Here is a 572,489-nt window from a genome sequence, read left to right as displayed (position 1 = left end):
GAAGAATGCTGAGTTTGTGCCCATACAGATGTGGAGAACCAGACTCTTATTGGACTATCGACTTTTATTGGTTGGACACAGCTGTAAAAACATATCAGGTTCTCCACCAGGGGATGAACACATCCCCAAAGGTCAGCTAATCAGACTTCCCCAACTCTACTTCCTCACCACTTCTAAAGCAACCACAGACACCGCTTTCTGTTTTCTTACTGATCAAGCTTGAAACACCTCATGTGAATCTGTTATTCTTCAACAACGCATTCAAAGTATTGGAATTTGGTGTTCCCAGTGCAACCATACCAAACCCTCCTTTGCTTGTAACTACTAACAGTGTGAACTGACATGTCGAGAAAAACTCACATGTATGCTGAAGATTCTGATGGGTTGGTTGACTGGCTGGAAACAGTCCTGTGATGGAGAATTGCAATGCTGCCAATAATTATTCCAGAAGCTAATTCCTTCTTTCTTCTATGTGGGTCCCAAGGATTGACCTCAGGTCCTCAGCTTTGACAACAAGCATCTTCACCTGAGAAATCAACTCTCTAGCCTCAGTTGTCTTAATAACCATTTATTACCAACTTTTGTATCTGGCCTAACATCTTTTGGATATCAGGTAGGAGCTTTGCAATGTGTTAACTTGGACTATTAGCTTCCACGAATTCCAAAGCTAAGACAGGTAACATTTGACACTTAGAACAGAGATTCCCTTGCTTTGCTGTAATCCACCTACCTCATGTCCCACCTATGTATTCTGTAAATTTAATGATTAATAAATTTGGGTTTTTGTTGTTGTTCTATGACTATGAAAAACTTAATGTAGCTGCTTCTATCTTAGCTCCTGGGGCATGGTCACTCATATTTGTTTCAGAATAAATTCTCTCTTCTTCCCTTTGGAGCACAAGGTATGTTTTGTGTTGATATGCAGATAAATGTTCCCAAAGTAACTCTTCTCCATCCTAAACCCTAAAACAAACCCTACCTGAATTCAGGAGTTAGGAGTTTCGCTTGCACCTTAATTCATAGGGAAATTGAGGTCAACGAATCCAAGATTTGCCTTAATCTAGAACCTGAAAAATTAGCTTTCTTCTTAAAAGGTAAGGGATTTTATTTTGCAAACAGCTCAACCTTGTCCAAGGCTTGCTCGCGGATCAGCACGGGTGCCATGGATTAGGACTGGTCCCTGCTCATGCTCAGGTGCTGTTTCAGAAGGCACTTTCGATAACAAAATCATTGATTTGGGATCATTTGTCCATAAATTCCAGGCAGCGCCAATCCTTCAGCTAGACGTAGCTCTGGGTTTTCCTTTTTCCCTTGCCCATCAGAGTGCTTATTCCTCCCGAAGGTGTTCCTAGATCAGAAGAGACAGCTGAAAATGTCTCTAAGACTGTAGGAAAACAGCTTCAGCGAAGCCAGTGCTTCTCTTCAAACTTTTCCAATGTGGCCTTCAGCCTTACACACATACACACACACACACACACACACACACACACACACACTTGCAAGGCAAGTGAGCCTTAGATACAAGGTACTCCCAGGAGGTGGGAAGAGTTGGGTATGTGTCCACAAGTCAGGGACTGTTAAGAGTGTTAAGTATCTTAAAACTTGATTTAAAGTTTTCATCTACCAGGAGACACTGCTCTCAGGGACTTGTTTACATCTTGGGTCTGGGAATTTCTTCCCCAGGGATTAGTTTTTCAGTCCTTGCCCATTACTCTCCCCATCATTATGACATCTTCTCGGAGGTTTCAAAACCTTGCCAACAGTGACATTCACCCAATGACCAAATTAAGGTCAGCAGGATCAAAAGCTCAAGATCAATCACTGTTAATGACAGTGACAACATCCTCTGTCCCAGTGTGATAATGTTTACATGACCCCCAGTGACTGGTGAGATCTTCCAAGGCGGTGACTAAGAGTCACACTGGAGTGTTGGGTTGTTCCTCTTTCAGCTGTCCGAGAGTATAGCAGAGTGGAGACTTGCTTAAGCAAACTGAAATGGAGACCAGTCCCGGAAATTTCCCTAGCTAATGAAGCCGGTTCTACCTTGAAAATGAACGTGCTAAGACTGAAAACATGACTGCAGCTTGGGCCTATTGTTTGTAAATGCTTATGGTAGGGGAAAACTGAGCTTAAGCTCCATCAGTCTGAAAGAGCCGCCCGATGCACACTTGACAGCCCAGGACTCTGCATTCAGATGGACAAAGTAAGGCTGTGGCACCGCAACCAATCAGATTCATTATTTAACTCCAGGCCCCTCTTCTCTTCTCTGATGGAGCCCCAAGCCCCTTCCGGTTTTGTACTTTCAAATCTGTGCACTGTTATCTGCTCAAATAATAAATTCTTGAACATCTTAAAATTGTGCCTCTATTTATAATAAGAACAACTAGGAATGAAGGCAGGGGCGGGACAAGGCAGGAGGAGTAAATCCTTAGGACAACACTTTGGAAAGAAGACCCGGCTGCTGTGGGGGGGAGCCAGTGACTGTTCTCAGGGTTCTCTGTTCCCTGCAGCTTTTGTGCTCTGTGGGAGGACTTAGAGAAGGGCTCTAATCCAGTCTGCAGATACTGAGTCCGTGGAAGACCAGCCTGATCTGCTGACTCTGTGGAAATTTGTCTGGGAAGGTCGGGGACTACCTTGCTTAATTAAGCAGGCAGAATTTTATGGGTTTCATGAAGCCTCTTTATTTTTGCTCTTTTAGTGTGTGTGAGTGTGTGTGTGTGTGTGTGTGTGTGTGTGTGCGCACATGCACGTATGCACGTGTGTGTGTGTGTGTGCTCTCAGAGGCCAAAGGGTATCAGAGCCCCTGGAGCTAGAGTTACAGGTGGTTCTGAGCTGGCTGTCGTGGTTTCTAAGAACCGAATTCTAGTCTCCTACAAGAGCAGCAAGTACTGTGAGCTGCTGAGCATCTCTCTGGCCCCCTCCATGAAATTCTTTCAATTTTCACTAATCTTTTGCTCAGCACCAAGTCTCTTGTTTAATATGAGAGCCATCCAGTACAAGAGAACTCAGTGTCGCTACTGTGTGAGGATCTCTATCAGGCATTTGCGTTAGAACAGACATTGATCCGGCAAAGGGCTGATACTGTGCATCTCATGATGGAGAGGAAGGAGGGCAAGACTGGGGGTCCAGGAAAGCATTTCTAGGAATTCCATAAGGATGTCTCTCAGTTCACACAGTTAGACTACGTCAAACGATGTGTCACTGCTGCTCTCTCTGTCGCGGGTTCGAATTCCCCTCCCTGATCCTTGGAAACTAGAACTTGTTGTCTCATCTCTTGCTTGAACTACAACCATCTTAAAAGCGCAGTTAGTTTTAGTCCCTTTCTCGATGGCAGTTACTACCGTCTGTTATGCCCCCACAACACATCTTTGACTGCTTCGGGAAAAATAGAACAGAAAAATCTGTAGACCGAGGAGTCAGATGCCTAGTTTTAATCCATTGCTTGGTACTCCTCAACTTGGCCTCCCGGCAGTGAGGTCTTCTGAGCTTTGGTTTCTCCTGTTAACACAGGTGCACAAGAGCTTTCAACACAGTGCAGTGAGGATTAAGAGTCTGGAACAGCGTCCGGTGCGCATGGAGAACACAGCAAGCTACAGGCCTCCTGAAAAGTCTCCTAACTGGTCTTGCTGCTTTCTTCATCCCCTACTTTGCTTCTTACACAGAAGATTTGCTCTTTGGAGAATATGTTAACAAAGCACTTCCTGCTGGAACAATTCCCATGATCCTCTACAGCTTCTGGAGTTGGCCCTGGCCACATTCCTACCCTCTTCTTCTTGCAGGCAGCCTATGCTTTCTTGGTGGTCACCTGTCTAGCATGGACACATGCAGCTGTGGGCTTCTGGGAATACTGCCTGTAATATCTCTTTTTACCTTTTCTCCTTGTGTGCTGGCCAGTTTGTCAACTTGACACAAGCTTGGATTACCTGGGACAAGCAGAACCTCTAATGAGAAAATCCTTCCATCACGTTGGTCTGTAGGCATGTCAGTGTGGTATTTCCTTTATTAATGTTTGGTGTGGGAAGGACCAGTCATCTCTGACCAAGCAGTCAAAGAGTTGTGTAAGAAAGAGGGTTGATAGCCAGGCAGTGGTGGTGCACTTGGTAGGCAGAGGCAGGCAGACCTATAGTTGGACCAGCTTGTCAGACTCTGGATGACTAGCCCCCAAATAATGACACGGAGACTTATTATTAAGTATGTAAGCTTGACCTTTGTGTAGGCTTGCCTTTAACCAGCTCTTATAACTTAAATTAACCTGTTTCTATTAATCTACATTCTGTCACATGGCTTTTTACCTCTCCTTCATTCTGTATGCCTGACTCCCTCCATGTCTTGCTGGTGTCTTCTGCCTCACCAGATTCTAACCCTGAGTTCTTCTTTCTCCCTGGAAGTCCTGCCTCTTCTCCCCTTCCTGCCTATTGACAATTCAGCTCTTTATTAAACCAATCGGGTGTTGCGAGATGTTTCTATGTATACTAGGAATGTGTTTTATTACCATTGGTTAATAGAGAAGCTGATTTGGCCAATAGCCAGGCAGAAGAGAGCCAGATGGGAAATCCAAACAAAGATAAAGGAAAAAGGTGGAGTTTGGGAGATGCCAGCAGTCACTGGAGAAGCAAGATGTAAGGTAATAAGCCAAGAGTCTGTGATAAAATATAGAATAATAGAAATAGGTACATTTAAAAGAGTTAGTAATAAGCCTGGACCATCAGCCAAATTTTATAATTAATATGAGCCTCTGAGTGTTTATTCTGGAATGGGCAGGGGGAAGAGAAACCTCCAGTTACAATCAGATGCCTTAGGCAGGTAAGGCAAAACATAGACACATCTTCATGCAATGTAAGCGAGTATCCCTGAACATGGATCTCTCTATTTAAGGCCACCATGATCTATAGAGGGAGTTCTGGGACAGTCAGGGTGGTAGGGAATCTCAAAGTCAGCTCAAGATACCCCAAGACCAAGTTATCAGCACAAAGGAGATTTATTTTCCTTAGATGGACAGAGGGCTGGGAATAAGAGACAAAGACAGGAGATAGAGGACAAGGGAGAAGGAGAAGGGAACAAGGAAGAGAGGGACAAATGACTGCCTCTGGATAGAGAGGAGACAGATGTGGCCCATAGGCAAATGGCGATGTATAAAGGTAAAAGCGAAACCCCGTGTTAGGATGGGGTGTTTAATTTTAGTTGGGCGTGTTAATTAAGTGAGTCAATGGCTAGACTTCAATACTCTGATAGCTGGGCCTTGGTTGTCAGCCTCAGGAGGAGCAATTGACCAAGTAAGGGAATAGACCTTAGGGGCAACTTTAGGAATGCAATCTAATGGGTTTTAGTAAGGCAGAGGGAAAAGGGGAGAAGGACAAGACCTCTAAGAGGTTTGTTTGCCAGGCCTGGGATGCCTAGAATCCCTTCAAGGGCTACACAGAGAAATCCTGTCTTAGAGAAGAGAAAAAAAGAAAAGGAAGAAAGAACAGAGGGAGGAAGGAAATAAGAAAGGTAAGTAAGAAGAAAAAAATGAAGAAAGGAAAGAGCAATCAGGTAAGCAATGCACCTCCAGGGTTCTTGCCTCTGGGTTCTTCCATTGGCTTACTGCCCTGACTTCCCCCAGTGACGAACTGTTAACTGGAACTGTAAAATGAAATAAATACATTCACCCCCCCAAGTTTCTTTTTGGTCGTGGTGTTTATCACAGCAGCAGAAAGCAAACTAGACCAGCTTGGCAATCCATTTCGACTCTTCTTTCTCCCAGATCGGATCTGTGTGCTTAGTAGGAACTCCGCCAAGTGTCCCATCCTCAGCAACAAGTCTGCCCTTTGTTTCTTTTGCTCTTATTTCCTGGTATGTGCCCCACACTTAGCCACCTTCCATGTCACAGGGAGCTTGTGGGACACCCCCCCCACCACTCACACTCCACAGGTGGGAGGTCAGCATGCCTGTCTTGCACAGTGGGCTCCTCTAGGACTTCTTTGTGTTCATAGCCCTCCCTCCCCTCCCCAGATGACATCACATAACCTTCTTGTGAACTCTTAGCACAGTCTCTAAAGGAGATGAGCAAAGTCCAGATGTTTAGTCAGCTTCTAAGAGTGGTTGAAAATGAACAAGGGGGATGCAAATGGCGGAGGGGTATGAAGCTGTAAGAGTGGAATTAGCTTGTTTCTGTTACCTGTGTCTCAACAGCTTTTAGAGACCTTAGTACAAGTGTCAGGCTCTAGAAGATTCCTACATTGGGGATTGCTATTTACCTTTTGTGCTTAATTCTCTTTCTGGGAAGCTGTTAAGACAGGGTGCTTACCCTGAAGCAGTAAGATAAATACGCTTCCTTTTCGGGTTTGCAAAACCTCAGATAGAGAACAGGACTGTCTGTAGCTGGTGGCATTGCTGCTGCTTCTGCTTTTTTTTCTTGATGTAGTAATGGATGATGACCTAAGAAGACAGGAACCTATTAAGGGAAACCGCGAACACTTGGTTTTGGATCTTCTAGGTTGAACTTAGCAGTCACTGGCAATTTTATTTATATTTAATTTAATTTACTTATAGAATATTTAATTTTATTTATTTATTTATGATGTCTTTCTTTTGATGCATAGGGTGTTAATTGTATACATTTAAGACTTTTCAAGACAGGGTTTCCCTGTATACAGCCCTGGCTGTCCTGAAGCTTGCTCTATAGACCATGCTGGTCTCAAACTTACAAGGATCCACCTGTCTCTGCATCCTGAGAGCTGAGGTTAAAGATGTGTGCCACCATGCCTCACTGTACTTTCTACTTAATTTATGCATGTGGACTTTTCCTCCTGGCTTTGTGAATTTGTCCCTATAAAGAAGGTGATACTTGGAAGAAAGTAGATGTTACTAGCCCTAACTCAAAGGCCAGGTTCACAGACAGCTTAGACAAAAGGGGGTTGAACATTGGGTTACAGGTACTTATCTGAAAATGAAAAGAAACTCTAAGGTGCAGAAAACCAAACCTTTCTTTTTGTTGTTTTTATTTTTAATTTTGTGTGTGTGTGTGCGCGCGCACGCGTGTGTGTGTATGTGTGTGTGTGTTTCTAAGCACGAGCTAATGCTAGTGGGGGGCAGATGAGGGCATCTGAGTCATATGCCCTGGATCTGGAGTGACAGGTAGTTGTGAGCCGCCCTACATGGATCCTGGCAACCAAACTAGTGTCCTCTGCAAGCATATTATGAACTTAATCGCTGAGTCATCTCTCCAACCACTGAAGCTTTCTTCATCTCTCTCTATAACCAATCTCAGAACAAATAGTCAGAACCAGTCACAGTGCTCAGCCAGATAGTTTCCAAATGTGAATCCTTGACCCCCTCAGAGATTCCAGAACTTCCTAAGATCTCATATCAGCTCCTTGTCTGCCTCAGCTTGGTCTTCTGCAGAACAGAAATCTCATAAAACCAGAGGACTTGACAGCACACACGCTGTAATTCCTCCTCTATTAAACGCTCCTGGAAAGGTCCATCTTGCTAATTGAGGAAGTTTATTGTCCTGTCATTAGAGCACCCAGCATTCTACTCCTGAAGGTTTCATCTCTTCAGGGGAAATTCCTTTCTCTGAGATTGCTGTATCCTGAAAGCCTGAAGCAAGTCTTCCAGAAGTAGCTTTACCCATGATGGAAGGGCTTGACTGAGTTTGACAGCCTTGCCTTGCAAGCAATTGGTAGGACCTGTAGGAATTTCTTGTGTGAGAAGCAGAGGTCTGTAGAACACCATTTTAGCAGCCCCTGCAAACAGTCTCTAGCAAATGTACCACCAAGAGTTTTCCTCCCTTCTTTTAGAAATCTATCACAAAAGAAATAATAACCAGTTAGTTGAATTGTCTCATTCATTCAGGTTAAAGTCAGAGAAGGTCCTGATCTCAATGCCACTTACCCACCAAAAGACCTGTAAGGCCTCCTATGAAACACAATGCCATTATGAAAGGTGGCTGTCAGGAAAGTCATTGTCTAAGCGGAGATGCAAAGCTTGAGACGTATGTGTGCTCACAGTGGGTTGGAATTTTATACAAATCCAATTATGTGGGTGGAATAGTATGCCTGCTGGGTGGAAATTTTTATGAATCATTGAACACAGAGGACTGGTGGGGTGGATAGCTCAGTGCACAATGGTTCCTGTCATCAAGGCTAATGGCATCGGTTCAATCACCAGATCCTGTTGATGGAAGGAGAGAATTGACTCCAACATGTTGTCTCTTGACCTCCATGCATGTGCAAACTCCCTCACCATCACATGTACCCAAACCTAATGTGTAAATGTAATAACAATTAAAAGAAATCCTTTCAAAATGCAGTGAACGTAGAATCAGTTCAGAGTAGAGTTCTTTAAGAGGCATGTTCTTGAAATAAGAAAAGGTCCAATTGACTTTTGAAAAAGAAAAACTTCTGTGGCTCTGGGTTGGGGAGCAGCTCTTTTAGTAATGTGTTCTGCTGTGGCACAATGGTCTTATATCCTGCAAAGTTTTGTGAGTTGTACTGGTTTAATAAAATGCTGATTGGCCAGTAGCCAGGTAGGAAATATAGATGAGGTGACCAGAACAGGAGAATTCTGGGACGAGGAAAGGCTCAGCCAGCAGTCGTCACCCAGATGCAGAGGAAGCAAGAAGAGAATGCCTCACTTATAAAGGTACTAAGCCACATGGCTAACACAGACAAAAATTATGGGTTGATGTAACATATAAGAGTTAATACGAAGCCTGAGCTAGTAAGCCAACCAGTTTATGATCGATGTAGACCTCTATGCGTTTCTTTGGGACTGAGTGACTGAGGGACAGTGGGGTAGAAACCTCTATCAACAAATGGTGCCAACATGGACAACTGCATCCACATAAAACCCGAGAGATCTTGGAAAGGAATTCTAAACATACAAGAACAGAGTTAAGTACGATTTCTTGGTAGCAACATTTTCTCAGGTGGGCTCTGTTTGATGGAGGCAAGTGCATCTCATTTAAGAGAGATTTCCTGACTCAGTTTTAGCTGGCTGCAAAAACCTCGCAGCTCTTTTAAGAGGACCCACTGCAAAACACTTAGTGTTGATGAATAGCCAACCATGTGCATTTTGGTGGTGGCAGGGACCTTGAAACTCCATAGAGTTGTGGCAATAAACATGGCTCTGGCTAGTACCTCTGCCATGAGGCTAGACTCTCAGAAAGCCAAAGAATGAACTGGACCTGATCGTCAAAGCCATGGCTTTAATCCTTGCCATCTCACTTAGCAAATTAAAGACTCATGTATGTAGTCAGAAAAAGAGATACACAGTAAAGATAGATTCAGATGAAGAAAACCTCTAAATGTTTTACATTTAAAAATATATGTAGGTTTGGGAGAGAAATAAAAAGATAAAATCTTTTTAAAAAAGTGAGTAGTTGGGTGTGGTGGCACATATTTTTAATCCCAGCACCTGGAAGGCAGAGGCAGGCAGATCTCTGTGAGTTAAAGGACAGCCTAGTCTACAGAGTGAGTTCCAGGATAGCCAAAGATATACAGAGAAACCTTGTCTCAAAAAACAAAAATTAAAAATAAAAATAAAAGAAATAGAGTTTAAAATAAAGTCACATAAAGATGGAAAATACACAGAGAGTCTAGATACTTTGTTATTGTTTTTTATTTTTTTGATTTTTGAGACAGGATTGTTTTTCTATAGTTTTGGAGCCTATCCTGGAACTAGCTCTTGTAGACCAGGCTGGCCTCGAACTCACAGAGATCTGCCTGCCTCTGTTGCCCGAGTGCTGGGAATAAAGGCGTGTGCCATCACTGCCCAGCTATTGTGTTGTCTTTGAATGGTTTGATGGCTGAGGAAGGAGCAATAGCTGCTAAAAGATATTTGATTACAAATGTTGCTGGATTAATACAACATATATATTTTGAAAATGCTTTGACTTCAAAATTTAAGTCAAAAGATATGTTACTTTGGAAAAGAGATTTTGCTTTTGTTTCCGCAGGAAATGAGAGACTGTGGAATCATTCTGGGTTAAGAAAAATCAGGTTTGATCAAGGAAGAACTCCTGAGAAATCTCCGATAGGAGTGGATGGCCCAGATATCTGAGTTCTACATCCAGAACAGCCGCAAGACTTCTGGTTGAGATGATTAAGCTTCACAGACTATTCCAGTCAGGACTTGATCATAATCCTAAATTTTCTTTAGGTCCCCATAAAATTATCAGTGCCCCCAATCAGCAGGAAGTAGCCTAGAAAACTATGCCCACATTCCCAAAAAACTGGATTATGGATGTTTGTCTATGTTTAGAATGTTGGTTACAAGTTATTATGGATAATGGTCAGGAAAAAAGCTAAACAAAGGAGATTTGATTCAGAGTTCTTGTTTTGAGAAAAAAGGGAGAAGTGCTGTGGGACAATCGTCTTATATCCTGCAAAGTTTTGTCAGTTGTACTGGATTAATAAAATGCTGGTTGGTCAGTAGCCAGGCAGGAATTATAGGCAGGGTGACCAGAACAAGAGACTTCTGGGATGAGGAAAGGCTCAGTTTGCAGTCATCACCCAGATGCAGAGAAAGCAAGATGAGAATGCCTCACTGATAAAGGTACCAAGCCACATGGCTAACACAGATAAGAATTATGGGTTAATGTAAGATGTAAGAGTTAATAAGAAGCCTGAGCTAATAGGCCAACCAGTTTATGATTAATGTAGACCTCTGTGCATTTCTTTGGGACTGAATGGCTGCGGGACCAGGTGGGACAGAAACCTCTGTCAAGAGTGTTTGGTGTACAAGCATGAGGGCCTGTGTTTGATGCCTAGCACTCATAATAAGAAGCTGGATGAGGTGCAAAGTATTCTTAATCCCAACACAAGAGAAGCATGGATAAATGGATCTGACTGTCTGGCCATCCAGCTTGAGGGGATTGACAAACGCTAGATCCCAGTAAGAGATCTTGTGAAAGACATCTGAAATACGGCACAAGAGGTTGGCTTCCTGCCTCTCTATGTGTATACCCAAGCCATTCACACCAACACCCTATGCTACTACAGATTCTAAGAGTCTATCAATGAGACCCTACAATATCCACAAAAGGACAAAATGGTTAAGACTGGAAATTTTGCTACATTGGACTATAGTGGTCTATGGAGTATAAGGCAGTGACAGGAGACAGCACTCAGATCCCAAAGAGAAATTCACCATCATAGAGAGTAGAGTCTGGCAGTGATCTGAACTCTATGAAGCAACACCAACTCAAAGTAAATGAACCAAATTTGATGTGCTTGAGCCTGATTTTCTAAGATTCCAAGGTACTGTGACAGAAACTACCAATCATTCTTATTACAGTGAAGGGCTTAGATATCCAATGGCTTGGTCTCTGTACTAGTAAACTGATTATAGCTGACATGGAGGATATATTTAGGAGGAACAAATAGAGAGGTTGTCTCAGTTAGGGTTTCTATTGCTGCAACGAAATACTATGACCAAAAAGCAAGTTGGGAACAAAATCGTTTATTCAGCTTATGCTTCTACATTGTTGCCAATCACCAAAGGAAGTCAGGGCAGAAACTAAAGCAGGGCAGGGATTTGGAGGCAGGAGCTGATGCAGAGGTCATGGAGGAGTGCTGCTTATTGGCTTGCTTCACACAGCTTGTTCAGCCTGTTTTCTTATAGAACCTAGGACTAACGGTCCAAGGAAGGCACCCAAAATGGGCTGGGCCTTCATCTATTGATGACTAATGAGAAAATGCCTTACAGCTGGATCTCATGGATGCATTTCTTCAACCGAGGCTCCTTCCTCTCTGGTGGCTCTAGCTTGTGTCAAGCTGATACACAAATCCAGCCAGTTCAGAAGTGAAGAAGATGTTGTCACAGTTCAGAGAAGAAAAGAAAGGTTTTGGATGCAACAGTGATGGAGACTCAAGGAGTAGGAAGTGAACTTGTTATAACTTGGTAATTGATCAGCTCTTGGAGAGCAGTGGTTAATTTGTTTGCTATTTGTGTTATGACTATCATAAATGGCAAGGTTAGATTAAGTGGCCAATTATTATTCCCTTCTTGGTGCCACTTGTTTCAGTTGTTTGTTTCTAAAAAGAAAATTATGAAGATGGAGCCTTGACTAGCTTCGCTGGCTCTCAGAATGACTGTGGTTATCATTCTGAGTTTATTGAGTGGCGTCATCATTTTAATTTGCATTAAGTGGCTTTTGGCTATGCAAAGACCCAATTACATTAAAAGCTTGATACCAACTGGTATAGGAAAACAATTATCTGGAGATGGCTGTGACATTAAAAAGAACAAATGTCTGACTGAGAGTTTGCCAAAATTTCCATTGAGTTAATTCTGACTGCCAAAGAATGGGGGGCAGTATAAAAAATAAGAAATATAGACAGCCTTAGCCAAATGATATATCTGTAGATTAAAAGACTAGAGGACATCTGTCTTTGTTTTACTTTGTTTTTAAACTACAACACTCAAAATTAAAAAAAGAAAACTTAAACCAAGAAACACTTGTGCCATCCATATCAATAATGTGTTGTATTACTATCTGTCTCCTTTGACTAGGCAGCACCTTACCAGTGACCATTGTTAGATCAGTGGGAACGTTACCAATGCTATCCTTAAAGAGATCCTGTTCATGGTAGGGAATACATGGCAACACGTTTTATCCTCTATTTCATCCCGCATCATGTCTTATAGACGTTGATACCTCACTGCACGGCTTACCAGTTGGTTAAATGCTAGAACTGTGACTGGAAAGAGTTGTGCTCACACACTGAGAGAGTAGATAGTAGCAACAAAAACAACAGGGCAGAATTCTAGGAGCATGTTGAGGGGGCCCAGAGGGCAGATGCTAACCAGGAAGATGGGAAGGCTGGACAGCAAAGGCTTGGTAGTCCACTTACTTGGTAGTGTGCTTTCACTGCTCTTAGGTTTCCATGACTCATCACATTTGCCATGATAAACACCATGACCAAAAGGCACCCTGTGGGGAGGAAAGGATTTATTTCACTTCTACTTCACATTACAGTGTATCATCAAAGTAAGCCAAGACAGAAACTGAAGCAGGAACCACAGAGGAGCGCTGTTCACTGGCTCTTTCCTCCTGGCTTTCTCAGTCTGTTCTTATAGGACCCAGGACCACCAGCCCAGGGGTAGCACTGCCCCATAGTAGGCTGAATCCTCCCACGCCAATCATCAGTCAAGAAAATGCTTGACAGGCTTGCCCACAGGTCAGTCTGATGGGGGCGTTTTCTCAGTTGAGATTCTCTCTTTCCAAATGACTCTAGCTTAGGTCATGCAGGCATAAAACTAACCAGCACATCAGGGGACCACTATGTGGTATGACGTTTAATGGCTTCTTTTTTATTTTACTGTCTTTAGTGGCTCTTGGTGTCTGGCATTGCCAGCCAGTCTGCTTCATGGGCCTTCTTTATGAGGCTGGGTGAAAAGGCACTCCAGTTCTTGAATGTCCCTGACTGTTCTTGTCTTGAGTTCCACACTGGCTCTTTCTGTTAATTGTGGGCATTGTAGACATTGTCAATAGCTCTTGTCCCTCAGTTCCTCTTTGCTCTGCATTTTCCAGGTCTTGGATACATGATACACGTCTAGGGCTTCACCAGTGGTTATTATGAGGGAGTCTGTGAAATATATAGATATTAGAGACATAAATACATACATGAATCTGGCCCCAGCTTTGTCTTTCACTCTCTGATGTCCACCTTCTGAAATATCCCATGTGTGCTTCAAATTTAGTGCACCGAGAAATCTTCATTGACATCTCACCTGGAAACATGCCTCTGTTTGTCGCCAATGTTTCCAGGGAGACTGTACTGAAGAGGGAAGACCCACTCTGAAAGTGGGTGACACTATTCCATGGACCGGGAGCCTGTATTCTGGATGGCACACAAAGAGAAGAAAGGCGAATACACTGACCACCTACATTCCTGTCTGCTTCCAGACTTTGGGTGCAATGTGACCAGCCGCCTTACATTCCTGTCTTCCCAGCTCTGTCGACTACCCTCAAACTGTGAACCAAAATAAACCCTTTCTCACAAAAGCAAGAAAGTAATCAATGTACTTGACATTGTTAAAACAATGTTCATCATTTTGTAGATAAATGGCTCATATTCTCCTCTGGAGTGTAAGTCTTTGGGAGAGAGGACTGTTTTTGATCTCTGTACCGCTAAGCACTGCTGGTGGACAGGTACTTCCAGGCTTTGGCCTCTTTTCCAAGGAGTTGAAAACAGGTCCACAGATATATGGAAAAGAAGCAAGAGATAGTAAAAGTTTCCGAGGGATATACTGTCAAGATTGACAATGGACCACACAATTATTAATTCAAGGGTTCCAATTATTGTTCCTATTTAGGGACTCCTTTTGTGGGGTTCAAGTGAAGGAGGATTGGTTATGAAGTGGGTAGCCTGAATGGGTCTCTGTTTTAATTGATAGACTAGGTTATATGATCATTTTTCTACAGCGTGTGCCCCTTCCCCTAATGTATCAAAATTTTTTTTTTATTTTTTGAGACAGGGTTTCTCCATAGCTTTTTTTTTGGAGGGGGTTCTGTCCTGGAACTAGCTCTTGTAGAGCAGGCTGGCCTCAAACTCACAGAGATCCTCCTGCCTCTGCCTTCTGAGTGCTGGGATTAAAGGCGTGTGCCACCACCGCCCGGCCTAATGTATCGAATTTTAATCACATTCATACCCAGTTGTGCATAGGTACAAGATAGTCAATGGGAGATTCCCCCTAAAATTTTGCACCCCAAAACCAGCTGAGGCCATATCAGCTCTTCTCCTTCTTCATGACTGGAAATTTTGGGAATATACTCGAATAGAAGCCACTTAAGTTTGGCTGTTACCAGGAGTGAGGAGGCGTAGACTATTGTTCAGAGATCGGAGTATGTGACTGTTTGCATGTAGTAGGCGAAGGGATTCTGAGATTGGTCAGTGCATTTTTTGGAGAAAGATGTGTGCACAGTGCATGCATGTGAAGGACTTAGGCTTCAAGTGCCATGTAACCTCAAACTCAATGAAAGTCCCAAGAAGACTATCACTTTATCTTGCCTGCTTCATAAGGGTTAGCAGTGTGTTTGCACATAGTAAGTGCTGAATCGACGCTGAACTGCTTTTTCCTCCTGGCTTTTTGGCTTATTTTGACTTCTCTATTAAGAGTTTTAGTTTTGCTATGCTGCCAAGACTGGCCTCAATTTCCTGGGTTCAAGCAGTTTTCCTACCTCAACTTTGCAAGTGCTGGACTTGCAGATGGTGCACTATATCCTCATTTTAAAATGGTCAGTGGAAAACTATTTATATGGTGTGTGTGTGTGTGTGTGTGTGTGTGTGTGTGCGCGCGCGCGTGCGCGCGCATGTGCGCGTGTACGTGCATCTGGAGGTCAGAGGACGAATTGGTTCTCACCTCTCATCACATGGATCATGGGGATCAAACTCAGGTTCTCAGGCTTGGGAAGAGTGCTTAATTGCTAGGCCATTTTGCCAGGCTCCTCAGGCTTTTTTTGTTTTGTTTTAATGATGGTGAAACCATATCAATTTTATGTTCCTGACTCTAACCCTGACTTCTCTTCTTACTTCCAGATTCATGTCTTTCCTTCCCAGTATCAAATGATGCTTAGTAGGCCTAGCATAGGTAGTTAAGTTCTCAGCAAGGATCTGGATTCCTTGGCCTGCCATTCTCTACCTCAGGGCTCTGTCACTCATCCATCTTCCCACAGCACAAACATCAGAAGCATCTCCAATTTGCCTCTTTATTATATTCCACATTGTCTTAGTTAGGGTTTCTATTGCTTTGAAGAGACACCATGACCCATGGCAACTCGTAAAGGAAAACATTTGATTGGGCCTGGCTTATAGTTCAGAGGTTTAGTTCATGCTCACCATGCCAGGGATTATGGTGGTGTGCAGGCAGACACAGAGCTGGAGAATAACTGAGAGTTCTGCATCTAGATTCACAGGCAGCAGGCCGAGGACGGACACTGAGCCTGGCTTGAGCATTTGAAACGCCTAAGCCCACCCTCAGTGAGACACTTCCTCCAACAAGGCCATATAATTTCCAAGAGGGGAACAACTCCTAATCTCTTGTCAAGTAGTGGGCATTCCCTAATGTCTAAGCATTCAAATCTACGAGCCTATGGAGGTCATTCCTATTCAAATCACCACACACATCACACTGAGTAAAAATATTCTTAAGGCTTAACCTTAGCATGTATGTGAAACCTGAGAATTTTCCAAATTTTCTATCAATCCATATTGGGTCAAGTCATAGTCTGTTCTTGCTAGATTTTGGGTGTCTTCTCTCTGACTGTTACATGTCTATCCTGCTCCTCCCTGGTCAGCCCCTTCATAGAGTCCCACTCCTTAACCAAACTCACCACATCCTTCAGCAGTTTTTCTACACCTTTCCTATCATCTTTTCTCATGATTGGACGCTCTCTGTACAGCCCCACTTCCTGCACTTGCCAAAGGTTCGCGTTGGCAGGGCTCTCATTGGCTCTTACGTGTGCTCTGAACACTATTCTGGAAATGTCTATGGTCATTGTATTGCTTGCTTCCAACTCTTTGAAGTAGTCACTTCTGGAAAGAAGACTAATGGCCAACTTGAAGAGATCTAGAGTCATCTGGGAGACCCAGCCCTGAGCATGCTGTGGGATTATTTTGATTAGGCTTGCTGAGGACCCACCCACCCACTCTGTGGTTATGGCACCATTCTCTTGAGTGGGATCCTGGATTGTATAAAAGGGGGCTACTGAGCTGAGCACAAAAGTTCATTGCTCTCTGTGTCCTGACTATGGATGCAATGGAGACCAGCAGTCTCAAGCTTCTGCTCTCATGACTTTCCTGCTTTGACAGACTGTACTCTTGAACTGTAAGCCTTTGAACTGTGAGCCCAAAGGAACTCCTCCTCTGACTTGCTTTTCTGCAGGGATATTTTATCACGGCAATAGGAAGTGTAAACTAAGACACTATTCAAACACATTCCCAAATGACTCCCTGCTCACCTCCCCTGATTTATTTTCCTTTTACTGCACAAGCCTTAATATTTTTATGCATTTACCAATCATCTCTTCTTCTTAGTATATAAGCTCCCTGAGGATCAGGTTTTTGTTCATCATGGTCTTCCCCCAACCCCACACAATGGCAGCATCTGGAATAGTTCCTAGACTATAGTAAATCTCGTTGAGTATTTGATGAGTGAATGAGTTCTTCTCAGTCCTGAAGGTGATGATTCATCCTTGGCTCCACAGTTGAGCCCCTTATGTGGAGTCACCAAGCCCTTTGGAGTCAGCCTTGTGTTTATTCAATTAACATTTACTGAGTGCAAACTGCCTTACTGTGTGTTTATCATTGGCCTGCTTACTTCCCACAAGTCCTGTATCCAATCAGATAAGTGATACAGCATGAACTCTGTAAGCTGTAAGGCACCACACAGATGTCACTTGCTTCCCCGCACAGTGACACTAATTAATGACACTAATTAATGTTGTTTCTACGCCCAGTTCCAATGGGAGCTTCTAACTAATCTTCTGCTTCCAGATTCTCTCTAGATAATATATTCTGCACGCTGCTGCCCATTTAATCTTCTTAACGCATTGCTGTAATTATGTCCTTTCATTTATAAAAACATTGATGGCCTTCCAATTTCTGACCAAATAGTCCACAATCTCCTTGGCTTGCATCAAAGAACCTCTTCCACCTGGCTACTCACCACCTTCACTGTTCCCCATCAAAACCTTTGATTTTTTTTTATCAAACACATGGCCCACTTGCCTTTCCCTGAGCATCCTTGACATTCCCCTTCTGTACTCTGTGCATGTTCCTTCTGTAATTTTTGTCTCTTTCATTGCTTTATGTGCATGCAAGAGACATAAAGCTACCATCCTGGGATTTTTCCCACTTGTTTGTTTGAGACAGGGTCTCTTGTAACAGAGGCTGACCTTGAACCCATGATCTTGTCTCCATCTCCTGAGAATTGAATTGCAAGTGTGAGCCACCATGCTTAACTCTGGGATTTTCCACTTTCAGGTGATCTTTCTGAACTCACTTTTAAGGCATTTCCTTCCTACTGAGGGAATATTGTTTTCTTTCCTTAGAATGGGAAGAAAAGAAAGAGGTGCAAATGACATGTTTGGTTGTCCCATCTTCTCTGTCACCATTCTGAGTTGAAGGGTGGGGGAAAGTCTGGCATCTACTTGTCCAAGTGTCTCTGCTTGTTTATTCTCCATTCACAACAAGCCATGTGGGTCTCTTTCTGGGAGCCCCTGGCCAGCAGTATATATTCACGGCTCCCACCTCCAAGTGTGATAGTTTTGATTTGTCATCGTGACAGAATCAAGAGTCACCTAGGAGATACACTTCTAGCAGCTTAAGTGAAAGAATTTCTAGATTAATTTAGCCGAAGTGAGAATGTGGACACTAAATATGGACAGCATCATTCTGTGAGCTGGGACCCGGACTGAATGGACGTGAGAAAGCCAGCAAAGTGCCAGCTTTCTTGTGTCTGCCTCCTAGTGGTGCACGCCATAGGACCAGTTACTTTACATTCCTGCCACCATGACTTCTGGGACACGCTCTCATCCAGTGTTGGCTGGATGAGAGGACTCCAGTACCACACCCTTTCTCTGTGTTTAGTGTAGTACTTCCCACAGTTGGTAATTATTCCTATTTTATTTATCTTTGCCTCCTTTCTACAACTAGAATGTAAGGCATCTGAGGAGCCAGTCCTGGTTGTCTCCTTGTAGTAGTCCCAGAGTCTAACATTTGCTTGGTGTTTAGCAAGTGCTTAGTAAATATCTGGAAATAAGAGAACAGCTATCTTAGTGAGAGTTTGCTGTTTGAAATTATATAGTGGGAACCAAATGTCAGTGGCCATGCGTTGGATGTGTGGATTATTAACCTGAGAGAATTCTGCTGTGGGGTTACAGCACCCAGCTGTGATATTTAGGAAATGGTGTTCTAACAACATCACTCGTTTGGTGTAGGGTGTCTTGGAGGTTCATGAACATCTTCTAATGTTGAGTGTCCTGATAGTTGCATGACTACAGATATGCTATAAACCAATGAATTGCATACAAAAAGTGGATGAGCTAAATCCTATGCAGATAATATAATAAAAGAGTGATAAAACTAAAATAATAGGAGTCTGAAATAAAAAATTTCAGGAGATGTCAGGTGGTGGTGGCACACACCTTTAATCCCAGCACTTGGGAGGCAGAGACAGGTGGATCTCTGTAAGTTCAAGTCCAGCCTGTTCTATGAAACAAGTTACAGGAAGACTCCAAAGCTACAGAGAAACCCTGCCTCAAAAAACCAAAAGAAAAAAAATAGGAGACAAAAAATTGACTAAACAGTACCATTTCATTGATGCCTAATTTTGGTTGTCAACTTGATATAACTTGGATGAGGGAACCCCAAATTGAGAAATTGCCTACATCAGATTGAACTGTAGGCATGTCTGTGAAAATATTTGCTTGATTGCAATTGATACAGGAAGGTTCAACCCACTGTGGTTGGTACCATCCCGAGGCAGGCGTATGCTATATAAGAAAGGTAGCTGAGTGTGACCCTGGGAGCAAACCCGTAAGTAGCATTTCTTCAAGGTTTCCGCTTCAGGTCCTGCTTGAATTCTTGCCCTGATTGCCTTCCGTGATGGATTTTGACCTGGAAATGTAAACTAAATAAACTCTTTCCTCTTATAAAATGCTTTTAGTCAGAATGTTTTATCATGGCAACAGAAAAACAAACTAGAAAATCCCTCAACCCTGCATATTCCCATACTCAAACAGTATTTATTTATTTAAAATAATTACATTTGCATACTTATTTGCTGTGGTGTGGGTGTAGAACTCAAGAGACAACTTTTCAACTGGGAGTTGTTTCTCTTTCTCCACCATGTTTGAACCCAAGTTGTCAAGCTTGGTGGTAAGCACCTGTTGTAATAGGAGCAGCAACTCAAACCTTCATGTCTAACATTCTCCATTGAATAAGAACAGAGAAAACTGAGGCAAGGGTGATAATCAGGGCAAGTTTCCAGTCAACTATATAATAGCCCCAGAAAGTGGAAGTCTCAGTATTTAAACATTAAATGCAAATATCTCCCTGGGTATCAAAGTGCCTTTCATTTAAAGAGGAGAATTACCAAAGAGAAACCAGAGCACAGTTCCCATCAATCAGTTGGATTCCAGTATGAGTTTCTGACGTGGGAGATATAAGATGCCAACACTAAGAGAACAGGGAACGTTTTCCATTTAGAAATTGCAGTGGGCCAGTTATTCACCCTTCTGCCAAAACCTGCTTCTTGCACAAGAGACCGTGAAGAATGGAACAAACATTTGGGACACTGGGTTAGAAAACTGGACTAAACACACTCTTGCACTGTTCCTACCAGCTCTGACTTCACCTCTTGCAGCACCCCCATCTGTTGGAGACAAAATCCCACATAGCACAACATTATAGATTGAATCAGTTAGCCACTGCAAAGTACCTCATATTCTAGAACTCATCTTTATCTTCTAGGATACAGATTAATGTTGGCCATCAATCATGTGGATTGGTGGTAAAACTGGTTATGTATCATATAAGTCACAATATTGTCATAAGGCATAAATAATGTATGTGTCTACATGTGTGAGAGCTATGAATGTTCATATCTTCTTCCAAATTCATGTTGAAAGTGAATTCCCACCTAATGACATTAAAGGGAAATGCTGAGCCCCCATTTTATAATACAAGGACTCTGAACTACAGGAATCACTTTCTTGCCATTCTGTCCCTTCCATCATGTGAAGACACAGCATCTCTTTCTTCTGGAGGATGCAGAAGGTAGGCTCCCACAGACAACATTTCACTGTCACCCTAATCTTGACCTTCCTGGCTTCCAGAAGTTTGATAAATAAGTGTGCATTGTTGATAAATTATCCAGCTTGTGTTTTGCAGAAGCACAAATAGCCTGGGAGAAAGAGAGAGAAAGCTTAGAACATTGTAGGCTTAAACAAGTAATTATTGATAGGTATAAAGTGTATCCTGCTATAAAAAAACCCATGCCTCTTATTTTACTAGTACTTTCCCCAACAAGATATATTATTAAAAGAGTCTGTGTTTTACGTAAGGATGCCTTAGACTTTCCAGATCAATATTTATGGTGTTAATCTTGATCTATTGGTGAAGCCCAGTGGACGGATGCTGGCAGTAACTAGGCCTGATCTTGTCATGTATGTCTCTTTACTTAGAAATTGTTTGAAGGAATCCTGTGATGGTTGGTTGTTTTTCTTTGCTTATCTTTCTTCTCTCCCTTCCTTCCTTCCTTGCTTCCTTCCTTCCTTCCTTTCCTCCCTCCCTCCTTCCCTTCCTCCCTCCGTCCTTCTGTCCTTCCTTCCTTCCTTCCTTCCTTCCTTCCTTCCTTCCTTCCTTCCTTCCTTCCTTCCTTCCTGTCTTCATTTCTTTTTCTTTTTCTTTTTGACAACTTATCAAACTAAGGGTGTGGAAAGAGGGAACCTCAAGTGAGAAAATGGCTCCATCATGTTGTGTTGACAGAAGTTTCTGTCCTGCCTGGTACCATAGCTGTTCAGTTCCAAAGAAACACACATAGGCCTACATTAATTATAAACTTGTTGGCCTATTAGCTCAAGCTTTCTTATCAACTAATTCTTGCATCTTACATTTACCCATAATCTTGTCTGTGTTAGCCACATGGCTTGGTACCTCTTATCAGTGAAGCATTCTCATTTTGCTTCCTCTGTGTCTAGGTGACAACTTTAGACTGATCCTTTCCTCTTCCCAGAATTCTCCTGTTCTGGTCATCCCACCTATACTTTCTGCCTGGCCAATGAGCATTTTATTAAACCAATATAAGTGACAAATCTTGACAAGGTACAAGACCATTGTCCCACAGCAATGTTGCCTGTAGGCAGGTCTGTGGAGGCACATCTTTAGTTATGATTGACATAGATGAATGGTCCCACCTGGTTTGCATAATAAAGGAAGTTAAGCAAGTCACAGGGAGCAAGCCAGTAAACAGCTTTCCTCCTTGGTTTCTGCTTCAGTTCCTGCCTTAAGATTTCTGCTCCGATTTCCCTTCATGATGGACTACAAGCTGTAAGTTGTGATAAAGCTTTTCTTCCTCAAGTTGTTTTTGGTCATATTCTTTAACACAGTATTAGAACAAAACTAAGGCAAATCCCAAAGAGGGAAAAAAGCAGAGGCAGACAAGGATAAACGGAAAGATTTGCACTGCTGTAGCAGCCATTTCCCAACAAGTATCATGCTGAAAAAGGCTGGCTGTTCTAAGTGTCTAGAGATAACTCTCCACAAAACAAGATCCTATATAACCAGAGCTGCAAGGAGAGAGAACAGCTGACATACCCTCTTGCCAATACTTCCCATCCAACTCAAGAATAAGGAACAGTTTGCCAGAAAGTATCGACCTGTCAAGGAACTGGGTCACAGAAAAGACCCTGGTAACTCAGCATGAAGAGGAGGTGGCCAGTATGACATCATTGATTTATAAAAGGTACAGGCTATTTTGAGGAGCATGTGGGTGAGTTGTCAATTGCATCAGCCTAGCTATTATTGCTCTTGACAATACAAGATTAGTCATCTTGAGTCCAGACGACTGCACAGCATTCCCAGATCTGCTTTGTAGTAATTATGATTTGTGAGAAACTCTGCACTGTTGGAGTTGCTAACTGAAAGATCAGTGGGTACACTTTGGAATAAACCAGTTCCTGGTCATTAGCTGTGATGGCTAATCTTGGTTGTCATCTTGATATACCTGGGAAGAGGAAACCTAAAGTTGAAGAATTGTCTCTGTCAGATCAGCCTGTGGGGAGGAACCAGTTCAAGGTCAGAAGCACCATTCCTAGGCAGGGTGGGCCTGGCTGTGCAAAAAACGTGTTGTAGAGTTCCTGGGAGTAATCTGGTTAGCAGTGTTCCATGATGCACTGCTTCAGTTCCTGCCTCTAGTTACTGCTTGATCCCCTGCCCTGACTTCACTTAATAATGGACTGTACCCTGAAAGCTGAAATAAAGCCTCTCTTCCCCAAGCTACCTGGGGTCAGAATGGTTTATCATAGCAACAAAGAGGAAAACCAGAACAAAAATCAGTTAGTTCCTGGTCATTAGTTCACCTTAAAATGGCAGATAATAAAGTGAGACTTAACACTCTGAAACTCTTCGGTCCCTTGTTGATCTATCACAGAGTCTGGTGGCCTGTTCAGCGCAAGGAAATTGGCAGCTATAGCTAGTGAAGAGAAATGGGGGAGGGACTGCACAATTCATGCCCTGCCCAAGCTTCCCAAGAGAAAGAAGACAGAGCAGGCAGCAGGAACTGCCTGGTAGAAGTGGCTTCTATTATCTGTTTCCTGGGTAGTTTAAATGAAAACCTTTTCAATAGCTCTGCATCCTGTAACATGTAGGACTGCTATAACAGAATACCTTCAGCTAGGTAATTTATAAAGAACAGAAAAGTATTGGCTTGTATTTCTGAAGACTGACTAACCCACTATCAAAGTGCTAGATTCTAGCAAGGACTTCTGCACTGCACTGTGGCAAACTCACTTTTGTGAGACAGTTTATAAAGGCATGGATCTGTTCAAGAGAACAGAGCCCTCATGGCCTAGGTACCTCTCGTTAGGTATCACCTCCCAGGTCAGTCACATTAGGCATTAAGTTCTCAACACTTATATTTTGGCAGTGCACATTCAAACAATAGCCGTGAATTAGTTAGAGCTCTCCAGAAAAAAACAGGAAGAGACAGGATCATAGATCCATAGATGTTAATGCCTATGACTTTATGGATATTATCCATCATCTGCCTGCCTGCCTGCTTACCAGCTTGCCTGTCTAATCTATCATTTGTCTATCTAGTTTTATTCGCTTATACAATGGCTGTGGAGGATTACTGTAGGCCAGATACTGTATAGTCTGCCAGGCTGAACGCCCCAGGGAGGAGCTGCAGTTGAGTTCAAAGGCCATCTGCTGGCAGAATTCTGTCCTGTTTGTTGAAGCCTCCAAGTGATTGGGTGAGGTCATTCATATTACAGACAGCAGCTACTGTATCTAAACTCTGCTAACACAAATATTAATCTCACCCAGAAAACATCTGGGTGAATATTTGATGAAACATTTGATCACAGTGGCCAAATGGACACTTCAGTAACCATTACATAGTGTGAAACATTATGGTAGTGTTGTTGATGCTGCTGTTTATATCTGAGCAAAAGCTGCCAAGAAAAGCAAACAACTTAGGGGTGCTTCTAGATTAAAATATTAAATGAAGAAGGGTGTAATGAATGGAAAGATATCACCTCTCACACACAGAGGCCAATAAGATCTCTCTCTCTCTCTCTCTCTCTCTCTCTCTCTCTCTCTCTCTCTCTCTCTCAGATTCAAGCAATAAGGCAGAATCAGGCCTTTCCTATGAGATACCCCGAACTCCAAACTGACTGGCCCCTCTGTAGAGTGTTGCCTTCTGCCACAGCTGGTCCAGAGCAGGCTCAGTTTGGCTTTTCTGTTACAAGTCCTAGTTCTATACAGTGGTTATCCCAAATTTCTCTCAGTTCCTGGCAGCTCCAGCTTTGCCTAGTCTGGCTTGCCTGTCAGTATGAGGGGTACCTAGGTACAAAGCCTCCAGGTCTGTAGCATTGCCTTCAAAACTGCGTGTGCATCCTTTCTGTTATGATCTGCTGGCTTGGTCTGTCACCTGTGTACCCTGTCCCTTTAAGAGACAAGCCCGCCCTCTCCCTCCATTTCTGCCAAGGGAAGCAGATATCCCACCTCCTCCAGTGCTCTCTGTCCCTCTTCAGAAGAGATGGCTGCTCCTTTTCTCCCTCACCTCTGTTTCTCTTCCCCCCTTCCCCTTCCCTTCCATAACCCACCAGATAAACCTGTCCACCTTCCCTGCATGGTGTCTATCCTTCTCTCGCCCATCGTGGCTCCTTGTGAGACCTGCTGCCCCATTGCCAACCAGCCAAGATCTCTTACCCACAGCCTGGAACCCACAGAGGCCTCCTGTGGTGGGACCTGGCTGCCCCCGTGGCCTGCTGCTGCCCCTTGGAGTACTGCGCTATTTTATCTTTTTTTTTTTTTTCGAGACAGGGTTTCTCTGTGGCTTTGGAGCCTGTCCTGGAACTAGCTCTGTAGACCAGGCTGGTCTCGAACTCACAGAGATCCGCCTGCCTCTGCCTCCCGAGTGCTAGGATTAAAGGCGTGCTCCACCATCGCCCGGCTATCTTTTTTTTGTTATGTTTTTATTAAAACATCATTTTTATTGTTCTTATGAGCTATACATTTTCCCCACTCCCCTTCCTTCTTTTCTTCTCTGCTCCCACCCTCCCCCATAATACCCAAGCTCCCAATTTGCTTAGGAGATCTTGTCTTTTTCTCCTTCCTAGGCAGATCCATGTATGTTTCTTTTAGGGTCCTCTTTGTTTTCTAGGTTCTCTGGGGTTGTGGGTTATAGGCTGGTTATCCTTTGTTATATGTCTAATAACTGCTTATAAGTGAGCGCATATTATATTTGTCTTTTAGGGTCTGGGTTATCTTATTAATGATGGGTTTTTTTTTGTAGTCTATTGGCCTGCAAATTTCAAGATGCCATTACATTTTACCACTGAGTGGTACTTCATTCTGTAAATGTACCACATTTTTTTTATTCATTCTTTGTTGAGGGATATCTGGATTGTTTCCAGTTTCTGGCTATTACAAATAATGCTGCTATGAACATAACTGAGCAAATGTCCTTGTGTTATGATTCAGCATCCTTTGGATATATGCCCAAAAGTGGTATTGCTGGGTCAATTGATTGATTGATGAATCAATCAATAGATTGATTCTTAATATTCTGAGAAACCACCGTACTGGTTTCCAAAGTGGCTACACAGGTTTGCACTCCCACCAGCAATGGAAGAGTCCTCCCTTTACCCCACAACCTCTCCAGCATAAGTTGTCATCAGTGTATTTGATCTTGGCCATTCTTACAGGTGTAAGATGCTTTCTTTTTTTTTTTCATTGTATAATTTTAGATTCTTTGTCAAAAATCAGGTGTTCATAGTTGTGTGGATTGATATCAGGGTCTTCAATTCGAACCCATTAGTCCTCCTGTCTGTTTTTATGCCAATACCAAGCTGTTTTCATTACAGTAGCTCTGAAGTAGAATTTGAAGTCAGGGATGGTGATGCCTCCAAGAAGTTCTTTTATATGAGTTGTAGAAGTCTCTCACTAATAGTAAGTGGGGCTTGATGTGTGATCTAAGATTTTGGTAATATTTCTTTTACAAATAAGGATGCTCTTATATTTGGGGCATAGATGTTTAGAATTAAGACCTCATTTAAATGGATTTTTTTGTGATGTGGCGACCCACAAATGTGAACCTGTTCCACCTTCACTGGAGGCAGGAGAGTCTGAGCTTATTTTTGCTCTTTCAAAGTTGTTGACAACAGGTGTGGCCACACCCTGACCCAGGGTGTGGTTACTGGTGTTTTGGACATTAAGATAGCCCATAAAGATGGATTTACTCCACCCTGACCAAAGGTCAGAAAATTCAAGCATACTCCTGTTTGTTTCTTAATTTAAAATAGGAGATTTGACATAGGGAGTGGCTGTCTACAGGGTACTTGGTCTAGGGTTTATTCACTGCATATTCTTCCCATGACATCAAGTGCTTTACTCAGGAAATAATGGCTTGATGCCTCAAGTATTGAAGCAAGTAACTGTTGGTTGTCCTTTGTGTCATGTTGGTCTCTTGTCTTCGTCCCTCTCTTTTGCATTGGGGTATTAAAGCGTATACAAAATAAATGTGTGTGAATTCAGTATTGACTGAGTTGCCCTCTGGTACTATCCTGTGTCTCTGTATTTCTTTCATATCTTTGTTCTTCCTACTTAATGTTTCTAATCCACATGCCCCAATCCTGGGACTTACAAACCTGTCATGGCTGGACCACCGCAGAAGTCCCCACAAAAGAGCAATATGGCACCACCAGAATATGATAAATATAATATGTGATAAATATGAAATGACCTTCTTTATCTCTTCTGACTAATTTTAGTTTGAAGTCTATTTTGTTAGATATTAGGATAACTACACCAGCTTGTTTCTTAAGTCTATTTGATTGGAAAATCTTTTTGCAACCCTTTACTCTGAGGTAATGTCTATCTTTCTAGTTGAGGTGTGTTTCTTGTTTGCAGCAGAAGGATGAATTCTGTTTTCATATCCAATCTATTAGCCTGTGTCTTTTTATAGGTGAATTGAGTCCATTGGTACTAAGGGATATAGATGATCACTGATTACCAGTTCCTGTTATTTTTGTTTTTGTTGTTGTTCTTGGTTTTGTGTGTGCATTTCCCTTCTTTGGATTTGCTGTAGTGGGGTTATCTATTGCCTGTGTTTTTGTGGGTGTAGATAACTTTCTTGGGTTGGAATTTTCTTTCTAGTACTTTCTGTAGGGCTGGACTTATGGATAGGTATTGATTAAATCTGGTTTTGTCATAAAATATCCTGTTTTCTCCATCTATATTGATTGAGAGATTTGGAGCTTGTCCTGGAATTAGCTCAAACTCACAGAGATCTGTCTATTTCTGCCTTCTGAGCGCTGGGATTAAAGGCATGCACCAGTACCACCCAGCTCCATTAAGTTATTTTTAAGGTAGTTTTCTTCTGCTTCACCTGTGTTGTGGTGTTTAGGTCTTGCTGTTGTAGAACCACCAGTTTCTGGTGGTGCCATATTGCTCTTTATTATGTTGAGGTCATTAATGATAGTGTTTTGATTCCATTGCTTAAAACATTCTCTCTTGTCCTTGGCAATTAACATCTCCAGGCCCCGGTCTCAGGAACCTATATTTCTATGTTCTCTTGGTGTAGATGAATACTGAATGTTCTACGGTGAAGTCACATCTGTCTATTGTAATGCTTTCACATGGTAAATGCTATTTCATTCTTGGCTTCTTTCCCACAATATAGTACTTTTGAGATCCATCCATTGTGTTGCATAAATCAGTAATTTGTTCTTCCATGGTACTGCTTGTACCAGTGAATGCTAACAATACAGAAAAAAAAAAGAAAACACTAAGGACAGTTCACACTCATTCACACTGCATATTAACATTGTGTTCCCATTGTGGTGTGGGAGAGTGGTCTGTATTCTGTCAATTATATTTTAAATAAACACTCATTGGTCAGTAGCCAGGCAGGAAGTATAGGCAGGACAACCAGATAGGAAGTAGAGGTGGGTCAAGGAGAACAGGAGGATTCTGGGAAGAAGAAAGCTCTTTCTGCAGTTGTGAGCCCCCCACACAAGAAACAAGATGTGATTGCCTCACCGAAAAAGGTACCGAGCCATGTGGCTAACACAGATAAGAATAATGGGCTAATTTAAGCTATAAGAGTTAATAAGAAGCCTGAGCTAATGGGCCAATCAGTTTATAGTTAATGTAGACCTCTGTGTGATTTCTTTGAGACTTAACGACTGCAGGAACCAGGCAGAACAAGGACAGAAAACTCAGTCAATACCATTGCAAGAAAACTGGTCCCACAACCAAAGCACACAGTGAGTTGTTTCCAACAGTTAATTATTATGCATAAAATTGCGATGAACATTCAGGCACATACACATATTTTAATTTATTTTTATTGTATCTATATTTCTATGCTGAAGAGTATGATGAACTGTAAGTTTATGAGAAATTGCTAAGCTGTTTTTCACAGCAAAGTTGGTTTGTGGCTTTACCAATATCGATAATGCATGCCTATTTGATTTTACCCATTCTTTGAGAAGAAGAGTTTTATTTTAATTTGTATGAATTAGTTTCATTTAAATATTTGGGCACATTTTAAATATGTGTTTAGCATCTTGTTGAGTTATAGAGTTCCTTTTGTAGTCTGAAGAAAAGTATATGTCAGATATATGTGTTGAGAATATTTTCTTCAAGTATATAGCTTATATATTTTTGGTATGTATGTGCATGTATATGGTATACCTGCATGTATGCTCACATATTTACAGGCTTATGTGTGGGCAGCTGTGTGTGCACATGCATGTATACTCCAAGGTTGATGATCGGTTCCTTACTTTACCGTTCTCCATCTTATATATTGAGGCTAAGTCTCTCACTTGAAATCAGAGCTCACTCATTTGGTTGGCCTAGCCAGCCAGTTTGCCTCAGGGATTTCCTGCCTCTGTCTCCTTAGCATTGGGATTACACCCAATTGACACACCTACCCAGTACTTATGTGGGTTCTGAGGATACACACTCTGGAACTCATGCGTGTGAGTCAAACACTTTACCTCATTGAGCCATCACCACAGGCCACTGTGGCTGGTCTTCACATTTTATAGTGTCTTTTTATTTTTTATTTATTTATTAAGGATTTCTGCCTCCTCCCCGCAACCGCCTCCCATTTCCCTCCCCCTCCCCCGATCAAGTCACCCTGCCTCATCTGCTCTAAGAGCAATAAGGGTTCTCTGACCTGTGGGAAGCCCAAGGACCGCCCACCTCTATCCAGGTCTCCTAAGGTGAGCATCCAAACTGCCTAGGCTCCCCCAAAGCCAGTACGTGCAGTAGGATAAAAAACCCACTGCGATTGTTCTTGAGTTCTCAGTATTCCTCATTGTCCTCTATGTTCAGCTAGTCCGGATTTGTCCCATGCTTTTTCAGACCCAGGCCAGCTGGCCTTGGTGAGTTCCCGATAGAACATCCCCATTGTCTCAAGAGAGGCCCTATCATACAACAAAAGTATATGCTCAACTATGTTCATGGCAGCATTGTGTGTAATAGCCAGAACCTGGAAACAACCTAGATGCCCTTCAACGGAAGAATGGATGAAGAAAGTATGGAATATATACATATTAGAGTATTACTCAGCAGTAAAAAACAAGGACTTCTTGAATTTTGCATACAAATGGATGGAAATAGAAAACACTATCCTGAGTGAGGTAAGCCAGACCCAAAAAGAGGAACATGGGATGTACTCACTCATATTTGGTTTATAGTGTCTTTTTAAAAGGGCAAGTATTGTCAGGGATGGTGGCACATACCTTTAATCCCAGCACTTGGGAGGGAGAGGCAGGTAGATCTCTGTGAGTTTAAGGCCAGCCTGGTCTACAAGAGCTGGTTCCAAGACAGGCTCCAAAGCTAGAGAGAAACTCTGTTTTGAAAAATCAAAACAAAATATTATAATAATAAGATAAAATAAATAAAAATAGCAAGTATTAAATTTTGATAATGTCAAAGTAGTCATTTTTTTTCATAGTGTGTCTTTTGTGTTCTAACCTAAGAAATCTTTGACTAACTTCAAGGCTATCAGAACCTTTTTAATGCTTTCTTAGAAAAAAGCATTGAAGGATTCCCACCTTTCATAGAAAACGTAAAAGCAGCTCACAGATATTTTACAGTTATAATTTTGTCTTCAGGTCTCATAAAGCATGAGCTACTTTTATTGTATGACATGGCTATTTCCAAAACCTTGACATTTTCCAGCAAAGTCAATGAATCTTACATGTTTTTTTGTATAATTATCTTTCTTTTTTAATTTTTAATTTTTATTGATTATATTGAACTATACATTTTTCTCTGTTTTCCTCCCTTTCTCTCCCATCCCCTTCAACCCTTTCCCATGGTCCCCATGATCCAAATTTACTCAGGAGATCGTGTCTTTTTTTACTTCCCATGTAGATAAGATCCATGTATGTCTCTCTTAGGATCTTCATTGTTGTCTAGGTTCTCTGGGATTGTGATTTGTAGGCTGTTTTTTTTTGCTTTATGTCTAAAAACCACTTATGAGTGAGTACATATGATATTTTTCCTTCTGGGTCTGGGTTACCTCACTCAATATGATGTTTTCTAGATCCATCCATTTTCCTGCAAATTTTAAGATGTTATTATTTTTTTCTGCTGTGTAGTACTCCATTGTGCAAATGTACATGTTTTAAATCTATGTCTAAACTCCTTATTCTCCTGCCTTGTGGTGTTTGTCTTGGCAACCATATCACACTGTCTTTGTTACTTGTAGCTTTAGAATATGTTTAAAAAATTAAAAGATAAATACAGAGTAATAGTTATCAGTAATAAATACTAACTGCCAAGAAAGTTATACAGCAGGGCAGTGGTGGTACATGTCTTTAATCCCAGCAATCTGGAAGAGGCAGGTGGGTCTCAGTTCCAGGACAGCCAGCGATACACAGAGAAATCGTATCTAAAGAAAAACAACAACAAAAGAAAATAATACAGCTTTGGCTTTTTGTTGTTGCTTGTTTCATAATTCCGTCCTTTGGATCTTTTGTGAATATATAAATATTCTGTTTGCAGAATCTTTTGTGTTTTGTGAATCTTTCCAAAATACCTGCTGGGATTCTGATTGGAAAGAGCTACATCTTCATAGTGTTGATTCTTCCAGTCTGTGAATGGCACTCTCTATCAATTTACCTCTCCTTTCATTTGGTTTTGAATGAAATTGTTTTAATTTATGCATGGACAGGTTTTTTTTTCTTCAAACTAAATCTAATAGATCCATCCGTTGGGTGTAGAGTGCTAGTTTCCTCCCTATGACCTTAAATTTCTTAGCTACTTAGGTGGATTGCCTTATAGTTAAATTTTTAGTTTTCTAGCTGGAAATAAAGGTCATAGACCTGCAATCCCAGTACTCAGAAGCTGGCCACAAAGAGGTTTGGGAACTCAAGGTCCTGATTGGCTACAAAAGAATTCAAAGCCGTCCTGGTTAGTGAGATCTTGTCTCAGATATCTCTCCCCACTCAAAATGAGTTTTCTTTTTAAGTGAAGCCCAAGAAGGGCTGACTCCCCTCTGTGTTAGCGCCTTGGAGAGGTTGACAGCTGCTCCCGGAGCTTTGGAGCAGCAATGGCTGCCGTCTCGTTATGTGTTGTTGCATGCTGCCATCTAGTGAGGGCCATGGGCTTGGTGGGACGCGGAGCTGGGCCGGTGATTGCACACTTGTGAGTTCTGGGTCTGAATGTTGCTGATATCTGTGACTCCTTCGAGTAAAGTAATATTTTAGGGTGAAAACATGGGTATATTTAAGATATTTCTGGAATCAGGCCCATGGACTATTTATTTTTAATCTATTTCTATTTTAGCATATAGAAATCTATGTTTTTAGAGTTTTGGAAAATTCAAATGCCTGTTAAAGATATTGTCTCTTCATGTATAATTTGCTCTGTTTTGAAAATCGTTATCATTCTTTTCTCAGAGAGGTGGAAGTTAGGAAAAACAGGATTTTCTGGGGAAAAGTCACCGTTCATGCTCCTGCTCCTTCAATACCCAGTGAGTACTTTCGGTCACCCCTGTCACCCCTGTTGTTCTCGTCTCCCCCTCCCATATTTGTCTGTCTAATTCTTGAAGTTTCTTGAACTTCCCATCAATGTCTTTAGGGTTTGAAATCAAGTAGAGCCCCCTGATACAAGCAGGTGTGGGATTCCTCAGCTAGACGCGATCCCAGGATTCAATAAGACGTCCTTCCTTTACGTCATAGAAGAAGGACACACGCTGAGGGGTCTTGTGGTGCTTCTGTTTCAGAACTGAGACTAAGCTCAAGTGTCTGCATGACTGTAGACGCTCCAGACACTAGGGTATGTCCTTATCCTGGGTAGGAGAGACAGAGAAAGATGAACTGGGGTGGAGAGAAGCTGCAATTTGGCTGGAGAAAGATGCTGGGAGGGTGGCTTCTGCAGGAGCGTGAAACGTGGTCCATAGGCAGTGGAGAAGTGTTCTCCAACACGTGTGGGGAAAACCTTGTGGGGAAAGGAGGTTTGGCCAGGGTGTGCAGGACATGGAGAGACAAGATTAAAATGATAGGGCACTCTCTTTTGCTTTGCATAGCTCATGGGCCCCACAGCCTCACCATCCTCCAGGAGTCTAGAAACAAGGAGTTTTCTGTGCAAGTTTCCATTAGTAACGTTCACACTGTGGCATCAAAATGTATGATTGAGGCAAAGTAAGGAAGGAATGTTGCATTTTGGCTTATAGTCTTAGGGGTTATTTCATCATTCCTGGGAAGACATGATGGCAGGAGTCTGGCTAGTCACATTGTGTCTACACTGATTGAACTGGAATTGGGTTTGTGCTGTAAAATCTCAAGGCCTGCCCCTAGTGACCCCTAGCAACCTCCGGTGAGGCACCACCTCCTAGAGGTTCTGTATCTTTCTCAATTAATGTCCTTAGCTGGAGGGCAAGTGTTCAAGCACAAGATCCGATAGATAGAGGATATTCAACATTCATATCACAACCAAGCCCTGTGACCCGAAACTGAGATAGCAATTTTCATATTGACTTAATTATTGCTGTTAGTGATTAATTATTAATGCCAGCCAAATATTAGCTTTTCATAGCAGTACAGGCAATGTTGGGCTGAAGGGAGTCACTATATAAAATAAACAAGAAACTGAAATGGTTCTGGATTTGTGTCTACCTAGTACTCTTATCTTTCTAAATGTGTAAGCAAATACTTAAAAAATTTCAAGACATTGATACATTCTCTTCAATAATGACAGAATTTAACTGACTTTTTCTTTTTTTAATTAAAAATTTTCATTTATTTTACATACCAACCTTGATTTCCCCTCCCTTTTCTCTTCCTGCTCCCTTCCCCCACCTCTATCTTCCCACGTCTGCTTCTCCTCTGTTCAGAAATGGGCTCCCATGGGAGTCAACAAAGCATGTTATATCACTTTGAGGCAGGACCAAGCTCCCCATCCCCAAGGCTCCTGCATGGGGAATAGGTTCCAAAACTCCAGCTCAGGCACCAGGGACAGGTCCCGATCTCACTGCTAGGGGCCCCACAAACAGACCAAGCTACACAGCTGTCACCCATAGTCAGAGGGCCTAGGGCAGTCTCATGCAGGCTTCCTAGCTGTCGGTCCGGAGTCCATGGGCTCCCACTAGCTCAGGTCAGCAGTGGGTTCCCCTGTCATGATCTTTAATGCCTCTTGCTTAAGCAACCCCTCCTCCCTCTTGTCAACTGGACTCGCGGAGCTCGGCCCAGTGCTTTGGCTGTGAATCTCTGCATCTGCTTCCAAAGGATGGAAGTCTCTCTGTTGACAGTAAAGGTAGTCATAAATCGGACTATAGGAGAAGGTTAATTCACTATTGCTAGAAGTCCTAGTTGGGAGTCATTTTGAGGATTCCTGGGAGTTTCCCTGGCACCGGGATTCTCCCAAATCCCAAAACAGCCCCCTATATCAAACTATCTCTTTTATTACTTCCCCCCTCCATCCTGTTCCTACTCGATCGATCAATCGATCTGATCCCTCATATTCTCCTCCCCCATCTCCTCCCTTCCAGCCCTACCCACAGTTTACTCAGGAGATCTCATCTATTTCTCTTTCCCAGGGAAATCCACGTGTCCTTCTTAAGGTCCTCTTTGTTACCTAGCTTCTCTGGGGCTGTGGATTGTAGCCTGGTTATCCTTTGCTTTACATCTAATATCCACTTATGAGTGAGTACATACCATGTTTGTCTTTCTGGGTCTGGGCTATTTGATTCAGGATGATTTTTTCTCTAGTTCCGTCCCTTTGCCTGCAAATTTCATAATGTCTTTTTTTTTAACCACTGAGTAATACTCCATTTTGTAAATATACCACATTTTCTGTATTCATTCTTTGGTTGAGGAGCAACTAGTTTGTTTCCAGGTTCTGGCTATTATGAATAATGCTGCTATGAACATATTTGAACAAGTGTCCTTTTGGTAAGATTGCGCATGTTTTGGGTATATGCCCAAGATTGGTATAACTGAATCTTAAGGTAAATTGATTCCCAATTTTCTGAAAAACCATCATATAGATTTCCAAGGTGGTTGTATAAATTTGCACTCCCACCAGCAGTGGAGGAGTGTTCTCCTTATTCCACATCCTCTCCAACATAGGCTGTTTTAGTATTTTTGATCTTAGCCATTCTGACAGATGCAAGATGGTATCTCAGAGGTGTTTTAATTTGCATTTCCTGATAGCTAAGAATGCTGAACAGTTCTTTAAGTGCATCTTGGCCACTTAAAATTCTTCTGTTGAGAATTCTCTGTTTAAATCTGTACCTCATTTTTAAATTGGATTATTTGGTATTTTGATGTCTAGTTTCTTGAGTTTTTTTTTAAATATATATTTTGAAGATTAGTCCTCTGTCAGATGTGGGGTAGGTGAAGATTTTTTCCCTTACTGTAGACTGTCATTTTGTCTTGTCGACAGTGTCCTTAGCCTTCCCTAAGTTTCTCAGTTTCAGGAGGTTCCTTTTATTAATAGTTGCTCTCAGTGTCTATGCTACTGGTGTTATATTCAGGAAGTGATCTCCTGTGCCAGTGCGTTCAAAAGTACTTCCCACTTTTTCTTCTTTCAGGTTCAGTGTTACTGGATTTTAACTGACTTTTTTCAAAGTTTGATGAAGCAAATATTTTAAGAAATTTAGAAAATTTGTTTTTAAGTGTAATACTCTTATTATTTGAGAATTTCATATAATGTATTTTGACCATATTTATTTCTTACCTCACTCCTCTCTTTAACTTCCTCTGGATCCACCCCCATCTCCTTTATTTTTTAAATTTACAGTACAACAAAATAAGTATAATGGAGCTCTGATTTATTTACTACAGAATAAAAATACATTGACTAGAGACTGGGTCTGAGTAACAATATAAAACCAAATAGTCCACAAATCAAGTTGCCTGACAAATTAAATTAGAAATGATAAAAAGAATCCTCATATTTTCATAACTTAAGTAATTAACAGTTTTCAATCAATAATATATATCCCAAGATGAAATCAAAATAAATTTATGAACTATTTAGTTGAGTAACACTGCAAATAAAAGCTGATAGAATTCGGCTACTACAATAATTTAAATTTATGACATTAATACAAAAACAGCTAAAATTCCCAAACCAAAACAAAAAGTCCTTGATGTGAGAACCCATAAAAATATAATAACCAACTTATTAAGGAGTGCAATGAAAAACAGATACAGAACAAAGCAGATGCCGCCGCAAATCCTGCTCTGCTGCTTGGTCTCCAACCATGCCAAGTGTGAGCAAGAGCAAGAGAGCTCATCAGTCATCATGTGGCAGACAGGACCATGCTCTGGGGCTTGCTGCCCCAAGGCTATTGGTAGATTGATTTCCTATAGCAAATCTACTTTGTCTAAGAGGCTAGGTAGAGAATGGCAGAGTAAGCTTAAAATAGAGAAGGCAGTGATAGAAAGCAGTATAAACTGAATAGGAAACAAATCAAAAACAATCATTAAAACTAGTCTTCAAAAAGACAAGTAAAAAATTCCAGCAATAGTTATTAATATTGACAATAATGGCAAATAAGAGTCAGTAGTAGTAGGAAAAAGGAATCACTGCAGCAGAGATTAAATATCATGACATTACCTTGTGTCCCTAAATTTGGAAGTAGTTTGTTAGGTTTGCAAAAATATATAAAGAACAAAAGGATTTATGAGGACATAGAAAAATGTAAAAAGTTCAGTTGGCCTTAAAGAAATAGAATCCTAGCCGGGCAAGGTGGCATATGCCTTTAATCCCAGTACTTGGGAGATAGAGACAGAGTTTGAGGTCATTCAGGTCTACAAAGTGAGTTCCAGTACAGATAGGGCTGTTATACAGTGAAACCCTGTCTAAAAAATCCACAAACAAATAAATAAATAGAATCCCGGCATGCTAGCTGTTATGCAGCAATTTCCTCTTATTTGAAATCTCCTATCCAGGAAGGAGGTCACTAAAACTCAGGAACTTTTAAAGGGAGACTCATTGAGACTTAGGAAGTCAACAACTCATAAGTGTCAGGAAGTCCCTGAAACTTACTAGATGCACAGGGTCTTTCTGTTCCCAAGTTTATATAAGCAGTAAGGACTGACAAAGAGAAGAGATACTGTGACTTGTCAAGCAACTTGTAAATTGAGTAGAAAGCTCAAGGGTCCCAGATTTTGTTATTGTCACCCATGCTCGGTGGGTTTTCTTTATTTTTTTAACATAATTTTCAATTGATTCTTTGGGAATTTCACATTATGAACCCCAATTCCCCCCCCCCCATTTCCCAGTCCTTCCACATTTGTTCCTCACCCACGTAGTACCCTCCAAAAGAAAATTAATAAAATATTCATTAAAAACAAAATGAACCAATAAAAAAATCCACTTTGCTTCTTCATCTTTTTTGCCTATCCAACATCTCTTCATTCTTCTTACTTGGAGTTGTGGTGTGTTACACAGTATACATACATACTTCTTTGTCTACTTGGCTTTACTCGTAAATGGTCATTGTAATGAGTTGTTGGTCTGGTTCAAGCCTCTGGCTTCTGGTACACCATCAATACTGTACTGTCACTGAAACTCCTCCCAGATATCCTGCCATTGCCAAGAGTAATGGAGATCCCGTAGCCATGGTTCCACAGGACCAGTCCCTACATGAACTCTAGCAGGTTATGGATGGGGTAGATTCTGGAGTGTGGCAAATCAAAGCCCTGGCTCTGGGTGGTAATTGATTTGGTCAGACTGGTTGCTGAGCTGACCCCTCAGGCAAAGGACAGAGTCAGCTCTTCTATGTCCATGCCATTGGAATGGGCTTTTCCATACCTATGATAAGGTGTGAGACCATCTCTTCTGAGTATGGGACCATCTCTTCCATGAGGGGTGGGACCAGCTCTTCTGCTGCAGTGGCCAGTGAGGGGCGAGGCCAGCTTTCCCAGGACCAGCATAGAGCAATGTTGGCTCAGTGTGACCCCTGGATAACAACATGCGTGATTTCTATGGTTTCTTGTGGTATCTTGGTCCATGGAGATGAGAACAGACTTCAGCTGCAGCAGGGCCATTGTAGGTGGACTTTTTCTGTCCTACCAGCCTGCTCCAAATAACCATAGAGAGACTTATATTAATTATAAATGCTTGGATGATAGCTCAGGCTTATTTCCAGCCAACTCTTACAACTTAAATTAACCCATTTCTATTAATCTATGTGCTGCCCTGAGACTTGTTTGCCTCATCTACCAACTTCCCATGTTTCCGTGTCTGGCTTGAGACTTCTCCAATAGTGCTCTTCTTATTCCCAGCATTCTCTCTACCCCCAGAATCCTGCCTAACTATTGGCCAACCAGCATTTTTAAATTTTTATTAACAATAGGAGTAACACAACTTCACAGTGTACAGAATGATTAATCCACAGCAGATCATGGATCCAGACTTAGCCCTTGGCAGCAGCTCAGACCCAGATGTCACCATGGCCCCTGTGGCAGCACAGGCCACCTATTCTGGGTCCATCTTTGAGTTGTCCATGTTCCTTTAGGTAAGGACAATAAGCTTACTGATTTGCCAAGTTGTACTTTGATTGTATTGTTATTTTGGTCTATAGTTGGTTCCCTGTGTGTGTCTTCTGAGATGGAGTCATTCCTGATCCTCCTGAACCTGTCAGGGACACTCAGGAAACTTAGGGTCTGGAATTGAGGTTGCATGTCCAGATGACTCTTGGAGAAGAGCCATGGGAAATGGTTGCTCCAAAGGGAACAAAGAGTCACAGCTCTTCACTTTTGCTATTTCATGCAGCATCAGTTTTTGACAAGGCATGGGAGACAGAAGGGGGCATGGTTACACACACACACACACACACACACACACACACACACACACACTTTCTTGAGACATGGTCTCAATGTGACTCTGCCTATTTGGGTAAGTAAATCACATAGTTTAATTAACAGTTCAATAAACTTACTTAATGTCTGTATTCAAGTAGTTAAGCAACATCCAATAGAGTCCATGTGGGCTACAAATATTCCCAAGGTATTACCAGTTCCAGCATTTCCTTTTTACAGAATTTCTCCCTCAGATCTTTGCTCGGAGCCTGCATACTTAGGTATGACCGCCCTTGTTCCATCTAAAATGGGATAACTATTAAACACAAAAGAAAGTACTTATTAAAGTAGACTACACAGCCAGGTGTTGTACGCCTTTAATCCCAGCACTTGAGATGCAGAAGCAGATGTATCTCTGTGAGTCTGAGGTCAGTCTGGTGTACAGAGTGAGTTCTAGGACAGCCAGAGTGAGGCTCAAGCCTTCATCAGATTTGGTTTGGCTTTTTTGGAAATAGGTTCTCATGTCGCCACGTTGGTCTTAAATTTTTTTTCTTTTTTCATTTTTCCTTTTTCTGAGACAGGGTTTCTCTGTAGCTTTGGAGCCTGTTCTAGGACTAACTCTGTAGACCAGGCTGGCCTCGAACTCACAGAGATCCTCCTGCCTCTGCCTCCCGAGTGCTGGGATTAAAGGTGTGTGTTACCACTGCCAAGCTAGCCTTAAACTTGTATGTAACTGACATTGAACTGTTCTCTTTGTGGCTACCTCCTGAATTTTGGGGTCACAGGCCTACCCCAGCATGCCTGGTGTATGTAGTACTAGAAATCAAACCCAGGCCCTTGTACATTCTACCCCAGCATGCCTGGTTTATGTAGCACTAGGAATCAAACCCAGGCCCTTGTACATCCTACCCCAGCATGCCTGGTTTATGTAGTACTAGGAATCAAGCCCAGGCCCTTGTACACTCTACACGGATGCTCAAACAGCTAAGCTGCATTTCTCCTTCCAGAGCTTGGTCCTCACTTACTATTTCCACTGCATCTAGTCACGGATGTTTTTACTTTAAAATGACATTATGCAATCTTCATCAACAGTTTCCATTCACTAGATAACTGGGTATTTTCCATTCTTCCCACCTAAAGCTAGATCTAGCTTTCATTTCTTAGGGGGAAATGCATGGGTTGGGGTTCTTTTTTGGGTTTGACTGAAGTCACAGAAAGGGAATTTGTTTGAGGAATGTCACATGGATAAATGAATGGGGAGACTGTGGGAAACTTGGCTTAAGTAGGATGGAGGGGGTCAACACAGAAATTGGCTATTGGCTAGCTGTGGGTATAGAAGCATTAGGAACTCTTCAAGGGCAGTGCTCCTGGGGTAATACACTCCAATGGGAGCTTGCATCTGCATGGCCCAGTTGAGATGACCTGTTTACCTTAGGCTGTACCGAGGGTGAGAAGGCAGGTTCCTGTGAAAGGGGTACCTGGGCATTCTACCTAAAGGGATGAAGCAGTGGGGAATTGGCAGTGGCTTGGAAGAGCCTCATGTTTGCTTCCGGTGTGACAGAATGGGGAAGAGTGGGTATGGACGGGTGAGAGCAAGGAAGGAGATGGACTTGCACTACTGAAACAGATCAAATAAGTGGTAATGGAGATTCAAGGTGTGGTAAGGGAGGAGAATAAGGTGGGTGGGGGACTTAAGAGGAAACGCATCAGCAATTTCCTTTCTCTTTGCTCTCTTTATTTTTTAGGTTTTTTTTTTCCTTAAAAGTTTATTTCCTGCTCAGGTTCATTTCAGCTCCTCTGGGAAGCAAAGTTGTTTATTTTCATATCTATCTTCAACTACTGAATCTCTTTTCAGGACCTAAATCTTAACTCTATATAATTTTGGTCCCAATATTACCATTTTTCAAAAAAAGATTTATTTATTCATGTATATGAGTGCTCTATCTCCATGCACACCAGAAGAGGGAATAAGATCCCATTACAGAGGGTTGTGAGCCACCATGTGGTTGCTGAGAACTGAACTTGGGACCTCTGGAAGAGCAGTCAAGTGTTCCTAACTCCGAAGTCATTTCTCCAACCCCCATTCCCAATGTTTTCAATCCAAATAATTTCGTTCTTGATTGAGACTGAAGTGAGTATGGTTTGTGCTTTGTTATGGAAACATAATTTAAGAAACAGACCATTCCCCTTGACTATAAGCAAACCCAAACCTCATATTAGCTTGGATTTATTTTATGGTTAATATTATTTATTCTTTGAAAATGGACTAATCCTAATTAGCATTGTGACTTGTCTGCTCTGGAATGACCAGATATCACATCCTATTACATTATTGAAATCATTTGCATGGTAATTATGGCTTAGCTGTGCTGGCAATTGGCATTGTTTGCTTTGTGGTAATGTTGTGGAATGGTTGCTCATGAATCACGGGAAAGCTGTGCCAGATGGCAGTGTTAAGGAAGTAGGGTACACACTTCTGGTAAATGTGTTGCTTCTGTAGTTCCTAAATCAATGATCCAGTTCGTTTGTCACTGTTGAGTTTCTAAACCATCGATGCATCAGAAAAACAACCCAAATAACAGATATGTCTTGTCTGAGGTAATTATATTAAAAAATGTAAGTGATCGTGGCTCAGAGGATCAAGTGTTCATGGACAGGTGAGAGAATGTTGGTTTGGATATACAGCACTCACTCAAATTCTGGATGGGTGTGCTGGATAGCTTTATGTCAACTTCACACACGTTAGAGTCATCAGAGAGGAGGGAAGCTCAATTGAGAAAATGCTTCCATCCGATCAGGCTATAGGCAAGCCTGTAATGCGTTTTCTTTATTAAGGATTGATTGAGCTTACACTTCCACATTGCTGTTCATCACCAAAGAAAGCCAGGACAGGCTAGGAACTAGAGGCAGGAGGTGATGAAGAGGCCATGAGAGGGTGCTGCCAACTGACGAGCTTCATATTGGCTTGCTCAGCCTGCTTTCTTATAGAACCCAGAACCACCAGTCGAGGGATGACACCACCCACAGTGGGCTGGGCCTACCCCAATGATCACTAATTACAAAGGCTTATAGATAGATCTAATGGAGGATCCATTGAGGCTCCTTCTTGTGCAATGACTCAAGCCTGTGTTACACTGACATAAAACCAGTCAGTATAGCAAGCCAGTAGGCAGAACTCCTCCATGGTCTCTGCGTCTGTTCCTGCCTCCAGGCTTGCGCCCTGTTTGAGTTCTTGTCCTGACTTCCTTTGGTGATAAACTGTGATTTGGAAGCATAAGTAGCCAATTAAACCCTTTTCCTCCCCAAGTTGCTTTGGTCATGGTGTTTTATCACAGCAATAGTAACCCTAACTAAGACAGTAGATGTGACAACCTTTCTGTAATTCTGGCCTAGAAAGCCAGAGACAGCAAGCAGGCTAGTTCGACTAATCATGTATCATCAGGCTCTGTGTTCAGTTGAAAGGCACCGCCTCAGTGAATAACGCAGAGAGTAGAGGAGGGGAACTCTAGTGTCAGCTTCTGGTTACCACACATGCGCACATATTTGCACCCACATGTGTTTGAACACCCATGCACATGCACACCCCACACAAATAACTTTCGCAGTGTAAATTACTCACTTCATCCTCCTCCTTTCTTCTATTCGTTCCCTCCTACAACCTGATAAAGCAAACCTGAAAGCAACCCCAGGGTTTCAGAGTTATTGAGACCCATTGATGTGTTTGCACACGTAGTCTGCTGTTACACAACACCAAATACAGTATAAGGAAGTCCGTTAAGAAGAAAACTGAAGCGAGCAGAGGGGTGTCCTTCATTTTACAAGATTATTTATCGTCAATGTGCCATGATGCAATGGAAATATTTAGTGTTTACAATTTCTTTCAGAATGACTGATTCAACAAAATCATCAGTTTGACTCAGCAGTTAAGTGCACTTGTTGCTCTTGCAGAGGACTTGGGTTTCAGTCCCAACACTCACATGGTGGCTATTCCATAACCCCAGTCCCAGTGGACATGATTCCCTCTTTAGACCCCTGTGGACCCAGGCATGTACTTAGTAAACACACATATGTGCTGTCCAAACACTCAGACACATAAAATGCATGGTACCTTTGTTTGCTGGTGTCTCAAATTGGTGCCTCTCATGTCATAGCACTTAGAAATGATTTTTGTAAGGGGGATGGAAGGACATTTGAAAACTTATCATGTCTCAAACTCCCAAGTGAGACAGCCATGCTTTTTCATCCGGGATCCCCTGAGTTTCCAGATACACCTTTTTCCATCCCAGCTGCTGCCTGGTTGCCTCATTTCTTCCTGGTTGTACGGGTACTATAATATGGGCGGTTTCTTGTTCTTCCCCTTTCCTCTCTCCCAGAACTCCCCCTGGCAGGCCTTACTTAAAGGACATAGGTGGTTACCCTCTGACTTGTTTGAATCACATTCTCTTTCCCTCTTAATTCAGGTCCATACCTAAGACCCAATGCTGAGAAGAATGGGTTATTTAGGCATATAGAATTGCAGGTATTAACTTGAACACATACTATTTTAAATGGGAATGCTTAGGAAATTCAAAATTTCCCTATTACCCTTTGAGTGTAGTATTGCAATAAAGACAAGCATTAGGAAGAATAAAGTAATTTCCCCTGATTATCTAGCAAACCAATCTATTCACCAACACTTTTCTAGTGTACTTATTTTATTTTTTTAAGACAGACAGTACATTTTAAGAGCAAATATTGGAGCAACCAGAATATAGAATTATAGTTAGAGTCTTGAAACATTCTCATTTGCCTATGAGTCTAATGTTACTTAATTATAGAACTTTCCTTCAGAGAAGTAGGGTATTTGATGAAGCAAGGCACCTAGGACCACATTTTTGATAAAGGTAAAGATGCTTTTTCTTTGGTCCTATAACTACTGTAAATATATTGATTCTTGAGATGACTTTCAATATAACACATATATATATATATATATATATGTAATAGTGGCATAGATATTATGGGTAAACAAGATGTATTTTGATTGAATTGAAGGACTCTTTGACAGGAGGAAAGACATGGCTGGCACTACAAATCTGGCCCAAGAACACACGAATGAGAAGCTTACAGACCCTGAGAGTGCGCCTACTATTATTTTACTAAGTGGTCGTAAGAGTCAAATTGCTCCCTGTAGACTTGTGGAACTGTCGCACCTCATCATAGACGTTTCTTTGTGCGGTGGATGCTGGCTAATGAAGGAAGTCGCAGTGGCTGAAATGCAGAGAATAAATAGCAGTGAGTGCTCAGCCACCATGGGACATCCATGTCATAGTCCTTCCAAAGGTTCAGGAGCTCTTACTGAAGAGAGGGTTGGAAAGCTCATAGGACCCAGAAGTTGGGGAAGACTGGACCAAAGCAGACCCTGTTTTCTGGACCTAGTGTGTCTATGCATGGTCATTTGCTCTAATCAAGCCTGTTAGTGTTCTAGTATGGAGTAGGAAGGGTTTATGAGCCCTTATCCAGAGTAACTACAGGCATCTGAGGGCTTCTGGGGAAGGAAGAGTCAGTCTTCTTTAAGGATGTGGCTGCTGGTAGGCCCACATCCTTAAAGAAGGATGCTCCAGTGGAGGACCCCACACTTAAAAGTATATGGACAGCACAAATTGGAATGAATAGATTATTTAAAAAAAAAAACCCAAACCAAGAGGACATAAAATTGGAAGTCGTAGGGGGATGAGGATCCATCTGCGAAGGGCTGGGTGAGGAGATGAGGATGCATATGATCAAAATACATTCTGTGTCCAAAGAATTAACAAACATCTTTAAAATATCATAAATAATTTTTGTAAAAATTTTCAAATATATATTCATAGTAATTAAATATGGTAGTGAATATTTAAATAAATTATTTATGCTCAACCTTTTATATAAAAAATCTAATGGTTGACTGTACAATGACATTTTAAAGCTCCTGCAATTTGATAGAAAAGAATACTTGATATTATCCTCTAGTGTGCAGAGCACAATGTCAATATGTTTCCTTACAGATGCTGTTGCTGGAATCTAATTTAAATACCAAGCTGCCTTTCCTTCCTATGAAATTCTGTGACATTCAACATGAATCGATGCAAGCATTTCTGCTTTGCATTTCTGAACTATACATTCCACCGTAAAGTAATTTATACCTGAAATCTCTAAAGTTTTATCTCAGAAATCTCTTATTAAAAATGTTGAATATCTAGGTGTTTATGTTTCAAATTTTTCTCCCTAATACCATATTCTTAATTTTTAATAGAACTATCAATTGACATCCTTCCCTCACAAATGAACATATTTTCACATTGAACAAGGTAGAGATATAACAAATGCACTTTAAAAAGGATAAAATAATTATCAAAGCTTGACACAAAAGACCTTTGGAGGCCATCAAAACACACACCACGTTACACAAAATGTCATTATTGGCATAGATGATTTGATCTAGAACACAAGCCCGTCTTCTCAAATATGATTATTTCCTTATGAATTGTAAGTTAGGAATAACATAGCCCAATCCTGTTTTAAATATACTAGAAAAGTAAAATATAAATTGTTCCTAATTAAAGGTCCCTTTGGTAATGGACTTCTTAACTATTCTTTAGGGAGTTTACAAAAACAAAACAAAAAACAAAACTAACAAACAAAACCCACTACAGCAACCTTACTAGGTTGTGGTTTGAAAACACAGTGTTCCCTAAAGGCTTAGGTGTGAGCACTGGGTTTGTAGCTGGGGTGGGCCGTGAAGTGGGGTCTAGCTGGAGGAAGAAGGTTACTGGTGGTAGCTAAGCCTCGCTTTCTGTTTTTCCTCTTTTTCTGACTATAGACCTGATGTGACCATCGCTTTATTGCCCTGCAGCCTTGCCTTCTCCACCATGATAAACTGTAGCCCTTTGAACTGTGAACTGAAGTTTATCTTTCTCCTTAGGTTGTTGCTTGTTAGGAGTTTGAGCACAGCAATGAGAAAAGTCACGCGCACACACTTCAGCTCTCCAAAATGGCACTCGGGCTACAGAGCACATCTGGGTGACGTATTTTGGTCAGGAGAGGTGATTCCTGTGCAAAAAAAAAAAATGGTAGTGTTAAACCAGCAGAGAGAGAGAGAGAGAGAGAGAGAGAGAGAGAGAGAGAGAGAGAGAGAGAGAGAGAGAGAGAGAGGAAATGTGCAGAATGAAAATGGGGCTCAAATTCTGGTCCTAATATCACAGAGCCACCAGGAGTTTTCTTGAACAGGAGCTTCCATGGAGATTTCCTTCTTATTTAAATCCACTGTAGTCTGAGGCCTCACTTTGAGAAGGAACCTAAACAGAGTAAGTGCTACAACTTCCAAGTGATGCAACTCCTGCAATCGCAGACTTTACCTGTGCAATCCATGGCACGACCTTCTTCTGATGTTGTCTCTCTGCCTTCCTCTTCCGTTCCCTCTCTTCTAGTTCCTTTTGCCCTTTGTTTACACATTTGGAATCCTCATTTTATCTTACTCAGAACCTAGGCTAATGATATCTTCACTTCCCACGGCCTTAATGACCAGCTCTATTTCTAGGCTACACTGTTCTTTGATACCCGAACTGATGTACCCCCCTGTGCAATGGTCCTCTTTATTCTGGCAAGTTCCCAACCTTGGAGTACTGTCTTCTTCCAAATCTGCTCCTTCTTTGATGTTCCTCACCTCTGTAGCTGGCCTGAGTCAGTTCCTTAGACCAGAAACGGGCAATCATCTTTCCTTCCTTATCTGTCTCCAAACATGTAATTATCAGTCAGACTGACGGGGCCTCCTCTCCACCCATCCCCACCAGCTTCCCTTCGGTCTGCATTATCACAGTCTCTCCCTATTCATGATCACAATCCTTCCTGTCTTGTTTCTTGACTTCTGCCACCCTTCCTGTATCAGTTTCCCATGGTTGGTATATAAATTATGCAAACTGAGTGCCTTTAAGCAGTAGAAATTTAGTCTATCATAGTTCTAGAGACCAGGAATCTAACCAAGGTATTGTCATGGCCATGCGCTCTCAGAAGCATCCTCTTCTGGGGTCTACCTGCCTCTGCTCTCTCCCTGCCTTGTCACAAGGCCAGCCATTTACTTTTGGTTTCTGTTGTCATTATCATGACACATATTCTCCTCTGTGAAGGGACTCTAGCCAGCTCACAAAGATGGCTCTCTCAAGCCTTGCTCTTCTCCCCCATTCTCTCTGCCTTGCTAAAAACCATTAGATTACATTCTTGAGGCTAGCCCCCAAGGTCTATTCCCTTATTTGACTACTTCCTCTTCCTGAGACTGACGACCAAAGCCTAGCTAAAAGAGTATTGAAATCTAGTAAGCAAAATCCCTCTTTGGCTCACCTAGTTAAGATGCCCAATGAAAATTAAACACCTCATCCTAAGACAGGGTTTCCCTTTTTATCTTTATAAACCTCCCTTTTCCTATGGACCACATCTGTCTCCTTGCTATACTGAGGCAGTCCTTGGTACCACAGGACAAATACCCTTGCTCCCTCTCTTGTTCCTTTCCCCTTCTCCCTCATCCTCTTTTGCTTGTCTTTGTATGGTTTTCCATAACTTTTGTCCCTCTAGGGCAATGGAATTTCCTTTGTGCTGAGAACTTGGTCTTGTGGTGGTGGTGGGGAACTGAGCCAATACTGATCTCTTAGACTTAGGTATTTTCTTTTTTTCCCCTTTAAAAGTACTAAAAAAAACCTTTTAAATTATGTATACATATATGTGTCTCTATGTGAGTTTGTGTACATGAATGTAGGTGCTCTTAGAGGCCAGAAGTTTAAGATCCAGCTGAGCTGGATTTATAGACAGGTTCTAATCTCCTGCTATAGGTGCTGGGAAGCAAACACAGGTCTTCGGGAAGAACAACACATACTCTTACCCGGTGAGCCACCTCACCAGTCTTTCGGCTTTGTCTTTCTATAAAAACATCAGTCCTATCTGATATAGAACTATCCTGCTTGAATATGACCCAGTCTTCACTTGATTATATTGCCAAATTTAAAGGCCCTAAATGTAGGAACTGAATGAGACTTGCCATGGGACACTATTTAACAAGTTATTCTTTCCATTGGCATTGTTTCTGCAAACTAAGAGACAAAATTCAGTAAAGTAGGTGAGAGAAGTAAAAAGAAATACAAAGAAAACACAAAATACTGTGGAGAGTAAGTCAGTTGTATATTGAACTCAGGGAAGAGATTATCTTAATCAGTGTTCCATGACTGTGAAGAACCACCATGACCAAGGTGCTCAAAAAAGAGAGCATTTAACTAGGGGCTCATTTACAGTTTCAAAGGGTTAGTCCATGATCATCATGGCAGGGAGCATGGAGGCAGGCAGGCATGGGGCTGGAACACATAGCTGACAGCTTACATCTTATCTATAAGATAGAGGCACGGAGCAAGACTGGGCCTGATGTGGGCTTTTAAAAATCCCAGATCCATCCCCAGTGTCACACCTCCCCCAACAAGTCCACCCCAAGTCACCTATTCTCAATAGTCCACCAACTAGGGACCTAGCATCCACATATATGAGCCTATAGGGGGCATTGTCATTCAAACCACCACACAGGTGGACATACTGACTCAAGTCTAGGATCTTGTCTATAGCTCTATCACTTACTGATGTTGGAACTGCTAATGAGAAACAGAAACAAGAATAGATAGCTAGGATGGCAGAGATGATTATTGGCCAATAGACAGTTCTCCAAATATAAGGTATGCACAGAATTGAAAAGAAAGACAATTCATTTATCTTTTGTGGGTCTAAAATTTATTAGATATTTATTAGCTTCAAAGTGATTCATATATTGTGTGGTAGTTTAAATAAAAATGATCTCCAGAGGTCCATAGGGAGTGGCACTATTAGGAGAGGTGGCCTTGTTGAAGTTGGTGTGACTTTGTTGGAGGAAGTATGTCACTAGAGTGGGCTTTGAGGTCTTCGAAGCTCAAGCTGAGCCCAGTGACTCACCGTCTCCTTCCTGCCACCTGTGAAGCCAGATGCAGAACTCTCCGCTACCTCTCTAGTACCATGTCTGTTTGATGCCACCCTGCTTCCTGCCATGACCATAATGGACCAAACCTTTGAACTGTAAGCCAACCCCAATGAAATTTTTTCTTTTATAGGAGTTACCATATTCATGGTGTCTCTTCACAGCACTAAAACCCAAACTAAGACATACTGTATTTTATTAGATTCTTTCTCTGGATATCCCTATGGATTTGGTACTATAATTTTGCAATAAGGATTTGGTTATTGTGCTTCCCAGTGATCATAACTGCAGAGCCTTGAAAACTGACAAAAATGGATAAAGTAGGAGAGGTTAGGATTTTCTCACAAATCTTCTATTCACTAAGATGCTCCCCAGCGCCAGAACTGACATTTTTACTGCTCCTTTGGCTTTTTCTTCATGGTTAAAAGATGACTCCTACAGCTACTTCTGTCACTATGTCTGAATTAAGAAGGAGAAGGCATGGCTGAAAATGTGTTTGTCTTTTTAAAGGAATTGTCATTGATGGAAGAGAAAGCATTGGCCAGAACTCCCTTCCCAGTCTAGAAGACTCCAGCTTACATGCTGGAATATTGCTGCATGACTGTATTAAACTGCAAGGGAAGTTAGAAACATATTTTCTGTGCCACAATTGCCAAGGATGTAAAGACAGAGGAAGGTGCATCCAGAGCTGAGCTAACTGCAGGAAGGATGCGCTGCCATCTCAGTCCTACGTCGGTCTGTTGCAGAGCCTGCAGGTGCCTAATCCTGCACCGAGGCAGAGTGGACAGCGGCTGGGAGTCCTCAGAAGAACACGACGTGTCTCTGGAGGCACACATCAGAGATTGCACCATCTCCCCATATCTTGGCTTACACTGTGGAGGTGAGAAGTCAGCTGGAGTCTTTTGTGCCAGCAGGAAAGGATGGGTTTGCAGGTCCCTACATCTTAAGAGGATGAGATCAGGAAACATAGAGATAGCTCAGGAATTTGATAAAATGCCTAGGAAGTTATGAAACCTGCCCAAGATCACAGTCAAAATGTCCTAATGAGTTTCAGTGCTTACTGAAAAGCAAATGCGTTTATGCATTGTGTTTACATACCATCAGCATCGCACTACCTGCCTAATTGTGGATGGTACTGAGATTGTGCAAAACCAAGAATCGCCTTTAGGTGGCGCCTAAACCCTTCCTAGAACTGGATCTTTCTGCGATGTGAGGGAATGCTGGCACAAAAGATGTCAAACTTTGTTAGGTGCCTTTTAACTTACCAGCTGAGGATGTAAAAGTATGAAATTTTGGGCAAGAGGATCTTAGAGATGCAAATCCAGGAGGTCTTCTGTGGGTCCTGGTGTCAGGGATGCAGGCGTTGGAAAACCACAATGTGAGAACATTTTCTACAAACACCCTGTGGCCACGCCCACCCCAACGCAGCCAGACACAAATGTGCCCAATGAACTGGCCAAGAACATCCTCTTCCTCTCCGTTTGTTACAGGCTTCTGTTCATAACATCAACCCCTCCTCTTAAAATCCCAACTCAACCAGTCAGTTTTAAGGTTCTAGTAATTGGGGTTCTTTCATTAAAACCACAATAGTTTTAATAAAACCACAAAAAATCTGCAGAGACTAGAGATGGCCAAATTTACTTCTTGTTGATTTAAAGTAAGTTATTAATCTGACCCATTCTTGTCTTCACCTAGAGGGAAGTGTAAGATAAGAAAGAAAACGCTCCCATGTGTCTGCATGGTTAAGGTTTCCAGAGCAAAGACCCTGGTCAGGCTCACATTACTGGACAAGTGTGGAAGCTAAAGGGTGGTTTAAGGCCGGGAGACCTCACTGCGTCTCTGCAGCTGCACTACCAAGGCAGGCACAGAGCCCGTGCTATCAGCTCCAGTTTGTCTTGAGAAATGAGACATTTATTTACACTCCAAAGGACAAGAATCCAGGGCCCTTCCTGTTTCATCCCAAGGGGAATTCAGACACCCTTGGCAGGTTAGAGTTCCCTCCTTGAAGAAGGAGAGTGGAAAGGGCAGCATGTACATCAGGGCCCAGGTTCATATGCTGGGGAATCCTCTCCAGAGGTTCCATAAATTCCCAGTATGTGAAGGTGTGGTTCTTATAGGAGAGGAAGGGTTGGCATGGGATGAGAGGCAGTCATAGCAATAAGCAAGTAATAATCATTGCTTTGAGCTTGAAAGCCCATGGATGTACTGAGAATGACTTAAGTACAGATCTATGGCTTCTCAAAGCCCCTAGTTCTCAGTAGAGTTGCAAATAGTTTACAAGAGGAATAGATAGTTTCAGTATAATGTGAGCCACACCACAGGCATATAGTTAAAACAAACTCAAGGAAACACAGTAAAAGGGAACAGAGAATCTCTATAAAAAGGAGAATGGATAAAGAATAATTTCAACACACACATGAATTCTATATATTCATATATATATTTCTAAGAGTTGGAGATTAATTTATCATATATATATATATGATTAGAGATTAATTTCTACTCTGCTTGAAAGTAGCTATACTTAGTAACATCTTCCAGAGGCTAACAGGGTACAAGACAAGTGGCCTTTGTACAGCAGAGACCTCTGGCAGACACTGCCTCAACCCAGTGATAAAAGTTAATTCCACCAGAGATATGGATAAATATCGCAACCCAGTTATTTAATATGATTTGTTACAGTGACTGAGAGAAAACATAGCGTTCATTTCAAAGAATAGATTCACAAGAGAAATCAGATAGTTTATTAAAATACCGGCTTTGTAACATGGGAGCATTAGTACCTCTCAAGAGGGTATGGCTGAATTTCAGCAGAGAACACTGAAAAAGTGGGAAAGGAAAAGGAACTGAAGTCTTTGGTTGCAATTAGAAGGGACCTCTAACAACTTGTAGATACAGGTCCCTTTGTAAACAATGCTAATCTCCAGAGTGTAGAGGTCTTCAGTGGGGAACTTGGGTTCTCTGTATAGAGCTGGCTTTTTCTCCTATCAACCTGCATACCGCTTTAAGATTGGCTGAGCCAGGGCAAAGAGCCATCCTTCTTCCGTGTTTCCTGGTGGCATCTGGTTGGTGACTGTACTTTGGGAAGACACCTTCTAGTTTCCACAAGAGGACTGAAATGTGAACTATTCCCATCCAGGGTACTCATTAGATAAATCTAGCACATCTCTGCAAAGTTTTTGAAAATCCAAAATTATTTCCAGATTTATTGAGATTAAAAAGACTTTGCTCTTCCCGTCTCCCCTTCTCCTTTTCTCTTTCCCCTCCATAACCCACTAAATAAATACCCACTTTCTTTGCATGATATGCCTACTCATCTGTGTTTCTCACCCACCATGTGACTCTCTGTCTGCCCTGCCTGGGACCTGCTGGCCCTTGTGACCTGCTCTGTGCCCCTCGGGGAACCACAGTGTTTTATTTTGCTATTACAGTGGGTACATGTAATTACTCACTTGTCCAAATCTATAGACTCCTCAACAGAAAGAATTATAATTTGGGAGGAGGTGCAGGTATATATGAGAAACTTTCATCAACTCAAAAACTATTATTAAAATAGTCTCTCTCTCTCTCTCTCTCTCTCTCTCTCTCTCTCTCTTCTCTCTCTCTCTCTGTGTGTGTGTGTATGTGTGTGTGTGTGTGTGTGTTTGCACTTACCTTCAGGAATGGCTCAAGGGAGAGAGTCTACCTGAGGGGAAGGAAGCACAAAATGAGATCCTTGCTGTGGATGCAGCTCTGATGATCCCTGTGGAGGCAGGGCTGAAGGTCGCTGTGGATGCAGGGCTGAAGGTCCCTGTGGATGCAGCTCTGATGGTCCCTGTGGATGCAGGACTGAAGGTCCCTGTGGATGCAGCTCTGAAGGTCTCTGTATATGCAGCTCTGAAGGTCCCTGTGGATGCAGCTCTGAAGGTCACTGTGGATGCAGCTCTGAAGGTCCCTGTGGATGCAGCTCTGAAGGTCGCTGTGGATGCAGCTCTGATGGTCCCTGTGGATGCAGGACTGAAGGTCCCTATGGATGCAGGGCTGAAGGTCCCTGTGGATGCAGCTCTGAAGGTCTCTGTGGATGCAGCTCTGAAGGTCACTGTGGATGCAGCTCTGAAGGTCACTGTGGATGCAGCTCTGAAGGTCGCTGTGGATGCAGCTCTAACGGTCCCTGTGGATGCAGCTCTGAAGGTCCCTGTGGATGCAGGGCTGAAGGTCCCTGTGGATGCAGGGCTGAAGGTCCCTTTGGATGCAGCTCTGATGGTCCCTTTGGATGCAGCTCTGAAGGTCCCTGTGAATTCAGCTCTGAAGGTCCCTGTGAATTCAGCTCTGAAGGTCCCTGTGGATGCAGCTCTGATGGTCTCTGTGGATGCAGCTCTGAAGGTCCCTGTGGATGCAGGGCTGAAGGTCGCTGTGGATGCAGGGTTGAACATATGGACTACTTTCTCCATGACTCTGAATCACTGTTTCATTGTCTTTTAGCTGTCAATTCACCTCTTCCTTGATTCTTATCTTGTATTTTTAATGATTTCTTTGAGAACATCAAGAGCTAAATGTGCATGAACTTTCACGGTATTTACTTTTGTGTTTATGCAGCTAATAGATAGAAGAGATGAAGTATCTGGACTGAGTTTGAAGTTGAGATGATGATCTTGGACAAAAGTATTTTCTTTGTTTCCTGGACTCTTCTCAGTCAGAATTGCAAAGATGACAACTAACTAGGCTGTCTTACCTATGTCTACCACAGAAACATTTCCGTGTGGAAGACAAAGAAGGGAGCAAGGTGTATAGAAATATAAAGTGTCAACAGGTCTCAGTTCATGAGGCAGTCAGTGACTTCAAGGTCCCACGCCTCTGTATAATTGATAATGGAAGTAAAGTGTGTGATTTCAGAAACTGCCACAGTTCTTGATATTGGAGGATGTGGAACAGGTGGAATCTCTGCTGGGGTTCCCAGAAGTGATTCTGGGCCCCCTACGAATGTTCATCCATGCCAGGCCTGTAGGCTGTGGTCTGCAATGCATCCACACATTCCTCTAGTAGCTCCTTTTGATGGAGGCTGGCATTGTGGGTGTGGCTCAGTTGTGAATGCACACATCACACTTACGACTGGTTGTTTCCTCATGAACAATGTCAGGAGGTTAAACATGTCATGGTGACAAGTTGTGAGTAATTTCCACGTGTGTCACAGCAGATTGTATGAGTTGTGGGTTCACATGGGTGTTTTATTTTAGGAACAAAGGTTTATGGGTACTCCATCATGGCAGAGAATTCATAACACCAGGTATGAGACAACTGGCCATATTTCATATGTAGAAGCAAAAGGGTGCATTATTGGTCATTCACTGAGGCATTATTTTAATAGGAAACAAAAATGTTAAGGTTTCTGTAATTCTCCAATGTGAAATTGCTAAATACATTCCACTGACCAGGCTCTAGGCATTCCCACTCCCTTGAGGAGAAAGCAGTCACTGCATTCTGGAATGACATAGTTCCTGGGAACCAGGCATTTTCTCCTTCCTCTGTTCTGAAGAGGTTGTGTCCACAGTGCAAATCTGAATTTTGAAAACCTACTTTAGTGGTGATGCTCCAGTGGGGTGGCCATCTGCCTGGCGCAGGTCAGGCTTGAAGCTGCAGGGTTCCTTGGCATGATTGGTTCTGGGGTTAGTCCCTGGATATTTCAGAAGCTGACATCTCTGCTGGAAGTCCCATCATCACCTTTACAGTGCAAGAACATGACCAAGGGGACTTCCCCATCTCAGAATGTATTAATTTTTTAATCCAATTGAAAATTTAGACATCAAGGTCAAATTATGTGTTTATAATCTTATGTCATCATTATCTCAACTTCATATTCAGTACAGATATACCATACCATCCCTTCTATCGACAAGCTAAATAAACACAGAAATAAATACAACAAAAGTTCCGGGACATTCAGCTCTTTATGTTCTCAGACAAACACACACAAGATGCACTCATCGTTAGTCTGTGACATGCAAATGTTATTGCATAGAATATTAGAGTTGGCCCAGATTTGGACAGGATGTGGGGGTTTTCCTCCTTCCACAGACTGAAACTAAAACACAGTGGCCTGGTCAAGGTCAACTGGTGCGTGGTAAGAGCACCTGGAGCCCTCGGCTGCCACCTATGGGTGCTTGCCATGCCCTGCACATATTAAAAAATCCACTAGAACTTGAGGAAAAGCCATCACAGGATTCATGGAAAACACTGAAATGAAAAATGAATGTATTTATGGCCCCTTAACCAACATCCTTTTGTTTGGAACAATAATCCACGTCTAGAAACCATCATTTATCAATGTCCTAACTTTTTCTATAGATGCTTAGTTTTCTTGAGCAAAAATCTTTAACTCTGAAATATACCATAAAACCTTGCTTTTGGCTTTAATTGCTTAGGTGGTGCCTTCATTGTGGGGACTGCGGACCCCCTTGCTTTTCTTACTCAATGAGAAATTGCTGATGAACTCCACTTTGGTTGAAGAGCGATGTGTTTAGAAAATAACTTTCAGGCAAAGAATGATCCCGATCAGATATTAAATTAATCAAGATGAGGCCTTCTGTCTGGGCAAGTGGCCTTTGAGATGCCATGGGAGAAAGAAAAGGATAGCTCAGAGAATGTGAATAAAAAGGGTAAACAGCACCACCAGCAGCAACAATAACAAATCCTCTAGGGAGAAGACAGGTCAGGTAGCAATGCAGAGAAGCAACAGCTAGGGAAGGCAGATGCCTGGTGCAGCAGACAGGAGGATCCCCCTCCCCAACCTCCTCCTTCTTGTTTTCCTCTGCCATGTGTTTTCTGTAAACACAGACTAGAAAAGAGTAGCAGATTCTCAGGCTGTCGACCTAGACACACTGTTACATCTGAGGCTGAGGTGCGCAGTTAGCAGAAGACAAGGGCAGCCATCCCTCCATTCCTTCCTGGAGGGCAAGAGTGAGATGCGCAGGTAACTTAAAAAATCGTAGCGCTCAGGCAGCAGGCACAGGGAGGAATTCCCAAGGCTGTGATGGATTCAGTTATGTCTCTTAAAATTCTTATCTCCTCCCCTTTTATTAAAAATAGATTTTTAAAAGCTGGGTGTGGCTTCACTGGAGCAGGCTTTAAGTCCCAGTACTCAGAGGCGGAGTTTGAAGCCAGCCTGGTCTACAAAGTGAGTGTCCGAACAATTATGGCTACACAGGAAAACCTTCTTTCAAAAAATATAAACAGCAACAACAACAGCAACAATAAAGAAAATGGATTTATTTTCTCACATATCTTGATTATAGTTTCCCTCCCACCCCTCCACCTGTTCCTTCCCACCTCCTCTGCCACCAGAATCTACCCTTTCTGTGTTCCATTAGAAAACAAACAGGCTTTCTGAGGGATGAAAAACAGATAAAATATAGCATGAAAAAACAAAAACTAGTGCATCAGAATAAGACAAAAGAGACAGAAGGAAAATAACCCAAGACAAGGCAGAAGTAACAGAGACCCACTCATTTGCACACTCAGGCAAATCAAACTGGAACATCAAACTGGAAACTGTAACACACAAACAGTCAGTAGTGGGTTAGGGATGGTTATGTGTGTCCACCTCTCTCTGTCCTAGGACCCCATCTTGTGCAGACCCATGCAGGCCCTGTGCTTGCTGCCTCAGTCTCTGTGAGTGCATGTGTGCATCAGTTCTACAGATTTAGAGGCCTTCTTTCCTTCGTGTCCTGAATCCCACTCTGGCTCTTACCCTCTCCCTTATTTCCCTTCCTTAGTTATTCCCTGGTCCTGCGGGGAATTTGATGGAGACATCCTGTTTCGAGCTGAGTTTTCCAAGGTCTCTCTCTCCCTGCATAATGCATCCCTATGGGTCTCTGTGTTTGTTCCTGTCTGCTGTAGGAGGAGCTTCTCTGAAGACGCAGAACAAGGCACTGATCTATGAGTACAGCAGAATATCATTAGGAGTAATTTTATTGCTATGTTGAAAATTTTTTAGAGCAATAGTATTTGGTTTTACCCTGGATCCCTGGGCTACCTTGTCTCAGGTCCTTGGTCACCCAGCAGTACTGGGTATGGGTTCCAGCTCATCGTGTGGGCCTTAAGTCAAATGAGATAATGGTTGGTTACTCCTACAAGTTCTGTGCCAACATTCCCTAGCATATCTTGCAAGCAGGACACCCTTGTAGAGCAAAGGGTTTGGCCTGGGTTGGTGTTTCTGTTTTGGTATCATGCAGAGTATCGTAGTGTACTGAGGACACTAATGTTGGAACCGTTTGGAGTTCTGCTTCCAGCTGCTCTCTCCCTCTAGTGACCTTTTCTTGCTTGTCTGATTTGAGCCTCTGAAAGCTGTGTTAAAGTTGTCTGCCAGCCCTGCTTCCTGAGCACGTGTTGCCTTGGGCTTGATTGAGAATCAGGGGATGAGGTTTTCACCTTTTGGCCCACCTGACTGTGTTGGGTATAAAGCCTCCGCAGTGCTATTTAATAAAGGGCTTCTTTTACCAGTAACTAGAGGTGTGTGTGCATGTTTAATCCTGGTGTCCTTCGCTCGGGTTTTGGTTCCAGCCGTGCAGGTGCCGCAACACTCAGATGTAGGGTGAGGGCTCTATGTAGGCACCAGCTCAACTTATCCATGTTCAATTAATTGTGTAGGTAGTCTCTTCAGCAATGAGGCCAGCTCTCTTATTGCTCTAGCTAAGATTCCAAGTACTTTATTGAATAGTTATGGAGAGAATGGAAAACCTTGACTTATTCCTGATTTTAGTGGAATTGCTTTGAGTTTCTCTCTGTTTAAGTTGATGTTGGCTACAGGCTTGCTATAAACTACGTTATTATGTCTTGAGGTATGTTTCAATATATCCCTAAACTCTTCAAAATTTTTCTCATGGAGGGATTGCTGTGGGAACTCCTTTAGTCAATAGTCCTTAAGGTACCTGTCCACTTTGGGCATGATTTTATGTACTATAAATGCAGACAGAAAAGCGTACTCAGGTCTCTTGGCTGCTGGATTTGGTTCCAGTTTCCAGTGCACGCAGAGGATTGTGAATCGCTACTCTTTCTGTGAGCTTATCCCCGGATAAGTAAACCTTTGTTAAACTCCATTCCAAGCTATTGTGGAACTCTTTTGTATGACAACAAGGGATGTTAAATTTTGTCAAAGGCCTTTTCTGCATCTAATGAGATAATTGTGTGGCTTTTGTATTTCAGTTTCTTATATGGTGGATTATATTAATCAGTTTAAGCATGTTGAGCCATCTCTGCATCTCTGTGATCACATTTTTGATGGGTTCTTGGATTCAGTTTCCAAGTATTTTATTGAGAATTTTTGCATTTGTGTTCATAAGGGAAAAATGGTTTGTAATTTTTCTTTCTTTGTTGGGTCTTTAAATCATTTGGGCATTTGGGTAGCTGTAGACTCATAAAAAGAATTGTATAATGGTCCTTCTGTTTCTATTTTGTAGGATAATTTAAGGAATATTGGTATTAGCTCTTCTTTGAAAGTCTGGTAGAATTATGTACTAAAATCATCTGACCCTGGGCTCTATTTTGGTTGGGAGATTTTAATGTTGCTTCTACTTCACAATGGGTTATAGGTCAGTTTAAACTGTGTTATCTGATCTTGATTTAAATTTGGTAAGTAGTATATATAGAGAAAATTATCCATTTCTTTTTAATTTGCAGTTTCTCAGAGTACAAGTTTTTAGAGTGTATCCTTAAGATTCTCTGAAATTCCTCAGTGTCTATTGTTATGTTCCCCTTTTCATTTCTGATTTTGTTAATCTGGATACTCTCTCCCTACCTTTTGGTTAATTTGAACAAGGGTTTGTCAATCGTATTGATTTTCTCAAAGCTCTCTTGATATATATACATATATCATATATGTATATTGGTTTTTTTTTGAGATAGTGTTTCTCTGTATCTTTTGGAACCTTTCCTGAAACTAGCTCTTGTAGACCAAGCTGGCCTAGAACTCACAGAGATCTGCCTGCCTCTGCCTCCCGAGTGCTGGGATTAAAGACGTGCACCACCACTGCCTGGCTATTTTACTGATATTTGTATTTTCATTTTTATTTTGTTATTTTATGGATTTCAGCCCTGATTTGGTTAATTCTTGCCATCTTTCCCTTTTGGATGTGGTTCTTCTGTTTGTTTCAGGCTTTTCAGGTGTTGCGTTAAGTTAGCAGTATGAGATCTCTCCTATTCTTTTTTTTTTTAAATGTAGGCACATACACAAAACTCAAGTCCAAATGGATTAAAGACCTCAATATCAGTCCGAACACACTGAACCTGATAGAAGAGAAAGTGGGAAGTACTCTACAACACATGGGCACAGGAGACCACTTCCTACGTATAACCCCAGCAACACAGACATTAAGGACCTCATTGAATAAATAGGACCTCCCGAGACTGAGAAGCTTCTGTAAAGCAAAGGACACTGTCACTAAGACAAAAAGGCAACCCACTTACTGGGAGAAGATCTTCACCAACCCCGCAACTGACAAAGGTCTGATCTCCAAAATATATAAAGAACTCAAGAAACTAGACCGTAAAAGGCTAATCAACTCACTTATAAAATGGGGCACTGAGCTGAACAGAGAATTCTCAACAGAAGAACTTCAAAAGGCCAAAAGACACTTAAGGTCATGCTCAACTTCCTTAGCGATCAGGGAAATGCAAATCAAGACAACTTTAAGATACCATCTTACACCTGTCAGAATGGCTAAAATAAAAAACACCAATGATAGCCTTTGTTGGAGAGGTTGTGGAGAAAGGGGTACACTCACCCATTGCTGGTGGGAATGCAAACTTGTGCAACCACTCTGGAAAGCAGTGTGGCGGTTTCTCAGGAAATTCGGGATCAACCTACCCCTGGATCCAGCAATACCACTCTTGGGAATATACCCAAGAGAGGCCCTATCATACAACAAAAGTATATGCTCAACTATGTTCATAGCAGCATTGTTTGTAATAGCCAGAACCTGGAAACACCCTAGATGCCCTTCAATGGAAGAATGGATGAAGAAAGTATGGAATGTATACATATTAGAGTATTACTCAGCAGTAAAAAACAAGGACTTCTTGAATTTTGCATACAAATGGATGGAAATAGAAAACACTATCCTGAGTGAGGTAAGCCAGACCCAAAAAGAGGAACATGGGATGTACTCACTCATATTTGGTTTCTAGCCACAAATAAAGGACATTGAGCTTATAATTCATGTTCCTAGAGAAGCTAAATAAGAAGGTGAATCCAAAGACAAACACATAGGCATCCTCCTGAATATTAACCCTCATCAGGTGATGAAAGGAGACAAAGAGAGAGACCCACATTGGAGCACCGGACAGAAATCTCAAGGTCCAAATCAGGAGCAGAAGGAGAGGGAGCACGAGCAAGGAACTCAGGACCGCAAGGGGTGCACCCATACACTGAGACAATGGGGATGTTCTATTGGGAACTGACCAAGGCCAGCCGGCCTGGGTCTGAAAAAGCATGAGATAAATCCGGACTAGCTGAACGTAGCAGACAATGAGGAATACTGAGAACTCAAGAACAATGGCAGTGGATTTTTTATCCTACTGCACGTACTGGCTTTGGGGGAGCCTAGGCAGTTTGGATGCTCAACTTACTAGACCTGGATAGAGGTGGGTGGTCCTTGGGCTTCCCACAGGTCAGGGAACCCTGATTGCTCTTTGAGCTGATGAGGGAGGGGGACTTGATCGGGGGAGGGGGAGGGAAATGGGAGGTGGTGGCGGGGAGGAGGCAGAAATCTTTAATAAATTAATAAATTAAAAAAAAATGTAGGCACATAGTGCTACAAACTAGTCTCTTAGAATTGCTTTCATTTTGTCCCATAAGATGAATATGTTGTGTATTCATTTTAATTTTCATTCTAGAAAGTCTTTAATTTCTTTAATAATTTCTATCCTCACCAATTTTCAGTTCAGTAGTGAGTTCTGTGGGGTTGAATGCTTTCTCTTGTTGATATCCATTTTCAGTTTCTGGTAGTCAACTCAGATGCAGTATGGTATTTCAATTTTCTTGTATCTATTGAGACTTGTTTTGTGTGCAAGTATGTGGTCAATTTTCGAGAAAGTTCCATAAAATGCTGAGAAGAAGGCACATTTGTTTGTGTTTGGGTGAGGTTTTCTGCAAATATCTGTTAGGTACCTTTGCTTTATGATGTCAATTAAATCTCTGTTTAGTTTTTGTCTTGATGATTTTTTGGTGACAGTAAGGTATAACAGCGTGTGAGGGTCAGTATGTGATTTAAGCTTTAGTAATATTTCTTTTATGAACTTGGGTGCCCTTGTGTTTGGTGCATGGATTTGGCTTTTGATGAGTATGTAGTGCACTTCCCTATCCTGATTAGTTTTTGGTTTGAAGTATAATTTGTCAAATTTTAAAATGACTATACCAGCTTGCTTCTTAGATCCATTTGCTTGGAATATCTTTTTCCACCCTTGTACTCCGAGGTAATGTCTGTCTTTGATGTTATGGTATGTTTCTTGGACATACCATATGATGTTTCAGCAACAGAAGGACAGGTCATGTTTACCCATCTGTTTGGAATCTCCAGCTCAGAGCCTCATTATAGACCCCATCCTCAGCACACCTGAGCAGCATCTCCCCTGGAACTGCCCTCTCCAAACACCACCCTCAATGTGCCAAGCATGCCCCTTTCCTGTGCCTGCCCTCTTAACACTCCGCCCCGAGAAATCCTGCCAAAAGTTAGCCCCTCTTTGGGTCTGCTCAAGACCATGCCTATAGGCTACTTAAGACCTGGTAGCCATATTTGCCATGTGGTGCCTCTTGCATCCTCCTGAGAGTCACTTTGCTCAGATTAAAACTGGCTTTAATAATTTGGTTTGATTGGCTTATTAGATTGGTATGGCAGAATCCCAATAACTGGGGATTCAAAACTTATGCCATCCATTCTGCTAGTCTGTGTCAACTAGTAACTGAGATATTAAGAGACATCAATGAGCAGTTTTTGTTGATTCCTATTATTTTGTCATTCCTGTTATTTTGTTGTTGTTGTTGGTGGTGGTGTGTGTGTTTCTTCTCTTTGATTTTCTGGTGTGGAATCATTTATTCTTCATGTTAGTTTGGGTGTGGTTAAATTCTTTAGGTCTTTGGAGTTTGAGTTTTCCTTCTAGCACCTTCTGTAGGACTGAATTTGTAGATAGATATTGTTTAAATTTGGTTTTATCTTGGAATATTTATCTATTGTGATTGAAAGTTTCTCTGGGTGTAGTAGGTTTGGCTGACATCAATGATCTCTTAGAGTCTGTCCAGTTTGTTTTTTTTTTTTTTTTGGCATTTAGAGGGTCCATTGAGAAGTCAAATGTAATTTTAATAGGTCTGCTTCTAAATGTTACTTGCTCTTTCTCCCTTCCAGCTTTTTAAATATTCTTTATTTGTTTTGTACATTTAGTGTTCTGATTATTATGTGCCAAGGGAACTTTCTTTTCTGTTCTAGTCTATTTTGGTGTTTTATATGCTTCTTGTACCTTGATAGGCCTCTCCTTTAGGTTAGGGAAATTTTCTTCTATGACTTTGTTGAAAATATTCCCAGTGTCTTTGACCTTCTCCTTCCTCTATTTTTTCCTCTATTCTTAGGTTTGATCTTTTCATTGTGTCCTGGATTTCCTGGATGTTTTGTTTTAGGATTTTTTTTTCAGATGTAGCATTTTCTTTGATCCATTTCTTCTGTTGTGTCTTCCATACTTGAGATTCTGTCTTCTATCTCTTATATTCTCTTGGTAAAGTTTGCCTCTGATGTTCCTGTTTGAGCTACTATGTTTTTCAATTCCAGATTTCCCTTAAAAATTTGTGTGTGTGTGTGTGTGTGTGTGTGTTTGTGTGTGTTGATTCTGTTTCTACTTTTGGGTCTTCAATGGTTTTATTCATTTCCTTCTACTATTTGTTTTCATAGATTTCTTTAAGGGATTTACCCATTTCCCGTTTAAGGACCTTTATCACACCCATAAATGCTTTGTAAAGTTTTTGTCTTGTGCTCAGCCGTGTTGGAATAGTCGGGGCCTGCTGTGGTAGGGTTGCTAGACTCTGTTGGAGATATACTGTCCTGGCTGTTATTGGTTGTGTTTGACCTTGTCTGCCTTGGTTCTGGAAGTGTGGCGGGGCAGAATTTCATGGTGGCAAGACTGATGCAGACTCCTCAGGTCATGGAGGCAAGACAGGGGAATGGGCAGAAAGGGATTTTAGTGATAGAAAATGAGAGCAAAAAGAAGAGAGTACAAGAATTTTAGGTCTTACCTTCTAAAGTTTTCTAGCACCTCCAAAAATAGTGCCTTCTGCTGGGATGCTGGGTCCCCACATACGAGCCTGGGGGCGGGGATAGCTCATATTCAAGCTACAATGTCCAATATGTTGGTATCTTTAGTGAAAGAGTTAGTTAGACACAGATATAGTAAGGCAAAGAGAGTTTTGTGAAGATGGAGTCAAGGTTGAGGTGATATGGATATAAATGAAGGAACACTGAAGATTGCAGTGAAGAGCCAGTTCCCAGGAGACAGGCATGGGGAACGCATCCTCACGGTACATGAAAGGAACTACATTTGCTGACTGCTGGACTTTAGCTTCCAGAACCGTGGGCCAATGAGTCATTTAACTGCTCTCTTCTGGGGCCTTGTCAAGGCAGCTACAGCTGAGGCTGATGGAGCCAAGTAGGAGTGGCTAATGAAGGAGACAGAAAGCTGTGTGAAGCAGAACGGGGGGGGAGGGGGGTGCCCCAGGGAATGGGCATCTTCCTTTGGCTGTTCAGTCAGTTTTAAACAAAGGGCAACCAAAGTGGATGAAAATAACATATGCGAGATGAAGCAGAGCAGATGGAATAAAGAAAAAGGATTGTAAAGAGAGGTAGTAGCCATCTCAAAGGTGCAGTCAAGAAAATTACGCAATGCAGAGCCAGGACGGGAGATTGTAAAGGATTACTGCCTGGAAGTTAGGATACGAGAACTAGTAGTTGCAACGAAAGCATCGAGTGGATGGACCTGTTAGCAGACTCTATAGAGCTGACTTCTACAAGACAGCCCCGCAACAAAGCCAATACCACAGCAGCTAGTGTGGAGGAAAGATAGTTAATGCCGAGTTTAAGAAACCCTAGAGAGAAGCAGGTGCAGGTAGTTATAAATGTAAGCCCTTAAAGAGTAGATGGACAACTTTGAAATGCCTAGAGAAGTGTTAATGTCAGATAAGTGAGTGAGCAATAAAATTACAGTTGTTGAGTGATGTTTCCTCTGAGCCCACAAAAATATTGACAAAAGTGAAGCTGAAATTAAATAAATCGTCTAAAGGTGAGTAGACATACAAGTGATGGATTAAAATCAGGTAGAATTTAATGCACATTTATGTTAAAAGCTCTCATTAAGTCTGGGTTAACAAAAAGTCTTTTTTTTTTTTAATATACGGAAGGGCCATACACCCTAATTCTGCAGCAAAGGCCTTTGTTCTCATTAAGAGAAAGAACTCAGACTGTGATTACTTGTCTTGGCTACTGTCATGTGGTTGTAGAGGTCATGGTGTTCTCTACGAGAAGGAACAGGCTGTAGTGCCTGGGGTGGTGAGAAGAAACAGGCTGTAGTGCCCGGGGTGGTGGCACAGTCTTATGACCTTAGCACTTACTTGACTGAGACTAGGGCCAGCCTTGGCTACCTAATGAGGCTTTCTTAAAAAAAAAAAAAAACAAGCCACAAACAAAAATATGTATTTTAAGATTGGAAGGGAAAGGAAAAGTGACATAGATTGAAGATGCCTTAGTAATTATAAAACGCTCACCAAAGGTTTAATTAATAAGTCCACCAGTAATATTTACATACTATATACAATTATGATCTGAAGTGTTTCTTTATATCAGCAGTAATAAACTGGGGCATAACATGGAAGATAAAAGATTATCATGGTTATAATAAGTCTGTCGCAAATTTAAGGTTATCTTAAACAGAGCTTATACAAGAAGTTCTGTACCTGGTGCTGGGGATGGAACCCAGGTCCACAAACGTATTCAGCTCCATCTCTAATCTGTGCACGAGTTTTATATAGAGGATCCTACAGCTTTAGGAAGGAAATAGATAAAGACTGAAAACGTTAATATGACATTGTCATTGTGAGTAGAATATGAAAACTATAATGGAAACAACCTAATAAAATTTATAAATCAACTCAGATTCAAAATTTCAAGATGTTGTTTAGACAGTTACACATATTTTCAAATTAGTGGCAAATGTTAAAAGTCTAGAAGTAGTTAAATCTTAAAAAGAGAAGTAAATACGGGGTTGTCTTTGAATAGACATGAAGGCTCACTTCAAAGCCCTGGTGACAAAGCCCTTGCTGTTGCAGCAGTTCTTGTCATATCTATGAAAGGGGAAGGGCCCGAGAGCAAGTGCATGCATGATAAGGGACTGGCTATCTGATAGGAGTGGCAAGACATGGCAGTGGGCACAGACAGATTCAAGAAGTACACACTGGGGAAAGAATTCAGATGAGGAAAATGTAAAGCAATAGCTCTACCTCAGACCACAAGCAAAGGGAAGACTTCTTACATGATCTGAGTTACCTTATTATAAATCATAAAAGTCGGAGCTAATGGAAAAAAATAGACTTTTCAAATGGAATTGAAAATGCAGTGCGCAAAATGTCAACAATACACAATGAACTACTGTAAGTCAACAGGAAAAAGGTAATAAACTCAACCATCAAAGGATGCAAGGAAGAGACCTATAGGATAGGAATAGCCTAATGACTTTAAATTTTCTTGTTTAATATTTTTGTATTAATTTATTTATTCTAGACAACATTTCGGTGTGTAGCCTTGCAAACCCAGGACTTGCTATATAGATCAGACTCATCTGAAACCCACAGAGATCTGCATGCCTCTGCTTCCTGAGTGCTGTGGTTAACGGTGTGTGCCACTATGGCTAGGTATTTTTTTTTATTATGTGTGTGCATGGAGTGTCTATATGTGTATCACATGTGTGCAGTGCCCCCAGAAACTGGAAGTGGTGGGCCTCCTTTTCTTCCAGATTATAAAAGTCTGTATAAAGGAGAGAAAACAGGAAATATGGAATAATAAAGCAAAGAGCACATCTTAGGAGCTACATAGATAAAGTAGATTTGGTGATGGAAGCTAGAAAAAAAACAGTTAAAAAGAAAGAGAAAACATGTTATCTATTTAAAGCAAAATATAGGCAAGTTATTCAACGTGGGGTGAGACTGGTCAACCACTTCTAATGATGATAGGGGTCCATAAACACGTGTACTTTCCCAGGTGTCTTTGCCTGTATGGGATCGGATGATGGCTCTACCTAAGCTGGAATAATCAAGCTCTCAGTGGTGATGAAATGGAGTCCTGCTTAGGAACAGCCCACAAGATGGCACTGTGAGCCAGTAAGAATATTTATCCACTCCAGGCGTCAACTCCTGCTTACCTTTCCATGGTTTTCTTTATTCTTTGCTAATATGCTGCAGTCAGATCACATGCAGTGTTTGTCTATTAAAAATTCTGGCATTTGGAAATAACATTCCCCATATATATTATTCCTGCTTTCTTTTTATATAATCCTCAGTAGACTTTGGAAAAACCTTCACTGAATTCCCCATCCTAACACAGGAGGCTGGATCTAATTCTTAATTTACTAAAAGCCCTCATAAAGCTGGGTATAGAAACTGCTGGCATTTGTTGGTCCTTGTGGACTTCAAGGTGGGGAAAGATAGGGGAAAATACAGAGAAGGAGAGGAAAAGGATCTAAGTTTGATTGGGAAAGCCAAGAACACAAGCTTTAGCCATGACCACCAGGGCATGGGAGCAAAGGAGCTGGAATATTTATGTAGGTCCTACATCGCTTCCAGGGTAAAGAATCTTGTTATCTTGAAGTCTGTATTCTCTGAGATGTTCACAGAATCCTGCACTGTTTACTGTTGCCGTGCATAAAGAACAGCATGTGGTTTAAAGTGGTCACCAAGGTGATGAGTTAAAACACATATTTTGATCACAGTACATCAGCTACAGTTTAAAGAGCACGTAGTCAATCTCGAAGGCACTTTTCTATCTCATCCTTTTTGATTTTCTAAAGCCTCCCATGTCTGGGCAGTGTAAGAAACCCCACAGCACACAGTACAGAGAGACACATTCAGGTTCCAAGATGTGTGGAAGGCTACAGAAAAGCAAGTCATGAGTGACATGACATGCGAATCAGGTTTTATGTGCAAAATGGGGCCAAGACATCCACTGCCGTAGAGGTGTGCTAAACCTTTCCACACAGCCAAATTCTAAGGGCTCAGCTTAGGCAGAGTCAGTAAACATTGGAAAGCCTAATTATTTGTAAAGCGGGTTATACCACCTACTTCTAATAATGTTAAGATACTTTGGTTGCAACGATGGAAGTCAATTTTTTTAACATAACTGATGACAATCTGATGAGTCATTTTCTTGATTCTATCAGATGCCCATTGTTTTTGTAATGAAACCAATTGTAAGAACGCAGTATGGCTGCAGCACCAGGGAGAAGCAGAACGTGGCTTTGGAAATGTTGGATGCGGGGAGTCTTTCTGACCCACCCTGGCATACAGGCACACTACACAGCTAGGGAAATTGAGGACCCTTGGCTGACAATAACTGTTGGGGAAGATGAAGTTAACTGAGGGAGAAGTTGAGGCGCTATTTCAGAAGTGGAAATAAATGGCCAGCGGTAAAAAGCACCAAATGCATATTCATAACTTGTGTTTAGGATGAAGGAAGCCTGGAACAGCATTTGAAGCAGAGCTAGTGATAACAACCTCTATTTGCTGTACATTAAGACACTATATGCCAGACATCATTACATTTCTTCATTTGACTCTCCTAGGAGCTATAGTTTATTAGATTCTTTTTTATTTCATTATCATCATCATCATGATGCCTGTGACTGACACATAAAAGAATAATTTGAAAGGAGAAAAAATGATTTTTGTTTCACGGTTTCAGAAAGGTCAGTCCATGTAATTTGGCTCCACTGGTTTTCGACTGTGATACAGAGAATCATGGCAGAAGAGTGTGGAGAAGTAGAGATGTTCAGCTCACAGTGGTCAGAAAGGCAAGAAGAAGAGGGAGACTGAGACAGAGAGAAAGACAGAGGAAGATGCTAGAGGGCATCTACCTTATCCTTTTTGTCCGTGCTGGGATCAAACCCAAGATCTCATGCATGCCAAGCAGGTATTTTACTGCTGAGCAATTTGCCCAGCTCTTCCTTCCCTTTCAGTCCATCTAAGCCTTCAGTCTACTGGATGATGCTGTCTGCAATCAGGGTTGATAAGCCTTGGTTGTCTTCAGAAATATCCTTGTCAACATGGATTTTCCCTAGGCGATTCAGTCTTCTCAATGCGATTCAATTGATGATCAAGGTTAGCTATTGCGTGTATGGAGCAAGTGGCACCTCTGTCTAAGGTCAGGAGGCAGGTGGCTGAGGCCCTTTGGACCAGAGTGCCAGAGCCGAACTGAAATCCCTTCTAAGTTTAAAACACCAGAAAACAAAAGTGCTAGGAGGATCATAGCAAAGAAAAAACAGTCAGGAGAGAGTTAGTCTTAGACAGAAGCATTCTGGACCTAGAAAAATGGCGGTTGCAGGTGACACCACCTAGTAGTGTCTAAAACTTACTCACACGCCCAGCAGTGTGTGTGCTTCCTGCTTTCTGAGGACCTTCCTGCCACGCACTTCAGGAGCTGTGAAAGTGTGCAGGTCATTATTACTGTTGTCATTTAACCTTGAGCTGGCTTGGTCTAGGAGGGCACCTTTATCTAGTGTTATGTTGCTGTTTTCCAAGGGCTAAGCTAGTTTCTGTGTGCCCGAACAGTTTCTTTCCCTTCTTCCTTCTTAGACTACAGCTTACAGCCTGTTCCTTGGGACAGGAGCACAAGACCAAGTCTGAGTGTTACGACGAGGCAGCTGCCAGAGGAGAAGCCTTTGCCTTATCAGCGGGGCTGGGTACTACTTCCCTCCTCCCGGTGTTTCTTGCCCTTGCTTCTCAGCCTCTGAAACTGCCTTGAAGAAATTGGCTACAGGACCCAACAGTCATGTCTCAGCTATTTATCGTGAGGAGGTGAGGGCAGCTAATCACACAGCTTGAAGGAAGGCAGGAGCTGCCCCATGTCTATGAAAGGTCCTTTAGTATCAACACCAGCTTGGCAAGCCTCTGAGCCTCAGATTCAGCTCAGTAATCAAAGCTTCCTCAATGCCCTACAGGCACCAAGCACATAACCCCACACATTCTCCCTGAAAGGAAAAATCAGCGCTGCAGGCAAGCTCAATCCTCCCCCACATTTCCCTCAATCACAAGTCTCTCCCTAACCTGCCAGGGCAGCAAGGCCGTACAGCAACCACCGGTTACTTATCTTCCAGAAAGGATAAATGAAAAGTACGTTTTCAGCAAGCTGATTTCCAAGAAGCCCGAGCCTTCCTGAGCACTGACCCACTTCTGGATGCATCCGGGCCCTGATGGTTTCCAGAGTACCACCAGGGCAGCTTTTCCACTGTGCATATCCCACTTGGTGCTGGAACATACGTTGTCTTTACAAGGCACAAATAGCTGAACTACATAATGTAACCCGATGTTCTGACAACCTCACTTAAACTCAGGCTAAATTTAAAGGTCACCACGCAGAGGAATAATGGCAAGAGAATGAAAGGGCCTTAAACACGGACCTCACACACGTTTCCTCGGTTTTGAGAGTTTTACCCCATACAATAGAGGCACAATTGCTGTGAGCTTAAAAAAATATTTATAACCAGAGAATCCATTTCTTGGGAATGCAGCAGCTTTAGATAAAATGCTGTACTAGGTAGATGTAGTGTGGAGTGGCTGAGCCACGGCTTAGATGATTTCCATCTTTCCGGGATTGTTCATTCTTTTCTTCAGCATTTATCCACATCTACACATATAAGAACATGTTTTAAGGACTTTGATCAAATCGTATGGGTGAGAGATAATCCCTATTTGTCAGAGATCACAGTTTAGTAGGGAAGAAAGACATGGAAACAGAAACGTTCAGAGAGGGTGAGACATCAGAGGAGGCAGATTTGCGAGAGCATACCCAGAGGGAGAACCTGCAGTGATCCTGAAGGGTGGGTGGCAACGCTTTAGCTGAGTGTTAATGGGTAAGCAAGAGGTAGGTGTTTTCTGGAAGAAGTATGACTCACGGAGGGGATAATGTAACTAGAATTCCAGAGTTCAAAGGACATGTGGTTAGCCATAGAGACAGTCTAGACCAGGGTGGAGTCAGAGTTTTAGGAATTAGATTGGGGATGCTGTAGTTAGGGAGGCATACAGGGGGTGGGGGTGCTTTAAAATATGGAAGTACAAAAAGCAACAGGGGCAAGATCCAGTCCCAAGACCAGGTGTGTGCCCAAAGGCCCAGTGTTCATCACAGCATGGCAGAATGCCCTCTCCCACTGATGCTGTTCTGCCAACACACCAACAAGGAGCACAGTCTAACACACAGTGGCTCAGAGTGAGCAATGGCAGAAGGCAGTAGGGGCAGTGAAGCCTCAGCATCTGCAGCTACACCAGGCTGAGGGACAACAATGGAAGGTGTGAGTTCATGTGCTGGAAAAACATGAAGGGAAAGAGGAAAGATGCACTAGAAAAAATATTTAAATAACAAAGTTCAAAGCTTCCCCAAATTCATGACAAGCATCAAATTAAAGATCCAGACAACATGGAAATTACCAAGTAGGGTGGAAACAAAAGAGCATATTTCTAAGTAAAGCATTCTCAGATTCAGGAACACAAAATGTAGAAAAGAATCCTTAAAAACACACTAGCGTGGGAATATCAGATGGTGTCCACCAGTAAGCTCTATTTTCCATCATTTAAAAACTGTTAAATATTTTTAAAAATATTTTAAAAAGTATTTTTGAAAAACTTAACTTACAACAGGAAAAGTGTAAAAATTATAGCAGACTCCTCCCATTTAAACTATGCAAGAATAGAGAGAACAGAGTGAAATACTGTTGTGAGTAGTTACAATGGAGTTTTATGAGAATTGCATTAAATCTTGTAGATATTTGATGTGGGATTCCACTCTGTGTGCTGTGAATATGTTTTATTACCATTGGTTAATAAAGAAACTGCTTCAGCCAGTGGCTTAACTGAGCAAGTCCAACTGGGAAATCAGAACAGAGATAGAGGGAGAGAGTAGGTGGAGTCAAAGAGATGCCATGTAGCTGCCGAAGAAGAAAGATACCCAGAACATTTACCAGTTACTCATGGCAATACAAACAGAGCATGGTCAAACTACTGTGGCCAGCCCCGTAAAGAAACAGAACCCCACCCCTTCCCGAGAAGCCATTAGCTGTGAAGAGTTACACTATCATAATGCTCTCTTCAATGGCTTCCTGTCTATACTTTTTCTTTTTGAGAGGAATGAGGTGGTGGGGGGAGAGACTGCCACAGAAGCATTCAACATCTCTCGTTCTCAACTATGAATCTGTAAACATTGATATCACCACACAAGAAGCTTCCTTGCCTGATATAATCAGTGGCAGCAGAGGTCATGGACTTCTACATGGTTTCTGGCAACATCTCGGACCACAGACATCCACACCACCTCCAGTGGTAATGTGAGCCATGGATTTCAGCATAGCCTCCAGTGACAGTACAGACCATGGACATCAACATGGCTTCCAGTGGCATGACCAACCAGAGACAAAACATGGCCTTTGGCAGCAGCATGAACCATAAACATCAACAAGGCCTTAGACAGCAGCACAGACTACAGAAACCAGCATGGCCTCTGCTGGCAGCATGGAGCATAGACATTAACATGGCCTCCAGTAGCAGCATAGACTACAAACATCCACCTGGACCGTGACATTAGCATGACTTGAAGTGGTGGCATGGTCCACAGACACCAGCATGTTTCCTGTCTGTGGCAAAGACACCAGATGCCAACATGGCCTTTGTATAGTTTGAAGATAAGATCTCTGTCTGATGTGGGATTTATGAAGATCTTTTTCAATTCTGTAGGCTGCCACTTTGTCTTGTTGACTATGTCCTTTGCCTTACAGAAGCTTCTTGGTTTCAGGAGGTCCCATTTATTAATTGTTTTTCTCAATGTCTGTGCTACTGGGGTTATATATAGGAGATGTCTCCTGTGCCAATGCATTCAAGTGTATTTTCCACTTTCTCTTCTGTGGGGTTCTGTGTGGTTGGTTTTAGGTTGAGGTCTTGATCCATTTGGACTTGAGTTTTGTGCATGATAATAGATATGGATTTACCTGCATTCTTCTACAGGTTGACATCCAGTTATGCCAGCACCATTTTTTATGTTTTCTTTTTCCTTTTTATATTTTTTTCTTCTTTGTCCAAAATCGGGCGCTCAAAAATGTGTGGATTAATATCCAGGTCTTCAATTTGGTTCCATTGGTCCTCCTGTCTGTTTTTATGCCAATACCAGGCTGTTTTCAGTACTGTAGCTATAGCAGAGTTTGAAGTTAGAAATTGTGATGCCTCCAGAAATTCCTTTATTGTACAGGATTGTTTTGGGTATCCTGGGTGTTTTGTTTTTCCATATGAAGTTGAATATTGTTCTTTTGTGGTCTGTGAAGAATTTTGCTGGTATTTTGATGGGCATTGCATTGAATCTATATATTCCTTTGGGTAAGATTGCCATTTTTATTATGTTAACTCTACCTACCAAGAGCATGGGAGGTATTTCCATTTTCTGGAGTCTTCTCTATTTTTTTTCTTCAAAGATTTAAAGTTCTTGTCATACAGGTCTTCCACATGTCTGGGTAGAGTTACTCTGAGATATTTTATGCTATTTGTGGCTATTGTGTAGAATGATACTTCTCTGGTTTCTTTATCAGCCCATTTATCATATGTGTACAGGAGGGCTAGTGATTTTTTTCAAGTTAATCATGTATCCTGCTACATTCCTGAAGATGTTCATGAGTTGTAGATGTCCCTTGGTAGAATTTTTTGGGTTGCCTATGTAAGGTATCAAGTCATCAGCAAATAGTGAGAAATTGACTTCTTCTTTTCTGATTTGTATCCCCATGATCTCCTTTTATTGTCTTATTGCTCTAGCTAGAACCTCAAGAACTATATTGAATATATATGGAAAGAATGGACAACCTTGTCTTGTTACTGATTTCAGTGGGATCATTTTGAGATTCTCTCCATTTAGTTTGATGTTGGCTTGCTGTATATTGCCTTTATTATGTTTAGTTATGTTCCTTGTATCCCTTCTCTTTCTAAGACTTTTATTATAAAGTAATGTTGTATTTTGGTGAAGGCCTTTCAGCATGTAATGAGATGATTATGTGGTATTTTTGTTTCAGTTTGTTTATATGGTGGATTACATTGATAGATTTTTGTATGTTGAACAATATCTGCATCTCTGGAATGAAGCCGACTTTATCATAGTGGATGACTTTTCTGATGTCTTCTTATATTCAGTTTGCCAGTATTTAATTGAGTCTTTTTGCATCAGTTTTCATGGATGAGACTGGTCTGTAATTCTCTTTCTTAGTAATGTCTTTGTGTGGCTTGGGTATCAGGGTAATTGTGTTTGGGTACAATGTTCTACAGATATCTGTTAAGTCCATTTGAATCATAACATTTGTTAGTTTCCTTATTTCTCTGTTAATTTTCTGTCTGACAAAACCGTCCAATAGTCAAAATGGGTTGTCAAATTCTCCCACTATTAGTATGTGGGGTTTGGTGTGTGATTTAAAGTTTAGAAGTGTTTCTTTTACATATGAGGATGCTTTTGTATGTGAGGTATAGACATTCAGTATTCTGATTCCCTCTTGATGGACTTCCTGTGACTTATAGGAAATATCCTTCTTTGTCTCTTTTGATTGGTTTTAGTGTGAAGTTTATTTTGTTAGATATTAGGATAGCTACACCAGCTTGTTTCTTAGGTCCATTTTATTAGAAAACTTTTCACCAACCCTTTACTCTGAGGTGTTGTCTGTCTCTGAGGTTGAGGGTGTTTCATGTATGCAGCAGAAGGATTCTGTTTTTGTATCCAATCTGTTAGCCTGTGTCTTTTTATAGGTGAGTTGAGTCCATTTATATTAAGGGATATTAATGATCAGTGATTACTAGTTCCTGTTTTTTAGTTTTCATTGTTGGTGATGTTATTGTGTTTTTCCCTTCTTTGGGATTTGATGCTGTGAGATCATTTATTGTCTGTGTTTTTGTTGTTGTAGCTAACTTCCTTGGGTTTGAGTTTTCTTTCTAGTCTTTTTTGTTGGGTTGGGTTTATGGCTAAGTATTCTTTAAATCTGGTTCTGCCATGAATATCTTAGTTTGTGCATCTATGGTGATTGAAAGTTTTGCTAGGTATAGTAGTCTGGGCCAGCATCTGTGGTGTCTTAATGTCTCCATAATGCTTGACCAGGACCTTCTGGTTTTCATTATTTCCATTGAGAAGTTAAGTGTAATTCTGATAGGTACCTTTATATGTTACTTGGCATTTTTCCTTTGCAGCTCTTAATATTTTTTCTTTATTCTATATGTTTAGTGTTTGGATTATTATATGGTGAGGGGACATTTTTTGATCCAATCTATTTGTTGTTCTGTAAGCTTCTTGTATGTTCATATGCGTATCTTTCTTTAGGTTGGGAAAGTTTTCTTCTATGATTTTGTTGAATATGTTGTCTGTGCTTTTGAGTTGGACTTCTTTTCCTTTGTCTATCCCTATTATTCTTAAGTGTAGTCTTTTCATTGTGTCTGATATTTTCTGGATATTTTGAGTTAAGCTTTTGTTAGATTTAATGTTTTTTTTTTTTTGGCTGATGAGTCCATTTCCTCTATTGTATCTTCAGCGCTTGAGATTCTCTCTTCCATCTCTTGTATTCTGCTGTTTATGCTTGCATTTGTGGTTCCTGATCATTTCTCATAATTTCCATTAATAATTCCTTTGGTTTGTGTTTTCTTTATTGTCTCTGTTGACTGAGGTTTCTGTCCTGCCCAGTTCCTGCAGTCATTAAGTCTCAAAGAAATTTCACAGAGGTCTACATTAATTATAAACTGAATGGCCTAGTATCTCAGGCTTTTTTATTAACTCTTATAACTTAGCCCATAATTCTTGTCTTTGTTAACCATGTGGCTTGGTACCTTTTTTGGCGAGCAGTCACATCTTACTTGCTCTGTGTCTGGCATTCTCTGTGTCTGGGTGATGATTGCAGACTGAAACTTCCCTTTCCCCAGAATTCTCATTACCCCACCTCTATTTCCAGCCTGGTCACCCTGCCTAAACTTCCTGCCTGGTTACTGGCCAATCAGCATTTATTTAAAATACAAGTTACAGGCTACAGACTATTGTCCCACAGCAGTCTCTATTTTGGTTTTCAACCTTGAATTGTTTCTTTCATTTGTTTGATTTCTTTCTTTCTTTTTTGGTTTTCTTTAAGGAATTTGTTGATTTCTTCCAATTTTTTGTTTGTCTTTTTTCCCCATTTCTTTGAGGGAATTTTTCATTTCCTCTTTAAGGGCCTCAAACATTCTCCTAAGTTATATTTTTAGGTCATTTTCTTCTGTTTCATCTATATTTGGTTGTTCATGTCTTGCTGTTATAGGGCTACTAGTTTTTATTGGTATCACATTGCTCTTTGTGGTGTTGAGTGTGTTCTTACCTTGTCTACCCATCTTTTCCTCTGATTGGTGTAGTTGGGGCTGTGTCTCTGGTGGTCAATCTTCCAGGTGCCAGTGCATCCAAGGCTCAGATGGTTGCTCCTCCTGATACAGTCAGGGGTACGGTTCCAGTCACCATAGAGGTCACTCTGTGTTCCTGAACGACTTTTGGTACTTCCAGGGTTAGTTCAGACCTGCTCCCATGGAGGTTGCTTGCTTGGGACTGCTCCTGCTGAGGTTGCTGCTTTGGGCCCGCTCAGGCAGAGGTTGCTGGCTCAGGACTGCTCTGGAGGAGATTGCTAACTCTGGCCTGCTCTCTTGGAGGCTACTGATTTATGGCAGGTCTGCAGAGGTCTCTGGATCAGGTCTGCTCCCTCAATGGTGGCTCCCTTTTAACTGCTTCTGTGGAGGTCATTGCCTCGGGCCTGTTCAGTGGAGGTCCGCTGCCTCAGGCCTGCTCTGGCTGAGGTTAGAGTCCTCTTTTTAAAAGCATCTTCCCATAAGACTTGCCTTGTTAAAGTTATTGTGGAGATAGTTTCTGGCTTGGCAGACACCTCTGCTGCCTTATCTCCCCTCAGAGCCTCCATGGGTCCCTCAGGTTCTGAGCTGCATCTTGGTTCTGTGTGTGCCAACAGCCACTGCCATCTTGCATTGCCTCCTTCCGTGTACTTCAGCTCTCATTTCTTGATGGAGTCATTTCACACTCCCAGTTTCATAGGTTCAGTCCAATTATCACAGTGAGGAGCATGGTAGTATGCAGGTAGGCACTGGGGCAGTAACTGAGAGCTACATCCTAATCTATCCTAATGGCAGAGTGGGCCATTTTCACATATTAATTTGGGCAATCCATGAGCTTGGGAGGTTTTTGGATTTTCTAGTGTCTTCTTCAGTTTCTTCCATTACCATCTTAAAATTTATATTTCAGTGGTCTTTCATGTCCTTGGTCAGGCTTATTTCTAGGTATTTTGTGTTTTTTAAGAACAGGATCATATCATCAGCAAATAGTATTAATTTAATTTTTTCTATCTTTTTCTCTTGCCTTATTGTTGTAACTAAGAATTTGAGGACAATATTGGGCAGGAGTGGAGAGTGGGCACCTAATTTATATGCTGATTTATACTTATTGATTTACATATATTGAGCCAACCTTATGTTCCTGGAATGAAACCTAGTTGATCATGATGTAGGTGTTCTGAAATTGGGTTGGCAAGAATTTTATTGAGAGCTTTTACGTCTATGTCCATCAGAAAATAATTCTGTATTTTTCTTTTTTTGTTGTGTGCTTGTCTGGTTATGGTATCAGGTATTTATGATTTCATAGAAAAGAGATACTGTTAGCCCTTTTTTAATGGTTTCACAAAATTTGGCATTGAGTCCATCTGGTCCTGGTTTCTTAGTTGTGAATTATTATTATTAATTATTATTATTATTGATCCAATATCATTGGTTGTTATGTTTCTATTATGTTTGTTAGTTTAACTCTTTTAGATTTAATTCTGGTAGGTAATATATGTTTAGAAAATTTTCAGTTTCTTTTAGATTTTTTAGTTATTTATAATGTATGCTCTGAAAGTACTTCTGAATGATTCTCTGTAATTTATTGAAACCCATAGTAATATTTTAGTCCCTAATTTTGTTAATTTTGATCCTTTCTTTTGTTTAGTTTGCCTGGGTGTTTGAGAATCTTATATATTATTTCAATGAAGCAGCTCTTTGATCAGTTCTTTCAGTCTCTGTTTCATTAATTCCTGCTCTTATCTTTTTTATTTATGAGCACTTTCTGGGCTTTGGTTGCTTTTGCTTTTCTAGGACCTTCAGATACATTGTTAGTTTTATTTGAGATATTTATGACTTTTGAGCAAGATTTAATTTTTACAATTTTAAGGTGTGTGTGTGTGTGTTTCTGCAGGTACAGGTGCTTGAAGAGCCTAGAGGTATCAGATCAGAAAGTGATGACAAGTTGTCTCCATCTTTGTCATCTGCAGTCTATCGCATAATGACCAGATGGGAATCCAAGACTTTCTAATCTGTCTTCCAACTTTTCCAGTCACAGTCTTGGTTTATTAATTCATAGATCCTTAGACTCATAACAGTTTTGCCTCACAATATGGAAGTGGCTTTGATAATTAGCTGATGGGACCCAACCCCAAGGAAATATTTTTCTGTAAGAAATGGCAGTGAAATTCCTCATTGTTTATTATCTAGACTAATGCCCATCTAAAGAGTCCCTGCCCGCGTCTGCCTCTGTGAGTTTCTCAGCCTCCTCTCCCTCAGAGTTGCCTCTTTTCCACTCTGTGAGCTTCTGATGGGCTACTTCAGGGTGCCACTGTTTGCCACACATTGTACCAAGGATAGGCACTCAGAGATCCTATTAGAGTCCTTGAAGGCATGGTGAAAGGGGAGGAAGTTCAATTGATAGTGGCATATCAACATTGGTTTTTTTGAATTATGGCAAAATATAGTACCTAGATAAGATGTTAATAATAGGGAAAATTAAGTCTGGGCTTTTGGAGGATTTTTGTATCATCTTCATAAATTTCCTGTAACTAACTCTTAGCTCTCCTAAAACTAGCTACCAAGAAGATTAGATTAAAAGTAATTCTAAAAGCAATTCAGGAGGCTGGGGAGCCATCTTGATAAAGTGTTTCCTTTGCAAACACGAGGATCTGACTTTAATCTCCATAATCCACTGAAGAAAAGCTGGTGTTGGTGGTGCACACTTGTAATCCCAGAACGTGAGAAGCAGAGATAGGATGATTCCTTGGGATTGCTGGTCAGTTAGTCAGTCTAGATGATGTGGCAAGTTCTAGGCTAGTGGGAGACCCTGTCTCAAAACACAAGGTGAGTGGTGCCCCTGAGGAGCGACATCTGAGATATCTTTCTGGCTTCCACATGGCTATGTTCACATGTGCACGAACCACAAGTGCATTCACATGTGGGGTCTCTCTCTCTCTCTCTCTCTCTCTCTCTCTCTCTCTCTCTCACACACACACACACACACACACACACACACACATATATATATATATATATATAGAGAGAGAGAGAGAGAGAGAGAGAGAGAGAGAAAGAGAGAGAGAGAGAGAGAGAGAGAGAGAGAGAGAGAGAGAGAGAGAGGAAGGAAGGGAGGGAGGGAGGGAGGGAGGAAGAAGGAGAGGTAATTAAGACAAGGCACAATGTGATGCCAAATAATCTGCTCTTCATTATGCTGTGTCTTTACCCATAAGAAATCCAGCATGTGCAGAACATTATAAAATGGCAACATCTCCAAGAACAGTGTCAGAGTGGGGACAAGTCCTGAGATGAAAAGGCGTGCATAGCTGAGACTTCATGGAGGAGCAGGTGACAGCTCTCCAAACATAGGGAGCAAATGTACACAGGTGGGACCTTCCATTTTCAAAGATTTATAATTTTCTAAAAAGTCTATGAATGTTTGCCTACATGTACGTTCCTCTTTTCGGAATAGGCCAGAATGTTCCTCTTTTCGGAATAGGCCAGAAGAGGGCTTTTCTTTCCCTGGAATTGGAATTACAGGTGGTTTTGAGTCATCAGAAGGATGCTGGGAACTGAACTCATGTAAACCACTTTGGTGGGTTACTTAGTCTAGGGGTTGTAACCCACCCTGCAGTTCAGTTATTCCAGGGTCACGGAGAGGCACTATCTGAAAGATAAATGGGCTAAGAGAGAAGAAGAAGGCTAAGCCGGGTTCTTGTGAAAGACTCCGTTTATTAGAGATGGGGTACAGCTTATATAGGGTAAGGAGTTTGGCTTGGGATGGGGGCAGGAGCCTGGGCTCTTGCCGCATAGTTCACGTTGGTCACGTGGTTTATGTTGGTCATGTAGGCCAGGAGGTTACGTTTGGTCAGGTCACATAGGCCAGGAAGTCACAACTAGGAGTTGACACACCTAGTTCTCTAGATAGTTTGGAATGTGGGGCGGGTTCTGCTAACAGATAGCTCTCCATTAACAGCCAATTTGGGTGTGGGGTAGGCTCTGTCAATAGAACAGTTCCTAACACAATTAGGGGTGTGGGGTTCTCTGCAGACTCCCCAGGGTAAAGGTTCCTGTAATGATCCTAGGAGGAAATGGCTCCTGACAAACTCAGATCCTCAGCAAGAGCACCAAGTGCTCTTCACCTAGAGACATCTTTCCAGTCCCAGTGGTTTTCTTCTTTTCTTCAAAACCATGGTGTCTATGTGAGTACATTGGGTCAGATGGGGCTTCAGATTCTCTGGAGGAGGAGTTACAGGTTGTTGTAAGCTCCCCAGCATGAGTGCTGGGAACAGTACTAGGGTCCCAGAAATGCTGGAAGGGCTCTTAATGAGACATCTCTCCAGTTCTTTCTCCTATCTTCTAATGAGATGCATTAATTGGAAATTCAGCCTTTGATTATATCTGTTCATTTATTTCCCATTTCCACCTTGGTTTTATTTCTGTGCTGTCTGTTGGAGTAGCATACTTCCTCCTGCAAATTGCTTGGTAGAGACCCCCTTCCTCATCCACAGTGCATATTAGCTGGGTTACTAGTTCAGGCACTGGAGCTTAAGTTCTCCATGCTCTGGCTTCCTCCTATTTAAAATGGAGATAAAATGAGGCCCCACCATAGGATTGTTATGAGGGTTAAATTTGGTACTATGAGGAAAGCGTATGAGAGGGAGCCTGGCATATAACACTGTGCAAGTAGCAGCTGTTGACTTAATAATAGTCTCTCTGTCTTCAGACTGTGCCAAGAATTAATTACCAAACTCTAAGGAGCAAAAGCAATGCATTCTGTGTACTTGCTTTACCACCATTTCCTTCCGGTTTGATCAGATGCATTGTAATTGCACTGTGGTCGTGTGCGTGTTCGCTGTCATCAACTCCTTCCTTCTGTCAGCTTTGAGTCTTCTATGATGGTGGATAAGGGGATATGGTGGGAGGTATGTTTGAAAAATAAAATCACCTCAAGGCCTATTATAAGCAAAATTCATAGCTGGGGTTTCATTGGTCATGTAGAGAAAGTGTGTGTGTCTGTTCCAGTTATGCAATGACAACAGAAGAGGTTAATTTATCAGTGAATAGTTCTTGGTAAGGAGGGCAGAAAGTCACATCGAGAGGCCACAAGGAAAGACATCTACCATCCTGAGGAGGGCCTTCTGAGGTGGAATGCTGCAGTTTAAGATGGTGGGGAGTGATGATGGGCATCAAGATTCCCTTCCACTTGCTAGGGCAAGTTAGGTGTCTTCTGTAACTCAGCTCTCTCCTCTGTAAGGGCAGCATAGGAGCATCAACTTCTTATTTATTTATTTATTTTCCATTTATCTTTTTTATTTTACATACCAATCCCATTTCCCTCTCCCCCCCTCCTCCCACTCCTCTCACCTTCACCCCACCCTATTCTCCATCCACTCCTCAGAGAGGGTGAGGCCTTCCATAAGGAGTCAACAGAATATGTCACATCACTTGAGGCAGGATCAAGGCTCTCCTCCCCATATCTAGGTTGAGCAAGTTATCCCTCCACAGAGAATGGACTCCAAAAAAACCCAGTTCATACAGTAGGGATAAATACTGGCTTCACAGCCAGTGGCCCCACAAACTACCCAAGTCACAGAACTGTCACCCACATTCAGAGGACCTATCTGGTCCCATGCAGGTTCCCCCACTGTAAGTCTGGAGTCAGTGAGCTCCCACTAGCTCAGGTCAGCTGTATCTGTGGGTTTTCAGAATCATGGTCTTGACCCCTTTGCTCAAATTATAGGAATGTCTATTTCTTTACAGTGGGGCTGTTGAGTTTGTATGAAGGCATTTGGAAGAATCCTGGCACACAGGGAAAATCCCCAAGATACCAGACTCCAGAGAGATGAACACTCTCATCTCCAACCCCTCACGCCTCCTGTTTCCCAAACTGTTCCAGTGTGAGGCAGGTCAGCATGCACCCCATTGGGACTTACAAGAAATTCTCCCAAGTCCCATGACACCGGTGTATAAGCTCATTAGCCATCTTTGGTAATGACTTTATCATCCCACTGGGACCTGGCTCGTTCTAGCTTCAGACAGTCCCAAGTCATTTGAAAAGATGCCCCAATATGGCTTGCAAGATGTCTCTCATTTCTTTCTTCCACTGCTTACTTCTTTGCCTGATGCTCAGAATGAACCAAGTGCTTCTTCTCCTGGACATTCTAGCAGGGCCCTGCAGTCTGCACTTCCGCATTCCAGCCTGACTCTAGAACCACGAGAGTGAGTGGGGTTGGGCCAGGAAGCAGACTTTACACAAGCAAAGTGAGTGTGAACTGTCTTCCCACATCAGAAGTGTCGGAGCCCGTGAGGGTCCAACACAAATTCCCTAACCCGGTTGGAACAGAGTCACGAGGAATAAAACTGACACAGCTTACATGGTCATCATGGAAAAAGCCAGAAATACCCTTTATTCTCCAAACATCTTATATACCCACACCCATGAGCGGGAACACACAAAGGCTGTTACCTAGGCAACCCGGTGCCTGGGCTCAGGTCACCTCCGCATCTGGCAGTCAGGTAGGCCATGAATTAGCATATCTATAAGACATCCTCCAAATTACAAAAGAAGGGAAGCACCAAATATCCTGACCAGTTTCAGTCAACACCTCTCCTCAGGAGATCTACATTTCTAACAAAAGAAGCTAGGAGCAGCACATACTTATATTGTCTGCAGAGCTACATGATCAGCTTAGACCGGACTAATGGCCTTTGTGCCATACCGAAATATGGGCCTACACAGAAGCCTGTGGAACATGCAGGTCAGGGTTTTAGAGCCCAAGGCCACCATTGAAACTTCAAGGGTAGAGTTGGAATAATTCAGCATCTATAATATAAGAAGCTTTATTCCCAAAGTGTAGGATGTGGCTTAAAACAGAGACTCTATACCCTACATCTCTGAATATGGCTTGTGTCTCCTTTTGCTTTTCTGTTTAACTTGTCCTAAGTGGAGAAAAAGGATGGTTCCATACCAAGGTGGGAGGGGTGTACCTATTTCTGAGAACTGGTTGAAGTTAGTCATCTTTGATTCTGGCATAGTCTCAATCTTCCTCCCCAATCCAGGTGATGAACTGATCCATGGCAGCTGAATCCTAAGAATGAATAAACCTCCATCAGACACACAGGCTGAAAGAAAATTCTGGAAAGAAACCAAAGCTGAAGCAATGGATGGAGCTGAAGAAGGTCTCAGCTTCCCATTGCCACTCAGAGGGTAGGATGCACACAGGGCAGGCTGGGCTTGCCTGTCATTTTCATTCAAGCATTCCATTCATTCTTTGTTCTGTAGCTCTCACCTACAAGGAGAACAGAGAATGCCTTCTAATAGAATAAAGCATTCAGGAAATTTCATGAGGGATTATAATATAAATACACACAATTGCTTCTTCCCCTTCCCCTCTCCTCCTCCTCCTCCTCCTCCTCCTCCTCCTCCTCCTCCTCCTCCTCCTCTTCCTCCTCCTTCTCTTCTTCTTCTTCTTCTTCTTCTTCTTCTTCTTCTTCTTCTTCTTCTTCTTCTTCTTCTTCTTCTTCTTCTTCTTCTTCTTCTTCTTCTTCTTCTTCTTCTTCTTCTTCTTCCCCTTCTTCATCTTCATCTCTTTCTCCTTCTCCCTCCTCATCTTCCTCTTCTTCTTATTTCTTCTCCCTCCTTCTTCTTTTTCCTCTTTCTTCTTCCTCCTCCTTCTTCTTCAAAATCTCCGGATGACTCCTAGAGTCATCTCACTCCCTCTGGACAGGAGGGCTTTGCTTTGCCCACTGTTGACTCACACAGTATGAGTCTGGGGCTCTGAGGAATGGATTGATTGGTGTGCTTGAATCTTGAGGATATATGGATAGAAAGCCCACTTACTGGGAACAGCAAAGTTATGCCACACCTGGCTTCTCTTCAGCTGCCAGTGAGACTATACTTTCTGTAAGTGAACCACACCAGTTGGCCATCCTGGAGCACTGGGCAATGCATTAGCCTTCTACACATTTATATAAATATAAACCTCTCTTGAAATCTAACCTGGATTTGATAAAGTTCAATCAACCATTTGTTCTACAGCCATCATATATTACCCATAATTCTCTTTTCTACTGCTATTTTAAGATTTTTTAATGGAACTTAAGAAAATATCTTTAGAATTGTTTTAATGACATTAAGATCTCTGACTTCCTGGGTATTTCTCTAAAGAAAAAGGCTTAATGTGCATTTTAGTGTTTTTTTTCAGCAACCTTTAACTCTATAGGTAAATCAGTTGATTAACTTCCTTATTGAATTCATTGCATAGATTTTAAACATCTATGGAAGTTTCATACTGGACACATGGGAGTATATCAAAGATGCTATCATTCAAGAATAAATGACGAATTTGTGTTCATCTTCTTTCTGTAAACCACCTAGCATAAAAGCTACCTCCACAAAGAAGCTTTTCTGTCTAAGTCATCTTGCCTTCCTGGTTGGTTCTGTTCATTCAACATATTTATTTCCCATCCCCTCATCAGTGTTGTACTCACTCTGGAGCTCACAAACCAGAAAGATGCCTGCATCAGTATGTACATTATACTAAGTCACTATTTAATAACACCTTTAGCTTTTATTTTATGTGTATGAGTGTTTTACCTGCATGTGTGTCTGCATACCACCTACATTCAGTGCCTGTGGAGGCAAGAAACCCCCTGGGACTGGAGTTGCAGACAGTTTTGAGCCATAAAGAAGGTGCTGGGATTCTAATGAGTTGTCCTGGAAGAACAACTGACCTCTTAACTGCTGAGCCATCTCTCTGCTAAAAGTGAATTTTCTACTTCGTTCAAAATTGACTTCTATCCATGCATACTTGGATGTGATAAGGCTTAATGTCTCAGTCACACAAACTTTGGAGATGCGAGATATGGGGTGGTGTAATGGTCTTTGTTGCCTGTTAATCTGACATAGGCCTTCTTGTTTAAGTCAAGGAGGAAGGCTTGGGATCCAGGAGAATTGCTGAGATGGTGCCCAGGTGGCTCACTCTGCTGGTAGAAAGCACTTGGTATGGACGGCTCAGAGGTCACTGGAAGAGCTCCTTGTGGCAAATGATCAGTTGAGTTGATCCAGTGTCCATCACACCCATGCATGAGGAGAAAAAACTACGGTTCCTCAATGACCAGTATCCTTAGCTCAAGAATTAGCTATTTTCTTTACTCTCAGAGGAAATTTTCTCTTCTTTGAAGCTGTCATCTGTGCATCACGAAGGATGTGAATCACTACTGCAAGGTGTCCCAGCCAATCAGCAAGTGTTTCTGCATACCCCAGCCAATCAGCAAGTGTTTCTGCATACTCATTCTGTAGCCTGCAGTGCAGTGGGAGAGTTCCTGGTTGTCAGGAGCCAATTTCCTCCTAAAATCATTGCAGGAACCGTCATTCTGGGGAGTCTGCAGAGAACCCCACACCCCTAATTGTGTAAGGAATCGTTCTATTGACAGAGCCTACCCCACACCCAAATTGGCTGTTTATGGAGAGCTATCTGTTAACAGAACCCACCCCACATTCCAAACTATCTAAAGATCTAGGTGTGTCAACTCGTGACTTCCTGGCCTGGGTGACCTGACTGAAGGTAACCTCCTGGCTAAGTGACCAACGAGGACCATGTGACCAACGTGAACCGCGCGGCAAGAGCCCAGGCCCTTGTGCCCATCCCCCAACTCTTTACCCTATATAAGCGGTACCCCATCTCTAATAAACTGAGGCTTTGACAAGAACCCCCGCTTAGCCTCCTTCCTCTTTCTTAGCCCATTTATCTTCCAGATAGTGCCTCTCCGTGACCCTGGAATAACTGAACTGCCAGACGGGTTACTAACCCTAGACAAAGTAACCCGCCAAAGGCAATCTACACCTGGTCATAGCCTCTTGCAACTTCAAAGCACCCGGGAGTGCTCCCCTGAAATGGATGTTTGAATGATGCACTGTAAGCCCAATTTTAAAATACAAGTATTGGATTTGTCCAAATCATCTGCCATTCTCAGTAAACACCACGGGGTGGTCAGACTTTTTATTTTTCAAATTCCTTGCCCAGAAAGTTCATTAACCTCTTTAATGTTGAATGCTGAGATGGAAGCCACACAGTCTAACCATTACGGCAAACATCATAGGCAAACTTTATAAAATAATGGTCAAAAACATTGGTATTTTTTCCTCAGTGTTGTAAAAGGAAAACATGATGAACTATCAATAGTATGGAGAACAGGTGCCAAGCTTAGGAAGACCTAGAAACCCTACACCTGAGGACAAGTCGTTTCTCAAGGCAAATTTTTGTTTGTGATAGACAAAAATCTAACAGGTAATTGGGTGGCTTTTATTTGTACTACATGATGTGTAGAAATAAAGGGGCTTCCCTGCTAAAATCCTGAGCTCTGATCAGCGTTTACCCAGAGTTTAGCAGTGTTAGCAATGATTTTCCTAACTCTGTGGCCTTTGTACAGAGACAAAGTGCAAAGGAAGTTGCTAAGCAATGCCAGAAGTGTATTATACTTTTTTTCTTATTGTGATAATCTAGAACTTCATGCATTCCAGGCAAGCACAGAACACTCTGAGAAAGAAACATTTGCAGTCCACATGGTAGACAAATGGTCAATTAAAAATCTAGTGTCTAATATAATGTGCAAACTCAGTAAATGAAAGTCTATTTTATGGTATAATTTACCTGTACATGACCATCACAACTGGCAGGGATGCAGATCTATTTTGTACAATAATATAGTTTAATGAGGAACTTGGGTATCCTTGTCAACTACACGTCTTATGTCATCTCCATCCCCCAAAGAACCACGTTATTTACCAATGCTCCACTTAAACAGGAGCGCACTATTTTTTGCATTAGTTTGAACGTGTGTAAGAAACGTACCTTTGATGAATTTGACCTATAATTTGATTATATAAGGAAACATCTCTGCAGGGGCTCCCTGAAGAAGCAGGAAGGATCATGGGAGACAAGGAACACACACAGCTGATGGTGAGACTTTCTGCAGGGATGGGGATGGGGGAGGTGTCGTTAACAGGAAAGAGAAGAGCTTCATCCAAAATGAGAAAGGAAAAGAGAGGAAAAACAGCTGCATTTATATACAATGGCACGATTTGCTTCCATTTATGGGAATAATGGGAAAAAAAATAACTTGAACATTGGGGTTAAAATTGGGCTGAACTGAAAAGAATCCAGCTTGATAAAATGGCATCTCTGAACTGAAATATAAGGTCCTCTGGAAACGACATTAAAAAATGAAGAAAATGGTCATACTTTAGGATGGGTGATTGCTCTGTGACCGGAGGAGCCAGGAGTATCCGTTCATTTAAACCTTACCGGTTTCGAGCCCATTAGAGTTCACAGAGGCTTCGGTTTAGGGGCCTCACTGTGCACTAAATGTGGAGCTGAATTGGTTCCATGGCTGCCACATCAGCCCTCGGCAGTCCAGCTGTGCGGGGGATCTGCATGAGTTGAAACCCTGGGTCTGCTTCTCCTGCACTGTCACTCGGCTGACTGACACAATCAATCAAATGGCTCCTCGCATCCTCAGCTAGCCCACCCAGATGGAAACAGGGGCTTCAGTCTTCTGTTCCCTCAAGCTCCTTGTTCTGCCTGTTGGCAAGTCCCGCAAAACCTGTTTCTAAGATATGTGTCTAATCAGAGTGCGTCTTCCCGTCTCTACTCCGGGCCTGTTACTCCAAGTCATAGGCTTTTTGTTTACATCATAATGAGTCGGCTTCCCTTAATGCCCTTTCGTATCCAACCTTCTAGTAGCAACTAGAGAAGTTCCTAAAATAGGAGTCAGATCTTTAGGGATTTGAAAACCAAACTTGTTGAAATGCTGAAGCAAGATATGGTGTTTACATCCCACCCAGACACCCCGTTCTGTAATTTTCTCTTCATGACACTAAGCTGCTGTCTAGCATTAGTCTTTCCCACTGTACGTATGTGCATTAGTTATCAGTGGGCATCATGAATCCCAAGGCTCCTTACTCCAATGTCAGATGGTCTCTTCCAATTTTATGGTCCAACTTTGACCTCCAATCCCCCCACTTCAATTTTCACAGGCACGGTTACCTTTTTCTAAAACACTGTTCTTCCTCTTCTGTCTGTCCCTCCCACCATCACCACCGCTGAGGTGAAGAAGAAAGAGCAATGTAAAGCATCTTCTTACTCATCCTTTGTCTTTTCAGGAGCAATGCAGCTATGAAGTGGGTGTGTGCTCTTTTTCCTGTGGGTTCAGTCTAATCTTATCTGTGGGTACCAGGGTTGGGAAGCTTTGGTGTCCTGTCCTACTTGTGAGTTTCCCTCTACACGGTTTGTTTTATGTATCCTTCAGTGTGTGACGGTAGTGTACCCTGTCCCTTCTATCTATCTATCTATCTATCTATCTATCTATCTATCTATCTATCTATCTATCTAGTTTCATCTCAGCGTGCCTTCTTTTTATTCTCTGTAAAACTGGGCAAAGATAATCTGCTTCATGGGTCTGGGTGAATGAAATGAGTTAATGTATATTGAGTGTCTGAAACGGAGCAGGGCGCTTGGGAATTCCCTCATCACTGTGATTTGTTGTTGTTGTTGGCACATAATGAATGCTCATTAAATACCTATTGAAAGAAAGAACAGCTGCAGTCTGCTGGTGTTCGCTCAAACACCATCTCTCAGTGAAAGCCAAGCTCAAGGAGATTCTTTTCCATTAGCCCACTAAGGCTCTTCTATTGTCTCCTGCCTGGAGTCTCTCTCCCTGGCCAGTGAATACTCTGCAAGCCCCTTCTGTCTGCCACACAGGAACATGTCTTCATCTAATGAACACCATGTGAAGCTACCCAAGGTGAAGTAGCAGATGAAAGAACTCAGCAGGAAGAATGAAGGGCCTGCGGAGTGTGTTAAAGAAGTTTTATGTTCCAGGACTGCAGAATGCTAGAGGTCAAGCTTCATCAAATTATATGCTTGTGGACCATAGAGGTTTGGTAATCCAGCTGCAGTCGCATAAGGGAGCCAATAATAAATAGGAAACAGTTAAATTACCTCTAATGGCTCCACGTCATTCAAATTAGCATGCTATTATATAAAGCTAAGCTCACTCACTGTCTTCAGAGTCTGAGAAGCCACAAATCTTGGCTTTGCCACTTAATGACCATGTGATGTTAGCGATGTCTCCCAGCAACTTTGAATCACAGTTTCCCTATCTTTAAGATGGGCCACTTATCACTAATCTCAGAATTATGGTAAACAGCACATGAGAGATACAAGGTGGAATTCTTACATCTGTTTCTATTATGTCTGTTTCTTCTCCAGGGACAAAGAACAGAAGGAAGAAGGGGAGGAAGTGAGGGAGGAGGAAAGGATATAAGAGGAAAAAAAAAGGTGTGTGAGAGGAAAAGGTTCTGGAGTGAGTCAACAGTCCAAGGGAGGCAGGAGCAGAGATCACTGAATGAAGTAAGCCTGAGATATTCTAAGACTCCAGAAATGGGAGACACTTTGAAACATTTGGAACTGCCAGAGGAAGCGGCAGTTCCAAACGTAGAAGTTTTCACAATGGAAAACCTGCTCCCAGCTTTCACTCATGGGAGGCACTTCCATTCAGTTTTAGAGTGTTCCAGTGTCGAACATGAAGAACCACTATGTGCCTGAAAAACATTGTGAGAAATAGACCATCATGAAAAAAAGATCAATAGAAAAAAAGATCCTGGAAGAGACAAACACAGTAGAGGGAGCAAGAGATTTTAAAATGTTACTGCTATATTGTCAGGATATGTCAACATAAACTGATGAAAACAGAAGGGGCAGAATCTAACAAAGGAATAAAAAAGAAAAAAAGAAATTATTCTTGAATTTAAAAATTAATTAGTGGGACTAGAGAGATGGCTCAGTGTTTAAGAATACTGACTCCTCTTCTAGAGGATCTGGAGTTCAATTTCCAGCACCTACTTGGTGGCTCATGATAGTTTCTGTAACTCTAATCCCAGGGGATCTAATTCTGTCCTCTAAGAGCATCCAGACATCGGCACACAGACACACACGCAGGTAAAACAACCATAGTTACACAACATTTATATAAAAATTTAATGTCTAAAATAAAACTTAATTAAAGTGATAAAAATGCTAGGAAAAGCTTTTTTCAAATCTAGAACAATAATCAAAGAGGTGAACATTATGATAGAAGAGGCAAAAATGAGAGAACAAACCAGGAGGTCTAGAATGTTGTAAACAAGAATTCCACATAAATTGCCTGGTGGTGGTAGCATGTGCCGTTAATCCCAGCATTTGGGAGGCAGAGACAGGTGGATCTCTGTGAGTTCAAGGCCAGTCAAGGCTATACAGAGAAACCCTGTCTCAAAAACATTAACAAACAAACAAAAAGGAAACAAGCAAAAAACAAAAGCTGAAAATTACAGAGAACTGAGAGAATGAAAATAGGAAGGAAATTGCCAAAGAAATAGCACAGTGTAGTTTCTCTAAACAGAGAGACATTTCTTTTGATGTAAGCCACTTTCCCAGTCCCCATAACAGTGACTCAGATTGACCTGCAGAAATTTTAGGCTGTCCATGAAAATGAGATGGATCATGAGTATCCACTGCAAAGGGAAGAAAAGAAACGAGAAGGCACAGCAGACACATTTGATGCCAGAACATGGAGAAACGCCATTAGAAGTCTGAGGAAATATGACTGTCAACACAGCAGTCTTCAACAAGCCATCTTGTTTCAGCATAAACTGAAGCCATTTTTTAGGGGACTTGAGTTCTGTCTCCTCTATAACTGTTCTTATAAGGTGATTAGGAAGTGTATTTCAGAAAACACAAGAGTAAAATATAGCAGAGGGATTGGAAAATGGGTGTCAGAAGCACAAAGTCCATCAGAGAGCTAGTGAGAAAAGATCAAGCAATCCTGGAGCCACCCGTGTGTGTTTGAGCAGTCCTGGAGGGTCTCCATTGTGTGTTCATTCTTCCAGGCACACTGCATGTTTTGGAAAATACAGTTGAAGAGATGGAACTGGAGTCCAAGTTAGTCAGTAGATCCTAAGAGCTGAGGAGACAGAGCTGGAATCAAAGCATATAATCAAGATGCAAAGAGGGTCTGAGACTTAACCAAGGGAAGTGCTCATTTCTGCGAAATCATTTGGAGGAGATTCCACTGCTGCATGAGGGCCATAAAACCTAGATAGCAGTAGGATCAGAAACCCATTGCCATGGGAGCCTAGGCAGTTTGGATGCTCAACTTACTAGACCTGGATGGAGGTGGGGGTTCCTTGGACTTCCCACAGGACAGGGAACCCTGATTGCTTTTCGGGCTGGGGGGAGACTTAATTGGGGGAGGGGGAGGGAAATGGGAGGCGGTGGCGGGGAAGAGACAGAAATCTTTAATAAATAAATAAATTAATAAAAAAAAACCTAGATAGCACAGGTCAATCACTAAACTGGACCTTTTGATACAAGTGTGCCCTGTGTTTAAACACAGGATTTATGAGTCTCATAATGGCATAATGTGATGCTGTGTCTTACAGTGAATTTTTATTTTTAGTAAGTTGCATCACAAGAATAATAAAAGTATAATATAATAAATTCATAAACCACCAAGTCATTTATTATTATTAATCAAATTTATGTACCATGCATAATGGTATGTGCTGTGCTTTCCTTTCTTGTGTATTGGCTAAGTAGTATGTTTTTTCTATCAGGATTGTCACAAAACACTATTTTATTGTGATGGTTGCAGTGTTATTAGGCAATAGGAGCTTTTCAGTTTTCCATTATAAACTTGTGGAACCATGATTGCAGATGTGGTCCATGAGACAAAGTTGTTTCATGCAATGTTAATGATAGCTGTGTATTGATGCAGGTCTATGTCACAATGCAAGCCTCAGAGAAAACTTGTCAAGATCAGGCAATAAAACCAGCCAGTAAATGAGGGTGTCTAGAACTTTTTGGAGGAGCAGGACTAACATTTGTTTCTAACAATCAAGAAGCAACAAGCAATAAAACATAAAGTTTAATTATAAGACTTTATAATTAAAGTATTGACTTGGAAGTAGGGATTGTTAGCCCTTTATTGTCTCCATTCAGATATTATCAAGTCTGCAAACAGGCCAGAAAATAAGGAGAAACACTAGGAGACATTGATCTCAACATAGCAGAGGTGATTGGATGAGTTGAAAATGCTCTGTAAGTAACTTGGTATATGTGTCTCCTGCTTCACATCTCAAAAAAGCCAAAGGAAAGAATACATATGCTAAACAGAAGCATAAAAGGGAATTTGAAGAGTCAGTTCAGCATTCTGGAGCTGAGTGTTGCAATACAAAAGACGAAAAGCACACTGGATGTAATTGCCTGCCGATTAAACTTCACACAAACCTTGCCCAGAGATTACCTGGAGTATGAGCTAGCTGCAAAGCACTTTAAAAAGCCTGGAGGAAACAGTTATCCCACCCAAACTCTCATGTATAATAACTTTGAACTTTTATTGATAGTATCATGAACTAATTAAGAACACAGATGATGCTGATGTTGAGAAATTTGGCATGTCCTTCATCAAAATCAAGCCTTTCCTAGTCATATGGACAAATGATGCATGTTTAATGACACTTAGTGGCTGCTCATTAATTTGTCATGAATAAATCTCCAATTGAGATGTACATGTCATGGTTTAACCTTTTTTATGTTATGGATTTTAATGTATAATGAGAAAAAACTCAGGACTTAGAGGTTTGATTTTCAATACTTTTCAATCAGTGTTTATTGGCTGAGTTCCAGGCACGCATGAGGTTCTGGGGATCCAGTGGCAAATAGGACATGGCAAAAATTCTATAGTACTCAAAATGTGGTGGTGAGAGAAAAGATATTTACAACTATGGTATTATGAAATAGTTGTGATGGAAAGATCAGAGTGCTAAAAAGACCATATGGAATAGAATCTGTTCAGATTCAGAAGCCCAAGATGACATGCAGAAATGAAGTCTTCTGTGAACCCTCTGAAAGATAGGTAGGTGTTCATGCAGTTAGGAGCTCAGAGAAGGACCAGGCAGAGGACCAGAGCATAAAAAAGGCATCGTTAGGAAGCCATAGATCACTTGGTATAGGTAAAAATTTGAAGGCTAAATTTGATTAAAAAAAACAACTAAATCTGAGGAATGGTAGTTTTTGTATGTGTGAGTGTGTGAGTGTGTGAGTGTGTGTGTGTGTGTGTATGTGCGTGTGTATAGTTACACACGGAGGCTAGAAGACATTGTTTTCTTTATGTTTTATTAACGTAAGGTTTTTATGACAATAAAACATGTGTGCTCCTGGAAGCACCAATCTATTTCAGAGAAGCTGATGGGAATCAAAGAAACTCCATATGGAGTTTACTTTAGTCACTATGCAAGAAACTGCCCTTGCCTCAGTTGTTGTCAGTTACTGTCCAAATTGGACAAGCAGGACACAAAAGAAAGTGGTTGCTGAACTTTGCCCAAACAAGGTGGGACAGTCCTTCAAAAACCCTGCTTCACTGAAAAGTCTGTCAGATATTCTAGGCCTGCAGGCCAAAGATGGATGCCCCAAGATGCCCCAATGTCACGGTGGAACCTTGGGTGATTGTTGAGGCAGCCCACTGTTTCTGTCATTTCTTAGTTTTGGAAGTTGTTTGCTCTGCATTTCCTGTTTAATCAGGTAATATTATATCCTTCTTAGGATTCTGATGGAGTTGAAGACTAGATAGTTGAAAGATAAAATGATGGTTTTGGGCTAGTAAAGCAAGTTAAGATAAAAAGTGAATTAGGTACAAAACTTTGAACTCACCAAGATAGGATAAATAATGAACTATGTTCTCTGAATTTATCAAATGCAATTAGACTGAACATTGTTAATGTTATTCTCGTTTGTATATATTTGTATATAGTTAGTACTTATTGTATTTAGTTTTTCCATGTTGGTTAAAACCTTTGCTTTTAAAGAGGGAAACATTGTGATATTTTGATTGTGTTCTAACAAACAAAGCTTGCTTAGAGTCAGAGGGTGGAACTAGCCACTATCTGGCCTAAATTAACCATAGAGGTTTAAAAGACTGTAGATAGGGAGGAGTCAGGACAAGGTGGGCCAGAGAGAGGATCTCAGCTCTTTTGGATGGAGGAATGGTAGATGTAGGAGGCAACTGGTGTCTGCTCCTTACTTCTCTGATCTCAGATTCTTACCCTGAAAAATAAAAAGTGTTTTCTCTAATTATTTTTTGAGGCAGGGTCTCTCACTGAACCAGAAGTTCACTAATTCAGCTAAATTACTGATGAAAAAACCCCAGAGATCTTCCTATTTCTGTTTCTTCAGTGATGGAAATACAGGAATGTACCATTGTGCTTCACCTTAAAAATATTTCTGTATGGGTGTGGGAGATTGATCTCGGGTCCTCATGCTTGCGTAGGAAGTGTTTTATAGACTTAGCTATCTCTCCAGACAAGCTTCATGGAGCCACAAGGGGAAAACTGTGCACCTGACTACAGTCAAAAAGCAGACTACCAGTATCACCTAACCGTATTTCTCTTTATGGGTGTCTTAGTTAGGGTTACGGTTGCTGCGATAAAATACGATGACCATGGCAACTTTTATAAAAGAAAGCATTTATTTGGGCTGGCTTACAGGCTTAGAGGTTTAATCTCTTATTGTCATGGTGGGAAGCACGGCAGTTCACAGGCAGACATGGTGCTGGAGAAAGAGAGAAAGAGATGAGGTTTCTACTTCTGGAGAAGCAAACAACAGGGAGAGGAGAAGAGAGAGAGAGAGAGAAAGAGAGAGAGAGAGAGAGAGAGAGAGAGAGAGAGAGAGAGAGAGGGAGGGAGAGGGAGAGGGAGGGAGGGAGGGAGAGAGAGAAAACAGGCGTGTTTTGAACATCTAAACACATCAAAGCCCTCCTCCAGTGACACTGCCTCCAACAAGGCTAGGCATCCTAATCCTTTCAAATAATGTGTCTCCTAATAAGCCTATGGGAACCATTTTTATTCAAATTGCGACAATGGGCACATGAAACACAAAATAATTTAATAGGTTTAGAGGACCAGGAGGTGCCTTGTGTCATTCTTGGAGTGAGCAATCATATATTGCCATCCCCACAGCTGTGTGACTAGTGGTGTTCTCTGAATGCCTATCTTTCCAACACTGTAGAAAAGCCCTTACCATCCATGTGTCTCAGTGTTGTTAAAGTCTATGTTTGAGCTCATCTGGTTCTTTCTTGTCAGGGGCATCTCTGAGTCGTCTTTGAATGAGATTCATAACATACAGTCTGATTCTCCTCTGTACAGGATATGTTTTATTACCATTGATTATTAAAGAAGCTGTTTCAGCCAATGACCTAGTAGAGTAAACCCAGGTGGGAAATCGAACAGAGATATATAGAGAAAAATAGAGAGTCAGAGAGAGGCCATGTAGCTGCTGAAGGAGACAGATGCCAACGACCAGCCAGAACCTTATTGGTAGGTCACAATTTCATGGTGATTCACAGATTAATAGAAATGGGTTAATTTAAGATGTAAGAGTTAGCTAGAAATATGCATAAGCTATTGGCCAACCAGTGCTGTAATTAATACAGTTTCTGTGTTGTTATTTGGGTCTGAGTGGCTGGGAAATTAGTGAGTAGTCTCCACCTACACACTTCTCTGCAGTTTTTTCATCCCTCTAGTTTCCTTTAAATTGCTACTGAACTATCTTTTTGTTGTTGTTGTTGTTGTTTATGGCTCTGTTTCCTCTTTTGCTAAGAATAACCGGGAATAATCAAATAAATTGGTGTTTGCTACCTCCTCACTTCTTCCTTGACAATACATCTCCACAGTTTTTCATGTATGTGTAGTGAAGTGTCCCCTATGTTGGATTGCAAGTATGGCCCCTTTCTTCACCAGATCCTAGTCACACTCTCTCTGTCTCCTCATGCTCAATCAGATCCTTTCACCCAACTTGGCTTCTTATTTCATTTTTTCACCAAAAATTCTTAGGTAGTCATACTCTTCTGGAATAAATGGTCCTCCTGCCTCTGTCTCCCAAGCGCTGTGATTACAGATGTGTTCCACCATGCCTGGTTTTGTTTCTTTTCTTTCTGCTTCTTTTCTTACCTGTCTGCATCTGTTCTCAGCAAGCAAATTTGTCCAAACTATTGCCATCTTGGAAAATTCTCTTTTGGTTCTTTCTGGTTCACCATAGTTGTTCCTTCTTGTCATCACTTTCCTAGGATCTAGCCAGATTTTCTGCCATTTATCTGTGTCTACAGACTCTTCAGTATATCTGTCTGTCTGTCTATCTATCTACCTACCTATCTATCATCTATCTATCTATCTATCTATCTATGCACACATTTATTCTTACATATATGTTTATATATAGATATAACTATATACCTACATACATATTTATACACATACCAACTAAACCCAATGAAACACTTAGGCCCTACCATAGTGGTGTAGGAGGTACTTCTGTCTATGTTGATGGAGGAAGGTCATTGGTTAAAAAATAAAGAAACTGCCTTGGCCCATTTTATTGGTTAGAACATAGGAGGGTGGAGTAAACAGAACAGAATGCTGGGAGGAAGAGGAAGTGAGCTCAGAGACGCCATGCTCCCCTCTCCTGGGCAGATGCGATAGCTCTGCTCTTAGAGGCAGACTGTGATGCAGCCAGCCACCAGGTCAGACATGCTGAATCTTTCCTGGTAAGTGCACCTCGTGGTGCTACATAGATTTTTAGAAATGGGTTAAGAGGCTGAAACTAATGGGCCAGGCAGTGTTTAAAAGAATACAGTTTGTGTGTTGTTATTTCGGGGCATAAGCTAGCCAGGCTGCCAGGGTGCCAGGGACGCAGCCCCGCCACTCCAATTACAACACTATGTGTTGCTTTCATTGGTTGAATAAAGAAACTGCCTTGGCCTTTTGATAGGGCAGCACTTAGCTGGGTGGAGTAGACAGAACAGAATGCTGAGAAGAAGGGCAGAGTGGCAGACACCATGGTTCTCCTGTCTGAGATGGATGCTGGTTAGAATCATGCCAGTAAGCCACAGTCAAGTGGTGATACACATTAATGGAGATGGCTTAAACTAATATGTGAGAGTTAGCCAATAAGAGACTAGAGCTAATGGGCCAGGCAGTGATTTAAATGAATAGAGTTTCTGTGTGATTATTTTGGGTATAAGCTAGCTGGATGGCTGGGATCAAAAGCAGGCCCGTTCCTATAGCACCATAGTTTCTATATTGTGGCAACTGTTAACACAATTGTAACAAACATGTTCTTTCTTCCCCTCTGTTCTATAAAGTTTTCTTGTTTATTCCTCTTCTATTTTGGGGAGCATAAAAAATTAATAACACTCACGGTTTTGTTTTGAGGCTATTTTCTTCTCTATTAAAGAGGTTTTAGGAAATATTTGACTTCTGATTGTTTATACAACAAATGTATGAATACACATGTTTATAGGCCAAAGTTCTTACTAGACATTGCCCTTGGTACCTCTTCACACTGCCAAGGTGACTGGGGTGAGATTCATCACTGAGTTTTTCTTTCTTTCTTAACCTTTATATATATCCCTATGCATTAAAGAAATTTTCTGTTTTGATTTTTCCAGATCATGCTTACATTTAGAGTTTATTTCATTCTTATAATTGTGCATTGAAATATTTTGATTAAAGTAGGCTTTTTTAAAATCACAACCTGAAGACCCTTGCTGTACCCAGAAGTTACCACTGGTAACTCTTGGTAGAAACACTTTAGATCTTTCTGCACATTTATATATATACTCTAATAGTCTCCTTTTGCTGTTATGACAAATTAATTCAAATTTAGTATCTCAAAATAGCACAGGTATGTTTTCTGACAGCTCTAGAACTCGGTGGGATTCTTTGGGCTAAAGTCAAAGCATGGACAGAATGGCATTCCCTCTGGACATCAGAACTGAAACTCTGCTGCCTCTCCTGTTCCAGTGTCCTGAGGCTACCACACATCTTTGACTCTTGTCCCTTTTTCCATCCAAAACTTTAATTAGTACTTACTTGTAGAATTTCATACAATTCATTTTGATTATATTCCCCCTCTCTAGCACATGATTGTAATGTCTTTAAACCGTTCTCCAAGTCTAATCTTTCCTTTTATCCTTTTCCAATTAGAACTCTTATTATGACATTGGGCCCACATATACAGCCCAAGAGTATCTCACATCTCAGTATTCCTAACTCAATCACATGTTGAATGATATAAAGTGTACCCACACTCCAGTGATATTGCTATGGACATCTGTGGAAGGTTATTCCTCTCTATGTCTCTATATGTCTTCGGACCCACAACCCATGGTTTACTTCCTTAAATTAAAAAAATAAATGTGTGTGTGTGTGTGTGTGTGTGTGTGTGTGTGTGTGTGTGTGTGAGAGAGAGAGAGAGAGAGAGAGAGAGAGAGAGAGAGAGAGAGAGAGAGAGAGAGAGACTCTGATTGTCTGTATGGGTACCACATTTGTACAGGAGCTCATAGGAACTAGAAGAAGGTATCCAATCCCTTGCATCTGTAGTTGCAGTTAGTTGTGAGTTGCCTTATGTGGATGCTAGGAACCAAACCTGACTCCTGAAATAGCAAGTGCTCTTGACCACTGAGCTATCTCTCTAGACCCTTCTTCAAGCTTCTACATCCTCCCTGAGATCTTTCTCCCTCCCTTGAATGTCACTACTCTATTTTCATTTCCTGCTGTTGTCAGAGACTGCTTATTTGCCTCCCAGCTACCCAGACCTGAAATAATCACACTGAAACTATATTAACTGTAGCACTGCTTGGCCATGAATTTAACGTATTCCTAGCTAGCCCTTACATCGTAAACTAACCCATTTCTATTATTCTATGTATCAACATGTGGTTGTGGACTACCAGTAAGGTTCTGTCTGGTGTCCAGCATCTGTCTCCTGCTGTAGCTTCATGGCCTCTCCTTGACTTTGCCTATTCTTTCGCTATATCTCTTCCAGGCTGACTATATTCTGCCCTGCCAAAGGCCCGAGCAGTTTCTTTATTCACCTATGGCAATAAAACATATTCACAGCATACAGAGGGGAACCCTACATCATCCTGCTGCACATTGTTATTGGGGATCCCTGGCCCTTAGATGTCCTTCCGTGGGAACCCACACTGATTTTTACCTGAAGTTTTTGCACATGTTGCTGACTTGGTTTGAATACCTTTTCCCCTTCCCTCAAGCCACATCACCTGCTTTGTCCTTTAAGACTCGAGGTATAAATATAAATATATAGATGTATATGTTTAATATTATATAATATACATTTATTACTCTCTTGCCCATAATTACTTTTATTTTTCAAGTTAGTTTTTACACATTTCAGAACCACTGTGTCTTTGGAATCATTTTGTTCATTACTAAATTCTCTAGTTGAACCCAGTCTTGCAGAAGGAAGAAAAGACAAAAAGGAGCGTGGTTCACTAGAACTGAACTTCATTCTTCAGCGTCTCCTTACCTCATCCAGAGTCTTTTTTCACAAATCTTTCCCAGGACATATGCTACATCAAGCAAACATCCTCCCCAGTGAAGCCTCCCTTCCTTTTGTTGTTAAGGGACAGAATTTGTGGGTCCTTACTCCTATCACAGGAAAGTCTCTCCACACAGTAAACGTTTTCCAGAGTCCGGTTTTCTTCCTAAGTATTCTGAAGCTTGCAAACTCAGACATAATGGATAGAGCCTTTAGAGTGAACAATCACTCAACAGCATCAGCTATTTTAATGGTCCTATCTCTTGAAACTACACTTCTGCCATCTGTTCTACCCTTTAACTGGAAATGTGGAAAGAACAGCATTCCCAGTGGTATCATAAAAAGTTAGATATAAGTGATTTAAATGCATGTTTTGGTTCTGTATCCAGTGCAGTATGCATCCGAAGGAAAGCTTATATTGGATTTATTTTTTATGACTAAATAAAAATTCAGAGTAAGGAGAACTTCTGTGTGAACAAAAGAGTAACTTTTTAGTTGGCATGGACGGTTACAACTTGTCATTCATTCACTCACTCATTCATCCGTTCGTTCATTCATCCTCTCTCTCATATTTTCCTCCAAATATCTGCAGGTTGTCCCAAGTAGTGGAAGTTTACTAGACACTTGGGTACAGAAATTAATAGTGATAATTTGTAAGACCTCTGACACCCGTAAAGGAAAGCACACAGAACATTTCCTATATACATACATAAAAGTCACATAAAAACTAAACATAAATTTCATGCTTTGCCTCGGGATGCTGATGCCAAGGAGTAACACGAAGTCAGCAGCCAGTCACATCTCAGTGGGAAAGTCACAGCTGCTCTGCAGTCACCTGTCTGAGACTGGTGCTTTGTCTGAATATTGCTTACGTATTTCCCCATCTAGAACATGGGAACACTAAACATGAACTGCGGTGGCTGAATGGGTTATATAAAAAAGCCATCATAGACATATCTCGAAGTTTTCTTCCTAGGCAAGTCTAAATCCTGGCTAATTGACAATCATCATCCATGGATTCTAATTCCCAGAGCCACTATACACACTTAGATGAAGTTAATTATTAACATGGATGAATAATATAATTGAAATTGTATGAAAATATGATTGTACCTAATTTCATTGTTACCATCTAAGTAGAGAGGTGTGACCTCTGCCATTTTCTTGTTTTTCTCCTATCAATAACACTGCTGATTGTGCAGAGATATTTTTAATCAGTTTTCCAATTTGTGACAATTGGTCTGGTTAAAACTGGACAACAAAAATGTTCATCTTCATGTCTGAGTACATGTTAACATGCCAACACAGAAGGACTGTGCTAGCTACTCAGCATCATCAAACATGTCTGGGAGGGGACACTGAACATTCTGGGACTTGTGACCCTCTGACATAGACTAGAGAGGGTCAGCGTCAGTCTGTGTATCTACTCCTAGTAAAACTCCTATTATGTTTAAGGAGAAACACTGGAATGAATTTCAAGTATCACCCTTTTCTGTGCCAAAGTCTGACCTTGCATTTCATATGGGGAACACTGAATCCCTGAAAGGTCAGGACTCAAGTTAAGCCCAATGATTTTCTAATATTTTTGTTGCCTGACAAACATAAGGAAGTAAACATTCCCAATTTTTATTTTACTGTAATATAACATATTCAGAAAACTGTACATATTGTCAGCACCCTGTCTTCACTAATGTCCCTTAACTGATTAAGTACCCACCCATAATACCATTGTTTCTCCCTCAAATAACCTGTGTTTTTATTTTTTTTTTAAAAAACAGTCTTTTCTTATTTTGCACACCAATCCCAGTTCCCTCTCCCTCCCCTACTCCTGCTCCCCCACCTTCCCCTAACCCAATCCCCATCCACAAATTAGAGAAGATAAGGCTTCCCATGGGAAGTCAGCAAAGTCTGGTGCATCACTTTGAGACATGACCAAGCCTGCCCCCTCCAATATCCAGGCTGAGCAAGGTATCCCTCCAAAGAGAATGGGCTCTAAAAAGACAGTTCAAGCACCAAGAATAAATACTGGTCTCACTATCAGGGGCCCCACAGACTGCTCCAGCCACACAACTATCGCCACATTCAGAGGGCCTAGTTTGGGCCTGTGCAGGTTCCCCCACTTTCAGTCCAGAGTCAGTGAGTTCCCACTAGCTCCGGTCAGCTGCTTTTGTGGATATCTCCGTCATGGTCTTGACCCTGTTGCTTATATTATTGTTCCTCCCTCTCTTCAACTGGACTTTAACCTCTTTTCTGACTTCTGACTCCATAGATGTGCTTTAGTTATTTTTGAATTTTGTATATAGGAAATCATACAATATAAATTATTTTGTGACTGCATTTAGCTCTGCTTAAGATTTTGTCAGTAGTTGGTATTCACTTGTTTTTGTTATATTTTATTGTTTGAGCATACTACTGCACCTCTATCCAGTATCAATCAGTGTTTGGATATTAGGGTGTTGCAGTAATCAGTGAAGTGGTACCATAGTGTGTGTATGGGTATATCTGTTGTGTGACAAAACTTTCCCTGGGGAGACACAACATACGTGTCTAGTCATCCCAGATAGGGATACCAAGACAGATCAAATTATAGACAAAGTATGCATAGACCAAATTATGGATACCACCAAAACCCAGTTTGGTGAACCAATGAGTTTTACTGGGATTACTTAAAGGTATATGGGTGAGGGGTTACTACTAAAAAGCAAAATGACTCAAAGACAGCTGTATCTTTAAAGCCCTCCCCAGCGTGGGTGACAGCTCACAAAGCTGGGAACCCAAAGCATACTGCAGAGCCCACAGGCAGCTCAACAGGTTGGGGAGCACCCTTTCTAGGTGCCTCAGCTGGTCTAAACCTATTCCTGGCAGCTTGGCTGGTTTCTGCTTCCTCCAGGCAGCTGGTCTCGGAGTCTCCTTTGCAGCTTTTCTCCTCTGAGAGTCTTGGCAGCTCAGCATGTCTGCCAATTTTCTTTGTAGCCAGGTGCTGCTTACTCTGACAGGGAGGGGCCAGTAAACCTGGTGGGTTTCACAGTTTTACCTTCCCACTTAAAGAGCTCCCCTGGAGGATGGAATATTTTAATTTTGGAGGAGTTGTTGAACAATAGTATCTCTTTATATATGCACATATACTTACATATACATTTATGGGCTTTACCTTGGAAAGTGGAACCTGTAGTAATCAATTGTGGCTACAATAATGACATTTAACCACCTGCATCAAGATGGGCAAAAGCATAACAATGAACATTAACTCAATTATCCATCTGTGGTTTGGCTGGGACTCTATTGATTTAAGCATGACTCAGCCAGGTTTGACTTCAAGCTGGTCACTGGGTTTGGTTGTGTTTCATGCCTCTCAACCTTGCTGAATCAGTAGCTCTTCAAGGCATATATATATTTTTTTTCTCACAGCAAGTAGCTAGAACTAGATGGTGTGCTTTACTGCAAAAACACGTACTAAGCCCTTTGTCTACACTATTGCACCAACATTCTGTTGGGTTGTTCACAGCAGTTCATCAAACTCAAGGACTAGGGAAACAATATTTTTTCACAGATGGCTAGATTGCTTGTTGCTCTTCCAGAAGACACCAGTTCGATGTCCTGTACTCATCTCATGTAGCTCACAATGACCTGTAGCTGCAGTTCTGAGGAGGGGAGATGCAGCACCCTCTTTCTGGCCTCTCTAGGTATTTTCACATACATGGTATTCATTCACACAGGCAGACACACTCGTTAATAAGAATGAAACTTAAAAATAGTTTTTAACCTACCTTGACATGTCTTTTAGTATATGAATAATCCTAATACAAAGAAATGAGAAACAAAGACAAATAATTTTTTCAGCAGACATATAGTTTTATGACCAAACAATAGCTTTCTAAAAGGCTCCAACTTACATGACTAGCAGGGGTTTCTGGGAATTACTGCTCCTTCACACGCCCAGTGATTGGCATTTGCAGTGTCCCCTCTTCCCTTGCTTGGGATCAAAGAATGTCTGACAAGTTCTGTATCTCTGAGCTACACACCAAGATGAACAAAGCACCACTGTAAACCCTAATTTGATCACCCACCTGTGGATAGGGTGTGTTTCCTTCCCAGCACTCTCTCTGCCCCTTTCCCAAGTTATTCAATGCCATACTTTTAATTTGTATATTCCTAATGATTAATGAGGTTGAACATCTTTTACTATATTTTATATGTTTACTCTGCTTTTCTAGGTTGCTCACCCAAGATCAATTGTTCGCTAATCTTCTCTTGATTGATTCCTAGGGTAGATTCTGAGCATGAGTCCCTTGGTAGTGACATCATTCCCTAACCAGACTCACCTTTTTACTCCTTAATGTGTGCCTTTGGAAGAACATACATTTTTTTTTTGTTTTTGTTTTTGTTTTTTTTTTAAGAACATACATTTCTAATTCAAGTGTAGCCCAATGAATCAGTCTTCTTCTGGATGACCAGAGGTGTTTATGTGTAGTTAAAAAAAATCTTTATGTAGGCATTTAATGCTGTAAACTCTCTTCTTAGCACTACTTTCATACTGTCCCATAAGTTTGAGTATGTAGTGCATTGTTTTTCATTGAATTCTAGGAAGTCTTTAATTTCCTTTTCCTTTCTTGACCCAGTAGTGATTCAGGTGAGCACTGTTTAGTTTCCATGAATTTGTAGACTTTCTGTAATTTGTGTTGTTGTTGAATTCTAACTTTAAGCCATAGTGGTAAAATAAGATACGGGGGTTATTCTATTTTTTTTTTTGTTTTGTATCTGTTGAGACTTGCTTTATGACTGAGTATTTTGTTAATTTTAGAGAAGGTTCCATGAGGTTGAGGAGAAAGTACATTCTTTTGTGTTTGGGTAAAATGTTCTATAGATGTCTGTTAGGTCCCTTTAAGCCATGACATTTATTAGTTCCCTTATTTCTCCATTTCTTTTATTTTTTAAAATTTATTTATTTATTTTACATACCAACAACAGTTTCTTTTCATTCTTTTCCTCCCATTCCCTTTCTTCACCTCCTTTCTACCCCTCAATCCACTCCTCAGAAAGGGTAAGGTCTCTTATGGGAGTCAACAAAGCATGGCTTATCAAGTTGAGGTAGGACCAAGATCCTCCCCAACTCTGCATCAAGACTGAGCAAGGCATCCCACCATAGGAAATAGGTTCTAAAAAGTTCTAAAATAAGTTCTAAAAAGTTCATGTGGATCAGGGACCCCACAAACAGACCAAACTATACAACTGTCACCCACATGCAAAGTACCTAGGTCAGTTCTATGCAGGCTCCCTAGCTATTGGTCTAGGGTCTGTGAGCACCCATCATGGTCTTGACCCTCCTTGCTCATATAATCCCTCCTCCCACTGTTCAACTGGGTGAAGTTTCTATGATGACAATTAGGGTAGTTACCAGTCTGATTATAGGAGAGTCTATCTTCTCCTCCCTACTTCAAGGTCAGGACATGTTCATATCAAGTTTTCATTTCTATTTATTCCATTTATTTATTTGTCATTATGTTAATATCATTTCTTCTTAATTTCTGTAGCTTCATGGTACATCTTGATAATCAATGTCATTCATTCTTTTGATTTATTCTCAAGATTGCCTTCACTTTTTTTAAAAAAAAAACATTTATTTTATTTTTAAAGTTTGTGTGTGTGTATGCATGTGCACATGTGTATAGTTGCCTGCCGAGGCCGGAGGGTATTAGATGCCCTGATGCTGTAGCTATACAAGATGGTTATGAGCAGTGTGTGCTCGTACCCATTCCCTGGCACTCTCTTGAGCATTGTTTTGACTTTTCTTGACCTCATGTTTCTATTAAAAATGTTGAAACCATCTTGACAAAAGTTAAAGCAATTCTTCTAAGGATATTGGTTAAATCTCAACGATTAACATGGGAATTGATCATTATAGTTTCTTTCAGTGTATGAACATGACATGTCTCTCATGTTTTAGGTCATTAAAAATGCTTTGCTCAATAGATTATGGCTGAGGTTTTACATTTGTCTCTCTTATTACTAGGTATTTTCCAGTAGAAGATACCTTTTAAAAGTTATTTCACTAGTAGTTTTTTTTAAAAAAAATTATGCCTGAAGAACCAAAGTTCCTCCATTTTGTCCTCCAACTCGATCTTGTGTCTTGTGTAAGCTATTTCTTGTAAAACATTCCAGTCCTCAGAAATGGCCAGGGGCAAAAGTAAAAGGGTAGTCATCTGGAAAGTACAGGTAAGTGCAGAATGTCCCAACCTGCTGCAGACTGACTCTCTTGGAGATCAAAGACCGAGGGAGAACAGGGGTGAAGGCTTGGGAGAACCCAGGATTCAGCGAATGACAGACAGACACAACTCTAATGAGATTTGAATCTGCTGCAACTTTACTAAAATTCAAGCATCACTTTTAAGAGATTACAGAAGGAAGTTGGCAGACATAAAAGTTTCCATAGAAAAATGATTACCGATAATTGATTATTCTTAACAAGTCTTGTGGTCAGGGCCAGGTGGGCAGAGCTTTTCTTAGAAATTCGTCTCACACCACTAACTAACTGTGCTTTCGCATGGCCCTAAATCATATCTGCCCTCAAGGTAACCAAGGTAACCCAAACACCATTCTTCAGGATTCCACCCCCAGGGTTTGTTTCAATATTGAATGTCTGACTTTATGTTATCAAGAATATCGTGCCTTTCTTTTATATCTAAAATGTACCAGGGGTTTCTCATTCTGGCTAGCCTTTCCATAAATGGTAACTCATGCCATTCCATACATTTTCCTTCATAATTTGTCCATCTTCTACCAAATATCCTATCATGAGTTCTTTTTGTTCTAGGGTATCTGTAAATTCCCCCAGAGAGCGAGCCAGAGTCTTAATCATAACAATTAAATCATAACAATTAAATCATAACAATTAAATCAAGGGAGGGAACTGACACATCAGTTCCTCCGTATTCAAGGAGTTGTTAGGAATGTTTCCTGGTTCCTTGAACAGATTAAGTTTTTGTCAAGAGAAAAATAGAACAGAAGAAAGGATAGCAGAGTCAATGCAAGAAACCATCGCCAGGAACAAAGTGAACGAGGTCGTTGAGGCTAATCAGGCACCTCAACTTGAGCAGACTGCCAGGGAAATGCCGGGGGCCAAGCTCCGAGAAGCACGAGCCCCTCATTTTGAGACGGCTACTACCTGAGAGGCATTTTGTCACACAGGCGAGACAGCTGTGGATGTGGCACCAACCCGAAGGTTAGCCAAAAAGAAAACTTGACAAGAAACGGGCAAGGTTCAAAAATATAATTTCTGAAAAGTCCCTAGACACAAACTAATCAAGAAAGAACCCCTAACTCCACACTCTGCTAATGGAACTTTTGGTTTTTGCCCTTAAATAATACCCTCTAGAAGGGTGGGATACCTTCTCTTGCCCCTGCTGCACCAGATGCTTTGATGAGGTTCTTGCCTTGTATTGTGCACACAATAAACCTTGCTTTTGCATTTTGGTGAGTCGATCTCCCTGGTGGTCTTTTGGGGTCCCCATGGACTGGGCATATCAATGCCCAAATGTGAACTCAACAAGGATGACCTAATGGGCATGCCAAAGTGGACATGGGAAAGCACTTGAGGCCTCAACTCTACACAAAGAACTATAAGCAACTGAGGAAATCTAGGAGTGGGAGAGGTGTTTTTTTCCAGGGAAGAGAACACCAAATGGTTGTCCAGTGTCAAATGGCCCATCTAGAAAACACACGTACTAGGAAAGTTATATGGGGCAAACAGGTTACAGTTAGGAATATATATGCATATACATACATGCATGTAATAACAATTGTTGAAGGAGAGAGGAAAGGAATATATGGGAGAGTTTGCAGAGAGGAAAGAGGAAAGAGAAGGGAGAAATGTCATAATTATAGTGTAATTTCAAAAACAAAAAATGACTTAAAAATTTATGTGTATGGATGTTTGACCTACATGTATGTCTGGGCACATTCTTGTGCCTGGTGCCTCTGAAGGTCAGAAGATGGCAACCGATACCCTGAAACTGGAGTTACAAAGAATTGTGAACTGCCGTGTAGATGTGCGGAACCTTACTTCCTCTGCAGGGGCATCCAGCGCTCTTAACCACTGTGCACTCTCCCCACTCCAGTTTTTCTTTATAGCTAGACGAGAATTGTTTTCTCTGTGTGTGTGTGTTCATGTGGATGCACGTGGAGTGGGGGTTAGAAGGCAGCACTGAGTGCTGTTCATCACTTGCCAGAGACAGGGAATTTTGTCTGTCTGGAGCTCCTGTGGTAGGCTAACTGGCCAGAGAATCACAGGGATCCTCTTGTATTCACCTGCCCAGTTTTGGTTTTACAAGTGCATACCATCATGGTAGTGTTTTCCTTTCCCTTTTTTTTTTTGCACAATAAAAATATCCCCCCAAACTATTTATTTGTTTATTTGTCTGTATAGGTAATCATGTACCACAGGGTTTGTGTTTTCTAATGTATTTATTGATTCCATTAACTTTCCAAGCATAAACATTTAGATTTATTGATGGTCTCTATTGTACATTTATGTTGTAGTCTATTAACTTAAACTTTATTTCACTATTTATTTCTTGACCTTTATCTCTTATGCTTGGCATTTCTTCTTATCTGACATATTTAATTTAGACTGTACATTTCCTATGTGCATTATTTTATCTCAAAACCACAATTTTGATATCTTGCATTTTTATTATCTTTAAATTTAAAATATTCCATTAATGTTCCAAGTATAAACTTTTAGATTTATTCCATGTGTGTTAAAACCTTACATTTCCTTAGTGTTTTCCTGATAGTATATTCTATCAGTTACTGAGGGAAATATATTAAAATCTCCCACTGTGGTTATGGCTTCACATATTTATCCTTATGACATAGTCATCTTTTTCTTTATATATTGCAAGGCTCTGTTATTTTGTATATTCAAATAAAGATTAAAATATCTTTCTGGTAGATTGACTCTTTCATTATTGCTAAATATTTGTTCTTATCTCTAGTAATATTCCTTGTCTTAAAGTCTACAGTGCTTCATATTGGTTGCATATTTTATATCTTCCATTCTTTTACCTTTGTACATTCTAATATTTAACCAATATTTCCTGAAAGTAGCATAGACTTTTCTCTTTAAAGGAGTCTAATATATCAATCTTTGTCTTCAGTGAGATACTTCACTTGTGATTTTATGCTATTGCTCAATTTGGGGTAAGGTCTACCATTTCACTACCTGATTTTTATTTGTTTCATTTTTCTTACACTCAACCTACCTTCATTCTTGCTTCCAATTACATTATCATTGTTGTTATTATATTTCAGTTTTCTCTGTATTTTTGTTAGTTTTATTATTTTTTAGAAGACAGTTCTCTATAAATGCCACCAGGGTAGGGATCCTTGTTCAAGTAGCTTATTGGGGAATGGTCTCAGAAGTAGTGGGAACTGGGAAAGACATGGAGAAGCCAATAAAGAAACTCGGCAATCCCCTGTGGTCTGAGAGGGACACAGAACACATAAGGAGTTAGGTCTAAGAGGGCCTAGCCTTAGCCCTCTTCTGAGATTCTGTTCAGGCTCAGCCTTGTGGCTAGGGAAAGATGACACATCCCTGTGTTTTCTTGATTTGCAATGAGGCTGAATATATTTTCATGTTGACTGGGTATTTGCATTTCTTCTTTGAAAAATATATCTGATATGTATATGTAAACTTCTATTTTGTGTGTATTCACATGTGTGCATGCACTTGTGTTAGGTGTGTGTGTGTGGGGGGGGACTAGGGGTCAATCTCAGGTGTCATTCCTCAGGAAATTATTCAGCTCGCTTCTGAGACAGAGTCTTCCACTGAGTCCTATCACTCACTATTGCAAGCCAGCTAGCTCAAGGGATTCTCCCATCTTTACCTCTGAAACTCTGGGAATACAAATGTGAGACACCATGTCTGGCTTTTACTTGGGAGCTAAAGACCAAACTTAGCTCTTCATACTTTTAGGGTAACATTTTACCAATTGAGCTGTCTTCCCAGCTCCATGTTCAGGGGGAGGCTCTTACTCAAGGTAGTAAGAATGTGATAGAATAAGATATCCAGAGTAGGTAAAGACTGTTTTTTGTTTTCTGGCCACCCAGACCCAAATAATTACGCAAAAACTTACTAACACAACATTGTTTGGCTAAAGGCTCAGGCATATTTCTAGCTAGCTCTTACATCTTAAATTATCCTGTTTTTATTAGTCTGTGTATTGACACGTGACTGTGGAGTTATCCCATTTCCTACATGATTTGTTTCCTCAGCAGCTGGTAGGCATCTGATCTGACTCTGACGCCGTCTTTCCTCCATTATCTCCACTTGGATTTCCCACCTTGCTATATTCTGCCCTGCCATTGGCCAAAGCGGCTTCTTTGTTAACCAATGGTAATAAAACATATTCACAGCATACAGAGGGAATCCCATATCAATGCGGTGTCTTCCTTTGTTCTCCATACATATTCCCATAAGCTCATGTATCCACCCATATACTCTGTAGTAATAGGAGCGGCGGGGCTGCCTTCCGGCTGCCCCGGCTTTCGTGTGGCTAGCTTATGCCTGAAATAATTACATGGAAACTGTATTCTTTTAAACACTGCTTGGCCCATTAGTTTTAACCTGTTATTGGATAGCTCTTACATATTGATCTAACCCATTTCTAATATTCTGTGTAGCACCACGAGCTGGCTTACCAGGAAAGATCTTAATCTGCGTCTGTCTGGAGTGGGAGAATCATGGCGACTGCCTGACTCGGTTTCTTTCTCCCAGCATTCTGTTCAGTCTACTCCACCTACCTAATTTTCTGTCCTATCAGGGCCAAGCAGTTTTCTTTATTAATTAACCAACGAAACCCACCTCCATCAATACTCATCCAGTGAACCCACACACACTAAAAACAAGGTTTTGGATGGGAGTTTTGCAAATGCCTCCAGGATTTAGGAGGCTAAGGTATCTTAGGCTCCACAACATGATCTTATATCAAAAATCAAACCAATAATAGTAATAAGGTTCTTCTTTAGATTTCATCCCGTCTTGCAGAAGCAATGAGAGAGCAGAGTTCCTTAGCAATTAACACATCATCATGCACAGAGTTCTGGACAGTTTGGCAGCAGTTAGGGGCAGACTGAAAAAATGAGAGCAGCAGCCCAATAGAGAGAGTGAGAGAGCAAGTGAGCAAGAAAGAGAGGACTGAAATAATTGAGCTCATTTGCTTTCTAATGAACTGTCATGTGACTCTGATTTCCCTTCTCCTTTGATCTCTTCAAGCCCTCCCTTAATCATCCCTCTTCTGTTCCAATTGCACTAATTTGTAGCTCCACACTTCCATCTGGAGATAGAGATTTCTGCAGCCCCATTCCCATGCTAGCCTAAATTGGCTCAACACCTGGCTGAACATACTGGTTTTTAGCATATTTACTCAAATTGTCAGACAAACATCAGAAATAGTCAACGTTTGTGAATCAAATCACAGTCAGGAACTGTGTTGTGTAACACTAACACAATATACACCTGAAGTTTGTATACAAATGCCTGTATCTCCGTTCATATTGGCTGCAGTTCCCCCTCCCCCTATCACTTAATGCTACCGTGATGTACACCTTAAGTTTGAACACAGATGCCTGCATCTCTGTTCATATTGTCTGCAGGTCCTGGAAGTTCAGAGCTGGCATGTAAAGAATCTACTGAGAAAGGGAGAAGAAAGGAAAGGAATTCCACTGGTCCCAGCCTGGGATTTCTCACATCTTCTGGGAACAATTTCTCAATCATCTCTCAGTTAGTTTTTCCTTCCCAAGTCCTTGGATGAGAGCGATGGCTGAACAGCTAATGTCAGTCATATCCCGTGGTTTTTAAAATTTCAGTCTTTATTAGATCCCTTGGTTTGTTGGAGGGTTAGAACTTGTAATATTCAAAGCCAAATTTGGAATGCAATTGAGGGTCAAGGTGGCAAGAGGAGTTTCCTTTTTCCATTTTGCCTTGAAGTATTCCTTTTGATTATAGGTCTGGAACCATCAAAACCTTCTGTGATCACCCACTGAAGATGGCTGGTTTACAGCCCAGTCCTCTGTAATGAATAGTTCCTGCCCTGCATTTCTGTCCATAGAATTTATCATTGCATTGTCTGCTTACTTACATTCTTGTTTAGTGATGACAGGCTTTTCGACTTTTGGGCCTCAATGATCCTGGTTGTTGGGAGAAGGCCACGGGTTGTAGCATCTTACCCTAGAATTAGCATCTCTGACAACTTTTGACACTTATGGAATCTTTTTTAATTTAAAAGTTATTTTTCATTTTACATAACAACCACAGTTCTCCCTCTCTCCCCTCCTTTCACTCTGTCCACCTTCCCCTCCCTCCCCATTCCCACTCCCACACATTTCCCTTACCCAACCCCCATCCACTCCTCAGAAAGGATAAGGCCTCCCATGAGGAATCAACAAAGTCTGGTATATCAACTTGAGGCAGGACCAAGCCCCTCCCCTGTGCATCAAGGCTGAACAAAGTATCCCTCCATATAACATGGGCTCCAAAAGGCCAGCTCATGCACTGGAGATAAATCCTGGTCCTACTGCCAGTGGCCCCAAAGACTGCCCAAGCCACAGAACTATCATTCACATTCACAGAGCTAGTTCAGTCCTAAGCAGATTCCACAGTTGTCGGTCCAGAGTCAGTGAGCTCCCACTAGCTCAGGTGAGCTGCTTCTGTGGGTTTTCCTAACATGATCTTGACCCCTTTGCTCATATAATCCCTTTTTCCTCTCTCCAACTGGACTCTGGAAGTTTGGTTCAATGCTTAGCTGTGTATCTCTGCGTTTGCTTCCATCAGGTCCTGGATGAGAGTTCTATGGTGACAATTAGGGTGGTCATCAATCTGATTACAGGGGAAGGCCAATTCAGGCAACCTTTCTATCATTGTTTGGTGTCTTAGCTGGGGTCATCCTTGTGGATTCCTTTTATTTACATCTAATATTCACTTATGAGCTTATCTAATAATCACTTATTCACAAATTACATACTGTGTTTGTCTTTCTGGGTCTGGATTACCTCACTCAGGATTTTTTTTTTTAAGTTCCATCCATTGGCTGAAAATTTCAAGATTTCATTGTTTTTTACCTTTGAGTAATACTCCATTGTGTAAATGTACCACATTTTCTTTTTATCCATTCCTCAGTTGTGGGACATCTAGGTTATTTCCAGGTTGTGGCAATTACAAATAATGCTTCTATGAACACAGTTGTCCTTGTGGACATTTGTCCTTGCAAATGTCCTTGTGGAATGAATGTGCTTTCTTTGGGTATATGCCCAAGATTGGTAATACTGGGTCTTGAGGTATACTGATTCCCATTTTTTTTTTTTTTGAGAAACTACCATATTGATTTCCAAAATTTGCACTCCTACCAGCAATGGAGGAGTGTTCCCTTTACTCCCTATTCTCTCCAGCATAAACTGTCATCAGTACCTTTTATCTTAGCCATTCTGACAGTCTTTTTGATTTGCATTTCTCTAATGCCTAAGGATCTTAAACAATTCCTTAAATGTCTTCCATCCATTTGAGATACTTCTCTTGAGAATTCTCTGCTTAGATCTTTGCCCCACTTTTAATTGGATTATTTGGTATTTTGATGTCTAGTTTCCTGAATTATTTATATATTTTTGAGATCAGCCCTCTGATAGATATGGGGTTGGTGGAGATCTTTTTCCAAGATTGTTTTGGCTGTCCTGGGTTTTTTGCTTTTCCATATGAAGGTGAGTACTGTTCTTTCAAGATCTGTGAAGAATTTTGCTGGGATTTTGATGAGCATTGCATTGAATCTGTAGATTGCTTTTGGTAAGATTGCCATTTTTACTATGTTGATTCTACCTACCCAAGAACATGAAAGATCTTTCCATTTTCTGGTGTCTTCTTCAATTTCTTTCTTCAAAGATTTAAAGTTCTTGTCATACAAGTCTTCCACTTATTTGGTTAGAGATACTCTGAGATATTTTATGCTATTTGTGGCTATTGTGAAGGGTGATGTTTCTCTGATTTCTTTCTCAGCCCATTTATCATCTGTGTACAGGAGGGCTACTAATTTTTTTTTTAGTTAATCTTGTATCCTGCTATATTACTAAAGGTGCTTATGAGATGTAATAGTCCTTTGGTAGAATTTTTGGTGTCGCTTATATAAACTATCATATCATCAGAGAATAGTGAGAGTTTGAATTCTTCTTTTTTGACTTATATCCCTTTGATCTTTTTTTTGTTGTCTTATTGTTCTAGGTAGGACCTCAGAAACTATGTTGAACATATATGGAGAGAGTTCCTGATTTCAGTGGGATCACTGTGAGTTTCTCTCCATTTAGTTTGATATTGGCTGTTTGCTTGCTGTATATTGCTTTTATTATGTTTAGGTATGTTCTCCAAGACCTTTATCATGAAGAGATGTTGTATTTTGTTGAAAGTTTTTTCAGCATCTAATGAGATAATTATATGGTTTTTATTTTTCAGTTTGAAACTGGCATCTTGAATTCCTTACTGTGTGTTTAGTCAAACTCTATCTTAAAACTGCTGATAGAGTTTAATATCTCTCTTACATAGTGTGCGATTCAGCCAGCTCTTCCTATTTGTGTTTGTGGCAGTAGTTTTCTTGGCATAGGGGGAGACTTGGAACCAAACTTGTGGTGTTACAAGATGTATTTTCTTTTCTGGACATCTGGTCACTACCCTAAATCATGGACTCTGAATGAGAGAACTCTTTAGGGCTGTACATTGGGCCATCAGGACTTTTCACTGGGACAGTAGATCTTAGCCTTCAGCTTTCCCTTTTGATTGTGTATTTTATGTGGTCTACTTTCTGGATTCCCATGTACCTGCTAACATTTTCAAGATCCCCATAGGCCATGTTGCAGTCCACCATCTCACTTTGCTTTCCTTGACAGTAGCAAGGGTCATTATATTTGTGATTGTTGAGTACTGTCCTGGCCCCTTTTGTTCTAGTTTCTTATTGTCCACACTTATATTGGGGAATAGAACTTTTTAAATAATACTTTCTGTTGTTACTGAGTTCCAGAGGACAATGACTGTTTAGTTTTGCACTGTATTCACTATGTCACTCTCACTACAGTGGTCTTCATCATTTTGGCAGGAAACTGTTCTTTGAACTCTTATACATTGAGTTAGTGTATTTTCTGTCTTCGTATAGGACACATGTTCTAGCATCTCTACTTTTCTGAAGCTCATGATTCCTTTCTTCATACTTTTCTGAGACTATTTCTGCCTGTTTCCTTCCTCCAACTTAGCCAGTTACCTTTTAGACATTCTGAAAAGTTACCACAACAACAGATTAGAACCACCACTTGGGGCTTGAGTTGGGTGGGAAATATCAGAGCATCCATGTCAACAAGCTATTTATTATCTAACTTTATATGTTTCCCCTTGCTCCAGGCTATTCATGATCTGTCTGAATCATGTGCTCTCATTCCTGCCACTTGGGAACCAGCATAGCTCTCAGATAATCGGGCATGTGATTCATTTCTTTGCTCTATGGCAGTGCTTCTCAACCTTTCTAATGCTGTGACTCCTTAATACAGTTCCTCATATTATGGTGATCCCTCAGCCACAAAATTATTTTTGTTGCTACTTTATAACTATAATTTTTCAACTGTTGTGAATTGTAATGCAAACATCTGTATTTTCCTATGGTCTTAGGTGACCTACTGAAAGGGTCATTTGAACCCAATGGGGTTGCAGCCCACAGGTTGAGAGCCACTGCTCTATAATATGGATCCTACTTTAGTCATTTGTAACTAAGATTTTGTTCTATCCGTAAGTCTTCACGACAGCAGAAGAGATAGAAACATTCATGCGCTAAAACATTGTATTATAAACCACCTACTCATTTTCAGATGACTGTACACTTTTTAAACAAGGGATTCTCTGCCTTTCCAAACCAGAGTGGATCATTTCTGTAGGCACAGTGAGCTCAGAGGAATTCAGGAATCATTGTTCTCATGATCGGTTTGTCAGACATCTTCATGCTAAATCTCAGGATCAGATCCTTGACCTTTTCAGTGGATACTTGCCTAGGCTAGTTAGTGGAGCCTCTCTAATGTCCTGTAATTCCTAAAAATAGGGCTGATACCTTCTCTTCAGCAATGCCCACTTTCTGGTTCTAGAAGATAGCATCCAATGGAGGACATCTTTTCTTTTAAAAAATTAATTCAATATATTTTTAAGTTAAAATAGAATCATATAATTTCTTCCTTTCATTTCTATCCTCCCTCTAACTCCTCTTATGTCTCCATTGCCCAACTCTTTCCATTTACCCCTCAAATTGGTACCTTCTTTTTATTATGATTATCATTGTATGTAAATGCAACCTGCTGAATTTATTTTTGTTTGTGTGTATAAGATTTCAGAGCTGAACACTTTGTATTGGATAACCAATTAGAGTCATCATCCCAGGGATGTCTAATATCCCTCTCTCAGCCATCACTAGTTTCCTGTAGTTCTTTGTCTAGGGGTGAGACCCAGTGAGATTACCCTGTAGTGGCATTTCGATTGTATTTTAATAAATAAAGAATGCTTGAAGATCTGAATATAAAACAATCCCACTGGTCAGCCTTATAGATCAAGTTATGGTAACACACACCTTTAACCCCAGTAGACACAATGGTACACACCTTTAATCTCAGTGGTGCATGCCTTTAATCCCAGCCCTAGAGAGGAATATAAAATGGGGTGAGACAGCTCTCAGATACAGTCTCATTCTGAGATTCGTGGAAGCAGGATCTCCATTTCAGACTGAGGTCAAGGTAGTAGCCAGTGGCTGTCTGTTTTGCTTTTCAGATCTTCAGGTTGAACCCCAATTTCTGACCCTGAGTTTAATATTCGTGCTTTATTTCCCCCTTCTGTATTAACATGTCTACCGGTGATGTCATTGTTCTGGTCCTATTGAAGCAGCCATATCAAGGTGGTACAGCAGACTTCCTGTTTCTTTGGTTCCTATAGTCTTTTTTTTTGGGTTTTTTTTTTTTTTTTTTTTTTTTTTTTTTTTTTTTTTTTTTTTGGTTTTTTCGAGACAGGGTTTCTCTGTGGCTTTGGAGCCTGTCCTGGAACTAGCTCTGTAGACCAGGCTGGTCTCGAACTCACAGAGATCCGCCTGCCTCTGCCTCCCTAGTGCTGGGATTAAAGGCGTGTGCCACCATCGCCCGGCTCCTATAGTCTTCTTGCTCCTTCTTCTATAATGTTCAGGTGCAGGAGCTGTGTTGAAGATGTATCCACTGGGGCCAGGCTTCACACAATCCATTGATTTCTGCATTTTATCTAGTTGTAGATTTTTACAGTGGTCTCCGTTTGTTGTAAAGAGGCTTTTGTCTGATGGAGAGGAAGTCTACACTTCTCTCTGAGTATAAGTTTCAGAATGTAGCTCCTAGGAATTAGGCTAGTCTAGTGATGTAGTAGTAGTAGGATCTCTTTTAAGATCCATGACCTCACTAACCCTGAGTAATTGATTAGCTTTCTACTCCCAGGCATGATTTCCTTCATGGTGGGTGGGCCTTAAGTTCAATCAGTAAGCTCCTTATGGGTGTCTTGACATGTTGGTCACTGTTGTCGCTCATAGGTTTCACAGCTGGATAGGATTGGTTATTAGTTAACTACCTTGGCAGTTTACATAGTGCTTTCTGGCACAGTGGAAGCTGGACTGCAGGAAGGGAGATTTTAGGTTAGATCCAGCTCAGTCCATCCCAGTCCTGTATCCTGTATGCGCAATGTTTTCAGCAATAGGGACTGATCTTCAGCCTCTGAGAGGCAACCACATTGCTGTTGAGAGGTAGCAATAATCCATATTGTTTGGGGAATAACTTGAACTAGTTTGCCCAACAGCTCAAAAAAAAAAAAAAGGTTTCCCTCACCTGGTTATGGGCTTTTGGTAGGTAGTTTGTGGCTCTTGTGGGAGAATTGTGTGGTAAACATAAACTAATATGATTCATTGAGATTTTATCAAACAACCTTGGAAGATATTCTTCGTTGCAACTACCACACTATCAACAAGAGAAAGCTGGAATGATGCCAAGAGCATACGCACTAAAGACAAGAACAGGGATTTCACAAATATGAAGCATTAAATGGCTAATAAAGAACAGGAAAGAAGCTCAATCTCATTAGTAATGAAATAAATGCCAATTAAAACAGGGATCAGCATCTTACAACAATTAGAATGAACAAACAATAACCAGACAACACATTTGTCTTAGTCAGTGTTCTATTGCTGTGAAGAGATACCATGGCCATGGCAACCCTTATAAAGGAAAACATTTAATTGGAGTTTGCTTACACCCAGAGATTTAGTCCATTATCATCATGGCAGGAAGCATGGAGGCACATAGGCAGACATGGTAAAGAGGTAGCTAAAGTTCTACATCTGGATCAACAAGCAAAAGGAAGAGAGAGACACTGGCCTGGCTTGAGAATTTGAAACCCCCAATCCTCCTCCCCCACGCATTTCTTCCAACAAGTCCACACCTATTCCAACAAGGCCACACCTACTCCAATACTGCCATAGCTCCTAATCCTTGCGAAGTAGTTTCACTCCTTAATGACCAAGCATTCGAACAGATTAGCTTATGGGGTCACATCCCTATTCAAACCACCACAAAATCATTTCAAGACAAATGTGTAGTCATAGGAAGACTTTTCCACCTAGGGTGGGGAGGAGCATTCTGCAGTCACTTTAGAAAACCACCTAACAGCACATGACAAAGTTGAAGATGGAGAAGACTTGGGACTCCATCCTTCTCAGAAGCACACATCGTATGACACTGGTCTTCAGACAGTTGAGTGCCTGTTTCCTAGAACTTCATGGAGATTTCCCCTGAGGAGCTGCATGTAGGTTTAGATCTCAAATATTCAGATGTAGTCTTTCTACAGTTGCTCAGCACAGAAGCCTAGTGGGTTCCCTTTCATCTTCCTTTCACGTTCCCTCATCCTGTAAAATCAGATACTCGCCTTCTCTCACTCAAGTGAGTTGTTCTTCAATGTAAGAATCCTTGAAGCTTCAAAGACGGGATGCAAGGTATTTGTTGCTACCCCCTTTTAATCAAGATTCCATACACCTGGCATAGAGTAATTCCGTGTTCCTAGTCTTGTAAATATTTCTGTTAAGTGAATGCATTGGGCCCAAACGAAGATAGTTTTGCTCATGTTAGTGTCTCCTAAGTGCATCACAAACAAACAGTTTTTAGTCAACAACTTTATTTCTTAAAATCCCCTTTATCCAAAGAGGTATCACTTCAGGGAAGATAGCTTTTACCAATGGGTTTCATAGCTTCAGAAAGAGACTCCTGGAACTGCCTTGTTCCCATGAAGAGAGCATAGAGCTGGTATCTATGGACCACGAGATGAGTTCTCACCAGACACCTTGAACTTTGCTTTCTTGGTTTTCAGAACTGCCAGGAACAGTATTCTGTTATTTAATCTCTTTAGTCTTTGACATTTTGCTGTAGCAGCTCTGGTAGACTGAGACAAGAATGGAGGACTTTCTGAAGCTTTTGTAGGAAAACGTGACGATGGACATGTGCTCAGTGAGAGGAGCAGGGAGAGTGACAGTGTTTTACCCAGCGATCCCCTGAGCCATCACCATGGGATAGAAGTCTTTCTGCTATGCTGCAGAAAAAGAGTACTAAATACTAGGCATCCAGACCTGTCCTTGGAAAGTCATGACTCAGAGTGACATTTCAAGGGCTCCAGAATGTTTTGCAACACATAGTGCTTAGCTGTCAATATAAAGAATCATGGAAATAGTCCTTTTCTTCCTATTTATCTCCCTTCATTTTCCCCCTGTTTTAATATTCCAAAAGGATAAGAAATATTTAAAATATATGTTCGTGTGAAAAAGTCTTTTTAAAAAATAATTCTGTTTACATAGCAACTGAGAAGTGGGCCTCACAGCCACTTTGTTTGATCATTACCTCTGGTCCCCTTGAGGAGGCATAAATCAGCAAGCTCTGTGACATCACCAAAGAGAATCTGTCATAAGGTCATCCTGACAGATGTTACACATCAGTTAAGCTGGATGATCTCATTATACCTAATGGCAATGAGCTGATGGCATTTGATTGTCATAACTTTGCCAGTAAAAAAGATCTCAGTAGCAGAATGGTCCCTTTGCCTAGAGCTTTAGAATCTTCAACACGCTTCCATGATAAATTACTTTACAATGTTCACCTTCTGTCATTCTGGTGACATTTTGTGCATGGATCATACGATTAGTTTGTGATTATTGACACTGTACCTCTAAATCATAGACTAAGCTTTGCAAAACAGTGTGCTATACTCATTCACACCTAATCTTAGGGAATGTCCACCCCTTCTAGAAACAGAGGTGTACAAAAAGCACAACTCCATGTTAAATCAAAGAAACTGAGGATGTAGCAAAATCAGTTTCACTTCTTTAACAGAAAATTTGGAATGGTGAGTCCCCTGCATGCCAAACAGTGTGCTAGCTAGGCCCTTTCATTTTCTATGTACATTTATTCTGGAGATATTATCTCTGTTTATTAAATGTGGAACCTGAGATATTAAATTTTCCCTTGTTATTTATTGTATGACCATTGTATTTGAAGATTAAAAAGATACTTCATACAAACTGTCCATTTGCTCATGGGCTGTGCTTTGCTTCTTGAATATGCAAACTTCATAAATGATGACATTAAAAGAAATACTCCAACCTTCCTGCTGGCCAATTGCTGAATTATAAATCACTGCTGGTTTTAGGAATTCTAGATCCTGGTTACATCTAGAAATTTTTGGGCAGTTGAATAAGCAATACTTAACTGTGTGATAGTTAATCTTGACTGTCAACTTGAGTGCATTGAAAGACGTCTAGGAGACTGATAAAGCACACTTCTAGTTGTGTTTGTAAAAGCATTTTCCGAAATGATTGGTGTGTGGACGGAAACCAACAGCACAATTTGGGGGACTGGAGGGACCCAAGAGTTGGGAGAAGAAATCTTCTAGCTTGAGTAAACTCCATACTTCCTGAGCAAGTGTACCAGTTGGTGCTTCCTTACCTAGCTGTGGCTATCAGACCCAGCTTCATTACATTTTAATCATGGATTCCTGCTCTCCAGGGAAATTTTAGGTCTTAAACCTCAGACTGGAGCTGTATGATTGATCCAGCTCTTGAACTGGGTAGTTATCAGGTTCTTTTCTTCTTCAGCATGCAGACAAATTTGAGGTAAACCAGCCTTCAACTGGGTAAATCAATCCTATAAATCCACATGTACACACATCCTATGTATGAGCATGTATCTCTGGTTTTTGTTCTAAACCATTGTTTAAATGAAGTTGCATATAGACGTAGAAGTCTGAAATGGCTTTAGGAAGGTCCTTAAGTCCCTATTTTCAGTTCTTCTTTGCCCTTGGCGGTTTCAGTGCCTTTTTATAACAGTAGATTAGGACCATTAATCTGCCTGTAAAAGAAGGCTAAGAGCCTATAGTTTTAAAGTATCATTAAATGACAGATTCACTATATATAATATTTTGAATTTTGTCATATATGGTTTATTATTATAGCATTTTATAGATTATATTATGTATAACCTATAGGGTATAGATTATTACTGTAGGCTTTAAATAGACAAGGGGTATACATATGTTTTATTACATATGGATGTTGTACTGTTTTCATTAAATATTGATAAGTTAGAGACTCATATGGGTTATTTGGGCACCTCAGGTTCAGGGTAACTGTAGAACGTGACTGGGCTAAAGCAGCCTCCATGAAATGTTTTCAACTGTGTCACCTTTGTCCAGGGCCTCTGTGCAAAACCCTCTGCTGCCTGTGGCAGTCTGAATAGGCCTGGAGCAAGGATTAGAGCAGACTTTTGGTATTTGGGAGATGAGTACCTTGTGCTTTGGCTCCCTGGATAGAGTCCCCAAACAAGGGGTTATAGGCTCTTGTCCTAAGTTTCAGCCCGGGATTCCAGAAGACTATTGAAATGAATCTACAAAGCCTCTGCTCCTGAAGACACAGGAAAACAAAAGAGCAAGGAGAGAAACCATGCTGATAAATGATCAGATCGGGTCAGTTCTGAAATCCAGACTATTGCATTTGGGATATCTGTGCACGTATTCCTGAGCTGCCAGAGCACCCCTCCCTCCTTCCCTCTCTGTAAGGAAAGACCATGTAACTGATTGGCAGTTCTCTATTTCTTCTGGGAGACCTTATGTCTCCTCCTACACCAAGCCCAGAGGAAACCCTCTGTCAGGTGGTAGGGTCACATGGCCAGCAGATAAGCTCCATTCCTTGACACAGGCTTAGGTGTTGATCCCACCAGAGCCGAGGATTGGTGAGTTACTATTAGGAGAAAGCCTCTTCTAAACACTCAGGCTCCAAAGCTCTCAGAGCAGGCTTGAAGGATTTGACTGAATACTTCTGGAATCTTTTTCTTCTCCTTCTTGATTAACCATTAAGATAACAGGGCACAGGGCAGGTGGCTCCCATTCTGCTCCAGCCAAAGGAAATAGGAAATGCTGTCAATTTTGTCCTCAATGTTGGTGAATTTGCTCAGTCATTCATTCCCTTGCTCACTCATGGTTTGACGTACTTGTCAGGCATGGTATGAAACAGCAACAAAATCTATACAGTCATTCTTTGTCTTTGGAGATATGATTTAAGAAAAAAATCAGGGGATTCAAACCCAGCCCACTCCTGAAATCCAGCAATGCCCCTATTCCATGTCATATAGCCAGAGTGTGTGATGGAAGTTTCTGTCCCGCCTGGTCACAGAGCCATTCAATCCCAAAGAAACACACAGAGGCTTATATTAATTAATTAGTTATAAGCCTCTTAGCTCAAGTTTATTATTAACTAGCTCTTACAACTTAAATCAACCCATAATTCCTATGTCATGTGACTTGGTACCTTTTTTTAGTAAGGCATTCTCATCTTGCTTCCTCTACATCTCTGCTGATCACTGACTCTCTGCTTTTTCTTTTCCCAGAATTCTCCTGGTCTGGTTGCCTTCCTATACTTTTTGCCTAGCTATTGGCAAATCAGTGTTTTATTAAACCAAAGCAAGGGACAAATCTTTACAGTATACAAGAGCATTATCCCATAGCATTTCCCCCTTTTTATTTTCAAAACACGACCTGAATCTAATTTCTTTTATTTAGCTTTCTTTCTGACCATTATCCATAACAACTAATAAAATAAAATGCAACCAACACACTAATAAAAAAATACATCTATAATTTATTTTTTTTGGAATGTGGGCATAGTTTTCTAGGCTACTTCCTGCTGATTGGGGTGCTCTTTGTAATTAGGAAGCATGGGACAGTCCAGCATCATGGCAAACTGAGTAGGACAAGGAGACTCACATGCAGGCCTTGGCCCTCTGCCACAGGCCACAAGGAAAAAACACAGGCCCATCTTGCATACTGTGGCACCAGTCATATGGGCACTATTAGAGTGGCATGGTATGGTATGAGGGAGAGAGAGAGAGAGAGAGAGAGAGAGAGAGAGAGAGAGAGAGAGAGAGAGAGAGGCTTATCTGAAGAGATTAGAGAGGAAGAGTGGCTTCATTGCCACCCAGGGCCAAGGCGATATCTGGGCCTGGGCTGATGCTGGGACCTAAGTCTTGGTTCCTGGCTTGGTCAGTAGGTGGAGAACCTGACCCATACTCCTTATCAGCCACCACACTCAGGAGAACAGGCCATGAGTCTCACTTGGGCAGCAAAGTAGATCTTCCTGAAAATAAACCCGCTTAGGAGAGCCAGCCCTGAGAGTGTGAGAGGGACATGGCTGTACCACCTTCCTTGTCTATGGTGAGATGATGAGAATGAGATAAAGATGCCTTCCCCCTTGCCCCTACCACCTCAAGATAGCAAGGCAACTGACCCCTTGGCTAGCTGCAACACACGGGAAAGTAAGCCCTGCACTTCTTTTGGTCAATACAGCAGAGTTGACCCTGTTGACCAGAGCACAGGTGAGCCAACCCTGACAGCATGAGCTTGGGATACCTGGCCCCACCCCTCATCTGTCATATGAGCACATAGGTTAGGGAGAGATGCGCTGCCATCAATGCTTGAGGCAGTTGCAAGAGCTGGCCCTGTGATCGTAAGAGTCAGAGAGCTATTTCTCACCCCCACCAGCTGCAGCACCCAGGAGAGCAGACCCAGCACTTCATCAGGGCAGCACAATAGAGCCAGCCTTGCTAATGAAGATGTGGACGGTCCAGTCCCAAAGCAGTGAGCAGGGAAGGGCTGTCCCCATACCCACCTGTCCTGTGGTGGCATGGCCTGGGAAAGTTGCCCTCCTATGGTCTGCTGGAGTGCATGAGGGACCTGACCCACACCCAAAGCTGCAGGATCTCCACAACAGGACATCCAAGAGGAGTTCTGGTGAGAGCTCAGCCTCGAGAGTGTAGCAGAAACCAGAGGCCTCGAACCAGACCCATGCCTCCTTTCAACAAACATTTGCACTTGAAGACATATGGGCAAAGGGGTTCACTGTGTGACTCACTGTGTCACGTTGCTGCTTCCATAATGAGATTTTTAATTCCCCCCTTTTTCTTTTTTCCTCTGAAATTTTGTTTTATTGGGGGGTACAGGGGCAGAGGGTAGATATGAAGGGATGGGGACATGAACAGGACCAAGATACATGATGTAAAAGACATATATAGAATAAATAAAAAGAGAGCAAAAATTAAAAAGAAATAAAAGAAAAACCTAAGTGTATGTATTTTTCTAGATAAAGGATTCAAAAGTTTAAAGGCTGTTTGTTCTGTTGTAAAGGTTTTTGGAATAAAATTTAAACTAAAATAATTAATGGTAGTGGAGGGATGGGCAAATTCCTACGGGGACTAAAGAAATAACAATGCCTTTTCTGTTGCCTGAGGGAAGAAAGGTGAGTGCAAACATTTTGGGAGGCAAGAAGCAGAACAGTCTTTTAAGAAATCTGAATGGAGAGAGAATGCCTTAAAGGTTCTGGGCATGTGCAATGATCCAGCAGAGGCAAAGCAGGCACTTCCCCTCACCTTACCCCTGCAAGAGCACAGAGATCAGAGAGCTCATTTATAAGTGGTATGCTTCTAACATCTTGGTTCAAGGGTAGAGAGGCTGTCTAGGTGGCAGATGCCCACAGCAACTAAGCAACTAAGTCAGCACGAGAATATTATGATAACTAGAGTTTCTATTGCTGTGATGAGACACCATGACCAAAAGCAACCCAGAGAATGTTAACTGGGCATTGGCGGTCCAAAGAGTTAAGAGTTTATCACTGTCATAGTGGTGAAGGCTGGCAGCAGACAGACATGGCAACTTGAGCTGCATCCCCAGTGCTCATATCTTAAAGGGAGAAAACTCTAAATTATGCCATCTCTCAACTCTCCAAACTGGCCCCCAGTGACATACTTCCTCCAGCAAAACCACATCTCCTAAGCCTCCCAAGCAGGATCACTAACTGGGGACAACGTGTTTAAATGCTAGAGACTATGGTTGACATCTCATTCAAGCTACCATGGCTGTCATCTACCAATCTGCTGACTATCCTCCCAAGTTGAGATTCTTAAAAATAAGGAACCTGATCCTATTCACCAATGAGACCAATAATTCCAATGCATTTCTGGTACCCGAAGCTCTGTTTGGAGCTTTCAGCCTGACTTAGATGACTCTTAATCTGCCTTTCTCTCTGATCAAGAGAATGCCTCTCCCTTTATTCTTGGCAGTGTGCTAGATTCTGACTTAGTTTGAGCAGTAGAATGTGGTAGAAGTGAGAGTGTGCACTTTTAGTATTTGAATCTTTTTTTAATTAATTAATTTATTTATTAAAGATTTCTGCCTCCTCCCCGCCACCGCCTCCCATTTCCTTCCCCTCCCCCCATCAAGTCCCCCTCCCTCATCAGCTCAAAGAGCAATCAGGGTTCCCTGACGTGTGGGAAGTCCAAGGACCACCCACCTCCATCTAGGTCTAGTAAGGTGAGCTTAAGAGGTTTCTGTTTTTGACCTGATGGGATGCTATGCTTCCGTGAGACCATGTGGAGAACCAGAGCCTTGGGAATCCGAGAGGATGAGGGAAGAGAGGCCCTACTACACGTGAGGGTCTGTGGTGGTCTGAACTAACTGACAGACAGCTGTAGGTGTGGAGTAACCTATATCCCAGTTTCTCCTGGACTGCCCTGCTATTACCACTTGGAACAGACATAACTATCTTTTCCAAGACCTGCCATGATTGTAAAAAAGGGACCAAAAATATTACTGTGAATGTTTTAAGATTTGCGGTTTGGGTGTGTTCGTTTTTCAAATCTAGTAACTTTAAGTGATCAGATCTAAGGTGATAACTTATTAGAAACTGACAATTGATAGGTAGCACAAAACAACTATTTATACATATATATGAATACATATGTATGAATATATGCACATATATATGAATACACACACATATATGAATAAACGCATGACTAAATGAATGAATAAATTGTCCTCTCCAGGTTTCCTGTGGCAGAAGCCAGGTCAATTGGTGTTGACTTGGCACCCTCTCATCTGAGTAAGTGGAATTGACATGAATGCTTCTGCCAGTTCACACTAGGCGGATAATATCTGTCAGTCTTCTCTGGTGAAATTCTGGGAAAATCCTTCCCATTGAACAGATTGAAAAGCATTGACGCAGTTACATGGCCATAAAGTGAGTTCTGTGGACAGAAGCACACAGGGCTCTTGAGAAGTGGATCAGGGGACCAGATGGTTTTCTGGACCTGCTAAAGAAGGCTTCAGAGAAGGCTATTGCTTCTGATAACTGAGGTTTTCCTACAGCATCACAGGCCACAGAGAGCATCGTTCAAGCTGTAGGAAAAAAGAAATCTCAAATAAGACAAGTTGAAGTGTTGGTAACATGCATAGTATCGCAAGGTGGATCTGGGGCCATTTTGATTAAGTAGATCTAGCTGACAGTTGTAGAACTTCCCCTGTGTATGATGGTTCTGGGCTGGGTCCCTTCATGGGAGAGACTGGTAAGGACTGAATCTGGATGGACTTGGTGGGCACTAAGGGTATGACAAGTATTTGGGGTTTGAGCAGAGATTTCATGTCATGTTATCTGAGAGGGCATTCCGGTTTTGAAATCTGAAAGATGGGGGGAGCTTCCACGTCTCTGACTGTAACCCCACACAGCAGGCTGAGCCCCTCAAGCTTGTTGCTTGCAGATAGTGTTTTTCCATAAGGAGAGCATGTGTTCTCCGCCTACCCATTTTCTACCTTGCTTAGAGATCTTCAAGGTTCTGGTGCTAATCTTATGAATTTGTTCTTCAGATGCTCACATGGATAACAGATTTTGGGGGTAAGATTTTCCTCCTGTGATTGGTGCCAAGGAGTTTTCACTTGGCCGCTCTTGAGTGAGTCCATATCCTGAAACTTCTAGGCAATCTGTGCACCTCTTTGTAAATTCTAGATTTGGCAAATCAATCTGATCTGATCTGAGCTTGGTTAAATCAATCTGAAAGGAACTTCCACTTGTGTCTGATCAGGAGCCCCCCTTGCCAGCTTTCTCAGGAGAGGTCTGTCTTGACCAAGCATCTGGTTAGGTGGGGCTGACCACGCAACCCCGTTGATGTTTTGTAGGCATTTCTTCCCACTGACATCCCTCCTATTCTTTGGCTATGCTATCTTGCATGCTCACATTGTATTCAGAGTGAGCTCCATTTCTCTCTCGCTGCAAAATCTCCCTGTGGTTGTCACCACACTTATCATGAAGGTCCAGAGTGGAGCCTTTTGTTACCAAACATTGCTGAGTAATTTCCTTTTCAATGTTAGAGAACAAATGCACAATGCTTCTACATGCTTTACATATACCTGTGTGTAATTAACACCAAGAAAATTGAACTCCTAGCAGAAGCACTTATGTATAAGAAAATTGTGATTTCTTCTTGTACATTTTTGAGATCACAGAACAAAATGATAGGGGACATCTATGAATGGGCTAGCCCTTGCTCTTGGAGTCATTAGACTTCAGAGGCCAGAGAAAGTTTGTTTATTCCCCTGATTCCTGAGATTTATGTGTTTCTTCATCAGGTAGAAGGAACTGCAAGATTTCTTCCAGTTTCAAATGAAGGCGAAATTTATGAGCAGTCATTCGAACTGGCCCTCTCTCCTGGAGACCGTTTCATCTGCAGCAGCTGTCACTTAGTTGGGATTGATTTATCCCCATGGTTCAGTAGCACACAGTCAACCGAGAGCAAAGGTGTGTGAGTGTGGTGTTTGCTAGGTAGAACATGAGACTGGTGGTGTCTGAGCCCCCAGCGGGCTCTAGCTGTCCTGTGCACTCACTCCGCCTTGCTGGGCTGTACTGAAAGCCGGACTTGTCTAAAGCCAATCACAGAGCCAAGCCATTTGAAGTCTCTCCAAGAAGACAGAGAGGAATTTGGTGTTACAGCAAGACGTGAAGTTTGTAGCCTCATCTCACCCTAACCCAATCATGCCTCTCTCTAAATTCTCCATGAACCTTTCTCTAACTGGAGCCAGGGCACATTTTCTTTCTTTTCTCCTTTTTTCCCAGTTATTTTTAATTTCTCTCTCTCTCTCTCTCTCTCTCTCTCTCTCTCTCTCTCTCTCTCTCTCTCTCTCTCTTTCTCTCTCTCCTGTATGAGTCAGAACTCATCTTCAGATGCTGTTCCTCAGGTACCGCCCACTCTTTTCTTTGAAACAGAATCTCTCACTGGCCTGAAACTCTTAATTCCAGGAATCCTCCTGTCTCCACCACCCCAGCACTGGAACCACAAGTGTATGCCTTCACACTGCCTTTATTCTTAGCTCTTTATCATGTCAATCAAAATCACTCTCTTCCTTTTGTTATCTGAACTGAGCTAGGCAAAGACAAGCTAGGAGTGAAGTTAATTAGAATTCTTCCTCCTTCAACAGGAGGCCATGCGGATGATCAGAAAGTGTCCTGGGTTCTGAACTTCATGTGCCTCTGGTCCTCTGAGAACTCTGTCATGGCTATAAGGACCAGCTAACAGGAGAATGAGAAACTATACAGAAGTAAGCCACCACCACTGATTCCATTCTCTACCAGCTAAGCTCCCACACGCCTGTGGACCATAGATACAGAAGTTTAGCCCAGCCTGGTCCAGCAGAACTTGCCAGCTATGCAGAATTAGGCAGAATTGTGTGGGATAACCATTGAGTTAACAATGAGGTAGGAGAGGTAGCCAAAGACAGCACTCCACCACCTCTTTGTGTGCACATTCTTGTGTGTGATGGTGTATGTGCAGGTCCATGGAAGTCAGAGATCAATTTTGGGTGGAGTTTCTCAGGAGGCCTCCACTTTATTTTTTGAGACAGTTTCTCCATTAGAGTCTCCTCGCTACTGGGGAGCTCACGCCACAATATCTGGCTTTTTAGCTGGATTCTAGTAATCAAATTTGGATCTTCATGATTGGAAGACAAGCATTTACTTGCCAATCTATCCCCGAGTCTCCACTGTCAACTATCTTAAAGCCATCACTGTTGCGGGAGGTCCTCCCACTCCTCCAGCCTATCACCGCTGAGATACCAGCCCATTGGGGCGTGGTCTCTCTCCCTTTAAAAAAGCAGCCACTTCCCTCTCCTCTCTCTCTTCACTTCCTGCTCCACCGGCGACTAGACTCCTGGTTGCGTTGCGAAGAGGGCTGTTGCCTGGGACAGTGATCTGTAAGTTTTTTCCTCTTTAAATAAATATCACCCTATTAATCATAATCCCAAATTGGTGTGGCATTGTTTGTGACTTACGCCTTCATTTTGGCGCCCAACGTGGGGCTCGAACCCACGACCCTGAGATTAAGAGTCTCATGCTCTACCGACTGGCAACACTGCTCTATTCCCGAGAGAATGTTGAGCACCAAAGACACTCCACCTGGAGCCTTTCTTTTTAGCAGAACTGGCCTTTGGGCAAAGAAATGCCCATACCTCAACCACTGACAGAGATACAGAGCATGCATCAATGGATAAAACAGGACTGTCATATCCTGCCAAGACAGGGTAAGATAGTTTTGAAAAGTTGCTTGCCTTTGAAAATGGTATGTCAGTTATGTTAGGCCTTAGCCAAAGTTGGTTGCTTCAACGCTGCTAACGTGATTTTGGGTGATTGCCCAGGTAGCTAGTTGTCTCTGTGATTTGTTGCATGTTTTGGAAGTTGTTTTACTGAACTTCCTAATTACCCAGGTAACATTATTTCCCTTCTCAGATCTTTGATGGGGTTGAAGACTATATAAATATAGTTTCTTTCTCTCATGACTTGGCCAAGTTATTTATTATACAAGACCTAAGCTAGTTAGAATAGGATATTTGTACTTATTGTATATAATTTCATAGTAGGTTTAGAACTCTCTTATTTAAACAAAAGGGGGAGGTGTTGCGGGAGGTCCTCCCACTCCTCCAGCCTATCACCGCTGAGATACCAGCCCATTGGGGCGTGGTCTCTCTCCCTTTAAAAAAGCAGCCACTTCCCTCTCCTCTCTCTCTTCACTTCCTGCTCCGCCGGCGACTAGACTCCTGGTTACGTTGCGTAGAGGGCTGTTGCCTGGGACAATGATCTGTAAGTTTTTTCCCCTTTAAATAAATATCACCCTATTAATCATAATCCCAAATTGGTGTGGCATTGTTTGTGACTTACGCCTTCACATCACAACTCACGACAAGGTCTATCTTCAATCCCAACTCATCCCAAGTGTGTTTCTTTGATTCTTTAAACCTACGATGATTCTCCTTTCAGTCATTTTTTTTTTAATTAATTGAATATGAACCTTTCCCACGGTCATTACACACCCCATGGGGTCGGCTTCTGTATGCTGCACCCATTCTAAGACCTCACTGACTAAACAGTACTGCTTCCTGGTTATAAATCCTGCTAATTGCTTGCCTGGGGTCTGCACTATAAGGATGATGCTAATCATTTTGCTGTCCTTTCTAAATGATGAGAGTTTCTGCAACCCTTGATGCCTGGCTTCTTCATCTCATTTCTTCCTGACAACTTCCAGGCAAGCTTCTTCCATCCCAACCTTGGGGAGCCTGTTTAATTTCCCAATTACTTTCTCTGTTAAGAACATCGTAGTCAACTGTATCTAACCCAGACTCCCCCTTCCGTAGTCTCAGGCCATTGCTCTTTACTCTACAGCCTCTGAAAGGAGGAATAATTCCCCTGAGTCATGTGTTTTACGATCACAAAGCTAGCTGTTTACACACTGCAGTTTCTGCTTCCCATGGAGGGTCTTTTTGGTTAGATTAGGGGAATGAGATTTCCCTATCCATTTCTGTTCTGTGCCGCGATCCTTCATTTACAAACCTCTATGCTCTCACTATGTGTTGTAGTTAGGGATTTTTCTTTCCTGGATGATATATATTAATGGCTGTCTTTTGTGTAATGTTTATTCAGTCTGTGAAGTGCTGGGTTAAACATGATTAGATCCTTTACTTTGTTTGACTCTCAGAATGAGGTGAGTGCTGTTGTTAACATCAGGACATAGAGGAACTGGATCTTAGAAGGCTTAAGCATCTACATGAGTTTGCCTCTCTGGGTCGTGGTAAGATCAGGGCTACTGGCCACTCCTTGCAGTGCTCTGCCACTGAGATTGTACCTGTAGGGTTGAATTACCAGAGTTCAAACCTGACCCTATTACTACTGGATAGGTGAATTTGTGATAATGCTTAAATTTTCCAAGGACAGCACATGGTCCTTCTGAGGGTCAAAGAAATCATGTGTCTATATTTGCTTAGCATGGGCCCCTGCACTGGTTGTTAATGGATGAGGCTAGGAGAACTCCAGTTAGAACCACCATGGCTAGTACTCAGGCTAGGAATTAGCTTATCTTGAGCCCATTAGCAGCACAGGACATGATATCTGGGTGTTTAGTTGGGGTCATTCTGATGGAGGTTAGAAATGCTGGAAACACATATGTTATATTATGCTTGAATCCATCATCAGATTAATTTTTGGAGATAGGGTCTCACTATGTCGTCCCGAATGGCCAGGAGCTCCATATATAGACTGGGTTGGCCTTGAATTCACAGAGGTTCAACTGCCTTTCCCTCCCAAGGGCTGAGATTAAAAACATGTGTCACCATGCCCAGCATATTGCCTCTTGTCTTCATGGTGCTTAGCCTACTTTTAAAGTGTAACAGGTAATCAGGACAAATTGGTTGAATGGCCAAATTACAAAGACATTACAATATAATTTGGTTAGAGGATGACCTCAAATGCAGAAAACCCATACATGGTTCACCCCACTTTATTCTCTATCTACATAGTCAAATTTGCTCTTGGCTATTTCAGATGATTTATGTCTTCTAAACTACAGAAATGTCATTACCAGAAAATTAAAAGTAAGTGCTTACTGGGGAAGTGTCCAAAGGAAAATGAGTGCAATAAGAAGCAGATGGGGCTGTAGCCTCCACCTTCTACTGGGTGCTTTGGATGGCATTGGATGAAATTAAATACTGCGGCAGAGATTTGCAAATTCAGGTAGCATCCAAGAGTTTTGAAACTGCTGAGTGAACAGTTCTAGCATCATATTATTGTCTCTCAGGAGAGATATAATTACTGGCTCCCAGAACTCTGGCCCACTCTGTGGGCCTATGGGAACAGGTCTCCACCTGTTGCATGGTAGGAACCTACACTGACCTCTCCAAGTCAGCCCTCTTCCTTAATGAGCAACCATCACTTGCAGTGTACTTGGACACTGCTGGAGTTAGCCTTAGAGCCTTTGTTACGGGACATCATTCCCTTGCCCTGTGTTTTACACAAAGCTGACATCATATCATCATAGCTTGGCTTTTTCTCTTCTTACTTGACCTCCAGAGAGGAAATATCATAATTGGTCAAAACTTGTCATGCAATCTGGACTGATTATGAGCATGGACTGAGACACAATTATTGACTCAAATAGGTTGGAGATCTTAGACCAGCTATTGGCTCCAGTGTATTAAGTATATGTACATCCCCTTTGCAACATCTTTTGGAGAGAACATGCGGTATAAGCTCACAGAGCTTAAGGGCACTGACTAGCTACACGATCTTGACCAGTTTATTTCATACTCAAGATTACTGTCCTTGTTAGTTTTGACTGCCCACTCCACACAGCCTAGGGGTCATCTGAGTCAATGGCTTAGATCAGACTGTCCTGTGGGCATGTCTATGGAGGACTGTCTTGATTGTTAATTGAAATAGGAGGGCTATTCCAATGTGTGTGGCATCATTCCCTTGGCAATCCTGGGCTGCATGAGAAATCCAGCTAAACATGAGCCTGGGTACAAGTGAGCTAGCAGCATTCTTTCACGATTTCTGCTTCAAGTTCTTGCCCTGACTTCTCTCAGTGAGGGACCTGGAAGCTGAAATATTTCCCCTTTCCCTCTTAGGCTTCTTTAGGCCAGAGTGTTTTATCATAGCAACAGAAAGCAAGCTAGGACGGAAGTGAAGGTAACACTTACACAGACATTAGACACTGAGAAGTGTGTACATTTGTATATTCATATGCATATCATCTACAAATGTACATATGATGTATGTTTATTAGTTATTTCAGGATCACAGTACACACAATGTTGCCACCCCATTTCAAAGACAGTGCCTGATACATAGCAAGCGTTAGGCAAGCCTGTTAGTTCCCTGGTTACTAACAGAGTCAAGTGTGAGGAGTGGTCTTCCAAGAGAGGGGGTTGGGGCTGTCACCGCACTTGTTTGTGTCTCCTCATCACAAATCTTGTGATGTGGTCCAGACAAATGTCCTTAGCTGCTAGTTCAGCTTCTTGCTAATGGATCCCACTAACACTGCTGCTATTTGAATTCAGAAGGATCCAATCTCAGGTAATCTGAATCGCAGACAGATCTAGGACAGTGTCAATCTTTCTGGCCAAGATCAGCTCTGGTATGTTAGGGGTGAAGCTGTGAAGAAAATCAATTATCTCTTTGATGGTTCATACTGTTTGTAGCTATAGCCTCAAACATGCAATCCCAGGCTATACACGCTGCAATTCTTCAAGCTTCAGGATGACATATTAGAATAATGCCACAGGCATTCTTTCTTCTTGTCCCTGTCAAGACCAAGGATACCATAATCAAACAGCTTGATTTCTTTACTTGTGTTTGGTTAGGATCTGAATTTAAGATTACCCATAGTGTCCTGTAGCAGACATAAGGCAGACTGACTCTTTATCAGCACCATTGACAAACTTAATCAATGAGCACACTGAACACACACTGTGATCTGATTCTCTGATTGACAGGGATGTCTGGTGAACTCCAGTTCTATTTCCCCAAAGAGTTAGCCATCTTGTGAGTGAGTTCCTCAGATCTTTTGAAAAATATACATGCAGTGGTGGCTCCTTGGGCTTATAAAATCTTCAATGGTTCACACCACTGCTCTGAAGATACAACTGGAAGTCATTTTGAGAACCTGTAAGACTTCTGGTTTGCACTATGGCCTCTCAGCACACAGTACTATTTAAATTAATTAAAATGTAAAGTTTAATTAAATTGAAACGTTCAGTTTCTCATCTGCACCAGCCTCATTTTTAGGTACAAAACAGCTACATCACTTTGGGGAATATAGAGAACACAGTGGTCGCAGGTCATTCAATTGGTTAGCGCAGACCTGCCCGCTCACCTGATCATCAGAGGACACATACTACCTTAGAGATCATCTTTCACCCTTCCCTCCCAGGGCCAAGCTCTTCCTTACTGTCATTTGCATTCTCCTCTTTGCCTCTCTAAGTCCTCAAACTGCAGGTAAAGAGCTATTTTCCCTAAAAGACTTTCTCTGGCTGTTGCCACCAATCTAAATTATCTGTCCCAATTATTCCCTCTCCTAGCCAACTATCCTTTTCTCCCATTTAAGTTTTTTTTTTCTTTTGTGGATAAAGCCCTACTTCTCAACTCTAAGCTGTAAGCTCACAAATGCAATCACACCTTAACCCCAGTGTTCAACATACCAGAGGTGCTCAGTAAATATTTGTCGAATGAATGAATATTTGATTAAACAAGTCCTCCCATGTGACGCCTACCGATGACACATCCTTTGCAGTGTTCAGATAGGAGGGAGCGAGACTATGATTTTCTCTTTCCACTCCCATCCTCGTCCTCCCCTGGCTCTGCAGAGGGTCACCTTTAGAGTCCTTTGAGGTCTGCTCTTCCAGGCTATCCTTTCAGAGTCTGTTTTGGTGGCATGCCTGGACTACAACTGAATTATCAGGCTATGTTTCTTTGGGAAGAAGGAAGGCAAGTTGACAGAGTACCTAGACCTTCTTGTTCATGATCTATGTTCTGCTTATTTTTTATTATAATAATAATAGGCAGGGTAAACAGATATTTTCCATGTATATACGGAATTAATATGTCCTCTTTATAAATCAATTATCCTTGATAGTTAATGTTGGTGCTGGGGCTCATAACTGAACTCTGGTCTCATGCACAAACTGAATAAAACATAATTTCTTGTTGTTCATAGGGGGGATGATCAACTTGAATCAGTAGTAAATTCAATCAAAACTTTTTGATAGCCCATGGTCCATGCTGCTATTGAGGGCCATGTTTGGATCCACGGTCTTACTACAGTCGTGGGCTGGGTTGATGTTCCTGGCCCATGTTACCACTGAAGGCCATGTGAATGTCTGTGGTCTCTGCTGCCACCTGAAGCCATATTGATGTTTTTGGTCTGGACTGCCATCGGAGACCATGCTGATGTCCATGGCACGTGTTGAGGCCCATGGCACGTGCTGATGCTGGAGAGTAGATGCCAATGATCTGTACTGTCACTAGAAACCATCTGGAAGTCCACGACCCATTCTCCTGCTGACTGTAAAGGTCAAGGAAGCTATTTTTGCCATGGTTTTGATGACTGCAGACACTCACTTGAGAAAGAGGAATGTAGAGGGTTTCTGAAGAGAACTCTTAAAAACTGTGATAAGAATACTGAAGTGTGGGTCTCCTCAGCTGGTGGATTCTAGTGCGCATACAGGTGGGGAAGGATTCGGTTTTCTTTAAGGGACTGGCCACCTGGAGTTTGACCATGTTCCAGAGAACACACAAATTGGACTTTTCTTCTTCTTCTTCTTCTTCTTCTTCTTCTTCTTCTTCTTCTTCTTCTTCTTCTTCTTCTTCTTCTTCCTCTTCCTCTTTCTCTTTTCTTCTTCTTCTTCCTCCTCCTCCTTCTCCTTCTTTTTGAAGTAGTGATAAGGGTGAGCGGTGGTCCTGAGAGGGCTGGGAAGTAAGTGTGATTGGGGTTCATGATGTCAAAATACTGTGAGGAAAACTCTTTTTTGCTCTGGGTAAGGCTAAGCAGGTGATGTGTGAGCCTTTGAAACAGGAGAGGGCATGATATAAAGTTGGCAGGGTTCATTCATTTTTTAAAATCCAACTTTTTTCCCATTTTATTTCTTTTTTTTTTTTTCAAGACAGAGTCTCACCATGTGGTTCAGATTGGTCTCAAACTCATTATGTAATTCACTGATTTTGAATTCCCAATCTTCCTGCCTCCACTTTCCAAGTGTGGGATTATAGGCATGCATAACCAGGCCTGACTTTTACTTAATTGTTTAAAGACAAACTTATTGATTAAAATGGACACTGGGCAGATATGGAGAGATACAATTCTAGTTATTTGGGAGGCTGAGGCAGGAGAATCTGAAGTTCAAGACCTGCCTGGATACAAAATGAGTTCACACCCAACTTAATGAGGCTCTGTCTCAAAGTGAAAAATACAAACAAGTCTGGGGGTGTGGCTTATTATACAGCGCTTCCAAACTGTGCTACTGAATGTGTGCTGTTCAGGTACCTTTTCCATTCTGCATCCTCTGGACTGGACCTTCTAGTTCATTCCAGGTGCCAAAGGAACAAAGCAACTCAGTGCTGTGACATCGCGAGGTCATGAGAAATGTGTATTTGGTCTCTGCCCCTGGTCTCAAGAAGTCATAGCTCCTGAAATCCTTGAAATATGTCTTCACAGTGATAAGAATGTCACACATCTAATGGGATGCCTGGTGTCTGGGGTCTCCTGGTTGGCTTCAGGATGGAGTCAGGTCTTAGGAAATACCAGGATATAGATAAGGAGTACATACCTTCAGTTCTACCCTCTTTTCCAACTTCTAGGAATTAGAGAGGGACAGGTGGAGTCTATCACCAATAGACAATGATTTAGATGATAGTGTTTGTATAATAAAACCTTCATAAAAATCTAAAGGACTAGGCTTAGAAAGCATCCAGCCTGCTGCCCACAAAAATGTTCCTATAAGCTTTTGGGACTAAAGAGCACAGGGAAGCTCAGGTCTTTTTCAATTGCCTTGCCAGGCACATATCCTTGTCTAGTGGTCTTTTTTTTTTTAATACCACCTTCAGAATTTCTACTTCTGTTGGCTATTGGGCATTTTAATGAGCAACCAAAGCTTGGAGCCTACGACCACAGGTTGGAAGTTCCTCACTCCTATCCTATCCTCTCTGCGAAGAAGATTAAGTATTCTCTGGTGCTAGGTGTATGTTATAGAAATGACCAGATAATCTATCAGTTAGAGGAGGCTTCTCAAGGTGCAAGAAAGTCTCCTGTCCTGGTCTATAGTATGATGTAACTCTACATGAAGCTCTTTGTTTCTGACCATTTTTTTTTTTAAAATAACCATCCACCCGGAGTAACACCCTCATCGACATGGTGATCCTGTAAACTGAGATTTCTATTTCTGACTCATAACACACTTGTCTGAGAAGGTTCCAACCATCTCTAGTCTGGTCCTCTTGTATCCTGTATTTTCTCAGCAACAGAATTTTTGTTTTATGGATTCCAAAGGAAACTGGGAAAAGGATGGATAGAACAGGTAAAAAAAAAACCCTCCAATATTTGAAGCATAGAAAGAACTCCCCTTCCAAATAAAATCAATGCTGGTTCAGGGTCCCTGTTTGCCCATGTGGAGACAATCTACTCATAGTCATCTGACAGGCCTGCCCTGTGATGTCCCCAAACTTCATACACTGCGACAAGAAAGACAAGTCTGTGGGACATCCGTCTTGTGCATATCTATGCTGATGCATAAAACAGGCTGCAGGCATCTTCTTTAACGTTCACCCAGCATTGCTCTAGCAGGACTGGAGATAAGCTCAAGCCAACAGTTTCCTCACAGGATCAGTGCGGTGCTTTCAGTCTCTGTGGTCACAGTGCAAATGCCAGGCTGTCCTCTATGAGCCATACACAACCTCCATCCAAAGTCCTGTCTGGAGGTAACGTCCGGCAATGTGTTTCAACTTTCACTCCTGGTAAATCCCCTAGCACTTCGTTCTCTGGTGGAAGCAGGTGTGTGTCCAACCTTTTGACGTTGCAACACAGCACTACCATATACAAAGGTCACCATGAAAGGATAAAACTTGCACACAAAAAATCATAATGTTTTAAATAAAGTTATAGTTTTGAGTTAGGCTGCATGCATGGCTCTCATTGGCCAAATTCACATGCAGCACGCAGGTGGTAGCCTGGACTCAACCTGTTTGAGGATTTGGCTCTCTATGAAGGGGCTAGCCTTCTCCCTTTCTTCTCTACCCTTTCCCCTATAGATGTGGCTACTCTGTGAGCACTTACAATGAGTCTCTTCCACACTGTGACATGCTATGGAAAAGTACAGACCATATTTCGAAGGCTTGACAGAAAAGAAATACAAAGTATGACAATAATGATTCTTTTTAATAGTCTTATGTTCAAATAATATTTTAGTTATTATCCATATTAAAATTAGTTTTACCTATTCCTGTATACCAACTCAGGTGTTTACTAGTTATTTTAAAATTTATACTTGGTTCATGCTCTATTTGTGCTAAGCAGGGTGTTTTCTGTCCAGTATCTTCCTGTTGATCTTTGAATAAAATCCAAGCCAGGGAGAAGGTGGGTGGAGTAAGCTGAGAGGGAGCAGCTCACTGCTACCCAGCAGCCCTGACACACAAGTGAACATTAACTCTGTGTTCTGTCTCTGCTCCCAGGACCCTGGGCACCCTGGCTGTGAGGCTGTACAGGAATCATCTCTTGAATGCTGGGGGAGGAAGAAGGAAGCATCCCTCCCGCTTTACCTCTTGGGCTTAACACAGAGAACAGGACTAATAAGTTGCGCCCCGACATGTTAGCTTCTCATATTCTTAATCTTCTGAGTTTACAGATGAAGAGGTTGAAAGCCAGAGAGGGCAAGCAACTTACCCAAAGATTTAGAGTTACTTACAAGAGGGAGGAGCATCCTGGTCTCCCCAATACTCCAGAGCATCCACCTAGAATCTCAAAGGGAGGTAGAGACTGGATGCAGGCAGGAACATGTGCCAATGGTTGGGGCCGTCACACCTCCCTGGTTTTTCAGCATATTTGCTTAAGTGACTATGATTTATGGCTAGTGTGAGTTCAATCTCACCCCTGCTCTTAAAAGACTATAATTTACATTTTTCTTTAGTTATTTATATAAAAACTATTTTAGGGGCTAGTGAGCCAGCTCAGCAGGTAAGATGCTCACTGTCAAGCCTGCAAATCTGAGTACAATCTCTGGGATCCACATGGTAGAAGGAGGGAAGTAACTCCTGCAAATTGTCCTCTGGTCTTTACATGCATGTCCTAGCATACACACATACAAACACACTCACACACACACACACTTACACATACACACGCTCACATTCACACAGTCACACACACGTGCACACATACTCACACACACTCACACACATTCACACAGTCACACTCACACATAACACACTTACATTTACACGGTCACACACACTCAATACACACTCACACATACTCTAACATTTACACAGTCACACACACTCACACATACACACACTTACATTTACACAGTCACTCACATACACACTCACACATACTCTAACATTTACACAGTCACACACACTCACACATACACACACTTACATTTACACAGTCACTCACATACACACTCACACATACTCTAACATTTACACAGTCACACACACTCACACATACACACACTTACATTTACACAGTCACACATACACACTCACACATACTCTAACATTTGCACAGTCACTTACACATACACACACTTACATTTAAACACACTCACATTTACACAGTCACACATACACACACTCATTTACATGGTCACACACATTCACAAACACACTTGCATATACACATGCACAATCACACACACTCACATTCACACAGTCACACACACATGCACAGTCTCACACACATGTGCATAGTCACACACACTCACATACACGCATACACACATACACACACTCACATACACACACATGCACAGTTAATACACACTCACATACACGCACACACACATACACACACTCACATACACACCCATGCACAGTCAATACATACTCACATACACGCACACACACATGCACAATCTCACACACACGTGCATAGTCACGCACATTCACATACACACACTCACACACACATGCACAGTCAATACACACTCACACACACACACCTGCATGCACACTCGCACTCTAACAATAAAAAAGAAAAGGCCATTTTGTGGTGATGTTTTGCATTATTTGTTTAATTCATCACTAGTTATTTCCCACGTTTTCCACTCTCGTGAGACAAACAAGCTAGAACGGAACAAAAGAGCAGCAGTCACATTCCTGTGCTGTCCCATCACCTCTGCCCTCATGGCAGAGCTCCCCAAGGGGAGGCTAGGTATTGAGTCTCTGTCAAGGCACCAACTGCATTCAGCAATGCAACTGCTTTTCCTTAGGAGGGCAGATGCCTTTCCTCTAATCAAAAACAGACCAGCTCATGTGGAAAGGTTGTGAGAGCCTTCAGGGAACACAGAGATGCTGAAAGATCCAGCTGAATTCCACACAAGCTCCCCTTACAGAGCTGGCTTCTTCTGCCTTCCTCTTCCCTGGGGATTGCACTGCTTTTCTGCATTAGCAACTCCAGAAGGAGGCTTGTATTTTTTAGTGGACTTTTTTGAAAACTGGAGCTTTCTCCTTGGGCTTATGTGCAAGTGACAATAGGGGTCTTGCCGTCAGCCCAGGGTGCCTTTTCAGACTGCAGTCCAACTGAAGGGACAGTCCAGCTCACTTCAGTTGCTCCTCACTGCCAGCACAGCCTAGGAGGTCCAGGAGCAGGCTTGCGTTCTGAACCCTCTTTGGTGCTCGCTGGAGTAGAGAACCCACCATAGAATAGTCTAGCTCAAGAGATGGCTCTTCCTATATCAGTCCATTCACTGTGAGTACATCTTCAAGGACAGTTAGGTCCAAGACAACAGGTTGGGTAAGCACTGGAAGGCAGATGAAGTTCTGACAGTTCTCAGTTATCCCATAGTCATGGTTTCTCATTACATACTATTTTTATTTGCTTTTTTATGTGTTTGTTCATGAGTGTGGAGGTATGTGTGCATGTGTATGTGCAGACGCATTGTGTATATGCACGTGGAGGTCGGAAAACAATCTCAGATATGATTCTGTCTTAAGAGCTGTTCTCCTTGTTTTCCGAAATGGAGTTTCACTGGTCCAAGTCTTGCTGGTTAGGCTAAGCTGGCTGCTGGCAAGCTCCAAGGATCTTCCTGTCTTTGCTTCCCCAGCAGAGATTCTAAGTGTATGCACCCTGCCTGCCTGGCTCCCCCTCGCCTGGGGCTCGTGGGGTTGAAACTCAGGCCTTCATGCTTGCAAAGTAAGCACTCTGTAGACTGAACTATCTCCCCAGCCGGGCTGTACGACTTGGGAGCATCTTGTCTATGCCACTGCCATTGCACATGCGCTGTCTCTCGTCACGAGTATCTCATGCGTGGCTCACCTCACTTTGCTTTGCTGAGACTGGATGCCAGCCAGCCAGGCCAGACCCCTTGCTTTACTGTAAAGAGCGTGTTCTGTGGGTTAGCTGCCTTTCAATAAAGTGAGAATTGTATTTCACATGATTTTTTTTTTAATGTGTAAAATTTGCCTGGGGTTGATTGTGGAAGTCGGGAATGGAGAAAGCATTATTACCATGTTCCGCTGAGAAAGAATTAAAAAATCCAGGAGTGGGGAGGAAGGGAGCCAGAGGGAGAAAAGAGAAAGGCTGCTAGCTGCTCAGCAGGGGGTGAGGCAGAGCAGAGCAAATCCTCGGGCTGGAGTGGCCAAGGGCGTTCCACGCACAAAAATATTCTAACGCACAATTTAAGACTGTGTTTCCACACTGCCCTCCCTCTCTCACCCTCCATCTTCTCGGGGTCCCCACCAAATACACAAGATAGGGCACCCTCCACACGCTATACAGAGCCCCAAGAGACATGCTTCCTGGGCTCTTGTAGTTTTGTTGGAGGTAAGGGAGACTTTAGTTCCTTTGTATCAGGATGACACAGGTTGGTTTCAGGAGAAGTAGGACCCGAGAGACAAAGATGGCCACAAGGATGCAACTGGCCCCATTTTTTAAAGATATTGTCACAAGCCCAAGGACAGTAAAATTCTGTCTAAAAAACCAGGTAGACAGCACTTAAAGAAGAATTATACCCTGAGATTGTCTGCTGGCCCTCATGCACAAAAATACAGGTATATGCGATAAGACAAAGGCTTTAGGTTCATCAAGATTCTAGAATCTGAGAAAATTCAGCAGACATTCCTCATTACCTGATCGTATGTGATTGGACAAAGTTTGATTCCCACTCCTCTCTTTCTTCTCTCCTCCCAGACTTTCTCTCTTTTATCTTAAGGCTGTCTATAGAAATTCACACGGTGTGCATCGAGAAGGAATTCTCACAAATGTATGAATTGTGCTAAACAAAGCTGGAAACTTTTACATGAACCCTTCCTCAGGAGTTTTCCCTGGTGCAGAGAGTGGGGTGGGGAATAAAGGGAAGGAGTGGGCCACACACTTGAAACAGCTTCTCCATTGTCTATTATATACTCATTTTTAGAGCAGGAAATCTCTATAGGAGATATAGTACTATGTAAGTCAGTACCACACACACACACACACACACACACACACACACACACACACACACACACACACAATGTTGCAGAATAAATTGTCCCCTTCCAATAGACCACAGTCAGACAAGTTCACAGGAGACTGCTGTCCCAGGATTTACCACGAGAATCTTGCTACAGTTCATACCACATCATCTACTTTGAGTATTCAATGTCTTTCTTGCTCATAAAAATTGAGTTCTTCAATAGTTCCTTCAAATTTGTTTCTGTTAACCCCTGACCCCCCACAACATTCAAATGGTGGAAAGGCACGATGATCTTTATGGACGTGGTTATATCTAATCTGGCCTTATATATTTCAGGCCTTCCTGGTTGTGCTTGGTGACCAGGTATCCACGGAGGCCTTCTGATAAAATACTGTGTCTCTGCCACAGTGGATTTATAGTTTACTTTTGGAGTAACCCTCTTGAAATTTAAAAGGAAGTTTTAAAGTCACATTTGACCGAAACCCTGTTAGTTCTGGCTTTTAAGAACGTGTTGTCAAGCCAGCCCAGGGCTTCCACAGCCTTGCTATTGTGCTATGTGTTGACGCTGTCTTCATGGCACACAGCAAAATAAATACATGCATGCTAGGGGGTAGCCTGTTAATAAATTCACTGGTACAGGATGACCAGAAGAACAGAGCCTAACAGATGTGGTGTCTTTCCATTTGTAAAGCATCTGACTGTAATTTTCAGCAGGAGAGAGGAGAGACAAAACAATTCCTTTAAAATATTAGCTGATAGTCAGAAATTTTTTAAGTACCAGAGGAATCATTTGGGGCTGGAGAGTTGGCTCAGTGGTTAAGACTGCACACTGCCCTTGCAGAGGACTTCAGTTTGGGTCCCAGTACTCATGGATGGCTCACAACTCCCTGTTAACTCCAGCTCTAGGGGAGCAGACACCTTCTATTTTCTTCAGGCATGATACTCATGCGTGCATACACATGTACAAGTACACGCATGCGCACACACAAATGGGTTTTAGTTCAAACTGGAGAGAATAAATAACAAGTTCATTTTCAGAAACCTGCCAAGAGCCGATTAACTTTGTATGTAGACCTGTTCGCTGTCAGAACTACTCCATGAAGGAATCGTGAAAAACCTTTGCCTTTAAGTAGAGTTTAGGAATACACTGTAAAAAAAAAAAATTGAGGGGCTGGAGAGATGGCTCAGCGGTTAAGAGCGTTGCCTGCTCTTCCAAAGGTCCTGAGTTCAATTCCCAGCAACCACATGGTGGCTTACAACCATCTGTAATGAGGTCTGGTACCCACTTCTGGCCTTCAGGCATACACGCCAACAGAGTATTGTATACATAATAAATAAATATTAAAAAAATTGAGTAGACAGACGTTCGCACATAAAGATAGTCCCTGCTATATTGTTTTGAGTGGTATGCAGTAAAAGGGGCAGACACGGGACTGCCCAACAACTGGACAAGGGTTAGAGAAACATGACGCATCTGCTGCTGAATACTATGGAGCCATTAAAAATGATGCTTACAAAACCTTTGAAAATGGTGTTAAATGTGGAGGCTTCAATTATATATATATGGACACAATGTTTCTTCTCTCACTTTCTCTAAAGTGATAGCAAAGGGATTTATTTCTCAACAATATCTAAAAACCAAGTTTCAGGAGAACAAGAGAGCAGACAAGCATACTGGAGACAACAGTACAGAACCAGACACTGGAAGGCAGAATATGCTTGATATACCTGAGTTACATGACAGCAAAAGTTGGATCTTGAGCCTTATGCTTCCCAATTGGGCAATTTCCTACCCCACCTGGGTAAAAGACTGAGGTTTTACTCTTAGAGGAGGTGAAACCAGATTCCAGGCTTGGCTACAGCCACCATACTGAAATAGCAGTCTCAGTAAGGCGAACATATTACAGTTGCGGCACAATGAAGGGGGACGTGGTGCCAGGGTAGAAGTCTATGTGCAGAACTGGACGTCTTAGCATCAGTGATGATGAATCCTGATTGTCCCCTTGATGAGAGCTCGAAGCAAGCAAAAGACAGGACTCTGGATTGATGTGTAAGGTTGTTCCAGAAAGGATTAACCGATGGCAGGTGACTCTTACCCAGAGAGGTCAGGATGTCCCAGTGGGTGCCTCATGTATATACAGATTCAAGGAAAGGCAGACTGGAGTCCTGTCTGCTTGCCTCTATCCCATTGCCTGCTCTTTTGCTATGCAGAAGTTTCTTGGCTTGATACAATGCCAGGTAGGTTTTTGGAGGGAGGTTGCTTCCTGTATGTTGTGTGTGTGGGCCTTATAGTATTATAGAAACACCAATATCTTTGTGTGTAGTACATATGTGTGTGTTCATGTATGTTTGTGTTTATCTGAGTGTGTATGTGTGTGCATGTGCATCTGCATGGGTGTGTAAGAGCCTGAAGAGATGAGAGATGGATGTCAGATGTTTTGCTCAATCACTTTTCAATATGTATACATATGCATATATACATATGTATGGTGGAATATAAATATATATTCCATTTTTTTTTAAAGACAGGGTTTCTCTGTGTAACAGCCCTAGTTGTCCTAGAACTCCCTCTGTAGACTAGGCTGGTTTTGAACTCACGGAGATCTAGCTACCTCTACCACATGAGTGCTGGAATTTAAGATGAGTGCCACCACTGCCTGGCTCCACATTATATTTTTGAGTCATGTGTATGGGTGTTTAGAAGTCTCTTCACACACATGTGTGATGCCCGAGGAGACCAGAAGAGGGCATCAGAACCCCTGGAACTGGAACCACAGATGATTGTGATCTGTCATGTGGGTGCTGGGGATTGAACTCAGCTCCTCTGTAAGATCAGCTGGAGTTTTTAAACTACCGTGGCATATCCCTAGCCCCCTCCTAGAATCCGTTTTTCAAGCAAGGCATATTGAAGCGAAATGTCAGAAGCCAAAGATAAAACAGGATTTGGAATTTTTCTGAAGGCAGAAAGTGTTGCACACCAGAGCATATGACCTCCTACTTCTCGGTGGTAACACTTGAGTCTTTGTGGCAAAGGAGAAGCTTGTTATTCAGAGGGAACATGATTTCTGCTCCAGACTCTGTATCCAGCACATGGTTATTCAAATGTGGCACTAGAATCAAGATGTTATCAGGCATTCAAAGTCTATAAAAAGCCTTAGTCTTCATACACTTTTATCAAAATTGAATAAGATACGAGGTTGGGGATATGGCATTCTGGAAAGTCAGTGAACACTATGGGGGCGGGGAGGGGATTCATAGAAGGGTGAAGTTATGTTGGGAGGACTGCTTGCTTTCCAGTAGCCTTTGGCAGCTCCTAGTCATGCTGTAGTTGAATGATAGAAAACTGGGAAGAAAATCTCCAACTGTTGAACTCCGTAAATTCCACTATTATTTGTGTTATTTTTCAGGGAGCTTGGGAAACAATTGCCATGGATATGTGGCAGTTTGAAGGTAACTGGTCCCCATGAGCTCATCAGGAGTGGCACTATTGGTAGGTATGGCTTTGTTGAAGTAGATGTGACCTTATTGAAAGAAGTGTGTCTGTGGGGACAGGCTTTGAGGTCTCCTTTGCTTAAACTTCGCTCAGTGTCATAGACGACTTCCTGTTGCCTTCTGATCAAGATGTGGCCAGCACCATGTCTGCCTGCATGCCACCATGCTCCCTGCCATGATGATAATGGACTTCACCTCCTAAACTAAGCCATCACCTAAGTTAAATGTTTTCCTTATAAGAGTTACCATGGGCACGGTGTCTCTTCACAGTAATAGAAACCCTAACTATGACAACATACACTGAAAATGATGCATGTTAAATATTCAGCAATCATTAACTTGAGGAAAAAATTAAAGTCTCTTAAGTGCCAGTCAAGGAACAATGCCCAACTTTTCTATGAACTTAGTCAAATAACATTAAATATTGAAAATATCAAACATTGCGATCTATTATCCTGGAGGAATGAACAGAGAAGGCACAGAGAGGGAAGGAGAGAGAAAGAGAGAGAGAGAGAAGAGAGAATTCCTAGAAGGAAGGCAATGTTTAAAAATAGCAAAATTAAGAAAAATTGATTATGCATTATGGGAGAATGCTGTTTGTCTTCCAGTATTGATTTCTTCCAGAAAATGGAGCAGGTGAACCTGTGTAAAGTCTAGAGCTCAGGGCTGCTGCCCAGAGCTCACGGCTGCTGCCAAAAAGATGGAGGGAGCCCTGAGACCTCGGAAGGCTTGAAAAGAGAAGATCAGATTTCCTGTGAATATTCTAGATTACTTAAGATGCCCTGGGAGTTACAGAAAGGAGGAGGTGGGTAGAGTCCTGAGGGTAACTGACTATATGGAGAGGATTCTCTGAGATCTGCAAACCATTTCATGAACCTCAGTAAGAGGATCGAAATCGACCCCTTGTAAAAACTGACTTTATTAATTTTTTTTGGAGGGATACCTTTGTCAGCCTAGATATAGGTGGTTGTGCAGTGGGGAGGGGACTCAGTATTGCCTCAAATATGTGTCAGACTTTGCTGACTCCACTTGGGAAGCCTTACCCTCTCTACAGAGTGGATGGGGGACTGAGATGGGAGAGAAGTTGTGGGGAGAGGAAGGAGGGGAGGGAGTGGGAACTGAGATAAGTATGTAAAATAAAAAAGATTGATTTTTTTTAAAAAAATAAATCTAATTTAAAAAAAGTGATTTCACTTCTTGGGACAGAAGGGGCCAGAAAGATGCAAGAAGCCCTGGGAACGGGGAGGAGGGAGGCACACAGGAAGCTCCAGGGTGCAGGGTTTTGTGCACAGCCCTTCAAGCTCCAGCTTGGAAGCCAGCTGTCTTGAGACTCCAGAGAATGTGAGCACCGCTCTGTGGAGTGGCCTTAAGGAAAGCTTTGTCACATAAACGAGAGGCAGTTTGAGAGGTGAGTATTTTGATCCTGGGTGAATCCCTTTGTTAATCCTTGATTGACTTGTATAAAGTACACCACCATTTCTTCCTCTACATGGTGTTCTGGGGACCAAATGAAGTAATTCTCATAAAACACCTCAAACTGGACATAAGCACTAGGCTGATGTTAATTCCCTCTCCTCCACTGGAGAATCTGGTGCCTTTGGAGCACAGCCGTCAGATTTTCTTTTTATCTTTTTATTTGACTTTTTAGTTGTTTTTATTGTGTCATTCATTTTTCTCCACTCCCTTCCCTTCTTGCCCTCTCCCCCTTTTACCCTCTCCCGTGACCCCTACAGTCCTAATTTATTCAGGGGATCTTCTCTTTTTCACCTTCCTATTTAGATCCATGTATGTCTCTCTTCGTGCACTCTTTGTTGTCTAGGTTCTTTGAGATTATGGACTGTAGGCTAGTTTTTCTTTGCTTTATGTCCAAAAGCCACTTATGAGTGAGTACATATTATATTTGCCTTTCTGGGTCTGGTTTACCCCACTCAATATTTTTTTCTAGATCCATCCATTTACCATTGTGTAAATGTACCTCATTTTCTCTTTATCCATTCTTCAGTTGAGGGTTGAGGGACATGTAGGTTGTTTCCAGGTTCTGCTGTTACAAATAATGCTTCTATAAGTATACTTGATCAAGGGTCCTTGTGGTATGATTAAGCATACTTTGGGTATATACCCAAAAGTGGTATTGTTGGGTCTTGAGATATCCTAATATTCTGAGAAATCACCATACTGATTTTCAAAGATCTCCCACCAGCAATGCAGGAGTATTCCCCTTACACCACATCCTCTCCAGGATAATCTGTCATCAGTATTTTTGATCTTGGTCATTCCTATAGATGTAAAATGGAATCTCTGGGTTGTTTCGGTTTTCATTTCTCTGATGACTAAGGATGTTGAGCATTTCCTTACGTGTCTTTCAACCATTTGAAATTCATCTGTTGAGAGTTCTCTGTTTAAGTTTGTATCCCTTTTTTTATTGGATTATTTGTTCTTTTGATGTTAAGTTTCTTGAGTTTTTTGTATATTTTGGAGATCAGTCCTCTGTCAGATATGGGGTTGGTGAAGATCTTTTCCCATTCTGTAGGCTGCCGTTTTGTCTTGTTGATTTTGTCCTTTGCTTCATAGAAGCTTCTCAGTTTCTGGTGGTCCCATTAATTAATTGTTGTTCTCAGTGTCTGTGCTACTAGGGTTATATTTAGGAAGTGGCCTCCTGTGTCAATGTATTCAAGTGTACTTCCCACTTTCTCTTCAGTATGGTTGGTTTTATGATGAAGTCTTTGACCCATTTGGACTTGAGTTTTGTGCATGGTGAATCTTTTCTCATTTCACACACCAATCCCAGTTCTCTCCCTCCCCTCCTACTGCTTCTCTGACCTTCCTCCCAGTCTCACCCTCCATCCACTCCTCAGAGAGGGTAAGACTTCCCACGGGGAGTCCACAGTCTGGCACATTATTTTCAGACAGGACCAAGTCCCTCTCCACTATATATAGGCTGAGCAAGGTATCCTTCCATAGGAAATGGGCTTCAAAAAGCCATTTTAAGCACTAGGAAGGAATCCTGGTCCCACTGCCAGGGACCTCACGTACTGCCCAAGCTGCACAACTGTCACCCACATTCAGAGGACCCAGTTTGTTCCTATTCAGGTTCTCCTGCTGTCATTCAAGAGTCAGTGAGCTCAGATTTTCTTTCCATTGCTTTGTTTGTTACGTCTTCATTTCTGCTCTTTTCAATTGTGCTCTTGTCAAACCCACCTTTAATATACAAATTATTTTCTGTTGCATGAAAGCTGTGGGAGGCTTTGATGAATAAATTGCCAGCTTGTTCTAGGGAAGTACCCAGAAAGATGAATGGCCTTGGAAGGCTACTTAGTAACAAATCGATTGATTTCATTGTGGTGGTGCAACCACTAGCTCACCAGGGAGGAGCAGATGGGGGTTTTCCTCTCAGAGGATGCAGTCTATCACTATGGTGGCCAGAGCAGCCTGGGCTGTGGCCATGGGGATTTCCACTCCAGCATGTTCACATCTCGGTGAATCAGGAAGTAGAGAGCAAGACTGGAAACAGGGCTGGGATATAAGTAGCCCTCAAAAGCCTACCCTGGTGACCTACTTTCACCAGTCAGGCCCTTCAAGTTCCCAAACAACTCCGCCAGCTGGGGGCCAGGTATTCAAACACATGAACACAGGTTCAAATTGTAACGAGCCACACGGCGGGTTTTAACCCTGCTAACACGGAAGCACGAACTTTGCCTCAACTTGCTTTCATAAATAACCTTGTAATGTAACGGTAGGCTGGATGATTTAAGATGACATTTAATCAGAATCTCTCTCCTTAGAAATGGAAATACTGGTTTGGTCTCTGCCTTTTCATTTTGAATGACTTAGGGAGAGAAGTCTGTCCTTGTTAGAAGCTGTGGGTGTTGTTAGCACCCTCCCACTGGCCCTGCCTCCAGAAGAGTGCTTCTTCCACGGATCACTTCCACGTCAGTAGCACCTCTTTTTTTTTTCTCCTGATAACCTGCTTAGTTTCTCAGGAAGTTGCTTTCTAGAAGTCAGAAACAACTTGGACATGAGATCACTGATGGAAGAGGCAAAGGGAGTGGAGAATTCCACCGAGTCCCCAGCTGAAGTTCCCACCCAGTGAGGGAGGCAGTGCTGAAGGAATCACACATGTTTCTTAGGAGGATCATCCATGGCTTTAGATCTGTTACCCTGTACATAGCCATCCAGAATATTTATTATCATTTTTTTCCTTTTGCTGCCTCAGTTTCCTGTTCTTTACTTGAGATTTGTGGAACCAGCCCCAGACAACCCATCCTGGGCCCAACACAGCAATTCTAAGCAGACAGCTTTGAATCCCCCTTACATTTCAGCTCTACCCTCTTTCCCAAGAAGAGTTTCATTTTAAAGATTATAGACGAGAACCAAGACAGATGGGAAATGGGCTCTGACCTCCCAGACAAGGCTAAACACCATGCTTCATCTACTTATTCACGTCTCTCACCCTCTGCAAGAACCTGTTTACCTTTTCCGCATTGCTTAACAAACTTACCTACCTGGTGTCAAAGATCTGTAAATACTAAAAGTAGAAAATTACAGAAAATTCTGAGGTTGCTCTGAGCTCTGCTGCAAAACACAGTTGTTACCAGCCTGCTGGTAAACCGGAAATGCAAATTACTCACAGTAAAAAGCACAATAGCATATGGCCATTAAGTGAAGGCAAGAGTAACCCTACCTACAGTTTCCGGGAGCCCCTCTGCTCGTCAGCCTGTGCAATACTGATTGGATGGGCTGGGTCATGGTGCCTAGGTATGTGGTCAAACATTATTCTAGATGTTTCTCTGAAGGTATATTTGCATGAGATTAACATTTAAATTGGCAGATTTTGAGTAAAGTACATTTCCTTCATTATCCAATCAGTCGAGGCTGGAACAGCACAAAAGGCTGAAGCCAGCAGAATTTTTTTTTTGCTTCAAAAATCCTTTGGACTCCTTTAAGTCAGAGGGAATTCTGTAACTGATGGGATTGAACTTGAAAAACATGGACTTTTTGCTTTTGTGACTTTTCAACCAGTTGGTCCATCTTTTAGGCTCTCCCACCTCTGTGATTACATGAAACAGCTCTTTAAAATCAGCCTCTCCATACAAGCTAGTCTGTTTTCCTAAGGCTCCCGATCACCACACTGAAATCTATGATGTGTTTTTTCATTCAACAACTATTTTGTGGGAATGTTCATGTGCCAAGTAACATTCTAGACACTTGGCATGCATCATTAAGCAATAGAGATTCCAATTCCAGTCTGCTGTGTTTTAGTTCTAGGGGGCAAAGAAAGATGCTGAGCGGTAAACATGAAGTAGAAATTACATGCTGTCATGCTAGAAGTGATTAGTGCCTCAAAAAGCAACAAAGAAAAGGGAGGGCAGTGTTAGGGACCTTGGGGTTCCCAAAGAAGATGAAAAATAATAGATTTTAAAGAAAGTAGATAAAGGATGACTACAGGAAAACGGTGTCTTCAGAACACAGCAGAGAAGCTCCACTTAGGAACTCAGTGGTTGTGACAACGTACATAAGAGCTGTGCAGGACAAAGCTGGACCAGATCCCCGCAGGGAGAGAAGGGCTGGGCATGAAATCCCACCCCTAGCAGAGGAACAGTGGCAATTGCTTAGGGGCTGGAAGAGGAAGGGTCAGTTTTCTCAAAGGATGCAGCCCATGATGAGATGGCCATGCTCCAGTGGAAGACCACATATTCAAGAATGTTGTTAGTTGGTTAAAAAAAAAACCAAAAAGACACAGAGTTGTGTGGATCAGGAAAAGGGGGCAGTTGTATTTGGAAGATTTGGGAAGGTGAGTATGACAAGAACACACTATGTGTTCTCAAAGAACTAATGAATTTATTTTAAAAAGAAAGCAAGTAAAAAGTAGAATTCTTTCGTGACCATAGATGGTACTTTTCCATAGGACTCTTAACTTTGATGTAATTATAGATTCTTTAGAACTTGTTAAGAAATAACTCCATACACACAAAGCAACATGAAATATCACAACTGGGCAGTTAGAGTTGATATAATCAGGACACAGAACCCTTTCATCACCTGTATCTCTCTCTCCCCTTCAGGCTCCTAGAGCCATCCCCATTCACTCCTTCATCACAGGTTTATATTGCCAGGAACTGGCTTTTCCAGTCACTATAGCTCCCTGGAGTTCATTCATTATTTCTGTCTCCATTAACAATTCATTTCTTTTCATTGCTGAGTCATAGTCTATGTAATAGGGCTATCACTATTGTTTTAGAAATAAGTTATCCATTTGGGCTGGTTCCTGTGTGGGGTTCTTGAATTGATTTTTTCTAATTGTTTATGTACAGGTTTTGGGTGTGAAACATTTTTTAAAATGTATAATTTCATTTACTTTTTAATATAAAAATTATTTATAAATATGTATGTCTGTGTAAGCATGTGCACGTGTGTGCAGATGCCTGCTGAGGCTGGGATACCCTGATAATGTTCGATGCCCTGAATCTGGAGTTTCAGGAAGTTGTGAGCCACCCATGTGGGTCCTGGTAACAGGACAAATTTGGGTCCTTTGAAATAGCAGCAAATGCTCTTAAGCACTGAGCCATCTCTCCAGCTCTGATTTCATTTACTTTTTAGCTTTAATTAACATGTAATGATTATATCTACTCATGGGAATAATGGAATGATTCTATACATGCATGTGATGTATAGCGATCACATCAAAGCAATTACTTGTTCCCATTTTATTGCTGGTCCTTTATGTTTGGAATCTTCAAGTAGGACTCTTCATTTTCGTCTTAGTATTTATCCAGTTCTTGCGAACTACAACCACCCCTTTGTGTTGTAGAACACCACAGTGTCTCCTGTCTAAATGTAAGGCCCCCATTTCCAGCCCTACTTCAAATTGCCTCCCATGTGACCTTTCCCAGCCTCTACTAATCACTGTCCTACTCTCTTTGAGAGCAGCTGCTTTAGCTTCCACCTATGGAAAAGGACATGTGGAATTTGTTTCTCTGTGCCTGGCTTATTTCACTTAACATAATCATTTCCAGTTCTGCTCATTTTGCCACAGACAGTACAGGATTCCCTTCTGTTTGTGGCTGAATTCTGTTTGAACACATACTGCATTTTGTTTATGTGTTGACCATCAGTGAGCACCTCAGTTGAACTCCTTTCTGGATTACCACAGTGTGCTGCAAACACACGGGGTGCAGGGTGCAGCTCTTTCTTTGGCACCCGGACCTGATTTCTTTTGGATATAGATCCAGGAGTAGGATAGTAGATCAAATCTAGTCCACTTATTTTTAAGCTTTTTTTTTGAAAGATTTGTGCTCTTCTATCTCATGGCTGTATATGCTTACACCCTCACCTGCAGTATATGGATGTTTGCCTTGCAGATTTGTTAATTTTTAAAAAAATAGCAGTTATCCTAACTGGGGTGCAGTGCTCACTCATTCTGGCTCAGAACTGCATGGCTCTGATAGTTGCTAATGTTGAGCATTTCATATGCTGTGCTATTTATATTTCTTCATTTGAAAATGTCTGTTCTGATTGTTTACCCACTTTTAGTGACAATATTTGGGCTCTTGTTGAGTTGTTTGAATTCTTTGTATATTTGGGATTCATTTGTCAGATGAATAGTTTGCAGTGTTTTTTTCTAACACTCAATAGTTGTCTGTTAGCCCTGCTATAAAAAAAATCCAAACATTCTTAATATGTGAAAATCTAAACCATTAAGATCTGTCTGAACTCAAGGCAGTTTTGGGTGTTTCCGAGTGCCCAGGCAATTCTCTTGGCAAAGCTGGTCTCTGGGAAAGTGGAAACTACCACATCACCTGGCACCTATATTATAGTAATACATGGGAACACTGGTATCCTTCTTAGTGGTTGGAAATGTTTGATGATGTCAGTATAAATTGGCTTACTTTTGCTTCTGTTTTTTTTTGTTGTTGTTAAATTATAAAAGCAGATCGATACAACTGGGATGAGGGTCCTTTAAATTTTGGGGGTGATGGAAGGGAGAAGTTCTGTCCCACTTCTGATCTGTGTTTTATTTGAACAGAAAGTCTGAATTATACCAATCAAGGCAGTGCTCTTTCCTGGTGAGCTATGTATTATATTTTCCTTCAAGACAAAGGTGGCCATTTATGCAATTAAAATACATTTAAAAATATATGTTAGACAAAAATTCAGATTTATATTGGGGGACTTGATTGGGGGACATTAGAACAATCCTTCAGAACTAGGTAAGAATTTTTTTTTTGCCCCAAACATATATTTTAAGCTAGGAAAGTATACGTTCCCCATCCTTGTGTGCAGCAGCCAGACTAGGCTCATTAGTCCAGCTCAGAGCTGGGGCTGCTCCCACAGGTCCTCATCAGCTTCCCAAACACACTATAAAATTGATCCAACAGCCCAAAGAAGAGAGTATTCAGACGGGAGGGAAGCACAGGAGAGATCCAGACTCACCATAGTACAGAATTCTGCAGTTCAAGGATTTGACATGTTTGCCTAAAACCAGGGGCTGTGAAGTCAGCAGGACCTGTGTGTGTGTGTGTGTGTGTGTGTGTGTGTGTGTGTGTGTGTGTGTGTGTGTGCATGTGAGAGAGAGGGGGGCAGACAGACAAAATAAAAGGATTGGGGGGGTGTCTTTGAGTCTGAAACTTGATAACACTTGTTTAAACGACTCTTGAATTTCTTTAAAATAGAGATCAAAATTATTCACTCAATGTTAAACATTTTTTCTTTCTTTTGAAATCATCATAAGCATCACCATTGCAAGGGGGGGGGGAGGGTTACTCTTCTGTACAGATTAGAATGCAGAGGTTTGAGAGCAAGGAAGGTGATTGAAATATTCCCCATCTAGAAAGCACAGGGAAATTAGGCTGGAAGCATCTTGGCTATGGTTCTGGAGCTCCCAGGCAAGGGTTATGATGGCAGGCCAGTGAGAGCTACACAAGGAAGCAGGGGGCTGTGGCTGTTTGTAAACACTCTGTGTTTGCGTTCCGACAGAACATGCCAGGGAAATAGGCTAGAAGGTTAACTTCCCTCAAGATAAACAGCTCACCAGGTCTAACATGGCATTTGAACTCAACTTGTTTTATTGTGAAGATAAGACTTTCCAACAGGCCAGACTCATCTGTTCACTCTTCCTGCAAAGACAGAGCGAGTTGATGCATCTGAGTAAGGAACCTTGCAAGGGTCCTAGTAAGCACTCTCAGTGGATGTCAGACCCTGACCTCTGAACACCTTTATCAAGATGATGGGGGAAAGTTTACTGGGAAAAAATTCATAATTATATAATGAAAGTTAGAGACAGTGTTTCAAAAAGGGGAAAGGCCCTTAAAAACAAAGATGGATAACTGAAAATAACTATTGTCGAAGTCTACACTTTTCCTCGACACTAATCCTTCTTTATGCCATATGAGAAGCATCGCATCTTACAGCCTGGATGCTCTTCTGAGGAAGGTCGATGGTCTACTGAAGTACTTTGAGAAGATGCCCTTTCTAACTTAAATAACAACACGGAACATGCTTCAACCTCTTCAAGCAAGTGTTGGTTTCTTACCCCTAGGCAGGCTGATTTTCAGCCCCCCACTCTGGAGTATGGCACAAGGGGAGAGTAGAAGGAATGCCTGGGGTGCTGCCGTAAGCTGCAGGATTTGGGATAGGAAATGGCTATCGCACTCACAGGTTCACAGCAGCTGTGTTTCTCTGAGCAAGAGTGAGCCAGACAAAACTCCAGCACATGTGGGACAGATGTTCTCGGGGCTCAACATCTTAGTGAGGATAGATGTTAGTGGGAGGGAGGATTGTGTGTGTGTGTGTGTGTGTGTGTGTGTATGTAGCCACTTGTAGGTTTCCAGTACTCTGATGAATGATTCTGTACCCATGCACACAGGCAGTAACTGGACTTAGTGGGTTATAGAAGAAGATGATGCAGAAGAAGAGGATGAGGACATGATGAGGACATTGTTGAAAGAGGGACACGTTGCTGAGATGGGGGCAATAGGAGGGTGGGTGAGGGAGTGGATGTGTAAGAAACTGGTCTGGAGTCACAAGAAAATGACCACATAACCCAAAGTATTTTGGCAAGACAAAAAGTTTTATTTCTGCACAAGGGCATCTAGCCATGGCAAATGAAGCAGTGAACACACCCATCCGGGCTTTTTCTGGTCTTTAAACTCCTAAGACAAAGGAACCCTGTGACTGACTCTGAGTGGTCAGTGCTCCGCCTTACAGTCTTACACTATTGGCTGATTTAAAGTAGTGCAATTGATAAGCAGTTTGCAATTTTATGCTCTGAGTGTAACCTTGAGCACATATTTTGATTTCAAGAAATGCTGACCCCGGAGGAATTTGAATTTCTGCCATGTGGTTTCTTAATAATATTTTTAGAGTGATGTTTTGTCTTATTTAACCCTTTGATAGAAAAAAAACAGTACATTGCTTTTACATTCTCTACAAATATGACATTTCATTGTTCAAATGTATGAAAATCTCAAGAATAAAGAAAATACAGACAACAGAAGCTACAAGATTTTGACTTTTCACAGTCAGGAGTTCAGAGTTCAGCCTATTAATAGCATTCTATGGATTTTATGATGCAGGGAATCAGGTCACGAGAAAATCCGTGCCACCTTGTTCATTCAGATTTGAATAACAGGATCCCACAACAAGTTCTTTCTAGTGCTAATCCCCAAGCTACAAATAAAAACATACTGATGGAAATTAAAACAATAACCATGCCTTTGCAAATATAAACAAACTACTGAGGAAGGGGGTCAAGCTTATAACTCAGGTGGTTGAGCCTGGAGAACTGCTGTAAGATTGAGGACAGTCTGCTTAAAGACCCTGTCTCTACAAAACAGAATAACAACATACACAAACAAGTAAACAAAAAACCCCCAAAGAAACACAAATGACTTTACTTACTGAATGAACTGACATATGGAGAGTACACACTTATCCCTCTACAGAGATTAGCCTGGCTCATGTATATTTATAAACCCTTGAATTTATGCCTCCCACTGTTCTTGTTATCAGGAGCATCTATCTTGCTACATCTTCTGCTCTCTTGGGGATCATCACCTCTCCCTTCCTGATTTTAGAGTCAAACCTCCTCTGTGGTGAGCACATATCTATAGCATCACAGGCCCTTAAATGTGGTCTTTATACATCTTAGATGGTAGACCAGTTAGTTGCTCCTAAGTGATAGAGGAGTGAGTGAGTGGATTTCTATTGTAACAATTGTGTATTTCTTTTAATCTGTATTAAAGTACAGACTTGTAAGGCTAGGGCATAGGAACTGTGCAGGACCAGACAAGCTTTAAGAGTAAATCTGATTATGAATAATGAAAAGACATTGAGAAAATAAGGGTATATATTTGAGTAAGAGTATAGCACAGAGTGTGAACTACTTGGGATACAGTTCAATCTAGGTCTGAGATGGTGTTCTCCTCCATTCCTGTGGTTGAATCTTCAGTGTCTCCAGAAAGCTCATGAGGTAAAGATTTGGACTCAATATGAAAATGATGGAACCTCTAAGAAGTGAAGTCCTTTCTTTTTTTTCAGTAAAATGTTTTACTGCTTTTATTGAGCTATATATTTTTCTCCTCACCCCTCTCCTCCTCCCCTCTCCCTTTCTATATTTTCCCATGACCCCCACACTCTTAATTTACTAAGGAGATCTTGTCTTTTTCACCTTTCTATGTAGATCTATGTATGTGTCTCTTAGGGTTCTATTTGCTGTCTAGTTGCTCTGGGGTTGTGACCTGTTGGCTGGTTTTTCTCTGCTTTATGTCTAAAGGTCACTTATGAGTGAGTACATATTACATTTGCCTTCCTGGGTATGGGTTACCTCACTCAATATGTTTTTTTTTTTCTAGATCCATCCATTTGCGTGCAGATTTCAAGATGTCATTGTTTTTTTTTCCACTGAGTAGTACTCCCTTGTATAAATGTACCACATTTTCTTTATCCATTCTTTGGTTGAGGAACATCTAGGTTGTTTCCAGGTTCTGCTATTACAAATAATGCTGCTATGAACATAGTTTGGCTTGGGTCCTTGTTAAGTGTCTTTTGGGTATATACCCAAAAGTGATATTGCTGTGTCTTGTTTCCTATTGTTTCCTATTTTTCTGAGAAATTGCCATACTGATTTTCAAAAAAACTGTACAAGTTTGCTCTCTCATCAGAAATGGAGGAACATTCCCTTTACCATACTGATTTTCAACGAGACTGTACAAGTTTGCTCTTCCATCAGAAATGGAGGAACATCCCTTTACCTCACATTCTCTCTAGCATAGTCTGTCATCAGTGTTTTTGATCTTGGCCATTCTGATAGGTGTAAGATGAAATCTCAGAGTTGTTTTGATTTGCATTTCTCTGATAGCTAAGGAAATTGAGTGTTCCCTTAAGTGTCTTTCAGCCCTTTGAAAATTGTCTGTTGAGAACTCTCTGTTTAGGTCTGTACCCCATTTTTATTGGATTATTTGTTCTTTTTACGTCGTTTCTTGAATTCCTTGTATATTTTGGAGATCAGTCCTCTGTCTGATGTGAGGTTGGTAAAGATCTTTTTCCATTCTGTAGGCTGCCTTTTTGTCTTGTTGCCTGTGTCCTTTACTTTACAGAAGTTTCTCAGTTCCAGGAGGTTCCATTTATTAATTCTTCATCTCAGTGTCTGTGCTACTGGTGTTAATAATTAGGAAGTGGTCTCCTGCTCTTGCAGAGTACCCACGTTGGGTTTCTAGCAGCCATGGTGGGTAGCTCATAACCACCCTGTAACTCTAGTTCCAGGGGATTTTATGGCCCTCTTCTTGCCTCCATAGGCACCCATACACACATGGCTTAACACATGCACATATGCAGCACACACACACACACACACACACACACACACACATCTTTTACAAAAGAACTAAGTTTGAAGAATAGAAAATAATTTGAGATGGAGAAATGATGAAAGCTGGTCTTGTGTTGGTAGAAAAGGGCCAATGTCCTCATTTTATTTCTGCTGCTTTCTTGGTTATTTTTCTGTTGTTGTGCTAAAGCACCATGATGAAAGAAACTTACAAAAGAAAATGTTTACTTGGCTTATAGTTTCAGAGGGTTAGAGTTCATGTCTAAAGGAAGAGTTAAGAACGCACATCTTGATCTATGACGAGAGAGAGAGAGAGAGAGAGAGAGAGAGAGAGAGAGAACTGGAAATCCCACAAGTCTTTTGAAATATCAGCGCTGGCACCCAGTGATGCACTTCCTTCAACAGGTCACACCTCTTAATCTTAAAAGAGTTTCACCAACTGGGGACCAAGTATTAAAACATATGAGCTTATGGGAGACATTCTCATTCAAAGCCCTGTAGTTGCTGTACTAAAAACACCATGATGAAAGAGAGGTCTATTTTATCTCACAGTCTAGATTATAGTCTGTCTCTGCAGGGAAGTGAGCAGCAGGAGCTTAAGATAGCTCACATTTGTAGTCTAAAGCAGAGAAAAAGGCAAGCGCACGTGCTCTTGCTTCCTTTCTTTGTTCAGCTTGATTTCTCCACTATTTTGCAGTTCAGAAACCCTGCCTAGGGAATGGCGCCGCCCACACTAGGTTGGCTCTCCTCACACAATTAACTTAAGATAATTCTACACAGACAGAGTTGGCCACAGGATAGAGCAAGATAGACAACCCCTTCCTGAGAAGCTCTTCCTGGGTAATTAATTCTAGGTTATGCCAAGTTGCCAGTTAAAACTAAGCATCCCAAACAGGGTGAGTGGCGAGAAGGAAAAGATCTATGTCTGGAAAGGATTTTATCTAGGACATTCTCCACAGTTTTCAGAAAATGCTTGGTAGTCTTTGAAGAGAAAAATCGGGGGAAATTCTTTGCCTAGGACTTATGGGCGAGGTCTGGATTGTGAATGTGTCCATGAGAGAGTAGAGAGGCAAACGTAGAGGCCGGAAGTGAGACGGCTACTTGTCTCCTCGCTATAACACCGCAAAGGAGGAGTGATTCCGTTTTGTATTTAGGGCTTGGAATATAAAATGGAATCTATACTGAGATCCAAAGACAGGCAAGAGAATCTCATATAGATGGGGTAGAATCTGCCATGAGAGTGTAGGCTGCAAAGGCAGTCTTTGAGTCAGCCTAATTTTCTGTCTGATTTCCAGTTCCCTGCCAACAGACAAGAAGCCATGCCTGGATGCATCCCATCTAATAAGTGAAGATATGCACATTTGACAATGACTGCATCCAATATATACTTCTCAAATGGTTAGGAAGGCTTGAAAGTCCGCGTCTTGCTTTCTCTGCTTGCCTGACCCGCTTTTTTGTGAAGCCAGCAGTCGCTGCTTCCCCACAATGTGTGTGCAACAGCTCCCTGTCCTCACTCCCATGCTGGCATCTCACTTCCGACTTCTCCCCTAAATACCTTCCTGTTCCCAATGATGCTGAAGGAGTCTCTAGGGCTTCAGAGAGGGACCCCTCTATTCTGTTGTTCTTTTTTAGATGTTCGTGGTCTCTTAGACCCTGACGAATGAAGGGGTACTGAGGCATGAGGGAGATGAACCTCGTTTGTCATTTTATTTAAGGCAGAGGTTGAACAGCCTGAAGAGAACCCGGGAGTCCTCCCAGTCTCTTGGTGGGAGCAAAAGATGTGTATTCTTTGTGAACTAGCCAAACGCATTTCCGTAAATGTGGAGCATTTGGGCTAAAATAGAATCTTGGCTTCGTTTTCTCTGTCAATGGCCTGGGAGAAGGGAACACTCTCTCATCAGGTCCAGGAATGGAAAATCTGGCGCCCCGCCTAGAATGAAGATTTTTGAATTTCAGAGAAACGGTTCAGGGAGAACCGTCCCACGAGAAGCCGCTGCTCAGTGCGACGTGCATTTGCTCAAACACGCTTTCCCAGCTGAGCCCCACCCCTCCATTCCAAGCCTCGCTGGCTGTTTTCTGCTCTGTTGGCTCCCTTGTGGCCTTGTTTTGGTCTAATTCTGCTTGAGGATCTTACTGTGCAAGAGTTTCAAAGTGATTCTGCAAATGTGTACACGTCTCCTGATTTATGGACCAGAAGGCACGGGAAACCTGTCCAGCAGTAAGAGAATTCGTGAGAACAGACATTTTAACACAGGTCATTAACTGTGTGCCAGGCCCAGTACAAGTACCCTGCAGATACTAATGTAACTCCTCCCCTTCACAAGAGGGTGGCGGTGGTGTGTGTGTGTGTGTGTGTGTGTGTGTGTGTGTGTGTGTTGTGCTTATTATCACCAATTTTAGAGACAAATGACTCAGCCATTGCTCGAGCAACAGAGCCAGTGTTTCATGTCTCCTCTGTGGTCCCGGAGTTTATTTTTAAGCACAGTAGTATAGCTTAAACATTGCCTATTTTCTAGGTCCACTGAAAATCAGATGGGCTATTGAGAAGGGCATCCTTTATTGATCCAGCTCATCAGAACTAGAAATGTTTGAGAGTGCTTTCGCTAGGTGCTTCTAACCCCCAAGTTACAGTGGAGAGGATCTTGTACTTCTTCCTTCCTTCTCTCCCTGTTCCTGCCCTTCCTTCTCTGCCCCCGAATCTTTCCCCTACTTCCTTCCTTCCTTTTTCCCAATTACTTCCTTTTTCACACAGTGATACTGATTTGTGCTCATAGGTAGAGAAATGTTGCAAGCTTATCAGAGTCACCTGCCTGGAAGACCTAGGGAATGACTGTAGCCATATCCCCATGTATTGCTCCCTTCACATCCCAGGGCCAGCCCAGCCTGGCACATGACCACTGTATAGTTATGAATATTTAAGATAGTTCGAGGGGCTGGAAAGATAACTAAGTGGGTAAAGGGCTTGTCACGCAAGCATTGGGGCCAGAGTTTAGATCTCCGGAGCTCATATAGATGCCAGTCAGGTGTTGTGATGGCCTGTAACCCCAATGCTGGGGAGGCAGAGAGAGGTGATCCCAGGAAAAACAGCTAGCTGAACTGGGAGGAATTGGTGAGCTCCCAATCAACAAGAGATCCGTCTCGATAAAACAGGTGGAGAAAAACTGAGAAAGATATGTCATCTTTGCTCCTCCACACACATACACACACACTCAGATACACACACACTCACACATATACACACACATGCAAACACACTCACACACACTGGCACACATGCATACATGCTCTGAACCACATGTACATATGTTCCCCTCTCACATGTACTCACACACATAAGCATATATATAGCACATGTACACATGCAAATAAATTAATAAATGCAAAATAAAACTGTGTGGGTTAATTCACATGGCCCAAAAGCATTAAGTGAAATGTTCATCATTAAAAAATTTGAAAAGCTGTTTAGCTGTTTTCTTCCCTCTTGGTTTTCACAGCAAAATCATTAATTTACATTTGAGGTGCTCTGACCTTTGCTTCACCTGTTTAAGGAACAAGAAGGGAGAAGAAACTTTAGTATGTCAGTTTTGGCATGTTAGAGACATTTCCTCTTCACATGTGCAAGGCTTTCCAGTGACAGCTTTGAAGATCACTGGTCCACTGACATTCCTGTCTCTTTAAATTCTTGATTCAGACCAGCTGCCTCAAGTGGACTCTTTCACTTATCCAGTGGACCAGGAGGTGTAGGGTGTGCGCAGATGTGTTGGTAGCGTCCTGGAAAGTGAGCATTGAAAATGAAACCATTGCCTGGAAGACAGAGGTAATAAAGAGACAGAGACTTGAACAAATTAACAGACTAAAGATCCAGACTAGGAGAGGAGTTGACGTCACTAAATAGTAGTGACTTTAAAAAAATTGATCAAACTATTATTGACTTGCATGTTATTTCAGTTAATTGGAATCGAGAGGTGAAGCCTATAATATCTTATGTACTAAACTTATTGTTTAAATTTTGTTTACATTTTTAAAATCCCAGTAATTGTGAAGTACTCTGTCTGCCTCTTTGCTGCCTCTGTCCACCAGAGGAGCTCCAGACACACACTACAAGACTGTTCCTCCACAGGGCTGGGGAGACTGGTGGCTTGGCTCTGGATCACATGGAGTTTAGGGAGGCTTCAAGTCAGAAGCTAGAGCAGCAAGGAGGCAGGAGTGGGGCAGAATGTCTCCTGCAGAAATCAGTGCAGTGACAGGCCTATCCACCTTACCGCTGTTCATCAGAAGCTTGGCCCTGGCGTCTGTGTCAAAAAGTGGCAGGGACTGTGTCAGCCACAGAGCAGTCCTTCACTGTAACTAGGGAATTATTCTGGATTTATAGTTGCCAAGTGCTGCTCTCTGGCTCGCTTTTCCAATTAAACCACTTGAAACAATGCTACAACTGATTCTGCACTGAACTCCTCTTTCTGATTTCAAGATGGCAGCCGGAAAACTCTTTGAAATATATTCCTTAAGTACCCTTGCTATGGATGATAGAAAGAGATAAAAATAAAAAATTATAGCTCTTGGAAATGAGAGAAAACATTTCCTGGATTGGAGGCAATGAGCCATTACCAGAAGAAAGGCTAGGCTGCATGTCAATCATTAGGTCTGTGTAACAACCAACCACAGAGGTCTCCATGCCATTCTGTAACCAGCATTCACTGGTCGTGCACCAGGGTGAAGACTGGCTGGGTGGCGTGGCTTCTAGTGGAAGGAAGGGAGTTGTCAGGGCCATGACTGATCTAAGTAGAGCCTGGCCTTTGCTGGCTCCATGCAGCTTTGCTTAAGATCTTTCCCACGGGTCACTCATTCTCCAGGGAGCAGTAATTGTTCAAGGCATCTTCTTCTCCTGGGCACGTTTCAACTGTCCCAGACAGCCACTACCTAGATTAGATTTGCAACACCTTATTGGCTGATGCAAGTCACATGACCAAGTCCATCAAAAGCCCAGTGTTTATATTCATTCCCTGGAGGTTATGAGAAGGAGAAGTAATTATTGAGTGACTCTTAACCTCCTCGGTGAACAATATGTAATGTCACAGAGCATGACAGCTATAAATGATGTTTGACACAGGGGAGAAATGAAGGCTCATTAAATTGCTGGTGGAAGAGGGGGAAAGAGACCAAAAACCTAGAAACTAGAAGGACATGTGTGTGAGGAAATAGGATGGATAACAGAGAATATTCCGAATTAAAATTTAAAACGATGTAATATAGAGAAAGAAGGGAATGGAATGATTTTTACAAAACATACTGTGGTACAGAAACACGAAGCAGAGAGCAAACACAATAGGAGATTTTGAAAATGGGAACAGCAATTGTAGAAATGGAAAATTCAGTAGAGAGTCCCTTCTGAAGGGTAAATGCGGCCAACAAGGGAGTGGTGAGCTGGAACACAGAAATGGTCCATCAGATGTCAATATCGGAAAAAAGCCCGAGTGAACAAATAAAATGGAGCCTACAAGTTCCTGCATCCCAGCATTTTCACGTCTTCCACCAGCACAGTGCTGCAGTGCTGGGGATTTGCTAAATTATATCTGCATGTCAGGGCCAATCTTTACGCCTTCCTCTCTCTGTCACTTGCAAGGATCACACAACTGGCTGGCCTTCAGCCTCCTCTGCCCAGTTCCAATCCTTTTCCAGTATTAGAGCTAGGGAGATAGTTACAGCACAAATCACTCATTTCCTTCCAAAGTTCTTAACTAGCTTCCTGTTGCCTTCACTCAAGGGCAGAGCCTCACTTCTGTGCCATTGTCTGAAAGCCTCCATGTGTTGAGTAGCTGGAACCTCATCTGACCACTTCCCACACTGATTGTTACCTTCAGCTGGTCCCTCAAGCCGAGCAGAATGCCTCCAGGCTTAGAACAGTGGCAGGAGTTTTTCCTCTTCTTGGAACACTCGTAGCTCTTCCCTGGTTCTGATTAGCTTCTCAAAATGCTTTCTCTTGAGGAATTAACTTCATCTCAAATATATCTCAGGTGAACCTTCTCCATCCTCCCAAGCTGGAATCAGCCTTCTTCACGATCCACTCTCATGACATCTGTTGCTTCTCTGCTACATTATTCATGCATAACTAAAGTTAAATATCATGTGTGTGTTTTCCTTAGTGTCGCTTTCCCCAGGAATTAGAAGATACATGAGGGTCATATTTGTGACATTATTTGTTCAGTATCTAACAATTCTTAATCTCATATTGGGCATATAATTGCTTTTCAGGAACTATGAATGAATCTGTATGTAAATTGCAGGCTCACTCAATGGTCTTGTGAATGGATAGCACATAGATACAGAAAGAAAAACTATAGGGAATTTTCTAGGGTCTGGTTTCATAAAAGTCATGAAAGCTAATTTGTCCATTAACCAAAGATGAGTTCTTAGGTGACTGATTTATGTGGTCCTCATGTTGAGCTTTATCCGCGAGTCAATGCTCATCCCAGAAGAAATGGGCTAGAACGCTCCCTCCCCCTTAATGAAAATGCTTCCGTTGTCTTCCTGTTTACAGTGGCTATCGAAAACTTAAGGATGCCAAGAGCATGGCATCCTGCATGGTGAATGTCATAGAGTCATACGTCAAAATTCTAAACTCTAGTATGGTGATAAGAGGTGTAAGGGTGTTCGGAAGGGGATCAAGGTCTACTCTTGGGACTGCAATTAGTGTCATTCGTTGAGAAGAGACACTTTCTACCACATGAGTGGATACTGAAAAGATCCATGCGTGAGGAAGTGGACCTTCCCTAGATACCAAAACTGCTAGGGCCTTGATCGGGGCTTCCCGTTCTCTACAACTGTGAGAAATAAATAACCTTCCTTGTATAGAAGCCTCTATATCTTTAGAATTCTCTTATAGTAGCCTGAGGGTACTACAAAATGTTTCAAGAAGCCCCGTTCTCTTTCCTGTTGTTCAGACCCATCAGCTTCAGGGTCAAGGACCTTATAAAAAGCAGCTGAAGCCTAGTTTTAGGTTTGAGTGTTAGTATGTGGTAGGTTTTTTTTTCCTTAGGGGCCCACAACTCAGCTCCAAATAAATACATGGAGACTTATTCTTAGTTATGAATGCCCGGCCTTAGCTTGGCTTGTTTCTAGTCAGTTTTTCTAACTTAAAGTAGCCTCCTTTCCTTCTCCTTTTCTTGCTCCTCCCCTCCTCTTCTCTAGATTTCTCCTTCTATTTATTCTCTCTGCATGCCAGCTCCACCTATCCCTCTCTCTTGCCTTGCTATTGATCATTCAGCTTTTTATCAGACTAATCAGGTGCTTTAGACAGGCAAAGTGACACAGTTTCACAGAGTTAAATAAATGCAACATGAAAATATGCAACACATCTTTGCATCATTAAACAAATATGCCACAGCATAAATGAATGTAACACATCTTAAACTAATATTTCACAGCAGTGTGTTTCAATTGAGTCTAATGGTTATCAAAGTATTCTTATAGAAAACTGGAACTCTAAGGAAGGAGAAAACATGCTCACATTTCTTTCAACAAATGTAAACACTCTCAAACTGTTGTTGAGATAACTTCCAGTGATTGTCCCATGCCTCAGTAGATTGTTTAGGCACATAGCATTTATAATGTCAGAGGCCCCTGAAACCTGCCTGTTTGGAATACATAATAATCTTTTTTATAAACTATTACTCTTAATTGCTTTACACTGACCTCATATTTCATTAAGAAATTTATTTCTCAAATAATATGAAAAAGCTATCATTTATATGTTTTTCATGGCTGCCAAAAAATTAAATAAAAATACAGTAAACCAGCAGGCCAGTGGTGGCACACACCTTTAATCCCAGCATTTGGGAGGCAGAGGAAGGTGGATCATTTTGAGTAAGAGGCCAGCCTGGTCTACAGAATTAGGTCCAGGATAGTCAAGGCTATTACACAGAGAACCCCTGTCTTAAAAACAAAAACAATGAATAATAAATAAATATAAATAAATAATAAAACCCACTAAACTCAGGTCTTATATCAGTAGGCATGCATTCTCATAGCATGGTACCAAGGTCACGGTACCAGGAGAGCCATGTTTGGTCTAGATGCTCTGCAGGATGGGCACAACCAGGTTTGTCTTGTGCTTCTGGTATAGCTGGCCACTTGTAACATCCTTTGGCCTGTGAGCACATCTTGCAATCTCCGCCTGCATCATTGCACTGCATCCTCTGCATGTCTGTCTCAATTCTTTTTTGACAATTGTTTTATTACATTATGTTTATGAGTGATTTGCCTGCAGGTATACTATGTGCATGCCTGGTGCTTGAGGGGGTCAGAGGAAGGAATTGCACTTCTGGGACCAGAGTCATAGACAGTTGTAAGCCCCTTTGTGGTTGCTGAGAATTGAAACTGGGTCCCCTGAAAGAGTCACCAGCACTCTAAACTGCTGAGCCATTGTTCCAGCCCCGTGTGTCACATTGCTTTTTGATTCATTCTTGCTAATAATTTTTAAGATAAAGAATGACTAATTAGAAAAACATGGTAACTTGTAATACACGTTGAACACCCTCTCATATTTTAAATAATACGCATTTTATTTTTGGCAAACTTTCTGTTTCTTTTCTTTGCTGACTGATCTCTATATAAAAGGCTTCATGGTTTTCTTGCCAGTTCTCACTTCTCAGGTCTTCTCCCTAGGATGCTGTTTTATCACTATCGTTATTCTCTTTTTAGCCTGCAAACATTCTAATTGGTATGTGATAGTTTGGAAGGGTTCCTTTCAAAATGCAAATTGATTTTGTACAAACATGAGTCCATCAGAAGGGCTATACTTGTGCATGGGTACTGTTTCCTGTGCTTCCCTGGTCTGCCTGCCTGTGAATCCATGGTCTGTCTGCCTGTGAATCCATGGTCTGTCTGCCTGTGCTTTCCAGGTCTGTCTGTCTGTCTGTCTGTCTGTGTTTCCCTGGCCTGACTGCCTGTTTCCCTGGTCTGTCGCCTGTGTATTCAAGGTCTGTCTGCCTGTGAATCCATGGTCTGTCTGCCTGTGCTTCCCTGGTCTGTCGCCTGTGTATTCAAAGTCTGTCTGCCTGTGTTTTCATTGTGAAATTCTGTTATTCCTTTAAAAAAAAAAGTCTCTTTGTCTCCAAAAGAAGGAAATTGAACTGAAACTGCTTTTTAATTTTTATTTGTCTATATTCTTCATCAGAAATTCCTCTGGTGTGTGGAATGACATAATTATTTAAATATATCTTGTTCCACATTGTTAGATGACTGTCCTAGCCTCACTGATTGACTAACCTTGGCTTGACTAGGAATTTGTTTGTGAGAAAGTGTTTATCATAAATTATAAGATGACACATATTTTTCTGGGTTACTGTTCTTTATGCTTTTTGTGCAGAAATGTCACTCTATTTAAATTTTATGGTCTTATAAAACACATTATACTTCCTCATTTAAAATTCATAAATATTCTCTTAGTTTTGTAGGTAAATTGGAGATTCATTTTGCTAAAGGCAGGCTGGGGTTCTTAAAAATAGTTTAACACCAAGCCACACATTAATTTCAGCTTTAGCAATACTCAGCTCTGCCATGTGGCTTCTCTCTTGTCATACCAGGCTTCTTCGATCCCTCTGCTTGGAGTCTTGCAGCTTTATGTAGGTCACAGTTTGTGTTAGAATCATTTCATGATTGTTGCTGGGGAAATAAGAATTTTAAAGGCTCTTTTATAGGGTTGGAAAGATGGTTCAGTGGTTAAGAGTACGTGCTGCTTTTGCAGGTGACCCCAGTTTGGTTCTCAGTACCTGAGTCAGGCTGTTTATAACCTTCGGTAGCCCCATCAACATAGGATCTGATTCTCTCCTCTGGCCTCCTCGGGCACTGAATACACGTGGTGCATATCCAGACAAACAGGCACCCACAAGTAAGTGTAAAAAGCCAATAATAAATTCCTCTATTATACAGTTTTTGATAATCTTATTTATCTTACATCCACACTCATGAATGTGAATAGATTTAAACCATTTATTCATGTGTGTCTATATTTCTTAAAGGAATTCAAGTACATGGCATATAAGAATAATTTTCTTTTAAATGTTGATCTTTTCACTTTAGGCCGCTTTCCTTCGCCTAGGATTTCTCAAATACTGTTAAATTTATTGATGAGAAGCTTGTTGTTTTCTTCTTTCTTTTAATTTGTGGCAGACACATCCTGAGGTGACCTCCCAGAGAGTCACACCCTTGCATAATCAATCTCTTTGACAGTTCATTCCGCCTCCTCAAAGGTGGCACCTGTAGCCGTCTAGCCAGCAAATACAGTAAAGGTCATGGATACCGCGGGTTTTTTTTTTTTTTTTTGGATGTGTCATATGACAAATCAGTAACATTCTCTTCTATGATTGTATTTGTTTAAAAAAAACCAGAAAATACTTCCATGCTGATTCTTTTTTTTAAGCTAACTATGTATTGTTAGTAATTTCAAAATTCTAACTCCCTAATGCAGGAATTGTGAATTTGGCTAGATGCAGCTTCTTCTTCTGATCCCAGAACGTAGACACAGACAAAAAGACTGGGGGATCAAGACCAGCAAAATAAAAACAAGAAACTCCTTGATGTCTTAATACTTGCTTCTGTTTTACCTGTAGGTGGCTCTGTGAAATGTAATTTATTTTCATGGTACGCAGGTTTTCTTATATTCCTGCTTACATTTTCAAAGAAGAAAAGGGTTGTGAATTTTGCAAAGTGTTGTTGCACCATTTATTCAAGTGACATAATTTCTGTGCCTTTGGCCTATTGCTGTGCTACATGATAATAATAGTTCTGTTGCTAGGTGGGTAGATGCCTTAAATCCCAGCACTCTGGAGGCACAGGGAGAGGCACAAGCAGACAGATCTCTGTGAGTCTGAGGCAAGCCTGGTCTACAGAGCAAGTTCCAGGACAGCCAGGGCTACAAAGAAACCTTGTCTTGAAAAACCAAAAAAACAAAAACAAAAACAAAAATTAGTTTTATTTGCAAAAGAAAGTTTTGCACTATGCACTTCTCTTTCTGATAGACTACGCACACACACACACACACACACACACACACACATCTGAATTCTATTTAATTTTTAAATTAACTGGCTTGTTTGTCATTAATTGTTAATATGCAGAACCTGTTTTTTTCCCCACACAGATCTTACTCTTTTTTGAGGGGAAGCAAGATCTCTGTAGTTTAGTCTGGTTTCAACCCCATTCAGTTCCCTTACTGGCTGTGGATGCAAATCCTCTTGACTTAGTCCCTTCAGCGCTGGAATGATAGGCATGGCCTTCATAATTACCTTATTGATTCTTACAGAAAAGAATATTATGACCCATAGACTCAGAACAGTATAAAAGTTTGGGTCGTTCCTTGATGAAAGTATTTCTTACCTACGTATTCATCATGTGGGTGATCTTTTATTCTTCCCGTGTCACTTCATAAAGATTTCTTGGCAGTTCTGTTTGCAAGGGTTGAGTGTCTTCAAACCAAGCCCATACAGCCCGGGAATCCCGAATTTACTTTCTGACTCTGGTAAAGGAGTTGGGCTGCTCCTTCACACTGAAAAGCTCCATTTCTTCATCTGCAACATAGACATAGCATATAGCACCCATTTTGAAGATGGGTACATACATGATTTCTGCAGAACTCTTAATGGCCTGTACACGCAACCACATTATACCAATGTTAGCACCATATCTGGAGAGACAGCAATATACACAGTCCAGAAGCAGAACACCAGCTGCCCATCACCTGTCCCTCCCAGGCCCATAACCCACTTAAATATTATGTAGGGTCTCCGAGATTCGAATCCATTTTCTCTCCTAGTGCTCAAGTCTACACATGCCTTCCCCATCACAGTTTCCCATTTCCTACACAAGACAGCTGGATAAGACCCAGATCATTTTGACGTCCATAGGAGAGGCAGATGCCACGTAACCCAGTCACCTGTGTTATAACTAATGAATTCTCAGGGCCAGGGAAGCTTAGTTGCAAAGCCTTCTGGCAGCTTTCTATTAAGTATAATATCAGGCCAGAAGCCTGAGAAGTCTCAGGTCCCAGGCTGCTCTCATCTTGCTGTTCCACTTCGAATCAGTAGCTTCCCCTGCTGGGGAGGTTATAACATGTGGACAGAGTTCTCTTTCCTGATGCTGTCTCCAGCTCTGCACAGAAGTCAAGATTCAGAGATCTGATCTGTGACCACCTTTTGAAATCTTTGTGCCCAACATGTTCCATCCATATCCCCAATTTCTGTTGCTGTCCTGATGGCTGTGATGGCTTATTTTATAGCACACAGATGTCTAGTTTTCTAACGTTAGAAGAAACATCAGGGTTGGTCTTGTCTCCACCCCCTCTACCCTCAACACCGTACACTATGTCATCTCAGCCTGCTTCTCAGCTCCCATGGGCAATGGTCTGCCTGCGAGGAGGATCTTAGATCTTGAACTGTTGTTTTGTGTGTACTCCTGGGAGACAAGGGGTTTATAATGCTCACTGTGTCAACCATAGACATAATGCCCTAAATCACCTTAACACTGGATGTCTCCTTTATCTCCCGTTGGTAAACTGGGCTGGAGAGATCATGGAATGCTTTCAAAGGCCTTGATTTCTCTCCATATCCCCCTTTCATTTTCCCATTTTTACAGTGGGTCATGCAGTGTGCCCTTAAGATATCTGAGGCCAGTTAGCAGGTTAGAGGCTATCAAGGGATATTGACTTGTGAAATCACACTATTTACTGTCATTTCTTATCATTTTGAGACCTATTGGTCTTCTGGAGGCTTCCTTTGAAGCCTGTTAGGGAGAGGCCATTTAGAGATTTTAATTAGAATTCTTGAACTCAATGGTGTTTTCAGCCCTGGGAATCCTGTGGTTTGGGAAGGGCAGTTCAGCTGTGAATTTGCAGCTCCTTGACCACCAGGCTGACTAATTAGCTTTGACCATGGAGACAATGTCCACCAAGAGCCAAGTTTCTCCCTGACATTTTCAGGTATGCAGAAAGACCATTTGAACAGATTGTAGAATGAGAAACTTAGGTCTAAGACAATGGTCTTCTCTGAACTGAATCTATGGACCCATTAGGATGGCTCCAGTCCCAGGTGCACAAAAAGTTACTCACTCTGCCTGTTGGGAACTTTGGACTGCGAACAAATGGGCTGTCAACATCTGGGTGGGCTCATCTGTGGGAAACACACTGTTAGGTGAATCTAGGTAAAAATATCACAGTAACCTTGGATGGAAGAACTTTCCAGCAAAGGGGACTTTGCACAGTGTGAAGTGTGAAACCTCAGAGTCAGAAGCCCATGAGATAGATTCCACCTCTTCATTTCTTTTTGAGGCCGGGGCTGAGCTGCTAAAACCGTTCCAAATTTTAGAGTCTTTATCTGTACATACTGGACATGCAGGCATTTGGCGATATTGTGCTGTGCCTTCTGAGAAAGAAGCCTTGCTAGGTGCCAGTCATCCTGGAACAATACACAGCAGCTCAAAACAGCACGAGAATATCATATTCCATATTCCTATGCCCATGGGGGAAACCATACAGATTTTTTTTTCAAGCAAATTGACCTAAGAGGGGTTTTGATGGTATCTGTTTCAGTGTTAGTTGTAGGCAGAGACTGTTTCCAGGCTGCCCAGACTCGAAATAATTATGCAGAAACTTTATTAATTACAACACTGCTTGGCCTATTAGCTCAGGCTTCTTATTAACTAACTCTTACATCTTAAATTAAGTCATTCCTATTATTTTGTATTTTACCACGAGGCTTGTTGTTTGCCAGTAAGGTTCCAGGGCCTCTGTCTCCTTCAGCAGCTACATGATGTCTCCTGACTCCACCTACTTTCTCTCTATATCTTTGTTCAGGTTTCCTGGCTGGCTTTATTCTGCCCAGACATAGGCTCAAAACAGCTTCTTTACTAACCAATGGTAATAAAACATATTCATAGCATATAGAGGAGCATCCTACATCAGTTAATATCCAAGAAGTTATACTTGTTTATTTGAGTGATAGGAGTTTTTGGTGTTCTCCAGGATACTGTTAGAAAAGAACCACATACTTCAAGTTCTTCATTTTAGAAATATGAACCAGGCAGGGATTGTTTAGTCTTTAACTGTTCCTTTTATATTATTCCATAACAGCAATCAGTTGCTACCTGATTGTACATGCATCAAAAAGACTCATAAAAAAATGATAGTGCTCCCTAATGAAGATGCCAGTTATCTTGGACAGAAAGTCCCAGGCCCAGGGTCCTTTCTGTCTTAAGACTTCTCAGACACTAGGTACCTAGGAGGAACACACCATCTGAAGAATGGTCTGTCATAGCTGGCCTCCACAGCTCTCTCCTGCAGTTCTGCCATGGTTGCTTGCATTTCTCTACCATGGCCAAAGCCATAGGAGTCTGTGGAGTCATAGACAAGTGAGAGACATGGATCTGTGATGAGGCTCCCATTCCTGTCAGAGAAAGAAATATTGGACCCCAACTCTGCAACGGTACGGTGCCATTTAAGGAGGCATTATTTAACACCTTGTGTGTGTTTGCTAGGGATGCTATATTACCTCAAATGGAGATGGCTTGAATGGTAGACATAATGGTCTGTCATTCTGTATGGTAGAAATCCTGGATTAACGTCTCTCCATGGTTGTAGTCTCTGAAGCCCCTCTCCTTGTTTGTGAGTGATTTTGTCCAACTTTTCCATATGTGAGTTCGCATGTGTGTTCAGATGTCATAGTATTACATGTCTGGCCATTCATCTGTTTCTTCGAGGACTGGTTCCCATACCTCTATTACTTTCAAGACACCTTTTCCTTTATATAATCTTCCTCAGGCACCTTAAAGACTCTGCTACCTGTGTTGAAAATGTGATCTATAGACCAACTGTATCAACATCACCTAGAAATGTATTAGAAATCTCATGTCCAACCTTGGTACTACTGAAAGGCTATACCTACCCCCAACACGATCTCCAAATGATTTGTGGACCCATTAAGATTTCAGGAGTTGCTTTCCTAACAGGGTCAGTACCCCCTGCCTGCTTGCAATCTGCCCATCTCTAAGCTCTAGCCTCCAGATGTCTCCCAATTTCCCACTCAAATCAGTAGCTGCTTAAGACTTCTCTAGGATGTCAAACAGGCGCAGCCAATTTAGTGCCCCAGCCAGCTCCCCTCTTCCTCCCCCTCCTCCACCTTCTCTTCTTCCTCCTCGTTTCTACCTGCTTTCTTATTCCAGGGGTGGTGCTTCCAGCCACCCTGTATTCCTTCAGAAGTGCTAGCTCCTTTACATCCAATCAGTCCAGTCTGGCTGTTTAGTTTGTTTGTTTCCTTCAGTACCTCTTATCTCTGTGTCTCTTTTTCTACTCTATTGCCCCAGCCTGGGCTTTTTATCCTCTATCCCCGGACTAATAAAGATGACTCAAATAGATTTATTGGCATGCAGCTTTCCCCCCTGTTACTCTCATCACCTCAGCCTGGATCCTCCTGCCTCTTTGTTGCCTGGCAACACTCCTCATTGTTTAGGACTCAGCTCTAGACTCTTGTTTCCAAATCCCCACCCCCTCCAGCCCCAGGAATCTTTTTCTTTTTGTTTTTCTCTTTTTCTTTTCTTTTCTCCCCACCCTTTTTTTTCCATTTCCTAGTAATCATATTTTGGTGTTCCTACTGGAGATAAAATGCATAGGAATGTTGGAAAGAAGAGATGAGTTACGGTCATGGAACGGCCTCTGTGATGAGGTTGATGGCCAACAGTCCCCAAGAGACAATCTGGGCACTTTCTTATTCTTTCCTGCACCAGGATTCTTACAGTTTGGCCATCATCAGTGATGGTGGGATGGATCTAAGATGGCATTTGGAGTGGGAGGCACAGCCATAAACCATGGTTTAGGGACAATGAATGTGTCTTCTGAGAATGTCAGACCCCTCCCTGCTGGGGCCAGAGCAAATACTCCTTTGATTCTAACCATTCCAGGTGACAACTGGACATTTGTGATAGGAGAGGCCGGACCCATCCCTCAGTCACTTGTGGGTCTCCCGAATGTGCAAGCTGAGGGGGGGAGGGGCTGTTGGCATGGCTGATAGAGGGTTTTGAATTTGTGCCCAGAAGCTGTTTGGGGAAAGTATTTTTAGAAATACGGAAATAAATACAATTAAATTAGATAGACGTGTCAAGCACATTTTTAAAGGCTGTCCTTTGACCATTACAGCTTAGGTAATGACAACTCTTTGAATAATGGTGCTGTATTTTCTAATTAAACAATCAAGTTTCTCCAATCATTACATTAACAAAGAGAGGGGCCAAAAGGCTAGGACCTAAAAGAAAAGAGATTTTAAATGGATAGAAATGGTTGTAAAAATGGAAATGTTTTTCCCTGATGCTTTCAGTACTTAGTTAACACTGTGTGTACTGGATCTGTATGCCTCTCTTTGTACTAAAATGCTTCTTCACCACTCGGCATAACAGAAGCTGTGGAGAGTGCACACATGCATGAGCACACACACACTCACACAAATATGCACACACTCACATAATCCCAGCAGACAGGCTCTTGTCTGGCTTACAGTTGTGTACTTTCAAGCAGATTTCTTTATCTTTCAGGATCCCAGCTTTCTCTCCCCCTCTGAAGGAGGAAGCAAGGCTTCTGGTCAGTGCCTTAGTTTTGACTTTGGAAATAAAAATGGAATTACATGTAATGGATATGTGTTTATGCCACCATCTGTCCTCGTTAATATGTAAAAGTATTGCTTCAATTTTCTCTTTTTTCCCCGAAGCAAATCAGGTGCATTTCAGCTTGCACCCGTTTCAAAAAACCTTCAGTGTGGCAGTGGACCTTCTAGTGCTGTTAATAGGAGTTAGAGGAGAATTACAGGATTTCCCATACTTAGGACACCACCCTGAGATTTTTTTCCTTGTTTAGAATTGCAGAGTCAAGAGCTATACACCGAGTTATGTGTGTACGTGTGTAACTCTGATTATGTGAGCTCATGTGTGAGTGTGTGACTGTGTGTGTAGGTGTGTGATTGTGTGTCTATGACTGTGTAGTTTTGTGTTATTCTTTGTATGGGATTATGTGTGAGAGAGATTGTGTTTAATGTGACTATGTATGCTTGTGTGTGTGTGTGTGTGTGTGTGTGTGTTTGTATTAAGCTTTTATAATAATGCTAGTCATGTTCCAGTCTGGATAATGTAGTCTGGACATGTTACACTCACACCATTGCCAACACCAACCTTCCCTTACTCCTCATTGAATAGGCCAGTTCCTTAAGGACAAAATGACGGGACAAGGAAAAGATATACTTGGACAACAAGCAACCCAAATAAGATGGTAAAACTCACCTCAGGGGATGTCAAGGGCTTTATAGGGAAGGACTACAGTAGGAAGCGGGGGGAATGGCTAGAAAGACCCACGACTGGAGACCTCTAAGCACAGTTCCAGTGGCCTGGAATGGGTCACTATCCTAGTTTCCCTATATTTGTTTTTTGTCTTTTGAGAGATGATCCTACTATGTGAACGAGACTCTCTTTGAACTTGCTGCAATCCTCCAGCCTATTCCACCTAAGTGCTGGGATTACAGCTCCACTTACCTTGAGTTCATCATCCTCGTAGGAGGAAAGAGTGCTTTGGTGAGCTCTGGTCAAATCCTCCAGGTACTATAGTTCCAGAAAAAGTATTACCAGAGAAATCTGCTCAAAAGTTCAAGACGGAGAGGGAGACAGATACAAGATGAAGGCAGAGATGCTAAACATTTTCATCCTTACCCTCAAGCCAAAGAGAAAAGTTGATGTTTCAGAAAGGATGAATTCTGAAAACTGACCTGGGTCACTGTGGTCACATAACTCACCTGGCAGGTGTCTTTTCTTTATCCAAGTCAGTGGGAGCTGCAACTAACATCAAATGAAGCTCAAGGGTCAGCTTAAGTTTCGCTGTGATTCTAGCGCTTGTGGAGTCATCTGTGACTGTCTAAAATGAGGTTTCACCAGGGCAAACTCCATCACTCATTGGATGAACACTCTTGGTGGCAACCCCGAAAGTGTGTGGACCAACAAGTACATGTTGGAGCTGTGGCTCGTCGCTGGAGGAATTCTACAAGGCCTCGGGGCTGTGCCTCAGGGCATGATGGGAGGCCTTTGGTTAACTCTCTGCCTTGTTTGTCAGCGCCAAGCTGCCTCCTTGGGGGAACATTTGTGCTTTTTGTTCTGTTTTTGCTTGCACAGATCACAGAGAGGGAACTGTTCTACAAGCACTCATGCTGAGCACACAGCTTCTCCGCTCAGTTCCTCTGGTTCCCATCTCTGGTCTGGCAGATGAGCATCCTGCAAGCATCCTACTTTGAAGCTACTGCTCGCTGCTCTGTGCTCCTTCTTCCTGGGCTTCCTTAGCCAATGACCAGCTTGAAGAGTGTGCTACTGATACCCTGAGTCATGTTATCCCTGCTCCCAGCTACCTGTGTGGCTCTGGTCAAGGTCTTAACCCTGAACTCTGGTTTAATTTGTTAAATGAAGACAGTGGAAACACACCATGCTCTGTAGTAGAAAAGACATGAAAGACAATGTGGTGATATTTTGTTTGTTCTGTAACAAATACAGCTTGCCTGAAGATCAGAGTGCAGAGCTACCCGCTAGTTAGCTATAGAGGCCAGGCAGTGGTGGCACACACCTTTAATCCCAGCACTTGGGAGACAGAGGCAGAAGGATCTCTGTGAGTTCAAGGCCACACTGGGCAATGTGAGATTAAATCCCGTCTGAAAGAGAAACAGAGGACAGTGGAAGCTCACACCTTTAATCCCAACACTATAAAGGTGGAGAGGAGAAGAGATATGACTGTTCAGAGAGGGAAATATAAGGAGAAGACAGGAGCTCAGGACTCAGTCTAAGGTTTCATAGAGAGAATATTCAGTCTGAGGATCCATAGGGGCAGGATCTTGCCCACTTTTGCCTGAGGATTCAGTAGAGGTAAGAACCAGTGGCTCTGCTTCCCTGATCTTTCTTATTAACCCCTATAACTGACTCAGGTTTTTGTTATTAAGACCAATTAGAATTCTTGCTACATCGCAATGGTACAGAACAAGCACCATAGTGACAATGTTGGTTTCCTTCTCTTCCTCTTCTCTCCTTTTGCAGGTCCCCTGGAAACAGCCCTGGAAGTCTGTCTCACTTTAGTCTGTGTAAATAGTTTCACTAAACTGGTGGAGGGGGTGAATAGAGTGAAATATCAAAGTAATCAGAGTTCTGTGAATACATATGTTACAAACATGAAAAGTAGACATGCCTTGTCCCCTTTTCAGACAACCATTCGTATGCTTGGTGCACGTAGATCATGGCAGGTTGGCTTGATGAGTTTTTCAGTAGATACGCACCACCACTGTGCCTATCCCTGTCTCTATGGCAACCAGAGTCTTTGTCTTTCACACATCTCTGTGTCATATTTCATCCAGCTTCCACAGAGGTTTGCAGAGCTACCATGAGGACAGATGACGACCTCTGGTTACAGATGACCTAGGGTTTGAGCAATCTTAACCAAGTGATGCTGGTGGCAAACTTCTCTTCGGGTAACGATGAGAGTTTCAGCTTTGACTGCACATCATAATCAGAAGAACAGTTCATTCAAACAGAATTCTGGCCCCTTCAGAACTTCTCATCAGTAGGCCCTGGGGTTAGGGGTGGGGGCTGAGGTCTTCATTTCTAATGCTTCCAAGTGAAGTTGATGCTGTTCATTCAGGCCTTACATTGAGAACACAGGTCTTAGGGAGTGGGTTATAACTTTGTCTGCATGTTAGGGTCAGTCAGGAGAGCTTTAAAATCCAATGGCCAATCTGTATCTCAGATCAATTTGATCTGAATCTCTAGGGTTGAAACCTGTGCTTCATTGTTTTAAAATCTCCCTTGATGACTCTTGATACAGATGTGATTGACAACCAGCTTGACAAAATTTGGAAGAGCTTGTCTCAAAGCCCAGTGTGACTATGGGGTGGTAGCAGATGGATTATACCAATGACTCCCAACTATGTCACAGGGAGGTGCCGAAATGTTGTCCAACCTCTTGCGAGTTTGCGCTGGACTTAATGCAGTTATAATGTGCTCCCCATTCAAAAACTGAATAAGCATGCTGGATTTCACATTGGTTCCAATTGGGCATGGATGTCAATAGGAAGGAAACCGTTTTCAGAGCAGGTAGAGGTGGCTAATCAGGTATGCTTGCTTTGGGATTGGCTATTTGCCAGCATCCAGCAGCTTGGCTTGGAGAATTCCTCCATGTGACTAACTGACAAGACTGTTGGGTGTGCCAGAAGCAGTCAACCCTGCTGAGCTAGCTTGTCTTGATGGCTTGTGCAGGGTACGAGTGTCAAAGACCATATGTTGAGGGGACCAGGTAATTGAATGACCAGCCCTCCCTGAAAATCCTGGCCTTTGAGTCTTTAGAGGACTTTATTGGGCAGAACACTGTATATGTTCTATTCTACTGCAGAAGAAAGGAACACATTCTACATGACCATCCCCTGGGGAGAGAGAGCATGGGACTCTGAATCCTTCTGGATCTGTGTTCTTTCCACTCTGACCCTGCCATGTATCCTTTCACTTGGTAAAGGGTAGACGATGTTACAGCTGACTCATGTTCCCTGAGTCCTTTCATTGATAACAAGATATTTGTGGGACCTTAAAAACAATAGGGCATTGGAGAAGATACAGTTAGAGATAAGTGTTGGTATGGAATACACACTATGCTTACTGGTGGTTGGCATATGGAACAGAGTAGGGGTAGTTAGCAGGTTTAGAAAAAGGATACTAGGTATGTTTGATATTTCTAAAATGACCTGGAGGATTGAGATGAATCCGGAAGGAGCTGGGGCAGAGGTGACAGAGTAACATCATCTGCAGGCAGGCAAGGGCAGGGCAAGGATGCCTACACCAGGCTCCCGTACCCTCACAGTGGATATCTCTGGCAACTCAGCATCCCGCACCTTGTGTAACAGCGGAGCACACCTACCAAGGCAGCTCACTTTCTCTGCTGTCTGATCAGTGTCTCAAAACAAGCACTAGTCCTCTGGAGCCCCCAAGCCACCCACCAGGGGAAGGATGCAGGAAGCGGATATGGACGAAGAACCTGAGAATCAGCATATGGGGCATTCTCTAAGGGTCCTCAGGGTCCTGAGCAGACGACGCTGCAGTCTTCTTATCCATGCTGAGCTGGGACGTGTGGTCTGTGCTTGCTGATCTGTGCTGGTGGGACTACCAACGCGATGTTTCAAAGAGATAGAGCTCGGAAGGTGACACAGACTCCCAGCTGTCCGTTTGACAGAGAAGGAAACTGTATCGCAGAGGGGCCAGAACCTGCTCTTTAATTCTGATAAGATCAAAGGCATGTTTCGCAACCATCTGGTTCTGTCCTTTACATACAGAGTAAGCAGCACAGTCGTGCCTGCTACCATACACTGAGTGTCTTAAGTTCAAGCCACTTCAGGGAATGGTTGGTTCATTTGACCCTCATAGCAGTGTGAAAGACTCACACTAATGAATGACCTGCTCAAGGTGATTCAGTGCTGGTTTTAAAGCCTGTCTGTTTCCCAGTCTGTCTTTCTTTTGTGCAGTCTCTTGGGGCAATAATAAAATGGTAGTACTTGCTCAGCACTGACTGGATGACAGGCACCGTACTGAGTGCTGTATACCGTTTCTCATTTAATCCTTTCCACAATGCCAGACTTGAGTCATGGCTTCATCCAATTTCATCCGAAGGCAACACCATCTTTGTTAAGTCAGCAATAAGTGTGGTAAATGATTAAATCTCCATGCCAGCCCCAGGATTCCAGAAAAAAGCCACATGCTGGTGACTGATATTACAACTCTGATTTAGGATAGCCTTGCAGCCAAAGCCTTTTCTAATTGGACAGTTAGACATTTGCTGTCTGAAATGAGCCTCTGGTTCAAAAGCTCGTGGAATGATGATGGTTTCCATTCCCTTCCCAAACAACTCAAGCATCCATCAGAGTGAGAGTCCTCGCATCTGTTCTCTAAGAATTCTTGCAAGTTATTTAACATCTCTGAGTCAGGCCCCTCCCTTAAATAATGTTTATGTATATATTCATATATATATGTATGTATATGAATAATAAAGAATCTGCCCTCTTTGGTATTGAGATTATTTAATACTGTGAGTCACAAGGGTAGCACTTATACTGTAGAGAATAAGGGCTTAGCAGAAGATAGCACCTGGAGGTAGATAGCCCCAAGTTTCTACCACTTGCTAGCTTTGTGGGTTTGGGTACATTTTCTAGTTTCTACGTGTCTTTTCTATCTGAAAAAAAATGAAAACAAGACTCTACAATTAGTTCATCTGGATGAAGTTCTATGAAAGGCATCTGAAAAACTTTGGGCATTCATATGTGCTATCAATCAGTCTTGTCCACATTCTATATGGGCATAATTTTATTTGATTTGACTTTGGCCATACGATTTTATGGGTCTCCAATTCATAAATGAGATTAAGGCTCCAAGTTCTGATCCAGAGTCAGAATGAAAACCCTTTAGACTCCCAAGGCAAAGTTTCCCCACATGGTCATGCTTAGAAAAAGGTGTTACAGAAGCTGGGCTGGGGGCTAGAGGCAGAACGCTTGACCAGCAGCAGGTCTAAAGTCCTGGGTTTCACCTCGAGCATTGCATCCATGGGGTTAGGGCATACACATCTGTAATCCTAACAGCAGGGAGGTGAAGGCTGGGCAATCAGAAACTCAAGGTCACTGTCTGTTACATAGTCAGTTTGAAGTTACCCTGGGCTACACGAGGGACTGTCTCAGAAAGAAAAAGACAAAAAGAAAAACTAAACACTGAGTCAGGGAAGGAAAGATTTTAGTGAAAAGGCTCCTGTCACAAACCAAAGGAAAACGGGGAAAAATGAATGAAGAAAGTAGAAAGGGAAAAACGTAACAGTGCAAACGTCAAGGTTGTAACAGTGACTGTGTCGTCTATGGATGGAACATGGGGAAGACAGGTGCAGACAGGTGCAGGTTTGGCTACTTCTTTCAGGCTGCGATGGCCAGCTGTTAATTTTTAGGAATCTTTCCAGACAGCTGAAAGTCCCATGACAGCTTACTATTGATTGGGGCGGCAATATTTGTGCCATAATAATTAGTAATCACTTCAGTGGAAAGCAATCCAGACTGATAGACACTGGTGAACTGTAATGTGGAGAGGCTGGGGGATAAGGAGAAGAAACAAAACTCCCCTGGCATGTTTTTCTTACTTTTTAACGGTTTGTTTCTATTATTTTTAATTAAGTCTATGTGCGCATGTCACTGCAGGTGTCCCTGGAGATCAGAGGCATCCAACACCCAGAAGCTAGAGTGGTGGACAGCGGTGAGCTGCTTGATGTGGGTGCTGGGAAATAAACCCAGGGCTTCTGGAAGAGCAACAAGTGCTTTTAAGCCCTGGGCCATCTCTCCAGCACCTCTCTGTAGAGTTCTACCTTAAAACTGTTTCATAGTTGAAAACAGAAAAAGAAATGAATTTTATGTCACACTGACAGCATAGCCACACAAAAACTGAGTCTATTTTATGGGGCTTTAGAACATTGTAAACTTCAGTGGGAAATATTTTAGGGACACAAAGAATTACAAAGAAATGTTAAACACTCATGAGTGTTTTTATTATTCATAGCAATTTCAATATTAATATTTTGAAGTTGTTTCTTTGTAATGCTGGGAAGAGCAAACACAGTTATGTTAATGCTCTCAGAAGTCAGCATTTCCATTGTATGAGGAAGAACAGTTAAAAAGTAAAAGTCATTAACTGAAGCCACCAAATTGTTGAAATTGAATAGAAAAACTGCTAAGAAAACAGACTGCCGGTCACGCACTGAATAGTGCTTTGGCCAGGCGCAGGCCTCAGATACGCTGGTGGGTCTCTAGGAGTATAATAAAGCAGAAGAAGATGGAGAAGAGAGGTGTGAGGTGTAGACTTCTGGACATACCACGGTGATTCCACTTATGAACTCCCAGCAGCCATGGTTACCTGTACACGATCCAGGCAGCCAAGATTCTGACACAGATGGCCGGGGGGCGGGCAGGGGCTGGTCCCTGGACCCCACCCCTTCCTGAGAAGCTATTAGGTATCAGCTGATAGAATTATTCTTTTCTGAGGGTGTGGCCACTGGCAGACTTCTCATACTCTAGAGGGTGGGCTTGAGTTCATTCACACATGAGCAAGACTAACTGAGCTTAGTAACTTATCCAACATAGAACAGAACAAAACAAAACCATGAAGTTGGGAAGGGCTATGTTAGGAGAGATATTGGGAGAGGAAGAGAGGGGAAATGGTGGGTGATTTGGTATTTCATTGTATATACGTACAAAATTCTCTTTTATTAATTTTTTTCATTTATTTTACATACCAACCACACTTTCCCCTCCGTCCTCTCTTTCTGTTCCCTCTCCACACCTCCCTCCCAACTCCCCCTCCCATCAACTCCTCCATTCAGAAAGGGGCAGGCCTCCCATAAACAAAACTTGGCACATCAGGTTGAGACAGGACCAAGCTCATCCCCCTGCCTCAAGGCTGGGCAAGGCTTTCCTGCATGGGGAATAGGTTCCAAAAATCCAGTTCACATACCAGGGACAAGTCCTGATCACACTGCTAAGGGCCCCACAAACAGACCAAGCTATACAACGGCCACACACATGCAGAGGGCCTACATCAGTCCCATGCAGGCTCCCTAGCTGTCAGTCCAGAGTCCGTGAGCTCCCACAAACTCAGGTCAGGTGTCTCTGCGGGTTTCCCTGAACCACCAAGATCCTGACCACCTCCCCTCCCTTACTCATATAATTCCTCCTCCCTCTCTTCCACTGGATTCCCAGAACTTGGCCCAGTGCTTGGATGTGAATCTCTGCATCTGCTCCCATCAGCCTTACTGGATGAAGGCTCTTTGATGACAATTAGGGCAGTCACCAATCTGGTTACAGGAGAAGGCCATCAGGCACCCTCTCCATTAGTGCTAGGATTCTCAGCTGGGGTCATCCTTGTGGATTCCAGGGAGTTTCCCTGGCAACACGTGTATCCTTAACCCCAAAATGATCCCCCACCAAGATATCTCTTTTATTACTCTCCCCCTCCATGCTGTCCCCAACATGACCAACCCGATCCCTCAAGTTCCCATCTCCTTCCTCCTCTCCTCCCCTTGATCCCCCACCAGTTTATCCAGGAGATCTCATTTATTTCCCCTTCCCAGGGAAATTCATACGTCCCTCTTAGGGTCCTCCTTGTTACCTAGCTCCTCTGTAGCTGAGACTGTAGCCTGGTTATTCTTTGCTTTACATCTAACATCCATTTATATGATCAAAAATGAGGTTTGTCTTTCTGGGTCTGTGTTGCCTCTCTCAGGATGATTTTTTTTTCTAGTTCCATCCATTTGCCTGCAAATTTCATGATGTTTTTGTTTTTGTTTTTTAACTGCTGAGTAATACTCTATTGTGTAAATGTACCACATTTTCTTTATCCATTCTTCAACTGAGGGGCATCTAGGTTGTTTCCAGGTTCTGGCTATTGCATATAACAGTGCTATGAACATAGATGAGCAAGTGTCCTTGTGGTATGATTGACCATCCTTTAGGTATATACCCAGATTGGTATGACTATGTCTTGAGGTAGAGAATAAAGAAAAAAACAAAACAAAGCAAACAGGTAGACATCTCCTGAGGAAGGATACTATAAGCTGCTCTTGGCTTTCATATGCATTTGTAAATACGCATATGAATAACACATAAATATGCACCTGCAGACACTTGAACATGCATGTATGCTAAATAAATAAGCAAATAAATTTTACCTAACAACAGTTTACTAAATAGCACAAATAAATACTTTCTTGTCTGTGATTTCATAAATCCTCGTCAAAAATTTAAAAACATAAAGAAACAACCTATCGACACTGTCGTTGTAAGATCATAGAACAACACAGTCCTCATATGTTCATGGAGGTCCTAGTGTAAACACACTCCTGTGCCACAAACCCAGGAAAGTAGAGAGTGCACAGCTATATTTTGCATATTGCTTTTTACTTTCTATTCATTAGTTTAACATATATTCCTTCTACTGAGTGAAAAGGAGTCTTCCATGATACCAGCAGCAGCCTCAACAAGTGCTGTCATGTCTCTTATTTGCACCAAGTGGTGACATCAATTGATTGCCATACACCGTCTGGATTTGCAGACATTCATTCAGTCTGTGACAATTGGGTAATGAAGAAATCATAGAGCTGTCCTTCTCAGAGTGCATCCCTACCGATAAGTGATGGGTGACTGTATATACGCACATGTCCACACAGCCACACATACACAGCTACACAGCCACACACACACACACACACAGAGAGAGGGGGGGGGTTCCTACCTCTAACTGTAGATACAGAAGCAATGAAAACCCTTATCTTGTAGAGCACAGGCATTAATGTCCACAGTCAAAAAAGATGGTTGTGGCTGGAGAGATGGCTCAGTGGTTAAGAGCACTGTCTGTTCTTCCAGAGGTCCTGAGTTCAATTCCCAGCAACCACATGGTGGCTCCAAACCATCTGTAAAGAGATCTGGCGCCCTCCTCTGGTGTGTGGGTATAAATGGAAGCAGAAAGTTGTATACATAATAAATAAATCTTTAAAAAAAAATAGGGCTGGAGAGATGGCTCAGAGGTTAAGAGCATTGTCTGCTCTTCCAAAGGTCCTGAGTTCAATTCCCAGCAACCACAGGTGGCTCACAACCATCTGTAATGAGGTCTGGTGCCCTCTTCTGGCCTGCAGGCATACACACAAACAGAATATTGTATAATAAATAAATAAATAAAAAGATTGTTGTGGAAACAGGAGAATTTCTAGTTTGATGTCAAAATATGATGAGGTGGAATGGATTCGAGATGATGAAAAACAAACTAGAGCCAATTTATGCCGAAAAAGCAAGAACACTTGCAAAGTTTCATATCACAACATTACAAAGACCGAGGAGCCAGCTTAAAAATGTATCATAACCTGTCACAAGAATTTGAACATAGTAATTAGAAACATATGGGTCTGTAAGAATATTTTTTTAAAAAAGAAATTGATCATTTGAGGTAAATTTTTGAAAGCTAATTTCTTTGGAAATTGCTGATTATATAAACAATTAATCATTTAATTTATGCTTCCAGAAGAAACATGGATTGTTTGGGCATTGATAGAAAGTCCCAACTGATGGGCAAAATCTCTGCTTTTGACAAGAATGTTATTAATGGGGTCTGGAGAGGATAGTTAAGAACACTTGCTGCTCTTGCAAAGAATCTAGGTCCAGTTCCCAGCACCTGCGTCCACCAGAGGTGCACAGTTGCCTGTAGCTCCAGTTCCAAGGGCACCCATGGACTGCTTCATGAGTCTTCTGGCATCTTCACACATATGGTGTAAATGCACGCGCACGCGCACATACACACACACACACACACACACACACACAAATTACCCAATTTCACTCAGCAAGATAATCAGTAAGTTGATACAAAACCAAACAAGAACAGAACAAAAATGAAAGCAATCCCTTACTGAGTGCAGTGCCCACCTGTGAAAGAAGGACTGTGAACTTGTTTCTCGTCAGGCTAAAAATAAATTAATGACTCAGTGTGAAGTTACTGGAGGAAAATGGACAGAGCTGAACATGTACATTTTATTTCAAGTCAAATGTATGTTCTTGGATTGGATTGGATAATTGGGAGGGTTGCAACTAAATTTTTTATTTACTTATAGATTTCATATACCGCCCCCCAAGTAGATAATTCATCTGCTGTTTCATCTTGGAAGAAGAATGGAGTAGTTGCTCCTTCTGGCAAGTCCCACAATGCAGTGTGTCACACTGCACAGCCTATAGGCCTCCAGGACTAGTGCAACACTGGGGGGTGTGGGCTGCCTTCTTCTGGGGTGGACTCTTGGCTCAAGATCACTGGAACCAGGCACCAACGAAATTTACGAGGATTACATTAATGGAAATGGGTCTGTGCACATGCCCACCCTTCCCCACAATAATAGTAAATAAACAAAAAGTATTAAACCTTACTAGTTATCGGAGAAATGCAAATGAAATGAGATTTCATTTCACCTCAGTCAGAATAGCTATAACTAAGAAATTCATAACAGCACATTCTGGTAAGAATATGGACAAATGCTAGCAATGGAAACACACACTAGTCCAGGCACTATGGAGATTAGTTGGACACTTCCTTAAAAAATTCAAAATAGATCTACAGCACATACAGCACATGTGTCCCATTCCTGGGTAGCTACTGGAAGGACTCTAATTAATAATATGATGTAGGCATGTATGACATGAACGTAGAAGTGAAACCGCCTAGGGAATGAAGAGAAGTAATCACAGGCAAACGAAAAGGGAGGGGAGATATGGAGTAGAATAATTTCAATGTGTCTTTTATACTTCTATGAAAACGTCTATGAAATCCGATGCTATGTTTAATAATTATATACAAATGAAAATATTATTTAAAAGTAAAAAAAAAATAGGCCTGTGTTTCTCTGCCCGGCCTTTAGGTGTTCCGGAGGCTCCGTGCCTGGGTCTTAGCTTAGGATTGAGGGTATTATGCTGTTGTCTGTTATGAAGTTGCTTCCTCCAAGCTGGACACTGTCTTTACCATCCTGAGTCAGAGTACCTTTCCTCACCTGTATCACTCTCATAAGATGGGCCTATCAATTCCATCCTAGGAGAGTGGAAAGGGGAAGAAGGGCCTTCAGCCCTCTCCATCCCATATTAGCCATCCTCCTGGAAATGTGTAGTCCTGCCCTCGCTGTACAGGCTTGGGATGCTCACTCCCTTCCAAATAGCCATCCTCCTGGAAATGTGTAGCGTCCTGCCCTCGCCGCACAGGTTTGGGATGCCAGGAGTGTACAGGAGATGGAAAGTTGACTGGGTTTATGATTCCCTACTGCATCCTTCTTAAGTTGTTATTCATGCTAGCGTGGGATGTTTTGGTGATGCAGTTGTTTAAGACTAACCCTTACTCCTACAAATAACTCCAAATAAACTCACTGGTTCAACAAGCTGGCCTTGTGTGGGATGGTTTCTCTGTTCTTATCTGTATTTCTGTATATCACCCCAGGAAAAGTAATGAATGCCAAGTATTGGTTTATACTACTCCAACACTGAGCGCAGAGCAAACTTTTGGATTCATGCCCTCTCTTACATCCTTAGCAAATGCAGTCCTTAACCATCCTCTTGATCCCGGAGGTTGTGGTAGTTTGATGAAGGCAATTCCTTCATCGTGGTATAAGGCTGATACTACCTATAGTCACATTTGAATCTAATAACCACGAATTCATAGTCTCAGATGTGCACCAGGTTCATGCCACAGCTAGTCATGACTTAGGACAAGCACTCACCTAAAGAGAACCTAGAAATTCACAGAGTATGAGTCTTGCATGTGGCTTAAGAAGCTTCCATGCCTAAGTTGCAAGATATCTGGAGAAGGCCTACCTACAACTGGTATAAACTTTTGCCTCATTGCTTTGAGTTTCCGAGAATTTTCATTCCTCAGTTTTTTCTTTTTCTACAGATTATTTTAGTTCTCTGTGTTTTGTGTGTAGATTATAAGCTGCCTATATTTCATTTTTCACTCTGCTGAAATCTACCTTACATTGATAGAATTCAGCTAAATATATTTATATTTTCGAGATCCTGTAAAGAGGTTCCTGTGTGTGCCCGTCTCCGAGGGTGCAGCAGAATTCAGACTAACTTTATGGGTTAGCAAATAGAGTTGATAAGTTTTCTCATCTCTGAAGGTAGTCAAAGAATTAGTTCACCAAGCAATGATTAAAAATAACACCTGAGTTATTTCAGAGCCATTTGCTTAAAGAGGCTGGCAGAACTACTGAAACAATGTTCTTAAAAGCTTTTTCAGGCCTTCAACCCCCCAGAGATCATTCAAGGAGAAGAATAAAACTTTATCTGATGAAATTAGAGCTGGAGGAGAATGTGATAAGAAGTGTTTAATGGCTGTATTAAATAGAGACTCTGCTAAATGTCTCTGACATAGGTTGAGGGAGAACGACTTCACGAGATACTTCATAGTCGTTCAAGACTGGAGGGGGCATTCAGAACTGGTCAGATATCCACAAAGTTTTGAGGACCACATTAATTAAAGCAGTCCACGACAGGCGATGGCTCCCAGAGGAGCTGTGGCTCTCTTTAGATGACTTGATAGTTATTCATCATTCGTCTCTCTAGGCTATAGCGTGCTGATCTGAAGAATAGGAATAATAATAGTATCTACCTCAAGAGGTTTTTCAAAGGAGCAAATGAGAAAGTTAATTCAAATATCTCAGAATGTAGTCTAGAGTGAGTACTCAAAGAACTTGGCGTTCTCAAATCTGGTTAAATGGTTTTTCAAGCAAACGTGAAGTACCTACTATGTGCTAGGCAATGAGCTAAGACATAATCCATTGGTTAGGCTCCTTGTTGAAATCATTGAATCTATTTCAGCAAACTTAGCAGCAGGATAGTTTATTTCTTAAAAAGATACTTGGTAGTTAATGGAATATTTGGAAGGCAGGCTGTTGGTCATGATTGGCAGCCATCCTGTTAGTATCTACCACAGTACAGCTTCAGCAAGCATCTGCTGCTGCCAATGGGAAGAGGCCTCTCAGCGAGTAGCCATTTCTGGAAGTTAAGTGTTTATCTTATCGGAATGTATTCCACACGATTTTCCTCTTTCTGAGATACAACATTTAACCTTAAGTCTCTCTTGAGGTCGTTTGATTGGAGACCATTTCAAATGCCTAGACGTTCTACCTACAAGGGAATCTAACAGCATGTTTTAAGTTTCAACTGGATTTTAAAGTGAGTTTTTTTCATTTTATCAAATACCGTGATATCTACTGGACCTTGTCTTTAATTTCCACAAATCAGTTTAGTGATGACAAGAGTGTGAATAAATTGTTACAAAGCCAGGATTATTGAAGTTTCTAATATCTAACAAATATTTACTCTTGTTGCCGTCTGTCTGACGTCCGACATGGTGACAGGACCTGATTTAGTGCAGGAGACTGTGCACGGAAATGAAGATTTGGCAGATGCAAAGGTTCTTAAGAGGTGCTTTAGATTTTTCTCATGTTTCAATTCTGTAGCAGGAGAATTTTAAATTTTCCAGGGGCAGGAACTTCAGCTTAGATAATTAAGTTGAGAAGGCTTGCACATTGGACCGTAACACAGCTGCAGCCTGGTACAGCCATAGCTTTAGGACTTTAGCTCCAACACGAGCAGCAAACAGGTATTTGTCTTTATAACCCTTAGGCATTTGAAGGCATTTGGTACATCTGTTATAGACAGGTATGACCAATACAAGGAACTGGTGGAGGATACAGATACATACATCAGTACTGAAGGAATCATAGGAAACAATGCACGCTGAGATGATGTTAAGAACTCATCCTAGAGGAGGTGAGTTTAGGAAGAGTCTAGGGGACATTTAAGAATCATCTAGCCAGAGAGGTATTGGAAGGTGATTCAGAATGGAATATGCAAAGTCAAAGGATCAATTCCAGTGTTTCTCACACTGTGGCAATGTCGTGTCATGTGATATCTCTGCAAAGCAGTGACAAGTTCTGACAGTTCCTGTCTTACTTAACTCACCTTGATGTCTTGCTGTGCTTCTTAGTATCATCACAAAGATGAATGCTTATACAGCCTCACTCAAGGTTGATGTCTGGATAACTTCTTCTAAAATATCAAAGTAAACTCTTAGGTACTAAAAGTTTAAAAACTGATTTTCTACATGCTATCAATTTTATGTACCCTTTGTCATTGACACCACAAGTCATCTCTGGAATATCTCTTCTCTTTTGCTTTGTAGGAACCCAAACCACAGTGTGAGGAACTACTGTGCACAGTTAAAAATGCCCCTCCTCCAGGCTCCTCTGCAGATATTTCCTGGTATCTATATGAGTAGATCTTGGCCACTGAAATGTAGAAATATCAAGTTCACCGGATGGTGCTTTCATAAAGGTTTTTATATTTTCTGATGAGAAAGATTGTCAGGCGGATTGATCCATTGCTTTCTACTTTCCTTTTCCTTCTTGGAAATAGTTTAGTACCTGGAAACAGAGAAGCTGCCTTGGGCTTACTGGGATAAATAGAATATATGCTAAGGATAACAAAGACAAAGCTAGAGGATCCTGTACCTTGAGGTCCTGTTTACAGCTTCTGCAGCCCAGGCTATATTTCTAGCTAAGATGAAGTGGGGGGAGGGGGTACTTGCTAGCTGTAGCTAAGCACAATCTAGCTGTATATATATTTCAGAAAACCCTAGGCTAACATCTGTGTCTCAAGTCTGGAGTCCAGGACATGATTGATAAAAGACAGACAAACACCACAACCAGAGATTTTTGCAAAACAGGTAGAAAGACATGGGTCTTCACCAGAGACAATGTAGGGAAACTTCTGTGAATAACTTGTGGCCATTGAATTATGTGGATAGCTTTTAGTCATTCTTTTCAATATCATAGCATAAATCTTGGTGCCAGATCTTATTACTAGATTTAATTACATTTGCTGCCAACTGGGAAAACTAAAAGTCTGGACTTGATTTTGCTCAACTATAAAATGCCATAGATGTTACAAGTTTTGAGGGTTGTTATAAAACTAGCTTGTAAAACCCTTGGGATTTCTGAAGCAGAAGCAGTTTTGTTGGCCACTGGGGTCCCGAGAGAGCTGCAGGTTGGAGCCTGGTCACCAGACCAAGGTATCTGTGTTAGTCATTGCCCTAGTTAGCTTCAACCATCAACCTGACACAGCCCATGGTCTCATAACGTCTTTTTCTCTTATGTGAGAATCACCTCAAGAGGAAAGTATCATTGAGAAATTCTCCGTTAGCCTGTGGGATGTCTCTGAGGGTGGTTCTGATTATTGGTTGATGTAGAGGGTCCAGCCTTTTATAGGGATACTCTTCTGTAGGCAGGAGGTCTTGGCTATCCAAGAACAATAGTTAAGTATGAGCCTGTGGACAAGACAAAAAGCAGGATTGCTCTGTGGCCTCTGCTTCAGGTCCTGCCCTGATTTCCCTCAGTGGTGAACCATGGCTTAGACCTATAAGCCAAATAAACTTTCCCTCCAAATTGATTTTTATCTCAGCAACAGAAAGGAAACTAGTTCGGTTTCCAACACTGACAAATATCTGAGAAGATTAACTTTAAGGAAGAATTGATTTTTGCTTCTTATTTTCAGTCAATAGTTCCTTGCTTACAAAACTGGTCAATTCATGATGTCAGGAAAGTAGAGAAAGAGGTGAGGAAGGGACCAAGTTCTAAACATTCCCTTCAAAGTCATGTGTTCAACCGCCTGCTTCCTTCAACTAGAACTCATCTCCCACTGTCTCCATCATCTTCCGATGGCACCATCAACGAGAAACCAAGCCTGGAGACACACGAGCCTTTGAGGGATGCTCCAGCTCCAAACCTGAACAACATAACCCGAAGGTTTCACTCTCAGCTTCGCCCTTACCTCCTGAAAGGGGAGAGTGACTGGGGATCGAATTAATCACCAATGGCTAATGAGTTAATCAATCACATCTTTACTACAAAACCTCCATAATAACTAATGATGAAGATCAAAAAGCCTCTGGATTTGTGAGCACGTCTGTTTTTGGGGAACTCTCCTTGGGCTTAGGACACCTTTCTGCATTTTGCACTCTGGGCCAATTCATCTTTAGTTCATTCTTCTCCTTTATAATAAACTAGAGGTACTAATTTATTTCTAGCATTTCCCTGAATGTTGTGAGCCTTTCCTTATAGCAGTCTATCACACTTAAGTGGGAATCCTAGCGACTTTATATCTGTTTTCAAGATTGTTTGCCACCTAAACTAGGGGGAATTTTTGTGATGATTGGCCCTCAACCTGTAGGTTATGTGTTAACTCTGGCTACTTGGTGTTAGAATCGAATTAAATCATAGGGTACCTAATGGGTGTCTGAAGAGAGTTTCTTGGTATAGAAAATCCTCAAATTTGTATTAAAAGTGTTAAGAGGAAATATTTTGCCTTTAGCCCTGTTGCTGCATGAGGTCACGTGATGGTCAATCATGTTAATTTGACAGAATCCAAAAGTTGCCTAGGAGACAACGCTCTCAGCCAACATGTAGGCGGTGATCTAGTAGGCCAGCTGAGCTGGAAAGACACGCCTGCACTGTCCACAGCACTACTCCATGGGCTGAAGCACTCACATTTCACTGCTTCCTGACCACGGATGCCACGTGGATGCCACCACGAACTCCCGACTCCGTGACTTGCTGGCTTTGACAGACTATACCCTAAACTACAAGCCCAGAGACAGTGCTTCCAAAGTTGCTTTCGGCAGTGTTTATGGTACTTTAAATGAGAAATGTCTGCCCCCCCCCCAGACTCAGGCATTTAAACACTGGTCCCTGATTGGTAGTGCTGTTTGAGGAGGTTTGACCTTTCTGGAGGAAGCAGGTTACTGGGAGGGGGCTTTGGAGTTTATAACCCACATCACTTCCAGTTTGCTCTCTTTGCTTCATCCTGAGGTTGAAGGTGAGAGCTCTCAGCTTCCTGCTCCAGCCAGCATGCCTATTGCTTGCTGCCATGCTTCTTTGCTGTGGTAGATTCTTTTTTTTTTAATTTCAGATTATAATTCGATGACAGCATTTTTTTCTTCCTGTTCCTCCATTCAACCCTCCATTCCCCCTTTGGACTCGCCTGCAAATCCTAATTGTTATTTCATGCATGTAAGTATGTGTACATACATATATATTCTTAAATATAACCTGTTCAGTCCTCATACTGCTACTTGTATGTACGTTTTTAGGGCTCACCATCTGGCACTGGACTGGTGCAGTCTTCTCAACTTACTGGAACTGCAAGCCCAAGTAAAATCTTCCTTTTGCATGCTGCCCTGGTCATGGTGTTTAATACAATAGCAGAGAAGAAACTAGCATGGGGTATTTTGTCACAACAACAAGAGAAATAACAAACACAGTCACATTCATAGGTGCTGGGAATCGGGACTCCAGCATCTTTTTGGAGAATATGATTCAACCTGTAGTAATATCCATCTCTCTCTGTCATTGCCGTGGCACAGCATACATTGTTATGTACAGAGAACAATGCTTTGGAGGGTGAAGAACTGTAAGGCATGTCAGTTCATATGTTAAAGAAAGATCGTGCACAGCCTGAGGAAGTAGGGAGGCAGAGATGGAGCACTGCTGGACCATGACACTCTCCTAGACTGTCATGGATACTGCCACCCACCCAGGAGACAGTAGGACTGGCCGCCACTTCCTTACTTTGTTCTCAGTCTTCAATAGTCAATGAACAATCTTAATTAGTCCCTGTGAAAGTTGTTAGAGAAAAAAATGTGCTAAACTCTAACGAAACAATAGAGCCAGAAGGTTAGAAAGGCAGAGAGCTCATACACCAATGTCTGATAACAAGAGTAAGCACAAGAGACTTTGCCAGAACCATACCTGAGTGCAAGCAGCACTGAAGTCTTATGCAATTAGCAAGCCCATAAGGACATCTGTCCAGCAGTAGCCTGTCCAGCCTGGGACTGGTGCCATGTTTGTTATTGCTTCTCAAGGTCAAGGATAATTGTTTCACAAAGCTTTTATAATCCTGTCAATTTCACCTTTAAAGGATCTTGTCTTCAGTTGCCTCTCTGATTTTGCCCACTTTGCTACTGCATGTGTGCACCCACTACAATATTCCTTCCTGAATCAAGTTATTCTCACTATAGAACCTCTCTCCACTTAGTTTAGAATAACATGCCTTACAGTCTAGCTTTGTCATGTGGTTGGATGCTCAGGGCCAGCCATTTGAATATATATAGTAGTTTTTAAAAAAACATGAATGTGACACATGTTCATCTCGAGTCCAGAAATCAATATAAGTGTCCTCAGGAGCCATTTACATGGTTTTAGAGGACATATTATCTCACTGAATCTGGAATTTGCTGGTTGGTTGCCAGGCCAAGGAGATCTAGGTATCCTTTTGTCTCTGTGTTGTGATTAAATGTGCGCTGCTCTCTTTGATGTCTTTTACATAGGGGCTGGAAATTGAATCCTTGCTTGGGCTACAAACACTTTCCCAACAAGACTATCTCTGGGCACATAGGCCTCTTTCCTCACCCAGGGCTTTCTGACCTTACATGATACAATAGTAACAATAAACTAGCAAGCTTATACTAATAACAAAGGCAATTGGACCCCTAGAAAGAAGTCTAAGACAGTGTTTGTCTAGCTGATGAGAGGATTAGCTTGAGTTGACATGGCTTTCTGTGGAGCATGGCAGTTGATTAACTCGGATGCTGGAGAATTCTCTGCAGTATGAACTCTGTTTGTCATGGGAAACCTTGAGTAAACAAGCAATGAAAATGCCAGACAAGCAATTCCATCTTTTCTTCCTCGACAAGGCTTCCTATTTCTTGTTCAGCTTCCTTAATTGCTTTATAGGGAAGATTATTATTATTTTTTTCTGCTAGAGTGAAATGTTTTAAATATCGTCGATTTAAAATTGACTAAGGAGGTCAGTACTGCCTGATCCAGCTTAACTCACGGAAGAGCCAATCGCAGCAGATTGCACACAGACTCAGCTGGCTGCCGGGCACAGATTTTATTTTCAAGATGACAGTTCCATTTCAGCCCATTTTGCCCACACTTGGAAGGGGAAAGGGTTTCCTATAAAATTAACTGAGTACCATTCCTTTTTCTGTCTCTGCTTTCCCAATTAAGGATTCAGCTCTGAGGCCCCCTTTCTCTCCAGGTCTACCTGAACCAGCAGACTCAGCTGTTTGGAATTCTACCCTGAGCAGCAGAGTTCAATGTTCCTTGGTAGAAAGCCAGGTTCTTCTACCTAAAAGTGCTGTGACTTTGGATAGTTCGTCTCCGGGCTTCAACTGTTTGATGGTGACCAAGCATAAAATAATAGCTTCAGATTGACCTGTGTTTTAGACACCCAATAAGCTTGCCATTTCTTTCTTGCTTATTTGTGAAAATTTCTTCCCAAGTTTTTGGTTTTTGTGGTTCCCAGATGACACTTGCTTCTCTCTGTCTCTGTCTTTGTCTCTGTCTGTGTGTGTGTGTCTCTCTCTCCCTCTCACACACACATGATCTATCTATCTATCTATCTATCTATCTATCTATCTATCTATCTATCTATCTATCTATCTATCTATCTCTACTAGTTCATTCATCCATCCATCCATCTACCCACTCACCTACCCCTCCATACTTTAATCCTTCCTTCTTTTCTTGTTCTACCACCTAAACTTATTCCCCTGACATTCTGCCTCATCTATAAGCTTCCCAGAGATTTGGAATTTATTTGATAATTCGTGGAAATGTCTATAGAGTTAGCAGATAAACTATTTTCAAGCTAGAAAATAAGATTTTAACCTGAGTCTCACAGTTTACTGACGAAGAGAAGTTGAATTACGTGGACAATGCTATATGGTTTAGTGGAAACACCATACATATTTGTTCAGGCTCTCCAGTTCACCAACAGTGACTCTAAGTGGACTGTTTTTTTCTTACTGGTATCATCATGAGGAAAGATAATTATGAATATAGTGGTGGTTATGATGAATACATTAATGTAATGATGTTGATAGCTGCAGTGATATTTTTTTAAATTCTCTACCATACGCCTGATGCTTCACATTATTTGTCATCTTTTATGATTTTTGTTGATACAGAAGTTGAGACTTAGAAAAGTTGAGGAATTTCCTAAGGAAACACATCTGGAAACTGGAAGCAGCAAGAGGGAAGCAGTGCTTGGGATTTGAAGTCTACTTTGTTCACAGTTAGACTCCTCCCTCCTCTTGTGAGAATGAAGAAACTCACTCGGTTATGAAAAACTCAGAGGAGCAGTGAAAGCAAAGCAACTTGTGTTCTACAATCATACAGAGACCTAGTCAGTCTAGCAAAAATGGACCGGCACTGATTTGGAATGAACCAGTGGTTTCTGAAGTCTCTGATGATGAAAAATTCCTGCCCTGTTTTCCCATAGGCTAGCACTACAATCTTTGCAATCTTCTAGCATAACCTTCTGCCTCCTAATTCCCCACCCCATTGTTTCAGGCTGCAAAGGCTTACCTGGTGTTTGTTCTGAGGCTTGAGGGTCCCTATTTTCCTCTTCGCGAACTCAGTTATATAGCGGACTGCCTACAATGATCAACTCTGGAATGGACTGAGAATGCCCAGACAAACAGGCACCAGCTTCCAGCTAGAGAACACAGTGGCGCAGTGTCTCTTCTTTGTGATTCTCTGATGGTCTCCACACATACCTCATTAACAATGGACCATACACTGCTCTTCTAGTCAGGCCAGGGGGTGATGATGAGGAAAAGACATGAGGATGGTGTACTTAACTCTTCATAACAACCCAATACTGTCAGCACTCTGCTTGCCTGCTTTTTAGATGTGAGTACAGATGCCTAGAGACTACGGTAAGAAACTCGTGCCGAGGTTAGAACTTTGCAGACTTTGTATACTAGAAGCCTGACCCAGGCCCTGTGCCTCAGAGTCCTTACTCACGACCACTACACAGGGTGGCCTGTGTTTGAAAAATCAGACAGTGTTGTAGGCTGGGCTCTGTAGACTGAAGCAAGATGTAGGATGAGTCCCTTTGGAAAGAGGCATGCACACACATAGATAGTGATATCTTTACACGAAGCTATTTTTGTATCTAATAACAGTTAGGATCACCATCACCCACCCTCATCCTTGTCTAGTACATGGTCAAAACAACATCTGTCTTGACAGTGAGCCCGAGCAAACTGATCACCACTGAGATCTCAGTAGCCTACTCTGAGTTCATGAACAGCATGGTCAGCAACTTTTAACAGGACTGCTTGTCCAAATGATCACAAACATCAGGGAGGCTGAATGATGGAGGGGAGGTTCTGGGCAAGAAAGAAACTACTGTTTGCAGATTAAACCTGTGGGGAAAATTTTGACTTCCAGAAAATTGGTATGGCTGCCCATTATTATTATTATTATTATTTTTTGCTATCAGTTCTTTTATCGTCTAACTTCTAAAAGTTGGAATGTTGTAAATACTACAGCCTTCATAATTGTGCCAAAAGTAATATGATAAAGAACAACTAGCCTTAGGATTTGGGGAGTTATGGGGTTTGGGGTGTGGTTTAAGTGCCTCTCCCACAGTACTGGGACTGAAGGCTGGGTCCAAAGGGATAGTATATGGAAGGTAGTGGAACTTTTGGGGGTAATACCAAGAATGAGACCTTCAGATTGCTGGGAGACAGGAGTATTGGTCATGTGACTGCTGTGGAAGCCCTAAGGGATGGTTATAGAAAAGGTAACATTGGCAGGGTTGGCTAATTTTATGTTAACTTGACACAAGCCAGAGTCATTTGGGAAGAGGGAACTTCAGTTGAAAACTCCACCAGACTGGCCTGTGGGAAAGCCTGTTGGTTGTTTTAGTGATTGCTAATTGATGTCTGAGGGCCCAGATCACTGGGGGCAGTGCTTCCCCTGGGCAGGTGGTCCTGTGAATTAGTAGAAAGCCGGCTGAGCAAGTCAGCAGACGGTATTCCTCCATGGCCTTCTGCTTCCGTTCCTGTCTCCAGGTTTCTGCTTTGAGGAACTGTGTAGACTTCTGTTTCTAGAAATGACTCTATTGAGGTTGTTTTGTTATCGTGATGACATGCTAACACAAGATGGTGTGATGGAGACCAGGAGTAAAGAGGTGGGCTGTGGACCCATCAGAGCAAATATGAGCTGCTCATCAATTCTCAGTCTAAGGACCACGCAGCTATTCCAACATGAGCCATGCTTATAAGGCCTCTTTAGAATTAAGGACTAAAAAGGCATAAGGAATTCACAGAAAAAGCACTGTGCTTATCACCACTAGTGCCATGGAAGAAGAAAGAAAGGGTGGGAGCATCCAAATCCTAGAGTTGTCCCATCCATTGCTGCAGCCACTGGTCACCTGTGGTCAACAGGCCCAGTCAAGGAGCTGCGTGAGAAGTACCCACTAAATTTCGCAGACTTAATCTGTAAAGGAGTATAAAATCTATCATTATTGGTTTAAAACATTGGGGAATGTGGAAATTCGAATATTTTTGGTAGAATATTTTGGTAAATTTACTGCTAAAGTTAATGCTAACTTTATCTTTATGCCTTTTAAAGTGGCTATCAAAGATGCAAAATTACCTAGGTGATTAGATATTCTAGCTCTTAAAACACTTCTGTTAGAATATACTGACTTAGGTAGATGGTTGGAGCAGAAGGCTCAGGATCAGGGACCCAAACTTGTGTGAAATAAGATAGGTTGGTTGTTACTGTGTTCTCAGAGCTTGGAAGCCACTGAGCTACCCACCATTTGTGGGAAAACCATGAGATGAAACCAATACACTATCAAGGTGAGAAGCAGTTGCTTAGTAACAGATTTGAAAAAGAAAGGCACAGGATGGTATTTATTTTCCTTTGATTCTGCTCCACCAACTACAAGTTCTTTTTAGCATCTTTTGTTGTCAGGATCCTAAAGAGAATTGTTTATAGAGTAATAGTACCAGTTCAGGGTAGCCTCAACTGATGCTCAGGGTCAGTAGTTTAATACCCAGAACAACTGGGATTGCAAGAATGACTCGTTTTTGAAAGAAGTAAGTGCTCTAGGTTGTTAGCAGTGGGATTCCATTTCCTAGTTCTATCTTGGGCTAAGCAAATTCTAAAATATTATGTAGCTCAAACAATGCACATCTTAGGGTCACATTGCCCATGGGCAACAATATGGAACTGGGTAAAGATGTCTAGAAGTATCCTCCAGCTTTAGCTGGTTTTATGAGCCTTTAATACATATGTAATAATAGAGAAGGTTGGATTTCTCCAGGGAGAAATCACTATGGACTACAACCCACCAAGGTGTCATGGAGGAGGAGAGGCCTGGAGATAGTTTATGAACAATTTTTTCTTGTAAGCAGACCATCACACAATGCCACTAGTCAGTTACCTGCAAGTTTGGCATCTCATTTTCCCATCTAACTGCAAGTGCCCATTGGAATTATCAGGTTGATGAACTGAGCTCCTGATCAAGGTCTAAACAAGGAAAGCTATGGATAGTCTCTCCCAGAACCCCTGAGATAAATACATAGTGGCTTTCAGATGCTGGAAAGTGTGGGGGTAGTGTGATTGTATGGGAATGAAGGAACACACAGGCACAGCTGAGACTGCTGAGTGACTATGTCTCTCTGCTGAGGACTTTTCTTGTTCATATTAGGAGTGACTCTCAGAAGTAGTGTTTCCATTTCTAACTGCTTGTGTTTCTTTAGTGATAAGAGAGGAGTAGCAACATGGAATAGACATCTTGGAAATTAAAAATGCAATCTTAAAGGTCTAATAAGGAAGACCCTTTAAGTGTGCGTGAGAAGGCTATTCTTGGTTGTCAACTTGATTGTATCTAGAATGAACTACAATCCAGAGATGAAGGGCACACATGTGATCTTGAGACAGGAAGGCACAGGCTTTTGACCCAGATCTGGGGATGGGATGGCACATACCTTTAATCCAGATCATGCAGTGGGAATGCATACCTTTAATCTGGGACACACCTTCTGCTAGAAGCATGTATAAGGACAATGGAAGAATTCTCCCTTCTTCACCTGCATGACCTCAAATTGCCAGCACATCCATTTCTTCACTGCCATTGGAGCCTACTTCTTTGGGATCCCAGCATACAGAAAAGACCAGCTGAGACACCCAGCCTTGTGGGACCAAGCAATTACTAGATTTTGGATTATCCACTCACAACTACAAATTGTTGGGTTAGTTGGACTATAACCAGTAAGTCTTTCCAATAAATTCCACATATATGGATATATATATATATATATATATATATATATATATATATATATATATATTCTATAAATTCCATTATTCAAGAGAATCCTGACTAACACAGTGTTCTCATAGCAACCAATATGTAGCATTTCTTAGAATTCTAAAATGTTGAAATATTGTCCAGACTGCCCTATTACTCAAGGTACCTCTGAGTTCCATAAAAACATAAAAATACTCCCATGAATCTAAAAGGATGACCCCAGCTAAGACTCCTAGCAATAGTGGACCTGAACTGGTCATCTTCTGTGATCAGATTGATGAAACCCCAATTGTTATTGGAAATCTTTCATCCAGTAACTGATGGAAATAGATGTAGAGACCCACAGCAAAGAATTAGGCTAATCTTGGGGAATTCTGCTAAAGAGAGGAAAGAAGGATTGTAGAACATCACAAGAAAACCCACAAAACAACTAAGCTAGACTCATAGGAACTCACAGAGTCTGAACTAACAACCAGGGAGCCTGCATGGGACCAACCTATGACCTCTACATATATGTGACAGTTGTGTAGCTTGGTCTACTTATGGGACTCTTAACAATGGGAGAATTGGCTGTCCTTAATGCTTTGACTAGCTCCTAGAAGTCTATTTTTCATGCTTGATTGCCTTGCCCAGTCTGAATACAGGCAGAGGTGCTTAGTTTTATGGCAACTTGATATGACCTGCTTTGTTGATAGCCATGGGAGGCCTGCCCCTTTCTGATCAGAAACAGAGGAACAGTGGATGGGAGGATGAAGGAGGAAATGGGAGGATAGGAGGGAAACCTTTGATCATGATGTAAAATAAATAAAGGAATTAAATAAAAAGAACATAAACATAATAAAGCAAGTGTTACAGTTAAGAAATGTTCATAATAGTGTATCTTCATTGTGTGAAATTGCAATAAAGAGCAAAAAAGTCATATTATTTATGCAGGCAAACCTTCAACAGCAAAAGTTGTGACCACTGTGTGTGACAGGCACTTTGTTGATATGGGAAAGCCATCAATCCTGTAAGTAGAAGACATGGACCAGAAACCTGATTCAAGCAATGGCAATATGCTCTGCAGAAGGCATAGGTTTTGCTATTATCTGAGTTTTTGGGTATAAGCTGTGGGTGATTATAATTCATTCCCACAAGTAAAGAGGTTTATTGAGATGGGTGGACACTAGCAACTGTGAAGGGTTTTCAAATTTAGGCTTTGCTCTGGATAGCAATTCTCAACATTTTGGGGCCAGTACTAAGTCTTACGATTCAAAGAAGATAGCAGACATATTGTCTGAGCTCCTGCTGTGAACAACAGTGGCTCACCATGTAAACCAAAGATGGTTCACCCAACAATTAGATGTAGGACAGTCATTCTCCCACTTGACACTTTGGGGGTGAACCCTTGTAAATAGAGACCCCATGGTGACTGGCAGCAATATCAGACATTCAATTCTTACCTTTGTAGAAATATAAGATCAAGATGAGTAAAGAGAAGTTGCCTCATTTAGGAAAGAAACCTACCTTGTGAGTAGACACCTTATATGCTCTACAGACCCCCTTCTAGGCCCCACCTCACAAAAGTTCTGGAGAAAAACCTTCATGCATGAACCTTAGAAAACATTCAACATCAAAACTACCACAAAACCTTTAAACTTAAGGCACATGGAGGGGTATGCATGAGTTAGGGTTCTCTAGAGGAACATATAGGATGAACAGGTATTAAAAGGGCAGTTGTTAGGCTGGCTCAGAGGATATGAACAGGGTATTCCAACAATGGCTGTCTGGATCATGGAGAGGCTGAGAACCAGCTAGCCACTTAGACTATGATGGTGGATACTTTGGCACCCCCAATTTTATCATGGAGAGGCTAAGAATCAGGTTGCTGCTTAGACTATTACAATGCTTTGGTAGCCTCAATATAAAGCAGAAGTCCTAAAGGATTCATGAAAATCCACCTTTCTTCATACATCATGTCAGAAAGCTGATGAAGCTGGGTTCTAATGTCAAGAATTGCAGTAGCAGCTACAGCAACAGCATAGATACACTTGCTTACAAGTAATAAAGGCAGGCAAAAAGTAATAGCTCATCCCTTGAACCTTCTGACATCTGGACCATCCACTCTCAGGGAAGGTCTTCCCAAATGGTTAATTCCAACCAGCTCCCAAATAATGACATGGAGACTTATTCATTATGAATGCTCAACCTTAGTTTCAGCTTGTCTCAATAGCTCTTATAACTTAATTTAACCTGTCTCTATTCATCTATGTTTTGCCTCATGTCTTTGTAACTTTCTTTCGTCCTGTATGACATACTTTCCTGCTTCCTCCATGTCTGTCTTTCTGTCCTCTGGTGTCTCGCTGGCATCTCTTTTATTTCTTCCCCCTTTTCCTCCAAGCCTAAGTTCCTCCTTCTATTTACTCTCCCTGACTAGAAGCTCCTCCTATACCTGCTTCAACACTATTAGCGATTCAGCTTTTAATTAGACCAATCAGGTGCCTTAGACAGGCAATGTGAAACAGTAATACATCTTTACATAGTTAAACAAATGCTCCACATCATAAACAAATGCAACACATCTTTACATAGTTAAAGAGATGCAACATATCTTTTTATAGTTAAACAAATTTTCCACAACCTGAATTCTTACAAGTGATACCCTCACAGACATGACCATGTCTTGTTAGTTGATTCTATATCTAATTAGCCTGACAACCAAGATTAACTGCCAGAGTAGATTATTTTGAAGTGATGCTCATATCATAGTACTGGGAATTGAAATATGATGAATATCCAGAAAGATGGATTTCTTGAGAAACTGATTTTAGACATGATTTTTGGAACTGGGGTGTTGGAATCCTATAGAGGAATCTACTGGGCTTTCTGCACTCTTCTCCCTGCAATGGGGTCTTACTAGTGGCGTGAGTTTGAGAAGCGAAACTAAGAGCATCCTTTTCCTTCTTGTTCCAGTGATGGCTGAAAATCCACCTCCTACTTGGTCTTCCATCATGTGAAGAAGCAGTCTTCCTGGGATGCTCACAATGCTACAATGCCACCTTGTCTTCTTTTTATTAAGTTTATAAACTATATCATAAAAATATTGCAAGCAAATAAAATATCACACACAAAAATTAACCAGACCCAAAGTCTATACAACTCAATGAACTTCTTTTATTAATTATATAATGTCAGGTGATGGGTGTCTGAAGACTATTGTTTGACAAGCATATTTTGTTTTTTTATTTAATTTTCACAATTCATAATTTTCCCTAAGTATACATTTATATTGTCTTAAGGGTAATATAGGAGTAATAACTATCATAAGGACTCAAACCAGAGGAGATACAGGTGCATATATTTGTAGAAAATCATATTTTACGACACATGTATTTAAAATGTGTTGCTGCAGACAAAGGGGAGTGCCCTCTACTTTTGGATAATTTCCATCTGAGAGAGGTGCACACCTGCCTTTCTCCTTTTTTAATCTGTTCAGCTCTGTGAGCCCACGCTCTCTGCTTAGCATTAAAAGTTGCCCTTTGATTACGATATCATCTGAAAATGGATTCCTACATTGAACACTAACACAGTCGCAGTTGCATGGCCTGCAAAAATAAGGAAGCATGCTTCTCACTCTCCCAAACACAGCAACTGGAGTTGCATTATTTCACCAACTCATGCTCACTCTGAGGAGGTCTTCAGCCTCCCTAGAACAAGCCTCCGTTTCTCATGCATGAGGAACCAAATAAAGGTTCTCTGGCCTCTGAGTACCTTATTCCCCTTGCTCCTTTTCCATGTGAACTGGGTATCCATGGAAACAGCTGAAGGATTAATACACAAAATAGACAATCATCCCTTTCTCTCTGGACAATACAGTACAAATAGCGATTGTGCAGGAAAGATATGAATTCTTGCAGCAAATTAGAAGGTACAGTTGGAAAATACAGGCAGGAGGGAGGTGGTCAAGGTTACATCTCCAAACACGTTCTTGATACACACAGTGCATCTGTCATACATGAACCCATTAGGTTCCATGAAAACTTCATCTGGTCATTTAAAGCACAATTTCTTAAACTTTTATCTCACTCATGACTTCTTCATTCTTAAAAGATTTTCATTGATCCTAGTCATTTAAATCTTTAAATTAGATATACAAATCAAATAGTCATTTGAATAAATCATGAGAAAATTCATTTTAATTTAAGTCTTTGGTATACATAGTGGTATACGTAGTGGCTAAAAATTTGCCCAGTAATGAGGTAGGTGTTATTAATTTTTACATAAAGAATTAAACTTTGGCTGAATATATGGGACTTCAGGATACAGAGCATCTTCAATACTTTTCAAAGTTGGTTGAAAGTTTGATTTCATATTTGTTAATATTCAGAGTGTTGCTTTGCCTAACATAGGATAAAGTGAAAGAAGTAAGTTTAGGCCCATCTCAGACATTGTTAGAAATCTTGTTCTAATCCCAAGCCCAAACGCATTGAATGATTCTCTGTGAAACTTAAGTCAGCAAATCAAACAATACCTGAGGTGAGATCCCAATATTCCAAGACAATCACATCCAAAAAGGAACAAGGTAGCAAAATATCACAGACCACAGTTTTCTGTACTTAAACCTTTGCATTTCCCTAGAGCAGAAGACTCTACACACACTGCAGCTCATAACAGTCTGTGGCCTTTGAGCTGAGCTGAGGTGACTAGGCAGCACTCACTGTATCATACCACAAATGCAATACAGAGGGCATATGCTGTATTCTCAGAACCAAGGCTGCTGTGGAGGATCCAACACGGTCGGGGGGGGGGGAGGGGGCTTGCTGACAGAAGCACCTCAGACTCACATAGTTCTGACTGTGAATTAATTTTTGGTTGCCTTTTACCCTTCCTCAGATTTTCATGACTCCTGCCTTCAGTCCAAGGGTTGTGACTCACAGTTGAAGACGGTGTGGTTTAATGAATCTGGGCCTCGGGCCTACTTGGCTTTTTGGCGATACTGGTGACTGTAACCCAGGCTTGAAGTGAGCAACAGATGGTAGAGTCTAGCCTGCCATGCTAGCTTGTGCCATTCATGCCCCATGTCAGCATGGCAGAAACACACTCTGGGATTGTGGTTGACATTGTAATCTGAGATGAATACACATCCCTGTAACATAATATAGAATTATGTAGTAACATAGCACAGGAGATGGTATTCATGGAATAATTTTGATGTTCTGAAGAGCTACAGATATATTGTCTTATCTAGTAATTTTTGTATTTTTTGCATTTAGTGTGTGTGTGTGTCTGTGTGTGTGTGTGTGTGTGTGAGAGAGAGAGAGAGAGAGAGAGAGAGAGAGAGAGAGAGAGAGAGAGAGAGAGAGAGAGGTGGTAATCAGAGGATTATTTAATTGAAAATAAATTTAGGGGATAAGAATTATGATATTCATTGGAGACATGAGGTCTAGAGAAATGACATGGCTTTGAAAACCCAGAACTGTGTAGAGGAAGAGGCTGGACTTCATCTCAGGCCTGGCTTTACTGCCCATGTGCGGAAGATCTCACCTCTTATTGGATTCTTTTATGTCAATTAGCAATGTCAATTAGCAATGATCAGCCTGATAACATTAGGAAGTGAATTAGCAGAATAATTCTTGTTAATGTATAAAAGGAAAAGGTACATTGTATCATCTGTTTAGTGGACAAAGTGGCCTTGGCTGAAATTTAATTTCCACTAGTAATTACATTTAAAACATCAGGAAACACTGGAAGACTTCTTTTAACACATTACAGAATTGACAGCATCAAAGTAAACCACAAAACTGTTGTCATTAAAGCCGGGGAAAATTCAAAAATCTGCTGTTTCCACCACCCCTCACTACAGTTTAAGCTTTGGCGAGCTCACAAAATAAAGAAATGAAAACAAATGTATATCTATGGGAAGAAAAAGAACTATCAGTGTTTACAGAAGAGTTGATTATATACATTTTAAAACAGCACAGGGGAGTAAAATAAGAAACTATTAAAACTAGTTGGAAAAGCCATAAAGTTGTCTGATTAAGGTATCAATGTTCAGGGAAAAAATAGAATGGAAATGAATCTATCAGTCTTATGAACAATAACTTCACTTCCCAAACAGCGTGCATATATTAACTGTTTTTCTCTGCTGTGATAGCTACTTAGTTGAACATCTTGAAATGTTAAGTGGTTAAAAATACTTTGCTTAAATTTCTGTTAATTTTAAAAATATGATTACCTTGTGTGTGTGTGTGTGTGTGTGTGTGTGTGTGTGTGTGTGATAATGACACCAGCTGTCCTACTTTCAGAGATATCCAAAAGCAGAGGACATCTCTCTAGTGGGAAAACTAAACAAGTCACCTGGAGCTTCACAGGTGGAGTTGGTTCATTCCCTCCATTATGTATTTGAAAGGAAGGAAAAAAAGAAAGGAAGGAAAAAAAGAATGGAAGGAAGCCTATATTGTCAAGAGTAGAGACACCTATTTAAATAATCAAGACAATTTACTCTCTTCTGTTTTTTTATTTATTTTTACCATTTACTTTATTTTTATTTACGTGTGTATATATATACAGGTTTCAGATGGCTCAGTGGTTAAGAGCACTGCCTGCTCTTCCAAAGGTATTGAGTTCAATTTCCAGCAACCACATGGTGGCTCACAACCATCTGTAATGAGAACTGGTGCCCTCTTGAGGAAGAGACCTGGTCAGTCATTCTCATCAACTTAGACCATGTAACACAATATGGACAAGTTCAACAGAACCCCCATAAGCAGGCTGCCCATGCATGCTTCAGCATTGCCAGGACATAATTTCATTTCATTTTATTTCATTCACACGTTTCTAAGGAGGCCAGAAGAGGGAGTCCGAACCCCTGGACTTGGATTTACAGGTTGTGCCTGCTAGTTTTTTGTCAACTCGACACAGGATAGTGCCATTTGAGAAGCAGGAACCTCAAATGAGAATGCATTTTCTTGACTGATGAATTGTGGGGAAGGGTTCAGTAAACTATCGATGGTGATACCCCTGGGTTGGTTGTGGTCCTGAGTGTTAAAAGAAAGCAAGTTGAGAAAGCCAGTAAGCAGCATTCCTCAATGGCTTCTGCATCAATTCCTTCTTGTAGGCTCCTGCCTGAGTTCCTGCCTTTAGTTCCTTGGATGATGAACTACACTTTTATGCAAAATAACTGGTTTCCTCCCTAAGTTGGTCATAGTGCTTTCACAGAAATAGAAAGTAACTAAGAAACAGGGGTTGCAAGCTGCGCCATGTGGTTGCTGGGAACTGAACTCAGGTCCTTTGGAAGAGTAGCAAGAGATCCTAACCACTTAGCTATCTCTCCAGCTCCATGATCTGATTTTTAAAAGAAATACTATGTTAATTTTTTTTTTAAGCTACAGTCTGGTGATGATTTTATGTTTTGATTCTAGTGGGGCTGGAAGGATAAAGAATGTCTCACACTTGTGACTGTCGATGGGTGTGGGGTTCAGTGAGAAGTGCCCATTTGGAGACTTCTCTTACTGAGACACTGACATGCTTCTTTGTTTGGAAAAACAAAACAAAACAAAATAAAACGGCAACAAAGAACCTCTCCAGATGCTCAGGGCAGAGACAAGACCCTCAAATCCAGACTTGACTGTCCCAAAGTGCAAATGTCCACCACTGTTTCTAACTGTTCTCTTGTAATTTCCCAATCTCCATTTTCAAGATAAGGAAAATTTCTGTTGGACCAGATGGACAAATCCTTGGGAGCCTGTGGTACGTTCCTGCTTGAACAGTATGTTGTGCCTTTTGGATCACAACGCCATGAAGGTAGTTATGGTATCCTGTGATGAAGGAGCAATGATGGTGTGAAAGGCAGGTACCCAAACTCAGAGTCTTCAGGAATTGTTCTGTATCTCATAATCTAAAGCTTGGTTGTTCCTTGTTATTTGGTTTTATCTCTGGATCTTACTTAGAATAGCAGCTCGAAGCTGTTGGTGCAATAGAGAGAACACAGGCTTGTAGTGATTCACACTCCCAAGCTCAGGCATCTACTCAATTACCCATCCACCTGATGTCATTAGGCATCTTCCTGAATATCTGTCTTTTTTCCTTTGTTTTCTCACCAGTTTGATAATGCTATTCATGCCTTCTTCCCTTTAGACAAGTATGAGGATTAGAAGCAATGTGTGCAAAGCATTTGGTATCCAAAGAAATGCTTCATACCAGGAGCTGTTGTGATTACTCACCAGCTGGCTTTGCTACGTTTCTGGACAAGTCTGCTTGAAAGAAGGGTCCTTCCAAGGGCTGGGGATGATCAGTGTTAATCTGGGTCTAAGGAAAACAGGACGGTAGGGCCACCTCATTTTTAAGGGCAAACAACTACCATTGAAAAGCTTATGATTCTGTGAGGGGAATGAATGTAGTTCCCTCCCTCTGCCCTGCTCCTTCAACAAGACTGCTCTGCAGAGGGCTCTTTCTCTCTCCTAAGCTTCTGCCTGGGAGCTTTCAGTAAAGCTTGCAAGTTTCCAGGTCCTGCTAGTACAGCTGGCAGGAGGGATTTGGCTTGTCCCCTATGGAGCCTAGGTTTCCCACAATTTCCACTATAAAATGACAGTGTTCATTTTGAGACAATGATGTCCAAGCTATACTTGAAATGTCTATTGCATTAAAATAATTTCACACTCATCCCTGAATCTCGAAGGATCTCTTTTAAGGCCTCCTTACTTTCATTGGAATGCAACAGAAGAATGTGTAGCCCCCCAAAGAGTGAACCACTACTTTGAACAAAGGACAATTTGAAAAGGGAGAGAATGGGCGGAACGCAACGCGGCCGGACCACCGGGCGGCGGAACGCAACGCGGCCGGACCACCGGGCGGCGGAACGCAACGCGGCCGGACCACCGGGCGGCGGAACGCAACGCGGCCGGACCACCGGGCGGCGGAACGCGGCCGGACCACCGGGCGGCGGAACGCGGCCGGACCACCGGGCGGCGGAACGCGGCCGGACCACCGGGCGGCGGAACGCGGCCGGAGGACGCCCAGCGCAGCCGGCGGGGACCCACTGGGACCAGAGCGACAGCAGAGGACACAGGCTGCTGGCGGCGGGAACCGTCCCAGCAGAAGAAGCAGGCTGCAGGGACCGCGCGCGCAACACCAAGAACAGATCGCCCCACTACAATTAAACCAAAGAGGTAGGCCTTCGGTTGGGGAGGTCTCTGGCAAAGGAGGAGCCGGGTCCTATTCCTGAAGACCTTTCTGAGGGGTGAGAGGGATCTTGGCCCCCGGCAGGAACCAGGAAACAGAGCAAGGGCATTTTGTAAGAGGAGCCCCTGGCCAGCAGGGGAACCTGAACCAGTTTTAAAAGACCCCTCAGATAGCATCGATAGGAGGAGATGGGCAGGCGCCAAGGAAAGAATTCACCCAATAATCTGAAAAACAACATGAAAACACCAGAACCCAACGATCTTACAACAGAAGGTCTCCAACACCATAACACAGAAGAAGTGGAAAAAATTGACTTTATGAAAGCTGTAGAGTCCCTTAAACAACATGTGAAAAATGCCCTTATAGAAATGGATGAGAAGTATAACCAAAAATTTGAAGAAATGAGTAAATACGTACATAATACCCTGGGAAACCAAGAAAGAACGATCAAACAGGTAATGGAAACAGTTCAAGAATTGAAAACTGAAATGGAAGCAAGGAAGAAAACACAAACTGAGGCCCAGCTGGATATGGAAAATCTAGGTCAACGAGCAGAGCCTACAGAAACAAGCATAATCAATAGAATACAAGAAATAGAAGAGAGAATCTCAGATTCTGAGGACAACATAGAGAAAATAAACGCTCTGATCAAAGAAAACTGCAAAGCCAACAAATTCTCATCACAAAACATTCAGGAAATATGGGACACAATAAAAAAACCAAATCTAAGAATAATAGGAATAGAAGAAGGAGAAGAGTCACAGCTCAAAGGCCCAGAAAATATTTTGAACAAAATTATGGAAGAAAACTTTCCCAACATAAAGAAAGATATTCCTTTGAATATTCAAGAAGCATATAGAACACCAAACAGACTGGATCAAAGGAAAACATCCCCTCGCCATATAATAATCAAAACACAAAATATACAGGTTAAAGAAAGAATACTAAGAGCTGCAAAGGAAAAAGGCCAAGTAACTTATAAAGGTAAACCGATCAGACTTACACCTGATTTCTCTATGGAAACAATGAAAGCCAGAAGGTCCTGGATAGAAGTACTGCAGAAGCTAAGAGACCATGGATGCAAGCCCAGACTACTTTACCCAGCCAAGCTTTCGTTCACTATAAATGGAGAAATCAAGACATTCCAGGATAAAAACAAATTTAAACAATACGTAGCCACGAATCCAGCCCTACAGAAAGTAATAGAAGGAAAATCGCAACCCAAGGAATCCAACATTGCCAACACTGCTTACAATAACTCAGGCATCTAGCGACCCTTCACTAGCACAACTCAAAGAAGGGAGACACACAAATTCTACTTCCAAAAACAATAAGAATATCTGGCGTAAACAACCACTGGTCATTAATATCACTTAATATTAATGGTCTCAATTCACCTATAAAAAGGCACAGGCTAAGAGATTGGATACGAAAACAGGATCCAACATTCTGCTGTTTGCAAGAAACACATCTCAACCACAAAGACAGGCACCTACTCAGAGTAAAGGGCTGGGAAAAGATCTTTCAAGCAAATGGTCCTAAGAAAAAAGCAGGTGTGGCCATATTAATTTCTAACAAAACTGACTTCAAACTAAAATCAATCCGAAGAGATCGAGATGGACACTTTATACTCATAACAGGAACAATTTGTCAGGATGAAGTCTCAATCCTGAATATTTACGCCCCTAATATAAAAGCACCCACGTATGTAAAAGAAATATTACTAAAACTCAAGGCAGACATCAAACCACACACACTAGTAGTAGGAGACTTCAATACACCTCTCTCAGCAATGGACAGGTCAATCAGACAGAAACCTAATAGAGAAGTAAGAGAACTACTGGAGGTAATGAAGCAAATGGACTTAACAGACATCTATAGAACATTCCACCCAAATAAGAAAGAATATACCTTCTTCTCTGCAGCCCATGGAACCTTCTCGAAAATTGACCACATACTCGGAAACAAAGGAAACCTCCACAGATACAAAAAAATATCAGTGTCCACCTGTGTCTTATCAGATCACCACGGATTAAAGTTAGAATTCAACAACAATCCTACCTCCAGAAAGCCGACAAACTCATGGAAACTGAACAGTCAACTACTGAACCACACCTGGGTCAAGGAAGAAATCAAGAAAGAAATTAAAGTCTTCCTTGAATTTAATGAAAATAAAGGGACAACATACTCAAACCTATGGGACACCATGAAAGCAGTGCTAAGAGGAAAGTTCATAGCACTAAGTGCCCACTTAAAGAAAACAGAGAAAGCATACATCGGAGACTTAACAGCACACCTGAAAGCTTTAGAAAAAAAAGAAGCAGATGTGCCCAGGAGGAGTAGAAGACTGGAAATAATCAAACTGAGGGCGGAAATCAACAAAATAGAAACGCAGAAAACAGTCCAAAGAATCAATGAAACAAAAAGTTGGTTCTTGGAGAAAATCAACAAGATCGACAAACCCCTATCCAAACTAATTAAACGACAGAGAGAGAACACGCAAATAAATAAGATCAGAAATGAAAAGGGGGACATAACCACAGACACAGAGGAAATTCAGAGACTCATTAGATCTTACTACAAAAACCTGTATGCCACAAAACTAGAAAATACAAAAGAAATGGACATTTTTCTAGATAAGTACCGCATACCAAAGCTAAACCAAGACCAGGTGAACGATCTAAATAGACCTGTTAGTCGCGAAGAGCTAGAAACCGTTATCAAAAATCTACCTTCCAAAAAAAGCCCAGGACCAGATGGTTTCAATGCAGAATTCTACCAGAACTTCCAAGAAGAGCTAATACCTATACTCCTTAATGTATTTCACAATATAGAAACAGAAGAGTCATTGCCAAATTCCTTTTATGAAGCTACAGTTACCCTGATACCAAAACCACACAAAGACCCAACCAAGAAAGAAAATTACAGGCCGATCTCACTCATGAATATCGATGCAAAAATTCTCAATAAAATACTGGCAAACCGAATCCAAGAACACATTAGAAAAATTATCCATCATGATCAAGTAGGCTTCATCCCAGAGATGCAGGGCTGGTTCAACATACGCAAATCTATCAATGTAATCCACCATATAAATAAACTGAAAGAAAAAAACCATATGATCATTTCATTAGATGCTGAAAAAGCATTTGACAAAATTCAACACCCCTTTATGATAAAAGTCTTGGAGAGATTAGGGATACAAGGATCATACCTAAATATAATAAAAGCTATTTACAGCAAGCCGTCAGCTAACATTAAATTAAATGGAGAAAAACTCAAAGCCATCCCACTAAAATCAGGAACACGACAAGGCTGTCCACTCTCTCCATACCTCTTCAATATAGTGCTTGAAGTTCTAGCAATAGCAATAAGACAACATAAAGGGATCAAGGGGATTCGTATTGGAAAAGAAGAAGTTAAGCTCTCGTTATTTGCAGATGATATGATAGTATACATAAGCGACCCCAAAAACTCTACCAAAGAACTCCTACAGCTGATAAACACCTTTAGTAATGTGGCAGGATACAAGATCAACTCCAAAAAATCAGTGGCCTTCCTATACACTAAGGATAAGGAAACAGAGAGGGAAATTAGTGAAGCATCACCTTTCACGATAGTCACAAATAGCATAAAATATCTTGGGGTAACTCTGACCAAGGATGTGAAAGATCTATTTGACAAGAACTTTAAGTCTTTGAAGAAAGAAATTGAAGAGGACACCAGAAAATGGAAAGATCTTCCTTGCTCCTGGATTGGGAGGATCAACATAGTAAAAATGGCAATTCTACCAAAAGCAATCTATAGATTCAATGCAATCCCCATCAAAATCCCATCAAAATTCTTCACAGATCTGGAGAAGACAATAATCAACTTTATATGGAAAAACAAAAAACCCAGGATAGCCAAAACAATCTTATACAACAAAGGATCGTCTGGAGGCATTACCATCCCTGACTTCAAACTCTACTACAGAGCTACAGTATTGAAAACAGCTTGGTATTGGCATAAAAACAGAGAAGTCGACCAATGGAATCGAATAGAAGACCCTGACATTAACCCACAAACCTATGAACACCTGATTTTCGATAAAGGAGCTAAAAGTATACAATGGAAAAAAGAGAGCATCTTCAACAAATTGTGCTGGCAAAACTGGATGTCAACCTGTAGAAGAATGAAAATAGATCCATATCTATCACCATGCACAAAACTCAAGTCCAAATGGATTAAAGACCTCAATATCAGTATGAACACAGTAAACCTGATAGAAGAGAAAGTGGGAAGTACTCTACAACACATGGGCACAGGAGACCACTTCTTACGTATAACCCCAGCAGCACAGACATTAAGGACCTCATTGAATAAATGGGACCTCCTGAGATTGAGAAGCTTCTGTAAAGCAAAGGACACTGTCACTAAGACAAAAAGGCAACCCACCAACTGGGAGAAGATCTTCACCAACCCCGCAACTGACAAAGGTCTGATCTCCAAAATATATAAAGAACTCAGGAAACTAGACCGTAAAAGGCTAATCAACCCAATTATAAAATGGGGCATTGAGCTGAACAGAGAATTCTCAACAGAAGAACTTCAAATGGCCAAAAGACACTTAAGGTCATGCTCAACTTCCTTAGCGATCAGGGAAATGCAAATCAAGACAACTTTAAGATACCATCTTACACCTGTCAGAATAGCTAAAATCAAAAATACCAATGATAGCCTTTGTTGGAGAGGTTGTGGAGAAAGGGGTACACTCATCCATTGCTGGTGGGAATGCAAACTTGTGCAACCACTTTGGAAGGCAGTATGGCGGTTTCTCAGGAAATTCGGGATCAACTTACCCCTGGACCCAGCAATACCACTCTTGGGAATATACCCAAGAGAGGCCTTATCATACAACAAAAGTATATGCTCTACAATGTTCATAGCAGCATTGTTTGTGATAGCCAGAACCTGGAAACAACCTAGATGCCCTTCAATGGAAGAATGGATGAAGAAAGTATGGAATTTATACATATTAGAGTACTACTCAGCAATAAAAAACAAGGACTTCATGAATTTTGCATACAAATGGATGGAAATAGAAAACACTATCCTGAGTGAGGTAAGCCAGACCCAAAAAGAGGAACATGGGATGTACTCACTCATATTTGGTTTCTAGCCATAAACCAAGGACATTGAGCTTATAATTAGTGATCCTAGAGAAGCTAAATAAGGAGAACCCAAAGAAAAACATATAGGCATCCTCCTGAATATTAACCTTCAGCAAGCGATGAAAGGAGACAGAGACAGAGACCTAAATTGGAGCACAGGACTGAAATCTCAAGGTCCAAATCAGGAGCAGAAAGAGAGAGAGCATGAGCATGGAACTCAGGACCGCGAGGGGTGCACCCACACATTGAGACAATGGGGATGTTCTATTGGGAACTCACCAAGGCCAGCTGGCCTGGGTCTGGAAAAGCCTGGGATAAAACCGGACTCTCTGAACATAGCAGACAATGAGGACTACTGAGAACTCAAGAACAATGGCAATGGGTTTCTGATCCTACTGCACGCACTGGCTTTGTGGGAGCCTAGGCAGTTTGGATGCTCAACTTACTAGACCTGGATGGAGGTGGGGGTTCCTTGGACTTCCCACAGGACAGGGAACCCTGATTGCCTTTCGGGCTGGGGGGGGAGACTTAATTGGGGGAGGGGGAGGGAAATGGGAGGCGGTGGCGGGGAAGAGACAGAAATCTTTAATAAATAAATAAATTTAATAAAAAAAAAAAAAAAAAAAAAAAAAAAAAAAAAAAGAAAAGGGAGAGAATGGCTTCTCAGAATGGCCTAAATCCATACTCAAAGAAAAGGACCTAGGGCATGTGGACTTGGAGAGAGACAATACACATTGTCAGGAACAAAGATGCTTAACTGAGCAGTAGCCATTTTCAGAAAATTCTCTGAAGGTTAGCAGAGGGAGGGAGCAAGGAAGAGAGAGGGGAGGAGAGAGAAGGAGAGAGGAGGAGAAGGAAGGAGAGAGGAGGAGAGGGAAGGAGAGAGGAGGGGAGGGAAGGAGAGAGGAGGGGAGGGAAGGAGAGAGGAGGAGAGGGAAGGAGAGAGGAGGGGAGGGAAGGAGAGAGGAGAGGAGGGAAGGAGAGAGGAGGAGAGGGAAGGAGAGAGGAGGGGAGGGAAGGAGAGAGGAGGGGAGGGAAGGAGAGAGGAGGGGAGGGAAGGAGAGAGGAGGGGAGGGAAGGAGAGAGGAGGGGAGGGAAGGAGAGAGGAGGGGAGGGAAGGAGAGAGGAGGGGAGGGAAGGAGAGAGGAGGGGAGGGAAGGAGAGAGGAGGGAAGAAGAGAGGAGGAGAAGGAAGGAGAGAGGAGGAGAGGGAAGGAGAGAGGAGGAGAGGGAAGGAGAGAGGAAGGAAGAAGAGAGGAGGAGAGGGAAGGAGAGAGGAGGAGAGGGAAGGAGAGAGGAAGGAAGAAGAGAGGAGGAGAAGGAAGGAGAGAAGAGGAGAGGGAAGGAGAGAGGAGGCTTTCCCTATCCCGGGTGGTAAAATTCTAGAATGAATAGAAAACAACAAGAAGTATAGATGGGGGATGAGACCTTTGAGAGCATTTCTCCAATCTCTTTAATTTATAGTTTTAATAACATTTCAATACCCTTTACAACTTTTCAGCATCAAGTTTGCAAAGCGTGTTCATCTAAACACCACTCACAGGGATGTGTTAGGTTTCCTTCAATACTTAAACTTCTTTAGGATCTTAAATACCACCTCGACACTCCTGGTGGAGAACAGGTGAGAGCAGATGCTAAGTTCGGGTAAGTGAGCAGAATCTCCAGTGTGCCTGTGTATGGGAATGTTATTCCCCCACCCGCCTCATGGTCTCATCACTCCATCATGGTCCTTGTCTTTACTCTAGCACTTTCCTGAAGTTTAGGAGCAAACAGGGCATTGGGATTTTTCCTGCACTGGTTTAAGCTTGACATTTATTTATTTACTTATTTATTACCTGCCTCATCTTTCTGAACTTCGGAAAGAAAGCACTGGCCATCTTCCCAGTCTGGGGAAGAAGGAATGAGATGCAAAGCGTTCCTTGGTAGGGGGACATTGTTTAAGAATGCCACACCTCTGAGCTACAATAGCTTTAATTTGCTGTGCTTTGCTGCATATTACTTATACTTTATCCCAAAGAAACTTATAAGCACCTTAGGTGTAGACACCAGGTACAAGGATGACTTTTATGCTTCCCTATGATTCTGTATTGTTTCAATAAGAGAATTTTGGTGAATAAACTCTTAGTAACTCTTTACCAGTTTATTAGTGATTATGTAATTATAATAGGATATTAAAAGAATAGTTGTACTGACTGGATTTGTGTGTCAGCTTGGCACAAGCTAGAGTCATCAGAGAGGAAGGAGCCTCAGTTGAGGAAATGCCTCCATGAGATCCAGCTGTAAGGCATTTTCTCATTTAGTGATCAAAGGGAGTGGGCCTAGTCCATGGTGGGTGATGCCATCCCTGGGGTGCTAGTTCTGGGTTATATAAGAAGGTGGGTTGAGCAAGCCATGGGAAGCAAGCCAGTAAAACAGCTCCCCTCATGGCCTCTGCATCATCTCCAGCCTCCAGTTTCTAGCCCTGCCTATGTTCCTGCTCTGACTCCTTCCAGTGATAGACAATGAAATGTAAGCCAGATAAACCCTTTCCTCCCCAACTTGCATTTTGGTCATGGTGTTTCATCACATCAATAGAAACCCTAAGACAGGAGTTGACCAATTACCAACAGATGGGTTAATAAACGGTGGTATATTCCATGAGTGGAACATTATACAGAAACTGAAACTGTGTACTGAAAGAATTCTTAAGGAACTGACTCATGTTATGTTATGTATTACAAAGCACATAGACATGATCGTTAATTCTTTATCTGACCGGTGCTGTAACTCATTTGAGTCAAGAAGCAAAGGCTAAATGGTTCTCTCAGGGAGGTGGAATTGTAGCAGGTCTCCATATCCTAGCACAACTGACACCATGTTGGAGGCACTGTTTTGACCTTGGAACCCAGCACATAGATCCTAATACTTGCCTTAAAAGGAACAAAGATATAAACTTTTGAATCCCTGATTCGAAATCCCAAGATCCAGGAAAGTCCCTAAATATGCTATTCTTCCTTTTTGTCTTCTATAGTTTAGCTTTTTGATAACTGTTCTTATTAACTGAACTGTATCAACCAAGATGTGTGGATTTTGGCTGGGAGGGGCATAAAAGACAAAGATTGGTGAGGCTCAGAGCTGCAGGATTGGGACAAGCTCCCCATGCTACTGCCAGCCACTAATATAGACTTTCTATGCGGCTTTAGGGATGTCCATGTATACTCTCTGGTAAAGTTATCTGGAACAGTGGGACACTGGGAGCCTCGGATCTCCTGGGCTGATAGTGTGGGGGATCAGACAGCACCTGGAGGTGCTCACTCTGAGACTCAGGAACTTCTCCCACCTCTGCCTCTGCTCCTGTTGGCCTGGAGGCTTCTGTCATCTTCACCATAAATAGGAAACTACAGAAAGTTACCTGATCTATTCCCTCCAGAGTCGATTCTAAGCCTGCTTATGGTATCTCCTGCATAGGACACTTAGAAAAAGCCGGAAAGGGTCCAGGATTCAAGTGAGATGTCACCAGATCCCTGATTTCAGTCTGCGGTGGTGGCTACCCCTAGTTGTCTTTGTTGCCGCCTCTCTGTGTATCTCTATGCGTTTCTCTCAGTTCTGTTGATCAGAGAAGCAGTTCTAAAATGGGAGGGGGAGTAAGCAGCTCCAAGACACAGTTGAAGTGCATGTTAAAATATTTCAGAGAGGGTTTCATGGATGATGATGATATATTGACCAGCGGTTGCTCTAGTATGAGATCCACCCATCTGGCTTAAGATTGTACCCTCTGTTGGGGACATGAATCCTTCTGGCTCATCCAGATCACCCAGAGAAACTCAAAACCTCTACCTGCTCTCTCAATCCCATTGAAGAAAATTGACTTCCCCCACTCCCTATGTCTCAGAGTGGCCCTTATCCCATGGAGATGGTACACAAAGTGATCCCACCACTGAGTGCTGCATTATGGAGGCTCCGGATAGCCAAGCCACTGATGGCTCCGGCTGCAGGGGGCACCTACCACTCTTAAGTGTAAACTGCTCAGTAGGGCCAGCCCTTTTCTTCAAGGAATAAAGTGGCATAATAAATTATTTTCTTGAGTCACTACGTTTTCAATGGACTTTTTAATATAACATTGGATAACAGAGATAAATTGTCTCAGTCATCATCAGCAAAGACTACATAAGGACAATATATATGAATGATTTTCTAGAACTGATGAATAACCTAAAATGGCGAGGTGGAGGAAGAAACTGGAGGTCTTTCTTTCAGTCGCTCACCAATGGGGAGTCAAGGAAGCAGCTGTTTCTGGATGTTTCCCGCCCCCTTTGGTTCTTTTACTGTTGTACTTAGTTTCCTTATTGCAAAGCAATGTGCTATTCTAGAAAACACCCAATGTTTACGGTCTAGGAGCATCCTAGACAAATCTCAATTGTCATCTACGTTGCATAGCAACAGGCGCAGTCCTCTCAAAAGACCATGTCTGCCCAGATGTCCTTCACAGAACTCGGGATGCTCTGACTCTTGCCATCTAGTTTGCAAGGCATGTTCATCTAAACACCATCTACTGGATGTGTTAGGTTTTCTCTAATACTTAAAGCCCCTTCCCCACAGATTTTGCCCTCAACTGGTGGAAGCCATCTTACCTTAAAGGTCCCAGCACTCTCACTTACCTCGGGAATGATCCAGAGCCAGCGATGGGAAGACTCAGGTGTGCTAATGTTGACATTAGCACAAGAGGAGTCACTCCATAAGGACGTTTATTCACCCAGACTCTCTTCTCACAGAACAGCTCATGATTACAGATGTAGGAAGTTCACAGCTTTCTTTGGCTGCACTTCCTTACTTAGTCAGTATTTCCCATTCCCTAAGTGGTTGATCTCCAAACAAAATTTCCCTCATAAATCCCATGTCGTCAAATTCCAGTCTCAGACACATACTTTCTTTTAGATTCCTCTTGGAGGTCCAAACTGTGCTGAGGTGAGAAGCTGAAATTGCCTAGCACGAGTGTATCAAACAGGCTCAACAACTGGTAACAGCTCTCCTCACCTCATTATTGCTGTAAAGTGGGAAAGATGTGAAGAATTTCCTTCAACATGAAAGGTACTCAAGCGAAGTTTTCTACACTCAGAATATAAAGACAAAGGAAGTAGTAGAGGGACACTGACTTTTAAAAGTGGGGCTATTAATATTCCTACTTATTGTATGGAGTAACTAAAAGCTGTGCTGGTAGTATTGGTGAGTTCTCTAGAAGACACCCTCAGTAGGGGGACTCAAGACCTCTCCACTTGGATCAGTCTCTGCCTTCCCAGGCTGTCCTCAGAATAGAGTTCAGTAAAGAAGACATGATATACTGCTGCAAAAAGCATAGTAGATAGGTTATTTTCTGCAAAAGAATCACACTTCAAAAAGATGCTCAGGCTACAGGATAGCCTGTGTATATCTTCAGCATTAGGCATGTACACATCTGTCCTTACCCTGCTTCTCACCCATAGACCTGAAGAGTAACTGTGGGAGATGTCAGAACCACGGCATCCTGAGCTAAGCAGAGGGAGGCTAGAGGCTCCGTGCTCCATCCTAACCTGCTGTCCCAGCAACAAGATGCCTTCTGCTGTGGTTTCAGTGTGTCTCCTAAACTCCACATATTAGAAGCTTAATTAGTGGTACAGTGTGTTGAGAGGTGGGGTCTTTAAGACGTGACAAAGTCAGCTGCCCTCAGCAGCTCTGGGTGTGTGCACAAGATCAATCTAGTCAACATCCTAGCAGGAAGCAGGCAGGTTCCTAGCAGCCCTCACTCCTAACTGAGGAGGTATTGACAGGGGATAGTTTCTAGGGGAGGGAGAGTTAGTGTTTCAAGGGTGTGGCCACTGGTGACTGGACCTAACTTCTGTGGATGGGCCCACACTTAGGAGTATATGGTCAGCACCAATTGGACTTACTGGGTTATTAAAAGGCAAAAAGATGGTATGGAATTGGGATGGGGTAGCAAGTTGAGTGAGTGGACCTGAGAGGAGTTGGGGGTAAATAGAATCAAAATGTATTTCATGACATTCTCAAAGTATAAAAATACAGTGTTAAAAATAATTAACAATGTTATTGGAGTTTTGCTCCCATCAGTTATGCATGCTATTATCACAGAGTGGGTGAGCCATCCTGGAAGTGGGTTTCTCATAAGGGTGTAGGAAAGCCACTTCCTCCTCCCTGTTCCTCCATCAACCCTCTCACCTTCTGCCTTGGGGTGCCACAAGAAAGCCCTTGCCAGGCCATGGTGCCTTGGTGTCAGGCTTCTAAGCTTCAGTGTTGATAAGAAAATTTCTTCTCTTTATAAATCTTATAGCAACACAAAATAGACAAAGAGAGCCCTCTGTACTTTGGCCTAGCATTTCCAGTGACCAGGATGTTGTACGGGGGCAGGGGTGTGCTTCCCAGGATCTGTCAGTGGCATGTACATATTTCCTGCCTGCCCTAGGCAGCATTTCTGAGCCTAAGAGGACTGGCTGGCATGACTCTCATCTTTTCTGGCTGCCCATTTGTGGGTAACCAATCAGTTTTTATGTGACTGGCTGCCTGGGAGTGTATTCTGTCTCAGAGAAGTCGGTGGGCAGTGAGCCTGCTTCACACGGGTATTATAATACCACTCCGTTTGGTGTCTGGATATTAAGTGAATTATGAGACGTCTTGACACTTCTCATAATTGTGAGCAGATGGACTCACAGGTACTCACACCAAAACTCAGATTCAGTTACTTTGGTCATTAACACGGTTTATTATTGGCACACTTACCAGTAAAGCATACATAAAATACAGCTGTTTTATGACACACGGAGCCACTGTGTCTTTACATGTATAGAGGAACATATTAATATGCAAATGGAAAAATTAGTTCTCTTATAAAGCTTCACATAAATACACTGAACTTGCCCCAAAAGAAAAGTTCCCATGAGAGAACCAGGTGAAGGATTTACAAAATATTATACAAGAACTATAGCATGAAAAAAAAAACCAACCACCAACTCAGTCAACTCAGTTACAATTAAAAAAAAGAAGAAATACAAAAAGTTTCAGATTTATTAAGCTTTCCACAAAATTAATGGATTACATGGCTTGAAAATATTTGGACCCACAGCGAGTTCACAAATGCATACACTTCCCAGGGTCCGTTTATCTCTGTGTACATAGTAAAATCTACCCATATATCTTTGAGGATTCCTTGTTTCAGTACTTGGCCTAAACTGAAACAACTCAGACTCAAGAACCAATTAGGGTCGGCTTGCCAGAAACTCACCTAGCTGTGTCTTCTTGGGCTCTTGCTACGCAGAAAACCAATGGAAAGTGAAGGGGGGAAAATACATTTAAATTACTTTCCCAAAACAGATTTTCTTTTCTTTTTTCTTTTTTTTTTACTGAAACAAGAAACTCTCAAATGCAAGTCAAAAAGCAGAAAATATTTTACAATATTAAAAAGTCATCTCTAGTTGGGGGTCAGCATGTGACTGTGATCCTGAGCACGTTCGGACAGCATGGCCTTCGGTAGGTGCATGAACAGGAAGTTGAACACAAAGAGGGAGGGAAGACCGTGCCAGGAGGTGCGATAGCCTCTGCTGCTGCCAATTACCGCCAGGGACAGTGTCTGTACTTCGTGTGAAGGCCTCCAAGGAGAGGCCACGGAGGCTCATTTGAGCAATCCTCTCAATTAAAAAAAAAGGAAAAAAAATCGCAAGAAAGAAAACCAGGTCGTTATGTTTAGAAATAGGTTTTTGCATGGAAACGTTTTGTTTGTGTGGGTTTAAATTTCACCTCTTTCCTCTCCTGATAGAGATTTGCGACTGGAATTCTACCCCACTGGGCCTATGGGACAGTGGAATCAGGCGCCGGGCAGGCCCATCTTATTGGGAAGCCTGGGGTGGGGGGTTTTCTGATTTGGTCTCTTGAGTGGCGGGAGGTTTACTGTTCCACGGGCTGTTGTTCCCCAGGGCAGGTGAATTGTTGAAGTCTTCCTCGTCGTCCATGCCGTTGGCCGCATCATACTGCGTGTTTTCTAATCTAGTGATTAGCCTTTCGTCCTCGTCCCCAAACTCACCTCCCATCAGAGTTGGCTCTCCTACCACCATCACATCCTGTGAACAGCAGCTGACATTATTACAGGGAAACCTTAGGGGAGAGAAGCTCAGCTTAAAACAACACCGGGAGGCGCTCGGGGGACCTAGGACAGACACACTCGTGTGCGCTGTACAACCGGGTCAAGTCTCAATGTCGGGGGGCCGAGACGCATATTGGATTTCTACAGGAAATAAACATCGCCTCCTGATGTGTAACAACCACGCGAGTTTATGTCCTTAGTGCGCAGCCTGACACCGGAGAACGAGCAATGCTAGCAATCTGCAGAAATAAAAAAATGGATTTTTCAAAATTAAAAAAATCCACGCTTGGAACTTGCTGACCCGGGGCACTTCTGAGAGGGCAATAGAACCTTTTTTGACAATATCTTTCAAAAATCGCCACTTTCACTGAGGGCTGGTGAGTGGCCCTGTCATCTTGCAGAGAGCTGGGACACAGGGATATGTAAGGTACCTTCCTACAATACCCACACAACTCATTCCGAATGGTATTCTCGGTCCCCAGGATGATACACATTTTAATTGAAGACAGAATCCCTCTCTTTTCTACTCTGCCAGGTCCTTTTATGCAGCCAATATCCTTGACATTCTGCTACTTAATTATGGTAATTAATTTAGGTAAAGTTTTCGATAAAAACAATGTTCACACTGATTTGACAATTTGCATAGCTAATTAAGTCATTAGCAAAAACCTGCTGATTGCCAACAAGCCCTGAATTTACCATCTGTTATTTCATGGTGCCTGTCACCTATCTCCACATAGGCAACCCTGCTACCAATCTGGGCAGTAAAGAGAACCAGTCTGTCCAGCTGGTCCCATAAAAGAAAGATGAAGAGCGAGCTAATTATAATTACACCGATGGAGCTGGCAGTCATTAGGGATGGGGACGAGCGAGAAGAATCTGAGTAATCACTCCTTTAAGTACAAATTGTCCTTTCATGCAAACAAGAAAGCTACCTACTGGAGCTGGGAGCTCCTGGAGAAGCCACAGCTGGAGCAGCCTGGGGTAGGGGCAGGGCTACACACGAGACACAGCTCCAGCATCTTTGTTCAAAGGGGATTGATTATATAGGAATGTGACCCAGGTGTGGGGCAGGCTAGCTTTCTTCTGGGTAGGAGCCGAGCAGCATTTTACTTAAAGGCTCAAGGCTTGAGGAGGGCGTGTTACTCTCAGCCTCCAGGAGGCAATAAAAAGTTTTGCTAGGCCAGCAGCATTGGAGTGATGGGTGTGCAGCTCTTTGCAGCAAAGTTAATTCAGTAAAACGTTTGACCCCTGGGCATTTTTTCTAAAACCTTGGGGAGCTTTGCCTAGTCTCTGGACAAGGGAGCAACTTTCTGATACCATCTAGAACTATGAAGGTGTCCCTTGAACAAACCATGTCTATTCCAGGATGGAAAACCCTGTTTTGATTATTCCTTCCCTGCGTCAATCTTTATTTGTATGAGATGATTTCCCACACTATGTTTTTTGACTAGTCATTCTTGTGAACTGGTAGGTTTTTTTTTTTAAAGGAGAAATGGCCCAGGTGAAGTAAATACATGAAATGTGAACTTGGTTAACTCAGCAATAGAGGTACTGCTAAGGGTAAGGATACTGGTCTGGGAGCTTCCAAGAGTGTTCGCTAGGCAACGATGAGCCAGAAGTTGACACTGGCATGTAAGGAGACTCATGAGGACTCTTAAGATGAGATGCAGAATAGGCACTGTCTTTCTGACTGGGAAGAAGGGCCCTGTGGTTTTAAATGGAATGTAGACACTGCACAGTCGTGTGAACATTATTCAATTAGCAGAGGCTGGCTACCATTTCACTCATGGCAGTCCGAGGGTAAGAGAGTGACACTTAGGTACAGGCAATTAGGAGGCTGTACTTATGATGAAGAACAAAAAGAGGCAGAAAGGACAGGAAGGGAAAGATTGGCAGAGCTCAGCGTGAGGATTAATGAAAACACTTGGATGGACGGACGTGGGGGACATGCATTGCGTGTCGCCAGGCAGGAGAGAACCATAGAACCAACCATGTGGGTCTGTGTTAGTACTGTGATTCCAAAGCCATCAAGAGAAGCTGCAAGAATATGGAGACACAAAGGAGGTTTGGGAAGCAGAGGGGAAATGGAAAAAGTGGCTGGTTTCAGCGTGTCTTTAGAAGGAAAGTCCCCAGCACTGCAGATGTGCTCTCTGCATTAGAAAATGACATCCATGCAAGAAAAAAAACCAATAGGCATGTAGTGGTTTGAGTGTCTCCGGGGGGGGGGGGGGCTCTAGCATAGGCTTGTAATATGTGGAGAACCCCACCTTATCCCCACACACCAGAAAAAGCTGAAAAAGATGCCCAGGTGTACGTGTTTGTAAATGCGCTGTGTTTCAGAGAACTGCTACATTGGCTTTGTTGGTTCTTCTAAAAGTATTCTTAATTAGAAGCATAACTCTGTGTGTGTGCACGTGTATGTGTGCACAGATGCATGTGTGCATGTGTGCTGTGCATGCGTGCGTGTGGTTTAGTTGACCGACAGGTGACTAACGAATAAAGAGAACTTTAGACTTTCTACACACATGGTGCTGGAGGCCATTTAGAGAGTTCTTTGAACTCCATTTGGTTTCTCTTTGGTTCCTTTCACACCTTTACAGAAGTACAGTGCTGCTCTTCCCCAGCTGTCTCTGCTTGCTATTGTCACACAAAGTAAGAGGAGATAGGCTGTTCATTCCAGGTTGCTGCTAGCTAGGGGATGTGAAATGCGAGTCCCCACCCCCATGTCCTGGAAATCCCACTTCGGTGGTGAGAGTGACTTTCCTTCCCATGTCCAGCCTTTGTGACACACTGGGGGTGCAAGAATCCACCTGAGAGGAGCCCAGATACCCTTGGTTCCCCCATGAGGCTGACCTCTGCTCCTGAGCTGGGAGCTTGGAGGTGCCACCAGCTTTTGCCCATTTCGCACCTTCTCACTAATCCCCCGTGCAAGGACCACCAACCTCTGAGGAGGACTGGAAGTGACTCCTTTCAGGGCCCCTCAATGCTTCTCCTTAAATTGGCCAGAAGGGGTCACTGCTGTAGAATGACACAGGTCTCCATCCCTCCCAGGGTTGAGGCTGCAGTTCGGGATGGCTCCTAGCCCCTGCTCATGAAGTGAGAAGCAGAATCCAAGGGTTAAACCCTAGTCCTGGCCACACACACGCACACGCGCACACATACACGGTTGCTGCAGAATCTCTGCAGTTCAGAGCTGTAGTCACTGGACCAGGCAGCTGATGCCTGCAGATCATTTCTAGTCAAACAATAAGATGATGTTGATTCAGTCAAAAGTACTTAAAAAGATGTGGTCACTCTTGCTTAAAACCCATTGAACCTGCAGACACTTAAGAGTCTGTGCATTTTCTTAACTCGACTTTCTTCCTGCTTCTCCCAGTCATCTGCAATTTCTATTTCGTGACATTACCTTAAAATGCATGGTATAGGAACACGGCTGGCATTCATCTCTCTATTTAGTGATGCCTGTGCGCACAAAATCCACACTCGTGAGAACTACCCCAACGTATTTCTTGGTTTAGAGAATAGGAGGATCGTGGAGTAGAAAAACTTATAGGCTTGCTAAAGTGGAAATGATTCCACTCAGACAGGTAGGCTAAAATATATAAGGTACACTTTACTCTCAACTTTTACATCATAGCAGATATCACTAACAGATGGCCTCCCAAACACTCCCTGCCAGAATTCTTGTCTACGTGGTGTGCTCTGTGAGCTGGCATGAAAGAGGGAACTTCTTGGTCATGCCCAAGTTAAGAAGTGAGTTCTTTAATGACAGGGGCTCTTTGGCCTTGTTTTTCATTTTTTTTTTCATCTTGGAGTTGTTAGTCCCCTGCGTAGTATCATATCCAATAGGGTCTTAGAGAATGCTTGAAGAGCTGACCTAAATTCCTTCAGTAGCCATACTTTTTAGCCGCGACACCCTGGTTCCAGAATTCTCTGGAGCTCCTTTTCTTTGTTTGCTAGAGGATACTAACAAAAGTTAGTTTCCAAACCCAGGACTAGATTAATATATGGGCTGCGTATGTGGGCATTTTCAGTCCATTTTTTTAGATGGGAACATTTTCTCTATTCTCCAGTTCCGGTGTAACAGGAACAGGTACAACTCTTTGTTGCCTTAATAAGAAAACACAGATTTCACTCTGCCAACTTTCCCCCTCTGATCGTCAGGCATGGTGAGTGCAAAGGTCTATTCAGAAAATAAAGGGCTGCTTGGAAACCCATTGCATTACTTAAGCTTAACAATTCTTAGTGGTCTTAAAACTGAAATAACCTTTCAATACCCGGGGGCTGTTATTTCTACTATCCCCTTCTCTCTAATTCAGTGAACATGGAAACCACACACATGTTTGTGGAAGAGAGGAAGAGTTCCAGCAACTGAAGGACTCCCTGAGCACTGGGATTATTTTGTCTAAAGAGAATGGACCGGTAAGAAGTTGGCCGAGGGGCAGATTAGAGAGGCACATTTGCAAGTGGGGAATTTCCAGACAAAAGGTTACTCTTACGGAAAGAGATGAAGCAGGATCAGGAAAAGGCTGGCGAGGAGAGCAGATAGAGAGCGAGTGGAAAGGGTAAGGACGCCACAACACGGAAAGGCGTGTACCTCCAAAGTCACAGTGTCGAGGAAGGGTCAAATGCCTGGTGACAGTCATGAGCATGGGTAGAGAGAACCCATAAGGAACCATGGCAAGTGGTGGCAGCAGGTGTTCATAAGACAGGATATGTGAAAGTGATAGTCTAATACCACAATGAGGATTTGGAGGCAGGAAAGGCCATGGTTCAGTTTGAGAAGAATCAACCAGGGATGAAGAAAGCCTTGCAGTCTACTCTCTTTGGACACTACCTTCAAGGCTCAGTTTCAAAGTTTCATCCAGCACCCCTTGCAAGTGGCCTTTGTCCAGGCCCAGGAATGAAAGGAAGAGGTCAGGGGCCAAAAGAGGTAAGATCAAGCCAGGGGCTGGCTCTACATGAGCTACGGATCCGCCAGACAAAAGTTTACTGAGCTGCACTTCTAGTGGCTGCAAGCTAATTGCCTGGCTCTTAAATACGAGGGAGGCCCATGCTGGGAAGGCCCAGGCAAATTACAGTATGGGACTGGAGCTCAGGGGACCAGTTTCCAGGGGCATATTGGGTCTCCAAGGCTGCAGTTGAGAGGCCTTAATATGCCACCAGGCATGCTGCTAAGTGATGCTTTAATTAAACCCTGAGTGCCGTGTCTCCTGCCAGTGACTCTGATGGCTTTTTAATTCAGGTCCCATCACAGCACGGACTCTTAATATTCTCTCCTAATTCCTCGCTCGCAGGGGACGTTACCACGGTAAGATTCTTACCTCTTGTACCATCCCACCCCGTCCCTGCCGTGTTCCTCCTCCCGCCACCAAACTGCTCAGAACCCTTCTTTCTTTTCCTTTTTCTTTTTTTAAGTTCGGAGAGGAATCCCAGCCCCCTGAGTTGGGTGAAGAGAAAGGGAAGGCTTCAGGCCTAAGAGCAAAGAAAGACTTACAGGTACCTGACTGGACAGGCTCAGGCTCGCAGCCGGGGCCTTCTTCTTGCTGCCCGCAGTATTGGTGGTATTCCCGGCGCTGCTGTTCGAGGTGCTGCTGGTGGAGTTTTTTCTTTTTCTCCTTTTGGTTGTCGGTTGCCTTGTGGGTTCTGCTGTAATAGGGAAAAGGAGAGAGGGTTGGGCTCCAGGGCAATAGTAGGAGGCAACCCTAAGTCTAGTGTCCTTCCCCGTGGCGCTCTTTTCTCCCCTTTGAAAAGGGGGCTATTTAAAATTTCCCCCTTCTTGTGTAATCTAAAAATAACAATAAAAGAAAATGGTTGATTTGTTTCTAGCACAAAATTTGTGAAACTCTTTTCTTCTGCACATAGCTATGGCATGACTTTTATTTAAATGCTTGGTCTATTTATGTATCTGTGACTCACTTATAGTACGAGCAAGCTACAGGTACCATTTTCATGATTGAACTTTAAAATATTTTTACCAGTAGAAAAGTTAGGAACTAGTCTACTTTTTTTCTTTGTAACAAAGGAAGCAAGGACCTCAGAAGACTCAAGGTGTCAACGAAGTATTAACTCTAGACAGATGTTGGCAAAGTTATGTGCAACACTCGCCCCATTGTACCCATGTCTCATGGCAACCCCTCTTTCTTACACCTTGATATCCTCGGTTGCCTCAGCCTTGGTGAGACTGGGGCTTTTCAGGTAGGAACACCCAATAGTTTGGACTCTGGTCTTTAATAAAGGCTATTTATTAACTTGAAGATTATTCAAAAGAATGTTTCAGTATGGTATAACAAGAAAATGAGGGAAACTAGACTTATTCAAGAAAAGCATATTCAAATAGTGAAAAATATTTGGGCCTTGAATAATGGGACGAACATGATCCATTGTGATGTGTGGTAGGGATTATTAATTTACATGTCGTCTCTTTTGTTCTGTATTGAGATACGTCCAATGCAGTACCATCCATATACACATCCATATACACATAATAAATATATCTTTAGAGAGTTTTACATATTTATGCCCCAGATCATGAGGGGATTACTCGTGGCAACCAAGCCTTCTCGATGAATGTCTGATCATCATAGTTTTCCTTTTGAGAGCCCTTCATCCCCAGAATATCTAGGAGCATGTTTACAAAGGTAGTGAAGAACGGGGTATACCTGGTGGTGCCACCATCCGCTGCCACTTCTGAAACAGGCAGGTCTTCAGGCAGTCTCTGGGACTGAGGTTGTAGGTTTTGTGTCTCGACATCAGTTCCTGCATTGGCTCCAGTATTACACACAACTGCAAGGAATTCAGAGTCACCGGTGTTCAGCTACTTGATCACATTAATTACAACAATAATTCTAACAGCTGGAATCCATTAGCCAGCTTAAGGGTTCTTTTGCTTTTTTTTGCTGGTTTTGATTTTCTCTATGTAAGTTTGAAGGGAAAGACTTATAAGCCACACTTGAGTATACCCACTTAAAGGAGTATCATTTATAACATGGTGTTACAGCTGAGTGTGATCACACACGCATATGCATGGACGCACGCACGCACACACACATACACACACACAGAAACACATATACACTCTTGTACAGACTTAAGGCTGGACACAGTTCTGTAATGAATTCAGCGGCTTCTCCCCGGGTAAAGGCAAAGTGCTCTTCCATGGAGCACACTGCTCCGATTTCAGCTCTGTCTTTTGGCTGCTCTTCTTGTTTGTGTAACTGCACACTGTGCATGCCAGTGCTGGTTTACACAGGTTATCTGGTGGGGAGATGCATCTTTTAAACTTTGCAGAGCAAGCTGATGCTTCTTGATGCCAATTCTCATAAAAGTAGATAATGAACGCTAGATGTGTTTTTACTCATATGCTCATTTTTATTTCTATGTCCCCCGTGAAGATCGTGTACGTGGCACAGGTCTGTAGCCACTCCACGTGGGGGAATTCACTCTCTGACTCTACATTTGCCACCTTGTCGCATCCTTTACTTAGCTTTTTAGCTTGACTTTGGTCCAAAACATTTGATGACAAAGATTGAATGAAACAAAAAGACAAAGTTAGCTAGGATGACCACAGACTCTTGGATGCCTTTGGTGGCAGGCATGTCAGGACATCACAGTACTGAGAGCACTGTACCTATTAGGACAAAGCCTGTGACTTGGAATGAACTATCCATAAGACTTGGGGGCTCCAGTGATGCAAATATTAGCATATGCCTGCCCCTGTGCAAATCATGGTTGCCTTAGGAAAGGCATATGCTTTCCTCTGGCTTTTCCCCCAATCAACCCTCACCTGCAGCACATTCCCCTCGGAGGTGTTCTGCTCCCTGAATCTTGTTACCTCCTCCTTCTGGCCAATGTCTGCACCCCATCCTTAAAGATACAGAGAAGGCTGCTTGCTGTGCCCCCCTACATCTCCCGGTGTAAGCTGCAGTGGTGTCCCTTTGAATCTCCCATTGCATCCAGCCTTTGCTGCCTCACAGACTTCCGCTGCCTTCGAAGTCTCCTTTCCACTGTGTTAGAGATTCCTGGAATGCTGACACTTTGCCTTTTACCTCCATGTCCCAGTTTTGGCTCCAAAGAACAGATGCATTTAAGGAGCAATTCTTCGAAAGACCACAAGACAGTTTCAGGCCCAGAGAGCAATCTAAGGAATGCGTCCATTAGAACCACGTGATCTGACTGAAAACACAGACTTTCATGCCCAGTCCCTTCTCCTCACATAGTATCCACGTGCGGCCCTGAATACGTGTTTTAAAACCCCTTACTTGCATAAGATTCTATAACTTACTCCTAGAGTTTCAGGGCCTTCTCCCCCAGAGTCTGGGCTTCCCAAGGAAATCCTCTGCCATGTTTACAGTTAATGTCCAATTCCTTTCTCATTTCTTCTACCTTCCCAAGTTTCCCCCTAAGTCTAATCAGAATCTAATAAGAAGAACATTACCTAGAAAGATTTCACTTGCTAATGACAGTTTGCTAAATTCACTAACCCTTTGGGAAAAGGGAGGTTTGAAAAAATTTAATATTTATTTTTATTAATTTAATATACATTAGGGTTTTGCCTGCATGTAATTCTGTATGAGGGTGTCAGATACCCAAGAATTGGAGTTACAGGCAGTTGTGAACTGCCATGTGGGTGCTGGGAATTGAACCTGGGTACTTTGGAAGAGCAGCCAATGCTCTTAACTGCTGAGCCATCTCTCCAGCCCCAAGAGAGGAGATTTTGAAGCTGGAGCAACGCACATACTATGTCTAGCACAGAAATGATAAACCCTTCCTCCTGGCTCTTGAATGACCACCATTATAGATCCCAGAAGTAATATGGATTTGCTTGTTAGATCTTCATTCTGCAGACCTTCACACTTAATTTAGGACCCCTTTGAAATCTAAAATGCCAGAAAAGAGCAGTCAGCAAAAGGGACAGGATTCTCTTGCACTCAGCTCTTTAGTCCAACATGGTGAGGGCTCTGTGTGTGCCTTTTCCTATGCAGAACACTGTTGGGACAGATGCCACAATGGTCTCTACTGGCAGATCTGAGAACCAATCACCCCTCAGAGCAGAGCCAGGTCACATTCAGGCAGACTCCGAGACACTTAGAGCCATGATTATGGCAAGAGAGTCAGAGAAACCCCAGAGAGTAGGAAACAGTTTTTATAAATAAAAGGTAATAAAAGGGAAATATTTTCAGATCACTCTCTTTCCATTCATCTCTTTCGGCTGTCCATGCAGTCATGACGACTGTGAAAGGTACAGGTGAGCGGAACACACCGGGAAGTCTCAGTATGGGCTCTGACTGTCATCAGGTGTCTGTCCTTGTCACGCGGCTAAACAGCTCTGCAGAACACATACCCGCCCTGGACTGTGAGAGCCTGAGCTAAAGTGTCTCTCACACAAGCTTCAGTGCTGCAAGTGTGGTGACATGCCTGTTAGGAAGCACAGCACGGACAGCAAACGCCACACCTCATCTCTTGACATCAACACACATTCATTGAGCTTCGCACTAGGCTTTTGTGTTGGGGACACAAAGAATGAGAATGACCTTCTGCTCTCCAGGAACACATTGTCCCCTTAGAAATGATTTAAACAGCTTAAGAAATCTACCCTGGGCTCACAGTTCAAGTGTCCCACGAAATCACCTCCTTTTGACAAAACTATTTTTCATTACACGACAGGCCGGATGACAAAGATGACCTGCTTGGACCCAGGAAGAACTACTAGCATCCAGCAGGGTATGGGGTGGGAGAGCTACACTCACAGAACCGTGAACTCATGTTCTTTTACCCTGCCTCTCCTCTCTGGATATTGGGATTTTTTTTTTCCCCAGAAGCTAATCCTTAGAAAATTTCACTCTTCTACTTTAATGGGAAAATACCTTTCTATCATAGTAACCCATCCCAAAAGAGCATGTATCTTTTGCATGCTAATCAAGAATCCGCACAGTGGAGAGGTCCTGGGCTGGAAAGGCAGGTCCACCCCTTTATTCATGTATGTAGATAAGGCATCAAGTCTGCTGTGCTGATGCAGAGGCTTTGCAGGGCTGTGTGCTGTAGGTGGCAGAACTATCTCAGATAAGAGCCGGTCTCCTAAGCAGTGAGGTATCACATCCTGTCAGCAAAAAGCCCTGCAACTGTTACAACATAAAATCAGGAAGAGGGATGGGGAAGGAGGTTTCTGTTGGACCTAACCAGTTCTTGGAGTTGCAATCCATGCTCTTTCCGATGTTTTAGAACATATTGAGAATGTGGCTTGGAAGTTGTTGAATCCACCATAGTTCCACCCACTGATTCGAGCTGAGCATTCTTCTTTTTATAAGTATGAGCCAGACCACATGGCTTGTTTTTCCTATGCTGCATGCATGCACACATACACATGTGCACGCACATGCACACACACGTGAATGGATTGAACTCAACATAATACACGATCATTGATTTGGAAGAATAGTTTTATAGCAAAATTACACCTGCTCCCAAGTTCCCAGTGTGTAAAAAGAAAGGTAACAGCTAACATGTCTGTAGCAACATCTGCAGCAGCATGCATGCAGGGCTGTAGTTTAAGTTTTCATTCTACAGTGGTACTGGACAGTATCTTTTGGAATCTCGGGCTGCTGTGGAAAGGGTAGGAGCAGCAAGGCTCAAGAGGAGACTGGGCCTTGAATATATGTGAATATGAAACCTTTCAAGATGTGTGGCTGCCTAGGTCAGTTAGCACCCTAGATAAGGTCACTGTCTATCTTCAAAAGGTTTAAAGGATGCCACTTGACAGATTTCCAGAGAGGGTAGGCTAGGCTTGCTCTGCATGCTTCTATTCTATTCTGACTTCATGGGGTCCTGACACGGGGATTTGCTGAGTGAACAGATGCATGGATGGATGGGCCACGTAGTGAAGCCAGATTAACAGCAAAGAGTCATTTGTCAGTAGAAGACAAATCAGGCACAGTCCTTTGGGCTTAGAAGTGATCAATCTAGTCATCCAATAAATGACTGATTGCTCCTTCAGTGCAGAAAGCCGGACACAGATGCACGTGTCTATGCAGGCTGGGCAGGGAGGATCTGGGTGATTCTCAAGATTCCTGCAATTTCATATTAGCAGAGAGTCTAGCAAATGTGGATAGCATGCTTCTTTTCCATCTAATAGTTTTCCTGGAGGATTCTGATTATTCAGCTGCACATTCGCCCTCGTCTGCAGAGTTGAAGAAATAAGTGGCACTTGTCAGTGTTGGCCTTGAACTACAATGAAGCTGGCATCCCGGAGTCAGTATGTGGTTGCTACTATCTGCCACCAGCATTTCAATCTTATCTTTTTAAAAACATGTATATTTGGGCTATGTGTATGTGTGTGTGTGTGTGTGTGTGTGTATTTGTGTCTATGTGTGTGTCTGTGGGTATATACACACACAGTGTGTGTGTGTGTGTCTATGGGTGAGTGCAGGTGTATTTGTGCTACACTATGGCCCATCTGTAGACATCAAAGGACAGCCTCAGGTTTAAGATCTCCCCTCCCATTTTTATTTGAAGCATGATCTCTCTCTGCATTGTTGGTTGCTGCCTATGACATGCCAGTTGGTTCATGAGCTCGTCTCCCATTTCATCATAAGAGCACTGGACTTTAATTAAATAATTAATTTCTGTGTGCGTGTGTGTTCGTGTTGTGAGCGTTGTACTTGTGCGGCAGTCAGAAGACAGCTTGTGGGGTTGGTTACCTCTTTTTGTCACCTGGGTCAGTAGCAAGCAACTTTGCCCATTAAGTTATCTCTCTGGCCCCACATTGAGTTTTTCTTTTTCATGTGAGTGTTGGGGATCAAACTCAAGTCCTTCCATTTGTATGGCAAGTGAGTTACCCACTGAGCCAGCACCCTAGCTTCTACCCACTTCTTATATCCAGGTCTTTGCAAGGATGCAAGGATGCTAGGTGGAGCCGAGCGGTGGCGGCACACGCCTTTAATCCCAGCACTTGGGAGGCAGAGGCAGGCGGATCTCTGTGAGTTCGAGGCCAGCCTGGTCTACAAGAGCTAGTTCCAGGACAGGCTCCAAAACCACAGAGAAACCCTGTCTTGGAAAACCAAAAAAAAAAAAAAAAAAAACAGGATGCTAGGTGGATAACTTATTCAGGCTTCCGCTTAGACTTTTTTCTTATATATAAACCTTCCCCTCTTCTTTCTAGTCATCAAAAAAAGATGTGGCGAAACTATGTTCTATGTGCCATATCTGGCCACTCTTTACAGCTCTCGTGTACTATAACAAAGATTGTGCACTGTAACAAAGAGCAACAGTTGGACCAGATCCATATGATGCGCAGACCCCAAACCATGTGCTATCCTGCCATTCGGAGGAAGTTTGTTGGTCCTTGTTCTGAACAGCACTATCCTAAGGAGGAAGATTACAAATGGCTTGGCATGTCTCCGTGACAGTGCAGGAGCAGAATCAGATCACCACCCAATCCACTGCTCCTTTCATCGAGAATGATTTGCTTTTAAAAACAAAACAGTCTGATGAACTAGATAAGGCACTTAGTAGCATAGTTGATTTGTGATGAAAAGCCCTCTTTATCTTGCAATACCCCTGTAGGGCTTTGCTGTTGTGCCTAGCTCTGCTCTAAAAAGCTTCACATGGCTCCCAGCAGTCTAAGCCTCTAATGTCATTGAAGGTCCAACTCAAATCCCACCCTGACTCTGAGCAACCCCACTGCAAGCATCTCCTTTGCCCCCGTGACACTTATCATTATTATTTTCTATAATTCCAGCACTTCCATTGTCATTGGGATATTTTTCCTTGTGGAGTTGGCCATGTCTTTCTCTATGGCAGGGTATGTTTTACTTTTCTTCTTATTTAACATGGTAATAGGTATATTCAAATATTTGTTGAGTCATAATGTGGTAATAGCTACGGAGCACCTGGTCTAAGACTCTCCCTGGAGTACGGACCTAGCTCATGCTAATTTTATCATTAACCTTCACCACCTCTTGGCCCACTTTTACAGGTGAGAGAGTTCGACCCAGAGCCAGTAAGTCATCCAGAGCTAATAATGAAGGCTGTGGCTATTTTAATGCTGCTAAGGTGACAGGGCTTTCTGAAGGGCAGGAGAAAGGTTTGGTTGAGTTTGCCTGGCTCCATCATTGCTCTCCTAACTCCTAACTGCTGTTCTGTTTCCCTGTGGGAACACGGACATGAATTGCTTAAACTGCTGGAAAGACGCAGACCCCAAAGTCTTTCATCAGCCCTCCCTAGCTTTTTGCATGTGGCATGAATCTGTATACAGAGGAGAGACATTGGGACGGAATCAGCCATTAGACCCAGATTGGCGTAGGTCACATCTCCCACACCTGCCATTAGCGAACTGCGTGTTCTTACCTGAGGTCTTTAGACTGCTTTATTCTGTTTCCTCGTCTGCAAATGGGAATACAGGGTACTACTCATATTAGATGGCTTGAAAGAGCTAGAGCAAGCTCTTGTTGCAGAGTCAGGGACAAGTCAAGTACTTAAAAGGTGGACGCTGGTGTTATGAAGATTTCTTTGCACATCCCCTTTGAGGCAGGGGGATGATATACCTCAGGGCTGGTAAGCTATTCTGTGATGCTAATCACATGATGTCTCTGGGACTTAGAGGGTCCTTGTGTATAAACCTCTAGGGTTTATACATTAATCGGGTACTTGACATTTTACTAACCAAGGTCTGAAAACCACCCCTGTGGAGACTTCAGCCATAGATACAGAAGGTTGACTCCAGAAGCCACAGTCCTTTTTCCCAGTCTCTCATTCCTCTGTCTAAATCGGAACTAGATAGATCTATTAAGAAGGTGCAGGAAGTCATTAAAGAACATTCTTCAACAAGTTGCTCCTAATTGTGAAACACACTATTTAAGAGCACATTAGAATAAGATAATGCGCGGAATTTAAAGGAAGAAAGAGACAGAAACAAAGCTGAGAAAAAGCAAACAGTTGCCCACCAGCTGCAGAAGCAAATGAGTCTCCGTCCCTCGTCCCCACACCCACTCTGCCCAGAAAGGAGAAACAGCCAGCAGAGGAAATAACTTCGCCTTCCAAGCTCTGCAATTCCGAACATCAGATTATGATTTGAGTTTATTTCCTGATAGGATTAAAGGTAGATTGGTTGTCAAATTCAAAATATCCTCCTTTTTATCTGAAGCTTCAACCAGGAGAGCCTCTGCCTTTTTTCAATTGTTTTTTCAATTGATTATTCATGCAAGTTATCTTATCCAATAGGCCCCTCAGAGTGGGGGCTGGTGCTATTAGGGAGAGGAGGTTGTAGTAGTGGCTGCTCCACTAGACAACTGCCATTCTGGTCTTAAAGGGACCATTTTTTTCCTCCCCAAAGTCAGCAGACTGAATATTTCAATATCTATTCTTGATCTCACTCTAAAGACTGCTGCTGCCTTTTGACCACTGAGGCTACCGATGGAACCTCCAGTTCACCCAGAGGAGGTGTGGTCTGGCTGCTTTGTCCTGGAGATCCTGCATCTCTTAGACCCATGAAGCATGTGGGGGAATGGGAGGGAGAATCAAGACGGCCTTTCTAACCCTTCCCATGGTCATAATTTATCTGTGGGATCTTTCGGCATGGACCTTCCCTCAGCAGTGTTTGGATTGGCCTCTCTTCCAGCCCTGCATCATGGAGGCAGATCCTGGGTGTCGTTTCCCAAGGGACTTCAAATAAGGTTTGGTCTATTGGAGACGACGTGAGGTATATTCTAGGACTGTGGGTCTAAATTATGCAGACCATGAGCCTACTACTACAGAGATATATTCTCTCAGGTCTTGAGACTGGATGTCTGGAGACAGAGGCAGGAGGATCTCTGGGTTGAAGACTAGGCTTGTCTACAGAGCATGTTCCAGACATCCAGGGATACACAGAAAACCAAAAAACAAACAAAAGACCAAAAATCAGAATTTGACTCATAAGAACTGGAGAAATTATAGTTGACCTTGGTGGACGTCTTCCCTTGCCTTACCTTTCTCTCCGGTAAATTCACCAACCAAATCAGAGCAAATGGCAGCTTTCTTTTAAAAATTGTAATGGAGCTGGGCGATGGTGGAGTACGCCTTTAATCCCAGCACTCGGAAGGCAGAGGCAGGTGGATCTCTGTGAGTTCAAGACCAGCCTGGTCTACAAGAGCTAGTTCCAGAACAGGCTCCAAAGCCACAGAGAAACCCTGTCTCGAAAAACCAAAAAAAAAAAAAAAAAAAAAAAGAATGCTAGTGAACACGCTATCTGAAGTACAGGTCACATCTGCAGCAGCTCCCAGCACCCAGGACCATGACCTGTATGTCCAGCCTCTATTAGGCAGCCTGACAACAGCTCTGCCTGCCTTTGAGCCTATAGCCCAGGAGTCACCTTGGCTCATCTTCCTCTGGCTGCTTGTTTAAGCTAATATTTTTACAATCAACCCTCCATATAAAACCTCAGTAGTAAACTGGCCATTATAAATTTCCATTTTTCCTGGGTGGACCTTGCTTCACCTGTACAGTTTATAAGACATTTTGCAATCTGCAAAAGAGTAAAAGATGACTTTGTGGGTGTTTGGAGCCTCACGCATCTGCATTGCCTTGGGCTTAAATTCCAGCACCTAACAAATGGGTGACCTTGAGGAAAGTCCCAAGGCTCTTGGTGTTGGGGTTTCTGCATGGTCAAAGTTGGTCGAGCACTAGCACCTCACCAACTAGATAGGAAAAGAAGCAACAATGAACTTAACCAAGTCCTAGCATACGGAAAGGGCTTCGCATGCTTATTGTGACTGAGGAATAACCACACCAGTATGCCCTTGGTGTCACAGAGTACCGTTCAAACATGTCAGGACATACCGTTACATGTAAACGTGTGTATGTTCATATGAATGTGTATATTCACACCCACACACGCACACCCTGAAAGTTAGATTTTAATGGTAGAATGGATTGCCCATGTGTTCACATGTTCTGACGTCATCTAGCTGCTCAAGCAGCATCTGGGTTCTCAGCCTGGTGTCTAGATGTTTCCCAAAGGAAGAAGAAAACCCTGTTCTCTCTATCATCAACAGACTTCCAGGCAGTGCTGTCTATGTCTAGCTGGACATGAGCAACTTTTAGGCACAATTAAGCAGTTCCTGATCAGGTGCTGGGTTCTCTTGAACCAGGGGTCTGAAAAGGAAAGCTAGCTCTGGTGGACAATCACTCGTGGGCTATCTCTTGGTTAGGGTTCTAAAGAGAAACAGACCCAGGCTGTATGGATGTACGGATGTGGTTGTGAGACCGAATGCTTTCTTCTCTGGGAATCCGTAGTTCTCGTTCCTAATGTCTCAGTGACTGAGGCTCATTCACCTAATAGAGAGTAGTCTGCTTTACTTAAAGTTAGCTGATCCTGGAGAAACCACATTTACAAAATACCTTCCCAGCAACACCAGCAGCCTGGCTGAGATGACATAGGATGTTCATAGGACGGCACTGTGGTAGACCCCTTTACTATAATGTGAAAAACTAGACAACTGACCTGTGTTCTTGTCTTTAATTAGATTTTTCTCTTATATCTCTGAGCACTAAGCAATCTGTTCACCGAGGGGCGTGGATTAACACTTGCGCATGATCATGACACGATGTCAAAGAAAAGCAAATGAGGAGTTCACCATCAAGTGGTCCAGACTTACACCATCCTCTTCACAGCTCAGCGTAGATCCACACCGTCCTCTTCCCAACTCAGTCTAGATCCACACCGTCTCTTCCCAACTGAGTCTAGATCCACACCATCTCTTCACAGCTCAGTCTAGATCCACACCATCTCTTCACAGCTCAGTCTAGATCCACACCGTCCTCTTCACAAGTCAGCCTAGATCCACACCATCCTCTTCACAACTCAGCCTAGATCCACACCATCTCTTCACAGCTCAGCCTAGATCCACACCGTCCTCTTCACAAGTCAGCCTAGATCCACACCATCCTCTTCACAACTCAGCCTAGATCCACACCGTCCTCTTCACAACTCAGCCTAGATCCACACCGTCTCTTCCCAACTCAGTCTAGATCCACACCGTCTCTTCACAGAGCCTAGATCCACACCATCTCTTCACAACTCAGCCTAGATCCACACCGTCTCTTCCCAACTCAGTCTAGATCCACACCGTCTCTTCACAGAGCCTAGATCCACACCGTCTCTTCACAGCTCAGTCTAGATCCACACCATCTCTTCACAACTCAGCCTAGATCCACACCGTCTCTTCACAGCTCAGCCTAGATCCACACCGTCTCTTCCCAACTCAGTCTAGATCCACACCGTCCTCTTCACAGCTCAGTCTAGATCCACACCATCTCTTCACAACTCAGCCTAGATCCACACCGTCTCTTCCCAACTCAGTCTAGATCCACACCATCCTCTTCACAACTCAGCCTAGATCCACACCATCTCTTCACAGCTCAGCCTAGATCCTCACCATCTCTTCACAACTCAGCCTAGGTCCACACCATCTCTTCACAGCTCAGCCTAGATCCTCACCATCTCTTCACAACTCAGCCTAGATCCACACCATCTCTTCACAGCTCAGCCTAGATCCTCACCGTCTCTTCACAGCTCAGTCTAGATCCACACCATCTCCTCATAACTCAGCCTAGATCCACACCATCTCTTCACAACTCAGCCTAGGTCCACACCGTCTCTTCACAGAGCCTAGATCCACACCGTCCTCTTCCCAGCTCAGCCTAGATGCACACCGTCCTCTTCATAACTCAGCCTAGATCCACACCATCTCTTCACAGCTCAGCCTAGATCCACACCATCTCTTCACAACTCAGCCTAGATCCTCACCGTCTCTTCACAGCTCAGTCTAGATCCACACCATCTCCTCATAACTCAGCCTAGATCCACACCATCTCTTCACAACTCAGCCTAGATCCACAGCGTCCTCTTCACAGCTCAGCCTAGATCCACAGCGTCCTCTTCACAACCCAAGAGACTCGAGCTAATCCAGCACGCATCTCAAGAGATCCTCAAGGCTCTCTGTGTGCTCGGAAAGGGAACGTGGAGGAGCCATGTTAGGAACCTGATGGTGACCACAGAGGACTCAGTTTCTCTAACAGGCTTTGTGTTAGAGAGAAGCAGAGGTGAGCAGCAGCATTTCCAAATGGGCTGCTGTGGTGGCTTGGGTGAAAAATAAAATGTTCCCCGTAGGCTTGGCCACTCAAACACCTTGGGCCCCCTTGATGGTGCTGCTTTCAAGGTACAGAAAGTGTGGCCTTGTTAGAGGAAGTATGCCACTAGGGGTGGGCTTTGAGGTTTCAAAGACACCTGCTGGTTTAGGCTCTCTGCTTTGTACTCTTGGTTCAAGAGGTAAGTTCTCAGCTGTTTCAAGTACCATTCTTGCTGCCATGATGGACTCCAACCCTTTGGAACTCTTAGTCCCATTGAACTCTTTCCTTTGTATGATGCCTTGGCCAGGGTGTTTTATCACAGCAATAGAAAAGGAGCTAAGACTGCTACATATTCTAAAAGGGTGAAGGTTTGAGGAAGGGTCATTAGAAAGAGTTAGTATTTAAGTGGAAACACACAGGTAAAGGATAAGGTGCCCAGGACACTGGGCGGGAAGAGATCTCAGGCTGAAAGAGGCATTTGGAATGCCAGATCAAACCTGGCATTGGATACTGCCACGCTATGGTCCCAGCAGTTCCAAGGCGGGGCTGACTGGAGGGGCTGCAGTGGGTAGACAGGCAGGGGTCAGGACAATCAAAGCCCTAGTGTCTGTCTCAGAGAGGAGGTGACAGGTCCAGATAATGTTGCAAACGTCCACAGGAACGAACGCTTAATAGAAACATGATGGCTGCTGTATTGTAAGGCACGAGAAACATCATCAATTAGCATTTGAAGGTTTTTAATGAAACAAAAGCATCAACCATTCTAAAAGACAAAAACTGGCTGCTTCAGTCTCTAAGCAGTGGAGCCCAGCCCCCCATGGGAGACATTGGTCACAGCGTGAAGAACAGTAGTGTCCCTTAGTAGACAGAGGTATCTTTTCTAGCATGTGGGTTTTATTTCCCAGGGAGCTTGGAGACTGTATGTTTGCAATGGCAGAGCATTAAACACTCACATTTATAAATGGGGGCTTATAATCTTAATACCGCAAGTAAGGGAATTGGGAATTGTCCTGGGGAGCTGTTGGTGACAGTTTCCAAGGAACATGGCTATCTTGTGTGAACAGTCGTAATCCCTCCTGAAAGCTCACAGAGTGCTTATGCCTGCCTCCTTCCCCAGTGCAAATACCCACAAGAGTAGCTAAGACAGCTTTGTGTACTGGGGCTTGGGCGGGCATTCCCAAGGCTACTGTTTGGAAGGGCTCTCTGGGTAGGTAGGATGTGGCTTTTGCTTTCTTGGCACTGGTGCCCAGACTGTGACTACCTTTGCAGCGTTGGCCCGCCTTCTCCAAAATTTACATCAACCAACAGCCCTCCTGTAACGTGCTGTGCTGGCACACACAGCAAAGGAGTGACTTCTCAATAATTTGACACCCAGCTTCTGGGTTGATCCTGGCTGCCCTATCAATATGTGCCTGTGAAGCCCAAACTGTAGTCTCATAACTTTCGAGGACATCAATTAGTTCCCCCTTAATTTTCATGCCCTTCCTAGTGAATGGATTTTTATTACCCTGTATTATAACAAGCTGGATAGATGTCAGTTTCCCCAATGGTGCTGGGGTCCCAGTGGTAAGGACAGTTGATCAGCCTTATGCCACCAGAAACTCGCAATCAGAAGGTCATTTTAAAAAATACAAATAAAATAACAAAGACAAACTGATGTGGAAGGGAGGGGGTGGAGAAGGAGAGAAGGGAAAGTAGACAATTCTTTCTGACTGAGGGTGTGTATGGGGTCTCGTGCATTTGTATCTGCGTGTGCTTGTCTATCGAGGCTAGAGACCTATCTCAGATGTCCTCCTCAGTTGCTAGCCACTTTGTCTATTGAGACAGGATTTCTCACTGAACCTAGAGTACGCCTGTTCAGTCAGGTTGGCTGTCCAGCAACGTCCAAGGAAGAGCCTGCTTTCCTGGTTCTGGGATGGCAAGTGAATATTACCATTCACATCTTTTTTTTTTCTTAATGGGGGTCCTGGGGATCAAACTCATGCTTGCATGGCAATCACTTTCCTTTCTGAGCCACCATTCCAGCCCTTCTTTCCGAGTCTCATCTGTAGGTATTCTAGCATAAAATACCATGAGGGCCCGGTTACAGGAACAGCAAGGCCGTCATCTTCATCCCTCTGCCCTCCTGTCTTTTGGAAACCTGCATCACTTCTAATATCAAGCACAGTCCGCCCCCCCCCCCCCAAGTAGTACAAGCCTCAAGAGGGACGACAGCTGTGTTCTTTTCTGCACTTGTGTCCCACCTGCTCCCCGTGGAAGACCTTTAGTCTTGTATCTCTCCACATTATCTCATCATTTCTCTTGCCTGGTCACTGGACCCTTTCCAGAAGATCTGTAGGTATTGTTGGAAATCTTCCCTGTTCAAGCCAGCCAATGGGCCCAATATACTGGAGCTTCTTGACACACACACACACACACACACACGCACACGCACACACACACACACACACACACACACACACACACACGGCTTTACGGTCAACGCCTGTCTAATTAAGTCAATTCCTGGCATTGCATTCATAGACCAGAAAGCCGGGTTTATAGGGTCCCTGAGAAGGGTCAGGAACTGGGCCTATTGCCTTGAGATACTCAGATGTTTCAGGCACCTTCTGGCGGCAAGGGTGGAACAATGCAAGCATAGTTCACTCGTTCTAGGTTTCTGTATTGGAGGCAGTCTCAGAATCTCAAATTATTTTAAAACCGCAGTCACAGCTGATCAGATTCTAATAACTACAGGAACTACAAAGCCTGAAGATACCCAGGCCTTTTAAGCAGTGAGGACAGCCCACACAGGGTTTGGGGGACATCCTTGTCTCACCATGTCCAGTAGGGGTTAAGCCCTGGCAATGTGATCATTTCTCTCCTTACTTTAGGTGATTTCCTCTCTACCACACTGGGAGGTGTGGTCAAGATTTTTACTTTTTGAATCAGGCATTCCCATTCAGGAGGATGCGGTCTCTGTTCTGGTCCTTAGTTTTTAAGAACTACTTGCAGCAGGTGACTCTCCAGTAACTTTGGAGCCGTGTGTCTTGTGATACAGTAAGTGAGATTTACCTGTGGGTAGAGAGGAAGCTTCCCAAGGCACACAAGGAGCCAGTTCCTCCTCTGTATTTCCTGTGACCTGAAGCAGAACCCCATAGCCTACAGCCTAACAAGATCCCGTTCAGTTCCAGCAGAAAACTTTTTATCTGAAAACAGAAGAAATGGGGGTTCAATTCCTACTTCCTTTTTTTCTGTGGTTGTTTGCACAATGAAACCCAGTTTTGAAGGTTCAGATGCCGTTCTTTAAATTACCGGTCCTGCTGCCTCAGTAAGATGCTCTAAAAGTTTGACTTTGCTTAACTCTGTCTGTGTGTGCCAACTTAAGGATTCCTCAGACTGGTCTCTGCTACCTTAATGTGTGAGGTTTGGGGAGGCCTTCCCTGCCTTTGCCTTCATCTCAGAGTTGGGATGGTGCCATGAGACAGACCTTACTGCCTTTTCTTAAAAGCCGAGCAACCATGTTTAGAGACGGAGATGGCTCTCCATTCATAAATGATCTTGTTCTATCTCCATTCATAAATTGTCCCATTCTACCTTCATGACAATGGTTATGGATCTGGATCTGTGACCTCCATTTCTTTGTTTCGGTTTTAGAGATATTAATTACCTTGTCCCCAGACTAGGCAATCATGGAATCAGTGTGTGCCCAGTTCCTTTGGTCCACAAGAGAGAGGTGCTCAGCAAACAGTAGATGTTCAGTAACTATCTACGGAACAAACGGGTCAACCCAAAGTCCCGGTTCTTTCCACTTCTCTCTGCTGCCAGGACCTCCTTATCTCTTCCAAACTGATTGAGGGGCAGGTGGTGAAGCCCCGCCTTTTCCTGCCAGCTTTGGGCGGTCCTGGTTTCTGTTACCTCCATGTAGCCCGGGCTCCCAACTGTATCTTCCGGAAACAGCTTAGGAAACAGTAATTTCCCAGCTTCTCTTTGCTGTCGGGTTTGAAGCTGCAGAGTGATATTTCCTTTCTCTCAATTTCTCCGAAAGGTGAACAATGTATTCCTTGGGAGTTCTGCGTCAGCTCCTGACTCCCATATGCCAGCTGTACACACCAGTCACATCTCTCCTGCGATGTGAGATCATAGCGCCCTTGTTGGTCTTCGTTGCGATGATGAAATGCATCCCTTGTCGTTCTTCACCTGTGTCCTTGGCAGCTCCCACAGCTTCCCAAACATCATTTGTCTTGTTCAAGTTCTTCTGGGTCCAAAATCAATCATAGATTTAGAGAATCAGCACCCACAGTTGAGGATTGGCAGAGCTAAGCCGAAGGACAGACACTTCAAATCAGGGATGTGGTTTAGAAGAGCCTACAATCAACGTGAGTTTTGTCTAAAAACACTCAGGAGAGGATGCTGCAAGATAGCAGATGAGGAAGCAGCCCAACCTATAGTTTTTCATGAAGACTTGGTTGTTCAAACTACTAAGGAAATGCAGAATAAGATCCGAGGTGAGTGCAACAGTGTTCCATTTGGAAATAATGTCCCTAATAAAAACCTTCTTCTGAGGTTTCAATCTCCTTCAGCACATTGGTCTTAAGCATGAAAAACAGAGATGATTCAGAGCGAGGATTTCTGGGGGTGGTGAAGGGGTGAGGTGAGAATCAGCATTTCTCTTTACCCTTCTTTCTCCACTTCTATCTTGTTTTCTTTTACTTTATATTTTGATAAAAACTAAGGTTTTGGAGGAGCATAGCAAAGGATGGGTTTGGGGTCTCCCATTGTTCTTGCTGGGGACATACATACACTCGGTGGCTCTTTACTGGGGCTCAGTCACAAATGCAGTGTTTTTCACAGAATGCTATTTTTAGACTGAATTATAGGAAGCCTGCAGCCTTAATAAATGGACAAGAAGCACAGAGCCACAGTACATGGTCCTATGCCAAGGCGAGGGCCAGCTTGGCCTTTAGCCAGTGTGCTGCAGATTGATGTTTCAACAGGGAAAGTAAAAACAGAGCTTACAAAGGCATGATTAATCAGCTGACAGACTTCCAGGCATTTAGTCCCAATTCTTTTTCCAGCTATATTAATACTAGCATATTTTGAACTTCATTGGTAAAGTCTTGAAATCCGCTACTCTTAGGTAGGTTCATGGTGAGATTCTTAAATCAGCTGTAAACAATTAGAAGAGGTGAACACCGGACAAATAATGTTGCTCTTCTGCTGTGTCTCTAATGTAGTGATTCTCAATATGTGGGTCATGGCCTCCTGGGGGGGGGGTTGAACGACTCTCTAAAGGGGTCACCTAAGACCATCAGAAAGCACAGACATTTACTTTAGGATTCCTAACAGTAGCAAAATTCCAGTTATGAAGTAGCAACTTTATTAAAGGGTCACAGCGTTAGGAAGGTTGAGAACCACTGTTCTAATGAATGATGTCTGTCTCCATGACAGCTTATATGGAACAATAGTCACGAGACATTCTTAAACCCAGTGTTTGGGGGTCTTCTTCAGATATGGTACTAGCTTCCAGCAGCCACAGATCTTTGGGTTGTTCAGTGAGGTTTCTAAGGTCCTCTTTGGTTTGAGGAACTACCTTCTTTCTCTAGAACAGATGGGTCTCCGTGTGTCATTTTGACATCACTTAGATGCGGACTACTTCCTAGCAGTCAGGATTCTGGGAGCCAGTCAGTAGACTCGCATCCCCTCTATGGATGAACTCACAGTCAAGCAGCTAGGAGAAAGGAGAAAAGGAAGAAACTATGTGTATAATTAAAGTGGTCATCATCTTCCAGTTTTCCCAGAGCTGTCTTAGACGGTGACTCCCAGACTTGAAGAAGGCCTCAAGGTGCTTTCAAAGGATGGGTTAGTTACCCCAGAGGGAAGAATTACCAGCTCATGCCTGCAGCAGGCCAGGACAAAGCATGAGTTTTGCTTCAGAGTCAGATTCCAAGCCCAGTCTGGGCCTACAGCGATGTGTCTCTCCTCCAGGAGAGTGTTGGCAAGTGGAGTCAGAGCGATGAACTTGAAGGTCCTAAATACAAAGCATGATCAGTGTTCAAGGAGAGGAGGAACTGCAGAGCGCTTCAGCTTGGTCTTTGCATGCGGTGTGCATTTGTCAGGTTATCACAATGGACCATGCATGCGTGTTGTCAACATGTACCAGTTTCCTGAGTTAATGCCAGCAATGAAAACTTAGGATTAAAAAACGTCGATGTCAGGTGACACGAACAAAACATACACTTCTGGTACACTCCTCTCTTAGACTCTCTACATGGGTTTATTCTAGCCCACAAACCTGAAACCTTTCCAAAAAGACAGAGAAGGCCAGCTCCCTCATCGTCTCTGAAAGCAATGCCAGACACCTGTTTGTAGGCAGTCATTTAAGATGAGCGCACACAGGCTTAATAACATTCCATTTAGGATTACAAAAAAAAAAAACAATAACAACTCTTTGAAAATTTTAATTAAATATATTCAAAGGGAGTCAGATGATGCCTCTAAAGAAGGTCATGCAATGCTTACTGGAGGCTCAAGGCTGATGAGGAGCAAACCTCACTGTGGGCGAAATGTCTGAGTATCGATACTTCCTGCATTAATACTATTTCAAACCACATTCGTAATCATGTAATTAGCAACACAGTTCGTATCATACAGTGTGAGGGCTTTGCATTATTAATCACTCCAGTACAGACTTCGAATAGAGCACCACACTGTCATTTCAACTCTTAAGGTAAATGAGTATAAATTCGGGGGTGGGGAGCCTAGCGGAGGATCAAGCTGAGAGTACACAGTTCATATCTGCCTGGGGACCATTAAATAACAATGAGTGTCCTGTCCACAGAACCTGTGGGGATGACAGTTTTAAAGTCCAAGCTTGAGTGGATTTGGCTGGGCTCCCAAATCCTGTGTGTGGCGAAATATGATTAATGTCCTTGAAGTGCTAATTCAATCACAGTCCCCATTTGCACCCCAAGGGTCAGTGTGATACTTTTGTGTCAGTGGAGAAGACACCCCAAGGAGGGTCTTAAGAAGTCAATCTTTTCTCAGTGTGGGATTGCTCCAGAGTTTGTATCGTCTACCCATCAGCATTCCGGTGTGTCTTCACAGGACATTTTTTAGCACTGGCCGAAGGGAGAAGCATGTTCTTTTCATTGATGGTTTTGCTAGGGTCCTGAAGCAGTCTCGGGAGATGACAACAAGGGGTGGAGGTACGCGTGTACCATTTTGTGCTCTGCAAGCAGCTACCGGGGGCATCTGACTTTACATCCCTCATACATGCACTGCCTATTGTCACTTTAGATGCAGCTGCCCATTGGAGAGATGATGAATGAGAAGGCATTGTTTTCATTATTCAAGGTGAACTCAGAGGAGCACAGCTTGGCTGAGATCCCAGCAAGGAGGAGGGCATTAGACCAAGATGGATTAGGAACTGTGGATGACCCCTTTGCTGGTTGTTTGTGCTATACTTTTTTTCCTTCCCAGCACCCGTTCTTCTTTTGATTCCATAGTCCAATTCCTGTGGTACTGGGCACTGTCTACTTGAACTTAGTGTTTAATTGTTTCGTTATTATTTACAGCAAATTCATGCAAATGACTTTTACGTCGAAACCAATAATGGCTCACAACCATCTGTAATTCCAGCTCCAGAGGATCCAGCCTTTCTGCTCTCCTCAGGACCCTGTGCTCACTGCACAAACCCACATATGGACAAACATATACATATAATTAAAAATAATAAAAATAAGTCTTAAAAGTCACAATGGCAGAATTCCCCCAGAATGCTTCCATAGGATTCAGCAATTTTGCCCTTACTATTACCTTTTTAGGGTTCAGGGATTCTGATACTTGGTTCTTTTCTTGCTGAGTACCTGCTAGGTCTCACTTGGAGTACTTGCAGGAAGAGTTTTAGAATCAGCCAGTACAAACTATCTTTGTGATCCTCATTAGAAAAAAAAATAATCTTCCACCAGAGCCTGTGTCTATTAATTATAAACTCATTTATTAACCTTAACCAATATTTACAAAAAAACATACTATGCATTAAACACTTCTATTAAGCATGTCTGAGTGTGTTTTTAAAATAATCATTAGCATGAAGATCCTAGGTGAGTTTCTTTTGTTATCTTCATGTAATAGATGAGGAAACTAGTCAAAGAAATCACACAGCCAGCTAGTGGTTTGGGATGAGAGTTCCTAACCCCGAGTCTGCACAGGAGAAGAAGGTATTGGACTTGGTCCCTGATCTAAGACTCTTACAGCCTGCAGGGGAGCATGTCCATCACTCTGCTGCCACAGCAAAGTATCTAATAAAATCTGCAGCAGAAGAGAAAACACTAATGTCAGCTCAGTGTGGGGCTAGTTCTGTTACATCGGACCTTGATGAGGCAGACTGTCAGGGTAATGGGAGCACGTGGCAAAAGAAGCTACTCACTTCATAGCAGTAGGAAGCCAGAAGTCGTACATAGAGAGGGGACGCGGTAAGGAACAAAGTAAGTCCTCCAAAGGCATGCTTCCACTGACTCTTTTTTTTCCCAACTAGATTATGTTCCCTAAAGTGTCCGCTATGCCATCAAACCTTCAACACAAAGACCCTTTAGGGGCAGTCTCTATCCAAACTACACCTGGGAGACAGATGTGCAAACGGTGAAAGCAAATGCAGGAAGATTTTTATGACAGAGATACATCCAGAAAAAGGTTTTTGTATCAGTCAGCATTTTGTGACTGTGACAAACCACCCCAGGAAATTAATCTAAAAATGGAAAGTTTATTTGGATCCAGTTTCCTAGGTTTCAACCTATGGCTGGTTGGGTCCCCTGCAAGGCACCATAGTATAGCAGCGAGAATGTGGTAGAACTCGCTGCTCATTTCATGGTGGCCAAAAGGGGGAGGGAGAGGAAAAGAAAGAGCGAGCAAGTGGGTACTATACCTTCACAGTTTGCTCACAGCTCCTACACTTCCTTCTATTCCCAAAGACTTATCAAATCATGAACCCATCAGTGGGTTAATCTGTCAATATCATCAAGGCTCTCAAGACTCATTCACGTCCCAAATAGCCCATCTCAAAAGACTGCCACATTTGGGAACTAAGTTTTCAACTTAGAGGACTTAGTGGATATTTTAGTTTTAAGCTCTCTCCTGCAGCTCTCTTGGAACTGGGCATGAGAAAAGCTGTCTGGGAGCTGATCTTACATCAAGGCTTGATAGACACATAGGCATCTTCTGGATAAAGCGGCTGGCAACAGGATGTAGGAGTCACTGAGGCACAGGGAGGAGGAGTCACACAGGCCCAGGAAGTATGAGACAGACATATTTGGAAAACTCACTCAGTGAGTCTGGAGACAGTGGCGTTTTGAGGCACGAGCAAATTAGAAGGATGAGCAGGGCAGCGCTTCCTCTGCTCACAGACACAGACCAAGGCAGTCTCCAGCCCTCTTCACTTTGGTAACCATGGAGATGGTAGTGGCGAAGATGGTAATGGAATAGATTTGCACAACACCTGGCGGTTTATGAAACACATCCACACATATTACAATATGTCACTTGATCCTGGGAAGCAGGTCACGCAGAGCAAGGATAACCCCTGCCAGGGGAAGCTGTACAAAAGAGAGTTAGCTTTCATTGCTTATAGAAACTGGTGCAAAATCTATTGAGAAACCCCACAAGACAGCAGTTAAACAGTGATTCTTTGCATTTGGAGTCTGAGAGCTCGCTGGTATTCCTTTTTTTCAATAAGAAACAGAAAAAAAGAACAAATTCACTAAATGTTCACGTGACTGGCACAATTAGCATACACCAAATATCCACACAGTCCTCTAAAACTCCCAGTCCCCGTAGCGGGTCACTTTGAACCACGTGACAAGATTTGACCAATGGGCTGGGAGTGAGGCTGAGGCTAAAGTTCTTACTGCTTTTTCCCAATTGATTTTCCCTCACCCAGCAATGGTTGTCAGCATGTTTTCCAGAAGATGGAGGAGGGGGACTCAAGCTTAACACTACAAAGTAAGAAATAAGTCTTCACTGGTTGTGTCCACTGGGATTCGAGGTTCCCCGTGGGCTCCAGCATTGTGCCCGGACTATGGTTGTTCTCCCTGCCATGTTTACTCAGCCTCTTGGAGTTCCTTGGTTGTATCTTTTGAGACTCATTTGTTGGTGGTCTTCTCTCCCCCAGCATAATTATAAGTCCCCTGAAGTCAACGTGGTAATAACCGTTTGGAGGGACAGAGTATTCACAGGAAGGGTGTCACCTAACAGAAATGGCACAAGATTGAACTAAACTGAAAAAAAAAATATGAGAAAGAATTATATTTTGGGGGGTATTTTTAGTTGGCCCTATCCGAGGGAAGTTATCCCCGTCACAGGCAAGTTAGCTGATTTTAGTGTTGTGTCATCTAATATCTGATGATTCTCTGACTTTGATTTTCATCTTTGGTACTTTTTTACACCTTTATACGAAATTATGAAAATTAAAAGTTTACCTCCAAGAAGAATCTTACCTTTATTTCTCACAAGGGCTGTGTTTTACACGGGTGGTCAGATAAGATACAGAACAGATAATAGCAGTGACTGCCAAATGGATAGCTTGGGGATTTATAACTTTAGACACGTGCTTCCTAAGTTGAGAGCCAGAGCGTTCGTGTGGTTAGGTTTTGGCATGGAGCTGGGAATGTCTGGGTAACACCATGACAGGGCCTTGAGTTTCTGGACTATAGTCAAGTGTATGTCATACTAACTGTATGATATCCATAATTCATAGCCTGCCAGTTGTCTCTTTATCCCTGGGCCCCACAAGAAAGAAGGCCAAAATCCACAGAAAGAGCAATCATCCACAACAACGATCCTAAATCTCACCTGCGTTACAAGGTGGAAAGCCAGTGACAGTTGAGTGGTGTAACTCCAGGTTGACGCCCGCCCACTAAGACCTGATGCTGCACAGGCTGGGAACCTTCTGTTTAGAAGGTTTATACCAAGAAGTCAGGATTTGCCCAATCTGATTTGCAATGACAGTGGGAGCTCCTCCGCCCAATCTTGTTGGTTTTTTTGTTTGTTTTAATAAATTACTAAAGATTTTTTAGTCTATGAATTTTCTGACAAGAATGGAGTCAGTCTCTCCGTTCTCTAGCTGACCAATTCACGGCTGTGCACTCAGCAGCAAACCCATGAACAGTTTTCAACTGTGATCGTATCCAGGGATGGTAGAAAGGCATTGGTAGCTTAATTCCTTTTTCATTAAGCAAATAACAGCCTGACCCCTGTCATATACCAGGTGGATATGGAGGAGCTCTCGAGGGCAGTGATGGGTAAAACAAACCAAGGCTTGACTCTAGAGGACATCTTGGCTGTTAATACACTTCAGAATGACAATGAAGCAAAGCCATGCAATACAGAACAGCCAGAGAAGAGAACAGGTTTGGTGGAGATCTTTCTAAAATGACTTAATAAGAGCCTAGCTTGGTGATGACTGAAGAAAAGAGCCTCTGCATACACAGGAAGGAAACAATCCAATTGATTGGTTGAGGGTGAGAAACAGTGAAAGAAGCAGGGACTAGATGGTGCTAAGCTCTGCAATGCACGTTGGCAGTTTCCGAATGCCAATGAAATCCACTAGAAGGCTCCCTTTGGACAGGATAGCAGGGCTAAAATCTAAAGAGAACTTTCTACTTATTGTGGTTCTCCTGGAACCAAATGTCAGACGATTGTCTTCCTTTCTCTCCTAATAATGACTTAGCACCCCGTCTACTATGCTATTGTGCTAGGCTTTGGACTCATGGAAGAGCCCATAAATTAAATTTCTGTTCTCATATGTCCTCTAATGTACTGGAGAGATGTAAGCAATAAACCAACCACACCCTGCTCTTTGCTTGTATTGTTTCTGTACCTGCTGTGTCCACCAATCGGGATTCAAACAACTGTGAACCGAACATATTTGAAGAAAATTAAGTCTCTACTAAACATATATAGACTTTTTCCTTGGTCATTTCTCCTTAAGCAATACAGTATGGAACAGAATGCTTACACAGAACTTGCATATTATCAGGAATAATAATAAGTAATATAGCATTGATTGTAGGTATATTAAAGGATATTTGAAGACTATATGCAAATTTGTAGCATACAAGACCTGATGCCAGCCATATTAGGGTACCCTTGATGGCCCTCAAAGCAATACTTCTTGATACTGAGGGACAACTTTTATAATGAATTAAGAATGCTGCATTTGTAAGGAAAAATAAAGAGCCATAAGCAGGCAGATTACTGTGTGTGGGTATGAGTGCACACTATCTGTTCCAGATAGGAAATTTTCTTGGGTTAAGGTGTGATTAGAAGGAAAGGAAATTATGAATACTAAGCATAAAAACAGCCAAGGAGCCTGTTCGGTATAGCTGAGGGAGAGTAGGTAGTTAGAGGGAGAAAGGGAGGATGAGTAGTGGAGAATCAAGGTAAAGCTTGTGGATTTCATTCTGGGAAGAAAAAGAGGGTGCTGACTAAGGAGAGGGAGACAACTGTTCAATATGAACTTGGCCAACAATGACTGACCACCAGCTCCTGGACATCCTGAAGATGGACCAGCTGGGCTTTTCAGAAGGACAAATGCTGCAGAGATAAAAAGAAAAGTCAGAGAGAAAGGCGAGGCTCACTGGTCCAAGGGTGTGCCTAAGAGATCAGTCTTGTAAGAAAGGGATGCTGAGCTCAATTCCAAATATGAAGCTGACTCATTGAGATACATGAGTATAAATACAAAGGAAGCAGTGCGACCTGGGGAGCTGAAGTTCACAGGAGAGGTGGGCACGGGCAGTCAGGGAGCTAACAATTGCGAGACTGGAGTGGAAGATGAGGACGAGCATGAAAATCTGAGATTAGACCCCCATCAATATGTAAAACGCTGAGCTTGGCCACACCTAACCTTAGGGGTACGGAACCACCCCTAAGATCTGGAGAGTTGATGTTAGTCAGTCTAGCCAGATGAGAGGCCTTGTCTCAAAACACACAGATGCAGAGCTCAGCGGGCAGAGGTATCTTCTGTGCCAAGCATGGTGACTCGAGTTTGATTCCTGGGACACACAATAGAAGGAGAGACACAACTCCTCTAAGTTATAGTCTAATGAACATCCACATCTTTGCAAATACACACACACACACACACACACACACACACACACACACACACACACAGCATAGAGAGGGGGAACATCACTGTACTGAATTGTTGTGGGCAGGAATTAGGGGAAAGGCACCAGATGTGTCACAGGAACAAAGGAACACAACGCCTTTGAGGCAAAGGAGGGAAGTTTTGAGAACTCAGAACTACAGCGAAGTCCTCGCCTGCCAACTTTTCTTTCCCTCCCTGTATTCTCTAGTCTCCAGTTAGTCTAAGGTGCTGAACATATTTCTGCAGGTCTTCACAGAGTTCAGGGCCCAGTGGCTCCTCTTGATTCCCCACAATGTACATGAAGACACAGCAGATAAGGAGATAATCGTCTCTAACTACAAACACTGGCCTTGCACTCTGGGGTTGTATGACCCGCAGGTCTTGTACTTGCCTTCCAACTTTCCCTGATGGAGAACTGGAAAGACACTCTGAGTAAAGGCTCAGAATCATCAAAACCTGTACACGATCAGCAGAAATGTCTCATTCTGGATGAATCTACTTCAATTATATATTTAATTCAGCTGAGAGCTCTCCAAAGAAGAGTTAGTCTGTATTCACTAGCAAAAGTATTTCTGTTAACCCTCCTGGGGAAAATGATTTGGCAAAAATTCATGCAACCATTTTTATATGAATGCACAAAAATTTGAAGGTTATTAAGTCCCTGCTTCTGACAGCCCCTGCAGTTACAAATAAAGCTACTAATGAGAAGAAAAACTAGCCCACCACCTTATTCCCAAAGCCCCAGCCATCTTTATGCAGGAACACCATGACAAATGATGCTGTTCACCTTCCTAGCGTGCCCCTTCTCCGAGTAGAGATTTAGATGGATAACGTGACTACAAGAGTTAGGCCCCGGAGCTGATGATTGCCTCTGGCACCCATCGTATGAAATTTGGGTGAAATTTCTAAGCACCGAATGAAATCATCATATTGGGCTGAGTCGAACTCAGCAAGTGAATTTATAAAAATTAAAAGGTCTGAGCAGTAATGCTCACAAACCCATTTGTCTCATTTTTCCTCATTAACATTTAATTGAAATGAACTCTGGTAACTGTAAGGAAAGTCACATTATTTCCTGCTAGCAGATAAAAGGAGGTATTTTTTTCTTTCTTCTTTCTTTTTTCTCTTTTTTATTTTTTTTACAGCACCTAACACTTCTTGGGTTGGGCATGTTACACTAATTCACAACTGGTGTCTGTGGAAACATACAAATATCATACCAATAGAAGAAACATCATTTCCATCAGAATAAGGCTGAAATTCAACATTTACAAAATGCAAGTGACGATGTTTGAAGCCACAATTAAAATAGTTTCTGCACAAATCCTAAAATGTGAATTGGCCCCCTACCATGTAAAACTAATTTAAAGGAAATGGAAAGTCAAAATATTGTCATCTGAAATAATTACATTATATAGACATAGCCACTCATTTATCTGCCACTCGGATAAACTATGTGAGAGAATTCATATAAAATACACTGTTATGTATGCATCAGAGGATCCAGCAATGTAAGAATATGCGAATGTCCTCCTTGGGCTCTTGAGGTTCCGGATGTGTATAATGGAATTAAGAGCTTCCAAGTGGTGTGACAGGACCGACTAGCAGGAATCCCTTCTCCATGTAGCTCCCTTTCCTTATCGATTCTGCCCAGAATAAACAGTTAGATGCACGCCAAGCTCTCCAGCAGCCTCCCCGCGAGTCCTACACTCTCTGAAGTATGTGACATTGTCTCTCAATCCTCCTTGCTATAAACGGCTCTCTTTCCTGCTTCTGCAGCTTCTAGATCTTTCTCTGAGTTCCTTCTCTCCTCTCATGGCATCTCTTTGGTTTTCTCTCAGGGGTCATTTATTTTGTCCCAAGATTGGTCTCTCCACCATTCTGCCTCAAGTTTACCTGCATTCTTGCTCTGGGACAAGATTGTAGAAAGTAGTGTTGAGGGAAACTTTGCTAAGTGATCTGCCCAAGTCCTGACTTCTGCAGCTTAGGAATGCCAGGAGTTTGAAAACAAGGCCCTTCCTGACATAATTAAGGTAGTTTATAAGATGGTGCCAGGCTGTGTTTCAGTGTGTTCCTTAAAGCCAACCACAGACAGCCTCATTTCTACAGTGCAGGATGGTGTTATGCAGACTGCTAGAAGAGAAAAACACCAACAGGTTCCCAAGACAGGGCCCTGTGTGCTCTAATACTGACCTTCCAGTCACCTTTGCCCACTAGTGCCATCGTAGTACAGTAGACATGGGGGTAACCAGATGCTCTGATTCACTCTGAAACCTACTCCGCAGGAGATTTATCCTGTTTGGTACTGTGGTGAACCTGGTTAAAAGCATGACTGTGGCCTGGTTATCCTTTGCTTTATGTCTAGTAGCCACTTACGTGTGAGCACATACCGTGTTTGTCTTTGCTTGTCTGGGTTACGTCACTCTGGATGGTTTTGTCTAGTCCCATCCATTTGCATGCAAATTTCAAGATATCTTTTTTTTTAAATTACTGAGTAGTAATTGGTTGTGTAAATGTACTATATTTTCTCTAGTTTGTTTACAGGTTCTGGCTATTACAAATAATGCTGTTATGAACATAGTTGAACAAATGTCCTTGTGGTATGATTATTGTGGATTCTTTGGTTATTTGACCAAGAATGGTGCTGCTGGGTCTTGAGGAAGATTAATTCCCAGTTTTCTAAGAAACCACCATACTGATTTCCAAAGTGGTTATACAAGTTTGCAGTCCCGGAGAAGTGCTCCCCTTACTCCACATCCTCTCCAACACAGGCTGTCATCAGTGTTTTTGATCTTAGCCATTTTGACATGTGCAAGATGGTATCTCAGAGTTGTTTTGATTTGCATTTACATGAAGATTAAGGATGTTGAGCAATTCATAAAATCCCTTTTAGCCATTTGAGTTTCTTCTGTTGAGAATTCTTTGTTTAGAGAATTTTTAATGGGATTATTTGGTATTTTGATGTCTAGTTTCTTGGGTTCTTTATGTACTTTGGAAATCAGTACTCTGTCAGATGAAGGTTTGGTGAAGATCTTTTCCCATGCTGTAGGCTGTTGTTTTGTCTTATTGACTGTATCCTTTGCCTTACAGAAACTTCTCAGTTTCAGAAGGTCCTATTTATTAATTGTTGCTCTCAGTGTCTGTGCTACTGGGGTGATATTTAGGAAGTGATCTCCTCTGCCCATGCATTCAAGGATTCTTCCCACTTTCTCTTTCTATCGGGTTCAGTATAACTGGATTTATGTTGAGGTCTTTGGTCCACTTGAATTTGAGTTTTGTGCAAGGAAATATATATGGATCTACTTGCATTCTCCTACATGTTGATATCCAGTTATGACACCATCATCTGTTGAGGATGCTTTCTTTTCTCTATTTGGCTTCTTTGTCAAAAATCAGGTATTTATAGGTGTGTGGATTAATGTCAAGATCTTCAATTTGATTTCATTGGTCCACTTATCTGTTTTTATGCCAATACCAAGTTGGTTTTATTACTATAGTTCTGTAGTAGAGCTTGAAGTCAGGGATGGTGATGCCTGCAGAAGTTCTGATTGTTTTACTTCCTTAATATGTGGAAAACTGTCATAGCAGCCCTATTGAAATTAATGCTAAAGGAATAATAATCCCCCAAATCCAGGTGAGTTGAGATATTCTGCACAGGGAAGTTGGCATTCCAGTAATATCCTCTGTAGGCTTTTAGGAGCTGGGAAGCACCCAAGAAGACAATACACCATCTTTTATTGGTATTTACAACATCAAGAGTGCAGGGTGCAAGGCACACAGATGCAATCTTCCATCCCCAAAGTTCCCTTTTCTGTTCTATGAAATCCACACCCTCTCTGCACCTTGGCACACAGTCTCCACTCAGAGAGATTTCTGCCCTTCACTGTTTTGATTAAAGGACAATCTGCTTCTGTAGGTGTCTGACTCCTCTTTCTTTTATTTTTATGTTGCCTTGATTACCTTGATCTAACAGATATATCCACTAAAATCAGCCACAGGGTCTATTTGAACTAATGACTCCCAGTCACACAGCTCCAGCCACACACCTCCTAAATGTTACACTGGGTATCTTAGAGACTTCTTTTCAGGACGTGCTTCTAATCTAGAGCTCATGCCCACTCTTGGATGCTTTGGCATTTACATCCCTATGCACGACCCTTTACAGTGCCTAACTTGATTCTGACTTGAGAGACAGCAACAAGATGCAACACCAAGCCCAATTCTGTCTCCTACTCATTGTTTCCTCTCAGGCCAGCTTCTCTCCTTCTTCCGTTTCTGCACTTATCATGTGAGGTGACACTCATTCTTAGTCACCATAAGACATGAAGCATTGACTCATTACTTTTTCTATGGTGTTTAGAACGCTATTCAGTATCTATAAAACTCCATATTAAGCTTCTTTCAACAAGATAAACTATCTTAGAACCATTTAGAATTATTCTTCTCTTCACACAAACTTGAAGTCAGCGAGACTGCAGCATCATCCAGGAAATAAAATACAACCATTACCTCAGTGGCTCTGGGAAGCAGCAGCGTCCACCTGTGCCAGTTCTCTGAGGTCTATCTCCCATTATCGACTCCTCACCTCTGGTTAGCCTGCCCTCCTCCAATAAGGTTTATCTCAGTCTCTGACCCCTTAGCTGCCTCACCTGGCTTGCTCTTTCCCTTTCCACAAGCAGTACAAGCTTTCCACACCCTTTCTAGGCCTCCCTGAAGTTGAAGTGTGTTGATCTGTTTATTATCGCTCCTCTAGGAGCCAGTCACTCTTCGAAAGAGAGATTATGTTTTCCTCCTGTCCACACCTTGAAGTGTTGCAGTACTCACAGTCCGCATACAGTGGACAATGTAAGGAACCTCTTTAAGGTGAGTAACATTTTTTAAAAACTTTTCAGCAGCTTTTGTATCCCTTCAAGTAGTGAATGGCCGAGAAGCCTGAAAGTGGATCTTAAGTACCAAACGAGAGCCCACACACCCTTCACTATTAGCTGCAAGCCTTGCGGGATATATGGTAGCTGCTCACTGCTTAGGTTTCAACAAAGCACAACACCCTACAGTCTGCTGATGGATTACAGGCAGCACACATTTCACCAGGAAACAGCAGCGGCAGAGGAGATGGCAGGGAGATTAACGACAAGGAATAAGATTTCCAGAAAGTCAAGGGCAGCGGTGAGACCCTAAGCAAATGAGAAAATGAAGGTGTGACATTTTACCTGATGAAGACATATGAGAATATCAAGGTCTTTGCCATTCTGAAACCAGCTTTATTTACATGGGACCTAGAACCCATGCAGGAATTTGATACCTGCCGTTCTGCTGAGAACGTACTCCAGCTACCACAGAGCCAGCAGAGACACTGGTCTTTTGTAAAGAGCATTTCCAACATCTGTGCCGCTTCGTGAATGCCCAGTCTGTAAGTTCTAGGGCAGCTCAGGGTTTTAGTGTTGATAAGGAAGTGACAGTAGAGGTCAAAGCTAGCACCTCAGAAGCAGTTATATGTGTCTCCTCATAACAAGATCCCTGATTGCTCTGCTTGGAAGTCTAAGGAGTGAATAAGAACATGGGAAGAGATTCAACTCTCCTCAAATCTCACACTCAGTCTGCTAGCGAGTCTTGCTGAGTCAATGTTTTTTATTCTTTTCCTTCCTTCCTTCCTTCCTTCCTTCCTTCCTTCCTTCCCTTCCCTTCCCTTCCCCTCCCTCCCTTTCTTTCTTTCTTTCTTTCTTTCTTTCTTTCTTTCTTTCTTTCTTTCTTTCTTTCTTTCTTTCTCTAGATCCAGGACAATAATCTTCACTGTAATCACCTTGGTGCAGGCTTTACAAGGCTTTCTAGAAGGCTGTAAGCACCTCCTGATTATCTGTTTCTGCCCTTAGCTACTTTCTAAGGGCATCTGTGTGTTACATGCAGTAGCCGTGGGCTTCTTAATTACACTCAGCTAGAACATGGCAACCCTGACATAGTACCACAGTCAGTGATGGACAGTACCTTGTGTCCTTGGGAAAATCAGAAGTTACTTTCTCACCAAATATATGGCATTGAGCTCAAAGCAGAAGCAGGAGTATGGAAGACCCTTGCAACTCTGCTACTTTCCCTGCAATCGTCACAGAATCCTTTGTAGTTGGTAGAAATGTTAAAATCAACTGAAGATTCAAATGTCATTAGAGTTGCATGGAAAGCCACCCCTTTCCAGCTTGCTCCTGTCAGATGGATTTTATTCTAATTGACACTCAGGATTTCTTAGACAAGGGATATGACCTTCCACATGTTTGTGCTGGCTTTGGAGAAAAGACCCCAGTTCAAACCCTTTCTTCTCTTAGCTCACTTGCTTTTTCAAGTAAGTTAGAAAAGCTCCCAGAACCTCCCTCATGTTTCTCATCTGTACAACTGGACAATAATGGGTCCGTTAGGAAACGATCATTTCATCCTGAATTGTATCCACCTATCTTGAGCCCTGTTGGGATAGTCCTCGCTATAGGAAATCTGCTTGATAGAATTATCCTCCCTCTTTCTGCAATCTCCTTCTTGACCACCAATAAACGACCAGCCCAGTCATCTGTCTCTCTGTAGTCTTCTGGATGTTATGCTTCTTCTCAACACTATGAGTTCCTGAATAGGGACTTTTTATCCTCGCTACCTAATTTGGTACTGTTTGTTGTTGAATGAATACAAATTCCCAGGAGCAAACAAGGTGCATCTCATAAATGGAAGCTTGTCACGTTTTTATTTTCCAAGAAATTTACCTTTGTTATGCTAAGTCATATTAGGGCACTAAGGGAGAATGAAACACTACAGTATGAAGGAAAACAATTATAAAATTGATTTGATATACTAAGAGTGATTTAAAAAACACAACACCAAATTCTGATCACAATGGTGGGATGGAAACTTCTCTGAATGTCAGGAGTGTAGATGAACACAAGCCTGCAGGAAACAACCATGTAGATACACATCAATCGGTCCATGCTTCTACTCCTGAGTGAATGCAGACATGAATGAATGGGTTAAAACACAAGGCTTAAAAAACAATGAAGAAAATAAAATGAAGGGTAGGCAGTTGTTAACCAAAGATTTCATAATAGTTTCCAAAATCTCAGGTATACTAGGCCACCCACCTAAATATTTCTGCCACTGTTCTATAAGTCACGTGTGTTTCGTTCCCTCCCTCCATCCCTTGCTCACTTTCTGTTATTTGCACATATGTGGAAGCAAGCCTTACTGTTTACAGATTGTCTTTCTAGTCCAGGGGATAGATCACTGAGATAGAAATCTTCCATTTGAGTTGACCATTGTCCTTTGAGATTAGATTATAGTTATGTCTGCTCCAGTTCCTGTAGCTAGCGATGGAGAATGTTTGATATTATTTGTGCTTGATGAGTAACAAGGGCTTGGTAAATATGAGTACTCATGGGATATGTTGATGGATTAATCAATGTATTTAAGAGGATGCTTTCCTAGGAAGGCTCTCAGAGCATTAAGAATGTCATCGCTCAAAAAAAAAAAAAAAAGAATGTCATCGTTCTGGTTTGATTTTTGTTGCTGTGATCTGTGATAGAACACTCTGATTGAAAGTATGCTGGAGAGGAAAGGTTTTTTTGTTTGTTTGTTTTTGTTTGTTTGTTTGTTTTGGCTTCAACTTCCAAGTCATCATCCATCACTGAGGGAAGTGGTAGGAAATCAAACAAAACTTAAATGCAGGACCACGAAGACACTCTGCTTGCTGGTTCACTCTTAGCCTCATGTTTAGTTAGCTATTTTAGAAAGCCCAGGACTGCCTGGCCAGGATGGTACCACCCACATCAATTAATACTAAAAAGCATCTGTCACAGATATGCACATAGCCGATCTGATCTGGACAGTTCCTCAATGAAGATCTGCCTCTCAAGATGTTCTCGGCTGTGCCAAGTTGAAAATTGTAACTAACTAGGACACCCATGGTCTTGTATTCCAATTTCTTTGAATTTTAACTCATTGAGAATTTCTCTAGCTTTTAATGCTCTCGATCATAATCTTATTTATAAAAATTTATTCTTGCTAAAACCAACAAACTAAACATATCCATGCTTTATCTCTTTCGTTGTACTCGACTTTTCAACTAATTAAGAGTCAACCTTCTTTCCCTAGCCAGAAACTAACTGGAAGGAGTGAAGGGGGACCGGATACAGCTGAGGATGTTTAAGGTGGTAAATCTGCTCTACATCCTACTGCAATTGTGGATTTGTGCCATTGTATAGTTGCCCAAGCTTATCGAGAGTACCCAACCAAGAGCGAATCCTATTATAAACCAGGACGTTGGCCGAGTATGATGTCTCACTGTCGGTTCACTGACTGTAACAAACAGATACTCTTGAGGGGATGATGTGGAGGGGGGTTGCTGTGCAAATATGGGCAATTTCCATAATGTCTGGTCAATTTTCCTATTAGTTACCAATGAAGTGAGAAAAAAAAAACAACAACATGAGGTCTGGCCCCACCTACAGAGATTCTGATTTAACTGGGTTGGGTCTGGGCTAAGTATCTTACCTTCCACACCTGCCAAATGATTCTGATATTCAGTAGAGTTAAGATAAACATTACTTTAAGTGAAAAAAAAAAGACCAGATATGGCATCTTCCCTGCTAAGCAACCTTCCTAAGTGATGGGAAATTCTGTAGCATAGAATCAACAAGCATAGCTGACTTGTTAATGCTCCATCTGAATTTCTAAATCAGTCTGCTAAGATTTTGTACCTTCCCTCCTTTGCATATGTATATGTACACACATGAATACATGTGCTCACACACTACACAAGTTAGTTCATCTCTTTAGGATATAAGGGATTGTTTTATATTTCCAGGTTTTTGCACGTCTTGCTTATTCTGCCTGGAACATTCTTCCTCTTCTCCCGTGACTACTTAGCTTCTGTTCATTTTCAAAACTCACTGGAAGTCTGTGTGCTAGGGCCCTTTGCTCTGGGCTCCTAGAGCTCTCCAGAGGTGTTTTTGCAGCACCCCCCCCCCCGAGACGGAAGCGTCGACTACAAGCTGTTCTGAAACCCAGCACACGCCCCCAGCCATCCCAATAAGCACTGCCACCAGCCTGCTATCTCAACATTCCTTCGCCTGGCTCTGTACCCCAGTCCCTGTCTTTCCCCATTCTCTTCCTGCCCCAGACACTTTGCCAGGATAGACTTCTTTGTGCCCTCCATCTCCTTTGCTCTATCCTGTCATTAAAACCAAGTAAGCCAAAGACCTCAGTTCAGGTAGCCCCTGTCTGTGGATGCTGTCTGAGATCTGTTCTACACCGAAGGGCAATTTTCCTTTTTTATTCTCACAATTCCTGTTTCTGAAATCATATATACATTTCGGAGAGACAGCATGACACCTTTCTACCTGGCCACAAAGATATGAGAGCAGGGATATCATTTTTCTACCCCATCACTGTACTTCCAGGATCTAGCACCACACCTGGTTTCCAGCTCACCTCCTTTGAACATTCAGAATGAATGGATGGATGAATGAATGGATGAGTGAATGAATGAATGAATGCCTAGTGCACAGCAAGTGCTTAGTTATTCACATCGTTACCTAACGGCTATGTCTGTGGAGCTCAGGCAACAAACCTTTGTGATTTTTTTTTTTTATAATCCCCAGGCTTTGGCTGCTAGGGAGCTCTCAGACAAGCTCGTGTAGTGTATTATCAAAGCTAATCGCTATTCCTTAGGCTTCATCTCATAATCAGCTCTTAAAGTATATCAAAAGCATCTTCTCTCCCTCATAAGCCCATGAACAATAAAGACTGTTGATTCACGTAGCCATTGGAACAGCGAGAAATTACCCAAAGCCACTGGGAAATTAACAAGGAAATAATGGTTTTGAGAGGGGTGAAAGACCTCTAATAAGAGAAAACCTAACAGAACATTTGTAGTTAAAAGTTGAATCAACTACATGTAAATATAGCAGTGGGGAAATACAATTGCCCCGAATTTTATTTAAGTGAGTCAGTCCTGTACCTACTGACCCAGCACAGTGAATCAGCCTAGCGTTTTTAAGAGGTAAAATGCATACCAGAACATTACTTGGACTGTACTTTTGGGGAAGGTATATTCTAGAGTTTTGTGGAGGCCTATGGTCAGGAAAACAAAAATGCTTTGTCTTAGTTAGGTTTTTCACCAGCTACCCTGTGCATCGCTATTATCACACCCAGAAATTATCAGGGAGAATCGTGTGAAAACTGTGACTACACTTTCTGACAATCGCAAAATTTCACCAGCTGACCACTCCCCTTCAGGACCCCAGGCACTGGTTTCTAGATATACCTCTAGTCCTTAGAATGTTTCTTTCTGTACTAGACATATCTACGATATGATTTAAGAGACCATTTGGGTTTATGGTACATATTCAAAGCCACAGTGTTAAAATCATTTTTAACCATCTATCCAGAAATCTAGATACCAAATATCTCTTTCAGCTGGGATGTCTATGGGGTTCCTGCAGACCTGAGGTGAGCTGTTATTTCAGAAGATCCGATCCTAGTGTTTAAAGATGTCTAGGTTAGAACCATGTAATCCTGACTCCAGGAATTCTCAATAAGGAGCAAATCAGAATAAGTGACATCACTTTGGTGCACTGTGTCTAAGTCAATAGCTTTCCCTCTCTCTTTCTTCCTCCCCCGCCCTTTCCCCGTCCTTGATCCATAGTGATCTCCATGGTTTTAATTGCAGGAATTCATATTTATCACCTTTTTAAAACAACTCTGGATGTCACAAATATCTGCAAATCCAACAACTTAAATAATAAACAGAAGAACTGTGTCTCTCCCTGCACCACACATCCACAGATGAAATTTCTGTTTTATTCTTGCTTAGTGAGGGCAGCCAAAAGGCAACCTGCTCCCCAGGTTAAAATCAGGAACAGAGTGGACATCTCCTCTCTCACATTCCTTGTAAATTTAATCACAGAGTGAATTAACTTTTCTCTCCTCAAATATTTCAGATACATCTCGGTGAATTTCAAAGCTTTCTATTGCTTATGACACATTTTAACATTAAGAAAGCTGTCCATTGTGTGTAGGAAACTCCTATTTATGTTAAAGTATATTGAGGTACTGCCTGAAAAAAAATTGCCTTGAAGTCATTCTTCCCTCCCAAAGCTCCAGGATCAGATGATTTCATGGGATGAAATACATATAATGTAAAAAGGTAAGTCTACAAATCCTTTCAAAAGGGATAACTTCAATGCCATTTAAATTTTTTTTTCTGGAAAAGGGAAGAAGAAATGTTTCTAAAGTGTTCATGATCATTCATGAGACTACCAGAAGTCTCCATACAAAAGAGGAAATAATTTTATTTAAATATTTCTTCTATAATATTGATATGGAAATAGTAAGTATTAGCTGTATTTAATGTTGAATGTGGCCAATTAACAGGAAGATACACACTGGACAGGCAAGATTTGCTCCAGAATGGAGTGTTGATTTACCATCAAGAAATCAAGATGAAGTGTTTTATGGAAAATAGCCCACGTTCTGTGATCCTGTCCACGTTTCCTAACCTTTGTGAAAACAAGTTTCTTAAGGTGTAGTGATCATGGTAATAATAGATAATTCTAGCTCAAGCAATGATTAAATGAGTTGATGCATACAAAGAAATTACAGTGTTACCTTGAATATTAATTGCATCAAATAAGCATTGCTTGCTATTATCATGCTTAGTCACAACAGAAAAAATACATCTGATAGAATTTAATCCCATTTGAAAAACTCTAGCTCTTACTAGAGTAAAGCAAGATATTGCCTGAATATGAGAAATATGTCTGTCTCATATCAGAAGCTGCCGTCCTGCTAATAAAAAGGCCCAGAGCATTCCTATTAAAGTTAGACACTGAGTGAGCACGTTAATTATACCGGCTGTCATTTAACACTCTTAATGGTGTTAGCCAATATAACTAGACCAAAGACCGAAAAAAAAAATACAAAAATGGAAAAGACTTTTGTTAGAAAAAAATTGTCATTTGCAAATGATACAATAATTTACCTGGAATGCTCAAGTAGGTTAACTTAAAACATAAATGTTATTAAAATATTTCTAAAATTCTAGTTTAGGTGAAAAATAAACACTTTTTAGGAATTCTGAAAAAGGCAAAATTGCAGTCTATTAGATAGAAAACATGACAACGTGGCAGTGCCCTTAGAAATGCAGTGTGAGGTTAAGAAGAGAAAGCCGGACTAACTCAGTATGTACTGCAGTCCAGAAATGACTCCAGGACTCAGTGTGCTCAGAAGATGCTGAAAGCAGCATTGTCAACCCAGGAGGATGGTGTGGATTAATCCATAAGTGGTGTGTAGTTACCTGAAAAGCTAAAGAGACTCCTCACCCTTCCTAACTCTCCCACTTCAGGAAGATTGATTACGAGCACAAAAAACAACTCCTCAACTTGAAAGGAGGACTTAGAAGACACAGAAAAATTGTTTATTTTATCATTACCTCAAAGAGGATTATTACCAAAGACAAAACATAAAACAGAAGACAGGGGGAGATGCTGTTTCATATATACATATATGCAGACATACATATATAGATTACACATATTATATATACTATATAAGTAATATATACAAATAGTATATCTATGTGTGTGTGCGTGTGTATATGTACAAATAGTGTGTTTATTTCCCTCAATGGATAAAACAAAAAGACATTTTAAAACTTTAATTTGTATTATCAATTATATTACAACTAAATTACTTAAGCAAAACATAAACACCTATTTATATATACATGTATAGTGGAGCCAGGGGGTAAAACTCAGTGACAGAGCACATGCTTTGCTTATAAAGACGTAGGAGAAACAACAGGAGTCCAATAGATAAATGGGTAAAGGTCATAAGAATTCATGTGAAAGGCAAGGCAAATGGTTCAGTATTGAGAGTGTTTTTATTTATGTGCATGTGTTTGTTAATGTACGGTACATGTGTGCAAGTGATGGTGAAGTCCAGAAGAGGGTGTGAGACCCTCTGGGGCTGGAGGTACAAAGGACTAGGAACCACCTAATGTGGGTAGTGAGAATTGAACTGGGGTCTTTGAAAGAGCAGCAAGTACCCTTAATGCTGTGCCATCTCTCCTACCCCCACAAATTAAACATATTAGAAAGTGATGAATTTCTTTTGCAATAAGAGAAGTGCATATTATAATGAAAATGAGATTACTTATAATATTAGAATTTGTAAAAAAAATCAGTAACTGTTAAATAGTGTGGAAAATATGCAATTAAAAAATTTAAATTTATTATGTGTAAGCATATATGACATGTTTGGGCACACATGCCAAGGTCCTCATGTAGAGTTTGGAAAACTTTGGCAGAGTTTGTTTTCTCCTTATATTTTTGTGTGAGTTCTAAGGATTAAGTTTGGGTCACCATGCTTGTGTGGCAAGATACATTGCCTGGTTGAGATACTCACTGGACCCAAATAGGAATTTTCATACCCTACTGGTGGAGTAAAAACTTGGTACACCCACTATGCTAAAGAACTTGACAATATCAAAATTACAAGGCACGTCTTTCTATCTGGCAATTTGTCTCCCTGGATTGTTTTTCCTACAGATTTCGTTCTTTTATTTGTCTCTGTGTAGTGTGGGATAATTGTCTATATTCTGTCAATTATGTTTTAAATAAACGCTGATTGGCCAGTACCCAGGCAGGAAGTATAGGTGGGAAAACCAGACAGGAAGTAGAGGCGGGTCAATGAGAAAAGAAGAATTCTGGGAAGAGGGAAGCTCCCTCTGCAGTCCTGTCCAGACACAGAAGAAGCAAGTTGTGACCATGCTGCTGAAAAGAGTACTGAGCCATGTGGCTAACACAGATAAGAATGATGGGCTAATGTAAGTTATAAGAGTTAATAAGAAGCCTGAGCTAATGGGTCAATCAGTTTATGATTAATGTAGTCATTTGTGTATTTTTCTTGGAACTAAATAGTTGGGGGACCTAGTGGGTCAAAAAACCTCTGTCAACATCTGTGCAAAATCTAATATTAAAGGCTATTTGTACATCTCTATTACCAATAGAAAGAGACGAGAAACTACCTGAGTGTCCATCAGTCTAGTAGGGGCTAACATGCATTATTATATAATACTAGAATGGCATCCTTCCCCAGGATATAAAGATAGCAGAGCATTGTAGGTTCCAATGTGTATGAGTTTGTGTGTGTGTGTGATTAGAGCAATATATGATAGAAGACACAGATTATGTCAGAAGGAAAAAAAAGCCACAAATCTGGTAGTTGTGGATGTTTCTAGGGAGGGAATGAAAGCAGGGAATAAAACTTTTCTCTATTTTAAATTTTGTGCTATATGAAGAGATAATCTGTTCAAATATGCATCCCAAGGTTTAACAATCACCTGGAACAGTACAGTAGCTGGGCACTGTCTTCAAACACATGGGCCTGAGGTGGCTACTTCCTCACATTCAGACCACAAGAGAGTAGCAGAAGTTTAGTGTAGGGACTGCAGATTGTGATGCCTGAAGTGTGAGAGAGGCCTTGCAGGCCCTTCCTTCTGGGTGTGGAATGCGTTGTCACTGGGAGGCTTCAGGCAGATGGTTTTAACGTTTCCCTCTGGGATGGTTTGATTTTGATTTTCGTTTTTAGGATACATGTGCAGACCCCAATCAGCTTAGGGACAACTGTCTGAATGATGACAGATGGCCTCAAAGCTGGGGGGTTATGGGAAGGCAGAGATAAACAGGGCTTTGAGGCACATTGGGATAAATTAAGTCCTGGTTCCGACCCCATCATGCTTTAGTCTCTGGGAAGTTTCCAGTGTCCTCCGCTGTATCTATTGACAACTCTCAAAATAAAACACTCTGGGTGTCTCAGGAGACGACTGGGTGAGCCTGCACCCAGGACTTCAATCCACAGCACTCAGAACGAGATTCTTGCTGATAGAGGGGTGGGAGCTTGGTTAACACGAGATGCCAATCCAGTCTGTGATTAGCCATTTGCATAAAGCCAGGCGAGTGCCAGGCCCTGTTCAAACCCTAGTGTCCCCTTTAAAGGGCACCGCTGATTAGCCCCCACCCGAAGGCTATTGTGATGATTACAGCAAACCAAGTCTGACTGCTTCTGACAGGAAAGCCCAGTGACTCTAGTGTATTGTGCAATCTTCTCCCTCTCTACCGAGCTGGGAACCTCCCAAATTTTACTTCTTCTATAAGAATTACAAATTCCCAGCCATTCCCAACCTGACTGCCTCGGTATAGAGCAGAGGCATTAGCCTTGCTTGTGCTTCTCCGTTCATGTATTGCTTGTCATCTCTCTGCTCTCTGAACCCTGCTATAGACAGAGGACAAGACTTTGGAATCCAAACAGTGAGTTTGAAAAGAATTGGAGTTTCAGGTGGCTAGGAAGATTGTGCCCAGGAGATTGGAAAGGTAACTAGAAGGTAACCACACAGAGAGACATTGAGTCTGCTAAGTGGGGAATGTGAGAGCTGAGGCTCCTCTTCCTGTTTCAAAAATCTCTCCCTTTGTCCCCTTCTTCTCCTAGTTTCCTTATACATATTTTCCCCTCCCCTCAGATAATTCCAGAAAATTGGAAAGGACTATTTACTGAGCAAGTCAACCCAGGGCTCCATCTTGCACTTAACTTCACAATCCCCAACCTTTTCTTAGCCTAACTGGCAATTTCCCACCTTGCCATGTGCCTTGATTTTCACCGTCTTGTTTAACAACACTTTCCTCCTCTTTTGCTGTGTCTGAGCCTGGGAAATTGCTTTCTTTAATCCGGGTCCCATTTGTACTTTTAGAGCCAATCATCCATGGCTTTGAAATTGTTTTCAGTTAAGATTGCTCAGCTAACGCACTGGGTTTGTGTGTGTGTGTCACTGTTTTGCTATATATCATAATTCATGTCATTTATTATTATATATCTTATATATAATAATATATTTTATGCATGCATTTATAGATAAGGTAGTCTAATGGCTGATCCTTCAGCCTGACTTTGGAGATCATTGCTTGCTAGATGCTATGATGTATGTAAGATGATTACTTCACTTATTTAAGGGTTAATTGCTTGTATTTCCTTGCCATGTAGTCACGTGTACTGCTTTTCTATCTCTAAATGCAATTAAAAGTGCCCTCTGGGTGTTCAAGGTTTTAATCATTCTCTGTGTGAAGCGTTTCCGTGTCTCTGAAGGGTCCCCTCAGCCTCCTCTCAGATGGGGCTTTTCCCTAAAGGGGAAAAAGGGGGAGGGCGTGGGGAAGCAGCAGGGGAGGGAGGAGGAGAAGAAAATGGGGAGAGGAGGAGGAAAGGGGAGAAGAAGGTGGAGAAAGGAGGAGGATGAGATGGAAAAGGAGCCGGGAGAGGAGGGAGAGGAAGGAGAGGAGGAGGCAGAGGAGGAAGGTGGGTGGGGCAAGATCAGTTAGACTGAACAGAGCCTTGTAGCTCTAAATTCTTGAAGGTGCTATGGCCTGGTTTGCTTCTGTTGGATTTGTAAATTTAAAATGGGAATGATATCCATGTCAGGGTTTACTAGGGACTCACATAGGTTTCCCAATAATTAACAGAATCATACATCATAGAAGTCCTTGAGAAAGGAAGAGTGGGTCTCGGAACTTGAATCGTGACATGCATGTTATGCCAGCGCGTGCCAATCTCTTATGGGTTGCTGTCTTCTAGCCTTTGACCAGCAGCCATTCATCCTGGGAAAATGATGCCCTGGGATGGCTGTATATTTCAATCAATAGGATGAGTGCCAGGGTTGCACATTTGTTTGTATCAAAAATGCCAAGTTGCTATGGTAGTTTTAAAGTTCTCAATTTCTGGCCACAGCCTAACTCCATAATAAACAGCTGCAAGCCTGCCATGACCTATGGATCAAATTCTGAATAACATGCCTTAGTCCTCTGGGGATCTGGAATATGCCAGGCCCTGCATAAGGCATGGGAGATTTGCCCAGGTGGGTTTTGCCTCCCCAGAATGTCAAGTCTTTGCTGATGCTCTGTCTGAATGCACAAAGCCAGAAAAGGGCAGCCGGCATCCCAGTCAAGTCTGCCGGTCCATCTTCGTCCCCGTGTGGGGTACCTGCTCCATCCTCAGGCTTATTGTGGCATTTAGGTGGAAATGCCTCCTCCACTTATATGATCAAGGGAAATATTTGGCCAGGAGTCAAAGTCTTATGGAAATAGGAAACAAGAGAACACCTCAGCAGGATTCCAGTGCTGACTCCAGCTACACCCGGTCTCCCGGAGGCTACCCCATGTCTTTCTGTTGGGGGTCATTTTCCAGTTAATTGACCAGTGCTTTCAGGTATTAGGCTGTACTCCCTTTGCTGTCAGTAGAGATGACTTGCAGGAAGCAGCATTCTTTAAGCCATGACAAAAAGCAAAATCCTTCATTTGTGATCAAAACAAAACAAGCTGCCACAACCGAAAACCCATGACCCCGAGTCTTACAGGCTTTCCTGCCTCCCACTTGCTATCCCTCATTTGCAAAGATAAGCTGAATCTTATTTAAGAACAACAATAGAATAAAGCCTGTAGATAATATCGAAAATCTCTAAAAACAATGATCGTAGGTTTGCAATATTAACTGTGTTTAGAAAGTGTGTTGCTTACATCTCTAGCTCTTTTGTCTTGGGGTTCATCTCTGCTTACAGTTTATCACTGAGGAGAAGGCATAGTGGAGAGAGTCATGTCGTGTGTGCAGCTGGGAAGCAGGGTGCAGAGAGAAAGTGGAGATACTATCAAACCTCACAGCCTTCCTCCAGTGACTGACTTCCTTCAGCAATCCTTTACCTCCCCAAGCTTCCACAACGTTAAAAGCAGTGCACCAACTGGAGCCCAAGTGTCAAACACATGAGCATATCGGGGACACCCCACATTCAGACCACTGACAGGAGCAGAAGCATATATGACACACATCTTGGCCTCTCTCCTATACCCCACATCATTCTCCAGTCCCTTCCCCCTCTCTCCTTCCTGTTTCTTCTGATTTTCTGTATGGTTTCAGAGCTCCCCAAAAGAAGTCAAAGCCGTGACCAATCCAAAGAAGTCAACAGATACAGCAAAGCACACTCGGTTTCCTGGAGCACTAATCCAGGGTCGGGAAAGGACTCTCCACATGCTCTGTCACTGTCACGCTGACCCGTGACACAGATGCTGGGATGCGTAATGGACAGAACCCTTCACCCGTGCAGACGGCAGGGCTCTGAGAAGCGAAGGCACTCGATAAATATCATAAAATAATCAATGACAGTGGTGGAAGTTAGACTCTGACCTACCGCACACGGGCCTGATATTTATATAAATGTTTATATAAATATAAATGTTAACTTCCCCATGCGTCGGCTTCTAATGAAGTCTTCGTGGCTATTTTGCCAGACATCACATTCCTAACTGTCAGAGGAAGAAACTGAGGATCAGGGAACTTAAGCGGCTTGCTCCAGACCATAGCGACGAGAACGGAACTGGTAGTCTAGCCCTCTGTCAGGAAAGACAATGAAGAGGAGCAGGCGTGACGGAGTTCAAGGGAAAGCATTAAAGAATTTGAGGATGGCTTCACGTTTCACATTAGATAATTAAACAAACATTGTCACCATCCATACCTGAGTGTCTGCGGCTATTATAAATGGTTACTATGATGCCATTGTTCACTAGACAATAATAAGAAACCGTATGTTGGGTTTGGAGAGATGGTTCAGCACTTAAGAGCGTTTGCTACTCCTGCAGACGATTTGAATTCAGTTTCCAGCACCCACAATGACCTGTAACTACAGCTTGAGGGACATCCGACACCTCTGGTCCCTATAGGCACCTACACTCATGTTCACAGAGCCCAGCACAGACATATACATATATAATTAAAAGTAAAAACTAAAATGTAAATATTTTTTAAAAGGAAGTCACATGCAATCCAATTGCATGAAAGCAGAAATTGTGCATATGGATGGATCTAGAGTTAGAGAATATACAAAAGGAATGTCGCTTAGTTAAGACTCGGGATAATAATTGCCTTAGCATTCTGTCAAGTATAGCCCTTAAAACACAAAATATATCTCACAGCTGCTAAGAAAACCAGACCAAGGGAAGTAGACAAAATAAATTACTCACTTAAAAAAAAAATCTGTTCTTCAGAGTGGAAGAATGCCTTCCCAAAATAACGACGGGGGAGTGATATTTAGTGTAAAACTTTCTAATGAGAAAAAGCAAAAAATTGACACTGGAAAGTCAGAGTCAGTCTCTATGCGGGAATTCTGCACATTAGAGAGACCTAGAGGTTCCTTTTAGTCTTCAATACCATCCTACCCTCTTCTCTGCTGCTTTGTTTCCATGGTGAAATTCTAGGAGTGACTTTGAAAATTAATCATACAGGTTTTTTTTTATTTTTTATTTTTGCTGTCACTCAAAATCAAATCTATCATTTAACAAACCATCTGCTAACTGTTCACTCAAGCGACATTTCCCTGGAACTTAGGAGAGTTCACGTGGCTTAGACCTTGGAACAGGAGCTAAGGGAGTAGAGTGAGGGTCTGTCAAGAAGACCTGCAGTAACCCAGCTTTGACCATGTGCTGAGGACTCCAGGGAGGTTAAGGGAGAGACCCTGTGTAAAGTATAGAAGAATACATCCTCACTGATGAGAAAGTCTGGCCTGGGATACTTAGATGGGAGAGAAGGGTAGAAATTGTGTGACGGACAGTGAATCAGATTGTGTAGGGGCCTGGAAAGAAGAAAGCATAACCCATTTGCTGAAGATTCTGATGGCTGCCATGCTACAGGGGCTGGCTGCACCTCTTCCTATCAGGACCATCGTCCATTCCCACCAGTAGACTGGCGGAGTTGTGGTGCGAAACACACGGTGCCCCAGCAGGCTGCCTCAGTTCAACTTCCTCGTTCCGCCATGTGGTATGGAAAGCTGGGTGACTTACATCACGTATGTATCTTGTCCGTAGCTCATTTTCTCCTGAGGATGGTGACCATGGACAAGACTTCTAGACTTCTAGGTCGGGAGGTTTGTGGTACAGAACCTGGCACATTGCCAGCCCCACACTGAAATGGTAGCTTGGGAGAGTTCCCCTACTCTAGGGGGTTCCTGACTTCATAGTCAGGAGAGAGGGTCAGCCCTTATCCACATTCCCAGCCTTCAGGACTGTAGAGTGTGGTGACCTGGAGCGTCCTGGCTGCACAGTGAAAGTGGATCATTTACAGATACCTGGGAGAGGCCAGGGAGGGGAGATGGGGAAAATCTTGGTCCTTGTCAATTACATTCAAAGCAGCTAACAGATGTCACCAAGAGTCTGCCCAGGATCTCACCAGAGGATTAGTCACAGAATCTGGACCAGCTCCAGAGTCCCTGATCCCCATGCAGGCCAGCTGAGGCCAGGGCATGGAAGGCAGTTCTTCTGAGATGGGGCATCTATAGCTTTCACTTCTTCTGGTCCCTTATGAGAGATAGCGTAGTGGAGAAGGGAAGCTAGGTGGGGTCTGTGCCTAGGGCTATAACAAATGCGCCATCCCTTTTTCAGCATCTAATGAAATGATCATATGATTTTTTTCTTTCAGTTTATTTATATGGTGGATTACATTGATAGATTTTCATATGTTGAACCAGCCCTGCATCTCTGGGATGAAGCCTACTTGATCATAATGGATAATTTTTCTAATGTGTTCTTGGATTCGGTTTGCCAGTATTTTGTTGAGGATTTTTGCGTCGATGTTCATGAGTGAGATTGGCCTGTAATTCTCCTTCCTGGTTGAGTCTTTGTGTGGTTTTGGTATCAAAGTAACTGTAGCTTCATAGAAGGAGTTTGGTAATGTCCCTTCTGTTTCTATACTGTGGAATACATTAAGGAGTATAGGTATTAGGTCTTCTTGGAAGTTCTGGTAGAATTCTGCATTGAAACCATCTGGTCCTGGGCTTTTTTTGGTAGGGAGGTTTTTGATAACCTCTTCTAATTCTTCGCGACTAACAGGTCTGTTTAGATTGTTCACCTGGTCCTGGTTTAACTTTGGACAATGGGGATGTTCTATCGGGAACTCACCAAGGCCAGCTGGCCTGGGTCTGAAAAAGCCTGGGACAAATCCGGACTAGCTGAACATAGAGGACAATGAGGACTACTGAGAACTCAAGAACAATCGCAGTGGGTTTTTGATCCTACTGCACGTACTGGCTTTGGGGGAGCCTAGGCAGTTTGGATGCTCACCTTAGGAGACCTGGATAGAGGTGGGCGGTCCTTGGGCTTCCCACAGGTCAGGGAACCCTTATTGCTCTTAGAGCAGATGAGGGAGGGTGACTTGATCGGGGGAGGGGGAAGGAAATGGGAGGCGGTTGCGGGGAGGAGGCAGAAATCCTTAATAAATAAATAAAGTAATAAAATAAATAAATAAATAAATAAATAAATAAACTGAAAGAAAAAAAAAACAAATGCGCCATCCCCAGGTACAGCTACCCACCCACATAGCCCGCCACACCCAAGCATAGCTGGTTTGAATGCCGCATTAAGAGGCTTGGGGACAGAGTTCAGGTGCCTGGCTGAGGGCACGCGTGCCTCCTACCCTACTGGGCAGAATTTGCACAATATTTCAGGACTGTTATGACTGTGAGGGTGATGGATGAGTTGGTGGGGAGCGCAAATGATTCTGCCTTTTGCCAGGTCTGGTTTTGGTTCCAGATGCTTTAGGCTATAGAGAGGATCTTCTCTGTCAATCCAGAACCAGGATTCTTCCAGAACTTCCTCATCATGAAATAGTTTGTCCAGTCCAGCAACCAGTCAGACAAGACCTACCCTCTCACTCCTCCTGGCTCCTCACTGGGAATACTGAGTACAAAACCTGCCCAATTCTCAGATGGCTTACATATGCCCCACCTTCTGGTGTAAATTCTCTTTTCTGTATAATGGAAATGTCCTGCCCTGTCCTTTGATTTTCATGTTTCTAGCTTCCCCCACTGCACTCATGAATCACCTTTCACATGAAGCCTTCTCGAGAATGACTTTTCTCCCTGAAGTGTTTTTGTTTCCTTCTGGAAACTTCCATGGTGGTATTTACCGCTCTGCACTGTCTTCTTTTAATGCGTCTCATCCCGTAGGGAAGAATTTCTTAGTGGCAGAGGATAGCTTTTTTTCTTTGTGTCTTCCGTGTCTAGAAATATGTGAGTGAAACGGAAGACCACTTCCACCACAAAGAGGAGTGAGCCTGGCCAAGGCCGACTGTGTTTCAGCAGCTGCAAGGCTTGTACCCAGCACATGCAGAGCACAAAACAGAACCCACAGACCCCAAGAAAACTGGCAGGGAGAGAAGCCAAAGCATCAGCTCTGCTGGGAGGGAAGCCCTGGTGAGTCAAATTGCTGCACAGTAAGGAGATAATGTATCGGGGGCAAAGTGGCCACCACTTTCTCAGGATTCTGGAGCACAATGCTCATTTTGTGAATGAAAGCAGATATGCCACTGGTAACTTGACTATTGGAATTCTACATCAAACCGGTGTGATGGCTGTAACTCATTTAGAACAAATATGGAGGCTCCTAGTATTGGATAGGTAAGACATGTTGTTTAAAACACTTAATATTTAAAAATAAAAACAAATTATATCAAAACAAAAGCAAAAACAATAACAACAACAACAAAAACCAAACCAATGCCATGATAAACAGAGAATTTCTAAGGCCTAGAAATGCCTGTATCCCAGCACTGAGTCTACTTTGTTCAGGAGATTCTATAGCTCTGGTTACTTGCCTCAAGTGGCACACTGATTCCCTTAGGAGGAGTTGAGTCCAGGATGAACACATAGAGGCAGTAAATTCAAACAATACTACATTAGAAAGTGGATACAACTTCATAAGTACTGCCAAAACATTTATAGAATAAGGATATGGCTTCCATTTGAGTAATGAATTCTAAGGGTTACACAACTGTATGAGCAAAGTCAACCTTGAGTGCAGATCTGATGCTTTGTTAATTATTAATTAAACCTCAACTTCTACTACTACTATACCTACACACACACACTCACTCGCTCTCTCTCACATACACAGAAACCACAACACACCAAACAGCAGGGGGCATAGAATATGCATCTCTGCAGTGTATACTTGGTTTTACTAATTAATTAAATAATTAACTAAATAAAAATTAGCACTTGGAATAGAATCCAGGGCCCCTCATGTGCTAGGGAAACACTCCACCATTGAGCTATATTATATACACAGGTCTCTTACTATAATTTTTATTTTAATTTGAGGTAGGATCTCATTAAGTTCCCAAGGACAGCCTTGAACTTATTCTATACCCCACAGAGCCTTGAACTTACCATCCTCCTACCTCAGCCCCTTAAGCAGCTGGGATTATGGTCTGTTTACCCAGCCTAGCTTATACTTCATTTAACTCTTTGGTTTAGCATACATTAGACAACAAACAAGCAAACACACAAAAAAAACTAAAGTTCCTTTTCCAAATTCAATAAAGGAATAGAATCACTCAGTCTTACCCTGAGGTAGTTGAGGGTAAAGTTTGTTAGACCCATCCTGGTAATATTTTTGGACAGCTGATCCAGGACCTGAGGATCTTGTGCCTAAACAGAGGAGAGGGAGGAAAAATTACATATTTCACTTCTATGAGATGATCTCATGAAAACATTAGACTATGTTGTCGCTGCCGAGACACGCACTCTTGACACAATTGACCTGTCTTGGGGGTAGAGATTGCTGGAGAGAATTTAAGTTACATCTGGAGGTCATTTCCATCTAGTACTCAAGGACATTTTGAAATTATTTCTGCAAGACTAGAAAACCAAACTGCCTCAGATGAGCATTTGATCCAAAAGAAAAAGACATTGCTTTCTCTATAAGAGACCCTGGCTCTGTGTCTTCAGATGGAAGTCCCTGAGCTCTGCCGGAAGAACTCTAGTCTGAACCACAGAAAGAGATGTCTCTGAACTTGGCAGAGCCATGCTTCTTCCTTGCTGACTTCCCTGCTGAGATAGGGGTGGTATTTTTACCATCCAGGATGTAGGATGCATTTGAAAACTTGCAGCTATCACAAAAATATATGATGCAATAATATATCGTGCCAAAATCCAATATATATGTTTTCAGAGTATGTGAAGAAATAGAATTTTAGAACCCCCACCTCACTAAACTGAGGTTTAAAATCATGTTCTCAATGTCTTTCTTCCTATGGGATGAAAAAGATAGATATCACATTTTTCAAAGTATCATGAGATATAAAGTGTCACAGATCAGCCCAAATATTATATTTGGACAGGCCCCCAACAAAAAAAAATTTCATTGCATATGAAAGTAAGTTACATGATTGATCCTCTTCACTCTGCTTCTTTCTCATCAAATTCATTCCATGCATAGGGAGAGTTAATTAAACAGGCTTTTCTTCATATCTGTGCTTACAAGACCACATCAGGTATAACTAATAGAACCTTATTCTTGCCTGTGATTTTTGTTCAGTGAAACTATCATTCTTATTTGTAATCATAGATAAAAATATAGATGAAAATGACTATGGAGTAACAGTTTCCAGTCAATTTTGAAATAGAGTCTTATGGACATTGACCCTCTATGGGAAGATCTGAATCTATGTGGACTCAAGTTGTGCCATGGGTAACAACAAGCAGCTTGTATTGTAATTGGACAGCAACCAATGATGGAAGGATGTTGTTCCAATGTTTCTGCTGCTGCTGAGAACAGATCAACAACATCTACTGACATCCTAAATGACCCAAGCATCATTCTGAATGTTCTGCAGTCGTTAACTCTTGAGTCTCAAGCCAGGTCTCCAAGGCACACTCAGAACCACACCACTGTATGGATGAAGGACTACAAGTCCAGGGACATCATATCAGTTATACAAGGCTCTCATGAGCGGCAATATGGCATCATGAGCTCTTCATGTACGACCTCAGCTCTCATCCACACTCTTCTGGTGCTTTCTGGGGTATTTTGAGAAGAAAAGTAATGTTGGCAAACCAAACTTCTTCCGGAAGGGTGGGAGGTGTCACACTTGCTTTGAAAGTGCTGATGGAGTTGAAGCATGGTGAATCTGAAGGAGTGGAAATAGGCGTGGCACAGCAGAAGGCCGGATGTCACCAGAAAGGCAGAGGTAAGGTTAATAGGTAGGGAGGACCGGGGTGAGATCAGAGGTCTAGAGAGAGAGCATGAAGTCCAAAGCTGGGGACAGAGTTTTGAATTCAGAACTAAGTGGATCACAACCTTGGTTTTGCCATATTCAGATTGAAAGACATTAGACCATCTCCTTCCTTACTTTGGAAATAATAATAGTTAATAAGCCAACCCCTGAGTGATAGTTACATATTAAGTTTTCAGCAAAAGTTTTGGTTTAATAAATTCTGTAAATGGAATCTGCAGTTACTTTGTTCTCTTTTGAATTCTCAGGGCCGTGAATGCATCAGGTCATGAAGTCTGATTCTGTTGCATGTCCCTGTCCCCATTCCAGCCATGTGTCATGGTACCATGTTTAGGAAGAACCAATAGATCCAGAGGATAGGAGCCTCACTTCTGGTCAGGTGGTTCTAGTCAGAACTGGAAGCTGCTCCCACTTCCTGTTTTAGTTCACATTCTCATTACAGGTAAGAGATTCATACACCCAAATAGAAAAATATCTGCTACAGGGTTACTGCAGTCGAAGAAAATAAAAACCATTCGTCAAGGGAAACTTCCTAACATGAAAAACCTCTCACAAGCTTGGAAACAAAGGAAGCAAAAAAGAACCTATGCATTCAAATGATTGAGGGGAAGACTGAATACTTAGAACTCCTTGTCTAAGGTGTAGGGATAGCGGGACTTTGTTCAGACAGAGCAAACTGTGTTTCCCTGGTGAGTATGAAGCAGAGGGAATAAGAAGAAAAGAGACTATTACTTACGTGCATGGCTAGTATGCTTCTGGGGACCAGCTCCCTGTACTGTCTGATGGTAAAGTGCCACGTTTTTATTCTCATGAGGTCATCAAACGTGAACTCCAAGATCAGCCTGCCTTCTGTGCATACCTAGGGGTGACAAACAGCACACTCATTTGCTATGCAGTTCATACAAGCAATAGTTTGTAACTCATATCAACTACCCAAATATAGTGTCCGCTGAGGTCCTCAGGCAGTGTACCCATGATACACAGGGACAAGTATCAGCTCTATCATCAACAGGTTCAGAAGGTTGCTCAGTTGCTTACTAGCCACAAGTACCAGTCACTCTACTACCAATGAAACTTTTCATGATTCTGAATTTTCATCTTAGAAACATCCATCTCCTAGCGATATTAGTTCAAAGTCCACCTTCTCTGACCGCCTTCATTTTCATGGGTGCCTCAGCCATAGTATTTATTTATCTGTTTGTTTGCTTGTTTGTTCTACATTCCCTTCCCTCCTTTCCTCTCATTGCCTTCCCTCCTCCCCTCTGTATCCCTCAATTCACTACTCCTCTCTTTCTGTTCAACAAGGGGCAAGCATCTCATGGGTATCACAAAGCATGACATACTAAGTTGCAGTAAGACTAAGTACCTCCTCTTGTATTAAGGCTGGGCAAGGCAACCCACCGTGAAGAATAAGTTCCCAAGAACCAGCCAAAGCATTGGGGTCAGGCCTTGTTCCCACTGCTAGGAGTTCCACAAGTAGACCAAGTTATACAACTGTCACATATATGTAGAGGGCCTTGCATGACCCCGTGCAGGCTCACTGGTTGTTGGTTCAGACTCTGTGAGTTCCTATGAGCCGGATTAGCTGTTTCTGTGGGTTTCCTTGTAATGTCCTTGACCCTCTAGCTCCTACAATCCTTCTTCCCACTCTTCAGTGGGATTCCCTGAACTTAGCCAAATGTTTGGCTTTGGGTCTCTTTTCTGTTTCCATCAGTTACTGGATGAAGGCTCTCTGATGACAACTGAGGTAGTCACCAATCTGATTATAGGAGATGGCCAGTTCAGACTAGGTATCCACAATTGCTAGGATTCTTAACGGGGGTTATACTCATGGATTCACAGGACTTTTCCTTACATAAGGTCTCTATCTGACTTCAAAATGCTCCCCAAATCTTTGGTTTCCCTAATTTGGGAGAAAGTTTCCCATAAGATAATGGGACAATAATTCACACTCAGGTATGAATTATTACAAAGTTACCCATCAAGTGTTGTAATTTGAGCGGCGGGCTGCGTCCCCAGCACCCGGCCGCCACCACGGCTAGCTTTACCAGAAATAATTACACGGAAACTGTATTCTTTTAAACACTGCTTGGCCCATTTCTATCTAGCCTCTTCTAGGCTAGCTCTTGCACCTAGACTAGCCCATTTCTAATAATCTGCTGTAGCCCACGAGCTGGCTTACCAGGAATGATCTTAACCTGCGTCTGTCTGGAGTGGGAGAATCATGGCGACTCCTTGACTCAGTTTCTTTCTCCCAGCATTCTGTTCTGTTTACTCCACCTACCTATGTTTTAACCTACGAGGGCCAGCCAAGCAGTTTCTTTATTACTTAACCAATGAAATCAACAGATTGATATATGACACTCCCACATCAATCAAGAGTGGGTCTTCATTTCCAAAGGGGAATTCCAAAGTGTAATACTCAATCCAATGCAACAATACCAGTTATTGATACATGGAAAATAGAGGGCTGTTTAGAAAATACACTGATCACATCAACAGTGGCAAGTCCTGTTTATATTACATAAAGGGATGGCTAGTCTCTCACCTTCCTAAGAACATATGTGATTAATAAAGCAACAGAAGGCCAGAGTCTCTCTTTCCTTATAATCGGTGACAAATGCATTTTTAACTTTTCATATTCGTACTATTCTTAGCACAATGACTTTGAAAGGGAAGAAAGTAATACAAAACAGCACACACATTAGCACACACATTATTTTCTTGTTCACAGTTTATAACAAGCTTTCACGAGCTATCGATAATCTTTCTCCTCTTGAAATAATACAATTTTGGAAGTTCTGACAGTCACAGGCAATAATGGGGGCTTTCCAAGTACTCTGATGGGAGTAGATGGCTTCTTTATACAATCTAAACCTTTTGGCATCATAGCCACGAGTGTTATGGGAGCAGAAATGGAGATGTCATCAGTGTTCCCAAACTATTATTCCACACACATCTGGAGCACTGGAATTAGTGTATCCAAAGTTTTCAACAAAGTACCATGAAGACTAAACCAATGAACTTCTTACCCGCACCATCAGGATGTTAATGTTATAGCAATCACCTGCAGTGGCAGCTTTCACAGAAGGGAGGGTTGTGATAGTCAACTATTAATGGGAAAACCCACATTTGCAAGGCTCTTAGAAATGGTATTATTGGATGGTCAAACAAATATTAACCTGGCTAAATTTTAGGTTTATTATTACTGTTGTTGTTATTGTTATTATCACATAATCTGCTTGGTTTCTTTCTGTCAACCACAGGGTCAGGGCAGATGAAGGCTCTGGTTTGCTTCTACTAGAACCAAGCTTCACGATGAGAACATCAGCAGACAGTCTTGAGGTACTGCTCATCTGAGCATCTGCAAGGCCAAGGTCAAGTGTGTCTTTTGTTTACTATGACACAGCAAACTAGTTGGGCCTTCTTATGCAGACAAACTGTCTCGGGCCTACAAAACAAAAAATTGCCACAAGTCTTGGTCTCCCTTCATAGTCAAATGCGTCCACTTTATCCAGGGCACACTAAGGGAAAGTGGGAATCCTGAAAATCGTGCTCCAGTTCATTACAACAGGTTTATTTTTAGAGGAAATTAAATGTCTTTCAAAAGTGAAAGACAGAGGAAAATTTTGGTCATTGCTCTTTTCTCGAAGAGATTATACATGCAGAACCATCAGAAGACTTGGGGAGACGACCCCCCCTTCTGTAATGGAAGCTAATTAAAACCAAAGGCTTTGTGGTTTGTTTTCTATGCAACCACCAGGAACCATACCAGAGGTACATATGAAGGAATGTATGACTCCTTTGTTAGAAAGTATTTTAAAAAAATAAGCATAGCTAATAAAATAGAAGTAATGTTTTTCTCATTTCAAAAATATCTGTATTCACTTATTAACGAATACAGTTAATGCAGCTTTTATCTAATGCTGGCCTTTAAAAAAAAAACAAAAAACCCTGCCTTTCTGTTGGAATCCAAAAATCAAAAGGGTCCCCAATTAAGAAAACATTTTCTGTTGTGCTGAATTCATGTTACCGTACTGTGAGCTCTGACATTTTGTTTCTGTGGTAACCAAAATCAGCTGATTAGTTGGCATGGCAACAGAAAAGATGTAATCCCAGCAGACACACTCTAATCAATGCCCCCAGCACAGATGGTCTCCGGAGGATCAACAAGAAAGAGGCTGGCAGGCATTCGGTCGATCACGTGCTAGCTTGAGACTAGGCCAGGAACAAGAAAAGTAAAAAAGAACATTTCTCAAACTACCCAGTAGCTTTTTAACCCCTTCCTGTCTCTTACTAATGAAGTAATATTGACCACAGCATTGTATAATTCAACGGTTCCCACACAGCTTCTGAGACAATTCGTGCATTTTTTAAAAAGTGGTAATGTTTAGTTTTCTATCTTTATATGTGAACAGCATGAGGAGAATAGAGAATGCTATTTAAATACTATTTAAAAAGAGATCTCTGAATTTTACCTAGAGATATCACATATATAAATGTGTATTAAGAAGATATGGTCCTTAACACAGAGAGGAAAAATTATATTCTATAATGTGATACGCCGGGTAAGGTAAGCATAGGGAAGCAATTGTCAAAAAATCCACTTGAATAGCGTTTGCTTAGAGGAAACGTATTTAATGTGCTTCCAGGTTATATCTAGTAGTAAATAATTTCATAATAAATAGTTGAGAGGAGAAAACCTTCATAAACCCATGGTGGCAGGAGTGATGAAGGTATCCATCCAGCAGTGTCTGTGACTACTGTTTCAGTTTGCAAAACCCGAGAATGTGGCATTTATAGTGCCTCTCTCGGTATCCTCTTCACATCCTTGAATATAACTCAAGAGTCTTTGACTCTGCAAGGCTCCCGGCATGCCTTTCTGATTATTAAGCCTTGTTTTCCATTTGATTTGAAATTGAAAACATAAAAGAAAGGCTTTATTATGTGCATTTAAAAATTCCAATTACATATTTATCCTTAATCTATAATGTTCCTGGTATCAGGAAATTACAAAATGCTCAGTATACCCCTGAGGATTATTTAATATCTCTGTTGATTAGGACTGTAACTGATTTCTGATTCACTAGTTGACCAAATTTTCATAAAAGCAACTCAGCGCCATTGGGTCAAACGCTATTTGGGGAGAAACAGCTTAGTGATCGCCTAAATTAGAACAATGTGAGCTGCCGACACATAATGAGCTAAATAACGCGAGGACTAAGACCAAAATGTCAGCAGCTGCTTTAGAATTCCCTTTCTTCGTGGTACCAAAAAGCCATTGGCTCATTGTTTGTTTAAAATAGCCATAGTGCTTTATTACCCGAAACAGAATTATTTTTAATTAACATAAGAACACAAGGAAAATTAGGAAGATTCTTAGAGTAGTATAGCAAGCATCAAGGGGTGAAGGGAGGGAGTGGGAACAAAGAAAAAAAGGGATGGATGGATGGAGGGAGGGAGAGAGAGAGAAAAAAGAAAAATGAATCCTTTGAATCATATCAAATTTCCTAAAAATAAATGTGCATAATTAGCATCTGGATTAAGTCCCTATAATGAAACTACATGTCCTAGAAAGAGATATATATTTCATCAGAGTATTGAAATATTCATTACAGGAATAGGCAAATAATACTGCCTGCCTTAAAGCTGGATGACATGGGTGGTCCGAATAATTGATGCTCTCAGAGCCAAGGGAGCCGTGTTCAGGTCTTTCTAGTGATTGCCTTGTTTCCTTGGGAAAAAAAAACCCCACTGGACTCCTGGGGAACAGAGGGGACATTCAGGAAGAAGAATGCAGCCAAGAGGAAAACCTCTGTCTTAACTAGAATGAAAATAACACTTCATGGTTCTTCTTGGGTTCCTCAGAAGAGACAGATTGGCCTAACACAAGTCTAAAACATTCCATACGACAGCATCAGGGCAGCTCAACATGTTCATTTATGAATTAGGACCTGACCTGAGAAGGAATGAAATTGACTAAATATTTTTTTTTAAAAAGGCTGTCACAAAATGGCTTTTAAAGTTTTCAGTGGCTGCAGACATTAAGCACAATTTCTGAATGATGGAAAAATTTTAATTATCACGTTTTGTTTCTCTCAGAGCATAAGGAGATAGTGTTTTTTATTTGAATCAGCTAAAAGTGTTAACATTTGGGGGGCTCTCCCTGCGCTGCTCAGACCTGGTAGTCATAAAAGGGAATTGGGTCTGTGCGTGCATCCTATCTATATGGTTATGAAAATATCCTTTATCTTCAGAATGGAGTAAGTCATGGGCAAATTAAACCTTCATTCCAATGGCCATTTCCTCCCATAAGCAAAACTCTCTTCCCAGCACAGACTTCAGTATTCTTATGATGCAGTTCTCTGAAGAATTCCTTTCCACCCTGTTAAAGTATTAGGCAGAGAAAACTCCCACTCCTTACCATATTAAAAAAAATCCTATTGTCAAAACCAAGATGTCACGGGGTCAGTGATAGCTGATGGCTTGCCTTTGGATTGCATCACCTGGTCCCTTTAGCATCACACACCATCATGGGCACTGAGAAGACTCACGCCCCACTGTGGCAAGTGGTGCTGATAAAAAACACTGATTTATTATTCTTCAAGCAAATTATACCAGCAGCACCTCTCCAGTTTTGCAGTTTGATTTTTGGTAATTAACCCTGATAATCTAACACCTTGTAGGCAGAGAGGGCTGTCGTCTGTGTTTTGTTCTAAAAGAGATAGCTGCTATCTATTAATGAAATAAATGCATGCGGAATTTTAGTCTATATTGAATGAGCAAGTATTCATTAAAGCAAGTATCTGTGGGGCTGACAGACAGCTCATGGGCAGAGCTTTGTGTTTAGCATATGCAAGGCCCTGAGTTCAATGCTTAGCACATCAAAGATAAATAAACAATTAACTTCTGTTTACTAGATTCTGTGACTCACTGGCCATTACTGTTCCTCCCACTTGGAAGGGGATATACACGGGTCGTGTGTTAATACTACCGAGTGGTCCTCAGTGAGGGGGATAGTCCACATGCTGGTATTCTAGCCGTGGCAGAGATTACAGGTGGAAAATGTATAGAAGATGATGCTGAGTCCCTGCCCCTTCTTTTTTACATTTCATACCCTTCATACACTGTGAACTTGGCCTCAAATCCTGTGTTGTCTGCCCGCCCCTCGCTTCTTTGCCTCGCCTCTTAGTTTTGTAACTAGCTTCTATCTCTGCTGTGCTCAAGGCTGAGTTGCTTGGCTGACACACTTTGCAATTCTAGAATCTCTGAAGCCCTGAGGAAGCATCCTAGCCCTGTTGGCCCCTTTGGTTTGCAGATAACTGCCAGATAATAGTTCAGGTGTAACTAGTGAAGTGTCCCCTTTGTTTGTTCACATTTAAAATTTCTTAACACTTAAAAATAACCAAGCCCAAATACTGCGTGAATTCTTTCAGTTACCAAAGGTTTATTTGCATAGAAAAGAAAGCCTCTGTCAGCTGTTAAACTGAAGGAGCAGCTGAACTCCTTTCCTCTTAGGTCTGTCTGTACCCGAGCCTGGCCATACCTTGGTGAACATGGGCTTCCCGTGCTGTGTGACCATGGCACACTGGTCGCAGTCTACCGTGATGGATGAGTTGTGGTAAGACTCCTTTGAGTGTTTGAGGATGTAATACAGGTCGGTCACCCCTCCTTCGAACACGGTGCTAAAATAACGGGGGATGAGTGTCCTGCCGATAGCTGCAAGAGAAACAGAGAGGAGCAAGCCATGAACATGCAGAGCCAACCAATGCTATGAACCCACACCCACTCAGTGGCCACCTGGAGCCAGGCATCTTCAGAAACATTCCAGGAGCCATTTCTCTTTCTAAACAGCCATGACCCATCTGGGTTGTAAGAAATAAACTATAATCCCTAACTATTTGAGGAAAATGGGACCACCATCTCGCTGAGGTTTATGTCTACTGAAACCAAAAAAATAAGAGTTAATAGTTGGAAAATAATGGGAACAGTGCACTTATACTTGGAGCCTCATATACGTTTCTGAGTGAACATATTTTATGAAAAACAAATGCCAGACAACCTGTTTGGCTTGTCCAATGTGCTGTTTACAACTTAATTACCCAACTATGTGTTTTTGGTTTTATAAGTAGCAGGAGTATAAATTTTAATACCACACTGCCTTTTAGTTTGTGAAATATATTAGTATTTTCTCTTCGGGTTTTCAGGAAACAAAACAAAACAGGAAATAATTAATTAAGACCCAAAAAGGTGACAAGAAAAACATTGGTATGAAGTCACAGGATTTGTAAGCAGTCTTGAACCCCACATATGCAACATCAATAAACCCGCCTTTCCCAGTGGTGTGTCAAGCTGAGAGGATCTCTGATAAGTAACCTCATTCCATTCAGGCATCATAACCATATGGATTCTGCTTTTTCTCTTCGCTTTTGTGCTAGATAAAATAATTACTACACTAAAGGACCCAGTTCCGGAGAACCTAGTACCTCTGCTTGCTCTAAATTCGTCTCCTCTATTCCACGGAGTTTGAGCATTTCTAGTAGCTGGACTTTGAGCATTTCTAGTAGCTGGACTTTGAGCATTTCTAGTAGCTGGACTTTGAGCATTTCTAGTAGCTGGACTTTGAGCATTTCTAGTAGCTGGACTTTTCTGATCTATGAGGCTTCCCGGCACAGGACTAGCCATCGCTTCAGTAGCGATTTGAAATCCTCTTACAGAGGAAATCCCAACTCATAATATCAGGAATGTTGCTTCTGTTCAGATTTTAAAGGCAAAGTCCTAAAGATCACTCCCAAGTAATCCAAAGTTTGTTTTTTGTTTAAATAAATCTCTCCTATTCACTATATAATACCTCCCAAAGACAAAAATAATATTTCGGATAAACCATCAATAAAAGCTTTAGCTAGGAAAGATCACACATCATTTTCTGAAATTTAGAATATTTAATTTCATTTTAAAAGCATAACTGTTAATCCACTCCATGTGGGTCTATAGCTCTTTTGTACACGGACTTGGGGAAAATAAGTTTAAAGAGAATCTTTTGCCCAACTGTTCTGTTACTTGATCCTTAAAGAAGCCACATTCATACGACAAACCTTTGGATAATTTATGCCATTGTTATTGCTTCCTATTTGCAATAGTTAAGATCAATCAACAAGTGTGCGATAAGCGAGCGGTCCAGGAGCTCGGCGATGCTATCCCAAATAATCCTTAGACATACATTTCCTAAATACTCACTAATCCCAAATAGTGCAATTTCCTTCTCTGAATATCAAATTCAAATGAGAGTAATATGAGCCCAGCACATCTCCCAGCAAATGCATAGCTAATATTACAAAGAAAACTTTCCAGAGCCGAGGACCTTATTGTACTTCACCAGACAGATAAAATTAATTGAATGCACTTCAAATGTTCTAACTTAAAGCTAATTACCATAAATCAGCTCAAGTATTTTGACAATTTGGAATCTGTACTATTAAGAATAAATACACACCATAAAAGTGAAGTTGAAGGGTGAAATATTTCACTATAACATTCAAGGAATTGTCACATTAAAAAAGGTTATGGCAAATAATTGCCACTGGATTCATCGCATTGTAGTTTATTCTCTATAAATCATATAGAGTTTAATTGCTCGATCGCACACTTCGCTATATATTAACATAGCTTTAGTCCCAGGCTAAGAAAAAAAAAACTAATGGGAAGAAGTTTACATTCCCTTAACTTTACCCTTAAATTTGTAATGACTTTCTCAATCCGAGACAATGCCCAAGCCATACAGGGAACATATTTAGAATAAAACATGACTCCGTGCATTGAAAGGTTTCTAATATCTTAGGAAACGCCCTGGAGACTGGCATGTGTTATCACGCCCACTTTCTTTGTGAGACTGCCCTATTAGGTTTCCCAGGTGTGGTTCGGAACTATGCATAGAGTTCCTTTATCCACTGTGGGTGCCGCCCCTCAGGTGGCCCTGCTGAGCTATGGCAATGCTGTCTATGCCTGTTCTACTTTGTCTTTTCACATTTGGTGACTCTGGTCCCTGTGATCTGCTTCAGTTAATAGAATGTGGAATAGCTACCAAGTGTCAGTTTAGGTAACTCCTTAGGAAGAACTAGAAAATTCAACCGTGCTGCTTAGGGACTGTGCCCAGCTATTCTAACAGCCTATCGTGAGAAGCCCAGCCAGCAAGTGTGGAGAGGTCACCCGAAGAAGAGAGTCCTCTATCTGCCACCCAACATTAGGTTTCAGGAGGGAGACCATCTCAGAACTATTTCCAGATGATGTCATAGAGAGGAGAAACGAAATGCTCCCAACAAACTATTTCTTTGCAGAATGATGAATGAAAGGAAATAATTGCATTCCAGAATCGTTTCCTGAAGTAAACGGGCAGTGTTCCCTGTGTAAATCCTGGGCATATAGAAGCCCACACACAAAGAGAAAGCAAGGCAGCATATCATTGGTGGGCTGATTTGAGCCCTTATCTAGGCTGGAAGTCAATTTATGGACCGTGTGCCCTCCTGGCCCTCTCCCTTCTGTTCTTTCTTGTTCTTCTTCCTTTTCCCTTATTTTTCCTTCTTGTCTCAAGGTAGTTATGTTAACCTTCAGTCGTTTGCAAACAGAGAAGCTTGGTCAATGCAGCCTGTTCCAACATGGAAACGGTAGCAAACACGGATGAAGGGAAGGGACAGGGAGGACCAATGACAAGAGCTAACAGAGTATCTGCACACACGCTGTGCAAAGCTGCAGGGGATTAAGAGGGATGTCAGTGACTGTATTAGTTTCCCACTGCTGCTGTAACAAATCACCGCAAACACAGTGGCTTAAAACCTCACAAACATATTATCCTCTTACAGGAAAACGGGCAAACACAGGTCTCACTCAACTAATGAAACAGCATCAGCAGCTGTGGCTTCCCTTCAGGAGGCTCTGGGGAAGCTGTTTTCTTGTTTTGTTCTTTTCAGCATTTACAGGCTGCCTACGTTCTTTGTTTATAATTCTTTTGTCATCTGTAAACCCAGCAGCAGCAGGTGGAGTCCTTATAGGGCTTCATTTTCTTTTCTGTTTTCCTGGCTTCCATGTTTTGTGTTTGGTCCCTATCCATTACACTGGACCCACATAAACAGTCCGAAATAATTTCCCCCATTTCAAAGTCAATACTAATCAAACCAGGAAGGATGCTTTGGCCATATGAAGGAACTTTCACCGGTACAATAAATTAGGATATAGGTATCTTTGGAGGGACATTATTCTGTTTACCATAAAGAGGATGTGTGAAAAGAACACATATCCTATAAAAGAGCCAGTGACAGAAACACACATAACACACACACACACACACACACATACACACACGCGCGCGCGCATGCGCAAGTGCATGAGGGCATGCACACAAAATGCAGTTTATAAATTCTGTGTAGAGTTATGTGTGGTGGTTCACATTTATAATCCCAACATTCACAAAAGTGAGGAAGGAGATGTGTCGTAAGTTTGGGGCCAGGCTGGGCTACAGAGTGATGGTCTTTCTTCAATAAATGAATAAATAAATTGATAAAGCATGCAATGAATAGGACAGTGCACCAGAGCAAAATCCACGTATTCACCACCAACTCACTGTACAGTCATTCATTTGCTTTGTGAAATTTCTCTGAGCTTGGAGCAGGTGTAGAGCTCCGTGGTGGCGCCAGAAGCATGAATGCAGACCTTCATCCTATCTCTCAGATTCACTTCTATCAAGAGAATCAACCATTATCTAAGTGTGCAGTGTGATAATTCATAACGATTAAGCTTGAATTTGTGATTCTGAACTGTTCACCAATGTCTTCTGAATCCCAAGTCCAGTGCACAAGTTTATACCATGGAAGCACTCAGGTTAGCACATTCTACTGACGTATAAAACCATACAACCATACAGAACAATGTACCGAGCTCCTCTGAAGATCTAGGAATATTTCAGAGACTCAGTGATCTGCTAACTCATCAGCCACACCAGTTCTGACTTAGGTTCACATGCAGATACTGAACTTACTTTTTCTACCTGTGTTTTAATATCGGGAGTTAAAATCATTTAAATATTGATAGGTATAAATCTACACAGTCTTCCTATGGGAAGGCCTGAAGTTTTGTTTGAGTGAGATTAAGATTATAGCAGATAATAAAAAGGATTCTGTTTTCCTAACACATTTTGATCAAAGTCCCTCAAGTTAGGAAGCACCAGAGGGTTGAGAGTCAGGAACACAGGAAGATTTTCTGTTATGCTAGGTAATTGAAAAATACTATATATTATTTATGTGCATGTTCATGAAAGAAAAAAGGAAATCACATATTAAATTATTAATGGATTGGAATGTTTGCAAAGAAAGTTCAAATACTCAACTTTGTAGGTAAATATATTTATTTAGTCTGGGAATAGCTAAGGTTTATTCAGCGCTATTTTAGATGTGAAGACCTGGACTCAAGTGCCGTGTATAGTGTCTACTGTGTTTCCTTCTTGTTACCACTTAAACTCAACCACCGGAAGTCCTCCATGAGGAAGGTGCTAGATGTGTGGAAGCCAAACCCACTTTCTAGTCTGTCAGTCTTGGAGCTATCAGTAGATACATTGAGAATTCAAATTGTATAGGCTAGGTAAATAATCCAATTAGTAAATACCTGAAGTACAAGCATTGAGGATCTGAATATGATCCCTAGAGCCCACATTAAAAGTCCTGGGATGCATTGAAAGGCAGAGGCAGGAGGCTTCCTTGGGGGATGACTCAGCAACCAGCCTACATTGGTGAGTCCCCAGAGCCACTCTCAGAACACAAGGTAAATTATTGTCCTGACGATTAACGCCCAAGGTTGCCCTTTGGCCTTTTTGAGCCCACAGAGGCACATGCACTCCCCAAATAATAGTACTAGTGGGGAACTCAGTGAGAAAATAAAACCTGTTAAGGCATTCTTTCCAAAGCAGAAACCTCACCCTATAGAGCATTCTATCTCTGCTATTGATTATGGAAACTTTTCTCAACTTTCAGTGTTGTTTATAGGTAATTCACATGAGAAAATCATACACAGGAGGAACCATATGGGGAAATATTCAGACTGGTGATCAAAGTAAAATATTAAAATATTTTAAAAAATTTTTATAAGGTTGTAATAAAATAGAATGTGAAAATACTTTTAGAAAAGTGAATGTTGAGAATACTCATTATCTTGAATTCCTCAACTCATCTAAGTCGGCTAGGTGTGACTTGGTTTTGCAAGCTTCCTTCTTCAAACTACAATTCTAAAAGTCCACATGTTACTTGCTCTGGAATTCCTTGAGTCCACTGAGAAACTATGTAAGATCTCTTGATTTGCGGGGGTCCATTAGTTACTAATTTGGATGCTGTCAATTTCTGTGTTTCAAAGGCAATTCAATCCCAAGTCCTGAAAGAGATTGAAATCTGAGGAAAATGGGGAACGAGAGGAAGATTTGGAGCTAACAGTGTACCAGGGTGACTTAACACTTCGAGGTTAGTTAGCCAATGATTTCCCAACATTAAGAGACAACTGCACAGCTACACATCAGTGTTTCCTGACAGGCACCATTAATTATATTAAAGCCAGTGATTATCTCATGCTATTTACAATTTTTCTAGACCTGTTAATGAGTAAATTGGATCTCTGAGTCTTGGTCATTTGGACAGCTCAGCTACGGCTGCTGTATTTCATAAATTCACTTGGAAATTCTCCTGCAGTACAGTGGTAACGTTAAGTAATAAGTGTAGATTCATTAAATTTTAGACTCATTTGTATTCATAAATCCATGAATGTATTATGCTAATGTGTAAATGAAAGTGCTTCTAGGAGTGATAAAAACAAAACTGATGACTTCACATGGAGAAAATAACCATTAGAAACAGTCAAAACAATGGAAATAAAATACAAGACTCTGACTGAGGTCGTGTGGTTCTGGCCAGATTCTCTCGTTCTTGAGAGAGGGGGAAGCAAGTCAAGCTAACCCTGCTGTGTGACTGCAGGCTGCCATAGTTTTCATTCTAAGATGGCTTGATTTATTTTCTCTACCAAAGCAATTTGATTTAAATATCTTCTCTCTAATGATGTCTCTTGCTTTTTCAGATTCATTCATTTCATCTACGCTTATTAAATACCTGCTATGGGTAAGACACTGTTCTTCAAGTATTCAGCCAGATGGTTTAAGGTGGTAGCAAGTAGTGTAGACTGGGAGGCCTGCAGCTTGGGTGTGAGCTGGTGGAGCTGAGTTTTGATTGAGAAAGGTCACATGAAGATCTGCGATCTGAGAGGGCCAGGGCTAGGGCTCAGCACTAACAAGAAACCTCCGACAGGCACGAATGTGGATCAGATGTGCTTGATGGATTATGATGTCACCAAAAAAGGCAGCGTGGCAGGTGCACTGTCCAAGAGACCAAGCTGATAGGGGAAGTCAGGGACAGAGTCAGGGAAAGGGTAAAGCAAGGGGTTTTGCCTTTTGTTCCACAACATGTCTCTAGAAGGTTGTGGCCAGTGACAACCTATGATGAACTGACCCGGTTCTTCCTGTATATAATATCCACTGGCCAACTTGGTCCCCAAATTCCATATACATTTTTTTTATCTGCTGAGAAAAATGATTAGGTTATTTTTTTTTCTGCCACTGTATCCATTAATTAAAGACAAGAAGATGAATGTCCTGGCTTCATCTGGTATGAGTTCCTCTGCTGTGCAGAGCTCACTCACTCCTGATCACAGCCTGACTCTTAGGTATTGCAACTTTATGTCATGCTTCATATCTCATGGATTTATTTCTGCATTCTATACTTGGTAATGCCACAGTTTTTATAACTGCATATTTAAAAAATGAACCTTAAGTTTCTTTTCTTAAATTCAAAGAAATAAGAGGGACATTGGTTCAATTAAATTTAGAAAGAAACCATTGGCATTTTGTAAATCTTCCCACATAGGATTATGAAATATATGTCCATTAATTTAACTCTTTTGTCTTAAAAGATTTCTATAGATCTCTACAGAGTGTTATGTATAGGAAAACCTTTGTTTCTTAGATATTTTATATATGTTGAATGGTGATGTGTATTTTTAACCACATTTCTAGTCAAATTATATATTTAAATTCTTCTATTAATATTAACAGTATAATAATATTTATACTGTTTTGAATTTCTTTTCTAGCCCCAAACTCTATTAATACATAAGTATTCAATTAAATATATTTTAATTAGAAATATGGTTAAAAATCACAATGCCATTTAACAAATGTTACATTGTACATTGTAAAGATTTGTCACTCATATGGTGTAATAAACGCTGATTGGCAAGTAGTCAGGCAGGGAGTATAGGTGGCTAAGAGAATTCTGGGAAGAGGAAAGATAAAGACACAGTTGCAAACAGATGCAGAGGAAGCAGGATGAGAATATTTTACTGAGGAAAGGTACCAAGCCGCATGGCTATGTTTAGACAAGAATTATGGGTTAATTTAAGTTTTAAGAGGTAGTTAGTAGTAAGCCTGAACAATAGACCAAAGAGTTTATATATAAGTCTCTGTGTGTTTATTTGGGACTGAATGGCAGTGGGACAGGACGAAGCAGAACCTTCTGTCTACAATTTCTCCTCTCCAAATGGTTGGTGTTTTTCCTGTCTTACTGCAGCAATTCTCAGAGAAGCTTCATGAAGAAGCTGAAATGTTGAGGGAGTGGGCACTCTCTGGGCCACTTACTATATTTACTGATTGACTCTAAGATTAGAGTTCTACATGTTGTCGTTGTCTTGAGATGTTCTAGCTAGCTGTGGAAGGAAAATTTTCTCTAGTCCTGTACTCATATTTTGCTTTTGAATCTTGACATCTTTTCAATACTCCTCAATTTTCTTTTAGAAAATTGTTAATATATTTTCAAGTATTGAACATTAATATGTTTAGTATAAATTTTATTCCTTGTTCATATGTGTACACATCCATAGTTGAAAAATTGTCACACAAATTAAAATGTAAATTGATTCATCATACAGCCTATATTAGTGAAAGTAGAATTCTACATGAGTCACCCTACTGGAAACTAAATTACAGGGACAAGACTAGAAAAGAGATATAATTATTTCCGGTGGTGGCCAGAAACATTTTCTAAGATTTCTGTAGTATTAAAATATACCTCTAGCTGGTTCCATATAGAAATGTTGAATGTTTTTCTCTGATTTGAGTAGGAATGGTCTCCTCTCAGAGTAGCACTGATTAGCTCCTGATTAGTGATTATGAATGGCACTCAACATATGTGGAAAAATATAACATAAAATACTAACAATTACTTAATAAATGCAATTAGGTTATCCATGATTATATTTGACACCCTTATCTTAAAGACCAGCAATCTGATGCCCAGAAAAGCAAAACCAAGTAAGTGCTTAGCATGTGTAGAATTTCTAGATTTTGGTATAACTACATAATTTTTAATAATAATTTTTATTTTCTGAAATTAGAATTACATAATTTCTCTCCTTTCCATTTCTCCCTCCAAACTCTCCCATGCACCCCTTTGATCTCTTTAAGATCTATGGACTCTTTTACTTTTTGTAACACACACACACACACACACAATTTCTAAATATAACCTGCTCAGTCTATATAATGTTACCTTCGTGTACATGATCCCAGGATCGAGCCCTCAGTATCAAATAACCAGTTGGTGTGCTCTTCCCTGGTAAAGATCAATTTTCCCACTCGCAGTACTTATAGTTCTTCTGCTGGGGATGAGGTCCTGTGTGCTTTCTCCCTTCTTATGAACCCAAGGCCTTTTGTACGACAGAGAAGAACCCTGCTTCTCAACCAAATTGTTACTTTTTGGTCATGTAATAACTTATGTCCAAAAAAAAAACCACATTAGGCACTCTCTAGTGGCTCATGAGACATGACTTTTCTATGGACATGAAGCCAGACCTTACTTTATGTTAGGGATTGCTTTGCAACAGAGTTCAAAGGTCGTTACTGTTGTTTTCAATATTTCAGCAGAATAAACATCCAGATAGGAGATCTGTCTTTAGCCATGGGCTGTGTGTAAGTGATACCATCTCCATCCATGACAACTTGATGCTGGAAACCCTACAGGACGTCTTCTCCTCTGTTTGGAATGGAAGAGCCTTGGTATATGCCTGCGGGGGCTCAGAAGTGATGCAAGGGGAGCTGTTACACTGGACTAAAATGAATTTTGACTTTGGAATAAAAAAATTACTTTCCTGGGGTTTTGCTCTACTGGAATAGCAAGGCCTATTTGCTTAAACATCTAATCATAACACAGTCACTAGTAAGTTATCAAGTGCCCTGGCCACTCTGTATCCACCAATACTTGCAGTACCAATATCCACCAGTACCTTCACTTGGTCTCAGATCACTTGACATTCATATGTCACATAGCCTTCTAGATATTTTAATTATCCGTACAGACACATGATGTCTAGATAGATATATGTATGTGGTGGTCAGCTTTAATTCTCAATATGATATTCTGGGCTTGATGCATAAGCGTCCAGGCAATTTTCCTGTCTCCACATCCCATCTCTTCTTTAGTGTGCTAAAATTATTCATGGACACTATCACATCTGGCTTTCTATTTGGGTTCTTGGGATGGAACTCAGGTTGCCTGGCATTCACAAAAAGTGCTTTTACCTCCTAAACCATTTCATAGATTTTTAAGTACTACCCCAGTAAGGCTGTCTTTCTTATTATTTAGAGCTCCCATATTGAAGAACACAGAGAATGCTTTCCACTTTTTTCAACAATGTCGACAACAAGAAAGGAAACATTTTTATTTTACTAGAAATCAACAGTTATCCTTTGAAGTGTTGACACTAATTTATCCCACTCACTACTGTCAGATTTTAAAACTTTGCCATTTAGGTCATAGGGTGTGCCTATCTCCATGACACTGATCATGTATCCATGATGATATTTGGTAGTCACGGGCATCAGCTTGCTGGGTTGCTGCTATAGATGAAGCATCTTTACTGACCACTTCCCATGGTCTCCAACATTTCACTCCAACCCGCTGACCTTGCTGAAGAGAAACCAATGCTACAGACTTGAGAAGTAAAAACAAACAAACTAACAAAAGCCTTTCCTTTTTTTCCAATGTTCCCAAACTTCAGGAATTCTCATGAAATCATTTCAGCGTGCTTTACCAGACTGTCCCAAACTCAGCCCAGCCCGACGGAGATGACCTGAGTCAATCCATTTCAGATTTTAATATCAGCAAATTTCATCTGACTGACAGAAAGGAAGATGTGTATTTGTGATTTTCAATTTTATCTGGGCCAGGAAGCAATGGACTTTAGCAACAGGCTTTTCCAGAAGGCAGGGACGTAGAACACTGCCCTGTGGAAGGCTGGATATCATATCTGACAGTCCTTTAGAGGTGCTCAGCATCACTAAGACAAACTCTTCTTTTAACTCTTGTCAGCAGGGACTGAAGTCACAGGAGGAGCTCGTCTGATTCCAAACCGAGCTAGTCAGAGCCCTGTGCCTTTCCTCAGCTCCATCGCAGCTTCACCCCTTCCTCAGCTCCATCACAGCTTCACCCCTTCCTCAGCATTGCTGGCATATTTGATGTCCCTGGAAACCTTTCTCTTCCATTAAAGCCCGCTGCAGTACTGCACTCTTTGGAGGAGTAGCGTCCTTTTTCCTTCGTATTTTCCAAGGTCTCCTTTGTGCTCTGAGAGCAACTGTAAACGTATACAAGCTCTGCATTGATGGGTCTCCATGTGTACACTGGCTGTACCCCCCCCCCCAGACATCCTGTGACCTCAGATAAAGGATCTCCGCTCTTTCGACTCCAGTTTTTTCATCTGCCCAGTAGGACAGCAATGTCCAATGCACCGAGCAGTTGCATGGACTAACACCACACTTACATAAAGTGGCAGTTCAGGGTCTGCTGTGTTCAGTACACGCCGATTTAGTTTTACATCTCCACCTTCTTCAGACATAGACTTTGGGACACTCTGTGGAGCTGTAATTGTTAATTTTATTGTCTTTCAAGTGTAACTCCCAGAGAACATTCCTGAAACATTTATGTATCACAGCACATTGGTGGTGTAAACAGCTCCTTAAGAGATGTTTGGATTCTTTTCTCTTTCTAGTACGGCAATCCTTCTGTCTTTCAGAAATTTCTTCTTTTAACATCTACACAGAACTGGAAGCCCCCTTCTTTTTCTCCCTACAGAACAACATTCTAATTGCATTGGGTTCTTAATCCAAACCATAAGAACTTTTTTGAGCCACAGTGCACCTAAATCAGAGTATTTCAAGAGAATGTGGACCAGAAATTTCTGAAAGACAGAAGGATTGCCATACTAGAAAGAGAAAAGAATGCTTAAACTGTGATGCTTTCAGCCCTGGATTCCTGGGGCTCTGAAACGTACCCCACAACCTGCTGAAACCTTCTTTACCAAGTCAATGAACCTAAGATCATCAGCAGCAAACTTTAGAAAGCTAAACTATAAATTAAATGAAATTAAATGAGAAGAAAAAAAAAGAGATGTTTGGAAAACGAATGAAGGTGGACTTGGCCTGGCTGTTTAGGTAGTCTGCCAGTCTTCAAACCTGCTATGTGTGCACATGGGTTTCTTAGACAGAGGTCGGGCCACTTTCAGTTCAGGGCTGGGGAACTAGGACAGTGAGAAGAGAAAAACAAGAATGTGTTTTTATTTTCTTTTTCAGAAATATTTTACTTTAATTTCTGTATTTATGTGTATGTGTGTGTGCCCATGCACGTATGTGCACATGCATGTAGGTATGTGAAGAGACCAGAAGAGGGCATCAGATCTCCTGAAATGGTTGTGGACTGTCAGACACGAGTGCTGGGACTTGAACTCTGGCTCTTCTGCAGGAGCAGAAAGCTCTTTTAGCTGCTGGGACATCGTTCCAGCACAAAACCAGAGGGCTCTTCTTTGGAATATTCATTTCATTGCTCAAATACAAAACAAAAGAAAGTAAATTCATGGTTTAAAGACTAACCATTTTGAAAGACTAAAGCTGACATTGAATTTTGCAAAACGAAACTATGTCTCCTATCTAAGATTTCTTAAGTAGGTAGGGCTTGTCTCATATTGATGTATACAATTCCCAGACATCTAAATTCCATATGGAAAGCACACTGCTTAGCTAAAAGTCCAAGTCAGCATTCCAGAGACTTTTACAAGGAAACTAAAGTCCTTGGAAATAAGAAACAGTAAAAGAAGGTCAGGTTCACATTCCACAGTGGTCCGCTGGGGCCTGTGCTTCTGACCCTTAGATGGTGTCGACAAGGAAAAGAACGGCACTCTGACAGAATTAAATGTTGTGTAGGCTTCCTGGCAGCGGGACATACGGCTGACTGTATCCACCCGTCTGACAAAACTGCACAGGCACCAGCTGCTGAGGCTGACATTTTGTGGAGTTCTCAGTGAAGCCCAAGGATGCAGGGAAGAAGAGGTACCACTTGGCATTCAGTGGGCAAAGACTCAGTAACAAGTGGCTGGAGTTGAGCACACCCACTAATATTGCTTGTGGGGCAAATAGCACATCTACCCCACATATTCCCACCAGTGTATAATCCAGTGCTGAAAGCCCCCACTCCCATTCAATGATGGTGCTGTGGCTCAAGTCATAAAATGAAATAAGACTCTGGTATTTCACTCTATTGCCTTTGGAAAGACAGAGGACTTTCTGATGAAGAGATGAAAAAGGGGTACCAGACACAGAGCAGATATCAGGAACTAAGAACAGGGAGGCTAAGCCAGGATAGACAGTTTTGCTCTCTTTGGCTTCCCTCTTTCTTTGCTAACACTTTTGATTACTACCAAGGTGCAGGGAGACTCCTGGCCTTATCTGCTCCAGGATTCACTAGACCTGACCTCCCCCTTGCATAGGCTTGGAGTGAAGCAATTTTAGCCAGCACCCACCCTGCCTTCATGGCAGTCCCAACTTTACCTTATAGTGGCTGTGTGATTCTGGAGTCACTGCAGCCCATGCGTTTTCCTTACTAAATGAAGATGGGAATGGCATCCGCATCACAGGGACACTAAGTGTGTAGGAGCTCTACTTATCTGCGGCAGTTGCACGTCAAGATTACCTGTAGATGTCTGAGAGCTTGGATGCTAACACTGACTTCTGTGTATCCTTTTGTGGTCATGGATGGCTACAACAAAATGGTGTTTTCTGGACACAATGGGGTAGTTGAACATATGAACTCATACTGTTGTGGAAGCATATAAAAGGCCTTTGCAAGCTCACATCAGATGAGATCTCAGCATGGACCAAGTGAGGGGTCATGCAAACCTATCCCTAGCCGAGGAGCTACTGTCAATTGATAGCTACTGGAAACGGTGAGTTGATTTTAAGGGTATGGTCCCTGGTAAGTCAACTATGTTCAACATTTGGCCAAAATCACAATCCCAGGACAAAGTGGTGCTAGACAGACAAATAGGACCAGCTAGAACACTGGACCTTCTTTCTATAGGGCACAAACTCAATATACACTTGCTGAAAAAAGAAACACAACTTGAAATAAATATGTCATAACAAACAAGAATCATATAAACCCAATCTGCATTCTTCTTCCACATGTTGATAAAGAACAATATAATTTTAAGCAATTTTCTTAGCTGAACTTGCATCTGTAAGACTTTCTGAGAGCCACATACATACATGTCCTGATTTCTTTCTTTTTTGAAGGGAGGGTTTGAGACAGGGTTTTCCTGTATAACAGTCCTAGATGGACTGGAACTAGCTCTTGTAGACCAGACTGGCCCTGAACTCATAGGGATTCAGCTGCCTCTGCCTCCCCAGTGCTGGGATTAAAGGTGTGTGCCACCACGGCCCAGCATGTCTTGATTTCTGTCTTCCAGGCAACCCCAGGACTAACTTTGTTCACTTGTCTCTCAACTCATCCATGATCCCAAAGATTAAAGACAAGTAACCAAGACAATGGAGGTCCACTCTGCAGCTCATTTGTATTGGGAAACTTTCAGTCTTCTTTGCAACATCTGCATTTGAATGATGGCTGGGACACACCTTGCTGCTTTAATAATAATTCTTCAAGATTCTCCTCCATCCCACCAACCCCTGTTTCTTTTATTCCAAGGCTTTTGTTATCAGAATTTCATTCTCTCCAGAGGGAAGATTTTAGCAGCATAGGTTTATGGCTACCGTAAAGGGGAAAGTTTGAAAGGCAAAGCCAGGCGTGAGCCTCAGCTTTATAACAAACTCCTGTCAAAACATAACAAACCACAGCCAGACTTGAGCACTGTGACAGGATGCAAGACCATAAAGATGATGGAGATCGGACAGGACAGGCACTTTACAGAAACAAACACCTTCCTTGCAAGCAGATAGGGTGAGCAGAACACTGAAAAAAAAAACTCACTAGGAAAAAAATGGTCAGAAGAAATAAGGACAAAGACATAAAATTCAAATGACAGGCCAGCCCAAGGAGATAAACCCAAGGCAGACAAAGAATCCAATTTTACTAAATCAAGCCGACATCTCCCCCTAACTTTAATTGACCCAGTAAGCTGGATCCTGAACAAACATAAAATTAAGCAGCAGTTACACCCTGTGAAGAAATGAACCGCCAGTGTGTAGGTGGTGATGTTCCGCTCTCCTAGCACATGCCTTGGTTTTGTAAAGGAACGATGCTCTCAGTCATCCCTTTGGGGGAAGCCACAGAGGACCCAGAGCAAAGCATCAGGTGAGGGCTATTCAATAGCCCTGAGAATTATCAATGGAAACTTCTGGAGCCGAAGTTGGATCCTGCACTGTACACAAACGCCGATTCAGGTCCCTATAATGTCATGGGAAAGGAAGTATGAGCAATGTATGTGGCTAGTGAGAATGCCAGTCACAGCAAAGCCTCTGTTTTTAAGTAAAAACCCTCAGAAACTAAAGAAACATTGTTCTCTGTTTGCTGAAACCCTTAGTGACCACAGGTCATAGGCTTTGAGAAATTCTTCTCACAGTCTCTCTACTGGATACTTCCTCTACTGGATAGTCTTTCTGGACGCTCTTTATTTCTCTGGACAATGGCTTCTTTTGACTACCAACCCGGGAACTACCTCCTCTACGCTACTTTCTTCTTCACACAGACCAGATTGGCAAGGTCTACTGCTTGTAGGCCTCTGTCAACATCCTGAATTTCCTGCTGTGGTTCTCCAACTTAGATTACATCAGGGGAGACACTGAGATAAAGACACACAGATCTCATACCGACTAGAATCTGGTTGAGGAGGGCTGGAAATATGACCAGAGTCTGATATTTTAAGTAGGTATCCCTTGCGCTTTGGATACAGGGCGTAGGGGATAGTCAGCATCACTCTGTTTAGTTTGAATGGTCTTTCTGGACTTTAAAGTATGTGGGTTCATCAGGATGATCACTTGATCTGCCTTATTCATAGTTTCCTTCATAGGACTTATCTGTCAGAGCATATCCAATGAATGCATATCTGTGCATCAGTATGTATTATTAACGTGTGTCACATATGGTGGACATATGTGTACACATATGTGTTTATCTGCGTTGATATATGTAGACATGCACACGTGGTTATTAAATGAACACGCCTTGTTGTACTTGGCAAGTTCCAGTCTGCTCAGCAGAGACAAGACCGCTGTTGATCCCAGCCTGGGGTGCTGAATAAGTATCTGTAGCCTAGAGCTAATGTCCCCAACTTCCTATCACAGGAAGAAGGGATAGGATCTCAGCAGCACAAATAATCATAAAAACATCTGCTGCTTCTGTTACCAAGAGCAGGCAGCACAGTGACTGACATCACCCAGTCAGAAAGAACTCAGGGCCCACCTTCCTCGAGGTGACAGGTGCACACCCTGAGCAAGGGAAGTTGAGTCACCAAGTGAGACCCTCCTATGGTTAACACCTACATTGAGAGGATGAGTATTTCTATTCTACAAAGCAGGAGTTAGAGGAGGCATCATTGTGAGAGGGTGTGGGGGAGCATTTCTCCTTTCTAACACCCCAAACTCTTCCAAGTCTCTTCCAGACATGGCCGACACTCCACTTAAAAAGTTCTGCACTTTACCCAAGGGTCATCAGAGTGTGTCTTTGGTTGATGAACCGGCTAGAGGTGAGTAATTTGCAGCAATCCCAGGAGCTAATCCTGGAGTCACCCGGCCATTGTGAGTGTGTATGAATTTAGATAAGCAGGGTGATCATTTGTGCAATTTCACCTTGTTGAGATACAAACAGTATCTCACTGGCAGATAATTTCAGTTGTCATGCATAAGGTTTATAACCCCCCAGAGAGCCCTCTTGGTTTTCAAATTGCTCATACATATCTTTGATATTTTTTCTTGGTTTCATGGGGGATTTTTATACTTTTACCAGAGAAGTTTATGTTAAAGAAAAATAAAAAAAAATAAGGTAGCACATAAAAAGGAAGACCAGTACTTTAAATATCACAGAATAGATTTTAAATGCATAACTTAATATCTGTGGTCAAGACTGTGCATATCTTGCATGTGTAAAATATATAGTTACACTGACCATTTAATTATCAGGGTTGGAGAATAATTATTTACTACACATCTCTGGACCCTGGCTGTCCAAAATTTTGGGGATGGAGAAGGCCATATCTTTCTCAATCAACACTGCATCTTAAATGTTCAAAGATGTGCCTAGCACTCTGGTCAAATAATTGATATATTCATTTATCACACTGATTTCCTCACAGTTGGAAGATCATGTGGGCTTGGAGACAAAGCCATGGAAGAAGATTCAGGGAAAGGGGCCTATTCCATTGAAGATGCAAGCAAGAAAAATCAAATAAGAGGTGAGTTCAAACCAGTAAGAATTGTAAGACTTAGACCAAGAAAGGAGAACCATTAGTAAGTTAAGGTGAGTACAAAGAAGGCAAGCTGAGAATAAAAAGGAGCAAGTGTCCATTGCAACATGGTGTTGCCAGGAAATAGGGTTTCCCAACTCTGTGGGGTTCTTCCTTGTCTCTCTGGCTTCATTCTCTTTACCTGGAGAAACAGGGAGGGGGAAAGACTGACAGAATCTTATTAGAGGGTTTAACATTTTAAGGAGAAAATAGGTGTGTAGGGTATGGTACTTTCCTGGCTTTTTATTCTTGTATACAAGCTTTGCATGGAATGTGTGCTCTGCCCGGCTTCCCCAGGCAGCAGAAATCAGATTGCAATACTGACTCAGTGTGTTTGGCTGCCTAGTCCAAGATTCAGTGTTGGGAAAGGACTTTGCATGCTCTTCTAGAAACTGCCTATAACATAATTATACATGGTATCTTTTACATTTATTGTCTTAATTGTCTTATTTCTCAATTGGTTTGGATCCTATAGACTGAAAAGATCCTCCAAATTTTATTGGGAATCTCGGTTTACTATGAAGTAATTCTGAGGGAACAAGTAAATGTTTTCCTTTCTACAAACACTTCTTACATTCCTGCCGTGTGTCTAGAATGGTGCACTGCTTCAGAGTGATTATAGCACTAATCAAGAGAATATTTTAAAGGCAGAATGGGGTATATACATAATGTTCTACACCCAAGAGAGAGAAGCATCTGTCTGTTGAATATAAGAACTTTGATCTTGGTCTTTGTCTCAGGGTCAAGAAGAAGGCATATCCTTAGGCATTGTGGGATGGTTGCCTAGATGAATAAATTCTGCAAGGACACAGTGCGGAGGTTTTTTTTTTTGTTATTTGTTTTTTAAATGAGAATGGCCCCCATAGTCTGAGATGTTTGAATGTGTGGCCCTAGTTGGGGGAATTGTTTGGGAAGAATTAAGAGGTATGGCCTTCTTGAAGGAGGTGTGCCAATGGAGGTGGCCTTGGAATGTATAAAAGCCTATGCCATTCTAGTTGCTGGCTATCACCCGCCCCATGGTTGTTTTCTCAACATGTAAGCTCTCAGCTACTGCTCCAGTGCCATGCTTGCCTGCCTGCTGCTGGTGCTCCCTGCCATGATGATCATGGACTCACCCTCTGAAACTGCAACCAAGCCCCCAGTTAAATGCTTTCTTTTATAAGCTGCCTTGGTCATGGTGTCTCTTCACAGCAATAAAAGAATAATTAAGGCATATAGGAAATGTGTATCTAGAAGAATATAGCAATCTTCCTTGTCTCAAGTGGTAATAGCAGCAACATAGACAGGACTTGCGCTTTCACCGTCATATAGCTAAATAAATTATAAAAATTTGAAGAATTTCCAAGATAATACAGTCAGGATTTTCCTAGATTACTGTTCTAGTTTGATCTCTGCTACTGTGATGAAATATTACAACAGAAAGTATTTGAGGGAGGAAAGGGTTTATTCTTTTTATACTTGCAGATTACATTCCACCATTGAGAAAGTCAGGGCAGGAACTCAAGAAAGGAAATAGAAACCATGTAAAAGCACTACTTTACTGGATGGCTCCCTAGCTCATGTTCAGTCAGCTTTCTTATACATTCCAGGACAACTGACTGAGATATCATAAAGCTTTCTCTAAGATGGGACCTTATCTGTAACAGGAGGAGCATGCTGCTTGTTGTCCCAGCCGCCTGGCTATCTTACACCCGAAATAATCTCACAGAAATTGTATTCATTTAAACACTGCCTGGCCCATTAGCTCTAACTTCTTATTGGTTAATTCTTACATCTAAATTTAAGCCATTTCTAATAATCTGTGTATTGCCACGTGACTGTGGCTTACCAGCAAGATGCTAACCAGCATTCATCTCAGGCAGGAGATCCATGGTGTCTCTTACTCTGCTCTTCTTCCCAGCATTCAGTTCTGTCTACTTCGCCTACCTAAGTTCTGCCCTATCAAAAGGCCAAGGCAGTTTCTTTATTCAACCAATGAAAGCAACACATAAACAAAAGGACCTCCTACACCACTTACCATCAATCATCAGTCAAGATAATCTCTCACCTACATGACCACAAGCCAATCTGACTTTGGCAATTCCTCAGCTGAGTTTAGTTCTTCCCAGGTAACTCTAGGTTGTGTGAAATTGACAATAATAACTAACCAGTATAACTATTGACTAATTTTAACACTAAAGAAAAGATGTTTTGAAGTAAATACAAATGATCTAACTAGGCAAGTTGATTACAATCTACTTGAAGAGCCTTCTGTTTCATTTTCTAATGAAACTTCTTAGCTCCATCAGAGAAACCACACAAGCACTGCTGGTGACAGAGAGATCTACTTGAGTTTTTTGAACGGGTCAGGGCATACTTGGATAACTAATAAGAGGTGTTTTTAGGACCAGAGAATCCAAAAATTGGACTTCACATACCAAGAGATAAGCATAAAATGAAAATTATGAAATGTCTGTTACTTAGGAAACTTTCATTCACTATTGGTTAAATGAGGCACATGAAATAAACACAAATTCTCAGAAAGAAACACAAGTTCATTATAGGCCACAGGTAATCCAGTGGTGAGAGTCATGGGAAATAATGATGCCATCATATCTCTTCCATATCCAAACACCTAGGAATCTTCAGAATGCCTCGAAAATTAAGAACACGATGTCTCTAACAACAGCTGCTAGCCAGATTCATTCATGTGGAGGTCTGAATAAAATTTTTGGAGTTTAATTATTTATTGAAGACAGAAAATATTAATAGGTTTGAAGCAAGTAAGAATAGAAATAGATTGAAATATACCAGAATTTTACATTTCTAAAAAGTTTTAACAGTTTAGTTGTGTTCAATTTTCTCTGTTAATATTTATATCTAATCATGAAGAACGTTATAAGGAATTTTATGGACCTGGTATGGAATAAGGAACATTTGTTAGTAAAGAAAAAAATTCAGTATCAGGTAATTTTAGAGGCAAAATATTGACATAAAATTTCTACTGCCCCAAAGTATGCGATATTCTATAATGATTTAAGTTCTGATTAACTAAAGAACTGTCAGTAACTGACATCATGTTTATTTTTCTCTACCCATCTGTACACATTTAAATAGTCCCAAACAATACTATTGCTGCACTCTAAAGTCCAATCTATGAGCAGAACTCAAGATTCAAGAAGGATTGCCTTTGTCTTTTTGGCCACCCCTGAATCTGCAGTACCCAGTCTTTCTCCTGGAACTCAATAAATATTTGCTGAATAATAAATAAATGATAATAGTAACGAATACATATCATGAAAACTAACTGTGGGGAAGATGAGGAAGAAATAGAATATTTCAAGTAAAAAGTACACAATGTTCTGCAAAGATATACCTTTTAATTGCATAAAATAAATTACCTTAAAATAAATGACTGTGAGGGTGCTGCCAATTTAAATGATACTGAGAGGTTGCAGAAGAAGGCAATATGGTAGCTGGAGAGTCAGTGTGCCACATAAGTGTTTTGAAAGTTGCTTAAAGCATTATGCATATTTTATAGAACATTAATACCTACCTTTCAAATCACCCCTACTACTATCATAATTTCCATTATGCATCTGTAAATATTATGGCCTAGTCACACAGAGGAAAGAATTTCATACTAAACTACCAAGATTCTGCACTTTAGTTTTTCTTTTAACTAGCAGCGAAATAGCAACATTCATTGCTACCTCCCCTGCCGTCTCCTTTCTGCTTGTTTAAACTTCACAGCTGTACCAATACCACCCCTGAAATGAAAAATGATGTTCACAAAGAAGATTTTGTTTGGTGAACAGATTTTAGCTGCTCTCATTAACACATACAGATAATGATATAAGTGGGTGGCGAAATGGCTCACCAGGTAAATGTGTTTGCCACCAAGCCTGAGGACATGAGTTCAATCTCATGGCAAAAAAAGATAAAAGAAAAAGTTCATGAAATTTGTCTTCTGCCTTCACAGTCATACAGTGTCACATGTGTATATACATACAAACACAAACACACAAATAAATAAATGTAAAATTTTTCCTACAAAAAACTGTGAGCTTATAAGTTGAAATGTTACAATGCAGAAGCTATTTCTACCATCTATTTGCATCATAGGATGTCATGTATGAGCATCCAATTCCAACACTAACCAGTCAATCTGTCATACATCTTGAGTTACCTCATTTGCTGTGCAGGAAGATGGTCCTAAGACTTTCGCATTCTGGTTGAACTATGAGCACACTTGAATCCCCAACCCCACACTGTGATACAATTGACAGCAACAATAAGCAGCAAAATTGCTGCTAGAGCCATAGCGTTTTGTGAATTAACGCTGCAAATGGCAACTGGTGATTACGTTAATATTCGGGAGCTTACTTCTCAGAGTAGCATTTCCAAGACAGGCATGCCTATCTTTGGGATGGCTCAAAGAATAAACCACATTTACCCGGCTGTGGATAGATCTTCCTGTGTCTCCCACAGTCTTCACTATAGTCTAGACCACTAGCAGGGATCTTTCATGCCTGGCCCCATCTTTCACTTTTCATTGTCATTCTTAATCTTCTTCTTAATCATATATGTGCATGCACTTTTAATCACAAATGTACACATACATATTTGTGTGTGTGCATGGGTGTGTGCGTGTCTGCATGCATGTGTGTGTGTGTGTGTGTGTGTGTAGATCTGAGGTTGACATTGAGTGTCTTTTTCAGTCACTCTCCACTTTCTATACTGAGGCAGGGACTCTCATTTGAACTCAGACTCACTGAGTTGGCTCATCTAGCTGACCACTCTTCTCTGAGGATCCATATTGCTGCCCCTTGATCAAAGTCTGGTCCTCACTATTGCACAGCAAATGGTTTATCTCCTAGGCTGTTTCCCTAGACCCTTCCGTCCTACAGTTCTTCATTGTACCTTCAGAATTCTCTCTGTATCTCTTCAGCCCACCTCCTAGCTAAGGATGACATGCACTCTTGGTTTTTGCAGCACAGAACTTTTTCCCAGTTCCTCTGTGCTCTCTACACCTCTCCTGCTTCTGGGTTTTAGTTACTGATATTGCCTCTGCTTGGAATGTTAATTCCCTCTTTGAAATTCTCTGGGGAATTTGGAGAAAGCATCCCTTAGCAGAGCTTCTTCCATTCTTTGTCTTCAGTAGAACCAGTCTGAATAGAGCTGTTTACCTTTTGGTGCCCTCCAGAAGATCGCAGGCAGGCTGAAATACACCTCTGATTCATATAATTCTTTACAATAGCAGGAGCAGAATGAGTACATTTTTATATTTGCCATAGAATGAGTTATATGTTGAGGCCTGCTGGGAACTCACCCCATGAAGACAGAAGCATGCCAGCTGGGCAAATCTCAATAGCAATCCGCACTCAGTGCAGAATTCTGGCTCCAAGGAAGAGATTTTTAGTGAAAGCAGTTTGAGTCTCACAGAAAATACCTAAAAAGTTAAGTAAGTTTGAAAATTTACTTCTTTTCATAGGAAGTGAATCTTGACCATGGCATGTTGTTTTAACTACAGAATCCACCACCGTACCATGTTCTAAAGATCCCTGGGTAACCAGTCAGTCCTGCCACCCACCAAATGTACACAGAACTCCATTCCCTTTCAGTCTGGAAACTGCAAGATATCCTGCTGGGAAGACTTGGGAGACAGAAATTTTTTTCTGGCACTCTCACTAGCAAAGGGTTGGGGAACCGGAATCCTGAAAGACAACTTGGTAGCACAATGTAGATGCAGACTAAGTTTGTGTGCATCCTAGTAGTCTGTGGACATCTCAACCCCACGAAGTTGGCCTATGATTAATTCATTTGTATAAATGATTGAACCGAAGCTTCCATTTTAGAAGTGGCTAATATAAATTCTTACACTACTCTGGAAGCTTGTGTTTTTTTCTCTACCTCCTATGCTAAAACACCTCCTTGCCATCAGAATATATATGTATATATTTCAGACTTGGAAAAGACCTCCCTGGCTCTCACTGTCTCCACACTACAATTCCATACACTTGAAAACCAGCCAGGATCCCAGGGAAAAATGAGGCAGGTGGCATCCACCCATATTTCTGGGGGTCAACTCTTAAAGCTTCCCTTTTATCTCACCTCATTACCAACTTCTTGAATTTATTGACTACAAAACAAGGCCCACTATGCATAGATTACTGGCCCAAGTTCACACAAATACTAAGTGGCAAACGGAAAAATTTCTTAGCCTCACCGCTTATCTGTTTCCTCATTTAAAAAAGAAGATTGTGAAAGTCCACCCACAAGCGGCAGGTAATATCATCTTAAGATACCATCACCTCCAGGTGAAGAACCCTTCCCTTTGTATTAGAAATATAAGCCTTAATACACATTTTCCCCTGTGAAGGTCTGTTGGTACCTAAAGGAGAATGTTGTAGAAAACAGACCTATTGCAGTTGGAGACCCGGACTGCAGCTGGAAGAGTCTGCAGACACTCTGAATCGAGCACAGAGAGCCATATCTCAACATTGCACATGGCTGCCACTAATGCTGCTATTTAAGAAATTCTCCTGGGAGGATGCCTGGAGCACCCTCTCTCAACACCTCCTTCCATGATGGCTGCAAGACACAAACCATGAGTCACTTTGGAAGGTCAGAGATGAAAATATTCCCTCCAGTCTCATCCTACTCTGCCCACAATCCCAACTCCCCATTCTGTACATTTGCACTTAGTGTGCATGGAAAGAAGGGGGAGAAACACTGGAAGATAGAAATATATGTGCTGCTGTGTGGTTTATGCCACTAAAAGCAGTGTACTTCTGTTCTCTAGGACAAGAACACATGGCAATGTTAACGGTAGACTTTCCCTGTCTATCCTTCTCTATTACTGTCTGTTCTAGATCATGGAGATCCTGATTTGCTTTGTAGAAGGGAGGAAAGGAAAGGTAACACTCATTTATCACTCTGAACATGATCATCATTCTCAACATAACCGATTCTGGTTCCTTTCCTATTTGCAGTGATAAAAAGAGAACATTCTGACCAAAAGCAACTTAGTGAGGTGTGCTGGTTTAGATGAGGATGTACCCCATTGGCTCGGGTGTTTGAACTCTTAGTTCTCACTCTGTGGTGCTTTTTGAAGATGGTTAGGAGGTGGCACCTTATTGGAAGAAACATGTCACTGGGGGTAAACTCTAGGAGTTTATAGATTCTGTGGCACTTCTTCATTGCTCACTCTGCTTTGTCGTAGTGATTGAGATGTGAACTCTCAGCATCCAATTCTTGCTGCCATTTTATGACATTTATGACATCTGTCTTGCTTCTGTGCCTTGATAGGTTCATCCCTCCAAAGTCATAAACCAATAAGCTCTTACTTCCATGAGTTGCCTTGATCATGTTTTTATTTTTTTAACATGGCTGTGGGAAAATAACTATAAGGGAGGAATGAATTTATTGGCTCACAAATATAGGTCACGTGCATCATGGAGGGAAGTCAGGACAGTAACTCAAGGCAGGAGCCTGCAACAGAAACCATGGAGAATTGCTGCTTGTTGAATGGCTCTCTGGCTTTCTCAGAGGCTCATACCCAGCTAGATATCTTTTAAAGACCAAGCCCTCATACCTGAGGACAGTGCTGCCTACAGTGGCATGAATCCCATGTACCAATTAATAATCAAAATAATCTCTCACAGACGTGCCCACAGACCAAGCTGATGAAGAAAGTTATTTGAATGAAACTTCTTTTTTGGGTGTTTATAGACTATGTCACATAGACAAAGTCAATGTTAACTAGAACAATCATCATTGTCATCGTATTTAGTTGCTACTTGCCATATATCAGGTCTAACACTCACAGTGTATTTTTTAAACATGGAGAAATAAGAAAGGTTGATAAAGATTTGACTACGTGCTCAAGTTCACTTAAACATGAAGTGACAAACAATAAGATTCCTAGTGTGGCAGTTAGTCACTTCAGTGGTTCTGGGTATTCACACCCTACCATAATCCCTTCTATTTGGGAATGGTCTAGTGAATTGCTTCTAGCAATAGATCAGACTGTGCAGGTGATTGGTCAACCCTATCAAGATGGAGACCCAAGAAAGACAGTTGTAGTGTAATGAGTTGTACCATGGATCTTGGTTTCCCAGTTCACAGATAACAAAGACCCAGGTCTAACCACAGTTATGCATGTGACCCTGGAAGCAGATTCCCTCGTTGAGTCAAGATGAATGCAGCCACCCCTGATGCCTTGGTTATAGATCTGTGAGGAATACTGCTCCAGAGGCCCTCAAGAAAGATATTCCTCAATTCATAAACCACAGAAATTGTAAGATAAAACAGGTATGTGAACTTATTTATTTAATGATTCTCCCAGAAACCATAGGCTGCTAAATGAAAAGCCCGTTGCCAGATGTGAGAAATACAGCACCACAAATTGTTGCTTACGAAGGTTACAGAGACCTCCCAACAACACAAGGGTTGCCACTGCTCTTGATTATCCACTAGAATCCAATGGTAAGGCCCCATTGCTAAAGACAAAATATACTCTGGTTTCAGGACACAGAGAAATCTAGTTGGTACTGATCAGGAAGCTTCTACCTTGCTGATTAACATTTGTTGTATTGGAAGGTGTTATGTAGTCTACTGGAGAAAATGTCCCAACAATCTTAACCAACTGTGAAAATTATGAACTATAATAATAACCCATATGGCAAGATATAACCATGAGTTCAACAGTGGAATGCATCCTGTGGGGATAAACAACTGGCTTCTGATTGGATGTAAGACTCACTCTACAGGAGGAAGCAGATGCCTGTTATATCAAATCTGGTCTAGAACCTATGATTGGGGAGCTCAAAGGTTCCCAAAGTAAACTCACTATTGCTAACTAGATATAGTATACAGCTGTCCCCTAAATCTTTATTTTTGTGTCTGGAGCTTAGTAAAGCTCAGTCATCATCAAGGAAACCCACCCCCCTTTTTTTCTGGAGTCTCTCTCATTGTCTAAATGTGGTATGATGGGGTTCTGTATTATCTGACCAGTTACACTTGCCTTTAAGACCACCAAGAATCTCTTTCTTCCTTAGCTTCAGAGTCTTGTAGCTTCCACCAGAAGGGGTATCTTTCCCTACCTCCCCCGTTTTCTTCCACAAGCCCCATATTCTCATAAATTCATTTAAAACTCTGCTTACACATCATTTCTTCCAAAAATAAAAGAAAGAAAAACAAAACTTTAAAGGTCTCTTGAAACCTATTTCACCTCATTATTCCAGATCAGGTTAGAGGAGTTACCTGTGCTCCCCAAATAACTGGGAATATTTCTTTCCCAACCTATGCATTGCTTGTATTATATTCATCTACATTTATGTCTTTCTTCTGCACTGAGAGTCCCTGTTATGCAAGGCCAATAGCATGCATTTCTGTATCAAGTGCACATAAGCCGTGGTCAAATACAAGGGGACATAATATTCCAGACACTTGATTTCTTAAGATATAGTTTACTGGGGAGCAGATTAAACTGACTTATGAGGACATCCTAGATCCCCAGAAGCAGCATGAAGAGACACAATCTGATGTCAAATGAACACACATACATGATTTTTGTGTTGAACTCTGCTTCTTCACTGTACATAAGGCAGTGAAAATCTATCCTAATCTCTGTGAAGCAGATTAGGAAAACTTGCCAATAGGCCACAAAGACCCTGAGTTCTGCATTAGCACAGAGCAAGGAGAACTAGGTTCTGTTTCAAACAATTTGGGGTTAGTGGAATCGGACAATGTATCCTGCTAGCACTTCTTCCTTTAGGTTTTAAACCCTTCTATGTAAGCTCTAGGCAAATACGAAACATATGGGGTACATTCTTCCAACCTGACTCATCAAAATGCTGTTTGTGAGGATTATATTCATTCTAGGGAGCCCTGGAAAACTAGCATTCCTTCATGGTCCCATGGCCCTCAGTGGGATCCCGTCACATGGATGACATCACTTGGTCCACTGCGAGAGTCTTTGCTATGCGGAATTTCTTATTCCTACTTTGGAAGCCAATGTTTTACTCTGCCATTTGTGTACATCAGGTGGGTTCTTAGGACATGGAGGTTTGTATCAAGTGGCTTTTAATGAGTGAGAGAGTCCTCACAATACAGATAGACCGTGACAGCTAGAATGCTTGCAGAAGTTAGGACTGAAGGCGCATACCATTTAGCATCCCGCCACAAACAACTAATGTTCCACTTGAGCAACATCAGGGCTCAAACTCTGGAAAGCATGGTTATGTGCTCCCCATTTTACAGCTAGGATCACTGAGCTTCAGATGCTCTACTTGAGCCTACCAGGAATGCCACACACATGCAAGGAAGTCTTAACCCCTCTTTGCTTCTCTGGCCAACAGTTCCCCCTCTTGACCCACTCTCACCAAGGCAGAGCAAAGGGAACATCTCTGAGATGATGCTTCCTAAGCAGCAAGCTCTAGTTTCTGCCTGAACACTAATTTTAGCTGAGTAGATTAAATGTGTAATGTTTCCGATGCAGTGTTGGGCACTCAGTAGATAAGCCAATCTCCAGACAATACGATTCTTTAATTTACCTGAAGACCCTCCGGGCTGCATAAAAACTTATATTTATGTATTTTTGTTTCCAACACTGCACCTTTATCTAGGGTTAATAATACAAATCATTTCATTACAGTAAATCCTCTTACATTCGGAAGGGGAGGGGGGGCAAGATGGGGGCGGGGCGGCGAATCAGCCAGGAACCAGAACGTTATGATGATTGTAGAGAGATGACATGTTCTTAAGTTTTATAATTTCTCTGGGAGCTGCAACAGGAAGAATGCAGAGCATCGCAGCTGCTGGGAGTCAGGGCAGTTCAAGTAGGATTTGCCGAAAGGATAGGCGAGAAGCTACTTCACAGGCGAAGCAGTGTGATTGGCCTACAGTCGTAAGACACACTGTATTGAAGTTTACTCTGCAGTTTGTACTTTGTGGTAACAAGAACCACAATTACAAAATTCTCACTCGGAGTCCCCTGGACACACTTTAACTGAAATCAGAAGCCCCGATCTGATCCCCAACAATGTAGGCATGGCGATTCCTCAGAGCTGCTTGGCTCAGGGAAAAATGAAAGTCCTCTTGCTATAAATCATTGCCTTTGGAGATATGCTTCCATCCAGCTCAGTCTGAATTAAATATTCACAGAGTCTTCTTTGGTAGAGTCTCCGTGAATGACATTTCCGGCACAGAAATGAAGTGTTTCCTTTTCTCTCCCAAGGAGCCAAATGATCCACGGAAGTCCTTGCCTAGCCCAACATTTTCCTCAATGACTTTTTGTTTTTGAGCATGGTTGAGAGAGAGCTATTACTGATATAAGCATGTATGTTGGTGTGTGAAAGACATAATTTTGCCACTCTATTTCACAAATGGAGTACTTCCTCTGTGTCAGATGCAGGGTTGACCACGTGGTCAACCAGTGGTCCCTGTCTGTCCCCTTGGAGTTTAAAACCTCCTCAATAATCAGATGCTTCACAAATCAATGTGTGATATTAAGTTATAGTCAAAGCTGCCCAGGGAAATCCTGGGAGCTCTAAGGGTGTGATAGGGACACTTAAGTACAATGGAGGTGCCCAAACAGACTAATAAAAGTCCTGGGACAATAGCATGGGAATGTGTTTTTTTGTTTTTCAATTATCTTAGCCATGGCCATTTCTTGCCCTATGCTACCATAGAAAGTCCACAAAGAGGTTGTCAAGGCAGAGGCTTCTAATGCAAAGTTGAATAAAACACATTCCACATCAGATGGGAAGGAGGTGAGTGAACTCAACACCGACCCCCAGAGCTGGCTCTGTCACCCAGCAGCTTGACAGTCTGGATACCAGTGAGCTCATTTCTCTGCGCTTCCTTTTCCTATATTTGCAATGAGATATTAACATACTCTATCTTATGGCCTTGAATGAATATGAGGATTAAATGAACTGATATAGGTTAGAATAGTCCCGGGACAAAGAGCAGGGCTTTGTGACTGAGAACAGAACCTAAGGAGTCTGTACCCTAGAGGAACAGATGGTGACGTAAGCGCTGATGGAGGGAGGGTGCTACAGGGGTGAAGAAGCAGGGGTGCAAACAAAGGAAGCATGCATCTCTCTAGAAACAGTGTCTCAATGAGCCTTAATCTTGTCCTCCATGACTAACAGACCAGAGACGTCTGCCTCACCAAGCCAAAGCCAGCCAAAATTAGCTAAAATGATAGACATTCTCTGGAAAAGGGAAACTGATACTTTGAGGAATACTTAAAGAACTCACTAAATGTAAAAGAAAGAAAGGAAGAGAGGGGGAGGGAGGGGTGGAAAGAAGGGAGGGAGGGAGGGTGGAAGGAAGAAGGGAAGAAGAAAACCAACCAGATGGGCCAGCTCTAATAATACCAGTGTCAACTCTTTCCTCAATTGTTCAAGTTGATATTTACTGCTTCTGTGTCTTCCTAAGCGTTTTCAGCTGCCGTGATCACAAGCTGCGCCTTTTTGATTTGTTCATTCATCTTAACAAGCCTTACCTAGTGAGTTACTTCTACTTGGAGAGCACAAATCGGGGCATAGCACACAAAAGTGAGCAGCCCGCTCTGTCTACGTGCGAAACGTTCATCTGCCTGCCTTCCAGACAAACATGGGAACACATTCAGGTAGTGTGTTTAGCACAGTATGCTGTATTGTGGCAACAATCACAGGAATTTATGAGAGCACAGGTAAGCATCCTCCAACTTGGAATTTGTCAGATGCTGTCGTGATGCACAGTATCCTGATAATGCAAAACACTTCTAATTCATTCCAGGATCCTTCACTTAGAAATAAAATTCCAAAGGCACATTAGAGAGATGCAAAGAAACTTGACCACGTTTGTTCAAGAAGGAAGATAAATTAAATAAGAGTCCTACTGGTTTGGCTCCACCCTCTCAATAATGACAGAGAATTGATTCTAACTAGAGTGTTTCCAAGATTGTCTGCAGGAAAAAAAAATGGCTCCAAAATTTCTGTTACCATGTAAGATAATTTAAAGTGAATTATGTTAAATTGGGTCTAGTGAAATTTGTCATGGATGCATCTTGACTTCAGAGAGAATTCTGGAACAAATTCAGAAAGGTGTCATATTGCAAACACCAAACTGGCAAAAGGTATTGTTTAACGAGATAGGGATACCAATTCTGCTAAGAGAAAATAAATTCAGAAAGTGCTGGGACCAAAGGGATTGTTTGACTTTTTAAATGTTGAGATTAAGTACTCATTTCATATTAAATTTATTTCCTCAACAAGTAAGTCACCAGTACCCTTGTGTTGCCCTATAAAAAGGCAGACATAAAGGCATGGGGTAGTTACAACACACCATACAGTGTGCCAAGCACTGCAGAAGAACACAAAGATGACAAACAGATCGAGCTGTCTACCTGGGTTTTGGTGACTTAATGACATTCCCAACTTTTATGACCAAATTAAAAAAAACGAAGTCAGCAAATTAAAAGTCCAGTAACAAGATGATAAAGTATCAAAGAGATAAATGGAGAAAGTATAACCAGAGAATCTAACAAACAACATTAAGGACTAAAAGAAATTGCTACGGTGTCATTATTGCTACTGGGCATTCTTTCCCAAGGATCTAAATTCAGAGTCCTGTCTCTGCCCAGTGTCCATTGCTCTCCTCCTGGTGGCTGGCTCTTCTAAGGAAACCCACAGACTTTTGTTATATTTATGTGGTCATTAACTGTTTATTTAGCCTATAAGTTATACACAGCTCTTGGAAGTAGACATTGGGTATGGATTCCTATTACCACTCATAGGTAAATCTTTCATAATGGCCAGTGGATAAAAAGACAGCTAATTGCCATCAAAATGAAAGCAATGTTTTATTAGGTTCGAGTTGAAAATAAAGGAAATACTGGGCTTGACAGAAAATTTTATGTCTGCTGTCGATGAATGGCAAAGGTGGTTAAACCCCTGTGCCTTAGAGTAGGTTACTTACTCAGTGCTCGGCAGTGATGTCTTTTGAATCCTGGGCATCAGAGATCTACTCATTTGCTATGGTGGCTTTTCAATAAATGACAGTAATTTGTCTTGGTCTATATGGTGAGATTATCACAATTTCCCAACACATGGAGAAAGGGTGTCCTGAGGGATGGGCACTTCCCTCTTGATTTCACGGAGGCTCTGCCCGTGTAGTGCTTGAAGCGCAGCACACCTGTGTTCCAACTCTAATTCCCTCAGGTCATTCATTTCCCTCAGGTCTAATTCATTTCAAGGTCCTGGAGATGGGCTATGTCTGCTCTGGAGATTAAGTTCTTTGTCTACAAAGCAGGGTTGATAGTAGTTCCTTCTTCAGAGAAGTATCAAGATGTCGTTGAGGTAATACAAGTAGAATATTCTGTGTGATGAACTGACAGCAAAGGAAGTTGAAATAAAATGTGCTGTCTTGATGGCACTAATTCTTATCTAAGTGCTCCCGAGACCTATTGGCTTAGTTAGGGCTTCTATTGCTGTGAAGAGACACCATGACAGTGACAACTCTTACAAAGGACATTTCATTGGGGGCTGGTTTACAGTTCAGAGGTTTGCTGCATTGTCATTATGGTGGGAAATATGCAAGTGCAGGCAGACATGGTGCTGGAGAGAGGATGGAAGTTCTACATCTTGAACCCCAGGCAGAAGGAAGAGAACAGACACACAAGGCCTGGCTTGAGCTGCTGAGGCCTCCAAGCCTGCTAGGAGTGACTCACTTCACCCAGCAACACCACATCTGCTCCAACAAGGCCACACCTGCCCTATGAGTCTATGGGGGACGCATTTTCATTCAAACTACCACATCCATATTTCTTTCCCCCTTTCAGAACAAGAAGGCAGGCTACTCTCAACAGAGTTATGCAAATCACAGGCCATCCTTGAACATCTTTGGAGATATTTCAAAGTAACAATCTAAGCAAACTTTTTGTCTGTTCTGCATAACTGCATATAGACATCTTAGACCAAGGGTAGTTTGGTCTTTAGTGGTGGGTAGTTAATTAGTGACCTCTCTCTCTCTCTCTCTCTCTCTCTCTCTCTCTCTCTCTCTCTCTCTCTTTCTCTCTCAAAAAACTGCTCAGTAAAGTAAGTGTGCTATCTAAACAAGCTCATCTGAGAAGGCTTGGTGCAGTATAGGAAGTCAGCTCATTTATGGGCTTGTTTTCCTTACAGATGAAATATTGGTATGGAAATTCTTTTGTGCAAGGGTGTACCTAGCACCTAACCCATTCCTTCCCAGGTTCACTGGCGACTCCTACAGTCTTTCCACTCCCTGCTTCTTGCAGAGCTGGTTTCTGACCGTATTTTGTCAGCTTGTCAGTTGCTGCCTGTTTACAAACATTGCACAGCCGTCTGCAGTTTACAGAAGGATTCACTGTGCCGGGTACGATTAAAGCCAGTAGCTGCACTGGAAGAAGCTTTGTTCTCCCACAGGACTTGAGGGATACATGGGAGAAAACTCTTGACACACTATAACTTCAGTTTTGACAGCATTTCTTTGACTGCAGAATGCCACGTCTGGTTGAGAACAAAATGGTGGCACCTGTCTTGTGACATGCCCACGCGCCAAATACTTCTCGGGAGAAGCCTGAGCTGATGCCAGAAGTGCATCCCTCTGTCAAAGAGCCTGACCTAATCACTAGGTGTCCTTCGAGTTCCGTGGGGGTGCACAGTGACTAAGACTACTTTGTACAGCAGGCACTAAGGGAATCACCATCCAATTCAGCAATCCCGCTGCTAAGTGAGCACACAAAAGAAATGAATGCAATAACCACATAGAAAAGCACAGAGATAGGCACATTACTCATAGTAGCCCCAAGCCAGAAAACACCCAGACACCTGTCAATCAGGTGAGTCGATGCTTTGTGCTACGGCCTTAAAAAGAACTATCTGATCATAAAAGAAAACAAGAAGAGATAGTTACTACAACATGAATACTAACCATGAATGCATGCTAAGTCAAAAGAGAGCACATATATACGATAATTCCATTTCTGTGAAATGGCCAGAACAAGAAAACCTACACATAAAAAAATAAAAGAATGGAGCCGGGCGATGGTGGCGCACGCCTTTAATCCCAGCACTCGGGAGGCAGAGCCAGGTGGATCTCTGTGAGTTCGAGACCAGCCTGGTCTACAGAGCTAGTTCCAGGACAGGCTCCAAAGCCACAGAGAAACCCTGTCTCGAAAAAGCAAAAAAATAAAAATAAATAAATAAATAAATAAAAGAATGATTGTCAAAGGCTGGGAGGAGAGTCAAAACTGTGACTGCTATAGTAAGTATAGAGTCTCTCCTGGGGTGGGGGGAGGATAATATGATATTTTAAAACTGCTTACAGAAATAGCTGCATAGCTAGATGAATATGGTAGGAATGATTGAATTGAACAGTTTAAGCAGGTGAACTGTACAACACATGAATTTTATCTAAGAAAGCCGTTATATAAGAAAAGAAGTCCAGCTCATTCTGGAGTGTTTAACATGTGACAGACAATGCCCGTTAAAGGAAGGATTTCCTTGGCAGAGGAGAGGGTGCAAGGCTCAATGCTGTGCTGTCTCTGAGATTCGGATAAAATCTAGTTCTCCTAGATTAGGGTCCTTGGGAAGCTGAGAAAGTAAACAGCTTCTGATGAGGCCCCAAACTTTGACTCCCCAACACCGGTCACTCCCTCCTGACTGTCTCTTTCTAGAACCCAGATTATTTGAATTGCTATTCAAATTCCAGTCCCTGCTTGAGTCATCTCCGCAGCTTCTCTTGCTTTTATATCCTCCTTGAGAAAGGGAGAACACAAGTCTCTGTCATTTTAGTGTATTTATAACAAATATTTGGGTGATGGTTTAAATGAGAAATGTCCTCCCATAGGCTTGGGAAATTTAAATACTTAGCTCCCAGTTCATGGTCCTGTTTGTAAGCCTTGCAGAACCAAGTACATAACTAGGGCTGGGCTTTGAGAGTGTATAGCCTACTAAGGTTCATTCTCTTGGTTTTGTGCTTATAGAGAATATGGACAATCAGCTTCCGGTTCCTGCTGTCACACCTCCCACTTGCCTTCATGCCTTCTTACCATAATGGATTCTCATCCCTATAGAACTGTAAGCCAAAACAAACCCTCTCCTCTTTAATGGGTTTTAGGTCATATTTTTGTTTTTGTTTGTTTTTATGACAGCAGCAGACAAAAAGCTATTACCTTTGGCATACTTCCCGGATACTTCCAGCTCTCTTCTTTGCTATCACTGAGCATGGAACACAACTTCTATTATGTTGTTTTGCACACTGTGTTCAACATTGCTTACTAGTCAGAGCTCCTAGGTAGAAGGATTTCTGGGGTGGAATAAATATATCCATAGCCTGCATTCTGTATCCTTAACTAGAATCATGCATATAAGCCATGCGTCTGGAACTTGGGTAGTTAATCTTGGCTGCTTTTCTCGCTGATCTCAAAAGGCAGATGTTCTTGTTTCATTTACAGAACAGTTGAGTGGTTAAGTCAAGGGCTAGGCAGCATACTTTATTCACTGCCCCCACTAACAAATGTAACAACTCGAACCATAACTCAGAGTGGTCCTCAAATTCCAGCTCTACATCCCTGAGCGGAGGTGAAGATAGCAGCCATATCCACATAGCTGGAAGTACTTCCTAGAAACTCACCCAAGGTGTTTTGTAGGAAAGAAAATCTAGTATAAGGTACGTATCCTTGGCCTTGTAGATACAGTGTATTCGTTTCAGTCCCTTCTCATTTTGTTTGCAAAGCTCTCACAGCTTGACATGCCCACTGGCCTGCTGGTACCAGACAGACTGCACAGCATGTCTTATCTGGCGCCATGATCCAAATGGGCAGGCTCCTTTCTCACTGATCCATCCATAGATGAGGTGGGGAGGAAATGGAAGAGCCTGGTAAAGATCGTTCAATTTTTTTGACTTTGACGGTAGGACTTATAAACTGATTTACTGAGTATCTGGAATAAAGTTGATAGTCAACACAAGTCTGACATTTTAATGCAAAAAGACTCTATTATATTTAATCACTCCTCTCAACTCCCCCTTCTTTTCTTAAAAATTTCTCCCTTTCTTATGTTTTTCCCTGAAAACTGCAAATCGCTCTCGATTTTTTTGAAGTCAGCCATAGCTGGAGCCATTTCATTTATATTTATAGCTAAATTCCAATGCCATGTACCCGGCACATGATTAATTCACAGAGGAAGGGCTCTGAAGTTGGGATGTTTTAAGTAAGTACAAAGCAGGGCAGAGTTTAAAAATGTTAGCTCAAGCCAATAATTCGACTTTTTCTTTACAGTCAGAAATCAGACAGTTGCTGTTGAAACATTTATGATCCCTCAGAAAACTACATTTTTATGTAGAAAAGGAAAATATTAATCCTCTATGTTAACTAGGCTGTGGCAAGACACCAAATCTCCACTTCAAACTTTATAGCTAGCCTCGTTGGGCAAACCCTACTGAGGAGGTTACTCAGAACTTCTGCTGTCAAAAACTAACAACATTATTTGACAAGCTAAAGTAAAAACTGCACTTCTAGCTAGATTATTCCATGTGATGAAGTATAAGTTAGCTCCAAATGGTCCCTGAAAACATATACAAAAAGTCTAATGGTTCACTGTATTTTTATTTTAATATTTTTTAATAAAATAATTTAAATTATTTAATATAAATAAAATGTAGTTGAAAGATTTTACTCTCCTTGCTATTTTTAGATGATTTATTATTTTTATATTCTGTGTATGAGTTATTTGCCTGCATGTATGCAAGCACTGCATGCATACCTGATGCCATAGAGACCAGAAGAGGGTGATGGATTTTTCTAGAGTTGGAGTTATGGATAATTGTATGGTGCCATGTGGATGTCATGTGCTTGGAACCAAACTTGGGTCCTCTGCAAGAGCAGCAAGTGCTCGTAAGCACTGAACCATCTCTCCAGATCCTCCTCGGGTTTTTTTTTTTAAAATACAGACCTGTTGGCATAAAAACTGTGTGCATACATGTGTACATGCATGTGTATGTGTGCACGTGTGCAGGAACACATGTATGTAAGGAAGAGAGGAAGAGTCAGAAAGAACATTAGATCTGAGTGCCAGACTCTTCTTGCATAGCAACATCATGATGAGTCTCATACATTTGGGTAAATTAACCTACAACATTCCTGATGCGGTCCTTAAGAACTTCCCAGAAATTCTAGAAGCTGCGGCAGATGCAGACCCTCTGAATCCCATCAGAGCCACACACAAACTCTTAACTTGCTTTTCTATCGGCAAGTCTAGGATAGCAGCTTCATGTCTACTGGAAGGCTCACAACAGTGCTTGTGTGCAGAAGCTCTATGATTGTTATGAGCGTTTTGAGATTCACATATATACCTACAGATATACTAGCAAATAAGGCCATGTCATATAAGTTTGCACAAGTTATGGTTATTCCAACCACTATTGTAAGGAATTGCTAGAGCTCATAGCTGAAAGTGACTGAGAAAATATTTGTTTTTAAGGAATATTTATCTCTTCTGTCTATATGCGTGGCCTGATAGGTAAGGAATCTCTCTTTGTCCTCAAGAGATGCACTGCTCTTTGCTTTAGCTTCAGCAATATTAGCCCCTGAGTAGAAGAAAATATCTTGGAATGTCAGTAATACTTCTGCATGCTCCATTGGGATACAGCTTCTAGTCCACTGTTCTATAGAAGTTGCATCTGCTTCTGAAATAAACACAGGAACCCCTTCTCACTTGGTTCCTTGGGTCAAGAGCTAATCTTCATTCTGTCTTTACATATTTTTGTTTTACCTTTCCTTACTATCTATGCTCATAATAAAGTCTGAAATCTGGAGGGATTGCCCCTAAGTGGTGACATTAGGAATTGTGGTGCGTTCATTCTTCCCTTGGCTTTCCCATGAGCATGTAATAACCACGGTCTTGTTTTCATTCTGTCAAGGAAGAAGGACCACCATTATTTACCCTGATGCACATGGCCACTCAATCCCGACAATAGATGTCAACAAGCTCATGACTTCACTCATGCCGTAGCAAGGAACAATCACAAATGTATTGGTAGGGTACTTGGTCCTATAAAAGTCTTCTTACCCACTGACTTCTGAGAATATTATAAAAGCTGCACATTCTTATTCTTAGCTTTGCTTTCCTCTGTTTCAGTTAACCATGGACAACACCATCCCCAAAATATTCAAGAAAAGATTCTTAAGAATAAGCCATCCATGAAGTTTAAATTATACAGTATTCTAAGAAAGCAGGATTGAATCCAGCTCCTGCTACTCTGTCCTGCACAGAGCATGAACTATCACTTTGCTCAGTGTGTACAGGTTGCATATATTATCAGCGATAGTCCCTAGCAGTCTGTGCATCAGAATAACTACTGTGCCGTACTAGTGGCCCGTAGCTTACTTCATAATGGTCTCAAAATGCAAGAATAGCGATGCTGGGCATAGAGGACACGCCAAAGACAAGCCACAGTGTGCTTTCGCCAGAAGAGGTGGAAATTTATAACTTCATTTGTTTATGGCTAGAACCCAAATATGAGTGAGTACATCCCATGTTCCTCTTTTTGGGTCTGGCTTACCTCACTCAGGATAGTGTTTTCTATTTCCATCCATTTGCATGCAAAATTCAAGAAGTCCTTGTTTTTTACTGCTGAGTAATACTCTAATATGTATATATTCCATACTTTCTTCATCCATTCTTCCATTGAAGGGCATCTAGGTTGTTTCCAGGTTCTGGCTATTACAAACAATGCTGCTATGTACTGGCTTTGTGGGAGCCTAAGGCAGTTTGGATGCTCACCTTACTAGACCTGGATGGAGGTGGGTGGTCCTTGGACTTCCCACATGACAGAAAACCCTGATTGCTCTTTGGGCTTGATTGGGGGAGGGGGAGGGAAATGGGAGGCGGTGGCGGGGAAGAGACAGAAATCTTTAATAAATAAATAAATTAAAAAAAGAAATTTATAACTTCATAAAGAAAGTATATAGAATCAGATACCAGGGCTGCTGAGATCTGAAGGGAGAGCAGTCTTCTATCTGTTAAACTGTCAAGAAGATTGTCCTGAAACCACAAAAGCTAGTGGCTATGGCGAGTGGCGATTTTTTAGTTAAGAGAGAACAACATATTGTCTGTGTAAGTATGTACAGGATGAAGCATCATACACACCAGGCTGAGTACTACCCCTGGCTTCTGGTGTTCATGAGGAGTTGTCAGCAGAAAGTAGTTTCCTAAGTCCGCCTTAATTATTTACTTGAAATGGGGTCTTATCTAGCTCAGGCTGGCCTTAATCTCACCTTGTGGCTGATGATGATCTTGAACCAAGATCTCCCTGCCTCTACATCTGAGTGGGGGCGATTATGAGCATGCACTCTCATATGGTTTGCAGAGCACTGGAGCTTGAACCTAGGGCTCTTTGCATTCCAGGCAAGCATGCTATCACATGAACTACATCCTCAGCCCAAGCTCCCCTTTAATATATGTGTGTGTGTGTGTGTGTGTGTATACACATATATATACTTCATATATATTGCAGAATAATATATTTAGGAGCCTAGAAAACTTGAAGAAACAAGCAAAATACACAATTCAGAACTTCAGAGTTACTTTAAAGAACCTGGTCTACTTAGGGACTAGAATACCAAGACGGGGCATGCAGACAGCTCTCTGTTGTTGAACTAGATGCCTTGACAAGTTGCACTTGTGATGGCCAGGCCTGTATGTACCTCTCCCTCTGGTCTTATTGGACCTCTGTTGCCCTGTGTGTGTGGCAAGGGTGGGGTTGCCTCTCTCCAGCTCATAAGTCACTTCTGGGAAGCCCTTACCCGCCTAGCCAGACTCTAGGAGTACCCCCTAAAGCTCTATCTGTCTGTGGGTTTTTACAGAGAAGCACTGGTTTAATGAAGCCATCGCTAAAACACATCAGGTTTGAGGCTGAACGCCTCGGTTCCTTGCGCATTTTAAGGAGCTGGGGCTACTTCGGTGGCAGCTGATTACATTCAGTCATTCATGCAGCTCCCCCGAGGACACGGTTTTTATTTTTAGAGAAACCTCCACTCGTTGACTGTGGGGAATGGGAACACTCAGGAGGAGCTATCAGCAGTCAGTTGTTTCAGTAAACATTGAATATAACATATGCCTCTCAAGTAATGTGTATCCAAACATACAATTTACAAATAATTAACATCATGTTAATTAGTCACATTAATTTATGCCACTTTGTGGAATTATTTCCTCAGAGTGTTTAGGAAGGCTGCCAGGAGCTTGAGCCAAACAGTGTGAATATGTGCCTGAAGTTAACTGTCGTGAGTGGCTGTGAAACACAGCGTGAACAAGTTGTCCCGGGCCCCCGAGGTGCATTAGATGCTGCCCCAGCTTTCCAGCTAGAGGAAGTACAGTGAGATGCCACCTCTTGCTTCTTGCTCTGGGCCTCTTTGTCACTATTTGCTTTCTGCTTATTGGTGCTGAGTGCCCACTGTCCAAGATGCTCTGCTGGGTACAGAGAGTAAGCCAGGTGAGGTTTATATACAGCTATACTGTCTGTCCTGACAGCAATTGCCTCCAGATTTCAGAACAACAGCAATGGTCAATGATGAGGAATTATTCGCTGTAAGCAAAGCTCTGGGAACATAAAATGACAACAGCAATGTGTCAATGTTTCAAGACCTCTGCAGGTTATCTATTACCATTATTTTTTATATTAACTTATTCATTTGAGGCAATGCACATATGGAGGTCAGAGGATAACTTGCAAGAATCTCCTTCCACCATGGGGATCCCCAGGGAGATCAGACTCAAATCATTAGATTTGGCAGCAGGCTCACTAACCTTATCTTTGAAATGGTGGCGCCTTCACAAAGATGGAAGCCCAGTCTCCGACAGTGTGTCAAAGAAGGGAAGAGACTATCTAGGCAGTCAGATACAAAAGGGGGAGATGTTCAGAGTAAAGGGGCTTGTAGAGCAGGCAGCAGGGAAAACAAACAAAACTAAATCACAAAATGAAACAAAACCAAGAGAATGGCTAGAAGAAATCAAGACAGTCAGGATAGGGTGAAGGGCTTTTGAGCAGGTCGGGCTGGCCCTGGTGTCAGAGCTAGCGCAATGGACTGTGGTTAATCCTAATAGACCTGTTATGCTCTATTTTATTGGGGCAACTTATTCAATATCAGGCAGTGGGACTTAGTTTCCTTCCTTAGCTTTTCAGAATGAATTACAGATACATCTAGAAATGACACAGAACATTACTCTGTTTTTAAAGAAGGCATAGGAAGCACATTGATCATCATAAAGTGATCACAGATACAAACGTTGAAATCTACAAACAACTTATTCTTCAAAGGACCAAAACTGGAAGCCAAGCCGCTGTGTGAAGTTTAGTTTAGGTAAATCTCGGAATGTGAGAATGTAGGGAATCAGGCAAGAAGAAGGCATAGTGGACACAGAAGCAGCAGTCTCCAGGGGAGCCAAGTCTCTACATTTTTGAAAATTAGATTAGAATTTGTTATTAGCGTTTAAAACTTCCAAATTCCTGGTTTGTCCATTTATGCAGAACAGGCGGTTGTAAGCACCTCACCCCATGAGAAATGTGGAGGGGGTCAGCAGATAAAATGAAGGAAAGTGAGGGCACTGGGGACACACTGGGCAATACTGGCCCCTGGTATCATGGCAGGCTTGTTGGATACAATCACTCCATGTAAGAAGCATGCGTATGCATGAAGAGATGACACCAAGTGTGACGGAAATGCCAACACTCACACCCAAGTGCAGGCCAGGGAGGCGTTGTGAAAGCCAAGGAAGACATAGTCCATTTAAAAAGTGAGGAAAAGTCATGCAAGGAGATTTCTTTCACCAATACTTGCTAGCTATCTTCAGGGAGAGAGTTTAGGCCCTCTTTCCATGTGCATACACAGATCTACATAGATGTCACTTCCTCAAGAGAAGCTTGTGACTTCCTGGCATGAGAACCAGGGTAGGATAGTCTTGGCTAATAACAATAAATATTAAACATTCCTTTAAATTTTTATTTAGGGCCTATTTGATTCACTTTAACTTTGATTCAATTTGGCTTCCTTTACTATTTATCCAAAAAATGTTCAGAATCCCCAAGTTGTGAATGAACACATGAAAGCTCTCCCCTAATATCCAGGAAGCCATTGAGAATATAAAAGCAGCAAAAAGTACAAAAAAAAAAATCATCCCAGGGTTTCAGGACGTACTGCAACTTCAAAGAGAACCGAATGAAATCTGCACCTAGTTTGCACAAACTAAAATTGCACTCTGCAGGAGCAGCACTTCTCCCCATGCAGAAATCTAAAAATGCATTTGAAAAAGCAGATCCATATTTTAATTAAAAGAGACCATTCTGAGCCCAGCGTGTGGAAATGTCGCATTAATATCTGTGACACTAGCCACAGGGGACGAGGGGGCAGAGGGTCTTCCATGAGCAGTGGGAAGTCAAGGTTGATCTTTCTTGAAGTCTGAAGTTGTACGGACATGAAGGGGTCTGCTCTTGCTTCAAAGTGCTCCCCAAGGACAAGGGGCACTGATGGAAGGTCTGGACGCCCATTAGGGTGACTGGAGGGATCAGAGTTTAAGCAGCCGAAAGTGGCTGGTGAAAAAAAAAAAAACACGGCGTGGATGTGCACGGACGGGCATGCATGAATATGGCAGAATGCGTGTGGCAGTCAGCAGCGACTCCACCATCACATGGTCCATTAGTGAGCGTCGCTCCCCAAGCAGACAGATTTTAAAACCGGACTCTTGTGCTCCAGGGAGTTCTCAGGTCTACCAAATATCAGAAGATTATATCGGGATTATTTGTTTAATGGCAGAAACAACCATTGTCAAACAGAACCATATTAGAGCATTTTACACAGAAATCAGCACATTAAGCCAAGTTGTGGTACTATTGTCCCAGTGCCATAGTGCAATGACAATGACAATGGCTGGCGGCCAGACTTGGGCCTCTCAGTACTGCTGGCTCTATGGACGTGCAGATTTAAAGCCCAGAAGCTTAAAACGTCACATGTGTAGATGAACTAATTTTTCTAAGTCAAATGGATTGTTTCCTTTTCTTAAAGAAAATGTTGGCTGTTCTTCAAGGAAGCATGTTTTAAAAATGGAGTAAGGCTTTCTAATGGTTGGGCTTTATAATGACTTATTTCTTCTCTGACAGCTTTAAGATCATTTTAGTTTTAAATAGATCAGAATGTAAGAGCAAGGAGGAGGAAGGACAGGGGGGTATTTAGAACTCATCCCAAACTCCTGCACTGCTCGGAACTGGCTAGGGGAGTCCCGTCCCAGGCAAGAATGCTCAGTGCTAACTTCCACTGGAGCTGCACAGATCAAGTGAAGCAGCCACCAGCTCCGCCCGAACACGGAGCATTGACAGTGTAGCTTATTAACAAAGAGGAACTGAATTTCAAATCTTAGCTCATTTTAACCCCTATAAAATGGATTTAAAAACTGAAGCGGCTCAAAACACTGCTACACCAAATTCACCTTTATTTTATTTTCAAGATTATGTTTCTATTGAACTGTTATATAGCACAGGGTAGTATTATGTGTGTACATGGTTTGATCTGAACCGTGTTCTCTGGGTCTTTTGCTGTGTGTTGTCTAGCTGTATTGTGATGGTGTATTGGAAGGTGTGGAACTCTTAGGGGGTAGGATCTAGTTGGAAGAGCAGGTCACTTGGGAACTTGGCTCAGATGTTTATACTCTGCCTCTGGTTTCTAGAGCTCATTCTGCTTGCTGGTTTGCTATGACCTGAACAGCCTCTGGGAGATCACACTGCTGAGAACTCAGCCACATCTTTCCTGCCTTGAGAGACTGAAAGCCCCCGAAGAAATGGGAGAAAATACCCTTTCCTCCTTTAGGTCATTCAGACAGGTATTATGGTCTCAGCTACACAAGAATAACTGATATATTTAGTGAACACATTGGCAATTTTTGCACATCTTGGCGCATGTCTGTCATCAGGTATTTATCGAGCTTAAAGTGTTTTGTAACTTTATGCTCTACATTACTGCAGTGTGGTTACTTAAACATTTCATATGGATAGAAAAGACTACAGGAACACCTACGTAAGCCAGCTAATGGAAACTATGATTCTAATTGTAAATTATTAAATGTAGACGGGTACAATGGCTAGGCAGCAAAAACTGCTTGCTGCCAAACATGACGAACTCGGCTTAATGCCTGGAATCCATATGGTATAGGGGAAGAAGAGACACCAGTGTGTTGTTCTCTGACAATCACACTTGCCTTGTGGTGTGTGAGGCATGTGCACATGTGTGTTCACACACTCTCCCCACGCATAAATAAATAAATATGGATTGGAATTAAAATGAATTATTAAATTGGCTTCTACCAAAATAATTGCAGACAGATTTTAAAAATCTTCGGTAGCACTGATGTAGCCATTTCTACAACAGGAAAATTTAATTGAAAAGATTAGAAGAAATATCACAGATTCAGGAGGAATGTCAATTGCAATTTCCTGCAGCATAACAAAACAAAGCTGTTTGTTGTGTTAAAAAAAGATGTTAAAGTAATAAAGTAGACAATATAAAGAGATATTTTCAGAAAATACACAGTAATTTGGAATAGACATTTCTTTTCAACACTAAAAACAAACATGTTGCTGCTAGAAAATACGGTTCCTAGAATGGGATTGCTAGAAAAGTTGAAACCGTGCATGTGGTTGGCATTACATAGCTGTTGGCTGCTGTCATGGCGCCAACAGATGCTCAAACTTCTAATCCATCTGGAATCTGTATCAGCTGCCAGTTACTCTACGGCCATTGCCCACCGCTTCCCGCTTGCTCTGTATGATGGGTCTCTGAGACTTAGCCTTGGCTCCTGGCCGTCCATTCTTCACACACTTCTCAAGACGGAAACCTGATTTTGTTCTCATCAGCCACGGATAACACACAACCTAAAAGGTTTTACCGGACTGGACACTGTTGTCCTTACCACTTACTTTTCTCCCCTCCAGGGTCCACTCAGGCCTGCCTGCTAGTTCTTGAAATATGCTAATTTCCATATCAGGGCTTTGAATTCATTCTCTCGATCTACAACTCTTTCCCCCACTACATATATAATAGTTGAGTAGCTAAACTGAAAGGTGTGGGAGAGAAGAAAGTTGAAGTTGATTTTTTGAATTTTATCTGACATTATTCATTGTTGCATTGACATTAATAGACATCCACTACTTGACACCCATGATGACAGGTACTAGGCTGAGTACTGAGAAGCCTGAGAGAGAAGAAGAAGAAGAAGAAGAAGAAGAAGAAGAAGAAGAAGAAGAAGAAGAAGAAGAAGAAGAAGAAGAAGAAGAAGAAGAAGAAGAAGAAGAAGAGGCAGAAGCTCTTTACCTCTTTAGAGGAAATAAAAAGCAACCTGACTCTCTTTGTTTTTTTCTTCAAAGTTACAAAAAGATGGAATTTATCATCAGCAAAGTCATTGCAACTACTTTATGTAATAAGTACATTGAAAACAAGATACAGCAAAAAATTGTGGCTCAACTTGATGGTATCATAAACAGAAAATAAAAGGTTAATGATATTGTGAGTCTCAACGTGGGCTGGAAACAGAAATAGAGAAACTCCAATCCAATCAATAGGATTGAAGAGGTCAGCAGGGTTGGTTCCTCTTGGGCAGGGATATATCTCATTAAGTTTGTTCCTTCAGTGCCAGGTTTACAGGAGGAATTCAATAAATTCCTCCTAAATTGAAATCATCACTTACAATAAGCCCTTAATAAGGCGGTGAATTTATTGAAGGCAGAGTGGATACCACTAGGCCTTAGCATCCTTAGAGCCTCAACTGCACCAATTGCCATAACTGGGTATGTGCAATATGGCCCAAACCCTCAGCTCTAAACATATAAGATAAATAGCATGAATGAGAAAGGCAAGCCAGATGTATACATCAAGAAAAATGCAAGTTGGAGCATGGGAAGAACTCCCTACCTACAAGAGTCCAATATTGAAGAACTGGTTTCCCCTATAGGTTAATACGTAGGTCTTTATTTGAAACCTCCCAAGTTTTGAGTATTGGCAGTTAGCTCACAGTGTCTGAAAACACTGTGCAGAGCAAACAATGGGCACTGCATCTGGCCTACCAGGTGACCAGATTCTGATCTACTTGGAAGCCAGCCCTACACAGAGGAGGCACCATTGTTTCTCTACATCTTCCTGGCCTCCATGGAGGTTGGGGGGGCATTTAACTCCATTTGTAGTAAAGAAGAATAGGACTGAGAAAGATTAAATAGTTTTCTAGAGATGACATTCCCAGATAGCCAACAAGGTACTGACTAAAAGTCAGAGTTCCCGATTATCACCACACAATGAGCAGTCTTCTCATTATATACTCTAGGCTGACTCTTAAACAGCAAACAATCCACCAGAACCAAACAAAGCAGTTCTTTCACCGAGAGATCCTCAAATGGACCCTGATTCAAAGGGTCCCTTTGAAACGTGAACAGCAGCACCCCCTGGAGAATATTCTCCACAGAAATACACATTCCTGCCCATGTCAGACTTCCCGCCTTTCCACGGTGCAGTCTTGCAGGCATGTAAGGAAGATTGCCCTTCAGTATAAAAGTCACAGGCACAGAGCAGGCCTGCCATACAACTTGGTGGTTTGATCTTACACTTTGGTTTGCAAAGGCTCATTTTGCAGACATGTGTTTCTGGTTAGAAGTGCACAGAGGTGGATAAATCACCAGGGTCGTTGTCCCTGGAGCTGGCTCCATTAACTTTCTTGGCATGATCTCACGATTGAAGTCAACATGACTTAAGAGTTTATATAACATTTTATTAGGCTTTAATCCTCTACTTTCCCTGAATTTAAATGTTCATCTGTTGGGGAGAAAATGAATGTTGCTTGTGAGTCAAAGACCAAAGTATCCTAACTTTTAATTTGTTTTTAATTAACTTATTCTGCTTGTTTTGATTTTAAGCAGGCAGGAAGGGAGATTTAAACATTCCTGCAGGAAAGATTGTGTGTGAGTATGTGTATGTGTATATTACATACACATAAACAAACTACAATGTAATACACCTTATCAAAAACTTAAGTGGACAGAAATAAAGGCTCAAGAAAATTTTAAAAAACTGAACCAGACTGCTGGAATGACTGCATTTGCCTGGCTCAGTCTTCTGCCCACAAACCTCTTGCTCTGTAATTCTGACCAGGCTTTTCTTTGTTCAGTACTCTCATTAAAAACAAGTAATCAAAATGCAATAAAACTTTATTGTTTCACAGAATCTTCGGACCCATAGATCTCAACACGGAACAATTTCGCTTCCCAGAGTACAATTAGCAAAGTCTTGGAAGATGTTCTTGGTTGTCATGGTTTTAGTAGGTAGAGGAAAGTACCACTGGTATACCACAAGGAAAAGAGAAAGGACAACAGATGACAGCCTGAAAACAGAACGGTTGTGCAGCCCTCTCACACAGAACCCCGGTGCTCATATCTTGCCTTTTGTTCTGTGGTTGAGCATTGATAATAGCCCCATTATTACAGGAAAACGTACAGAATTTGGAAGGCAAATCTCAAAAGCTAAATTGTGCACCAACCACCAAATGTCCTTAAGCAAGACACATAAGCATACTGCAGCTCACTGTCTTTATTATAAATGAGGTAGAGGGAGCACATCCAACTTCACAAGATAAGTAGCTCAGTCCCATGGCACAATGGACATCAGAAGAAAAGGAACCTTCCGTCACCATCATTGCTACATTAGATCCAGAACAAACACAAACGAGAAGACACCATGACCTTATATTCTTAATAAATCAATTTTACTCACTCCCACCTTTATTGTGGTTTTTGACTGTTTTGATTGTTGTTGATTTTGTTTTGTTTTGTTTTTTGAGACAGAATCTCACTGTATAGCCAAGGATGTTTCAAATTCATAATCTCATTGCTGCAGCAGTTACTCCCCACTGGGTGACCAGTGATCAGCAATGCCTGGGTTGGAAAAGGGAATGCATACATTCACTAGAACTAAATGGCATCTGATCCTGTGCTTGACTCACACCATCCAAGAGTACCTATTGTACGACCCAGGCTGATGAGGAGTGTCCTCACCAGTAATCAGGATTTCGGGGGTTTCAACTTGATTCCCTGGAAGATTTCTTAAGTAGATTTCTGATTTAGAAGTAAAGATACTCGCCCTTTCCCAGGAAGAACTGCTACGCTTTACCACTCTAAATTTTATTCTCGTTCATAGTACTTTGTCTACGTGTGTGTTTAGTGTATCTGTCTCCATGGCTGGACAGCAGAATACAGAAATAAAAGGAAAGAATAAAGTGGTTTTGGAGAGCCAGCCATTTTCTAAGATATACCAGATATATAGTATTCTAAGGTATACAGCTTTAGAAATAAACAGCAGCCTTCCTGGATATTGCAAAAATACAGTGTGTATAAAATAAGGGAAAACAGGAACTTTCGCATATTAGCTCCTTACTATCTATGGGTCTTGAACAAGCTGCTGTCCTCCCCGTGCTTTCATTTTCTCATTTCCAATGGGGATGATTTTCTATTGTCCCACCAGGTTGTTGGAATGATTCAGAGAGGTCATATATGAAGACAGAAGAGCATCGGCTATGCCCGCTAACCATTTTTATAACAACATCATCACTATTATCACTACAGATGCCCTTGGCCACGACTTAAATAAGTTTTGTTATTCTCCAGGAATTAGAGCTCGGATGTCAGAATGAAAAACAAAAATCCTCTACAGGGTTGAGAATGACTGATTCAGTTTGAAGTAAACCCTCCATCAATGACCAGAGGAAAAAGTGAATGACTGCGAATGAGAACTCAAAGAAGAAAATGAGAGGCAGAGGATTTAGGTGAGCCCGTGAAGCCAGCAGGAGCATATGGACTGCACAAGACGCTGAGTTAACAGGCTCCTCCTCTCTGAGATGTTTACAGGGGCAGGTAACAATTATTCATGCAAGGTACCTGCACCGAATCTAGCCTCAAGCCAAAAGAAGTCTGTAATAAACTTTGCATTCTATTCCCATCTTCTAGTCATTTATTTATCCTTCCTAAAAAGTAAAAGCATAAAGGAACAGTTCATATAAGGATGATATGGAGTTGTAAATGTATAGGAATCTGTAGTACAAGAAAAAAAAAAAAAAAAACAGAGACAGAGATTGGGGCTCAACCCAAACACCAGAAAAGTAAGGCAGCCAAGCCACTAGAGGAGTACTACCTCTTCCAGGACTGGGTGATCGTAGACTAAGCAGCCTAATATCCTTCTCTTCCCATTTTATATTCTCTCTAGTGCTGGGATTAAAGGTGTGTGACTCCCTAGGACTGAGATTAAAGGTATGAGCCACCACTACCTGGATTTGTCTCTGTACTGATCTTGTGTAGCCCAGAGTAGCCTTGAACTCACAGAGTTCCATCTGCCTCTGTCTCCCCAATCCTGAGATTAAAGGTGTATGTCACCATTACCTGACCTCTAGTGGCTTTAGCTTTGCCTCTGGTCTTCAGGCAAGATTTATTTATCAAAATACAAATAATATATCACTACAGCGACATCCTTATAAATGGAAAGAAAGGAAATCAGATCCAGGAAAGGGGGTCATGTGAAGACAGAGGCAGTGGTCATGTGACACAAGGCACACCAAGCCTGTCAGCATCTGGCCACCAGGAGCTGGCAGGGAGGCAAGGGGCAGAATTTTCCTTAGAATCCTGGAAAGGCTGGACCTATCCCGTTGACATCTGACTTTTAATCTTCTGGTCCCTAGAATTGGGAAAGAGTTCGTTTCTTCGACTTTAAACAGCCAAGTTTTTGGTCATATGTTTTGGTATCCACCATAAAGTAAACAAGCCATGTAAATGTGGAGCTAGCAGGCAAGAAAACGAGACAGCCTTTTATCACAATCCTCACGGCGAGCCTGTGCTGTACAGTAGCTTACAGGTGTTTTTACTTTGCTTGCTCTGGCTCATATGGAGAAATAACGAGGCCCTGAAACTTCACTAAGCCCAGCTGTGGCTGGAGAAGCCTCTCAGGGTGGAGCCAGAAGGTAACGGGAACAGCATGGAGGACAGCAATGACCTCCGATGCCTGGAAGCTGTCCCTCCAACTGCAGCCCCACAAAGACAACGGACTCTCCCCTCCTGTTCTCCCCCTGCCTCTGGGACAACCAGGCCGCTGCAGCAAACAGAGTATATAGAAATGAAAATGGCTTCCTGCCATTTCAAGAAGTCCTTCTCCACTGATTCCCTGAGCCTTGCCTCCTGTTAAGAGAAAAATCAAGGCTCTGAGGTCTTCTGACTTCGTGGATGCCCTCTGAAGGCCTGGCTCCATGCTGTCTGTGGCTCCCCTCCTGTTACCTACTGTTAAGGAACTGTTTGATGGAGACAGGCCCTTGGAGAGAAAATCTACAATGTTTTGCAAAAATCCAAAACATGGAGAGCTCCTGGGCACTCAAAGAGCAAAATCCTGGATGCAGGCCAGCCCAAGAGCAGCGCTGGCATTTCTCCCTCTCACTTGACTAGGACAGAACAGGCAGCTGTTGTTTTCTTACAGAGCTCCATTGTCTGTCTATTTTCCTTCCTTCCTTCCTTCCTTCCTTCCTTCCTTCCTTCCTTCCTTCCTTCCTTCCTTTCTTTCTTTCTTTCTTTCTTTCTTCTCTCTCTCTCTCTCTCTCTCTCCCTCTCCCTCTCTCTCTTTTTCTTTTTTGAATGTGGTGGTGGTAAGGCAAAGAGAAGGACCTTATTCCATCCACAGTGTGTGGCTGTGGAACTCCCTTTGAGATACAAGGAAGAGGTGGAGAAGAGGCATATGGAAGCTCCCTGAACCCCAAGCTAATCTGAATACTGTGTCTATCTGCTGGGGGACCGTCACTACATAGAAGGTACAAGGGAAGCACAGAGACGGTGACAGATTTGTCAGGTAATTCTCAGAAGCAGGGACAACACGGTGTCATAGCTAAGACCGCCACCAGCTCTAGGTATGGCCCAAATGGCTGTTCTCCAGAGATCTGAAATGCCTATGCATCTCCCCATGGCTTTTCAGGACTGGGTGCAGCTTTCAGCCCGGAAAAGAAGGGAAATCAACATGAACAGACCTCTTGCCAGGAGCCAAAGCTTGGGCTGCATTCCTAAGCTGCTGTCTCTCAGGTTATCTTTCAGATGTGAGAGAGGCTGTGTCATCCTCTTGAAAAGCTACTGGATAACAGACATTATTATGACCACTTTAGAACTGAAGACACTGAGGGAGGGGGGTGGAACCTCTAAACAAGTCCCCAGCAGTCCTGGGACATCTCAGTGCCCCACTGGGTCTCTGTTGACAGTCTTCAACTTCTGCATCATTGGAACATGCAAGCGGAGAAGGGAAATGTTGGGTTTGGGATGGATTTCAACCATAGGAAACCCACAATTGCTCAATTTCTTCTATTTGTGAGCTTGACTCATGTAGGGGATATAGGGTTCTTCCCTGAAAAAACTGTCTGTGGAGAGTTGAGCTGAGGATGACTTAAGGCCACTTTGAAGTGTGTCGATAAAAGTGCTGGGTTAGACAGGCAAAGTCTCCTCATGGGTTAAAGAAAACAGGTGCCTGCACTTTCCCAAGAGTGGCCTCGCACACTGCATCTTTTGGGTACATTGATTCTACGGAACACTCAAGCGATGGCAGGAGGTAGAAGGCCAAGAGTTCACTCCGAGGCTCTGCTTTTGGACAATCTGGCCTTCATGGAGGATGAGGTTTCCAAAAGCTTACAGAGGAGAGAAAGAAAGTCAGTTATTAGCATAGGGCATAGCCATCAATACACACAAGGACAGTACACAGGAGATACTTTCGCTCCTATTTGCCTAGGAGTCCTAGCACCTTGGAGTGGGCTGTCCTTAACTTCTCCTTTTCACCTCCTCTTTTCTCCTGGCCACCCCTCCATAAAGGTGTCTAAACACTCAACAGAGTTTCTGATATCACCTTACTCCTCACTTCATTCCTTGCATCTGGCAAGCTGGCAGATGCTGTCATGTGATATTTCTCATATTCCTCTTTATTTCAGGCTTCCTACTCAGGGGTTTATAAAATGATAAGCAGAAAAAGCTCTGTACTCAGAAAGACATGGAAATGAATTTTGTCCTGTTTTTAAATTTATGAGCATAAGAGGGGGACTGTCTCCTGACCCCTGTGAGCTTGCTGGCTTCACTCATCCAAGGGGATGCTAGTCAAAGCCAGTCCATCTATATGTTCTTTGTTTTGTAGATGGGGAAAGATTTGTTATTTTTCAGCACCTACTCTGTGCTCAACAATCTGCAAAACCCCTTATATTTGTGAATATATTTTGGCTGTGTTTGGTCTACTACTGACTCCCACTTTCCTCAGTGATGAAATGGGGATGACTATGAGGAAAGAATTCTAAGTAGTTCGCAGAATATGGTACCAAATAAGTAGACAAAGCCTTTTTTATTATTCTTTTAAACAGTAGGAATTATATCTTTAGCCATGGTGGCCCATGCCTGTAAGCAAAGGACTTGAGAGGTTGAGGCAGAAGAACTGTTGTTAATATGAGGCCAGCCTGAACTATTAAGGAGTGCCAGTACAAACCGGGCTATAGAATTAAGACCCTGTCTCAATAAAACCATAGATCAATAAGGAAGGAAGGAAGGAAGGAAGGAAGGAAGGAAGGAAGGAAGGAAGGAAGGAAGGAAGGAAAAAAGAAATAATGAAAGAGATAATGAAAAGACAGAAGAGACGGGGGCTGGAGAGATGGCTCAGAGGTTAAGAGCACTGGCTGCTCCTCCAGAGGTCCTGAGTTCAATTCCCAGCAACCACATGTTGGCTCACAACCATCTGTACTGAGATCTTGCGCCCTCCTCTGGCCTGCAGGCATACATAGAGGCAGAATGTTGTATACAAAATAAATAAATAAATCTTTTTTTAAAAAAAAGACAGAAGAGAAAAGAATTAGAATTCTTCTGCCTCCAAGTTCATAGCTCCAGATAAGCCATGCTTTTTGTTAGAGGAGGAAGAGATGACAAAGTCAACAATACCGGGAGACATGACACGAGCAATTAGATGTGACTTAGGAATGAGTCCACATGTAAATATTTTTCTCTTGTGAATAAAGCAAAGTGGAAAGAAAAAAAAAACAATGCAAGTTCTTAGTGTGGGCACCTGTTGAGGATGAAGAGCACTGAACTCAGTTTCTGCATTGTGAACTGATATCCTCCCTAGAAGCTTGTTGCTGTTAAAATCCTTAGCAGACACTTTGTGCCCTGCTCAGTTTGTAAAAGAGGGAATGAGGAAATGTAAAGAGAGTGAATTGTTCATGTTACACAGCAAGTCATTGTGGCAACTGGGACTGAGATCTGCCCTCCTTCCCTCCTGTCTGGCTTTTTGAACAGCGTTTGAAGGACTGTCACACCCTGGGGTCAAGAAGACGCAAGCTATGCAATCTTGTGTACTATTATTCTTTCTTCTCTCCTGAGCATCACTGCAAATATATAGTTAGATATTACACCATCAGGAATGAGTATCCTTGCCAAAAACAAAAACCAACAACAACAACAACAAAAAAACACCCAAAAAACCAAACATCTGTACACAGGATATAGCAAGTTTTTAAGAGGTGATTCTGGAATGCAGCTACAACTGGTAAACTGTGGAAAATGCAAAAAAAAAAAAGCTAGGCAATATAGGTTCAGAGAAGTTTTGAAATACTCTATGAATAAGAAATTTAGAGTAGACCCTGATATACAGCAACTCTCCAATTTAGTGTTCCTCATCTCTATCAACATCACCACCATCACCATCACCACCATTATCTCTATCACCATAACCCCATCAGAACCTTCCATAAGAGACAACACAACCTTTTATAACAGTGTGTTTCAAATACTGTTAAAATTAAACTAGATTAACAAAATCAAATTGCTGGATCATGACCAGCATCTTAAAAAGAATCAAATATGGGAAAGGTATCAAAATGTATATCACATGGTATATTAATAGTCTTATGAAAAGAGAAGTTCTTTTAAGGTGCTTTTGTGTAGTCAAGCATTGAGGCACTTGTAAATATGTTCATTGATGTGGGTCATGGTCAAAGCTGACTTGAAAACAGTCTGGTAAAACAGTGCCAGGAAGACCCAGCTCTCACTGGACACAGGTATTCCTTGGAAGCTGTCCACTGCTCTCCTGTTGAGAGGTTCTCTCTCAGGAACTCCTCTATTTTTGTGGTTTGAATTCTACCCTCCAGGTGGTGATGCTTACAAGGGAAGCTGATGGTACTTATCCCAGCCTTCCTCCAACCTTCCTGTCCTGCTTGTCCTCCCAGGTTACTTTGGTCTGGCCTTATCCTGTCCCTTCCCCTCAGACATATTCTCAGTTGCTGCACACGTTCACAGCTGCCTTTGGAAGAGCTGGATCACACACACGGCTTCTCTGTCTCAGGGTTAAGTCAACTAAAATCTGTATCCAGGCTATAAACCAATTTCTTTCAGTAAATACCCCTGTTGGTCCAAATCTAAATGAGAAACACGGAGGGATAGGTGTATAAATAAGTATATAAGTGTGTTATATATACACATATATTATTTCTTGTACTTAAAATAATTTTGCATTGATAAATTTATCTTTGGCCATTTCATGGAGACACAGGAAAGTCTGGTATTTACAGGACACACGTGTGAGATTTAGAAGGCTTAACTGACTTGAATAACTTGTCTAAGGTCACAACAAATGACAGACCACAAATTCTAACCCAACTATGATCATAACTTCTGATATTTAATCCCTGTTTCTGTTGTGGCTCACAGACAGCATCATGAACCTCTTCTTTTTCACACATATTTGTATTTCATTCAACTGTCTTTCCCAGGCATTTTATATTGCCCGTGTACTAACTCTGCCTGTGCCACGATCAGCATCAGAGAACAGTAAGTGGGAGGAGGTTTAGCTCATTGGTCTGGCCCCTCACCTATTCTTATAAAAATCTGAACTGGAGCACCTTCATGAACACGGAGTTAAGAATTGTCTACAGCTCCTTGTGTGTCACAGGGCTGGGGTTGAGGATGTATGGCAGAATCATATAGATCTGCAGATTTTGAATTATCTACTACCTGGTCTTTTCTGGACAAGTCTTGGCAAGCTTTTTGCTAAGCTACTGGTGAAGAAATGAGTTGGGCCTGATCGGCAATCTGCTGTGTTGCTCCCCATCACCGGCAACCTTTGCCAGTTCTTGTAGCTAATCCTTGTCCAGAGCAGTTCATAGATACAAGCTACACCAAGCAAAGGGGTAGCCTGGGAGTCCATTCCGCAACCTTTCTCCCCATCACATGCAAGATAATTCCTGTTATCTACCACCTTTTCTGACTTTTGAGACTTCTCACTTTTGTGAACCTCCTATACCAAGAATTGGTTGTCTTGGTTACTACACCACAAATATGGAGCCCCACTACTGTATTTGCCGAATATCATTTTAAACAATTCTACAGGGCAGTATCACAATGCTGTAGCCTCAAAGTGATATGTGAAACCTCCACAATTAGCTTACTAATAGCGGTAGTTCCATAAGCTTACTAAGAGCAATTGTTCAAGTCCTTTAGTTCAAGGCTAACTTTCTAGTACATAGAAGAACAGAGTCAATTCAAGTTCACAGAGCAACATGACATAAAATATAGAAACAGTTGAGGATTGTGAACCTCAGCCTAAATCCAGCTGGTCTCAGTTTATTATAACTGCATAGCCTTGGGCAAATTCCCATAACTATTCTATGCCATAATATTCTCTGTTGCAAAATGGTCTTAATAACAGCACTTATCTGAACAACTGTGTTGTAATCAAATAAGCTTAAATTTGTGTTCAGTAAGAGAATGCTTGGCATGTAGCACCAGTTAATAAACAAAGGAATGGCTGTTATTTATTGAGTGTCCGTAACATGAAGTCGTATGTTAAGACTGTTCATAGATTATCTTAAACCTACAACCCTGACACCGGCCCCTGATTTATGATAAGCTTCTATATGAGAAAAGGAATTGGTTACAGCTGGCATGTGGGGAACTATGTAGAACCCGCAGCCTGCGTGCCATATTCAGAAATAGACCTTTAGCTGGGTGACATCATTACTCAAGTGCTTGGTGAAAACATCTTAAAAATAACATGCACAAAGGCAAGAGCTTGGAGATTAAACTCAATGTCTCCAGTTTCTTCTTTAAACTTGGCATGGGGATATTAAGACCAAGGTATATCTTCAAGAGAATTTGGTCACGTGGACATCATCTGCCAGGTGGGCCCTAGAAGAACTGTTCTTGCAAATCTCTATTTTGAGGCACCTCATATTACATGTCCCTGTTGGTTTGTTATGAGTTCCTTCCATGGTTAAAACTGTTCCCAAGATTTTCTCTGAAAGGTAAATGAGACTGTATACAAAACTCTACTTCACTCCACTGGCCACAGACACACAGGCAGCTGCTCGTTAGTTCCTGCATTCCCTTCATGGTCACAGCTCAGACTCAATGCAGTCCGACATGTAAGACAAATCCATAATAAAACACCCAGCTCAGAATTCCCTTACAAGAAAGAGAAACAAACAATCAACAGAGGCAAATTGGAGAGCATCAGATAGATAGCAGAGTGTCTGCAAACACGGAAGGCAGACGGTCGGCTCCCTGGTGAGGAGGGATCCAGCGGGAGAATCAGAGTCCAACTCTTTCCTCACTGCAGGCTGGGACCGTGCTCTTTGGAACTATGCAAGAGCCTTGGGGAGCTGACAAGGGAATATGATGCCACAATAGACCATCTGTCGAAGCCTTTCTACAAGGAAGCCCAGGGTAGGAGCAGCAAAAGCTGCTTTCTACATGGGACAAAACTGGGCTCTAAAAGAGCTTCCATCCCTCCTCCTTTCCTAGCACCCATCCCCTCTTCTCTTTCTCTCCTCCCCTCAGAATTATTTTCCTTGCTTTGATTTAGTGATTCAGCATCTTTTTGGTCTCTCTGAAAAATCCAAAATAAGACCCAAATGCTGCTTGGAGTCTACTGGTGTGTAGGTTGCAGATCTCCTGTTTGCCCTGTGACAGGTGTATGAAGAACAAGACTTCTGGGTTGGAGCCCACTGTTGACATCAACCACAGTTTCTGTACAGACACTAACCAGGATCCTTTTAAAAATTAAGCACAATGATGCAGGGACCATCACCATTCCCACTTTCCCAGCAGAGGAAAACAAAGGTCTGGAAGATCCACCAAATAGTTTGAAAAGACGCAGCCATGAATAGAAGCGATAAATTAGAAATGCGTTCAGTTTGTACTCAGAGTCTGCAAGGCGAACCTTAACATTGCTCATTTCCAGAATGAAACTGCAGCACCCGGAGTGTTTGTTGGCTAGGTCACCCAAGAGAGAAAGCAGAAAGGAGGGGAGTCCAGAGATTCTACCCAGAGTTCTGGGGTGATTATGTGTCTGATGGGTCCAGGAGACAAGACAGGAAAGGGTTACATGGAAACTGAGCCCTTATTTACTGTGCTCGAGTCTCTTTTTTAAACTACACTACAGGGAAGGATTGTAAGGCTTGCCTGCTCCTTATTAAAAACAGAAAATCTGTTTAAGCAGCAGCTCCAGCACAAAAGCAGATAGATGGGTAGATTACAGGCAGCGGAGAGCCAAGCAACTCTCAGCCTAACATCAGGAGGGGCGGAGTTAGAAGTCATGTTGCCAATGGACCTGCAGATCCCAATTACACAGTGCTGCTTCCAGAATCAGTGAAATGACAGCAACCCTTGCTCCTCCTGTCCATGGAGGAGACAGGAAGCTTCCTCCAAGTGGAGAAGAAAATTGATTTTCTTCCCCTTCCCCCTTCCCTTTCCTTTTCCCTTTCCCTCCCTCCCTCTGTCTTCTACTTTCCCTCCTCCCCTCCTCTCCCGGTCTATCACTTCCTCCCCTCTCCTGCTTTCCCCACTATCTCCTTTCCCACATCATTATTGAGGATTGGGGGTTGTGGTCAGAAGGTTAGGTTTGTAATTCCAAAAGGGATGTGTGTGTGTTTAGTATATTTGCTCACACCCCCCCACTTCAGAATCCACTTCAGGAAAAACTTCACTTACAATCTAGATATAAATAATTCTCATTATTGAGTTCTGGCTGTCCTGCCAATCTTTTCTTTTTTAAAAAACAATATTCCAGATTTCCATATCATTAGCACATGCAGGTTTTACTAGGACCCAGTTGAAAACACTTGTAGGTACTTAATAAATGTCAGAAGAGCAAGAACTCCACGGTCAAGGTGAGCCCTACTGGCCCTAACTTTGACCTGGGATCAGGGATCAAAGTCACTTTAAAATGGAGCAAGGATGTGAAACTTCCCACTGTGTTTCCTTAGTGCCCTCTCTCTACATATGTGCTAAATGTATATGAAAATTGAATGGGGGTGGGTCCTTCTTTCCAATTGCATGGTTTCTCTAGGTTCATGTGTGCTCCTCCTCCACAAAGATTTGATTGCCAGTGGGCTACTGGTGGCATACCCTGGGTAGAGACCAGTGAGACCGCTAAATGCCCACAATGCACAGCTCAGCATCCATGCTCCAGTGAAAAGTCAGCAGATACTGAATGCCCAGAGTTGAGTGACTGCACATTACCCTGATGAGAAATTCTTGTTGGAAAGGATGGGAAATGTGAATAGCCAAATGAGAATATCTCTACATCGCTGACATTTCTTCTGAACAAGACCCATTATACTCTGTGGGATGTCTATGCCCAGCATGCTGAGGAAGCCTAAGGGGAAATGAGACCAAAGATCAATATCCACAATAACAGTAACGACCCCCATTTGTATATTGCTTTACTGTTTATCAAGTGTCTTCCCAACATTAACTCAACTGCATGTTCACTGGGGAAGGAAGCTAGAAAGATTTCCCTAAGAAAATTTCCCCATTTTATGCATTTCCAGAATTAACAGGTTCAAACAAATTAGAAATAGATTAAATGAGGTACCTTTGGTCAAACAGAAAAGCAATTACACGATACGAAATTGTAATAATCCATCATAGGCATGTGGTTACTAATCTCGGGACTGCACTTTTGGTCAGCATCTGCTAGTACCCAAACTGTTCTTTGTCTCTGCAGTAGCCAGAGGGGTTCATGGGATCCCCCATTAAAACCTCTGGAGTACCTTTTACATCACGAGTGACTGTTGGGCTCTTTCTGGCCTACAGTGGATGCCTGATTGGCCAAAGCTTATTTCTGTGCTCTGTGCTTATGAAAAGATAAGATTATTGAATACCTGTATTTGCTGGGTGTTATCCGTTAATTTTTTGTTGCTTCGATAAAGATTTATGACTGGAAGCAACTTAGAGAAGAAAAAGTTTATTTTGGTTTATGGTTTCAGAGGAAGAATAGAAAACAGCCATAAGGTGATGGGAGCTTGGCTTGAGATGGTCAAAGCAGGAAGTTGAAAGGTCAGGTCTTCATCACCAAACACAAATCGGAGAGATTGAGCTAAAAGTAAAGTGAGGGTATGAACTCACAAAACTCACCTCCAGTGACAAACTTCTTCCAGCAAGGAAACACCACATCCCCAGACAACAGCAGCACTGACTGGGGACCAAGTATTCAATTACATGAGCATATGAGAGACATGTCTCATTCAAACCACCACACTGGATAAAAAATCCAAGAAATTACACCACTGCCTCAAAGCACACAGGGAGCACCTGGGGCTCTGATGTGAGCTCTGTCTGTCTCTCTCTAATTCAGTTGAGATCTATGAAGTTAAGGGGTCCAGCATAAAGGAGTTACTGGATAAACTATTGCCATGATTGCTTTTGATATCAAGTGGACTGAATTTTGAAACACCATGGCAACGGGTGAAACACATTTCTGGTTGTACCTGTGAAGAGTTTTCCAAAAGCTTTTAACTAAGGAGAAAATTCGCCATAGAAGTTCCATGGTCTGGGGTCCTGGATAGAATGAAAAGAAAAAGGAGAAAGCTGAAAGTGTACCAGCATTTTCTTTCTCCAAGTACTGGAGACCATGATGTCGGCTGCGCCCTCCCACAAGACTCTAATTATCATAATGGTCAGACCCTCTGGAAGTATGAGCTGAAGACTTTGCATCTCGTAAAAATTTGACAGGTATGTAGTCAATGACAATAAGAATATTCACTAATACTTCCTTGTTATTTGTCATTACTAAAGAGAAAAACAATGAAAGAAAGCCTTCATCTATTGAAAGGACACATTTATGGAGAGACAGACAGACAGACAGACAGACAGACAGACAGACAGACACACACACACACACACACACACACACACACACTTCTGTGTTAATTCCATGCCAATAATAAAGGAATATACTTAGCTTCCGTTCTCATTCAGTCCATCATAACTAAACATCTGTTTCTCATCTACAAACCAAAAATTGATTTGCCTGTATGCTCTCATATTTACACTCACGGGAATTGCACAGACATAAAAAGATGGCTCAACGGCTAAGCACCGGTCCTCATCCTGCAGAGCACCTGAGTTCAGTTCTCAGCATCCACACCCGGTGATACCTGACTACCTGTAACACCAGCATCCAACACAGCAACACAGTACACCCACGGTATTGAGATGGGTATGAAAGGTATTGAAGGAGCCCCTTTTATTGTCATTTTTAGTGACCATTGTCAGTGGAATTATATGCATACATGGCCCCACATATGTATATGTGCATGTGTGTTTTATTCTATGTAATTATGTAATGTGAACTGATAAGGATTCTTATTTTATGCCATGATAAAGATCCTACATAGTCTCAAAATAAAAAAATTATAAAACAATAATACGGTCCATTTCTAATGAACAGAAGTTCAATCAACTCATTGTCATTACTATACTAGCAACTTTTGTAAGAAAAAGAAAGAAAGAAAGAAAGAAACAAACAAACACATAAAGGAAAGAGAAAGGAAACAGTATGCTATTATAAAACTTATGCTCTACTTGGCCAAATGAGACCAAGCTGAAAGAAATCTTTCATATAGTTACAAAAAAATGACGAATTATTCTGTATACTTGATATTCATTACATTGGTTTTAGTCTTAATGTTGTTTGTGCCTTTAACAATATAAATATCTTAGTGTTTTAATATGGATCATGTAACTAATGTTTATTATTTGAAAGCATTAGCTCTGATAATATATCCATATGGTGTCTATCCATCTTTTTGTATATCTTCTCACTGCAAAAGTTTAATTCAATATGTCACAGATAACTAAATCAGTTCCAGATTTGACTTACTCATACATAGATTCCCATGTTTCTTACATATAATTCTCATAAACGTATATGTATTTTGTCTGTGCTTGGTCAAACAAAAATATTTATCTGACAAAAAGGAAACTGAGGCATATTACTAGGTGCTAGTTGGATTTACACAAAGTAAAGAAATATATTTTATAATCCAGTGAAAGCCTCTATTGTAAGCTATCTACTAGAGAAGTCAAAAATACTGTCTGAGTTTGTGACAGAGGTTCATACTAACAGTCCATGAGCTTAGGAGAGGGAGGAAAGGAGGAGGAAAGGAAGGGGGGAGAGAGAGGGGAGGAGGAAGAGGAGAAGAAGGAGAGAGGGAGAGAGGGAGGGAGGGGGAGGGAGAGAGAGATTCTTCATTGTTCAATTGCACTCAAGGGCACTGTTTACTCTTTTGCTGAGACAAGTTTGATGTCTCTTGGAGACTGCTCTCATGTATTGTTCCAGAGACAAAAAGCCTGGATTATAGAAGGAACAGCAAGAAAAGATGACTAAATGTTCTTCTCTACTGCAGCCCTATCATTGCTATCCAAAGAGGACTTAAGAGGCTGCAGCACATAGAAGGAAGGCTCTACCAGAAGGTCACATCACACACAAGTGACCCAGCCTGAATTAGAACACACACTATGGAGATTCTGTTCTGCCTGAACCATATTGTTAGGTGGTAACTTATACAGAAGAGGAACATCTATTCACCTACTACATGCACAGTGACAAGGTCCAAATATGCAGACTGCTCTAAGAAAGTTCTTCTCTCATCAATGGATAACTTAGATGATAATTCAGGAATCAGAAACATCTTAAGGAAAAGATGAGAATGGCATGGACTAAGGTAAAACATGTGCCTAGATACACATTCACAATTCAGTCCCTACTATTAAAAAGACAAAATTGATATGATACTTGATTTTAAAATCAATGAAATAAAATATATAGTGTATGTTATAACTACTGTAGGAATACAAAGATGAAAAGAGGAAAGAGCCAAGCAAAGGAAAGAGTCTTGTCTATAGTAGAGCATGAGCTTGGGAACTGAAAGCTTGTTGATTCTCATGGATGGGGCTGTAGGGAGAAAGGAAGGTGGGTAGAACCAAGAGTCAGATGTGAGTCCTACCCAGAGGTTCTGCCCTTCTCACCTCTGAGCTTTGATTATTGGCCTCTCACTTAATAGCATAGAGCCAGAAGACATTTTTCAACCTATGTAAATCTCAGTTTCATATCCTAGAGACAAGATAGTGCCTATGTATCACAGCTGCACATCTTAATACCCATGAAGCACTTAACTTAGACAATAAATGTTGGAGGAAAATTGTCTTAGAGTCCTATATGGGAGTAGGAGAGTGAAGAACAGAACAGAATAGAGTCCAGCATGGCTTCAAGCTCAGAAGCCCTGAGCTTCTTCTAACCCCCAGGCTTCCAAGGGTCTTGGAATCAATAGTGAATCAAATCAGCTAAGCATATGTGCACAAGATATGCTAAGCAGATAAGAGTGGAGAAAGGCTCAGAAGCATGTAGATGTTGGAAGGAGGAATGCTGAGTCAGGCAGAGAAGACTCCCAGGGCCACAGAAAGCTCATGAGAAGGACTGGGTGACAAGCCAAGCCTAGAGCTGTGGTCCAGCCTCTCTGTGCTGTGTTCCCAGGAGATAAGGGCCCTCCTTTGGTAAGATTCTGATAGCTGATTAATCTGAGATTCTAGTTGGTTCCACACAGCTCCAAATCAAATGTATTGCTGTAAATGTTTGGGGTGTTCTGCTAATTTCCTATGCCCATTGGGAGGTTTTGCTCTGAAAAAATGCTCACTTACTTACATGGCCCGAAGATAAAAAAATGAGTGCAGATGAAAGATAAAGTAACTAGTTAGATGCAGAAAAGCTGCAATCTCTTTCCTTACTATTTAGAAGAAACAGCCACTGACTCTTCCATAACTGAAGAAAAGTACAGTTTGAATAACGAGTACCTCTGACATTTACTACTAAGATGAAAACCCTTAAGACACAGGATGTGGTTGGCAGAATTATAAGGAAATACTGTAGGTTTATTGGTCTGTGACTGTTCAGTATAATATAGGTAGTATAGATGCTACTTTAAAGTGACTTCACGGATGGAGGTGAAGTTCTACAGCAGCTAGTCGTAAGAGTGGAGCTTATCAAAGTGAGTGATTGAAGTACTTGATCAGCTGAGCCCTTTAAAAACAGAGAGCATTTGCCAGTTGGTGGGGAACTCACAGAGAGATTCAGTGTGAGACAGGAGATTTTTCCTACTGAAATGGGGTGAGCCTGAGTGACCTTTCCCATCCAGGAGGTGACCCTGGCTGACCGCCAACAAGCAGATGGCAGCCTTGAGTTTTACAATCATAAGAAACTGAATTCTGTTATTGGCCTGAATGAACTGGAGGGTGAATTCTTCCCAGAGAAGACCTAAGAGAGATGACAATACCGTGGCTGATGTGTAGTGAGAGCCCAGCTGTCTCTCCATCTCAGTTCTTGAGCTGACAACTGAGAAGTGATACGTGCGTGTTTGAGGAAGACACTGGGTCTGGTCTACTTTGTCATATGCAATAATGACCAGTCAAACAATAAAGTTGGGACAGTGCAAACCATTGAAACACCCCAATCTGCCTTTTAACAACACATATGCACCCCAGTTCTTGTACTCAGTTTCTTCTAATTTTTAGTGGCATCAAGAGGTACATGAGGTAGGAGCCTCTTTCTAAATAGAGATTTCTAGTAATAGGCAAACCTGACTTCCCAAGGTGAGTACATACAAATTTAAAAAAAAATTAACATCATTTTGAGCGTTGTTCATTACCATGTTTACAGAGATGAAGAAAGAAAAGAGACAATTGTTTAAGGCAGCTGATGGGAGGCGAGGCTTCAAAAGTCAAAAGGGTGTGTTCCCATACTGTAATTATTTTAATATGTCAGGGAAAGGAAGCAAAGCCTTAGAAACAAGCCGAAAGTAACGAGTCAAAATAATAAAAGATTCCAATTTCAGTTCTGCCAGCTCCAAAAAGACATCTTTGTTGTCTCTCTTCGTACAAGCGGACAAGAGGGACAAATAAGTACAACCATGTCTCCAAGAAGGTAAAAATGACGAGACACTGCCAGAGGACTTCTCCAAACACCAAGTGAAAATGCTGCTTCCTTGAGGACCGTGGAGCTTCAACACAAGGTGTCTGAGAAGAAAGCCAGGCTGCATTTCAGAGAACTCAGCCAATGACAAGGGTGGTAGATTCTAATACCTTTTCATTCTAATACCTATTCCAGCTATTTCATTAGCTGGGAATGTCTCCTTATTACTCATCTCTTATGTTTCCTCAATAATTTTAAGATGTCGACAGGCACCTTGCTTCTTCCTCCAGTCTAACAGAGGTTTGGATGGTGGGTAACTCAGCCCCTGTGGGAATCTTGTGCCTGGGAAGCTCTGCCTGTATGTACGCAGTTCTAAAGTTCAGAATGAAAAGCACATGAAGTAGAGGCCACCAATCTGGACTTTTGGTGGGAAAAAAGTGACTTTTCATTCCATTTTAGCACAATGTTTTTCGTTCACTGGCTGTTCAGACTTAAGATGAGAAACAGCGCTTGTTACTGAGGTCCTTTTGGAGTCTCCTCAAGAAAGTGTAACTCCCCTGTAATTCATCTTGGTGTATATGACTCACTTTCCAAAATCAGACCCTAGAACTGTAGGACATGCTCTTAGGTAGATGTCCCTTCTCTTTCATATATTTATCTTTCTGATAAATTGCATTAAAGTTGTTATTTTTCTAACTTTACATACCCATCTCATCAGGGAGCTCTCTCTCCCATAGATAAAGTAGAAGTGAATTTTCATAAATGTTTATGAGGTCCAGAAAATAGTATGTCACTTTAAATAATTCATTACAAAGCAACAACTGTATTTATCTCCTAATGTATTCCTGTTTGAAAGAGTCCTCTGATAGAAAACAGTTGGGCTGGGAGACACAGCACTACCTGGGCTCTACTCAACATTGCGTTTCCTGCAAGCAAGAGCTAAAATAATATCAAGTATAAACATGGTCCAAAATGCACGCACGCGCGCACACACACACACACACACACACACACACACACACACACACACAGGAAGTTGGGGGATTAAGACACCTGAGTTCTCAACTTAGCATCATCATTGACTTGCAACAGGACCTGAATCAGATGGCTTACAGTCACATGTCTGAAGTGAAATCTCTTAGTCTTGCCAGGAGGTGTAGAATTATACAGGTCCAAGTACCAATTCACAAAGAAGAGAGACACCTACGAATTCCTTAGGAATGTGCATGATGAACATGCTTCCTGAAGATCAGTACTTTGCCTATAGGGGTGTATGATTGCTGATGGATAATTTCACCTATAGCAGTGATTCTCAACCTTCTTAATGCTGTGATCCTTTAATTCAGGTCCTCACGTTGTGGTGACCCCCAACCATAAAACTATTTTCATAACTATTTCACAACTGTAATTTTGCTACTGTTATGAATCATTATGTAAATATCTGTGTTTTCTGATGGAGTCTTAGACAAACCCTATGAAATGCTTGATCAAATCCAAAAAGGTCATGACCCACAGATTGAGATCACTGGGATAGAGGAAGCTGTCAAAAAAACAAAATAAAGTAAAACATTGAAAGGTGAATTATTATCATATTAGCATAATAACATATCAATTTATGTTAAATGCAGCAACATACAAAACGCTAGGTAAGAGTTTCTTAATGAGATAGACACATATTTCTTGTTTGCCTACCCCTTGAACAGGAGGTCTAGCAACTACACAGGGATTCAGGCACATGACCGAGCACCTTCCTTCCTATAGCCCCATTATCCTCAGATGCTCTAACCCTAATCCACCTGGGGAAGCAAACAGGGAGTAAAGAAGGCCTACCGAATACCTGAATCCCACATTCTGGAAGCAAAATCCATCTTTTTTTTCTCACATTTTGTGAGAAATCATAAGATCTTGGGAGCGCAAAAGAGGCAATTGGAGCAACAGCTCCTGGTTGAGCAAATCCTGGGTAGCATCAAAGGTCCTCTGTGGAAAATGGGAACCAATCTTTGGAGAGCGATTCCCATAGTTAGTACAGTTAGCTGAATACACATCTTACAGAAGTAAGCTCCCTCTTTTCTAATACACCTTTTATATTAGCAAGTACATTTCTGGCTGATCCAGATTGAAATATGTAACTTAAGTAAGCCAAAGAAAGCATTACCAGGATGGTTAAAAGCAAGCAGAACTCAGCTGGACCCGGTATGTATTTTGTTCTATGTCCTTTTTGTTTTGTTGTTGATTTTAGTCTGTACAAGCAGAAATACAAGCCAGATGGGTCTAAGAGCAGAAAACATGCACAGTGATTTCTGCCCAATTGTAATAAAAACTAACAAATGAAGCCTGGCTGGATTTAGGTAGAATTCAGCTCATCAAGAATATTCTACAAAATATGTATATAGTCCTTGATTGCCCATTCATCATATTTTGGCTTATTGAGCTGCTGTCACAGTTCTATTTTTTATTTTGTATGGGGGGAGGGGTAAGCATGTTGAAAACACGGGTTATTTTCTGAGGAGCTGAAACTTGTTTTTAATTTGTTCTTGAAGACAGAGATGGCGTGTGTTCTGACTTCAGCCCAAGGGAAACACTTGGACCTTTGGATCTGGATTTGGTGCCATCTCTGCCATCCATTAGCATTTATGAAGCAGAGAAAAAGAAGATTTTCCTAAAGAATATAATCAGTACTCTATACCAATCTAAATATCAATAAGAGCAGGGCTTGAAAAACTTTTTCTACAGATGGCCAAATAGTGAACATCTTACTTTTTTAGTGGATAGATTGTTGTTTTTTAGGAGGTTATATTCTCTGCTTTGACTACTGTCAGTACTACCAAAGTACTTCTGAACTTCAGCTTTATAGACAGAAGAAGAAAGGGAAACACAGTTCTCTGTGATACGGGAATGAGGGAGCCTGGCAGGGCTCCAATGAAATGCTATTTATAAAAAATGGGACAAGCTGAGTGTGACCGACAAGCTACGTTTTATCAATTCCTACACTAGAGACAAAATGACAGCAAACCCAAAATGGAAATTTCTTTCACCAGGGCCTGAAAGACAACCTTAATTTTCCTCTTCCAGCTTAGAGCTCACTCTTCCAAGTTTGTTTGGGACTTCCTGTAAAAGACAAAGCCCATTGCTATTATAAGTAGGTGAGGAAAAGAAAGGTTGTTGAGTGGCTGCTAGTGAGAAGCCTTTGATACCCAGGAGACTGGGGTCCAATTCTGGCTGTCAGTACAGAAGATGTGGTCCTTCTCTGCCTCATTTAACTTCATTAGGCCTTGGGTTCTGCTTCTTTAAAATCAGGGAGTTAGCTGAGATTACCCCAAACATCCTTTACATTTCTCACAACAACAACTTTACATTGGACTTAAAGAACACACTGCCACCCTGTTGAATATGTTCCTATAGCTGAATTACTGAAAATCCCCAAGACTCTCTATTGAAAGAGTTAAATAGAGCTATGGTTTTGGAAATAAATTGCAGGAAAAGGAGCCTGTTAGACAACCTACAATGAATCCATGCCAAGGGTGACTCTTAACTAATTCGGAGGACACTTCTTTAGAATGTAAACACCAAAGCCATTCGTGTTTCTGAGAAGCAAGAGGTATTCTTTAGCAAGTGACCATCAAGTCAGATGAAAATAAGCCAAGATATAAAAACATGGCCAGAGTACAGCTGATTGACCACAGTATCAAAACCCTCTTCCTCCAATGAAAGTCCCGGGAAGGAAGAAGCCATGATTCTGACCCCATCGAGGAATCACAAAACTATCCTCCAACTTCCCTCTTCACTGCAGTCATTCCTTCATCACAGACAAAGTCAATAGCATATGCCAGAAGAGATGGCTAAAGGATGATTGGTTAGGAAAGAAGTTTATTGCTCATATGCTGTCACTGGGCAGGTGCAACGTTTCCACCTCTTGACCCTAAGTTCTCACTCTTATTGCTGGAGAGACTCCAAGGCTCACACAAAAGATCAAAGATGTGGAGAATGTGATGCACCAAGATTTCACTCCTGTGCCTGAGACACCATCCTCACTTTGGAGCAGCAATGTTGACAGCTGACACAAAGAATCTGAAATCAACCTTTTCAGTGAATCCCTAAATCAGAAACTGCTCTTCGCAAACCAGAGTTCTGCCAGGGGTTGATGTGGGATTCCCCTCTGTATGCTGTGAATACCATTGGTTAATAAAGAACTGCTTTGAGACCAGAGCAGAGCAGGGCAGAAAGAGCTTGGGGAAAAACTAAAGTGAATATTAGGAGAAAGAAAGAGGAGTTAGGGAGAAGCCATGGAGCTGCCGCTGGAGACAGACATTGAAACTTTAGCCGGTAAGCCACAGCCCATGGCGATACACAGAAATGGGTTAAATTAAAATATAAGTGTAAGCCAATAAAAAGCTAGAGCTAATGGGTCAAGCAGTGGTTTAAATAATGTAGTTTCTGTGTGGTATTTTGGAGGCTGAGCAGCCTCCCTCCAACAAGGGGTTAGATGTAGCTACAAAAAGCACTGCATTCTAAGTCATACCAACTTGTTCTTGACACTGGGACAGAGCCTACAATGGCACTGTAGGTGGAGTTTGCATTCTTTTAAATGAATGCATGAAGGAGGGATTGTTTACATTTGTCAGTGCTATAGCAGTCCAAAAGCAAAACTGACCATTGACCCATTTGATTAAGCCTGCTTGAGCTCTTGCCACAAGCTACAAATATCCTTCTTATTCATCCAGCATTCATCCTTTCCAACTTTGCTTTCCTATTTTCTCTGGCATTGGACTCAATTTCTCTTGTATTTATTGCCTCTTATTTCTCCTCTATCTTCATCTCTCATGCATTCTGGAAAAAAAATTGAGTGTTTTTTTTAATCAACTAAATATCAAGAGTGGTGTTTCTATTTATTTCTTTATTTTTACACATTTCAATTGTCAAGTTTTCCTCTGTACATGTGAAAAGAAAATCGTTTATTCACTTGAATACATTGATGCAATGCCCCATGCTTCTTGTTAAAAAATATGATGGATTGACATTTGTGTCCCAAACGTCCTCCAAATTCATCTTTTAAGTTCTATCACCCTCACTGTGTTGGTATTAAGAGAAGAGACCTCTGGGAGGTGGTTAAGTCCCAAGGGCTCGAACATTATCAATGGGATTAGTGGCCTGACAAGAAGGTACTCTTAACCTTATACTCTCTTGATCTCTGCCACACAAGGGAGCACATAAAGCTTTCTGTAACCAGGGAGCAAGCTCTCGCCAGATGCCAGGGCTTCGGGAACCTTGCTCTGGTACTCCCCAGCCTTACAATGCTGAGAGTTAATTGTTTTTTAAACCACTTAGTCTCCTCTAAGGTTCTACAGGAGCCCAAGAGCAAGAATCCTAGTTTTCAGTGATGACACTGATCAAAATAGGGAGAGGGGTGATGGCTTTAGAATACAAATAATGCCATGTTTATTGGGACGAGCCCCTGCCATCAATTAATGTGCACTAATGCATTCTGGGAACTCTCTCACCTGTATTTCTTTTATAAATGTCTTCTCCATGGGCAAAACAGTTCAGGAAAAGTGTTAACAGAACAAAATGATTCCTGCTTCACAAGTATGAGGGCCAGAGTTCGAATCCCCCAAACCAGGTAAATTGGGGACATGTAGAGCCCCAATCCTAACATACACATATACAAACACACACTACACCACCTATATGAACATGCACACAGAGACACATACACACACAAACTTGCAAATGCACAGATACACACAGGGACATACATTCACACACACAAATACACACACAGATGAACATATATACACAGACACACACACACACTCACACAAACACATGCACACAAGCGTCCCATCCACTTCATGAGTCAGTTAAAAAAATGGAACACAAAGATTTAAGTAAATTATTCTGAGTTACAAGATATGGAAGTAAAAGAATGAGGATTTGAACTCAAATCTGTTGGATCCTGACATTTTCACTGCCTTTGCAAGCACTCTGTATACATAAGTGGCTTCCACACAGCAGGAGAGGGGCAATTCAGCACCAAATGGAAGCAAGAACATTGTTAAAAAGACAAAGGAAGTCTCCATGAACTAAATAATGCTGGAAGAAAGTGAATATGGTTTCTCAGCTCCCTCTTCCTGCCAAGTTCAGGCTGGTACATCAATTGCCTTCCTCACCCACGCTGGAAGCTGATTCATGTGGAGTAGAATGTAATTGTGGGATTCCGAGGAATCCCCCACACGGCTGATGGATTTACCTGTGTCCTAATGTCCCTGTGCAGCAGCAGCAGCAGCAGCAGCAGCTGTATTGATACTTTCTGTGGGTTAGTCCTGCTGCCTCTTGCTCAGCATTTTACATGAGTGATTTTATTTAATCTGCATAACCCTTTAAGGAGGTTTTAACGTCCTCATTCATTTATTTATTGTTAATACACGAGAAAATGGATGCTTAAGAGGATAACTTTCCTAAGGATCACAGTTTGATTGGTAGCAGAGCTGGGACGGGAGCTCAGCTTCGCTTTGTGCTGGCAGCTTAATCTGTAATCTCCTCATTCATAAAAAGAACGATGCACTGCATACTGCAATCTGATCACTGTGTGCAATTTGCATATCGACCCAGACACAGATGTATGTGTAACTTTCCAGAGAAGGATTCACTATGAGGTATGAGTCAGGGCCAGATGTGGATGGAACCCTGTGGGAAGAGAAGAATGAGGTACAGGGAGGGTGCAGAGAGAAGGCCATGCCGCAGCAATTTGCTGGGCAGAAAGGATGGGTGGTCGATGCACGTGTCATTTTTGTGGGCTATCTTTGTGGCTTTTTGTAGACTATAAATAAATATATAGAAACAGACATTAAACTGATACATTAATAAACCCTTCTCTACCAATCCTTTCTGTACCCATAAAGTTCTAAGCTGAAAGAAAAGCCTTTGGTGTTTAACTATAACATGTACACACCCACTCCTGCGGCTGGTGAGGATGTGTGCTGATCCTGGGAACTATGAAAAAGAGTGGGCCTTTCCCCAAAAGGCCCAGACCACTCCTATCGGCTGCATGGGGGAACTGGAGGAGGATAGCATGTAGGGCATTCTTTGGGGGAAGAAAAGAGACAAACAGAAAGAGAAGACTGGAATAAGGACTGATGTGGGACTTCTTGAAAAAAGAAAATGCCCTGGGTTCATAAGAGGAAGCAAGTCAGTTCCGGTCCCTTCTGGACAGAAAGGAAGCCATGCTTCTCCAGTGTTCACAGGACAGCTGGGAAACTGCCGTAGCATCCATACAACTGAAGGGACAACTTTTGATCTTGAGATCACTCATGTGTCCAAAGTCATGGAAACTGGCAGACGCGGTTAGAGCGGCTACAAGCACCAACCCACCAGAGAGACAGGAAGTGCTGGTGAATAGCAGTCAACTGGACAGGAACTAACTGCACCCAGGACACTCCACACTGTTTCTATGTTTGTGTGGGAGATTTTAGCTTGTTTGCTTAGTTTTGTTTTTTCCGAGACAAGGTTTCTATGTGTAACAGCCCTGGCTGTCCTAGAACTCTCTTTGTAGACCAGGCTGGCCTCGAACTCACAACAATCCTTCTGACACTGCCTCCTGAGTGCTGGAATTAAAGGCATGTGCCTCCACTTCTCGACTTGGTGAGGAACTTTAAATTAGGTTTATTTAAGAGAGAAGACCCATCCTGAATGTGAGGGGAAGTGTTCCAAGAGTTGGGGTGCTGGACTGGAGAGAAAGGAAAAACCAAACTGACAACAGCTTTCACTGTTTCCTGACTGCAGAGGCACTGAGCCCAGCCACGTCAAGCTTCTGCGTTTGTGATGGCCTTGCTATGATGGGCTCCACCCTCAGAGCCCGAATAAACGCTGTCTTCCCTAAGTTGTTTATGTTAGGTACTTTAACTCAGAAACAGGTGAAGGAACTAATAGATTTTCCAATGCATTTTCCTTAAAAAGCATTTGTCTGCGTCTATGATCACTGTCAAATCATTAGGTTGTCACATGTAGTCCGACAATTTAATTTAATGTGCCTTTACTTATCTTGTGGAGTTTTGAACAACTTATCCAAGAGACCTGGTTTAGGGTGGAGGGCTTCTTGTTTGTTTACAATTGCTAAATCTCAGTGAGGTGCGTACTCCAGGTGATAGGTCCTGTCCCCACTGTCATGCAAGATATCTGACCCCTCTTACATTCCTTCATCCTGCTAATTTTCCCATTTTCAGGATGGCGAAGATACCGTTAGCCCAGAGGAGGCAGGAGTGAAGGGTAAATGACACAGTGCTTTGGCCCCTGAGCATAGTAACTAGGAGTTTTTCTTATAGTATAATCCTGCTCAGATTGCAAGAGAATTATGATGCTTTAGGGAGAGCTAATGGTCTCTATTTGCTCGTTTCCCTAAATTACCCAACATATACTGCTATATAATCTAATGGGATTGCCTATGTCAGGTTAGAAATTTCTAAGAATAGTCAGACCTTGAAGCTGACACTGTAAAGAAGTCTATTTTCAGAGCTCTCCTTCCTTTGATGCCTTCCTTCACAAAGAAATCTCACAGGAAAGCAGCTTCAGAAGGACAATGAAAAGGGCCGGCCAGCACAGGGTGAGTTTGGATGAACTTGAACTAACCAATCAAGTAAACATAGATGGCCAGGGCCATTTCCATTGGTCATGTTGTTCCTGAAAAAAAGAGCATGCTATCCTCGCTCTTTAACTAAAAGGGCATCTGTCAGAGGGGTATGCAGAGCGAGTGTCACTGCTAACACGTACCAGTGAAGCACTGTGAGCTGCGGGGCAAGAGCTGCGATTCTATAGCTCTGATGACTGTAGAAACTAAGGCTGGTCCTTCTGGTTCCTTCAAGCTCAGGCAAAACAAGACATGCAAAAATGTAGATCCTACTTTCCCCCTAAAATCAAACACATCTCTATGCCCACAGAGAAGTGTAGCTCCCACATCTCATCAAAGAAGCTTCTTTATGCAGACAGAGACCACTACAAAAAGCCATAATGAGACCTAAAATATGACACACCAATTGGCGTGTCAACCTGGATGAAAGAATTCTCATGAGACTCTACTCCGAGAGGAACTATAGGCAACTGATGGGGCCTGAAAGGGGAAGAATCGGTCTTCTCTAAGGATGAGCCCTGTGATGGGTTAGCCAGTACCAAGAGGTCAGCCCTACACACATGGGAGCCACAAGGAGTGATCACAGCAGGCTATGTTCATATATTTATATACGTACACATGTACTAATTATGATTAAGGACTATGAAGCCGTGTGTTTGAGAAGAAGTGGGGAGGACATGGAAGAAATTGGAGGGGGAAGAAGGAAGGGGAGAGCAAATATAGTACTCATTTATAAAATTTCAAAAAAAATATTTTAAGTAAATTCTATTAACCAACTTGATTAGAGCCTTCAACCTGAGGGTTGAAATGTGAGAAACTGATGGGGAAGGTGGCAAAGTTATACTTCAATAACTTAGTTCCTAGCGAGCTAAGCATCCTGAAGCTTAAAATGAATTCTGTTGTCTCCTGGATTCTTGAAATATTTTCAATACAGCTGCAGATTAAATTACTCTTCAACAATCCAGAAAGGAAAAATATGTAAGTGTGAGTCAGGTGAACAGTTTACTTTTTAGCTTGAAGAAAGTCATCTTGAGTTCCTTCTACCTCTTAAAAACAAATATTTATTAGTTGTGTAGTTCCATAACTGCAGGCTTTGCTTCAATATTCCGATCCGAGAGATGACAAAGTGCAGAGGAGACACGTGGGGTAGGCGGTTCAAGGTCAAACAGTCTTTTGCTTCTAATGCAGGCATGTTTACCTGGAAGCCCCTGAGACTATTTTCTTTCAGTTCAACCATGTTTCTAGTCTTCAGAGAATATCACTTACTCAGTTATGGATGTATTCATCAGAAAGCTAATGAGGTCTTATTGTATACATGGAACTATGCTAGGTACTGAAGTTATAAAAATAAACATGAAGGAAAGCAGCTTTGCAAGATGGTTGTTTACAGGAACTATAAGGGTCTCTGCTCCTAAGGGAGAGGGGCTATGATGTGAGAGAGGGCTCTATGCTCACAGAGGTTTCTATCTGATGCAAGCCATGCGGTGGAGATCTGGGGGAGTAGCCTGCACCAATTGATCACAGGACCAGAACCCGGGCAGAAATGAGGAAACAACATTGGGTCAGAGGAACCACCAAACATCATCTCCTGCATGGAGTGACAATGTAATGTCTACTTCCAAGAGTGAGTACTGCCCAGAGAATCTGAGAGCAATTTCAGCTTGGCTGACTGGAATCAGTTTTGGCAGATCTGGTCTCGGCCGTTGTTTGAGAACTAAAGCAACTCCACATCATCACAACTCTGATTTTTACCATTTGCTCCCTCTAAAGTAACAAAAAGAACTTGACCCATATTTTCTTGCTGTAAAAATGATTGTTAAAAAAGGTTCAGGATCTGACAGCCCATGGACATTTGCTGCTTCTGCTAGGGACCCCTTTTCTGCTTAAATTAACGGTCCTAGGAGAAGCTACTTTTAATCCTGAATTTTATTTATACTCTGCTTCTTTGCAAGACTGATCTCAGTTATGCATAGCTGAGGTCATGGCTTCTTTTCTGACATTTATTGCTCTGAATCCCTGGCAACAGTGGCACCCTGAGAGCTACAATATTTAGGTATTATCATAGCTGCAGTTGGGAAGGAGCATGCTCAGAACAGAAGAGGCACCAACATGTACATACAGTGTGTGAAAGGGGAGGTTGTACAGAGGAAGACACCTTTGGAAAGCTCAAGCACATAAAGTAGAGCTGCACATGTTGTTGGCTATCAGAAAAGAGGGAGGGGGAGAAGTAAACTGAGTCACGCCCCCAGGCTAGAAAGTAGAAAAGGATCTTCAATTAATTTCTGAGACCTAGAAAATAAATACAGTGGGTGCTTTGTTATCAAGATTCTTGCTAAAAATATACTAATAGAGTTGGGTCTGACGTCACCCTTAGCGTTGTCTCTAGCCTGAAACCAGACTGAAGTTGCAACAGAGCAAGCCAGCTTTTCCTGGACATACACCGGTGCCAATGCCTTAGGATGTGATAGTTATGAGCAACCAGCTTTCATTTTTTTCCTCTTGTTGTAGAAGGAAAGAATATTTCTCTCCCTATTCCTCTATTTTGGTTAAACGTCAGCACTGTGGCACAAGAAATCGAAAGAAACAAACCAAAGCAACAACTTAGTTTGTGTTTTTCTGTTCCCTTTGTCAGGCTAGTGTAGAGCAGGACAGAGCCATGCAGGAAGCAAGACACACGTCCAGTGATTTTTTCGTAGTGATTTCTTCAGTGATTTGCGTTCCAGAAACTGTTCAGCCCATGAGGCAGTTTTAACCAGAGCTACGCTGCTGCTGCTGCCTGTGCAGTTTTGCAGCTTTTAGGATACACAAGTGGCCCCCAAACACAAGTGACTCACACACACAAATGGGACTCATGCTGGCCATCAAAACTCAGGGCCGTCCATTCCTCCACTGTGACCTTCCATACCAACTCTTACATTCCTTCAGGTGGGAATCATCATAGAAATATCCTCGCAATACATGCCCCGATTATTTTTAGAGTGAGAGTCGGGTAATTATCTGGACCAGACCCCCTGCAATTCTCCTACAAAAGCAAACAAATAAAATGAGTTTCAGGGGTCCTGTCTTGGCTTTAGACAGGATATTGGCAGTGAGGCCACCGTACTCCCAGAGAATAATAAAATTGGAATCCAAGCCCTTCATATGTATGAATCGAAATTTTATTTGAGTCCCAAGAATTTCGGTACCAAGAATCTTGAGGGGGGCGATTCAGGCAGTTGTTGCCACATGGAAAGCTCCTGTCACATTTGTGCCTCTGGGCTGGGAGCTACCCACCCAGTCCCTGGAGGAAAGAATGACAGTCCTGCTGCGAGTGGGGGAGGGGCTCGGGCAAAGGGCCCAAGATACTATCACTAGAAAGATGCGCACAAATGCAGCTTAAAACACGGAGACCCGTTCAGGGCCCTTTCAGATCCTGGAAGAAGCCTCGGGAGGTTCCTCGGCGTGGTGCTCGATCTATGAAAGGGCTAGATGATATCTATACAATAAGGAAGATGTCTACTAGCTACACCAGCACCAATAGGTAAATTGAAAGGATGAAATGGTGGAAATGTGAGAAGACAAATCAGAAAGTTAGGCAGGAAGAACTTTTGTTTTTCCCATTCTGCCTCACACCAGAAGCCGTGTGCTTGCGGCGTTGGGAGAATATCCAAAGTATCATCGTATCTCCAGCAAACATCACGTACCAATTACACGTCTGCCATCATCCTTAGGGTATTGGCTGTATCTGAGCATCAAATCCATATTGACCCCAGGGCCTAGATTCAGAACTTAGTAATTTAATGATAGCGACACCGTCTCATATATGAACTGTGGAGGTCATCATCAGTGTAAACAGCCAGGTGCGTGTAGATGACACAGGGCAGCGTGGCAATGGTGTCACTGGGGCGTGTGATCCTATGGACCTACTGCTTTATGTGCAGTTGTAACTGAATGAAACTGTATATCATGTGTGACTATATTAGTTATACACATGGCCAATGAGGCACAGAGAACTTGGAGCTATGCTCATGGCAAACCGGAATTAGATCTCATGTTGGCTTTCATTCAGGATTCTGTTTGTTTCTTCAAGCCTGCAGCATGCGCCTTACTGGAAATCTCTATCCTACAAGTGTCTGACAGATTTTCCCAGATGTGCAGAACATGGCTGCCTGAGCTGGTCATCTGTGTCTTCACAGGGACAGCCTTCACTGCAGTAAACAAGAGCTGCAGGCATGCTTCAAGGTACCTTGAGTTTTCCTTCAGTGTAAGTTTTAGCTCCAGCTGGGATGGGTCACTGTCCTGCCACTTACCAGAGAGAGAGAGAGAGAGAGAGAGAGAGAGAGAGAGAGAGAGAGAGAGAGAGAGAGTGAGAGAGAGAGAGAGAGAGAGAGAGAGAGAGAAAAGATGGCAAGAAGGAGATGATAAATGACTAGAAGCTCTCTCCTCTGATTTTCTTTTCAAAATCAGAGGGAAATACAAAGCACAATTAAATATTGCGACCTGTCTCCAAAATACTGTCTCCACAAGCACTATCAGAGTCAAGAATTCATCCCCATATTCTGAGTAACTGTTCCCAAATGCAGGAACGAATCATGCCTAAAGAGGGATACTTGCAGGGTGAGCACCCAGGCAACTCTACAGCTTCACAGTCAAGTAGAAGCTGACAGCAAAGCCCTGGCAGCGGGGCTGCTCACTGGCACAATAGTTCTCAGCTCGTGTTTGGACTGGGTGGAATGCTGTGACCGACCAAGAGTGGCCGCAACATGAAATTCACACGCTTATATGGGCTGAACGCTCTATTTGCAGAGTATATGGAAGTAGGTGATGTTGCCCGACACTTGAATCCTTCTTTCCCTCCAGGCAAGAGAGAAAAGCACATTAGGCTGCCCCTCTCACTGACCCTCATTTAGTTCATACCAGCATTGGAACCCATGTCTTGCAGAAAGAAAACATGTATTTGTGGGAAATGTTGAGTTCATGTTTGGGGACAGGACGGGGGAATGTGTCACAGTGTCATGGTGCTTAGCTTCAGCATCACTTTGTTCCCCTACCTTCTATCCAGGCTGTGACATAAATCCAGACATATGAGGAAGGGAAATGAAAGGACATTAGATTTAACAACAACAACAAAAATTATCAGAACCTTTAAAAATGGAAACTTTTATGAAAGGTGATCAAACGAATGATACAGACGTCCACAGAGTTTTTAAATATACCTGAATGTATTTTAGCATGGGCACCATCTGACCAGATCAAGTTAGGGGTTCTCACTTCTTCTGTAAGGATCAAATATGCAATGTTTCACTCTTCATAACTTAAAAAAGCTCTGCGAAGATTTTGCATGCGGGCCCTTGTGGAGCGTAAGCACACGTAGATAAGATTATATGAATGAAGAGATGTGCCTGTGTTCCCAATGAAATTCCATTTATGGATATTGAAATTGGAACTCCATAAGGCTTTTGCATGTCATGCAATATTATCCTGAGTTTTTCTTCTAAGCAACTAAAATATAGAGTTCGTTCCTGGCTTGTGGGTGTCTACAAAAAGGAGCTTACCTGGATTTGGCTCCAGACTCAGGCTGTGGGCACTTTGGTAAAGTCACACTAAGAACAGGAGCGTCTCGCACATGAGGTGTCTTCAATATTGAATATTAGTTGGAGCAATGAGTGACAGTGGAGTACAGAGGTAGCAAGGACAGTGGGGCCAGTATGAAGACCAGTGTTTTCCCTTCTTCCTCACATGGCTGAGGGGTGATCTGCTCCCCAAATCGGTAGCCCTGAGGGGTGGGTAATGTAAACTGATGTTCTGCACTAAGATCCCGTTCAGCTTTGCCCAGAGAAGCCAGTAACATAGGTAAGTGATGGGATCCATGTATGGTGAGCTGCTTAGAAACGGTTCAGAACCCAAGGAGCCCAAGTCTGCCTTGTCTGGTGTTCATTTTAGACAGGGCTGCTCAATCTCTACTTGAAGCTGTTGTAATTGGAGTGTCGGGGCTGCGTCCCCAGCACCCCGGCCGCCTGCTAGCTTATGCCCTGAAATAATTACACGGACACTGTATTCTTTTAAACACTGCTTGGCCCATTAGCTCTAGCCCTTACTGGCTAATTCTGATATCCTGATCAACCCATTTCTAATAAACTGTGTAGCACCGGTCTTACCGGGAAAGATTCAGCATGTCTGACCTGGCGGCTTGCTTCATCGCGTGCATCTGCCCAGGAGAGGGGAGCATGGCGTCTCTGCTCCAGAGAGCAGAGCTGTCGAGTCTGAGCTCACTTCCTCTTCCTCCCAGCATTCTGTTCTGTTTACTCCATCCACCTATGTTCTAACCAATAAAATGGGCCAAGGCAGTTTCTTTGTTTTTTAACCAATGACCTTCCTCCATCATGAAGCAGTATTTCCGGACTGAGCTAGCAATTGTGGTGCTAAACTAAACAAAATGAAAACTTCAAGTTATCCTTTCATAAAAATCTTTAAACTTTTAATGTATATGTGTATGAATGTTTTACATATATGTATATTAATCACATGCATGCCTAAAACATATGGAGGATTCTATGGAACTTGAGCTAGAGATGACGGTGAGCTGCCATGTGGGTGCTAGGAACTGAACCCATACCCTCTGCGAGAGCAATAAATATTCTTAACTTCAGAGACATCTCTCAAGCCCCTCAAATGCTTCCCCTATGACCCACTACTCCCTTTCTATCCTTAGGACTTCATTCTTGCCTTCCATCTGCCCACAACTCTCCTGCCATCCTAGATTTGTAGACTTCCAAAGGGAAGTTTCTGACTGTCTATGCCCATGTCTGCTCAAGTTAACCATAATTTATTTTCTGTTGACTGCTGATGATTTACTCTTGTCAGTTAATAACATTATCTTTTAGAGTTTCTGCCTTGCCTTAGCCCAGGCTAAGCCAGTTTGCTACTGTTTCCATTCAACTGAACTGTACAGATAGTTTATTTTTATTCACTCAACTTCCTATTGATAGGATATTTTCAAGTTTTGTTTTGATAAAAATATTTCATTGAACATTCTTGAACTCAAGCTTCTTTATCTTGAGCATCACATTACAGAAGAAAGTTCCTGAGGGTAGAATAATTAGTTCGGAAGAATTTCAATGGCATAAAAAGTAAAACCAAACCCTAAAACAAAATGGTGCCAACACTTACATTCCCACTGAAGTGTCTGACAGCCTGCTTTCCAACTTCTCACACTGGCTGTTCTTAACAAACTTTAAATTTGTCTGGTAAGTTTCTTCTTGTTGGATTTGATTTGCATATTGCTAATTATGAGGTAAAACCTCTTTTCATATGTTTACTGGCCATTTGCATTCCTCTTTGAACTGGCTTTCATGTCTGTCCCCTTTATTGTTTTGAGTCGATCAGCTTTTTGTTCCCTTCTTTTTTGTGGTGTCTTTGTAAATCAAATAAATTTGCTTTATGAGTTGTGTTAAAATATTTCTTTCCAGTTTGTTTGTTTTCATTTCATTTATCTACTTCATATTTATTTATTAGTGTATTTTAGTCACTGTACAGGAGAGTTTTTAATTTGAACAAACGCAAACATTGTTTTCTTTTGTGGTTCCCAGGCCATGTTTATTACTCAAGTAATAAGCATCTTCATTGTCTTATCAAGAATACAGTTATACAGAGTAAGGAATTCCAATCTCAAAGCAATGTAGGGACAAAAACCAGGGAAACATCATCGGATAATGGCAACTCACTTCCACGAGAGCTATGACAGCAACTTTGTCCTTTGACCTCCTAGGAACTGAGCTGCCTGTTTTAAGAGGCAACCTTTCCTTTATTAAATGGCTTTGTATTCGTTTGTTCAGATAAGCAATAGAGGAACTGTGGCCTGAGCAGAGAGCAGAGGTCAAGAGCAGGACTAAATGACACTCTCAGAAAATGATCTCTGCTCATCACAATGGGGGAGGGGGGTACTCTTAATCCAGAGTCCCCGAACTATATCCCGGTGGGTTCTGGAGACTTAGTGACAATATGAAGATATTTGAATTTGATCCTGCCCTGGCTCATTTTGATCTTGTTACAAAAATCAAACCATCAGGAACTGATAAGCATCATCACTGAAATAACTGTGTAATAAATTCTGGTACAGTTTTCATTCCTTGATGAGATTGTCGAGTAATGAGCATCACCTTCGAATTGGTAGCGAGAGGATGCACTTCTTTGAGTCTGACTCTGAAACAAGTTCTGTATATCAGTATCATTTCTCACTGACCTTTATTGTGTAACTAAGTCTATGATGGCCTCTTATCAGCATCTGTTATGCAAATAGATATGTTCCCATGGCCGGTATTTGTGATAGAGAGCTATCTATGTATATGGAATATCTAGAAAGAGAAAGAAATCAGGCAGTTAATTCTAACATAAAACAAAAACTACAGGAAAGGGAAGAGGAAGAACAAGCCAAAGATAAATCTGTAGTTCACATTGAGTTACCCCAAAGGAAGTGTTCAGCATTTCATTTTTTGCATTTCTCCCCTCTGAGGACGACTAGAGAGAAACTACAATTCCCATGATGCACTCTGTTCCTCACATGATAAATGCTGCCCCCACTTAGATCACATGGGTTGTAGGGGTTTCAGTTTTGACTAATAGAAATGCAGAGCCACTGGTTACACTTGCATTTGAGAAGGGCCATGGAGGGTAATTACTAGTGCAAGCATGTCTCGCGTGTCTCACAGCTGCCCTGTATTCAGTGTGTCAAATTTAAACAAGGCCTTCTTCCCATTTTCATTCAGAAACCCCTCATTCCATAAAGGTATGGAATCTTTGAGGTAACGCCAAATACAGAGGTTTGGTGCTACATGCTAGATACATTTGCTTGCCATGTAAGAAGAAGACCTTATCCTGAGAGGTTTGAGACATCTTAGAGGGGGGAAATGCAAACCACATATTTCACACACGCATAAGCACATTCTGACCTTGGGAACAAATACTGCTTGCTCTCTTCCTTGGAAATCTTCAGTTGGCGTTCTAGGGGAGGCCTGCATTTATTCTGAGAATAAATGTTCAGTCACACTAGACCTGCATAGACAGGCTTGAACTCAAGGAAGACCAGCTACACAGAGACAAAGCCAGGTTGTTATGCACTGGTACCCATAGTGTTTTCCTGCCAGTGCCCCCTTTAAATACACAAAGTGAAGAGCCTAGAGGGAAATCATAATCTCATTGGCCTGTGAGTGTGTGCCATCACTCCTGACCCCTCCTGGGCTTCTTTGAATATGAAGACAGTTTAGGTAATGACTTCATAAAACAAGTTAAAGCCCCCTACTGAATTGATAGGATAAATGTTCTCATCAGTTAACACAAGGAAAGGGAGATATAAGTGAGAAGCCCACAGCCTACGTTGAATCTGACTGATATACCTCGTTCTCATTGTGCATTTAGTGTATTTCTACACATATTAACTCCTTTGTTCCTCACAACAGTCCTGGGAGGGACAAGCTTTGATTATTACTATTTCTGTGCTGATATCCCTGAAGCAGAGAAAGGTTAAATAACGATCCAAGGCCATGTCGCACAAAGTGCCTGAGATGGAATTCAAATCAACACAGGGAATACGACAGGATGTTTCCGATCTCAGGTGCCTTTTGTCCCCCAGATTATCTGACAAGGAAATTATGTTTTGCTCAGCAGTCATTCTGCTTCTACCAGACTTCACCACAGAGACCTAAAAGCTCAACCTGAACAGGACATCGTGGTCTTGGTCAATTGACCAGCCTCATCTCCCACTTTTCTTCCCGAAGTTAGGTAGGAGGATTGAAATACAGTAGAGTAGGCAGAGTGCCTGGGACCTTCCTTGTGGACACACAATTTTGGATGGCCGTGAGCTTCAGTGTGGTAGTGTTTCCTTCTGGAAATGGTCTAGAAAGATGATGACAGCATCAGCCAGGGAGAGCTCTACTCTGCACAAGGCTCAGAGTCAGACACTGAGGAGCACAGGACATCTGCCTCACTGAGAACAGAAGCCCAGGGCTTGTGCTCCCTTTCTACTGGAAGAAACAGAGGAGCAAAGCAACATTCCAGAGTCACACAGCAAATGAGAAGCAAAGCGAGGCACTGACTTGTGCATCGGTTTCTCTTCTGATGCTACAACAAAGCATCCTGACCAGGACAACTTCTAAGAGAAGGAGATGATTTGGGTTTATGTTTCCAGAGGGGATAAGTCCATCATGGCAGGGAAGTACTGCAACAAGCCGCAGGTATGCTGCCAGAGGCAGGAAGCTAAGAGAGTATATCATTAACTGTGCTCACGAAGCAGATAAACAAAACGAACTAATACTACAGTGAAGTCTTAAGTTCTCAAAGCCTACCCCCGGAGATATACTTTCTTCTGCAAGGTCATACCTCTTAAACCGCCCCAAACAGTGTTACCAACTGGGAATGAAGTATTGCAATGTTTGAGAATACCGGGGGACATTTCTCATTCTACCCACCACCGCTTGAATCTAGTCCCCTGCCCTAGGGCAGCTGAAGCTGAATGTATTATGGTGTCCAGCTTTGGGTCAAGCTGATCCTGCTAATACTGCTGACACGTGATCTGTGCCTCGCCTTCCTTTTCTGTGAAACGGGCCATGACTATTATATCAGGGTTTATAACAGAATTGAAGACAGTATAGATAAGGTGACTCGAAGGCTTCCTGGGACAATGAGTACTAACAGAGCTGGCCTAGCTCTATTACGGTGAGCACTTCTAGTGCAATGGCTGTTGCTATGGCTACTGCTATTGCTGTTCATACTGCATGGCTGCTGTTGTTTTTGTTTGCACCAGTCTTGTCTCAGCCCATCAGTTCTGCCATAAAAGGAAGAAGTTATAGCACAAATGTCTGTAATTATTGAAATTCTAGTGCCCTGAGGGTGGACTGAAGAAGAGGAAATGAAGACCAGAGTTCGTTCAGGAAAAGAGAACTTCCTAGAGGAAGGCTAGTGGGGAAGATTCAAGGGATAAATGACCTGTGACATCTAACCTTTGCACTGCAGATATTTAGCTCACATTTAGTTTGAGGGACCAACACTTGGCTTGTGTAAGCCGTTTTACATATCAATATATTTCCTAAAAGGGACCCATGACATGACTCTCTGGCCTCTGTACTGTGACAGCCTGAGTCCATCCTGAGGCCCTTCACACACATGGTTTTCAATGCCAGCAAAAGTCCCGCCTGGCCTCTTCCCTCACCTGCTCTTCCAAGGTGATATCGCGGAGCGGTAAGGAAGAAACAACTGGAGGTGGAAGAGGCTGGCGGCACTGAGGCTTTGCTCAGGTTCTTCTCCCCTGTACACACTGTGATGGGCGCATCTCTCCTCTCCCTCCACAGCGAAGGGAGATGGAAATCATGGCGGAGGTCCTGAATGCCCCATCTCTTCTGCAAAGCCACATGACAATGCCTCCAGTCCTAGAGTGCACAGTGTATCCTTCGCCTTCCTCTGTGCCCAGGAACACAGCTTCCATTCCACCAACTTCTACTCACTCTGAATGCTTATGTCTGAGTATGATATCCAATACACGACAGGAAAATTTCCCCATCATCCTGTTGGGGTTTTGCTTTCCTTCCATATGTTTCTATATAATCCTATTTATTCAATCTCTTCTATATATGTGCAGACCTTGCTCTAAGCAGCCAAAAAACTGGTGAATGCATAGACATGGGGAAAAAAGGGGTATCACAGATAAGACAATTTCATGGGCTGATGAGGCAAGAGGAGGCAGCTTCATGAAATTGGGAAACCCGGGTTCCTCCACGAAGAAAGAACTTCTGAGATGAAGGCCGGTGAAGAGGAACCATTGGAGAGAAGACCTGAAACCTCCACTCCGACTGCTTTGAGGCCAGGTTCTTCTTCAAGAGGAGAAACACATGTGTTGGCAGCCTTCTCACGGCCAGCTATGGAAGGGGAGGACAGAACATTCCTGTAGACAGAACTACACAGAGATGGGAAGGCAGGGATGGGTTTGGTGTTTGGATGGGCAGAATGTTGTCCTGGGGAGAAGCTTGAGGTTTGTTGGCATTTCAGCCAACTCACAGTCATGGTTTGCTCTCATTCAATGGTCACCAAACGTGCAGAGAGAAAATGCACATGAGAAAAGAGCTTTACCTATCACTCACTGGCCCTGTGGCCTTAGGCGGGTGTTGTAATGACTCAGACCACAGGCTTCCTCAGCACACGATTGTATTTATAGGCCTTAGAGTTAGTCAGATAATTCTATTTCTGCTAATGGGCAAAAACATATTTAACTTTTATGAAGCTAATTTTTTCTGTATGCAAAGTGAATGCGTGACAGTTTATGGTCCATGCATCATCATCGCCATTGTGACTCATTTGCTTGTAAGTATCCAACTGCGCAGATTGTTTGGAATGATGTATAATTTATAATCAGTAACCAACATTTATTACAAATCTACTATGGAGTGTGGGGAATGTTTCTTGCTTGCTGATCACCCCTGGCCATTTCTTTAACTAAGGACTTTCACCTTGAGTGCAGATATCTAAGACTCTGAATTCAGGGACTTTCTTTTCTCCAATCAAGTCACCTAGTGTACAGCTTCATCAAGCAGATGAGTCTTTCCTGGCATCTGAAGTCTGAACAGTCATCAAGACCAAAAAGAGGGTGCCTAAAATAATCAGCTATGGGTGCCTAAAATATCTCTTCCTACATGACTATTATTGTGACCCCTTCTCACCCTAGGCTCCAAAACTGAAGCAACTGGTGGCCTATTTGAACTTTGTCTATTTGTTTCTATTAATGGTAGAAGATTGTGGTACCTTCCCAATAGATATCCTTCTCTTTAAACTAATCAGGTTGTTTTCTTTCTCTTGCTAACAAAACTGTAATCAATCCAGATGGTTATAGCCATATTTATTCTTAGGAAGAAGAGTTTAACCATAAATACTATTGCTCATTATTATTATTGATGATGTGGTGCTGTAAACTGCCAACAAACTTCCTGCCTAAATTGACAGTGGATAAAACATCAAAAGCAAACCAAGAATGAATATAAATATATATGTATATGTATTTCATATATGTACATATATATATATCAATAATTAAAAGAGGCCTACATACATATCAATAATTAAAAGAGACCTTGAATTTGAGAGACATCAATGAAGGTGTAACATGAAAAAGCTTGGGAAAAGGTAAGGCAAAGGAGAAAATTATATAATTATAATTTAATTAAAAAAAACAAACCATATAAAATTACCATTACTTTTCCTATTCCAATTTCATCTACTTACACAGCTACCACAGAAGATGCATGATTTTCAGTTAAAGGCTAGATCCTGGCTACCATTTACAGATAATAGATTGGGGTTTGGTTTTGTATTTACTCTTAGGTCAGTGATATGGTCTTATAGAGAAAGTTCTGCCCTACTATTAGAGAGAACATTGCCTGGTGGGTAGGCTGTCTGTCAAAGTTGCTTCAAAATTCACTTTGTGCTTTCACATGTAGGCACCATAAGCTCCGTTCTCAAAATTAGTTCTAATGAAAAAGAGAAGCAGGAAGAGAGAAAATAATAATGAACAGGTGATATTCCTGAGGGCTCAACAGGGCCCTATATTTTTTCTGCGAGTCTTCCATTTTATGATTCTGTTGACTTTTCATTGATTATTTAGTGCACGCATGAATGACTTCGAAGGCCACTTTACCTACTTGTATTACAGTATTCAACTTTTTCAAGATAGCCGCTTCTATATAATGTTCTTAATGTGATTTCTGTTATGAAATAATAATTACCCATACTCCTTTCACAGCTTATAAATGTTATCAAATATAGGCTCCAAAATTGTAGAGACTAAGACAAGTTGTGTGATCTGTATCTCAGCAGCTAAGAATGAAGCCATTTGCACAATTCCTCAAGCCCTCCTGTGTCAAAAATCACACAAATGTGCAGCATCTGGTTTTGCACAATTCCTCAAGTCCTCTGTCTCAGGTTCACACAAATGTACAACATCTGGCTTTGCCACATCTCTAATAACAGTGAGCTAGGGCATATTTTTCTGTGATTTGAACTTGGGTATGACCATGTTGCATGCTCTGACCAATGGGAAGTTGGCAGATATGACAGAGCACCTGTTTTCTGAGCTGATATCTCTAGTAATATAGATCATCTACTCCTTTTTTCTCTCCAAATATCTCTTATGATGATAATATAATCCAAAACAGCTCTTCTGAAGATAATGAAACACATCAAGTCCACTCCAGGCCTGGAGCCAAGGCCAGCAGACCTGCAGTTGGTACAGACCTGTCCCAAATTATCACAACTATGATGAAGAGAGAAAGATGTGTTTGCTGGTGCAGATGTATAGAGAAATTGATTCGCCATTGACTACAGCATCTTCTGACAGCATCCTGAATAGACCAAGTCACAGGGACCATAAGATAGCAATCCTTGGTCTAACATCACATATGCTGTTACACAGACAATCCCATGAACAACTTTCTGTACTTAGTGTTGAGTGTTTGGGCATATATATATTCTACAAAGCCAAGGTAGACATCTGTGGAGTTCATTGTTATTTCTCCACATTCTCTTTCTTCACAGTACTGATTGTGGATAGAACCCAAAGCCTCACGTGTACTAGATAAGCACTCTACCACTACCACTGAGCATGGCCCTCACTCTTCTCTGACTTCTAGAATATTTTAATTAAATAATAATATTTAATGGCCATGTAAGTCCCATTTTGGTTCTCTCCAACGAAATATAAATTTATGAATAATAAATAGTCTTACCTTATAGCAATGCCCATAACATACACACACACACACACACACACACACACACATTTCCCAGTTCTTCTTTTTAAGTGAACAGAATGAATAGAAAACTCTGTTAGACAACAGCTCAAATTTCACCTTTAAAACCATTACAGAATATGCACAGTTTTAAAGGACAGAATGAAAGAAAATGGTGGCAAAACAATTCTGAATTGATGTGATGTCTTTTCTTATTCATTCAACAAGCCTTTGATTGTGCTGTGGGCTAAGGTCCGTGTTCAGTCTTTGAGATATGGGGACATGGACAGACCATTTTTGCTCCCAGGGACAATTCACACATTGAAATCTTAACCTATAAAGCAATGTCTGTAGGAGATGAGGTTTTATACTATGAACCTTCATGAATGGGGTCCTTCTTAAAAAAGGCCTAAAGATGGACCCATGGATCTTGGGTTCCTAAGACTCCAGACCTCTGAAAGATACACGTCTATTGTTGATAAGCCACACTGACTATGGCATTCATAGTAGTAACCCGGATAGATGGAATGCAGGCAATTAGGATCAGGGTTCCCTGTCTTAATATTCGTGTATGCTGCTGTGCAGATGTGCTCTCACAGGCGTCTGCCTGCAGGTTAGTGAGGAGTACTTAGGTAGATAGGAAAAGCATTCTTCCTAGGGGAAATGAAGAAATATCTAGCTCAGACCTGGGAGAAATTAAGGAATTCTTCCTTGAGCAGGTGATAGTTTATTTTATATTGAGCAGGAGACATCTGTGTGGGCAATAAAAATGGAGAGAAAAATAATAATTCAGTGAGCTAATTAAAAATTTTTTAAAGTTGAGGTACTGCTGTAAATCTCCTCAGAGTACTCTCGGCACACAGGGCCAAAGAAATGCCTCAAAAAGGAAAGAGCTGGTCATTGTTCTAGTTATGGTCCGGAATAAAACTTCAGCCTACCCTGACTGACCATGGTTCTGGCTTCTCAAGATCCCCCAGGCTTTCATTAAAGACAAACACTCCAAGGTTAGGTGAAGCTTGGGTGCCTTTGAATAAAACATTTGCAATTGCAGTTTATTGGTTCTCTGTAGCACAATTGTACTGGAACTAGGAGACAGAAGCTACAGTCTGTCAACTAGGGACCAAGGCTATCGGGTGGCAGCTTGCTGTGCAAGCCTGACGTTCGGATCCCAGAAAACCTTAAGAAAAAGTTGGATAAGGTAGCATACATCTGTTACCCGGGTGTTCCTACGGAGATGTGGGAGGAAGGGACAGGGAACAGTCTCAATCTCATGGTTCAATTATTCTTGAGGACCCAGTGCAATGGCAGAAATAAGTGAGATCCTGCCTCAAAAAGATACAGGGCAAGAGCCAACTCCTGATAGTTCTTAGACCTGTACATGTGAATCATTGTGTACCTGTACCCAAAGCCATACATACTTCACACACACACACACACACACACACACACACACACACACACACATACATCTCTGCCTACTATCTTCCCACTGCATACATTTTGTCAGACAACCAAGCACAATAATGAAATACAATTCTGATCTTGGGCTCTTACCTTTTAGGAAGAAGAAAATTCCTGTAATTACAGTATTACACAAAATGACCAAATAGAGCAGGAAATAATGTAAAATAAACCCTGGAATGTAATCAACTTTTTAAGCATCACTAGTTAAGACAATTGTCTGGGACTGTTACTTTCAGTAAAAAGCTAAACTCATTTTATGATCATTTCAAGGGTTAATATTTTCTTTTATTCAATGTAATCTTTTCCATCGCCTTTATTTTTATCCGCCAGTGTACCTGTATGCAATGATTAGCATAAATTAAGCAAAATTAATTTGATGGGTTACTAAATTATTTTACACAGGCCTTTGTTTTAAAAAAAAATTTCATCTCAAAACATTTAAAGGGTAGGGGATGTCCTGTTGGATGTCAGATTCAAACATCCCATTGCTCAGTCTCTGCTCAGAAAAAAAAAGTTAAAAAAAAAAGTGACTGATTTTCAAGCATCTTGGGTAGAAAAATACATGGTGACAAATGTCGCCAGGAAAGACGTGTATCATTAGACAGTGACCTGTAGGGTCCCACAGAGCTCAAAGCTGGGCAGCAAGGCACTCTACATGCAAACTTGGATAACATGAAAGTGGTGCCAATTTACCTGCATACTTCAAATGAGCCTTTTCCAGCGCTCAGCCTGACATACTGTGACCTGCATGGCTCTGTTAACATTTATTCTTAACAACGTGAGTTTGTTGAATTTTGATAGTCTGTTCTTTTCCAACTTCTTCATTGCCAGGAACTCCATGTTCAGTAAGAGGCTCACCCACCTTGACTGATAGAAGCAATGATATCATCTTGACTGCCGGAAACAATACAAAACCAAGTCTCCTGCACACCACGGTCAGCCCATACCAGCGCCCGCTTCTCCTCTGCCCCATCAAGCCAGGACACTCCATGCTCTGTCCACCTCAGTTCTTTTCCCTGCCCACCCATGACTTCAGCCTGGGGAGACTTACCTGTGGCCATGTCTCTACACTCTTGGCTCAGCAAAGCTGCCTCCTGCAGGGAGCACCTTCTATTGTGCACTTGATATGTACTAGTTCCTGGCCTAATCCTGGAGATGCATTCTTGAGACAAGGCACAGAAGTTTAGAGGCAATGGGAAAGACAATAGTTACACGAAAGTGAGAGACAAAGGGCCTGGAAAGATGGCTCAGTGGCTGAGAGCACTTGATGATCTTGCAGAGAACCTGGGCAAGTGGTCCTTGGAACAATCTGGGCATCCTATAACTATACATAATTCTAGCGCCACGTGATCCAATTCCTCATTCTGGAATCCATGTACACTGGGCATGCACAGGGCATCCATCCATGTATGCAGGTCGGCAACCACTCATACTCAAATGAAATCAATAAAACCTGTTTTTTTTTTCACAAGAAGGTGATAGAACTACCAGAATGGAATGGGGAAGAAGGAGCAAGAGGGCTCAGAGGATAAAGCTCACACATGGCTTGGATAGAAGCCCCGGTCTGTTCAAGCATGTTCAAGAAGAAATAGAAAGGTCAGTTCAGCTTGGGAGCCTAAACCACACTGAAATTCCAAATGGTCTGTACTTTAGATGGCCAGTGTATTTTTTTTAAGAAAGTATAAGATGCTGTGGAAAAAATAAACAACTGAAACAATTTCTAAATTTAAGGAAATTATTCATAGTATAATGACATGTAAGTATGAAAGATGGTGAAACTTGTTATTTTGCATGCTAACCTGGTGGTCATTCCAGAAATCACGCAAGTAGCACTACACAGACTGAGCAGGTTATATACATGTGTGTAACAATAGCAGGTAAAGAAAAAGCTGTAATGAATTTGAGAGGGAGAAATGGAGGAGTTGGAGGGAGGAAAAGGAAGGGAGAAATAATATAATTGTATTTTCTTTTCAAAAACTTAAGCCTAAAAAGAACTTTAAAGAAATGGGTACCCTCCCCCATAAGAGCTTGTCTATACCCTTTAGAGTGGAACCATGGTGTCCAAGGGAACTTGAGTTTGTATTCCCCAAACATAGTCACTCATATCACTTAGAATAAAGTATTTTCTTGTTTGAAGGAAAATAAAACAAGGGGAAAAAGACAAAGAGGGTATGGAGAGGTGGCTGATGGATTTAATTGTTAACATACACATGGCAGTGCACCACCATCCATGACTCCAGTTCCAGAGGATACAAGGCCCTCTTCTGACCTCTGCAGGCTCCAAGCCCATGTGTAGTACACAGACATACATGTGAGCGTAGCATTTACACACATATAATAAAATAAATAAGTCTGCTTTAAAAAGAAGAAAAAGGGGAAAAAAGGAAACTATACAGAAATCCTTTTGAAATTATCCAAGCCTGCTGAAGACAGCCAGATGTGGTTACGGTGTTAAAGGTATGTTGAATGCCTGTTCTCAGAATCCCTTAGTTGCCTGCACTTTTAGACTTCTTTGTGTGTGGGGTTGCAGCCTTAAGAGCTTTACACACACACACACACACACACACACACACACACACACACACACACACACACTCATTTGACAGACAAACTAACTGCCAAGTTTAAAGATTGAAATGACTGCATTGGTGTCCAGCCTCACAATCATCTTGAGGTTACCTTGTTACTCACACAAGATGTGAATAATCCATGCCTCCTGGGAACCCGGGAGCTACTTATTTGTAGTGGGACACCCGAAAATGGTTACAAGGCAGATATTAGCCATTACAATGGAATAAGACAGACTCCCCAAGTGTAAAGCATCCTGTGGAAGTAATATCAACAGAAGAATTTACTTCAGGAAGGGAGGAAAAAGAAAACAAAACACTTTTCTCTCAGGACAGGAATGAGATTTGCATAGGAGCACAAGCCTCAGCAGTTTCTCCCTGAGCAACCTCCCCCTGAACCTAGCCCTCAGCAAAGAGTTGTCTTTGTTTAGGTTTCTTTGCTCTTCTTATCCAAGTTCGTTGTTAATTGGTCCTGAGCCATCTGTCCAAGTAATGTGTTGAGTCAGTGGGGAAAGACATAAAGCAGAGAGTGGGGACTGATGGCAGCACCTCTCCTCAGCAACTTATGTCCCAAGAGCTCTGGGAACTTGGGCAGAATCCTCCCATACCCTCCACCCTATAACATGTATGCATATATGTATGCATAGCATTTGTCTTTGGACACTGGGCATACTGTGACCAGCTGCTTCGTGCTTCCACAGCTTCAACGTCCCTGCCATAATGGACTATAACCTTCAACTATGTGCCAAATAAACCTTTTCTCTGTACCTCTCGCACCACCACCACCCAGAGCTGAGGACTGAACCCAGAGCCTTGTACTTGCTTTGCTAGGCAAGTGCATACCACTGAGCTAAATCCCCAACCTTTCTTTCTTAGTATCTTAGAGTATTGTGTCACAGCAACAAGACACTAAGACACTAAGACAGTGATTATGGCTAGAGACAATAACTACACTAAATCTATATTTGTGTTTATTGATGAATCTATCAATATACGAAATAATCTATCAGAGATACAACTTCATGGATGAGGTGGTTTAAAATAAAGCTAAGCAGAAAACGTGTCCGTCTTAAATGAATCTGAAGAGGTAGAGATCGAAAAAGACAAGTAACACGCTTCTCCATGGCTCATCTAAAATGATGACTCATTCATGTAGGGTGTAAAGAAAGAGGCTTAAGGATCTAACCAACCCTTAGGTAAGGACGAGCTCTGGTTACATCTTGTCAAAGACAGGAGGCAAACAAGGATGATATTAGTCTCCACAAAGGTTGCTCAGTTTACTTTCTCCGCTGCTTCATGTTGACGGGACTGGAAAGAAGCAAGCAAGAGGCGAGCCAGCAGAGTTCTGGTTACTTTTTGAGTCAGAAAACCAGGCCTGGTTAACGGGGTCTTTGCTGGAGAAAGATGGATTACTGTCAAGAATACAAAAGCATAGCCAGCGCCCCTCCACGCATAGGATGCATTCCAGGGAAGCTGCGGGTCATGAGAACAGCTGTGTATGGACTTACTTACACTGCCTGGAAGTTTTCCCAGAGGGGAGATATGAGCAGAGAGTATGATTAAAACTCATCCTTTAAGAATTTTAATAATCCTATCAAAAAGCCTTTTGAATTCCTCATGTATTGACATGTGTCTCCCTACAGACATGCCAACGAAGATAGAATCTGTCCTGTCTTTTTACGTCCACGTGTTGGTGACTTTCACTGCATTATAACCTCTCATTAGCAAACACTCTAGCTTCATTGGAAGGACTGCTTTGCTGTTGTGGCCCAAATCATTGTGTCAGTGACATCTCATGTGTCCCATGTGTATTCGTGTCCTTCACATATTTCTGAAAGTACATTATGGGGTTTTCCAAGTTCAAATTTCTTAAACCATATCATCCCTCTCCCCCAAATAATGCTGGCAGTATTAGCTAAGATATTAAGTTCTCTTGCTCTGGGGGCAGGAATTTTAGAAAGGCTGTGGGAAACCACTTCCTATCTCAGCATTCAAAGATTCTGGCTTTCTTTAGTCAGTGACCGGGGGAACGTTTATTGTTTACTAAATGCAGCTTGATAGAGAAAAATCTTTCAAACTACAGAATCCAGGGGATGACAAATAAGACACCCATCTAAGTTCTAATGCAAATGAAGACGAGTTGTGTTGCTAGGACTGCATATTCATTTCTCCACCAAAGAATGATTTATTCAGCCTCCACTGGGTGTCTGGCATTGTCCCAGATACTCTGGAAATATAGGCAAATAACACATGGTTTCTATCCTTGAGGAGCTGCCAATTTAGGAGGGGGGAAATGTGATATATAATTACATATATGTAGCATATAATTATATAGATATATTCAGCAGTCTTTTCAATATATTGAGTACAGTGCAATAAAAGTGAAAAGAGTTTAAAAGAATTTTTCAAGTTGAGACCAAGTCTGGTTTTAATGGCCTCACCCAAAGCGCTCTCCAGGTAATCTCCACTCAGATCTGCAAATCAGGGAAGGCATTCTCTGGACCCGTGGTCGTTCAGCAATGGCCTACTTTTTTACTTCTCAAAGGGTGTTTGGAATTTCTACATCCTTTGAGAAATTCCTACAAAAATCAAAGCAGGGATGGAGGTTTAGAGATTCAGAAAAAGATGTCCCAAAGTGTGGCCTTTGGCACCCTGAGCACTTTGAATTGAAGAGAATGTTCAGGCTTCTGAAGCATAGCCCCTTCCTGCCTTGCTCTTGCACTCCTGTCTCCTGTATCCCTTTGTCCATTTAGTGAAGTCACAGCAACAAAAATCCTCCTTCTTCAAGGCTGCTCACCGAGACTAGACTCCCTCTTCCTCGAGGCAAGCCAAGGCACTTACAAATCTATCTCCCATTCTCTGCTGGTTTGAACGAGAGCAGTGCACATAGGCTAATATATTTGAATGTTTTGTTCCCAGTTGTACTGTTTAGGAGGGATTAGGAGGCGTAAGTAGCCTTGTTGGAGGAGGTATGTCACTAGGGCATGGACTTTGAGTTCAAAATCCCATGTCAGGTCCAGTCATGCCTTCTCTGCCTGCTGATCAGATGTAGGCTCTCAACTCCGTGCTTCAGCGGCATGCCTGCCTGCTTGCCGTTGTGCCTCCCAGCATGATAATCATGGCCGACTTCTCTGAACCCTTAAGCAAGCCCCAATCAAATGCTTTATTTTATGAGCTGCCTTGGTCATGGTGCTTTGTCACAGCAATAGGAGAGCAACTAAGCCACCTTCTCATGTTTTTCTTCTTAGGAGAGTCATAAAGAAATCATCTCTACACCGTCAGATAGGTCACTGCCCTTTCCTTAAGGATCCTGCTCTTTTACCGGTGGGGCAACAGCTACACAGAAAGGTTAGAACATTGGTTACATCCAGGCCTTCTTTGGTTTCTCTCATTGGTCCATCACCATTAGAGCACACCCTTTGATCTAATCATATTTCCCATAAATATGCATTCTTCACTACACATAACCATAAAATTAGTTCCCTGGGATTCTCAGTCTCCATTTCTGAAGGGTTCAATGCAAGATCGAACTTTGGCATAAATCTGTCATGCTTTAGTTTTGCTCCTTTTTTAGAAAAAAAATGACATTGATAATCCTTTGTGATGGACTGGGAGATTACAACACTGTTTTGTTCCCATCATGGCAGGGCTAACGATTTGAGAATTACTAAACTTCCTTTGTGCCTGAGAGACCACTACTAGAGACTAGGGCAACACTTCACATCGGCCTGCATGAAGTTCCGCAGAGAATGTTCTAATTTCACTAATGGAAGACAGTCAGACTTGACTTATCATGGATGCATTTTGTGTGTATAATCTATGGACCCCAAATTTCCTCTTAGGAAGGCTGTAGTAGTAGATAGCATGTAACTAGAGCTCTCTGAACATATCTGTGGAATCTTTATCCTACATCAGACTCCAGTGACATTTGGCAAATATTAAAATTCCATATCCCATTTACATTTCTCAGAATAAAATGTTTGTATATTGATGCGAACTGAAATTAGAGTAAGAAGGAATATAAGAGGAATAACTTAGAATACCAAAGTATAATCGCATAAAATGTATAACCAAATGCAGAAGAAAAGGAAACCCTTGGATGGCCAGTTTTATACACAGTGGGCCGCTGCTGAACCTTGAAGAACTGGGTTTCCTGCCTCCTTTTTTCTTCACATAAATAGGATTCTTTGGATGGATTTTTGCTTTCACAATGTTGTGGAATCAAACCAGGGCCTTTCCCATGCTAGCAAAATGATCTACCACTGAGCAGTACCCCCACCCCCAAATTAATTTTCATACAATAGCCTTTTTATTATTTTAGTAACATTTATTCATGTACATATTCACAGGGACATTATTTATGCATATATTCACAAGGCTATCTGTATGTATATGTATAAATACGTGTGTGTACGTGTATATGTATTGTATGTATATACATATGTATGTATACATGTTTACACATACACACACACAGGGGTGGGAGTCAACCACTTTGCATGAGTCATTTTGTCTTTCTGCCATGTGGGTTCTGCAGATAAAATCAGGGCATTAGGCTTGGCAGCAAACTCCTTTGCCCACTGAGCCATATTACTAGCCCATCACGTGTTAATTTCAAGCTGCAGACCATTCCTTGGGAGAAGAATCAAGTAATTCACCAGGAAACAAAACCAGTCAAGATGTAGCTTATAGAACTGCTGCAAAGAGTCCTGAGGAGTCTGAGGGCCTGAGAGAATAGGCTCACAGACCTACTGATGTAACCCAAATAATGTTACTTCCACTATGTTGGTTCTGATGAGAATGACCACCTCGATAGCACTGAGAAAGGGTCTCAGGTACCCAAAATTACTTTAGAGTTTCCCCCATATTCCACCATCCACCCCACCAATCCCTTCAGGGTTGTTCATATATTCTAGAACACTACTTTTGTTGCGCTTTTCTGTTCTATCATATAGGCTTTGGAGAGCTTCTCCACTGAAATGATCACACCTAGAATTACTTTTGTGAGTAATCTATGCCATAGCTCTTAAAGAAGATAACTCAAAGAATACATTTATGGCGGTGTCAGATCCGAGTAAATACTCCCTAAGCAGTGGACACTGTCTGGTAACTTGCCAAGAATTTTCAAGCCAATCTCTAGTCACCAGATCTTCAACAACACAATTGGACGGGGATTATTGTTCTGTTCTACAGACAAAGAGACTGAAACTAAATGTTACTGAGAAACTTGCAGCAAAAATCATCTAGACATCAATTCTAAGTATTATCTTAAGGACAAGCAAAAGCCAGTTTAAAGATCTTGGGAAGGAAGTGTTAGGGATAAAACGCAGGGCCTTGTACATACTGAGCTAATACTTTAGTCCTATGCTATAGCCCTGCTATAAATATCTATCTCATAATTTATTAAACCCAAATTATTATAATCTGTTTTTCACAAATGAGAACAAACTAAGACCCGAAGTTTTATCCATTATCAACTCAAGTCCAGGGAGGAGGCAACTGTGATGACAATTTTGGTGTTAACCTGATCTAATCCCCCAGCAAATAACTCAAATATGTATCTGGATACTTCTGGAAAGGTATTTTCTGGTTGTGATTAGAATCCATAATCAATAGACCTTAATAACAAATTTTCCTAGAGAGTCTCCACAAGCCTGCTCAGTTAACAGGTCTTAAGAGCAAGCCCACGGTTTCTATGAGAAGAAAGAAAATCCACATGGGTAGCAGCATGGTCGCAGACCTGGGAAAGCCAATCTCCTTCCTGCATGGGAGTATTAGCCTCTTCTCCCATGGGAGTGGCCAAGATGCCCCTCCCCCTCCATGAGACTTACATCCATCTCCCTCACAGGCCAGAAAGCCTGATTCTATCATAAACCCATTCCATAGCTTCCAGATTTTCCCACTGAGCCTCCATATCATGGGAGACAATTCCTTGATGAAGATACCCTAATATTTATCCCCTTCTAGTCCCATTTCTTCAGTTATGCCTTGATCTCCATGTTAAGAGACACAGTTCAGCTCTGAGTTACTATTGTCATGGCAGCCATCTCTCACTCAGGCTATTGGATCACGGCTTTGTCTGAGCATCAGAACTCAACTTAGCAGCTTCAACTGTATTCCCCATGAATCCATAAAGATGTCTTAGTTAGAGTTTCTATTGTAGTGACAAAACACCATGGCCGTAAAGCAAGTTGGGGAGGAAGGGTTTATTCACATTATACTTCCACATTGCTAATTACCACTAAAGGAAGTCAGAACAGGAACTCAAACAGGGCAGGATCCTGGTGGCAGGAGCCAATGCAAACAACATGGATGAGTGCTACTTACTGGTTTGCTTTCCCCAGCTTGCTTACCCTGCTTTCTTATAGAGCCCAGGGCTACCAGCCCAGGGATGACATCACTCACCATAATCTGGGCCTTTCTCAATTGGTCACGAATTGAGAAAATGCTTTACAACTAACTGGATATCATAGAGGCATTGCTTCAACTTGACACAAAAAACCAGCCAGTACAAAAATATGCTTGTATGTACATGGCTCTGCTTTTGTTCTTCTCCAGACACTGGTAATGACACTGTCCCAGCAAAGGACCAAGATCTTAAACATCATTCAATAGGTACAGCTTCTAAAGAGGTCAGATTCTTCCTGATGTCAGGAAGAATTCTCTGTGCAACAAGAGAAGTCTAAAGATAGAATGGGCTCATCCAAGAGATGGAAGGTTCTCCATCTGTCAAGATAGGCTAGCCCAAGTTCAAGTCTCCTAACAGGGAAGTTAGAATTCAGTTGGATGTGAACTTAAGTTGACAAAGCCTAAACTCCCTTATTCGAAAACCACGTTCCTTGGCAATTTACATCATTTCCATCATATTCTAAGTTGTTGATAAGATTGTCCTCAAATGACTGAATATGTTCACACTTGGACCTTTTGCAAAATCATAAATAAGCCAACAAAACTGTTTCCTTTTTCTTTAAGCCTTCCACCAGGATACATGAGATGTATAAAGAAATACATAATACATGCCACTTAAACCAAAGTCAGTTTTCAATGATTTATATTGAAATCTGTACCCAATGGAAATCTGGAAAGGGCCAGCATATTTTTGTTTGTTTGTTTGTTTTTCTTTGAGACAAGGGCTTACTGTATAGCCCTGGATGATCTGGAACTTGTTATGCAGACCAGGGGTGGCCCTCAAACTCACCAAAACAGCCTGTCTCTGCCTCCTGAAAACTGTAACTAAGAGCATGTACTTTTAGTGACCCACCATGTGTCGCCAGGCCAGAATCTTTTAATCAACAGCTTCTATGACGGACTTTTTGTGAGGAGCATAATCATGACTTAAAATGAGTCTACTCCTTAAATAAAATTCTGACCCCACTCCCTTTAAATAAAAATCTCTACATTAAATTTATTATATTCTTAATTAAATGGAGTCAACAAGAATTAGCATAAAATTTTCTATTTAATTTTCCCCTGGGTCTGTAAAGTTCAAGCCATTCAAGCAAGAATTGGGCAGCTGGGGATAGGGAACCTGAAATGACCCTATCCTATAGCAATACTGACGAATATCTTGCATATCATCATAGAACCTTCATCTGGTGATGGATGGAGATAGAGGCAGAGACCCACACTGGAGCACTGGACTGAGCTCCCAAGGTCCCAATGAGGAGCAGAAGGAGGGAGAACAAGAGCAAAGAAGTCGGGACCACGAGGGGTGCACCCACCCACTGAGACAGTGGAGCTGATCTATTGGGAGCTCACCAAGGCCAGCTGGACTGTGACTGAAAAAGCATGGGATAAAACTGGACTCTCTGAACATGGCGAACAATGAGAGCTGATGAGACGCCAAGGACAATGGCATGGGGTTTTGATCCTATGCACTCTGCTGGCTTTGTGGGAGCCTAGCCAGTTTGGATGTTCACCTTCCTAGATATGGACGGAGTCGGGAGGACCTAGGACTTTCCACAAGGCAGGGAACCCTGACTGCTCTTTGGACTGGAGAGGGAGGGGGAAAGGAGTGGGGGGAGGGGGAGAAGGGTGGGAGGAGGGGGAGAAGGGTGGGAGGAGGGGGAGGGAAATGGGAGGCTGGGAGGAGGTGGAAACTTGTTTTTTTTTTCTTTCATTTTCTCAATAAAAAAAAAGATTTAATAAAAAAAAAAAAGACAATGTTACTGCACGTAAATGCTCTCATGGTACCTGAACCAGTGCTGCAATAGCCCCTGTCTTTGTTAACAAAACCTGTCCAAAGCAGAGGGATCAGTGTACTGTTGATCCTGAAATTGCCCAGGGGCACTGCCAGTAAGGCTGTTTTGTGACCAGCCAATATTTATTTTATTTTTAAATGATTTATTTTATTTTTGCTGTGTGTGTGTGTGTGTATGTATGTGTAGTATATGCAGGTGTCTGTGTAGAGGCCCTAAAAGGGTTTCACATCCCGTGGAGCTGGAGTTACAGGTATTTTCAGCCAGCAGATGTTTTTGCTGGGAACTAAACTCCTGGCCTCACAATTGAGCAGCAAGCGTTTGTAACTGCGGAACCATTGCTTCAGTCTCAGCCAGTATTTAGGCAGTTTGAGTCCAAAGGGCATTGAGCGAAAGGAAAATGACCTTTGTGAGGAAAGCCCAGAAATTTTAGGATGCTAGGGATGAGGCCTAAGCCACATGTCTCCTTCTCGTGAGCTGTGCATCATGGCTGACCAAAGAGGGAAAGGGACTGTTTTTAGTTGTGGTTTTAGTTCAAATAAGAATTTTCTTTTAACATTCTTTTTATTTATTTTTTGTGTCTTTCACATCATGCATCTCGATCCCATTCATTTCTTGTCCCTTGGTTTCTAGATTCTGCTCTTGCAACCTGCTCCCTGGCTTAAAAAAAAAAAAAGTAAAATAAAATTAAAAGGAAAAGCTCGCCATGGATGCTGTAGTGTGACATAGTCAGTCATGCAGTATATAAACCCTTTTATATATCCATGTAAAACTTTGAGATGGCTTTAATGGAGCAGACCTGAGAAATGTTTGCACGGAAGCAAGTATGTTTGCCATTCGTGCAGGTCATGAGTTGGTAGTTCAGGGAGACTTTATGAAAACAGCCAAATGCTAAGAAGCTGGGGTCCAATCTGGACTACAGACCTGGAAGATTTACTGTCAGGTTTTGGATGGATGCATCCAGATATTGGCTTATTGTAAAAATAAAGTTAAGGAAAGCAATGATCTCATTAAAAATAAATAAAGCATATATATATATATATATATATATATATATATATATATATATGCAACTAAAAAGGAAAAGAGAATGAATGAAATAGTTCAAATAAAAATTTAAAACGCCATGAACTAGTTCAACACAGGACATGCTACACTGAGGACTGGGTGCTGGATTATAGAGCAGCAGCCTCAAATTCTGAGTCCAGGTTCATGTACCTGTGACATCATAGGTAGTTTACCTAGCTTCTTTGGTTTAAATGTCTCAACATCAGCTACTACTTACCCCAAATTTCCTTTTCTGAAAACATTTTTTGCAATTCTACTATTATTACCTTCCTTTAAAAAGTAGTAATAGTTAATCCATTTCATAGATGAGGAGGTCAAGGAACAGAGAGCAGTCTGCCCTCGGCAGTGGCACTGAGCAAGAGGAAGTAACCATCCAACTCAGTCATAATCACCACGTCTTTGAGCTAAAACCTGCGCAGTGAGTTAGATTTTTCTCTCAATGCCCTGCAGCTGCTGTGTGGGGCAGTCTGAAAGACTAGGCTCAGAAAGAATGTCCGCTTGAAGAAACAGCTTTGAATATGCAAATTAAATGTCATCTCTATGTTCCCAGGGCACATATGGCAATAAGTCATGAGAAGACAAGGCGTGAACGCCCTGACTTTGGCACTAACCATGCTTCTGGGATCAAGAATACAAGCCATCTTTAGCTTGCATTATTTTGCTTGGTTGCTCTAACTTCGAGATCAAGAGTATGATTGATCCCCTTCATGTGACTCTAAAGCTGCATCATGGTGAGCATTTAGAAAATGTGGTGTTTAGGGCTGCATAGAGACCTTGGTCCATATTCCCAAATATTGCTTATAAATGTTCTTTTACATTTAAAGGGGGATATGATATAGACATGAATAATTTGTATTGGTATGGATCTTGGTTTATTGATACAAATTTAAGGTCAATTTTGTTATATATATATATATATATATATATATATATATATATATATATATATGTTTCTGCTCTTGATTAAGGTATTGTGTTTGTATAGCTCATTTAAAAATGTAATGTATAATTAAGAAATATAGGTTAATAGATAATCATCTATAATAGTCAAGACTGTAGTAATGTTAGGTTTTCTAGATAAATAAAGATATATTTCAGTTAGTTAGGTATTCTTCAAATCTCTCAGAGACCTTCAGAATACGGCATTAAAATGTTTTAAAAATTTAGGACTTTCATGACAGTGAGACACAACTGCTCCTGGCAGCACCAGCTACTTCAAGAGGAAAATAGGCATCAAAGTGGCTCACTATGGGGTTGGTTAGCCATTTGAGCAAGAAACTGCTCTTGTCTGGACACGCAGGACCCACATAGAAATGATTGCTGACCATGCCTAGACGATCCTTCGGGGTTCCTCCTTCATGGAAAAGTCTGCTGGATACTATGGGCCTGTAGGCTGAAAGTGGATGCCCCAACGGTACAGAAAAACTTTGGGTGACTGTCCAGGCAGTGAGATGTTTTTGACAATTCTAGAGTTTGGGAAGTTGCTTACAATGTACTTCCTGTTTACTTAGTAATATTATACCCTTTTGGAGTCTTTGATGGAGTTGAAGAATAGCTACTTATAGTTATAGTTTTTCTTAGTTATGATAAAAGATACAGTAGATATAAATATTGTAACTGTAATTCTTGCTAGAATTTTACTATGTAAAAGCCTTCCTTTTTGTTTAAGCAGAAAAGCAGATATGGTGTAGGAGGTCCTTCTTTCTGTGTGTTGCTTATATTGGTTAATGAATAAAGAAACTGCCTTGGCCTGATAGAGCAGAACTTAGGTAGGTGGAAAAGACAGAACTGAATTCTGGGACGAAGAAAGCAGAGTCAGAGGGATGCCATGGATCCACAGCTAGAGGTAGACGTGCTGAAACTTTTCTGGTAGGCCACAACCTAGTGGTGATATAGAAATGGGTTATATAAATATGTAGTAGTTAGCCAGTAAGAAGCTAGAGCTAATGGCCAAGCAGTGTTTTAATTAATATAGTTTCTGTGTGGTTATTCGGGGATAAGCTAGCTGGGTGACCGGGACAAACAAGCAGCCTCCTTGAAGCATTTGAGAGCATCCTTCCTGATATGTTCTGCCTTGTGTATCCATGCAAGATACCTTCCTGTTAGGTATGGGGAGGCTGTGGTGGGGGCTCAGGCTGACTGTTTGTGAATTGCTGTACTTGCATGCAGGACTTGCTCCTGTCTGTGACTTCGGGTTTTCACTAGGGGTTTTGGTGGGTAGCCCCTTTGAACATGAAGGGACTCGTGTAGTACAGTAATCCTCGGAGGACCCAGCTCCCTGACATTCATGAACCCATTTTCCCTCACACCCACCTTTCTCTACTTTCTCTTTTCATCTTGCTGCACTTCAGGGATCATGGGGCAAGCATGCACACGCAGAAGGAGAAAGAGACCCATGATGCAGCTGCACAGCAGCTGGGCCATATGTAAAAGAAGAACCCTGACCCACGGAGTGCCGCTTCCTGCTCAGGAAGCCACCCCTCAGCTCCAGTAAACAAGCCAGGAAGGCAGCCTGCTGTAAATCAGACCTGTGAGAAGCCTAGACTGCTGTCTCTGGTGACAGTTCAGGTCAGAAACAGGAACTTCTGAAGCAATCATCTCCTTGGTCAGGCCTTAATTAACAGCTGACAGCTTCTCCATTTTCCCCCTTCTAACTTCAAACTAATTGGGAAATGTGGGGTACATCTCTAAACAATACAGGGGATCCTCTCTTGAGGGGCTGTTCTCTAGCTTTCTAGGTCAGCAACCTCTAGAAAGCAATCCTTGAGCCTTCTCCTTCTGCTGGGGAGCTTTGTACCCCCTTTGACTGCCTTTGACTCTGCTCCACATGACAAGTGATAGTGGCTGCTCTCTTTGCAGTGATCTCTGAATAAATTGCATTGCTTGTTCTCATTTGGCTACTCTTCATTTATTTTATGTATATACAAATATATGTCATCAATATACAGAGTATATATATATATACATATACACACATATGTCTTCACTCATAGCTAATGCATATTTAATATAACTAGTAACTCACTTTCTTCCATTCTTTTCTTTAAATATATTCCTTGTAAGTTTTATTTCAAGATTAGTTTTAACATTCACACAGAAAACTATAGATTTTTTTTAACATTTCCCCAAATAATTGCCTGTTTAAAATCTATCCATTCTTTAAGAATCTAAAAACACTTCACATGCTGCTAGAGATGAGCACTGTGTAGTTGACAAATGCTGAGTTGAGAGTGGAAAAAAAATGTTTGTATTTAAACCCAGCTCTCCTATCCTATATGTCTCAGGCAAATGATCTAATCTCTCTGAACCTACAGTATCCTATCTGGAAAAATGAAGGCAAATCCATACCCATGCAGTTATGGTAAAAGTGTAATTCAGGGACCGATACTGACGGAAGCACCTGTCACAGATGGGTGGTCAACATGTACATATGTATGTTTGTATGATCTCACATGTTGTTTCTGTATGGAACAGTACAGGTGTGTGTATGCCACAGTTCAGGGGTAGAAGTCAAGGGACAAGCTTGGGTGCTGGTCTTCACCACCCACCATGTTTGAGGCAAGGTCTCTTGTTCATTGCTGCAAATGTCAAATTAGCCAGTCTAAAATCTTCCAGAGGGATTCTCCTGTCCCGCCTCCATGTCTCCAAAGGAGTGCCTTCTACCCTTCTGACTTTACATTAGTTCGAGAAACCACAGCTCAGGTCCTTAAAGATTGGGCTTCAAGAAACCAAGGGCGTTTTTCCTGAATCAGCCTCCGAGTCTTATGATTCTATTTAAATGCATGCAAAGTAATAGCAAGCAATGAGAATGGGGGTGGCAAAGCACTAGGATTAGTGGGTTCTTATTCAAATGAGAGTGGAGATTCTACAATTGGTTGGCTCTGCAATAGCTGGAAAATGCTCATCTGTATTAACTTTAATAATTCACCTTCGCTGAACCTCAGGCTGCCAAGGAGGGAGCAGCAGTCTCTGGCCAGCCACAACCACACAAAACCATTGCCCTTCACCTGTGTTCAATGGCTGGTGAGCCTTAAAGCTGAGAAAGTGAGTCAGCCAATGACAAAAGAGTCTGAAATCTATTCTCACACATTTTCCAGAGAAGACTGGGTCTCTTTCAAAAGCTCTAAATAGACACTACCACCAGGAAATCTGGAACGTGGAAATTGCAAATGCATGTTCGTTGTGTGCACAGAATTATTTTTTTAACAATGTGCATACTAACTACTGGCGTGGGTCAGGGTGCTTTAGAAAATTGCATACTTAAGGCCACTCAATGTTAAGTTGCTTCATAAAAAAACTACACAGATTAATCAATCGATGAAATGCATTTCAAAGATGAGTAAGAGGGCCAGCTTCCTCTCACAGTAAGGTCCCTGACTTCGAAGTAGAACTGGTAAGTTTGAAAGGTGCTGGGAAATGTATAGACCCTTTCTTATCAACCCAAGGAGACTGGAAACTCCCAGAAAAAGCTGGAGGCAGCTAGGAAGCACCAAGCAGAGCCCATTCTAGAGAGCAAGGTGATGAGAGTGTCACACAGCTAGGTCACAAGTCGCTGCTGTGCCTGGAGGCTAGGCACAGAGCTAGGCACCATCCACAGCCCTGCTCTAAGAAATGGGATGGCCAAGCAGAGATGGCAGTTAAAATGTTTCTCACAACCCTTCCCAAGGCATACCTTCCCTGAATTTCCTTGCTCTGCTTTCTTGGAGTGTTCTTTAAACAAATAGGTAACATTTTACCTTTAAGAAGTAAGTGTTTTATGCCTAGTCTGAAAAAAAAAAGTCCTCTGAATAAGCAGCATCTATTTGCTTCCATTTGCCTCAAGTTAATTTTTAGACGACATCTTATAATTCCTGACACGGCTGCAGCCTTCTCATTCCAACAACCTGATGTGCCTCTTTGTTATGCACTTTGTGTCATTAACGTGCAGGCAGGACAGAGCTCAAAGGTAGGCACATAATAACAGGGGGAAACATCGTAACACTTCATGCATGTCAGAGTGGAGATGCATTTTGGTTATTATCCAGCTCAAGTCTTACAGACCACCAAATAGAAGCTCAAAAGCCTCATCTTCCAACTCATAATCCACTGTATGTGTTTCTGTGGTACACGTGAAAGCTGAGCAAAGCCAAGCCCTGAGAAATCAATATGCTTCCGAAAAATGCATTGTTCCTTAAACCTGGACATAAGAATGAGCACACTCAGTTACTGACATCATGAAGTGGGTGGGATTGTTTTTCAGAATAAACCAGCTCCATTGAATGGTTTAGCCAACGGTGCCATGAGACTCAAGAAAGAGGTGGGCAGATGCTGGATTTCACAGGATGGATTTGATAACATCGACACAGTGGACATCCACCGTTTGGGTAAAAAGGGTTCTCATAAAATGGTCAGAGAAAGAAAAGTGACCTCACCCACACCAGAACACATCTGGTTTAGCTCAAACTGCTACCCAAACCACTGGACACATTAGTGCCAGACGTCAGCTATAAACCCATGCTCACTACACCAGTGGGTTTGTGCAGTATTTTTTCAGAAAATTGTGCAAGGAAAAGGAACCAAGCTGACTGAAGTGTCACTGTAGCCATTAGAATCAAGGTAACCGGGGTCATTGCAAACTATCTAAAGAAGGTAACATGGCGGGAGGGAAAAGGAACATGGTATCAGGCAGGAAGTGCATGAGAAAATCTGGGAGCTGAGACAGAGCCAAACCTGCAAGCAGCAAGTGACCCATCAAATGTGAAAGCTGACCTCAAAGTGTTTAAAGCCAGCTTTCCCAGAAGCCTTGCATGTTAGGACACAAGGAGAAAGAGACAGCCATAGAGTATGTATCCATGATGGACAGATGCAGATATAAGTAGTAGAAAACTATTGGGTGAAACAGAAACTACAGCTGATGGATCAATTGATTGGTTAGGGTCTTGTTTTTCAGGCATGGTCTCCGGTAGTCCAGATTGAAACTCACTAAACAAACAAGTATCACCTTCATTCCTAATCTGCCTCTCGTGTGCTTAGACCACAAATGCTCACCACTTAATCCAGAGCAAAGGCCAAACATTTCTGTCCTCAAAAATTCAGAAAAAAAAATAGCCCACAGTTTTGACTATAAGTTAATTACAGCAATTGTTAATAATTAAATTTAGTTCTTAAGTTTTATTCATTATTACATGCCCCAATAACTCATATCAAGTGTCTAGTGTTTTAATAATGCTATCATTTTTAGCTGACTACCGGAAGAAACCATTTCTTTGGTCAGGCTTTATAGGTTACCTGTAGTATCCTGCTTGGGCAGGGAATAGCATATCAGCTATGTCTTTGGATCCCTCATCAGAACCAGGGCTAAGTACCAGAGGAAGACTTAAGAAGTACTTCTTAAATGCTAACATGCTAACTGAGAGTGAGCCGTGATCTAACCAAACAAGAAAAGGGAAGAAAAGAGGTCTCCAAAATGAATCTCCCCAGAACTTTTTACCCTGGCAGTTTGCATGCAACGAATAAAACCCCGGCATCAAATCAAAGCCACATTTGAAAATCAAATGAGATCTGAGTTTTTATTGGAAGGACTTGGATCTATGGGTCTACGACTGTGTGAAATACGACCTGTGTTATCATCAGCCAGAGCCTGAGAATATTGGGGAAAGCCCACAATTAGACAAAGCAGACTGAACGCTGCCTCCCAGAAAAATGAAGCGCCTTAGAGCATTTCCAATTTCAAAGCAAACATCATCATTCAGGTTAAAAACAAAAGCACAAGCCCTCCAGCTTTCATTGCTCATGCTGCGCATTAAGCTTGTCATATTAACAGACATTTCCTAAGTTCAATCTTTACTCATTCTATTATTTGTTGTATACCTGCACTATTTAAGGGCAATAAATATTTACTAGTGAAGAAATGACTGGGGTAACAGATATGAACATCAATCGGGGGAAAAATCACACTTAAAAACTTAATATTTTCTCTTTGAATGGCAACTGGGAAGAAACTAGCAAGACGGAGAGGGGGTAGGGGAAAGAGAACAATTCAGCTAGAGAGCAGGAGGGGGAGGAGAGGAATTAACAAATCTTTGGAAAATAAAGCTGCATAATCTGCTATATTTCAGGCTCCCTTTATCCTCCAAATCCTCCATCTTTGTTTAAGCTATGAACAGACTATAAAAACCAGCTCATTGGCTTCCCCATATTGTTCGCCTCCCTGCACAAATCAAAGCTCTGACTGAAAAGCTGATGATAAAAAGAAGAGGAAGAAGAGAATCCCCATCCCCAAACACATGAGCAACCTGCTGGGGTCAAAAAATGGTGATTGTTGCTAATCCTCTCCCTTCTCTTTGGGAAGTAGATCGTCTTTCTAAAGAGCACACACTGGCCCCTGCACGTGTTTTGATGGGGGATTTTCTGCCACACAAAGTGTTTCCTTAACACTGTGGGAGTGGACAGCCATGGCGCAACCCTTTCATATATGGCCATAGCTAAGACCACCTTACGTCGCTCTCATGGATGCTCCTGCTGAATACAATCTAGTCTCAGGACCATCAAGGAACTTCAGAGCCTGTTCCATCTCTTTTGCCTTTGTTTTTTGATGTTTGTAATAAGTCTGGCTTCCATTCAGCAACGTCAGAAAGAAACATATCCTCTCTGGCCTTTTGGCCCCAGCTTTTCTCCCAATGGCTGGCACAGTAGGGGAATTCTGAGATAGCCAACCTGTGTGCCGTTCATAGTTCAGGAGCTTTGTAAGCCTTCAGCTCAAATCTGAGAGCCCCCTTTTTACGGCCACGGCTGTAAGAATCTCTGCTCCATGGTAGATATCATTGTTACCAGCAGATACCCCCTAATCTATGCCATCTACTGGAACAGAGATCATTGTCAATCTTTGAATCCTTCAAGCCTAGTCCAATGAGACAAGCATGGCTAAACTTGTAGCACTAAACACCTTACAGGTTTTTTCTATTTTTATATCATCATAGTAGTGTTGTCATTTGGCCCCAGCCTCTCAGACCCGAAATAATCACCCGAAACTATATTGGAAATGTAGATTCCAGAGGAGAAGTCAATTGCATACTGAGGGTAGAGTCAAGGTTTAAATTCAAAGGTGACTTCAGAGCCTATTCACTTTCATCTTTCACAACTTTCTCACAATGGGCAGAGAAATCAGGACAAGTTTGTGGGGAGCCGCCCATTGTTCTCATGCCTGACATCCAGTGCCAAGCTCCTGTGACCTCACTGTGAGGTGTTCTGTCCCCCTGCTCTCTGAAATCTTTAGTTGCTTATGAGCCCCACTGACTGCCAAAACCCTTGCCCCACAGAGTTCAAGTGACTTTTTAAAGGCCATATAGTATCAAAAGCAGCCCTGGCTTTAGACTTCAGCCTGGACATTTTTTTTTTCTTCATGGGATGTAGAGGGACTTAGAATTTGCAAGGGCGAAGGAAGAAAGGGGGAAGAGAACAAAAAATGAGCAACTGATCTGGGTTCACCAAAGAAGTGTGACAGGGACGGAGAAGGAGGAATAGGAGGAGGAGAACAATGAAGAAGTGAATGCAGCCTGGACACCTGCACACACAGGTGCAACTGGGAGGGTTGAAAAGAAGGAGGCAGAGTGGATTGTAGCGCAGAGGAACGAATTAGAAATTGGGATGGGGTAGGCATAAAGGGCTTAAAAAGGAAGAAGCAGAGTGGGGTGGAGTGAAGAGGAACCGAGTAAGGTGGAGTGGAAAGAATAGGGTGGGCAGAGTGGAGTGGGGAGGATGGGTTGGCATGAAAACAGCCCATTTCCCACTTGTCGTAGACTGTCCTGTTTCAACTTGCATCCTATTTCAATTCATGCTACTCATTAGAAGTTAGGCTGTGGGAACCATCCATATGTTACAGCTCTACGGTACCAAGTGATACTGGAGAAGATGAGACCTCTTTGACGGGAATCATAAAAGACACCAGATCACCCTCCCCCATTTTCCTCCGCATTGTTCTCACTGTCGACACATGCATAAGACAGTCATGTAAGCACACAGAGATGGTAGCCTCCTCCACGCCAGGAAGAGGGTCCTCCTCCTGAATCAAATTAGCCAGAAGCTTGATCTGAAACGTTTAGATAAATGTCTGTCATTTAATGCACCCATCTGTGGAACTCTTGTGCCTTCCTCAAAGGTCTGACCTCCTCTCAACCTCAGCTTCCAAATCTCTTGGTTTCGCCTAGGCTATCTGCAACCTACACCGTAAGAGACGTGTTTGCCCAACAGTGTCATCCTGATGCCGTTCAAAAGCAGTGTTTCAGGAAAGCCACACACTATAAATCCAAGATACCTGGAGCATATCCAAATCCCTTCTCAAACCCCATCCAGTTGCCCTTGAAAAGCTGTGGGAGAATTCTAAGAAATCTCAACAGGAATTCAGGGTTCCTGCTATGAAAAGTAGGTCCATGCCTTCCATGCTGGTTTGTGTAAAGAATTTCACCCATCAATCTCCGCCACTTAGATGCCAGTCTAATTATGGATTTGAACTGGCTGCATATAGAGAAAACCATTCTGTCTCTGTACTAACAGTTGTTTTGAGACTCCCGCCTTGTGGTTTCAGCCCCACCCTTGCCTCTTTCAGAGGTTTTGGGGTTGGTGGGAGCTCTCTTGTACAAATGCAAATACGATTATGAGTTATGCATCTTGGTACACCCTAAAAGGGTAACAGACAATGCTATTGCACTCACAGTAACAATGCCTTCCATGGCGTCCCCTGCAGAGCTTCAAATGTTTCTTCATTAGTGTGGATTTGATCACAGTGCTCTTTGCCACTATAGCTTCTATTCCTGAGCACAAGGAAACTGTGAATTCTATACACTGTGTGATTATTAACCTACAGCCAGCAAATCACAGCCACCCCGTACACTATTTTAAACTAATTTAATCCCTCATTAATAACTTTAATTATTATGCACTGATAGAACGGGACTTCATCATACAGATAGCTTGAAATTGCCCTGCCAAACTCGTTACCATCCGTGGCTATGGTTCCATAGAAGTCATACTGGAAAGGGCCAAAGAAAAAAACGTTTTATTTTAACAGGAGAAAGCTGAGAGCTTGAATTGATTTCTTATTCAAACATTCACCTGAAGCATCAGCTGGTAGGACCCAAGGTGGGGGACACTTTATGGGATGCTTTCTTCTCTGAGGTGGTGTTTGATGAAACAAAGCAAAGCCAATGTAAGTTAGGGTTTTTTATCCTACTGCACGTACTGGCTTTGTGGGAGCCTAGGCAGTTTGGATGCTCACCTTACTAGACCTGGATGGAGGTGGGTGGTCCTTGGACTTCCCACAGTGCAGGGAACCCTGATTGCTCTTCGGGCTGACGAGGGAGGGGGACTTGACTGGGGGAGGGGGAAGGAAATGGGAGGCAGTGATGGGGAGGAGGCAGAAATCTTTAATAAATAAATTAATTAATTAATTAAAAAAAAGAAAACCAAATTATGCAAATAAACTCACTTTGTACCTGGGTGCTGCTTCTCTGCATCAGCTGAGGTTTAAGGACAGGAAGAGAGGTTAGGGCAGGAAGATGCTGCACAGGTCACATACAGTTAGAGATCACTTTCTCTAACTGCTCTAACCGGCCCTGATTGGAACTCATTTTGTGAAACTGTTAAAGGAATGAAACTATGAAGCAAACAACATCAGACGCCAGTGCCCCTTTAAATGGAGCAGAGTTCATATAAAAATTTACAGCTCAAAAGGACACTGTCACTAAGACACAAAGGCAACCCACTGACTAGGAGAAGACCTTCACCAACCCCGCAACTGACAAAGGTCTGATCTCCAAAATATATAAAGAACTCAAGAAACTAGACCGTAAAAGGCTAATCAACCCAATTATAAAATGGGGCACTGAGCTGAACAGAGAATTCTCAACAGAAGAAGTTCAAATGGACAAAAGACACTTAAGGTCATGCTCAACTTCCTTAGCAATCAGGGAAATGCAAATCAAGACAACTTTAAGACACCATATTACACCTGTCAGAATGGCTAAAATAAAAAACACCAATCATAGCCTTTGCTGGAGAGGTTGTGGAGAAAGGGGTACACTCATCCATTGCTGGTGGGAATGCAAACTTGTGCAACCACTTTGGAAAGCAGTGTGGCGGTTTCTCAGGAAATTTGGGATCAACCTACCCCTGGACCCAGCAATTCCACTCTTGGGAATATACCCAAGAGAGGCCTTATTATACAACAAAAGTATATGCTCTACTATATTCATAGCAGCATTGTTTGTAATAGCCAGAACCTGGAAACAACCTAGATGCCCTTCAATGGAAGAATGGATGAAGAAAGTATGGAATATATACATATTAGAGTACTACTCAGCAGTAAAAAACAAGGACTTCTTGAATTTTGCATGCAAATGGATGGAAATAGAAAACACTATCCTAAGTGAGGTAAGCCAGATCCAAAAAGAGGAACATGGCATGTACTCACTCATATTTGGTTTCTAGCCATAAACAAAGGACATTGAGCCTATAATTCGCCATCCTAGAGAAGCTAAATAAGAAGGTGAACCCAAAGACAAACATATAGGCATCTTCCTGAATATTAACCTTCATCAGGTGAGGAAAGGAGACAGAGACAGAGACCCACATTGGAGCACCGGACAGAAATTTCAAGGTCCAAATCAGGAGCAGAAGGAGAGGGAGCACGAGCAAGGAACTCAGGACCGCGAGGGGTGCACCCACACACTGAGACAATGGGGATGTTCTATTGGGAACTCACCAAGGCCAGCTGGACTGGGTCTGAAATAGCCTGGGATTAAACCATACTTGCTGAACATAGCGGACAATGAGGACTACTGAGAACTCAAGAACAATGGCAATGAGTTTTTGATCCTACTGCACATTCTGGCTTTGGGGGAGCCTAGGCAGTTTGGATGCTCACCTTACTAGACCTGGATGGAGGTGGGTGGTCCTTGGACTTCCCACAGGTCAGGGAACCCTGATTGTTCTTCGGGCTGATGAGGGAGTGGGACTTGCTCGGGGGAGGGGGAGGGAAATGGGAGGCGGTGATGGGGAGGAGGCAGAAATCTTTAATAAATAAATAAATTTAAAAAAAAAGAAAATTTACCGCTCATAAAGGAGGGACAAATCAGATGAGGCTTCCTGGGCCCTCGGATGCCATGTGTTTTCCTACTTCTGACAAGACTGTAAGGACAGAATAACTGACATCTAACCTGGTCATTCACAATGACAAGGTAAACCAGAGGGCTACAAACGTTAGAACATGTTGTGCATGGTGGCACACGCCTTTAATCCCAGTGCTCAAGAGGCACAGGCAGGTGGATCTTTGTGAGTTAGAAGTCAGTCTGGTTTACATAGTAAGTTTTAGGAAATCCAGGGTTGTATAGAAAGAATCTCCCTTGAAAGAAAAAAAAAATGAGAGAAAGAAAGGGAAAAAAGTTAACACATGAGGAAGATATGTTAAGTTGCATCCCTAGAATGAATTTAAACAGATCACCAACCATTAGGATTTTTTTTTTTAAACAAAAGACTGTTTAAGTTTCAAATAGTACATAGACTGGAATAGTATGTGAAGTTGGAATATTAGTCTTGCATCTGATTTTAATGTAAGTCTGGAAGTTTGTACTTTATTTACTTCAGTTTTACTATTCTTGAATTTTTATTTGTGTGTGTGTGTGTGTGTGTGTGTGTGTGTGTGAGAGAGAGAGAGAGAGAGAGGTGGGGTGCTTACAGAGGTCAGAAGAGAAGATCAGATCCTCTGGAGCAGGAATCCTAAGAAACATGAGCTGTCTGGCATGGGTGCTAGGAACTGAATGCAGGTGCCCTGCGAGAGCAACAAGTGCTCTTGACACCAGAGACATTGTTCTCGGCTCCTGAGAGTTCAGAGGGCACCAATGGGTTCCACCCACGAAGCAGCCTAGACTTTGGGAATCAAGTAGGGGGTTCTACAAGCAAATAACTGGGTTAACAACTTGGGGTTACGCCATCTGCCGCAAAGGGAAGCACTGAGAGATGTCATGAAGAACAAGGGCACTGAATGCAGATTTGTCTGAGAGCGAGAAATTCAGGCTCAGTCGCCTGTGTGACGCATTCATCCAATCAGCTCTGCGGTAATTTGGCGGCCATGTGGAAAGACTGTCTTCTATAAGAGGCAGGATGCTGTCTCTCCCACTGTACACAAACCACCCTAGGCATCAAGGCAATAATTAACTTCATCTTGCTGTTCCTAATTACCATGTTTACATCTCACACGCATTGGCTTATTTCTTAAAAATATTATTATTAGTAGTAACAGATATAATGGATCAAAATCCCAGTGTTTGGGAGAGACGAAGCCGCGGGGAGATGGCACCGTCTTTTAGAGGCAGACTGGCCCAGGAAAAAGAAAATGGGCTTTGGATTGAATAGGAAAACAAAAAAATCACAGCTCAGATTTGACTTGGTCTCAGTTTTCTTATCTGGTGAAGGAGAAGAATTGCTGACCCAGATTAAGGGAGAAGGATTAGCTAGCACTTAGCATAGTCGGTGGCACCTGTCCGGTCCTGCTTCAGCGGTGACTGTTACAACACTAAGGACATCTGATAAAAACGGCTGGTTAAGACAACGTTTAAGAGCCAAGTGTTCGGGAAATCCGTACGCAAAGGGGATTCAGTTCAAGAAACATCTATTCACTCTTGATGATGAAGTAAATGAGCAAATGAGAGAATGGATGAATGTGGCTAACGGAACATGCCAACATTGTTAATCACTAGAAATTTCACAAACTTAATCTCTCATCCCTGGAAGGGTGCCTGGCACTCAGAATTGGTTGAGTTGAAAGAAATGAAACTTCATTAAACTTTTCTCCAGTGGGCATGGGGGGTGGCTCAGTGTATAACATGCTCTCCTGGCAAGCAGGGGGACCACACAGGTAGGCAGAGTGGCCCAGCTGTCATGGGATAAGCTGGCCAGCCAGTCTAACGAAAGCATTGTCCTCTAGATTCAGTTAGACGCCATCCCTCGGTATCCAAGACAGACAGCTCCAAGGGGAAGTCAAGTTTCGGCTGCCACATGCATGTGTACACAAACCCATACACACAGGCTTGACTAATGACATACAACACACACACACTGGCACCTTAGCAAACATTGTTAAATGGAGGATCACTTTTTCCTGTTTTTTTATCTCAACTCACCCTATTAAGAAACCTTCACACGACTGTGTCCTGCACAACCCCTTGCCTCCCATCGGGGTTCCTCCTCCTCTCCCCTCGCTCCCTCTGCCATCACGCACATCGGGTGATATTTCTTGTTCAGTCTTTCTCTCAGAGATGAGGAAGAGTTAGTCTCCGTCTTCTAGGATCTGTGCTGTAAACTGAAAGGCTGAAACTCGGGTACTGAGGGACAGTGAGAGTCGGTGCTAATGTGATGAGCAGACACTAAAGGCAAATGCCTGCTCATACTAGGTCCTTCTTCATTTCACTTGCCACACTGCCCTCAGCCACTTTTCCAGTGTTACTGGACACGTGGCACATAGCGCTGAGGGATCTGGGAGAAGAAAATCTCAAGCTGACACCCAAGGTAAAGCAGCTCTTTATCTGCAGGATGAACTCTATTCCTCTTGTGAGGTTCTCATGTGTGTGGGGGGGGGAGGGAGGAGGGGGGAGGGATCTAGTGTGTTCAGCTGTGCATGTATGTACATGCATATGCATTAGTGTGTACATAAGTGTAGACACCAGAGGATAATCACAAGTGTGTCATATGCCAGGACCATCCACCTTGATGTTCTAGACAGGGTCTCTCCCTTACCTGAAGCTTGCCACAGATTAAACTGGCTAGCCAGTGACCACTAAGAATCATGCTGTCTCTGCTTCCTCAACACTGAGTTTACAAGTGACCACTAAGAATCATCCTGTCTCTGCTTCCTCAACACTGAGTTTACAAGTGACCACTAAGAATCATCCTGTCTCTGCTTCCTCAACACTGAGTTTACAAGTGACCACTAAGAATCATGCTGTCTCTGCTTCCTCAACACTGAGTTTACAAGTGACCGCTAAGAATCATCCTGTCTCTACTTCCTCAACACTGCGTTTACAAGCATGCCATATGCCTGACATTTTAAAATCGGACCTCTGGGGAATCAAACTCTTTTTTGTTGTTGTTGTTTTTGTTTTTGTTTTTTTTTCCTGACTGAACTGTAACCCCAGTCCTTGTCAACTCTTTTAAAAGAGCTGGACCCCTAGGTGGGTTCCAGGACCAGAGGAGAATCCTCTCTGTGCTTAGCGGGCAGAGAGTGGCCCATCTACCCCTTGCTTCTCATTCCCTGCTTCCTCCCTTTCTGATTACAACCTGCTTTGGGTAAGAAAAGTCCTCACTGCCCACTGGCTCCCTCTGCCTCCCTTAAAACATGCAAGAGCTTTGATCTCTGGGAATTACTTCTCTTAAGCCCTTATGGTATGCAGATGCGGCCTCCAAGATTAGAAGCTACCACTTAGCCTTTACGATTTAGACGGTCATTCTTAAATCGATAAAATTAATTTGGATTCTGCTAGACAAAAATCCATACTGGTTTGCGTCAACTGCAAAGACACTTTTGATTTTCACATAACCTATGCAGACTGTTAAGGCTGCCAGAGGTGTTCACGGAGGGAGTGGAAAGTGACAGAAGATGGAGAACATTTGGAAAATTAATGAACAACTGTTAGCAGCATTCAGCGTAGACGTGAATATGTGAGAGGGTAAAATAACATTTGCGAGTCCATATTGAATACATTCCCAGCTTAGATCGTTTGCTTAGGCTTTATGCAAATCTTCTCAGTTCTGGTTGGCTGATACATCTAGGAATTTGGAGTCTTTTAATAAAGGGGGTAGTTTTGAATCCTGGGTCTAATTCTTTTACTGTTTGGGAAAATCTCAATCATGTGAACTATGTCTCCTAACATTTGTGAATAGAGTTCAGAAAAGGCAATTGGGGTGGTGAGAGGGGAGAGAGGAGAGAAAGGAAGTGGGGGGTGGGGGGGAGGGCAGATGGAGAGGAAGGTGTTGGGTGTTAGGAGGGGGAGGAGACCATCTTCTAATTGTCCTAAACAGACCTTATTTAACTAAGCGATCTAATACCTCCCCCAAATTAGGTTTTTACAGAATCTTGATCCCTGTGTTGACTTCAGAAACTCCTTTGGGAGATTTTAACTGCCCTGCATTTTCATGTTGCAGAGAAATTTTGAAGACATGGACAGAAAACACAAAGCCAGGAAAGAAAACAGGGCATTTTTAAAAATGTAATTAATTATTTATTTTACATCCCAACTGCAGCTTCCCTTCCTGCCTTTTCTCCCACTCCTTCCCCCCATGCCCCTTCTGCCCCCTCCTCAACCCACCCCTTTCTCTATATTGTCTCAGACAGTGGCAAACCTGGGCATCACCAAAGCATGGCACATCAAGCTGCCATAGGACCACAATCTCCCGTATTGCAGGGCAAGGCAATTCAGCATGGAGAATAGGTTTCCAAGAGCAAACCAAGGCACCAGGGACAGCCCCTGCTCCCATTGCCAGGAGTCCTATAAGAAGACCAAGCCACACAGCTGTTACATATATGCAGAGGGCCTAGGTCGGTCCTATGCAGGCTCCCTGGTTGTTGGTTCAGACTCTGTGAGTTCCCATGAGCCACACTAGCCATGGATGTGGGTTTTCCTCTCATGTCCTTGAGTCCTCCTGGCTCCTACAATGCTCCTCAGCAGGACTCCCTAGCTCAGTCCAATATTTGGCCCTGCATCTCCAAAACAGGCCATCTTCAACAGCTTAAAAACAATGGATTTTTAAGGAATAATTGAGTTTTATATCTGAATTCAAACTTTCAACTTTAAAATCTACAGTCAAAATGCATCGTGAAAGCATGCATTTATCTCTTGGGTTAATGAGGGAAGCTTAAATGTGCAGCAAAACAGAAAGAATTTTTAGTAACAGAGTCCCATTCGTGTGATTAATGGTAAGACAAAAATGAAGCTTGGCGCTGGAGATGGGAAGGAGTTCCCGGAGATTTTTACCACGAGGCTTCCATAAATATGCCTTTAATAGCAACACGTTATGGTCTCTTCCATTGTAAAGAGATCAGCCAGTTTTGATTCTCTACCTGACAGTTCCTAGCGTTCGTCTTCTGGTCGACAGCCAGCTGTTAAATGTGCCTTTCATCTCATTGCGTTTAGATATATTCCTGACTTTACCCTGCCCCGAACGTGCCACTTGCGAGCCCTGGAGGTTTGCTAGGTGTCTGTCACAGTGAGTTCTCTGGTAACAGTTGCTTAGCTACATTGCAAATCTTTTGTTCTTTGCCATGGATCAATCCCACCAGGCCTCCACTGGTGTGAGCTGTTCTTTTGATTGTCCCTCTACACCCTCCGCTCTTCCCGCTGCTCGGCTCCGCATGCCAGGCGCTAACTCCGGAACGCTCCGCATAGGCTTGATCGTTTTTGTCCCGTGCTAACATGACACTTGTCTAATATATCTTGTGGACTTCTTGAACATAGCCACGCTGGCCGCTCATTCCTGTTGGAGGACTGTCCACCGCATGGCATTTTATTCATGAATATGAATATACATTTTCTTCTATATGAAGCGACACAATTACTGGGTCCTGGGGCCTTGCTGTAATGTACACACGTAGTTTTGCTGACAGGTTGAGAGAATTTCAGCCCTAATGATTACTTGGAATACCTCCGTAATGTAATCCGTGTATTTTATTTATGATTTGAAAAAGGCTTATCCTTCTGATGATAAATATAACTTTCAGTAATGAGAGCAAAATGTGCAGCGCCACCCAGAATTCAATGGCCTGGAAAGATTGTCAGCCAGAATGTGGACGGAAGCCAAGCTTTACCTCTCGGAAGCAATCAGGAACGTAATTTGGTAATTACACGTGGTTATAATCAAGTTGGCCCGGCGCTCCTTAGCTGGTAATCCATATATTTATACACAGAATTACAAGATTTTGACATCTCTAGAGATATTGAGCTTGCTGTTGTTCTAAGACTATCTCAGGTGGGAAAAGAGCATCCCTCCAGGGCAGGCCAGAGAAACAGCTCCTTGTGTGCATGTACCTACCTGGTTTTACACCGGAAGACCTGAGTTTGACCTTGGAGACTCATGTGGTGAAAAGAGAGAACGGAACAACTTGTCATCTGATCTCCTTGTGTGTGTGTGTGTAAATGTAATAAAAATATCTTAAAGCACCATAGACTATTACCTTGTTACTTCTATTTCTCCCAACTAGTTCTTTTTCATTGAATAGATGCATGCAGTACCAGACAAAGGCTATCTATTGGTGATAAAGAGGCAAAACCCACCAAGACATCTCCAAAAACCTACACAGCATGTAAAAATGCAACCAGGAATAGTGCAACATAGCCAAGGAGCATGGCATGCGTGCTGCCAGCCACAGGCAGTCACAGACAAAAAGGAGGGTTTCTTGTAGTGGGAACGACAAATCGGAGAGGACTGTGAAAGCTGAAACCAAACAAACAGAACACCGAGCGAGAACTCGCATCCCATACCCAAGCCCTTCTACCCTCTCAGCCCACATAAAGGGATGCCCCTTTGTTTTGCGTCATCTCTAAGACACATTGACCCTTCAACAAACATTCCCAACCTTGTACATCTTCCTGATGTGCTCAGTCCTCCCCTCCATCCTCAACTCTCTCCTGCAGAGACTAGGCGCATCCTCTCCCTGCTTCACACGTGTGTCAGCCCGTGTGTTCTGCTCACAGCACTTGCCGCAAGAACCCATATGACTTCGGAGGCGGGGATGGCTTGATGGAGTCCAGGTGGACAATCCCTGGCTCAGCTTAGAGACCCAAAGTGGGCAACGACAATTGTGTCCAAGGAGATAGCCGCTTGGGTGGGCAGTGGATGTTGAAATGAGCTGTTTGGGAGTGGTCCCTTCCTCTGGGTACCCCGTAGTAACTAATAATTAGTGTGTTCATTTTATCTCATTAGCCTTCAAGATTTTAAAATATGAAAGGCCTAGAACAAATAAGCAGACCACTTCTTGGACAACGTAACTGGAGACCATTATCTACCTAATGTGTCAAAGACAACATTAAACCCATTTTCCCTAGACTTCTCTGCTCTATGACCTGCACAGTGGCAAGGCTACCAGAAAAAAAAAGCTGTTTAAAAGAGCCTCAGGTGTCTAGATTTGAAGTTGTATGACTCAAAGTGTAGAAAAGAAAGAAAAAAAGTAGACCTTTCGAAAGTTGGAAGGGTGAACACAAAGGGTAGATTCAGAGTTTCACCTCAAAAGCTTGTGTCCAGACCAGGCTCATCTCCCACTTAACTCAACTTGCGAGAAAGCATGAAGTTGCTCTCAGAGTTCGGGGCCTCCAGCACACATGCTATAGATTCCGTAGGCTCAAAGCACACGGGTCTATTTAAGGCCTCAGAGCAGGGCTGGAGAGATGAGTCAGAGGACCCAAGTTCAGTTCCCAGCATCCACTGTAACTCAGAGGATCTACTGCCCTCTTCTGACCTCTGCAGGTACTGCATGCACGTGGTACACTGACGCAAGCAGACAGAACAACCATAGACACCACATAAGAAATAAATAAACCCCCAAACTATTAAAACAGAGCATTTTCTTAAGGTAAGTTCCAAGAAAGCAAACACATTAACTGTTTCCCCTAAGAATCTACTGTGCCTCCCGTGGGAAGCCCTGTTCTAGCCTTTCTCATTGCCCTTGCTCCACCTCCTCTTCTGTTTACCTGTATTTTACCCCTCTGCCATGGCTTTAACCTCCTGAGTGACTTATCTTCTTGGGATTCACAGGACCCTTGTGTCTTGTGAGGCTTCTTAGGATTTCATGTGTTATAATACAGTTACACACATGACATGATCATGCCTACGGGGTCTCCAATATTCCCACTGGAGGCACTAGCACAATTCCTTCTCTCTGACAACAGAGGCACCTGTGACCACACTATGCCTGCTACCTTCTGGGGAGGACAGATCTTGCTGGTTGGTGTTTCTTAAAATAAATGATAGAAAGATAGATAGATAGATAGATAGATAGATAGATAGATAGATAGATAGAAAATGAATAAGTAAATAAAGATAAGGATACTTGAGTTGGCCTGGTGTAAGCAGATGACACTTAAAGTCATAGAATTGAAATGAGACAATTCCTTGCTGTCCTTGACAGAGCAAGTTTCCATGCTATGTAGAGGACACAAAGTAGGCTTTCAACAGTCCCCCACGTATAACCTCAAGCAGGAAATTCTGTGCCATGTGCATGGCATGGCGGTCACAGTCATGCATTCAGGGCAGCTGTGATTACCTGCACAAGACTGGGCCAGTTAAAAATTCCACCATGAAAAGGGGAAAGACTCATGGAGCCCTACTTGAGTTACAGGTGGTTGGTGGCAATAAGGAGAGCTGTTTTTCTTTGGACAACGGGTAAAAACCAATAGTTTACCCATGCCCACTGGTTGACCTCACACCCGTCCACACATGGACAGCATTAATTGGACTCAGTGAGGGTTTTTTATTCTTTTTAAAGAGGACATGAAGTTGGATGAATGATGTGTTAGGGAGATTCTCTGGGGTGTTGCAGAAGGGATGGGGAGTAGATATGATCAAAATACATTGTATCCATGTATGACATTTTCAAAGAAAAATAAATAAATAATTTTTTAATACGTGGATTTTCCTCCTTTACCATTGCAAAGAGCTGAATTCTGTCAATAATTGTTAGCCTTGGCTAGACCTCAGCCTCCACTAATGCCATTTTCAGCATTGTGGTCACCTGAACCTCGAGGTCATCCAGTTTGCCTGCCCTGAGCTCCTGACCCAGGAAAACTAAATATACATGAGTCAGGAGTATGCAACAATCTGACATTAAAAACTGAAACAGCCATCAAGTAGATTGCATCTCATGCTCTGAACCTCACTGAATTCAAAGCTGTTAGTGATTTCAATTGCACATTACTCTGACCTAATTTAAGGATGAGTCAAAGGATAAAACGCCATAAAATAGAACCCACACCATCCATCTTTCTTCTAGATTATTCCCAATGAAAAAGATATCAGAGAACTTTTTATTGGCAAGTCAGTAGCAACTACAGTCTTTTGTCTTATAACAACGAGAACAAAATGCATATATGGAGATGGATTCTGCTTCTGGAATTAACAAGGTAGGTAACTGTGAACAAGCCAGAGCCAAGTCAGCCTCTGGATATTACATAAAAACCATCATTATAGTTAAAATTTCTTGATCATCTTCATATACCAGGAAGTATATAACTGTGTACACCTGAGTATACATGTGTATTACTCACAAATGCTATCATGTTAGTGATAGAGAAATATGGTTTTCATTGAAAAAAGTAAGGCTCAAAGAGAAGAGGCGTGACGTACAGGATTGTCACCATTGAAGCTGCTCTGATCACAAATTAAGCTTGTCTGACTCACAACACTGGGCTATTTGCCTTAAAAGTAAGAGTGTAGTGTGTGCTTTCATTGTGAAAACTGTAAAGGGCTTCCACAACCCGTGGCATGGAGAGGACTCTCCTCTGACTTTACAGAGGCGAGTCACATAGGAGATCCCATCTGTCCAAATGTCTCCAGGACGAGACAGCTGCAGGGACCCTGAGCCCTGGCAGGGCAACATCTGAAAACTCCCTTATTCATAACAGTGAAAAGGGTGTCAGGCGAGAACTCTCTGAGCTTCAGAGATATTCTCAGGGCCCATTGGGGGTGAGCATAAATCTTCACATTTATCTAAAGTTGAGCAAATTCACAATGACAAATGTAACAGCTCCTCTAAATTGAAGTTCATCGCTTGGCAGTTTGGGAGGCTTGGGGGAAGTGCCAGCAACAGGGACTTGGAAGGAAATAAATCTTCAGATTCCCTGAAAACACAGGGAGTTATTGTGGGAGACATATGGAGGATCCCATACTGCATGGAAGAAGAAAGCTCCAAATGTCAGCATTGTAGCAGCGATGGCAGAAGGGTTTCAGCAGTCCACACTTAACTGTGAAAAGAAAGGGAAGATGGAGCACCCATGGGACGTGGGAAACGAAGAATCTTTAACCTGTGCTGGCCCTAAGAGGGGTGAGTGGAGAGGGGGAGGACACTTTTTTTTTTTTTTGGATTATACCAGGAATCAGGAATCCCTCTCATCTAATCAGGCAACATTTCAAGAGTTTCTCTGCTTATCGACATCCAGTAGTGTAGTGGTAAAGGGCCCTGAAGCAGGCTCCCGGGGAAGAAGTGTCAGAATCTACATCCCCTAGGATCTCACTTTCATCGCTCCAAGTATCAAGTGCAACACCTGCTTGGGACAGGTAGGAAGGATGGCGTGAGATATTGCCATTCAGTGCTGCACAGCAAATATTAACAATGGGTCTCCCCTCTGCCAGTTAGCAGCAGTCACAGGGGCTACAGAGGGGAACAGTACACAGTTCCTCGCATGTGCACCCTGCTGTGGAAAATCATTTTCAGGTGTTTACATTTGTTTATGCTGAAGAACATTTGTGTTAATGGTACAAACATGCATTGCCTTCTTTTACGCTGCATTTGTTTACCTCTGTGAAGTGGTGCCACTTTGCCTGTCTAAAACAGCTGATGCTCTACTACAGAGCTGAATGGCCAATAGTGAGGCAGGAGAAAGGACATGCAGGGCTGGCAGGCAGAGAGAATAAATAGGAGCAGAAATCTGACAAACAGGAGGAGCAAGTTAGAATAGGGAGAGGAGGACATTAGGGGCAAGCCACCCATCCACCTCGGCTGCTATGGAATAAAAGTGAAAGCAAGTTGTGCAGAAGAAAAGAACTCAGAGGCAAAAGCTAGTTGGGATAATTTAAATTAAGAAAAGTTGGTGAGGAATAAGTCAAACCAAGCATTGGTAAATAAGAAAGTGCCTCTGTGTGTAACTGTTTTGGGATTGGATGGTGGGTTTCTCAAAACAGCATAGAGTAGGAAGAGTAAAAATCTAACAACACAATTCTGGCATTCCAATATGGGGCTAGAGTAAAAGAAAATACCACCAACAGCCCCCTAATCAGACAGTCCTGATTTATCAAGGACTTTTCCAAACTTCAAGCCATCTTTAGAATATTTGTCACTTTAGCTCCTTAACCAGGTCCAAAGTTTGCTTCTGCATGCAAAACAACCAAAGATAAGAATCTAGTGAGTGACTCCCTCCCTCCTGAGAAGTCAGCATGCATGCCTGGGCTATATGCTGTCTTTCCTTATTGCCTTTCCTCTCCTCTCAAGTCTAGACCTCAACTCTGCCTCATACTGGAAAAAAACACTTAATCTTTTTATGAAAATTATGACAACACAGCTTGAATTTCTTAGTTTGAATTGAAGTTGGAATCCATATCAGCATCTCTTTATAGGCAAAACCCACTGATAACATGAAGTACCAAATGTACTCCTTACATCCCCGGGAATGGGCCATCTTCCCTGCTCCTGAAGGCACTGAATGGAGAGTGTGTTCCCTGGTTGACAGCAAAGTCCACCAGTAAGCATGGGAGGAAGACAATGGAATACTAACAGTCAGGAGATGCAATGGGACCTTGGGACAGATGCTGTACACATCTGAGGAGAAACATGAGACTCCCTGGAACATCTGCAGCTAACGCCAATGAGAAGATGCTGCAGATCAGATGGGACAGATCAGTCTCTGGACAGTTCTGCCACTGGGCTTGCTCACACCGGGCCGGTGGGCCATTTTCTTAAGTAAGGCACAGTGCTGGCCTGACAGCAGTTTCACAGGGTAATTATCAAGTGAAAAATAGCTGCCACACTGCTGGGAACCTGAATAATAACTCTCATAATTACCGATTTGGGGCCTGTCTTTCAAAAAATAGAATAGAGTTCTAAGTACTGCAGTCTTTGCAGTGACTGCAGTCTGGTACGGAGTCTAAGCATGGAGAACGATTGAGGGTATAATTAGCAGTTTATTTGCATAATTGGGCAAATACTGTTTTTCATTTCTCTTATAGTGCTATTAAAAGGCAGTAGATAGGGATAGGATGTTCACATATGTTAATGCAGACAACCCTAAAAAAGTTGTTTACTTAATGTTTTTTTAAAGTTTGAGAGTAGAACTGTCCTAAAAGCCTTAACTGAAAAAAACTTGAGTGCAGAGGGCTGTACCAAATGCTGGAACTACTTCACATGTGTGATACAGCAAATAATTGCATAGGAAATTTGTGGTGGACAACTGCATCTCTCGAGCAGGTAGCTGACTTCAGTTTGGGGAATATGTCCAAACATCTATTAGTTCTGAAAGCAAATACATGGACAGTTAGCCTTCATGTGGAAAGGACTTCAGGAGGTTGATGTGGGTGAGGGACAGGAGAGTGACATGGAGATGGGTCTGTGAGTGAGGAAATGTTTCACACGCTAGGATGACCACACCTTTAGATGCTGAAAGCAGGTATAGGTTTTCATCATCAATGCAAACCCATCCTGACATACCAAAGGATACAGTTTTCAAAATGAAACCAATGAGCACATAGAAAACAAGGTATACATAAGAAAGGGGAAGATAAGTGTAATGTTTTTTTCTTCTGCTGATGTGTTTCTTGAAGAGGAACTTACAGTTAGCTAAACACAAGCAAAAGCAGGGCTTTAGTGAACAAGAACACATTTCCTATGATGTGTCATGTTCCGGTTCTACTCAGCTGCTCTGAAATTTTCACAGTTTTGTATTTGAACATAAACTGGGGTTGTTCACACAAGCCTGCAATATTTAACAAAGAAAAATATCAGGATACAAACTTACATGTGATCTGTGCATGGCTGAAGGGTGGTTAGGTAGTATAGTTACTCTTCAGCTTTGTCTTAAGATGGTTTACTTAGCAGCATGAACACAGAGGAGAGCAGCGAAAAGCGTACTGGAACTTTAGACTCTAATTGCTTCCCAGACTAGCAAAACAGGCAGTGATACTACTCTCTTGCAGGAAGCTGTCAGGCATATGATCGTGAAAGAGAGCAATCAATTCCCCGAGTGTATGTGTTGTCAAATTACTTTAACCATGTAAAGATGTGTTAGGTTTGTTTATGCCGTGGAATATTACTTTAACTGTGTAAAAGTGTATTACATTTGTTTATGCTGCACTTGTTGAAAGATGCAAGGATGTGTGTTTAATTATTTAAAGATGTGTTGCATTTGTTTCACCTTGCCTTAGTCAGGCATCTGATTGGTCTAATAAAAAGCTAAATGACCAATAGCTAGGCAGGAGAGGGTTAGGCCAGGTTGGTAGGCAGAGAAAATAAATAGGAAGAATCTAGAGTTCAGAGAAGAAATAAGAGAAGAAGAAGAATGAGGAGGAGGAGGAAGGAGGAGGAGGAGGAGGAGGAGGAGGAGGAGGAGAACAACAACAACAAGAACAAGAAGAAGAAGAACTGGGAGAAAGATGGGGACATGGCCAGGGTCAGAAACTAAGCTGCTGCCAGACAGATACCCATGGGGATATCAGGAAAGTACGATTTACAGAAAGAATGGAGGGTTTAAAAAGAAACAGGTTAAGTTATAAGAGTCAACGAGAAAAGAACTAAGCTAAGGCAGAGCATTGAAAACATAATTAATTAATTATTAATAAGTCTCTATGTCCATGATTTGGGAGTTGGTGGGTGGCCCAAAAGAAAAAGCCTGGTACATGTATGGTATTCCTACGAAATATGGTTTATTGAGGGGGTAATGACAGAGGGTTGTGGATGTTGTTGTTGTGATCTTTTCAATATAGAGTTGGGATTATCAGGACATAATCCCACTGTGAACCAAGGAGCATTTCTGTGATTATAACCTAAGCACAACAATACTAGACTGACATTTGACCTGGCACCCTAACCTTCAGGCTAAAAGGTTCATGGTTAGAAGGGTCAAGTCAGTTTCTTCCTTCCAACATTATTTATGGTACAGAGCTCCTGTTGTCTAGACACAAGTGAATGTCTGTCATCGTAACAATCAGGAGGTTCACTTTGCCTTCCCCATAACTCATTATGGGGTAGAGTCATTTTGGATTGAGTCTCTTATGGCAGATGTAAAAATAGAAAAATCCTTCAGAAAACCAAAGCCAGGAATGCTTTGCACCAGGATTCCTCAGTCAAGGAATCTCCAGAAAACACATAGTGTCTGTTTTCTCCCTATGCTTCATTCAGACTTCCTGTCAGAGATGGTGAAGGCAGTCAGAGATCTGACTTGTTTAAATCTATGTATTTTATGATTTTCACACTATATAAAAGATTCAGCCACTACCTCATATTGCATGTTAGCTTGATTTATAACATATAGAGGGCAAAAAAAAAAAAACCTCACCAAACCCTAAAGAGCAGTCATAAATATGGGGACAGTTGTACATCTAATTTGGAAAGCACTTTGCATTTATTGAAAGCACTCTTCTGTCCGTTATCTCATATGATCATTAGTGTGGAATTTGTAAGAGATAAGAGGATGGAGTTTCCCTTCATCTATTGTTAGGGGCACTCTGTAACTTGTGTGGTATGGGAAGTCTTTCTGAATATGTGCTGCTTTTATTGGTTGATGAATAAAGCTGTTTTGACCAATGGCTTGGCAAAATAAAGCCAGGTGGTAAATTTGAACAGAGATATAGAAAGAGTAGGCAGAGTCAAGGAGATGCCGCCATGTTTTTGCTGAAAGAGACAAATGCTGGAACTTTACTGGTAGGTCACAGTCTTATGGTGATACGTGAACTTGTAGAAATGGGCTAATTGAAGATGTAAGAGTTAGCTAAAAAATATGTGTGAGTCACTGGTCAAACAGCATTGTAATTAATATAGTTTCTGTGTGATTATTCAGATCTGGGCAGCCGGGAGATGAACAAGCAGTCTCCTTATACATTTGTGATGCTCTCAACTGGAAACCATGAATGGGGAAGAGGCTCACGCCCCCTTTTCTTCAACAGTCTGCCGGCTCATCTATTACTGAAGTCAGTTTTTTAAAAAAGATTTATTTATTTATTTTTGTTTACAGTGTTCTGTCTGCATGTGTGCCTGCAGGCCAGAAGAGGGCATCAGATTTTATTACAGATGGTTGTGAGCCACCATGTGGTTGCTGGGAATGAACTCAGGACCTCTGGAAGAACAATCAGTGCTCTTAACCTCTGAGCCATCTTTCTAGCCCCCTGAAGTCATTTTTTAATGAATAGTCTGAGGCTTTCCATTAATGACACAAGAATACATTGTCTGAGGATCTTCATTGATTATACTCATTAAAGGTAAGAGTTCTAAACAAAATGATAAAAAAAAAACAGAAATTTTTATGATAAATTTCTTTCCTTCCAGAAGATGTCCACTATTCTGAGGCAAACAGTGGAAACTCAGGGTTATGAATGGGTTAATAAATGAGTGAGTGAAAGAATGAACGAGCAAACGCAGAAAACAATGAATCAGTAAAGTAACAAAATGAACATTGAATGGAGACCTTCTTTGATCCTAACTTAATTTGCTTCAAATCTATCAACACTTAATGATCTCCCCAGTTGAAAAGGAAAACTCAATAAAATCACATTAGAGACCAGAGAACCAAAAGCCACTTAATGTAACTCAGACTGTCCAGTGCTACTAAGACAATGACGTCTGTGTGATTCTGCAATAGAGATGCCACGGATACAGGATGCATTCCTGTCATTAACCATCCAGGGTAGCTCTGAGAAACTGAGTCCTTTCTTCACAGATGAAGTTTTAAATGCAATCAAAGGCAATTTCCCTTCTTTGTTTTCCTGGAAAGGAGATACAGAACCATACATTCCCAACCAGGTTACTGGCACTCAATTTTTTCTTTTCAAACCCAAAACTTTATTCTCTCAAAATGGGACCTGGACATCACAACTACTGATGGGCCGGTGATGGGGTAGAGTCTTCTGTTTTGTGTTAATTTCATTGGTTAATTATAATAAAGAAACTGCTTGGCCCTCATAGGTTAAAACGTAGGTGGGTAGAGTAAACAGAACAGAATGCTGGGAGGAAGAGGAAGTGAACTCAGACTCGACAGCTCTGCTCTCTGGAGCAGACACCATGCTCCCCTCTCCCGGGCAGACGCACGCAATGAAGCAAGCCACCAGGTCAGACATGCTGAATCTTTCCCGGTAAGACCGATGCTACACAGTTTATTAGAAATGGGTTGATTGGGATATCAGAATTAGCCAGTAAGGGCTAGAGCTAATGGGCCAAGCAGTGTTTAAAAGAATACAGTTTCCGTGTAATTATTTCAGGTATAAAGCTAGCCGTGCGGGCGGCTGGGTGGCGGGATGCAGCCCCGCCGGCTATTACAACAGGCTAGTGTCATGATTGTAGTAGTTTGGGAGTTTCTTACTTATATCTTAAACTTCCATTTATAGCATTTTTTCTTCTCTCAATTGGCCACCAACTGGCTTGGAAGACAGGCCTGATTTTCAAGCTAACCAAAGCCAGACATCCTTCTGCTCTGTGCCAAGTGGAGGAATGAATAGTGAAAACCCACCTTTATTTTAATTCCAAATGCCCATCATGCTGCAGGATTAAGGCATTCACTTATGTAGACATTCATTAACTCATGAAGTCATGTCCCCTTGTTCATCAAGGCTGGCATTGAACTAACTACATATGCATTTCATAATATTATCTGATGTGGCCATGATTAACATCTTGGTTGCAGATGAAAAGAATACTGAAGTTACATTCAATCAGTCACAAAATAATATTGTATGAACTGGGACCATAACATTGGGAGAGAAAGACAAATATTGAGGAAATGAAATTACTTTATTAAGGACCAAATCCTCAAGACCAACTGTTATGTGTCTCTCGAGGTAGCTCAGGAACTATGGTCACTGGGCACATGAAACTGTATTCTTCCAGGTTTCAGGAGGACACTGTGGAAATACTTGTCATAGAAAAGACACATGCACAGAGTCTGGCCTTGAATGGCTCTCACCCAGTAAGCTGCAGAGCCTACTACTTCAGGAGTCTTTAAAGCACGGCCCCACCCCTGCCACAGTAATTACTATGTGTGCTGTTCAAATACCTTATGCATGCTATCAAGGAGGGATTTTCCCAGAAATATACTTTTAATCATACAGTATTCTATGAGAGAGAAAGGGGCGTGAAGGGGAGAGGAGACAGACAGAGAGAAGCAGGAAGGAAATGGTTTTAGAATTCCTGTATTACAGCCACAATACATGTAAGGGTTGCTGAGGGGAATCAGTAGCAGTGAGGAGAGAGAGCGAGGTTACTTGGACTGAGAGAATTTTGATAGCTTAGGGGAACATGTCTGAATACATAACACATAAAAACACATTTTAAGCCAAGCCTCAAGAACTTAGTCAATACTGTGAATACATCAGAGCTTTCAGGAAAAAAAAAATAGATGGGGGTTAAAAAAAAAAGTAGGGTGTGTGGTGATTGCTTCACAGAGGGACCAATTTGCAATCCTTCAGGCCACCTAATGAGAACTGGGGAGTATGGAGAATAACGGTAGCAGTGGCAGTGGCATTCCTAAATTGTTTTATTTTATTCATTCATTTAATTTTAATTTATTTGAGAAGTGAAATTTCCACCAAACAGCTAAAGATTAGTGTTTGGTTGCGACCTTGAAGGTGGATAGTCTTCCACAAATCTTCATTTTTTAGACCAGATGTGAAATCAGGATAAGTTCTGTATAATGGACAACGACTGGAAACCTCAGTTGAGACCTAAAATTACACAGACTAGTTAAAGGAACAACCAAAAGTTTGCCAAAAATGTCCTGGGTTTTGATCTAGAGGGAGTAATAGGCTCATTGGTTTTTGGTCTACTAGCAATGGCTAAGGCTCATGAAACATTTTCACAGGGCTTGAAACGCTGCTAAGAACCTTTGATGTTTCATCTCACTGAACTTCCACTTCCTGTGGAAGTTACTGATGCTTCCAAAATGACTTCTTCGAAACCCTAAAGCTGGGTTGAGTTCAGGGATCAACCTAAAAGTTTCTTTTCCTACGAAGAAGGCCAACAGGATGGCATTTCTCATTTATTTCACCCCTCCCCAACTTTAACCTGATTAATTAAACCCTCTGGACCTCCGCAGTACAGAGCGGCGCGTATGTTTAATCAGCCGTCTTTCTGCTTTCCTCTTCCGGATCTTGCTGCCAGCACCGGAAGTGGGAGTGACACTACAGGGCAGATGTATGCAGGAAAAAGCAGAATCTCACCGTGGCTGCATTTTGCCGGGAACTGCACAGCGAAGTGGTCTTGCGGGATCCCACCTACTGAGGGAGCCTCAGCACCAAGCTCTACACACTGCACTTGGCAAGTCCCTACTACAAGGCGGGCTTCTGGAATGGCCAAAAGGCATGGTGAAGCTAAGGCAGTTCGTTGTTGTCAGTGATAATAGACACGGGTGTGTGTGCTGCAGATCATCCTAGGCGCTTTGCTGGTGTCACTTCATCCGGCAGAACGCAGAATGGTAGTATTATGGCCACTCTTTCCCCTGGAAAACACAGGTTCTATGTGTACACCACATGGTCCTCTGTATCTCTCTCCAGAATCATATACACGTTTCCTAAGAATGTAGCTGGCACTGGCTAGGTCTGCTGAGAAAGCTCCCAGAGTATGTCTGTTAGATGTTTGGGACTGTCCTGAGAAAACAGAGCAGACAACACAGTTTTGCTACATGCCTAAGAGGAGCAAAGAAAAGCAAGATGCTTTGAGCAGTGGGTGGTCAACCTAACTCACGGGGTTGTCTCTGCACTGCCTAGGGAAGAGACTAAGAACACAAAACACTGGATTAGAGTCACAGAGCTGGCATGACGGGAGCTTTAAGGATATGTATCACTGACTTCCTGGGTCCTCTATTTTGAATAAAAGCATTATAATTATTTGTGATCCTTATATCTGTTACCCAAAATTGGCATATTGATGAAGTCATTTCTTTTCCCTTAATTATGGGACAATGTAGAGACAGGGTGTGTGTATGTGTGTGTGTGTGTGTGTGTGTGTGTGTGTGTGTGTGTGTATGTATGAGAGACAGAGACAGAGGAGAAAATAGAGAGTGAACTGGCCAAGTGACTTTGTAATTAGCAGACACAAGCCCAGAAACACTGCCTCCCACCCTCACCCTTTTACCTGCCACCTCTCGCCTCCTTACCCCCTCATCTCACCAACACCCAACCCCCTCCAAGATTGACTTTCATGTATTCTTTCTTTACAAAATCGAAAGGAATCTTGGGGCTGGGATAGAGGATGGAGCTTAGGTGGGAAAGTGTCCGAAGCCTCAGATTTGATCTTCAGCACCACATGAGATAGATTTGGTAGTGCAGACCTGGAATCCCACAACCCAGAAGATGGATGCAGTCACCCACATCTTCCGAGGGAGTACAAAGCCAGCTTAGAGTCTGTGCGATGATGTCACAAAACAAAACTGTGCCATTCAAAGCACAATCCCTTGTCAGAGTTGTTATACTGCTATTTTTTTTCATTTCTATTAGAGTAGATCCCAGGACATTCTAGAGCATTTGAAAATGACAGCAGAGCAATGACTACGGATCAAGTTCACCCGGCACTGAAAAGTTGAGAGAGCTGGGTCCAGGCGCGTTAGGCCACCCATTCCAGTTGATGAGCTAAACATTTCCCTAAATGTCTATCTACTTGTTCACTCACTCAGAATATTACTACACACTGGCTACAGCATGCACATTCTTGCCGCAACCTGAGAACTCAGCTCTCAGCCAAACTTCCACCTGGAGTTAGCATTAGAATAGAGAGAGCAGACAAAATGTAAATAAGCAAATACAGATTCGGGGCCTGGGATAGCTCATGGATAGGATATTCATAACTGCAAGGGTCCTCTAACAGCACAGATGAGGATGGGAATACGCTATTCTAGGAAAGATTATAAATCACCTAGGGATATTTCTTACTGTTTAGCATGGATAATTGGGGAAATTTTCCTACAAATAAAAAAAATCTATTAGGTAAGTCTTATTTTCCTATCAGAAATGCAAAAAATTCTGTTCTCTGCCAGTCATCGAAGGAAAAACCCTCAGCTCTTAGCTCAGGGACAGACAGCCATCTTCCCAGTCTGGCATATCGCGCCTGCATCCACAAGGGGCTAAGACGGCAGTGCTCGGGAGCACCACATAAACAGCATGTCAGATGTTCTAGGCAAGTTTCATCTTCTCTGTATCCCAGTCCTGGGCTGTCAATCAGCTGTCACCGCTCCGCACATCAGCCGGGTGCGTACATCACCAGGCTGTCAGCGAGTCTGCTGATGAGACTCGGCTCCAGCCCGTCAATCATCCTTGTTTCTCTTCTCCACTCGGGAAATATTTTGGCTCAGAGAAACAAAGAAACCTGGGCAATGATGGTTCACAGTCAAGCATTTCCTCCTGTGCATGGACACAGACTTTTCAGGAGCACAGATTCTGCCTCACCTGGCATGATACCTGGGAACAGGGTGCACAGAGGGAAGAGCAAGAATCTGTTTCGTGGGTGCAGGCTTAACACGGCAATTCTAGTTAATTCTTTGAGTGGGCCCCTGAGGATTCTCCAACTGGCAATGTCCAGAAAAGTAAAATAGTGATAACTTGGAATTATCTGAGCTCTACCTCAGAAAATAAACAGATAACTGAATGAATAAACAGGTCAGCTCAGAGGGCGGTGCCTGCTTGGGTAAAAATCAGTCACCATTGACTGGGCAGCAGAAGGAAGAGTTGCTGCACAGCTGAGCTCATTCAGTTCCCCACAGCTTCTGCAATGCTGCTCTAGGGCCTGTGGTGGCTTGGGGCACTCACAGGGGACAGGCAGCAGTGCTATGAAGTGGGAATTCCAGTGCTGGCATCAAACACTTCGACCATTGGCTGGCATACCAATCCTCTTATTCAAATAAGTCCACAACACCAAACATCCTAAATAGAAACCCTTAGAACAAGTTACCACGGGATAACAAACCCTTCATGGAAGACTCTCCTTTGCTGACCCACAAAGTCACTACATGTATATGTTAGCACGATAAGTTAATTTATCACACGATAGATCCAGATCGTACTAGATTCTCTAAAGCATCCATATATTAAAAACGAAGACGCATTATTCCCTAGTGACTTTTGAACTTATTCAGCCAATATCAGTGTTCTGAACCATGTTTATCACGAGCCTATCACCTGTCAATTGTTCTGAACAGACTGCTTCATGTCATCATCATCATCATCATCATCATCATCATCATCATCATCATCTGGGTTTGTGACATGGGGCCACTTTCCCCCTGACAGGTCCTTTCCTGTGAGTAAGGCTGATTCTGAAAGCGTGTCTCTCTGATCTGAGTGGACATTAATTTCTTTTTTGTTGATGTATCTACGGTTCCTGGTCTGATAGTACAACCAGCAAATCTGATGACTGACAAGTTGGCTGAACCTAATCAGGACAGATCAGCTGTTACCCAAGGTGCCACCGGCTGTAATTTGGGGATCTTTACAGAGTTATCACTCGCCAGAAAGACAAGGAACTATAATTCTGTCAACACTAATCCCAAACTGTATGTTCAAAGCAGCTGTGGCTTCCCCTGTGCGCGAGAAAAGATAGCACTTGTCAAATAAATACTTGAGATCGCAGATAAGCAGGGATTAGAGGATGGGGCTGGTCCTGTGACGGTGAGGGTTTTTTTTTTTTAAAGGAAACTTTCATAAGCAGAAGCATGAACCCTAAGGGATAAAAGGGAATCGCAGACAAGACACATGCCCAACCCACATCCTTCTGCTGCCCACTTACTGGGCAGTTTGGTGCATCTCCGTTCCACTCTCTAAATCAGCAAGTGACCAAACAGTCTAAGCCTCAGATGAAAACGTTACAGTGCTGAGTTGGGCTGCTACTCAGTAGCAGTGCCTTGGAGGGAAGCAGGCACATTGTCGGGGCAGGGGTGTTATTGTCAAGGTGTCAGATCAGGGTGTCATCCTCGGACCCCCGTGGTTCCCGTACAGTCATGAAAATAGGGAGATATTAAGAAAATAAACTTCTTCCTTACTGTATCGCTTTGGTCCATCTTCCAAACAAAATGAAAGAGTTAATGTGGCATCATCTTCGAAAAATTCCGTGGCAAAGGCATCCCACCAGAGGTTGTCGCTGTCCTGCAAAGAGACAGGTAGGTCATTTACTTAACAAGCAAAGGCAAAAAGCTTCAACTACCTCAAAGAGGGCAAGATAAAGAGGGCAGGGGATAACCAGTGAAACAAACCACCACCACCACCAACTGTGGCTCTCTACTTAGCATATGCGGTGGGGAGGTTGGGGAGGGGGTGGGTAGTATGTGGTCACTTTCAAATTAATTGCTTCAAATGGGGATCAAATTCCAGTTCACTAGACAAACTAACACCAAATCAACCAACTAAAAATTAATTCTTGAGGACATAGTTGGAGAGATTTTTTTTAAAGTGCTTTGAAATGCAATTGCTGTGTATTTATTTATGGAGGGGTGGTTATTTGATATGAGTACATTTAAAATTGTAGCTTTAGGACTTTTGTGGGGTGTTTGCTTTTTGTTGTCTGCTGTCTCGGGTCCATTTTTACCTATAGAAAACCCAATATCACAACCAGGCCAACAATTGTCATTTTTCTTTTTTAATGATTTGATCAAATAAGGACTTTCACAGTTTACTTTTTATACAATGATATCATTGTAACAGACAGTCGCATCGGCCGTACACACATACAAACACACACACACCAATGCAGAAGCAACTGTCTTATGCCTGTGGATTTTCTTGAAGAATTTTTTTAGTATGTGTATGTGGGGGGGGGGGATTAAACACACACTGTAGACCAGGTTGGCCTCGAACTCACAGAGATCCACCTGCCTCTGCCTCCTGAGTGTTGGGATTAAGGGCGCAAAGGCATGTACCACCACACCTGGTAAAGTTTTTTTTTAATATTCTATGATTTATTTATCTTTATTTTATGTACATTGGTGTAAAGGTGTCAGATCCCCTGGAACTGGATTTTCAGACAGTTGTGAGCTTCCATGTGGATGCTGGGAATTGAACCCGGGTCCTCTGAAAGAGCAATCAGTGCTCTTAACCGCTGAGCCATTTCTCCAGCCCCTAAATTTGTTTTTTTTTAAGGGAATAACTCTCTTGTTATTAAAATACTTGTGAAGAATAGAAAAGTCCAGGAATGCAGGATTTCCACGTCAGTCTGTCTTTTCTTGAGTGATCCCCTTGTTCATCTAGAAAACGCGTTAGAAAGGATGTATGTAGCTGAGGAACATTCAAATTGCTCGTCCCCAAGAGACGAAGGGACCCACAGCAGATGCTGAGGTGAGTCCAGGTTAGCGTTCAATTTACCCCCAAATTCTTAAGCAAATGTTTTCTCCAGAGATTGTGCTTTGGTGCCAGACTGGAGGGAAGATGGCTCCCAGCTGCCTGTCAGATGAGTGGGGCGTCAGGAGGGTCCCCCACAGCTGGGGCCCTGGCAGAGACTCTGCAACCGCCCTGCTGACCATTAAGCTGTCCTGCTTATGACAACTTTAAGTTGTCATCACTGGAAGGCCTCAGGAATGAGCCTTCATTCCTTCCAAGAACAATTAAGAAGCCTGGGGAGATTGATGTCGCCCTCTCCTGCAGAACGGAAGAAGTTCAGACAAGTGAATTTCTCTGTCTCCTTCCTCTGAATTCCACCCAATAGCCGCATTAAGGCCGACGCCTCCCTTCAGAAAACACAACAGTAAATACAAAATCACTCCCACCCTGGTCTCCTTTCTAAAAATTTTATTGCTACTTTGCTGTGTTCAATACCATAGAATATGCATCCGAGTAAGGAACGAGTTCTGTTCTCACAGTTCACTATCAGAACAACAAATGAGCAAGTAAAGACATCCTTGACTGTTTCTGAGACCCCCATACTTCAAGATATAAACTGTGGAAGTTTCTAAAGCATTTAGAAAATCTCATGAGTTTGGAAGTAGAGAAATCAGTTTGGGAAATAAACCGCATTTGGAATGATGAACTCAGTAGTTTATCTGACTTTAAATAACCAATAAATAAATAAATGAATAAATAAATAAATAAAATCACCCTTAATGGTATTCAACACTCGCCAAAAGCTATTCTGCTTTTTATGTGTTTTTCAATGTAATCCACAAATCTCTGGTTTTTGCTTTACTTTTGCTTTCCTTCTCAACACAGAGATTAGCTTCTTGCCACCAGGAGCTTTGATTCTGTCTTGCATCCTCCAGTCCTCAGAATGGTGTCAGGTCCACGGTATTCTCAACAGAAATGATTCCATGAATACATGTAGCTACTTGTACTATTTTCTGAGCTTTGTAACAACAGAAACTAAACCTTCAGTGGGAAATGTAACTTACCAGGTAACCTCACTCATGGAAAGGTAGTAAGGGGACTTAGAACACGGGATGTCTGGCTTTCTGTCTTCTCTGCTCTGCTGCAGCCCTGTGCCACGCCTCCCTAGCTGTCCTCTTTAGGGATGGGGAAATGAGGTACTAGGAAGAGAGAGGGAGAAACAGCAGGACCACTCTGCTTCAGGCCCACTTGTTTCTCAAGATTTCTGCTTTGTAGTACTGATTTGCTGCCAGAACTCAAGCTCAGGTTTGCTAGGTACTACGTCACTCGTAGAATTTCCTCCTGTGGACCATCTTTGGACAAGCCTATGTCTGAGGCTTCCTAGCTATTAGAATCTAGATGGTTAAACTACTTCTTTGAAAACTGCAAATAACCCCAAGACCTGAGTGGAAACTAGAAAACCACCTTTTTGCCTTGCTCATTAGTTGGGCGTCCATAGACTGGATCGGGTCTCCACACCCATCCTCCTACAATCTTACTCTTGGTCTCTGAGACATCAGCTGAAGAAAAGAATCAGGACGAGACAAAAACTAAGAAGGAGCCCAGGCTGGCACGAGATTGTTGGGGAAAAAAAGGATATGCTCGGACTAGAAGAAGCCTGAGGACTGTTTGTGCATACCCTTACATTTTCTCAAAAAACCTTCCATGAGAGTGAGCAGAAGTTACAGAAGGCGTGTGACCCAAGGAGAGAGGTCACCTCATCCTAACTGACTGCAGAAGAACAGGTTTGCAAAGAGCAAGGCCGCGGCAGCAGCGTGGAACAACTGGTATCGCTACACATTTTCAAAGAACACCCCAAACATGAAGAGGGACTGTTTGAGTTCAGACTGCCAAGCACATACAGGACTGGCCGTTTTGCTGGCTAAGTTACTAAAACTTCTTATCATACCCATACCTTATCTTAATCCAACTTGGGAAAATTCCTGGACAAAGTCATCCAGAGAGCCTTACTGTTTGTCAATTTATTGTTTCTTGGCTGATTTTCAATAGTCATAACAACTCTTTGCTATGTTTACAGCTAACAAGATGGCCTAGTGGGTAAAGGTGATTGACATGCAGTCCTGACAACCTACATTCAATCCGGGAACCCACAGTGGAAGGGAAGAACTGACTCCTTACCCCCGAGAGTAATGCTTTGATTTCTGCACGTATGCCAAAGCATGATCACTCCTGTTTTCAGTCAGGCACATCACACACACACACACACACACACACGCACACGCACACGCACATGCACACCCACGCATGCACACATGCATACATGCACACACATGCACACACACATGCAGACACGTATGCACACACGCATGCACACATACATGCATGCACACACATGCACACGCGCATGCAGACACGCATGCACACACGCATGCACACACGCATGCACACATGCCTACATGCACATGCACTTGCTCCCTCATGCACTCACACACTTATAACAACAATCATTTTTAAATTAAAATTTTCTGGACCATATTTTAAGTTAGAAAAAGCACAAATGTACAACACTTTTAGATTAATCTTTAATTATAAGGGTACAAATGTTAATGTAGGGAAGGAAAAGATCCTGAGGGAAAAAAATAATATTAACTATTGAACATTGGACAGTCCCATCTCAGCTGCATGTAAAGGAAGCTGCCTGTGGAAAGCCCACACATCTAGACCTATGGGTTAAGAGCGAGACCTATAACCCAGTATTTCTAAGTGTTTTACATGCAATAAACCACCTTGTATTCATAACTGCCCTAATTGCCTCCAACAAGTGGAGCTCACAACCTTATGGGAATTTATGTCCTTAACCTCCAAGTTACCCTAACTTGAATATATAAAATCTGTCTCTTAATGGCTTAATGACCTTCACCAAGGCAACTGACTCCTTTGCATGTTTGTGGCTTTGGTAAGGGACTACTAACCCTGGTGGTCTGTGAGGACTGAGAAGAAAGCTGCACGCAGTGAATGCTTGATACATTCTGTTCTGAGTCTTCACTGTGATTTCATTTGACGTTTACATCACTTGTAAAAAAGGAATCTGAATTCCAAAAACTGGAAGCTACTCAGTGAAACTAAACAAGACAGTGGTTAGAAAGTTTATATACACTCTGTCTAATTCTATCCAAATTCTGCTGAAATGGTGATTTTTCTTTTCCACCTTGAAACAGATCACAGGGGTTGAAGCTAGCAGGCAGCTGGGCATGTGCTCAAGGACGCTTCTCATGAAGACGGTCCTTCCTCTAGCCTTTTACGGGTTTGGGTCTCTTTTGACCACACACACACACGTACACACACACACACACACACACACACACATACACACACACACACACATATATACACACACACATATACACACACACACACACACATACACACACACACACACACGTGCGCACATGCACACATGGTTTCTTGTTACCAACCTCCTCTTTTGCTGCCTGCTACAGTTCCTAGGATGAGGTGGCAATCTTGTAGAATAAATCTATGTAAGAAAGTGGTTAGGCCTTCCTAAAAATGACTAACTAGAGCCCAGAGATGACTGCTGAACCACATTAGAGCCCTCTGCAGAACATCTAAGAATCCAAACTGGTAGAAACTGGGCTTTTGGCCATGAGGTTACATCAGGCATCATGTGTTATGGTGTTATTCTTGTGACCTGGGAGATTGGGCAAGCACCAAATCCTGTTCTTCTCTTCTGCTGGCCCCTGGACTGGGGAAGCTTGCCCACTTAGCCCCACTGAAGAACACAGAAAACTACTGCTGACTCATGGCCTTGCAGCATGTACAGGCACAGTCCTGACTGTGGCAAAGGAGGGTCACTGGGCATTGCTACCTTCTTCATCTCTGGCCAGATTCCTTCCTTAGAAATGAGTGACCAAGAGGGGATCAGGAGGCGGACAGGTTCCTGACCGCAGCTGAGGAGTTTCTTCCTAGAGTACTGTAGGAGTCTGAGATTCTGAGTGCGGAAGCAGAGAGACGGAGGCAATGTTTGTATCAAGGTTTTGAACCACATGGCAACCCTTCTCTCTCTCCTACCAGTCAGGACCACAGACATGCAGATTGGAAGTTTGCATTGAGGCTTCCAAACCTGCCTCTCATCAGCACTGCCGTTCTGAAGTCAGAGTTCAGGTAGGATTCTTTATAGCACATGAACACATTACTGACCATATTTGAATGAGCCAGCCTGTTTTTACTTCAAAGGATAGAGTGCAGCATACAGGGTGGTGAGAATTTGAGGCCCATTATCCAGCAATGATATTATTCAAATGATAACTTGGTTTCATTTTTAGTGACTTTAAAAAATAAATAAAAATAAATGCCCAGGGTCTCCATATCATACAGTATATTTCTCTCCTCTCCCTGGAAGCAATTGTCTCCTAATAATCATATGACTCTTGCAAGCCCAACTCTAATTTAAGTGCACCCTTGATCACATTTATATACAATCCTATCGTTTCCAATGTTTTATTTAAATGCTTAAATATATTATTCTTCTTTAAACATGAATTTTATTCTCTTTTTTATTATTAATTAAATTTAATTATTGTGTGCCCTGTGTGAGGGAAAGGGCTCACCCCTGCCATATCCCAGGTGTGGATGGCAGAGACAGTTCTCTCCTTCCACTACATAGGATTCAGGGATTGAGCTCAGGTCATCAGGCTTGGCAGCAGAGCTTTTATCTGATGAGCCATCTTGTTAGTGCCATAACTTTAATTGTTTTCTTGGTTTATTTTGCTCCGCTGGAGATCGTACCTGGGATTTTTGCGCATGCATTGTCCAGTGCTCCGTCACTGAGCTACATGCCCAGTCCTCAACTGCCTGGAGATCTATCCACTTTATAGCCTGGGGGCCCTTTTTTCTTATATGAGCCACACACTAATGCATGAAATGAACACATTCAACATTATTAAAACATTTCCCCACTAATGATGCCAAATGTCTTGCCATCACGGCTGACAGTGCTGCAGGGAGACCCTCCATCACATCCCTTTCTGTAAGTGTGTGGGAATTTCTCAGGGGCAGATACCTGAGGTGGCCTGAGTGTGGAGAACATGCTGGGCTGTTCTTTGGTCCTTTGATTAGGAAGACCTTGGACTTCTTTATTAAAGTTTTCTCTCCTGATGGATGGATACACGGGTAGGGATGAGACAAAGGGTAGCTTTAAGTGATGGGTTTCCAAGTGGGATCGATAGCAAGAGCCACGTAATTACAAAGCGGAGGCTGGCTCTGCCAGGAGGAGAAGCATCTATGCCTGTGTGTAAGAAGAGGCACCAGTGGAACCGAGGAACGAATGATAAGGTAAGAAAAGTTTGTCGGTTCAGAGAAGAAGGGTGTGTTAGGAGCTCTGTTACCCCAAAGGCAGACGCTTCTTGACACTGTCATAGGAAAGAAATCACAGATGCTTCCAGGTCCTGTGCAGTGACCAGAGAAGAGGAGTCCTGAGCTTTCAGCACCCCAACACACATGCAGATCTAGCTGGGCACCTGTCACAGGGCTTCTGTTTGGGAGACCTGCCTTTTCCCGGATAACACGTATTTCCCATCCATGCTGCTGATGTATAGCAGCAGGAAAAAACTGGATCCCTTTCCCAACTCTACAAACTACGATGGCATACAGCAACTTCCAGGTAAATAAACAAAGTTAGCTAGGACTGAACACTGGCAAGGGCTCTGTTGCTGACAATCCTCATATATTTTAATTAGGTAAAAATACCATTGAAGCGCATCTATCCTAAATAATCCCCATATGCATTTCAGGGATTAAAATCCTTATTCCTTTTGTCTCACTCACAGGTGAGCCCAAGTCCCACCGGCAGCCAAGTCATACATCAGTAAGGGAGGCATACTCCTGCCAAACAAGAGAAAAAGGTCCTTAATTATATATTTTTTTAAAAAAAAAATCCACAGACACATTTGCTCCCAGCCCAGATTCTCTCCCGTTCCTACTCTGTCCCTCTCCACCAAAAACATGATCCTGGTACTGGGGATGCCCCCCGGCATCTTTAACTTAAGCGCTGACAGGTTACGGGGGATTTTTGCCAGAGTAATTATTTTTCAATTCAACAATAATGAGAAATTACCATGGCAACCACTCATCACGTGGTACGCATATACCCCCTCCAAAGAACGAAACACACTTAAAGCGTCTACTCCTTAAAAATGTGTGCGTGGTTTAATTAAACTAAAACAGGTCTAAGTAAAGAGGGCTGTGAAGGGGTGGGAAAGCAGGGGGTGGGGGGTGGGCAGGGTGTTGACTGGCTTTAGTATCCTGTGCTCTGGACTGGAAGAATAGCTCGTGACACCCTGTCCTGTGCATATATACATCGGCAGCACTATGCTAATCTTCCCTTCATTTCAGTCACTTGCATTTACACCAGTCAGCTAACCTCCTAGAAAAACTGAAGCCAGCCAACGGGGTTACACTTGCATTCCTAAATGTCTTTGTTAGTCTTCTTACACTGAGCTTGGGGACAGAAAGGTCCCCTGAAATTGCCTCCTGTCTTTTCATGACCTTCAGGAGGTACGTGGGATCTATTCTCCTGGACTGCAAGTCTTTATCTTTCCCTTTTAGTTTTGGATTTATTTTTTAGGTCAGTGTCTCGCTGTGTGGCTGAAGCTCTTAGCTAGCCCAAGTTGGCCTCAAGCTTGTCATACCCCTTCTGCCTCAGACTCCCAAGCCATTGAGATTATAGGTTAGGAGTCACCATGCTGGGAAATCGTTCTGCTATCTTAATCTGACCAGCTTTCCTCCAAATTTGGGGATTTAAAAATAAACCTTGTTTATCCAGAACATGTTAATAATAGCGGTCAGCAGTGAACTCTGTGTCATCCCCTAACACAGCTTCTTAAGCCTCAGAGCAGACCCTTACACCAAGTCTCTGAGCCCGTTTCACAGATGAGGAAACAAAGATCCAGGAGTTCCACACTGGTGCGCAGTTGCACAGCTACCGGTTTCAAAGAAAACTCAAAGACGGGGAAATCCTGTGCCTACATTTGAACTTATTACTATCTGGTAACATACCTTTATCCAAACATCCCCCCAAATAACCTCATTCGCTGAAACATCCAGGTAATATTATATGTCCTGAATGTGGGGTACTTCCCCATATGGAACAGGCAACCCAAAGCAAGGATTTCCATGGCCCCCACAGAGTTTGTGGAGACACAAAAACAAAATTAAAGATGTTGGGCCATTTTCCCTTGCTAGCTTCTAACCGCAGAAGCACATAATAGATACAGGCAGAAATTTGAAGGCTCTTCTCCTCTTCTTTCTACTCTTCCTTCCATTCTCTGTTTTCTACTTATCTTTGTGATATTTTATGGGAAACAAAACCTTCCACAGTTTGTTTTTCTTCTCAAATTATCAACTCTGATTTCATTTATGCTCAGCTAAACTGTATTTTGCTTGCTAGAAAACGCTTGCTATCAGCTTAGCAGACATTCTAAAACTGCATGTTGCCATGACAGTGAACCGTCCCTGTCGATAGAGAATTGTAGAATTTCGCTAACAATTCAAGGCTTTCCTTGGAGAAAGGGATTGCTATATTCAACTCAGTGCAAGTAGATGCTGCCGTGGAAAAGAGGTAGAGTAAAACCCGAGAGCTCTGTCTCTGAAACACACACATCTCCAACAAAAGACGGATCTGTGTCTTTTCCCTAAAAATACCTGAGAAAATCATGTATTTCCTTCTCCAACTTTGTTTTACTAAATCACAATTAATTAAGAATATTCCAATAACAAATGTTGCATTTGGATCATCAAAAACTGTAGTGTGTGTGTGTGTGTGTGTGTGTGTGTGTGTTTATTCTCTTTGCCACCAGACTCATCACAGTTGGAAGAAAATAAGAATCTTTTCTGTCTACATTTGAGTTCCTGTCAATTTCTTACACACTCTACTTGCCTCTTCTGTGTCTTACAAACAGAAAGGTTAGTAATCAACAATAATGCAGTTACTTTTGTTCATTCCGTGTGGCATTCCAGGCCTCACAGTGTCCCTCTTTGGTTGGTATGGTCATCATCACAATTTCATGGAGAAACTTTCATCTCCAGGATATTTAGAAATAGACCTAACCCCTAAGAAGCATATAGACTAACAAAACCCCCAAGACCAGGCATAAGAAACCCTTTTTGAGTAGATAGTAAGGGCAGTTCCAGAGATTCCCAAAGCAGTCTAGGCTATGCTGTTGCCCTTGGTGGCTTCTCAGATGCTGAAGGCAAGTCTCCATTGCTGGCACCATGCATGTCATACACAAGCTCCCAAGGAACCAAGCTGGATCTGACCTGAGACGCTCCTGCTGGGGACTAGTTTTCACGGTATGGAAAGATGCTCCGTAAACGTCTAAGGGAGGAAGCCAACAGTAGACCTACCCAGTCGTGATGCCTATGAGCCATAATGACAGCAGCATGCAGGGCACGATAACCCTAAGGAGCAAAGGGGGACTCACATCTTGTCAATAACCAACAACTCTCTACTTGGACCTAGGCACACCCAAAAGGAAGAAACATATGCCTTGTGCCGGCAACTTGGCAAATTCCTGGAGGTTAGTGAGGGCGTGGATCTTAGAGGAGAACCTATTCCTCTCACTCTAGTAAGCCAGCACAATACCTAACTGCAATTAAAATATTTATCCCTATACACACAGATAAGTATAGCTCTCACCCCTTCAAGAACCTTCGCTCTGCAACATATGGAAACCATTACAAGAAACCACAGCTAGTCAAATGCAGAGAGAAGTAAGCGTGGAGAGCCCAGCTCCAATGGATACATCTACAACACACTCCTGCACCTAAAACTCAGGGAACACCAAGGAAGATGAGCCAAAAAAAAAAAAGAGCCAGAGGACCAGGAAATATGCTATGGGGTTGTGTCTCCTAGAAAGGGCTAGAAAGCGTCTCCCCAAGATACCTCAACAGTATAGCTGCCTAAACAGCACAAGGACAGTACCAATGGACTTGCTAAAATGGTAAAGAGGGATCACATGGGCCTCACCAATAGACAAAGAGATGCTGGCGACAAAGAAATGCTAAGAGCTAGAGAAATAGACGTTCCCAAGAATAAGTCTCTAATTAGTTATCTGACCAACGGGTCAGTCCTCAAATATAAATATGAGTAACATTAAATGGGCAGGGCAAGCAAAGTGTGTGTGTGTGTGTGTGTGTGTGTGTGTGTGTGTGTGTGTCTTTGTCTGCATGTAACAATAACAAAGAAAAAGAAGTCATGGTTTTAAAATGGAGCAAGGGGTTGATAAATGGGAGGGATTAGAGGGCAAAACAGGGAGAGAGGAAAGTATATAATTATATTTTAATTAGAAAAAATAAGGGAAAAAAAGTCTCAAGATCCCAAGCTAAGTAAGTGGCAACATGAGGGACTGTCTTAGGGTTTCTGTTGCTGTGACAAAACACCAGGATCATAAAGCAAGTTGGGGAGAAAAGGGTTTATTCAGATTACACTTCCACATTGCTCTTTACCATGAAGGAAGTCAGGACAAGAACAGGTCAGGATCCTGGAGGCAAGACTTGATGCAGAGACCATGGAGGAGTGCTTGCTTACTGGCTTGCTTCCCCTGACTGGCTTAACTCACCTTCTTGTAGAACCTGGCATCACCTGCCCAGGGAAAGCGCCACCCACTATGGGCTGGACCCACTCCCATTGATCACTAATTGAGAAAATGCCTTTCAGCTGGGTCTCAAGGAGGCATTTCCTCGACTGAGGCTCTTTCCTCACTGATGTCTCTAGCTTGTGTCAAGCTGACACAGAAAACTAGCCAGTATAGGGACTTTCTGGGCTCTTCCTGTGTGGTTCATTTTCTTATTTTATACTCAAGCATGGAGGGAAAGATGCAATTTAACTTATCAAAAACTGTACACAGGAGCCCCTATGTGAATCTGCCCTGCAAATGATTCAGTGAAGTGTGACTCCAGGTGCATAGGACTCCTGGGTGACAATTCAGCACAGGGCATCACACCCCGCTGTAGAAGAGGACCTGAGTGGCAGAGTCCTGTAGTGAGGCAGTCGCTTGTGGATCTGGAAAAAAAAATTCTCCAGAGAATCACGGGCAGCATCTTCTCCTCCGACATAAGTACAAAAAAAAAAAAAAAAAAAAAAAAAAAAAAGAGAACATTTTGGTGAAGATTTGCAAGATGCAACAGCTTTTTTTTGTCTTCCCCACCCAAATGCATCAGAATAGCAGATCAAAGGACAGAAATCATTTCTCGGATCTGCATTAAATGTTACAGAACTATGCCAGGACTGAGGCCTTAGGACATCATTAGAAAAGAAAGCCCAGATATGTTTCTTTGAGAAAGGAAACAAGGGAAACAGACATAGAAGAGACTCAGCACATCTTGGTGACATTCAGTGTCTCCTTTACGTCTTCCTTGCAAGCCCTTTCGCTGGACAGTCCTAATGCCCTGTCTTTCACCCTAGTCTGTCACATTCCCAGGTCTTCCGCGGACTAGAGGACTACAGGTCCAGCTAACTGCTGATCTTCTTTCTAACTATACATGGGCCTCTGACTAGCCAAGACCACAACCAGACCCTCCCGACTAGAGCTCTTCTCTAATCTTGCCTCCCTCTTCCTTGCCCTCTTCAGTGATGGGCTGCCAACCCTTGAGTTGCCATGGTAAACATACTGGGATGTGTTGATTCCTTTCTTTTTCTGAGCCCAATGCCTCCAACACAACTTTCCAAGGACTTCAATAATGGATCCCTAGAAATCCCACTATATTTATTTCAATCCTCTATCATTCTATAACTCCAGCCTGGACAGTGTGGTGGTTTTCTATTTCATCTGTTTACTTGCACACCTGTGCACATTTGTAACCTCTTCAGGGAGGCCTGGAAGACCCTCTGACAGTCATTGGATTAGATCCCCCCTCCCCCCGTCCCTTGTTTCTTAGACTCCCCAAGGTCCTCACCACTGCTTGTTGCATTGAGCACATAAAACTGCAGACCTGGGACTTTGCCTTGCTGTTCCTGTTCTGGTTTGCATCCCCTTCATAGCTGAGAGGTTCGGTTTTTGCTGCAGGCTTCTTCCTCCCATCCCAGGCAATACTCTGCCTTCTCCAGAGCATTTTGAACCAGTTTCTGCCACTCAGTGTATACTTTCCTGAGCTTGGTTTAGCTCTCTGTCCCTTGTCAATCCAATCTTAGGTTGAAGACAACACTTCAGATCATCCAACCCATAGCAGCCAGCTCCCTATGGGATCAGCCTGTTTTCCTCTAGGGAAGCACTTCACTGATTAGTTTGTTGTTTATTGTCTTGTCTATGAGGAAACGGTTCATAAGACCCTGTTTATGCTTCACTATGAAGCAGGGAATGTGTGCTTACTAAATAACTGCTTGAATAAATGAATATACAGGAAATGTAATAAACAATAAAAAAAATAAGAAAAGATAAATTCACTGAAGAGAATGTTCTAATCTCTCCTTAAATGTCCACAGGGCATTATGTAAAGTAATGTTTACATATGGCTTATAACACCGCAAACGGATTTGTGCATTGTAATGTAAAGTGAAGAAGACTGGCCAAGAGGCAGAAAGGGAGGCTAGAATGGGGCACAGAACAAAAGGGCACATGGGAAGGAGTCCTAAGAGGGTATTGTTAAGCAGGGGGCTAAGGTGATGAGACCCCACTGTAAGAGACAGAGAGTGACTTGGCATGGTGCACCCCGATACAAATGCATAGTAGAGCACCAGGAACTTACCCGAATCTTTATTCAGCTGAAATTTTTAAATAAATACACACCATGAATTAAAAGAATTAAAAATGTTCATGCCCTTTGACTCAGTAATTCTATTCCTGGGAATCCATCCAGAGGACATCATCCAGGAATATGTAAATGCTTTCTACACAAAACTATTCACCGTGGGAGTATTTGTAATAGGAAAAAAAAAATAAAACCAAAAGGAAGAATATGCTTATCCTACTGCAGAGAAATGATTCAAGAAGCTATATGGACACTAAGAGGAAAACAGAAATCCTTAAAATATTGTTTACATGCAGCTTACAGCACCACGACGGTATTCGTACATTATAATATGAAATGAAGAAGATGGGCTGGAGTGGCAGTGGGTGGGACCAAACGGAGAACAAAACAGCAGAAGCACACGTGGGAGCGGGATGAAAGAGCATCGTCAGGCACGTGGGATGAAAAGAGCCTCATCAGGCAGGAAGGCCCGGGGTGAGACCCCACTGCTGAAGGCAACACTCACTGTGGGTACAGGCCTTGGGGGAAAAAAAATCAATCTTGAACTGACCAGGAATCTATCTCCCTGCCTGTTAGTTAGCTTCCATGGAAGCAGGAAGTGCTGGGAGAGAAAAGAAACCAGTGATCTTCCCCAGTGCTGGAGCCCTGTGCAGAACTGACGTTCCTGACAAGATTTCCTCATTGGTTCAACAGTGGCACATGGTTATGGGTTCAACCAACTACTTTTTGCTTTATTACTATGGGGTCTGTTCAATAGAAAGAATTTCATATCTGCTCAGGATGAATTATTTGATACATAGTGTTGTGACAGTTTATTTCTCACATGTAAAAATTGATTATGTCTCTAGTAATTAATATACGTTGTATGTGATATAAGCATATGAGTGCATAGTATAATAAATTTCATACTACCAGTAGAAAATAGAAGAGGATAACTGCCTTTTTGATCTAAGGAATGTAGGGCACTCTGAAACACGCCAAGAGGATAGATCTTATGAGATACAAGCAGTTCCTTTCGCACACCTCAGAATATTAACAGTTTAAGTGTCAAAGGACTTGGTGGAAAATGTTACAGTATAAGCAACTACACTGGATGGGGACTAATGTCTATACAAATAACAAGCAAGCAAAAATCAACTCAATATAAAATATCAGGGGATATGAGCACATCATTTCCATAATGTAACTCAAAATTGTCAATAAATGTATTTCTTTTAAAACAAAAAATTGATAAAACCAAGTTATTGCAAACCCATATTAATGTCCATGTTAATTTTTGTTTTCTTGTTTTTGTTTATTATTCAATAAAATAATAAATAAACCCAGTAGTCTCTTATATTCGAGCTCTCTGTCTTGGAGAGGTACTATTCTTGTCACCCATTCTTGTTTGTGTGAAGCATCTCTCATGGGCTGGTGCACTTGGTGTCCAGCAGGAGGCACTGTTTGGGGGGATTATATAACCTATGGGATGTGAGGTTTAGCTGGAAGATGTAGGTCAGTAAGGGCAGGACTTTGAGCTTATGGTCACTTCTGAATGGGGTCTAGCTCTTTAACTATCTACTGTGATGTGGAAAAAATTTCACTATAAGTCCCAACCGTCACCGACAAAACGTCCCCAGCCATTACTCCTTTCCTACCATGATGGATTATGCCCTCTGAAACTGTGAACCCAAATAAGTTCTTCCTCCTTTAAGTTCCTCTGAAAGATGCTTTGTCACAGTGATGAACAAAGCAACTAATAAACCCCCAAAAAAGAGAGAAAGGAAACATTGACAGGTGCCCTTAATCAGGGCAAATTTTTGACGTGGCATCCAATGTCAAAGAAGTCTTCTACATGGGTAAGTATCACAGTGCCTGGTAGTTGTATGTGAACTCTCAGGCCTATATTGGTACTCTCCCAGAAAAAAACAACTGTCACCTTTGAGGGACCCATCGAGCAATGTCTCACATATCACATATCTCACACACACACACACACACACACACACACACACACACACACACACACACGTGTGAAGAGGTGGGGAGAGAAAGAACACAAATGTGCTCTTCATCTTGAGCTATATGACACCTATGCAATCAATCCCTCTTTCTCTAAAACCTGTCTTCGTTATTCACAGGCTGGTTATTGGTAATTGATACTGTTCACTTATAGGGGCTGAGGTGCCTCACATTGCCCTGTCCTCACTCCACATCTGGACTACTTCTGCCCCCCCATCTACCCACAACAACACTGAAGGTGCCAGTGCTGGAGAGGCAGTATCTCATACACTGTCTTCTTTGTTTTATTTGTGACTTAACCAAACAGTTTTATATGTGAGAAAAATCCAAGACTGGGGGAAGTTAGATAATTTACTCAAAATTAGCCAATGAGCAAGTACCAAAGTCATAAATACATAAAATCTTTCTAACTTACAGTGAGTGTGCCTCTATTTAAAATAAAATTGTATTTAGCAAAGCAAAAATGTTTATGAACGGTAAATATGTACGATAAATAACATGCAACAAACATGTAAACATTGCCTACATATCCCTAGACTTGATGTTTTCATATCAGTGTGAAAATAATTGTAACAATAGTAAGAATTACATGTGAAAGGAAAAACAATAGTGAGAATTGCTACATCATCTCTATGGAGTGGGAAGGACACATTGCTTTTCTTATACTTCCAGATAGACAAGAGGCACTAGAATGTACAATTGAATAAATGAAATTCAAGGAAAGTTAAAAAAAAAAAAGTTCGATCAAGGCTTCTTTTAATGAAGGCAAAATTCAAATTTCCAATATTGGGATCATCAGTTTTGTATGTCCATTCGCCTGAGCCATGAGTGCTCAGATACTTGGTTCTGTGTTATTTTGAGTGTGTCTGTGAGTGCATTTTCAACACTGTTAGCACTTGAGCTGGTAGTCTGTACCAAGCAGACCTTCTCTCTATGAAGGGGTTATCAGTCAGGCCACTGAAGATTGGGCAGAACTAGTAAGCTGTCCAAGAAGTAACTCCAGGGATGTGATGGCTTAGTTGGCATAGTGTTTGCCTTGCAAGCGCAGGGACCTGAGTTCAAACACATTTAAATGCTAGGTGAGAGGAATGGAGGAAATGGCTCAGCACTTAAGAGCCCTGACTGTTCTTCTAGAGGACCCAGGTTCAGCACTCACATGGTGGCTAACAACCTTCTGGAACTCAGTTATAGGGGATCTGACTCCCCTTGCCTCTCCAACAGGTGCCAAACATGCATGTGTTACAGATGTATACATGTAAACAAAACATCCATGCACATAAATAAGAATCAAAGCTATGTGTGGTGGTGCTGGGGAAGCAGAAACAGAGGGATCCCTGGGGCTTGCTGTCTAGCCACCCTGGTCTACGAGGCAGGCTCCAGGCCTATGGAAGACCCTGTGTCAAAAAACAGTAAGGAACAAAAAAAGAGAAAAGGACTTATTTTTTTTTTAAAAGTGTACAGCACCTAAGGAACAGCATGCATGTGCATATATACGTAAGTACACACATGTACACACGTAACACATCAACAGGCATGAACATACATGCACACATGCACAAAAGCAAGGGTCTCCACCTGCCTGACTGCCTGGGCTTGTACTTCCCTCTTGCCCTGGTCATGTATCCCAACTTAACATTGTTGGGCTTTGTATCTCTGGGGAATCTAGTTTGCTTGAGTCACCTGCAGATCTGGGGACTTATCAGACTCTATAACAATATGACTCAATTTCTTATCATCTAGAGCCTTCTCTTAGGTCTGTTTCCTCTGAGAGCCCTAGTGCTGTAGTATATGCCCAAGCCCTGGTATGCTACCATTCTCTGTATTAAGTAAATATAGAACTGTTTTCCTCCAGGTAAAGAACCAGCATTAATTACCAATAGTGCGTGACGAGGGACCCACTAACGCATTTCATTGCTTGTTATTTGTTTTGTGCCAACATCCCAGAAGCAGGTTTTTCCCCCGATTTGTTTACACCTTAGAAAAATCATACTACAGGATGGAGACAGGAAGAGGGGTGGCTTGGGAGTTGCAGGAGCCGGGCTGCCTCTGTAGCTTTGACCCTGACTGTACTGATGATCTTGGCTACATCATCTCACCTCTCTAAGGAAGGGAGGCCATTTCTTCGAGCCAGCTGCATAAACCTTCCTGGCCCATGATGTGTGAGATTCGTGTGAGGTCAGAGATCTGTTGCTTACAATGCCTCTCCCCCCCCCCCCCACCGCGCACAGAGAGAAAGCAAAGAACTCAGGGCTGCCAACCTTATGACCTGAGTTTGATCCTGGGAGACGCATGGTGGAAGGAGGTCACTTTCAAAGGAAGTGCCATGTCAGCTTCATCTGTTCCTTGTCCAGCCGTAGTAGCAGAAAGCTAAAAACGATTCCCAAGTCATAAAGGGAATTATACTACATGATTGTAGAAGCTCAGAGAGTAATTTCAGCACAGGAGCAAGCAATTATACATTGCAACAAATTAAAATTAAAAAAAAGCAAAGAGAAAAACAAACACAACCGAAGACCCTGCAAATCCCTTAGAAATGCTATTTAATAAAGCAAACTCTATTTCCTATAGAATTTCAGTCGAGGAATATTTTGGCCCATAGAAGCGATTAGAGACATCTATGATTTCAAGAAAACACAAAAACCAAGGACAAATCCCATGACTTTGTAACAAGAGGCCACTTCTCACATCCCTGGCACCAAACCACAGGACACAGAATAGCTGAAGGGTTTGTACATTGGCGTACGGCTAAGATCAGTGGAGAGGGGAGTCCCAGAAGTCGGCTCTGCCTCTCCTTTTTGCTAGAACACAAAGAACATAAAGCTTCAAACAAAGTAAAGGCCAGGCATAAACTGCCAAGTGAGGACAGGCTCCATGGGTGGCCCCTCTGGCCTTCTATGATTTAATGAGAAGAAAATGCAAGGTCTGGCTTTGCTCTCTCTGGCCTTGGCGAGAAAGTGGCCCCATTCCTGAGGCTGGATTTGATCAAGGCTGTGTCCCCTCTCCTTCCCAGCCATAAACATCTAATGCAATTTTCTATGAGCAACATTCCTCAGAGTGGAAGCACAGAAGTCCCTTGCCTGCGACTTGGAACTTTCTTGCTTCAGTGGATGAGGAACAGGACCAGTCTGCCTCACTGGCATTAGTCCAAACCCTCAGCCCCTCTGTCCCTTGCTAGAGAGAGTTCTCCCTGATTCCGAATCCCGCATGGTAACCTTTTCTTCTGTGGGGTGCTGTGCTTATGTGACTTGTCCTTCCCATCTTGAAGATGTGTCCTCTTGAATAGTTAAGTTCCAGAAGAAGTGTCATCTCTGAGACAAAGCCTTTCTCAGCACCATCTAGCTGAGGGAGCTGGAGTCAGTGTTCCCTCAATCTGATTGATTGACTTCCTTTCAGAAGCTTAGAACTGTCCAAAGAGATCGGCACCATTAGCACACCCTTGTACATGCTTGCTGGTTTAACCTGACCCATGCCCCAACTTCTGCTCTAGACCAGAGACCCCCGGAAAGCAGAAGTTTAGTGGCTTCATTGTTTTTTACCCCCACTCTATTTTCAACTACTTAAACAGTTTCTGGCAGAGAATGGATACTCAGTAATATCCGTGAACTGGCAAGATGGCTCAGTGGGCAGAGATGCTTGCTCCCCACACCCACTTGTTAAAAGAAGAGCAATGACTTTGATGTGTGCTCTGTGGGACACATGTGCATGCGAACACACACAATATATAAATGTAAAAATACTAAAATTAATATCAACAGGAGACTAGAGGCATGTCTCGGTGGAGTGAAAACTGCTCTCACAGGGGACTCCAGTTCAATTCCCACATCAGGTGTCTCACATACACTTCTAACTCGAGAGGGCTGCAGCATTTCTGACTTCCACGTGTGTATACTTGACACTCATAGGCACATAGGCACACACTGACACACACATACACTTAAACTAAAATGAATCTTAAAAGATGAAATCAGTAGAGCTAATAAACAGAAATGTAGTTGCTCACGGTTTCTAGGGCCTTAGAAAGTTTGCGTTAGTCAAGAATCTGTTTCGTTTGCTTATTGTTGCAAGTTTGTTGAGTGCTAAGTGTTTTCCAGGATCTGAGACTGGGGAAGTGAATTATGTCTGTCCTCTGCCCACGAGGAATTAGGAACGGAGACAGAAAGACAGAGAGCAGAGCAGCTCCAGGGGCGACAGCTGTGGCTCTATGAAGGAGGGGCTGGGCTCAGTTGCTGCTAATGCTGCCTGGGTTGGGATTGGAACAATGGCACAGGACTGTGCGGGGTTTCACTGGGAAACTGCGCTGGGTAGACAGCGCTCTGGAGGTGCTTCAGTAAAGTGCCTAAATCTTTTACAGTCTAGGCTCTCACTCCTTTTGTGCTCAGAGACGAGAGGGACAGCCGGGCTGATCATACAGAGACCTTAGGAGAGGCGTCTTTTCCACAGATTTCCCCAACTTCTGGACAACACTGGCTGTCCTGGCTGTCTCATCTCTTAGCTTCCGGATACACCATTCCAGTGTCTGCTGCCACCAGTCATGGCATTCCTACATGTGTCTCTGTGAGTCTATCATCTCCTGATGTTGCTACTCCTCTCTTCTGTCTCTTCCTCCTAGCAGTGCTCAAACGCAGAGCCTTATTCTCATACAAAGGCGAGCGTTCTTCACTGAGCTCATCGCTGACCCCCTGCTTTCTTCTCTTATAAATCCAGTAGTCACTGGGCTAAGGATGGAGCTCCTGACAGAGAGGAGGTGTTCAATAACAAGCTCGCTTGCTTTAGTTAAGCAAGTGGGCAAAGAGGCTTGCTGCCAAGTGCTTAGCGTGGATGAAGCTCTAGGTTCGATTCCCACCCCCACATAAATGAGGTGTGGTGGCGGCGGTGTGACCATGCATGTCATCCTAACATTTTGAAATTAGACCCTTGGGAAATCAGGAATTTGAGGGACACACTCAACAGCATAGAGCATGGGACCAGCTGGGGCTACACAATATCCCTGAGACTTTGTCTTTATAGAGAAAGGAATACAGTCACGGGTCCCACTCAAACAGTTAGGCATTTGCCCTCTCCACAGTGGAGCATGGGTGGGTAGGGCTATTCATCAGAACAGAGCCTCATTTGCTACCCAGTCTCATCTCTATGTGGGTGGCAGAGTGGAAGTGAAAACGACCGTCAGACAAACCCAGGCCTTGCAGGCTTAGAAGGAGCAGCATGTTTCTTATAAAGCCGTACAAAGATTTCCGATAACACATTTGCTTCAAAAGGGAGAGGTTCTTAAAGGAGACTGATTTCAGGATGGGGCCTCCTGTGGTGCACTTAGGGAAGGAAAGCAAATTGCAAAGCCATTAGTCCTCTGAGCAGCCAGGAGCTGCTAGCAGCAGCCCAAGTTCAAGTTCGGGACCCCGAAGGCAAGCACTTGAGACACCCCCCTCTAGCTCTCTACCCTCCACGGTTAGCCAGGTAGGCTGAGGCATTAGTTCCACTGGTTTCCCTGCAATGGCAACATGGGGAAGAAACAGAGAGCTGTGTGAAAGGCTAAGTTTCCTGAAATAACCCTGCGAGAAACGGAGAAACAAGACTCAGGGATGGAAGCATTGGTTCTCCTAGGCTAACTTTAGAGCTGGGGTGGCCCTGGGCAGGCTATTTCTACTGAGCACGCTGGCAGTCAGGCTAACTTTGCTGTGTGTTTGCCCACTGAGCTCTGCTCCCTTCCTCGTCTGTGAAATGTGATCGCAGCACAGCCACTCGTACTTGAAAGCTGTGATGATTAAATATAATGCGATGTGCCTGGAAGGGAGAAAACACTCCATAATGGCTCGTTATTATTTCACATTCAACAAAATAATAATTGGGCTTTGACTATGTGTCAAACTGGGCATCAAGTGGTGGGGATAAAGTAATAAATGAAGTAAGCATTGTTGTGCCCCCCACCCCCCGCAGGCTGAAGCAAAGCACAAATTCTCAAGCACCCTTCACGGCAAGAGTGGGTTCAGAAGGTCAGCATATGCGATCGGCCTATCACAGGACTGCTATCTCAGTCTCCGTGTTTGAGTTGCCTGGCCAATGAGCTTCAGGGTTTTAATATTCTTGATCTCTGTGGGCATCCTCTGCTTTCCCTTTTGGTACCAGGAGATGCCTTGTGCACATTAAGGGAGGCCTCTCTCCTGGGTGCTGATGTGCCAAGGAGGAAAGCGGCAGCCTGCTTTTGAGTGACCACCCTTTCAGAGAGATGTGGACCAACGGCAGCCAAATCTGGACCAGGACAGCAAAACTACAAGCAATGAAGAATCTTCAGAAATGGCAGAGGGAGAGGGCTGTGTTTCCAGTACCATGCAGAACAAGGCGGGAATCCAGTGTTGCCTACTGTAAGCTATGAGAACTTAGATCAGCTACTAAAACCCCCAAACACTTTGTTTCCACATCTGTCAACAGAGATTGCATCAACAGCTCACAAATCTGGTTTAGTAATCAAAAAAGAAAGTGTTTATGAAGAGATTAGCATAACAATGCATGTAGCAACACCTGGTAAAAGATACAGCCATCATTGGGAATCAGACAGGAGTATTAAAGTACAGGGAATCAAATGCAGATCCGGTCTCTTTGCTCAGAGTCCCAAACACTATCTTCCAACCCATGTAGTGAAAGGCAGTCTGTGGATGACGATAAGGGGCTGTAGATGTGACTCAGCAGCTATGAGCATTTGCTGCTCTTGCAGAACACCAAGGTTAGGTTCTCAGAACCTACATGGCAATCTGTGAACTCCAGGCCCAGGAGATTTGATGACCTCTTCTGGACTCCATAGGTACTGCCTGCACATGATGCTATGTACACCACAGGAAAACACACGTACACATATAATTTTAAAATTAAAAAAAATATTGTTGTTCTCAGTGTCTGTACTACTGGGGATACATTTAGGAAGTGGTCTCCTGTGTCCATGCATTGAAGACTACTTTTCACTTTCTCTTTAACAGGTTCAGTGTGGTCAGATTTATATTGAGGTCTTTAATCCATTTGGACTTGAGTTTTGTGCATGGGGAAAGATATGGAACTATTTTCATTCTTCTACAAGTTGACATCCAGGCACACCAGCACCAGTTGTTGAAGATAAATTCTTTTTTCCATTGTATTCTTTATCAAAAATCAGATGTTCATAGGTGTGTGGATTAATATCCGGGTATTCAATTTGATTATTGGCCAACCTCCCTGTCTTTATGCCAGTACCAAGCTGTTTTCATCACTGTAGCTCTGTAATAGAGCTTGATGTCAGGGATGGTGATGCCTCCCGAAGTTCCTTAATTGTACAGGATTGTTTTGGCTATCCTGAGTTTTTTGTTTTTCCATATGAAGTTGATTATTGTCCTTTAAGGTCTGTGAAGAATTGTGTTGGGATTTTGATGGGGATTGCATTGAATCTATAGATTGCTTTTGGTAGAATTGCCATTTTTACTATGTTACTACCTGTCCAAGAGCATGGGAGATCTTTCCATTTTCTAGTAACTTCTTCAATTTCTTTCCTCAAATTAAAATTTTTGTCAAATAGGTCTTTCACTTCTTTGGTTAGTGTTACCCCAAGATATTTTATGTTATTTGTGGCTACTGTGAAAGGTGATGTTTCTCTGGTTTCTTTCTTGGCTTCTTTATCATATGTATAAAGGAGGGATACTGATTTTTTGAGTTGATCTTGTATCCTGTCACATCACTGAAGGTATTTATCATCTGTAGGATCACAGACACTGGGAGCAACAATAAATAAATGGGACCTCCTGAAACTAAGAAGCTTCTGTAAAGCAAAGGACACAGTCAATAAGACAAAAAGGTAGCCTATTGAATGAAAAAATATTTTCACCAACCCCACAACAGAAAAAGGACTAATCTCCAAAATATATAAAGAACTCAAGAAATCAGACATCAAAATTCTAAATAACACAATTAAAAAATGGGGTACTGAACTAAAATAAACAGAGAATTCTCAACAGAAAAATCTCAAATGGCCAAAAGATATTTAAGGGAATGTTCAACATCCTTAGCTATAAGGGAAATCAAATTAAAACAACTCTGAGATACCATGTTACACCTATCAGAATGGCTAAGATAAAAAACACCAATGATAGTTTATGCTGAAGTATGGGGAATGCTCATCCATTGCTGGTGGGAAAGCAAACTTGTACAACCACTTTGGAAATCAGTATGGTGGTTTTTCAGAAAATTAGTAATCAGTCTACCTCAGGATCCAGCAATACCACTCTTGGGCATATACCCAAAAGATGTTCAGTCATACTATAAAGGCATTTGTTCAGCTATGTTAATAGAAGCATTATTTGTCATAGCCATAACCTGGAAGTAACCTAGACGCCCCTCAACCAAGGAATGGATAAAGAAAATGTGGCACATTTATACATTAGGGTACTACACAGCAGAAAAAAAAAACAACGACATCTTGAATTTTGCATGCAAATGGATAGGTTACCTGAGTGAGGTAACCTAGACCCTAAAAGATGAATATGGTATGTACTCACTCATAAGTGGATTCTAGCTATAAGCAAAGGATATTGAACCTATAGTTCATGATCATGGAGAAGCTAAGTAAGAAGGTGAACCCCATGAAAAACATATACATCCACGTGGAAAGTGGAAACAGACAAGATCGCCTGACAAAACTGGGAGCATGGGGATGTGTGGAGAAGGGAGGGTGGAAAGGGAAGAGGAGGGGAGAAGTGGGGGTTGAGGAGAACTTGAGGGAATGGGATAGCCAAGAAGGAGAAAAGACAGTGATGAGAACAAGGAAAAAGACACCTTGATTGAGGGAGCCATTATAGGGCTAGCAAGAAACCTGGCTCTAGAAAGTTTCCCAGGACTCCACAAGGATGACCCCCAGCTAAGACCCTAACCAATAGAGGAGAGGAGGCCCAATCTTGACTTGCCCTGAAGTCAGACTGATGAATAACTTAAATATCATCATAGAACCTTCATCCAGGTTTCTGATGGAAACAGAGGCAGAGACCCGCATCGGAGCACTGGACTGAGCTCCCAAAGTCCAGTTGAAGAGTGGGAAGAATGAGAATATGAGCAAAGAGGGCAAGACCATGATGGGTACACCCACTGAAACAGTGTACCTAAGCTAATGGGAGCTCACCAACTTCAGCCACACTGGGAAGGGACAAGCATAGGACCAAACTAGTGTCTCTGAATGTGGGTGACAGTTACATGACTGGGGCAGACTGAGGGGCCCTGGCAATGGCACCAGGATTTATCCCTACTGCATGTGCTGGCTTTTTGGGAACCTATTCTCTTTAGATGATACCTTGCTCAGCCTAGATATAGTAGGGAGGGCCTTGGACCTTCCCCCAAAGCAATGTGCTTTCCCCTCTCTGAGGACTGGATGTGGGTGGGGAGAATGGGAGGAAGGGCGGGTGTGGGAACTTGGATTGATATGTAATAATAAAAAAAGATAGTTTGTTTACTTTTTAAAAAAATAAATAAATAAACAAAAAATTGAAGAAATAAATTCAATAGTAGTCTATAAGCCTCTATAAAGTGCTGGGTCAGTCAAATCACTCCCTTCCCACATGCACTCCACTCCAGGAATCCCTCAGTGTGCCTGGTGCAGTTAACTACAGACTGCCTTTGAAGTAGCCAGCCCTCCTATAGAAGACAGGGTAGCAGGATGATGGCAAGAACTGGCTGCAGCATCTGCGATCCCAGCTCTGAGGCTTACATTTTGTAATTTTGGGCAAGTATTATAAAAAATGTGAAATGTTCCCTCACACATGTATACGAAGATGTAGTTCCTGGATGGTGGTGCTGTTTGAAACATCGTGGAGCTGTGATTTCCAGGGGCACAGTTGACGGAGGTAGGTGGGTCACTAGGGGTCTTTCACAGTTGTAGCCCACACCCACTTCCAGCTTGAACTCTGCATCCAGCCTGCAGTCTGCTGGGACCAACCACCTCAGACCAAGCCACTTTGTCTGCCGTGTCTGCTATTACAACAGATTACCATGGTGAAACCCTGAAACCATGAGTCAAAATAAGCATGTCCTCCCCACCGTGCTTCTGGCAGGTGTGTGGTCCCATAAATCAGAAAAGTCACCCATACAGTATGTCGTTTCACTTCCTCTTTATTTTAACCATGAAGTGGGAGGGATAATACATCTAATCTGCCTCATGAAACATTACCTTTCTGCATAAGGAAGAGAAAAATAAAGCTGAAAGTCAGAAGTTGAATGACTATTAGCGGCTTAGCTGTCTAGCTGACACGTCATTCAAGTACTCTGTATTCCTCTTATCTAACTCTATCCCAATCCAAGCAGAACATAAGCATGAATAGACCCCCTTTATAGGTAGGGAAACAGGGGCCAACTCTAACTAAAGCGTATCTTCCCTTCATTAGCTGTAGAGGTCTTTCTCCTCAGTAGTCTGTAGCCACAGTTTCAGACTCAAGGTCACTCACACAGGGGTTCACCCATGACACATGCTTGTGTGCTGCCTTTCTGGGACCCGTACTTTATTAGTCCACTAAAGCTATGAGCACCCTCCTGCCCTGCAGTGCAGAGACAAACGGATAGACTCTACCACCAGAGGAAAAGGGCTCAGCTTCCCTGAGGCCTGTGTTATCTATGGATGTCTCAAAAACAAGTCAAGTAGGTACCTGAAAAGACTTCTTCAGTGACCTAATCCCCAAACCTTTAAGTCTTTGAAGAAAGAAATTGAAGAGGAGACCAGAAAATGGAAGGATCTCCCCTGCTCTTGGATTAGGAGGATCAACATAGTAAAAATGGCAATTCTACCAAAAGCAATCTATAGATTCAATGCAATCCCCATCAAAATCCCATCAAAATTCTTCACAGATGGGGAGAAGACAATAATCAACTTTATATGGAAAAACAAAAAACCCAGGATAGCCAAAACAATCTTAAACAATAAAGGATCGTCTGGAGGCATTACCATCCCTTACTTCAAACTCTATTACAGAGCTACAGTATTGAAAACAGCTTGGTATTGGCATAAAAACAGAGAAGTCGACCAATGGAATCGAATAGAAGACCCTAACATTAACCCACAAACCTATGAACACCTGATTTTCGATAAAGGAGCTAAAAGTATACAATGGAAAAAAGAGAGCATCTTCAACAAATTGTGCTGGCAAAACTGGCTATCAACCTGTAGAAGAATGAAAATAGGTCCATATCTATCACCATGCACAAAACTCAAGTCCAAATGGATTAAAGACCTCAATATCAGTCCAAACACACTGAACCTGATAGGAGAGAAAGTGGGAAGTACTCTACAACACATGGGCACAGGAGACCACTTCCTACGTATAACCCCAGCAGCACAGACATTAAGGGCCTCATTGAATAAATGGGACCTCCTGAGACTGAGAAGCTTCTGTAAAGCAAAGGACACTGTCACTAAGACACAAAGGCAACCCACTGACTGGGAGAAGATCTTCAGCAACCCCGCAACTGACAAAGGTCTGATCTCCAAAATATATAAAGAACTCAAGAAACTAGACCGTAAAAGGCTAATCAACCCAACTATAAAATGGGGCACTGAGCTGAACAGAGAATTCTCAACAGAAGAAGTTCAAATGGACAAAAGACACTTAAGGTCATGCTCAACTTCCTTAGCAATCAGGGAAATGCAAATCAAGACAACGTTAAGATACCATCTTACACCTGTCAGAATGGCTAAAATAAAAAACACCAATGATAGCCTTTGCTGGAGAGGTTGTGGAGTAAGGGGTACACTCATCCATTGCTGGTGGGAATGCAAACTTGTGCAACCACTTTGGAAAGCAGTGTGGCGGTTTCTCAGGAAATTCGAGATCAACCTACCCCTGGATCCAGCAATACCGCTCTTGAGAATATACCCAAGAGAGGCCTTATCATACAACAAAAGTATATGGTCTACTATGTTCATAGCAGTATTGTTTGTAATAGCCAGAACCTGGAAACAACCTAGATGCCCTTCAATGGAAGAATGGATGAAGAAAGTATGGAATATATACATATTAGAGTACTACTCAGCAGTAAAAGACAAGGACTTCTTGAATTTTGCATGCAAATGAATGGAAATAGAAAACACTATCCTGAGTGAGGTAAGCCAGACCCAAAAAGAGGAACATGGGATGTACTCACTCATATCTGGTTTCTAGCCATAAACAAAGGACATTGAGCCTATAATTAGTGATCCTAGAGAAGCTAAATAAGGAGAATCCAAAGAAAAACATATAGGCACCCTCCTGAGTATTAACCTTCATCAGGCGATGAAAGGAGACAGAGACCCACATTGGAGCACCGGACAGAAATCTCAAGGTCCAAATCAGGAGCAGAAGGAGAGAAAGCACAAGCAAGGAACTCAGGACCGCGAGGGGTGCACCCACACACTGAGACAATGGGGATGTTCTATCGGGAACTCACCAAGGCCAGCTGGCCTGGGTCTGAAAAAGCATGGGATAAAACTGGACTTGCTGAACATAGCAGACAATGAGGACTACTGAGAACTCAAGAACAATGGGAATGGGTTTTTGATCCTACTGCACTTACTGGCTTTGTGGGAGCCTAGGCAGTTTGGATGCTCATCTTACTAGACCTGGATGGAGGTGGGTGGTCCTTGGACCTCCCACAGGGCAGGGAACCCTGATGGCTCTTTGGGCTGACGAGGGAGGGGGACTTGATTGGGGGAGGGGGAGGGAAATGGGAGGTGGTGGTGGGGAAGAGACAGAAATCTTTAATAAATAAATAAATTAATAAAGAAAAAATAGCACAAAAGCATGTTTATTATGTACTGGTGAAGAGATGGCAACAATATATGTGTGTGTGTGCATATGTATATGAATGTATATGTGTGTATTTGCTACCCTCAATTTTGTAGAAATAATTCATTTATATATTCCTGAAGAAATACTGTGCACAGCTAAATTCAAGAAGAGCTAAAGAAAAAGGCTATGGTCACAATCCACACGGCTTCTGAGAATTCCATGACTGAGCCTGTGTGACTCCATCCTTTGAAAGAGGGACCAGAAACAACACAAACCAGTGCCAACCCAACCCCAATTTCCCAGTCCCAGTTCTTTCACAGGCCATGCCAGAAGGGATAAGGACAAGAGAGGTGACTTTCTGAGTGGCTATGCCATGCTCTCCTGAGGGAAACAAGACACTGGGATGAGGATAGTCAGGCCATCATAACACATGTGTCCTTATGAGTCCTTACCTGGAAAAAGTCGGAAGCCCATTCTCTATCCATAGAGTAAGATGTACAAGAAAGCAGTACCAACTGCAGCTATCATGACTGGTACCAACTGCAGCTATCATGTCTGGCCATCCACTGCATCTGGTACCAACTGCAGCTATCATGACTGGCCACCCTCTGCCTCTGGCATCTTTTTTAATGTTCCTAAGACAATCAGCTCTAGCCTAGTACTGGGCATGGTTTCTGGGAAATGTATACTGGATAAACAAGCATGCTACCTGCTCACTTGCTTGTAGCCCCAATCAGGTCCACCGGTTATCCCCGGGACTGCTGAAGAACCTTGCCTCCCAAAACACACACACACACACACACACACACACACACACACACACGGGCTCACACACACAAACCTGAAGAAGTCCCCATTTCAGAGTCTGTTCCTGGTTCCTGCCATCACATTGGGTACTTTCACTTATCCCGAATCTTTAAAGACTCTCGTGACCCTCAAATCAGTTTCTCTTTTCCCTCGTATTTTAAAAGCAAAACTCAAGGGACTTTGCCCAAAATGAATTATGCAGGAGCTATGATAAGATGAGATTCCACCTGCTGCTAAGGGAGCTGCCTTAGAAGAATGTAATCAGATATTCATTTCCTGGTACTAACAGCCATTAAAGGGGAGTGCTGATGTTTGGAACAAATACCTTAGGAAGAAAGTTTCAACATATGTATTCTAATTGAATTTATTCCCAGGCAGAATGGAGTTGACAGAATCCCATATCCGTCATGATCCGCGGACTCTGTCAATCCCAAATCAACCGATCTCACAATACTTTTCCGGATTCTTAATCCCCCTGCCAAGCACTGCAGTTTCTAGGGAGACTCATTAGAGCTGCCAGCACACACCATCTGACAGAGTCCTTCCAAGCCACACGGTTTGGACATCTGCCCCGCTTCTCTGTGAGTTTATCTGTTTGTCACCCATCTCAACGCAACTAGAACCCAAGAAGGAAGAGGTTATTTATCTGATGCGCCCTCTGGACCCCTCTCCCTGTCAGCCAGGGTCAGTTAGGAGTGGGTCCTAGTACATATTTGCTGGCTATGACCCTCCAGTGCTTGGAAAAACAGAGTTGGGCTTGCAAAGTCACCTTAACTGGAAGGACATGTGTACCAACATAGCTGTTTCCACAGGGCAAGTGGGAGAGTCACTGGGATCAAAGGCTAGGGAAGAGGCTGGACCAGCTCCTGGGATTCCTGCATTGGCCACCTCACTAATGTTAACCCTGGCTAACTTAAAGTCTTAAAACTGTTTTTTTCCTACAACACTGGAATCTTTTTGTATGAGAAAAAAATCCACCTGTCATGAAGCACGTGTCTCTCTTCTCCACACCATTCCCTGCACCCTCTACTCCCAGAACTGTGAGCATGGTACTATTATCAGTTGCATGATGCTAGGCACTCAGCCCGGTCCTAAGCTGTAATGCCTGCATCAGGGGTCCCGTATCTTCTCTCCTAAGATTAGAGGGCATGGAAGGAAGAGAACTCACGGTTGATAGTTGATAAAATAAATTTCAAAATGGGAAAGAAAACTTTCCCATAGAAATAGGTTGAGTTTCCTTTTGCTCTGTTTTTACAATATGAAAAGCAAAGGGTTCTTTAAAAAGAAATAAAAAAAAAAACTCTAGGAAAATGTGCTACCATTGAACTAACCCCTGGCTCTGTGGTTTAATTTTTAAAATTACTGCCAAGGGAAGAAGGGTCAGAGGTGCTGAAGGAGTCTTACCATGCCTTGTGTTACTCTTGGGCCCCTATGTAATTCAGTGGCCACCTACTAAACTCTCAGACTGCACTGGGGATTGAACTAGGATACAGGGATATGTAGGGCAACAAGACACAATTCCTCAGGAAGTATCCACCCACACAGAGAGAACACTCCATAATCAATGTCGGTACAAAGATGATGGAGTAAGACTAGCAAAACAGGGACAAACCCTCGGCCAGTCCCTAGTCATGTCCCCTGGAAAGCAGCCGGGCTCGGGGCTCCCATCTTGCTTTGAGTGTGGGAAGAGTTTTGCTACTTGGTGAGCTTTGTATAAAGATTCAGCATGCAGCTCTAGATAAATGACTTAATAAAGCAGAAGGTCCTCATAATCACTCCGTATACCATAAGTATTGTTATGAGAAGCCGGGACATGAGGACTCTAATTTAGAGCTGCTCCCAATTGTTTTAGTGTGAGTAAAACCTACCCTGTCTCTAATCCTCTGAGCTGATGGGCACACTCTGTTGAGTATCCACATCTGGACCCTGGGGTGGGAGTTAAGCATCAAGACCCAAACTGCGCAGCATCTGACATTAGTAAAGTTTTGAGCCAGGTTTAGCAGCACGTTTGCAATCCCAGCTCTGAGGAGGTGGAGGCAGGAAGGGAAGTCTCAGCGACATTGCTGGTCTGAGGCCAGTCTGGGTTAATGAGTCTCTCCCCTCCCCGAACCCACACACAAAGATGAAGTCCTGAGCTTCTGCTATAGGCTTTCATGCAGAGATCCACAGCAAGAGAAGCCAAGTTCCAGCTCTCTTCCTGGAACCTCTGATTCCAGAGAAGCTGGGAGGCAGGAGGCTGTGATAACTGACCTAGGATTTCTTAATGCAAACAGGAAAGGCTTGCTTCAGGGCATCAGGCTCCCCCACCTCAAGCATCCCAATTAAAAGCAGAGTCTAAAGTCAACAGAATCTGCTTGCTAGGCTAACACTTTAACTCCCAAGCCCTTCTGTTCCTGGAACGTTCTTGGAGGTGAAATTATCCAGTCTAACCGAAAACAGAGAGAAACAACACTTGAGATTCTAGACCATCCCCAAATCAACTATCCCCAGTGGATGTCCTGGGGCAGTTTCTTCTCTGCTGCCATTGACCGGGCACAGGAGGGTGACCAATGGGAGGAAGAGGTAGGTGAAGAAAACACACCACATAAATAAACAAGCAAATAAATAAATAAACAAACAAACGAATGAAGGCAAAAAATAGCTTGGCTTGAGCTCTGCTTTTGGTCATGAATAAATTCTTGGGAGCAGACAGATGTGTTGTAGCTGTCTCCATCCCTACCTCCACCTTTCTCAAATGGCCGGCAGTAAAGGGAGTAAAGGAAACCAGTGAACTCCTTCCTGTCCGTGCTGGTATGGAGGGGGTAGCCCACGGCAGTGCGGTGATTACAGTAGCGGCGGGGAGTCCAAGGAGCCTCCAGACCGGATTGCATTTTGGAATGCTCTCTCATTCGGTGCGGCTTTCTCAGGCTTCCTCAGCCGCTCGCTCCAGCAGCAGCGGTGGCAGCAGATTTACTCTCCTAATTATGTTTGGCTCTGGCTAAATTAGTTTGCATTCCCTAAACACACACTGGCTGGGGGAGGGGCAGAAGGCAGGGGAGAGGTGGCCTGAGAAGATGCCAGGAGGTGGAAAGAATCGTGTCCGAGGACGGTGCACACGGAGAAATAATAGCCCAGGCTCAGGCAGCACTGGATAGTTACCATAGACCAGTCTGGGTGCCCAGAGGAATGGGAGTGCACTGGGGAAAGCTTCTATGCCCTTGCTCACTCGCATCCTCATTCATTCACACAGTGAGTATTTATTGTTTACAAGGAATCAGATATCAAAGGAAGGAAGGATGCTACAGTGATGTTAACACAGTTCCTTGATCATTGACCTATTTTCATTCCTACCGTTGTGACAAACACCCTAACAGAAAGCCACAGAGGTGAGAGAAGAGTTTATTTGGCTTATAATTCCAGGTTGCTGTCCATCCTTGCTGGGAAATCATAGATGCAGGAGATTGAGACAGCAGGGCACATCACACCGCATCTACAGTCAAGAAGCAGAGAAACAAATGCATCCATGAGGTCTGCTTGTTCTTGTTTGTGCTTATCCTCAGCTAGCCTCAGCTCACACAGGGCAGGGCCCAGCCTAGGGAATGGCGCTGCTCCCAAAGGGCTGGATCTTCCTAACAATCAAGACACTCCCCTGCGGACACTCCCACATGCCAGTCAGTCTGGTCTAGACAGTTTCTCATGGACATTCTAATCATATCAAATTGGTGGTTAAAACTAGCCAGTGCATTCATTGTGCCCTTGCTCTTGAAGGGGGAGGCGTGGGCTAATTTTGATTTGTGCTCACTCATTGTCTTAAGGAAAAGTTACAAAAGAAGACAGCTGTCTTGCTCTCTGTGCTCAGGGCTAGCGCTCTCTAGAGACCCATTGTTATCCCCATTGTACAGATGAAAAATTGGAGTTCAGAAAGATTTTGTGATTTCTCTGTGAGCACATGGCACATAGCAGCTAACCTTTAATACAGACCCCCCTTTTATAGTCCCTCTCAAATTTCTGCAGTGAATGCCAGTCACCAGTGACAAAAAGACTCACCAAGCAGCAAATAAGAGTCTTCAAAATTATGACTCCATGAACTTTTAGTGAAGGCCATGTGGGGCTTTCCTAGTTGTCATCTGTAATTGAAATCTACATGATAGTCCATTTCAGTTGTCAGTTGGATCTGTTAACTACCACGGAGGTCTGAGGGGGGGCACCTCCAGGAAGGATTGCTATGTAGGAAAGACCCTTCTTCCTTAGTGTGGGTGCTACCTTCTGGTGGTGGCTCCACATATAGAGTTCTGAGCAAGAGGCAACACTGCTCACCTGTCTGCCTTATCTTCTTGCTGATAACCATGTCTCTCTCCTGTTGCCCTGCCATCCGAACCCACTGCTTCTGTTTCTAATGCGGACTGAAGTCCAGTGACTCTCTAAGAATCCTCCAGACTTCCAGGGGCAGAAAGGGACTCCTGAGCCATCTAGCCTTGTGGATTGGGCAGCTACTGGGCTGTCAGCCTCTCCAGCATGCAGTAGCCACTGCTGAATGATCCAGCTCCTGACGTGTAAGCAAATCTAATAAGCCTCCCTTTGTAGTATATACTCATTATAAATGGCCTCTTCCTCTGGAGAACCCTAACACATGAGAAAAGGTGTGATTCAAACTCAGGTCTGCGCAACCCTGCAGTCTTCTTGCTGGCCCCGAAAAGTTATGCAGGCAGGGCAGAGCTAAGATGTTCTTTGCTTGAGACACACGATGGAATGTGCCACATGGGTGAAGTCCTGAGGCCACCACCCAGGAAATACCTAGACCCTGAGAGTTCCCGCTTTTGCACAGGGTCAAGATTTATGACCCTGCAGAATCAATGAGACTATACCGGACACAGAAAATGCCTCGAACCTAAATCAATGAGCTCACAGAAAAACTGTTTGTTTGGGGCTTCCTAGGAATCCCCACCAGCAGGCAAGCTGGGGACAGTAGCACGTGTACATGACAGCTCTATGTAGACATGCCCCCCTTTGCATTTTGAGGCATTACTGTCATGTGGGAAAGCTGAACTTCCCGGTTCTTGGCATGTACTCGAGTAAATACCTGTGATTACCAACTGTGGGTTAGCTTTCTCTACTGAAACTCAAGCCAACAGCTCCCACCAACTTTGCATTTTAGTTTTAGATTTTTCACAGTAAAACCCATTCTTTTGAGTTTTTTTTAATATTTATTTTTATTTATTTATTATGTATACAATATTCTGTCTATGTGTATGCCTGCAGGCCGGAAGAGGGCACCAGACCTCTTTACAGATGGTTGTGAGCCACCATGTGGTTGCCGGGAATTGAACTCAGGACCTTTGGAAGAGCAGGCAATGCTCTTAACCACTGAGCCACCTCTCCAGCCCCATTCTTTTGAGTTTTAATGCCTTACCTGTTTTTCACTTCAGTAGAGAACCCAAACTTAAATGGGTATTGTCAAATCAGGATTTTTTTTTATTTTTTTATTTTTTTTTTTAGCAGAAGCCTTGCAAACAGAAGCAGCTGCTTTCAATTTATAAATACTGTAATCTTCTCCTGGCCTTAGATTTTTTTTTTTTTACAACATTCAGACCAGAACCAATTTAATTTTGAAAGATAGCTAATCAAGCAATTTGCTGGAGCACCTCTCCAGTCAGGAAAGGGGGTTGGGAGCTCCCCTCTGAGAACCCATCTCTGTGCTAAAGATTGAGTGGGCTGAATTGACCTCCCGGGTATCACAAAGTTTTTGGTCCTACTTTCCAAGAACAAACCCTGCACCATGCATTTGCTCATCAACCAACCTGAGCACATCGCCTGCCCATGTGACAGGGCTCCCGCTTACACAGATACCACTTTAAGCTCCCCGCGTTTTTGTGCAGTATTGTGTTCCTTAAACATGCTGGGTTTTTCAGCTTGTAGTAGACAAATTCCCAAGTGTGAAGAAGTTGAACAGGAAATGATAGGGACGTGGGGGCAGCATCACAACACCCTCTGATTGGGGCTCAATGAACCTGTGACCTCAAGTATCAATTCCAAATCCCAGGCTTCTGTGACTTTACTTCAAATCCAAAATATGTCTTTAGTTTTAATTGTACTCAAAGGTTCAGTAGGCCTCTACCTTCCAAAAGCGGCCAAAACCAGCCAGCTGGCTGCTCTGTTTTCTGATTGCCCTTTCATATTTCTTATTTCTAATCACTTTGGTCTTCACCCACGAGAAAATTTTGTTCAAACTAAAGAGATTTTGGTCCTGTAAACAGCTACCTGCTCATACACACAAAAGCATAGCATTTTGTTCAGGAGTGTAAAGAGGCCCAGAAGGGCCTCGATGACACAGTTAAGTAATTCACAAATTATTAGTGATTCCTACCTACAGGTTCCCACTTGTGTCTTAGGAGACAGGGTACCACCCACGAAAATTCTCAAAGGCCAACAGAACAACTTGAATAATAAGTACCAAAGGACAGATTACAACCCAAAGCATAACAAAAATGTTCATGAATTCACATTGATATGAGGAACAGGTTGAATAAGGAAGTGGGAGAGAAGGGTGAATTCTCTCATGCAGAAGCATCATATAGACTCATTTGAAAAGAGGAAGAGAAATGTCCCTGCCCTCTATGTAAGAATGAGGTGTGCATGCTGACTTCCTAAGGAGCATGGTTCAGAAAGGGGTTGAATTAAGATGTTTGCAGCTGAGAGCACTGCTCTGATGGCTAAGTAGACCTAGCAGCATCAAGAATTAGCCACCTTGATGAAGAGCCAAGATCATAGTTCAGTCTAAGGAGAATGGCACAGTGCTTCTCTTGTCTTCCTCCCCAAAATTATGACCCTATCTTACCAGGAGAACCCTAACAGACATATCCAAATGGAGGGCTATGAAGACCTTTATTCTCAGAACCATCACAGCCACCAAAACCAAATAATGTCCCCTGAGACGTGGCTCAAGAGCATTGCTGCACCATCATGAGGGTCAGAGGTTGAACCCCAGCAAATTGTCCTAAGGACATCTGTAACTTCAGCTCTAAACATTGTAGGGATTTTTCTGGTTCCCAACTCAATGGAGAAAATGGGAGGGACAGGTTCCAGAGGCCATGCTTCTAAGAAATAGGCTGAGAATAATAGGGGGTAACATCTGATGCCAGAGTTACCTTCTGGTCTTCAAATTCAGGCACAGATATGAGGAGAGGTGTGTGTGCATTTGTATGCACACACACACATAAATTTATACAGAGACATGTACACACAATAAAATCTCTAGAAAATTCAAGGAATGTCTCAGAAAACTGTCCCAGTCAAGAGAACCCCATAAAAAATGTGGCATTTCAGATAGGAGTCTAGATCTCTCTCTCTCTCTCTCTCTCTCTCTCTCTCTCTCTCTCTCTCTCTCTCTCTCTCTCTCTCACACACACACACACACACACACACACCAAAAAAAAAAAAGAAAAAAGAAAACTGAAGACACTGGATTGTGGCTACTATTACCATGCCAGCTCATGGCTGGTACTCTGTCAGAACTCTTAACAATGGAAACTGGGCACAGAGTATGTGGGGATTCTCTCCAGCCTTTGAAACTTGTGGAAACCTTAAAGGTGTGATAGTGAAAATCTGCGTTTAAGAATATTTCTTTCCCATTTGACTTTTCTAATATTTTCATATACTGAGATGCATTCTGATTCTTTCCAAATTACCAAATTAATATGCCAAATGAACCGAAGAGTTGTTCCATTCTCTTGGGCCCCACTTAGAACACTTTGGAGCAGGAACCATAGTGGTAGTAGCTAGCATTCATAAAAGTGGTTCTGGGCTTCATGGCTCATAATGAGCTGTCCTGCCAGTTCAGATATGGCCATTATCATTTAAAAGCTATATAATCTTAGTCCAATTATCTTATTTATGTATATCTTGGTTTCTTTCACTATACAATGGGATCAGATATCAGCTACTGTGTGGCGAGACTCTATTGTGATAGATGAGCTGCTCAAAGCACTTGAGTTTCATTATGTCCTCTCGGGAGCTTACTACACAGTGTACATCTTTATGTGTGTGTACCTGTGTGGGCACATACTGAAGCATTTTCCTTAAGGAACAAATGGCCCTCCAGATGTCCAGTTTCCTCTGGCACTGGCCTGGAAAGTTGGGCTCTAAAATTTGTATCCTCCCATGACACAGATCCTTTACTGCTTACTCAGCAGGAAACTGAGGGGCTTTTATTTCTCATCTGTCAGCCAACTGCACAATTAGGGAGAGAAAAAGAAAGAAAGAAAGAAAATGCAAAGCTATCCAATATGTATAATTAAATCTTACAAAAATCTGAGGGAAGCAGAAATGGATCTCTCCCTCGTACGGGTGTCATGAATCCCCACAGACAGAACAGGATGGCTAAAGACCCTGCTGGCTTCAAGTAGCACACGGGAACTCAAAGAAGCAGGGTGATTCATGCTAAGTAGCTGCAGCTACTCTCAAGGGCCAGAGAAAGGATGCTCACATCACCTAACCCCACGCTGCCTTCCTCCCCCAATGACAAGAAGTCCCAACACGTTCTCAGACCATCTCCTATGAGTGTTTGTCTCTCCTTACCTGCTCACAGGTTGCTTCCATCTCAGTTTTATACTAGACATCATTTGTCTCTTAAAGCTACAGAGAATTTCAGAACAAAAAAATAAAACTAAAGCAAAGACTTAGAATAGAATTTTGGGACATCCTGAGTCTTCTTGAACTAAGCTAAAAGTTATCCACGGATAGTTTCTGCAGTGACCCTGGAGGGGCATCAGGAAGCAGGATGATTGCAGCATTGTGGGATGCCAGGAAGTCATGGATGCAAGAGACTGGACACTGGACATTCAGGTTTGGAGATCTAGGTCAGTGAATGCTTAGCACACACAAGTCTCTGGGTTCCATTTCTAGTAATACACACACACACACACACACACACACACACACACACACACACAGACACAGCAGGGGGTGGGAGACAGAATTTAACTTTCCTGAAACACAGATCTAATCATGTCATTTGTCCTTCTTATGGACATGGACATTGCCCCCAAACGTTACTTGTATAAGTTGAATAAGTAAGGCCGTTTGCTACTGAAGTCATTGCACATCCCAGACACTCTTCCTCCCCCACTTTAAGGGCCTACTCCAGTTCTCTCTTCTCTCTTCTTCCCTGAGTCTGGTTTAAATGCATGCGCACCCTGTGGGCTCCTGTAACGCTCTTGAACTTTGTGCCGCATAGCTTTTCTCCCCTTGAGTTGTAACCACTGCTTAATCGTTTGCAGCCTGTGTTAGTGTACCCTAGGTGAGGCCAAGACTAAAAGTACCTCTGATTTATTTCCCGTGTATTCATTCCCAGCACCAGGCAGAAGGTGTGGTACAAGGTATAATAGGGAAACTCGAAAATACTGCCTGAGTAAATAACACTGGAAGTCTATGAAGCCATCCCCAGTGCCAAAAGGGAAGGCATTCTCGGTCTAAGAAACAGGGAGAAAGGCAATTGTACCGCCTAAGGAATACTCATTGCAGGACTAAGCTACCAGCCTTTCAAAGAACTGACTTGGTATCCTAAGATTTTCTTCAACAAATTACATAAATCTAGTCAAAGTCATTTTTCATCACTCATCCTATGAAGTTCAATTATAAAATTGCATTGATCCATCTAGAACTGCTCGATGTTGCTTTAAAATATACACAGGCTCCACATTTCAGAGGTAGGGAAAAAATGTTTTGAACCCCACCTGCCTAGCCACACCTGGGGAGACGGCAATTGATGTTGAAAAGCTCTTACAAAGACAGAGGCAAATTCAGGACCCTCCACTAATGCTTGCCCCACCTCTAACCTCCAACCAATTTGATAGCTCCCAATGGAGGTCCAGGATCCTGTATCAGGCTTCTTGATTCCCGAAAGGCAGCCTCCTTTTCTGCTCTCTCTTCCCAAAGTGCTCACTGCAGAGGCTGTGGTTTCCATTTGTGAACATCATTGGCTTCATGGTGGCACACGGGTGAATTAGTTGGATGGTGTTGACGGAAGAGGTCAGAGTCTCCGCAAGCATTAAGGATGATACATAGCTACCTCCTCTGCCCCCGTCCCACCACCACCACCACTACTGAGGGCCCATCTGCAGTGAGCACACGCCTCCCAGCCAGGATTCATCTTTGTGAAGAAAGTGGGCTGAGGGGAAGGGTGCAGGTTCCCTCCTTCCTGTTCTTTTCTGACAAAACCAGGCAGTGCCTTAGAGACAGCAGCAGCCGGGGCTACATGCCTGTCTTTCTATTGTTCAGTGCTATTTCCTCATGAAAATGAATGAAACTTGCTAGCAGAATCTCAGGGGGGAAAGAAGACAGAAAAGCCTGGCTGAAGTCGGGACCAGAGTTTGATTCTTCCGGAGTGTGGTGGGATCACGGGATGGGTGTGGTGACAAGTGGCCCGAGGGGTGCCATAGATAAAGCTGGGGCACAAGCTCCTATGAAGAGTGGCTTCCTGTTGCTGTAAAGTGTTCACTTTTCAGGAAACAGGTTAGATCTGTTTAAGGAGATATACTCAGGTACTCTGAAGGTGCCAAAAACAAACACAAAAATTCAAGCACGAAAATATATTCTAGGCTTACAAAGGGGTACACACGGAGCCGAGCCGGATGTGTGAAATAATCCCTTGCGTTTTTGTTTTGTTTTGTTCCTTGAGAACTGGAGGCGGCAGTGCAGGGTTTCATTCTGATTTGAAAAACACAGAGACACTTGCACATGGTGTTGCCTTTGGACAACGCAATGGCAGCCACAGAATTCAAGTCCAGCTCAAATGTCAGAGCCCCAACTCAGCAAACTGGACACAAGGAAGTTTCCCTAAGCCACACCACCAGGAAATGATCGGCAGGGTTGAAGTAAAGTGAACCTGGGACCCACTGCCAGTACTGCAGCAGGGCTTGCCATCAAGACCTGGGCTTATGCAGTGTGCTCCGGCCGCTGGTACTAGCTCCTGACCCACAGGAACACCAAACTCTTGGTCACAAGTCTTGCTGAGGCTTAGTCAAAGCAAAATGGTGTCTTCATCCAGTCCAGAGGTCCTCATCACAGGCTCTGGAAACGAACTATTGTTTAGAGCAAAGACTTCAGAAGGCTGTCATCTTGGGGGCAATAGTTGAAGCCCACATTGAGGATCGTTGGAGTGTATCAGCCGTAGCTTACATTGATCTTGCTTCATATTGACTCAGAAACACCAACCCTAGCTGACTGCATAAAGTCACCATGTGTTCACATCTTAGTTCCTTCCCACTTGAGATCCCCTAGATGCCAAGCTTTCCTCTCATATTACCCAATTCATCAATTTCTTTGGATCCAGGTAGGTAAATACTGTAACTGTTAATATTTTAGGAGATGCTGACTTTCTTGATAGCTGCAATTCTTATTAAGAATGTTTCTTGGGGGAGTAGGGGAGAACAAGCGTAAATGTATATTATCTAAAATAAAAAAATGAGAAGCTATGGCAATTGGTAGTTGCTGGGAGAGGGAAAGTCGATTTTCCTGATATGGGGAGTAACTGGGAAGGCTACATCCCCAGGATATATGGATAGCACAGATCGGGCTTTAGAAAAATAAAATTAAAATGAAGACACAAAATTGGATGGATAGGGAGGGGCTGGGTCTGGGAAGAGTTGGGGGAGAGGCGAAGACGATCAAAATTTGTTGTGTGCAGTTCTCAAAGAATTAATTTATTTTTTAACCAAAAAATAAAACAAAAGAAGCAGCCAAAAGACAAAGGAGGCAGAGTTCAACTCATTAAAAGAGATTTAACCAAAGAACAGAGTTCACTTTTCATTTAAATTCAATGGGGGCCAGTAAGATGGCTCAGTGGGGGAAAAGCCCTTGCCACAAGTGTGAGGACCTGAGTTCGAATCCCCGGACTTTAAAGAAAGTCCCCAATGGGCTGGAGAGATGGCTCAGCTGTTAAAGGCTAGACTCACAACCAAAAATATAACAAAGTCCCAAGTACAGTCCCAGTGTTTCTGCAGTGAGATGGGAGGTGGAGACCCACCTCCCAATGCCCATTAGGCTCTCATAGGCAGTCGAAAGCAATAAATAAACCCTATCTCAAACAAGACGGAAGCCTAGCCCCTCTCTCTGAAGGACTGTCTTTTGGTTTCCAGGTGGACATGCACTCAATTATGTACACAGAGGAATGTGCACACACATGCAGCACGCACACACACAGAAAAAAAAAACATAAAAATTAAGCATTCATTTTGTTAGGTATCTGAACCAACCAAGTTGTTGACATCGGTGCTGAAGAAAATATGCGTACTTTAGCCTCATGAGTAACCAATAATTTCTCAACAGCATATCAGGAAAAAAGAAAAGCAAACAATGGCTGAGATGGATGGAGCAAAGTTGGGCTACCATTCCGTGCTTTGTCTTATTACTGCTTGACCTCATTCATCTCGGTTTCCTTGTCTGTAAAAATGGAAATAACCATGTCCATCCTGAAGAAGACTGAATTCAGCACAGTGTCAAGCCCAGGGAAATGGCTCTAGTGGTCCTCTTTGCTGTTGCTGTGGTGTAGATGTGGTGTCCCTAAAGAGTGTGTATTAGGAATCTGATCCTGTGTGTGGCGATGCTATGCATTGTGAGCCCCTGAAAGGGTCAGGGCAGGGGCATGGTTCTTACATTATCTGGAGCATGGCTTTGGATGCATGACCTCCCCCCCTCCCCCGTATGCTTTTTGCCATCTTCCATAGCACAGCTAGGCGTCCTCACTGGAGCCAGCATCCTACTTTGTGGACTTTCAACATTCCAAACTGTAAGCTAAGTGAAGCTATTTTCTCATGTTACTCAGCTTCAGGTAGCTAGTATAGTTACAGAGAAGGGGCTCCTGCATTTGCTGTTTGGTTTTAGACTTCTTGCAATATAGTGTATAATATGTAGGATATGCTTTCATTCTGAGCTACCGTCCAAATAAAATGGGTTTTTAGAAAAAAAATAGAGACCATTCTCCCTTTAAGAACTACAGTTGAAGAGACGTAAGCCAAATACCTGAAGAGAATTGATTTTATCATTCAATCAAGTATTCTTAGAATATAAATACTGATTAAGTTTTGAATATGGTTTGCTAATTGATCTATTCAAATGTATAAATTAAGAGCACACAGAGATAGAAATTTTATACAATGAAATATTATATAACATGTGTATATATGTATGTGTATGTATTTATATATATATGTGTGTGTGTGTGTGTGTATATGTATGTAAGCATACACATAGATAGAAAGAGAAAATGGAACAAAGACAAAAAGACAAAAACAGACATTTGTAAAGGACCCTTCCCAGAGGTAAACAAAATGCAAAATGACAGCTAAAGTGGAATTGTCTCTTCAGTTGCCCTATGTGCCCACTGTTAACACAGACTTGAAAGTGGTTACTAATGAGCTGTTGCTACTGCCTTTGGTTCGCACAATACAAATTGTGGTTTGTCCTCAATGAAGGCATATACTCCACACAGAAAGGATGACTGTACACCAAAACTAAAACGTTCATGCCTACACTTTCCTTGCGGAAAACACACACACATACACACACACACACACACACACACACACACACACACACACACACGCACACACAGGGCATGTCCACATAGAGCTAGAGTTGTGGGGTGCAATAGGGATTAGTGTGGCCAGCAGCTGTGAGGTTGAAGTTTCCAGTGGGGGAGGGCATCTTCCTCTTACCTCCAGGCATTTGGGGGAGATGAGAATCTAAAGTTTTCTGGATTTGCTCACTTGTTGTTTGGATTTTTTAAAAATATTAATTAGAAGCTATAAAACTGAACACGTGTCAGCTAAGGGCACATAGAAAAGGGCACAGCAGACCGGAGAGTACTCTGGCTTAAACAACCAAGTGTGTACGCTCACAGTGATGGAAGCTGACGTCCCACAGAGCACCAGCACAGTCAATGCCCGTGTGGTCTCTCTTCCTGCTTCCTATGCAGGGTCACCTGTGTATTTGTTTAGCAGAGAGGAGGGCAGGAGACAGAGGGAGATGGAGAGTAAAAGAGAGATATAAACAGAGAGTTATGCTCTTGATTTCCTTGTACCCTAATTATCCCACCAAAGGGCAATTACCATCACAGTAGGGCTAAGCTCCCACTGTACTGATGGGTGGGGTCCAGTTCATCCACACTCGATTCTATTATTTTTTAGTGCAGGTAAGACAACAAAATTCATCTATATGTCAGCAATCATGTACTTCACCTAGATTCCTTAGCTTCAAGTCATGATTTTGCCCACCAGCTTTACTACATCTTGTTACACACACACAACACACACACACACTCCCCACATACACACACACTGAAAATTTTATCAAATGCTTATGAAGAGTCCAGTTTCCCCTGGAGAAGGTGGGTAGAGAAACTTGATTGGAGTAAACTAAAGATTCAGGTCATGGAAAGAGCTGAGATAGGAGATAGTCTGTTTGGGACATGGAGGTTTGAAACTTGTGATCAATTTGATGCAAGCTGATTCAAGAGGCAATTGGGAGCCACTCTCGGTGTGAAGGATGCCAGGGTGGCAATTGCTGCAAGGAAAAATGATTCCTCTGGCTGTGTGTGGAAACATACAGTGGGAAAAGCCATCGGAGGGAACAGGAAGGCACTCGGCTGCCAGCCTGTGTTCTGGGGACTGTGCCAGGGAGGGGATTGTTCTGCGACTTCACATTTGCTGGTTTGTGGCGTGAGAGTTTTTGGCTCTCAGCTCTCGGGCACTCAGCCACTCTCCTTTGTCTGACAACTCGCCATGATGCTGTCATGAAGTCTCCTGGCCCCCAGGAAGCTGTCAGCATGGTTATTATTGTTATCATTACATTTACCAAACCCTTACTCTGCGATAGGTTTCATAGGGAGATGGCTCGTGAAATTGCCAACTGTGATGAAAGTGGTATTCTCGAATTTATTTTCCAGGACTCAAAACTAAGCCACGGTGAAAAAACATGACTTTCCCAGCATCTTTTGGTACCAGTTGACCAAAAGGTGACTTCAATCCACATAACATACGGATCTCTACTGTCCCTCCTTTCCCTGAGCTCATTAGAGCAATGCAATAACGCACCCACTGAAACCATGCATTGACCTGATGGTTTGTCTCCTTGAGACTGTGATGTCCTTGAGGACAATGATTAGGGTGTCTTCATCTTTATCCTCCCCGTGTGCCCATCTCAGAGGCACATGAATAGACAAATAAATGTCCATTTGTGTTGGATGGAATTCTATGTGGCATGAACTGATAGCTGGATCTGGACAGTGAGTAAGTCCCGCTCTTTAGTGGTCAGCCAGTGGAAGAGGAGGTGCCTTGGTGATCTTGTCTCTACGTAATGTCAGCCCTTCACATCTATAACTTCCCCATGCTTGAATTCTCTCAGTTGTGGTTCAAAGTATTTGGGAACAAATGCCTCTGTATTCAACCATGAACAAGCTTGTATTCTGGGCGTTTATTCCCTAAACAATGCTGTATTAAAAAAACCACCTTCACAGTATACACATTCTCTTCAGTGTTATTGGTAATCTAGAGGTACATTTGGAAAGAAATGCCAAGGTTATCTGAAAATACTATGATATAGTATACAAGGAATGCGAGCACCCTCACATTCTGGTACCTATGAGGAGGGCATAGAACTAATCACCTTCAGGTACTAAAGGGTACTCCTTCTGTGGGAGCGCTTTAGGACTCAGGAGAGAGACCCTGTGGCTCTTGAATCTGTACCTTCAGGCCTCAAGGCCTCAGAACACTTTGGAAAGTCTTGTCAAAGTGTTTGATGCTGCAAGGGTATCTGTTACCTGATAGAGTTTGGGAGCCAGGGCTCTGCTGACAGACAGGCTGAGCTGCCTTCCCCAGGCCTCCTTGTGCTCCAGCTGTGTTGCTAAGGAGAGGCTACTTCCCTTCCCCATGATCTTGTTTGTAAAATCGTGTCAATGATAGAGGCTCTCTCATGGCATTTCTGTGCATGTTCACTAAAAAGTGTTAGTCAAATATTGTGGAGAAGTTGGCTATTGGTACCTTTTTTCTTCTTGCATTACCAAAGACTGAAATTTATTAGTATTTTTATATTTCAAATTTCATTGCTGGAAAAAGCATTTACAATATTTTTTAGGGCCCAGATCAGGCCCATCCTGGAACTAGATTGACAAATCCCTCTGACTTGTGGTTATAGCCCCCTTTTTTAAAGTCCTTACTCCTGGAATATAAGGCTAACATATGTGTATAATTTCCTTACCCCATCAAAAGAATGGGCTGTAAATTCCTGCCTTGTGTATTTTGCAAGGTTAAAGTAGAATGTGATCTTTCACTGAAAAATGTAAACAGTTATGGTATTATAATTATCATTATTATAGCCACACATAGAATATTTTAAGAGCCATATGGCTTTAATTAATCATGGATAATAACTGAAGTCATCCTTCTAACCAGGAGTAATGCTAAATGCTAAAAATAGCCTACAGACTAGGCTAGAACACAATGAGAAACACTCTGATCTGCATGTCCTGCAGAGCCGCCCGTTCTCTGGGCCCAGGAAGCCGCCTTCACTCACCCTTTCTCTGCCCTGCAATTCCCTCCCTTGTTCCTTCAGTGACAGCCTTGCCTGGCACTACAATTCCCTGAGGAATAGTAGCTATCCGCGAATCAGGAATGATTGTGGGCTGCTTATAGCTAATGAACTACTTCATTTGCTACACCACAGAGACCTCTGACCAGACTTTTCTGTACTTCGCTGGGCCAAGTGAGCTGAAGAGAGAAGCCAGCTCCCACCACCAACACTGATAGTCTTTTGTGTGGAGGACTGAGGTGGCTAAGAGACCTGGCACCGTCATCAGCTTCCTCTTCCGTGTGCCCTGTCTCGATTTGCTTGTTTTCTCCCAGCTCCCCACCTATCTGTCATGTATGGTGATGGAGAAACAGCTAGAAATCCCTACAGCAGCAGTTTCGACCTATGGGTCACAACGCTTTTGCGAGTTGAATGAGCATTTCACAGGGTTGCCTAAGACCATCAGAAAGCACGTATTTACATTATAATTCATAAAGTAGAAAGTTATAAGTTATGAAATAGCAATGAAAATAATTTTCTAGTTTGGGGGGTCACCACAACATTAAGGACTGTACTAAGGGGTCACACATTAGGAAGGTGGAGAACCACTGCCTTAGAGACTACATGGAAAACGTATCTTTTGTCAAGAGGAATCTTTTCTGTCTGAATTTAAGTTCACATACAAAAGACAAAGTTAATCTATTTACTGAGCATTTTGCCATCTCCCTCTGTGTCAGGGGGGTCTGGGCCAAAGGCAAGCAATCACAGGCACAGTCATTCAAACACACAAAGAAAAACATATATACTTTTAAACAATCGGTACGCTGCATTGGAAACATTAAAGTCATTAAAAAGAAGCAAAAGGAGAGAAGAAAATAGAAAAAGAAAGAAAATTGGGAAAGCCAACAAACTACAGTTGGAGCCTTTCTTGTTTTGGAAAACTCTGGAATCGCTAATTACAACAAAATGCCAACCACGATCCCTCCTGTCTCTGGATGGCCAATGTGACTCTAGACAGCTGTCCCCAAGAGAGGGGCAGATAGGGTTTTATTGGTTTCAGCAGAACACAGCTGCAGTTGAGTGAAGACCTCTGTAAGAATTTGAGGATAGAAAGCTAGCAAAGACTCCTGGAGAAGAAAATAAGCATGGGAAGATTTTATTAAGGACCCATGAAGCCTGGAGCACCCAGTGGAGAGCAGCCACCTCCTTGTAGGCACCCATTTTTCTCCTAAGATAACAAACAGGGGTGATTATAAACCCTTTAATTTTCCACCACCCCTTTTTTAACTTTCTCTTTATTTATTTTTTTTGTTTCTTTCACATCCTGCATCTTGATCCCTGTTCAGTTCCCATCTTTGTAACTACCCTCTGCCCTTGCAACCCACCCCACCCCCACCAAAATAAAATACAATTCAAGAGGAAAAATCAATTTTTCCATGGAAACTGTAATGTGACAATGAGTCACCTGCTACACCCTTTTATCCATGTATCTTTACTTGCAAGTGTTCATTGCAAAGAGTCATTGGTCTGGTTCAGAGCCCAGAGGCTTATTAATTCTATTAATGTGGACCTTCACTGGGACTTCTCTTGGATATCCTGCTATTGCCCCTTGTCTTGGAGATCCTGCAGCTTTGGGTCTGCTGGCCCACTTGGCCCTCGCCCTTCAAACCTCTTAACTGCTATTGAAAACGTGGAAGGGATGTAAGACATGGATTAAGCTACGTTTATACTAAAAGCAGTTTCCTGAAGTCCAAAGATACAAAGGTTTTCAGCATGGTGTGGCTTGCTGCGGAGGCTAGTAGCAAGAAAAGACCTGTACATATACCGCAAGCATGGACACATTCGGCCTGCCAGGGGCTTGGGGACTGTCTACTTACTCTGCCCCACAGACACTTGAGCTTCCATATGGCACCTCAGGAACCACCTGCAGCAGCCTGCAGCTGGTCCTAATGGTATCTACAGCCACTTGTCTGCTTCTCGGGAGGATAACTGTGTTCCTCATAGCCAAAGGGGATTGCCCCTTGGATAAGGTTGTCCACCTAAAGAGATGGTGTTGTGAACGTCTTGCATTTCAGTCTAGGATCGCTTAGACCCTAGGCCACAGCAGAGCAGCCAATGGGAGGAGCCCTAAATATCCTGTGGAGGAAAATCCCCCCAATGTTCAGGAACAAATGGGTTGACCAGGCCTTGCAATGGCAGAAATGGACACTGTAATAGACTGTGTTGATACAGCTCATTCTAACATGTAGGTTTCTCAGCAATGAGCATAGCTTAACACCAAACAAAAGCAAGCCCAGGACATCTGTCTAACACACACACACACACACACACACACACACACACACACACGCTCCACTGCTCAGCACATCCAGGATTAAAAACATCTGTCTAACACATACACAGACACACAGACACACAGACACACACACACACACACACACACACACACAAGCTCCACTGCTCAGCACATCCAGGATTAAAGACATTTGTCTAACACATACACAGACACACGCACAAGCACGTATAAGCTCCAGTGCTCAACAGGTCCATGAAGAGAGAGTACTAGCCTGGGAAGGGACAGAAAACGTTCTCAGAGGCAAAGATGAATGCAATACAGGGCAGGCACCGGTGACTCCTGGCTTCAGTGTTACACTCCCCTCTCGAAGTGCCTTCTGTTGTCCTTCATTTCAGTGAATGGATCTCTCCCCTGCTCCAGGATTTGCACAGATTCTTTGAGTAAACCACTTTAATCAGGGTCACAACTGCCAGGCTCGGTGGCTGCGGGTCCTGTACCTAAGCCATGTTTGTTCTAGACTTTGGGGAATGATCTTAAACCGCTGATGGCCTGTACCCCCAATAAATAAATAAATAAAAGTCTATACGGCAAAGGCTGATAAACTGGTATTGATTTTCACAGATCACCCTTGTCCAAAGGATTTACTGATGTGCCAATGTGTGTTGTCAAGAGGATCATAGCAGGAGGACTTGAAGGATTTATAAGAAATCTACAGGCTTTAATACACTCGGCGGTAAATAACTAACAAGTACTGCCCATATTGATTCTTGTCATGTGGTCAATGCAATCTTTAGCCCACTAATTGTCAGTATTGACAAACAGTTCATGATCTAAATGAGCTGCTGGACATCCGCTAGGCGTGGAACACTGGCAGAGGCTGTTCTCCCGGCTGTTCTCAAGTCTGTAGCTTATGGGGCAGCCTTGTGGCTATTCTCAGTCTATAGCTTGTGGGGCAGCCTTAAGGAAAGATGCAGCGAGAAGCCTAGCCCAGGGCAACTAACTCTTCCTTTCTGTTGACTGTTGACAAGATGAGAGGGGAGTGCACTATGCAAGGCCAGCACCTAGTTCCTCCGTGACACACTCATAGGAATCTCCTCCAGGGAGATTGCAAATGACTCTTCCTAGAAGAGACCTCCCAAGTCGTGCCGCTACCACTCAGGCTCTACAGTGACCCTCTAGATTAACAAGCCCCTCCTTATCCATCACGAATGGATATATTTGCCCATTTCCCTACTATGGGTTAGCTAAAGCTCAGCTGTTCAACTATATGCATGCAGTTTAAAGTTGGGAGGAGATAAGATGACTGCTTGTGTATCACATTGGATAAGTCGATAAACATCATGCAGATGAATGGCTTAGTGGTGGAGGGTTTCCCTAGCACGAAAGAGGTTCTGGGCTTGATCCTTAGCACAGGAGAGGAGGGATGGAAAGGAAAGAAGATGGACCAAGGAGGAAAGAGAAAAGTGATAAAAGTTTCACACTGTTTGGAACATCACAATGGAAGGTCCAAGCAGCTCAGAAGACTACGACCCTTCCCCAAACAAAAATTGAGCTACGCCTCTAGTTCCAGTCCTGTCGCTTTCAGCAGTGAGAGCCTACCCTGACCATCCCTATCAATTCAATCTTGCTACAAAAATAACCTGGTACTGCACAGATTTGCGGAGAGATTTGGCGTATTTCACCACGGCACGTGCATCAGTTATAAGAAAGACACAATCCTTCGGAATTTGTGAGTCTAGTTTTTTCCTTCCGTCTGCAAACATTTTCTGAGCACTAACCAGGAGGCAAGTGGGGTCCGTGATTCTGCCTCACGGTTGATCCACATCCAAAGAAAGTGGCTCACCACAGCCGTCTAGTTAATGTTTTTGAAAAGATTGACTGGGGTTCTTTCGACCCTGTGGGCGACCCTTTAGATCAATCTGCTATTTTATTTTAATAGGACATTTAAATATTGTTGTTGGCTGTTCTATTCATCTCAATGGAGTACTCATTAAATCTGAACTAAATCTTTAGGTAAAGGGCATGTGCCAGAAAACTTTTATACAATGATCGTTCGAAATCTGGTATAATCTGGAATTATGTCACATTTGGCTACTCTCTATTCTTTCATAAATGTTTATTGTCTCTCCTCTTAAGTGTTCTAGATGAATTTAGCAGAATAGCTGTGAGTCTTTATCACATAGGGACATATCAACCTGTTAGCTGTGTCTAATATTTCCGTAAAACCTTCTCACCCGGGGAGGGGAACTATAAAAATCAGTTTCTAAGTGCGGTTAGGAAGATTAAAGGAGAGCACGCATGTGCTCACTTATCTTTGAAAACACCTGAAACTTGGAAGCCACACTATGGAGACACAAAGATGACATCACTCTCTCAATAAAATTAGGCAAGTTTCTCCACAGGCTTCTGGAAGCAGCTCCAAATACTTTTAGGAATTACTTCCCCTCCCCAGCCCCCGGCTCTAGACCATCACACCACCATCTTTATCTTGCCAGTGGAGAACTTTGGAATTACTACAAGCCAGTGTAAGCCCCTTCCTTTGGATGAAGGTTTCCAGGCTCATCTTTCATAGCTTCTCAGCATCTTTTCTGATAATTGAGGTTTAGCACATTGACATCAGCAAAGCACCTAGCCCAGGTGTCTGGAGACGGTGACTGACACTCCATTGTCAGAGATGTGGTTTCTCTGGGAAGTGACATTCTGTCTGGTTTTACAAATGCCTCCAGTGTTCAATTATCACCAGCATTTGGGAGTGACGAGATAGCAAGGGGAAACTCTTCCAAGATCACTTCTGTTCCTTTCTCTCTAACATAGGAAAGACTCTGCATTATCTCTTTCATGGGGGTAACTACTTTTCAACACAGGATTGCTTGGCTTGTTCCCCCAAATCCCATCAGCTCTTCTACCTACTAGGAATCTTCTTTGATGCAGTGTTTAATCACTTTAAGAGGTGGTGGTACATGATTGTGTATGTGTGTATGTGTGTGTGTGTGTGTGTGTATACTGAGTCTAGAACAGCATCTTGTGTGTTTTCTCAGGTGTTAGCCAACTTTCTTCTTCTTATTTTAACAAAGTATCTTATTAGGACCTGGTACTCTAATTAGTTCACCTAGGCTGGATGGTGTGTAAGCTCTGGGGCTTCTCTTATCTGCCTCCCTAGTGATGGGCATGCAGGCATATGTTGCCAGGTCCGTGCTAGGATTTGAACTCATGTCCTCATGCTTACACAGCTGGCACTTTGCCTTACCAACTGTGTTAGCTATCTCTCCAGCCCCAGGGTCTAATCTCTCACAGACCCCCAGCACTAACCTTCAAGAAGAACACAAGACTAAAACTTGACATTGGAATCAATAGCTGTGATAAGATATTAGATAATAGTAAATACAAACACTGTATAAATAGATTTCCATATCAATTAAAGAAGTAACAAATGTTCTGAAGACTCGCTTAGGAAAATAAGTTTATTGCAAGCTAGGCTTGGAAAGATTAATTAAAGAGAACAAGAGGATAAAAATAGTGTATCCAATTATTATGAAAATGTAGTAATTATATTTACTAGAAGCTTTCTTTTAAATATTGTGTCAACATTTCTTCATTAATCTTGATAATTTTGCAAGAAAGTAAAGGAGAAAAAATAAATGTTTAGATATTATCAATGGGTCCTCCAAGGCTGAAGGTGCATTCCAATATTGAACTGGTCCTGGGTTAATGGTTTTAAAAAGAAACACAATACATGATCTTAAGATATGCAATGTGTCTTAAGGATTTTGAATGAGAGCCTGGCAGTGGTGCCACATGCCTTTAATCCCAGCACTCAGGAAGCAGAAGCAGGCAGATCTCTGAATTCAAGGCCAGACTGGTCTACAAAGTAATATCCAGGACAGTCAGAACTATCCAGGGAAAGCAAAAACAACCAAACAACAAACAAAAACAAGCAAATAAACAACAACAAAGAATGTTTGTGCTCTGATACTCAGTCAATAAAGCCGAATTATAAAAGAAAACACATTGTCAGTGAAGTATAGAGAACACAGAGAATGTTTTTAATGACAGGCATATGTGTACCTCAGTTTACTTATGCATATGATAGAAATGCATGGAGCAATTAAGGTGTAGGGTTACTCTAAGAATTAAACCAATTAGATCTAGTAACAGACTCAGATGACAGCCGAGTGCCCAGAGAACACTCAGTAAATGACTTTCAAGATGATGATGACCATGAAGATACATTGTGATGGAAGCAAGCTTCCTTCCCATTTCCTCTAGAATCTCAACACTCAAAGGATGGAGGGGCCTTTCAAGCGTGCTTCAAACACCTGCACCAAGCCACGTGTGGAAGAGGGAACCTGTGAGGCACCCTTTCAGCTCCTTATTGTCTCATAATAGAATGATCTAGATGCCGAGGCTCAGACAGTGGAACTCTTTCTCTAATCACTTTGAATCTTAACTAGCAAGATCCAAGTTGGAAGGAAGGAATGGTTTCCATCCAATGTTTGCATTTCAATGAGATGGGGGGATGGGGTCATTTCTCACTTAATACCTCCCACAATTCCATGCAGCCTGAGTCCTCAACTTCCTTGCCTGTTCTCCCAGCACCTCCCCAGCCCTCAAAGATGCTCAACCTGCATTGTCTTTTCTGCTGTGCAGAAGCCGGAGCTGATGCAGCGAGGCTGTGACTCCTTCCTTAGTTTTCAATGTAATCAATGTAAAAACAAATCAAAACAAAAGCAGTAAACACCTATTAAAAATGTTTTTAATGATACAATAAAATGCCACCACCCAGAGTCCAGGTGATGTGATGAGCATGAAAGGAAAAATGGGCACTCCCTGGGCCCAAGGCTTTATTTAAAAGCAAAAGAAAATTAATTTGAGGAAGGGAGGCTCAATTAATGAAAGACAATTTGAAAAAATATCATCTATATATTTAAATCGTTTAAATATGTTATTCAGCATCTGTTCATATCACCACGACGATTCTCACAGAACAGGAGATCATGCACTTTAATAAGCAAAACACAATCGCATGCTCACTGCAGCCATCAGTTACTATCAGGACGGCCGTGGGAAATCCTCCTGGACTTAGAGGAGGATGTTCCGGCTGAGAGGGAGACTACCACACCCTCCAGTCCTCCCTCTTGAGATTGCCAACTGCCTCTGCGCTGAGTGACATTAGCATGGGATGGACACAGGGGAGCCTCAGTGGATCCACCCCTCCCTCGGCCCTACCCAATTCAGAAAACATCAGTGGAGCACTCTGAGGTCTTATAGAAGCAGATGGAATACATTCAAAACGTTTTTCAGGTTATATAGCCTCTGTAGAAATCCAAAACTCTTTCCAATGGAATAGCCACTCTTTCAATGGACTGTTCTGTAAGATTCTCTTATCTCTGGGTTTGTACATTAGTCTCTGCCTTTTCCCATTGTTCTCTTCTTGCCTGTGTAACTCATTCTTCAAGAATTAAACCAAATCACCACCGAGGAAAAGAGCCCATTTCAGAAGTCCTCAATATTGGATTCCAATTACCGCTCTCATAGGTCCCTTCGCTTTTCCTTTATAATATTACAATACTGTGATTATCAACTGGCATAATTATTTGATAAATGATGATTGTCTATATTGGACTACAATCTTGCAGAAGAACGATGAGCTGGTAGCAATTGCTTTGTCTTATTTTCCTTGAATAAAAATAAAAGAATAAAAGCAAATTTCTAATACTTGCTATTAAAATCTTACTTCCAATGGCTGTGCAAATGTATCTCTCATGTAGAGATAACAACAATATTAATACATTTACATGCTAGCACATCACACACACACATACACACACATTTCCAATATTAACTCACTTTTTTCAAATTCAAAATTGCCTTTAACATGGATCACCTTTTTTCAATTATGGTGTGATACTTAGCTCTCATTCTCCATGAGTTTCCAATTTTGACCTTCACAGCAAGACAGCACAATCGACCATGGGTTTTGAATACACAAAATCTGGGGCTGGAGGGAGGGGTCATCAGTTACAGACACTTGTGGCTCTTCTACAGGACGACAATTTGCCTCCCAATCCTCATGTTGGATGGTTCACAGCCACTTTCAATTCCATCTTGAGGGGATCTGATGCCCTCTTCTGGATTCCACAGACACCTGCACTCACACACGCATTTGCACATACATACACACACATGACCAATTAGAAGTAAAATGAATCTTCAATTATATAGGCAATATATAAGTAGATTTTGTGGGGATTCTTATATGTGTAGTCTCAACATTCTTTTTTCTACACTGCATTTTTTACTGCTCACACAATCACTTTTTACACACATTATGATTAGTAGTCTACCTCGGGTGCATCAATCTATACTTTTAAATTATATCAGTTCTTATAACCAAATCCTATATGGTTTATGTCGGTGAATACTGCCAACAAGATTGTGTTCTTCATTTAAAGAGGAACAAGCCTTTTTGTCTAAGGGGGCTCCATTTTTGAGCAGGTAACAAACTCTCAATAAATACTGGTCCAAATAAAAAGCTTAAGAAAATTTTACGGCGGAGGAGGATTGGCGCACTCATGGCTCCAATCTAAATCTTGAAATTGACTACATTTAATCTTACTATTTCATTTCCTTCTCGGTTCACTTCCCTACTCTTTCCTGATAGAGAGATGTAATCCTTGCTGTCCCCTGTCTCCTATATGATTTAACGCCACAGATATGATTAATGTGCTACTCAACCTCCTGCCTGTACCACTAATCACAGTGTTAAAGGAGAGTGGACCTGTTACTAAATGCCACTCCAGCAAATGTCATGTCTCTCTGTTTTTGTTTTCTTTATGTCTTTTAGGACCCGTGGTGATATTCCAATTCAAGTTAATTTTGCAAGGCAGATTTGAAGAGACCAGAAGATGCGAGGTAACGTGCTACTACCAGTACTAGTACTTGAGGTTATAAAGATCTGTAAACAAAAAAATATATATCTCTTTACTCCAGAATTGCAATTCAGAGCTCCTTCTACAGACAAAGCCCCACCCTAAATATTCTCCATATGCCTGCACTGATGCTGACTTTTTAAAATCCTAGAACTGGGAATGTTTATTATCATCCCCTTTACCTTGTAGCAGAGGAACCACAAAGAGATGAACCAGCTCGCCTAAGGACCAGCTGAAGTAGTTTCCCTCTGGAGTTTCTGCTTAGCTTCCAGGTATCTGCTTGTATGAACTATGTGTAGCAAATAAAGTGCTCTGACTTTCTGTTCTTGCGGTTTAATTCTGCCCCAGAACTTGTCACTGCGAGGGACAGCCACACTCTGAGACTGTGTCAGAGGCTTGATGCTGAGCTTCTGCCCCACTGAGCAGCACAGCGTTGAGCTGAGCACTGTGAGGTTTCTCGTATCTCACTCCTGTGGGGAAGACCTGGGAGAGTTGGTCTCTGCTGAGACCTCCTCTGTCTGTGTAGTTCTGGGGCCTCTGCCCAGGTCAGTGTGACAGGGAACCAAGGTCATGCCCGTCACTGGTAACTGTGTTATTTTGAAGTACCTTCATGGTGACAGACCAGCAGAATGCAGACGACGGAAGCAGCCCTCACACTAAGTGGGATAACTGTTCATGAACCTGTGCTCATCTTTGTCTCAGTCACATCACGTACTGGACAGAAGGGATGCTTCAGGAAGGCAACGGAGTCATAACACAGGGCCTTATTTTTCTTGTGTCTCGTTTTTCTTAATTTATTTACTTATTTGGGAGGGAGCAAGTGTGTATGCACAAGTGTATGGAAGTCCGAGGGTCGTGGCTCGTGGCTCCCGTGTGAAAGGCAGAGAACAACTTACAGGAGCTGATTATCCCCTTCTACCTTGTGGGTCCCAGAGGCTGGATTCTGGTGGTCAGGTTGGAGGCAAGGGCCTTAATCAGCTGAGCCATCTTGCTGGACCCAAGTGTCTTACTCATTTTGTTCTCTCTCTCTCTCTCTCTCTCTCTCTCTCTCTCTCTCTCTCTCTCTCTCTCTCTCTCTCTCTTTATCATTAAAATTAACATTGTTGTTGCTACTCTTTCAGACATTAAGGTAGCTGGGCTAGAATGGTGGTTCTCAACCCTGCTAATGCTGTGACCCTTAATACAGTTCCTCTCATTGTGGTGACCCCCCCAAACCATAAAACGATTTTGTTTGCTACTTCATAACTAGTTTCATTACTGTCATGAATTGTAATGTAACTATCTGACAAGCAACTGCCAAGGGGTCATGACCCACAGGTTGAGAACCTCTGGGCTAGAGCGAGGCCTTGCTGGTTATAACATCTACTGCTCGCTTGCAGAGGACTCAGGCTTGGTTCCCAACACTCACAACCACCTGTTACTCTAGTTCCAAGGGATCTGATGTAAAGAACACCTTGCATGCATGTGGCACACTAAGGTCACATGGGAATAAACACTTAAAAATTAAGTTATTAATTAAAAATAGCATTTAAAAAGAAAGTAAGGTAGAAGAATCAAAATCTCAAATTATGGGAGACATTTTGACCCTTGTCTCGAGGATGGGGTTACAGGGCAGGGCCATGCTCCCTCTGTCAAGGAAGGAAGTCCCTCCCGAGACATGACGGGACCAAGGCTGAGGGGAGTAAGGGAACTTTTCCACAGGAGAGGATAAGACCAAGCCTGAGTAGTTTGTATAATGTTTTTCAATTTGACTATAGTGTCTCCTGATTTTATAGATGATCGATCAGAATGAAGGTAGCACTAAGCTAATCAGCACACACGATTCCAAGACAGTTGCTTCCCCTTGGCGTCAGTCCCTGATGACTCCTGATTAATTTAGCAAACCATGATGGCCACAGTGGTGCAGTAAAGGAACCTCAGAAGAAGGGAAATGTGAGCTGAGACCTGAATGGCAGAGAGGAATTAGCCCCGGGCCAAGCTTCCTCTCTGTTTACCTTTGACAACGGCTTGCATCTGGGGCCAGATTAGTGTTCTTCAAATTGTGTCTAAAAATCAATTTGCAGAGATGATTGACATTTGGAAACACAGCAGTACAAGATAGCCAGTGAAGTCCATCTCCAGAAGAAGGGGGCATGCTCTGTGACTCCTTAGCCTCAGAAGTGGTCTCAGGGCATTTTCACGGGCACACGCATGTACATGTGCCTGTACAAGAAATCACACAGAATGCATATCTTCACGGGAACACGCATGTACATGTGCCTGTACAAGAAATCACACAGAATGCATATCTTCACGGGAACACGCATGTACATGTGCCTGTACAAGAAATCACACAGAATGCATATCTTCACGGGAACACGCATGTACATGTGCCTGTACAAGAAATCACACAGAATGCATATCTTCACAGGCACACGCATGTACATGTGCCTGCACAAGGAATCACAGAGAACGCATATCTTCACGGGCACACGCATGTACATGTGCCTGTACAAGAAATCACACAGAATGTATATCTTCATGGGTACACACATGTACATGTGCCTGTACAAGAAATCACACAGAATGCATATCTTCACGGGTACACACATGTACATGTGCCTGTACAAGAAATCACACAGAATGTATATCTTCACGGGTACATACATGTACATGTGCCTGTACAAGAAATCACACAGAATGCATATCTTCACGGGTACACACATGTACATGTGCCTGCATAGGAATCACAGAGAACGCATATCTTCACGGGCACACGCATGTACATGTGCCTGTACAAGAAATCACACAGAATGCATATCTTCATGAGCACACACATGTACATGTGCCTGCATAGGAATCACATAGAATGTATATCTTCACGGGTACACACATGTACATGTGCCTGTACAAGAAATCACACAGAATGCATATCTTCACGGGTACACACATGTACATGTGTCTGTACAAGGAATCACATAGAATGTGTATCTTCACACGTATCTTAGAAAAAATGAAAGTGTGAAAGTCACTGGGCGAGGTGACTTCATCTGTATTTTTTCTCAAGCCAAAGAAACGTGATTGGTAGAAGGAGTGTGACAAGTTTATACACAGCAGTGCTTTGATCACGACGCAGAAGAAAAGGACTGTTTCTTATACTGTATCCTGTATAATTATCAGTTCTCAGACTCTTATTCTATCATGGGAAATATTTGACACTTTCAGATAAATTTTGTCAAATGAAAACCTTTCTTGACCCTCAAATTCCTGCCTTGAGGGGGAAAGAATCTGCCAGAAAATGTCCCCACGACTCAGTTCAGGCATTCTGACTTCGGTTGAAATAGTAATTTTTGAATTAAGATTTTATTGCCTTGAACACATTATGGCAGGTCTTCCAACTTGGCATGTAACATGGGCAATTTTTATTTTGTTAAATGCAATGATGTCTAGAAATTAATCAAGAGCATATCTCCAGCTACAAATGTGATCACTATTCTATCAATGAGAAATGAATTCCGAGGACACTACTATCTGCAAAACTAAAGACGTGATTTAGGGACACAGGATCAAATCTGGAGTCTAGATGTGGTGAGGGAACTTGGAGTTTCCGTTGCGCCGGGGAAACTTTGCCTAGCTCCAGGACTCCAGAGGTATGCAGTACTGATAAAGCATTTGGAAATATTGGATCAATGTGACTTCTGGATGAAATTGTTCTCTGCTCCTCCAGAGGCTGGTCAGAATTGGGGGCCCATTGTTTTCAATACTCAGGAAGAATCATAGAGGTGTGTGTGTGTGTGTGTGTGTGTGTGTGTGTGTGTGTGTGTAGAAATACATATACATACATGTATAAGCATATTTATGTATATATTTGTATTCTTTGTGTTGGATGAATATATGGTAAGGAATACACACACACATTTATGTGTACAAGACAGAAATTATCTCTCCCTACTTCCTTCCTACTAGCAACAACCCCTAAGTCTCATGCGGTTCAGGCTGGTTTCAGCTCCCTCAATAGCTATAAAAAGCTGAGAATGAGTCTAAACTTCCTATGATATTGACTCTTCCTCCCAAGTTTTGGGATTATAGGACTGCTGCACCATGCCCAGTTTTATGCATTGCTGGAGACAGAACCCAGATCTCCACACATCTAAGCAAGCCCTTTAACAACTAAGCTATATTCTCAACCCCAAATCTATATCTTTATACTCTAAATGCAGAGGTATCTTATGTTTAAAAAAAGAGACCCATTCCCTAAATGTATAAACATTAATACTTAAGTGAATATGATATAAAGAATAAAGTTCAAAAATGAAACTTTGGAGAAAATGTATTATTTTTCTCTAAATATTAGAAATGAAATAACCACTTACCATCTTATATATTTTTAAGGTTTGCTTATTGAAATTATTGAACAGCCATGGAGGCCCTTTAGTATTTTAAAGCCACTTTTTAGAAGGCCAGAAATCGAGGAACAAGTCTGTTGTCTCAGCACGGTATAGGTGTAGGCACAGGACTAGAGTTCAAGGTCCACTCATCTTTGACTATATATAGACTTCAGGGCTAGTCTGGACCATATGAGACCTGAAGAAAAGGACTCTAAAGAAAGTGACTATTGATTATATTGTATCAGGAATAATTACTGACCATAAGAGATTGTTTCTAAAACTGTAATGATGATAATGAATAAAAGCACCATTTTTCTGTGTACAATAATGCGTGGGCTAAGAGTTGAACTTAGTGTATCACCTGCTAGGCAAGTGCTCTACCACTGAGTTATAGCCCCGGCCCTAAAAGCAAGTTTTAATAATTCATTAAGTCAAAAATATTCAGGGGCTGCCTACTTGGTGCGGTGATACCAGATGAGGTTCCCTCGGGTTTACAGCTTAGTCTGAGAGGAAGAAGGACAAGCAAACAAGCAGCAAAAAGAGACTGCTGTGCATTGTGATAAGTGCCACAGAGGGGAAAAAACAGTCTGGGGTGACTTCAGTGGCACAGGTCAAGGGAACCTCTGAGGAAGTGACATTTGAGCTGAGATCTGAATGGCAGGAAGGAGTCGGCCTGTGCAAACCCTGCAGGCTGAGCTTTACTGCAAGGGGGGGGGGGGGGCGGCACAGAGACCTCCAGAGGAAACGGGCTGGCTGATTCTGAAGCAGCAGCACTGGGAAGACACAAAATGGGGGCTTTCTCATCCTTGGCATTTCCCTCCTTGCAAACCATGATGCCTTTAACAGCTTGGTTCTCTTCCTTATGATTTAAAATGTTAAGAAAAACGAAAGGGGAGAATTGAAGCAAATTATATTATTTTCTGCGTGGTATGTACCCAGATTTCTGGATAGTGCTGTTCTTTAATTATTTGATGTGTGCACATAGTGTATATGTGTTCGTGTGTGTGTGTGTGTGTGTGTGTGTGTGTGTGTTAATGCACATGCTTATGTAAGGGTCTACTTAAGGAATCATCCACCATTGCTAACACATTATATTTTTGAAATGAACCCAGTGACTACTGATTGTCTAGACTAGCTTACAAGAGAGTGCTGGAATCCCCCTCTCACCTCCAAATCCTAGAGCTGTAGGCCTGTACACCTGGAACACCTTTTCTAACAGCGGGTGGGGATCTAAAACCAGGTCCATAAGCTAGCACAGTTGACGCTTCACTCCCTACAGTATCTCTCCAGCCCTTAGATGCTATTATTAAAGTTACAGATCGAAGTGCTGGCATTTGGTGATTGAAGGGATTTTTGCCCACATCTCCCCTGGAGCTTGATTTTTCCAAATGCAGAATCCCCATCTGCAGTGATCTTGTCACATACTAAATATTTGCAGGCATTTGTTTTCACTTCTTTATCACCGTGAGATCATCTTCCGCATGCACACTAATCATCCAGTGCTTTACAGCTGCGAAAGGAAAAGTCACACTTTTCCTACGTGCAAAACGGGAGATTTCAACCAAATCCCTTCACTCTCTCTGCACCTTCCTGTGGTTTCCACACCACCAAAGGCATTTATTCTGAGGACACTGAAGGTTTGGGTCAACTATGGAAGAAGGGTTAGATTTAGCTCTTCTGAGTGATTCAGGGAAATGTGACCATATTATGAGGGCTATTTTCACCCCCTTTTCAAGAAGGCTAAAAAGAGATTGTAGTCTTTAAAGCCATTGACCTTTCATGTGGAATATTGACCTTTACCCTTGGTGACTAAAAAGTGATAATCCTTCTAATATTTTAAAATGTGTGACTTTGAGCCAGATGGTGGTGGCGCACACCTTTAATCCCAGCACTCAGGAGACTGAGGCAGGAAGATCTCCGTGAGTTCAAGGCCAGCCTGGTCTACAGGAATAAGTTCCAGGACAGGCTCCAAAGCTACACAGAGAAACCCTGCCTGGTGTCACACAGTCGCTCAGGTAGATTCCTTGTACAACATGCATTAGGCTGTGTCCCATCCTTAGCACCAAGAGAAAGAAAGAAAAGAAAAACACACCAGAATTTCTAGGAAAACCCTGCGCCAAACACCCAAGTTCTTTGAGCCTCATTTCTCTCAGTAGAAGTTGTGGCTGCTGTGAGGAGATAATGGAATGCAGAGCTGCAAGGGAAGGAGGTTGCAGCTGGTCTTTGATCTCGCAGCCTAGCATGTTCCTGCTCAGGTTCCGACCCGTGTGTTTCACCAGAGAAACACCCGATGTGCTTTCAGAAAAGTGGGCATTGGCCCCAGAGAGACCACTCCAATCTTAACTGGGTGACTTAGTAGCTGATGGTTTTGAGGTCTCATTGTAGACTGAGCCTCAGAGGGAGACTTAATACTTCTTTATGGAACTATTAAGAGAGGTTAAACTGGAAAGAGTGGACCTGTCTATGCACAGCTGAGCTGCTGTGTCCTGAATATTAACGTTTAATTTTATAGTAGATATCACTGATCTGAGCTAAACAGGTTAACATTAAGTAAAGTACATAGATCATAGTCTATTGGCTGTAAACCTAGCAAATCCACCTATACAAAAACAAACAACAACACTTTAGGGAGCACATTCCTATCAGCTTCAGAGACAAAACATATCAACCAATTACTTGGAGAGTACTTTAAGAGAGACACAGCATCAAGACCTTCTAGAACTTTCTTTTAGGTCTCATTTTAAGTATCTCCTCTCAGGGCATCATCCAACATCGATAGGAGCAGATACGGAAACCCACAGCCAAACACTTGGCAGAGCCGGGGGAGCCCTGAAAAAAATGAGGAGAAAGGATTGCAGGAGCCAGAGTGGTCGAGGACAGCATGAGAAATTAGCCCACAGATAAACGAAGCAGGGCTTATAGGAGCTCACAGAGACTGAAACAACAGTCATCTCTATGGGTCTGAGCTAGGTCCTCTGCATATACACTACGGTTGTGTAGCTGGGTGTTCTTGTGGGACTCCTAACAGTGGGAGCTGGTGTGGCTCTCACTCGTTTGCTTCCCCTTGAGACCCCTATTCTCCTACTGCATTGCCTCATCCGACCTTGATATGAGGGTTTGTGCCTAGTCTTACTGTAACTTGTCATGGCATGTTCAGTTGATATCCCTGGAAGGCCTGCTTTTCTAAAGGGAAACGGAGGAGGGATGGATCTGAGGGAAGGGGAAGTGACAGGGAGGACTGGAAAGAGTGGAAACTGCAGTCAGGATGAAATGCATAATAGGAGAACTAATCCTCTCAGGAGCCTTGTCTTCACACACCTTCTATATCATGCTGCTTCTGTCTGATCTATGTTCGCATACTAATAACCAGAATTTGTGAATACATGCCATATGCCAACATATGTCACATATATTAACTCATGTCCTCTTCCCAGATGCCTGGTAATACAGGTGATGATGTTTTTCTCTGGATCACACAGCTAGTGGTACCAGGGATGGCTGAGATCATAGCTTGCCAGTCTGGTAGATGTGCAAGCAGAGCCCTGGAGAGCTGCACTGAGTCCTTCACTGCCTCCCAGAACTCAACCCACTCAGTCCAAGCGCTCCTTGCCAATCTTCCTGCGCAACTGAGTTCCACTAGGTGAGAATTGTATTCCATCCAATATCATCACCACCATCTTCCTGATGTCTCTGCCAATTGTGACAGAGTGTGATACATGCAAGTGGACAAAACATTTGGTAACTATTCCCAAGCCTTTCTTTTACAGATCAGAAACTGGAGGCAAGGGTTAGTGACCAGCCCAATGGTCAAATCTGGTAAGTATGACCGTGTCTCTGTTTTTTTGATTGTTCGTTTGTTTTTTGTGCGTAAGCAAGCTTCTCTCAGTGGTTGTTTCATTGTTTATCACCTTGCTTTTTTATCAACATCTCCCTGAAATCATAGCCCCCACACCTGTCCCCAGCCAGTTCTTAAACTCATTTTTCCTGAACTCCTGAACTGATTTAAGTGCTTAATGAAAGAATATTTTTAAATACAAATAAAATAAAAAGGAGAGAGGGGGGAAGGAGGAAAAAAGAAAGGAATGAAGGGAGGGAGAGAGGAAAGAAGGGTGGATGGAAGGAAGGAAAGAAAAAAGAAAGGAAGGAAGGAAAGAAAAGAGGAAGAAAGGAAGGAAGGAGGGAAGGAAAGAAGAAAGGAAGGAGGAAGGAAAAAGGAAGGAAGGCAGGCAAACCACCCAGACAGAAAGTCAAACCTAAAAGCCATGGCACGGGGAGCCGCTATCCACACTAGAGATGAAGCCTGCACCAGTCTTCATAATTACCTCTCTGACTGCGATTCCACAGAGCCACACCTTTGAACTGAACAAGAAAAACAAATAAATAAATAAGCCTCTCTGCTGATTAGCAAGGTAGTGCAGCTGCCGCAGAAGCCTCTCCTACCGAACTTCCTGTGCTATCATCATTCCTGATGTTTGTTTCTCCCTCCAGCCGAGATGAAGAGAAAACCGAATTGTGCTTCTAGTGTACAATCTTACCTAATTATGCCAGCTGATCACTTAAAAGTGATGTTTGCACACAGACCGGGAGGATGCTTAGAAGAACCAGCTGCTGGATAAAGGCAATACGCAAGGATCTGATTCCCTTTCAAAGAAGTGTTAACTATTTACATCTATTTTTAAACACAGCACAACACGCGTGGCTGCAAAGGGATGCCGCCACACTGGAGTTCCACGGGGGCGGGCATATCTGGAAATAAAGGTGCATTTCAATGTGGAGAAAGGTGCAAAGGGATGCCGCCACACTGGAGTTCCACGGGGACAGGCATATCTGGAAATAAAGGTGCATTTCAATGTGAAGAAAGGACCGTGATGCCTGTCACTGTGCTGGGCTGTCCTTCTGAAGAAGAGAACACTACTGTCCCTTGGTTTTAGACACAAACAAAAGATGAGCTCAAAATTAGTGGAGAGATTGTACTACTATATTTATACTTGTGTACGATTAATTGTACGTGTTTGTGTGTGTCCCCACAAGCGTGTTTTATGTGCATGTGTGACTGAACTGTGTATGTGTGTGTGTGTGTGTTCACAAGTGCTTTTCTATAAAGCAGAATGATCCACATTGAACATAATTAGATTTTAGATTTGGGGTGCTTAGCGTACCGATGCTCCACCAAGGTACATTCATTAGCCCAGTTATTTCTTACGTAGGATGAACAATATGGTCTACTTGGCAAGATCTGGAATCACCCAGAAGATAAACCTCTGGGTATGTCTTTGAGGGAGTTTCTAGATTGGGTTAATTGAGGCAAGAAGCCCCACCCTAACTGTAGTCAGCACCGTTCTGGGGGCTGTGGTCCTAGATTGAATAAACCCGGGAAAAGCCAAGCACCAGCGCACAACTCTCTCCATTTCCCCACTGCGGATGGAATGCTACCAACTACCTCAAGCTCCTGCCACCATGAGGGACTCTATCCCAGAACTGTGAGCCAAAAACCAAACAAACAGGTCACCTCCCCTCCTTGAAATGCTTTGGTCAGACATTTTGTCCTGGCCATGAGGACTGTAAGTCATGTGCTGGGCTACTGGGCTAAAATAAAATAACACATGCGAGTTGAGTGCATGCTTTGCCAAGCTCAGATAAGCTGTGAACAGGGACTGACAAACATGCGCTGATACTGGATGCTAACACACAGCCCAGTATTGTCTTACTAACTACACACACTACACTAAGTATAACCACCATAATTTTTGTTACACTTGACAGCATGATGCTTCTGTGTTCAAGAGGTGGAGCACAGGCTCTTTAAACCCATGTAATCCAGGTTTTGTCAGAGCCCTGAAGTTTGTGACTCATCTCCCTTCCACTCCCCACTTATTCTATGGCCAAGTTTGTGGTATTTCACTCGTTGAATTTCTGGGGCATCTATTCACAGCACAGGTACTCACCTGTGCGTGTAGGACCGGCAGAGGGTTTCATAACTAAGGAAATGATGCCCGGTGCAACCTATGTCTAGGCATGAATCTGGGCACTCAAGGAGTGTGGTAAATGAGACAGTGAGACAGCGAGTCCTTCTGTTTGCTTAGGTGGCATAGAGGAAGGAGAAAATAAGGAAATGATCCTTTGTTGGTGTCATCCGTACTACTGGTACAAGAGCAGTGCTTCAGGTGCCATAAGCACTGTGTGGGAGGACAGAGACGTGAATGTCGGGCTCCTGCCATAGGCAGGAAGTTCAGACAGGATAGGCTTCCTGGAAGAAATGGTTGCAGTGAAATTTCTTGAAGGATGTGCAACTTAATTGGCGGATGATTTGGGAAGGACACTACAGAAGAAAAGCAGACACGCTTTACAGTGTAGTGAGACTTTTTAAGGGCATAGAATTACAAAAAAAGCTCTGATTATTTTTTAAAATATGATTCCTCACTATGACATATGTTTAAAGATGCTTAGGCCATTTACCAAGTGAGGAGATAAACCAAGAAGAAAGAATAGCAAAAATTGTAACCTGGGGACAGAATCTAAATACAGCTATATAGATGAGTGGCCCAGAGCATGAAGTACAAAGTGTCTGAACTTGCCCAAGGAAAACCCAGAAGCAAAGGTATTTACTAACTATATCCAATCTGTAGTGACTCACGTGGGTCTGTGAACAAATGCATGCTATCCCAAACCACCTGCAAGATTTGGGAGGGGGGGTGAATAGAAGCCCTCCCTTTTGTAGGATTCACAAATGGCATGTGCTTTGCTTTTGATTCTGTTGCCATAGTGAGAGACAGGACCAAAACTCATCATGTGTAAGCCTGACATGGCTGCACTATCGAACGGCCTCCGGATGGTGTTCGTTCATTGGTCTGTGTATTCATTCATACTTTTCGAGCATATAATATATTGGTTATTTATTTAAGTGATCTGGAATGGGGGTGTGTTATGAATATATTGATTGATAGTTTTTTCTTTCTGAGCCCAGGAAATAGGGACCATGGCGCAGGAAGCCTGTAATCCCAGCTAGTGAGGAGTCTGATGCAACAGGATCACAATTAGAGACTTATCTTTATAGCAAGACACTATCTCAAAATTAAAAAAAAAAGGTAAAGAGTTGAGGATTTAGTTTCTTGTATGTTGCTACTCTGGCATATGCAAAATCCTGGGTTCAATTCTAAATTTAAAAAAAAATCAGGTAGTGGTGAACGCTTTTAATCCCAACACTCAAGAAGTTAAGTGCATCTCCGTGAGTTCAAGGCAGTCATGATCTACAGAGTGAGTTCCAGGACAGTAAGGGCTACACAGCAAAACCATATCTTAAAAAACCAAACCAAATCAATGGACTTCTCAAGTATAAAAAAAATCCTGTCTCCAGCCCTGGGCTGGACAGTTCTAGGCAACGGAATTCACCTTCATGCTTAGCCTTCTCACATCTACATTCTGGGGTCACCATGGGAAGTAAGCAATATATGGGGGTGCTAGATATAGACAACTTCCACCCAAATGTTTAATAAATAGCAATTACTTTTTCATTTTCTCTAGAATATCTAAATATAATTATAGCATCCCAAATAGTTATTAATCACTTATGAAAAAGCATTCCATATTGGAATTACATGCATATATACAGGATAGATTGCCACATATAATCTCCATGCATATGCAAATCATTAATATCACTAATGATTTAACCCTAATGTTCTATCATTCTACCTAATCTAGATTATATAATATAGATTATAAGATAATTTCAGAATATAATCTATAATTAATTAAAGATACAATTAATTTACATATTGATTATAGATTATAATCTACATCATAGATTAAATATAGAAATATATAGATAGAAGACAGAGATAGATATAGATAGTTCTAACATTAAGGCTAAAAAACAATAGGGGTTAGAGAGATTGCTCAGTGGTTGAGTTTGTACTGCTTTTGCAGAGGAACTAATCTAGGTTCACAGGCTTCCTCTCAAGTGCTTTTTCCAGAATCTTCAGAGACTTCTACTTCTGTGCCACACACCCGCACATAGTCATACAAGCATACATATAATTTTAAAAGGAGCATAGAATCTTTAAAATCTAAAACAACATTCAGAGGATAATTTGAAAGACTGCTTCTTAAATCACACATTCATCCCTGAACTGAAGCACATCTGAGCATATTCATCTGCTGTGGTTGCCTATCCCCAACCTTGCAGGTGGCCTTTACTTCGGTGTAAGCAAAAGCCAAAGAACAAAAGTGAAATTGGGCTTCCATGCTGCTGCGTGTGCCCAACAATGGAGTCAATATTCTTCTTCCTCCCAGAGGCTCATCTGCATTCCTCATGTCCACAGATTCACAAATACAGAAACTTCTACCCCCACCATATGAATATTCACCAGTAAACATAAGAATTAGATTGTTATGCAAAAGACATTGTCTCTCTGGTGCATGGAAATTCCCTGTGCCTCACTCTGTTGAGCAAGACTCCTCCTGCCCCAGGGTTCTGCAAGATGGAATGTTTCAAGCGGGCTTCTAACTGCCGCTAAGCCTTAGTGCTCCTATTCATTGTGAAAAGGGCAAATTAGCTTCCTAAGCCTATGATTTTGATTTATAATTTATTATATTAGTCCTTTTCTCTGAGAGCTCAAAAAAAATCTGCTGTCTTCAACACATTTTGGAAAAGAAAGAAGCCAAGAAAGCAAAAAGATAGGAGAGGTGAGGGGAAGGGCGGAGAGGAAAAGGAAAGTAGAGAGAAAGTGGGGAGGGAGGACAGGGCAGGGCAAAGGAGTGGAGTTTGCAGTGCAAGTGGGTCCAGTCTAGAGAGCCATGAGGACTGTCACCAGAACTGCGGCCACAAGGTGGGTGACTCAAGACTGATTAAATACTGAACCAGGCTTGATTGGTGCCGAGGTTCAATCGCAATCATAGTTCAGGCACAGGAATGCAGTGAAGATGCCCTGTGAGATCCTGGAGCCTGGAAGAAGCCCAAAGCAGACACACCAAAATTGTCTGGGATTTCTCCTACGCTGTTCATCCGTACACTCTGCCATATTTTAAGAAACGCTCAGAAAACAAAATGCCTTCCCACAGCCACCAGAACCAAGAAGCAAGTCCTTATGTTCCTCAGCTCTCTCCCAGCAGGGCCCGTCATCCCTTAGAGAATCTCCCAGTATGGGTAATGGGTGGCCACTGTCTGCATTTGAGGCAAGTCAGAGTAGGTGGCTGGCTGTAGTTTATTAAGGGAAGTTAGAGTCAGGAAAGGGGAAAGTAATGAGGCTGAAGATGTATCTAAAAGATGCTATTTAGGTTTTTACTCCAAAACATAATCAGAATTAGCCTCCCATCCTTGAAAGACAAACAAAAATCTAACAAACAACAAACAAAAACCAAAATTGCTTAAGGATCCATGAAGAAAATGGGGTGGCAAGGTCTTAAGAGCCAGAGGTGGTGGACAACGCCAAGGAAACTGTTTTTCAGGCAGAGCAGGACCGATACACATATGAACTCACAGAGACTATGACAGCATAAATAAAATCTGCACAAAGTCAAACCAGACAAAACGTCAGTCCAGAGACAGAGAAGGGGACACCATGGCCCACTCCTAGACAAGAAGTTGTTTGCAATTGATACCTTCTGGGAAAAGGAAAACCCATTTACTACAACAGAGTGATACTTGATATATCTACTACAAGCATTCAGTTCAAGTCATAAGATTTGTTACCCAGGGTGGGCTGGAGAGATGGCTCAGTGCATGCTGCTTCTCTGATCTGAATTTGGTTTCCAGGACCCACATTGGGTGGCTCACAACTGCCTGTGACTTTAGCACTGGGCTGATCCAATGCTTCCATGGACACCTTTATGTACACGCACAAACCCAGATTCATATACACAAATACCACGTACAGGTAATTGAAAGAAATCTTACAGAACCAAGAGGTTTATGCAGATCAATCAAAAAAGTCTTATTTGTGAAAAACCCAAACACTCTCATACATGTACACATATGTGGGGTGTGAGTGGATCATAACAATTTTCTGCTTGTAGTTGGATATTTACATTTTTATCTGAACTGAAAAATCTGCATAGTCTTGTTTTTCTTACTTCAAACTTTGGTACATATGTCTAAGCTTTGGCAATAGGAAGCAGGGAGGGGAGGGTTTCACAGGAGCAAGAGAAGACATGGAGAAGTCCCAAAGTTGTCAGCATTTGGGTCCCCAGCCAAATGACATGCCCTGGTCGGGCCAGATCTAGAGACCCTTTCGTGATTTTCCAAGCTGTTATCTCCTGCCATCCAGACCCAGGCACAGCTGTTTTCCCCTCTTGAGTTGTTGACATTGCTGTGTTCCCTGCCTTTTCCTGGATATTTCCCTTGTTCCACCAACTACTTAGCTAAGCAGTTTCTTCTTATCTCAAACTTTCATTTCCTCCCCTTTCTCCAAGATGCTTCCCTCAGTTTCCCAATCCTCTCTTTCCAGGACTTCCACCTCAATTCTTCCATTGTTTACATCCTCTGTTGGTATGACTTTTTCATCATCATATCATAAGACAATACACTCTCTAGACTTCCGATCAAAGCCCCTATATGCCTACTGCCTTGCAGGATTTGCACATCCTCACTTCCTGTACCGAATAAGTTTATCAGGCTGGTAAACTCAGTTTCTTTGCTGTCCCCACTCTTCCATACTGTCAGGGATTTGCTCACACTCTGATGGAGAGGTCCATGCCCCATCCACCCCTTCCTTTTTGTGCCTGTCTGCACACTCTTTGTAGGCATGGGTAGGAAGGCCCTCTTCTTCCAGTTGTCATATGTAACCTCCCCCTCTGGGATGCACAGTGTATGGCCATATTTTGCAGAGTTCTGGTCTCACCAGCACTCCACTAGAATTTACCTCAGAAGCAGAATGCCTTCTGTCTTTTCATACATCTCCCAGGGTTTAAATATGACTCTACACATGGTAGTTAGAAAGGGCTATGTAGTGGACAGGAGAAAAAGGAAGTCTACAAACAAACATCCATTCTAGAATTCTGGTGAGATCATTTATACTTTTGAATTCCTTTCTCTTTCTTTTCTTTCCCTCTGTTTTTGAGATAGGGTTCATGAAACATAGGCTGGCCTCAGGTACGCTATGTAGATAAGAATGACTTTGAACTCCGTATCTTCCTATTTCCAGCTCCCACAGACTGAGCTACCATATCCAATTTTATGTAGTACAAGGAATAGACACCAGGGCTTCATGCATGCTAGGTAAGCACCCTACCCACTGAGCCATATTTCCCAGCTCACCTGAAAGGACAGGGAAGTCGCAGAAAAGGTGCAACTTAAAGAATCTAAGGGAACAAAACAGATTAACTGTTTCAGTCATTAACTGAAGGTTTGGAAGATTGAACCTCAATAGAGAAATTAGGCCACTGTTGTTGAATGGGGAGAGACCAGGAAAGCGTCAGCTCAAAGACAAGGAAACCAGAAAGAAACCAGTCAATTCCCTGCAGGAACTGCGAATGGTTCAGAATTTGAGAAAGTGGCCAAGAAAGATGCTTGTGACATGAAGCTCCAAAGACTGAATCTCTCCATGCCATGGTTTCTGCTCAATTTCTCCTTCCTCTATAGAACCCCAACTGACTACTGAGCAGAGAAAATCTCATACACACAAAGCCGGGAGCTGGTAAGTTCTGGTAAGATAGATCAAAAAGGGATGGGAGAAAGAAGCTCTAGGCCCTGTCATGTAGGTCACTCAGGTGAAACAAAACAAAACAAAACAAAACATGCTAACTGACTACCCAACCATAGATGACAAAAATCAGCACTTGTCTGGAACAGTTTTGCAGTGCACATGCTTACGGTAAGCACCTCTTTCCTATGGATTCCTGGGAGTCCAAGGATTCCGAGATTTGTGCGACATTTTCGAAAGAGCCCAAGACATAAATGCAAATAGACAAAGGAGGCAAAGAAATGAAGGAAATGTTGCAGGAGGCAGAAGAAGAAAACATTTTCTTTCTTATTTATTTTAAAGAAAAGCACCATTTAATTTTTCAAAATCATGTCTATATGTGTTTTGATAAAAATAAGTTAATATTGGAAGCCCTCTGATTCTTGGGGGTATAATAGAGTTGCTCTTGAAATATTATTCCCGTGGTTAAAATCTATGTGTGATGTTGGGAAGTAATTAAATGACGCTGACCTCGGCTTTTCAACTGTGAAATTGCCATGGTAATATACTAACTCACAGAGTTGGTTTGAGGATTAGAAGGAGATGATGTAACACAGTATATATATTCTGTGGTAAAGAAATGATTAGAAAAGGCTTTTTTATTACCAGTAGTTCTTGCCATTTTGGAAAATGAAAGCTTGGCATATATCCTTTCTCTAGAAAATCAAGTACATATACATATATATGAAAAGAGACAATCTCTTATACACTATTCCAAAGGAACTTCAGACTCTCTGCCAAACAAATGCTTCCTGAAGTTAACCTTCTAAACTTCTGGAAAAGTCTTTAATGATGACACCCCTCCTTTTCAACTTTAAAGATGAGCCCTCTTTTTTTTTTTCACTTCTTAAGAATCACTCAGATTGCACCAGTAGCAGGGGAGTGGTAGGCTGGAGAAGTGAGTCGCTGGTGGGGTCAGGACTGCATCTAATCCTGTGTATGCCAAAGAAAGATGATTCTGTGGGACCAGAGGCAAAATAGTCACCTGATCTGAGGGGTCCAATGTTGGCTCACAGACAGGGTTAATCCATTTAGTCCATGAAAGGAATATCCAATTAACCTCTGCCGACCTCAGGAACATCCTGGATTTGGTTTTCCATGGCTACAGGATTTAGGACAAGGGCTTCTGGTGGTTTCCTAGAGAGGAAGAACCTAGAGGCCATTGCTGCCTCCTGTGAAGGGCATGCAGATCTCCTGGAAAATTCAAGCAGCTTCCTTAGAGAGAACTGGTTGCTTCCATCCTTCCTACTGTTGGACATCCAAGCATTTAGTTAGTGGAGCTGAAGAAATGGTTAACCTGCAGTTAGATAATAGCTCCATTGAATCTCAGGTCATTGCCTTCAGCAGTTTATCCTGAATCCCAACCATACCCAAACCCTACTGTAAGGTTGTTTTCTCTTTTTTTATGTGTACACACCACGGAGGGGGGGACTTTTTTCTTAATAGTGTAGGACAAAGACTCAAGAGTTGGCTCTATTGCTACAATGCTTGCTGTGTAAGCATGAGGACATGAGTTCAGATAGTAGCATCCATGTGAAAGATTGGGGACACATTAGCAGATGTTTATAGTCTCAGTGACAATAAGATCTCTGAGAAAGGCAGATTCTTGAAACTTCGTGGCCAGCCAGACTAGCTATATTGATGAGCTTTAGGCTTAGGAATGTTGACTTCTAATCTGTCTAACACACACTTGCACACATGTTCTCCCTCCCCCAACACACACAAACACACACAGGCACAGAGAGAATGAGAGAGGGAGAGAGAGAGAGAGAGAGAGAGAGAGAGAGAGAGAGAGAGAGAGAGAGAGAGAGTTGGACTAATTGAGAGGGAAGGAAGTGCTGGAGAATTTTGATAAAAACAACCTGCAGGTCAAATCAGTCTTAGAGTCAGTCAGGGCACACAGATCTCACAGGGCAAAACTTTTTTAAGTTTTCTTTTGAATAATGAAAGTCATTGGAGAGATTGGAGAAAAGTAGAGACTTAATCTGCAAATCTACATTTATATAAGTTTGCTCTGGCAGAGGGGCAGAAAAGACTAGAAGCAGAAGAAGCAGGAAGTCCCATGAGTGACAGCTGCAAATGCCTGGGACCCTGTGAGAAGTTTGGACAGCCAGTCAAAGGGTGATATTTGTCTCAGTCACTGTTCTATTGCTGTGAGAAAACAGCATGACCAAGCGAAGTCTTATGAAACAAAATATTTGACTGGAGGCTGGCTTACAGTTTCAGAGATTTAGTTCATTATCATTATGTCCGGGAGCATGGTGGCATGCAGGCAAGGACTGGAGCAGAACCTAAGAGTTTCATCCTAACCCAGAGAGAGAGAGAGAGAGAGAGAGAGAGAGAGAGAGAGAGAGAGAGAGAGAGAGCGAGCTTCAAATGAGCTTTTGAAACCTCAAAGCCCAGCCCCAGTGTCAAATTTTGTCCAACAAGGCCTTACCTACTCCAACAAGGCCACTCCTTCTAATTCTTTCAAATAGTGCCACTCCCTTGTGACTAAGCATTCAAATATGAGTATATGAGAGCCATTCTTATAAAAAAAAAAAAAACACCACAGTGTAGGTGGGAAAGGTCAGATTCCCAAAAGCAGTATAGCCTTGGTTCTAAGAAATGTGACGGCCAAAAGTCCTTCTCCACTCTTCTTCACCAGTGCCAAGCTCTCAAATTTTAGTTGAGTACAGGGACACACACACAATGTATTTCAGTCTCATTCAAGGAAAGTATGACCACGTGACCAGATTCTAGCCACTTGGAAGTCAGTAAATACAGTGTATGCACACACTGATTGGTTCCAGATACTGACCACTCCTCATAGAAACACACACTACTTGTGCTCATATACGATTTGGATGCATGCTAATACTGATTTGACCCAAGCTTGGCAGTTATCTACAGCTCTAGGGCAGAACGCATCTGTTGAGACTGGAACAACCAGATAGAAATTTTTGTCTTGCTTGAACCTGGTGATCCCCTTTGCACTCAGTCTGTGGACATTCTCAACAGATTCCATCATGAAACGTCAATTTGCTCAGAAGGTTAGTAGCTTGTTACTCAACAGCTGAACCCAGTCCTGGCTGTCAATGGCTAATACAGATAATAAATATTGGAACAGTAATTAATGTTTGATATGTTCTGCAAAGTGCAGAGAGATTGCTACACATTTCATGTCCTTTAGTCATAGTAACCTCAAGATGGTGGAATTATAGTAATCACAGACTACATGGAAAGTAAAGTTGAGGTAGCGAAGGGTCAAGTGATTTGACCATGATCACTTGTCTGGCTCATAACTGGCAGGGTTAGAGTAGCTAGAATTTGACTATGAGGACACACTAATGAGACTTAGGGTAGGACACAATGGTGAAATTATAGGGAAAGCAGACTAACTTTGACCTTCTTATATAGTAGCATTCTATTTTTACTTTTTAGGATGGCACTAATATAAAGAAGTCATGTCAGATTCCTCAAACTGGGCCCATTTATGGTCCAACTTCTTTAGAGCGCCTATTTATGAATTGTGTATATGTCAAGAATACTGACACTCACTCTACATTTGCAGTGTAACTCCCAATTTTATAATGAAGTAAAATTATATAGCCTAAGCCTCGGAAGTGATTAGAACGGATATCAGTGTGTAGATTGAGTTTGGGAGCTGCAGTTAAACACTCTACCATCAATGCTCTGGGGAGGGCTACTCTCCATGATCATCAGACTCCAGAGACCTGAATAAGTGCCATCAGCATTGTGTTCCGGCACAGGAGTCAGCCGGAAGTGAGCAGGGAATATACTACCTTCCTAGAGAACAAACCTTAAGGGCATATGAGCAGCTAAGAGAACAACAGAAAATTAGGGGATTCACAAATTTTCACTCTTCACTGAATTCTATGAGAGTTAATATTCATCTTTAACCTGAGAGGGCTAAGAGTCATTTGAGGAGACTGGGGAGACAGTTGGGTTCAGTTCATTCAGCAACACTAACACAGGAACCTGAGTTCAGTCCCACAGTTGATAGTTAAAAAGCCAAGGCATGGTTATATGAATTCGTAATTCCAGTGCTGGGGAGGTAGAAACAGTCAGATCATAGGGGTGCACTGGCCAGCTAGCATCACTTCAAAGAGGTGAGTTGAAAAGAAAAAAGAAAAGGTGGACAGTGGTACCTGAGGAGCAACACCCCAAATAATCCTCTGGCTTCCTCATGCATGCACACATGTTCATATTAAACAGCACACATGTGGAAGAAGAGGAGAAGGAACAAAATGGAAGATGAGGAAAAGAAGAAAAACTATCTAAAGCATTAGTGAGCCACTACTCTGGGTGTCTCTGCACCGCATTTCCTGATGGAAGAACCACTCTGAGTATAGGCTCCTGTACTGGAGCCCAGGACTGAATTAAAGACAGAAAAAAAGGCTGAACAATAGCATTTCTCTCTCTCTCTACTCCCTGGTCAGCCCAGATGTGAGTAAGCAGCTGCACACTTCTGAACACCAGCTGCTAGATTCTCCCACTACCGTTCCTTCCCTTAAGTAGCTTCTTAAAAGGTATTTGGTTGCAGCCAAAAGAAAAGTAGTTAATACAAGTACAGAATACATCATCACAGAAGTTCATTGGCATTCCTGTTTTACTCAAAATGAGACTGAAATAATAATAGGAAAACCATATCTGAGCCCTTTCTCCTTCTAATGACCTGTTCTTGGATAATATATATTTGAGGGATAAAAACAAACATTTATATTAATTCCAAGGCACAAGAATTTGGAAAGAAATAACCCACTATGATCTGTGCAATGTAATCAGGAAAGTTAAGTCTGTATAATGCTTAGGCACTGACACTTTCAAAAACTTTCCTGGAAATCACACATGGTTTCTAGTTAGTCAATGAACGACTCTAAAATGAAAACTTTCTTATAATTTTGTATTATTATCATTATGGGTTTTTTTTGAGACAGTTTTATAGCTAAAAACTATTCCCTTCCCATCATTGCCTTCTGTTGTATGTGTCCACTTGTTTGTTCCTAGCTGCTCAGCCCTGAAATAACCACACCAGAAACTGTACTAATTAAACCATGACTTGGCCCATTTGCTCTAGCTTTTTATTGGCTAACTCTTACATCTTAATTTAACCCATTTCTATTAATCTGTGTATCTCCACAAGGCTGTGGCTTACTGGGTAAAGTTCCAGCATCTGTCTCCAGTGGGGGTACATGGCTTCTCTCCCTCACCCCACCTTCTTTTCCCAGCATTCAGTTTAGTTTTCCCCGCGTAGCTCTATTCTGCTAAGCCACTGGCAAAAACAGCTTCTTTGTTAACCAAGGTATTCACAGCATACAGAAAGGAATCCCACATCAGCCTTCAATGAGAAATGGGCACCGATATGACAGTGCATGGAACAGAATTGCACAATGATTTTCTTTTGACTTTTAGTTATTCCCGCGGTGTGTGTTCCTTGGACATCTTGTCAGCGTCTGATGACTTTACTTGCACTGGACCCTTTAACACTAATGGTGTCATCTTGTCACCACCCTCTACATTCTACCACTCTTCCTCATCTTCTCAGTCAAGCCTTTTGGAGCTCTCTGGTCCCTGTGCCCCACCAGCCTCTTCTGTGATTTCTTCCTTCCAACTCCTCCCATATCCCCCTATTTGTTCTACTCATGCCCCCTCATGTCTCTTACAAAGATATTTGTCTGCTCAGCTGTCCCCTTCTAGAATGGTCCTCCCTGGACATTTTCTCTACAATGTGGTGCCTTACTTTGATGGGATTTCCATTACGCCAATTTTTTCTTCCTGATACTCTGGCACATATTTGTTTATTCTTTTACATAAAATTCTGTCTCCCCTGTGAGGGGAGGTATCCTGATTTCCAGACCTTGCCTCAGTGACTGGTTCACATTAGTTGAACAAATAGCAAATAAATGTCATATGGTGTTAGTGAGAGGACTCAGCAAATAAAGGTGCTTGCTGGGGAAATCGGGAGTCCTGTATTTGAGTCTATGAAAAGGCGAAGGAGAGAATAAATTCCATGAAGTTGTCCTCTGACCTCCGCACACATGTTGTGACATCCATGCCCACACACATGTTCCCCACATACTAATTAATAAAATTGTAATAGCTGTATGATTGAACTTTCCGAGGGGTAGCAAATACTCTTAGTCTGTAGTATGTAAATGAGTTGGTCAATGATGTCTAAGTTCTCTAGAAAAATCCTAACAGGTGTGACTGTGACATACATGACTTGCACAACATGGGTGACCTGGAGTGGAGGAAGATGTCTTCACACAGGCAGGAGTTCTGCAGTATAGCAGAAGCCTGCCCACCCTTTAAAGTCTTCACTGGTACAGGAATGTGCTCCTTCCATATCAGATAGATATCGAATCCATGGGAAGTGGGAAGGAGTTATCTTGTTCACTGTTTTGTTTCCAACCTCTACCAGCACAGTAAGCAGGACACACAATTACTAGTTGAAGTAATCAATGACTATAGTAAGACCATTCTTCAAATCAGGTACCTGAATTTCTAAAGGAACTAACTTTCCCAGGTCACCTGACTGGCATACGCTGCACATACAACCTAAACACCCACTGATTGATTCCAGCTGCTTGGCTGGAATGATTACAAAGAAATTGAGAGAGCCTACTTGTTTCAGGTGTCTGCACTCTAGAATATAAATGGGCCCTCATATTGCAAGCAAAGGCCTTGCTTATGTGGTATAAAAGGTATAGAAATCAGTTTACAGTTTGAGTTTTGAAATGAGTGTATCCTCACGTTATGATCACACTTGTCAAAACATGAACATTTTCTAGAAAATTCTCTTGGGCTTCTTGCCAAGCCAATCTCAACTGCCATAAAAGATGAGCTTGCCTGTTCTCAAAGTTGTAGTTGTTTTAGGTGTGATATTTTGATTTGGGGTCATTAAAAAGATAACATGAGGCTATAGTCAGCTCATGAGGTACAGATCAGAGAGCAAAGAGCTCTGAGCACCAGACATATCCTTCAAAGGTACACCTCTAGTTACCTGCTTCTGCTAGCTAGGCCTCATCTCTGGCAGACTTCTATAGTGGTTTGAATGGGAATGACTCCTATAGGAGTCATATAATTGAATTCTATATATTTGAAAGTTTGGTTCCCAGTTGGTGGACTCTTAAGGGTTGGGTAGTATGGCCTTGTTAGAGAAGGTATGTCCCTGGGAGTGAGTGGGCTTTGAGGTTTCAAAAGCCCATGCGAAGCCAGCCTCTCTCTCTTTTTCCTATTGTGGATCAGATGTAAGTTCTTAGCAACTGCTCCAGCACCATGTCTGCCTGTCTGCTGTCATATTTCCTGCCATGATGATCATGGAACAACCCTCTGAAACTGTTACACAAGCCCCCAATCAAACGCTTTCTTCTGTAAGTTGTCTTGGTCATGGTAACTCTTCACAGGAATAGATTAGTAACTACGATAACTCCATGGTCTTTAAAATAGTGCCACAAACTGGAATGCTCAAAATATGGGTCAGTAAGAAACTATTCAGATTCAAATCAGAAGGTAACCTGGAAGTTCAGAGGATTCTTATTTTTCTAACATATTTTTATTGATTATTTGGAAATTTCATATAGTGTAGCCCAATTACAGACACATTCCTCCCAGGTCTACCCTCCTGCCTTTACCACCCCCCTCCCAAACAAAACACCAAGTCCAGTTTGTGTTGCCCGCATACTCATTGGACTATGACCAAACTGCCACTGGCAAGCCACTTAAAGGATCCTAAGAGAGAGGACAGGGAAAAGAAGAGTCACCAGCCCAACCGCTTGTGTATTCTGCCCCTTCCCACCTATCTTGCCTACCCTACCAGCCCACCCATGCTGCTTGGGATATGAAATCTGTGGCTGAAGGAATATCACCACATACTTCAAAATTAATCAACCATCCTGCCTGCCCAAAGCCACCCAGTCTCAATCACACAGCGTTTCCTTTTTGGAATCCACTCAGGAGTTTTTTCAAAGACTTCCCTCCCTAAATGGAGTTGTCAGAGGGATATGAAAACTGAGTTGGTCTTTACTTTTTAAAGAGACTTTGATCCAGTGAGCTTTCCACCCACCACATAATCGAGTTTGGGTCCTGGATGGTTTTTTATTTGTGTTCCACCAGAATTTTACTGGTCCCCACCCTGAGCCTGAGGTGCTGACTATCCAATTGCAAAAAAAAGAAAACAAAAATTGGATGGTAAGTATCAAACCCTTTTTAAACCAGCCTTGCAACAAGAAATCAACATTTCCTGTTATGAAACCAAAAATAGGGAGAGAAAGAACTGAGACTATAGAAGAAATGTAGTATCCTGGGGAAGGCCCAGTTGGATCTCTTAAATCTCCATTAAAAAGATTCTGATAGTCTTAAAAATTTTTTTATAGGATTTTTAACTTGGCACGTTTATTCCTTCCATCAGAGTATCAAAGCCCTTCAAACTTGGCCATTATCTAACCATTGTCATAAACTGGCAAGGCTCACTGCTTACATGGAAGTCCAGGGTCTTTCTCTCTCCTTTCCCTAAAAAGAAATTGTTCTCCTTGTCTGAAATAACTTCTGTTTTCCTGTCTTCCTCTCTGAGACATGCAGCCTTTCACTGCTTTGGGTTTCTCCTAGGGGCCCATGCTATGCTGAGTTTAATACATGGAATTATTAGTCTTAGGACAAGATCTCCATTTGTAGGCTGACATCACTACAGTTCATAATCAAGTAGTACCTGTGTATTAGTAGATTTGATATTCAATATGTTTTACAGCTGAAGTTTGGATGTTTTCACTTCTGTAGGAAGGTCTAATTGAAAGCTCAAGCCCTCACTGGCCCCTTAGCACTATGTTGATCAATCTTTTAGAGTCTGAAGTGTTATGTAACCATTGCCTGCCCAGCGCAATTCCACATGCCATGTTGTATCTCCTAAATGGTTTCTAATCCAGATCTGTAGCAAGGCAGAGAAGAGAACTGGTCTCGAGATTTCTTCATCTGAGTCTCAAAATCTTGGCTATTTACTCCCAGTGTGAGTCTAAGCAAATCAAGCAACTTCAGAATATTTGAAATCCTGATTCCCACCTTGAGGATCTATCCTAGCTAATTAACGACACACATGAAGTACCAAGCCTCACACTAAGCGCACAGTGTGTCCTGAAGTAATTCAGTGGAGGGCTAGGAGGTCTGCTCAGTGCTGGAGCACTTGCTAGCGTGTGCAAGATATTAGGTTTTAATCCTAGCACCACATGCAACGCAAAGTAAAATAAATGGCAATTGTTCCTATTCAGGTCAAAGCCTGTGTCTGACTGATATGGTACCTGCCCCCCAGACCCTTCTTTATCCACACTTCAGCACAGTTTCTCTGTGTGGACTCAGGGTTTGACTACATGACTTGTTTCGGTCTAAAGAATTTTAGAAAACAAGATTAAGGTAAAGACTTGCACGTTTTTGGCAAGCTAGTGTTGCTTTCTTAGAATTCTACTTGTATGTGTGCTTGGTTGACAGAGTTATGTGACCCAATAAACACCCAATACTGAGGGTTAGCCATGTGCCTGAGGTGAATTCACTCATTCATCCCAAAATATAGCAGTCATCTAATGACATTTGGCAAGAGCAAAAGGACTACTTGACTCAGGACAGCCAAAGGTGGTAAGGCGCAAGATTATGAGCAAATGAAACTTGTCTTGTTCCAACCCACCACAGTTCGGGGTGGTACGTTAGGCAAGCATGTATAGTTCTCCTTTTAACTTCCACAGCTGGTCACATCGGCCCATCTTAGTATATGTGCATGCTTGCCAGAAAATGGGAAATGTGTAGGAGCGAAGGGGCGGGGACCTTAGAAGGTAGAAAGAAAGCCTCTCAGTATGTCTAGACACAGAGAAGGTCCAGCCACAGAAGTTGGACTCAATTTGTCTTTGAGGAAAAGTACTGTTTTGTCACATGAACAGCATTTTCTCCAACTACATGCACTCTCCAACATGGCATTTTTCTGATTTGGAACTAGAGGATCTAAACTTTGTAGGAAGAGGCACATTCCATCCCCTGTGCTGGGAGAAGCTGACCTTCTCATTTCTTAGGAGGAAACAGTGATGGAGATAAGCCAGCAACACATGCAGACTCTCAGGCTTACCATCGCCACTCTGCGAGGCTCCAGCTGAAATCTTTCTACATGCACACTGAGCCACTGACGCTGCATAGTTCCACATCTGTCTTTCTACATGCACACTGAGCCATATTGACACTGCATAATTCCACATCTGGAAAAGCCACTTTCAGACTTCATTTCACCAGCAAAACTTGTGGGTTCCTTTTGGCCTTTAAAGACGAAGACCCACTGTTGTGAAAACTACGGTGAGGGGAGGCTTAGGAGGTCTTGTCGGGATGGTGGCACACTTCTGGTTGTATGCTCAAAGGACACATGAGGTGCACCAGGGCAAGCACCCCGCTGCAGAATGTCCAGCGCACCCTGAGATTATAAACTTGTCTTTCTGCCTGGCAAAGCACACAGCTCCAGTGCGAGCAAAAGGACATTAATCTGTTTTCCATTAATGCTAATAAATGATTCAGCCTTCCACGTGGAGTAAAAAAATAAATAGCGAAAGCATACTTCGTGCATCTTTAGAGTTTTCTCTAAAGGCTCCTTCGGCTCTAGAGAAGCATTCTCTTTCCTTTCCAGCCCTCTTCCCTGCATCTAGGGGGGAGGTGGGTTTTGTTCTGTGTTGGTTGGAAATTCTCACAAGCAATCAATATCACCTTCCCCATGTGTGTCCTGCCAAGAAGGGACTGCAAACACTTCATGCCATCAGGGGACTAGGAATTTCACACAAGCAGGGCAAAGAATTTCTGAGCATCTTGTATTCCAGCAATTGATGTACGAGCTTGGATTTAAGCAGGATTGTGACCCACTTTGATGGGAACTGGATTTGCTATGTGTGAGGAAACTGAGGCCGAGAAAGTTAATTTTCCCAAGGTGATGAATGGCTCACAATTGAAGTTAAGCGATTTGTCATGATTAGTTGAGGATAGAGGTGAGCCACTAGCTAATGTAGAATATGGGTCCAAACCATTCGAGCCATGTGAGCAATCTTAAACTAAAAACACTGAATGGTTGTTCTAATTTTTCATGTGCCAGGAACAATGTTGTGAGATCAAATACATTTCTTTAAATGATGATGAGTTTATAACCTCATTATAAAAGTGAGGAAGTTGCTCTATCTTGATATGATATAAGCTTTGTATAAATATGTCTCTGAAACACAGACACACATACACACACACTCAGAAAGAAAGTGGTACAATTACTTTCTAGAAGAGCAGAGGAGAGGATCTGGGAAGTTGAGGAACTCACCCTCAAAATCAAGCAATGGCAGAGCCAAGCATGAGGCAAGATGTCCAGACTAGAGATAAACCTGATTCCCAGGTCAGAAGAAGGCCACATGGAAGTGACTTTAAATGACAACGTAGGACATGAATTTATGGTATTACTGTGACCACAACTACGTAAATCTTTACAAATGAGCCTGAAGACAAATGGCTGGAGTCGGTGATGGGGACACATGCCTGCGATTCCAAAATTTGGTTAAAGGGGGCAGGTGGATCAAGAGTTTAAGGTTCTTCTTGGCCACAAAGTGAATTCAAGGTCATTTTGGGTTTTTCAAGATCTTGACTCCACACCCCTGCCCCAAATAAACAATATAAACCAAACAAACAGATACCAATATTTTCAGTCTCATCTTGCCTAGCCACTGAGAAGCCATGATAAACAACAGAAAGTTCAGCACTGGGGGAGAGGAAAGGGAAGCCACACCCACCCTGTGGCTTTAGTAGTTCACTTCTAACACTGAGGTTATCTGGGACTGTGTGGTCTTAGAAGAACTCAGTGGTTAGGGTATAGATGGATTCTCAGGTCCAACATACTTAGGTTCAAATTCTGCCTCTGTCCTGTGTCAACAAGCTAGGTTTCTTAACTCATTTAGCAGTTCTCAGTCCCAACAAAGAACTCAACTCACCAACACTACAGAGTGCATTACAGAGCCGGGGTGAAGAACACTGTGTGCTCAGAAAGCACAATAGATCTTGGAATGGTGAATGAAAGTCCACCTCACCAGAGTGTGAACAGGGACCCCCCCCCTTCTCCAATAGCAGCATCTGGGGTGCTTCCCTGTTCTCAGATGATGACCATAGGGAGGAGGCCCTACAAGGAGAAGATGGGTACCTATAACACAGCCTGGATCAGTGGAGCGTCTGAAGGTATTTGCTTGGTTTCAGCAGCGTTCCCTGTTTGGGCATGCACACTCAAACCCAGGATCCAGGAGATAGTCTGCATCTCATGCAAACTCAGAACCTGTGAAATTGTGTTTTGATTGGGTACGCCACATATGCCCGGCCTTATCTACCCAAGTCTCTAAGGAAAATTATAGAATACCATTTTTTTTTAGCCCCTGTAGAAAAGATTCAGTTATTACAGTTTTTAAAATTCAGGGCAGGCATGACCATAGCTAGCCCTGACATTTCTGAACAGACCTGCATTTCCAGGGAAAGCATACTAACACAGCCAGTGGAAGGTCGGTTTTAGCACAGAGAAAAATGCAAGTGGATTCACAGTATCCCAGAACACTCAGTATTTTCTCTTGAATATCTGAAGCGGTAAAAGCACATATTTAAATTAGACGATGACATGGCTTATTCAAATCCTCCCACCTGGTGAAACAACTCATTGAATGGCATTATCTATCATGTGGATACCGTCTTACCAGGTGTTTGCGAATCCTGGAGAAGTTGCCACGTGTGAATAAGATTCTAATTCTCACACAGCTACCTTTGAATGAGAACATTACTTTTCATCTCAAACGCAACTAACCCAGGGAGGGAAAAAAAATCCCACATGTGTTATGCATTATGTATTCTCACCTAGACTGAATGGCGATTTTCTCCTCTTTACCTTTCCGACAGACAGGAGGGGGCGTGTGGTAAACGTTTTGTAAACGCTAAAGTCCTCCACAAATATCAGGGCTAGAGAATAAGCTTTCCATTTACCCTTGACTCGAGCAACAACGAAAACTTCAAAACAGAAGGAAGCCTGTGAGTCACAGGGCCCAGCTTCCCATTTTCAAGTGGGCCTCTACAAATGAAAACCAGATGATATTTTAAACAGTCCACGTTCCAGCTAAATGTCAACCGCATAAGATGCAACCTACAGCATCATAATGTCTTAGAACCCCTAGCCTTTCCCTGGCTTCTCGAAGAGGCCATCACGACCGAAGTGGAATTCCAATACTCATTTTGTGAGTCTATAAGTCTATTGTTGGGCACCTTTGGGGAGATTCGTCGATTTCCATGGCTTTGGTGAACATAGTTTAAGCGATAATCTCTCAGAATGCTTTTAATTCATCTTCATAATTTTAAGTAATCTTTATAATTCTACTCCATGTGCAACTTTTGACCTGTAGTCAACAGATATAAAATATAATAGAGCAACCCAAGCCAGGAATTCCAATGGCTGGGTGGGAACTTAAGCCTTTGCCTGACAAATAGCTCCAAAGGACAAAATATGATTTCCTGACCTTATGGGGTTTATTGGATGACAGGAAAAAGTCATAAAAACAATACAATGAATGCAACTAAGAAAGAAGAGAAAGATCAAGGCCAATCCAGCTTAGCAGAGGAAACAAACTGAAAAAGTAGATCTTATTTTGCACAGCTTCTAGCAATTAAAAATTTTCCAGAATCTAGATAGTTGTTTTAAACATAAAAAAGCTAGCTAATTTACACTCACATTGCTTAAAAATTGTGCTGAAAAGAAGTGAAAGTACACATTTTGAAAATTATTTTAAAATATATGATTGACCTATGAATGGCAATCAAGAATTTTCCAATGTCCTTTGCACAGCAGCCATGATGATGTCTCTCACTAAGACTTCCAGCTTAAGAACAAGGCATAAACTCCCGAGACCTGGAGATCACTGTTTTGTATTCCTGCTTTTAAAGCCAGACCACTGAACCCCTGAAAGACTCAATGTGGCAAAGAAAGGGGAGAACTCTGGCACAGAAATCTCCAACCTTGAATCCAAGCTCTCCACCATGATGGCTGCCCGGTTGTCTTCACCCCTAATACGGGTATGATAAGGATCAATGAGGAGACAGAACCTAATCCAAAGTAAGTCTACTGAGAAGGAAAATTCTTGTTAGACTGAGACTGAGAAGGAAATACTGCCAAGGAAAAATTAAGGCTCACTGTGGTCTTACCAAACAATCCTAATCTATTATCTGTCTGTCTGTCTGTTATCTATCTATCTATCTATCTATCTATCTATCCATCCAACTATCTACCTGTCTATATCATCTATCAATCACTGTATCTATTTATCTAATAAGCTTTTCTAATATAGTTAATATACCTGCCATCTCTCAATTATTTGTAGCAATCATTTATCTATTTATCATCTGTCATCTACTATCTAGCATCTATGTATCTATGCAATTCTCATCTATTTATCTACCATATATCAATCATTTATCTATATTTATCATCGGTTTACCTATCAATTACCTATCTAATATCTATCTATCATCTATCTATCTATCTATCTATCTATCTATCTATCTATCTATCTATCATCGACCTCTGTATCATCTATCTACCTATCAGTCATCTATCTACCATTATTATGTATCAATCAGTCATCTAACAATGTACATATCATGTATCTATTTCTACCCTGTTGTGGTTTTTTTTCCCCTTTCTCATCCCTATCTAGGGACCAAGTACTCAAAAATGCAAGCCTTTAGGGGACATTTCACATTCAAATGACAACAGCTTAGAACAGCGTAAACACTCTCCTTGCAAATACTTTGTTCAATGTCTATGATCATTCTATGATATCAATAACCATCCTGAGGTTGATGATGATGTTCATGTTTTGTTGTTGTTTGGTTTTTGAAACAGTGCTTCTCTGTATAGTCCTGGTTGTCCCAGAACTCACTTTGTGTACCAGGTTGGCCTTGAACTCAGAGATCTACCTGCCTCCAGCTCACAGGTTCTGGGACTAAAGATGTATGCCACCACTGCCAGGCTTCATTTCCTGAGTTTTTAAGCACTGAGTTTGTTCCCAATTTCAGTGGCGATAGCAGCGTCATAATAAATGTTTTTGAGAGTTTGGTGCTGTCCACAAACTGCATTATTTCCTGAGAAAGCGTTTTCTCTACATATACTTCTTAAGGACAGGAGCTATGTCTGTCTGCCTAAAATACAGCCACTATCCTTTCGCACGTTTTTATATGGTTTCAGCTGTTATCACATGGCCTAAGAATGCTGTCACATTATTGTGTGAATTTTTTCTTTTTTTTTTTGCAGGAAAAAAAAAGCCTTTGTCTCCCTATTGAGCATGATCAGCGCTGCATCAACAAGTGACAGGTACAGAAGAGAAAGGTGACAAGTTCACTTCCCCCAACTTCTCTCAGTTCTTTATTTCAAACTCTTTTGTAATGATGTCCTGTCATTAGCAATGATGGTCTGTCATTAAAAACCAGCTTTCCCTCAACACCTAATTTACATTTTACAACTCACACAACTCTAGAAAGAAACCCTGAAACACAAGCACTCCCTGACTCCTCTGAGCTTCCTCCACTATAATAACCATGCTAAGCCCTTCCCAGTTACTTTCCTGCTAAGCCCCTGCCACCCTCAAGCCAAACACTCTACCACTCAAGGACATCCTCAGCCCAGCCTCCACTTCTGCTTTTCCATGATGTACCAGGGTGGGTCCTTGAGGTACAGAGATGTTCAGTTTTTAAGAAATAATATTGATTGAGTCTGGATTCAAGAAAATACTTGCCACACCTTTTCTCCACTCATTCCCTCCCATCCCTCGCCCTCTTTTAAGCTGTTACTCAAAGTGCTCCCTTTCCACTCCCACCGCCGGGTCTCCGTGCAGCATTAGCCACCTTTCAGAAGGCCGCTTTCCCCTAACCCACACCACCTAATGATCCTTTCTGCCCGCATTCTCTTGATTCCAGCCTTGGTTCAGTATTTAATGCTCAAAGCAAATGGAATGTGGTCTGTGGTTAAAAGGCACCAGAGGGAAGACTACATCATGTAGTGTTGGCCTAATGGTAGGCCAAGAGTAAACACTCCTAAGCAGATGCTACAGAATCTACAGCCCACTGGGGTAAAGTTCACTCGGGCTCTTAGGAGTCTACCGCTCTGATGCAAAGAATGAGTGTTTCAGGCCCAGACCTGGGTTAGAGATCTGGGTGGGCGGGGCGAGTTCTCAACTTCAAGATGGTGCAGCTGGGGAGGGAGGACTGAATAAGGTTGGTGATCTTTGTCCTAAGTGTCCTGAAGGTCCAGGGTCTTTCAGGACAGAAGTAAGATGCCAGGGTTTTGAGTAGATCTCATGCTTCCCAAGTGCACACTGAGCTGTTCCTGAGCTATCACCCGAGCTGTCCTGAGTGTGATCAAGTGCGATCAAGCTGATCCTTAGGTTGGTTCTGAAAGCTCTGATGGTCAGCCTGTTTCCTTTGAGCACCAGTGGCTGTTTTCAGCCTCTCTCTGTTTCTTATCAAAAACAGAGATAGCAACACAGAGAACTTCAGTGTGAGGTCACATAAAATCTAAGGCTACTTCTGACAATAAACAAAATGACATACGAATTTAAAGATGTTAATTGGCTTTATTTTCCATCTTAGGATGGGTAACTAAGTCATTCCAAGGGATAGGATCTGTGTGTGACCGGGTCCAACAGAAGACACAGGTTTTATAGGCAGATGAAGACTAGATAAAATAGAAATAAAATGGCAAAGGGCAGATTTGGCCTCTCAAGCTGCTTTCCTTATAAGGTGGTGATGCATAATAAAGGGAAGCTACTGATTGGCTAACATCAGATCACTGGATCACTGCTAATCACTTTTTATAAAGATTAAATGGCATGAGGATGGAAGGTAGAGGGAATGTCATTATTTTGCCTGTTGAAAAGAGCTCACTTGAGAAATCCAACCATTTATCTCTCATTGCTCTCTGGATCTCAGAAGGCCAAGTACTCAATCATTTCAGCTTTGTTATGGTGCTTTGTTGTGTTGTGATTGGCACTATTCTGAGGCTTAGTCTGCCCTGTTTGGTTCGATTCCAGGAGGATAGATCAAAAAAATCCCACTATAAAACACAGCTCTTACTCCAATGAGATAGTTTGCGCTGAGCTAAATATGAGTAACCATGGCATAGCATCACGGATTTGGGCCCAAAGGACAGGTTCCATATGGACTCTGTTCTGTGAACAAAAGTTCCTCATGAAGTTTTATACTAAGGACAAAAAAAAAAGTCATAAGTTGAGATTTTTACCAAGCTGTTGGTGAGGCTACCAGGTAAAGTGGGTTACAGCAAAGTGGGAAAATCTCTTCCAATACTTTTAGTGTTTAGCTGATGATAGTCTTAGCTTTGGAATTGGCGGAAGCTAATAAACACCAGGCTAATGCATTCAGAAAGGGTTACCCAATAGCTGAAAGAATACAGAAACAAAGGAGGAAGATTAATGGCTATGAAGGGGAGGGGGCTAGCACAGGTAATTTTGGAAAATGTAGCTGACAGTTTCATACATGTTTATAGTACATTCCGGTCACAGTCATCCCCCAGCTCCCTCACCCCCCCCCCTCCATCAATCAGGCCTTCTGCCCATCAAGTGCCCATCCTACTTGCATGTCTTTTTGGTTTTGTTTCTGTTCTGTGACTCAATTGGTTTAACCAGGGTCCCTTTTAACGGCATGGGTGCGACATTATCCCCTTGGAATAAGAGCAACACATCAGTGGCTACGTTTACCAATAACAATGGCTTCCTATCTTCCAGAAGTGCTGAACTGCCATTATGCTCCCCTGCGTAGAGTAGGGGCACCCTAAGCCCCGCCTTCCTCTGTGGCTGAGTGTACTGCTTCAGCCTGGCACAGATAATGTTGGGTCTGGATCTGCACAGGTCAACTCTGAGATCATGACATTCTTTTTTTCTTTTTTTTCCTTTCTGAGACATGGTTTCTCAATAGCTGTGGAACCAGTCCTGGAACTCACTCTGTAGACCAGGCTGGCCTTGAACTCACAGAGATCCTTCTGAATGCTAGGATTAAAGGCATGTGCCATTACTGCCCAAAATTAGAGATCATGGGATTCTAATCAACTTTAAAAAACCTTGAGTACAGCTGTGGCATTTTCTGGGAATTTCAGTTAACAAAAGTAATAACCCCTTACAATTTTTATGTAACATTGATTGTCTCACATGCATTGGTTTTCTTCCAACTATAATCTATAATTGCAACAGCTATTCCAATACAGTTAGTATCAATATAGTAGTGCCAATGAAAATAGCTTAGGGACTTAGGAACACTCACTGTGGTTCCAGCACTCAGCTGGCTGGTTCATCTACAGCATCTCATCTAGTCATCAGCTTTCAAGGCAGTGGTTCTTATGAATCCTCAACTATAGATACTTCAAAGAGGATTCAAATCCTCATCGTGTCAGAAAACTCAAATTGTTTTCCTAGGAAGCAGTTATAAATAGCAACGCTGGATTTTAGGGTCAGGTTTGTTGTTTGTTCACTAGTTTTTGATTTTTTTTGTATTTTTGTTTGATTGGGTTTTTTATTTCCTCTACGTTTCCCTACACACCGCACAATCTAAAGCGTTGGCGCGTTCTTGCCATTATTCATGTTCCTAACACACCCAGTGTGCTACCCTGTCAATAATGAAAACTTGAGAGTGCCCATCTGTGAGCTCATTGACCACTGGTCTTCTAAAGAGAGGGCAAAGTGCATTCCTCCCCCTCCCGGTGCCACCGATTGCAAATGATGGAGGCCTGCAGAATTAGTAATGTTTTGACTCATTAGCAATGGGTCTGAACCTTCCAGTATTTTATGGCCTAAATGCATGGAAATCAGACCTTTGAAAGATGTTTTGTTCCTTTCTCACGGTGGTAGGAAAGTATTTCGAGAGCTATAAAAACACTGAGTATGCAAATTTGGGTGCATTTGTATGTTAAAAATATACAAAAGCAGCCCTGCAAGCCTGGAGAAAAGCAGCTAGAGGAGATGTTTCAATTGCAGGGTGTAAGCTCCCCACATCTCTTTACTAATCCCATCCTGCCGTTTGCATGGAAATGAAGCCCTCCTTTGTATGATGATCCCAAGGCCAAATCAATTGTAAGGACAGTGTGGATGACTCAGCAAAGGTCCCTTTGTCACCACATTGATCCTTTACTTCAACAGTCTCTGGATTCTTGCTACCGAGGTCCCTTCATGGCTCTGACTGTCATCATGTGGATGTCCGTCCATGTGAATCCCTCAGATGTGTAAAAACAACACTTTCTCTTTGATGAGCGTGCACACTCATTCTGTTTGAAATATATTTCTCCAGGATGTGTTGTACCTTCGCTTTTCAGTGTGTCCTTTGCTCAAAAGGTGAACAGCTATGGTTGTAGCTGGTTGGTCCCCAGTGTAAAAGAAAAACTTCCAAGCCTGATGTTATAGTATGGCAAGTAAGGGAACAAGGGTATGAAGGGCAGGGGGCATCTTAAAACAAGAGACCCGACAGGTAAAGTGGTAAATGCAAAAGCAGACAAAGTCAAGACGAGATGTAGTGATTCACAAATATAAAAACAAAGACGGCTATTTACCCTCCTTGGTAAAGCCCGGGTATAGAGGAGAATATCAGCAGCAACCAGACGATGTTCCTTTCAATGACATTACTTAGCAGCTACCAGGTTATGGTCGCTGGCCTTCACTTTTGTTCTAATGAACCGTCTGCCCAGGGCCACTGTAAGCTTCCTGGTACCCATACTTTGTGCTAAAAATCTTTTGAAATACACACACTTCCAGCTTGGAACCCCCTTAAGCACACTGCCCAAATTACAGAGAGAATCCTTTCCATCAAAGACATTTATCGCAGTGCTCAGAAAGAGACATCAATTATGTCTCAGAAGTCTCTGAACTTCTGGAGAGGAACTGTCATCTTCCTGACTTAAAGAATACTCAACAAGTGTTGGTAATCACGCAAAATGTGCTGTAGAATCCCTTTAAGGTAATGTTCTGTAAACGTGTGTTAAAGCGCAGGTGAGAAGATGGAGCATCAATGTGTATTACAAATACTGTGGTGCCTTTTAAGGCAAGAAAAAAAAAGGAAAAGCTAAGAAAGGAAAACCAAAAGTTTCTAAGCCAAACACTTAGTTGTTCATGTCTTTGGGTAGTACAATGCTGAGAGCTGTTTACTTTTTTTTTTTTTTTACATCTACCTATTTGTTGCTGTCTTTCTTAGACTCTGTCATGAGCTTGTATTACAGTGAAAATCAGGAAGGAGAACTACACGAAGGGTCTTGTACAGAAGTCATCACTTAAATCTGTTAATATATGAACACATAGGGGCTGGAGAGATGGCCCAGCCATTAAAGGCTGGGCTCACAACCAAAGTAGGGCTGAATAGTAGAGATTCCAAACTCAATGTGGAGAAGCCCATGTGTGTATAATATGATCTAATTAATGGCATTCTACCCAAGCTTTTTTTTAAAAAAAATTGACGTTTTATTTTTTTTCCTATTTTTTATATATATTTATTTATTTGTTTATTATGTATACAGTATTCTTCCTTCAGGCCTCATTACAGATGGTTGTGAGCCACCATGTGGCTGCTGGAAATTGAACTCAGGACCTTTGGAAGAGCAGGCAGTGCTCTTAACCGCTAAGCCATCCTTCCAGCCCCAAATTTTGACGTTTTAAAGCAATTCCAAACATCTTGGGTCTTCAGATATTTGGCACGCATTATTTGAGAAAACAGTGGATGTAATCCCTGGGTTTTCAGAGAAATGATGTCCACATGGATGGACGTGGCAGGAAGGCGGAGCCCAGGTTTACATCTAGGCTTACATTTCTAGCTTTGGGAGCATCCATAGGTAACCTGCTTAGAGGAGTCAAGCAGAGGCGACAAGACTGTGGGGGAGAACAAAAGAGAAACAATCTTCTCCCCATCCTGCCTCACCTTCATCTCAGGAGCTCACTCCAGCATTCACACAGTGGCTGAAGACAGATGTTTGAATATTCTCTCTGCTTCACCAAACACTTCCAGATACATCTCAAATTCATCCTCCCATCCTTGCCACCACCGCCTAGTCCAAAGCCACAGAAGGAGTTCCTAAAAAACCATCGTCCTTCCTGGAATTTGTCCTCTGCACTGTCAGCTGAAAAATGCATCCACCATGTAAATCAAGTCATACCATTCCCTGCTTGAATGCTTTGCAAAAGTTTTTCAGTGGATCTGGAGAGGTGGCTTGGCCATTAAGTGAGTTCAGTTCCCAGAATGCACACGGGATGGTTTCTAACCCCTGTAACTCAATACCAGAGCATCCAAAAGTCTTCTTCTGGCCTCTGCACAAGCATATGCACTGCATACACACACACACACACACACACACACACACACACACACACACACACACAGTAAACCTTTCCACGAGGCACCATAATAAACTCACTAAATGCACATTGCAATCCTTTTCTTGTTACCCACCCCCTCCCCTTTTATCACTGGCTTCTGACTGTTACTTATCCATCACTATTAGTCTTTGTTTAAATATCATCTCCCTAAGTAGGAACACTCCAGCAAAGGATGACGTTTCAAAAGACATTTCATGACATGACTACTTTTGTCCAAAAACAGCTCATTGTTTGAAGGGTGGATATTGGAAAGATTTTGCCCAGGCTTCCTTCCTATCCCCTATCATCTATGGAAGAGATCTTGTCTCCTCTAAATGAAACTGCCTCCAGTTCCTGGCCTGACTAATGACCCCTTTTCCTGCACCAGTTAGCCATATAGTGAGCATCTGAATACTGGTGGATGACTTAAGTACAGACCACACATGGAAACTATGCATGCCTTTAGCAGTGTTCTCCAAGACTGTGAATCCCTTTCCACTTAAAACGCCAAAAAACACTGATGAGCTTTGAATCCATCCGATATATGAATAGAAAGCAGGCTACGTGGGTCTGTCAGTGGGTAGCCTTGGTGTTAGGGAAGGTAGAGATACCTTGTTAAATCTGGACCTCGGGAGCTCGTGCATAGAGTAAGGTTTCTGTGGCTTTTATTGCAGATGCTCAATTGGATATGTTCCCTCCACATGCATATACCGAACCAAAGCACCTAAGACTAATGGAGTGGCCAGAAGCTTTGGAATAAGTGCCTCACCAGGTCCTATTTCTTATCCCATGTACTTGGATAAGCAATTTAATTTAAGTGAGACTCATTTTCTCTGGCATCCAAAAAAAAAAAAAAAGGAAAGAAGAAAAAAAAAAGTGAGGTTTCTTTATACCAGACAGAAATACTTATGAGAGTAAGTATATGTATGTGTGGGAGAGCTCCTGAAAGACTTGGCACATTAGAGAAAAGATACGTGATTTATCCAAAGTTACTTCCTCCCTTTCCTTACCATTAAGACCCTGAGAATGTCAGTGTAGAAATTTTAACATTCTAAGAACCAAAAAGAAACCAACGAATCATCCCAAATCCCCATCTCCTTCATGTTGCCGTCTGGGGACCAGCCTGTGAAATGATATCTCCTGCAGCAAGCCCGGCTCAGGATCCAGTATTTATACCAAATTCTGGATTAGGTGGAAGGTAGATGGTGGAACATTTACAGAAATAAGGGTTGGAGGAAGAGAATAAGATGTGTGGCCATTTGAATGACAAGTGTCCCCATGGTCCCTCACATTTGAATGCCTGGTTTCTAGGTGGTGACCGTGTTTGGGGAGGCTTAGGAACTGTGGCTTTGTTGGAGGTAGTATGTCTCTGGGGGAGAGTTTAACAGCTTAAAGACTTGTACCACTCGAATTTGCTCTCTCTGCTCCTTGATGATAGTGGCTCAATATGAGTCCTCAGCCCTCAGTTTCCAGCTCCAGCCTCCATGTCTGCCCTCTGTTGTCATGTTATCAATATCATTATACACCCTAACCCCCTGGACCCCGAACCCCAAAATTACCCTTTCTTTTATAAGTAGCCTTGATCACAATGTTTTATCACAGTAATAGGAAATGACTGTGTCTAGTTTAGGTCTTGGAAATCTGTGATATCCACTCTGTATTAAAATATGAAGTTTCAGAAATGGCTTCAGACCTGAAAAGAGATACTGGGAGGAATGGCATACAGTTCTACAAGTGATGAGATGGTACATGTGAGCTTGTGTCTGGGTGCGATGGTGGAGATATCGAGAAAGAATACATCAACCCTGTCAGGATAGGTACTGTAGAAAATCCCGGACACATCAGGGTAGAGTGAGGCAAGAATGGTGCGGATGGATGAACAAGCAGGTAGCCACAATTGTTCTTGGGGTTGCTGGAACTAATTTCTAACCTTTGCCAATTTTCATCTTGAATTTCAAGCTCTCACCACAATATGAGCAGGAAAGTCATCAGAAGTCATGGAAATCTCACAAGAAAGCATGAATGAGATCCATCTCAGGGCAGACCGGCGAGAAAGATCACGGAAATAACAGAAAGACAAGAACAACAAAGCCAATAAGACAAATATGCCTAGTACAAGAGCCATAAAAACCAAGAGATCTGCTTTCTCCTTAGTGACCAGAGTTCACAGGTCAAAGATAGACATGACAAATGTTGTGCTGATTGAGATGTGGGTGAGCAGCCTCAGAGGCAGATTCAGAGAAAAAGCAGGCAAGATATCAAGCTGGCTCAAGGATAAGGAGATGATTCTTTGAAAGCATGGTTTTAAGAAGGCTGGGAGATACAGACAATGTCTCCACTGGGTGTGGGGACAAGGAAGGGATGAAGCATCATCTGAGAGACAGGAACAACTGAAGTATAGCAGCCCAAACACAGTTGTCGATTGCCTTGGCAGGCTACTTAGTCTAGGGTTAGTAGCCCGCCTGGCAGTTTAGTTATTCCAGGGTCGCGGAGAGGCACTACCTGGAAGATATGGGCTAGGAGACAGGAAGAAGGCCATGCAAAGTTTGTCAAAGCCTCCGTTTATTAGGGACGAGATACAACCTTTTATAAGGCAAGGAGTTGGGGGATGGGCACAGGGTTCTGGGCTCCTGCCGCGTGGTTCACGTTGGTCACATGGTCCTCGTTGGTCACGTAGGCAGGAGGTTATCTTCAGTCAGGTCACTGTAGGCCTGGAAGTTGACACACCTAGTTCTCTAGATAGTTTAGAATGCGGGGTGGGTTCCGCTAACAGATAGTTCTCATTAACAACCAATTTGGGTATGGGGTAGGCTCTGTCAATAGAACCATTACTAACACAATTAAGGGTGTGGGGTTCTCTGCAGACTCCCCAGGGTGATGGTTCCTGTAATGATTTTAGGAAAAAATTGGCTCCTGACACACAGTGAGACCATCAGCCTCCATTATCAACAAGGACGAAGCCAGGCAGGTGAACAGTAACTCCAGAGAGTGGTAGAGAAAGAAAGAGACTTCTGGGCCCTGTTCTGCTCACAAAGTTGTGACTATAGTTAGTGTTTAACAAACTTCAAAGCAGCTTGAGTTCTAAGGACACTGACGGTCAAGAGCAATCACGATCCAGGCAGGTTCTAGCTCTGAGATCACAAGCAAGATTCATTTCTTAACTGCTAATATGGCCCTGTCAGTGACCTGCTTCATCATGATGGGTTCTTGTGGAGGCGCAATTAGCAGAAACAGACAAAAGACACAGTGTACCTGGCCCCCAGAAGACCCTAGGTACACTGTGGTTTCCTCATCCCCCTCCCTGTACAACACCAAGGCATTTAAACACAATGGCACACAATGGCATCCTGTGCTCTGGCTCTGACTGGCGAGGAAGGAAGTGCTATTCAGCCCTGTATGTCACACAGCACAAGAGAGGATAAACAGGATGGCTCTTGCTTCCCCCCCACACACACTGATATGCACTGTTGACATGAGGAACCGTCACTCATGCAGGCAAAGCTAAGAATGGCTACACGCAGAAAGATCCATTCATAAAGTAGCTCGAGAAACATCTGGACAGAAGGCACTAAACGAATGTTCACTGTCACTTCCGACTGAATAGTCCATTATGATGGGTATCTAGGGGGGGGGGCAAACTATACATAAGTCCAGAAGAAAAGTCTTAGAAAATCTGGCTTTTCCTCATTTGGCACTACTATTTTTAGGGTTTTATGAGCTCACTTTTCTATGTAAGAGTAATGTTCTTTTTAAATTCCTTTACTGGTTCCTTTGAGGCCGAAATCTTTATTTTCTTGGGCTAAATATAACAAAGTGAAAGTCAGTCAGGATTATGTAAATCAAATTAGTGATCCAAATATTTTAAGAAACAGTGGTTACTATATCCTGGATTTCATGTAAATATTGGAGTACATTGGTTTATATCCATTGGACAGCATTTAGAAAACTGCAAAAAGGAAAGATCACTCTACCTCTTGGGAAAACTTGTGCCCACATCTCTGTTACAGTAGCAGTAGGCACAGCTCATAAGTGGTAAGCAAGCAAAGGAAGCCCTCTTTCCTCAGTATCAATATTTTTAAGCAGTGCAAACATTATCCTTTTATTCTACTGCAAATGAAGTAGACGTTTCCTTGTGTAGGGAGCAATAAGCGTTAACAATATGCATTACTTTAATTTCTCTAGTTATTCATTTTAATTTCTAATGCAGCAATATGAAATGGAAGCCTATGGGTTGAGAAAGTGGTATCGGTAAACTATGAGTCTGATGAGTGGTTAATATACAACCGTAAAGAAAATATACAAGTCAATAATAGAAAAAGCAAATAGCTCAGTTTTAAAAAATGGATGAAGGCCTGGACTAAACAGTAGGACTGGCCCAGGTGGTGTGAGTGCAGGTGAAGCCAACCCAAGGGTGTGAGAACAGGACAATTGGTCTTGCTTGCTGCCTGCTGCATTGAGTGAGCTAGCTGGGACAATGCTGGAGAGCTTGCCCTGCTGGAGACAACAAGAGAAAGCTAGTGGGATGACCAACCCAGCTGACCCCCAGTCCCGGAACTGGGACTATGAGGTAGCCCACACCAACATCCACCGAATCTATGAACTGTTGAAGTGTGTGAAGGAGCCGAATCTGCAGATACAAAACTAAAAGATCTCCATGACAAAGGACATCAACAGGATATCCAGGAGTCCCAGCAAGGGCCCAATGTTGATAGGGAAGCAGAAGCCAGAGGCCTTGAGCCAGACCAACATCCACTGCAATGAACACTTAGAGTAAACATTAATGGACTAAGGGGTATACTGTATGACTCACTGGGCCACACTACAGTTTCCACACCGAGGGTTTTTTGTTTTGGCTTTTGTTTTGCTTTGTTTGTTTTGCTTTAGGGCTATAATTTTAAATTTTGTTTTGTTTGGAAGGGAAATGTTGCAAGGGCAGAGAGCAGAGGCAAGGGGATGGAGAGATGAGTAGAATCAGGATGCATGATGTGAAATTCACAAGGAAACAATAAAAAGCTACAACAAACAACAACAAAACAGATGCAGGATCTGCAAAGACATTCCTCCATGAAGATATAAAAATGAACAGCAGATACCCAAAAAGCTGCTTAGCATCACCAGGCATCAGGATGACTCAAAAACTGTCAGGAGATAGCAGCAGACATGTTAGGATGGCTATTATGAAAAAAACCAAACTATGCTACATGTTAGCAAGGAGGTAGAGGAAAGAGAACCCTCATATACTTAGCATATGCGTATCTAGATGATTCCAGGGGTCACAGGAGTTCAAAGCCCCTTTCATCAAGATCTGCACCATTTGCCTTTCCCAGTGTTGCCACTTGCATTGCTGACACAGAGCAATGGTGGGAAAGCCGGGGAGACTTAACCAAATGGAGGTGTTGGTCCCATGTTGCACAGGACTGATTTTCTTCTCACTGCCATGAGCTTTGAGTCCCAAATAATTGCTTCATGAAGCAGTAAAAATTACAAATTTTACTGTGCCTCTACTTGAGCATATGCATTTTTAATATTCTCTGAGGGATAAAAAAGTGGAGACTGTCCTAAGGAGGAGCCGGAGCGCTCACAAACCAGGCAGGGGTTTGTTTCATACGGTGTCATTTTAGTTGAAAGAATAGCTAGTGAGCTATAGTCACCAGAGTCACCAACAAGTATGTCTGGTGAACACCCTCTCTCGAGTGAAGAAAGTGCAATCCAAACACGGCAAGAAAAACACCCCAAGGGGTTTCTTGCCAATGATGAACTTGGAACTTTGAGAAAGTTACATTATAGAAAATTCCTGTCTCCTTCTCAGAATATGACAGCTTCTCAACTCTTAAAGACTTTTCTAATAAGATCCAAGGTGAGACTAACGAATGTGATTTTTTTTTCTTTTGGTTTTATTTTTGCTAAGGCATAATGAAATGTGTCAAATATGGAAAATATGCAAACTTAGTAACTGCTGCTTTCCAAATAACCAGTGCCTGATATTACAGATTCACGAGCAGATACAATAGCTGTTTAAAGTGTAAGACAGAATAATGAACTTTGTTAATAAAGCACAAAAAAAACTAACCAATGTGTTTTCAGATTCTATACCCCAAACTTAAAGGAGCTATAAAGAGTGTTGGTGCAGGAGCAAAGGTGAATGCTTGCAATCACCCCAAGAAACGGTTGGTAGGTCCCCACCCTTTCCAACCACATGTCTGTTTTCTCCCAAACAGCATGACAACAGATTGAACAGCGAAATTAATATGTGCATCCATCAAATTTCCCAATAAAAACATATTAATGATACTTTCACACAAGCAAAACAATTTGAAACAACATGCCTTTGGCTCCTCAAATCTTTTTATTCCCTTACAGGGAATGTTGGGGGATTCTGATACCAGCGTGTTTGGAATCCTAGCTAAACAAATGGAAGTTAAATTTAGGAAACATTGCTTGATCCGTCAGCTTGGATAAACTTTTTAAGTTAACAGTAATAACCATTGATGACAACATATGGGACTCTGCTCCTGCTCCAAACAAAGAAGAGAATGTTGCTTTGGTTCCATCTCTTTGAAGTACAGTGAAGCTGTGTCTCTGTTCAGGGGAGAGGGGGTGGTAGGGACTGAATCTAGGAACTCACCCACACTACACAGAAGTTTTACCACTGGGCTACACTCCCAGTCTATAGATGGTCTATTACAGGAGTTAACCAGGTACTCTCCAATGAAGACTAAATGGCAAACAGTATTTCCGCATCCTTCTGCATCCACGGTTTAACTTTCTGTAGTTTCATTTCCCTATGATCAATCATACTCTAAACATTAAAATGAAGTTTCTAGAAATGAACAATTGATGTGTGTGTGTGTGTGTGTGTGTGTGTGTGTGAGAGAGAGAGAGAGAGAGAGAGAGAGAGAGAGAGAGAGAATATCTCAAGTAGACCAGGCTGGCCGTGAAGAACTATATAGCTGAGGATAACACCCTTCAACTAATCCTCCATTCTCCACCTTGTATGTGCCTATGTGTGGGATTACAGGCGTGTGCCACCGTGCACTCCTTATGAGGTGTTGAGGATCAAAATCTAGGGCTTTGTGTGTGTGAGACAAGCACTCTGCCAGCCAGACTACATTCCAGACCGTTGAAGACTGAATTGTGCACCATTGTGAGCAGTGTAACAACAAGCTCTCGTCTAATTGTGGATAGGACAAGATCATCTCTTTGAAGAGTTTACCTCCCCCATATGCTTTCTGCTCATTTACCATTTAGTTGTAGTCTTGGTTACCAGGTCAGTACACAGTATCACAGTGCTTGTATTCAAGTGCCCCCAATTTTATGAATAGTGACCCCGAAGCACAGGGTAGGGATATAGACAATTTTGCTGTTATAATCACTCTCTTTATTGCTACTTATTACTATTATCTATCTCTGGCTTTGACTAATTTACAAATTCAAATTTGAGTTTAGTACTAGCTATCCAAGAATCAAGCATTCACTCCCTCTTGAATAAGGGGAACTGTTGTACCTTAGAACATCCCTTCTCCACGGCCATTCTGTAACTATTCACTTCTGCCGCTGGAACAAGTGGAGATATAAACGCACTGGCGTGTCTATGTTCCAGCAAAAGCTTGTCTGTGCCAAATTGTACATATTTTGTGAATCAAAATGGACTCACTGTGCTGATACCAAATAAGGAAAGAAAAAAGGTAGGAAGAAAAGAAGGAAGGGAGGGAAGGAGAGAGGGAGGGAAGGAGGGAGGAATCTAGAAACTGTGAAAGAGAGATAGCATGCCCATATGTCTAATAATGAGATTTACTCCAAGAGATTCAGTCAAAAACACAGAGTTACACAAAGGTTACTGTTACCTTTCTCAAAAAATCCAGGAGGAATCTGTCTAGCAACTAATGGTCCAATTGTGTAGCCAAGAAATGTGTCTCCCTCGGTTTTTGGTTTTTTGACCTTTGAAACCCCTTGCCTCCCTGATCCTCAGTTTAGCATGGAGCACTGGGTTGTGGTGCTCAATCTCAAATGCATTGTCTTTGGAGAACCTCATTCTCTGTTAGTTAGACTGACACAACTAACCGCCCTTGGGGTCTAACAATTTCCCCATTGTGTAGATGGGAGCAGTTACTTTGGAGAAATGCTCACATCTATCTAGTGTTTCCATCACTACCTACGCTAATCCGTTTCCTCCTTGGTCCTCTATGGTGAATACCACCGGAGTCTTTTCTTTTTAAATAAAGAAATTAAATCACAGAGGTTGAGAAGCTAATGCACAGTCACACAACTAATACACAATATTTCCTATAGCATTGTTTTTTTGTTGCACAGGTTCTAGAAACGACCCAAATGTTTAGAGACACTAAACTCTACAGTTAAGTTGGTGGACATCTTTATAACTATGTCCCACAGTGAACCCCAGCTCTCGTCATTGCTGATTCAAAGCTTCCAGTTTTTATTGACTGTGTACATCTATAATGGTCCCTCCTCTTTTTAACATCTTTGAACACTGCCATTGGAACTGTGATTCTTTATGGATGTTTGTGAAGGTAACCTGGGGATGTTTTAGGACTGGGGATGTGGGAGGTATTAAGTAATTCCTTGCTTTGTCTTCTAGTCCTGTAGATGAGAAGATACTTTGGGATTAGGCAGTAATGGGTATTAATTCTATATTTTAACTCAGTTCAGGGATCTCTCTGCCAGTTCCATCGTTCCTGCTCCCTTCCAGTCTCCAAGTCTTATTGAACCCTCTTTTGCCAGCCTACAATATGTCTGCCCAAAGGTGTCTAGAGCAAGCCGACACGATTCCCTCTGCTCCAGTTACACGGGAGTCCCTTGATTCCCCATGACAAACAAAAGCATTTCCACTACCTATCCAGCTTGTGCATACCTCTTCCTCTGCCAGGACACTGAGTTGTTGGCCACACTCATTCTCCGACCTCTCCGGTCAGATGTCCCGGCACAAGGTAGGCTTCCTGTGGCATCACTAAGTAAGCAAATCACACACACACACACACACACACACACACACACACACACACACAAATCTCTATCTTCCTATATGCAAATGTGCCTCCTGTCACTTGTCACACTCCTTGTGTATGTTGGTGTCTGCCATCTCTTTCCCAGTCCTCACAGTCTAAAATGATGCTGAGGATGAAACTGTTCAATAAATACATTGCCATGGCCTAGGTTCATCACCCTCTCAGCCCTGCTACTCATGACAATTTCTCTTGAATACTGATATGGAGCAAACAGCAACCATGTGTGATGACGAAACACTTGTACAACATGTTCTTACACAAGCCTCATAACAATCCAAGAGATATGCATAAGATCAATTTAACCCATGCACAAATGAGGAAACTGAGGCACTAGGTGTAGGGTGTAGGAGTGATATACATGCTCAAGTTCTAGGCTCTATCGGAGGATGTAGAGTTCAGTCAAGGCCAGGACTTGCCTTTTGGGTTCACTGGATAAAATCCTGAGCATGCACAATGCAAGAGCAAAGCTCTTTGCTGCTCCCAAACTCACTATTTGCAAATAGTAATGTATTATGTGTGCTACTCCCACAGTCGCCACATACCAAGCAAGAATCGACCCCAGAACCGATGCCCAGAACTGAGTCTCCTCTGAGCAGTGCGGGGAACGATTCTGGGAGAAAGAGGACTTTGTGCCCACAGGGACTTTCCATACACACGGCTTGGAAAGGGCGTTTGCTATGTCCATGGTCTGATCAGATAACGGGTTGACACTAATTCTCCTATTTTCTGCGGGCACCAAAGTCAGCCCTGGACGTTATCACCCATTGGTTATCTGTGTCGCCTGAAGGAACTCAGGCAAGGTACAGGAAAAAGGTGGGGGTATTGTTGCAGCTTCCTGCTGGCCTGCACATTGGCCTATTGTTGCTGTTATTTTTTTTAAGCTATCACATCACAATTATTTCGGCAACATCCTCTTTCCATCCTGGATCTGATACAGTATTTATTGACCTACACTAACTGCGTCAATGCACAGTTCTTTCTGATTGTTGGAAATTGCTGCGTAGTTTTAAGGATATGTTTCTACTGAATCCATTCAAAGATTTTGCTAACTGTAAAACTATTTCTAGGGCAAATTTAACAGCTACCCTTTGTTTTATTTGTATAATAAGTGATTGGTTATTTTAAAAATATTTTGCTTTTTACTGTGTGACCAGTCAGCTGCTGCAGCTGGAAAGCAAATGGAACTTTGCTGAATCTCTATAGTTTAAAATAGCCAAATGTTGGCCAGGCAGTGGTGGCGCATGCCTTTGATCCCAGCACTCACTCGGGAGGCAGAGGCAGGTGGATCTCTGTGAGTTCAAGGCCAGACAGGTCTACAGAGTGAGTTCCAGCACAGCCAGAACTTCACAATCATAATGAAACACCAGAGATGTTGGAAATAAAGCAGTAGAATAGCTGACATTATCTGAGCTCTTTGAATTTGTTAGGTACTATGTATATTATTTAATGCAACATTTAAAAAACATGTTTGCTTGTCTCCAATTTCCTGACAAGTTCTTATCTCGCTGGACTGAGGAGGAATCTTTAAAGAGGTTTAGTGAAGATAGGACCCAAAAGCCTGCCCAGACCTAGAATCCTCGTTTCACTTCAAACATATGGAAGGCACCAGAATACAATTTTCTAAAGACAAAGTGGCCTCCTAACTGTGCGCTTCTGCTGAGGCAAACACTGAGAAAAACATGGCTGGAGTTCTGGTGCTCTGGTAGGGATTATTACTTCTCAGGCTCATGGACTCTTCCTGCTGCTCCCCTGTGCTTCCTCACAGCATTCTGTCCAATGGAGACCTCTAAGAAGTGCATCACAGAAACACGTTCAGCCCAACTCAGAGCCCTGGCCTTCTAGGTAATAGTGGCAACAATGTCACAAAGTGGCTCCCATGGCTAAGCTCATTGACTTTCCTATTATCTGTGTTACATTCAGAAGTCTCTGTCCAATTAATCCATCTGGTCAAATAGAGGGAAATGGCACTCTGTCATCTCTGAATGTGGAACCCCAGTATGATGTACCAGTCTGTTCTAACATGGCCACACTCATAAACAAGGCCTACGACCACCACCCCATCAGCTGTGTGTCATGGGCATCTCAACATCTCCATTGTTACTGAGTTCTTATATAAAAGCAGAGAGGAGCTGAACAAAAACCAGCCACCAGCTCTGTGATTCCTCTGCAGCGTTCTGTGACGATTTCGTTCAATGAGCACACACTCCATGACAGACTATTCGGTAGGACCTTTATGGCGCTGAAGTCACGTGGACAGCTATTCACTTCTGAGGACTAAGTCAGTGCTGAGGAATTAATACCACAGCCATCGACACAGTGACCTTGGTGCTATCATACAGTTCATGAACCCATGAGTCTATATCTGCCCAGGGAAAAAACTCGCTGCCTAAGTAGCATCATTATAGTTAGGAAAAGATGAACCTTAAGTTGTTTTCTAGTAATCTTTTGCACAAGAATTCTTTTACCTACTACCTTAGGCATGGTTAAGAAGAAGTCTTTCTGGAAACAAGTGACTTTGTTAAGATGTGGAGAACTTCCCTGGCTAGACAATGAACCCATAGGAATGTATGCATAACACACAGTCCCTGGAATGGTTATAAAAATCTTCCTCCTACCTCTATATTCTTTCTATTGTCTTATTTTGTCACTTGTTCAGGTGAAGAAAACCAGGTATACCACACCAGGGTATGACAGAAATGGAAAAAAAAAACACAGATATGGGAACTGATCGTTGATCCAGGACTCAGTCAGTGACATTATTAGTCACTGAAGTCAGGTCCTTCCACCTCAGGACCAGACACTTGAGTGGGTTAATTCACTGCTGAAGGACTCTCCTATATATTGCCTGATGTTTATCAGCATTTCTGGCTTCTACTTATTAGATGCCCATAGCTTTTCCTGTAATGATAACAAGCAAAGTGCTGAGTGTCCCCTACTCACATAAGAGCCAAGAACACACAATAGGTGGTACAATAGCCCCTCCATGCTCCTAAAAACCAAGGCTTAGCTCAGGGCTCCTCCTTGTCTTTCGGGAGTCCACTGGCTTCTAACGTCCTTCAGTTGGGCATACGTGGGGTCAGGCTGTGGACGTTCTGATTGCGCAAGAACAAGCAGAGAACTAAATTGTCTCTCTGATCAGTTGGGTCAAGCCTGGCTTTGGTTACGTTACCCCATCACATCAGACTTTAGCTTCTCCCTCTGGGAGATGGCAGGAGGGACTCCTTGCAAAGTTGCTGGAAGAAAGAAAGGATGCAGCAAGGCTGCTGCAAAGGGGGTGCCTAGCGACAGCTTCCGCCAACTTCCCATTCGCACCAGCCGAAGGAAATTGTCTAGAGGAACGGATTCACTCCTCCGGCTATAATGTCTTCACGTATTGGTTAGATAGAAATAGAACTAAAAGTCCTTCAAGATTTTAATGAGTCCTGAGTAATGCTCTATTTTTTTCTATTTTTGGCTTTTAGATTTCTCCCCTAAATATTTGGAATCTACGGTTGATCCCAGTGTAACTATAGAAACAGCCTATCTTGTTTGAATCCAAGAGTCCACTGGCTCTGGCTCTGGCCTTTGTGAATTCTCTCCAACTAGCCCTATCAGCAACCCACACTGTTTGTCACCATCAGTGGTTTCTAAAAGACTTCCAGTTTCCCACGGGAATATAAGGAAATTGGAATTATTAAGCCAACGATAAAAGAAATGGGCACAAAGCCACCATCTCCTGCCCCTGACGTCCAGCAAATTGGATATTCTTTGTGTAAGGTGTAGAAAGATGCCAAGCCCTACAGAGGTTGGTCACCAGGAAAAGGAAAAGGATATGGAAAGGGAAGAGCTCACAGAAGGCCACTGACAGCCCAGCAAAGCTACATCGACCACCAGTGCTTCCGGGGCTGCCGACCTGGGCCTGGTCACAGAGGGTACTGGCTCTACCAGCCAAGGACAGATGAGAAAAAAGCAACCAAGCCTTCTTTATTAGCAAAGTGAGCAGACTTCTTAAGAGTATTGATGTATTGACTAATGAGGCTGACATCCAGCGTGAGGAGTGCTTACATGCTTAAAGGGCAAGAGTTACAAATCAACAAGGTATTAATTTAATTCCTCTTTGAAAGGGTGCCAAAGGTAGCAAAGGCAGGAGAGGAGCATTTGTCATGCTTGCTTCAATCTCCTTTCACCCTGGACGCACTCTGATGCGGATTCATAAACAGGGGTGCGCGGAAGGCCAAGACAGGCGGCTTTGGCAAAGAGCAGACTGTTTTCTTCTTTGTTTGGTTTTCTAGGTCTTGATGTGGCCTAAGGAATGAGCCTTTTTTGCTAATTGCCTCCCGCACCCAGAACTTCTGAAGTAGCTGGCGAGCCAGCTCTTTTGCCATAGCTGGTATCTGTCTAACTTGACAGCTGTTCTAGACTGCGCAGTCCACATCTTCTGCCTAGAGGCGGAGTCACGTGACTGTGTTCTGTCTACTGGGAGGTGAATGCAATAGATAACCCTTCTAAGCCCTCCTACATCCCCTTCACATAGCATCCTAGTTGTCTGGATGGATACAGACGCCAAGAGTTCCCTGAGCTGGGGAATTAGGAACACAACTCTTCCACGGTCCGGATCTGGTCACGGGTCCCAACAGCTCACATACAAATGAGTGAAAGGAAGAGGGAAAAGAGCTTAGGTTTTTACAGAGGCAGCAGGATTTAAAGGGTTTTCTTGTAGTATCTGCTCTAACCTGGCAAATCCACACTATTCTTTTTCCATTTTACAAGTCAGTTGGCCCATCTTACTAAAAAAGGCCCGGCAGATTCTATAACAGGCAAACCGGGAAACAAAAACAGGGGGAAATCAGAGAGTGACTCATTCCATCAAAACCCAGCTCGGCCCTCAGATATGATAATGAGGACATCATTAAACAAAGCAGGTTGCTTAGCTTTCTCTCACACATTTAAAACGAAACTTCAGATCGCTACCTTTCTTGGTGTCAGATGAGATACACAGGTTAAATTTTAAGTAAATATTAGAGACTACAGTGAGTCTGTTATCAGTGAGAGTGTTAAAGACCTCTCCCATGGCACTGGGAATGAATGTGAAATAGTCTAGGAGCCAGACAAGCCCAAGGAACTGCAGACATTTCTCCAGCAGAGGCTCATCCTCGGCCTTCAGTTAGTTTCCTTGAGATGCCTCTGGGACTCTGAGAACATCAGAACTCAGAAGCTATGTCTTCCTAGCCTTATGTGCTGAAAGCCCTTGCATACTTCCTGGGACCCAGATATCCTCTCAGAACTTCCTCTGTAGCTGGCCTAAATTACAGGAACTCTGGGTTGGTCTGATGACAGGTCCAGTGCCACGGCAAGGATTCTCCCCAGACTGTCCTTGTGAGAAGTCACAGCCTCCACAAGAAGGGATTTTCACCGGGGATGCATGGCATCCTACATGGAGCCACAGTCCTCTCATTGGGTGGGAGATATGTCTATTTCATACTTCTTAAACTAACCCAACCTCACAGCAGAAAAAAAGTGACTAAGAGAACATTCAGTCTCCACTGCACCAGGCACTGTGGACATGATCCAATTTCATGTTGGAAAAAGAAGAAAGGGGACACATATCCCTTGGAGTCCAGGAATAGAGTCTTTTATTCATGCTGACCTTCCCACTAGCCCGTGGACACTCCAGACTCAGACTGCCTTTGTGTTCACTGCTTTCTCCAGCTACGGCGTGCATTGGTGGGCTTCTGTGTGATAGCTTCTGTAGGTCTCTGTTCCAGTGTTCCCTCTGACTGGCCTCCTAAATCAGCCACCTAGTCCAGTACCTCTCCAAGCCATTGAATTTTTCTTCAAAGTCCTTATCTCTGCACGGAAATACAACTGCTCTAGCCCAACACAATATCTACTGTCTGATAAGGGCTGGAGACAGGGCAGATTTGTTCTTAAGTACCATTTGGAAGCAACGAGCAACTAAAAAGGCGTCTATCTAGAGAGCAAGCATGACACATTGTCCACATGTAGGTTCATAAAAATGGAGGTGATGAGACTCTAGGAGATGGCCCGGTGGGTAAAACACTTGTCACACAAGCACAAGATTGGGGTTTGGAATTCCAGCACCCATAAAAATGCTAGATGGTCATTGAGGCCAACTTGCAGTTCTAGAAATCAGAAAACTTATCTAATGGGCAAGTTCCAGGTTCCACTGAGGTAGAATGCCTCAATGAGTAAGATGAAAAGTAACCGAAGACCCTAACTCTACCTTGGGCGTCCATATGCACACGCATATATATTCGGGGAACCACATTGTAGCCACATATGTGCCAATATGCATACACGCATACATACACACACATATACATTTTTAGAATATAGATCACAAAGCATTATTCACCTGCAACCTTATTGAGAACTATTTGGGTAAAACAAAAAACAAAAAAAAAAAAACCAATAAATTTGAAAATGGAAGTATAATAGTTCGTTGCTTTTTAAAGCCCTGTACACTACATTCTATTTTTCTTAATATTAAAAATATACTTAATAAGGAAAATAAATATGAAAAGCATGATCAGTTCAATCAAAGGATTTTGTAACAGACCAGAGGGTAACAGAGACTGCTAGCCAGATATTCCCAGTTGTCGGATGAAGAAAGCCAAGCCTCAGTGATAAGTGAGTTGCTCAAGGACATGCTCAAGGTCAGTCAATGGTGAGACAGAAGGAAGCAGAACTTGACTCCAGGCTCCGGCTTCCTGAGGCATGGTTGTAGAATCAGTCAAAGAGGGAAGGCACAAAGGGAGGAAAAAATGAGTCTTCACCGATGACCCAATTAGCACAATATGCTAAGTCTCCCATGTTCCACTGACAACACCAGGGCTGCCATGTGTGCGCCTGTCTCAGTCATCAGTCAGCCCTGAAATGCTTGACACAGAAATGGAGGTGGCTTGAATAGTGGCATAAGCCATATTTTCCAGGGATGTGCAAATTACCGCATTTTCTGACCTGGCAATATGGACATTCCCTTGGAACAGTGGGATTCTGTTTGATCTTCTAGTGTCTAAGTGAAATTTTTTAAACTGCCCCGCCAAACGAAAGCTGACAGAAGGGACACTTAGGGCTGAGATAGATCCGCAGGTAAAGGCACCTGTCACTGACTTACCCAAGTACAAATCCATGTTGGAAAGAGAATCAACCAACTACTGCAAGCTGTCCTCTGGCTTCTACGCACAAGCACCCCCACACCTTTCCCTGACCAAGTAAATACAGTGTGTGTGTGTGTGTGTGTGTGTGTGTGTGTGTGTGTACATTTTAAAGGGGTGAAACCTGAGGCCTAAAGAGGAAATGTGACTTTTGAGACATGGTGGGAACAAAGCAGCCATGCTGTGAGGAAGATCAGAGCCCAAAGAGGAATCGTGCAGGTGTTCTGGCCAACAGGCAGTGCAGGTCAGATGCTGCCAATGGCTGGTGTTCACTGCCAGTGATAGGATGAGCAAGCTTTCATCCCATCTAATTCATGTAATTCCACTTTGAAAACCCCCATGGTCACTGGGCGATGCCTGCAAAGTCCTAGCTCACCGCAGCCCATCATAAGCAAAATAAAGACTGTTGCTCTTTTGTGACAGGCTGGAACTAACGAAACTGGGGGAGCAGCCAGCGAAGCAGGTGGCGTGCACAGAGGTGCTGTGTTTTCTAGGTAAAGAGGGGTTACAGGAGAGAGATAGAAAATCACTATCTCTAGGAATAGGATAATAAGCACTAGCAACTCACTTGCAGAAGATACCAGTAGCACTAAGATTTCAAGGTGTTTGTGGATGGATGGTACCCTAGTCAGTAAGCAGATGGCTGTAAGTCATTTTAATAGAATGTAGTCCTAAGATAGAACACCTGCCTTGGGCATTCCTATACACAGGACAGATATCAGTAACCAGCAACAGCATTCTATTCTTGTCAACTTCTGACAGCTTCAAGAACAATCCACTAATGTCTGTTAGGGTTGTTACCTGAAGTGAAATCCACTTGCCGTCTCTCAAAATATCAAGATGAAGAAAGATCATCATCCTAATGTCCCCCAAGGTACATGGATTTTTGGCTTTTCTCTTAGTTACATTAAAAAAAAACACTTATATTAATGATTTGAATGAATCTTTCTTGGCTATCTTATCTAATTCTATCTTCAAAGTAATATTCATTTCATTTGGGGTTAATTTGAGGCTCAATAAGCACAACTTATTAGACTGGAATCTCAAATTTTAATAGATTATCAAGAACGGGATCTAAACCTCTGTACACAGGACATCTTAACACTGATAATATATCATTATTCAAAAGCATTAATTTTTTCAAAATCAGATTCTCAGGTTCTAGGGGCACCCTTTAAAATGCTGGAATTCAAATCAATACATGCTAACTGAGTAAATTTCACTGATTATAATATGTAACAAATACACAAAGTCTTACCAGAGCCAGGTGTGATTAATATTTATGCTACTTCAGAAAATGTCCCAACTCTTTGACCAAAGCAAGATGGAAGAGTTTTCCGTCAAAGCAAAACCAATAGATGATTAATTTTACTTGCCAGTCTGATTATATTCAGACTCCCAAGAGACTAGTAAAATATATCTGGGTATGTCTACTAAAATGATTAGATCATGGGTACTCTTGCCTAATAAAATTCTGATGATTCAGAATTTGGATAGAAAGTAGTGATGACAGGACCTCATTAGAAGAAATGGATTTGAATTTTTTTAGATTTAGTAATTTTTATTTATGTGTGTGTGTTCATGCGTTCATGTGCTCCATGTATGTGAAGATGTCTTGCAGAGGCCAGAAAACCATGTTTGATCCCACGAAACTAGAATTATAGGCTGCTTTGAGTTACTCATTGTGGGTTCTTGGAACTGAACTGAGGTCTTCTCGAAGAGTAGCAAGAACTCTTAACTACTAAGCCCTCTTCAATCCGGGGATGCACCTGGGTCCTGGCATCTTTCTGTTAATCTTCTCTGACTCTTACTCATTATGAGGTGGGCAGGTAGAGATCACTATATCCACTATGCTATGGTGTTTTTTCTCAGAATAGACCCATAGCAAAATGGCCAATTGACCATAAATTGAAACTACTGAAATTTTAAGTCAAGATAAATTCTTTCATCTCTTGTTTTTCTCAGGCATTTGTCATAGCAAAAAAAAAAAAAAGACAGTGATGAGCTGGATCCTCATCATAAAGGTACAGGTTATGCCAGTAGGGATGATGATTATGGTGGTGATGATGTTGAAGACTGTGATATTATTGATGATGGTGATGATAATGACATCACTGATCATACTGAGTATCACAGCTGGCACTCCCATTTGTCATAAGAGCCTCTGTTCCTTCAGAAAATATTGCTTCATTTAGTTCTGAACCATGCTATTAGATAGGCATAGTTATTTCTATGGTTCCTACCATCGTCATCCCTGGCATCAGGAAAATAAGCCAGGACCTAGAGAGTTTTAATAACTTCCTCACAATATTTTAAAATTGAAATTAAATCAGCATAAACATTTTAAACAATAGTTCACAAATGCCTGAACGTATTGGAAAGGCAGACCTTGCTATGCTGCGTGTTCTGAAATAGAGGTCGCTTTACATATACAGACGTGGGTACGCGCACACACAAAAACCTTCATCAGAAAGGAGTGTCTTCCAAGAGAAAAGGAAATTACAGGCATGGTTGTACTTCTAACTACCGTGCTAATGAGTGCCATCCCGTATTTATTTATCAGATTCCAAGAGGGCCTGCACAGGTTGTTTCTGATATTATCACCTTGTCTTTCTAAATGAAGAAATAGACCCTTCCTCACTCAGGTGACTGGGCTGAGGAATGGCTGCCCAGAGTCAAGCACAAACTATGAGAGCCTGAATTCTTAGCCACTAGAGTGTGGGTGTATCTAAAAATTGTGGTTTTTATTAAATTAGGAATTTTCTACATCACAAGGGACAAACCTGAAGTCTGAAGCAAATTGAAAGTACATTTGGTACTTTCTCTGTGGCCATCTTTGTTCATTCTTCACTGTGAATGTTGAGGAGGCCTCATTTATCTCACGTTCTGAATGTGCAAATAATCTCGAACGTCAAGGTGGAGATCCAAGACCATCACTGTCTGTTCCTTTTGTCTGTCTGTTCTCAGCCTTTCCTAAGACATGCATCTTGGTACCTGGGACTAGTTTGTTCTGTGTGAGTGGGTGGTCATGTTGGAATGTTAGCCAGCAACAACCTTGGAAATGAACCTGGCTACTCCTAACTCTCCAAAAATGCTTTCTAGTACAAAGCAGGACATGGAGATTTGTATCTACTCCTGGCAGGAGACCACTCAACTCAGAAATGAAGCTAGGAGGTATCAAAGACATAAAAAACTCACTACGTCTGGAAGAGGGGCCAGTGCCTTGCCAGTGTGAAGGAAACATGAAAAAAGCTATGGGTTAAGCATGGGATCAGAGTCCACAGGTGGCAGAGCTCATTGCATCCATGACACAAAAAGATTTGAAATGGCAATCCAAGATTCCAAGATTGTCAGAATTAGAAATGTAAACATCAGATCCATCCAACATCCACATCTTACAGAAAAGTGATGCCCAAGAGGGCGAGTGGCTTTTTAAACATCACAAAACTGATTTGGGTCTCCAGGATTCTGCTGAGAGGGGTACAGGTAAATGGGGTGGCCTCACTGGAGTTGCCACGCTCTCTCCTAACTACCACTCTACCATATGCAAGGACTATTCAATGTCTGACAGCCCCATCCTCAGTCCACCGACTCCTTGCAGTCTCCGTGCCCTGTTTCCTGGGCTGCCAGCTCTACCATCCAATGTCTGCCCATTGTGCTTAGGTTTACAACCTTAGGAGAGGCTAAGACAAACAGACCAAAGGGACAGACAGTGATGGTCTTGAATCTCCACCTTGACTTTCTAGATCATTTGCACACTCAGAATCTGAGATAGGTGAGGCCTCCTCACATTCAAAATGGAGAATGATCAAAGATGTCCATGAAGAAAATGCCAACTCTTTCCTGGTCACAATCAGCTTCAGATTCCAGGTGAAATTCTCTCCCTTCAGGGCTCACACTGTTAAATCTTAGTATATTTTGTGAGCCCGGGGCAGTTGCCAACTGACAAATTACAAGGTAATAACAAAGATAATAAGCAGTCAAAATTCCCGAGGTGTGTGGTTATGGTTTCCTACAGGTGCTCCTGTGGTTATCTGTGTCTGTGGCACTTACGGAGGGCATATTCTTCAATGGTATATGTGGTAATAAGGGCGGCGGGGCTGCATCCCCAGAATCCCGGCCGTCTACATGGCTAGCTTTACCCGAAATAACAATACACAAATTGTTTCATTTAAACACTGCTTGGCCCGTTAGCTCTAGCCCTTACTGGCTAATTCTGATATCCGGATCAACCCATCTCTAATAATCTGTGAGCACCAGTCTTACCAGGAAGATTCTAGCCTACGTCCATCCTGGGTCGGAGCTTCATCGCGTGTGTCTGCCCAGGAGCAGGGCATGGCATCTCTTCTGAGGCGTCTGCTCCCGAGAGGAGAGCTGTGGAGTCTGAGCTCACTTCCTCTTCCTCCCAGCGTTCTGTTCTGTTTACTCCTCCCACCTATCTTCTAACCAATGAGGGCCAAGCAGTTTCTTTTTATTTAATCAATGACCTTCCTCCATCAGGTATATCTCTCTTTCCCACTTCCACATTCTACAAAATCAGGCTGATTGCTTGAGCTGGCTATTGTAGGAATATAGATGGTCCCCAAATAATGACTTCTTAACTTACGATGTTTCAGCTTTATGATGATATGAAAACACTACGCGTTTGAAATTGTAGGTGAGATATGAATTCAGATCTTCTCAGAGGCGTGCAGTATACAATTCCATACCCTTGTGATGCCTGGTGGTGGCAGTGAGATGCAGCTTAGGCTCAGCCCTGAGACCACCAGAAGTATAATGTGTGCTCACATTGTGATGTATGAAGTTAAGGCACAGTAAGCATGTTTTCTCATTCTAGTATATATCAACCGACGATAGATTTGTGGGGATATAAGTCAATCAGAAATCAAGATAAATCACCTGTGTTTATACAACAGAAATTGGTATCAGTTGCAACTAAGGGCTCAGCTCTTGTTGTGTTGATTGTCTGGATTTAAGAATGTTTGTAATGAAACTGTGAATAATGCAGATTAAGTAGGAAAACGTGTTGTATCACGAGCCATTACGCTGTGAAGAGCAGAACGCTTGATGGAATATTCTTCTGATACTTGGGAACTATAACCTACTGCAGAGAAACAGCAACCCTTGTCATTGATGAATGCATGGGGTTCAGAAACTCACCTCTGTAGTTTTCCTTTTTTCCCCTTGCTCATTAACGTAAGAGAAACTGTCAGCCAATATCCCTGTCATATCTATACTACTCATCAATTAAAATTAGTATTTGGCTATGACTACTGAAGTTCAGCAAACACCAATGAGAGCAATATGGGGAGAATTTCCATTTCCTAGCTGCGTAGCACTTTTAATAAAGAGTACTGTGGATTTTCTTATTATTTCTAAGCTGTAAAAATTCATACAGTAAACTTAAGTGTGCTTATCAATGTACTTTTTAAAAAAGATCTGGCTGTTGAGCATCATCTGCCAGCATATTAGAGGTAACCCTTCCTAAGCTTACATGGGTTGCTGCTCCAATGCCACGTAGCCAAAGAGGGGACCCCATCATAGCTCTAATCACCGACTTCATTTTCTTTTTCTTCACAGCATTTTTGACATTTAATCTTTATTTTCCTTTATAGCACAGGGATACACAATGGGTAGCCTTTTGGGGCAGGCATCTTTGATTAGCATGTTTGGGAAGCTCCATCACGTTGTAGTGAGTACCAGTACCTGTTCCTAGTTATGGACTCTCTTGCATGGACACATTACATATGGTTAATGTTCCTTAGATAAAACACTGGGGGGATTTTTGCTCTTGACAGTTATAAGCAGTGCAAAAATCACAAAACATCAGCTCCTTCCATGAATCAGAAAGAGCCATGCAAAACCGACATGTTTTAAGAAAAACATTTATGATAAAATTGCATGGCAAGGACCAAAAGGTATTGATTATACATATCATGGTAATTATGGGCTGAAAAGTGTCCAGATTTTTAAAGTCCAGTTTTATATTATGCTTAGTAAAAATGCTTAGGATTCATTTTTTAAAAAATGAAAGAAGGTGACAAGACTGCAGAGTTCTGTAAACATCTATGTATAATTTTACTACTTTAAAGATGCGCTTACCCCAGTATCAATCTGATAGCTCAACGCTTCTTTTACAAGCACGTTTTGATTCACCTTCTCTGTCAAGGTGCCATGGTCATTATGCATATGCAAATGTTAAAAACTGAAGCATCATAATTTGCCTAAAAGGAATAAGTGACTTGAGAAAAAGTGGAAGGCAGAGATGCATCACTCTTTGGCTTCTCAGAATCAAATAGGTAAGGTTAGGAGTCAGGGGGAGTGTGCATCCAGCACGATGCATGACATTGCCAAAGTCGGAACTGAATATTAACCAAAAGTCTATGTACAGCACGACCTGCTCATGGCCCAGAATCATTCATGGGCTACTGGAAAAATAGTATCTCACCAACACTTTCCATAGGTGCACAGGTTAGAGTTCTTGGAAAATTGTGGGTAAGTCTGAGTCAGAAAACAATTTTGCATATGATAAATCTTGAGTATGCTTAGGCAACTTGTTTCATTTATAGTCATGTGTATGGATGCATAAGAATGACATTTGATAAAAATGTGTCTAGCTAAGTCTAAAATGGTTCTTTCAGAGTATAAAACAAAAATCCTACATGGTCAGAAAAGGTGACAAGAACATCAAAATACAAGCTGGTGAAACAGGCCAACATGGCTACCAGACAAACAAAAATAAACAAATGAGAACTGTGTACCAGAAAGCAAGAGCATTTAAAGTTGCCAACAAATGGCCACTGGAAAGGGAAGCCCAGAGCAGCAGCTTAAGGTAATGTGGGAAAGACTCAATACCAGGAAGTCATTAAGTCCAGTCCAGTTGGGGGTGGGTAGTGATCAGGACATAGTTTCTGGCCTATCAGCATCTGAATCTACGTGTAACCAGAAAATGTCTTTCTGTTCCTAACAGTTTAGAAAAGTTAATTGATTGACATCAGACCAATTTTAATTGTCATGGTTACTAGATAATAAGCATGTCTGAGAGCCTCCTGCAGACATACCCTCTGACTCAGAGAGTTTAGAACAAAGTCAAGTAATGGCAGAGAATATTAAAGTCTATGAAGACAAAAAAAAAGAACGTAGGGTTGATTTTACTTTAGATTATTTTTAAAAATCAACCACATTTTGTTGCATGAATCATATGTTTAGTCACTAGCAGAATTTCTTCCAATTTCATAAAAGAAAATTCTGTCCAATTGCAGAAGCTCTATATACAGTCATCCGATATGGACTGAACCGGAGGAGGAAGAACAGTATTGCTGTGGATGACTCAGAACCCTGCACCAGTAGGGAGGGGCGGGTCTGTGGAGCCAGCAAACAGGCAGGAATGGCTCTCCCAGGCATGACAAGTCAAAGTCAGAGCTTAGCCTTTAGTGATGCCCCATGAAAGCAGCATTACACCACATTAATGTCCCTGTTCCCTCAAAAACGGCTATGCCTGCAAAGTCCCCAGGCTCCTTCTCTTTGTCCCACTGTTAATTCTAAGAAACCAGGGTAGGTAATTAGGACCTTGAGTCTTAGGCAATAGATACATCTACACAAGACACAAAACCTCAACAGAGACACGGGAGGCAAAACATTGGTGGAAGGGGGGCTCTGAGCCACATCTGGGACTTCAACCCTGCCATGGTTCCTTGCACAACCAACACAGAGTCCCTGGATCACCTTCCAGAGCCATGTTTCCGATGGACTAAATGTTCTGATGAAGGGACTATGCCCACCCTGACCTTGCTCTTATGTACCCTCAGTGTGAAGTTGGCAAACTAGTCACTCCTGGGTCTATGCCTTTTCCTGAACCCTACCAAGGTGACTGTTACCTTACATAATGGTGGTGTAGAACTGCACAGAAGCCTGGCGATATATGTTTTTGCCCTAACATAATCTCTAATTCTTTTAATTTCTTCATCTTCCTTTATGAAGCCTAAACTTTGAATATGCATAAGAATTTTGGCAGATGAAACCTAAAGTTTAGAAGATAAAATGTTGGGGTAGCCATGCTAACAAATTCACATTGCACCTGTTCTATATGGGACTTCCCCCCCCCCCACACTAATAGACGATTAAATGTAAATCCTAATGTACATTCCATTTTACATGCAATATGGGCTAGTTACGGTTGCTATGGTAACCTCCACTTTTGCATTTACTGATTTTAATTCTGTGACATTTGCTGACTTTAGTACAATGTAAAGTTTATAAATATAACATGCAGGTTTGTAGAGCTTTTTTTAAGAATTCAATTTGCATAGCTAATTCCATCACAAATCTCTAGGTATATTAGAGGGAAAGGCATTAGACTGCTCCTAACTAAGGGTAATCAGCAAACAACAGGCTATTTCCAGAAACAACTATTTCTATTGATCCTCAAAAAGTACCTTTCACTAAAGGAATGATCCATCTATTGTATCAGCTTTTTTAACCATTGAGTTGGTGACTGCTTCTCGGTGGAGAATCAGTAGAGTGCGTTTCCTCATTCAAAATACCTTCAACTCCGCTGTCTCTCTTTTTATTTAACAAAATCTAGTGAGAGGAAACAAGCCAGACATGGGTGAAAGAAAGCACAGGGCACATTTTTGGCAACTACTTCCAACCCAGGGTGATCCTTCGGTTTTCTGCTAAGCTTCCAGTAGCTTCTCGCAAATCAACTTCTTCCTCATCTTCATTCCCAGTTCCAGTTGTCTTCGCATCTTTAGACTCTAGTACAGTTTCCTGTGCATAAGCTAAACACACACTCTCTCTAACTATCACAAACCCTTTCTATCCCAGGTTTACTGAGATACAGAAATTTAGAGAAACCCAGTGTCCAAACCGTCTTAAGTTATCTGCCAACATTTGTTGTAGATTTTTAAAAGTTATGTTATTTTCTTTGAAAAGGGGGAAGCACATGCCCTGACACACTTAGGGAAATTAGAGGACAGCTTAGGGGAATCAGTCCTCTCCTACAATGTGGCTCTCAGGAATCGAACTCAGTTTACCAGACTGAGTAACACGAGCCTTTACCTGCTGAGCCACCTTGCTGGCCCTGATTCACAAACTTATTAAAAGTAACTACATCATTAACAGCTTCCTGAACTGACTTGCAAAGATGAAAATTTGTGTTACCATCATTGATCCACAAAGAAATCCGTGATTTTTGTGAGCCTTCTGTGAAGAAGCCCTGATTCAGAAAACCCCATGCATACGTACAAGGATATAGAAAACAAAAACACGTATAAGAGCATTCTAAGTGACAACATAAAAGTCTATACATCTAATGAGAGGGAAAGGTTTGCCCAACATTTGTTGAGTCTCTCCATTGTGCCAACCACTGTTTAGCAATCTTAGAACAGTAAAGTAGCTACTCTTGTATCTGAAGATGAGGACAGTGGATAAAAGAAAACTCTAACATCGCACTTAAGACGTCTGAGAAAAGCAAGACTGGCTAACAAAGTGGCAGTGGGCTAAAGAGAATCATGAGAGCTTTCAACAACAAGAGGCCCTGGAGAACAGGGCCACTAATAACTTAGAAGATAATAATGAAGCTCAAAAAGTAGCAAAGCGAATGAGCACTTTATCTTTGCTTTACAGAAAACAAGAAAAAACGTTGAGCAAACTGGTAAGTGATGAGGATGTCATGTAAAGCATAGTAGGGAGGAGGAAGATCAAGAGGGTGGGCAACAACACATCGGGTAGCTCAGCAGAGGCAGAGAGAGTCCTGGGGTTTAGGAGTTGGTGGGCCTTCTGGTTGGCTCTTATGGCCATTTCAAGTAGGTCCTGGGAAGTAGATGGAGTGTACATCATTAAACCAAAGGCTGCTTGAGGCTTGAAGTCGCTGGTACATGCCGCTGATGGTAACAGATGGTGAGGAAACCGAGAAAACATCTTCTTTTCTGATTCCAGCAATGTTCGAATTCACACTACCCCACACCCTCCATGGCCAGCCCATTGCCTACTGAGTTTTCGTCATCTCTACCTGGGCAAGATAGCATCCTTTTCCAACTCAACTTTCTTCATCTGCTTTTAAATCCTGCCAGACAGTCCTTTATACAGCAGCCAGGGAAATGTGTATAAGGTGGTATTTCAATTGTGAACCCCACCTTAAACCTCCAACAAAAGGAGGCCACATAGCCATTCCTTGGGATTCAAGAGAAATAACAATCTGAACCCACAGCACTGCCTGTCCTGTCAAACACGGCCTGGCTCCAACCGTATCTTCAGCTTCATATTGCTTCCTGCAGATTGTCTTTGCTATCTGTACTAGATGAGATGGCTGGGCCGCTTGTCATAGGACCTTAACACTTGTCGTTTCTCTTTCCGAATGCCACCTTTATACCTTATGTCACATTTGTCTGCTTAAGCGTTGTTTGTTCTTCTTCAAAAATATGTTTCCTTGCTTATTTGGTTAGTCTGTGCATACATGTATGTGCATGCTTATGGGGGTCAGAGGACAACTTTCACTTGTTGTCCTCTCTGCCTCCCTTTTTTGGGGGGCAGAATCTTTCTCCCTCCATGTTCCGTTCATGCTGTGCATCCTAGAGTAGTTGGCCAGGGAGATTCCAGGCAATTCTTCTGTCTCTTCCTTTTAGCCAACCAAGAACTGCTGAAGTTGCAGATACATGTCTCCATTTTTGGCTTTTCATGTGGATTCCAGAGACTGAACCCAAGTCACCAGGCTTGCAAGGGAAGAGCATTACCCACTGTGCCATCCTACCAGCCACCATTGGTTAATGAAGCTTAGCTGAAACTTCACATCTGTAAAAGATTTAGATTTGTTGGGAAGAAGAGCATGATAGCTAAAGGGGGCAAAGGCCCAAGATGTCACTGGGGGCACCCAGATCTGGAACAGGTTTAGTGGTGTTTGACTGACCTCTGTAGTTGTAAGTCTACAGATGTGAAGTTTACTCTGCATTTAAAGGTGCTGCTGCCATGGTGCCAGATGCTTGAGCTCTCCGGTCAGCTACCCTATAGTCATGTGACTCTATAGCTTCTAAACTCCTTTTGGATGCTTAGCCCATTGATTGTTGCTGGGACTCCTAGTAAAGAGAAGGGTATTTTCCCCAGAAGCCTGGAGCCACGTTAACACCTGCACAAAATTTTATTCACACTGCGATGTCTGAACATGATACAGGCAAAACTTCCCCTGTGATTTTCCCCCCAATTCCCATGTATTAATGGCTTGATCCCAGATGGATGCTATAGGGCCTATAGGACATGGGACCTAGTGAGATGCTTTTGGGTTATTGGGCTTGTATATTTTAATGGAATCATGGGACACTGACCCCTTTCTCTTCCACCTTTGTTACTCTACCATGAAATAAGCTGCTAACTCCACATAGGTTCTGACTGTTGCATTCCAGAACCCCACCAGAGGTCTAAAGGCAATGGGTCCTCCTGATCTCAGACTAAAAATTTCTAAACAAGGAACCCAATGAGTCTTTTGTCTTCATCTTAGCCATTTAATTCTAGCAGTAGAAGACTGGATCACACAACCCAAACATGGGGTACCATGGCAGCAGCACCTTCAAGCGTAGAGTAATCTCAATGTACAGAGGCCAACCAAGCATCAATAAACCTGACCCAGACTATATGTCCAGTGGCATCTGTTTCTTCTGACCAGCATGTTTTTCTTCCCAACAATTCCAAATCCTATAATCCCTATGGAACCATTTCCATCAATCTCCATGACACAGGATCTCAATTCCTTTCTATATGCCCTGAATTCTACTGATAAAATATACCACCCCTTAAAAGCCTTCATGATTTCAATCAAAATATAATGAACATCAATTAGAATTCAGGTCCTGTGATGCTAGGTTACTAAATTAAATAATAAACAGTCTCCCGCTCGGCTGGATAGTTCCGACACTGCAAATGATAGCAGAACAAGGTGATAGGAGAAAGGGATAAAATCCAGAATCTCTATAAAGCCAAAAGAGCTAGAGCTGGCCAAGAAGAACAGGAGACCGACCGAGCATCAATGTAAGCACATTAGTGAACATCAATGTGAGCACATAGTAAGGCGGCTGGGCCACTCTCAGGAAACTCTCCACAGAACTCACACAGATGTATCTGTCTTACTTGGAAGAGAGACATTGGGTCTGTTTGAATGAAGGACAGCACTGATATCCACCGTCTTTAAGCATTAGAGCTTCATTTTATCTGGAATATTCTAGATTCTTTTTGCCCCAGCCTTGGATTTTTTTGTTAATGACACAGGTCTGCTTTTTAACTTGAGACACAGACAGAGATGTGACCCTCACGATGGATTTCTCAGTAGCTTCAGTGGACGCCCGGTGGAGGAAGGGAGTCCCTGAGTAGCATGTGATCTCTTCAGGTCTCAGTTTCTTCATCTATGAAAGTGACATTGTCTAGAACAGTGGTTCTCAACCTGTGCAACAAGACCCCTTTGTGGGGGTCAAATAACCCTTCCATAGGGGTTGCCTAAGACCATCAGAAAACAGATATTTGCTATACGATTCATAACAGTGACAAAATTGAAGCAGCAATGAACATATTTTCATGGTTGGGGTCACCACAACATGAAGGACTGTGGTAACGGGCTGCAGCATTAGGAGGATTGAGAACTACTGAGGTAGTGGAGTTGAGTCATAAGGTTCTTCTCTGGACGTGGACAGTCTGGATCAAGCCATGGAGCATCAGATCTTGCTGACTCTGAAACCCAAGGATGATGGCAAGTCTGATTTCAGCCTTGGTTTTATGGTCTGAGAGTTAGGGTTCATCTGAGGCCTATAGTTCAATGGAGTCAGTGATACAAGAGCATCTCAGCACAGGACTGGGCACACAGCCAGTACTGGGAAAATTATTGTCATTGTTCGTATTTTTCTCACCTAGTCCCCTGCCTCAGTTTTATAGACTCCTCGCCATCAAAGCTTCGGACAATCTACTTTTTCCTGCAGTTCTCTCAGCATCATCTAGCTATACGCCACAGGAGAGGGAAACAGGTTTGGATTTTTTTTTTCTTAATTCACTTTGTAATAATCTGGAGGCTTCACAAAATCGCTATGGGCTATGGTCAACGTCTCGTTAAGGATTAAATTTTCTACCCTATTCCCAGACAATTTCTCATGGGCAGGTAAAAGAGGGGATTAATTTTGAGACATCTAAGCTCTCATGCGGACTTAGAGGAACAGCCTTTTCCTCGCCCTCTCTCCAGGTTTAGATTTCAATGGGTTAAGGAACCTGGTTGTAGTCGTGATCAGGACAACAACGCTTCCTGCCAATGTCTCCCTCCTTGTAGCTGCTCAAGGATCTCCATCACTCTAAACACCATCAGCTACACAGAATCATCAGAGAGTAAACGGTGCCCTAGACCTCGTGTTTACGTCCCAGTAGCCCAGTCCTTACTGAACATTTATTCTTGCTGCTCTCAGCCAATTCCTAGTGTCCCCATCACACCCGTGGCTCCTTATCATACCTAGATGCCTAGCTGGCTGTCTTCCCTCCGAGCCTGAGAGCATCCTGAGGACAGGCCTTCCTTGTGGTCCTTCATCCTCTGGCGCATAATAAAGAAACAGCAGCTACTGATGAATGAATAAGCCAGTGTAGTTCAATCCCCGACACCGCAGGGTGCCACTGTGACTGCTACTTCTTAAATGGTTTTAAAACCAAAGCCATAATAAAACTAACAGCAGAGTCCTTTCTTCTCTGCCTTTCTCCTGCCTCCGAAAGAAAGAAAGAAAGAAAGAAAGAAAGAAAGAAAGAAAGAAAGAAAGAAAGAAAGAAAGGACGGGAAATGTTGAATTGGGGCTAAAAACCATCCCCCATCCATTCTTTCCCCACCTCCCCCATCCTCTCTTTATACCAAAGTATCTGGTATCCCTTCAGAAAAGTCTCCAGTGAGTGGGTAATATTATATTGGGTTGAGCTCCTGATATATACAATGGAGTGAATTAAGGTAGAAATTTCAGTTCCTAACTATAAATGGTTTGACATATTTTTCTTTCAGGCAAATGCCTGGAAATACAATAAACTATATTTTCATGTTTATTTGTTTCAAATATAGTATTTTTTTCCAACGGATAAATGCAAAGTTGTGAGTCCGGGGGAAAAATAGGTTTAAATCACCCTCCCAGCAAGCAGTGTCGCAAACAGTACACACAAGAGATCATTTCAAAGCAGTTTAATGCACTTAGCCAACAGACATTAACAGTCTTTACAGAATAAACTAACACTACTTAAGCTTATTTTCCAGTCCTGGTTCAGATGAATTTTAACCTCTCTGAAAACTCTGATGGTCCAGAGGACCCCCTGAACTCTGTAATTGCAGAACACCGCGTTTGCTCTGCTTTCATGACGACAGGCAAAAAGAATCTCTAGATGCAGGTTCTAAGACAAGGTGCATGGTGCATTTGGTCTTTAGGCTCCAGACTGGAGCAGAAAAGCAAGCCTGCACATACTGTGACTCAGTAATCTCCTCTCCCCCTAGAAGCTGGGAGAAAAACAGGCAGAGGAGGCTCCCGAGGAGCTCAAAGGCTGTGAACCTTGATGTCACATTTAATGTTGCAGCTGTAAAACAGAGACCAACCTCAGTGCCATCACAGGCTCCAGGGCGGAAGCAAGAACCTTGGAGCTTCTATCAGGTCTAATCCAGGGGAATCAGAGGAGGAAACAGGCAAGGGAAAGGCTTTCCAAGCCAACCAGCTTGCGTTAAGAATTAGAGAAAGGGATGAGAAAGCTTCAAGACAATCGCCAAGTGAGCCAAAGGCTACAACCCTGCAATTTACAAGAAAGATCTTATAGGGAGGGGAGGAGATACCACCTAGACTCTATCCTGAGCCTGGTCATCGGCCTACATCCTCCAGTTCAGCACTAGGGATGTCTTCTCATGGGAGATGGATTGGCTTTTCTATTTTACCAACATGGAAGCTAAGTCTCAGACATTCAAGTTCATCCCCTGAATGTGGCAAGGCTCAGCTTGCTACATTTCTCTTCTCCCATCACTCAATGTCACACCACTTCGGGGTCCTTGGATCACTCTGGCTGCCAGCTGAGGAAGTGTTCTCAGAATTCTATATCAAGTTCTGCTGGGTTTTCTCTAAAGGTCCCAATTCTACTGAGAGAAAGAAGATGCGGGGCTGGAGAGCCTGGACCTAGTCTCCAAAAGAACGGCTGGAGGTTCCCTCTTCCTCTTTGGGAACCTCCGTGATGCACAAGGACGGTTCATCCCTGGACAAATTATATAACCTTGGCTAACAATAATTTTGCATCTTAAAAAAAATACCGTGAAAATTTATCCTTTGCCTCAGACGCGCAAGGCTAAAAATAGCACAGCCAGGCAGCAAATGTGTATAATTTTTCTTTTGTGCATTTCTCCATCCACCAAACCCTCCTCTGTACAGACAGACAGGAGTCCTTTCCCCACAAGGAACCACAATGACCTTGAGTGAAGGCAGAGCAAATTGTTTCTCTCCAGACCCCCACATACCCTCATTTATTCCCTTTGTCCAACAGCAGAAGCTGGAGCTGACTGATCTCATATTATGCACCAAGATTTGGCTGAAGGACCAAAAGGCCTTTTCTCCTGCCATGTTCTAAAATAACCCTGTGGAGTGGAGATGACTGATTTGAAAACCCCTATTACAGAAGGGAAAACCAAGTCACAGAGGAGGAAAGTCATTGTGCCGGGACGCTACTTGTGACTTACCCGACTGAAGCCCATCTTACCATTTCTTTTTTTTTAAATATTTATTTATTTATTATGTATACAATATTCTGTGTGTATGCCTGCAGGCCAGAAAATGGCACCAGACTCCATTACAGATGGTTGAGAGCCACCATGTGGGTGCTGGGAATTGAACTCGGGACCTTTGGAAGAGCAGGCAATGCTCTTAAACTCTGAGCCACCTCTCAGACCATTTCTAAAGCATAAGGACCAGCAATAGCCCTGGGTGGCCATGGCAACACTTCCACACTCTTAACCTTTACTTTTTTCCCAAATTCAATTCTTAACACTTTCAACAATCCCACCTGTCATACACAAACATGTACACACACACACACACACACACACACACACACACACACACACACACACACATACACATACTTGTGATTAGTTGGGGGCTTCACCCCAGCCTCTTGGCATCCATTTTTGGAATGCTGTGCAGTAAACTCCATTCCAAGCTCCTTGCCCTGGGAGTTGCCTCAGTCCAAACTCTGCCTCCGAGAAAGCACACCAAATGGTAACCCCTCCCCAGGGAAGGTCAAGACCACTCCCACAGGCCATTTAAAGTGCCCCCCCCCCACCCCAGAGAATGAACCCACGGTCTCCCGGTTTCCCGTGGTCTCCCTTTTTCCCTATCTGATGATGGTTTTGGTTTTCTACCCACCCCTCGTGTTTTCCTGGGACCATTTAATGATATCCATTAAACCTGGGTATCTTCTAATTCTGTCTGATTGGTCTGATTGGAATTATTTGCACAGGAAGAGAGAGGTTTGTTGGCTAGAAAATATTTAACGACTTGATCACACCCTAAGCCCTAACCATGCCCATAGCTCCACTCTTCAAACATAACGTCACCTTTCAAGGCTCAATTTACTTGCATTTGCTGTTCTTCTACCTAAGACGCCCTTTTAAACATCCTTTCTGAATGGGTAAATTCCCAAACTCCATCCTTCAAGAACTTTTCTTGATAAATAATTACGGTGTCCCTGCTAAGTTCCTACGAAACAGAAATGCTGTCCTCTCTGTCTCTGGTCAGGTACAGCACACTGAAAACATGTAACATATCTAGCAAATGGAAAACCACAGTAACTGTAGTTCATTTTTACTTTGTAAAAATGATCTCAGATCGTCTTTGTAACCTAGAAGCATAGTTCTTCCATCACCACCCATTACCCACGAAGGTAATCAGGACAAAGAGATGCTGCAATAACTTACCTAAGGCTGTGCTACCCGTAAGCAGAGAAATAAATGTGAGTGGCTTCAGAAGTTAAATACTTAACGCAAATGCCAGGGTAGGTGTGATGCAACTGACCATTTGCTTGCCATAGGGACACAGAGCATGAGGCTGCTTTCCAGCATACAGACTGCCCACAGAAAAACAGTGATAATTCAGAAACTAATTACAAAACGGTAGCCTCTGTGAAATACACCTTTAAAACATGGTTGGCGTTGCTCACAGCCAATATCAACTGGTGTGGGCAGGGATAGGAGCATGAATAAGCTAGTACCTGACCCCAAGGATCCCTTCGATCCTGCGAGGACAATAAAATAGCATTGCATACACCTCATGACACAGCCCAATTTGGAGGCAACTCTTTCTCCTTGAATCAAAAAGATGTCCTTCAAACGGAATCATAAATTAGCCCACTCTACCCAGACTATCCAGTTCTAGATCAACACTGATTCTTACCATTAATTTCAGCTCCCTCTTCCCCAATGAATCGTGCGGAAAGTCTTTTGATTTACAGACCTTTGTGTGAGGCTGTCTGCCTCTTCACTTCGTAATAATACAAAAGAAAGAAATGCGGGAGGGGAAACAGCATCCTGGTCCACAAATGGGGAGGGGACGGAAGGGGAGATCAGTCTTTAAAAGGAACAAATTCCTGGGTTCAGGGTTGCTGGCTAGCATCAAATGGTGCTGGAAATCACAGTGTTCTGCTAATTCCCTTATACTTGCATTCCTGCATATGGGTGGGGGGAAGGCTGATTGCTGTGACTATCGAACTAATTGAGTGCAAAGTACAGTAAAGGGGAACAAATAGTGTGTATGTGTGTGTGTGTGTGTGTGTGCCCGTGTTTTTAATTATGAAAACACAATAAACAGAAGCCTGAATAATTCAGACGGCTCGAATTTACATCTCAGGAGTTTTAAGGACAAGGTAAAATGTTCATCATTTTAGCTAAAAGAGCTGGATGCAAAATGAAACTCATGGTCTGTGAGATGGCTCAGCGGGTAAAGATGCCGGATGGCAGGATTGGCACCCTGTGTTCGATTCCCGTGAGCCACCCTGTAGAAAGAAAGCTGCTTCCATTTGTGCTCTGACCTCCGCAGGCATGTGTGGCACAAATACACCTGTAGATATGCACAAATTAACAAAGTTCAAAGTGAAAAGAATGCTCCACTGTGTTCCCAAGCAAGTAAAGTTGTCTGTATACGTATAAATAAGTATGGATTCTTTAAATCCAACAGTCAAAACGTTCATAGCAATCTTTGCATGGTAAAATTAAAAAGGAATATTTATTTACTATCTTATCATAGTTGTATCTTACAAGTACTTTACAGTGAGCATGTATGGACGCCTTTAAAATTGGAAAGTACCTATTTGAAAGTGCATGCAATGACATTTAAAATAAATTGGCAAAGAAATTAATCTTAGATTAAAACATAGAAATTTATTTGTCCATGTTTTAGCATCAACAGCTTCATATTACAGAGCAAAAATCCTTCTCATGTGTTTGGGAAGCCCAAAGGAGAGAAAGAAGCCTGGCAAGTACAGGTTTTTGTGCAATCCCAGGACACACACTGGGGGCTGGCAGGAGGCTCAGTGCAGGACAGTTCTAGTTTCTAGGGTTAGGTCTCTCCAAACCTGCTGGGCTTCTGAGTTGACATCACAGTCAGGGAAACCCTACCTGAGTCTGGACTCTGCACTTCGGAATCAGGAACTTGGGGGTAAACAACCTCTAACATCTATCTATTCCAGTTCAGAAAGCCGAAGATTCACTAACTTGAATGCCATGGAGTTTGCAGAATCAGAGCTTCTAAAAGCAGGTAATATGCACAATTGCTTCACTCCAGTTCTAAGTAAGAAGTTTCTGTCAACTGCAAGTTAATCGTAGTTAAAATGAGAAGGCATGAGAATGGATGCTTTTTTTGTGTGGGCTGCCAAATGGTCTGCCTGGTTTATTGGTTTAGCTTTTGCTTGTCTATACAACTTTTCAGTATCACAATACAATGCTTGTGAAGACTAATAAGTGACCTACATTGGGAAGTAAAATTTACCAAGCCCTGTCACCTCTAGAGAGTGTGAGAGAGAGAGAGAGAGAGAGAGAGAGAGAGAGAGAGAGAGAGAGAGAGAGGTACATAGGGAGAGACAGACAGAGAGATAGAGACTGAGAGGCAGAAAGTTTAATCTACAAATAATTTGATATATTCTAACTATGCAATATGTATCTCCAGAGACAATGATGAGTTATTTATTAATACAAACCTCTTAATAAAAATCACAAGTGTCTGATGAATAAAGCATTAGAAAATATCTGTTATGTAGACTTCACCATAAACAAATGAGAGACTCCACTGTGCAATTTGGGGGACAGGTTAGCACTATGTTGTGATATAAAGGAAAGCAGGGACAGGAGTCCTGAGTACAGAGAACCTGATCCCTCTGTCCAGAACGAAACTGCACAGAACAGGTTGGTGCATCCCCAAATCACATTGTGCATGTTTACCGTGGAAAAGACTAACCCACAAGGGACCCTAATGTTTTAGTGGAAAGGTTATTATCATTCTAGACGCATAGTGGGTGCTTCTGGATTCCTAGTGCTGACCTAGCTCTTGTGAGGCTGAATATGGAGAGGTGATCCTGTTCAGAAGAAATGGTCCATCCAGGCCAGCAGAGCTGTGCTCCCCAGCCCACTCTTGGCATTGCTGCTTAGACAGCCTCACATAGGCAGTGTGGAAGAGGATCGTTTCAATGTTTAGTTGCCTCCACCAAGTTCTAAGATGAAGTGAACTCCAATGGGATGGAATACACATGGTCTCATATATTGGTCAACATTTAATACTTAGCCATGGCTATTCTAAGGGGTAATCATGACCTGGGGCTTGGGGCAGCTATGGGCACTTCATCAAGCCATCGCTCTTCCTCAGGACAATATGTGATTCCTGTGTCATCATCATTAAATAGGCAGTCCTAAGAGCCAGTCCTAAGAGAAAAATTACATACACAGAGGGCACCAAAAACACAATGGGAAATGTCACAGGAAGTTCTGTTTGTGAAGTTAGGTAAGGACAGCAAGCTGAGTTCCGCACTTAACTTACTGAAAGAGCAGAGAACAGGTACATCACTGGCAACACCATAGTTTCATTTAACACCTATTCCACATCAGGCATGTTATAAACGTCTGCCGTTCACAGTGTAAAAGTCAGGCTATGAAACCACGACCCAGGAAAGTTATGGAACTTCCCCACAATTTCACAGAAAATAGGAGACAAACACAAGGCTTCAGGCTAAATATGTTTCATTGTAAGCAATATTAATGTTGAAGTCTCTCTTTTCCAAGAAATGGGCAAAGGCCTGGTGGCAATAATAATAATAATAATAATAATAATAATAATAATGAACTATTATGCTGTCCTCACCATAAGTTGCACACATACACAAATGCTAAATGTCAATATGATTGGGATAAGTATAAGTATCTCCCCCAGACAAGCACCATATAGTTAGCAAATACAGTGTTATTATAGACCACAGCACCATAAACTGATGTAATTATGCATATTTCCACTTATCACTTCAGGTGAGTTCTTTGGTGGTCCTTGAAGAAAATTCTACAAATACAAAATGACCTAGTAAGTACAATCACTATGGGCCTTAGGTAGACCCGGAGATCCAGGAGAGGAGAAGAGAGGGAGATGGGAAGTGGAGGGAGGGGAGAAGGAGAAAAGGAGGAGTGGAGAAGAGTGGAAGGGGGTACAGGAAGAGAGGAGAAGACCAGAAGTGAAAAGGGGGGAGACTGGGAGAAAGTCATGGCTACATCAAGTAAGACATCCAGGATCATTAACATTATTTTCAATCAGAAATCAGAAGTTTCACAACACATTCACACTGCGCAGGCTCACAGAGATGGATCCCTTTTCTCAGGTCATGCTCTACAGGCAGCGATATCTCCCTGGCTGATGACTCACAGAGCCATCTCCAACTGGAGATTGTGGAAGATTATGAGCAAATTCAGTGTCATCCTAAACACTAGCAAAAAAAAATTAATTTCCTTTGTCAACATGTTATCCACTTACAGTGGGGATGGGCAATATAACTAACTAAACAGGACAGCTTCTTACACTCTTCATGACAAGCAGAGGACACCAGGATCCTGGAAGGTAGACCAATCCATTGGATATCCTCATACCAAAAGGATAAAGTCAGCACAAATTTGATGGGTTTTGTTTTGTTTTGTTTAAGTGTGGGAACAGGAGTTGGGAGGGGATGAGGAGGTAGGTGTAGAAGGAGTTAAGAGGAGCGGAAGGGGTGAATATGATCAAAATACATTATGTGACATTCCCCAAGAATTAATAAAACCATGAAAATGATGATAAAGAAGAGGAGGAGGCGGAGGAGGCAGAAGCAAAAGCAGCAGTAGCTCCCGCCAGCAGCAAATATCGGCGTACAAAGATTCCTCTGAAGCAAATGAAGAAGACACGTGTGAGAGAGAGTGATCAGAATGACCGTGCCTTGAGGGAGATTAAGAAACACCTCTCTGGGAAGGGGACATTTAAATTAATCCTCACACCCTATGTTATGTTCTGGGACCTTAACCTTCCCGTGTGTTTGTTTGCTTGTTGTTTGTTTGAGAAATGAAATTGGTCACCTGTAAAGAAGGCCAGGACACTGGTAAATTCTAACCTACAGTAGGTTTCCGATTAGTGATAGGCTTTTCCGTAGGAGGCTGCTGGTGGCCTAGTCCCCAGAAAGGAGCAAAAGCTGAGATGGAGACACCGAGCAACTGGGCAAATTAACAGATCAGAGAGCAGTCCCTCTGCATGGAAGGGAATGGGTAGGTTGGTCTTAAAGCCTGAGGAGGCTCTTAGATGCCTCGGCTGGGTACAAGGGGGAAACACCAAATATACCCCTGGGCATCTTATGGAGAAGGGATTGTAAGGTGGAGTGGAAGCGACGATGGGGACCATGACATCACCAGGACAAGAAAAGGCCCTCTTCAGAAGGGTCTGTCCACTTTCTCTTTTTAATTGGCAGGCTGAATCTTCAAAGGAGGAGGATGGACTGTGTCGGGGCTGATACAAACGCAGGATCTACCTGCAGATCCCTTAAGAGGGTGAGAGCAGCCACGGGATGCACAGCCAGAACAGAGCTTTCCTGCCTGCGTGAATGTGAGAAGCCAGAAGGCCCCGCCCCTAGAGATTCTAGGATGCTCCTGGGGAGACGTAAGCAGCCTTGTTCTCTCTTCCTTATCTCTTAAGGGAGAACCAGTATGCTTGCATACCCGGCACAGCAGAGGATCAAAGATTCATCTTATCTCTCATCAGAGGCAGACATCTGTGGTCTCTAAGGTAGCCAGGGCGGGCTGCAAGCTTGGGAAGGAAACCTCTTCTCCCACAGAGAACTATAGACTTTAGCTGTAGACACACTGGCTACAGTTTTGGAATGGATTGCTTAGGATAAGAAGAAGCTCAAACATAGGAGTTGTTCCTCCTATTCATCTCCTATTCTTAATTGATTATCTGCAAAGGAATCCCATGCTATGCCAAATTTGAATGCCAGTTTAATCTCTTAATACATAGGACTCCTATGTTGACTCCAATTACCAACCGAGGAACCATCAAAACTAGAGTTCTGTCTTTTCTCATTCTGCTACTGTTTGAATTAACCCAGAGTCGGGCCTGGCAGCCCATACCTATAATCCCAGCACTCAGGATGCTGTAACAGGAAAACTGGTCCAAATTCAAGGTCAGCCCAAGTCTGCATAATGAGTAGCAGACCACCCGGAGCTATACTTTAAGACATTGTCCCGAAAAGCACAATCAACAAACCAGAAAAGGACAACCCAAATATCAGCATTAATAGTCAAGCACTAGAGAGAAAAGTAGACATATTTTAAGCAAAAAAAAAAAAAATACATAAAGCTATCAAATAGCTATGTATAACAGTCTATAGTTTCAGAGACCCTTCTGGTAAAATGAATTCATTAAATATTTTTCTATAGGGCACTTGATTCAGTGTCTTTCCTAATAACCCAGGAATACTTTCCATTCCTGACCTTTTAGATGGTTTCTTAGAATCTTGTTCTACACCCAATTCATATCAGAGTCATGTATGCCCTATGTGGTAGCCACTCACTCCCTAAGCCCCCTCTGAAAGTCAACACATCCTGGCAAGAAAACAAATGCATTGACATTCAAACGTTTATGCGGGTGAACCGAGACTCCCGCTGGTAGATCTAATTTCTAGGGGTGCTGTGGCAGAGAGGACAGAACTCTGAAGCCAAGTGGTAGTCACACGGGTCACCTAAGACAACTGATTTAAACATCTCTTTCCCAGTTTACTTCTCTGCAGAAGTAAAGCAGTTAGCACACCAAGGACTGTCCTGAACAGGGTAAACACACCATAGATGATAGCAGTAATCCTTCCAGCTATCTTTCAGGGTCCCGCCAGCTATCTTTCAGGGTGCTCTTTTTTTACCCATAGTCACCCATGATACCTTCCTAACATCCATCCTGGTGCCTCACTATGCTCATTTGTTCTAAGTCTCATTCTATCGCCCAATTACAAGCTTTGAATGGGTCCAAAAAAAAAAGTATGTTTCCATAGCTTGATACTGTCATTGCCTGAAATAGGGGAATTCTTGAAGGAATAACTGAATGTTAAGTTATTCAGGTGAGCCTATGTTCTGACGGCTACTGGCAGAATTTATCCTAAAAGAAAAAATACTGCTGTGTGGTGGCCCCAATGTGGAGAGGCAGAGGCAGGCGAAGCTCTGAGTTTGAGGCCAATCTGTTTTACAAACAGAGTTAGTTCCAGGACAGCCAAGGCTACACAGAGAAATCCTGTCTGAAAAAAAAAAAAAAAATAACAGCAAAAAAAAAAAAAACCCTCAAAAGTCTAGGTTCAAATAAATGAAAAAACAAAACAAAAACAAAAAACAGAATGCCATAGCACCCAAAAGGGGATGTTTGTAGCTGTTTGCTTTGTTTTGTTTGCTTACTCCCCAAAAGAGTGCTTTGCTCCCCTTCTGAAAAATAAGTTAATGGGGATGGTTGCAATAAAAGGAGACTTACAGCAGCATTATCCACACAATTTAAATTAATTTCTTTCTGAAAACACAAACAAAAAAATGTAAGGGCTCAAATATCTACATCATATTTAAATCCTACTTCATAAATGTGTGTTGATTTCACCTGATAAGAATCTGTGTTGACTGGGAGTTGAAAGATTCCTTTTTTCTTCTTCTTCTTCTTGGCTCCCTACAAATAGTTAGTTTGCAGCAATTTTTTTTAATTAAAAACAGTTCCTGTCGCAAGAAAATGGGGCTGGAGGGGGACCTCGGGAGAAGGAACTCTGTGCGCGCGAGCCCTGGTGTCTGTTTGCTGAGGCCATGTAGGTGGCTTGAAAAAAGAGGAGTTTGGAAGTTCCCATTTTAAAAACTACCCTGATGAAACTGAGCAGTTTCAAAATGGCTGCTCTCACTGACACCCCTTTCCCAATCCTCCGCAACCTCCTCTAGAAAACGTGGGCAGTCCTCCTTTTCTAGCTGAACACTGGGAATATTTCCTATAACGTAGCTCAGGGTATGGCAAGTTTGCCTTCTAAACTCCTAGAGGGAGAGATCACCCAAGTATCACAACATTTTTCTTTTTTCTTATCTATCCAAAGTAGCTACTCTTGCTGTGACCAGGTTCCATCCAAACCAACATGGGTACTGAGCTTTTCTGTGAAAAAGCATGGTCCTACAGCCTGGAACCCTGTGACTAAGTATATACAAATGTAGCTGAAATAAAGGGACAAAGCAAACCCTTCTCCCCTCTCACCATTCCTGGGGAGTTTCAGAGTTGAGCTGAGGAAGGGTGAAAAGCAGTAGATTTGAATTTCAAGGTCTTCAAACATTTCAAAGCATCCATAGTCAATCGTGTAACACTAAACACCATAATTGTAACAAACTCCTCCTGTGAACTGCTTCCCATTGTAGTCACAGTTTTCTCGTTTGCAATAGGATGTATGATGTTGATTAAAATAATAAGGATACTACAGATTACTGTTGTTTTATGTAATTTTGTTAAAATCAGTGCAATAACAATATGAAAAAATAGAGTTCAAAACATCTTCATAACGGAAACATTTTTAACCATTGGCATTAAAGGAACAAGACATTGAAAACTTTTCTGCAAGTACCAAAGAATTGTTGTTAACCCACGTGATGAACTGACTTAAATTCTGCAATAATCCAATATTATCCAACTCATCACTCTAATTCCTAGTACTTAGGACCCTAGGACACCACACCTATATTTTCCTTTCACAGTGTGGACTTCAAGATTTTTTTTAAATGGCTGTTTTTGTTTTTGTTGTAGCTTTTCAAAACAAATCCTAAAGTCTTTTTTTTTTAATCTTGAAGTCTTTAGAAGATATATATATATATATTTTTTTTATGTCCTATCTGATTGGAGTCTCTGCACCATGTTAAATTAAACTATATCACTGTGTGGTCGTGTTCTTCCAAAAGAAATTTGCACTGTGTAACCACTCAAATAAATGGATTTTGGAAGACATGGGGGTCAATTTATGGTAGAGTCCTAAATAGAAAATGTAATCCTTTCCCACTGCTCATGAAAAACAGTGGTACTTAACTCCAAGTTTCTCTTAATTTCCTTTTAGAGTGAGGCAGCTTGGTGGTGGGGATGGGGTGGGGACTTCACACATTTATCCAAATCTCCTAAGGTGTTAATGTGGCAAAGAGATTTTATTTCTTGGTACAGGCATCCGCAGTTAAACTAGATTTGAGTGTTTGCTGTTTACTTTGTGATGGGCTCGTATTCCTTCCTAAAAAGGTTAGGTCCAATCTCTTAAATTCTTGCTTTACCACAAAGATTAGGGAGTTAAATGACCTCATGATAATGAAACAAACGTGGGGGGTGTGGGGTAAAACAGCTCCTCAGGGGGTCCCGGGCCCCTCACAGATGCAGAGTTGTTGTTGTAATTTCAGTGACAAGGTTCTGAAGTTCTCTCTACCCCTCACCCCTTTTATCTCCAGGTTTGCTAGTCAGCAAATGTTAATTGAAGACCTACTTAGTCCGGGAATGGCTTGCCATCCCGGCGCCAGCTGTACCAAGCCTAGCAGGACCCAGACTTTCAAGTTTTCTACAGGAATAGCTGGTTCTTTCACTACCATTTGTAAGTTGGAGCTAAATAGCACACACAGAACACAATGTCTGCAGGCTTCACTCTGCTTCTTGATACTTTCTCGTACTAAGGCAAAACCATTTGGAGTTTTCAAATTCAAGGGAAATGGCAGGCGATTTGCTGGTGAGAAAATCCAGACTCCACCCTCGCTAGTTAAGTGAGGGGCAAGAATGAGATAGAAATAGGACCAACTCCCAACCCAATGCTCTTCAAACCAATACTACCCAGTGTCTGCAGGACGTGGATCTAACTGGAAGAAATGTACACAGGCGAATATTCTGGAGTCAGTCACTCAAGGGGAGAGAGAGCAATGTCCTGTTTCTGCATGAGTTTATCACTAGCTTATTTCCTTTTTTTATTTTTTTGACTTTTTTTTTAAAGAGGGTCATCTTTCTAATTATTTGTTGTAATTTCTTCTTAGCTAAGTAGATGTTCCAAAGAGAACACAAACTTGAGAGAAAAAGAGAAAAGAATCAGGAGCTAATAAAATAGTACTGTACCATGCAGGGAAGAGTGGGAGAAGCAAGAGAGAGAGAAAAAAAGAGGAGACCCCAATGATTGTGTGCCTTGACTGAATTCTAAAAGTGATCGCTAGCCAATTTCGTGTGTGCACAGCTCGGTCTTGCAGTATGCAGTGACTGTGATCAGTTCCTATTCGGGCTGCAGGACAGCTGCATAATAAATAACCAGCACTGGTAAAGCTACCTGTAGCTTTTTTATGCAAAGCTATATTTTTCTCTACCTACATATTATTATTATTATCAAATTTTAATATTTAGCGTGAATACTTAGGTATGCATATATATATTAGAAGCAATTTATGGTTTCTATCCTTTTCATATGCCATGAAAACAAATTTCTTGAACAGATACAAAAGTGTCAATGTAACTGTGTAGAAAATTACTTTTAAAAGACTTAATAGGCAGGAACTTGTATAGAGGTTAAGTCCAGAAACACACTAAAAAAAAAATAGTTTGCAATACTTTGTTGTCAGGACAAATTAAAAACTCAAAGATTTGTCCAAACAAGCTTGCCTCTCCCAGTTCTTCAGCTGCACTAAGAGCAAAATCTTTCAAAGTCATAGCCTGTAATCCAAAAGTTGGAAGTTCCTGGGTTTAGCTCTCAAAAAGATTAATGTGTCGTTTTGGAAAAGCGTACTACTAATGGGTCACTTTCCAAACATCTCAAACATGAAGCAGTGGGGAATCTATTCCATCTTAGGGATTTGTATGGGGACCAGGGAGGAAGGGAGGTTTCCAACTCAAGCTAGCTGTCCTGGGGCTGTGGAAGGGTTCAGAGGCACACAGACCAAGACTAGCTACCACACTTCACCCACAGGAGGGTGAAAGACTCCCTCCACAAGGCCTCAACAACTTTCTAAGTAAGCTGGACACAGGATATCTTTAAACCCTGTCTTCAAGGACTAAGCTCCCATGGCCTATGGTCTCTTTAATTGTTTTTAGAAATAGTCATTCTTAGCAAAAGAGTTGTTCTTGTTTATTCAAAGTTTTATTACAATATTAAGACATTCCCAATCCTCCAAATTCTGAAAGCAGGCTCTGCCAGCAGATAACTTAGACAGGGACTGGAGATTCCAACACACTGCTACACAGATCGAAATTGAAGGTATAAACTGTAACACACACATACAAGCAACACACTGAAGGCACACACACACACACACACACATACACACACACAATCCTGTTTACTGCCAAGAACTCGGCACTTTAAGCATAAGAGTCTACACTGTTCAGGAGTTTCTGGCTTCTAGAAAGAGTCACAGTGCCAGCAATTTTATTTAACATTCATGGTGTATTAACATATAAAGACAATAACAGTGATAAAGACAGCCAGGCTTTAACACACACACACACACACACACACACACACACACACACACACACACACACACACAAGCTCTTGTCCAGCAGTTAACCAATCAGAAAGCAGGTCACATCTTGTTAGCCCTATTCAATACATTAAACATCAGGAATTCTCTATGGCTCCGTAGACAACTCAAAACAAGTGTATTTTGTTTTGTTTTTTTTTTATTTTACCATACGAACTTACTCGAATCCTTCCCCAGAGTTAAAAGTCAACCTTCATTCTAAATACCAACAAAAGCTATTCCCCCAACACATCTGTGGCATGATTCTTCTGGGTATTTGGCCTCTGCAGAGAAAACTCAATTCCCAGAGACTTCTACTTCCTCAAGAGACTTTGACACACCTACAAAAAAACACTTGAACACGGAGTCGAGTCCCAACTTCAGGCAGATGAGCACTAGGCAGCGTGCCTTGCCTCTCAACCAGCCCAGAGAAAAATTAAATATTTAAATTGTGAGCTTGTGAGCAAGAAGCCTGGAGTTGAGCATTTGATTTGGAAAGTTCTAAAGAAGTCCTGGACGGGATCACTGCCTGGGAGGCTCAGTCTCCCTCTCTCAAGGGGTCGATCACAAATGCCTAAAACTCTTGTCTGCTAGAATGGGAAACCAGCTCCTGTCCCAAGATAGAATCTTGGGAGGCACAACCATCAGAGAGAGAGGAGAAAGCAGAGAACCCCCACTGCCTCAATCAACCTGTTTCTGAATTTAACACAGAAACAGGCAAACGTGTGTGTGTGTGTGTGTGTGTGTGTGTGTGTGTGTGTGTGTCCCACCCCACCTCCAGGGAGTTCTGAGAAGTAGGCAGGGCTTCTCTCTAGCCCCTTTTACCTCGATTTTAGTCACTTTGAAAAAGTAAGTATAGGTCAAAACAGACTTCCTCTGGAATTTGCAACTAAATGTATATATTATTACACACAGACACACACAGAAAGAGAGAGAGAGAGAGAGAGAGAGAGAGAGAGAGAGAGAGAGAGAGAGAGAGAGAGAGAGAGATGCAAACATTCACAAATCTCTTGCAATTTATATTTCAACAAACAGGACCATCTCTAAACCTACAAACATCAGAGTTCTGAACAATCTGCATTTCTAGAGACCCCACATGTGAACCAAGTGCTGGCTTGTCTATTTCCAGATTCTAAGATTCCGGCAAAAACTGTCCCCAGCTCCAAGAGTTACTGTCCCTGGAAACCCAGCATTCAAACTCGTGGATTCATCCTGCTGCGCTTTTTTCCACCTATGTGGTAGTAGCTGGTGGGACACTTCCCATAGAATTCGGCCAAGAACCCCAGGAAAAAGCCCATGCACAGCTTTTTCTTTTTTTTAAATCCACAAACACACGCCAAGGTTGGAGAACTTACCTCTGTGCGAGACTGCAGTCTCTTGTTCATCTCGTAGATTCGGTACTCTGGCTGTACCATGTATGGTGTATGTCTCCTATAAAATGGGCCGAAAGGAGAAGAATAGAAGGGGTCATGTGGTGTGCTGGACATCTTGCCTGCTTGTCGAAAATCAAGCTTAACAGAGTATCAGGAACGTCCATGCAGAGCACATGGGCTGTGTTCTTCACAGTACAAAGTAGACGCACGCACACACGCTCACACACACACACGGAGGCAGGCAGGCAGGCAGGCTGAACACACTGGCTGGGAAGTGCTGTGGGAGCCCTCTATAGCGAGAGAGGAGAGGGAGCGAGGAGGGAGGGAGGGAGGGAGCGCGGGAGGGGAGGGAGCGCTGGAGCTCAGAGAGGGAGAGAGCGGAGGTTGGAGGTTGGGAGGGAGGAAGGGAGGAAAGGAGGAAAGGAGGAGGGAGAAGGGGGAGAGGGAGTTGAGAGAGAGAGAGAGGGAGAGAGAGAGAGAGAGAGAGAGAGAGAGAGAGAGAGAGAGAGAGAGAGAGAGAGAGAGAGAGAGGGGCTGGATAGCTAGAGGCACCACTGCTTGTTTTTAAAGAAGCAGTTGGTGAAGAGGTCATTTCCTGTCCACACTGTAGACTAGTTCAAAAATATAATTCTCCTCATAGTCTGACAAGAGGTCTAAGGCTGAGTTTTAATTTTTTTCCCCTCCAGCCAAGACCCAGCACAGCATGATTGCTAAGCTTGTTAGCATAGAGGTGGGTTCATCCCCTGCCTGAGCCTCTCGCCCCTGACCAGCCACACTGTTGTAATGTATCAGAAATAGGATGCCTCCCAAACCCAGTAACACTGGCACTATGGTCCCTCGGAACTGGGCTGGTGATTCACTCCCTTGGGAAGATTCCTCTGGCCTCTCACCTCCCTGCAGAGTTTTGGCTGTACCTGCTGTACTTTGGACAGCCAGCTGTGCCTCAGCACTTTCCTCCCGCCCCCTTACAAACTACCCATATGCCCAGCCCCCTTTCTGTTCTCCCAAAGCCTTAGTCAAGCCCTTTAAAGGTGATTTTAGAGGTCCTACATTCAGGTTGCATGCTCAGTCTTAGGAAAAAGCAGTATCACCCCAACCTGGATGTGGAGCCATTAAAATCCATCCAAGAGGAAATGGGCTTTTATTTCTACAAAAAAATTCCAAAAACAAACAAACAAAAACAGACTGCCCAGTAAGATAGAAAAAGCAAAGGAGAAAACATCCCTTTTTCTCAGAAAATGACCATGGAAAATTCAATTGAGTAAGAAATTGCAGGTTGAATGTATTGTTCCCCAAGCAACATGCCCAACTCTGATGGGGATGAAGTCTTGGCTTCCCAAGAATGGCCAGTTGTGGAAGAAACCTCAGATAGCCCGTGGGAGGGGAGAATTGCTACACAGAATTAGGGGGATCTAGAAAAGCACCCAATTGTGCTGACTTTGGGGTTCACCAGATACATGGCACTTAAACAAAGCCCAGCCCCAGAAAACAGAAAGGCAGAGTCCATACCTAGCTAAGTTGGTGGCATTAAGGGGGAAAAGGGAGCAAGGACCACCAAAAAGCAAGAGAAATATAAGACCTGAATGCAAATGCATGCAAATGAGACATTTCTTCTTTTTAATAAGCAGATTAATTAACTTTCTGCCCCAGTCATGGCTTGGGGTATTTTAGAGTCACCTGTCAATAGGGAATAGGTTAAAAATGTCCCCAGCTTGCTGTCTTGATCAATCTTGTCTCCCACCTACAAGCAAGGCTTGCAGCTTCTACTCCACAGCACAGCCCAGCACAGTCCCTTTACTTGCCAGGATGGGATTAGGCCAGGCATTACTCTAAGGCTGCTCAGAACATGTGTCTGGAGACCCCAAGGCAGGCCAGCATGTGGGGTTTCAGGTTTCATTACAAATCCAAAAGCTGGGCCAAATTTGCTGCAAGGTTTGTCAAAACATACACCCTCCTAAAGAAGAGATTTCAAACAAATTCAGTGTGATTTATGTTTCAGTATGGTGGCCATTGCAAAAGCCAACGGTTCCTTGTGCATAAATTCCCCCAGTAAAGCGTTCCTAGAGTTCAGAGCCTGCCTGGCTTTGTGTTTGCCTCTTCATCTCAGTATGAGGCTCAAAAGCACTCCTGAGTGGTTGCATGCAGCCCAATAGCAAACAAACCCCATCCAGAGGGAGAACTGTGCTCCCAGTGAGGCATGCTTCGCTCTGGGTTGTTCGTGCAAAGCATTCCCATGTATTACTGCAAATATTTTCAGTTCGTACCTAACACTCCTCGTGCAACTTCCCCAGCCTTGCTTCTCTTCTATGGATTTGCAGCTTTGTACCTTCGAGAGCCTTCAAACTGGTCCCCTGCTCACAGATTTACAGTCCTGTCCTTGCTTGCAATCCAGCCTTCTTCCAATTAGAATGTTTAGCATAGAAAACAGAAACCTACCATATCCTATGCTATTGCTTTTAGCATCTCAATGCCGGGAGAAAAATGTCCAGGTTCTCTATATTCATGCTACCCAGGAACTTGGAGCTGGACAAGACCTTCACTTCTCGTTTGTTCATTCTCTCTCATTCATTCATTTGTCCTTTATTAACTATTTACTTGAGATCTTTAATCTTTGCAAGGAAACAATCTTTCCTTCATGTGTGAACATTTACATTTCCATCCCTTCTTTCCCTACAAATACCCATTCACCATTCTACTCAGTTAAATTATCTCCTTCTGCATTAACCGTTTACTATTATGGTATTGGGGGGGGGTGTATATGGTAGTCAGAGGACAACTTTGTGAAGCCAGATCTCTCATCCACATTTACATGGACTATAGGCATCAGAAGCACATAGCTCAAGGTTTCTAAGGCTAGTGCCTTGACCTACTGAGTCTATTCACTGGCCACATAGATTAACCCTTTCTAATTCATTGTTAGCTATTCTACTAACTTTCACAATAGATAGGGATAGATCCAGAATCTATTTCCGTTATTGCCTCTGCTGTGGGAACAATGATAGAGCATAGTTTATAAGATCGCTGCTAAGGATCCATAAGCACAATACTATCAGAACCTTCTCCTATATGCTCAAGCACGGTTATAATCATGGAGTACCTGTTTCCAGCTTTGGTGTTAAAGAACACAGACAATCAGAAGCTGGAAGAGCAAAAAGCCCAACCTATGTAGTGACTGTCAGGGAGATACCTCAGAGAAGAACTGGCCAACATCAGGAGCATCATTTCAAGATGAAGTGCATGCTGTGATGGCAAGAAGTTGAAATGAGGGGTCAGAGGGGTGTGATAGCGCACACCTTTCATCCTAGCACTTGGGAGGCAGAGGCAGGTGGAGCTCTTATTCTGATGCCAGTCTGGTCTACAGAGGGAGTTCCAGGGCTGAACAAAGAGAGAATTTTTTTTTTTAAATCTTCCTTTGGGTGAGCTCTGTCCTTTCTGTATTCTTTCCTCTGAAGACTTCCACATGAAAAGTGACACTAGCCAGTTACTAGAATTTACTCCAATGCGATTCTGTGTTGAAGACTCAGAACTCAGGTAATGAGTAGAATATTCTCAGTTATTGTTACAGTAAATCTGTAGGGCTGATTTGATTGCTCTCCCCATCTTAGAGAAGAGAAAACTGAGGCTGCAGGAAACTACAGAAGTTCTGCAAGAACATGTGGTTAGAGACAAATTCACATACCCTTTGCCTGATTGGTCTTCAGCATTTCCTCATCCTGAGAGTAGTCAATGGCCACTGGGGGAACTTAAAGGGAAAGGGCGAATGAAATGGTGAAAGAAGCAGAGTGATAAGGAGACCCTGGGTGTCGACTTTATTCTTCATCCTGTACACTCTCAGTTCTCCTCGCCCCTCTTCCTATCCTAGATCCTTCTCTTGAAGCCAGGTTTAGCCATTCCCAACCACCTCATGGTCCATAATCTCTAGCCCCTGCTGTGTGCTGACTCGAAAACATCACCTTTCTGCTTGCCTTTGTCCTGTCCTTTCCTTGCCTGCCTCTTGAGTAACCACCTTTGAGTCTGGCCCACAAGTGAAGGAGATCAAGTGCCCACCAACCCTATATTGCAAATAGGAAAATTCAAGAGGTGGTGCCTCCATAGCAACCAAGAATGAGCAAGTACAAGGCCAGGCGACTGCTGTACGGCCCTCAACAATTAAGGCATGCTTATTCACATATTCCTTAACATTTTGAGCACTGACTAAGTTCTAAACATCCTCCCCCAGATATTCTAGGTGCACTAAGTGGCCACCCGACTCTTTCAGCTCAGAACCTAAGCTACAATGAGTAGCTTACTTTTAGTGCACAGGATATTTGCTTTGCCTTCCACTGACATGGTTCCCTGCAGCCTCAAAAGTGAAGGATTTCACCAGGTCCAGTTCTCACCTTCATCTTTCTTCAGAAAACTAGCATCTATGGCAGCTGTTGGTCTCATTCCTGGCTTCATGGCAGCTGGATCTTTCCTGCCTTCCATCCCCCCAGGGTCTTTACCATCCTGGGTCCCAGCTTCTTCTTTGACTGGTCTCTTTCCAGTGTTCATTGACATACTTGCCAGATCCTTCCACCCAGCGCTGCTTTCTTCAGAAAGCCAGTTTTCTCACCCCTCTTCAGGGCTCCCTTTTTGCCTTTGCCATTCCTTACCAGTGCCTGGGCCTTACACTGTTAGTCTGCCCTGTACTCAACACACATTCGGCTAACTGGTACATGCAAGGTGCAGTGGAGATGTGAGGGAAGGGGGAGACCCATAAACTCAATCTCTGCTTTCTAGTAACTAAGCAGGGTGCCAGCAGCAAGCCTAGGGCATCATGGGGCTTTTATTGTTCAAGTCGGGGCTCTTTAGAGTGGAAAAGCAGGCAGGAATACAGTTTTCGAGGCCAAACATTGGAGTTTCACCAGCCAGCCTTGAATCACAGAACCCTACATTTAGCTGTGTGGCGGTGGCACTTAACTGCTCTGTGCTTCAATATTTTTGTCTGTAAAATGGCACCAGCCTATATAACAATCCTATATAACATCTGCCCAAGATGGTAGAAACTAATGAATGTAAGTCGATTGCAACTATATCTGGCATTCACGACATGGTTGTAATCGTTAATATTTTATTAGAAGAGTTTACAAGAATGAGCTAATCACAGAAACAAAGGGAAATTAGCACCGTGGAGCTAGAACAGGAGCTCAGAGAATAGGCTGGAGTGGGAACTGGTCATCAGCGATAGAGATGGACCAGAAAAAAAAAAACGAGGGCATCATACGACATGCATCTTCTAGTTTATAAATGAGAATGAGTAGCAATCCATCTGACTACATGAATCAAGGAGGGCTTCACAATGAAGGTGACACTTGTGGTCCTCCTTGAGGATCTTTTAGAGGGGACAAAGCAGAAAGGCTGAGAAGTATCACAGCCAACAGAAGAGACACTGTGCAAGCAAACAGGCTTGACATCAAAGATGACAGGCAACCGGGAAGAAGAGGAAATAAATGGTAGGAGGTGAATCTAATTCTAAGTGATCATGAATTAGAGAGGGGAGTCAGGGAGTGGAGGGAAAGAGGTGGAAATGTAAGGAGAGTACTCAGGCATAAAACTCCCAAAATGCAAATTATAAAAATAATACTTCAATGATTAAAAAAGAAATGAAGCCAATGTTAGAATAGCATCCATGGTAAGCACATTGTGACTTAACTGCTGGTTAACCCATGTATGTCAGTATTCTCCATCAGAAGAAGTGCAGTACTACATGCTAAAAGGAGGCTCATTAAATTGGCTTCCATGGTGTGGTCCAGGCAGTCCAACAATGGCTATCTCTCCAGGAAGGTAGAAAACTTGGTAGTTGTTCATTCTGTAAGGCTATGTGCCTCGGAAGTCCCAAACTATAGCTAAAGGCCTCGAGTATTCCCAGAGAGCTACTTGCCAGAAGCCCAAAGAAGCTGATTCTCCAATCAACAAAGGTATGAGAAGCAGCAACAATGTATTAGCAAGAGCAAAGGTCAAGATGATGCTGGGATGGGATAAATTTGGACTAGCTGAACATAGCGGACAATGAGGAAGAATGGGAACTCAAGAACAATCGCAGTGGGTTTTTGATCCTACTGCACATACTGGCTTTGGGGGAGCCTAGGCAGTTTGGATGCTCACAGGTCAGGGAACCCTGATTGCTCTTTGAGCAGATGAGGGAGGGTGACTTGATCGGGGGAGGGGGAGGGAAATGGGAGGCGGTGGCGGGGAGGAAGCAGAAATCCTTAATAAATAAATAAATTAATTTAAAAAATAAATAAAATTAGGGCTTTTCTTTTTGTTTAAAAAAAAAAAGATGATGCTGTGATGGGGGGCTTTCCTTCTTCCAGCTACCAGAGGTGCTACTCACATTTAGGGTGGGTATTTCTCATAGCAATTGAGACAATTAAGTCAATCCTGTTCCCCAAAACATGCCAAAGGCCAACTAGATGTATGCAATCCCTCAAGTTGACCATTAAACTATCACAGTCCAGAATGTCAACACAACTGTTTTTCTCAAGCAATTTGATTTATCGATGGAGAGTAGATTAATTCAGACAGACTCCAGAACCGAGCTGGTTGTGGGATGTTGATTTCATCCACCAATAGAATCCCCAGCATGCATGAAACTTCTCTGTGGTAATGAATCTTAATACTCAGCTCCACACATTTGCAGTCACTATGGAAACCCTTCTGGATGTGTCTACAAGGCTGCTTCCAAAAAGATTAGCGGAAAAGGAAAGATCCACCCAAAGTGGATGGGACCCATGGGTTGGATTCCTGGACTGAATCAGAGGAGACAAGGCCCTGAGCACAGCGTTCATTGTGCTCTGCTTCCTGGCTTCAGGTGCAATATGATCAGCCAACTTATATTCTAGCTACCATGATTTCTCTGCCAAGAAGGAATATATTCTTTTATTTTATAATCCAAACAAACCAATCTTCATTAAGTTGATTCTTGGGGATTTGAGGCTGGTTTTGCTTATTTATTGTGTTGCTTTTTTATTTCTTTCTTTTTACAAGTATTTCATCAAGAAAAGAAACTAAAGTCCTCTCTCAGCGCATGAAACAGAGACTTCAAGGGCTCCCTCATTGCTTTTGGATGATGCCTGTTAAAAGGCTCTTTGGCGCTATAAATTCGAGAGGTAATTTTTGCAACAGCTTCGCTGGTTGCTATGCAGCCCTGGGAAATACACAGTCGACCTGGAACTTAAGGAGGGTGTTGCTGGGTCACAGTCAAAGAGCTTGGAACTCTCTCAGCCCTGAAGTTGAAGAAGTGTTTGGATATCATTTTCTTTGACGATCCCTACTGCTCTCTAATGTCTCTTTCACTAAAAGGAAAATCTAACAAATACTCATAATGACTAAGAAAGCCCATAATCAGCAAAGATAGCTGAGTTCTGAAGAACTGGTAGTCAAATCCAAGACTGGATCATTCAACACAGAGGTAACCTTCAACCAGCTGAACATCTGTAAAGTGCCTCTTCTTTCTAACTTGAAAGAATTTGCTAGCTGGGTCTCCTCTCTCTGACTCCATGACATCTGTCCCTCCTCTACCTTCCAGCCATGTCAGTGCTGCCCTGATCCCATCCACTTACCACAGCACTTCTGATACTTCATGTTGGGATATAACAAACTCTCTCCTTTCGACCCTAAAACTGTCTATCTGTTGAATGGCTAGATTTTCTACAGTCTTAAGATGTTCTTAGCTAAGGGTATTTCTCCTTTGGAAAGGCCATCCCTGGCCAACTATCTGAATAACCTACTTCTATTCCATCACACCCTGTCTACATTGCTGTTCATTGTATTCACATCTGTCCTTGCTCTTGTGCACCGCCAGGTTGGCCTGCAGGTCGCACATGGGCCCACTAAGTGCTCTTAATGTTCCACATGAGGCTAGGCATGCGTGGGGGTGCTCGGTGTATTTTTGTACATTAAATGGTTGAAAGTTTACCAGAATGAAATGTAGGAATTGTCCTAACAAATTACAACACTAATCTGGGGCACAGGCTGGATTGTGTAAAATCCATAGCAGGGATGTGTAAAATCTCGTTTTAAATTATTTACTTATTTGTGAAGAATAGATTTGTTGAGTACTTATTACAAGTCAGATGGGATGTTATATATTGAGAAAAAAAAAGAGTGACGGCAAATGTGATAACTTGAAGGTTTGTCTGGGCTAAGGGACACTCAGAGGATGAGGCTGCCTATTGCCAAGACTGAGGATCTTAGTTCAACCCCCATCCCCTGCATGGTGGAAGGAGAGGATCCATTTCTGTAAACTGTCCTCTAATCTCCACATGAACATCGTGGCATAAGCACACCCGTACACAAAATGTAATAAGTAACTAAACATATAAATAAGTTTTAAAGAGTTAGTTAAAGCCCAGGAACCCATGTAAAGGGAAGGATAGAACTGATTCTACAAAGTTGTCATCTGTCCTCCATACATGTGCTTTGGTGTATGGACCTGTCCACATACAAACACACACACACACACACACACACACACACACAAAGACATGCAAAGTTAAATTAAAATTTTTCAAAAAGATCTCTGTTCAGGATCCCTTTTTCTAGAACACTGTTTGCCATGGGGAATCCTTTAGAATCCTGAAAGATCCAATACTGTGGCTAAGACTGCTGTAATCTCCTTCTGACCTATAGGGGACCATATGGCCAGTGCAAAAGCTTCTCCATTCTTAGTCTAGCATTGTCCCTTCCTTGCTGTATTAATTAGGTTAAGTCACATCCCTGATGTTACCTTTAGTCAATCTCTTTGTAAAATACAGATAGCAGTGTTCATTACTTATAAAAAAATTATTCATTTTATATACCAACTACAGTCCCTCCTTCCTCCCCTCCTCCCATCTGTCAGATGTCACCAACTCCACATTTGACGAGGGGCTAATATCTAAAATATATAAAGAACTCAAGAAACTAGTTTTAAAAATGGGGTACAGGTCTAAAGAATGAATTCTTAACAGAAGAATCTCAAATGGCCCAAAGACATCTAAGGAATTACTCAGCATCCTACCTACCTCCCCAAACTCATCCCCCATCCACTACTCAGAAAGGATAAAGCCTCCCATGGGCAGCCAACAAAGCCTGGCACATTCAGTTGAGGCAAAACCAAGCCCTTCCCCACTACATAAAGGCTGAGCAAGGTATCCATACCTAGGGAATGGGTTCCAAAAAGCCAGCTCATGCACCAGGAAAAGATCCTGGTCACATTACCGGGGATCCTACAAACAGAACAGGCTACCCAACTGTCATTCACATGCAGAGAGTCTTGTTTGGTCCCCTGCCTGCTCATTTGAAATCTCCTGAAACTGAAAATCTTCTATAAAGCAGAGGACACTATCAATAAGACAAAAACTGTAGCCTACAGAATGGGAAAAGATTGTCATCAACCCCACATCTGACAGAGGGTTAATCTCTAAAATATATAAAGAACTCAAAAAACTATGCACAAAAAACCCCAAATAATCCAATTTAAAAATGGGGTACAGATCTAAACAGAGAATTCTTTTTTTTTAATTTTTTAAATTTATTTATTTATTAAAGATTTCTGTCTCTTCCCCACCACCGCCTCCCATTTCCCTCCCCCTCCCCCAATCAAGTCTCCCTTCCTCCACAGCCCAAAGAGCAATCAGAGTTCCCTGCCCTGTGGAAAGTCCAAGGAACCCCCACCTCCATCCAGTTCTAGTAAGATAAGCATCCAAACTGCCTAGGCTCCTACAAAGCCAGTACGTGCAGTAGGATCAGAAACCCATTGCCATTGTTCTTGAGTTCTCAGCAGACCAGTGGGAAGTACTCTACAACACATGGGCACAGGAGACCACTTCCTACGTATAACCCCAGTAGCACAGACATTAAGGACCTCATTGAATAAATGGAACCTCCTGAGACTGAGAAGCTTCTATAAAGCAAAGGACACTGTCGCTAAGACACAAAGGCAACCCACTGACTGGAAGAAGATCTTTACCAACCCCGCAACTGACAAAGGTCTGATCTCCAAAATATATAAAGATCTCAAGAAACTAGACCGTAAACAGAGAATTCTTAATGGAAAAATCTCAAATGGCCAAAGACATTTAGGGAATTGTTCAACATCATTATCATCAGGGAAATGCAAATCAAAACTACTCTGAGATACCATCTTACACCTGTAAGAATGACTAAGATCAAAAACACTGATGACAGCCTGTGTTGGAGAGGATGTGGAGTAAAGGAAACACTCCTCCACCGCTAGTAGGAGTGAAAACTTGTACAGCCACTGTGGAAATCAGTATGGTGGTTTCTCAGAAAATTAGGAATCAATCTACCTCTAGACCCAGCAATACCGCTCTTGGGCATATACCCAAAGAATGTTCAATCATGCCACCAGAACACTTTCTCAACTACATTCATAACAGCAATATTCATAATAATCAGAACCTGGAGACAACCTAGATGCCCCTCAATGGATAAAGTAAATATGGTACATTTACACAATGGATTATTCCTCAGCTGTAAAAAAACAATGACATCATGGAATTTGCAGGCAAATGGATGGAACTAGAAAAAAATCATTTTGAGTGAGGTAGCCCAGACCCAGAAAGATAAACACAGTATGTACTCACTCATAAGTGGATACTAGATGTAAATCAAAGGATAACTAGACAACAATCCACAGCTCCAGAAAAATGAGGTAACAAGGAGGACACTAGGAGCAGTGTTCATTTAATACAGAAATCAGATAATCAGATAATTGTTTCTGGTTCATAGTGATAAGTAGCTGTTGTGAAGTGTCAGATGCTTTTCTACGCACTTTATAAATATTAACTCACAGAATCCTATAAAAATCCCATATGAAAATAAAAGAGAGAGTTACTGTTTTTATTTTCAAGATTAGGAAACATCACCATGGACAGGTTAGGGGACCTGTTGAGGTTGCACAGGTAATTATGGGTAGAATGAGAAGTAAACCAGGACAGGCTGGCTCCTTTCTGTTTCATGCTGTTGATCAAGACAGCCCACATCCAGTGTGTAGTAATAGGGGCGACGGCGGGGCTGCGTCCCCAGCACCCCGCCCGCACGGCTAGCTTTACCCGAAATAATTACACGGAAACTGTATTCTTTTAAAAACTGCTTGGCCTTTAGCTCTAGCCCTTACTGGCTAATTCTGATATCCCAATCAACCCATCTCTAATAATCTGTGAGCACCGGTCTTACCGGGAAGATTCTAGCCCAAGTCCATCCTGGGTCGGAGCTGGGGCATGGCGTCTCTCTGAAGCGTCTGCTCCGGAGAGGAGAGCTACGGAGTCTGACCTCACTTCCTCTTCCTCCCAGAGTTCTGTTCTGTCTACTCCTCCCATCTATCTTCTAACCAATGAGATGGGCCAAGGCAGTTCCTTTATTTTAACCAATGACCTTCCTCCATCACCAGTGTCTGTATCCACATTCAATTGCGAGCTGCTAGGGAACAGGCCTGTTCAAGTACATGGTTAACAGGTGTACAACATATCTTATTCATAAGGGAAGAAAGTGTGTAGCAGGAGAATAAAGACAGGGTTTTTCCCAAGACTCTTGCTTATAAGTAAAAGAAATATTGCCCTAAATGTTCCAAACAAAAAGAAGTAAAGAGATTTACTAACGTAATTGGAAAAGTCATAAGCACATGGATTCAGGTATAGGAGGATCTAGGGTTCCAAACTATGTTCTATTGATCCTGTGGCTGTATCACGAATTTTGTCGTTTTGGTAACCATGGGCTCAGCTAGGATTGCAAATTCCTGAGTTAGTAGTTATTTTTTTTTTTAAGAAAACCCTTTACTGTCTGCCTAATAGTTACTATACAAATGTGAAGTCTGAGACTTTAAATGAATTTACATCTAGGGAGCCTCCCAACAGCTCTTTCAAGTTAGGTGTGGATAAAGGGTTAGCACATACAATCCACAATCCTGGTGCTCACATAGATAAGATCTATGACAGTAGGCTATGTGCATGCAATTAAATCCTGTAGATCCTCTTCCCACAAACTGCTACCTCTTTCACATACACACCCAGCCATGCATGCCCTCGTATGGAATACAGTAGATGGCAAGTGAGTAAATGGTCACATTTCTGACCATTACCAGTTTCATTCTAACACATAAACCTGAGCATTGTATTGTGTAATTTCCTTCCCTTGTGCTGTTTTACCTGGCCTCACTTTTAAGACAAAGAATCAAACAACAAAAAAACTGTATGCTCTTCTTTCTTTCTATTTTTATTAATAAAATTCATTAAATTTATTTTACATCTTGACCTCAGTTTCCCCTTCCTCCTTTCCTCCCATTCCCTCCCCATACCTCCCCTCTGTCCACCCAATCCCCTCCTCCTTGGTTTCTGTTCAGAAAGGGGCAGGAGAGCATGGAATATCAAGTTGCAGTAGGACTGAGTTCCTCTCTTTGTCTTAAGGCTTGACAAGGCAACCTAGTATGAGAATAGATATCCAAGAGCCAGTATTAGGGACAGCCCCTGCTCCTTCTGCTAGGAGTCCTGAAAGTAGACAAGGCTATAGAATTGTCAATCATAGTGTAGAGGGCCTGAGTTAGTACCATGAAGGTACTCTGGCTGTCGGTACAGACTCTGTGAGTTCTTACTAGTCCAGGTCAGTTGTTTCTGTGGATTAATTTGTGATGTCCTTGACTCCCAGCAATACAAATCTTGGTCAAATATTTAAAGAATCCACAATAATACCACAAGGACATTTGCTTAACTATGTCCAAAGCAACATTATTTTCCTCCCTCTCTTCAGCAGGATTTCCCAAGATGGGCCCAATGCTTGGCTACATCTGTTTCCATTCATTACTGGATAAAGACTCTCTAATGACGACTGTAATAGTCACCAATATAGGAGTAAAGCAGAATATTGTTAGGCATCATTTTCTGACATATTTCCTCTCCAATCATGTTTGGTTCTACCCTAGGTCTCTGGCTGTCCAGCTCTGTGTCCTGGTCCTCCAGCAGTGTCAGGGGTGGGCTCATTCTCATGGGCTGGGTCTGAGGCTGGGCTAGAGCCCCAGCCCCTCTATTGGAAGTCCTGCCCAGTCACAAGAGATGGCCTGGCCTCATTTTTAGCAGCTCCAATTGCCTTCATTTGCCACAGTCACATGCTTCTTGACTCCCTCACACTGTTAGAGAGCTACACAGAAAGACTTTGGGATTTGCTTCTAACTCCAGGCTCCTGAAGACATTTGATGTGCCCAGGAATAATAACGCTCTGCTCGGTTTCCCAAATCCCACCAAGAACCAACTTGAAACTGGACAACTTTAGAACGAAGGAGCCCTTGTGTTGATGCCTGTTGGAAACTGAGTTTATTATTTGGACTGACACCTGAAGTGTCTGTGTGTGTGTGTTTCTTTCATAACAGTCCTATCTTAGTCCAAGATCAAACAATGTATTTTGAAAAATAACTGTACATAATGGTACACTTCCCAGAACTGGCCAGGTTGGCGCTTGCCGCCGCCTTTGAAGAGCTGCGAGGCTGAGGTAGGGAAGACGCCGCCTGTTCCTGAAAACGGCACTTACTGTCACGACTGTGTGCTGGGGACAAGCCATTTATCCACGGCTTTCATCTGGCCACTTCTTGCTTTTGACAAATTTTGTTTTCTGAGTGGACTGTCCTTAACATAGGCATAGTTTTTAAGTGGTGTGGGAATGACTGCCACAAACAAACCTTAACTGTCTTAACTGTCCCTTTCTCTAGATGTTCCCATTGTTTCCATTTTTTCCCCCAAATCACGTACCCTGGAGTGAATATTCTTAGATTGTTTTGTGCATCTACATACATCTATAAAAAAAGTCCTGAAAAGCAGTATCATTTTTAAGCAATGGATAGGCAAATGCAAGGTGTTTGATACGTGCTGCCCAATGGCCTTGCAAATAGTCTGCCTCACTACTCCCTACCAGCTTTTCATCTGTATTTCAGCTTCACATTGGCAAACATAATACATACTTCTGAAGGAAACTGGCACAATGCTTAGAGGTACAAAAAAAAATTACTAAATGGACCTGGATTTCTCTGCTGCATGAGTTGAGCAAAAAGACCCCACAGTTAATTTCCTGTATGTGGGAAACCATCCCGTCAAGTCGCCCAACTGTGAGGTGGCAGAAGGAAGTACCTGGGTGGATGTGCAGTGCTGTGTCTGTCTTCTGTGTTTTCACGATCACCAGTGATAGGACAAGTATCTGGCGTTTATGGGACATACATACTACTTTTTTTCTTGCTTCCTTTTTTTGCTTGTTTGTTTTGTTTTGTTTTTTTGTTTTTCGAGACAGGGTTTACCTCTTTAGCCCTGCCTGATTTGAAACTCACTCTGTAGACCTGACTGGCCTCAAACTCCCAGAGATCCATGATCCACTTGCTACTGCTTACCGAGTACTGGGATTAAAGGCGTGCGCCATCACCACCTGGTGGTATTTCCCTTTCTTTCTTTCTTTCTTTCTTTCTTTCTTTCTTTCTTTCTTTCTTTCTTTCTTCTTTCTTTCTTTCCCTTCCTTCCTTCCTTCCTTCCTTCCTTCCTTCCTTCCTTCCTTCCTTCCTTCCTTCCTTCCTTTCTTTCTTTCTTTCTCTCTCTCTTTCTCTCTTTCTTTAATCCTCCCTTCCTTTCTTCTGATGTAGGTTTTCCTTGATTCTCTGATCCAGAACATAACGTTTTTTGATTCTTTAACTGGACAAGAAATCTTTAGCCTTTTATGTAGAAACAAACACCCACACAGCGCCTCCTGCTTTTAGCACCACATGGCAAACTAGGTTGAGATGAATTTATTGATATCTATCAAACAATTCAACATGTGTGGCATGCTGGGAGATATGTTATCAGACACAAGCTCATTTCCAAATAGATCAATATTTACATCCACAGTAGTTTGCATGCTCAGTTCAGTTCTTCAAACTTTTGTTGTCATCCTGGTGTGTCAGGTACTGAGCAAGCGCTGGTGATT

At 42.3% G+C, this 572,489-nt stretch overlaps 1 protein-coding gene across 13 annotated transcripts; it reads right to left on the bottom strand.

Moving 5' to 3' along the window:
• Positions 1 to 220,602: 220,602 nt before the first annotated feature.
• On the bottom strand, positions 220,603 to 558,040 carry Ldb2 (LIM domain binding 2). 13 transcript variants are annotated; one of them, XM_075943658.1, is made up of 9 exons: positions 557,514 to 557,828; positions 420,131 to 420,233; positions 285,899 to 286,071; positions 279,089 to 279,211; positions 276,683 to 276,766; positions 228,662 to 228,785; positions 227,503 to 227,648; positions 224,942 to 225,084; positions 221,262 to 221,973 (listed from the first exon to the last, which is right to left on the bottom strand). In XM_075943658.1, exons 1-8 carry the CDS (start codon positions 557,643 to 557,645, stop codon positions 224,980 to 224,982), a joined length of 990 nt encoding a protein of 329 aa, XP_075799773.1. In that variant the 5' UTR covers positions 557,646 to 557,828; the 3' UTR covers positions 221,262 to 221,973; positions 224,942 to 224,979. The 13 variants fall into 13 exon arrangements, with proteins under 13 accessions (XP_075799768.1, XP_075799775.1, XP_075799765.1 ...); XM_075943655.1 differs by having other exon boundaries at positions 221,837 to 221,973; positions 227,497 to 227,648; XM_075943657.1 differs by having other exon boundaries at positions 221,837 to 221,973; positions 227,497 to 227,645.
• Positions 558,041 to 572,489: the final 14,449 nt, after the last annotated feature.

This window comes from Microtus pennsylvanicus, chromosome 12 (assembly GCF_037038515.1).
Source record: "Microtus pennsylvanicus isolate mMicPen1 chromosome 12, mMicPen1.hap1, whole genome shotgun sequence".
Lineage (NCBI taxonomy): Eukaryota > Metazoa > Chordata > Mammalia > Rodentia > Cricetidae > Microtus > Microtus pennsylvanicus.
Note: the sequence above shows the minus strand (reverse complement) of the source record. Positions and strands in the feature narration are given on the sequence as shown.

Bases quoted from the DNA above. Each gene is read 5' to 3' on its own strand.
- Ldb2 (XM_075943650.1), bottom strand. From the start codon at position 557,645: ATGTCCAGCACACCACATGACCCCTTCTATTCTTCTCCTTTCGGCCCA. The intron at 279,212-285,898 runs GTATGGCCAGGC...TGTCACCCCTAG, and splicing joins GGAAGCCCATGTTCACCAAG to GTATGCACAGAAGGCAGGCT. The intron at 221,974-227,496 runs GTAAGTCTTTCT...TGCTGTTCACAG, and splicing joins GCCTGTCCAGTCAGGTACCT to GATGTGATGGTGGTAGGAGA.